The sequence below is a fragment of the Rhinolophus hipposideros genome, assembly GCF_964194185.1.
Source record: "Rhinolophus hipposideros genome assembly, chromosome: 23".
In the NCBI taxonomy this organism is placed as follows: domain Eukaryota; kingdom Metazoa; phylum Chordata; class Mammalia; order Chiroptera; family Rhinolophidae; genus Rhinolophus; species Rhinolophus hipposideros.
In genome coordinates this window covers 33,947,554-34,524,269 of record NC_138069.1, presented here as the reverse complement: position 1 = coordinate 34,524,269, position 576,716 = coordinate 33,947,554, and the positions used below count along the sequence as shown (strand labels likewise).

General features: G+C 35.3%; 1 long non-coding RNA gene across 1 annotated transcript; it reads right to left on the bottom strand.

Moving 5' to 3' along the window:
• Positions 1-131,606: 131,606 nt before the first annotated feature.
• LOC308491771 lies at positions 131,607-430,954 on the bottom strand. The gene is made up of 3 exons (XR_013992408.1): positions 430,844-430,954; positions 338,246-338,310; positions 131,607-131,715 (listed from the first exon to the last, which is right to left on the bottom strand). It is a non-coding gene; the product is annotated as an uncharacterized lncRNA (long non-coding RNA).
• Positions 430,955-576,716: the final 145,762 nt, after the last annotated feature.

Here is a 576,716-nt window from a genome sequence, read left to right as displayed (position 1 = left end):
ATTCTCCTCTCAAGGAACTGAAATTGTAGATACTTTTAGTGTTTACTCTGGGCTAATTATGTGTGGTGGCCATACCTCATTTTGGCATCAGGGAGAAGAGAACCACATGTGGCCCCCTGCCTGTGGTCACACCCTGCCTGAGATCTCAGAGTGCCTAAATTGAGGTTTCCCCTTTGTGAATACTTTTGCAGGGAGTCAAAAGCTTTCTTCCAATTTCACCACACAGGACAGGGGCTACTGACATGTGTAATTCACATGTATAACTGGTGGGAGAGGAAAGGCAAGCTATGGCTTTGTATGGTATAAGTTAAGGAGAAAAGAGTACATACAGCAGTTTAAAAGATGCTCCCAGAATTCATGATAGAATAGGCTCAATTTCTTTTTAATTTTTTGTTTTGTGAGAAAAAAAAATAAATGCACAACATTATAAGATACAATAAACCTGATATTTCAAAATAGAAGATGATACTCTGAGAGATCCAGGGCTGACATCAAGAGGAAGATGCATTGCTCTGTATGGGTACAGGGGAGAGAGAGAAAGAGAGAGAGAGAGAGAGAGAGAGAGAGAGAGAGAGAGAGAGAGAGAGAGACAGAGAGACAGAGAGAGAGAGAGAGAGAGAATGTTTTCTTGAAGAAGGAGAAGGCAGATGAGAGAACAAAAGGGAGAGAAGAGAGTAGTAGACAGGAGAAAATATAAAACTCCATGGCATGGGTGTCAACAGACATGTCTCTTAGGGCAGCAACAAAGCTTTGAGAGAACTTTAATGTCTACTACAAAAAAAGAAGTGTTAGGAAATCCTCACATATCAATAATCACCCTAAATGTAAATGGACTGAACTCACCAATAAAGAGACACAGAGTAGCAGATTGGATCAAAAAACTAAACCCAACCATATGCTGCCTACAAGAGACACATCTCAGCTACAAGGACAAGCATAGACTCAAAGTGAAAGGGTGGAAATTGACACTTCAAGCAAATGGTACCCAGAAAAAATCAGGTGTAGCCATAATGATTTCCGATGAAACAGACTTCAGGGTGAAAAAGATAACAAGAGACAAAGATGGACATTTCATAATGGTAAAGGGGACTATACAACAAGAAGACATAACAGTCATCAATATTTATGCCCCCAATCAGGGAGCACCGAAATATACCAAGCAACTACTAACAGAACTAAAGGGAGAAATTGACCAAAACACAATTATACTAGGGGACTTAAATACATCATTGACAGCTATGGATAGATCATCCAAACAGAAGATAAATAACGAAATCGCAGCCCTAAATGACACATTAGATGAATTGGACATAATTGACATATATAGAGCACTTCATCCTAAAACATCAGACTATACATTCTTTTCTAGTGTACATGGAACATTCTCAAGGATAGACCATATATTGGGACACAAAATCAGCCTCAGCAAATTTAAGAAGACTGAAATCATACCAAGCATATTCTCTGATCACAAAGCTTTGAAATTGGATATCAACTGCAAAAAGAAAGCAGGAAAAAACACAAATACATGGAGATTAAACAACATACTTTTAAAGAACGACTGGGTCAAAGAAGAAATTAGAGGAGAGCTCAAAAGATACATAGAAACAAATGACAATGAAAATACATCCTACCAAAATTTTTGGGATGCCGCGAAAGCAGTTTTAAGAGGGAAATTTATATCATTACAGGCCTATCTCAAGAAACAAGAAAAATCCCAAATAAATAACCTCATGTTACACCTTAAAAAACTAGAAAAAGAAGAACAAGCGAAACCCAAGGTCAGCAGAAGAAAGGAAATAACAAAAATCAGAGCAGAACTAAATGAAATAGAGAACAAAAAGACAATAGAAAAAATTAATGTGACAAAAAGCTGGTTCTTTGAAAAGATTAACAAAATCGACAAACCCTTGGCTAGACTCACTAAGATAAAAAGAGAGAAGACACTAATTAACAAAATCAGAAATGAAAAAGGTGAAGTTATCACGGACACCACAGAAATACAAAGGATTATCCAAGAATACTATGAAGGACTATATGCCACCAAATTTAATAACTTAGAAGAAATGGACAAGTTCTTAGAAACATATAGCCTTCCAAGGCTGAATCATGAAGAACTGGAAAATCTTAACAGGCCGATCACCAGTAAGGAAATTGAATCAGTCATCAAAAACCTTCCCAAAATCAAAAGTCCTGGACCAGATGGCTTCACCAGTGAATTCTACCAAACCTTCAAAGAGGATCTAATACCAATCCTGCTCAAACTCTTCCAAAAAATTGAAGAAGAGTCAGTACTCCCTAACTCATTTTATGAGGCCAACATTACCCTGATACCAAAACCTGGTAAGGACAACACAAAAAAAGAAAACTACAGACCTATATCTCTGATGAATACCGATGCTAAAATCCTAAACAAAATTCTAGCAAATCGAATACAACAATGCATTAAAAAGATTATTCATCACGACCAAGTGGGGTTCATCCCCGGGGCACAAGGATGGTTCAACATTCGCAAATCCATCAATGTGATACATCACATAAACAAAATAAAGGACAAAAATCATATGATTCTATCAATTGATGCAGAAAAAGCATTTGATAAGATACAACATCCATTTATGATTAAAACACTTACTAAAATTGGTATAGAAGGAAAATACCTCAACATAATAAAGGCCATATACGACAAGCCCTCAGCTAACCTCATAATTAATGGTGAAAAGCTGAAGCCCTTTGCTCTACGTTCAGGAACACGACAAGGTTGTCCCCTATCACCTCTGCTTTTCAACATAGTGTTGGAAGTCCTCGCCAGAGCTATCAGGCAAGAGAAAGAAATAAAAGGCATCCAAATTGGGAATGAAGAAGTTAAATTGTCACTCTTTGCAGATGACATGATGCTATACATAGAAAACCCTAAAGACTCCACCAAAAAGCTATTAGAAACAATCAATGAATATAGTAAAGTTGCTGGCTACAAAATCAACGTACAAAAGTCCATTGCTTTCCTATATACAAACAATGAAATCTCAGAAAAAGAGATAGAAAAAACAATTCCTTTTGCAATTGCAGCAAAAAGAGTAAAATACCTAGGAATAAACTTAACCAAGGATGTGAAAGATTTATATGCTGAAAACTATAAGACATTTCTGAAAGAAATTGAAGAAGACACAAAGAAATGGAAAGACATTCCGTGCTCATGGATTGGAAGAATCAACATAGTTAAAATGGCCATATTACCCAAAGCCATATACAGATTTAATGCAATCCCCATTAAAATCCCAATGGCATTTTTTAAAGAAATAGAACAAAAAATCATCAGATTTGTTTGGAACCACAAAAGACCCCGAATAGCCAAAGCAATATTAAAAAAAAAGAACAATACTGGAGGTATCACACTCCCTGATTTTTCCTTGTACTACAGGGCTACAATAATCAAAACAGCTTGGTATTGGCGGAAAAACAGACACATAGACCAATGGAATAGAATTGAGAACCCAGAAATAAAACCACATAAATATGGACAGATAATTTTTGACAAAGAAGCTAAAAACATACAATGGAGGAAAGACAGCCTCTTCAATAAATGGTGCTGGCAGAATTGGATAGCTACGTGCAAAAGAATGAAACTGGACTGCTATCTGTCACCATGTACCAAAATTAATTCAAAATGGATCAAAGACTTAAGCATAAGACCTGACACAATAAACTGCATTGAAGAAAACATAGGTACTAAACTTATGGACCTTGGGTTCAAAGAGCATTTTATGAATTTGACTCCAAAGGCAATGGAAGTAAAAACTAAAATAAACAAATGGGATTATATGAAACTGAAAAGCTTCTGCACAGCAAAAGAAACTATTGACAAAATAATGAGGCAACCAACTGAATGGGAGAAGATTTTCGCAAACAGTTCCTCTGATAAGGGGCTAATATCCAAAATATACAAGGAACTCATGAAACTCAACAACAAAAAAACAAACAACCCAATTGAAAAATGGACAGAGGACCTGAAGAGACATTTCTCCAAAGAGGATATACAAATGGCAAATAGACATATGAAAAAATGCTCAACATCGCTAATCATCAGAGAAATGCAAATGAAAACCACAATGAGATATCACCTCACCCCAGTCAGAATGGCTTTCATCAACAAAACAAATAGTAACAAGTGTTGGAGAGGCTGTGGAGAAAAAGGAACTCTCATACACTGTTGGTGGGAATGCAGACTGGTGCAGCCGCTATGGAAGGCAGTGTGGAGGTTCCTCAAGAAATTACGAATAGAATTACCGTATGACCCAGCAATCGCTCTCCTGGGTATCTACCCCAAAAATATAAAAGCATTTCTCTATAGTGACACGTGTACGCCAATGTTCATTGCAGCTTTGTTTACGGTGGCTAAGACATGGAAACAACCAAAATGTCCTTCGATAGATGAATGGATAAAGAAGTTGTGGTACATATACACAATGGAATACTATTCGGCGTTAAGGAAAGATGATATAGGAACATTTGTGACAACATGGATGGATCTCGAGAGAATAATGCTAAGTGAAACAAGTCAGACAGAAAAAGCAGAGAACCCTATGATTTCACTGATATGTGGTATATAAACCAAAAAGAACAAGACAAACAAATGAGAAACAAAAACTCATAGACACAGACAATAATTTAGTGGTTACCAGAGGGTAAGGTGGGTGGGGGGTGGGTGATGAGGGTAAAGGGGATCAAATATATGGTGATGGAAGGAGAACTGACTCTGGGTGGTGAACACACAATGGGATTTATAGACGATGTAATACAGAATTGTACACCTGAAATCTATGTAAATTTACTAACAATTGTCACCCCAATAAAATTAATTAAAAAAAAAAAAGAAGTGTTGGTTATGTGGGGCCCGATATGTTAGTCCTCTGTCATTAGCAACACTGCTGTAGAGATGACTCTTCCTGTACGCATAGGCTGACTTTTGTCTGTTCATAGAGACGGGGTTCATGTTTTCACCAACATGGTAAAGAACAGAGACAGTGTCAAGATACATCATGAAAATCCTGACCAACTAGGGATTTGCAGAAATCTCGTTGAGAATTTTGGCATTTCACAGAATGTGCAATTGTACTTGTGATCATACCAATTTTTCCTGGTATGCAAGGAACAGCTTGCCTCTGAAAGAAGTCTGGCTGGTATCTGAACTGCATGCACCATTCGTTACCTCGGGCTCAGGGAGAGTAAGTGAGTGAAATGAGATGGGCAGGAGACATTGAAGAACGTTGAGGAGTCTCTTGCTATTTTTAAATGAGTATGGCGCTCCTTAGTTTCCCAACATTTGGGCTATATGAAAACATTCACTCAGTGCTGTTACAGTCACTGTTTTTTCCATGAGAAAATCCAAATTAAATATTTAGGTAAAATGTCTCCGTGAGTCATGTTTACATGGGGGCTACCAGTTTGCAATCCCTGACACACGTAGCTGAAATTTTATTCCTTTATAAAACCAACCAAAATGGTGCATACATTAGTTCTTTTTTAGCTTATAGAAACACTAATCCAAAATATTCATTTTCCCCTTCCCTAAGGTATGGCTCACACTGAATAGTCCAAGATTGAGTTCCAGATATCATCCACATTTCAGGAATCAGTATGGAGAAACTTAATGTCAGAGACGCTGCGGTATTCGCTGCATTGTGGATAAAGATTTCTTCTCCCTAAGGGTGACCTCTGACAGATCCACTTCTCATCTTTAAGCACAATGCTCTGATCCAAACTGTGCACCTATGAGAGTCAGCAGTGTATGTTCATAGCTATAAGAATGGTTGTGCAAATACCCAGAATGTTTGTACATAGCTGGAAGAATGGGTGTACACATACCCAAAATGATTTCAACACTTTCAAAGATTTTTTTGGTCTCTCCACTTTAAGAAATATGTGTACATACACACACACACACACACACATACACACACACACACACACACACACACACCCCTGGACCCCGAAATGTATAAACAGCTATAGTAGGCTGGACTATTGGTCCAAATAAAGAGTAAAGTGAATTGCCGTTTTTCATTTCCACACATGCAAATTAATATTCCAGCTTTCTTGTCTTTGTTCTCCTTAGTTCTTTAAGGACTTTCCTCCTGAAATATGTGCCAGATCAGAGGAGACATGTTTTCAACAACTGCAACCCAAGCAACAGAGCAGTGTTTGAGTATGCGAGGAAAAACAGCACCCCCCAGCAAATAATACTACTACTAATAAAGATTGTTATTAAAAACAGAAAGAAAAAAAAAGCAGCTGTCTCTTGGGGAAGGTTCCTGCAAACTATCACCTGATATTCTAAATACACACTACTGCCTAAATTCAGTCATGTGGTCACAACAAGCTATAGAGATTTGGAAATATAGCCCTTTTCTGATTGCTCACTGCCCATCTACATTTAATATTTTGAAGAAGAATAGAGCATAAGTTGGGAATGTCCAAGACAATTGAAATTTTCTATATGGTTGGTACAAAAGGGTGACCCTAACACTAATGCTTTTCCACCATTTTCACATCCATTAAAAATTCACACTATCGTGTAACTAATTCACTAGACAAAGTACTGTTAATTTCATTCATTCTCAAATAGTCAGTTGGTGGCGTGACACTGATGTTTAAAATTCAAAACCATGTTTAAACATGTGAGGTTATTTCAAAAAAATAATTTCTGAATCATCAATATTTAATGAAGAATATTCCCAAAATAAGCAAAGCAGAACAATCACTGTTACAGATGTCCAAGTAACTACTAGCTTTAACTGATTTATTGTCAAATAAGTTATCTCTTTCTTGAAACACATTTTTAGGGAAAATCCAAATATACATAACCCATGCAGAACTGAATACTTTCATGATGAAGGAAGGCTCAGAATTCCACCCTTTGTACAATGCCTATGACCTCCTAAACCTGCAGTGTTCTACTGTGTATTGAACTGGCAAGATTCAAGAGGCACTGGCAATCAAAGACAAATAAGTAAGTACTATTTCCAAGTGTATTAGAATTTAGACTTCTGAATATGCAAGTAGAAAAAAATGAGTCTTCACTACAACCATACTTTTCCTCTTAACCTCTCTCCCTCCCCCCGCTCTCCCTCCTCCCTTCTTTCCATCCCTTCTCTCTCACCTTCTCTCCCCTTTCTTCTCTTTCTTCTTTTTCTCCTTCTCTTTCTCTTTGTTTTTAAAGGAGCTCTTGGTATTATTATTTATTTCACATGAAAATGTGATTGGTTCTCAGCTTGTTCTCCATTTACATTCAGAGTGCCATCAGGAAAGTTCTTGGCCTAACACTTTTTGGCCTAATTCTCTCTATTTAAAGAAGGTGATTCTGAATATCTATTACACACTCAAAAGTGAAGTGTTCCATATAAGTCATCAGTAGAATGCCATGGTTTTTGATTTTATATGATTGATAATAATATCACAAACGTCTTATTTTTTTCATAATGTCAAATACATTCAAATTTCATAAAAAAGCAACAACCCAAACACCATTACATTATAATCAACTCCAGTTGATGACCTTTTGCACCTGAACTTGAACATGAGTCACATTCAGAAGCCTAGCGTAATACTGCCAAGCGATTTTAAGCACTGCCTTTGCCACACCAGATTAAAAAGCAAAATAAAACAACCCAGAGCTAGAAGACACACAATTCTAAAATAGCAATTCATCCAAGGTTTCTCTTGCCTCTTCGGCTGTGACCCACTCAATGTCAGAGCACAGTCCAGTGGTCGGCATGCAGAAAACACAGGTCTCACAATGTCAGGGACAAGTGGTATGTTTGTGTTCAGCACAGTGATAGCAAGCAGTTCATTTCCCCCGAAAGTCTCAATTTGTCTAATTGATCTGAGACGTAAGCCCCGGAGAGCTCCTGAATAAGTTTTTACACAATGTATTCTGCACACTTCAAAAGTAAGAAATAAATATGATATGACTTACCCTGACCTCCCTTCCAGTAATTCCTGTCTTCATTCATTCCTCATTTCTAAAGAAAGAAAAAGCGAGAAGAATTTATTGTTAGTATATCTACCAGTTATATAATTTAATCCAGAACACAAATGAAAAATTACCTGCTGAATGGCAGTTTTTTCTTTTCTTTCTTTCTTTATTTTTTTTTAGTTTTAGTTTTAGGTATACAAAACAATATCATGGTTTTACCATTTTGCATTTCTTAAAAATATCTCTGAAAACTTCTTGAAAATTAATTCTTTTTAAACCACTTTATTGAGGTACCATTGACATATAAAAAGTTGTGCATACTTAATGAATACAACTTGATGAGTTTGGAAATGAGTGAGCATGATGAAACCATCCCCATAATCTATGCCATAGTATATACCCATTCCCTCCAAAAGTGTCCTCTGAAAATCATTTAAATATTTGCTATCAATACTCATCCACTGTACCTGTTATATATCAAAGTAGATCAGTACAATTTGCTTAGGAAATGTAGACTGCTCCCTTTTTCCTCCGAACCCATGTGTCTTTAGATTTTGAATTAAATGGAACTTTTGATCTATATTTCATTTTGAAATTTTAGACAATCTATTTAACTGCATTGGACAGAGAATACATGAACACATTTTCCCTTTCCTGTTGTTTACTTAGGTCAAATCCCTTCTCCTACTTATTTTTATTTCTTTGTCTCATATCTAAATAGGTCTACACTAACTTAAAAGAAACAATCTGGCAGCCAAATTCAGTATCTACTAAGAAGAGTGGACTAGTGGAAATTTCACACATTGAGCATATATTCTCATCTTTTAAAATGAAGGGAAGTAGAGGGTATAAAGCAGAAATAGCTGAGTGAATGATCACGTCATAAAGAGTTAATTTTAAGAATTTAAGCGAGTTTCCAGTGAGATAGGATTGCTAGATTCAGTAGCGTGATCACATTATAAACTATAAAAATGTCAAATCACTATATCATACACCTACAACTAATGTCACTGATATAATGTTATATAGCAACTGTACTTAAATAAAAATAGTAAAATTTAAAATAATTTGAGCATATATATCTGATAAATGGATTCTATTCATTTGAAATACTTAAAAAACAATAAGTAAGAGAAAAGTGTCTGGATACCTCGTTCAATTTGATACAATCCTGAGAAAAAAGGAAAGCCTGGGGTTTAAGAAAAACGGAAGAGTCACCCCTTTTTTCTAATTGCAACTTTATTTAAGTCAAAGATGAATAACTCCATGAAGTCCCACTATTATTAGAATAACAAGTTATGCCTGGTAAAGACACACTAGGTCTTGAGCCATTGGGCAAAACTAACAATTAAACAGCAGTAAAGTGAGAAGTTGGCACAACCACTTCCTTCTATTATATGCTGACAAGAAAAAATAATGAAAGCTGCACTGACACATGTTTTTCAGATGAAAATGCATTTCAATGAAACACTGGGTTCTGAGACAATTAAGGTTTTCATTGGTAGCAACTTTTTATCAGGGTGGTACCAACAGTCCTTTCTAACTGAAGGTATCATTTCATTCCCCAGACCCTTGGTGAGAAAAGTAAGAATTCACCTCCTACTTCTTGGGAATCACAGTTTTCTAATCATTTTGAATCAGAGGGTGACTCGCTTAGTCATCCAACACTTTGTAAAACCCAAACAGTGGCCTTAGAAACATCTTCCGAGGAACCAAACATCTCTGCCTTCCTTAGTCATGTGCTCCCTTTATACATACCCTCTCTTTTCCCTCCCCCCACAATACTGGCCAGCATTATTTTGAGGTCACTTGGCTCTGAACTTCTAGAATGATGTGTTGTTTTACTTTAAAACAAGAAACTCTATACATCAAGGGGGGAAAAAAGACTTCAAGTGATGGAGGCTTCAAACAGATTTCTAATCTTTAGAGCCCCTCAGTACTCATATTTTAAGAGCAGAGGCATAATTTATTTTCGATGAAACCGAATTGCTGAGCTCTCTGCTAATACGGATCCTCAGGGCAAAAAGGGTAGGGAGAGTGTCATCATAAAACACAGAAAGCTTCATACTTTTGTTGAAATTTAAATGAGAAACAATAAATTAATAATTATGTCTGCAACTATTATAGCACACTTATGATAACTTGTTTTCATTTAGCAAATAGGACAATTAATTTGAGAGTCCCAAGGGTTAATCAAAGACTGCCACTCCTGCTTTATTAGGGTTAATGTAGAGCCATTTGTAGGTGTCAGCGGATGATGTGCTTGTTTTACCACTTGTCCTTATGCTTTTCTCTTTAGATCCTAGACTCCATTTAACTGGTTGCCAAATCTGTTTTCACCTGAAAGCGGACCATTGTGAAGACATTTCTGTTCTTGCTACAGAACTGTAGTTGAGTCCCCATCAGTCAAAAGAATTTTGGGAGCCGAATCATGAAGATTGATTTTTCAATCAGGCCATGTAATCAAAGGCATGCATGGCCACCTTAAACTGTCCTTGTGGAGGGATGGAGTGTCGTTCTATAAAAGAATCATCACCATAGCACTGGAGGTCCATCTGCCTAATTAGCCAGTGATAAAGATCGCCTTTGGTACGCGCAATACGAAAACTGTTTTCGGTTCTTCAAAGTGTGTTGTCCCATCAGCGTCCCTTGAAAATAATGAAGGGAAGACATAATGGTAGAGCACAAAAGTGGGGGACACGTAACAAGGGCTCCAGGCAAGCACTGTTTCCTTCTGTGAAAAGTATCATCGTTTATTATCACTCATTAAAATTTAATGTTATATGACATCTTGAAAGGTCATTTTTTTAAATTGGAATTTTGTAGGCAACATGACTGACTGATTAACTACTGTGAAAAAACAAATGTTCATGGATTTACTGTTTTAAGCTATTATTAAAGAGGCACCTTAAACAAACAAAAAAAAACAAATTATTTCTCTCTTACAGAACATGACTGTCCTTTCTAAGTAGCTTGCTTTACACAGTATTTTCAGTTGTTTTTTTGCATAGAAGCACCTTGGAAACCTAATTAGAAGTGGAACATTATTAGCATGTAAAGGATTGAAAACTATAACTTAACTATGCCAACTTTAAACCAAGACTAAGATGGTAAAATAGAAACAGCACTAGAATGAAAGTGGAGTTTAACATCTTTTCTTTGCATTTACTGAAATTAATATCTATTTTTCTTCTGCACCTCATTTTACTTCAGATCATGAATATTTCAGCTTCTGATCTAAAATGTTTTCATGTACTTGCAAAGTGTAATAATGGTAATGCTTATAATATCAATACAAGTTAAATCCTTTATTGTCCAAAAGAAGTAAATTTTTATTGAGCAGCAAGATTTCCAGGTACTCTATATACATTTATTATTTAACCCTGCAAGAATTAACCAAGATAGACATTGAGCCCTTTTTGGAATCAAGGAAACAGATGCCTAAAGCAGATGAGTGGCGTACAAAAACCATGTAAGAAGACAATGGTAGAATAAAAAACATATAACTCCAAGATTATATATATATATATATATATATAATCTTGAACCCAGATTATGTATATAAAGATCCAAGATTTCATATATATATATATATATATATATATATATATATATATGTATAATATTAATCACTTTGACTCCAGTGGATTTTCTACTACCTAGGCAATCTCCTAAAGAAAGTATATTTATCTGCATAAATCACCTATCTGCATAGAAGAGGGGTCAGCAAACATTTTCTATGAAGAGAAAAATAGTAAATATTTTCTGCTTTGCAGAGCATACAATCTCTGTAGCAATTATTCAAGCTCACTGTTGCAGCACGAAGCAACTTTGGACAAAATATAAAGGAATAAGCTAGCTGTATTCCAATAACACTTTACTTACAGAAATGGTCAATGGATCAGATTTGGTCATAGAACCACAATTTGCCTTGCATTAGAATATCAGCTATGTGAAGACATAAACTTTATTTTCTTCAATACTATATAACTCAACGCCAGAAAAAAATAGTTAATTTGTGGTAATGTTAAAGAGAATGCTACCTAATACTTATATGGAGTTTATGTGCTATTTATGTTTGAGTGTAATAAATCATTTATCTCTCATAATATCCCTATAAGTTTGTTATTATTTTTACCCATTTTAGGAGACAAGGAAACTGAGGAATGAATAATTAACTTGTCACAATAACTAAGCAAGTAAGTAGGAAATCCAAGATTTAGGCTATAAAAGTGCATACCATATTTTGTTGTGTATAATGTGCAATTTTTTACCCAAATTTGTGAGGGAAAAATAAGGATGAACATTACATCTGGGTAGTACTAATTCTGTATCCATACAAATATTTTTAATTCTTTTATTTATGCTTATGAGTTAAAAAGTATAACTCTAGAAATCAATCATGATATCTGTATGCAAAATAATACCCTGGAATATGATAATTGATTTTATTGAACTTACAACTTGCAATGATGAAAAGTTCTTGGCCTTCTAGGATGCATAAATGTCGTAAATTTGTTACCGGTACATAAAATTTCTTGTACCTTGTATTTGGTTTTGTGTTTTGTAATTATTTGATAGATAAAATTTCTGGTATCATACTATGTTAAAAAAGATGTTAAAATTCCTTTGTAATACAAAAATATGTACCTAAATATAAACAAATAACAATTTGAATTAAAAGGTTAAAACGAAAGATATTTTTCCCTGAAAATTTGGGCCAAAAACTTGGGTGCGCGTTATACAGGGGAGTACATTATACACAGCAAAATATGGTACTACACAGCAGGATCTGCATAGTTGATTAACTAAATTAACTACTAAATGAGTAATTAAATTAATGAATAAATGAATGATTGAATAATCGATGTAGAGTTAATCGTGGATATTCTAAGAAGTATGTATCTTGGCCATCCAGGAGGTATCTATCTCTCATTTTGTCTAGGTTTATAAAGCCAAATTTAAAAGAGAGAAGCAAATTAAATAAAGTAAAATAGAAATCCACTATAGAGTGTATATACTTTATCTGAATTAAATTAGTTGTCTTATCTTAAATAAGATTGGACTTTTGATAAGTAGGTAGGAATTTTTAGATTTAACTGGCAAGTCCATGAAGAAAGGAAAAAAGAAAAGAAGGAGGGAGGGAGGAAGGAAGGAATGAAGGAAGGAAAGGAGGGAAGAAAGGGTAGAAGAATCAATTTGGGAGAAGTAAAAAATGGAGATGGGAGCTAGGGGAAATCTGGTGAGAATAAAATTTCTAAGGGAGACCTTTTACTCAGCAGGTATTTACTAAGGTCCTAAGATGTATTACACATTGAGCTACACCTGGTGATACATTGATTGAAAAAGAAAAGAAAAACAATCAAGGATGCTACTTGTATAAGGCTTACAGGATATTCAGGAGATAACATTCATATAAAAGTAGAATTCTGAATCATGGTAAGTGCCACACATGCACACAAAAAATGGATCAATGCTCTGAGAGTGTGCCACTGGGATTGAGGGGTCCAGGGAGGTCTTTTTGAAGAAAGGATGTTTAAATTAAGAGCTGCAAGATGGACAGGAAGTATCTGGATGAACATTGGAGAAAATAGCTTTTCAGGAAGGTAACTAACAGGGGTACAGGTCCAGAGACAGCGATGATGATGAATCAGACCTGGGTTTGACTGGTGTAGCTGGGGATGGATGGATATGTTGGAGATAGATATTGGCACAAGTTTGTGGGATAGATACGGCAGGGGAGAAGGAGCAAATGTCAATTGTGGGTGGACTAAGGAGATGAGAATTCAAGACTAAAACTTTGGATATTTTAAGATTGAGATAACTGAAAGTAATTCAAGTAGAGCTGTTCAGTGAACAGTGGATTCATAAACCTACCTGTCAGGTGATAGGCATGGATGAGTGATAGGTGATGGTGACTATTACCATTTGGATGACATTAAGTCATGGTTGTGAAAATTCACTTAGAGAAAGTTTGTAGAGAGAGAAGAATAGAACTTCCATATTTAGGAGTATGGCCTTGTGAAAGAGACTCAGAAGTTGTAGTCAGAGAAAGAACAAAGCCAGGAATATGTAATAGTATGGAAGCCAAAAGAAGAAAAGCTTCCAGAAAGAGGTATGGTTGACGGCATAAAATGTGGTCAGAAGTTAAGTAACATGAGGATCGAGAAGTGTTCTTTGGATTTCCAACATGGAAACCACTGGTGTCCTTAACAACACTGTTTTGGAGTCATTGGTACAGAAATAAGACAAGATTAGAAAGGTAGTTATGATGGGAAGAGCCTGGCAGTTGATACAACAATTCTGAAAAGCTTCAGGGTGAATTATTGTAGCATAGTATCAGGACAAGAATGAAAACCCACGAGTAGTGTCTTAATTATTAATATTTGAATGCTGGACAGAGAATTCAGTAAGAAGGTAGGTAAGAGTAGAGAAATAAGAGTGGCTCTGTGTAAAGCTCCAAAGGAGAATAAAAGGAAAGGGAGCTATGTGTGATAGGATGAGAGCATGAGGCTTAAAAAAAAGGAAAGGGCAAGTAAATGGAACTGAGTTGGTGTTGGTAAGAACAGGAAAACCTAAAATCCAAACAATCGATATTGTTGTATAACAAATTATACTACAGTGATTCTCTGGCAGGCCTACGAGTTGGTCCCACGTCATAATTTAAGAGTGGTATAGATTACACAACCTTGAGTTCCCCCTCTATTTATGGGTGCAGTCAATTAAGCTTAGCAACATTATACAGTATTAGCAGAGCTATAGCATTTCCCATCCTGTAGGGCCGTCAGCACATAGAGTTATTTTCCAACTGTCAGAGCAGAGGATTCGGTCTCTGGATAGTGATTACAATCCTTTGAATGTTTATGTAGAAAGTCTTCTTACCCAGAGGAGAAACCATTACAAGCACTAGCAGTGAATGATACACTGCTTCCTTTAACATTCTTAACACAGGCATAACTAAGCCACCAGGTAAATCAGAAAAGCATAAGCAGTCCTTAGAAATTGTTTTCTTTAATGTAAATAGTCATTGATTGGTGGAGACCAGATCTCCACTTCCATCTTCTCTCTTTTTTAAAATTTAATTTTATCCAAGTCCTGGCTTTCACCTTTTGTTCATTAATTTATTCAACAAAATTTATAAAGTACTTACTATTTATTAGGGACTAGAAATATTAACGTGAACAAGACATGCTCCAGCTTCCATTGAGTCTATACCTTAGTAAGACGAGCCTTCCATTTATTTTGTAGCATTCTTTGCAGTTGACAATCATTTGAAACTCACAGCAACCTTGAGAAGAAGGCAGAGTATATACTCCTAATCTCACTTTAAAGGTAAAATGAAAGGATTTGGCGAAGACATACATGAAAAGCATAATAGTTCTCATAGTGAGGGCCCCCAACCAGCATCAACTGGAAACTTGTGCGAAATGAGAATTGGAAGGTCCTAAAACAGATCTAGTAAATCAGAAACTCTGGGATATGGACTAACAATCTGTTTACCAAGCCCTCCAGATGATTCCAAGGCACACTCAAGTTTGAGAAACACGGGTATAAGAGGAAGATATTGGGATGACTTAAAAGACTGGACATTGGGTGACATGATCTTGGGAAAAGTACAAATTACTTAACTATTTGGCCTCAAAAATAAATCCTGTCTTTCTTGAAGCTATAAATAAATCTATACCAGGGGTCATACACTCAAATCTCTAGGACATCAAGTAGACAACATCAGTGAAGGAAGAAGGACAGGCCAAAGAGAAAACAACAATCCCATTAGTGAGCTAATAAAAGTCATTAGGTGTTGGGAGACACAAGTGAATGATAGGAACTGTAGAAAACTTGAAATAACAAAGCCCTTTGGGGGGAAAAAATCAAGAAAAACAAAAACCTGAATTTGTGTGCATAATCAGTTAATTATTAAATATGAACAAACTCTACAGTTAAAATTGTATATGTATAAAAGATAAAATTAAATAAAAATAAAAATAAATAAAGAGGGAGGGAGGAAAGAGAGAGAGGGAGGGAGGCAGATATTTTGCGGCTGGAGGGCTAAATCTGGTGAGATAATTCTCAGAATGAACTATGCTATTTTAGAGGTCCACGTGAGAAAAACAATCTCGTGGTGAAGGGAAGGAAGGTAGGGGCTGTGGTAGGAGGGGATCAATTAGATGGTGAGGGATAAATAGTAGATTTCCATGATTGACTTCTGCTATGATGGCCCAGATCACAGTCACAGAGCTGGTAACAAGTGGAATCACACAAATGGGTGCAAGTTAAGACATCCAATTCAGACTCTGAATAAATGGCAGACAGTTGAAGTTACAATGTTCTTAAATTGATCTGCTCATTCCCAAGTGTCAAAGTGACAGAACTAGCTAAGTCAGGACAGGTCTGGAAATCTGGTTAATAGAGAGATCTCCCAGTGCAGGCAACGAAGCTGTTGTGTATTAAAATAACAGGGAAATCACAAATATTGGATAAGTGCAATAGATGAGGTAAGGACGATAAAATTTTAAAAGGGGGGGAGGGGAAAGAGGTGCCTATTTAGGAAAGCAGATAACTTTAGTCAGGAAGGCAAAATTAACTAGCAAAAGCATCCAATCAAGTCGAGGGTCATTTCTTTCTGTTCTTTGAAAATATACTATGTGGTAAGTTACTTCTTTAGCTACTGATGACAATTGCCAGAAGGTAAAGGGAGAAACACAGATGACTTTTATCCCTCTTCAGAGAATCAGCCAAGATGATAGATAAAAATTATGGCCATATGGTGCTACTTCTATTATTTCTATTAAAAAAGAAAAACAAAATATGACAAATCAGCAATAGGGAGAATTTTAAAAGGATCCTTCACTGTAAATTAGAAGTCAGGTTCTGGAAGACTACTTAGGAAGCCCCCACTGACAGTATTTCCAATAAAATAAATGCCTCGTTTAATATCAAAAAGAACTTGTTCCTTTCCCTCCCCTTCCCCGACCCCTAAACTGCACAATTACATGGGATTCGGTTCAAAGCCAAATTGGCAAAATTGCAAATACTGTGTGCTTACAGATGCTTCTGAAAGTCAATACTTGCATCAATTATGATGACTTTTCACATGATTTCACACTAACTGAAGATAAGAATGACCATATTTTGTAAAAGAAATGTTTCTTCATTAGCATGAGAACACTTTTTTTTAAAATCCAGTTAGGTTCTGTTCTGTACAATTTGACGTATTTCACAGCCTTTTATTTTTTTTAGGGCACAGAGAGGAGGAGACAGTGTCAACGAAAACCTGTAACTTCCTATGACAGTGCATTAAATCACATCTGGGCTCCAGGTCATCATCAGCAGGCAACAGGGAGGAGGGCCTCAGTGAATTTGCAAAGGCTCTTTTCTCTTGGCACATTTTTCCTTTTTATCTATACTTGGCAGATTTCTGCTCATCCTTCAAGATCCAGCACAGTGTCACCTTCTCTGTGGAACCTTTCTAGACTACGGTAGACAGAGCTAATTGCTTTCTCTCTGCTTCTACATCACTGCCCACAGCTCTGTTTTGATATTGCTCTCATCATTTTATAACTGTTTATATGGTTATCTTTGGCTTTAGACTATATGTTTCTGCATAGTAGTGTCCTAGTCTCATTAATCTGTGAATCCCAGAATTTATTGGAATACCTGTAAGATATTCCCTAAAGAAGCCCAGATTGGAATGAATGAGTAGATGAACGCAAGAAAGTAAGATATGGAGGCAGTATGTAGTTCACAGGTCCACGGCCAAAGTTTCCCCTCTGCCATGTGAATGATTGGGGCAGGAGGCAGTTATCTTCAGTTGAGCTTACTAGCTCCTGTATCAGTCTCCACAATTTCCAGCATGTTGAAATTTCCATGGTTTACATATGCAAAGAGAAGCAGAGACAGGAAGTGTGTGAATTATGTCTATGTAATGTTGAACAGTCAGATAATTCATTTTACCGCCCAGTATCACGACACCATGAGTTCCCACAATCATAATCATATTTTCAGAAACAAATACCCTAGCATTTTTTTAAAAAAAATTATGGTCCTATGGCTTCTAGTAATTAAACATGCATTTGCTTTTCCACTAGAAATGTAACAGCAGATTTAGTGTATTCTTGGCCTAAGAAGTAGGGAAAGTGATGGACAATTATAGTTTTATTCACAATCATCACATTTTAATTAATCCAATTTTATAGGAACTATATCTTTGGTGGGATAAGGGTAAGGGACTAAGGAACTTGTTCTCTTGCGAAATGGTCCTTATGTCTTGTTTTTATACGTAAACTTCAGAATGCATTTTATATCTTATACCTATTGTTCCTTCTGTCAAACTTAGTATAAAGAACATTTTGTTAAGAAAATGTTCAAGTTTTTACCCTGTCTGTGTACATACATATGTATACACATTTATACAGATATAAAACAGTAAATGCCGGAGCCACTAGAAAATGACACACAATTTGAACCAAGGGGTAAAAAATTACAGGTCTGTGTCATTTCATGTGAAGGAAAATAAAGAAAATTGTTTGAAAAACACAAAGTTGCAGGGACACGTTCAGCCATCACAGGATGATTGCTACTTCATGAGGCATTTTCCCTTATTATTTTCATTTTTAAGTAGAATATGCAGCATTCTGTTTATGCACAAGTTGACATCTCAGCTTTGCTTTCTGGTTTTCATTCAGAGCCAGCCACTGACACTGCTGTGAGACATTCTCCCACAGTCTCAAGAGACACTGAGGAACGAAGGCCAATTGCGTACCTGCAAAAGGGTACAGAGCCTGGGGCAAAGAGCCCATTTCAGATTTTCAAAAACTGGCATGCTAGAAGAATCACTCTTACACCATTCTGCATCACTCAACGCCACAGCATTAAGGAACTTAAGAAAACCCAGGCACAAGATAACACCCTTGACATGAAGCAAGAGGAAATCTTTATTTTGTCATTTTTAATTTCTGAGATTTACTACCTTCCCATTTTATTATAGACATCTTTCAGTGTTTACTGGTCAGGGCCAGTCACCCTTATTTCATGTATCATTTTCTATATGCAAATTCTATCTGATGCCTCCTCTAATGACAAGCCCAGACTTCTGTTGGGATACAATTCTGTTTATGTTGCTAATTTCTTAATTTCCTTGCCCCTACCCTCTCTCTTTATCGCAAAGTATCACTTGAAACTAAATGAGATTTTTTGTTGGTAGTGATGGTGTTGTTACGTCTTCAACTGTCCTGCTGCTCATTTTCCAGCTGAAGTTGTAATCTTCTATTTGGGATACTAGAGTTGATTGCTCTAGAAATGACTGTAATATTCATTATGCACCATTTGTTGGAAGAGTGGAAGAAAACTGTGATTAAATAAAAATTGGCTTGGATGTTGCTTCAGACTTCTACTGCATTACTTTGAGGGCTTAATCAAAATTTTGCTGTTGGTGTTTCTAAATGTTTTACTCTATCACTTGCTTGGTCAGTACAAATGTGGTAGATTGAATTATTGACTCCATTATTTACCACTGCCAGAATTCACACTCTTTTCCATGGGACTTTGCAGTTCTTCCCACCGGAGATGGAGCATTCACTTGCACTTTGACATTGGGCTCAACATGTGACTTGCTTTGACCAATAAGACTTGTGATGCATTTGCATGTTTGGGCTTGTATTCTTGCACCCCTGCTATCTTTATAAAAAGAACCCACCCTGTTAAGCATGGTGGCCCAAGGGAAATGGAAGATACAGAAACAGATTTGGACTCAACCCTCACCCTGGGGTCCATCCCGAACTAGAAAGGCAATTCTCTACATACCCACATCCAAGTAAGAGAGAAAAAAATGGTTATTGTTTAAATCACTGACATTTGGGAATGTTTATTATGCAAAGTAACTGACTCATACAACTATCCCCTTTTATGACTATGAGCAAAATTCATTATTGACTTTAGTTGTATCATCAATTAACCTTTATACGGTACTCACTATGTATAGAAATATACATTCTGAGGAGCAATAAAATACATAGAAATTTTGGATACTGTTCTGGAAGATTCTGGTAGAAGAGCATGACATTCACAAATTAATTATTTTAATAACATTTGTTAAGAGCTTCTCTGTGCTAGATACTGTGCTACAATCTGAAAGAACCAAAATAAACAAGAAGGAGACCTGATCTCCATGAACATGAGGCCTAGCAGGAGAGGAAAGACTGGCAAACAAGGCACAGTGATTTGGAATCCAACAAACTGTGTCAAACAACTTGGGTCTGAATCCAGGCATGAGCACTTCCTTCACCTTGATTTGCCTTAGGATCCTCACTTATAAAAGCCAGAGAATTAACAGTTAGGACAGTGCCTAATACATTACATTAACTCAATTCTAGTTATTTATTATCATTATTATTATCATTAATGTCAACCTCAACAGCATCTTTAATATAAGTGGCAGATGAAGTAGTCAACATTTCCTTGAGTATGGCATACCTGGAGACATGGAAGGCATTGTGCTAAATGCTGAGAGGGATTACAAGAGGGATGAAGCAAACCTCTACTCTCAAGGAGCTCACTAGAAACATCCCTATGATAAGGACAGTGGTTATAGAGAATAAATAGAATAGTCATTGGAAGAATCATGCAATACGTCCTCATCAATTCAAATCGATTAAAATTATTTCATGTTCACATAACCGCCCAGACCTGACCAGTGACATGTATCTCAACCTTGCTAAATTATAATTAAAATAAAAAAGAAAAGTAAGTTATAATTAATAACTTACTTTTGTTGGTTATAATTAACATAAAAAAGAAAAGTAAGAATTTGCATTCCTTCCTGGATAAATTGACCCAGCCTGAACTACACACATCCTCAGAACCACAAAACAACAAATCCCTGTGTATTTCTATTCAAGTTGCATACCCTGATCTGCAGCCATACTTCTGACATTTGCAAAGGAAAACAAAAATAAGCATATGTATATATATATATATATATATATATATATATATATATATATATATGAAACATTTTATGTAGATTCCAGTGCCTTCCTTACTTACCACATTTATACCCCAGACTGAGTACCTGTAAAAGAGGCTTTTGCTAATTCAAGTTTTCAGATTAACTATGATATCTAATTTCTATCCAAAATATCCATGGGGGAACAAACAAACAAACAAACAAAAATAGAATAAGCTTGTTATTAAAGTTTAGTATGAAGTACAAAAATAATCATAAGATAATATACAGCCTAAAGGCTATGTGTGATTGTAACAATGGCGGGGGTCCCTTTCCTTGGATGACAGTGGGTGCCATTCATGGAAGGTGCGGAAGTGGGTGGGAATGGATAGATTTTATACATACATAAGCTTTACATATTTTCCTTCTAAAATGAGATACTTGGTTACAAAAGTTTATAAACACACACACACACACACCCCACATACTCTCAGTTCACAAATCAATAAGAATGACGTATTTATAAAAATGAGCAAAGCATATAAAGAAGTAATCCATAGGAAAGAAAATGTAAATGTCTAACTTATGAAAATATGTTTGATCTTACCAATAACTACAGAAAGCAAACCCATATATTCATTAAAGAAACTGAATTTGTAATCCCAGGCTTAGATGACTTCACTAGTTAATTCTACAAAACATTTAAGTAAGAAATAACAACAAATTCTACACAAATACTTCTAGAAAATTATAAAGAAAGGAATCCTTTCCAACTCATTTTACCAGGCCACAATTACTTTGACACTAAAACTGCATAGAGACATCACAAGAAACGAAAACTACAGACAAATATCATTAATAACTATAGTTGAAAAAAATCAAAATAGAATTTTATCAAATGAAATCTAAACATTTATAAAAACAAAACAAAACAAAACAAAAAAACTTCATGACCAAATTGAGTTTATTCAGAAAGGCAAGTCTGGTAAAAAGGACCCAAACATGTGAACATCTCAATAGATGCAGAAAAAGCATTAGGCCATATTCAACACCAATTAGTACCAGTGACTCTCGACAAGGCAGAAATCACAGGGGATTTCTTCAACCTAAATTAGTCTGTCTATGGAAAACCCATTGTTAACACAATAGTAATAAGAAAGATTGAATGCTTCTAACTTAAGATCAGGAAGAAAATAAGGATGTCCACTTTCACCACTTTTATTAAATATTTTCCTAGCCAGTATTATAAAGCATGGGAAATTAAAGAAAAAAAAAGTATATATTTTTTTCCAGATGATACGATTGCCTATGTTGAAATATGATAGATTATACAAAAAAGTTAAAGAATGTATAAGTGAATTTGGTAAGATTGCAGGATACATGATCAATATAAATCAATTGAATAGCTATGTGCTAGCTACAACAATCAAAAATTGAAATTAGCAAATATCATTTACATTGGCATCAAAACATGACATTTTGAGGGATAAATCTGACAAACGACATAAAAGATCTGTACATAGAAAACTAAAACCTACACTGATGTAAGAAAGGAAAGGAGATGTAAATAATCAGAATGATATCTGTATTCAAGGTTTGGAAGACTCAATATTGCTAATATGTCAATTATTCCCAAAGTGATCTGTAGATTCAGCACAATCACAAACAACATTTTATCAAGCTTTTCTTGCAGACACTCAAAAACTTACTCTAACTTCACTGGGAAAGGCAAAGGAACTAGAATAATCAAAACAACTTAAAAAATAAGCATAAAATTGCAGGGCTAACAGTCCCTCATTTCAAGCCCTACCTGAAAGGTACAGAATTTAGACCGGGGTGCTATGAGCATAAAGACAGGCAGATAACTGGAAAAGACTAGAATCTTCAGAAGCATATCCTTACACATATAGATGACAGCATTTTGACAAAGTTACAAAGATAATTCAATGGTAAAACATATTAGCGTTCAACAAACGGTACTAGACCTTCGGACATTCCAAAAAGAAAAGAGAGAGAGAAAAAAGAAAGAAACCCATGTTTTACAGTACACATAAAAAATAAGTCAAAAAAGACAGACATTAAGTATAAAACCTAAAACTATAAAATTGTAGAAAAAGAAGAAAAAATTCTGGCCTCAGCTTAGGCAATATCTTCTGGATAATCAAAAACATGTTTCATGAAATGATACATAAAAATTATAATTCATAAACAAACAAAAAAAAATCTGCTCCTCAAAAGACACTGTTAATAGAATATAAAGACAAATATCATTCTTCGAAAAAATATTTGCAAATTGCATTTTTGATAAATGACTTGTATCCAGGATATATAATTTCCAAAATTCAATAATCAAATTACAAACAGGCTAACAGAAAACAGACAAAACTATGTGAACACATATTTCACTATATATTGAAAATGTTTAAGTAGTTTTCCTAAAAGAAATGCAAATTGAAACTCCAATGTGAAACCACTACACATCTATCAGAATAACTCAAATGCACAAAGACTGACAATACCAAGTGTCGGTGAGTATGTCTATGAACTATACTAAAGTATATTTACTGCAAGTAAGGCTGTAAGGAAGACTAGAGAAACCAAACACAGGAAATGTATTGAAAACAATACACTGGATTGTGGAAAACTGTCTACACCAGTAAATAAGGTACAAACTGCCCTTTTCTTTTAAATGCCTGTATCATATTCTACTTAGTGTTATATCCCGTAATTTAATTCTTCTACTAACAATGATGATTATTTAGATTGCATTCATGTCTTTGCTATTTTAAACAGTGGTGTGGTGAACATCCTTACAGATACCCCTTTGCTATTCAGGGCTTATTTGTTTGTTTTAAAGCATCCGAAGAGAGTATGTTTTCTTCTCTCACAGTCAAGCAGCTATGGCTATGGAGGAACAGCACCGTATGAGCACAATATATAACTATGTTATTTTTATGCTTTAGAAACCACTCAGGAATCTTCTGAATATGAGCTAATCCAAAAAAATTACTTGGGTGGCATCGGCAATATACATGATCCTTCTGTTCAGGATTAGATTGTAACAAATTTAATGGAAGCCTCAGATTGGCTGTGTTAGAGAAAATTTCCCAGGCTCAACTCTTCTGCACAGGTTCAGGCAGGAGTTCCACGCAATAATAGGTACTTTTGGACAGAGGAACATATGGTAAGAAAACAGTAGGAAAAATGACAACACAACGTGCCACCACCAATACCACCATAAATGCATCCAGTATTGTCATTTATTCTGGGCTTACACTCTTGGTAGCAAGCTGTGGACTAAGTACTTCCTATTTATTCCTCAAGGTAGTAAATGACATAGATATTATTGTCCTCATCTAATATCATTAAATCTAGTCAAAATTTGTATAAGGAATATCCCACAGTCATTTAGAGGGTAAGGAAAGTGGTTAGAAAGACTGAAATGGAAGTCTTTCTGACAGAAAACATAATCTTAGCCTTGATCTTATTGCTACACTTAATATTAAAAATAATCTGGAATTTCAATGCACCACAGTAATGCATATATTGTGAAAAGGGTGCGATATTTACATGATAAAATATTCTGTACACATTGGAAAGATATGCTCACAATTCATTTATGCAAATAAAGCTAACCCATACAATGTAATCATTTGAATTTTTCCAAAACTCAGATTGTGGAAGGACACGTAAACAATTCTGCAATATTCCAAACCTTTTTTTTGTTTTTTTCCATTTTACACCCATGGGCATTTAAGAAGACAATATTTGTCCATTTACTTTGCAGTAAAGTTTATAAACCTTTATAAACATCCTACATGAGCCTCGTGCCTTCTCTTTCCCCACCACAGCAAACTCGGAGGTCATGTATTCCAAATTATTTAGCTAAGGTATGGAGAGCTTCCAACAAACTGTGACTCCCAGTGAATGCGGGATGCAGAAGCCCTGCCAACCTGCGTTAGACATACGATGTAAATTAGAAACAAACCTTTGTTCTGTCAAGCCTCCGAAATTTGGGAATCTGTCACTGCAGTGTAACCTAGCAAACCTGCATAATAATTTTTCCATGTTTGCAAACCATGCAAAACTCCCAGGGAAATCCACACCACGGTAAGATATTTTATCTTTTGATTTCTAGATTCTGTGATTTATTTTGTCTTCTCTGCATCTTATGTTGTCTTCTAAAACTACCTATTTAGTATGTTTCAATTATTTTTTTAATTACCTAGACATCTTTTGCAGTTATTAGTCAAGACAGACGCAATATGTCAGAAAGTGTCTCTACTGTTTTTTGAGAATTTTTCAAAATTATGTCTCTTTCTCAGTTTAACATAGGTTTTAATCTGAATTTATTTGTCTTTTAAAACTATACTGATCTGCACTTATATTGACCTTCTTAGAACAATAATTTTCCATTCAATGCCACGCTACTTTATTGTTTTCTGTAAAAGTTTCAAGATGTGTTGTGTTTCAGATTTTGTTTGAAAAATCTGACTGCCTTGTTGTTATTCCTTCTAGCTCCACATAGCACCGACATATCTTGTATTTTGAATACAAGATATATGTCTTATAATTTTCAATATTTCACACCAGCCCAAATATAGCTGCGACTCCAAAAATGTTCATGACCTGTACCCATGAAAATGGGAATTTTCACATTATATTTTATTATGGAAGTCTCAAAGTATTGCATATTGACAACCTCAGAGGGACCAGATGAGGCGGAAGTGATTATTGATAAGAAGTTTGAGACAACAGTATATCCAACAGTGGCCTCCAAAAGACTCTGAGAACTGTATATTGATTATTGATATCTCTCTGAATCAATAATTTGATCAGTTATGAGGACCTGTCTGAAAATAACCCTTAATAATTTCTCTCACTGGTCCAGAAAGCAGCTGGTACAATTGTGTGGGGTTTTTTTGCATTTATGATTTTGTATTTATAAACATGTACCCATGGAAGGTGATGAGATAAGGAAAGAAGGAAGGAAAAAAGGAAGGAAGGAAGGAAGGAAGGAAGGAAGGAAGGAAGGAAGGAAGGAAGGAAGGAAGGAAGGAAGGAAGGAAGGAAAGAAAAAAGGAAAACAAGTTGAAAGTACCTCACAAACAACTAGATCAAGAAGTCACTTGCCAGCTGCATTTCTTTTCTCATGAGCAGTCATATCAAAAACAGCTCACCTTGCATAATCCCGCACTCAATTAAAAGAAATCCAGCTGAAAACAAAATAATAATAAAAATAAAAAAACAAAAAGCATTACTCTTTGGGTATTGCCTGATTTATTGGAGACGGAGGAAAAAATAACACATCATCAAAAACTCAAGTAGTATCAGATACCATGGGCTCTTCGTTGACTTATGTTACTCTATTATCGTCAGAACAAAAAACAGTTTGGGGCAGAGTTCTTCAGAAATCCATTATCTGCAGAATTTCCCATTGTTTTGCAATTAGGAAATGAAACACGTTGTAAAAGAAACATTTAATGATGAACTCTGACAAATGGGCTACCTTTTAAGTAAGGCCTTCCCGAAGACATGGATGAGGGGATCCGGGTTCCCAGTGCTGACTGAGTTTTTAGTAAGTTTTTAAGTACACAGTTTCTATCTTGAATAAATACATAAGTCTTGTCTTGAAGTGGGCAACTGTTGTCACCCTCTGATAATCATTTTTACCCTTCTACAAAATTGAAAATCAACATGGAACAAGTGGCATTCTTATATCCTCCAGTCCCGGAATGCCCTGGTCATTTTAGTTACAATCTCGTTCTGATTTCTTTTGAAACCCTTTGATTAGCTCTGTTCTACACCTTCTCCATTTTTAATGTGTGTTACCCTACAGGTAGCCACGCACACCACCAGAGTCCCTAAGTGGAATGCAAGAAATGACAAGACAAGTAAATGTCCTTTAAGAAGGAGTTTGCAAACTGTTCCTTGTTTGCTGCCTACGGTCTGTTTTTAAATAATGCACAAATCAACTTCAGTGCCATGGAAATAATCAACATAGGATCAAAACCCAGAGTTTCTAGTAGAGCACAAATCAAAAGCTGTAGGAATACAACAGCTGGAGCCTGTCTCATTATTTCCCTGTTCTTTGATGTGCTTTTCAGCCAAGTATCTTAGAGAATTACTCGCAGAAATGTCTATCTACAAATTCTACATTGCTTACATATTATAGTTTCCAACAGAGATAAATACTGTAACTGAGTTCTCATTTTCAAAATAGAACCCCCCTTTTTTCATCTTCTGTTATGCACACCATCTTATAAGCAGCAGAACTGAAAATCAGCTGCATCTAATAAGAGAATCAAGTTCCTCACTGACTCTGAGATGCTAGTTTCCATTAGATCATCCATCTTAGCTTTATTATGTGATCAACTGCCTAATTAATTTTGTACTGGGGTATTTAGACAGAACACTGAATGTTTCAGTGGGGTTTTGCTATAATCCTGCACCTGCGGCCTCAGAGATTTAGATATCTTCCCATCATAACTTTGTACTATGCCTATAATCACTTCTGCTTCTCTAGGATTCCAGCAATTCAGCCCAATGAAACTCAGCAATATTCATTTCAGAAACACCAGAATATTTGCATCTGTGGTTATGTTTCTTTGGACTTTAATCAGATCAAAGTCACCACAAGATATTAAGAGCGCTAGATACAATATTTTGTTCAGACAGTTTTAGTGGTGAAATCAGACACTGTTTTGATTTTCTGAGCTTATCTGTTAATATGAACAGATGCAATCATGCTATTGTATAATGACTCCTGATTGCCAGCAGTATTTGATATTTTGGCAACCATTCGGCAGTGATAATTAAAGATAACAGGATACCCTATACGGTAGTAATTAAAGATAGCTTTCTGGCCTTTATCACATGCATAAACACCAGAGAGGAAAAATCGGTTCTCTGAAGTTCATTATTCGATGCATATTTTGGGAAGGCCAAGTTTGAAAAGTGTCAAAAAGAGACAGTGAGGTGCAAACGCCTGAGTTAAAACTGAGCTGATTTGAAAATTTTCAATTGTCCTGGCTGCCATATATTGAGGCTTTGTTCTTTATTTGTTCAGGAAAATATCATCACGAATGTGCTGCTCCCAAGACAGAAATGTAGAAGAGACAGATAATACAGAATCTTATATTTCACATATAAAGAGGCATTCACAAATGTATATATAAAGAATCTCTGTCTCTTATCTTCAATTTGAGAAGAGGAAATGAAAGCTCTTAGAGTCCTGCCATTATCTACACTGTGGAAGGTAGGCAGTAATTTGGGATACCGACAACCCTTCTCATAGAACAGTAAGACTCCTGGAACTAAAGCTGAACCAAAACATTTTATTTATAATTTTTCAATTAATTTAAAGAGATGACAATGGCTTGTCCAAAAAGTCAATCCTTAAAGCAAGGCCATCAGTGGGCCCAGTTGAACGCATTGCTTATAAACGTAAGGATGCCATATAAAGTACTAACCCACAATTACAATTGAATTTCAGACTAAAAAAATAATTAGTATAACCCATGACATATTTGGGATATACTTACAGTATAAAATTATGTGCTATGTCTCTAAAATTCAGATTTAACTCCTGTATTTGTATTTGCAAAATCCGCAACCCTTTATACGCATCTATACTTTCTGACAACCAGGCTCAGAGCACCTGCTGTTTTTCTCAGTGATACTTAATAGGGTGGAGTGAAGGATAGAGTAATAGCAGAATGAAGGGCGAAGTAAGGTCTGATGGCTGGGAGTTTGCAAACACGTGTTGGCCAGGTAAGTCTCCTGGGCAGGGACCACCTCTCCTCAGGCCCAATCTACAGGTAGGTCCTGCCTCCTGACGCCCAATCAGTGCTTAAGCCTGTAGCACTTGAGGATGATGTTGTTAAATGAAAGAATGTAATGGGTGACCCATGACTTTAAGTAGCTTTAATCTGGAGTCTAGCACTTACAAAAAAGAGAGCGTATTGCTTGTATCACCTTCTAAAAGGATGGATCATAAGATCCCCATTTGACCACAACTTTACCAATCTGGAAGAGTATGTATGTTTTGCAGTTCTCTTATTCCCAGTCCACCTGCAAGCTAATCAGCCTCTTGACCTAAGGGATGTCTTTTCCTCTGGATTTCCTCTGGAGGGAAGGAACAATATTAAATATTTCTGTATGTGGTCTCTCATGTTCTCTTAGAAGCCAAATTAAAATCACACAAAAGATATAAAGGGCAATAAGTTTGTCAATAGGTATAATGTTGTATCATCTAGAACTTAGGAGTCAAGAGAGGGAGAACTTTAAGAAAGGGCTGACGTCTGCCTCTCGAATCCCTATGTCAAGAATTAAAATTATCTATATGTCAGTGGTACTAGAGAACCTGAATCAGAATGCTAAAACAATTAGGCTTCCACTTATGAGCCCCATGAACTTGGAGCAATCATTTACCCACTTGAAGCTGGAGTGTCTAGTTCTATACAACGCTATACAACGAGTGCACGAACAAAACACCCATGAGCTTAGAGCGATCAACAAATGAGATGGTGCATGACAGTGTGTAGCACAGTTCTGAGCGCACAGCAGCTATTTAATTAAAATTGACTCTTTTCCTTGTAAATACAACTTGATTATGCTTAACAGTTCACATTTTAAGATGTATTTGTGGAGAATAATTTTTCAAAGATGTTGACAAATACACTTATCCTTCAAATAGGACAGTCGATGAGTAGACTTGAGAGAAACAAGTATGAAATTCAGGCAAACCTTTGCCTAAAACATTTTTCAGCATAAGAAACGTATGTTTAATATAAGTATATTCTATGAATATTAGAATTTTGCCATGATAGGTGTATGACATAATGGGCACATAATTTATAATTAAAAATTTCACAGCTTCCAGGTAAGTCCATTCTGTTGTAACACTTATTTTGAATATGCAGATTTGGCCTGATGTAACAGCTATACCAGACGATAATTGGTGGAATGTGAAGGGACCTTGTTTACTTATGTGCTATTCCATCCGGGTGAAACGCTAGGTGGACACAGACAACCACACCAAGCTGACCCAAAGCTTCATAAAAATACCCAAAATATACACTCTTCAAACATCTACCAGCTACTAACGTCCCTTGACTCTGTTAGGAGCCATACCCATCCTTATCTGGTGTCACATCTTTCCTTCTGAAGTAAGATAACTTTTCTTTCCAACTCTTTTGATACTTCCACAAGCTTCAGGAGTTTTTCTGAGATAAACTATCACATTCATTATACTATTTATGTATTTCTTAACCATTCAACATGTGCAAAACTGTGCAACTATTTTTATTAGGTTCCTATCTTTTTTATTTCAATAATAATTAAACATAATGTCAATAATAAAGTTTTTAAGTGTTCTGCCCTATCCTCATTTTTCCCGTAAGTCTGCTGGTTTTTATTGTGCTGTTTGGCATAGCAAAGTGATTTTTCGAAATGAATATGCTGCATTACAGCAGAACTGACTGAATAGCGAAGGCACAAATTCTGCAATTTTCTATGAAGTTTATGGTTACAGGATAAAGAAGACAAATTCATCCTGTTTGTTTCTGGAGTTTATCTGGAGTATACGCATTTGATTTATTGTCTAGTATATAACTGTACATGCATTCAAGATTAGAGAATGGAAGGGTTGAGAAGAAAGTTGGTATTAATTCCTTCCCTGTTAATAGTGTGATTACTCATTTTTAATAATTAGCCTAACACTGGAACTTGTCTAACATTGATAGTAGCTTGTTGTCTCAACGTTTCTATGGATGCTTAAGAAGTTTAATCAAATGTAGGTAGGTATTTATAACCAGCAAACCGACAGTTAACAATTTCACTTTTCTTCTCTAAAACAAGAATAACAATTTAATTTTAATAATACAATTTAAGAATTTCCAAACTACTTCAGTTTTAAAGTTCATGACTTGGTGTGTGTGTGTGTGTGTGTGTGTGTGTGTTCCAGCACTTAATTACATAGCTATTTATTTCACTTGCAGGCAAAAACATTTCTTATCTTAGTGCTGTTATACATCAAAGTTGAATGGGCTCATGCGATGGAGCAGACGCTGCCATTTTCCATGTGGCATTCGAAAGCTCCCAGGCTGCACGATAATTGTTGGTCAAGGTTCAGTATCCAGCTTAGCCCAGCATCTCAGCTAGGCCAGTGGTATTTCATTTAATGAGTGATTAAAAAAAAAAATCCTAAAAAGCACTTGCATGGGAGCTTCATTCTGCGTAAGAAGCGATGTGTGCAATCCACCCAAAAAGGCCAATTAAAGCATTTCTTGTCTTTCTTAAAGCTGCTGATTGTATCTTAAGGTATGCGTGTTTAAAAGTAAAAGAAAAAAAAATCGTATACACTTTCCTGTTATTCTTACCCTGAGAACTGTCTATGTGTGTTTTTGTATAAGAAAGTAAGTGGATAATGGCACTTTAGGTGTGCTGTTCTTCGCTTTGGTCCTATGTCTTAGGAACAGATCAGTTTCTTAAAAAAAAAAAAAAAATAGCTGTAGAAGCATTTGTGCTGACAGTGTGCTAGTTCCTTTTTATTCCAATTTACACATAATAGGGTGAAAGAATTTTATGACTCCATGTGCACCCTATTGGGGTGACAATATAAGCCTTGATTAGCTCATCAGAGATCAAACTCTTTAGCAAGTTACCGACAGATGCAGTTTTAAATCTAGGAAGTAGGTCAATTTTATTACCTCCATCAATCCTTTTATATAGTAGGACAGAGACATAAAGGGGAAGAAAAAGAGCGCTTGTGTGCAGGAACGAGTTGACAGTCACAATACAAAAATAAGTCTATCCTTCAGAATATTCCTCATTAAAAAAAAAAAAAATGAACAATGCTTCTCAAGGTAGAAACCATGCATATTCCAGGCCGCTCTGTGTAAAGAGTGTGTTGTGCTACTTGTCATGATTATAAAGACAATTTTTCATGATACATGGTCGGGAACAGTAGTCGTCATTCTTTATAAGCTAACACAGCTCTGTTAACTAAGTAAATACCACTGAAAATTATGCTTTTAATATGACCTGTGAATTAAAATATACATATATTTGCCAGCTGAAAGGTGAGCCCATTATTGTAATAGGTAAGCCAAAATCATTCTCAGAAGTTCCTATAGATTTTGAGGCTTGCCTAAAATTCTCAAGTATTTCTGTTAGTTCATCAGTTCTATATTAAATCTCCCTCTTTCCTGCCCTTTTAGCACTTTATTTTCCACTGCAGTTAGTAAAAATAAATTTAGTCTCAAAATAAAACTTAACAAATTAAATCACGTTCTAGCTTATATTTTTAGAAGTGTATTTACATGGATTTTGGGGAAAAGATAATTACAATTCAAGGAGTCTCTCTGTCCCTTACTTGTTAAATAATGAGTGAAAAAAATAAAGAAAATAGAGTAATTTTTTTCCTTGAAAAATTAGGAGCTTGCTATTTACATTAATAAATTACAATGCAGTCACAAGACCTTTTTTGTCCCTTGATCTCCTTTTGCATTTAATTTATGATAATCCACTAAAAGTCAAAAATAAATGTCACAGTTTAAAGCACTTAACATCTACATATGTTAATTGTTAAAGAATGAAAATAATAGAGCCAAAAACAAGATCCGCAGAGAATCATATTTCACAATTAAAACATATGAATCCTAAATATACTTTCTTGGCCAATCATGTCATTTCTGTGGATATACCATACAAATCAGAATGCACCGACATATTCCAATTAGGCTTCCATCTTGGCCAACTAACTTGGTGGATTTAAAAAGCTAGGATATGCTAACAACTTCACATTTACAGCATATGAGTTGGGCTCATGCTTTAACATATTAACTCTTTTCAAATAATGACACATGCTCCTAATACAAAATGACAGGTAGAGTTCAAAAGAATACCATAAAAGTCTAAAAAAGAAAAGATGGCAAAATTAATACTGCATATTAATGTTTGTAATTGTAAAAATATAATGCACTTTCACATTTTAGGTGAAAGGGTTTATCGGTCACGAACATGAGGGGTCAGCAATCTGTTACAAAGTGCTGACATATCCCATTACAAATGAATCCCAAGCTCTTTTCAAAACAGTAAATAAAGTTATTTATTTGGTTGGACAATATATCTGATAAAAATTAAGAAATTCCTAGGAGTCAATGAAAATCTCTGTTCTATATTCCATCACCTGTTCTGTAATGGACAAATTCATGGTCTGTCAAGGCACAATTGCCGGATTATAATCTGTCAGGTTTCATCGTTTAGAAAAACAGCAGGCAGACAAAAGGGAGAGAGAAATTATTAGAAGTCAAGTATTTGTGCGGATTGGGGTAGATTTTAGCCCAGAGAAATATCTTTCAGGATAACATATGTTCTTAATTTAAATCTGTCTTTCGCTCTGACTTGGTTTTCTTAAGATATATTTAATTGGCTTCTAAGGCAATTGATCAACTCCCTCCAACCACTACTGTTGTCTGTTTTTTGTGCCCCTTTGGTTGCCATTAGATATTGAGAGTTTCATTTTGCTCGTGTCAAATGTGTAACTAAGATAGTTTCTATTCAGCTTTCTACAACTCAGCATTTGTATATTTAGACTTTATTTCTGTGCCCTATAGTTTGCCTTATTTCTAGGCCAATAACTACACAGACACCAGACCATGTTTAATGGTAGTAGCAGAATGCTTGAAGTAGAATTATGTAAAGTACTAAATCAAATGCTTATCCCTGGGCTCCAACACCGCCCTACTGAACCAGACACTTAGGGTTATAAAGCTGCAATATTAACAATTTTCCCAGTTCATTCTTATGTCCACTAATGTTTGGAGATGAGTGCTTTCAACAATTTCGCAGCTCAGTAAAACCTCCACTACAGGTTAACAAGCAAAACCCAAATGGTGAGAAGAAAGCATAATTCTATTTGTTAGTCACACTTTGGTGGAAGCAAGAGAAAATACTGGCTAAATGAGGTTCTGGAACTATGCCTGGTTATTATTAATTCCTGGCATTCCCCCCACTACTATCATGAAAAATAAAAATGTGATGATCAGAACTTTTGGTCTATTACATAAACTGAACTTCTAAATCGATTTGTGGAAAATATCTCATAGCTAGTGAAATGGAGATACATTTTATGCATTCATGCATTGTGTTATGCATTTATTCTTATATCAATCACATATTAATTGCCAAATATTATATGTACATAAATTATTATTTCAAATTTGAGTCAAAAAGGATAAAAAAGAGGTGATTTTTGCCTCCAGGAAGAAAAACATGTTACCAACAATTTGAAAATAAATACAATGACTAGAATCTACTGTAATTGAGGTATAGACAAAGTGCTATTGGAATGATGTTTTCACTCAGGTTTTGTGGGCAGTAAGGAGAAAGTATCAAGTCTCTGACACACGAATGGGATCTTCTTTAGTCAGAGAAATTATTATGAGCAAAGACATGAAGGGGTGAATGTAGGGTGTGTTCAGGAAACAGTTTGGTGTAGCTCACTTATAAGGACACAGAAATTCATATCAGAAAGTAAGGAGGGGATGACCAGTTCCACTGTGTGTTTTGTGTCTATGTCTGAGATGAATTTAGGAATTGTGTTCACAGAAGATTTGACATTAAAGCTGTCTAGAAAGATGAATAAGATTTTACCAGCAAACAATGAAAGCATCCTCTGACAGCAGAAACAGCATGAGTTAAAGAAATAGGAACACTAGAATGCCCCCTGTCACTAGGGAACAATGTCATTTCTTCATGTTAGAATAGTAATGCATGTGGTAGGGATGGCATGAGAGTTGGAAGATGAGATTAAGATTAGATTATAAAAAGCGATAAATTATGAACTAAGATACTTAGATGTTATTCTACATGGGATGGAATGGATGAATGAACGAATAAATGATATAAAAATTTTAATAGAATATTCAATCAGGGAAATGGCACAATCGAAAGTCTCTTCTAAAATGAGTAGCAGTGTAGGAAATGGATTGAACCAATTAAGGGACTATCACTCCAGAAATGGTGCATTAAATTTTTTGGAAAAGCTTTTTAGGGAGAAAACAAAACAAAACATATATGGTTATATTTATAATATCTATAATATTTGTGTGTAATTAAAAACCGCTTGATTGCATAAAATATTAAATAATTACTGGGTCAGGAAGATAAAGGCTCAAGGACGTGAGCAGAGAATTTGAGGCTCCCTTTTTCTTTTTAAAATTGTCAGTTCTATGCTGACAGCTGTATGCTGTATGAGTTTTACAACCTTGTTGGTTTAAATGGACAAAGATTGGTATCTAAGGTCTCAGATGGAGAAAACCCATCTCTGTTTCTTTGGGTAGTGGTACTTAAATGCATCTTAGAAATTAGTTTAAACAAAAATAGACTATTTTTCTTCAAATGAGCTGAAACCAAGATTGCTATTTCCCTCAGGTTAGGAAGAAAACCTGTATCCTGTTTGCAAGAAGATAACATCAAATTTCAAATTATTTCTACATTTCTGCAAAACCAATGCCCAACAAAATAAAATAAAAATAATCAGGCACATTGGGAGACAAAACCACATGAACCAAATCAGCAGAAATAATAAAAATTAGAAGCAGACCTACTGATGGTTCAGATACTACAGTAATCATTCATATAATGTAACCACTTTAAAAAGTAACCACTTTTAAAAGTAACCACTTTAGTATGTTCAACAGGATTAAAGAAAATGTGGCAGAATACTGGAACACCTAGAAAATAATGATAGTGGGAGTTTCAGAACTTAAAAATACAATGATACAAATTATAAACTCAGTATATGGGATTAACAGCATGTTAAATGTGGGTGACAAATGTATTTGTGAACTGGGTGGTAACTCAGTAGAATGAAGAAAACAGAGAGAAAGGAATTCAAATATAAGGAGGAGGATAACAGCCATAAAATATACAGTAAGAAGAGAAAATCTTGAAAGAGAACAGCCCTCATATTTGAATAGATAATACCTGTGAATTTCTAAAACTAATGAAAGTTATCAGGCCAAATAAGTAAGGAATTAGACTTAAATAGGCACTTCAAAAGAGAGGATATGTAAGTGAGCAATAATCATATGGAAAGGCACTCAATTTCTTATTAATTAGGGAAATGTAAATTAAAATCACAATGGAATAATGCACACAAGAGAATGGCTAAAAATAATAACTATCCCAAGTGTTATTAGAGAGAAATTATTAGAAGTCAAATATTTGTGCGGATTGGGATAGATTTTAGCCCAGAGAAATATCTTTCAGGATAACATATGTTCTTAATTTATGTCTGTCTCTCCATCTGACTTGTTTTTCTTAAGAAATATTTAATTGGCTTCTAAGGCAATTGATCAACTCCCTCCAACCACTACTGTTGTCTGGATTTTTTGCCCCTTTGGTTGCCATTAGATATTGAGAGTTTCATTTTGCTCATCGTATCAAATGTATAACTAAGATAGTTTCTATTCAGCTTTCTACAATTCAGCATTTGTATATTTAGACTTTATTTCTGTGCCCCATAGTTTGCCTTATTTATAGGCCAATAACTACACAGACACCAGACCATGTTTAATGGTAGTAGCAGAATGCTTGCAGTAGAATTACGTAAAGTACTAAATCAAATGCTTATTCCTGGGCTCCAACACTGTTAGATGTAGATCAATGAAAACTCTCAAAGAATGATAGTTGGCCTAAAACTGCTATAATCTGTCTGGAAAACCTTTTCAGATTATCTGCTAAATTGAACGTATATATAAATCATAGTCTACAAATTCTACTGTTTAAAATTAATCCAGTAGAAATTCAAATACACAAGCTTGAGAAACATATTTGAATATTCATTCACAGTGGTATGATTTAGAGTCAACAGTCTAAATAACATCAATATCCATTAATATTATAATAAGCAAGTTGCAACGTATACCTGTATGGAATACTATACATCACCCAAAATCACTGAGCTGTAGCTTTCCCCAACATAGATGAATGTCACAACCACATTGTCAAGTGAAAGAAGCCAGGCACAATAAAATACATTTCATATATTTCTTCTAGTACAAAGGTAAAGGAACAGGAAAAACTGAGCCATGATTATATGGTAAGATCAAGGGAGTGACTACAGTAAATATCAGGATGATGGTTCCATTGGAAATGAGAAAGAAAAAGTGATGGGAAAAAGGTACGAAGGGGCTTCAAGGGTATAAGTTGTGGTCAATTTATTGATCTGAGTGGTAGTCACACAGAGGTCGGTTTTTTGATAATTCATTGTTTTAATAATTGTTTTGTGCATTTTTATCCATGCTGTATTTCACACACACACACACACACACACACACACACACACACACAGATTTTAAAAAGTATTTGTGAAAGGGTAGTTTAGAGACTAGGAGACCAATTGTATGTTTAAAATTTTTAAAATGTCCTTTCAACATTCCAACACTATCAAATACAAGCTAAATTTAAAATCATTTCAAATAACCAGAATACATTTACTTTTCCGTATTAGGCAATCATTAATTTAAATTATTAATATCCTCTTAAATACATTTTAAGGTTTGTTTTTGTTGTATGTCCATTAGAATTGCTTTCCATACATGAATTTTTTTAAAACTTAAATAAAATTTGCACGTATGTTAGATCTGCATTTTCCTTTTCTAAATTCCCTTACTATCCCAAGAGGGGTGCTTACGCTACATATCTAGGTATTTCCCAAACTTTCTTAAAATTGATGATACATAAAGGAGGATTTTGATGTTCTATTTTAATTTTAACAACAAAAATGTCATTTTTTTACATTGATCATAAAATGTGGTTTTTATTCTGTCCTCCCTCTGCTCAGGAACTTTCAACATTTCACCACGGCTTACAGAAAAAAAATACACGATTACACGACTGCAGAACTAAATAGAACCTTGTGATCGTACAGGCCACCTTCCTCACCTCATAGATCAGATTCCTGAAACCCCAGATATCACGGAGCAAGGCTATGGATGTCATGGGAGTAGCCTAGAAATTGGGTTGTCTTTTTTCCTGTTCCTTTGTACTACATCAAATGACACATTCCAGAGTATATAAATTAAGGCACTTCAAATTCAACAGTGCCCACTGATTTTTTCAGTTCTCTATTTCCCAACATACACTATTCTCTCATATCACAATCAGATATACCGACTATACTCCTAATGATCCGGCCAAACAATTATTTCTTTGGCTTATCTGGTTGGATGAAGGTTTTGATATCCCGGTGTCAGTTAATGTTCGTAGACCACAACCCAAAGAACTAATTTTGTTAAAAATGGTATATTTTGGAAGGAAATGGAATAGCTCCAAAAAGAAGGGAATCTTTTACAGATCTTAGTAAGAACAGGATTCAAAGCAGCTTTGACGATGTAAGAAATGAAAAACAAAAAATCTAGAAATTCTCTTCAATTTTCCACATATATTAGGATAAACCAGGGCCAACCATTTTCTATCCTTGTGCTCCCCTGCTTAAAATTTAAATACAGAAGAAAGAGAGTCTGATTGGTGTGATTCGGGTCACATGCCCATTCACTGTTGCCCAGGAAGGTGAGTTACCTTCACTGAGGGTCCCAGCAAAACCACAGAAAAGTGGGGATCAGGGAAGGGTGTAGTTGCCTAAAGGAAAATCAAACAGAGGAGCTCCTACCAGAAGGGGGAAACAATGCTGGGAGTCCAAAATAACAGATGTCCACTAAAGTTATCTAGTCCAAATCAATTAATCAGTCCTTTTTACCATATTTCTCTTCCTTAATTCCCAATGCAGAAAAAAAAAAAACACAATTAGTCACGTTCCATATTTTCACCCCTGGAAGTCTTACTATTACTCAAGTATATATAGCCTGTGTATGCAGTGTCGTTACAGGAGCCATATAAAGAAAAGGCAAAGATAATTAAAAAATACATTCCTACATGACAACATTATCTTTTCTTAGTCTAGTAAAGATGTAAACTTAAAAAAAAATTGTAACAGGGAAAGAGAAAAACAGACTGCTTTCTAGAGTTAACAATAAGAGGGATACTTTTTCCAGGTTATCCCTTCCCAACCTTTCCCTTGAAATTATTACTGGAAACACTGAGTTAATTCCTTCACATCTTGCTTTGGTGGACGAGAATTTCACATAAATCACAACTGCCTTGCTCAGCTCCTCCCACTTTTGACAGTGGGACCCAGACTCCACCCCCTGCGGTCCACAGCATTCCATATGCATCTGGGAACTGTGCCACGAGCCCCAATCACTATCCCAACAGTGTTTTATGGCCTTATGTTGGAGCATTATACAGCACTATAGAGTCTAGATGACATTTTTTAGTCACAATAATAATGACATATGGCACTATCTTCATAACCCTTCCATGGGGAGAAAACAATTTTCTACTTATTTTCTTAAATCACAGGGGCTGAGTGACTGCTGTAGCTTCTGAAATGGACACTCAACACTAATGAGTGCTAGCCTACGGTGACCTATTCAGAATGGAAGGCTCACAGTGTGACATTCTGGTTAAGTGGCCTAAATGATTGGACATCAGTCACAGGAGTTTAGAGGTCTGAAAAGATGGCAAAATATTAATTCAATATCTCTTCAGTGCTAAAAGGTATGGCCAGAAGGACCATTTGACAATTTCTTGGGCTATCAGAATACCTAACTGGAGATTAATCTCTAAAAGCCTTAATACCATTCAGAAGTGTAAATGAAGCCCAAGCAAGAAGAAATTGTCAGTTCAGTAGTATCATTTACAGCTAATGCTACGAAAAACAGTTTAATTCATTACAGAGGCAGAGAGGCCCATTTCAATTTTTGCCCTACTTCTATTTGGTCAATTAAATATAATGCTGGCTGTACACTAATATTAGGAAATGCGAACTCCTGAACCCAGCATTAACTTCTTTCTGAGATTTTTTGGGGCTGATGCTTCAGGTGTCCAGACTAACGACCAATCGAAAGGGTTCCCTTCCTTTACTTCCCTAGCTAGGTTAAGCCCTACGTATCCTTCATAGCACTTAACAGAACTAGAGTTGTACTTTGGTAAAAAAAAAAACACAAAAAAACCCAAAAAACAGAAGAGAAAAAAGGTCACTTCCCACAGAAAGCTAACTCCATAGGAAGAGGTGATATATCTTGCTCACTCATACACTCATATATCCCAGGACCCAGGAAAGTACCTGGCTCACTATGTAAATATGCTCTTACTCATTGAAAAAAGAAAGAATGAACTAGTGAACAAATGCATGAGTGTACATGGAAGCCTAATTTTGAAATCTGTTGTGAATGTTTTATATTCACTCCTGCTCTACATATATATTACCAATCTCATTAGCACATAGTTTCAGAAGAAAACTTTGTGTGCCCTCTACAATTTCTTGCCCTTTAGAAAAGATGTACCTGAAGGTCACAAGGTTCTAGCATGTCACTGCTTTCTATGTGTGACCCCATATTTAACTCAGAAAATATGTACAAAAGAAGGAACCACACCCAGGATTCTTAATATTGGTTCCCCAAATTTGTTGATTCGACCTAGTCTCTTATTATGTTTTTGCCTTATCTTCATTGACTCTATGAGAAAGCTTTTTTATTTCTGTTGTAAGGAGTTCCTGAGAATTCTCACACAGCAGGGAAGACCAGTGAAATGGAGTTGGACCCCATTTTTTGACGTTTGACCACTGACTTCTTTAAGCCTCAATTTTTGTTTCCCTGTCTGGATAGGCTGATAAGAAAGATGGGTCATGCCCCCTCCTTTGACCCTTGTGGATTCAAACTGTGCAAATTGCCAACCTAAATCTGACAAATTCTCTAACCTCACCACCTAACCAAAATAAGGTATAAACCACTCCTTCGGTCCCATTCAAAACATCACAAACCCATTATGCTCATCCTGCTCTGTCCAGGAATCTCTTGTGTCGGTAACAAACTTTCCCACAAATTCTTCCCAATTCTCAACACTCTGCCTACTAATTGGGGATCTTCCAACCCGTGTTCATGGGGTGATCACAAAGTAGCGAGCGTGACATAAATCATTCTTGCCACTGACTTACTTTATACCTCAAGATAATTTGGGTACATTTGGAGTAAGAGTTTATTTCTAGAAGGCCCTTGTTAAATTTCACATTTGACTCATGATCACATATCAATTGGTCCCACAGACAGAGATTCTAAAGGAAAAGGTTTTAAACAATAAAATACTAAAACAATACTGGGCTAAAATTAGACCTATGGGAATCATGTGGAGCTGGGCCCTGGCTCCATGGGAGATCTGTGCAAAATAGAAGAGTGTTGTCAACCCATGAGTAAAGAAGAGATAGGAAGCATGTTCCTCAATGTCCTATTCTGCCCTGGCCATTCTTAAGTTCAATGGTGATGATGGGGGAGGGGTTGTGTTAAAGGCTTTGCAAAGGCCTGGTTTCTTGGTCACATGCTAATATACATAATTCCATTCCTTCATCCTCCCTTCTTCTCTCATCCTTTCTTTTATAAATTCTTAATTTCTTAATTTCCAAGTTTCATTGAGTAGTCAAGGGTTACAATGATAAAGTACATAATAATGGCACAATGTAAAGTGTTCACCAAGGAGCTATTTGCCCTTTTGGTATCAGTAAATTTCTTCCTTCCTTGCTTCCTTGCTTCCTTCCTTCCTTCCTTCTTTCTTTCCTTCCTTCCTTCCTTCTTTCTTTCCTTCCTTCCTTCCTTCTTTCCTTCCTTCCTTCCTTCCTTCCTTCCTTCCTTCCTTCCTTCCTTCCTTCCTTCCTTCCTTCCTCCCTTCCTTCTTTTTTTTAAATTAAAGTTTATTGGGCTGACAATGGTAGGTAAATTTACATAGGTTTCAAGTGTACAATTCTGTGATACATCATCTATCTATAGTATTGTGTGTTCACCACCTGGAGTCAGTTCTCCTTCCATCACCACATATTTGATCCCGTTTACACTCATCTACCTCTTCCCTCCCCCCTTACCCTCTGGTAACCACTAAACTGTTGTCTCTATCTATGAATTTTTGGATCTTTGGGTTATTACCCTAAGTGCAATAAATCAGACAAAGAAAGTAGAGAACCATATGATTTCAGTGATACATGGGGTATAAAATTGAAAGCAACAAAGGAACAAGACAAACAAATAAAGACACAAAAGCTCATAGAGATAGCACATATTTTTACTTGTTGTCTGAACCCTCACAACGCCATCATTGGCCAAAGAGAAGTTGATGTGGTGGGACAAGAAAAAAGAAGGAAAAAAAAGGTCAAATTGGTGGCTTACTAGTCTAATAAAGACAAAATCCAGGCAGAATAAAAAACAAAGTGTGAAAAAATATTTTCCAAGACAGTTACTTCAGCTCCTCTAAGGCAGCAGAATCATTGACACTAGACAGGACCTGAGCCCTGTCTCTATGCTCAGTCGGCAGCAAAGCCTGCTGGGAATTTCTAGGACCAAGATGGTTGGGGAGGATAGAGGATGCCTAAACAAATTAGCCCCAGCCCATGTGACATTTCTGGGGGAGTTGCTATTTGATTTCTTCTGGGACCATATAGTGCGATGTTGTGACACTAAGAATGGACAGATAGGGATGAACTTCAGATACGATGTAGAGACACCAAAGGAGGAAACAATATGTCACTGTAGACGAAAAATAGCTCGAAACAAGGAAGGTTGAGCAAATGCCTATAGAATGTCCAGAAAAATCAGATGCAACTAAAAGAGCTGCTGGTGTGAGTGAAGTGGGTGAAGTACATTCTGAATGAATTATTTTAATCCTAAAATTACTGAGGCCACGTGGAGTGGAGTAAGACTATGTGTTTGGGGGCAGACAGGTGGCTTTGTTGGTTAGAGTGTGAGCTCTAGGTAACAGGGTTGCTGGTTCGATTCCCACATGGGCCTGCGAGCTGCGCCCTCTGCCACTAGAATGAAGACAACAAGCTGCCACTGAGCTGCCACTGAGCTCTTGGGTAGCCAGAGGACTCAGTTGGTTGGAGCACGTGCTCTCAACTACAAGGATGCCGGGTGGACTCCCACAAGGGATGGTGGGCTGCACCCCCTCCAACTAAGATTGATCACGGCACCTTGAGCTGAGCTGCTGCTGAGCTGCCCAGGGGAGGCAGGATGGTTCAGTTGGTTGGAGCATGTGCTCTCAACCACCAGGTTGATGGTTCAACTCCCACAAGGGATGGTGGGTTGTGCCCCCTGCACCTAAGACTGAACAATGGCAACTGGACTTGAGGCTGAGCTGCGCCCTCCGCAACTAAGATTGAAAGGACAACAACTTGACTTGGAGTTGATGGGTCCTGGGAAAAACACACTGTTCCCCAATAAAGTTCTGGAAATCCACACACTGTTCCCCAATAAAGTCCTGTTCCCCTTCCTCCAATAAAATCTTAAAAAAAAAAAAAAAAAAAAAAGGACTATGAGTTTAGCCATCAGGAAGAATGAAAGCTCAAGATAGAGACGATGTTAGGTTGTAGAAAACAAGAATTACATTTTTTCCCCTGAACATCTGAGTTAGTTGCTGAGAATTATTATCTCCAATTTCTCCAGTGAATATTATCTGTGTTAGATGCCAGTTTGTTAACTTTGTCTTAGAAGACCCTTTCAACCAAGAATTTACTGAAATATCACTCTTTTACTAAATAACTTTCTGAAAGCAAAATGAACAAGTCACCAAGGACAAATCTTGTCCTCTGGTACATTCTGCATAAATGATTTCTGTTAGCTCCCTTTCATCAAGGTTTTATTTTGACAATTAATTCATAAATATTAGCATTTCATTAATTGTACCAATATTAACATTTGAGGTCAGTGGAGATTTTTGAGCAAATTTTTAATTACATTCAAAAAGTAAAACAAGGAAAAGGTTTCCTAATAAGGCTGGTAATAGCAGGCACTAGAATTAGTTTTGTCTTGAGTACACATACATTCCTGAATGAAAATCTGTTGCTCTGAGTTTTAATAATCAATTTTATGGATATATTATGAATAACACACACTGAGTGCTATGAATTTAGGATGAATTTAAGAAGCATTCCATGCATCTTATGAATTTCTCTCTCTCTTTTTTTAAATCAACAGGAAATCAATTTCCAGGAAGTAAAATATTTTCTACATACTGTTTAAGTAATCAATAATTCAAGTGAATTATAAGCATAATTTCAGAATATTTTATTGTGATTATTTTTTTCCAAAAGAAAACTGTTTCTCTGGTATAATAAAATAAAGCACGGAGGTTATTTGAGAAAACTCATTTTATTTTTTATTTTAATAACACTCCCATTATTTTGAGACTTGCTGGCCATTATAAATTAAATTATGGTAAATTAGCATAAAGTGTAATTTAATTTGTTTTACATATAAATTGTTTTCATTCTAGCAACGGACTACAGGAACTAAAATAACAATTAATTTGTTTAATTATCCCTTATAGAAACTCCTGAGGTCTAATGAGGTGAGAAACAATGACTTCGGGGTTTCAATTGGCATAAATCATTTTGTTTGTTTGTTTTATCCCTTGTCACACTCATTTTAATTTCCATGGGGAATCCTCAAAAAATTTCAGGGAAAATTTGATGATGAATAAAAAACAAGAATAGCTTGTGAATTATATCTGCATTTGACCTAAATCCTCATTAATATCAAGTTGTTTTTGTATAATTTTTCCTCTTTTATGATGATTTTCACAAAAATTTTATATCACTCACTAGGAAGTAATTAGAATTTGTTTCTCTTAAAACATTTACAGAACATGACCATCCTTCTGAAAAACCCCTCCTATTCTGCTACAATAGCTTGGCCTTTTATCAATCTTTGAGCGTTCTTAGGTCTTCCCCCCTAAATCCTTTGCACATGCTATTTCTTTCCTCTATCTAATTGCTAATTTTTAAAATCTCATTGGAAAAACATCACTTCCTCAGACTCTCTACCTAACTCTCTAATCTGAATTAAATAACTCTTCTCCTCTTTTTGATGACATCCTGTCCTTTATCTTCTTGGCATTTCTTAGATTTGAATTATGTATTTTTTAGTATATTTTATCTAAATCTACCTCTCAGACTAGACTAAATCCAGGAAGACAAAGACATTGCTTTTGTTCACTGACATTCATTGAGCACAGGACTTGGCAAATAATTGGAACTCAATAAGCATTTAGAGAATGAATGAATGAATGAATGAATGAATGATGTTTATTTGCCTAAAAGAAACCAGATTTACTAAATTATATAGATTCAAATATAACACCACATTACCATAACACAATGATAGATATTCATAATGATGTCCTTAAAAAGCTCTAGAATAAAGTTGAATTATATTCAACATATTCTACTTAAGAAAACATGTATCTAGAATAATTCCCATAAAATGTTTAAAAACAGAAATGAAGGGGAAGGTCCCACGTATATGGAAATGCATACACTGTAACCTACATAAACATACACATATATGCATATGTTTATATGTGTGTACGTATGTACCCTGTTTCCCTGAAAAAAATAACCTAGCCAGACAACCAGCTCTGATGCGTCTTTTGGAGCAAAAATTAACATAAGACCCGGTATTATTGTACAATAATATAAGACCGGGTTTTATATAAGACTGGATCTTATATTAATTTGTTGCTTCAATAGACGCATTAGAGCTGATTGCTCAGCTAGATCTTATTTTCAGGGAAACACGGTATATGTGTGTACACACACACAATTACATACAACTGGCTCCATACGTATTTTAGTTTTTAGTCATTTTTCCCTCCAAATCTAAACACTGACTCTTTAGGGAGATGCAGTTAACAGTGTACAGCCTGAAAAGCTCTTCTTGAATTTAAATTTTAGCAGCACTTTATTGGAGAGCAGCTAGAGAGAAGACTGGACATTTATCAACATTAATTAAAACTCACTCCTTCGTCAAATACTGCAAAGCTAATGCTTGTCAATTTCTACCAATTAATTATTTCCTATTTCTTAGGGAAGAAGAGGAAAGGGGGCTGAACGTGGAAACCCCATGCACTGACTGCCTCTTTTGAATCGGTGTGTTACAAAAAGTTGGTAACTGCCATACTGATTGACTGAGCAACAGAAAACCCCGGAGGCCTTCTGGTTCAGTTGGGATTGTAATGATAGACTAGCAAGATAAAACCCTGCCAGAACATTAGCTTCCACTGTATGACAATGCCCTCCCCAAGAAGATGTGATGGCGTGCGGATGAATATAGATTGAAAACGCGGGTCCTGTCAGCAGCACTGATTTCATTCCGAAAGGCTGTATGCTGAGAGGACGCTGTGTCTGCAGAGGGTTAGGATTCCAGCAATGTGAGGAAAATTTGTTTTCTCAGCTGGAAACACTCATGTATCTAGTTGTACAAGTGGTAAGTTTGGGGCCCATGTTAATGTTGAAGCTGAGAGAGACAGAGAGAGGGAGAGGGGGGGAGAGAGAGAGACAGACAGAAAGAGAGAGAGAGAGACAAATAGACAGACAGACAGACAGAGAGACAGAGAGAGAGACAGAGAGAGAGACAGAGAGAGAGGGAGGGAGGGAGAGAGAGAGAGAGACACAGAGAGAGAGAGAGGGAGGAGAAGAAGAGACTGGGGGGGGCGGCCTACCCCTATTAAGAGTGTGCGTGTACTTATGACATAATGCTGGGGTATGAGAGAGGAAATAAAATGTGTCCTAGGAAATAAAATGTGTTCAAGGATCGCTTGAAGCCATACTTTCCAAATGCACCCTGAAGCAGTTCATTCGGCTCTCCTCCATAGGACAGACACTGTTGTTGTCATCCCTTTTATTATTTCCCTGATTCTTTCAAGGGCCAAAATTTTACCCTCCAGAGGTGCAGAGGGGACAGATTTCACTCTTTAAGAAATTAGTTCTCCAAGTAGGAGACTTGGAAGAAAAAGACGAAGACAAATTTCTCCAGTTCTATGTTAGAGCGGTTAATAGCATTGACTTTGGACCTAGACAATCCTGAGTACCATTCCTCTAGCTGTGGGATGCTAAGGAAGTCACCAAAACTCTCTGAACATCATAAGGTTGTTGTAGGGTTTAATGATCATAAAGTGAGCCAACAGAAGCTCTCTATGAATGTTATCTAATGGTATTATTGTTACCACAAATACAGTGAAAACAACAACATTGTCTTTCAGTCACACTTGATACATGAATTTTACTTTATTTTTTTATTTATTTTTTTTTTTGGAAAAAGGAGCCAGGGGAAGCATAAAACTTCACCTGAAAAAGTGAGATGCATGAATTTAGATCTTAACCTTAGAGAAATGATGAGGGGAAAAAAGTCCTTTCTGTGACATGACTATAAAGATTTTCTGACATTTTAGATGAAATAAAATATTTTCACTAAAAATTTAACTGTCATTGGACTCTGTACCTATTGGATAGATGCAATTCAGTCCTAGCAATTCAGGAGTAACTTTTAGTCTTTTTAATATAAATCAAATCCTTTGAATTTTCTTCTCTCTTCTGAGTTAAATGGCTTGCTTACTCGGTGAGTAGCAAAAACTGAATACAAACATAACTTTTATTTTTAGTTTTTGTTGATGGATACTTTGATGGGATAAAAATTTGATAATATTGTGACATCATATAACCATCATGAAAATCCACAGCATTTTAAGTTCTCTCCTGTAAGGGGTTTGCTGACATGACATAGTTGCATGTAGGAAAAGGTGTTTGAATTTTTAACGATAAGATTGTTTAGAATGAAAAATCATAAATGATTATCTTTCTCTTAGAAAGTTAATATATGTTATCCCATTTTTATTATTTTTACTATCATTTTTCTTCAGGTTTTTACCTTTTCTTTCAATAATAGCTCAGTCTGTGCCCTCCAAAACTTACAGAATTGAGTACTGCAACACCATTTTTATTTACGTAAACTCTCTTAAAAAATATTTCAGTCATTACTATTATAAGATAATTATTTGACTTTACCTCTCTGTTAACTAAGATACAGAAATAGAAGAGAAAAATAATGAGTTTGTTTTTGAACATATTGTGTTTTACATACCTACTTAAATATCAGCCATCTGGAGTTACTCAGCACGCTGAGCTATAAATCTGGACCATATTCCAATGGCATGTACTAAATACATAAGAACTATCAGCAGAGGAGACAACAGGAACCCTAGATAGAAGATGCGATATTGCTTCTTCTCCAGCTGTAATGTGTGTACTCGTGTCTCGCCTGGGGCTGTTGCTAAAATGCAGATTTGATGCAGTGAGTCTGCTGCGGGGTTCTGCACGTCTGCAGAGCTCATAGACTCTGATGCTGCTGGTTGAGAAACCACACCGTGAGTGGCAAGAATTTAGACCACCCAGGGAAAATGCTAGACTGAAAAGGGTAGGTAACTAGCTAGATGATCTTGTATAACAAATCAGAAAACAAAGCAGTAAAAATAATTGAAATACATGAATTAAAATAAAAAATGATCAAAAAAAGGAAAGAAACAACAACCGAGAGGAATGAGTTTTCAAGAACTGGCTGGTCAAGCAGGGTCCAATGATGTGAAAATATAAGCCACAGAAGGAAGAAATGTAAAGCCTACATACGTAATAATTCAAATCTTATTATTTATATATTCTTTTGACAAATACTTGTCAGATATGTACATTGTGAATATCTTCCCTATGATTTTCCTATTCATCTTCTTAGGGGTGACTATGGATGAGCAGAGGCTTTTAATTTTTATGAAATCTAATATTTTATTATGTGGATAGTGCTTTCTCTGTTCCAAGGTATGTCTGTCTATTCTCTGAAAATATTTTCCTAAGTTTTGTTTTAAAAGTTTTGGTAACTTTTATGTTTCATTCCATATTCCATATGGAATTAATTTCTGGGTATGGTATGAGGTAGGGGTTTTCTACCACTAGATAATAATAATAATAATAATAATAATAATAATGATGATAATAAACAACTCAATAAAAATGAGCAAACGTGTTGAACCAGACATGTCACAATCGAACACTAAAATCAGGATAAAGTGTTCAACATCCTTAGTTATTAGGAAAATGCACATTAAAATCTCATGAATATATTGCATGTACATACAAACATGATCAAAATTAAAAAGACTGAAAACACCAAATGTTGGCAAGTATATGGAGCAACCACACTTTTATTCATCACTGACCGGCATGCAGGATGGTACATCCACTTTGAAAAACTGTGTGGAGGCTTCTCATAAAGTTAATGAGAAGCAGTCCTGTCACCAGGCATTTACCCAAGAGAAATGAAAACAAGCTCAGAAGGAGACACATGCATGCCCCTAACAACTTTACTCATAATGAACCCCAACTGGAAACAATGTCAACATACCCAAATAAGAGATTGGATTAATATACTGAGATATGTTCATTTAATGGGAAGCACCTAGTCGTAAAACAAAATGAACTTCTGCTACACATAACAACTTTGATGAAACTCCAAAACATTATACTAAATAGAAGTCAGATACAAAAGGCACACACTGTACAATTCCAATTATTTTAAGGTCTACAACAGGAAAAAGTTATCTATGATGAAAGAAATCAGAACGCACTGTCCACTCCACCAGAGGCAATAACTGTTCTCATTTCTTCCACCACACCTAAAAGATGGCAAGAGAGAATGTTCTGAAATGAACCAAATGCAATTATCTACATAGATGTGTGGTTTGTATAGTGTACACATTTTCAAAAATATTTACGACTCTCTGATTTTCCACTGAGTATAAAATATAACTTAACTGAGAAAAAAATATAAGGGAAAAAAGGAATCATTAATTATATTTGAAAAAATATTTCAGTGGCATGGTAGGGTAGGGCATATTTCAGGGACTACATAAGTGTACTGCAAAATCAGAAACACAGGCCCTTCTTTTGAGAATTTTAGCTTTGAAGGGAGAGAGATACTACAGTCGTTTGAAATGAAACGTGGCACTTTTGCTGTTGCTGTTAAATTTACACAAGATCTGATGAACTTTTTCCATATGTGAAACAATTAGTAAGGAAGATGGAGAAACAAGAGTGAGGTAGAAAAAAGCACTAAAATTTGATAGTTGTGAATGATGTTAAATCATCCTAGGCCTCGCACATTTGAATCCTCATCACTTGAAGCAAAACATGTTTTGAGTCCTAAAATCTTGTTCAGCTTTTTGTCCCCCTATAATAACTCCAGCCCATATTATTACAATTATGTATGTGCATATGTGCTTAAAATCATTTTAGGAGTATTAACATTTTTGTGCAAATACAGCATTTAACAAAATTTATTGTGTTCTCCCTTCCTACTTATTTATTGGGTAAACCACATATTTGGGGTGGAGAATGCTTGAAGAAAAATCATTATTCAAGCTCAAGGAACACAGATATCATGCAAGCTTACACTGAATGATAAAATAAGATACTTAAATGTCCTTGGCATTTTGTTCTCATGTTCTTTAACTAGTGGTATAAATTCCTTTAGGACTGTCATAATAATTCTCAAAGCAAAGGTTTCTTTTGGCAGTACGTTTTCACGTTCACCTATCTGAAGCAAAAGGTGCTCTACTGTATTTTAAAATACACTATTATTTAAAATCCTTCACATTTAATAATATATGAAATATCATGGGATAAAGAGATAGCTTAGTGTTACAAAAACAGCCACAAAAATAGAAAACAAGGTTAGGGACCCCCTAAAAATATTAGCAAATATGCAAGGAACCCTTCATATTTGGGTTCTTGCTAAATCTGGGATTAAACAATAGGGAAGCTATTTAAGTTCTACATTTAGCTGTAATCTATTTGGATGTGATACAGTACAACCCAGGCTGCCATAAGCCACTCTGGGGCATTCTGCAATGAAATTAATATTTTTCAGGGGCTCAAACTTTAATCTACCATATGTTTTATTTCCCAGTTTTACACTATTCTTTCATGGAGGCTCAGTGGATTCATGATGTTCTTTCATATCTCTTATTACTTTGCCTAGGTTTTTAGATATTAAATCTATTGTACTTGACATAAACAATACCACCTTATTCATCCTAATTCACTAATTCATAGAGTGGGTTAGAGCAGAGTGCAAACACTATAGAAAAAATATATATGCATTTCCATATGTATATGGGATTACACAAGCACAAAATCAATTAGTATTCCCCAACCTTCAGGAAAACACAGGAGGATTCCATACAGGAAGGGTTTTTTCTTGAGAATGGAAACCTGCACTTGGAGGAAAATTGACAGCACTGTGGTTAGAGTACGGACTTTGAGACCAGACTGCTTTCAGTAGTTCCTTAATCTCTGCATGCCTCAATTTACTCATCTGTGGAATGGAGTTTACAATAGTTATGTTACCTCTCTTCCAGGGTGGCTGTGAGGAAAGAAGGGGATCATGTAAGTAATGTTGGGAATAGTTCCTTTCTGTAGTAGGCACTCAACAAATATTAGCCGTTATTAACAGAGTGAAAGTAAACACCTTATTGCCTGCAACAGTGTACCTACCTTCCTGAAATGTGGTACACAGACATACACAACACACAAAACAGAATATTGGATTTATGTTCCCAAATATGTTTGAATTCACACAGCCATTACTCTTTAATTACTGACCATACCATCCCCCTAATCTTCTCTCTTTCTTGGTCTATTCATCCAAGTCTGACTCGTGTCTTCTGTCAAAGCCCCTGTAGATGAAACTGCTTCTCAATTAATGTACATCTGTCCCCCTATCCATATATATATATGTATATATACATATACATATATATATATATATATATATATATATAATTGGTGTATGTGTATACACACACACACACACCTATTTTGCAAAGAACGACACTTAGAACGGTTGTTAATCAACACAGGTTTGTTCTGTATCACATTGTTTGTCTTTGTCATGCTGCTAGACTGTAAGTGCCACAGGGCACAGCCTTTGTTTGCTGTGCCTGGACTATTGTTCAGTGCTGCACACATTGATGGCACTATAGAAAAACAAACAATAGATTTTTTCCACATTTTTCCATTTTAATTATCAAATGGGATGGTATAAAAGCACAATTCACACAAGAAGTTGAGCACACAGCCTCTGAAATTACTAAGTTAAACCATGTTAGCTTAGAGGCTATGTCTGTCTTTTGAAAGAATAAGTTTCACCTCTTGTCCATTTTTCATTATTTTCCCTAAAAGACACCTGAAAGTCAAACATCTCTATTTAAATAATTGAAAGTACCATTAACTCATTACTGATTGACTTAAGGAAGAATTCTCTGGGTGTTAAATCTAGTTCTTGAATATTCTTGGCACTGCCAAAGTTGTAGGAAATACAAGCAGTGTCTGTTAACTGCTTTTCACAAGCTGACCCTATAAAAGGTGCCATTCCTAGCAAAGTCCACTATCAGCACCATGGACAGCAGTCAACACTTTTTTTTAAACCTGTGTGTGTGTGTGTGTGTGTGTGTGTGTGTGTGTGTGTGTGTGTGTGTGATTTTTTTAAAGAGTGCTAATCTCTTGTGGAAGCACAACTTGCCTTATCTCTAGGAAATTCATACAAGGCAAGCATAGCAGTTCAGTTAATTGCCAAGTATTTTAACTGCAGTTACCCGACATCAGCTCCAACAGCACATCTCAGTAGGTAGTGTTTCAGGGCATTTTTGGATTCAATATCTTACTAAACAGGATGTTGATTGAATGGTCAAAGCTCTAGAAGGACTGTAAGACATAGTGATACTACAGGATACAGATATATAAATACCATCAATATAAAAGCAGACCCAGGAAAACTGACTTATAAATGGACACCACACAGGTCTAAATGTAAGGCTTCCCCAAAGTCTCACGTATCAATATACACAATTTAAAAATAAATTTGTAATGATATATTTTAGAAAATTTTATATAGGCTTAAGTGATAAAGAGTGGTCTTTGATCTTTAAAGACAAAATTATACGGTACACAGTTTTCTATAATGCCTGTATCACAGTGATTTCCCAGGGTATCTGGTCAAACAGCAGATTCTCAAGCTCCCCTTCAGAGCTATTAATGTACATCATCTGAGGAGAATTCTAGGTACCGTGTTTCCCTGAGAATAAGACTTAGCCAGACAATCAGCTCTAATGAGTCTTTTGGAGCAAAAATTAATATAAGACGCGGTCTTATTTTATTATAACATAAGAATGGGTCATAATATAATATAATACAATACAATACAATATATACCTAGGTCTTATATTAATATTTTGCTCCGAAAGACACATTAGAGTTGATTGTCCATCTAGGTCTTATTTTGAAGGAAACATGGTATCTGTACTTTTAAGAGTTTGCTCAGTTGAGTCTCATTGATCAGACAATAAGTGCCAGAATATTCGAATAGAATTGGAAACATCAAGATCTGGTTCTTGTTTGGATTGCTTGCATGCTGCCAGATATTTTCCTGTGGGCCTTGAGTCAGTGGTTTTAGCATTCGGAACCTCTTTTTTCTCAAAAAGAAAGAGTCTAGACTGGGTACTATTTAAAGTACTTTTCTATTCCAACATTCATTCTATGATTCCAATTAAGAAGATGAGTTGGTTCATATTGTTTTCTGATTCATCTTTACATATCTGAGAGATTAAGCAAGCTTGCTAAGAACAAAGCACATTCACTTTGTTGTTTCTCTTGATACATATAACTCCAGGCAAATTTCCCTATTGCATGCCGATACATTAACGCTAATGTAGAAATAAGCTTCCTTGAGAAATTTGGATTGTGGGGGTGTTTGGACGGGGATAAGCAATAAGTAAAAGTGTTTGATACAAAGATTAAATTAGGTTTTAGAAGACTCTTAGCAGGCTCTTTACACGTCTATTCATGATATAGCCACAAGCCCCTGGAGAGTCAAATAAATTATTCTTAAGATTCTTTCATAAGATAATGGAGGCTAATTTAAAGAAGTAAATAGTAATTGCAACGTTAAGCAGTTCAAGTTACCTTTACAACTATTTCTGGAACTCCCTATGCTGACAGATTTATTTGATACTAAGTCCTTTTGGCTCTCTTTTAAAAAAACATTTTACATAATCCGGCATTACCTACTTTACATATGTGGCATTTTGCTTAGCATTAAAGTGGTTTATTTGGAGTAGATCTTTTTACAGACTCTTCTGGGGAACAGCCTGCCACCCTCCTGGAGAAGGAGCAAAAGATGCAGGGTTGCTTGTTTAAATGCGGCTTCTCGTAACAGCTTGTTGAGATAGGGAGCAGAACAAGAGTGTAAACATTATTAAAATAGTCCATAGTGCCAAATGCAAGGAAGCAAATGCCAGAGATTCTCCAAAAGTAGTATGGAGTTGACAAAAGATGTATACCAGTATTTACTCTCCTGCTTGACTACACTAACCAGGGTTCCTGCAGCAGCCATGTGTTCTAATCCTTTCACTGTGGCTGCACACCTTCTCTCCCCAGAGGCTCTGCAGAGAAAGCAACAGGTGTTTCCAGTTGAATCACCTAGTACAACACAGTCAGTAAAGACCCAGATGGGCATAGGAACCCACAGATTTGCTTTAAGATTTTCTTTTAATAGTCTCTTGGCTTTTCTGGTCTTTGGGAAACACACACACACACACACACACACACACAGACACACACACACACACACACACAGAGTTGTTTATACAAGTCCCCTCCCCACAACCCACCCCACCCTGCGCCTTGTTAAACAGGATTCAACAGTGTTCTCAACCTGACAACAAAGGCTTAAGGTAAAAAAAGAATGTCACAGACACAAATGCAGGGGTATCTGGTAATGCTGAGTACTTTAAATGTAACCATCCTGCTGCCCTTTGTAAAACACTAGCTTTTCTGTGCTTGTACATGAACAGAGTTCAAATGCAGACTTGAGACAATAGGTAAGTACCTGGGATCCTCTTTTGAATACTGTGTACAGGAGAATGGCAAGGATTGCAGAAGCTGTTTCTGCTAGGCATGAATTTTAATCTGTACCCTCTTGCCTCTTGGAGGTCTGAAGGTTTTGTATGGATGAGGCAGGAATTTACTCGTGCCCTGAAAAAAAGATGATGTTATAGGCTGTTTTCCTCGGCAACAAGATATGTATGTGGTCCCTCCAAGGAGAGTAACCCTGCCTGACAGCTGGTGAGTCTCACCTCTGTTACTTGAATTGGTTTTCTGGTACTTAATCCAGTTGCAGACATTAATTGACAATGGCTGGACGTGACAGGGCTTTTTTGTTTTTTAGTGTGTGTGTGTGTGTGTGTGTGTGTGTGTGTGTGTGTGTGTGTGTTTAACAATAGAGTCCAGAAGATAAAAGAAAATTCCTGAGGTTACAGGTTACAAGTTTGGATGGCTCATTATGAAATCTCCATCAAAATATAGGAAATTCTGTTTCCTGCAATTTTTTTTTTTTTTTGTATTACTACCTCATTTGTAAGACTAAAGTCTTGGCTGTTCTAGTGTGCCACATGCTATCCATCTATCCCAACTGTCTATTGTGGGAATACTGTTATGTAGTGAAAATGCCTCAAATAGATTTTAAGCTCCTAGAAGTTCAGTTAGATCTAGTATATTTCTGGACACATGGCTGACATATGTTGAATGAATAAATAAATAATGATAATGCAAATAATACTGATTAAAATTTTCAAATGCTTATGATGTGCCAGACACTATATTGTATCTCTTATTTGCATAATTTCATCACATTTTCAAAATAACCCTTTAAGTTAAATATCATTCCACAAAAAATAACAGAACAAGTAATTTGCTCAAGATCCTATAATAAATAAATGGACAGTAAACTAATCATGTCTTGCTACTTATTCATTACTTTAGAATGCCTCATAAAATAACACACCTGACTAGTAAGACTCATGTGAGCATACAAATGGAAAGATACTAGTCATATTTTTTAACATTTTAATTTATTGTATAATATTTGGTAAATGAGCAAGATACAAGATAATAGATGTTTTATAATTTTCAAACACACACATATATATGTTTGTGTTATTATTATGTATAGTATGTATAAATATAAACATATGACTATATACATATACATATATAACTATATATACACACATATGTATATATATATGTATATATATATATATATTTCTTTACCCATACATGTGTATACACATGCAGGCACAGCTTCCTTCTTACTAGTGAAACTGCAAGTTACTGTTTTTGTTCTTTTTGCTTATCTTTATTTTTTTCAAATTTATACACTTATTAATTGTACAATAAACACTGTAGAAGACATTCAGCAAATTAGAACTCAGTGAGTCTAGATCCGTGAATAATGCAGTGTAACCTTCGCAGATCTTCATGAAATAAGGTGACAGAGCTAGTCTGAAGAATCTATCAGATTTATGCAAATGGAGATGAATAAAGGCATTTAGAGAGAAGAGAAAACCTTTCTTGTAAAGGCAGAGGCAAGAAAACAACAGAGCATGTTCCAAGGAAGAGCACAATTCAGTCTTACATGTCAAATACAGGCCAGCATATAAAAGAGAATGGGCCATACAGGGAGAGGTGTTCGTCTATTGCAGTTTTCAGGATGTGTATATTCAGCCTCTCCCATACCATTCCTATGAAGACATCTGGATATATATAAAGCCAACGCTAAATACGAAAATTCAATTCCTTTTCAAAAGAGCATGGCAGATATTTCAGTTAAGGTCCATCATTGACAATTCTGCCCTTTGTTCAACACTTACAAGGCACAAAGGTCCTAATAATTTAGAGAGAAGCCAAATCACACAGGGCCTTTGAAGATATTCAGATTTGAGTATAAAATGCTGTTTCTAGAAAACTGTCCTAACAGTAATACCAACTTTCTAGTGTTGGGAAGAGAAATACATGGATTAATGCATGTCAAGTACTCAGAACAGGGACAAGCACATGAAAAAAAAATTCCATAAGTGGCAGCCATTAACAGTAATGCTCTTTAACGCTGTAGATAACTGAAGGGGAGAGTCCTTGCTAAACATGTTTGGTAGGCATGGAAAGCCATCTTTAGGAGAATGTTTTCCCCATCACATTTAGAAAATCTGTAAGTTCTAACAGTACTCATCTCTTTGGCATAACAGGCAAAGGCTTAGATGCTAGGTTTATTTCAGGAAATAGAAAAGAGGAATGGTACTAAAAATTTACCCACAAACTGGTACTTTCCCAGGCACTGCACAAGGCATTTTACACACATTTCTGTATTTAGACCTCAAAAATAAACAAACAAATAAACAACAAACAAACCTTTATGGTTTCTTTTTTTAATCTTATTTCAAAAACACACAATGTGATATATAGATGATATATTATAGAATTGTACACTTGAAACCTATGTAACTTATCTAACCATTGTCATCGCAATAAACTTTAGTTAAAATGCAATTAAAAATAATTAATTAAAAAAATGACAATAAACAGGGACTACAAAAGAGTACCTAATCTACTCACACTTATTTGGTCAGAACATGGAAAAAAAGAAATTGCAACTGATTTTCATGTGATTTTAAAATCCATGGTCTTTCTTTGAGAAGTCATGCTTTATTGAAAAGCAGTAAGACATATGGTGTAGTAGTAAGAATACAAGAAACATGACTTCTAAGCCCACTGACCATCTCTTTATCCTTAGCCAGATCATTTAATTCTCTGTATGTAAGTCTATTGCCTATTAAAGGAAGGGATTAAATTCTCTCAGTGTTTCAGGACACTTTCTCTTCTAAAATCTATCAAGTATAAGCCACTGACAATGGACATTTTAATAAGAGCTCAGGCTGATACAGTCCGTAAGTACACGCACTTATATGTGTCAGGAGCTGTTCTATACACTTTACGTATATGACGTCATTGAATCCTCACGAGAACCTTACACACAGTTATTATTATACTATTATTATCAACACTATAATATGAAGAAATTGAGGCACACAGATGTTAAATAACATGTCCAAGGTGACATAAAGGTGAAAGAAGGGTCAAAACACAAGAAGACCTGCTCTGTGATGTTCAGCACTCTGCATCCATCAGATCTTTGGATCAGATTCTTTTGAGTAAAGCAAAGAAACAAAAAGGCAGATGGTTTGATTCTGAGGGGTGAAAATCTGGTGCTTGAAGGTGAGCAAGCTTGTGTAGCCAGAAAAGAATTACGAAGCTACGGCTAGCTGAAGTAGAAAAGGTCAAAGAGGAAGGGAAAGGGGTGGATTGCAAGCAATTACCATAGGCTTCCAAATCTCCACAAACTGTCAGAGTTTAATTCTGCGGTTTCAGCTAGGCTGGAATCTAGTCTGTATCTTTAGGTCATAGCACTCAGATTGTTCTTGGGAAAATATCCTTCCCATCCTTCCTTATCTCTAAGGCATTGGTTTTCAAAGTGTGGCCATGACACGCAGCATGAGCCTCACCTAAAACTGGTAAGTACAACCCTAACTTGCTAAGTCAGACACTCTTGGGGGACCGGGCTTCAGTCTAGCACCTCTGTGTTAATAAGCCCTCCAGGCAGGTCTAAGTGCGCTAAGTTTGAAAACAACTGCTTTCAGATGTGTGGTTCGGATACGAGGTGTGACAATTAAGTTTGCAAACTTGTTGGACCAACGTTGGTATCCTTTTTTGATATCAGAGGGATTATTCATTATGAATTTATACCAACTGGACAAGTTTATTATTTGGAAGTGCTGAAAAGGCTGCGTGGAAAAGTTAGACAACCTGAACTTTTTGCCAACAATTCACGGCTGTTGTGTCAGGACAATGCACCATCCCCCTCACTGTTTGTGAGGGAGTTTTTAGCCAGTAACCAAATAACTGTACTGGAACACCCTCCCTACTCATCTGATCTGGACCACAATGATTTCTTTCTTTATCCAAAGATAAAGGAAATATTGAAAGGAAGACATTTTGATGACATTCAGGACATAAAGGGTAATACGACTATAGTTCTGATGGCCATTCCAGAAAAAAGAGTTCCAAAATTGTTTTGAATTTTGGAATTCTTTTGGTGTTGGTACATAGCTTCTTCCCAAGGGAAGTCCTTCGAAGGTGACCATAGTGATATTCAGCAATGAGGTATGTAGCACTTTTTCTAGGATGAGTTAACAAACTTAATTGTCCTCCCACCTTGTACACCTAAACTGGATTTCAGTTTTGAAGGGAACATTTTAGTGGGATGTGGCCAGTCAGAGCACTGCCTATCTACTGAGGAAAATGGCTGATTCATCCAAGTGGAGCCCATGAGACACGACTTCGAGAATCTTATTGGAAATGTTGAGAGGACAACATATGAGACTGAAATTGCTTGTCCCCTGTGAGGGAGTGTTTTGGAGAGTGGAGCCACACAAAAATACAAAATACAAAAATACAGAGACCAAGTAGAGCTAGGTTGTCTCCTACCAATATCTCTCCACTTAAGCTCTGTGTAACACAAGCCATACACTCTTGTGTTCACTTGTTCATGTTGTTTCCTCTGCTTGCAGTGTTCTTCCCACTTCTTTATCTTCAGACTGAATTAACCATTTTCTCATCCACACATCAACCTTTTTCTTATACTGAACATGGCTCTAATTATCCTCCATTGTATAGTTATTTTTGTCTAACCTCGTCCCTCACCAAAAAGAATCTTTTTTTGTTTTGCTGATGGTTTCCTTTGCTGTGCAAAAACTTTTCAGTTTGATGAAGGCCTACTTCTTTTATTCTCCCTCACCGTTGGAGTTCAATTCACAAAATCCAAAAACAAAATAAAAAGGCAACCAACTGAATAGGAAAAAAAAAATATTTGGAAGTGGTATTTCCAATAAGGAGTTAATATTCAAAGTATGTAAATAACTCATACAACTCAATAAAACAACAAAACAAACAACCCCATTAAAAATGGGCAGAGGATCTGAGTAGACATTTTTCCAAAGAAGACATACATATGACCAACCAGCACTTGAAAAGATGCTCAACAACACTAATTATTAGGAAAATGCAAATTAAAATCAGAATGAGATATCACCTCATACCTGCTAGAATGGCCATTATCAAAATGACAAGAAACAAGAAATGTTGAAGAAAATGTAGAGAAAAGGGAGTGCTTGTGCACTGTTGGTGGGAATGTCAATTGGTGCAACCACTGTGGAAAACAGTAAGGTGGTCCCTCAAAAGATTAATATGGAAAATTAATGTTAAAACCACATGAGCCAGCTATTCCCTGGGTATTTACCCGAAGAATATGAAGACACTAATTCAAAAAGCTATATGCACTACTATGTTCATTGCAGTGCTATTTACAATAGCCAAGGTATGGAAGCTACTTAAGTCTCTATTTAAGGGATGAATTGTTGAAGAGGATGTGGTATATATATACACATAAATATACACAATGGAATACTATTCGGCCATAAAACAAGATGAAGTCTTGCTATTTGTGACAAAATGGATGGATCTCGAGGGTATCATGCTAAGTGAAATAAATCAGACAAAAAGTACAAAAAAAAACCTACATCATTTTACCTACATGTGGAATATAAAACAAAAAGAAACAAACAAAACCAAAACAATCCCATAGGTACAGACAACTGATTGGTGGTGACCAGAAGTAAAGGGGGGATGGAGTGGGAGAAGGGAGAAATGGATACAGGTGGTAAAATATATGGTGATGGATAGAAATTAGACTTTTGGTGGTGAGCACACTGTAATGTATATAGACATTGAACAATAATGTTGAACAACTGTATCTTATAATGTTATTAACCAATGTTACTGCAAAAAAAATTTAAAAAGGATATACCTGAAGATAGGAGAGAAAATTGCTGTTTATTTTTATATTTGTATCCCTAGAACACAGCACTATAATAGATGCTTACAATGTTTGTAGAATAAATAACTTTTCTAAATTCCTCAAGAGATTATCACGAGAATCAAATGAGAATAAGACTTAGAACAGGTTTAGTAAACTCTAAAGCTCTCTACAAAATGAGTCATATTTATAATTATTAATCTTTTCTCTTGCAGGCTCATCTTTTCCACATGTGTCATCACAAGGAATGACTGATAAACAAAACTATTAAACCCTGTAAATCTGTGATAAATTGATTGCAAAAATGTCAGTAATTGTTCGCCGCTCCTTGTACGAAATCAACACGTGAATACATAGAAAAATGACCACTGTGATAGGAATAGAAAAGAGAGATTGAGGTTCCCTGAGTATGTATTATATAGAGAGTTGACATAGTCCGAATCATTAAGCACACGAATAGCACGAGGAGCAAATGGAATGAGACTTTGCAAAGGTAAGAGCACATGCAAAGACCCTGTGGCAGCAGGCGTTTGGTGTAAGAGGAGATGGGGAGGTAGAAGAAAACTATATTGGCCACTAGGCCATGTTAGGGAAGTTTTTTTTTTTTTTTTTTTTTTTTTACCAAGCATAATGAGAAAGCATGAAAAGTTGTCAAATAGTGGCATGACATGATTGGTATTTTGAGATACTATACTTGGTCTTGTGGCCTTTTCATAGTTATTGCAGAACTCATCCTGATATTTTACGTTTTTGTTACTTCTCAATTGTAAGGGTACAATGTACAATAGTTGTCTTTAAACTTTTAAAAATATACTCATTTTATGTTTCCTAACTTGTACTTGAGCTATGAAATTTGGTAAATACCAACGCTTTTTTCGTCTGGGAGAGAGTCTTGTCACCTTGGCATTGTGAAAAGTAAAGTTTAAATTTAACAGATTCTCATAACTGTTATTTAAGGAAGTGACTTCATGATTAAATCGTACTCACACAAAAATTAATATACACATATCTGATTCTTGCACATATTATTAGAATGTATTTATATTTAAATTGTGGGCTGCTTAAGCAAATTATAACTTATAAAAGTATTTTTTTAAATCATAAGCTTGTCAAATTTTATAACTAAAACACTGGAGAAACATTTGTTCTTTTTCAATATTGAAATTAGAAAACATGGGCACTTCCGACAGCTACTATTACTTGACATCCAATTAAGGAAATACTGCAATTAAAAAGAATATAGAAATCCCTCAGGAAATTCAGGAGATTGTATACAGGACCTCATAGCACAGTCAATAACATATAAGCCCTTAGCTTAGTTTAAGTAAGAAATAGTTGGTTATGTTAATTTTTTTCACAAATCGACCTGTTACGCTAACTTTATATTGTCTTAAAAACTGGGTTTGTTTAATTTGGATATTCCAGCCATGTCATTTGCTGATGTTAGACACCGCCCTGCCCGAATTATCAATTTGACACTCCCACATAATCTTCATGCTTCTCCACTGCCACATTAGGAACATGATCTGCTCTCATCAGCCACAATCGCCACCCACTCCAGAGGTTGGCATAAGCTGTTAGAGAAAGTATATATGTTTCAGCAGTTTTGAGACAGAGCAAACTTTGTATTTAACTCACCATATGATGTTTACTTTGTATTCCAGTATAACAGAGGAGAGAAAAGGCAAAAGCCAACCTCCTGTCGTTCTGATTTTGAGGCCAGTTCCCAACATTTTGAGCCTTTTGGACCACGCCTGTCTCAAATATTTCTCTATCCTGCTGGTTTCATTTTAGCCCTTCCCAGCTACCAACTATGAGCTCACGGAAAGACAACTTGAACTTATATGTATCACATGCTCTGATCTCAGAAACAGTAACGATTAAACTATTATTTGTGATGTCGTAGAACACATACCTAAAAAGAAGTGAACTATTTAACTGAAAAATCAATACTGGATGATGACAAGAAAAATCTAAACCAGCAATGAGCCATTAAAAAAAAAATCCTGTACTAGATGTTATGAATTCACATAATAATGAATTTAATACTGTGGTGGAGTTTCAAATGCCACGTATCACCCTCTGTGACTGTTAACGAATGGAATGCCACCATGTGTGAAAATTTCATGATGATGCAATCTGTGGTTCCCAATATATTTCAATAGAGAGCAAGTGGTTATAGTTAAAAGTTTTCTTCAGATTTCATTGAACTTTATTAGGAGTGAATGACCTCTTCAAATCCAATAACAGGCAGTGGCATAATTTTCTGCAAATGAATGAATGCATATGTTTACAATATCTAAAATGCCCCATGAAATATATTTAATTATGCATAGGTTAACAGCTGTTTGTTTACTGTGCTGTACATAAGCTGAGATGTTCAAGTCAGAAATAATATATAACCTATTAGAAAGGATATTAAAGACAGCTACTGTGTAAACATATACTTTGGAGCTGGATGCCAAATGTCAACATTCCAAATATATGAGTAACTGCATTTTCTTATCTTTCTTACTGCTTGTCATTTTGTAATTAGTCCATTGGGCAAAGGCAACATTACAAAGAGGCTATTAATCTAACTTCATGATTTAATTCTACATTAAAAAAAACAACAGAAAAAAACCCACTTACCTAGTAAAGCTTAAATTCTGAACCCACTTAGAAAACAATGAATAATTTAAAACAAAACAAAGATAAACTGATCCCCCACCTCCACAAATACCACCAACAAAATATCTGTAAAGGACCATTTTCACAACCCATCACTTTGGGGAATACAAAGTAGTAAACATGGTAGCAGTGAAAATGACTATAAATGTTTTCAGATTAACAGGAATGAATTTCATCCCTACAATTGGATTATAGTTTATACTATATAAAGCTTTTTGTACTGCTTTCAAATCACTCATATTGTCTGGCACTATTTAGATATTCTTTGAAAGCAAAATTTGTATATCTTTTTTTTTTCTCATTAAGTATAGAGAGGGTGTCAAAAAAATGTACACACATTTTAAGAGATGGTCAATGTTGCTGATGCAGTAGTTCACCGTACTCAGAAGTGTCTGGACGGTGATGGTAACCACTTTGAGCACCTCTTGTAATTGTAGAAGTCAAATGTTACTTGTATTCATCTTTTGTTATCAGTATATATTGAACATTCTTAATAGTTTTTTCCTTTCTTAAAAATGGTATACCTTTATTGGCACACTGTATATTTAATATGCATAATAAGTAACAAAAATATTTGGTGAAAAATATTTTAAAAATTAATTTCCATTAGCGAACTCCCTACTGCCTGTGGATGGGAGGGGAGATTTCCACATTCTGTCAACTTATTTTTGGGTTTGTCACTTCTCTCTAAGTTAACAGCAAATTATTTACATATATAAAAAAATAAATGTGTTAAAATGTTTACAAGGAAGACATGGTGGCTTATAGAAGACTGATGAATGATGAATAGAAAAAGAGAAATGAGGAATAGATCTTAAATGTATTGAAGACTTACTATGTGACAATCACAGTGGCATTTTTAAAAAGCATTAGGAAAGTTCCATAAGATAGTAATTGTTGTTACCTTAATTTTATTTTCCAGGAAATTGAATAGTTTTGTAACATGCCTATAATTATCAGCTAGATATTAGACAAATTAAACTTTGAATCCATGTTTATTTCATTTTGAAGTCTAGGCATTTTCTGTGTATTTTGGATCATAAAACTAACAAACACCTATTCAATATCTACCCTTCACATCAAGCGCTTGTAATTGTAGAAGTCAAATGTTACTTGTATTCATCTTTTGTTATCAGTATATATTGAACATTCTTAATAGTTTTTTCCTTTCTTAAAAATGGTATACCTTTATTGGCACACTGTATATTTAATATGCATAATAAGTAACAAAAATATTTGGTGAAAAATATTTTAAAAATTAATTTCCATTAGCGAACTCCCTACTGCCTGTGGATGGGAGGGGAGATTTCCACATTCTGTCAACTTATTTTTGGGTTTGTCACTTCTCTCTAAGTTAACAGCAAATTATTTACATATATAAAAAAATAAATGTGTTAAAATGTTTACAAGGAAGACATGGTGGCTTATAGAAGACTGATGAATGATGAATAGAAAAAGAGAAATGAGGAATAGATCTTAAATGTATTGAAGACTTACTATGTGACAATCACAGTGGCATTTTTAAAAAGCATTAGGAAAGTTCCATAAGATAGTAATTGTTGTTACCTTAATTTTATTTTCCAGGAAATTGAATAGTTTTGTAACATGCCTATAATTATCAGCTAGATATTAGACAAATTAAACTTTGAATCCATGTTTATTTCATTTTGAAGTCTAGGCATTTTCTGTGTATTTTGGATCATAAAACTAACAAACACCTATTCAATATCTACCCTTCACATCAAGCGCTTATGTTAAATTCCCAAAACTAAGAACTCAGTTTAAAGAAGCGTGCACATAAATTAATAAGCACATCATTACAGTAGATAAAAAAATAGAAATGAAAGGTATAATACATATAAACGAAGAAAAATGTTGTGTTACTTTATCAAAATATTCAATATGCGACACTAAAATACAGTCTGTTCCTATTTTTAAATATACAGGCGTGAAGAAAATTACAGTGGCCCACGATGTCATCAAGAAGATACTGTTGACATTAGAAACTACCAGAACTATCAATGGGTACTGAATATAATGTGAAAACCCCTGCACTCGCATCCTAAAACCCTGTCCATAAAGCTATTTTGCTAAAAGCTTTCTCTGTGCACACATACACAAACTTATGTGTGACTTAATGGAGCAGTCCACAGATATTTCTACCTTTTGCATTTTTAAAAATAATATGCCTTGTGGCAATTTCTGTGTCAATACATTAAAGCACTATACTCGATAACCTGGATTTTACAAGGAAATGTTATCTTATTTGTGTGCCCTCAAAATGTGGGAAAAAGTAAACTCATGTGATGAAAACATTAAAAATTTAAATTGGAACATTTATAAGTTTGGATTAATATTTAAACTGCTTGCCAAATGTTTTTATATCACATACTGGAAGCATATTCAGAAGTACCCCCCAGGCATCCATTTGAAGAATATCTGACCGTATTTACAACAAAATGCAATATAGTGATTTGCAGGCCTTAATCCACCTTTCCAGTGATGTTGTATTGAAATATTCTGAAGTTGTGCTATATAGAATTGTATTAACCTCGATTATTTGTGTGGGAACATGCACATGTGTGTGCGCGCTCACATGTGCATGGACGTGTAGTTGTACACCGATGTGTTTTTTGGAGTCACTGTAGAAGCCATAAAAAGAATCACCATTGGAACCAATGGAGAGTCTCAGGCATTTTAATGAGTGACTCTTCACTGATATCTGTTGTCCCTTCATGAAAACACCATCAGAACAATATGTGACGATATGTTGCCAAGAGTAAACTTTACTGATTACAACCAAAATTTCATATTGGGAATTCTCATAACAAAGGGAATGGAGACTGATTTTGCTAATAACTGCAGGCTAACCTTAAAAGTTTTAATATAGAGGGTAAGGGGGATCAAATATATGGTGATGGATGGAGAACTGACTCTGGGTGGGGAACACACAATGGGATTTATAGATGATGTAATACAGAATTGTACACCTGAAATCTAACAAATGTCACCCCAAGAAATTAAAATATATATATATATATATATATATATATATATATATATATATATATATATTTTACCTCTGTCACCTTAAACATTTCTTACTGATATGCTACAGCAGATTAATTTTTTAAAGCAGACAGTTGGCTTACCCCTCAAAAAAAAAAAAAAAAAGATTGGGCTTTTATTTGTTCTTTAAAAAAAAAAAAATCACCAAAAATCATTTCAGGCTGTCACCATAACAGCCTGAAATTGAAACAGATTTTTGGCCTGGGGGCTCATACCCATCAGCACATCCAACTGTAGCACTTGTCTCACCCCCAATAACTTTTCCAGAACGGCTACCTTCACCATGAAGGTCCAAGAGTTTTCCCAATTCAAACTTAGGCTTCTTCAGCATTTTAACTTTTCTAACAAAGACATCATGGAGCGGATAAATAGATTGGCAAACCTTTTTTACATCTTTGACAGTGTTATCTAGAATCAATGTATTGACCACTTCTTTCAAGTCATTTGTCTGCACCTCTCAGGTCATGACTTCCATCATCTCTGAAGATTTGGCAGACCGAACATTGGGCATAGGAGGTCTTCTGCATCTGATTGCTGCATTTTTTAGTAAAACCAACACAGAATAGAAAAAACAAATAACCATCGGCAGTCTTGATATAAACATGAGCTTCAATCATGATCTGCCATTTTTTGACCACGGAGCGCATTTTATCACAGGTAAGATCCATGCCCTGGACATTTGACAGTTTTTACCCTCAATACCCTCAGGAATTAGCTTGACTTTTCTCAATGCAACTTCATCATTCTTCAGATTAGCTAGGCTCACTTCAAAAACCAGCCCTTGAGGCCATCACATGTGATTTGGGTTCCTTGAGTTTTCATAACTAGTGTTTTCCCATTATTTCTTATACTGAACATAGGTGGTGCTTCCACATCATCCTACGTACTAATCTTTCTTAGAAAATGGGTCAACCACTTCTTGACTCTCTTCTTGCCACCTTTCATAAAGCACTTATTTTTGTCGATTGCCAGGGTGCTGCTCAGAGAGACAAAGGCAATTTGTTCTTATTTGTAAATTAGAAACTTAATTTTAAATGATTCACTTTTTACGTAAATCTAAGAATTGAGCCACAGATATATACGCGACTTCTAAGTAACTCTATTGATCTTGATCAAAGCAACTTTCTATTAACTAATAAATTTCCCAAATATTATACTCATAAGGATGACAAGAAACCTGGAAGCACTCCTCCAATGTCTTTTAAAACACCTCTTGCAAAATAAAGCTCAGCACCTGAGCACGGGGTGTTCAGTTCGGCAGCACTTCTGCAGTGCTGTGTGCTCTGCCCTGTATTTACTCATCCTTGGTCCACATCGTACACCTTGTCAGCTCTTACCTGGTATTTCTTGTTCATTTCTTTATACCTTACAGTCACTCTAGCAATCCTTTTTTTTTATGTGGTAATAGATAGTTTAGTATTACTTCTGAGAAGCACGTCCTTCCTTTTTCTCCCTTATTTATCACAGAGATTCACCGACATGAGGTGCAATACAACATAAAAAAGGCTGATGGCAGGTTTCCGTGATAGGCAGCCTCTAGGTAACCAGGGCCCCACTTCCTGGCAGTCATCCCTTTGTGTGGGAGCTGGAACACATGGTATCTCACTTGCAAGTATCAGGACACAGGGCTGCCAATTCTGAGATTAGGCTTATGAGAGACTCTGGCTCCCATGTACACACCCCCTCTTCCTGCTCACTCATTCTAAGGAAAACCAGCTGCCATGCTGTGCTCTGCTCTGAGTAGAGGAACTAATGGGAAGCAATGCAGGTAAGAAGGCTCCAGCCCACAGCCAGTGACCACCTGAGACCTGCCAACAGCCACATGAGCGGCTTGAAAGCAGATTTGACTTCAATTGAGCCTTGAAATGCTGCAGCCTCAATGAAGCCCTCCACTGCAGCCTTGCAAAGACCCTGAACCCAAGGTTCCCATCTAAGCTACATCAAGCTTCCTGATCCTCAGAAACTATGACAGAACACATCTTTGTTGTTTCAGACTGTTGGTTTGGCATCATTTATTAAGCAGAAACAGGTAACTGATATAGTTGCTAACAGAAATATTACTAATGCAGTTGCTTCTCTGTGGAAGGAATAGAGTTTAAACTAAGATCATGTCTTTCCTATGTTGTTGGTGTTAAAAATGACCTACATTTTATGACTTGTGATAATATATTGTTTTTCTAAGCACACTGTTAGCTAAATAAGTCTACTTGAGCCCTATAGATTATTTCATTTTATTTTATTTCTTTTTCTTTTTTCTTTTTTCTTTTTCGTATTTTCTGATGAGTGAAATACAAAAGTCTGGGAACTTGGGCTTCAAATAGCTTCCCTATCATTTACATTCTTCTGTTATCACCATTTCTTATAAACTAGTATAAATATTTACTTACATCTGTGTTGTGTAAATATACTGTGAATTTCTAAAGTGCAGGCATTATGTATTATTCATATTCACCAGCAAGGGTGTGTTATCTGACACAAAGCATAGTTTCCATAACTGTTAATTCATGAGTTAATAAATGCAAGTACTAATGACTAAAAATATTACAATACGTATGTCAGCACTTCTTGGGTAAGATCCTGGCACCATAATTTGTATTGCTATAGTGTGAACATTTTAGATAGAACAGAAAACAGTTACTCTATTCTCTGCATAATTTCCAATATTTGGTTTCTTTTAACTAGAAAGTTCAATTAATCAGAATGCTCATTCTCTTTTCCAAGCCACACAGTTATTTCCATGCCTATAGTCTGTATATGACTCGGTTGAATGTTGATTCAAATTTAAAGTTTTTTTTTTTTGTTTTTTTTTTTTTCTGTTTCTATCATCATAAAAGCACAGCATACGTAAATTACTTATTTACCTACTGGCTAGCTGGTGATAACAATGATGAGAATAATAAGAAATAAAAACTGCCAAGATATGAAATTTTCAGACTTATGCATGCCATGGCAGATAATAATTCAGGAAACTCTCACAAACACACACACACTATCAACTTCCTGCAATCAGACACATAAAAATTAAGCAGTATCTGTCATATTAACATAATATCCTGATTTTTTTTGGTGTAGTCTTTGGGGTTTTCTATATATAGCATCATGTCATCTGCCTATAATGACAATTTTACTTCCTCCTTTCCAATTTGGATGCCTTTTATTTCTTTTTCTTGTCTGATTGCTGTGGCTAGAACTTCCAGTACTATGTTGAATAAAAGTGATGAAAGTGGGCAGTCTTGTCTTGTTCCTGATCTTAGGGGGAATGATTTTAGCTTTTCCCCATTAACTATGATGTTGCTGTGGGTTTATCATATATGGCCTTTACTATGTTGAGATATAATCCCTTTATTCCCACTTTGCTCTAAGTTTTTATCATAAATGAATTCTGGATTTTGTCAAATACTTTTTCTGTATCTATTGATATAGCCATATGATTTTTATTTTTCATTTTGTTAATGTGGTGTATCATGTTAATTGATTTGCAGATAATGAACCAACCTTAAATACTACGAATGAATCCCACTTGGTTGTGGTGTCTTTTTAATGTATTGCTGAATTTGGTTGCTAACATTTTCTTGAATATTTTTGAATTTATATTCATTAGGTATATTGGCCTATAGTTTTCTTTTCTTTTTTCTTTCTTTTTTTTTTTTTTTTTTGTAACACCTTTGTCTGGTTTGGAGATCAGGGTGAGAGTGGTCTCATAAAATGAGAATCCCAAAGACTCCACCAAAAAACTATTAGAACTGATAAATGAATTTAGTAAAGTAGCAGGATACAAAATTAATATTCAGAAATCAGTTGCATTTGTACACACCATAACTATCAGAAAGAGACATTAACAAAACAATCCCATTTACAATTGCTTCAAACACACTAAAATACTTAGGAATAAATTTAACCAAGGAAGTAAAAGACCTGTACTCAGAAAATAATAAGACATTGAAGAGAGAAATTAAAAAAGACAAAAAATAAGTGGAAATATACACCAAGCTCATGGATAGGAATCATTAATATAGTTAAAATGTCTATACTACCTAAGGCAATATATATTAATAGATTCAATACAATCCTTATCAAATCACCAATGACATTTTTCAAAAAACTAAAACATCCTGAAATTTATAAGGAACCATAAAAGACACTGAATACCCACAGCGATCTTTAGAAATAAGAACAAAGAGGGAGGTATCGCTCTACCTGACATTCAGTCATACTACAATGCTATAGTAATCAAAACAGCATGGTATTAATATAAAAACAGAGACATAGCTCGATGGAAGAGAACAGAGAGTCCAGAAATAAATCCATGCCTATATAGTCATTTAATCTATGACTATGGAATCAAGAATTCATACTGGGGAAAAGAGAGTCTATTTAATACCTGATGCTGGGAAAACTGGACAGACACATGCAAAAAAAATGAAGCTGTATCACCTTCCTACACCATATACAAGAATAAATTCAAAGTGGATTAAAGACTAAAATGTAAGACCTGAAACCATAAAACTCCAAGAAGAAAATGTAGGAAGTAAATTTGCAGACACTACCCTTAGTAATATTTTTACTGATACATCCTCTTGGGCAAGGGAAGCAAAAGAAAAAAATAAATGTGTGGGACAACATCACACTAAGTAGTTTTGTCACAGCAAAGGAAACCATCAATAAAACAAAAAGGCATCCTACTGAATGGGAGAAGATATTTGCCAATGATACATCTGATAAGAGGTTAACATCCAAAAGTTAGAAAAAACTCATACAACCTAACACCAAAAAACAAACAGCCGAATTAAAAAATGGGCAGAGGACATGAAGAGACATTTCTCTAAAGAGGACATACAGATGGCCAACAGACATGTGAAAAAATGCTCAATGTCACTAATCATTACAGAAATGCAAATAAAAACCACAAAGCGATACCACCTCACCCCAGTCAGAATGGCTATCATTGATAAATCAACAAACAATAAGTGCTGACAAGGATGTGGATAAAAGGGAACCCTCATGCACTGACCTGACTCCTGGTATTCATGACATTGTGGAATCCTCACTTATTGAGTGTGGGGGGCAAGGGTACATGACTTGCTTCTAACCAATAGAATATGCAAAATATAATGTGATGTCACTATCAAGATGAATTTATAAAGACTCAGACTTCCATCTTGTTTATACTTTCTCTTTGGCCCTTGTGTTTGCCTATTTTGATGAAGCCAGCTGCCATACAAAGAAGAGAACGAGTCAAGGAACTGAGGGCAGCCAACAACCAATGAGTAGCTGGACCCTCAGGCCATCATCCCTTGAGAAACTGAGTCATGCTGATAACCACATGAGAGAGTTTGGAATTATATCCTTCCCCGTTTTAGCCTTAAGATGAGACCAGAGACATTGCTGATAGGTTGAGTGCAGCCTTTGAGAGAGTCTGAAGCAGATGACCCAGCTAAGATCTGTCCATATTACACACCTACAGAAACTGTGAGATGATGTGTTGTTGTTTCAAGACACTGAGTTTTAGAGTAATTTGTTATGCAGCACTAGACAACTAATGCACTTCTCAATGCCATATAAGCCTAAGTGCTAAGAAGACTTTTGCTATAGTTACATTAAGAAAAAGTTTTCTGTCATCAAATTTCTCTAACAAATACTAAATATGTCTATCCTATTAGGAGCAGTCATGGATGGACAGAGATGATGCAGAATTTTATTTTGATACTGAGTTTGAGATTTGGGAAAAATCTGGTCCAAGGAATCAGGGACTAAGCCAGAAATAGGCACACCATTTTAAGCAATTCTGCGAGAGAGAAAGTCATAGACCTGTGCTCAAGAGAAAGCATGATTTGGGCTGATACCAAATGTGCAGGAGTGTGGTATGGATGTATACAGAGAGGGTAAGTTCCTATGATGAGGCATAGGGACTGTAGGCGTGGCCAGGCTGATACTGAGTGTTCCTGGCCTGAATGGGAAAAGTACAGAACTCATGAGTCCTATTGGCCATCCAGTTATTGCATTGTCTCAATCCTATGATGTATATTTATTAATTATCTCAAATCATGGTATATATCAATTTGAGTTATTCAGTTGCAAGTAACAAAAACCAACACAAGTCTACTTAAGCAAAAAATGCATTCGCAATGTGTGAAGCAGCTTACAGATCTTAAGATAAAAGTTGAATATCTAGGCCTTCAGGAGGACAGAAACTAGGACAGTCTAGACTCTAGAGCAAGGGTGTCCAAACTTTTTTCAACGTTTTTTACCAAGGTCCATATGCGGTAAAATACACAAAACAGCCGTGCCACTCACTCGAGGTGAAGTACGGATTGCCTCATCTGGTTTATTTAAGTAAACTAAATATATTTTTGGAATTTGCTAATGGCCAATTAACAATGGATTGTGGCCCGCAGTTGGTCCGCGGGCTACAGTGTTGACACTCCTGCTCTAGAGGATCTAACGGAAGAATTCATGACCAGGTGACACTTGTTTTTGTTTTTATCATTCTCCTCAGTATTTAAATTCTCTAGGGAAGACATCTGATTGACCTAACTTAATTTGCCTGCTTGCCTCTGAGTTTTTTCCTGCAGTCAGTGGAGGTGGGCCCCTATTTGGTCAAGTGTGCACCCCATGTCCTCCGGTGGAACAATGGATTAGCCCTATTGAATTACATGGACTGAGATGGAAAAAGGCAGTGGTTATCTGAACGAAAATAAGGCTGTTGTTAAAATACAAAAGAGCACAGCTTTCTCCGCAAGTTAAAACAGGGCACATCCAGCATAGAAGCCACCTTGCAATCAGTGAAGCTGTCTCAGAATCAAAGTAATGTAATTCCTTTAACTGGCATCACTTTTAACAGGATTGATGCATGTAGTGACTGGTGCCTTAAAGGCACTGTCAAACACTTGAAATGCATCTGATGCCAGGACAGAAGACATTACCATTCCAGTGAGGGTGTGCTCCACAGCTGCAACTCCATATCCTCTTTAAGCTGCAGAAAAAAAATCAACTGGCCCTTCACATCAGATTGCCCGAGGGCCAGAACTGTAGCAAGTCATCCCATCTGGCACTCCCTGATACCTAAGACTAGAGATATTCGATAATGTTACAACTTATATGAACTTTCAGCAGCTGCCCAACTTCTTAAAGGCTATTTCAATTTTGAATTTCTAAACCTCTTATTCCCCCATTTATGAAAGATAGAACAAGGCATAACGCAATAAATGGCTTACCCAAACTTATACACTATATAGCCTTGTTAAAATCAGAATCCCAATCTTTAAAACCTTGCCAAACGCTTGTTTTACTGCAGTTGCTACCTTTCGTTCAATACCTCAATCACTACCTGATGATATGCAATCATATTTTCAGTTGACAATAAGCTGAGGGGATAACGACCATATTGGATTATGGCATCAGTATCCAGAAAAGTCATGTTAGACTAGAATGCTGAGCCAAGTCATAAATTCAATCAGGATAAATGTCAAGTTTGGTACAAAGGAATGCTGGGTAAATATAGATAGGACGAGATATAACTTAATAGCAAATGCAATAAAGACCTAAATTTTAGTGGAATGCAATAAATACAAATGGTAACACAAATGTGTAGGGAACACAAATAGGTAACACAAATGTGACCTAATTGCCAACAACACAAATCTAGTCTTCGAATGCATTAAGAGATTTATGTATTGAGGTCCCTTTCCTTCCCAAATTCACCAAGCTAGATTCATAAAAGTTGATGCACATATTATTTCTGGATACTTGGTCTTCTCTGAATCCTTTTCTAAACTGACACAGACGAGAAAGGAAAGTTAAACATCCTCTCTCACTTTTTCAGTAGCTTAGTATAAGCCTTACACAACCCAGATGTTGCTTTTATATCCTCAGTCTCCAACATTGTTACCTCCCAGGGGGAAAAAAAAAGATAGATTAGATAGATAGATTAGATAGATAGATAGATAGATAGATAGATAGATAGATAGATAGATAGATAGATAGATAGTGTTTTCTCAAACTCCAGGAAACTTCAGTTTGCCTCCCTGTGATAGACATTAGGAGGACTAGTGTCCTGGTCTAGAGCCATCTACTTTCTCCTGGATTTACCTGATCCTGATATAATATCACTCCATGTCTCCAGCCCCTTAGCTCCAACTGTGTAGGGGAGAGAGAATGCCTGCCCTGAGCTGAATTGGAACAAGTGGCTTATCTCTCTGGGGTTTAGAATTGTAACTGAAGACAATTCAGTTGGTCTGAGAAAATCTTCAACAAAACTTGAAAAACTGATAGCTAGGTATGTTGCATAACCCAATCTGTTGAGAGAGAAAAATGACAAAGGAAATACAGAAGTATGCAGAGGAAATAAGAAGTGCAATGGATATTGAGAAAGAGAAAAACAGAAAAGGAAAAAGAAAATGAGTGAACAGACTTTATGAGTTTTTTAAAGCTCTAAGTGATCTTTGTTCTAGTTCTTTTTGGAAGCTTGGCTACATTCCTAAACTCCAATTCCATGAGACACGTCAGAACGTTTATAATTTCTATAATACAAACCCCTTGTTTGGCTTAAGCAAAATGCATACCAACAACCCAAGATCTTAAGGAACGTCAGGTCCAAAGCAGCTGCCAAAGAGCACAAGCCATAAATCCCTCCCACTCTGATTTTATGGTTTATCCCCGCTTTTAACTAACATGGAAACACAAATGGTGGCATTCAGTGTTAGTATAGCCTTTCTGGCGTTGGCAATATCCATATGTTTAGAAAAGATCTGACATGATAACTCAAAACAGTTACCCATTAGGAACTGTAGGAACCCCTCAGGATTGTCAGCTTGGAAAAGAGATGCCTAGAAAAGGCAAATAATCTGTCTGCAAAGTATGTAAAGAAACATTCAACTTAATGTTTTATGGAGGATGATTTGTTTTCTTAACACAAGACTATTAAAATTAAAAAGGGTCTTTTGAAAGGTAGTGAGTACCTGAGACTGCAGGTATTCCAGCAAAGCTAGATGCCCTCTTAGCAAAATGTTTTTAGGAAAAACTATTGAAAGGTCAAATAAAATGAGTGGTTGCAATAGCTTTCCTCTAAATTCTCTGCCAACTCTAACAATCTCTGATTCATTAATTTATCCTGAATATCCATGGGATATACTACAAGCTGTAATGTTAATTTCCACATGACTAATAATATCCTGTTTAAAACACAGTATTTGGCAAAACTTTCTGATGAACAGGCATCACGAAAGTATGCAAAGCAATAATATTTACCAGTTGTGTGGCCTGATCCTCTAACAAAAGAGACAGCCCTTTACAATGACATTTAAAGGTAGAATTTTGTTAAACATATTTCAAACACATGATGTCTTAATGACATCATTTCTGAATGGTGTCTTCAGCTGAATCATCACATCTGGAATACTATGATCTCAGCCTTCTAGAAAGCTTTACGATCCTATGTTTTGCTATTGTTGCCGAGGTCACAATTAAGCTCACAAGAAGATTTAAGTTTTTAAAGTGCTTTGTTCCTTCTTTTCAAAACTGCTTACTGTATAATTCAGATATCCCCAGATGAGTGTGTGTGTGTGTGTGTGTGTGTAGATATGTATATATATACATACATATGTATATATATACATATATATGTATATATATGTGTATATATGTATATATATATGTGTGTATATATATATATAATTTATAATGCAGTTACTGATATTAGGGCACATTACAACAACAACAAGAAAACAAACAGTAAGGAAACTGAAATAAATGAACCTAATCATATTTCAAGTGAACGCCATAACCACACGGAAAGGATGAAAAAGAAGGAACTAATCTCAGTGCTTATGAACAGAGCATTCAAATATATATATATATATATATATATATATATATGTATATATATATATATATATATATATATATATATATATATATATATATGCTCACTTTTGGGCAGCTTGGGTTATAGGGTGGGATGGCAGAATGACAACCAAATCTTAAATTCTTTTTAGTAGTTTTATTTATTGCACGGTATGGGTGAGGAAGAGATTAAAAAAAATACAACAAAAAAACAATAATTGTGCAATGGAGAAATGAGAAGTGGGTAATACCTTGGCCACATGTTAAAATGCACCCCAACAATGACAGATGACCGCTGTGTGGCTTCAGACAGGCAGCAATCCAGAGTGAATGCAAGACCACAATCTCGTCAACAAGGAAATATCAAAATAACACACAACGAGATATATTCTGTTTTTGAAAAGGTGGGAGGGTATTTTTTTCAAATACATCAATGGCGTTAAAGACAAAGAAAGACTACGGAAATACTCCAGATTTAAAAAGGCTAGGGTATTTTTTTCAAATACATCAATGGCGTTAAAGATAAAGAAAGACTACGGAAATACTCTAGATTTAAAAAGGCTAAAGAGACATGACAACTAAATGCAACATCTGCTCCTGAACTGGACCCTGTCCTGGTAGAGCAAAGAATTGCGATGAAAGGTAGTACCAAATCAACTGACCCTACTGAATATGGGTGGTAGTGTAGATAAAGGTATTGTACACGTGTCAATTTATGAAGTTGACAATAATGTGGTCATGCAAGAGAATATCCCTAGTCGAATAACCCTATAGAATTTATGGGTAAAAGGACATGATATATGAAATTTACCTTCAAATAGTACAGAAAAATAATTATGGTTAGACAGATACATAGAGACAGTATTGGAGAGAGAACATAAATGATAAAGCAATGCAGTAAAATACTTAGAATGGGCAAATCTAGAATAAAAGTTTATAGATGGTCCCAGTACTATGTTCACATTTTATGTTTAAAATTACTCCAAACAAAAAGCAAAAACAAAGATTCTCTGCATCTTGAAACTGCTCACTGCCCCTGAAAATTTGTTTTCCTGTAACATGTCTTATAATGGAGATGAACCTTCCCAGGATACCCGTCCTCACACACACACAAACATCTCAAACCTCAAAGGGTTTACATCCTAATTGAGGTATTGAAAAATATCACTTAAGAATAAAACGAACAAATCTGTGTGTCAGATAAATGCTAAGTAAAAATTAGCTGTAATAGCTACTACAAACATTTGTTCCTTATCTGGTTGAAATTCGACTTTTTAGAATCCGTGCTCTTTCTTTTATACCTAAGAGAGTCAATAAGAGGGCGATTATTACCCTTTGCTAAATTACCTTACATTTAACTGAAAACCACTATTGAAATATCCTGCCTCGCTTCTTCAGCTTGAGAAACCCTACTTCCTCAAATTTGTCTCTCTTGCTCGACATTAACTCCGTTTTCCAAGGGTACAATGTGCTGATTAGCTGCCATTTATGCAGGTCTGAAAACTAACAAAAGATGCTCTACCACGCGTCCGTGTCTAAGTGTTACCATCCTTCTTATAGGCTTCAAATCTTGAATGTGGGGTTCAGTTGATTTGAATTGTTCATTAAATGGCAGGGTCTTTTCCCCAATGCTAAAAAGAAACTTTTTTTCCCCCGGTAGAGCTGACAACTTAGTCATACGAGCCAATGAAATTACATTTACCTACTCATTTATGCTCCAACACTCATTCAGATTATTGTTATACTTATATACTCATCACTCTATGGTTTTTCAGGATTCCCCTTCCTCAGTCACATTGAAACCTTACTTGTCTAGTTAAATTTTGACCGAAAAGTATTTGCACATAAAATTTGGCTGCATTCATTTTCTCCATTCATAAAATGGAATATTTTTTAAAAGCAGTTTTCACTGTGTTTCACTAAATGTGTTTTTTTCTTTATTAGAAAAAAATGGAAAAATAACAGTACAGTATCCTTAAAAACAGCTTGTTCAAGAAGCATATGTTAGAATAAAAACTGATTATCTTTTTAAATTAATGCATAAGCACTAACGAGCAATCCAAAAGTTTAAAATCTGTCCATTACACGCATGTCAAGGTTGCGACCTTGAAGTTCAAACATCCCCACAATGATTTGACAATAGTTCAAACATTTGTTAGCAAAATATGTGAAATATTCTAATATACTGAATATTAAATGAGTTTGCAAGAACCTTCTCTATTTTAATATGTCCATTTGTGGAACTTTCAGAATCATATAGCTTTTTATATTTCTTTATTCCTTCCTCCCTTCCTTCTTCTCTCCCTCCCTAACTCCCTTCCTCCTTTTCTATCTCCCTCCTTCGCTTCCTCCTTCCCTTCCTTCCACCTTCTTTATTTGAAGGGAACAGCGAGTGAGTAATAATTTCTCATTGACTATCCACTACGACTCAACTAAATGTAGAAATCTGAGATACCAGTTCTATCTTTCCGCATCTCCTTCTGTTTGCTGGGTCATTCCTCCTTTTAGTTTGCATCATCACCTTTCTTGGCTCTCCTTTTTTTAAAAATAAACATGGGCATAATTTTTTTTTACTCATTCATCCATTAATTTATTCATGCATGAAATTTATTAATTCATGTATTCGTTTCATAATGCTCTGGACACAATCAAAGGTTGACAGAAAATCATAAAAAAAGAAGTGAGTTTGTTTGTTTTTTAAGTACCCTATCTGAGTCTCTCAATTAGAGACAGCATCTGCTTTTGGATTTCAGGTTTGTAGCCAGCCAGGATAACCTGCTTAAAATGTACAAAGGGATGAGCTGGAAAAAACAATTAAATATGTTCATTGCTAATGAATGATTTTCATGCTGGGTGAGCCCATAAAAAAGTAATGAGAATTATACAATGGGCTGAGCTTAGGCACTTTCCAGTTCCCTGATTCACAATCACCCACTGGCGGAAAATGGATTCAAATGGAATCATCAGTACACAGTCTACCAGCTAGCATTTGCCATGTAGGAGAGATTTTCACTGTCAAGTCTAATGAGTTATTACTAATGACAGGTAGTTCCTGGCAACAGCTGGTAGCATTTACCTAGAATAAGAAAAGTATAAATGAGTTCCATGACAACCTATACTGGCAGCAGGGGAAGATAAAGAGGGATACAGCATGGACAGACCACCCAAAGGTACGGGAGAAACGCAATGCTAGCTGGTCTAAAGGTTCAGGAAGACACACTATATCATACACTTGTCTTGGGTCACCTGGTACAGAAAGAGGGGTTTTCTGTAGGTCTTTAGATCAAGATGGAGAAGAGTATTTCTTGGGGGGGGGATATATATTTATATATATAATATATAATAATCAATATATATAATAAAACAATCAATATATATAATAATCAATTATATATAATTGATAATATCAATTATAAGTATCTATTATAATTATAATAGATAATATCAATTATCTATCTATCTATCTTTCCAGGAATATTCTAGAATATTTAGTTAAAAGTATTTTCTCAAGGCAGACTTCACAGTCCCATTCCGCATTCCACAATTGAACCTTAAGTTTATATTTTTTAAAAAATTTCTCTTAAAGTACAGAGATAGTCACCTTTTAAAGATTTGAATGTTCTGGCATACTACCGAAAAGCGTGTCTTCTGTGGCCTCTTAATTTGATTTCTTCACTAGAGTGCAGTCTCCTTAAGACTATTACTTCTTCATACTTGCTTCCTAAGGACCCAAACTGTTCTTTTAGCTTGATTGATATTACCCATGTCAATCATTAGTGGATCATTCTATTGTTAATCACTGTCCTACTTTTTATTGTGATTTATTAACCAATTATTATGGTAATCAAATGAACCAAGCTTAGTGTTTCAAAAGATGTTAATGGTAATGTTTCTTTTCAAGGCTTCACCATCTAACACTTGCTTATATTTTTACATAGCATTTTTGGTATAATCCTGTGTAGTCATGATGCAACAACAATGAGGAAAACATGGTGTGACAGTTAATTTTATGCGTCAGTTTGACCCGGACATGGGGTGACCAGACACTTGTTCAAACATTTTTTGGAGTGTGTCTGTGAGGGTGTTTTTAGATGAGTTTAAAATTTAAGTCAATAAACTGAGTAAAGCAATTTTCCTGCCCTACTGTGGGTGGGCCCCATCCAATCAGTTGAAGGCCTGAATAGAACAAAAAAGATGACATTCCCATGACTAAGAAGAAATCCCGTTTCCCTGACTGCCTTCAATCTGTGACACCAACTTTCTTCTGTCTTAATAGTTGAACTGAAACTTCAGCTCTTAGTCTTAAGCCTACTGGCGTTCAGATTGGAACTACACCTTCAGCTCCCATTAAATTGAAACTACATCATATGCTCACTTGTTAGCCTGGAACTACGCCTTCAGCTCCCCTGTTAGACTGGAACTACACCATCAGATTGCCTGGACTATCAATTTGTTGATTGTAGATCTTTGTATTCGTCAACCTCCTTAATTGTGTGAGCTAATTCCTTATAATAAATGTCACATATATCTCCTATTAATTCTGTTTCTATGGAGAACCTCAACTAATACACACGGTAACTTCAAAAAATAAATGAATTTGATGAAAATATATTTGCATTGAATTGACTCTCTGCCTGTGCACCTATATTTTGACTAATTCTTTTCATAAATCACCAAGATTAGCACATAAGTACCTAGTAAATGTTTTTCTAAATGAATAAATAACTTATTAATTATGTTAATTATGTACATTGTTGTTAGTATTTGTAATTATGTTAATTACACATTAAAGGAGTATATATAATATTAATTAATTATACATATAATGAAATCTTGTGTTCAAGTCATCATAAAAGTGACATATTTGTCTGAAATTGGATAACTCATTGAGTTCTGTCTTAAAAAGTCATTTATTTTTTTCCCTAATAGATGTTTTTAAAAAGTCTTTCACTAGCTGTGATGTGGTATTAAGCAAGTCATGCAAGCAGTGTCTCAGTATCCTTATTTATAAAAAGAGGAAGCTGAAGAATTTCCAGTGTCTTTCAACTCAATAATTATGATCTATATCAGTATAATACCCAGTGATTGCAATATTAGAAAGGGGAAAGAGAAAAAAAGTGAAAATAAATTGATTAACAATAATCAATCCTAATTTTGTTGTATCTTTTGGATGTCACATCTGTTGGAAGATTTAGCTCATTCTAAGGGTTGAATTAGAACTGATACACTGACAATCCCTCCTCTCTTATGCAAACTGAAAAGTGATAAATAAAAATCTAATGACATATCAATATTATAACACTATTTAAAGTTTTATATTACTGGTATCAATTAAATTTCAACATTTTAACTGTATATTTATTTATTTTCCATTTTAACCTCTATAGGTCAATTTTTTTTTATTATTTTTATGTCCTTGCTAATACTAATAACACCTCTTAGTTCTAATTTCATAATTGGATTTTGGATTAATCAAACTGAAGGTACATTTTTTAATATTAAAATTAATTGCTTACCTTTATCATTTCTTTGTGTAAGAACCTTAAATAGGGTGCATTAAAGATTGTATGTTTTAAAGACTTCAGTAAATGCAATTCAATTTTCCAATGAATATGTCTATTATAACATGAGGCTACTAAAATATGTGAAATTAAAATATTTTTGTTTCTTCTTTATTTCCCTTTCACATGAAACTATGATAACAAGTGTAGAGAAAGAGAGAGACAGCAAAGGAAGAAGCAGAGGAAAAAGGGAAGAAAAGGAATTTGAAGCTGTTCTCCTCTGTCTCAATAAAGCCGTCTCTTAATATTTATTTATACACATAGTGAACCAACAAATTGCATACATTCTATCTAATCCTAACAGGTACAACTGATATTGAAAAAAAATTTAAAGAACAGTCTAGACTACTAACTCACATATTTTAGAAAGCTTAACTTTTTATTAATTTAGTGAATTAACTGAAACAAAATTACCAAAGTAGAAAAAAATACTCAAAAAATACTTAAAGATAATAATAGTATGATTTCTCCCTTAACGGAAAAATAATATCTCATCAGAAAAATGGACAATTCATTCATAAAAGAAATACAAATGGCACATAAAATACAAAAATAAATAAATCATAAGAAAAATGTATGAATATAAACAATGAGATAGGATCATAAACTGCTGAAGCAGTGTGATTTGAATCAGTCTTTCTGTGTATAAGTCAATATCTATCAAAAACTGTAAAAATCTACGTGACTTAGACCTTCAAATTTCACCCACAACAAATAAATCTAAGGGATTAAAAAAAGCAGTTATACATAACAACAAAATTTTATAGAAAAAAGTCTGAACATTATTTATAATAGCAAAATAGACAGAACCTAAATATATCCAAATATATTATTTTAAAAATAACATGTCAAATACTGCACTGCCATAAAAAATCTGATTTTCTAACAAAAAATTTGATTACATAGAAAATTACATAGATTATATTGTAAAATATAAAAATGGGTTCCAAAATAGACAATCTGTAATCTACAATCTTCAAAAACGAAACTGAATATTTCACAACTACCTATATATACACACATTTTGGTGTGCAAATAAAAAAGCTAGAGGTATCTTATAAATATTGACACGATAGCATTATGATAAGATATGAGTGTGTGGTGTGTTTCTCCTTAAATTTTTCAGTATTGTCATCATTGAAATATTTTTATCACAAAAAATTATTTAAAAAAGATGATAGTAAATAATAGTTAATGACATTTTTCAATGTAAATCCTTCATTTCTCACTATATTATGTAGAAAGTGTTTGTTTTTATGTTAAAAAGTTGTATTCTGTAACATACTGTAATATTCTATAATATCTAGGGATATGAGTGTTTGAGATTTTATAAACAAAGTAGATATACTCATTTTGTTTTTGAAACCAGATTGCACAGTAATTGGCTACTAATAATACTATCTGACTTTACCATAGAAAACTAACTTTTCAAAAATGCTTTATGAGAGATAGCACAATTTGTGCCATTAAAAAAAAATCACTTAACCCATTAACTTTAGATAATGATTACCTATACGATAAAAGCTTAAAAGAGAAGTTGGGGGAGATGCTATGTTTTAAAATTTTTATCCTCTGAGACCTTAATACACATTAAAAAAGAAAAAAGAAAATCATAAAGAGGCTTTTGGATTGCAATTTTATTTGAAGTCACTGAAATGGCATCTTTGACTGTTCAGTCTTATAAAATAATTATTCTCTCCAAATGCAGTGAAAGGAGCTTGTCTAATTTTTTATCAGGGTGTTGTCACATGGGAATAATAGTCTAGACACACACACACACACACACACACACACATACACACACACACAAAAATAAATAAATAAGAAGAAGAAAGAAAAGAAAAAGGAAGTTGGAAAGGACCCTGGTGTTAAATCACTCTGTAAATGTGTACCGAACACATTTCAGTTTATGTTTCTTGATAATTACTATACTTTTTCCTAATAGTTAGAGGATGAAGAAAATGTATTTGCTATATTAGACTTCCCAAATAAACTTGTATTTATTTATTTATTTACTTACTTATTTTTTTAACTGAAGAAAACTGGTTAATAGTCACTTATAGGAGAGAAAGTGAAATTTTGGAAGGTTGAAGGAATTTGGTTACTTCTATGGTGCATTTTTACAAAGAGAATATGGGGGTGGAGGGCTAAAATGACGCTGTTATCAATGTGCTTCCCAAACAAAACTGAAGAGGTTTTACAGTCATTCTCATTTTTAGTTCAAAAATTTTGGAAATTGTTTGGGCTACACAAAGGAATTGCTAAGGGCAATGGGCAACACACACACACACACACACACACACACACACACCCCCCCAAAAAAACAGACAAACAAAAAGTATAATAGAATTTGGAAGCATGGAGATACATTTCCACTATAAGGGAATCTAGGTTTGTTCTTTAAATAAAAGATCAAGAAACAAGGAAGCTGGCAAACATGACCCTAATGAGGAAAATAAAATTTTATAGACAAATCCAAATCTTCTAGACAATCTTATTTTGCGCATTTTCATTACTCCTGCAAAAACGATTTTATTTATTTTGAAACAGCACTGACACTCTTGTACTTTTGAAAATACATTTGAAGGTCTGAAACCAATGTTAATTTTTCCCAGAAATAAAAATAATTTAAACTTCTTTCCTCATCAACTAACGTAAAACCACCCCATACGTACGGAGCACCTACGTGATTCCTCAACACTTTGGAGGACGTTAAGAGAAACACAAAATACACCCTGTGAGCTCAAACGATTTGAGTAAGAGATGGAACTGACACAGAATGATAAGATAACGGTACATGCACTATGGAATCGATGGCCAAATGACGCAGAACAGAGGAAAAACATTTGCTTCTACAAATGGCTGTGAAAACATAAGCTGCAAGAAAAGGAAAGAAAAAAAAAAAAAGAGGCAGGGTTGAGGATGGAGAAATGCAAGGACCTATTTCTTTTTTCAGGGAGACATGGCAACTTCGCTTTGAGGACAGTGTCAAAACTGCCATTGCCTTCACTTTAACACCTGAAGTCACTTTTAAACTTGGGATGTTTTAGAGCAGGGGTGTCCAAACTGTGGCCCACGGGCCAACTGTGGCCTGCAATCCATTTTTAATTGGCCTGCAGCAAATTCCAAAAATATATTTAGTTTACTTAAATAAACCAGGTGAGGCAATACTACTTCACCTCGAGTGAGTGGCCCAGCTGTTTGTGTATTTTACCGCACATGGATCTTGGTAAAAAACGTTGAAAAAAGTTTGGACACCCCTGTTTTAAAGCATTGAAGGATAAAGAAAAGAAATGGCAGGGAGGTATTTTAAAATTATTTTAAAGTCGGTATTTATTTTAAAGATTCTCAGGAAACTCCAGGTTTATCCAGCTGCCTTGGGTTCTGCTCTGGAGTCACTTTTTGCTTTTCAAATGCTGTTTAGGAGCAAGTCCTCACATGCCACTAGACACTCTTCCTGTTGACAATTTTGACCTTTATTAATTCAGGTCTGCTCAATCTCCACTACTGCTCTGTCAATGCTGACATCTTGTCACACTCTGATTTTGCAGAGGGAATGCTGAAAGAGTTCAAAGGCCATCACACCGGTTGACTTGATACCAGAGAGAGAATAGTAATAATAATAATAAAACCAGGACCAACCTCAGTCTCTTTCAGTATTTGAACACAAGCTAAACTGAAGTTGCTCTGAAGATTACTCAGATGTCCCCAAGAGTTCTCAAGATGAATAGCAGACGTATTATAGGAATAGTTATACTACTCATATGCTTATATAAATTGGTTTTCATGAGTAAATTTCCTGGTTTGCCCTTTTCTGCTGAAATATGTCCCTTGTTGCAGGAAAATACAATAAAGCAATGCAGTGCGTTTTTTAATCGGTGGAAAGCCGAAAAGGTTACATGCTGTGTGTAAGTTTTCTATTCACAAAATATACATACACATTCCATGAAACAAACAAACAAACAAAAATTCAGCATAATTTAACAGATCCCTGTGTCTTTGTTATCCCTACACTGTAGTTTCCTGGCAGAGAATGGGTAAAAGTAACTTTGCAGAAAAGCAGCAGTTTGTATTTGTAAATTTCAATTGGCAATCATGACCTGGAGTCTTTGCGAGGCAAAGGAACTAAAATTGAGAGTTACGCACCCTTTGAGATTTAGTTATTAAACTATAACATTCAGACTCAATGCTGCTTAACCAGTAAAGTAAACCACGATTTGCTGACATTCACTTAAAACTTAGATGTTTTCGCTTCACCAGTTTTTCATCGGATTAGCCACAATATGATAATTATTGAATAGACATTGTTTACTGATTATGCTATAGGGAAGCCAATAAAGGGAAGACTAGGCTATGGAATGTGTAGGTTTTTTCTGTTGAGGGCCAGCTGGGTTTTAGAGAGACTATATCATCAAATTTGAGAAAGAAATGAAAGAAATTAGACCTTGAATAAGTCCTTTCATTCAGGAGATGGGAATATCAGAAAGTTGTATGCCTACGTAAGTTGTGCGTGTGGCACAGCAGGCAAGAAGTGGAGCCACCATCTCAGGGTTGACCTCTCCTTCCTTCTCTTCTATGATGCTGCTTGTAAGTCATCCTGAGTAGTTACAGATGCAAAAGAAAGAAGCCCAAACCTCATGCATTCCGAGGTCACTAATGCGTGTAAGAAAATAGGTGACGGGAAATCACATGTCAGGTTACACAGAAGCAAAGTGTGTATTTCTGAATAACTTTGAAGTAAATAACAATTACATATCTGGTACGTACTCTTTCTCTTAAAAGATACTTTCAGGGGAATATATTGATCTAAAATTTCTAATTTATATATGTGTGTTTATATATATTTATAATATGTATAAATACTATACAGGGGTAGTGTTCTTGCCAGAATATACAGAAATAAATGGAAAGAAAGGTTTCTACTTTCAAGTATTCTTAATGTGTTAAGAGACCCATACTTAATAAGCATAATATTGAACTGTTAATCCCAAACCATTCTTTTCACTAATCTTCTAAATATGTAAAATTTCACAGCTTAGTTCTTATAAGAATATTAAAGACAATTATTTATTTGGTGTATTTATGTAAATTAATTTAACCTAATTATTTATTCACGTGCAGTCCACTCTCCTTCGTGATTTTAATGCATTGGTCAAATACTTCATTATGCGTATAAGGATACAAGAAGCAGTTGCAGCAGATTTTGAGAGTCCCTGCTAGCATGTGTACCATCGGAAAGCTTAGTTTATCACATAGATTTCGGTATTTAAAAGAAGGTTTGCTACTTCTATCTACGTTAAGATTCTGTGTTTTATCTGTTTTTTTGGCTTATTTGTTTTTTGTTTTGTTTCTCTATCAAAGCTTTTATATTGTTAGTTGATTTTTAATGCAGGAATAATTCACAACAGTATTGCTATACGAGCATCATCGTACCTGGAAACTTCATTAAATGTATCCTCTTTTAAACTAAGGACTGTGGCATATGTCTGTTGTATGACTCACTTAACATAGGGCATCCAACATGTTCCAGAGACGAATGATCCCACTCGATACTCCGCTACAGATCACACATCATGAGTCATCCAAATTTGTGAAGAATTCTTGTTATCAATTTGTAATATACTGTTGTAAGATAAAGACGCTTAGATGTTCTAGAATAAGAAATGTTAACCTGTGTCTAAAACTTTTTCTCAAACTTAGTTACACCCAGAATCATTTCATTTTTCGAAAAGATAGGGTGACATAGAACACATGTTGGATAACTCTGCCCTGGCATATGAAGGCATTGGTTTTATTAAATACTCAAAGCCATTATGGCCGAACACCCCTACCATTTGAGATTGTCACACTTAAAGATGATAATTTACTTTTCATAACTATAAGGTACTAGCGTAGAGTTACGAAATATAGCAATATGGTTCCTAGAAAACCTAGGGAGGAAGTCTGAAATAGGTATACAGTAAGGTCATGACACTCTTCAAATTGTGTGATTCCCTAAACCTCTGCAAACTTTCAGTGATTTCTCACCACTGTTGAAAAATAATTAAAAAAAAAAAAGATGCAAGAAAGAAACTCAACCCATATATGTTTTTTCTCACAATTACTCATTACCTTTTAATTATTGTGTGCAACAGTATGAGAAAGAGAATTTTCTTTAAGTAATTCATGAAAGCTGTCCATATATCATCAAAGTCATCAGTCCTGCCCTCAGCTCTGTACGCTCCCCTTTAGTATGCAGCTGAACATGGCATTAATAATAATGTCTAATTAATGGATACCTATCCATTTCACTGAAGAAAGTTGTAGGGCCTATTTCCAGAGTCATAGGAGTGCCCTTTTAGAACACTGAAAACTAGTCTCCATTTTTCAATGCCAAAGTCAAAGATGTTTGCGGTAGTATCATACTGCATTGGGTTGAAATTTCACATGTGAAACCTCACCAAATGAAAAACAAGGAAACATAATTTTGAGCATACATGCAAATACATTGAAGAAAATCCCTTCATCTCTCACTTCTGGTAAGTCATTAAAAATATTTCATTCCACATTAAAGAAATGTTACTGTCAAACTCTTCACCTGGTTTTCTTCACAGATCTTCAATGTAGGATAATCAGGTGTTAATATTAACATGATTCATTGGGGGAGGTGAGGAAAAAATGAAGTCACATAGAGGCAATTGACATTGTTAAGGAGATGAAGAAATTTACAAAATGAGGTCTGCAGCCATTTTATAGCAAAACTTTCCCTCCGGAATAACTATGCTTCAGATAAAAATATGGGCTTGCTTTTCTCTTTCTTAAAAAATAAGTTATATTCTTTCTATAAAGAAAATAGAAAAATAAGCAAACCACATTTTAAGTCTAAATAAAATCTTAATTCTAACTTTCAAATCATTTAAGATTCAATTTTATATTCAATTTTGGGAACTTCAGTTAATTGGGTATTTTAAAGTATCACTTGCTGTTTCATATTTTAATGGCGATATGTTTTAGAGATAGTTTCTTGTGCTATGGCCAGATTAGTTAGGGATAGCAAGACTTATAGAATATCTAAGGAATAGGGTACAATGTCTTTATTTCAACAATTGGCAAAAATGGATAGAGGGATGTCATGTGACTTGAACAAACTGATATAACTTTCAAAAAAATCAGGCACTATTGAGACAAATAAATTGTTTTAAACTGAAAAAACCAAGAAGACGCATTTTTGAGATAATATATTATATATATATATATATATATATATATATATAATGTCAAAAAATGTGTTTAACAGGAAGACCATTAGCAATTATCTATTGAAAAACAAATCCTTTGTATGGACTGAATGTGTCTCCCTCAAAATTCATAGGTTTAAATCCTAACCTTCAACGTAATGATGATAGGAGGTAGATCCTTTGGGAAGTGATTAGGTCTTGAGATTGAAGTCTTCATGAATGAAATTAGTAATTTAATAAAAGAGACCCCAGAGAACTCCTTTACCCCTTCCAACACATGAGGATGCAGTGAGAAGATGGACATCTATGAACCAGCAAGAGGGCTTTCACCAGAAACTGAATTTTTAGCTTCTTGAGCTTATATTCCCCAGACTCCAGAACTATAAGAAACACATGCTTGTTGGTTAAGCCACTCAGTCTAGGGTACTTTTGTAATATAGCAGCCTATACACACTAGACAGAAGGTACAAACTGACCAAAAAAAAAAGCATTACATACTTTCCCCCCTTAGCCACAGTTTCGCTTTTGGTGATTTCAATTACCCACCGTTAATTGCAGTCAGAAAATATTACACTGAAAATTCCTGAAATAAACAGTTCACAAGTTTTAAATGTACACCATTCTGAGCAGAGTGATGAAATCTCATGTCAACTGCTCCATCCCATCCAGAACGTGAAGCATCTCTTTGTCTAGTGTATCCAAACTGTATATGCTCCCCGCCCGTTAGTCACTTAGTAGTCATCTCAATTATCAAAACGACTATCATGTATCACCTCATGTGTCACAAGGGTTCAAGTAACCCTTGCTTTACTTAATAATGGCCCCATGTGCAAGAGTAGTGATACGGGCAATTTGGATACACACACACACACACACACACACACACATATGGTACAGAATCATACATATATATATATATATATATATATATATATATATATATATATGTATGATTCTGTATATTATCAGTTTCAGGCACCCACTGGGGGTCTTGGAACTTATCCCCCACCAATAAGGGGGAAACTACTACATTGAGACAACATGTTTAGAACTGAAAAAGAACCTGTGTTTTAGAAATGAAATATATTAAGATCATATAATTTTATTTATTTAGTTTCTAAGCAAAGGAGCCACTAGTAATCATCTATTTAAAAAGCCTTCAAATACCTATGAGTAACCTGGACCCCAATGAAATGATGTAATTGGCTTAATATCTCACAGCTGGTTAAATGCAAAGATTTATATAAATCACCAGGTTTCCTGACTTCCTGCATATAGTTGTCCATTATCCATAAACTTTCATTGATTCTGAACAATTGAGAACCACTACATAAACTATGAATTGCAATTATTATACTCAAGCACTCCACCTATAAGTAAAGAAGAATGCATAATGTAATGTAAATAACACAGATTTTATTGGGAGAAGAATGAGAAGACTCAGGTTATGGTTCTAAAATTTATTATCTATGCATTGAATCTCATATTCCTCTTCTGTGAGTTAGGGTGATAATAAACCCTGTAGAAGAAAGATTCACAAGGATTAAATAAGAAAAGTGACATAACACAATTTTGGTATGCTGTAAATACAAATAGCTGGAGAAAGATCAATGATCTCTATTGGTCTATGACGGGAGAATGTTGAGGTGATAAAACACACAACTGAGTAAACAGAGATCAGTTCCAAGTGTGTGTACTAAGCACTGCATAAAGAATATATTCTGACTGCTCCTTTAAAGTAACTAAATCCTTGATTTGTCCACTTTTGTCACGTTCTCAATTGTACAAAACAGAATATAGAAGGGAAACACTTCCAGTTAAAACTTGAGTTCTCTCTTTTACTAGATTTCATTTAATTGAGAGCAAGGAACTACTAAGCTGATGTGGCCAGTACTTTGAACCAATGTTTATGGAGTGTCCTGATAGCTTCTGACCCCAGAAACTTTTGAATATTAATGGCTATAAACTCCAGGATGAGGAGAGGAAAAGTGACATGTAAAAATAGACAAGGGGTTTCTAACTATCAAGTGTCATAAACTTCAGCACTGTATTTCTTTAGTCAGACCGCTCCTTTGTTCTAAAAAAAAAAAAAAGACGTCTTACTGAGCCTTTTAGCTATGCAAATGTAAAGCAAATACTCTCCTCTGAAATGGAGATGATGTTATCAAGATTAAAAACTGTTTTTTGGGTAAGGATGTAAAAGTTTTGCACTTGGTTTGTTTTAGGAGAATATGCCTCAGTAAGAAGGAATTTGCTTGGCTTCCTCAGTTGAGCTTCAGCGACTATAATTGGAAAGGTTAACAATGAAAACACTTTTTGTAAGACAATATGTGAAATTATGAGCCCTAAAGAGAATTGCTGTAAGTCCCCAGAAATTAAGTGTGGCTCAGAGTTACTTCTTTATCCAGAAGCTAGCCTCATACTTGTATATATGTTATTGTTATTATTTTGTTGTTGTATTTTCTGAGTTATTATTGTAACATTAGGAATTGTATTCTTCCTTTCATGGAGATACGGTCAAGATGGCAAAATAGGTAAACGCTATGCTTACCTCTCACCACCATATCAAAATTACAACTAAAGCATAGTACAACCATCATGAAAAACTGGTTGAAGTCTAGCTGAACCAAAGCCCTACAACTAAAGGCATACAAAAGAATCCATCTCCAGATTGGTAGGAGAGGCAGAGATGCAGAACAGGCTGTTCCCACACTTGAGTGTGATCACTGAAAATTGGGAGAGATATCTCAGCTGCAGAGGTTCCCCATGGAGGAGCGAGGGGTCCCAGCACCACACCAAACTCCCCAGCTCAGGGTTCCAGTGCTAGGGAGAGAAGTCCTCATAACTTCTAGCTGTGAAAACCAAAAGAGATTGTGGCTGAGATGGAGGGTGGCTGAAGTTCCAGATGCACCTCTTAAAGATCCCATGCATGGATTTGCTCACTGTTGGACTCACTCACTCTGAGCTCTGTTGCTGCAGCAGCTCAAGGGGCGCCGGGTATGTGCAGGGAGGAACTGAGTTGTCTGGTCTCAGGGCATGAGCTGGAGGAACAGCTTTCTCCCAGACTGAGGAGCCAGCAGAAGCCATTGTTCCTTTGGTGAGCTCTACCCCCAGCCAATATGCAGATGCAGGCAGTCACCTTATCAGTCTCCGTCAACCTGGCTAACACTGTTCACTGGCCATAATTCTCTGAGACCCCACTTACCCAAGTTCTGGGCCCACCCAAGCTGATGACAGTGACTTTTCCATATAAACAGCTTATCTTGGCTCATGCTGCACACTGTCTTAAATCTCTCAAAGCTCCATGAAACCCAAACAATCAGCATTTGGTTTCAGCCCACACCTCTGGCTGACCAGCCATAAGCCTGGCACTAGTGATAGCTGGAGTCAGTTTGTGGCTTGGTCTTTTGAGGCACCTCCAAGCCCAGAGTGAGCAGCAGACATCTGTGGATTGCTCTGTGGCTCATACCAGGTTGCCCTGGACAGGGCATTGGCTGCAGGTGAACTTGGCCTGAGGTGGGTCTTCTCCCAGGAGGCCTCTTGGCTGGGACACATGGTGACCAAGCCTGAGCATCACCCAATGGGCACACCCAAAATGTGCACCAGGAGGGCACTAGAGCCCTGCTAAGGTGAATCCTGCTCCATAGGGTCAGCCCCTTCTCCACAGCTCTTCCAATGTAGTCATGACTGGTCTTCACAACAACTGAGCCTGAGGATCAATCTTCCCATTGATAATCAAACAGCAAGCAAGGCTCAAGTAGAACAGAAGGACACACACAACCCACATGAGGAATACACCTAGAATATCCAGTTCAGGTTACCAGGAACACTGCATCATTGAGACCCACGGCACACTTACTACATAAGGCCGCTCTACTAAGACCAGGAAACATACGTGTCCTACCTAATACAGAGAAACAAACACGGGGGAGCAGCCAAAATGGGGAGACAAAAAAACATGTCTCAAATTAAAGAACAGAACAAAGCTCCAGAAAAAGACCTAAACAAAATGGAGACACAGAGTTCAAAACACTGGTTATAAGAATGCTCAGTGATCTCAGGGAGAACTTCAACATAAAAATGGAGATAGAACACACAAAAATGAACCAGTTAGAAATAAAGAATACAGTAACTGAAATGAAGAATACATTACAGAGAATCAAAAATAGATTAGATGAAGCAGAAGGTTGAATCAGTGATTTAGAAGAAAAAGCAGCAGAAAACATCCAGTCAGAACAGCAAAAAGAATCCAAAACAATGAGGCTAGTTTAAGGGGTCTCTCGGACAACATGAAATATACCAACATTCACATCATAGGGGTACCAGAGAAGAAGAGAGCAAGGAATTAAAAACATATTTGAAGAAATAATGATGAAAAACTTCCCTAACCTGGTCAAGGAAATAGATATACAAGCCCTGGAAGTGCAGAGAGTCTAAAGAAGTTGAACACAAACAGGCCCACACCAAGACATATTATAATTAAAATGGCAAAGGTTAAATACAAAGAGAAGATTCTCATAATAGCAAGATAAAGGCAATTAGTAATTTATAAGAGCTCCCATAAGACTACCAGCTGATTTCTCAACGGAAACTTTGTAGGCCAGAAGGGATTAGCAGGAAATATTCAAAGTGATGAAAATTAAGGACCTACAACCAAGATTACTCTACCCAGCAAAGTTATCATTTAAAATCGAAGGACAGATAAAGATCTTCCCAGACAAGAAAAAGCTAAAAGATTTTATCACCACCAAACAAGAATTCCAAGGAATCTTAGAGGGATTTCTTCAATAAGAACAACAACAAAAAAAGATAAAAAGGAATATGAAAGATAAAATGGCAATACTGCATATCTGTCAATAATTACTTTCAATGTAAATGAATTAAATGTTCCAATCAAAAGATAGAGTGGTTCAATTGATAAGGAAAGAAGACCCATATATATCCTACCTGTAAGAAACTCACTTCAGATCAAAAAACACTCCAGACTGAAAGTAAAGGGATGGAAAAAGATATTTCACGAAAATAGAAAGAAAGAAAAAAAAGCTGGAAAAGCAATACTTATATCAGACAAAAATAGACTCTAAAATGAAGGCTATAACAAGAGACAAAGAAGGACCCAGTAATCTCACTTCTAGGTATTTATCCGGAGAAACCCAAAATGCTACTTTGAGGAGACGTGTGTATCCATATGTTCATTACAGCATTGTTTACAATGGCCAAGATGTGGAAACAGCTTGGGTGCCCCATGGCAGATGAAGGAATAAAGAATAGGCGGTACATATATACAACAGGATATTGTTCAGCCAGGGAAGGGAAGGGGTTCTTGCCATTTGAATGGATGGACCTGAAGGCTATTGGGCTGAGTTAAGTAGGTCAGACAGAGAAAAACAGATGCAATGTGATTTCACTTAACTTGAAATCTAAAGAACAAAATAAACAAACAAAACAGAAATGAATGCATAGATACAGAAAACATTTTGATTGCTTCCAGACAGAATTGGGGGTAAGAGTGCGTGAAAAAAGGAAAGGGATTAAAAAGTACAAATTGGTTGTTGCAAAGTTGTCATGAGGATGTAAGATATAGCACAAGGAATATAGTCAATAATATTGTAAAAAGTATGTATGGTGTCAGATGGGTACTAGATTTATTCGGGTCTAAGATGGGAGGGGGTTTGGGGGCAAGGTGAAAAAGTTGAAGGCATTAAGAAGTAGAAATTGGTAGTTAAAAAATAGTTATTTGGATGTAAAGTATAGGATATATAGTAAATAATATGGTACTAACTATGTATAGTGCCAAGTGGGTGCTAGACTAGTCAGGGGGATCTTCTCTTAAATTACATAAATGTCAAACCACTATACTGTACACCTGTTGTAATGTACAGCATGTGGAATATAGTCAATAATATTGTGACAGCATGGTATGGTGTCAGCTGGTTGTTGGATTTATTATGATGGTCACTTCTTTGGGTATATAAATGTTGAATAACTATAGTGCACCCCTGAAACTAAGAAAATGTTGTACATTAGCTATATTTTAATAAAAATGTTTTTTAAAATAACAAGAGTTAGTGAAGATGTGGAGAAATTGGTGGGAATGTAAAATGGTGTATCCTCTGAAAAATAGTATGAAAGTTCCTCAAAAAAAAAAAAAAGACAAATAAAACTACTGTCCAGCAAAAAAAAAAAAAAGAAAAAAAAAAGAATTCTTCATTTGTAAATTCATTTTGGCTCTTTTTTCAGATCTTTCTGCTCCCTTTTATAGTCTCTTTTTGGTTCCTCATTTTGTGACTCCATCTTACATTTTATACATTTATATATTTCATGAATGTGTGTGAGAATTTGGTATTCTGTATCTTGTAGTTGTGAGAACTGAAGTTCTTGGGGATAAATCTTTTGTTTATTGTTTCTGCTGATTCTCATGCCTCTCATTTTCTGGCACATTTGGGGATATTTGAATGGAAGCTCATTTACTCTAGTCTGTGGAATATCTGAATGCTTCAATTCACAGAGTTGTTCTTCAGGTGTTCTCTTTCATTCAGTAGCTTTTCCATGAGCCAGGGTTTACTTCTGACGTGACTCTACTCCAGTCCCATTCTAGTTTCATCCTGACGATTTATTCATGCCTAATGCTCATATCCACTCATTAAAGGGGTCCAATATATGTGCTTACTGCTCACAGACTTTGTTTCCATCCATCGGTTAATTTCAATCCTTTTTTCATTTGTCCTTTAGTGATTTCCTTTATGTCTTGATCACCTTCTGTGTAACTTCTTTAAACAGAAGTTGTTTGCATTGGACTTCTTACCCACTAAGTCTCCAATTCCCTTTTCAGTGTCTGAAAACCAGTAACAAATGAAGCACTAATTGTTCATATTTAGTGAAGGAAGCCACGTGTTGAGGAGGTCAGAAACTACTGACCAGCCTGGATTCTTAAATGACCACGCAGAGTGGAGGCTCCTCCTTGGCCTGAATGCCACATGCAAAGAAAAACCCAAAGGAACTCGTCTATTGTTTGAGTCTACATTCTGTGGCCTCCTAAAGCAGTCAACTTACATTGTAATACATGCACGTCTTTTTTAGGAGATAACATGACTAGATATCCTAAAAACTCTGAGGCAAGGAAAATGTCAACTTTTATAAACAAGTTCTCTAGTCCATTAACTGAAAATCGCAATTGAAATTAAAATAAAGAAACCTGTACTTAGGGGAATAAAAAAGAACATGGGGGGGGGGCATAAAGAGTTTAAAGGTGAAAATGTGACAGAAAACTGAAAAAAGTCTATCTTATCTTATGCCGGGGGAGGGGGAAAGTTGTAATTACCCAGTAAGATAAAAGCTGCTGAATTTGTAGCAATGGAAATATTAAGACAAATTAAATACCAAGCTTATCTCTGCTCTGTGCTATCAATATTTTATACTAAACATCTGTTCCTTGTATCTCATCTCAGAAACACTTCTACCCTTTATCAGCACAAGCACAGCTTTTCAAAGCAAATTAAGCTAAACCGTTTTCACTTAATCACCAATTGATCACAACATGCAGAATGCCATATATTGATCTCTACGAGCCCCATTTTTACCAATTCAGGAAAGCATATTGGAGGAAACACTTGATTTGCAATCAGAGTAAACTGGTTAGGCTTACACCTCTGACATATTTTAAGTAGGAAGTATTTCAGTGATTAAAACGGACGGAACAACAAACATTTTCAATGACAGGTGAAAAATAAGCAATTTCCACCTTTTAGTTTGCACAGACTCAGAGCTGCAGGGGACCTTTATGATCCTCTAAACTTTATTAAGTCTCACTGGGGAATGTCAGGGAGAGGATGGGCATTTTCGTTTTGTCGGCCACCATCACATTGATACCTGGGTGCATCTAAGAATCAGAAGCAATCTTTCCTCCTGAAATTTGTCCGAGCTCAGTGGGCCTCATGCAGATTTGGGGGCTTACACCAACCCAGTCCCAGAGCTGCACAGACCAGTGTGTACGGGAGCTGACCGGTTATGGTACGTGAGTGAAGAGGCACATTATGTCCACATTGTTTGCGTAGGTCCTGTTCAGCTCTGGATGGTTGCTGTTCCCTGATATACTTATGGACCCATTGTTACCATCCTTTCTTACTTTTCAAAGCAAACTTAAAAAAAAAAAAAACACATTAAAAATCAAGACAGATATGACAAATCTCACCATTTTTACACCATGGTGTGGTCCAAACAGAACAGATTTATTGACTGGATTTGGCCTCTGACCATCAACTTTAAAACATCTGATCTAGTCTTCTCCACTTAACACAGAAAAAAGGAATGGGAGGCCAATAATGAAGGGGCATGAGAAACGGCGATAGAATCCAAGCGGTAAGACCAGGGTGACCAACTGTCCTGAAGTTCCACCTCTAAGGAAACCATTTCAATCTGGGCAAACTGGAATGGTCTGTCACCCTATTCTAGACTCTCGAATCACTGATTTTTTTATTTTTATTTTTCCACTACATCTGACTGCATCTTTCTTTATTCCTATCAATAAGAGCACATGCTGAGCATGTGGCCCTCCAAAGTTTATGTGGGGACTGGAAGGTCAAAGTCCCAATGGTGACTACTGATCACAACTACTGTGACATTCCTAGCTAAGCACAAATAGGGCTAAATAGGAACAGCAGGCAGACAGACTAAATGATTATCTCTGGTGTGCAAATTGAGCTTCTGTGACCACCTAACAAATCACTTCCTCAAGGCTGTTACATTCAGAGACTAGAGATTATATGTGGTTATTTTGGTTTTATATTTTTTCACCAGATAGATAGATATATAGGTATAGATTCAGATATATGGGTATATATATATATATATATATATATATATATATATATATATATCCCGTTTCCCCAAAAATAGGACCTAGCCAGACCATCAGCTCTAATGTGTCTTTTGGAGCAAAAATTAATATAAGACCCCATTTTATTTTACTATAATATAAGAGCGGGTCTATAATATAATATAATATAATATAATACCAGGTCTTATATAAATTTATATATATATATGTGTGTGTATATATATATACACACATATATATGTGTATATATATATAGATAGAAGTAGATAGATGTATAGATATATAAATATATAAATATATAGATAGATATAGAGAGATAGACATAGATATACATATATTATAGATATAGATATATTCTAAAAAACAAAACTTTATTTCTGTTTTGTACATATGCTGTATTGTTCACTAAAATTCCTATTATTTAACTAGTTAATGTGGCAGATCAAACTTCAGACGTTATACAAATGTCATCCATTTCCAGAACATGAACAAGACCTCAGGGAAAGAGAGACCGTGAGCAAGCCTTACGAACTGCGAGGTTACAGATCTATTACTCATTTTACTCCAAGACCCAGGGAATCTATCTGTGCTCAGAGTTCCCACCGACTTCAAAAGGAGACTTAGGATCACAGAAGCTCGATGAAATAATGGAACAAGAATAAAATTGGCCCTGTGTGAATTAGATTGCAAAGGCAGGAACCTAGCTTCATTTACCTACGAAGCTAACGTTTACATTAAAACCTTTAGATGCTCTGTGTAGTTTGCTAATGGTTCAGATTCAGTAGCAATGAGTAGCCCAGAGACACTGGCCAAGAAATTATGGTGAGATAAAACAAAAGTGAGTCCTTTTTCTTTTTCAAATGATTGTCTTTACATATGCACTTTTTTTCCCACCAGAACCAGCACAGAAGTGACAATTACAGGATGATTCCCTCCCCCTCCCCCGCTTTGGTCCTGAAGGGATCTAGTGAGAGACTTTAATATTTTTTCTCTTTGTAAAATAAAGCCTGACTTTGAAGCCAGGATCTCTGAAATGAGGCATTGCAAATGTCCTTTGATGAATCAGTCTGTGTGAAGGAGAAAGGAAGAAGGAGAAGGGAGCCGCAGATTGATTGCAGCTAATGCACCTCTCATGCCATGCCCTTTTAATCTCCCTTGAATGGCCATGGATAATCAAGAGGTCAATCACGAATCCATCAAGGGGTCCTTGTCTCAGAGCAGTTTCCAAACGGTTGAAGCCCTCAGTCAAATATGCCATTTCAAGTAGTTAGCCAGAGTAGGATAAGAGTGGGGCATGGAGGGGCACTAGAAAACATCAACTTCAGGGGCGCTCTGCCTGCCAAGTGGGAGAACATTTCCAGCGAGGACCACTTCTGCAGGATGTGCAGAAAGGGCCTCCCCATGAACTTCCCTCATAAATAAATAAATAAATACCTCCCATTTCACGAGACAGGGTGGGCAGGCAAGATATTCTGCATACAATTAAAAATGAATGCACAGAAGACAAGGAGAGCATGGAAAACTCAATTGTGGATAAGAAAGAGCAGAGTTGCAACTTGCACCCTCTCTTGGCTGACACACCAGTGACACTACGGCAAGTTGTGCTAAATGTCCCCTGGGGATTTCATGCCTCAGGGAGCCCTCTCTCTCTAAAAGAGAGAGAGGAAAAAATAGAAGTTGAGAGGCTCAGAAAGCCCTGCCTACATTAGACAGCCCTAATGTCTGAGAAGTTTGCTGAGTGGAGGGCTGCCAGCTTGCTGCCCCTCGGTAAAAGCACCTGGCAGCTTCCATCCTGCAAGCCTAGAAAGAAGCAGCCTTTCTGTTTCCTCCAAGAACATCTCTGACTTCAGATGGCAGCCCTTTTTAAATTTTGGATGAGGTGTCAAATGCAATTTGACAGCTCACTGAGAGGTTCAAATTCTCACAGAGCAGCCTCTCCCTGAGGACACGGAGAAACTAATTCACGGCCAGGCCAGCCAAATCTCAGGATCCCTATCTTACTACATGCAGACTGCTTGTTCTGGTGGGTACATAGTACTTCTTGTTAGATGGCCGCTCTGTGACAAAGACAATGATTTCAGAAGACACAAGTCATCCTTAAGTTCTCTGATGTTCCAAAATTCATTTACTGGCACAATTAAGAACTGCCTCTGTTAGTGAAATCACTGACCCCAAGTGGTATTTGTGGAAAATGGGATTTTGAATATCACTTGGGTCTCATCTCATAACTAGTCTCTCAATCGAACAATATTAACAATTCAAAATTGTACAACTTGGGAGGAATTAACAATAGGCTTGATTTTTATTGGCATCCCGTTGTATTCCTAACCCTGGTTACTCTAGGTTTTCCTCATCACTGTGTTCACAACTTCCTATCCGTAGGGTTCATCAGGTCCCAATCCTCAAACTGACTGAAACTTGAAACTATAAACATTTAAGCAGCTTTAATCTAACCCCCTCCTGAATGTGGGGAAGGCATTGTTGCAGTGGTTTGTGTTTCAGTGTAGGCTTAGATCACCATTACTGCATCTGGAACAATTGTCAAATTACAAAATTATTTGGCTCTCCTTTGTCTCATCAGTAAAATGAGGATATTAGTAGCACCTCATGCATAGGTATTTGAAAGGTGTGAGGCATACAAAGCCTGGCACAGAGTAAGGGCTCAACAGATGTCATCTTAAAGGAAATAAATATCAGTCTAAGAGTAGCCTAGAATACTGTGCTGTATGATAGACACAATACATCATGGATCCTGAAGTTCTTCAAAGGTGACCTGGAAAACAATGTTTTAGTATTAAGGATGTCATTGGGATTCACCACTGTCTTTTCAGTCCCAATGATGTGGGTGACGTTGGATCAGCCAGCAGTTTCTGGGGGTCGGCCGGGATCATGTCTCGTAAAACCAAAGAATGGAAACACGGACCAGGGAGAGGCAAAAAGTTTTTTAAAAAGGATAGTTTATTAGAGGCAGGAGAAGAGGTTGAAGCTCCCGAGCGGGAGGGTGTCCTGAACGGGGGGTGCCCCATGACTGAGGCAAAAGCTCCTACTTTTATACCTTCCCTTTGCTTGTTTGGGGAAGGGGAACTCTTTGGAGAAGGGAACTGTTTGAATAAGGGAACTGGAGTCTTCTAATGAAATTCATCTACCAGGTTTGTTCTGCTTGCCCATCCTAGAGGAATTAGCAAAGTAACCCACTATTTATCTATCAGATCCGCTCCATTTGTCAGGCCAAAATGAATTTTATGATTAACCTCAAGGCCTTGTTACATTATGTCTTGGCGCAAAGAAGTGATTTTAAAATCTGAAGTTTTAGGATATAGTTGTCTTTGTTTATTCCACCAGGGACCTCCGTGTCTACCTAGGGTCATGCTAACTGTCCTGTGTCACCAACATAATCCCTTGCCATTCTTCTGAAATGATAGGGAATGTAGTCTTGAGTTTATTGTCTGAGCTCCTCCTATGTTAAAAAAAAGACTGAATGTGCCCTTTGGTCCTTATTTCTATGACCCATTTCCTCTAGTCAGCTTGTGAAAGATCGCTGCGCTGGATAAGCAATGTCAGTTTCATGAAGAAGAATCATGGAATGAGCCGTGTGTGTGCGCCATCTTGGCTTACAGTGAAAGGAGAACAGAACCAGGAGAACTTGAGTTTTATCATGAAATAGAGAACTGTGCACCTTTTTGTGCCATAATGTTCTCACTGATGAATAAAGCATGTACAGTATGCTATCTCAAAGATCCCTTCTATATGGATAATCTATAATGTAAACCAAAGGAGCCTTGGACCAATGCGGGATTTCAAAACAAATTAAGTTAGATGGGAGGTAATATGTTAAGCAAAGAAGTGCAAAAAAGGGAAAGTAAGGTGTCATAATTAAAGAAAACATAACCAGACATATAAAGCATAATCATTCTAAGAAAAATATGATTCAATTTACTAAATGATGAAGAATAGGAATATCTTTGTGTTTACAGTCATAAAACCAAAAATCAAACCAAACACCAAACAACAGTTGTACATGCAAGAGTACAGAGCACCAGCAGTAGGAAAGTGTTTAGATGTTCAACAATTTTTTAGTGATCTGATATATGTCAGATGACACCTTAGACCCTCCAAGACACATCAGTGAGCAAACCAGATAAAAAACCGTGGACTTGAGGAATTTATATTCCAGGGTGGAAATTTGTAGATACATAATAAACTACACAGATAAGTAAATTATTAGATACTTTAGAAGGTGATGAATATTATGAAAAAAATAGCATAGAATAAAGAACAACAGAAGTAGAGTGATAGAGACAAGTTGTTGGGTGAGGCACATGAGAAGGTCACATTTGGAGAGTAATTTGAAAAAAGTAAGAGAATTTTCCATGTAGCTATCCAGGTGAGGGTATTCCAGGTATAACCTCAGAAGGAAGTGGGAAGCATCCCCAATGTTGGATAGGGGTGTGCGAAAGCGGAGGTCAGAAAGTAACAGAGTCATCAAGGCCATTCTAAGAATGGAGGCTTTTTAGCAAAATAGGAAACAATTTCAGGGTGTTAAGCAGAGGAGTGACTTGATCATACTTGACTTTTAATGAACTTCCTCTGAAAACAGTAGCTAGCAGACAAAAATTAGAAGCAAGTCATCCATCTAAGACGCTTCTGTAATAATTCAGATTAGAGATATCGAAGGTAGTTGCTGGGACGAGGGCAGTGGCCTAGGAGGTAATTAGAAATGATGGGAATAGTCCTAGAGGTCTATTTTAAAGATAGAGGCACTAGTGACATGAAGGTTTCCTGAAGGACTGGACGTGGGTGTAAGTACAAGAGGAGATAGAGATGGGGAAAGCAGTAGTGGGATCTCACCCACAAGACAGGCTGGCTTTAGATAAGGCTAAGGTATTTGGCAGCAAGACAGAATAAAAGGAAACACATGCTAATAGATGGGTAGATGAGGTGGAGAGAGTGTGTGGAGTTATTCTTCGATGTGTTCCATTTTCTCTGTGAGGTACAAAGCGGTATCATCAGCTGGAAATGAGTATTGAAAGCGAACCTTGGAGGATTCAAGAGAGAAGCTATGAAATTACTATTAGAAGAAAATGGGAGGACAATTAAAGTGGGAAGTCAAAGGACGAAAGCTTGACACCATCAGTCTCAATTGAGACTTTTGTTTGTGAAACTTAAAAGTCAAAATGGTTGTGGGCTCTCCGTTGCATTTAAGCTGCACAGGTAAAAGCATGAAATAGGCAAAACAGTTTCATTTTTTAAAGGAGTTTGGTTTTACCAATCAAGTGTGATGAAGTGAGAGAGGAGGGGAAGTCAAAATTCGCAAGGAAATTATTATTATAACCATTGACCATAAAATGAGTACGTGTAGGCAGTGGGGAAGGACATTAAATGATGGGGAACAGTGAGAAGCTGACAGAATCCATTGATTGGAGGTGCTAATGGTATTAACGGAGGCCAAGTCCTAGAGGGAGATTGAAGGTGAATGTCAGAGTGTGGGGTGCACATAATTGTTATTATTGAAGGGTTTCAGTTATTGTTGATAAGCTATGATTAGGACATCTTCTCAAGGCCTGACGTTGGGAGCCACTGTTATAGGGTGCAGATAAAAAAGAATCTGTGGAGAAGATTAACTTTAAAAAATGAAGATTTAAGGTGTTAGAATTAACATCTATCATGATGAATTAAAACAGTTGTAGTGCTGGATAGAGTGACAGCAAACTATGGGGTAACATCATCCAGACATGAAAAGAAGTCACCTGGGATTCTGTAATTGGTGGCAACAATAAGGGACATTGATGATGGAATCTGTAGCCTGAGTTTCAAAGTTGGGATTTTGAGGGAAATGTGAGGGAGACAAGTACTAAGGAACAAAGAAGACATCTGTCTCATGCGTGGGCCAAGGTGTATCAGGAGAAAATACAGCCACAGGGGAATTTGAACATCATAACCCAAATTTAGTGTACGTTAAAACAATTATGCCCTCTGTGTTACTCCTATTTATATTAATTCATATTTTATTGATAGGCTAATTTTACTCTTAATTTAAATAGAAGAGAGACATAGCCAGATCCTAGAATGATTTCAATCCTTAATTCTCAGTGTCACATCAAAAATAAATAAATTAAAAAAAAAACACAACAATAAGCCTCAAGTAAAATGGGTCTCATTTAAAATGGGTCTTCTGTCTTTGATTTTGTCTTCTCTGGATAGATGAGAGAAGAATGCAGCAGAAGTTGTCCTTGTTGCAAGGAAGAAGTGACTCTATATGCTGTTATTCTCAAGTTTGATCAATCATTTCCAACTCATTTCCTATTTTTCCATTTAGAAAACCTACCCCACCAAGAATTTCAATAGCAGCGAGTAAAATAATTTGGGCAACTGACAGGCAATTTGATTTCTTGGCAGATTTTTAGATAATCAGACACTCAAGAGAAACTTGTAAATTTGTTATATTCATGGTCAATTGACTATGGCACATTTTCCTCCACCAGCTCAACTCAACTTTTAACTACAGAGAAGTAGAGTGTCATTATGTAACAGCACAACTGGCTTAGGTGGTTAAGCAGGCACAGATCATCATTTCTGCAAACAAGTCCTCACCTTGCCTCCTGTATTCTTAAATGAATTGCACTCAGGTCTTCATTCATCCATTAGGAAGCTTGTGCCAGACTCTTGTGCCTCAAATACACAGGGGGCATAGACATAATTCTTCTGACTCTCTGTTCCTGGAGTCAATGGACTCTGAAGCAATTACCAAAAGATTAAGAGACCAGCTGATCCCTAGGTCAAGAGCTACAGAGCTAAGGTAAAACCAAATACAAGTACTTTGATCAAGTAACTCTATATGTGCTATGATAAATACAGGGCAAGGGAGGACTATATTTACTATAAAAGATTCCCAATCTCTGCCAATGAAGGGGAAACAAAATGTGACCTATTCTATTGTTTATGAGTGTCTACAGAGGCTCAAAGACCAGCAAAAATAGGTTCCAGGTGGAGGGGCTATAATGGAACTAAGTTGCCCTTCTACCAATAGAAGAAAGGCCAGATGTGGGTTCTGAGAAAGGGAGAGCTAACTTTAGTATCTTGAAAGGGATACTGCCCAAGGAAAACACCTGAGCCCAACAGAGATGGTTCACTAAAAGCCAGTGTTTTAGGGAGAACTGTAAGAGGCTAAATGGAGAAGAGTGCCTGAGCTAAGGCACACACAGTTCTCCAGTGGAGGACTCAGAGACTCCAAGGAAACTAGGAACACACCTGCACCAGGAAAGGGAAAACAAAGAAAACAGAAAGAGAGGAAAAACAAAGAAAGAAAATTGTTCTTTGAACATCTTCCCCACCCAGAGTCATCAATGCCACATTGCAACTCTGACACCTGCCAAGTGGATCTATATAATTGGAATATTCCTACCATGTTTATGTTGGGAGGAATGTTATTTAATCAGTTGTTACTATGTAGAAACAAAAGCCTATTGTGACATTTTCCAATATAAAAAAAATGGAAAAATCAGAATGTTTATACATGCATTTCCTCTTAAATAAACAATATAATTTTAGGATTTTTATTAATTGCATAGCAAATTAAATATCTTCACAGGCCAGACATGGTCCATGGAGTAGCAATTTGAGCACTCGGGTATCAGTGATATCACAACCAGTATGGTCTTTTGTACCTATGTCTCAGCTATGTTCTTGTTAGGATTTCTTACTATTGTGCAGGGCTTTTAAGTTGTTGTCTGAATCTTTTCCATTTTGTGCTTCTTAAATATAATTTTTCCAGGTCATTACTCAGTCACTGACTTAGTCAATAATGTTCGCAGACTATTTAATGCCCATTGTATAATCTTGATGCCATCGGGTGTTTGATTGGCAATTCTATATTTATGTCTGTATGTCTATATATCAATGACAGTATCATTTTTGAGCTTCCTATTTCAGTCTTTACTTGGCATCCTATCTTGACTTGTTATTTTCAATTATGGACATAATATAAAAAAACAAAAGATACAGGTAAGTAGAATCTATCTATGTATCTATCTATCTTCAAATCTTACAATCACCGTGGTTATGTCTATTATAATCATTTTGGTCTGTTGCTCCCTCCTTCCTTCTTGCAAATTATAAGCAAACAAACAAACAAACAAACAAACCCTCCATCTCTTTCAGGGCAGAGGAAGAAAGTAAATTCTCATTACCTCTTTTGCTCTCTTTACCCCTTTTATATCCTTACATGAAAGCCAGGGTACTCTGATTTTGAACCCAGCATAACAATTTGATCTGAAACATATAAAAGAAATATAACTTCAAAACTTTTGCTAGTCTAGCCAATGTGGAAAATAGGGAGAAAGGCTCTTTTGTTTAGAAAATTTCTTGTTTGAATCTGGAAGGGTAAGTCCTAAGGTTTAATCAGACTTGCAGAGGTTGAAACAAAGAAAGGGTGCTTTGCTTTGCATAACAATGTGATGGGAATTTTACACTTTCCCCTGGAGGCTTCAGAAGGATGATGGGGAGAAAGAAGGCTTGGGATTCAAAGAAGCTAGAGAATGAAGCATGTCTTGAAGGATGGATGGGTATTGGACCATGAGGTTGCAGACATAATAGAGACTCTGAGAATTTCCTTAAAAGGGTAATGAAGGTGGAACTTTAAAAGTATTGATGTCTGGTATCCTATTTTAAATCGTTCCCTCCTGTGTGATCTGAGCCCCTGCCTTTATTTGCAGGTCTTTCTTGTGAATCACAGACACGGGCACTGTGTGTCTTTGCTGCTCTGGAGAATGATACAAGAAATGTCCTTCCTATTTGGAGGGAAAATGACCTCGGTGAGCTGCAGCAGTGTGCAGGCACAGGGAGACAACCGGAGAAGATAAGGGGTAGTGGATTGAAGAAACAATGTATGTTTTCATCTAGAGGATGTATGATTACTGACCAAGAAGATCTTAACATTTCCCTCACTTGATTCAACTTCAGACAGGTTTGTTTCTGACTAGGCCCCTAACTTCCCTTTTCTTAGAGCATTTACTTGAGAAAAAAAAAATGTTCTCCTGTAAATTCTACTCTGCCCCTTGAGATGTAAATCTTCTCCCAGCAGCCTGTTACCAGTTTAATAATCCAGGAAAGTCTTTCTCAAGATTTGGGATCTATGCTTTTGAAATGTAATCATGAAGAAAGACAGCACCCTGACCTCCCAGTGTCTGTGGAAGGGAGAAGCCTAGTCAATAACTGCTAATTAGCAAACAATAGAGGATCTACTAACTGACTAACTTCCCACCTAATATCCTCTAGAACTTTGCCATTAGCTTACCTCAATGCTTAAAATCTCTTCCACTTCTGTTTCAGGGGAGTTGAATTTAACCTCTCTCTCTCTCACTACAATAATCTTGAGTAAAACCTTCCTTGCCATTTTAAATAAGTGTCCAGTGTAATTCCTCTGATATTGGAAGTATTGATCAAATATCCCAAGAAGTGTAGGAAACTGAGGAGATCTTTGGACTTGGCACAGCTGCGTGATATGGTAGATGTCAGCTGGCAGTGCCTGCCAGGCGTCTATTCAGTCTTTCTCTCATCCCACCACCAGGATTCTGCTTTAAAGAACCACCCCCTCCTTACTATGCAGAGCTCTGTGGGAATTACCAATCGATGTGCACTGCCTCCTCTCCTTGTTCCTTTCTAAGTGATGAATCAGTGACCTGGGTAGAGCTAGACCTAAGACATGTTCAAGCGTAGTTGCATCTTTAATTGAATGGCTTAGGCTAGAAAATGGTTGAAGCAAATGGTGGAATGCAAGGTACATGGAGCCCCTGAGGGCGGCCTGGGCAACCCACTCACTGCCCATAAGGGTAAGGTCCTGGATGAGAGCTGTTCAGTGGCTGTGACTGCTGAAGGTCACACAGATTTCTTTCAGGTCTATCACTGAGGTTAGGGAAGACATTCCTTTCTTCTCCTCTATGCTGTTTCCCACGTTACATATAAATTGCTAGTTTGAGTTTAAGGCTTCACTACTTCATAGTCTCAGATCAATTTACAATTACAAGAATCAAAATCTTTACATACTGTAGATTGTAGGTAAGGAAAGAAGGGCGTGGACACATTTTCAAATCTGTCATCTCTGCAATAGGAGGAACATGGAGTAATGCAAAAAGAAAGCATGTGACTCGAAGTTAATCAGACCTCGGATAGAATCCTAACTCTAACATTCATAAACATTTCAACTTTTGATTCTATTATTGCTATTGTTGTTTTAATATTGGACATATTTTTGTAGTTTCCACATTTATGACACGGAGATCATAATTCCTATTTCCGGGATGCTGCAGAATATAATTGTAACTCTCCATTGCCTAGTACATAAGGCACACTAAACAAGTAGAAGTAATGAGAATGATGTTGACTAATTACTGCTACTTTTATTATTGTGATAATAGCAACTCCTAATGATAGTGCATAACATTGTTGGGGGGGAAATCCATTATCTGTAAATATCATGGCACCATGTATGAATATTAGTAACAAAAGGAAAAGTTTTTTGGAAAAGTAAGGGACAAAGTTCTTTTAATAAAACCAAGGCCATATTTAACAGCCAAAGAGTTATCACAGAGATCCTGTTAGGCAAACACAGAAGCTTTCAGGGCATGGAAACCTTTTGTTTCTCCAAATGTGGAGAGGAATTCCACACCAGATGGAGTTTAGTAAGTGCTTACAACTCCAATATAAATAGACAAAAAGACTTAAAATCAGTGAGCGCAACCTAGATATTAATACCACAACTTCATCTTTTATGTCACTTAAATAATTAAAACGTTTCTCATTGAATAATGAAGTTATTTAAGGGGAAACATCAGAAGAGCATCCAGCCGGCAGATCTAACTGCTTTTGCCTCGAGTGACATGTTCCCAGCAGTGGGTTATATTATGCCTTCATAAAATATGTCCTGTCATTTTTTTCAGTGTTGTTATTTTTGGCAGATAGAAAGAAAAAGTATCTATTATATGTTGTGGGAAAGCTCTGGATGAAAATAAGGGAGTGATTCCCAACACAGATGAATCCCCCAACAATTTAATGCCAAACCCATCCAAACTAGAGGGTTCAAAATGGCTCTCATGCACAGAGATATACAAACACAGAGATTTTAACACTCTAATGCCAGAGGTTTGGCTTCATCATGATCAATTTTAAGAGAAATGGCAATTGCATTAAGGGCATGGTACACAGTAAATTTTTTGCCCTACATCAGCATTTCTTAAAAAAAAAATAACAACAACAACAAATTATAGGTGCCTTCTAGAGGAAATTCCATGGTGAACTAAGTTTGGAAAACACTAGGTTACAAAGTTAAACAGATTCTGCCTAATTTCCCATCAGGTCTCTCTACTAGCCAACGGCAGTGCTCCTGTTAATTACAATGGTCAACTATTTATTTCTTGTAGTTGAGCATAAGGCACAGGTTACACCACATTCCCCAGCTTTCCTTGTATTACTAATTAGGTGTGGCCATATACCTCAGTTCTACTCAATGGAATCTGAATCAATATGATATATATTAGTTAATGGCCTAGCTCATGAAACTTCTGCTGATCACTTCTCTATAAGCTCTCACATTTCCTGCTGATCGCATGACAACACACTAGTGTTATGTGAGAAGTCATTTTCTTTTCTTTTCTTTAAAAATGGCAGAACTGCTGTCATTTTGGGTCCTAGAATGAGTCCATGGAGCAGAGTAGAACTTTCTCTGCTAAATTAAAGTAGCCATTCTGAGTTGCCTTCCCATATCCTTGGCCGTCTCCCCCCAACATACACAATTTTTTAAAAATCTAAATAGTACTATTCAATTGAAACATTTTTTTAAGCCACATTCCTGGCATTACGCAGGCACATCTCTGGAATTTTGACTTATGTATACTACAGTTTATTTGGTTGGACACATATGCACTGAAATTCTGGGGGGAAAAAATGTCCACGTCTAATCATCATTGTTTTTGACACTTTTGCATTAATTAATAGAGGGATTACATAGAAACAGCTTTACTTGGGTTGTTTATAATTTGATTACTAATCACAGGGAGAAAATTCAAGAAACTGATTTGAGATAAATATCAAAATGGGACCTATATTTAATTCAGAGTGGTGAAAGCAAACTGAATTCTAACATATAATACCCTTCAATATTTTTATTGACTTTCACATGTTTAACCTCTTATAGTCATTGCCAATAGATATAAAGATATAAAGTAGATATAAAGTTGGGTTATCTATTAGCTACAATTTTTGGAAGAACAATGGATTTAGCCAGCATTTATCTGAAAATCATTAAATGCTGTAATCCTAACACCAATCACTGGTTTTCAGGCTAAAACTGTTAATTAGAAAACATTAAATTTATTGATTCATAAGTAGGTAACTCTTTGATAAGATTTTGAACTGCCCCAAAAGAACATATGGAAATAACTCTGAGTATTGGAGTTCTGAGGCTAAATGAAGTTACATTAAAAAAAAAAAAAAATCCACCATTTTTCTCACTGTGACTATCTATTGAGATCACTGGGTATTTATTTCTTCCATTTGGAAATCCAGACTAAGATATGTGAATATGTATATATTTTTCACTAGTGGAGATTTTTGACGTGGATTACAAACTAGCACACAAAATGAAGTGCTTTCTTAAGACCATGAAGAAAGGACTAATTTCTTACTATAGGAAAGGCAAATGCACCTATGTTTGTTTAGACTTACCAGCCACTTTCATATCAAGTGCTGAATTCATGAGGTTTATATTGACTATGTGTTGAGAAAGAGTCTGAGGCTGAATCCTAGCTCAGTAAGAAGTAGTGTTGGTACTGATGACTGATGGTGGTTGTGAGTCCCTGGAAACATGATTGATGGTATATCAGGGGTCTGTTTCTCCTATAGATAGTAAGTTAAATTCTACTTGAGGTAAGGTAGCTCTTCATTGAGTGACATAGTTATTCTGATGCCTTCTTATGTAAGGTGTAATTCCATTTTCTTGGACAGTGTTCCAAAACAATACATTTAAAACATACGGAAGATTTGGGTTACCAACTTTTCATTGGTAGCAGGATATTATCTCGGAACATCAAATTATGTGGTATTTCCCCAACCCCCTTTCCTCTATGTGAGCATTTTTCCTATTTGGTCACAATCATCTTATTCCTCATGGAGCAATGGGATTTTATACAGAAGGAAAGCCAAGAGAAAGATGAGTTAATAAGGAGGGTTTGGCTTCCAAAGGTAGACTCTTTAAGTCTATCTCCGGGAAAACACTTGTAAAAAACCTAGTATTTTAATTTGCAAGTATTTGGATAAAACTTTGCAGGGGAGATAAGGACAACTGAGGTCTCATTTTAAAAGAAGAGAAAAACTTAACTATAAATGATAAGTGACAGTAGAGTAAATGGTTGAGACACAGGAAGATCAGGGTACGAGGGGCATGAGAAGGGAGATTAGTGCAGCCACCCAGCGATGGAAAGACCACAGCAGAGCTGGCCTCGAGAGACTGTCCATCCCTGCCTGAGTTGTCCGTCTCTAGTCACCAACAGGAAGCTACAAAGAAACCTGTCCAATGCCCAGAGTGAGTTTTTTACCATTCAAGGGACAGCACTCCTGCTGAGCACAGGGTCATACTAGATGCCTTTGGCTTTACCCATCCATTTGGAGCATTCTCCTCCAGAGCTGCCTGTGCTTTGCCCTAGGATTTTCTTGAGAAGCCTGCCCCATTTTGCCTTATCCTTTCTGCCTACCTTATGACTGTAAAAAAAAAAAAAAAAAAAATTCAGGGATCTTGCAAGCCACTTGTCATCAGGTGCAGTAGAGTATTTACACCACAAACACTGGCAAATGCTACAAATACCCCTGGCTATAATCTCACCAGTTTAGAATATGGGAGAGTCAAGGCCACAGTCGAGGGCATGAAATAGAGGCAAAGTCCCTTAGCACTGCATTTCGATAGAATAGAACTAAACAGAAGCAGCTGAAGACATCCCTCCCACTATTTATAAGTCAACTCCTCATCACCAATAAGTATTCATTGCAGGTTTACAATATATTAACCTCTGTGATTATAAATACGTTATAATGAAGAAAGTTAAGAAAAATTACCTATAGATATTTTTCACTACTAAATCACTTGGAGAAAAAAGACTGAGACTCGTTGTTTCAAATAAAATGAAAGTGCAGTAAGAAAATAAGCTATTCCTAAAAATCATGATACCTGACTAAAAATATGAAGAATAAACCTAGATAAACATAGACTGAATGGCAAAAAAAATATGTGACTTCCATACTAAATAATTGCCCTCACCAAGAAATTAGAATTTTCTCTTTCTGTCTTTTGGAACCATTCAAGCAAAAGACCATTAACGGCCTGATGATCCTGCAAAACATGTTTACCTCAGGAAAATTGTTGGGCAATATGGAAACCACTGGAGTGGGTTCCGCTGCCCACTCAAACACTCTATGTTTTCTTCAATTTAAGGTTTGATGTATCAGAGCTGAAAAATGTGACACCCACCCCTACCACACACCTGTTTCTATGAGAAAGTCAAGTATCGAAAACTCCGTGGAGATCTTTTCCTTAGTTCCTTATTAATGATATTACACTACTGTGAATTTCAGAAGTCATGGTCCCCACGACCTCCCAAAGGTCGTTTGTAACGACATCTCCTATGAGCTGTGGGCCCTTGCCATCCACGGAATAACGTTGATCGGCTGACAGTAATGAGACAAATATGTATTAGCTTCATGCCTCAGAAACTGCAGTGCCCCTAGTGAATCCTTGACATTTACTGTGTGCAATTTCCCCTGGTGTAAAACGCAGTTTAAAAAACAACTGGAATGCATGAACATGCCGGCAATGGCTGTGCCAGCCAGGAACTGACTCATTTCAACAACGTTATAACCTGTTCCTTGACTACTGCTTAGGATGTGTGAATAAAATAGCTGCAGATACTTAGAAGCAATGTTTACTACCAAATCATCCCCTTACAACAGTTTCTTTTTATTTGAATCAGGACCTCACCATTAAAAAAAAAAATCTAGCTCTTAGGAATGTGGATTTTTCACACAGCAGGGCTTTGTAACATAAATCTGGTACCATCACTCCCCAAAGCACTCAGAATAAAATCCAAAATCTAAACTCTTACAGCTCTATGACCTCTCTATGAAATGCTCTATGATCCAGCTACTATCAAACTCATCCAAGTGATTTCTCACCACTGCCCATTATCTCATTATACTCCAAACAGCCTTCTCACCTTCGGGTTCTCACAGGCTAAGCCCAGCCAGCTTCCAGGAGTTGGCATTTGTAGGTCCCTCAGCTGCAATGCTCCTTCCTGCCATCAATCTTTGCATGGTTGGACCCTTTCCTTCCTTCCACATGTGGCTCAGATTTCTCATCTTCAGAAAGATTTGCCTGGACCACTCAACTAATTTGGCCATTGTCATTCACTCTGTATCACATTGCCTTGCTTTATGATCTTCATGTCATATTTTATTTTATTTTTTGCTTACCTTTATTTCAATAAAATGTGAGCTTCAGAGAATTGGAGCCCTTAGTTGCCTTCAGAACATAAACAACTTGCTCTGATCCTTTGTGTAGTTTAAGAATATTCTGTTTTGTACTCAGCATGTCCACTTGCAAATGTATTAAAAAGTTCTTTCAGTATCTTGGCAAAAGATCATAGGATCTATGAATAATGGAATCCAAAATATTACTAGTCCAACCACATGTTTAAAAGTTGAAAACTGCTGAATTGAAATGGCAGACACAGACCCTCATTTCTGGCTCCCATTTTAAACCTTTCACCGGAATATCAGAATCTATTATGAAGATTTAGTGTTAAATAGACTTTAGGAAAAATATCATTTTTGTCTAAAATTATCAGAAAATTTTAAAATTGGATGTAACTTTTTTTTTGAAATTCTGACAAAAATCTTTATTTATATATATATATATATATATATACACATATATATACATACATATATATACACACACACATATATATATATATATATATATATATATATATATATATATATATATAAATCTTTATATATATTTTTTCTGGTAGATTAAAAATCTTATGCTTAGATATAATTTTTTTACCACAGCTTTATCTAACCCATGTGAGTATCCCCAAATCATTTCCATTCTCATTGTCAAAGGTCCACTTAAGAAAGTGCTCATTCAGTCATGAATCCATTCACTCATACTTGAATGCTTGTACAGCACTGAGGTACGCAAAGCAGAGAATGAGAACTCATGGATATAAAAAAATGTCCCAATAAACTGAGGTGGCAAGAATGACATATAGGTAATGACTAAATTACTAACAAAGGTGGCACAGATTTCACAAAACCCTCCAATTCATAAAAAAGTAAAGATTCGTTTTCTAACTGGCTACATGTCCAATTCTCACATTTCCCTGAAAACTCTGGATTATAGCATTTATATTATATAGATGGAAAAAACTGAGGATTGATAAGGTGAAGAAACTTGTCCAAAGTCACCAAGCTCATTAAATGCAAAGCTGGGAATCGGAGTCTAAAACCATTGTCTTTATCCAGTGTCAGTCGTTTTTGGTCCACGTGCAAGGAGGCCATTGCAACATTGAGGATTGGATGGGGTTAGTGTGCAGCGCCACACACGTAGCTCCACACACCAGAATCCCCCGATGCCTTTCTGGTTGATGAGGTAGAATGAGTGCAGATTATCTTCTGCGTGGGCCATTATTTCAGTCATGAATTATATGAACTAGGTGTTCCTATAGCTCTAACTGGAGTGTGGCTTTCATTACAGAAAACAAGAAACTGAATGAAGTACCATGTTGGAAAAATGGTTAAAATTATGAAATGCAGAGGGGTAAAGATCATGGACGTAGTCTTGGCGATAACAGATTCTGGGTAGAAATTACTAGAAGTCCCACTGTGGATTAGTGTATAGAGAGAGAGATGAGTATGGATAGAATCAATTGTGAAGGATTTTTACTAGGACAGAATCTAAAGAACAGCTGTGTACTTGGTGTAGAGTACTGGCTGAGTTCCTCTGTGACAGGTCGCCTTCCCCAGTCTGAATGGGCGGTGCTCACGCCTGCCAACTGTCAATTATTTTACAAACCATCCTGACTAGCACCTTGGAGGGAAATGCAAAGGGAATGAGACATGTTTTAAGCACAGCTGTTCCAGGTCTTATGTGAGATACTTTATATGTTGAATCTTACACTATCTATCCACAAGGTAGCTGACATTATTTATATTTTATAGATTTGGGGAATAGGCTTGGGATTAAAATTCTTTGCCTTAGATTAAGCAATTAATATTTTTCTAGGTTACTTTTTGTTGTCACTTTTGCTACCTAACATCCATTATTCTTTCTTCTGCTAACAATACACTGTATTTCTTTGATGAGCTACTGCTTTTTATACATGGTAGTCCAAATTGCCCCTAGGGTTGAGGAGTGTGCGAAAGAACACTATATTTCTCTGGCCATGGTGACACCTTTATAAAGGATAATTATTTCCAGCCAAGACAATTCAAACCTTAGTGGAATATTGGCTTGAGTGACTGGGAAAGAGACAAGCTCTACTCTGCATGAAACAGGCCTGTGAGGATACAAGTCTGGTACTGCTGGAAGCCTACATGAGAGGAGGGCTCATCTCCAAACATACTGGACAGTACAACAGTTATACAGAGCAAGAACAAATCTTTTAGCCATTACTATGTCCATATGTACCTACAGTCATACACTGTAGGTATTGCCCTGAATTTTTCAATTCCATTGGCCAGTACACTCACTTATTGGCTTAAGCTACAGTGAGATTTTCTGCTATTTATGACCAAAAGAATCCTGAATAGCAGTGCCTGGAAATGTATGGAAGTATTGTTGGTTGTCACCATAATATAAAAGTTCTACCGGTATCAATGGGCAGAGGCAAAGGATTCTTTATCGTCTGTAAAGCTGCAGGAAAATTCTGCAGAGTCAAAAATGGTTCTGCCCCAAATGCCAATATTGCTCCTCAGAGAAACACTGGGTAAGTGAAATGAAATATGTGACACTTGGGAGAACTCTTGCAAATGACAGAATGCATATAAAAGGAAATAGATGTATGAAGTTTAGGAGATAATGAGGGCTCCAATAAGATGGTAGGGGGCTTTATACGTAGTAGGAGACAGACATTACTCTAACAGCTTTGCTGTTGACAGTATATAAAAGCTATGCACTTGTGGTTTATACCAAGGTAATGGGAACCATGGAAGGTTTGCGAGCAATGTGATAAAAAGCAGAGTAATAGCCACCTCCCACCTATTAGGATGCTACAATCAAAACAGAAAACAGCAAGTGTTGGTGAGGGTGTGCAGAAATTAGAACCCTGGGCACTGCTAATGGGGATGTGAAACTCATAAAGCCATGGTGGAAAACAGTGCGGGGTTCCCTCAAAAAATCAAATGTAGAATTTCCATATGACCCAGCAATTCAACTTCTGGGTACATTGCCAAAAAAAATTAAAACCAAGGTCTTGAAAGAGAATTCTGTACACTCATGTTCATAGCAGCATTATTCGCAAGAGCTAAAATGTCAAAGCAACCCAAGTGTCCATTGATGGATGAATGGATAAGCAAAATGTAGTATATACATACAATGGAATATTATTCAGCCTGAAAAAAGACATTCTGTAACATGCTACAACATGCATGTATCTTGAGGATCTTATACTAAGTGAAATGAGCTAGCCACAGAAAAGAAAAATATTGTATGATTCCAAATTTATGAGGTACTTAGAGTAGACAAAATTATAGAGACAGAAAGTAAAATAGTAGTTGCCAGGAGCTGGAGGAAGGGAAGAATATGAAATTATTGTTTAATAAGTATAGATTTTCAGTTTTAGAAGATGAAAAGAGTTATGGGGATGGATGGTGGTGACGGCTGTACAACAATGTGAATGTATTTAATATTGAACTTTACACTTAAAAACGGCTAAGATGATAAATTGTGTTAGGTTCATTTTAACACACTTATAAAAGGAAAAAAGAAATAAAGCAAGGTTATAGGATGACTAATTTGGAAGAAGTAAAAAGCAGAGAGACAAGAGGCAGAAAGACTAATTGGGTAGCCTAAAACACTCATGTGATATTTTATATAAGAAACAGTGTACTTATGCACTCATTTTTTGTTGTTTGTGCAGCTGTTTTCCCAGTATGTTAACATTAGATATGTATTTTAAAGTGAAATAACAAATCAGCCCTTTGGCGAGAAAACTGCGCGAGCGTGTGTGATGGCTAACGTCCAAATAAAAAAACTCTGATCAAACACAGAAAAATAAATAGTACCATCTTGATATGAAGTGTGTTTCTAGTTCTTTTGTGAATGACAGCCATTTTCTTAGCTTAGGTAAGGTTATTTGATAAGAACTAGAATGCTGTGAAATGACTGAATATAAATTGGATAATTTCACACATCAGACATTAATCCAAATTTTAACTTTGACAAGAATATACTCTATGCAAATTATGTAGAATGAGGCAAAACAATATATTTAATGAACATGTATTTGCAAAAGTATGTATTTTAGTTTCTGTACAAAAGATAAATTGCTTGCTTAGTTCTTCCTCATTGGTAAGTGACATAACACTTATCTGTGATGTTTATTGACTGAGAGATTCATATTCTTCAGCCATTCCTGCATGGAGTACGCTTTGCTTTTAAAAGTAAGCATTTTATCTGCCAGAATATGCATTAATTGTCAGCAGCAGGCCTATATGTAATTAAAACACAAACTGGGATTAAGACACATTGTTTTGTTTTGGGAAAGTGTAGTTATTGAGACTAGAAATAGTAAGCAAAGAATTAACTCATCATTTTGATCACTGTTATGGACTGGACGTTCGTATCTCTCCAAAACCCAGATGTGGACTATTACCCGTAGTGTGACTATATTTGGAGATGGGACTCTAAGAAAGTAATTAACGTTAAATGAGGCCATAAGGATAGGGTCCTAATTCTGGAGGATTCGTGTCCAGATAAGAAGAGACATCAGAGCTCTCTCTCTCTCTCTGCACAGATACATAAATGAGGAAAGACCCTGTGAGGACATAGTGGGAAACTGACCATCTACACACCAGGAGGAGACTTCTCACCAGGAACTGAATTAGCTGGAGCCTTGATCTGGGGCTTGCAACCTCCAGAACTAAAATAAAATAAATGTCTGTTTTTTAAACCACAAAGTCTATGCTTTTTGTAATGGTAGCCTGAACAGACCAATATAATCCCTCGATACAAAAATAGAGACCAATCAAACAAAGAACGTAAAGAAAGACCAAAGAAATAGAGTGATTTCTGTGGTCAGTTTCTAGACTAAAATTCATACAGAAATAAATTATTCATTCTGTGATCAAGCAAATATGGAAAAAAGAATGAAACATTATTACCAATTTGAACACAAGATATGAAAAGAATTCTTACCAGAGAAGGATTAATTTCCGAGGGATATTCTACCTCTAATAAGAATATATGGAAGTTATCATATAATGTCTTGTAACAGGGTTTTCTCTTTATATTATCATTTTTCCTCTTACTAGTCTCCAATCTCTTTGAGGCCATTAACTCTATTTGTATTTGTATTTATAGTCACATGCATGTCTATGTCTAATAAAGGCTGTTCATTGTCTCTAGTCTTCAATTCATAAATGCATATTGATTGATTGATGCATTTAAAATATAGCAGATGACATCATATTGTTATTTTCCATTATCTTGCCTATATACCTACCAGATTACAAACTACTGAAAAGGGGGACTGTGTTTTTTCACCATGTAGTAGGTATTCAATAAATAGCTAATGAGTGGAAATAAGGCTCATAGTAAATCAAACCGATAACAGGAAGCTGTGAGTTGAGTATAAGAGACTACTGTCTTGAATGGAAAATTAACGATGAAAATACCTGTGCATTTGGAAGCCATTGTCATCCGGGACTGTAACAAGGAAGGATAGAGCATGCTGAAAGCTAACAAGCACGGTAGAGGAGACTGCAAGTTCAGAGTCTGTGCTGAGAAGGCTTCGGTACAGAAAATACTTTTAGTGCGTTATAGAACCATATACATTCGGTGCAAAATATATTAACATTGAATTCTAAAGACAGAAGTGCGTGTGTGGAGATATATATGTTATACACATATATATGTGTATATATACATATATATATACATACACACATATATATATAGAGAGAGAGAGAGAAAGAGAGAGACAGACACAAAGAAGCTTGTTGCCCTTATTCTTAGGCACTTATAAAACATAATTGTTTCTGTTTAATCTATTTACACATATCTCAAAATACTAGTGAGGAGGTTCTCATACAGTGTAGGAGTCTAAAAAGGTTCTGACAAATACTCATTCCTTCTCAATTGTCCTGCACACCAAATACGTGACCCTTGCCCATCTCCATGCATCTGTTCCTTTAATATGTTTTGATCAGAGCCAACCAATGAAGATTAACATAGTTAATAGCCCACTGTACTGCAGTACCAGACAAAGACAATAGTAACCACAAAACAGACATACGCCTCGGCCCCACATCACCCAGTGCTTTAGAAAATTTTCAAGGGCAAATGTACTTGGCATTGAATTTAGGTTTCAATGGAAGTAACTTCTCTCTCCTGTGTGTCAGCTTTGAAGATTAAAAAGAGCACTGGAATAAAAACTGCATTTTATGAAATCCTAGATTCGGTCATGCAACATGATGCCAGTGTAAGTGGGCAACAGCTGATTTAAAAACAAAAAAACAAACAAAACAACAACAAAAAAACACACACCAAAGTGTCTAAAGAACAGAAATGAGAGATGGGAATAAATGAAGGCAGGGAAAGGAAGAAAAGAAAACAGCAGAAATCAGGATTCTATCAGAGTGTGCCAAAGGTCAAATTATGTTTAATAACCTTTCTAATTTTATGAGGTATAAATATGATGATAGTCATGTCATGACATCATTTAGCCCTAGAATTGAAGGAGAGCTTGGTCATTTAGATAATGGAGCTGAGGCTGGTAATAGGATGAAATGTATAGCGCAGGGTGACAGGTTACTTCTTTTAGGATCATGGGCTCCTTCCTCGTACTGCATAAAAGGGATTATTATATTGGCTTTCAGAAGTATCTTGACATTTCCATTAAAATTATGATTTTGACAGGTTTATGTATTCAGCCCCTTTCATTTGCATGGGATTGAAACTTGACATTAGAAATCCTCAGACCAAATGCACTTTAAAACATCACACGCACTTGCATATTCATGTGTGCCACAGTAAACGCAGCATGGACGCCTTACAGAGTCACACATCAATTTTTAATAGTCCTTGTATCTTCTAGTGTTTACGGAATTGCTCATTACTTTCATAGGTATAGGCTAATCTACCAAAACAGGTGAAAAATATTTGAAGAGTGAGGATGAATATGTACTGCATGAAAGTTATATTTTTGATACTAGTAGCCAAGCTACTTGGCACTTAGCAAGTTAAGCATTCTGGGCTTTTAGTGCAAATCTTCTTAATTTGGTGAAGCCATAACATTTTATATACATTATTAATTTCTAATGTATTTTTTTATTTTTAAGGACCATGCATTTTATTTAAACACATCAAATTTCATTCAATTGAAGCCCTCTGCACAGACTTATAATCACTTATGAGGTCAAACTGGGTTCTTTTCACTATTGTCTAGGCCCTAGGTACTCAAAGAGTGGTTGTGTGACTAGCATCACCTGTGAGCCTGTTAGAAATGCAGTCTCAGGCCCCACATCAGACTTGTTGGTTGGCCTTTTCACAGGCTGCCTAGGAATTATTCCCATGCACATTCAATTTTGAGAAGTTCTGGTATAAGCCATATGCCGAACAAAAACAAATAGCAAAAAACTCTGTAAAATATCCTGGGATTTTCTTTTCTTAAATCATAAATATATTTAGAAATAATGAATTACCAAAACTTTCAGCCTTTTACTGGAAGCTTGGTATCATGTCCAGGCCTCTCAAATCCTTGATATGTTCATATGCCATTTCTATTGCTGTGAAAAGGCCTCTCTAGCAAGGGTGGACAAATTGGCCTGTGGGCCACCTTAGGCTCTAGACTGTTTTTATGTGGTCAGTGAGCTAAAAAAGTATAGCATATTCATGCAGTGGTTGAAAAAACAAGTAAAAAAAAAAAAAAAGAACACTTCATGACAAAAATTATACAAAATTCAAAATTTAGGTTCTACAAAGTTTTAGACAATTTACTTATTTTCTATGGCTACAATTACAGACTTGAGTAGTTAAAAAAGTGTGCATATGTCCCAGAAAAACACACAAATGAAAAAGTGGACCCCTGAGCTAACATAGATTTTTTATATATTTGTGGCATATAATACTCTTCAGTATGAAGACACTTTGTTGAATAAAATTATTAAATTTTCTTTGGAATTTTGGATAGGTGAATAGATAAACACAGAAATCAGAAATAATTTTATTTTGCTTTAAGATTAGTAAATGAGACGTTGCATATCATAAATCAACATCCTTAACATATCATACTGTTCAATTCTTAGGTTATTTTACAGGGACCTTTGGAATGATGTTTAAATTTACAGTCACAGCTTAGGAGGGTGATATGCTATGAAGTCACCCGATGGAAGCCAAAGATTCTTGTTTACTTGGGTTTCAAATTAGGATATCGCTCCTGTCACACATTTCTCAGAACCTCTGAAATCTCTGGTTTGGTGTGGGCTCTTTGATATTTCTTTTTACAGAGTCAACATCCCCAAAGTTCTCACTTCACCAGATATTTGACCAGTGGTAAAAACAAAAAAATCTCTTACAGGACATGGTCACAGAACTAAAATAGCAGAAACTGTTAGTGAGTAGCAAATGTCTATCACAAAGCCTATGAGATTTACTCCAAAGGAGAGAAAGAACAGCAATAATTCAGGCTATTATATTTAAATTACTGTAGTTGATTAGTAGATAGTCAACAACAGGAAATGGGGGAGAGAAAGAATGATTGCCACAATCTATGATTTAGGAAAAGGACAAAGGACCCGAAATTCTATGAAGGCATTACTATAATGTGGCAGCCCATAATGATGGCTATTCATAATGGGATCAAAAAAGAGATACTTATCTTAGTAATCTATGTTGAAAATAATAATAAAAAATATAGTAATATTTGACACATTTCAGAATGATTTCTATCAGAATGCTTAGTTTGCTGCTAAAGAGAGTTGCTCTACTTATCTGGAATATTTGAATATATGAATATTTTTGCAGAGTATGCTGGGTATGTGAGATATCACTGTTCTAAAACAATTATTAGAAATCACATGCCTATATTCATTTTAACCAGCAGAATCAGTGGCCAAAGAAAAGATGTTCTCCCATAGGAGAGAGAAGAACCTAGTGAGTCATGTAAACAAATGGTTTAAAAAATACTTTACATTTGCATTCAATTTTCATATTAAATATCATCACTGTGAATATTTATACAACTTGTAATCCACACTATAGAAAGCAAAAGTACGAAACAAGACCTATTTCAATATATGTGTGTGTGTGTGTGTGTGTGTGTGTGTGTGTGTATATATATATATATATACATACAATGAAAAGTTGCCAATGATCTCAACAGATGTAGATAAAGCTTTTGACAAATTCAACATCCATTTATTATTAAAAAAAAAAAAAAACCTCTTAAGAAAGTGAGTACAGATGGGACGTACTTCTATACAATAAAGGCTACATATGACAAACCCACAGCTAACATCATACTCAACAGTAAAAGCTGAAAGTTTTTTTTTTTTAAAATCAGGAGCAAGACAGGATGCCCACTCTTGTCACTTGTTTCAACATAGTATTGGAAGTCCTAGCCAGAGCAATTAGGAGGAGACAGAAAGAGTGAGAGAGAGAGAGAGGGAGGGATGGAGGGAGAAGGAGAGAGAGAGAGAGAGAGAGAATTCAAATTGGAAAGAAAGAAGTTAAACTGTCACTATTTGCACACAACATGATTTCATATATAGAAAACCCTAAAGACTCCACCAAAAATCTATTAGAATAAAGAAATTAACTAAAATTTGAGGATAGAAAATCAATATGCAAAAACCTGTTGCATTTTTATACACTAACAATAAAGTATCAGGAAAAAAAAATTATCCCATTTACAATTGCATCCAAAAGAATAAAATATCTAGAAACTAATTTAACCATGAAGGTGAAAGACCTGTTAAAAAAAAAACCTGTTAAACATTGATGAAAGAAATTACAGAACACACAAATAAATGGAAAGATATCCCATGCTCATGAACTGGAAGAATTAATATTGTTAAAATGTCCATATTACCCAAAGCAATCTATACTTCAAAGAAATCCCTATCGAAATGTCAATGGCATTTTTCACAGAAACAGAATAAGCAATCCTCAAATTTGTATGGAACCACAAAAGAGCTTGAATATCCAAAGCAATCCTGAAAAAGAAAAACAAAGTTGGAGATATCACACTCCCTGATCTCAAACTACATTATAAAGCTATACAATGAAAACAGTATGATATTGGCATGAACACAGACACACTGGAATAGAATACAGATTCCAAAAATATATCACACAGACATGGCCAATTAATTTATCAGAAAGGAGGCAAGAATCTGCAACGGCAACGGAGAGAGGACAGTCTCTTCAATAAATCTTGGGAAAACTGGACATGCACAAGCCAAAAAAAAAAAAAAAAAAAAAAACTAGACTACTATCTTACATCACAGAGGGGAAAAGAACAAAACTGAAACTAGAATAAGGACTTTAATGTAAGACCTGACACCATAAAACCAGAAAAAAATCACACGTGGTAAGCTCCTCGACAAGTGTTTGCGATGACTTTTCGGATCTGACTTCAAAAGCAAAGGCAACCGAAGCCAAAATGAGCAAGCAGGATATATCAAACTAAAAAGCTTCTGCACAGCAAAGTAAACCATCAATAAAATAAAAAGGCAGCCTACAGAATGGGAGAAAATATTTGCAAATCATGTATCCAATAGGGGGTTAATACCCAAAAATATAAAAAACAACTCATGCAACTCAATAGCAAACAGAAACATAAAACAAACAATTCAATTAAAAAGTGGGCAGAGGATCTGAATACATATTTTTCAAAAGAGGACATAGGTGTGTCCAGCAGGCACATGGAAAGATGTTCAACATCACCAATCATCAGGGCAATGTAAATCAAACCACAATGAGATAGCACCTCACACATTTTAGAATGGATATGACCAAATAGAAAAGAAACGACAACTGTCAATGATAATGTGAAGAAAATAGAACCTCATGCACTGTTGGAGGGAATGTAAATTGGTACAGACACTATGAAAAACAGTATGGAGGTCCCTCAAAATTTTTAAAATGGAGCTACCACATGGTTCAGCAATTCCACCACTAGGCATGTATCCAAGGAAAACAAAAAAACATTAAGTCAAAAATATGTATGCACCCCTGTAATCACTGCAGCATTAGTTACAACAACCAAGACTTTGAAACAACCCAAGTGCCCATCAGTGGGTGAATGGGTAAAGAAGATGTGGTTGCCACACACACACATGCCCTAAAATACTACTCAGCCATTAAAAAGAATGAAATTTTGCCATTTGCAAAATGAGAGTGGACGTTGATGGAATAATGCTAAAGTGAAATAAGACAGAGAAAGACATATACTGTGTGGTTTCATTTGTATGCAGAATCTAAAAAAAAAAAAGAACAAACATAATCAATCAAGAACAAACAAAACAAGCCAAAACTCATAGATATAGAGAATAGGACAGGGGTTGCTAGAGGAGAAGTATGGGGAAAACGGGTGCGAAGAGGGTCAAGAGTTACAAACTTCCAACTATAAAATAAGTAAGTCAGGAGGATGTAATGTACAGCACAGTGACTATAGTCGATAAAATTGTACCGCATATTTCAAAGTTGCCAAAAGAGTAAATACTAAAATTGTCACTACAAGGAAAAAAATGTCACTTTGTATAGTGACATATGGTAACTAGACATATTGTGATCATTTTGCAGTGTATACAAATATCAAATCATTTTGTTGTACACCTGGAACTAATAAAATGAGATATGTCAATTATACCTCCGTTAAAAAATACCCAGAATGCTTTCCACTCACCTATGGGGCCCTCAGGCATTTCTTAAGTAATGTGTAGTATATAGATATCTCATATTTATTCCAATAAATTGGTTTGAAATTCTGTAAAAGTGAATATCCCATTGCTCCCCTCTAAGAATAAAATATGCTGCATTGCGTTCCTGCAATGAGCACCATTTTAGCATTTGGCTAGGACTTCTTTCATGGGTTGCAACTTGGCTCATTCACCAGCCTGAAATGGGCTGATTTAAAATAGTCTGAGAAAGAAAAGGGAGAGAAAAGGCTAATTGTCGGCAAAAAGGTGTTAAGAATGAAATAAAAATATAGAAAATTAGGAGTTGAAGAGGTATCTTTTTCAACTGTTGCAGCCTACTGTCTGAGGACTTGTCCCAGTAATGTGTGAAGCTATGTGGTGTGGGTATCAAATTGTTTTATGCACAAAGGCAGTCTAGTGAGTGATAACTCCAATACCAGCTTTGACTTTAGTGGATTAGGTGCTAAGAGGAGTTAACAAAATTACCCAGAGCATTACGTCATATTCCTCCCACTTCTTGTGACAGAAGCTATTATTCCCCCTGGTGCTCTGCTGAAAATGAAGTAGTCAAGAAAGTGAGAGGGGTCAAAGAAGAATGAGAAAAAAGGGATCCTCATGGTTAGCCTTTGTACTCTGGAAAATTGAGGAGAGTTTTCCAGAAATCACAAGTGCCCATCTTAAAAGTGTACCTTAGTCATAGTTATAGTCTGGTGAAGATTTAATAAGATTATCCTTAAAACTTGCTACACGTATATTCAATCTTGGAATGCCATAAACATTTGAGATAAATAAGAAAATAAAAACGATTCCCATATGAAGACTACAGTTAACAATACTGTATTATATTTTTGAAATTTGCTAAAGGAATAGATCTTAGAATTTCTCATCACAAGAAAAAAATGTAAGTATCTGAAGTGATTGATGTTAACTAAACTTATTATGATAATTATTTAACAATATGTAAATACCAAATACTTGCTTTACACCTGTTTTAGGTGTTATACAATGCTATTTGTCAATTATATCTCAATAAAACTGGGAAAAAATTTAAAAAGAAAAAAATCAAATAAAAATGATTCCCTCCTTCTCTCTTTCCGTACTCCCTCCCTTCTTCCTTTCTTCCCTTCTTCTTCCTTCTGCTTATTCTTCCTTCCTTCTTTCTCCTTCACACTCTCCCTTTCTTTTTCCCTCCTTTCCTTCTTCTCTGCATACCAAGGCCAGGCATGGACCATCACTGGATATACAGATACATACAGATAGTACGTGACCTTAAGTAGAAAAACAGAAAGAAATTTAACAACGGCCAGTCTATAAGACCTGAAGAAGAAAAATCTTTCTACCTTAGAGTTATACAAATATTCTTATCAGCCGCTGATCTAGTATGTAAGTGTGAAACTGAAAGGGTTTAAGGTATCAAATAGTGGTTGAATAAATGCAAAAGCAGGCAAGTCAGGATGCTTCTCTCTTAACCACACAAACACAATAAGGTTAATTTCCATAAAGAAGTAAAGATAAAAAATTGCCAAGATAAAGATAAAAAATAAACAATATAAACAATTTAAAAATATCCACTGACCAAAATGGGATACAAAATTACTTAAAAGGGCATATCATGCCAACGGACTTAAATTCTCAAACAAGTGGCACTTGAATGTGAAGTTCTCCATCACTTTGCTGGCAAATTATTTGCTATTATGCAGCCCTGCCAATTACCTTCTAAATAAGAGAAGAGACCTCAAGGACTAAGCCCTTATTACATGAGGCAAATTGTTTCTGGATTTGCCTTCCACCATCTTAAACAAGTGCCTTAGAAAACAGCTACATTTTCTCCATCTAAGAACAGGCAGAAAGCAAATAGATTTCAAAGCAGAAAAGGGAGTGCTTCTAATAGAAATTTCCCTTGCAGGATGTAATATGCAGTTTCACCAGTGGTGAGCAAATAATATTTTCACCAATTCAACTGACGTCTATCCCTGTGGCAGAGAATATCCAGATGATATGTTTTGTTAATGGTCATTTTAGAAATACTCATATATACATATAAAACAGATGGAACCTTCTTGGATTTTCACTTATTAGTCAATGGTTTAACTCTCACCTGTTTTTGTGACTCACGATTTTTCTAATTTGTAAATTCATCACAATCTAATTTAAAGACTTGTTAAGTCAACAACAGCAACATTTTTCCCAAACGAATATGGCTTGTAAATCCATTTATAATATTATCACATTTTTTTGAGTATGAGATACATTTCACTATTTTTGTTTTTGTTGTTGTTAAATCTATTCAGATAGTGCTAGTCTTTCCATAAAATAGATGGTGTCATTTCACAGGGCAACTGAAAGTTTGCTAATATAAACATTCGATTGAGATCTGAAGGAGTCACACAATCTCATTCTCTAAACTAACAATTATTTTCTCTTTATAATCCCTAAAAAGGTATAACTATGGAAGGGATATCACTTCATCTAATGCTTAATAACTCAGACAGAGGTACATGATTGTCCTAACAAACATCTGAAGACAGAAACACCAAGCTTTTTTTCACATTTCACTCAGATATAATGCTTTATGTTTCTAGGGCTGGATAAAGACAAACAACGAAGGCACATTTTGACAATGCTCAGTAGAAAATGATAAAACATCGATCTCCTTTTTAGTCAACGACTTAACAATTGTGATTTTCATCATAAGCGAACACATTGAGCTTAAGAAATATATATATATATATATATATATATATATATATATATATATATATAACTAAAAGTTTTCTCTTTGAAATGAAAAGAAGGAAAAAGAACTAGTATATAACCTTACTTACAATATAAAACAATGGGAATATATATGAGAGAGTGGAGAAAGTGTAAAATGGTTTCAAGTATAATTGCTTAGAACCTGGGAAGAGAGGTGAAGTGAGGGCAGATGAAGGAACTCAAGCTTTTAAAGAAAAATTAAATATTTAGAGGAAATTTAGATTAACTTACTTGGGTTATTTTTAAGTTAGACCTTCAGTTTCAATTAAGGAGAACCTTGCACTCTTATTTTCAATCTAAAAAATAAAGCTGTATCTTCTGTAATTACGGTTTCTTCTTTATATACTGTGTACATGTGTGTGCATGTTAAAGAGAGTATAGGTAATATTGAGAGAAAAATGTCATAACTAATGCAAGAGGAAATGATTATTAGTGGGGATTCTGCAATACTCTCTCAGGAACATGCCCCAAAATAGCTTCAGGTTGATGGGAAATACTCCAACTGCCAGTGGGTTAACTGTTACTGACAGAAATGCCCTAGGGCAAGGCAAGTGATGAGCAGTGTAAGGAGTAGGCCGAACACGGTTCTGGACAAATGCATAGGTCCTCGTCCAATGTGCAAACTGCCCAGATGCATCCATGCACGTCTCCAAGCCTGTACCCAGAGCCCCGCCAAACTTGATCACCCACATGAGAGCACAGGCATCAAAGACTCTGGTGGATTGATTGACAGAAGAAGGGTCCTTGATAAATCCTGACACTGGGAATATCACCAAACAGAAATCTGTGGGTTTGGCTGCCTCATGCTTTAACATATCTACTTAAGTCATCTCTTGCTTTGATTCCCGATAAGCTCTCTGTTGTCTGTGAAATGAAAATGATTTAACACGTTCCTTAATGTTGTTGTGAAAAGCACAAAATACATTTTAACCATTAGTATTGTGGTGTTGTTTTCTGACAGTTCCTGGTAAACCATAGTGGGAAAACAGTAGAGTTCAAAAAATTTAATTACATTTAACAACTTTTCTGTTTCCCGGGGCTGATAATGATGGGTTGTGAATCCCTTTGTTTAATGCTTCTCTATGATAACGTCCCAGTCACAAAGGTAATTTATCTAATAAATTATTGATAAATACTCTTACATCATTTTAGACTTATTTTATGAACAGGACTTTAGGGATAATAAAACACTGGTAACAGTCTCATAGTGAGTTCACTGAGCTGATAACTACTAAAATTTGCCGGGAAGTATAAGCACGGGGTAAAATAATAAACATCAAGTTAGGGAAAATCCCAACACTCAAAGCAAACAGATATTGCTAAGACAATTTCGATATGACAATTCAACAAAGTAGTAGTTAAAAGAGAAGATAAATTTGCTTATCTAGTCAAAGAAACATTCTGAAGTGTTCTTTATGGGATGAAAATATATGGCAAAGTAACTGGCAACCATGTTAGGATTTTTTTGCTTTCCAATAGTATTTCCATAGCAAATGGAAAGGTTTCAGATATTTATGTCTCATCAAAAAAAAAAAAAAATCCTACTACTGCTCACCCCCCCCAAGAAGAGCACAAAATGGGGCAAGAAGATGAGAGGACAGAATCACACATCTATTAAGAAAACTTGAATGAAAGTTGAGTTTATATTCTGGACCCACTGCTTGTTAATTCTGCAGCCTTGGCAAATGATTTCTTTATCTCTTGAAGCCTTAGTTTTCTCATTGGTTGCATGTTAGAATACAGTAGTGGGTGCTTATATATGACCAGGGTTACTGTGGGGAATAAAGGCTATGGCACATGGTGAGCTAGTTCAATGTACAATCTGTTGCATGCTATATTAATCAGTGTTAGTTCTGTCTCTGTGCAGGATCAAATGGCACTTTCACTATGGTCTCAACATTTACGAAAAGTCCTCACTAAGAGCTATGGCGAAAAATAAGCTTAGGAAACAATGAGTTAAAGAATGTAAGAACGATATAAGGACTGTCAGTCTTTTGAGATACATCAGTTTCCAAGAATGTATCATAAACTTGGAAGAGATAAAAGATGTGGAGGACTTTCCAATGTTATTTGAAATCCCTTTGTAACTTAGCGGGGCTTATATGCCACAGAACAAACTGTGAAAATGTCATAACTTTTCTCGGTAGCCATCCAACTGGATGTCCCGAGTTGAGTCTCTCATCCCTTTAGTAGATATTTCAGAGTGATGTCAGAGTTACCTCCAAAACGACAGCTATTGATCTTATTTCCTATTAATTCAAAAACCTTCAGCTCTTCCTCATGATTGCAGAATAAATTCTACTAAACTCTTTAGCATGGCATTCAAATATTTTAATAGTATAGCTTTAACCTTTCCTTATCATCTCTTTTCCAAGCATACCGACATCCCTTGAAAGGAGTTTGTGTACATGGCTTCTCACATGATTTCCTACAAGGAATCCATGCTATTTCACCACCTGACAAAACGTACTCGTCTCTCAAGGTACAGTGCATCTGTCCACATCTCTGGAAAACTTTCCCAGTAGCATTTTCTTCTAAGATAGAACCTCTGAATTTCTATGCCATTCTTTTTCATGGTTTAACCAGAGTAATTTACTAAAGAGAATTATTATTATATTTGGTGCCTTAACCCATTTCCCCTATTTCTTATGAGTACAGAGAAAAAGTAGAATGTATCTTACCATCTTTTCATCTTCCAAAGCTAACGTGGTGTCTGGACCCTAGTAGGTCCTCAGAAAATGGCTTTGAAAAACTGAAAACATTGGAAAACTATATCAAAGCATAGACCCTGCTACTGTGGGTTATAAGAAATATTTCCATATATGGAAGAGAAAAATCTACTATGACTGCTCTACTAAAACAGAGATGTGCCTCAAGGCAGGTAACGGCAGGTATGCTTGCCTGCACATAGTGAGTGCAAGTCAGTCAAATTATGTCAGTTCCTCCTAAATCCAAAATGTATTTCTAGGTTCCCTGTCAGCAAGAGAATTGGGACAGTCACAGGTAACATGAATCACAGGAGCACTCAGTTCGTGTCTGTTGGGAAAACATGAGTATAACCTATATGTGGGCATTTCATAACCAGCTTTTATATTTAACAAGCACTATTGATTAAAATACTCTCAAATTGCAGGGGGAAAACGTACTATTCAATTCAAAGCTGAGAGTTGTTTTTTTTCATTACAGTAAAAATAAGCCTCATCTGATAAACCTAGCAACACTTACACACACAAAAATGATTTTTTTTTTCTTAAAGAGCAACTACATTGAAATGTTTTAAAATTAGATGGGTCAATGTTTTTAAATTGGATGGGCCTTCCAGAGCTTCCACCACAATCATGAAGAATATAAAGACTGATTTACAACAGTCAAATGTAAAACTATGGAACACAAAATTGATATGAATGCTGGAATTTGGCATTTTCAAGAAGAAGTAAATTTTAATACAAAGTTTTTGTACATGTCTTCATCTGAGTTCAAATGTTTCCTCAAAAGAGAATAAACAAATTGCAGACAAATATTTATGTCCAGAGATTCGTTAAATGAACATAATCCAGTTATTAGAGAATAAAGAAGAAACTGATGCTAGGAACCTTGTACATTTGCAAAAAAATTATATGTTTATTGTTTCAGTTTCTTGAGTCTGAAAGACAAACCAATGTGACCCGACGATGCTATGAAGAATTCATACAGCTGAAAAGAACTGTCCTGATACAGCTATTTTAAAGCAGTGCTTCCCAACTTTTTAATGAATCTTGAAAGAAAGGAATCAAATGAGATGCAGCTGGACTTACCTATTCTGAGGGCAAACTCACTGCCTGAAGTGTGAGTTCACTATGACTCAAGCAGAAAACTGGAGTCATCCGTGGCTTGCGTGTCAGAAGTTTGGAACCACCAGAAAGCCTAGAAATTAAAGGAGAGGAAGTCTCAGGAAAACAAACTCCAAGGAGGAAGCTCCCGATCTGAGTTTAAAGTCCTGCAAAACACTTGACTGATTCCTCAACAACATAGAAACAAGAGATATTCCAGGAAGCCCAATGAGAAGCTAAAAGCTAGAAGGCAATGCAATCTAAACAGATTTGTCAGTTGCTGCTCACCACAGGGGACACCAAGATCGAAATCCAAAAAACTACAAGGGCTGGATAAGGACACTGGAATTAACATTAAAACCACAGAAGGGTCAGCCACATTAAAAACAAGCACATAGATTGTCTGTATGTTAAAAAAATATATATATATGTAAGATATACTCTTCACAGTAAACATGAGAGCTGGTGTGGCTATGTGATATCTGATATTCAAATCCAGGGCTATTACAAGAAATAATGAGTCATTTCATAATGATTAAAAAAATCAGTTCACCAGGAGAACATGTAAGAATCATAAATACGGATGCACAAATAGTAGGTTTTCTAAATACATGAAGAAAAAAACAGACAGAATTAAAGGCAGAAATACACAAATCCACAACTGTCGTGCAGGGTGTCAGGCGGGGTCTCTGGTCCCTCTCCCCACATAAGAACGCAGGACACGGTAAGGCCAAAAATGAACACCCACGGAGCCATAGATAGGGGAGTCAAACCAATATTTTCTCGCTGGCGGCTGGGCTGGAGACACAGGAAGCAGGATCTACATAATCTGCAACCCACCGTCCTAACAGCAGTCCGCGCTTGCCAGCCACCATCTTCTTGCTAGCCCCCATTTTTTTCTTGATAGCGTAGCCACGGCAAGTTATATTAGTGGCCAATGGCATACGGGTTACAGCTGACGGCCAACTAGCCACAGCTGCTGGCCATCTGATCACAGTTGATGGCCATTTACTACGCGAGCCAGCACCTTTCTATGTGAGGCCGAGAGCCTGGAAACTGTTTTCTTGGGGCTTTGTCCCCACAACAACCTAGATGGAGATTTTAACATTATTTTTTTCAATCTCAATAAATGATAAAGCAAATCCATGCAAATCAGTAAGGATATAGAAAACACAGAGAACCTTGTGAAGAAGCTTGAGTTAATTGTCGTTTATAGGACCTTGTGCCCAACGACTGCAGAAAACATATTCATATCAAGTGCACATGGAAAGTTCATAAAGGAGTATCATGCCAAGGATCAAGTATCAATTTCAAAACTTGAACTCTATTATCACAACAGAATTAATTAAAAAATCAATAACAGTAAGACATCTAGAAAATTATTTAAAAATATTAAAATTAATCAACATATTTCTAAACCATCATGGGGTAAAAACACCACAAGACTATCACATGAAAATATCTTGAAGTGAATGAAAATTAAAAATATCAAAATTTGTGGGATGCAGCTATTGTGTTGCTTAGGAGAATTTTTATAGCATTAAATACATATCATGTAAAAAAGTTTAAAATTTATGAACTAAGCTTCCTCCTGATTATTAAAAGAAGAAACTGTTAACAATAAATGTAAGAGAGAAATCAATGAAGTAGAAAACAGAAAAAAAAAAAAAAAAACAACACACAAGAAAATGATCAAAGCCAAACATTGGTTCCTTGAAAATTACATAAAATAGTGATCTCCTTCGAAGACTACTCAAGAGGAAAAGAGATAAAACACAACCTAACAGTATCAAAAAATAGTTTTAAACAGACTCCATAGATATGAAAACCATGAAAGTGGAAATATTGTACATAATTTTGTGCCAATAAATTAGACCAAATGGCCAGACTGAAATACACAACTAACCAGAACTGACATAAGAGAAAATAGAAGCCCAAAGGACTCTACAATTATTAAATAAATTGAACTGTAATGAAGGAAAAAATATTCCCAGAAAGAAAAATATCTTCATCAATATGTTTTTTTAACTATGAATTTACCAAATACTTAAATCTAAAAAAAAGTTGGTCATCTTACACAAACTCACTGTATCTGACTAACACAGCTTGATACCAAAACCTAACAAAGATATTACACATAAAGCAAATTACAGCCCAAAATCGCTCATAAAGGTAGATAGAAAAATCATTAACACAATATTAGCATATGAAATCCAGCAATATATACAAAGATGATACATAATCACCAACTGGAATTCATCCTAGAAATGCAAGCTTTGTTTACCATTGAATAAACAATCCATATAATTTACCATATTAACAGAGTAAAGGAGAAAAACTCCATCTAAAATAAAAAGCAAGGCAAGAATGACTTGTGTTCAATATTGAGGCCTTAGCATGTGTGATAAGGCAATAAAAATAATTTAAGGCATAAATATTAAAAATGAAAAATAAAATCGAGGGTATTCATATATAACATGATTATTGTGGTGGAAAATTCTAAAAAAATTCTATAAAACAAACAGTTAATCTATTAAGGAACAAATTTAAAATGGTCATAAGGTGAAAGATCAGTATGCAAAATTAACTTATTTCTACTTAGTACTGGTAAACTGAAAAATAAGATTAAAACATGACTCAATGCAATTTACAATATTCTCAAAGAATTTAAACTGGTTAATAATATATTTAACAAAAGCAGGCAAAGCCTGAACCATGAAAAATAAAAAAAATATTGTTATGAGATATTTTAAAGATCTAAATAAAAAGATACACCGTTTTCATAAATTAAGACTCAATATTGTTACAAATCTTCACCGTATTTATCAATAAATATAATGTAATTCAAGTTAAATTCCTAAGAGTTCTATTTCTGGAAAAATTAACAAGTTGATTCCAAAATCTTTATGAAAGTTGAAATGATATAAAACAGCCAAACAAATTAAAAACAAAACAAAACAACAACCAAAAAACTAACTTTGTTCTAGAAATTACCATACAGTAATCAAGACATCAGTGTTAATATAAGGATAGACATATAAATCAAAGATAGGATAAAAATGTTCAGAAACAGTCTCATTGCTATATGGTCAATTAATTTTTTTAAAAAAAAAGCACCAATGCAATTCAGTGGGGAAAATATATTTTTATATAAATCATACAGGAACAAATAAGATAAATGTATTGGGAAAACGAGGTTCAATTTTTATTTTATGTCATGGACAAAAATTAACAAGAGATGGCTCATGGACCAAAAGGCAAACCTCAAATACGATGTTTCTAGAAGAAAACAAAGATTTTTATCAAACTAAATGACTTGGAAAACAAAGTTACTTTTTTTTTCTTTTTTTTTCAGTTTTTGGGAAAGCAACAATTTCTTAGAAAGGGAACAAAAAAAAAATACTAAATATAAAAAAACAGTGATAAAGTGAATTTCATTAAATGAAAAGATTCTGCTTATCAAGTTATCAAAACTGAGAAATGAAAAGGAAATCGATAGAGAGGGAATAAATATTTGTAACACACATGTACCTGACAAAGGACTTTTATCCAGAATGTATAAAGATTTCCTTTATACAACAGCCCCAATTAAAATAATGGGCAAAATACTTGAACAAGTCCTTCACAAAAGAAGCTATTTGGTACATTGTCAAGATAACAAGCACATGAAAAGGGGCTCAACATTATTAACCATCAAGGAAATACAAATTCACACACTCACATCTAAATGGCTAAAATTAAAAGGACTAACATCACCATATCTTGGTAAGGATCAGCTAGTACTCTAAATGCAATGTTGCTAGGAGTGTAAATTGGTACAACTTTTGAAAGCTGTGTGGCAGTTTCTTCTAAATTAAAAAAATATATATTCACACTACTATCCAGCTATTTTACTCTTAGGATTTTACCGGAAAAAGAAATGGAAATATGTGCCTATGGAGAGATTTGAATAGAATGTTCATAGGCTGAACCACAAAAGCAAAACCTGAAAGCAACACAAATGCCATCAGCAAGAGAATGGACAAATTAGATTGGGATATGTTCATACAAGAGTATCCGGGAAAACAGTTTTCCTAGCGACACACTCAACTTTTGGTTGAATTCCCAAAACATTATGTTAAGTGACAGAGCCAGACACAGATACTAAACACTGTATGATTTTATGAGAATGTCAAGAAAATATTTGATAGAAGCAGTGATAGAAATCAGATCAGTAGGTGTCTATGGAAATAACTCACTTAAAGGAAGTACTAGGGTATATTCTGGATAATTTGGAATATTCTATGTCTCGATTGGAGTGGTTGTTACACAGATGCATAGATTTATCAAGATTTATCTAATCACACACTTGAGATCTCTGAATTTCACTGTATGTAAGCTTCACCTCAATTAAAAAAGATTTCACCATGATATGGAATCGGCTTTAATAGAAAATTAAGTCCAGCTGCAGAAATACAAAATCACAGCTGTCTGCCGACTTTTGTAGACACTTTGCACAAATACACACACACACACACACACACACACACACACACACACACGCAAACAAATTCTTGAAACTCCCACGTTATCCAAAGAAAGTAATCATTTTTAAATAGGGGAGAGGAGAACGTGGTAATGATAACTTCTGAGATGTGTGAAAATTAGCATTTTTAATACTTTGTTTTTTTCCTGCACTTAAAATATTTACATTTAAAATGTTTTCTATGTGCTGCTAAATTTTGTTTACCTCATGAACAATGTTTTAAATACAGAGAACTAAGACTGGACAGCACTGATTTCATTAATTTGTATATTTCTTGGCCAGCTTTCACACCAGTTGATATTTAACATTTAAAATTAAAAGGGAAGCGGAAAAAATTAACTATCTCAGAAAAAATATGACAAAGATTTAGTTTTATTTGAAAAAATATGGGAAAATGTCAGAGCCATATTATTCATTTATAAATCAAAGGCATCATACTCCCATTTTTTTCTTCTCGTGAAATTAATAAAATCTGTGTTTGGCTCAAAAAATACTAATGAAGTAAGATTAGGAATTAGGCCATTTTCTTTCAGGAGTGTTGGCTGTAACAATGGTATCAGATATTTTATACTGGCAAGGCATTATTTCATATAAATGCATTTAGTAATAAATAAGTATCGCATGTTAGTTTTTACTTGGAAAGAAAAACATTCAAATTTGACCACGTGGACACCTTTCTTCTGTGGAAAATTGCAAGACAGGAAAAATTGCATGTATTTTCCTTTCTGGTGGACATTTTCCTTTACCTCACAACCTTAAATCCTACCAGAAATACTGCATGCTTCTTTGATGCTTATAGATATATTTCATATTCAGCAGGGAACAAAAACAATTAATGCTAAGATTATTAAAATTTCTCATTCCCTATTTTGAATTCAAGAAAGCTCGAGTCAAAAGGAAGGTGATACACTCTGCATGATCCTATTTCATGTTTCTTGGCATAACTGAGCCATTCTCACTTTTTTTGTCATATTTTAAATTTATACCTGATAAGTTGTAATGGTTAAATAGGTGTTACACACTCAAAAGTCTATAGCGTCAGGAAAAACTTAACATAAATGAAAGTCTGATTGTAAATAACAGCTTGGTGATGAAGATGGTGACTTGGAGAACATATTCTCTCTATGGACAGCAGCCAGCAGCTAGGCACAGTGCTTGTAGAAATCATGTATTTTCATAGGGGTAGACTATCCACATTTTAATGCAAACTCTTTGATGTTGAAAATAAAGATTCAAAGAAATTTAGATGGTATGCAAGCTAAAGAGAACCCACCTTCTGATCCCAAATTATCTGTGCAATACCAGATTACAACCTATGAAATAAAAGCACATTGCTTAATTTACCTCATTTGCAGGATATTAAGTGATGTTTTTTTTTACCACTTCCCTTTTCAATGACAAAAGAAAGAAAAAAAAGAAAGAAAGGAAGAAAGGAAGGCAGGAGGAAGGAAGGATGGAAGGAAGGGGAAAGAAAGAAGGGGAAGGAAGGAACGAAGGAAAGAAGAAAAGGAAGGAAGGAGGGGGGGAAGGAAGGAAGGAAGGAAGGAAGGAAGGAAGGAAGGAAGGAAGGAAGGAAGGAAGGAAGGAAGGAAGAAAGAAAGAAAGAAAGAAAGAAAGAAAGAAAGAAAGAAAGAAAGAAAGAAAGAAAGAAAGAAAGAAAGAAAGAAAGAAAGAAAGAAAGAAAGAAAGAAAGAAAGAAAACAAAAGACAGAGAGACAGTAAAGGAGTTCAGTTAATCATAAAACTATGATTAGGTCTTATACTCAAATCTTCAATTCTTAATATAGTGGCTTTTTCTCTAAATCATTGAGCTAGGCAGCCAATCTTCCAAAAGTGATGACCAATAGAAAGCAACTTCAGGTTAGGGAGCATAAGTAGCTCTAGGCAAAGTTTGTTTTCTTTCCCACTCTTTGCCTTTGGGCTCCATTTGCCTTTAGTCATTTAGTGTCACTATTTCTTCACCTTATTCATCCTGCACCAGACTCCATGGTTTAGAAATAAAAATAGCAAACAAAATCCCATGAAGAAATAAGGCACTTATGGTTATTGGGTATAATTTGAACTATAAAATGGAACACTAGAGAAAGGTCAATATTTCACCAAACCAATTTATATAATGTTTAAATTTAGGGCACCTATCTGCAGGCCAAGTGGGAGAGTGGAGTTGACAAAGGTTCGTAAAACCACCCAAAGTTATAAATGTTATACTTGTTCGGTGGCCACTATTGATTGCATTCTATTCTGGCACTGAGTGATGTTTAAGTAATTTGAGATAGATTATAAAAAGTTTCCTAAATCTACCCTGATTTTATTCCTTCCTTATAACCATTAAAATGAGAAGAGAAGAGAAGCAATAGTGGAGAATTTTGCATCATGACCCATTTGTATGTCAATTCCAAAGCATCGTAGCATCCTAACCTTAAGAAATAACATGTTAGTAATCACCTCTTCTTAGTTATTCTAATTTAGGGGGTTCTTAGAAAATTCTGAGATATGTAATGTACCAAGAAAAAGCGTGCTTTGCACATTTCATGTAACTGCTAACAATTGCTACTATAAAGATATATGATTCTGCATTTACTTCCACACTGGGAATTTTACTTTATGGTTTCTGGGACCTTTCAGTGGAATTCAATCCAACTATTAGGAAACATGTCTATTTTACTGCTACTTCTTCTTTGTGACTATGTATGGATCATTAGATCATTAGGGTCCCTGTTCCTGTACATATGGTGATGAAAAGAGCTATATGGTGTATTATAGCTGTCCAGTGAAGCCACATCTGTCTTTCTCTAGGATATGATCAAAAAAACTTAAATACAACAAATCATCCCTTTTTTCAAAGCTTTTAAGGAAAGGTATCACAAGGTGTCAAATGTGACTTGAGATAATTCATAAAAATTTCCAGGTATATTCTCACATTATCAAGTAACAGGTATATTCTCACCAGAATTTCTCCATTTGTATAGATTCACTTCGAAATAACTGTGGCTGGACTTTCCAGGCATTGCTTCGAAGTTAGAATGGAGAGACGTCAACGTAGCATCCGAGACACACACACACACACACACACACACACACACATCTTACCTAGTGTGTATAATATACAATTTTCCTATTTTGGCTTGGGTAAAAAAAAATAAATAAATAAATGTTACCAAGTTGAAGACCAGGAAGACTCAGAAGTTCACTTCTGAGCTCAGGAAAGAATGATGCAATATGTCAATATCTGTGTTTTGCTAATTTAATCATCTATGCGAGCCATAATTGCTACATTAATTACTTTCTGAAGCTGACATCCTTGGCTTCATGAAAATGTTATTTTTTCCACAAAAAGCCTTCCTTTTCTCTATCAAAGGTATTAAATGTAAACAAACCCTTTCTAACCAAGGACAAATGTGACTCAGGCTGATAATAACCTCAGACACAATCATTTGTTAAAAAACAGCAAATATATATTAAAAACAGAGAAAAAATAACACCTCTTCTTAAGCTCTTCGAATCCTCAAATTTAACAGGGAGTGAGTTCAGCAAAATAGAAACAAAACAGGAAATTAATCCTGTAAAAAGAAATCATCTCTTGATGTTGCAAACTATTAGAAAGTCTTAAGTTATCAGTTGAGACAGAGTGGATATTTCAGATTATGCCTATACCATTAACATTATTTTGCAATATTATTATTTTCGGTGTAATATGGACTCATTTACTACAACTGTGAAAGCAAATAATGTTTTCTAATGCAAGGTTAAAGGGTATTTCATATAGTAATTACATGATAAATGTTAATTCTCTCTATCTTTCCAAAGAAATAACCACACAATGTCTTATGTAGGAGTGAATGATAGGCCATGCTCCTTCTCTTTGATTTGTCAGTTTTTAATTCAAATGTTGAAAATCAACGCTTTTCAAGATTTCTTTATTTCTCAGAAATAACCCAAATATTATGAGTCAATTAGAAAGCACATACCAGGTACATATACTCTGCCTGACACTTTGCTAAGTATTAAAAAAGTAGACATAACAAAATGTGCCTGTTCCCTTAAGTAGTTTTCAATCTAGTTAGAAAGACAAAAGGCAACAAACAGTACAGGAGAAAATATAACTGAAGAGTCACAGCTGAATTTGAATGATGCCGTAAATTTACATCATGGGTTGTGTCACTTACCAAAGCAAATTGGTGTGCTACATTACTATTCACTGTTGTACCATTCATTTGTTTTCGTACTGTATTCTTTGGCACTGTTTATTCTCTTACTGGGGAGAAAACAATCTGAAGGCATTTGTGTGAACAGATTCACTGGATTGTCTAGGGAAGAAGGCAAGTAAATTTGTCTTACTTTTTTCATAGATTATTGATTAAATGGGGGGGGGAGCTTTTTTCTTCCACATGATGCTGTTGAAAATATTTCATAAATGATTCTGTTGACTTTCCTTCCTAAGAATAGTTTATAAAAAAAACATGAAGTATTAGACTTCAGGAAGTCTTTTAGTCTTAAAAAAACTCACATTAAAATTACAAAGCATATAGGAAAAATGGGGTTGGACACACCTTTCAACACAGAACAAGACAATTAACATAAATAATAATACACTTTATTTAAAGTACTGTACTTTGAAAAAGGATATGTTAAATTACTAAAATGTTAATAAACACTATTATAAGTAAAAGAATTTACATACAAAGATGTAGGTGATTTGATGAAAGAGAGATCTAACTGAAGGGTTGAAACAGCTAATTATAATTACAGAGATATAATGGAAATGTACAAAGATAGCGGAAGTACAATAGCGCTTCTACGAAAGAGGCTTTGAACAAACTGAAACAAGAGGAGCTGTGGTACATAGACAGTATGCAATTCCTTTGCTCCTCGCTTCATTCAGCTTTGTAAGTAAGCTCTGCAGTCAGTTACTGTGACTTGGTGGTAAAAATCAATAACTTTCCAGAAAAATTATTTATGGACCACTGTGACTTCCACATAAGATGATGGCATTCCTTAAGTGAAATAAGCCAGACAGAGAAAGACAAATACTGCCTAGTGTCTATTACATGTGTAATCTAAGAAAAAACAACAACAAAAAATGAACTCAGAAACAAGAGAATAGAACGGTGGTTGCCAGGGACTGGGAGATGGGAAAAATAGGGAGAGGCTGGTAAAAGGGTATACATTTTCAGCTATAAGATGGATAAGGTCTGAGGATCTAACGTAAAACATGGTGACTGTAATTTATAGTCACCCCAGTGTCACTAGCTCAATTCTTCCTGGAAAGAACAGGAGTCAGAGGTCAGGGACTTTAGCTGACTGATTCATAATAAGAGTTAGAGAAACCAAACAAGGAATCCCAGTTAGAAATGAGATAACCAGAGCTGGGTTCTCTATTGCAAATTACAAAAGAAACAAATAAAATAAACATAAAACATATTTTGAAGCTATTCTCTACAATTTTACTTTTGCTGTTGGCTTTTGTTTTTGTTTTTGGTCCCAGGTAATCTGCAACACTAAGGGAACATGGGTACTGTGAGGAGGTGGCAGAGTTAACAACAGAACTCACAGATTTACCACATCCCCAGGCTAGCATTTCCATTTAGTATAGTTGTTGAAGTATGAGATTTGAAGTGATACCGACCTGTGTCAGATTCCTGCCATGGTTGCAACCTACAGTTGCATGACCATAGACAAATTCCTCTCTCAATATCAATCTTCTAATGTGTAAAACGGGAATAATAAGAGTGTCCAATTCATATGGTTGTTGTGAGGAATAAATGGGACAATGGAGGGCAAGTAAAGAGCCCATGGCCTAGCAGACGGGGGGGATGACAGAACTCATAGAAATGGTGCTAAGGATACCACACCATACCTTGTGGCTTCATGTAGGGTTGATGAATTATTGTCTGAGACATCACAACTATGCTGTCTACAACAGTCTAAGAATAGAATTACCGTATGATCTAGCAATCCTATTTCTGCAGTATATCTAAAGGAAACAAAACCATGATCTCCAAGAGATATTTGTACTCCTGTATTCACTGTGGCATTACTTACAATAGCTAAGGTATGGAAACCTTACCCAAGTGTCCGTCAGTAAATGAATGGATCAAGAAATGTAGCATCCAAAAAAAGAAATGATAATATAGTGACAATAAAACTATGGTGGTAATTATACTGCAATATACAAATATATGAAATTAACATGTGTATATCTTAGACTTATACAGTGTTATATGTCAATAATATCTCAATAAAAGAAAGAAAGGAAAAGAAGAAGGAAGAAATACATATGCATACACACACACACACAATGGGATATTACTCAGCCTTAAAAAAGTAAATACTATCATTTGTGACAACATTGATGAACTTGGAGGGCATTATGCTAAGTGAGATAAAACAGAGAAAAGCAAATGCCCAATGGTATCACTTAAACGTGAGATCAAAAAAAAAAAATCAAACTTATAGACACAGAGAGTAGAAAAATGGCTGCCAGGTGCCACGAGGATGGGAGAAATATGGAGAGATTAACAAAAGAATGAAAGAAAAAAAAAGAAGAAGAAGAATACTGGGAATCTATTAGTGGTTATAACTCAAGTCCTAATAACAAATATGCATGCTGTTAATATTCAACTACTAAAGAAGTCAATAGTTACCTTCTGAACTTAAAAGAAATAATAACAATAATAATGCATATTGGCAAGCTGTGTCCTTTTGCTTATAGTTATATACATGGAGGCTGGGGGGAAAGACTTCACATTGTTCCACTACTCACAATTTTCAGTTGCACCACAATTTCAGAATGCAAGTCCTTTTTTAATTTGACCCAAGCTTGCTATTTTAGTCCTTTTCCCATCCCCCCCCCATTCAAGAACTTCCTACTGGTGACAATTACTGACATAGGAAGTTTCTAAAGGCTCTGCCATGGTAACTTCTGCTCTCACTTTTCTTTCCACCTGCCTTCTTGTCATTGCCATTATGGACACTTTCAAAGACTATTTTCTTACAGGACACTCTTCAAAAATCTTTTTTGATTTTGCAAACACACACCTGCCCCTATCTGATGTGTGACCTAAACCTCTTACAAAGCCACAATAGTCTCCATGAAATGCATTAGAAAAGGATAGCTCCCCTGGCCCATGCATGCCTTTCTAGGCAACACTTGGTCAGAAGAGAACTTCTTTGTGCACTTTTATAAAATGCTGCATGCTCAGGTCAGCAGAGCTCCAGAGGAGGAAACACAGTGGGCTGGACTGCAGCTCCTACATCCAAACACAGCACCCCAGATCCTTTCAAAATCATTCCTGGATCCCGAACCTTGGGGGAGGCTTCAGAATTGAGATTGATTGATTGATTGATTGATTTATAGGTTTTAGAAAAGTAATTAGGTGCATATTTTACATATTTTATAATACTTGGGTAGGGTTTTGGAGTAGCATCTGATAATCAAACATATTCATCCTTCCTCAGCAAATGTGTAGTCACATAATAATGGATAAATAAAAACTATAAATAGCTTCATGCCAGGTTTGCTTCCAAAGGTGAATTCAGATTGGGCTAAAAACTGAATGTGTTCTTGTCATTTACATTCAGGCAAAACTTAACCCAACCTGAATTCATATTTGGTGGCAAATCTGGCCTCCTCTGATACGAGGCTATTTATAATTATTAATTAATCTATAAACTTCTTGAGAATAAGACTTGCAAGAAATGTATTCACCTTTTTATGTCCTTGCTTATTACTGAATTGTCAAATAAAAGATGCTCAACACATTTGTTGAATTGAATACACACACACACACACACACAACTATATATCAAGATGAATAATATTTTAAAACAAGACAAGGAAGACAACAAAATGTTAATTATCATAGACTAGCAAATAAAGCAAAACATTTGTATTTTTCTCCCCTTGGCGCGGTACCCCTAGGAAGTATAAGGGTAGCTTAATAAATGAAATCTGCATTTGTTACTTTTCCCAGGCAGAAATTCACAGGCTTGGTGCAGAAGCCAATGTTTATTTGTTTTGCTCCATTATCCTAATGAATAAGATAAGGCTTTAAGGGATATGTCACTGAATCACAGGCTTTGAAGCGTTCCACTGAGTTTCTTTTTCTTTTTTTAAAAATGTTTGTATCTGTGCACATAAATAAGAACAAAGAATGATTATTTCAGGCAAATGGAACTAAACCTAGTTGTCAGACTTAATTTACATATGTCGGTATTTAACCTTTATTACATAAAATGTGCTTTATAAAAGAAACAGACACCATTGCACTAGAATTGATATTTTATATATGGAAGGAAGTATCCCGCTTTATTCTAGGGATAAGAGTCATGTGTCACTTAATGATGGGCATATGTCCTGAGAAATATGTCATTAGGCAGGTTCATTGTTGCGCGCACAGCATAGAGTACACTCACACCAGCCTAGACGGTACATACAGCCCACGACACCCCTAGGCTCTATGGAGTGACCTACTGCTCTTCGGCTGCAAACCCAAACAGTATGCTACGTATTTAATACTGTAGGCAATTATAACACAATGGTGTTTGCATATGTAAGTATATCTAACCATAGAAAAAGTACGGTAAAATACGGTATAAAAGATAAAAAGAGGTCCACCCACGTGCAGCACTTACTATGCATGGAGCTGTTAGGCCTGGGAGTTGCTCTGGGTGAATCAGTGAGTGGGGAGTGAATGCAGAGGCCCAGGAACTGACTGTACACGACTGCAGACTTTACATATACTGGTAAGTACACTTAGGCTACATTAAATTTATGAACTATACTTTTCTATCCTCAATAATGAATTAACCTTGTAGCTTACTGTACAATTTTTAGTTTATGAACATTTTAATTTTTTTTTAACTTTTTGATTCTTGCAATCACACGTAGCTTAAAACGCAAACATGGTACGCACCTGGACAAAAATATTTTATTTCTTTCAAATCCTTATTCTATAAGCATTTTACTATTTATTTATTTATTTATTTATTTATTTATTTTTTACATTTTCAACTTTTTTGGTTAAAAACCAAGCACAAACACACACATTAGCCTAGGCCCCCACAGGGTCAGGACCATACGTGTCACTGTCCCCGCCTCCATCTCGTCCCACTGGAAGGTCTTCAGGGGCCGTAACACACATGCAGCTGTCATCTCCTGTGAGGACACTGCCTTCTTCTGGAACACCTGCTGAAGGGCCCGCCTGAGGTTCTTCATGAGGAGGTGTCACTCCAGAAATATGTCCACGGTGGTTGGCTCGGTTTGTTTGTTTCTTCTTTTTTTTAATCACACATTTGCTTGTAACCAGGTAAGGCACATGAATATTCTTCTCTATTAATGAAAATATTTCAGTGTGAAGGTCCTTATTTTCAAACTTGTTAAGGAGCTTGTTGAGGTCTGCAAAAGCTTCTGCCAAGCCCTTCACTGGTTCTTCTTGTTCTCCTGCAGTTTCCTTTTCTCTTGCCTCTCCTGCAGCTAAGAGTTCCTCTTCCAGTTCCAACACCTCCTCTTCAGTCGTTTCCTCAGGAACCACATCCAGGAGCTCCTCCATGTCGTCCTTACCCACACCCAGGTTCAAGTTGTTTGCCATCTCAGCCACAGCCGTGTGGATTTTCGCAACCTCCCATCCTTGGTAAATCCTTTGGAGTCATGGACAAACCTCTTGAGCTTCTCCCAGATTCCATCTATGTAATCGTACAGGACCATGATAGCACACATGGTCTGTGTTGACCGAAATGCCATCAGGTGGTGCATGACTATATATAACTCTGCACACCTTTCTTTCCACACAGATAGCAAAATGTCCCTTCTCGTTGATCCTTGAGAATGAATCATTACTGCAAAGAAGTGTGGCTATTTTCAGAAGTAGAGTATAAACTTTTGCATGGTGATCAAATCAAAAGCCTCTGGTATCTAGGTAACAGAAAATCCTTACATACCTATTATTATTCATCTGCATGATACATAAATAGAGAAATGGAACCTTAAACTTCAACCTCATTTCCCCCTTAACAATGTAGGTCTCTCTTAATCCAAACAAGTTTACATGAATGGTTAATACATATACACAGCCCTTTCCTAGTCTTTATTCCAAAAAGCAAATTAAGATGATATCAAAACATCCTAAATACCTGGACACAGAATCAATAATGAGTAGTTTGGTAGAAATGATCACTGATAGTTTGTTTGCCTTAGTCTGTGTTCTCCTTGAAAGTGAGACTAAGACAATACCTTAAGTTCTGCTGGCATATATGGGAGGTGATCATAGCAGCCAGAGTAAGAGAGGGACACAGGGAAAGGCACTAGAGTGGACATACTAGAGCTACGTATCACTGTAAAAAAATGGTGATAAATTCGACTGAAAACTCTGAGTTATGTGTAGATTGCATGGTTGTCCTACGAAAGGATGGAAGGCTGGACCACTTCTTTACTGACTTACTCATTTCCTCGTTTGAAGAGTTTCCTTAGGGCATTCACTCTCTTGAGTTTGTGTTACATCCATATTTGGGTTGGTCAAGAAACAGGAAAATCCTTCCATGTAGATCAAGACTCTTGGTTATTTAAAAGAAAGGGCTTTACAACCCGCTAATAGTGTTACTAGAGCATAAATCAGGTCTGGGTCCTTCCACTTGAAAACGTATGGTTTATTTCCTTAAATCATTGTGACTCATATAAATTATTTTTCAATAATGGAACATTTGCCATGCTGTTATAATACCACACACACACACACACACACACACACACACACACGTACACATATACATTCCTGTGAAATTATGCATATATTTTCTGACATTTATGTTGAAGCTTATAGAAAGCTCCTCTCAATGCTTCTAAAGGAAATGGAGATTTTAGTTGATGCCATAAAAAAGGGTTCATGCATCAATGACTGGTTTGTGCTCACAGATCCTGACTACTAGGAAACTTCTGTCTCCATCCCCGAGGCGCAACCCAACATGGACTTTTGAGGTGAAAAGAAAGATACATCACCAGCAGAGGACTGAGAGTCCAACATGGGCAATAAGAGATTATTACTAAAGATTAAGTAGAAAATGAAAGATAGATTTGTTTGATAATCAGTTTGACTATTGTCTGGCCAGAGGAAGCCAGATAGTGCTAGTTTTTGGCAATAATTACTTATGAGAGGAGTTACTGAATGATTTAGTAATGATTTAAAGGACATGGGTATCGTAATTAGATCTGCATTTCAGGAAGATCGTGTGGGTGAGCCTAAGAAAAATGTACTAGAAACATATGAAGCTGAAGGAGCGGAAATGAGGTAGGAGGCTAGTGCAGAAATACAGGCAGGAAGGCCAAAGGCCAGATTCAGGCAGTGGGAGCAAGTAGAATGGAGAGGAAAAACCTCCTGGTTTCTGCTTGGGTGGCAACGTAGATGGACAGTGGCAAAGCAGGTATTCAAATTCTTCCTTTCAGGTTTCCAACCTGGCACACTTTCTACTAAAGCAAGTCTTGTCCAATTTTCAAAATAAAAGAAATGTTTGCAATTTCTTCTTTCAAAATTGCTTCTTTGTTTTGTTTTCTGCTTATTTAAAAAAAAAATATCAAGGAGACTCACAAGTAGCCTTCTTCCAATTACCCTAATTCACTTGATATTTGGATTAATATACGTGAATTTATTTCCTTGTAATGGATTGACTTGTCTAGCCAGCCAATAAAAGCAGCATTGGGACTTCGCGTATTTCTCCCAGTATTATACCGTAGCAACTGACAATAATTACAGTAATAATTATCCAATTTCAAGATGGAGAAGTACCTTTGACCTCTATTTGATCCCCTTGGTCTATCTAAGTCTGATTCAGCATTGATTTCTTTCCCAAGGAAGTTGCTATAATCATGTTATGGCTGATTTATCACAATATGCTTGCTGGCTAGTAATTTCTCATCTTGAACTTGCTTCTACTTTTTTTTTTTTTATTGCATGAGAAAACATATTAAAATGTTCTGCTTTTTTTTTTTTTTCAAGTGAGGCTAATTCTCCAAGTGTTCTTCCATATTTCTTTCAGTGGGTGGTGTTAAGTGGCCTACAGTCTTTGAGAACCAGCCTAATGGCACTATATATGTTAGCAAGGCAAAAATCACACATGAATAAAATAAACAAAGCTTTCTGTAGGAACTTTACATTAGATTGCAAATATGGTAACAAAGAAAGAACATGTGCTCAGAAATCACCAGGTTTAGGTTCTAGACTTTTCCACTGAATATTTTTGTGATTTGAAGCAAGTCACTTCATCATTTTAATGTTTGGTGTTTTTCCATATAAGGTACATATAGTTGAACCCATCCTGTACACATAAATATTCATAGCTAATAAGTTTAATCATATCTAAAAATGGTGATAATAACTACAATAGAAAAATCATTACTATAGCCTACTACAGAATTCAATGTCAGTTAGTAGATCTGTAAGGTTTAGTCATCATTTAAGAAGGGTACAGATTTCATTTCAGGTGAATTTCAAATGAAAATACCTTTAATTATCCAATATCAAACCTCTCACTTTACAAATGACAACATTGAAGGTTAGAAAGATTAAGTAATATAACCAAGTTTCACCCAGCTTATTATTTCCCCTTTCAAGGGACTTGTAGTAAATTCTATGATTCCTAATTCAAATCCTTATGATTCTGCCTCCAACAATTAACAGTTACTGGAATATGGTCACTAACAAGGAAATTAATCAGGAGAGAGATCTGGTAATGATATGCAAACAAACAACTCCCAAATCTTGATGGTTTAATACAATTGTTTTTTTCTTCATTCCTGCTTAACGTCTCTTGTGGGTTGCTGGGAGCTCTGCTCCATATCATTGTCACCATAGACCGCAGGCTGACAACACAGCCCGAATCTGGATCTTTGCCAGTCACGGTGAGGAAACGTGAGAGAAAGGAGCAAAGAACAGCATGGTCTCCAACTTCCTCCTGCAAGTGACAAGTCGCTTTGTGCCATACTTCATTGGCTAAACAAGTCACATGACCACATCTAATGCCAAAGGAGATGAGAAAATTAAGTTCTTCCATATGCCCAGAACTGTGACATATTTAAAGAATACAGATAATGAACACCATAGCATATTTAGCAATTGAAGAACATGGAAAATCTAAGTTTATTTCCTAAAATAAGTAGAGAATTTAAGGAATGTTCTTCAGAGTCAGGGTTTAAAATTCTCAATCCTCTGGTAATTTATACCTGAATTTCTGATATAAATCAAACCTTCAGGATTGCTTTGGCTTTGGTTAAAGCAATCCTAAGAAAAAAAGAACAATGCTGGACGTATCACACTCCCTGACTTTAGCTTGTACTACAGGGCAACAATAATCAAAAACAGCATGGTATTGGCAGAAAAACAGACACACAGACCAGTGGAATAGAATTGAGAACTCAGAAATCAAACCAAATAAATGGGGACAGATAATTTTTGACAAAGAAACAAAAAACATACAATGGAGAAAAGACAGCCTCTTCAATAAATGGTGCTGGCAGAATTGGAAAGTCACATGCAAAAGAACGAAACTGGACAGCTATCTGTCACCATGTACCAAAATTAATCCAAAATGGATCAAAGACTTAAACATAAAATCTGAAACAATAAACTGCATAGAAGAAAACATAGGTAAACTTATGGACCTTGGGTTCAAAGAGCGTTTTATGAATTTGACTCCAAAGACAAGGGAAGTAAAAGCGAAAATAAATGAATGGGACTATATCAAACTTAAAAGCTTCTGCACAGCAAAAGAATTAATCGACAAAATAATGAGGCAACCAACTGAATGGGAGAAGATTTTTGCATACGGTGCCTAGGATAAGGAGCTAATATCCAAAATATACAACGGACTAATGCAACTCAACAACAAAAAAACAAACAACCCAAATAAAAAATGGGCAGAGGACCTGAAGAGACATTTCTCCAAAGAGGACATACAAATGGCAAGTAGACATATGAAAAAATGCTCAACATCACTAATCATCAGAGAAATGCAAATAAAAACCACAATAAGATATCACCTCACCCCAGTAAGAATGGCTATCATCAACAAGACAAATAGTAACAAGTGTTGGAGAGGCTGCGGAGAAAAAGGAACCCTCATGCACTGTTGGTGGGAATGCAGACTGGTGCAGCCTCTATAGAAGGCAGTGTGAAGGTTCCTCTATAAATTAAAAATAGAATTACCGTATGACCCAGCAATCCCTCTCCTGGGTATCTACCCAAAAAATCTGAAAACATTAATTCATAGACATGTGTGCTCCAATGTTCATTGCAGCTTTATTTACGGTGGTCAAGACGTGGAAACAACCAAAGTACCCTTCGATAGGTGAATGGATAAAGAAGTTGTGGTATATATACACAATGGAATACTATTCAGCGTTAAGGAAAGATGATATAGGAACATTTGTGACAACATGAATGGATCTTGAGAATATAATGCTAAGCAAAATAAGTCAGACAGAAAAAGCAGAGAACCGTATGATTTCACTGATATGTGGTATATAAACCAAAAACAAGACAAACAAATGAGAAACAAAAACTCATAGACACAGACAATAATTTAGTGGTTACCAGAGGGTAAGGGGGAAGGAGGGTGGTAGATGAGAGTAAAGGGGATCAAATATATGGTGATGGAAGGAAAACTGACTATGGGTGGTGGGCACATAATTTATAGATGATGTAATACAGAATTGTACACCTGAAATGTATGTAACTTTACTAACAATTGTCACCCCAATAAATTTTAATTAAAAAAAGGGAAACAAAACTGAAACTTTTTCTTTTTATTACAAAAGAAAGGCAGATTCATTTTAGAAAATCTGAAGAGTAATGACAGGCAAAAACAAAAAATGAAAGCCCTTTACAGTGCTATGCTCAGAGATTTTAATAAATATTTTTGTAAATATTTAAAAAAATCAAACCTTCAGTGACAATAAGGTGTGCACTTCCAAAAATTTAACAGTATCTAAAGGGGATTTCATGTACCAGTGGCCTACTGGCCAAATTCAGACAGTAGATGAACTTTTTTGGATCACAGTGTGTGTACTAAATTAGTTACTGATATATATATATATGTATATATATATACACACACACACACACACACATGCATACATACATACATACATACATATGGGGGGTGGTGTCAAAAAATGTATACATATGGACACTTCAGTCAACATTGCTCAAGCAGTAGTTGGCCGTAATTGGAATTCAGAAGTCTCTGGATGCTGATGGTAACCACTTTGAGCATCCCTTATAGTTGCAGAAGTCAAACATGACTTGTATTCATCTTTTGTTATCAGTATATATTGAATATTACAATTTTAAACAGTTTTCCTTTCTTAAAATGTGCATACTTTTTTTGCAGTCTGTGTGTATGTGTGTATATGTGTGTGTGTGTGTGTATAAATGGAGATTTCATGTATAAAAATTCTTTAGTTTCCTTTAAAAATCAAAAGATCTGGTCACATCAATCATTCCTCCATGGCAAAAGTTGGCTAGAATGACTAACATTACCCTTTGTAGTTGGATCAAGAGTTTTCCAGTTTGTCACAGACCTCACAACTTCCTCTTTTTTTACATCTGGTTTGTGTCACTTATTTAATGTGAATTACCTGTCAGAAACTGCTAACTGTACATCAACATGCACTGCCTCCTTCTTTGAATGGAAAGCTAGCTTTCTCAGGACCTAGGCAATGAGACTCTAGCCCCACCAGTGGAATATGAGTGGCAGTGACATAGAGCACTTCCAGACCTGGCCTGTACTTCATATTCATTCATTCCTGAGTTGTCACTGACCACCTGTTTTGAACTGTTATAAGGGTAAAATATAAACGTCAGTTGCATTAAGCTTCTGAAATTCTGAAGCCTGTTTTTTGCAATAGCAATTAGTCTACTCTAACGTATAAATCATGCAGACATCTGAGTGTGTGCTCACAATAAACCATTGAAGCAAATTCTTGCATATAAGATTCTTGAAAATTCTCAGAGACCAAATCATTTCAACTTACTTTAGCTGGGGCAGAAGGATAGGAGTGAGGAATACCATGCAGAGAGAAAAACAAAAGAAGAAAGGGAGAAAGATGAGAATACACACCTGGGTGGTTTGAGAAATGCCAGTTGAATCAGTTGGGCTGCATTTTAGAAGAGGAGTAGAAAGAAATGCACAATTTTAGAAGGATGAGAATGCCAAGGTAAGATAATTTTGACTGGACTGTGGGGAAAGAATCAGTGAATTTTTTCAGAATAAGAATAATATGAGCTTTCACATATTTTAGGGCCACCAGTTTGGTAGTGATGTTTGTAAGTGGGTGAGTCTGGAGAAGGCAAGATAGGTAGGAGGTACTACAGGCATACATTCAAAAGAGAAGGAAGCAGCTATCATTTCTTGAGTGATTGATAATTCCTGAGTCATAGGCAACTCTATGCATTATCTCAATTAATGAAAGTAGCAAAACATAGTTTAACATGCCAATTAATCTAGCAAACATCATATATCCAACGGATGGCAATGCTGGGATTTGAAATCAAATCCCTCTCTCTTAAAAGTCAGTTCTAATAACTACTATTAACACATCAGATTCTATAAGGCAATCTAAACTTTGGGTGATGACAAAGTAACAATTATACAGGAGTAAAAGAGTAGCAATAGGACTTCCAATTGACTTTATTGAGATGCTATGACACACTGTGCTGGAAACGCAAAGCATCGTTCTTAACTATCAGAGAATTTAGAGTCCAGGGGTAACTGGGGATTTGAGCCAAAGACAACAGTCATGCTGTTATATTATTATTGTGTCCCTTCCATAAACAGAGATTGTATAACTGGCTTTAAAAGGTGGCCCCTGGTGAATTAAGCCTCCCAATATTTGTGTTTTTGTGAATCATGGATGGCCTGGAATTAGGAATGACCAACAGGATATGGAAAATTCAACCTGTACTTATACATGTCTATTCTTTAATAAGACAGGTGGTTTCAATTTCTTCCCTCATGGAAAGCTTACTTTGGGGAGCCTAAAAGTCCCATGTAGGACGTCTCACTGCAACATGGATCTTCCACATGGAGAGACCACCTGAAGAGAACATATGGGAAGATAACATGGAAAGGAGAACCCTTCAGGAAACATGAAGAAGGAATGAGGCCCAGCCTTCCCCGAATCCCAGGAGAGCCTCCAAATTCAGCCCTGTCTACCATTTGCCTTCAACAGCCTGAGAAAGCCTAACCACGATCAGCTGAAGAACTTCCTAACTGATTCCATACTACCCAGAATGATGAGAGACAATAAATAATGGTTACGCTTTTAAGTTTTGGGGCATTTTGTTAAACGGCAATAGATGAATGAAAGAGGGATATTATATGTCTATGGGGTATTAGAAGATGAAAAGCATTAACTTGAACAACAGAAATAGCCTGGCAATAACAGTAATAATAATAATAATAATAATAATAATAATAATAATAATAATACCATTATCAGTCATATGTTACTCAAACCGCTGACTGCAACAGAACATTCTTATTGGATTGTGAGTGACTGTATGAATTCAGATATAAGAAAACACACCACGTAGCACTTGAAACAAGAATATCGTGTCCTTCCAATTATAGCAACATGCATTGGATTCTAGTCCAATTCTAGTCCAATTGAGCCCATAAGGAGGGTTAAAAATTTCCCCCCAAACCAACACTATAAAAAAATCCACTGATTTATGCATTTCATCTACTCTAATTATCATCATAGTTAGAAATGGCATCCCTTCACTATAATGAAATAGTCTGTTCAGACAGCTGTCCAGTTACTTCAAATTCTAGTCACCCATCATCTAAATCTGTACAGAGTGGCACGTGTTATTAACCCATTGCTTAAAGGCTACCTGGTTTTGTGATGGCAAACTATACTTGGTAAGTAGAGGACATTACTACATTGAGCTCTCATTTCTCTGCCTAAAATAAATGAACTATATATGGACAGAAGGCTTCAATCCAACCTGTCGCCAACCATCCATGAGATACAAGTGAGTTGTGTTGTTGGTGAGGCAATCCCTTCCACAGAGTTGATGTGCAATAAATATCTGTGGTACGAGCACATAAACTCCATTAATCCATTTCCCATTGATTTTGAGAAAAAATGAAGGGTAATTATTCATCCCATGTAAATGGAAAAAAGCAAAAATAAAACCAACCTGGATAAGACAGAATGTATTGTTGCAAAGGGAAAGGCATCTGATTGTCTGAAAACATGGCTTTAGAAATAATAGTGTGTATTAGAGTCATAAACTTTCTAGAAATAAATTATCAGTTGGACAAACATAGGTTAAGAGAGTTTTGGGAATCCCTTCCTCATCCATGGCCAACTCCTGTCAATATTACCAGACTCTGATTTTTTAAAGAAGGAATATACCTTACAGACACATATTTTATGGATGGAAATTGGCACTGTTACTGATGTGAAATTTAGGAGGGCACTGTTGAATAAAAAGGATGTAAAAACTTACTAATTTTTATATACTAATTAATTAGAACAAAAGTAACGCACGTTTGTTGTTACCAAAGGCATACATAGTCACACACAGAGAAGGAAAGTCTGTAAAACACAAGCGGAATTCTTCTCTTATTTGCTCCCACTCATGTACTCTCTCCCTAGGGGTAACTAATGTTAACAGGTGTATAACTTTTCCGACCCATTAATAAACACATACAAGCAGATATCTACATAGGCACATTTTTAAAAGGTTGTAAGATACATATTGTTCTGCAACTTGATTTTTTAGTGATCAACAGTGACATGTATTGGACATTCATCACTGTCAGTGCATACAGAGATAACTCATTTCTTAAATGGTTGGCTTTCATGCCAAAGTATGAGTGAAAAGAATTATCTAGTGCTGTCTACTGATGGACGTTTATGTAATGTGAAATGCTTGTGTGGATATTTCTGCAGCAACATAATAACAACAATAATAATAGTGGTCACTGCAACAGCTGACATTCTCTCACGCTTACTATGCACTAGGCACTCTGCTAAATGCCTTATGTGCTCAGTCCTCCTAGCAATTCTTTGAGTCATTAGTTGCTCTTTTCAGACGGTGAAATGAGGGCTGAAAAAAGTGAGATAATGTGTCGATGTCATACAATTAGTCCTGAACACTACCATGATTTGAATCCAGTATCTGTCCTAATGTCTAGATTATTAGACAGCACACAAAAGTGTCCTTTAAAGTTTAGAAAATTATTGATTAAAAAACCCAAAATATCCATTTAAACTTTCACAAAGTATTGATTTAACTTTTGTCCACTGACATATTGAGTTTATTAATTTAACTATGCACACGCAATTAAAATCCCATAGTATATCAGTTCATATATTAATTAGAAATTCTGATTTTTCCATGCTGGCATTTCACAAAATTTGGAAGAGCTCATTTCGTGCATCACTTACATGAGTGTCCTTGCAATGAGGACACTTTTGGGCCATCTTTCTTTCAGCAGATTTTCAGCACATATCATTTTTACTTCTATGTAAGTTGTGGGGTTATACAAGACTTTTGAAACTAATGTGAATCTGTCCCTGGTAATTTTATTTTTAGCCCAAAATAGTCATTCACATTATATTAGAACCATTTCTCTCTCTGTTTTTCATTGTTCCTGTAAGTTTTATATATGCTTTCCAAAATGTAACCACTTCCTAAACTGTCATTTAAAAACTGCTAAAAAATATTTTATAAAGACAAAAACACATATACACTAGTACAGTGAACCCCTTTATTCCTTAAATGCCTTAATTTCTATTTTGTTCAGGCAGCTGTAGTGAGAGATTGCTGGTTCTAGCAACAAGTCTACTAGGTCCAGAGGAAGGTCAATGATTTCCAATGATTCTCTCTCTCTCTCTCTCTCTCTCTCTCTCTCTCTCTCTCTCTCTCTCTCTCTCACGCACGCGCACACACACACACACACACACACACACACGCCAAATCAAAACAAAGTAAAACAAAACAAAACATAAACCCTGTCTGAATGACTAGATGGATTTGGATTTGTCCTATATAAACTTGCTTGCTGGGATACAAAGAAAAAAAAAAGAAGAAAGAAAAAACAGAGGTAAAATCATATACAACAGTTAGTTCACCAGATTACAAAACACTTTCTGAACTACTGGTTTAAACACATTAAAGCAGCATCAGTGTACTGATCATTTATGGCTCTGATTCATAAGCAACAAAGACCCAGTGTAACAATTTGGGCATAAGAGAAGTCTATTACAAGACAGTGAATGCCTCCCATACTCTCCAGGAGGTCTGCAGATCTGGATTTGGAAATTTCATTGCTGGCAAGGGGAGTGGGGCATCTACACATCACACTGTACAACTGGTCCTGTGATATTTCCCTTGTTATCACCAATGGGCAAAGACTCCACACTCCATTCCGGCTGTGCCTGACCCTGGGCCCTGCCCCAGAACTACCACCACTGTGGCCTCCAAAAACTGTGTGAGGCCACCATAGATGATGCTATAATTGCCAGATTGGATTTCTAAGCAGTTTCTATTCCTTCATGATGCTGACTTTCTGTTCAAAGTCCAGGCAGCTGCAATGATTGGCAGAATCTGGTTCACCCACCCATGTGGCTGCTAGGAAGACGGAGAAGTCCAAGCCTGCCATTGTCTTGATTGGTTGACTCACATTCGTGTATGGAAAGGTGGCTCTGCTTCCGAGGCTGGCAAAATAATGACATATGCTCTCTGCACTTCTTGAGCTAATGGGTCTTACTACAGTATTGTTTTTTCTATGCTATAATGTTATCATTTGGAAATAATGACTCAATTTATTGAGTCAAAAATAAATTGTTTTTCCGAATAAGAATATTCCCTTTCTTGACATTCTAAAGTAAGCAATTTTAGACCAAATTCCAGGTGACGTCCAAGGTAGTTATAGCAGAGAAGAAGTTGACCTTAAGTTCTTTGAAGGAAAGGGTGTATAAACATTGGCTCATCAGTCTCGTAAAAGAGTTCCATTTCCTACACTAGAACTGGTGACAATTTCATGAGACTGAAGTGTTCTTATACATACCATATCAAGGTTTTTATAATCATAATATGTGTAACATCTGTGGCGCTCTCCCCCTTAAAAGTACTTTAACAAACATTAGCTATAATTGTAAAGGGGTTTAGGATCCGTAGGGATGAAAAGTATTGCATAAATGTGCCACGTAACCATGACTATTAATTCTGTACATTACTACAAAAATTATTAGAAAATGAGTAAATGGATCAGTCTCATGTACTTGAATGTTAATTGGGGAGAAAAATCTTCTTTTACCAGTTTGGAGATGACAATTATATCACAGTCTATTTGCTTTCCCAGGTATTCACTCTTTGTTAATCTTGACAGACTATAACCTCTGGTGTGCTCTGTGTCTGGCAGCCTTTGCGTGCATCTTGACACAAGGTTTAGTGTCGATTGCAATGTTCAGTCTGCTGTGAAGACATTCCACAGTATCTCGGGCCTTGCCATATATCACTTGTGTACATGTACCTAGGTTCTGCTGAAGCAGAGAATCTAATCCAAGTGTTTATTACTTCACTGAGCAACCATAATGCTCTGCAAATTTTGTTTTTGTTTGGTGAGGGGTTTCAATAAAGAAATTTAAAATAGTGAGTTAACATTTTTTTTTTAACTATCAAATTCTTACATGTAGCAAGTGATGACTTTATTAAAAGTTCCTTCTTGGTAACAGACCAAGTACGCACATGTGGTTGATTCCTAACGTTTAATCCTCACTCCAGGAAGCTTAATTTTGAAACCATAGCACTGAGCATTTTCGCTCCCCTTCATTTGTCCAGGCATGAGAATAAATAAAAGAAGCATAAGACTTGCCTATTTTAAAGTGATTTTTAAAATTTTCAGAAGTACTATTAATATTCTTGTCCTTAAATCATAACACCCCCCAAACCACCATATTTAATCCCTTGTAACATCCCTCCATTCCATCCTTTATTTTTTTGTATTGATCAATGCTAGTATTTAACTCAGCATGGCATCCTCAACCATCTCATGCTCCCACTATGTTTAAAAAAATCCAGTTCTACTTCATATAAACAAGGGTAAGAACACTTACTGTGGAGGGCTTGTATCGGAAACATTTCTCTTGAACCATCAGAGATGTTGCAACCTAACCTGCCTGAGATTCTCTCCAGCCTTCGGTCCTTTGTTTATAACGTAGTTCTAAGGTCAGGCAATGGATGAAGCAGGCCTGGAGTAACACGACTGGCATCGGTCGGGATTTTGGCTATTTGAAGGGCATGGCAGCCAGTGAAGATCATTGTCACGTGTGAATATGGAATTTGAGCTACTGCAACATCTAAATTCTAAGAGAAGCCAGAAATCTAGAATTCTGAAACAATGCCGACTAACATAGTTAGCAAAGAATAGCACTGCACAAACATTTCTGTGGACCAGATTTGGTCTGAGATGGAAAATAGCCATGGCCCTCCGTCCTTCCTAGCCTTCTGTCTTGACATGCTGTAAGTACCTCCACCTCCATTACAGATTAGACACTCCTCTTTCTCTGCTAGAAGGTTTCCTTCTGGCTCCCCTTGCTGGCTCTGCCTGAGCATTCTGACCTTGGCATTCCTCCAAATGGGTTGCACTCCTGTCCTCTCTCCCCCACCTGGTGGTGGGAACCACCGCCCCAAAACACCTGAGCTATTGTGATAGTCCTCAAGCCATTTGCTTTGTGTCTAGTCTCTCCTTACTTTAAGTTATTCTCCCCACAGTGACAGGGTAATCTTCTCTTATAGTAGTTTTCATTGTATCACTGTCTTACTCAAAAGCCTTTAATTTCTTTGCACTTCATAAAGGAAGAGATCTAAAATCTTATATTAATAAATTCAAGCCCATCACAAGGGCTTACCATGGCCCAGTCACTGTAACTTGGTGCTTTACATGCATTATCTCATTTAATTATCACATTGAGGTAGATATTATTACCCTTATTCTATGGATGAAGAAACTGAGGCTAATCTCCCACTGACCTCATTTTATATAATGAAAAAGGAAAAAAAAGGAATCCTACAATGGCTTGGAATAATATGTTCAAAAAGAAAAAAAAGAGGGGTGAGGGGACATCTCAATTTCTATCACAGCTCTGTCAATTACTAGCTGGGCACCTTTTAGAGACTCACATGAACCCTCTAACCCTCATCTTCATCATTGAGACATGAGAAAAACAGTACTTATCCCTCAAGGTTATGTAGGGTAAAATGAAATGACTTACGTATGGTACAGTACCAATGCAGCTTAAAACAAAGTAGAACTCTGCATCCACTACTAAATTAAATGTTTAAGAAGGATACACAATTAAATGTATGTTGAGGAAACCAGCCACCATGACATCACTCCAGGAATGCTCAAATGGCCACAAAAGCTCCTCCTTCACTTATTCATTCAGCACACACCTTTATTTAGGGCACTCTATATTACAGATACTAAATTTATGGAACAAGGAAATATGAACATTGACTTCCAGGTTTATGTCATAAAGATTAGAGGAGGAGAGACGTGTGTGGGGGAGTGGAGATTGAGTTTAGTTTTGGATTTGTTAATATTTGTGATATGTCAATGATATTTAAGAGGAATATACATGAAGGCAAATTGATTAAAAAAAAAGTCCGATTGTTCAGCTAGCATAGAGAGGGATATAGAGGAATCTATGCACTTAACATTTTATTTAAAGTCATAGGACAGAATTAGAAGATCTGGGGAGAGAGTTAAAGAACCAGAATAATATAGAGACAAGAGCCCTGAGTAATTCCAACATTCCGATGTTAGGCAAGAAAACAACGATAAAGAGGCAGAAGAAAGATTAGGAGACAGCAAAGACTCAGAGGTTGTTTCCAACTGTATTAAAAGCTTCAGAAGTGACAAGTAAAATGTGCATTAAAAAGGCGTCTTTGTATGAGGTGACATGGAATCTTCTGGTGACCTTGAGAGAAAAGTATTAATGAAATCAGGGAATAGAACACAGAAAAATTGTTGAGCCACCTTCTTAACTGATACAGGAATCTCCATCTTTCCAACTCTATACCCTTTTCAACTACTGGCCAACATTTATGGTTGATTTTGGGAGAACAAGTCACAGATAATTGTGATAACTTGGGGGGGGCGGGCATGAAAGCACTAGGGAACTTGAGAGTTTGGGTTATTTGGACAACAATGGATGTAGGGGAGAAGGATGACTGCTGAAGGGACTGGTGGTGCTAAAGATAGAATCTTGTTACACTCGTCGTTTTTTCGAGGGACTGACCTGGTTTAAATTTCCTGAGGTTTTTGTAACTGCTAAAATATGCCTCATTTCACACTACTGTTGAAATAGCTTGTATTTTAGGAATCAAACCAGGAAGACAAAGCTTCCTTAAAAGTTTGATTCCTCAGAAAAAAATAGCTAATCAGCCAAGTAGCATTTTTCCTTTTCCTAGAGAGCAAAGTATGCTGATTTGATTTCTAAATGCAGTGGGGACCATCAGAATGCTGATGAAATCAACTCTACCATCCCCTGCCTTAGGGGCAGTCCTAGGTGCCCAAAAGTGAGAAGCAGGTGGGGGGTAGCAGGGAATGGCTTATTGAAATATCTCTCCTGCCCTTTTCTCTCTTTTCAAAATATTTCACGTTTTTTTTGTTGTTGTTTTTTTTTTTTTTTTTTTTTTTGTGTGTGTGTGTGTGTGTGTGTGTGTGTGTTTAATTTCTGAAGAGCATCTGTTATCTACCATGCTTTGTTCAAGTACTAGGGACATATCAGTCAACCAAGGAGACAAACATCCTACTCTCATGTCGCTTATATTTAGTGGGAAGAAAGTGAAGAGATTAATTCAGAAAAACAAAATAATCATGCACATCCCAAATATGTTACTCTGTAAGTGGGAATGGGTGAGTTCACTTGTCACCTATAATCCATGAGTGTTTATTGACTCATTAGTTGAAACATTAGAAAGTGAGAAATGAACAGGTACAGCTAAGTTTAGAAGTGAGGATTGAACAGAATTTTGGAAAAAGACTGGAAAAATGACAGTAGAAGAAAGAGATCAGATCAGTTTCTATTTTTCATGGCAGTTAAAAACACTGGGAATTTGGAATCACTAATTTAAGTTGGTGAGGCTTTGATACAAACCCATCATAGTAATCTCACAGTTTTGCTAAAAGTTTAACATGCTGGAACACATTCAAAACACCACACTCTTTTCACTTAATATTAATATAGACTCAGTTTGTCTAAGACTTAACAGACTGGAGGGGAAACTGTAACTGCAACTGATATAGAGCTAAACAATCTATATCAGTAAAGAAAAATAAGTTATCTTCCAAATATTCCATACTGAACTGATCAAATATTCCTGAAATCAGTAGAAACTATCCAACACTGTGTCTGAATATTAGTAAGCTCTTAGCATATTTTCATATTCTCATTCCTTCCAGATTTGCATGTTGAGAAAGTGATTTATGAAATGACTAATGAAATGAAGACTTTTACCCAGTCCGGCAAACAAGAAAGCTAATTAGTGGCAATAATTTACTTCTGGTTGGAAATTCATAATTTGCTGGGTCATGACCCATAATTAATATATTTTCTGTGTTTCTTTCACTAAGATAATTGATGGCGCATACTGAGTGTCGCTTTAGGAAAAGTTATGTCTTAAATGCAATTAAAATTAAACCATAATCTTGCATTGGTAAATTATGTACGACATTTCAAATCAAAGCATCTTCAAATTGGTGTCTCATAACAATAGTATAAGAATTAAATGTCTTATTTAAAATCACACTGAATAAACATAACCTTAAGAAAAAAAACTGTTTTGTTTTCTGAAATGACATTAAAATATATAGCCATAACACTTCATTGCTAAAAAAAAAAAAAAGCTGAAGTTATCAGTTAGTGTAGAACACTGAAAATACTAAGACAAATTATTGTTATAGAGTTTCTTTTTACATTGAGAACATTTTAGAATTAGTTCAGATATAAATATAATAAAAATATTTGTACTCCACACCTAGAACTGATCATTACTAGTGTTTCTTATATTAGCTTCATTTTTTTCATTAAAAAACAAAATATGATTGAGATAAAGCCATATCCTCCTGTGCCTTTCCCACAGAGGCAATTATTATCGTGAATTTAACTGAGTGTATTTTTATAAATTATCCTCTTATATTCACACATGATAAATCTAGTCTGGTTGCATATTTTATATTTTACATAAATAGTATTCCAGCAAATACATTCTTCTATAGCTTGCTTTATAACTCAACATTATGATTCTGGAATCTATCAATATGTGTGCAACTTGTTTTTAAATCAAAAGTATGGTTTTGAAATCTATCAACGTATGTGTTTCCATGTATATTCTGTTCCTGTTCAGTGACATACTCTTTCTTTCTCTCTCTGTTTTTCTGTCTCTCTCTCTCTCTCTCTCTCTCTCTCTCTCTCTCTCTCTCAATCTCTCTTGCGTGCACACGCAAGCACACACACCCACACAGACGTTAACTTATGATCCACCACATTATAGAAATTACGGCCATTTATGTGCTTTCCTTTTTTTGGCTATTTCAAAACATGTTACACTAAAGATGCCTGCACATCGCTATCTTGTGAACTTGTGTAAATGTTTCTTTAGAGAATAAACATGAAGTGAAATTTCTGGTTATGTACATCTTCTGTTTTACTAACAATGACAAACCATTCTCCAAAGTGGTTATTCACCCTCCCAAAAGCAAATCGTAGAGTTCAGAGCCACTGCCAATACCTGCTAATGTCAGCCTTTAAAATGGTCACTTATCTGATGGGTGGGAAGTGCTTTCTTCTTTAACTCATGTATTTGTGTGGATGTTTTGTGTGTCTCTGATTATTATATGAATAAAGCTCAGCATTGCTTCCTAAATATGCTATTTGGCTTTCTTTATTTTTGTTTTCTTTTTCTTCTTTTTTTAGTGGCTTGCCTGGTCGTAATCCTTTGTCCACTGCTTTCTGTTCCTTTGTTTTTGCTAATTTCCATTGCATAGAATTACTTGGCTTTCCAAAGCATTTCAAAAAGAAAAAAAAAAAATCTTTGATAAATTAAAACCAATACCAAATGTAAGAAGTAAATTTATCGCTTTTCATTTAACTTCATCTGCCTGTCATTCTGCCAAGATCATGTTTAAGAGTGTTTGGGAACTTGGGTGATTTTACACAAACAGGGCTTAACACTGCAAGTGCTAAAGTCCTCCAAATAATTTCATTTAGAATGTAGGGGCTTTGCACAGGAATTGTCCTGACACTTCCAAATATGCCCACACCAGCACTGACATTACTTCTAGCAGTCCCTTTTAGGAAGCTGCAACCAAGTGGAATGAGGAAAATGTCAAAGTGATGGGTAGGAAGAGATGCAGTGCTCCTAAATAACATCGTTACTTTGTAGGAGCTGACCCTTGTACAGGGGGGTTCCCTGCAATCTAATCTCTACCAATAAATCTCTTACAAATCTCCACATGGTATTCTAATGATTGCTGTGATGATCCAATTAAAGGGACATCTAAGGGCAACACAAGGCAGGTTTTCAGAGGGGTTTAGGGGAGAGAAGGAACTTGAAATTGTGACAAAGTAAAATGTAGCAGATGACAAGTAAAATAACCAAGCGGATGGCAAAAACTTATATACACAATACATGTATATGTACATACACATGAATGAACATGTGTATACACCCATATACGTATGTATACACATGTGTGCATGCAGACACACATATATATGGGTCTGAGGATTTGTTCAGCAGAACACTAATATCCAGCAAACAGTTCAGTGAGCCTATAACATTTACATTCAAATTTATTTCATTTACCCAAATGAATCATTATTTACATAACCTATTTGGAAAGGATTCTTTTAGGTAGGTATTGTCAATATGATTAGAATTTAATATTTACATAACCCAAACAAGGCACTAGGTACTGAAAAAAGTGATGAAATTGGAGCAAAATTATCACTTTTACATTTATCCATCTAAAGATAATATTTTCCAATCTTTGACTACTGTATTTTCATCACTGGGAAAAATCTCTATTGAAGCTACTTTACAAACATGCAAAGATTAAGTTTGCTGACTTATATTTAGACAGTAACTGCATACGTTGTAAGACTGTGAGAATAATAAAAATGAAATGAGAATAAAACAGGAAGTGGAGGTGGCAATAATGCCTTACATTTTGGGGAGAGAATAGAAAAGATTAAATTAGATGCAGCTTTGGAGAGTTGAGACAGAATTTTGAAGAAGTTATTATCACAAAAATCAATTCGATAAATATTTATTAAGTGGGTGATTTATGCATTCTAAGATCACCCCTAATTCATTGATAAAATATGCCAGTTGTTTTATAAAATAATGATAAAAATGCGTATTTAAAAAATCTGAAATAAACCACCTGAAATTCTTTTCAGAGAAGTGTCTTTCAGATACCTACATTTTAGTAAACAATGATGATGGAAATTTCCATTTTCATTTTTCAATGAGGGTGAAAGTGGAATTAGAGATGGTGAATGGGGAAAGAAAGGATATAGTACAACGATACTGGGATTACATTGGGAAAAGGGATGACCAAAGGGCAAAGGAATTAGATTTGAAGATTAAAATAAAACAAAACTTTGTTTTTCCCTTTTTAAATGTAACTTTGATTACTCTCACTAAATTGGTATAAGATATTTTAAAACAAGAATGTGGGAAAAAGGTGAAATTACCCCAAATTCATGCCACTGAGATAGAACCCTAACAACATATTATATATTCTTCTGCCCTCCCCTTTTTTTTTCTGAGCACATGTGGGCAAGTGTTTAATATGGGATTTTCTAAACATAATGTTTTATAATTAGATGTTTTAAAATACACATATACACATGTGCACACACAATATTTTCGTGTTGACAAATTTAGATTTGCATCATACTGTTAGTGAATGCTTGTATTTCAGTGTAAATTATATAATAATTTTTGTAATCCATTCTTTCTGGGATCTCCTTTTTTTGTTTGTTTAATAAGCAAAGCTTTAATAAGCATATTTATCTTTGTACAATATCCTTGTTATTTTTCCTGGAACTCTATAAGTATAATTTTGCCTCTAAGATTCTAATCAAATCAATTTTTAAAAGCATCTCTGAATAAATGAAGGCAGAAGTTGAATGTTTTCAAATAGAAACTTAAAAATATCCATCTATCTGAGTTTCAAGTAACCAGAACCAAAGTAAATTGTTTTCCAGAAACACGTAATTTAACTAAATATACATAATGCCAGTTTGGTGACAAAGTTATTTCTAAGGAAGTTTCTGTTTGAAGTTAAATTTAAAATGCCTAGTAGTTATCATGAATAACTAAAGGATATATTAAAAATATTAAACAATAAGACCAGCTTGAGCATCACCAAGCTAGAAGGGATGACAACTCAAATAACAAAGGAAGTGCTGTTACTTACCATGGCTGAATTTCAGTTCTGGTATTATGTCATTTAAATTTAGGAACGTGCTCCTATAGTCTATTTGTAAACCTAAGATCTGACCCAATAGTACTTTATGAGGCATGGAGCTAAATTGAATGTCTGATGAAGATTGAAAAGTTCTTAGTTTTTGTTTTGTTTTGGATTTGTTTTTGTTTTTATAAGATCTATTCCATTTAAGTCCCATTAATGGCCAGTACAGAGATTTAAAATGATCTATGCTAGTCATGAATGGGAGATGTCTCCAATCATGAGATTACATGCTCATTCTGTGGGACAGTTTAATTGTGTGTTTTATAATTCATACAGAATTAGCTGGAGTGTAAGTTACTAAATAGGAAAGGACTTGAAGCAAAGGAGTATTATTAAAAAAGAACACTTAGCTGGATGAGATTTGTGCTTTACAGCAGTCCTATTTGATGGTCCAGAAAAATCGGGGGATTTACAGTCTAAGACCTTAGGTTATACTTTCTCTTTACTAGAAGTATACTTTTTTTACTTTGGATTTGTAACTGAACCATAGTGTCCTCATCTGCAAGCTGCCTACCTACTCAATCTCAGTGCCAAGATAATCAAATGCATGTATATATAAGACGATATCAAAGGTCTTAGCAAAATCAAATGGAAACATACATGATAATAGCCCAACTTACAATTCATCAGGAAAAACATTGCAATTGTTCCTATTAAGGTCCTTACAAAATGGCTGAAAAGTTGACTCCGACAACCTGGGATCAAATATCAAAATCTGATGTCAAAAGTCTGCTCCAAGTTCTTTCTCTTGAAAGAAACTTTTCAGTCTGTCAGTCAGTTAAGAGTAGGTAATTTTATAGAGAGCTCTCTCTGCCAGGATATTGAATTCCCTCACCCATCTCAAAAGCTCTGTGTTATCTTTGATTCCTACCTCTCCTTTGTGTCCCATGCCTATCAGTTATGAAACGACATGGGACAGCCTCTGTTGCTCCTAACTTGGCTGTTCTGGACCCATGCAACTCAGCTGAATTTCATTTCCTGTCCTTGATGTCAATGAGATTCCTAGTTCTATCCTCACAAAAAAAAAAAAAAAAAAAAAAAAAAAAGCATTACTCCAACCATTTTCAAGGGGTTTCTTATCCTCACAACCCAAACAGCCATAACTAAAATACTTTCTGGCTTCACTCCTCCATGTACAATCTACTTTACATGGAAACAATATTATGTGCTTTGGAATCCCCAATACCCCATGTCTTTACTTGTATAGAAATTTTTCACCTCTGTCTGTTGAAATTGCAGTTCTTCCTATAAAGCCCAGTTTAAATGGCATTGCTTTAAAGAGAACTTGTTTCATTCTGTCCACCAGGCTGTGAGATCCTTTACTGTCTTGTTCTGCTTTTACCTCTCTCAGAATGCTTTCTTGCTTCCAATGTTTTGCCTTTTGCTATGTTACCAGACTTAGGTCATCCTTCATCGATCATCCATTGCTCACCCTCACACACTAGATTATTGAGCAGGAAATGTCTCGGTCATTTTTAAGATCCGCAGATTTTGCCTAGTATCCTAGTCATTGTAAAGGTAGATATTTGTGAAAGAAATGAATGAACAAATGAAAGAATGAGAACTATGTAATATATTATAGGACTCCTTTCTAATAAAAGCTTAGAACACAGAAAATGGGTTACTGAAACAAAAACAACAACAACAACAAAACTTAGAATACATGAAGATGTGTTATTTGATTGGAAGTCCTATTTAAATATGTATATATATACATACATAAGTATATATATACATATATATAATGTCCTCCTGTTTTACTGTTCTCTTCAGCATTCGGGAAGGCGGGGGGCATGAGGTCACCTCAGAAGCACTGTAGGACACCAGCATATGGGCAATATCCTCACCATGGACCAAACACTAACTTAATTAAAAAAAAAAAAAAGAAAAAAAGAAAAAACACAACACGTTAGTATGATCGATGTTCTCCTTTTGGGCAACATTTCAAAAGGGAAGCTTATGGACCACCAGCAATTCATCGATGAGACAAATATGAATGAAAAATTGATAAGTAGCTGTGATATAGCTAGTTGGAGCAACAAGAAAAAAAATAAAGAAATGTTAAAAGTATCGGATAAGCAAATCTGGATCCTATATTGACAATTAAGATAGCCAACGTTACCAACATCCATCATTCCCAGCTGAATTTTCACAGTAGGTGATATTGTTCAGTTGAAGAAACCAATTCATCTATTCATTTCAACTCAATTATTCATAAACTCTGTCTCACTAAGGAGACACATGGGAGCCAATGAATGATGAAACCTAGAAGTTGAGGTTACATTCAATACTATGCTATAGAGTTGGAAGGGACCTTACAGGGACATTTTTTCTCAACCTCTTTCCCACAGAAAGAATCTGTTTTGCAAAGTCCTGGCAGGCCCTTCCTAACCTCCATGTAATCAAATGTCTGGTGTATTTTGTCATTCAGATTTCTTCTCAGAGGTTGTCTGGTGACTTCTCTGATCGAGCCATCTAAATCAGAGCTCCCTCAGAATCATTTAATATAACATTGTTCTCTTTTATTTTCTTCATAGACCTAATTGCTATATAATATAACACCACTTATTGATTAATTTCTGTGTTGATTGCCAATCTCTACCCAATAGAATGCACGGGCCACAAGAATAAGGCCTTGTGTAGATTGCTCACTGATGTATCTAAGTTATCTGGAATAGTTCCAGGCACATAGCAGACATTCTACTAATAGTACTGCATGTTACTAAATGAAACTAAGCATCATTTAAAACCAGAGAACTCTGTTAGAAAGCCTTTTGAGTTTGGAGCTAAAGTCTGTCATCCCATGACTTTTCCGGTTGGACCTAGTTTAGGCCTCTACAACAAGGGTACTGCATCTTCATTGAGGTCGATCACCGCAATATTTGAAGACTCAACCTTGAGTCAATCAACAAGTTACTGAGTTTTAATCCTTTGTCACTCCCTCTGCTACACAGTAAGACTCCATTTTTTTTGTTTGTCTGTTTTTATTTTTTAACAAACAAACTTTTAAGAGCTGAAATGGTGGCTGAGACACAATATTGTATATCATGTCACCAGATCAGTGATTCTCACCATTTTTGAGTCTAGGGACTGACTGTTGTGAATTCAGTAAAGATACAAATCTGCTCATCAAAAACTTGCACATGCAAGCAAAAGTTTACATAGAACTTCAGGAGATTCACAAATACCCGGAAGCCTATTTAAAGACTTTAAATGATGAACAAGATGTTTCAAGATACAATCCCAGTCCTCAAGAAGCCCTCTCTCTACAGATGGGCAATGGTCTTCCTATATCTTCTTTCTCTTGGCTTCACAATTGCATCCTGTTTCCCATATGGGAGGTGAAAATCTAAATGATGAACATCTTTCTCAAGAAAGATAGGAAGATGCTTTCCATCTCCAAGTGTACAATTTTCAACTGTGAATTATCAATGGAAAATCCGATCTTCTAGCTGACACCTCCAAACCGCATGGCAAAAAATAATTTTCACAATTCAGAAACATAATTCTGCTAACCAGTGTTAGGGATATTCTCACTCACGTGACTTTAATTCAGCGATACAAAATATATCAAAATTGCATTTACACCTTCTGTATATTCTGTTTGTGATTGTCTCTTTTTAATGAACTCCATTGAGGGAATGAATTATTTTTGGTTAGCGTATTTCCAAAGGTAAGACTGGGAGACCTTGGTAGCTTACTAAGTCATAAATCTTCTATAGGAAACACATATAAATAAAATGACTTGCAGTCATCATAGGTACTGCCTGTTGCATTTCTCTCTATAGCAGAATTAAATAGATGTTTTTATTCTGGCAGAAATCTCACTCCCACTTTTGCTTTTGTCTCTTTTCTGAGAGGAATGAGACTTTCTCTGTCAACTTAGAAGCTCTTACTGTCACTAGGCAGAAAGAAGCATCTCTCTGTGCACGAGGACTATCATCTGCCAATAGATTTGGCTGTCAACCACATGAAAGCACTGCCACTTGGTGTCAAAGCACTAACAACAAAGCAATTATCCACACCAAAAAGAAAGAAAATCAGAAGACCCAAGTTATGGGGATAAAACAGAGCCAGAGAAAAATATAAGTGCCTCTGAAAACTAAAGTGTGGTTCCCTTCCTGCTTCCCCTCCCTCCTAGGATGCTGCAATATCATCCATAAAGCCTTCCTAGTTTTTATTATTATTATTATGTAAAGCTTGGGCAAGTATTTTTTATTATTTTATGAAACACCAACAAGTACTTTTTCATAGAACATACATCTTCTATCAAGGTTTCTACCATACTTTTAGGAAAACTATATTCAGGAACAATTAACTTTTGGACTAATCTGTGACTTCATTTACAAAGGCCAAGTAGTAGGAGCCCTAGAAAGGAAAGGTGTCACACACGGGATAATTTTAAAAGGACAGAATAGAGTTAGAAGCAGAAAAAGAGCAACTGAATACGCAAGTTTGGCGATACAAGGCAAAGGGTATCAAATACTGCAATACAAAACAAAATAAAATTTAACCCATAATAAGCCCTCCAGGTATGCATCAGGAATTCAAACTTAAGTTTGCACCCAAATATGGTGAAATAATAGCGGCTGCTTAAAAAATTGAATTTTCTCCCAAGTCATGTACTTATTCTTTTTTTGTTTTTATTTCTACATTCATTCATCAACAATTTGTTAAGCACCCATGATGTTTCAAAATCTGTACTAGACGCAGTGGTGAAAAGTAAGGCCAGTCTTTACTGTCCTGGAGAGATTCTACTGTTAAAGACAGAATGAAGCAAGCAGATAAAAAGATAACTCTTCACGGGGGGTGTCAAGACAGCTCACTCTCTTTCTGGCTCTATATTTTATTTGTTCTGTGCCTTTAGCCAAGTCATTCCCTTTCTCTGAAAAGCAAAGATCATGCTTGGTAAAATGAAATGGGCTAATATATCAATCTCTAATTTCCATTTGGTTCTAAAATATTTCCCATTGATTTCATTTGATGGTTTGTAAAGTCTCTCTTCCTATAACCCATATTCTTGCTTCTCATGGAAGATAACATAGTCTAACAAAAATACTTTGGGCAAAGCACGGAAAATAGTCTGTGAACTTCCCCCCTAAAATGTACAATATTTACTTAAGTCTACTGACATCATCATCATTGTAATTAATACTACCACATTTTCATGACTCTGGAATTTGTACAACATAATGAAAACATACACTTAAAAGATAAAATGGATGTAAATACCTGAAATATTCAGAAAATGGTAAGAAATATGGAAAATTGGGGGATGATAAATTATCATTTAAGTAAATTTGTTTCCAATTGAAACTCGGGGAGATTTGTTAGTGTCCATATTACTATTAGATGCAGACATCTGTTATTAATTTAGATATATTTCCTTATCCTCCAGTACTTACATGTTTCGAGGTGAATCTTCTTATCAAAATATGAAAATAGAACTTTAGGGGAAAAAATTATACAATGCCATGGATTTTAATTTTGGTTCCCTTAGATAAATCCTAGATGATTTTGAAAATAATTGATTATCATGAAAATATGAGGCTGTGTGAAGAGTGAAAAATTATTTTTGAAGATTAACAAGATTTAATCTTATATTTCACAATTAACAAGGTTTAACAAGACTTTTTAATAGACTGCAAATAATTCATAATTACTGAATTTGTGTAACTCTCTTGCAAAATATTTCAAAACATATATTTTTTTTAATTTATTGGGGTGACAATTGTTAGTAAAATTACATAGATTTCAGGTGTGCAATTCTGTATTACATCATCTACATGTCACATTGTCTGTTCACCACCCAGAGTCAGTTCTCCTTCCATCATCATATATTTGATCCCCCTTACCCTCACCTCCCTTTTTGGTATTAAGTCTAAATTACCTTACTTGACACTGCAAAGTAGCATATACAATATATTCATGTGGAAACAATAGGAAGAATAACTAAATCTTGATATGCACAAGTGATAATACCCTGATAGTTTTCTTTCAAATTTCTTTCTTTCTTTACATGTCTTCCCTATTTTCCCTGGTGATTATCAATAGAATTGGTTTGGTAACTCTGCTTTGAAAACACACATGCATTCTGACTTTCAATGTAAAAACAGGAATATAACAGGGATATGAAACTATGTGACTAAAAATATGTAACTAAAGACCAAATCACTCAAGAAAAGCTTTCACATCAAAAAATACCATACTCACTTCATTAGACTTTTACAGTGTAGCCAGGAATCAATGTGATTTATTTTTTGATTCTCCAAAGTAACATCAAATATTTGGTAATAAACTGTGAATACTAATTTCTGGAAGGGAATTCTAACTTTAAGCTAATTTTCTAAATGAGAAGGTAGTAGGCTGGGGAAGCAAGTATAATTTTCAAGAAGGATCAAACCGAAGGTACCATGTTGTACCGAATAAACTCTGGACCACTAGACCATATGCACCTTCCTAAAACATACACAGGTATATTATATTCATTTTTTGAGTCCTAATCACCCAGCATAACGCTGGGAAATGGTTCAATATGTGTTACGTATTTGTCAAACTAAAATTAGTTAAATGGAATCTGTAAATAAAGACATTTGGGTTTCAGTACTATTTCTACCGTCAAATTAATTATTTGAATTATTGACCTTTACAGAAGGTAAAACTCTGAAATTATATCAGTCTAGTTATTTTACAGAAGACCATACCAAATGTTTAAACATATCAGATGATGAACATGTATTTCTTATTCGGGGCCGTTCATATCAAAAAGGAACACACACAGACACAGACACACATACTCACATATACACACAATACTACTTTTGAAACGGTTACTTATATTGAACAGTTACATTTATGGACAATCTTGGATTGACATAGAAAGGAATCTAGAATAAAGAGTTGTCTTTCATCTTTTTTCCCCCCAAGGTCCTGAAAATGGATTTTCAAACTACAAGATGAGTCACTGTTATATTTTACAAGCTAGAAACCTGGTGGAATCACAGGGTATAAATTATATTGTATATATATTTATATAGTGTTGCAAATATAATACATTCATTCTATTTCAAGTTCAGAAAATATTTTATTTTGGATTTATTCCAAACTTCATAATAATGGCTAGACATCTCCATTGGTATGTATGGTGATGATGACAAAGCTGTTGATAACAAATGCTTATCTAGACTTATGGGTCCATGTTCAAAATGCTTTACATAGTTTAACCCATTTAACTCTAATAGCCATTTTATGAGGCTATTGTTATCTCCATTTTACAGATGAGCAAACTAAGTTTAAGAAATTTGCCTTGAACACACAACTAGTTAAGTGAAAGCGCTGGAATTCGACCTGACACATTCAGCTCCAAATCCCAGGCTGTTAACCAGCAGACTAATGATGTTAATATAAATATTTAATATTAATGCTAAAATACTAAAATGTATTAACCATTGATCAATTACACAAAAAGCTGAGCTTATAAAAATTACCTTACAATGTAGTTATCATAGAGTAGGTACTTGGAATGGGTATTGGGATGTCAAAAGATTATACAATTTCCTTATGCCTAGACTTAGAACAATGTCATTCCTTAAGAATTCTAAGAAAAGAATGAGTAATTTTAGATAAAATGACTCTGCTAATTTAAGTTTTAAAGCAATGAACATTAAGGATAAATATTTCTCTTTGCACATATTCATTTTGAATGATTGGCTTGACAAAGTGCCAATTTCAGTTCACTTGGTAATTATTAACAATTTTACTGACTGAATCTTGTTTCATTCCATTTTATTTCTAAATGGCATTCTACTCTTATGTGATATTTTCAACAATATCATCTACAGGACTTATCAAATGTTTTTAATAAACGTGAGGTCAATGCTTACCAATTAAATGAAAAACTTCCACATTCTAGTGTGCACTTACTAAAAGCAAAACTGAAAATGTAGAAAACACATGTGGCTGTCTCACAAACACAAGATGACATTAGTTACCAAACAGTTCATCAGCAGTAAGCAGTGCTTGAAATAATAAGATAGGTTAACAAAGGGCAAACACCAAAACTCAAAGATTTCAAATTTTAAAAAGGAAATCTTATGCATGCTCTCTAGTACTGTATAAAGAGAGATAACAAATTTCTGGACAGTCCTTGATAAAAAAAGAAAGGATCCGTGTTTGAGGTAGACCCTACATAGTTTTATAATAGTTTGTTTTTGCCCTTGGGTAAAAGGGGTTGGAGATGAGTTGACTAACAACAAAGGGTAATATTGACCTCTCCCTTGCTCCAAGTTTACCACAGCTATTCCATTAGAACTTTCACAAATCTGCTTTTATTTTATAGTTCTCTGTGTGTTATGTTTTGTTTTTGTCTCATCTCCTACACTTCTAAATTGAACAGTGGAAATGAAAAAAAGTCCAGAAATTATCATGTGTAGTGCATGTGAATGGTTTTCTTAGAATCTTTGCCAATTTGGGTATCTCCCAACTTGGAAAGTCTCCCAGATGGGTGCACTTAAAACAGTTATGTCATTCTCCAAGTTGTTGTTGACAAATGTTTCTGTGGATGCTAATAGACATAAATGTTACTTCTTATTTGGACTAAGTATAGAAGTGGGGCTCTTACAACTGCACATTATAGATTCTTATCAGTCAGGAGTGGAATAAGGCCTGGGAGAGAGGAAAAAAAAACATTACAATTGTATACAACAATTAATTCATATGTGGGCTATGCCAAGGTGTGTTTCTGGAGGATTCTAGCAGGGGCTCAGAAGCAGGACTGTGATTCTGTGTGAGTGAGGGTATTCTAAAATATCTGAAATTATAACATAGAAGACCTTGGTACTTCTAATTAAATTACATTATTTTTTTTCCTATTACGAATGGCATAGATGAATTCATCCTGACCAAAAAAAAAAAAAAAGACTCTGGGTTTGCTAATCTGAGTAGTCCCAAATTGTACTCAGCATAGTCAAAAAGTCCATTGGGTAGCAGATGGTGTGAAGGAATAAGAAATGAGAATAGGTTCTCATCATCTGACTAATGGCAGATTTTTCTTAGAAACACAGTGTGGAGGGAGAAAAGTCCCAATTCATTACATGATCCTTAATCTGAGTAGGGAAATGATCCACTTTCCTACAATCAGAGCTTTGCCAATTTTTCTTGCTTCATTCAAACAATACTGGAAGAAGAGAATGGAAAGGAGAAACATGGAAAAACTATGTGAATTCAAGGAGAGCCAAAGAACTCTATTTCTAAACACGAAAATGCTTTTGGAAGTTCAAGGTTAGGAGAATATCAAATGGATCCAAAATAAGAGGCGCACTAATATTTAATATGATTTCCTCCTGCCTCTGTGCCAGTCAGACATTTGGTTCCTAGCATGACACTAATGAGACTGTGAGCTCTTTGAGACAGACACGGTGTCTGGTTTATTTTTCCACAGCCCACGGGATCTATCCCAGCGACTAGTGCTTAGAAAGCGCTCAGTACATATTTGAAGAATGAAATCCAAAGTAATTAGCCCTTTTTTGTCTTAAACAAAGCTTTGCTTCCATTCAGAATTAGTCACTTGTTACCACATAGCTCTCGAGGACTCAAGATCATTAATGAATAAATACAAATAAATACAAATCATTTTTACATTTGCAAAATGAAACACTGAATTGGGTAGTTGCTAAGGCCCCTTCCAGGGCTAATATTCTCGTCTTTGACTGTATCTACCTGTATTCTATTTTATAAAAAATATTTTTCAGTTATAGTGGACATACAATATTATATTTTTATATTATACATATTACATATAATACAGTTTTATGCGTACATCACAATGATGAGACATTTATAAAATTTACGAAGTGATCACCATTATAACTCTAGTAACCATCTGACATGATGCAGTTATTATAATATAATTGACTATATTCCCTATGCTGTACTTTACATCCCCATGACTTATTCTATAACTGGCAGTTTGTACTTTTTAGTCCCCGTGTCCCCCTTTGTTATGACTAGAGAGGAAAAAAAATGCAGTACTAGTTTTAGTAATGTTTTTCTATTTCCAGAGTAGTATTTTTTTTTTTTTTGAGGTGGAGGGGAGTCAATGTGAAGGCGCTGACAATTTCAAATAAAAACTATTGCTTTGCTTCAGGTTAAATCATTTAACCTGCTGTGAGGCAATTAGAATCCATTTTGCCATTGAGCACAGCTAGGTGCTTAATAAAAGGGTCACAGGGAAGCACACACTCAGCTCTGCAAATGGCAGGAGCCTTCGACCAGCTGTGCAAAATGGTCACTACCCTGATGCTGGACAAGCAGGTCTATTTCCCCCTGACTCCCACTTCCCGTTTTGGAAAGACTACAGAGTTCTGGAATTTACAGCCTGTAAAAGCGAGGCGAACGATTGCATGCATTTTAAAAACTGTTTTATTAAACTTTATTTTACATAATAGAGAATGTGGCCAGAGTTTTTTACATACATGATAAATCTCTCACTTTTCATATTTATTGGCAAATGATGAAAGTCAAAAACAATCCATCACCTGCTGGGGCCACTCATATATAAAAGCGATCCTGCTGTTTTGCACCGTGCTTTAAATCAAAACTACACAGTAACACACTCTTGCCCTTGCACATCCACATATATACTCAGAAAGAAACGACAAACATAATAATTGTCTTCCTAGAAACAGAGGCAGTCCTACAATCTGCCAAAGCAATGTTCTCTCACACATTTACCTATACTGTCCTTCTTAAGGAAGTGTAATGGGAAAGTAGCCCAGACCTCTAATGGTGCCACCCACATCTGAAGCCCGTTTCATTTACCATTTAATGAGTACTACCGTGTTTCCCCGAAAATAAGACCTAAATGGAAAATAAGCCCAAGCCTGAATTTGCAAGACGACATCCCCTGCACATAGCCCTAATGCGTCTTTTGGAGCAAAAATTAATATAAGACCCAGTCTTATTTTTGGGGAAACACGATAACCTTTCCTTAAGATTATTCAAAGCGTATATCCCCTACCTAACTCTCCAGAGAACAGCACAGCCGTATTTTTTTGTTGCCAGTGAAATGCAAAATGCAACTGCTATTTTTGCTCTTACTGTCTAAATCTGTTAAATAGTAAAGATTACATAAATGTGGATTCACATATGTGGCATGTTATGTGTGTGTGTGTGTGTGTGTGTGTGTGTGTATATATATATATGTATATATATATATATATGTATATATATATGAATGTCCAGAGTAGAAAAACTAATAGACACTTATGTAATTAAGAAACTTTTATTAATTCTACCCCCTGAAATACAGATTTCCAAAGCTGAACCTCTGCCCTAATCCCTGCTTATGTCAGAGGTGTTCTATAGTATCTTAATTTTATCAAGGGAAAGCAATTCGTATTTCTTATGCATACTTAGACCATGACAATGGTTGGTTGAGTGTTATTTTGAGCCCCTGTGGCTACTCTCCATTAGTTCCAGGGGAGAAAGTTAATGGCTCCTTGGTGTAGCAATTTATCAAACTACTTCTAGGTCTGAATTCCATATTCAGCCACAACCCATGAAACCAATCCACAGGGGAGGCAAAGAACACCAGCAGAACTTGAAAGCCAAACAAATACCTTGCAACAGTTATTACTGTTGACCAGTGCAAGAGGAAAATTGTATCGCTTTGTTTTTTCCATCTCACGTAAATCGAGGAATGGTTGCTGTCCCTCATTTAGTCCCCCATTTTCTTCTTTTCATGGGTCAGGATATTAACTAAAACAGAAAATCTGCAATAAAGTTACTTCAGAGATGGCAATAAAAGGACAAGTGCATTTACTGTACTTATATTCTCTCTTGATTTGCAGAGTTTAAGACATTTGTCTGATACTAACACAAAACTAGCACGGGGAAGCTTTTATTTTTATCTTTTTCTTTTTTTTCCCCCAACAAACCGATGAGATTCATCCTGAAGAATCCACCCTTTCAAAACTCTGCAACCAGTGGGATACTTTTTTTTTTTTTTTTTTTTAAGGTGGTCAGTTGTAGCGTTGTAGCCTTGGTACACTTAGGGGCCATAATTATATCTACTTTCTCTGAAATCAAAACAGTGAGTTTGGTTCCATCAGCATTTTAAGTAAAGCGAAACTGATTTCAATGGTACAGAGCTGAACTTCTTACCTCTCTAAGGATACGATCGGGATGGCAACTACTTTACCAAATCCAATCTCTTTGCAAGCCAGAAGTCAACAGATTTACCATTTCCAAAGCTGGCGATTAGAAAGTGTAATTCGTCAATGCCACTTAGTGGCCAGTGAATGAATGCATCAGACCTATCAGGAAGCTGGCATTTAATGTTAAAGGGGGAATTCATCTCGACAGATAATCTATTTCTCAAAAAGGAATTGACTTTAAACGGTCTATTTGATTGTAACCTCATTCATTTATTACTTGTATTTGGAAATGTCCTATCCAGCTAGTTTCCTAAGCCCCTAATCCCTCTCAACTGGTCCTCTGACCTCTCAGAGCATTTACCTGTTGGAAACATTCTCACAGTTATCCAGAAAACCAGAGAAAATACAAAATAGAAAGGAGAGAAAACTTCATTTTAAATCAATGCGACCTCAATAGGCTACCCTAAAGAATTCTCAAATGAAAAAATACTCGTGCCAGGTTAGAAAGAGAGTATGTTTGAGTTACACAAGCCTACTTATACATTTATTTGTATTTGTGCTGCTATAGGAATAGTCACGTGACTTTAAGAGATTAGAGTTGGCTAAAGAAGAACACTGTTCAGCTTTACTAAAATTTTACCAATAAATTTTGGTTTTCTATTATAGGTAAAATCAAAATAATCTTTTCTGACATTCTTAAAAATATAAAAGTCATCTGATTACTTTGTCAGGAGCAGGTATGGAAAATACATTTCAGATTCAGCTCTCTTAAACTGTTATTCACATAGTAATTTTTTTTTAAGCCACAAGATTACTGATTATATGGCTTCGGAAATTAATTACAGTTTAAATTAATTTCTTTAATTTTATTATTTAAGTGAGTGTGCTCTTGTGTATTTCCTAAGTCTATTCTCTTTTCTGCCCTCCTCTCCAAGTCCTCTTTTCTGTCCCAACCTCTTTAATTTACCAGCCCTTCTAATGAAGGGCTTATTTCCATAGGAAGTATAATAGGTTTACAAAGTAGCTTATTGTCATGCAAATATCCTTTCCTTCATTGTGAAGATATTTTCTCTTGTGAGAACCACTTCATGATTCAAATGTTCTTTTAAAACTGGATTTTTTCTTTTTTAATATATTTAAACCAGTGCTACATAAAGAGCTGTCCTTGGGTAGCTGCCCTTGGGTCAGTCTACAAACTTACAGGTCTGCAATGTGGTAAGATTGTGCTAGGATGTGAATTAGGATGCCTCACTGGGCACACCATTGAGTTCAACTGACATCTTCCTAGAAGGACTTTCTAAGCGAAGGAAGTCATATGTGAATTTACCTTCTGGGGCACACCGCAGGTCTTTTCATGGGCCATTGATAAGCCATTCAAGGACCAGAATTTTGAATGACAAAAATTACCCATGTCTAACCAATCTTAGGCCTACTCTTGTTCAAAGATCTGTGGATTTGATGAGTCTGTCGCTCACAGTATTGGGGTACAGACGCTACTCTCAGTCTTCCTCCCCCTTTTCCATTATGGTGCCATGTCCATGTCACAGGGCACCGTGTTCTTCATTCACTCATCCTTTCCCACATTCATCCTATGTTTAACGAGTTACTACACAAAATATTACTTGTTCTCGTGGAGTTTATATTCTCCTCAGAGACAATACCAAATGATAAACTGATGTATACTTTATATCAGTATACTTTGATATATACTTCAGAACATCATAAAAGCAAAACACGATGATGTGATTAACCCTGGGAGAACAGAGTGTCATATGTGTGCTGCTTTAGAATGAACATGTGAGCTGATAACTGACTAATGAGGATACATTATCCAGAGGAAATGTAGAGAAAGAACTGTTTTCAGCATGAAAAAATATTAAAAATAAGTGAATGAATGAATGGATAGGTAATGAAAAGGTCCTAAGGTGAAATGAGCTTGACACGTTAGGGGACAAAAAAGTGAATGGCAAGACTGGAATTTGGTGAGCAAGGGGGAGGGACCAGGGTCTCCACTAGGGGAGGCCACCAATAACACCTTCTTCCTAATGTACTAGTCATCAAATTGGCATTATCACTTTAGCAGCCATGTGTCTTTTCAAATTGCTTAACACTTCCAAGTCTAATTGACAGAATTACTGAGAGCAATAAGCTACTAGCGTGTCTAAAGTGGGAACCTTAGGAGTTAGGATAAAATATGTTGAATCAACTGAATACACTCCTGTGGTCTGGAAGAAAACTGCCTTGTGGAGGTGACGTAGCCACAAATGAGAAGTTAGACCAGGACCTTCAAACCTCATCATTTTAGAAGCCATACAGATAACATGAACAAGTGACGTGGTCAGGGTGATACTCCCAGTTCGATGATAAATAGCAATGGATACGGGTGATGAGATTAGGAGTGAGGGGATGGTGGTGAAGCAGAAAACAGTGTGCCCGTCCTGAAAGTGGAAGCTATCATGACGCTCTAGCCAGGAACACGTATATGGGCATGTGACCATAGTGTGGCCACGTCGGACTTGTTTATGAGAAGCTGGGATGTGGGATTAGGAGATGAATTCATGTGATCATTTCACAATTTGGTAAGTTACTAAAAACAATGCAGATGAAACAAAACACAATGCCATACCTCCATTAGTCCACTAGCTGCTGGTTTACAAACTCTGATTTAGTCCTGGGGCTCAGTTGATACTTAAGACATAAAGAAACACAACCATCTTATTGTATGACAATGTGTATGAGTGGACAGGGAGCCTGTCCTATTTCTTTTCTTGTATGATGGCAGTTTAAGCCGAGTAACAATATTCTGCAAAAATCCCACATCTAATAAGGTGGCCCTTCACTGGTTATACAGGCTCTGGGAATTTCAAATGTGTCTTAATATGTTGGTAAGTTTCATGTGAAATCTAGCATCAGTTAAGTCAGCTAAATGATACTTATATTAAGGCTTAATACTCACTTATTTGCAATGCCTAATATTACTCTAATGAACATCAGTCTACTACCTGTTGATAATCATTAATATAACCAAAGCACTGTAGGTGACAGCAGCAGATTGCTTCCTATACTATTGAATTAATCAAAATCAAAATCAAAATCATCTCAGTTTGAATGGGGGAAAAAGGAAAAAAAACAGGGCAGTTCTTAAATCATTCTGATTTCCATTTTCAATCAATAACTAGTCCCTAGGTTCAATAACCTGAACCCTCATGAAAGGGATTTGCCACTTGTCATCTGAGGAGGGTTGCTAGGAGGCAGGGTCACCTGCCCAGGATTGGATACCTTTGGTTCCCTTGGGTGGCAGCGTGCTGTGTCTGGCTGTACTCCTGGAGCTGCACTGGACTGCTGAACCCTCCTGAATGCTCAGAAATAATTATAGTCTAAGACAGCAGTAAATAGTTCACCTGTTACAGGAGTGTCAGTAATGTCAGGTACCCCATTATTATCACTCACTAGTCAGGACACCCTGGATGCTTTTTGTCACATGTTGCCATGTTTGGTCACAATGAAATAAGGACCATCAGGTTCTGTGCAGTAGGATGTGTGTAGATGTGGGCCTGTAAGCACGAGGCCCTGTTTTTCCCTCACTAGTGGTTATTTGAATAGAAAAAAAAAAATCATGCCTGACCTACACCTGGCTGTCATCCAAGAATTAAATATAGCAATTTGTTACAGTAACATTCCTCCAGAGTCCTCCAGCAAGAACACAAACTATTTAAGTTATGCTTAAAGGTGTATTTCATTTTTAAGTCTCATCTCTGGCACACAACATATTCTCAGTAGCTTTTTCCCTCTTCAGCAGCGCAAGCAATTTCCCCCAATAGCTTCTTTTCTAGGCTGCCATATCTCCCGCGCCGGTGTTTACAATTTGAATAATCACCCCTGATTTTGTTTTGTATTAGTTCTATCTGGACAACAAAATCCACAGCAGTGGTGGCCCCTCCTCCCCCAGCCACCTCACCAAGACTCACTATCGCTTCCTTGTGTCAGGAGAAATAATATTCTACAGTGTAATTTCCAAACAAATAATTCCATCTGTCCCTTAAATGCACATCAATTTTAGTAAATTATTTTAATTTCTAACCAGCTATTTAAAACACTCTTTCAAACAGCGTTGCAATTTCCTATTCTCTACCTATTTGCTATGCTGTCATCTTTTTTATGAGTCAGGTATAGTGTACACATGGACCGTGTTTGTGTCGCAGCAATCTTTCTAGTATTTTCAGTTATGTGGTATTTTCCTGTGGCTGCTACAACAAATTACCCCCAACTGGGTGGCTTAAAACCAGAGACATATTCTCTCCCAATTCTCAGGGCACACACCATATCCGTCAGAAGTCAGGAGTCAAGATATTGGCAGGGCCAGGCTCCTGCTGAAGACTCCAGGTGAAAATCCCTCTTTGCTTCTTTCAGTTTCTGGTGGCTCTAGGTGTCCTTAGGCTGTGACAGCATAATCCAGTCTCTGCCTCTGTCTTTATGTTGCCTTTCCCTTCTGTGTCCCTACATCTCAAATCTCTCTCTGCCTTTCTCTCATAAGGACACCAGTCATGGTATTTAGGACACACCTTAAATATAGGATAATCTTGCCTTGAAATCCTTACTTTAACTACATCTGTAAAGATCCTTGTTCCAAATAAGGTCACAATCTGAGATTCCACGGGGACAGATTTTTTTGGAGGGTCTGGGAGGGCATAAGGGCATAATTCAACCTGCTACATGTGTATTTAATTATTGTTAGAGTATTAATGCGATATTCTGTTTTTCTTGTAAGGTTTTTCTTGTAAGGTTTATCTTCTTCCCATTAAAAAAACACACGTTGATTTCATGAAATTTATAAATGTGTTTCAAAAAGTAAAAGCACATATTATTTTCTGAACAATTTCCAGGTGCGTCCACTAGAAAAAAAATAGGTTTTAAATTTGAAAGAAAAATGATAAGAATATATGATTTCATAAATTGTATTATGTCCCATACAATGGTATTCAATAATTATGTTCTATAAGTCATGCTTAAGGAAGATTTCTAGTACATATGTTCAGGATAACTAAATTTTTAATCGTATACTGTACTACTATTAAATATCAAAATTCTGAAGAATGTTTAATGATACTGGAAAGTGTGAGGAACTTCAAATGTAAAATTTAATCCACATGTTATATTTGTCGATGCGTTTAACCAATTATTATCTCTGATTAATGGTACTGTTTTATAATTTGTAGGCTTTCTTTTCTCTTTTTACTATTACTTATCTACATTGCTTCTAGTAATGACATAAATTGACAATCAGCCTGAATTTCCACAGCATTTATTATGATTCTAGTAATTCATGTTTATTCACTTACTGAATGCTTACAGTGTTCCCCAACTCTATCATATATTGGTGGACAAATATTCATAAATCATGTGTCTGCCCTCATGGACGTGCTACAGATTACAGAAGACAGTCAAGACAAATCAATAATTGCAAACCAGTGTGATAGGTGGGCTGTTGGAAATATGTCCAAAGTTCTGAGGGAGCAGAGAATGAGGGCACAGAACACAGACTGAGGAGATAAGAGGGTTTCCAAAAAGAGGTGTCAGTAGAGCTCAGTGCTAAAGCCAAACACATGAAGAAGGGAGGAGAAGAGCAATCCAAACAGAAGAAGCAACAATTTCAGAGTCCTGAAAGCCCTAAGGCTTTGACAGTAGTCAGGGTTGCTTTTGAGAGTAATGAGAAATAAGGTAGCGGATAGACCTTGTATATGAACTTCATTTGGAAGTCTCTGGATAACCAATAAAGGCTTCAACATGGGCATCTTGGATTTTTAACAAGATTACTCTGGCAAGAACACGACAAAAGGATGGGCACACTGGCAGGCCAGGGCATCTACTAAGACATTGTTAAAATAATGCAGCCCAGCCCGTAAGAGAGGAGGTTTCACACCGACGTCCTGCAGTCAGTGTAGACAAAGGAAGCGCATGGACTTGACGTGTACTGAGAGTGCAGACACTGGTACCATAGTGGTTTAAAAACGATGTGGATTAGAAAAGAGGGACAGCTTTATCCTTATTTCTGTCTCAGACAACTGTGCCCGGAATGGTGCCATTCACCTAGATGGGAAATGCAGAGTTGAGCAATTTTGGTGAGGAGGATGAAAAGCATGATGTGAAAAGGTTTACTTTGACATTGTTATGTAATTCCCAAGTTCAGAAGACTATAAAGCAATTGAATGTTTTGTATCTGAAGCTTAGAAGAGCGTATTTGATCAAAGGTGAACATTATGGATATATTACAATATATTTGAAGCAAGAGATGTACACGAAGAAAATGTGTAACATAGTGGTTTACCTAGAAGCATTGTTTACACATATGGTTATTAGGAGGGATGATTTCATGCTATTTTTGTCAAATTTTAAAAAGTAATTATTGCCCTCTCCCTTCCCCCAACAATTACAAATTCCTGGTATAAAATGGATAGATGTTAGAGTATGAAACCCAGATTTATCACATAATTAAAACGTGTGTCCACAGGATAGGATAGGGGTAAAATAATGCATAAATTAGACACACATACACACAAAAAGTGGCCAGGAGGAAAGAAGGAGAAGAACTATGAAAAAGATGGGAAAAGTTTCAAGACAAAAATTGTCACAGGGTCAAATGGTATGAAGATGTGGCAAAAAAAAAAAAAACAAAGAAAAAAAATATATATTGGCTATATACACAAAAGTCACAGGTATGTATAAAATTTTCTCAGTTTTAAAGAGGTATACTGAAGTTTTTAGGGGTAACATGTCATGACAATTTATGATTTGCTTAGATTACAGAAGGACAAAAAGTGTTGAAGCAAACAAGGCAAAATGATAACAGCATTTAAATTCAGGTGAAATGCTTATGGAGTTTATTATACTATTGTCTAATTTTATTCATGCTTAAACGTTTTCATAATAAAAGGTAATAAAAATAAAATTTAAAATAGCAAATATATATATATATATGTATATATATATATACACACACACACACACACATATATATATGTATATATTTTACACTTTGCCAGAACCATTTCCCTGCAGGCTGTCAGTGATAGTGGAATCTAGATCTCAAGAAAAGTTTTCAAGTTTTATTTTCATGAATTATTTAAAATTGTCATCTCCTCTCTCTCTCTCTCTCTCTCTCTCTCTCTCTCTCTCTCTCTCTCTCTCTCTCTCTCTCTCTCTCTCTTTCTCCTCCTTCCATACCTCCTCCTCCTCCCTGTGTCTTTCCAGCGCAGATTTGGAAAATAATTATTACCACTGTGATGCCCATTGTGAAAAAATCAATTTTGGAAAACAAACTTCTTAACTTTCTTTGATGGAGAAAACAAGAATCTAACAGACTTCTTTTCACTTAAATGTTTAAAAATATTAGAAACATTTGCAAGAGAATCATTTCCACATCAACTGAAGTTTGACACAAAAGACGGGAGCCCTAAACATACACGTTTAGGATGGGGTTGGCATGGACTGCTCAAGGGTCAGAGAAAAAGTTTCTATCAAACCTGATGGCACTGCAACTTGTAAGAAAAACTAGGTCCACTTCAAGAAATACTTCAAAAAACATGATGTTTTGAAATATCTGTCCTCTCCAGGTTGGACAGCTTTTTCTTTTCCAGACTCAAACCTCAAAACAGCCTGTAAATATACTGGTCTAGCATAGGAATATGTAAACTATTTTCTGCTTTTGAGCATAAAGTATACACAGACACACAGAAATATAAGATTTTGCCTTTTGCAAATAGCACTGCTTTTTGGCAGATTGCCAGAACTCACAGAGGCATATTATGACACTGTCAGGAGGCATTGTACCAATGAGGAAAGATACGAGTTTCAGGTATTGTATAGAATAATTGTGGTGTAGGTATTCCAATTGATAAAAGAGCAGAAATTCTGACATTACATCAATAAGAAGTATAATTAAGGTAATATGTAACATGCCATCTAATCAAATTACTACTGTAATACCAATGTGAGTTAACTTACTTTAACACTCTCTGAATACTAATTACTATCACTTTCAGAATTTTATAGTATGCAATACATTTAAGATAATTTAACCTAGCTGGATAATTACTATTGTGCTAGTAAATTGTGCTAGTAAATACAAACAGTTATTATTCAAGAAACATACTGGAGCTAGTTTTTACGGATTTCTTCAAAGTTATTTTTCACCTATGAATTACCTCTATGATTATAGGATGTAAACTAAGTCTCATTTTTAAAGGTGCTTTAATATAAACATTCTATCCCTTTCTTTAGTTCATGGAAGGCTACCTTTAATCACATAGAAATTTACCTAAAACAGCAAGGTTTTACATTTGAAAAGGCATTTAAAATTTCCTTTGAGGGAGATGTCGTCTCAATTTGTATAAAGGAGTTCATGGATGATGCATTTCCTAGAAAATATTATTTTTACAATTTCAATTATACTTGCTGATTCCTACTTTTAATATAGTTTATTGCTTTCAGAGACTTTCACCTTAAAAAAGAGACTTAGATAATTAGTGCTCATCAGCCAATTCTCTCTCCCTGTATGCACTGCTTCTCATGTTTTCATTTTCATTGCTCCCTCTTTCTCATGCTTTCAACCATTTTGGCACTTACCTTTGTTTTCTTCCTTCTCTAATTCTTATCTTTTCCTATCCTTATCTTCCAGCATTCATCTCTTTGGTTCAATCACACTGGCTCCCCTACTCAAGCGTTAGCATTAAGGTGTTGAGAACTGAAGCCTCAGCAATGCTTTGTCTCTTTCTGAATTTATTTGACCAAATCAAATGTCAGTGTGATATACATATGGAAGAAAACCTACAATTTATAATATGATACACTGTGCTCCTAGCTTTTAAATAAGACCTAAAATATTTCTCCATAGCAACACAACTGATTCACTTTTTTAAAAAAATATGTATTTAGTAGACATCCAGGAAAAACAAAAAAAAGTCATATTAAACACGAGCATCTATATATCTTCCCACTGGAAATGCCATGCAAACACAATAAAAAATTAAATATATAAAATCACATAATGATGGACAGAATGGGTATTGTAATAACAACAGTAAGAGTAAGGATGAAATAGGTGGCTTAGTGATAAATGGCTTAGTAGATCTAAAAAAGGGCTTGATGCTAAACTATATAGGAAAAGCTGAAGACGTCCCAGGTTTGTACCAGCAAATGTGGTATTCTTTAGAATCTGGGGTAACAAGAAGGGCAAAAATTGAAGAATGGGGGATGTAAGCAAGATGGTAGACCAGGAAGCTTCAGGCCCTTCTGTCCCCCATGGAAATATTAAAGACATAGCTAGAGATTAGCAAAAATAACTTTATAGGAACTCTAGTAATCAGTCAAAGATCTGTAACAACCAACTGAATGCCTAAACCAAAAAAGCCACATTCAATATTGTAGTTCATTGTGGAGCATTTTTACCCACAATTGCTCTACCTCTCTCTAGTACAGTGCAGTGTGGTTTGGGAAAAGCACAGGCTTCATCCCAGTTTTCTTCTGTAAGCCAGGACAACACAATAAATCTCATTTGCAACATTAGAACTTGTCAGAGGCTGCCTGATTGGTCTTTATGTCACAGAATTCAAAGCTCAGATGGCCAAAATCACAAAGCTCCCATCTCAGCCTTGGGGAAACTGTGAGGCAGTGCACATGGCTTGTGTAAACCACTAGCATACCTGTGACAAGAAAATATTGACCGAGGAATGCAAGAGTAGAGCTAAGGTCCCTACTGAAGCCAGTATAAAACTCTCAGAACAACTAAGCCATTTTAAAGCAGCCATGCATAAAAGGGAAGTGGGAAAAAAGTCACACAGTACCAGGGGAAAAACATGCCCTCAAATTACCCGAGGAGCCCTTATGCCTTTACAAGAGGCTAACTAGTAAAGATGTTCTTCCACATAGAACCCATGTGCCAACTGAAGTAGGAGGCTGGTTTTTAAAATGTTCAATTTCCAACAACATATCTCAATGTGCACAAACAAATAGGAAAATATGGCCCATTCTAATTTCAAAATGTACAACAAAGGTATAGTAATTTAAAAAAAATGTGACAAAGACTGGCATATCAACAAATGGAATTGAACTGAGAACCTAGAAATAAACTCTCACATATATGATCAGATGATTTTTGAAAAGGGTACGAGGACCATAGATTAAGGAAAAGGGCAGCTTTTTTAACAAACAGTATTGGGTTTGAGAAAACAGGATATTCACATTTAAATGAATGGAGGTGAACACTTACAGTACACCATATGCATAATTTAACTTGAGATGAATTAAAAAACAAACAAAAAACAATAACAAAAAACCCAAAACAAAATCATAAATAAAAACTAAAACTATTAAACTCTTAGAACACATAGCAGAAAATCTTCATGACACTGGATCTGGTAATGATTTCTTGGCTATGACACCAAAACCACAGACAACAACAACAACAACAAAAAGTACTACATCAAAATTAAACACTTTTGTACATCAAAGGACACTATTATCACATGAATAACCCACTCTGTGGGATATTTGCGAATTATCTAACAAGGGGATTAATATTCAGCATATATAAAGAACTCCTACAACTAGACAAAACTAATTAAAAAAACGGGCAAAGGTCTTATAAAGATATTTTTCTAAAGAAGATATGCAAATAGTAAGCATATAAAAAGATGTTCAACATTACTAATCTTTAAGGAATGTTTAATTAAAAACTGTCATGAAATATCATTTCAGACATAGTTGGATGGCTACTATCAAAAAAGAAAAGAAAGTAACATGTATTACGCAGGATGTGGAACACTGCACTGTGTGTAGATAATGTAAAATTGAGCAAGCACTAGTAATACTATATGGTTGTTCCTCAAAAAATTAAAATAGAATTACCATATGATCCAACAATTCTGCTTCTGGTTATTTTCTCAAAAAAAAAATTGAACAGTTTTCTTGTATATCCATGTTCATTGAGGCGTTATTCACAATAGGAGTAATGCATATACATGTCAATGGATGAATGTATAAATAAAATGTGGTACATACATATAAGGAAATATTATTCAGCCTTAAAAGGGAAAAAAAAAATTCTGACACACACTCAACACATATGAAAATAGAAAACCTGGTGCTAAGTGAATAAGCCAGTTACAAAAGGACACAAATTGTATGATTCTTCTCATATGAATTGCCTAAAGTAGTTAAATTCACTGAGAAAAAAAGGTAGAATGATGGTTGCCAGGGACGGGGCACTGGAGAATTGAGACTACAGTGGTACCTTTTGTTTTCAAACATAATCCATTCCGGAAGACCGTTCAAGTTCTGAAACGTTCGAAAACCGAGGCATGGTTTCCCCATAGAAAGTAATGGAAAATGGATTAATTCATTCCAGATCTTTAAAATCAACCCCTAAAACTGCGTTACTAAAAAGTAATGGAAAATGGATTAATTCATTCCAGATCTTTAAAATCAACCCCTAAAACTGCAAATTTAACATGAATTTTACTATCTAATGATACCATAGATCCATAAAATTTACAGCGTTCATAAACCAAAATGTTTGTCAACAGAGATGTTCGAAAACCAAGGTACAACCGAGGTATATTGTTCAATGGGTATACAGTTTCAATTTGGAAAGATGAAAAAAAAAGTGTTCTGGGGATAGTTGGCTGTAATGGTTGCATAACAATGTGAATGCTGTATATGCTACTGAACTGTACATTTAAAAATAGCTAAATGGTACATTTTATATTATAAATATTTTACAACAAAAAATAAAATTGAAGAATAATTTGAAAAACTGTTGAAATTTTTTTTGAATCCCTAGCTCCTTCTTTGTTTTGCATATCTTTTCTGAGTTTTGCCTATGAGTTTGGTCTCTGACAGGGATAAAACCTATGGTGTTTGACTTAAGTAACCCAATCTACAATTGAGGGGTCATTACCCTGCAGAAAAAAGGAGTATCTGTGACCAGGTGCACCATGGATGGTAATGTACATAAACTTCTTCCCTCAGAAATCTAGCATTGTAGCAACCATGTGTTTACCTGCCAAGCAGAAATATTTTAGAGATTGGGGAACCTGATAAGCACAAAAAGGAAGATCTTAAGAAATTCAAATTGAATATCTTTAACTTATTGATAGGACACCATTCATATCACAGTGAAGGTAATGGTTGGCCTGTTCCTCAGTGAGGCAGTTGGTCATAGATTTGTAAAGCCTTGGGCTCAAAGAACAGTTTTTAAGGACTTTCAGAAAGAGAAGGAGAATTAAACTATGTTAAGATACAAAATAAATACTCAGTTTTTAATACTTTTCAACATAATCTGAAAACTAGAAGGTGATGAAGAAATGCCTTTAAAATTCAGAAGAAAAAATATTTCGACTTACAACTGTATACCTAGCTAACTTTTAGATGACTTCCTTGGGTAGAATAGACATTTCAGACATGTGTGGTCTCAAAACTCTTAATTCTCATATACCCTTTAAAGGAAATTATACTCCCCCAAAATGAAAAAGCAAATCAAGAAAGAAACCATGATCTGTAGGAAGTAAGCAATTCACCCCAGGAAAGAAGTGAAGCCACACCCTGGGGAGGATCCCAAGAGGGACCCTAGAATGCAGATGTTTACTGATTACACAGAGCTGTGTGCTGTAGGAGGGACTCTTGCAAGGAGCAGAAATGGACAGACTAGCTGAGGTGCCTGAGTCTGGAAAGGAGACTGACATGATTTGTGACAAGTTTGGAGTTTTCTATGGATTACAGAGAAAACTAAGCATTATGAGATGAATTTTGTTTACACAAAATTCGTATGTTGAAGTCCTAATGCCCAAGGTACCTCAGGATATTACAATATTTGGAGAAAGGGTCTTTAAAGAGATAGTTAAGTGAAAATGAGGTCATTATGGTGGTTCCTTATCTAATATGACTGGTGTCCTTATATGAAGAGGAAATTTGAACACAGACAGAAAAAAGATACGGGACGACACAGGCATCAGTCTACACGTGAACAAGAGGTCTCAGCATAAATGAACCTGCTGACTCCTTGATCTCAGACTTCTACCATCCAGAATTGTGAGAAAATACTTTTTTATTCTTTAAGCTGCCCAGTCTGAGGTACCTTGTTATGGCAGCCCGAGCAAACTAACATACAGGAAAACAACAATAACTGCAAAATCAAAGGAATTATTAAACAATATGCTGTGTGGGAAAGGAAAGGGGATTGAGTTAACCAAAATTATGACGGGAATCTATTTGGAGAATAGAGTATGATAATAAGAAATTGTGTTGGTGGTAGAGGGTAGGCAGGAATAACAATAAATCAAAATATTCATCCTTCATAAAGGGAAGATAATCCACAATAAAATTGAAAACTAATACTCAGAATAATTTATTTAGAGGAATGGCAGGTAGTAAACACCAAAACAAACAGGTAAAAATAGCTAAAAATATTTGTTCTAGGGAAATGTAATGGAGGGTAGGGGTAAGGTATATGTTTGTGGAACTACTAAGCCACTTTAACTACATTAATGTAGTATAATGTAGTATAATAAAACAAAATATATGATGCATAATATTTACTAGGTTATTTGGTACATGTTGCAAATGAGAAATTAGCACTGCAGAGGAGCTACATTATTTCTCTTGTTTCATGCAGTTTGATAAAGGCAGAACAGAATTTGAAATAAAAACGTGGGAGTCACAACTCAAGATTCATTTTCAAAATGACACCATATGACATGGACTTTTCAGATTCTTGAAATTGGAAAGCTATTTCTAATCCTGATTTCTACGGAAGGGCTGACAAGATTATGCCACAAGTATTAGGTACTACTGAGGCAGCTACTGCTCCTAGTACACAGAGTTTTCCATTAAGAACCTTGAAGATTATCCAATTCTTGCATCGGGTTTAAATGAAGATTTCAATTCATTCCATGGCAATTAATTTATTTGAGTGAAAAAGTTAAAAGTAGCGAGAATGCATAGCTTTTGAGGATAAATAACTGAACTTTTATGAAGAGCTAACTACTATCCTGTAGACTGAAATAGGAATACTTGAGCTTGGTATCACACAATTTAGGGAGAGCTGAAGATTTCAATCAATTGTTCCAAATATGTATTAAATAAAAGAGAAGCTTCACTTTACTCTTTGTTAATTGCAGTATAAAAATACTGGAGGTTGACTGAAATAATATCTCTGTATATGGTTATGTGCACATGATCAATGGAAATAAACATAAAAAATACAAGTAATAAAGAGAGTTGTGCTAAAGGACCCCTGAATCTACAGGTCTTGTCTCTATTTCAGGCTTTAATGGCTTGGTCTAAAAAGGCAATAAATACCAGCAATCATCAGCAATCCCCAGGTCCCAGGGGAATTTGGCCCAAAGCCAGGTTTCCATTTCAGATCGCATCTACCTGCCATTATATTAGCACAAACATAAGAGGAGCATAATGAATGTGCAGCTGGTCATTCTGCAGTATTTTCACCTGGCTTTCTTCATCCTGCTAGCATTTCTCCTTTGCCTCCTGTATCCATAACAGCCAGATATTCATTTAGTCTGTTAACATGTTGCACATACTGAATTATGATTGTTTCCTGGTTATCAAAATAATTTGACTAATAATAATGGAGAACCTACCATGGATCAGTTATTAGGCCAGCTAGCGAGAAACCAATGTTAGTCAACATAAATTATATCATATGCATACAACATGTTAAATTTTTTATGCAATACTTGTTATTTAATAACATCTATGTAAATGACATATTTATAATTTTCATTTACCAGTTGAGGTTTAGGAAGATGAAGTAACTTGGCTAACTTTAAGCGTATAGGAGTCAGTAAATTTAAAATTCACATTTAAATCTACCAGATACCAGTACCAATGACTGGAACCACTACTCATCAAGTCCCAGATTATGAGGATCTGAACTAAGGCGATAAAATTGGGATTATGTAGAGGAGAGTCACCAAATATAGACTAGGTAGTACGTGCAGAATTGGCCTGCAAATAAAGAAAAGCTCAAAGTTTTGAATTAAGCATGTAAACATGGTACCATTAAAAGAGAAGCTACAGAAAAGAAGATTGAAGCAAGAAAAACTTCACATATCGTAGTACAAGAACCTATGATATTCTTGGAGATCCATAAATGTATAGTGTGTTTTTTTTTTCTAATCCCCTTTTTAATCAGGTGTTAATTGTATGATGGGACACAAATATTAGTGTATAAGTGTTACTAGCCTTTTCTTGAAACATAGCAAACAGGATTCTAGCTTTATAGCTCACTGCTACCCATCAGGTGGTGGTCTAGGTTTGCCAGATGGACTTTTATTATGAAGAACGCAGAGAAAAGGGGGAAATGTAGAAAGGTTATAATTATTAGAAGTATGAAAAGAAATTCTTAGAACGTTTTGATACAAGGCAAACCAAAGATTTTGAGATATGCATGAAGAAAGGTTTTGTAATACTGCTCTGCAGTAGGTGGTATTATAATAATAATAATAATAATAATAATAATTAATAATACCTTGATAATAACCTAAGAAAGCTATTAAAGAGTGTGAGAGAAAGTATTAAAGAGTGTAACAATTACAAAACATGTAATTGTTACATGACGAAGGCATACATATTTTTTATTGCAATATAATTTCAACAGAAAAACTGGACAGTAGGTCTTATATGCCATGTCTAGGGTTTGAATAAATATTGGAATACCTGTGACGAACCTGAAGGTTCAGTGAGGGCATCACCCTATGCACATATCAGGCAGAGGTATATGAGTTTTGGAAATAAGTTTCTGGTCCATACTTAAAAAATGAGACCTTCGTACCTGTACCCCACCAAGTGTACTTTGTTTCTCTGCCTCTTGCCCTCTGCCCACTTTCCTCATATCAAGCCTGCTTCCCCAAACCTTGTATTTTGAAGAAGTGAAACTGTCCATTCATTTGAAATAAGTGCAATTGATAATAACAGAAAGAACCTCAAATTGTTTCTGTAAAACATCCTCAAAAGGGTTATTTGTGCATTTTCAAAGTGAAGTGCTGCCAAGGTAAAGTCTGTGTCTTTGAACTACGTCATTTATGTATGAAGTTACCTCAATGACAATAAGAAATATTAAGAGTTTGTTGGCTCATATAGCATGTGTGAGATATCTCACTGAAGTGACCCCTGCAAGGACAAAGGAAGAGCCGGTCCCTAGGACAAATTGTCAAGTTTACCCCTAGAGATCAAGTTGAGGAGCAAATGTTTAGAAGTTTTAGAAGAGCTATTGGATCTCGACCAGCAGCTATCAAAGATTCAAAATTACTGAGGTCTGTTCTCCTAGGACACTGCTAGATAGCTACTGAAAAGGAAAAGATACTTACCCATCTATACAAAAATATCAGACAGCATCTAAAATTTCCAGCCGATATTTCCGCACTGGAGACAGAGCAATTCACAGGTTTTAGAACCTTGTGACAGAAGCAGGTAACCATCAAAGCACAACGAGGTCTTCTAGGACTTATAATTCTGAAACAGTGGCCCATATCAGCATGTGATATTGAGTTTATTTTTATTTTTTTAAATGACCAACCCTACCCTGTATCCATAACAGCCAAATATCCATAACAGATAGATGGTCCTTATGTGTGGCTTGGGCACATGCATTTTGGAAAAATCTCCAGTGTAATTCTGAAGAGCACCATTACTGAAAACCACTGGGCACCTACAACTGAAACTGATATTCTCCCTGAGCAAATAAGAAGTAGCATACCAAGGAAGATCCCCTGATGGGACAATCTCACACTCTCACTTGGGTACCATTATGATTGTTTAAAAAATCCTTACCATGTGAAATATTTTCAAGTTGCTTAGCTATTCCTGCTGCTGGCAGTGGACAGAAAAAGCCAGAAAACTGGTAGGAACAGTATTTTCTCACTCTGGACAACTTGCTGATGAGGTTTATCTCAGTTCCTACACTCAGAGAGAGCACTTAAGTGTTCAAAAGACTTGTGAATGGAATCCACATGCAAAATACAACTGTGCAGAAAAATGGCATTTTTCACACCTTCAAATGAATTTGCTTCTGAAAATCATGTGAACTCAAACCAGATTTTCTGCTAGGCTGTCCCACAAGGCTGCAAATTTGGCTGATGTGGAAATTCACTTGGTAGAGTGTATTCCACCTACTGTATTTTTTTTCACACTCATGTGCAGATATATTTTGCTACTATCATTTTTAGAAAGGTGTGCTAAGGTTTACCTTCTCACAGTAATTTAAAATTCCCCACCATACATTAGTAAATTATATCAATATTTAGTGTTAATTACATTTCTCAAATCCACTTTTAATTTGCTGATCTTTTCAAAATATTTTGTGGTTTTTTAAAATTAATTCAAATACAGAGGATTCCAAAAAAAAATGTATACACATTTAAAGAAAGGAAAAATCTATTAAAATTGTATATACACAATTGTATACATATAAAATATACCAATAACAAAAGATGAATATAAGTCATGTTTGACTTCTGCAATTACAAGAGGTGCTCAAAGTGGTTCTCATCAGCATCCAGACACTTCTGATTATGGTGAACTACTGCTTGAGCAATGTTGACGAAAGTGTCCACTTGTGTACAATTTTTTGGCAGCCCCGGTATATTCATACCCAGAAAGTTGTAACAGTTTTCAAGAGGTTGTTCATAGAAGTATTGCCATAGTCCACATTGTCGTACTCAAAATATTCTATCAAGTTGGAGAAATATAGATGCAAATAATGGCAACATCTTTTAATAAGCTTGTACAATAAACTCATGAATCTAGTAATTTATCGTGACTACTCAAATGATCCTTTCTTAACACATTAATATAACTGAAACATTTATAAGGATATCATAATTATGAATATATACAAATATATATTCAAATTCATATAATTACTGTATGTCTATCTTTTGTGCTAATCTCCAAAATTAGATTCTAAATCCTTAGTTGTCAATATGAAGTTTTGAATTGTAGTATTATACAAGAAATTTAAATGGCAAAATTTTATGTGAATGTTTAACAGATTAAAGTAATCATATGAATGTCTAATATAAGAAACAAAAATAAGAGTGGCGATGAACTTGAAAAACGCAGAACACTTAAATTTCAGTTATTCCTCAATTTGATACTAGGAAGCTTTTCAAGCAAGATGGTTTTTAATGATCACATATCTAAAAAATATTTCTTCTTATGTTCTTTTCTTACTAGTCAATTAACTTTGACTATCTTCATTGAATAGCATGCTTTCACATATTGAACCGGGTCAATGCCCTCTATAAATATGGTTAAATGTAGGAAAGATAATAAGTGTCTTTGTCCCTATCTTGGCCATAGCTTACTTAGAATCATAGTGTCCACTACCTAGGAAATAAGATGGAGCTTCTAACTACCATGAAAACTTTCTTTGTATTCCATTTTCATTTTCACGGGGATGACTACTTTATTACATTAAGATGTGATGGGATTGCTGGGACAGGGTTTAGATAATTATTGTAACTGGGGAAATCATCAAAATTTTATGCCAGTTTCGTGTAATGTGACTTTACTCTGGGTCATCACACCACTTCTAAGTTAAGGTAAATGTCAAAACAACAACATCCACTAACCAAATTAACTCCCTCTGTTGGATCATCAGTTTTTGTTACCTGGGGGCCTGCAAGGGGATTGTTAAAGGGAAGGGTTGGAGGAGGTAAAGGTGTACCCCTGCTAACTGACTGACAAGGAGTTAGTTCTCGATTCTACCACAAATGTGCCTTGGTTATTCTAGTTCATCTTGAATTTCCCTCTTACCAGCTTTTTGTTTTTATAAGGAAGTGAGAAACTTTCACCTAAATTAAATTTGTTGTTAATTTAAATTTGTTGTTAGGTTTTGTTTAAGTGTACATTATTTGATCACACAAAAACACTCTTCCTTCTTGGTAAGTACTAAAATTTCACAAGTAAGTACTGATATATTTACTTACTTTTTCAATAACCTTTGAAAACAGAAATGCTATAAAATTTAAAATATTAAGATGGATTCATAATTTATCATAAATATGAATGGTCTCATTCAACAGTATATTTTAATCAAGAGTTATATGGAGATTTTGAGAGTGAACAAAGCTCTGGAATACTCCACTCACGGAAACGAGACAGAAAATTTCAAGGACTTCCCAATGTTTCCTGAGGAAATCCTGTAAGAATTGCTGTTGATATTAAAGTAAAATAGAACCTACCACAAAATGGAGAGGAAGTAAAAACAAACAAACAAAATAAAGACATCTGACCTTGAATAACTGAAAAAACATAAATGTCTTATACCTAAGATAAAATGATACCAGATTAAAGTAAACCAAACTTTACAAACAACAAAAATTATTTTCTAAAATCCTTTCATATCAAAATTCCTAAAGGAATTCTTCTTTAAATTATGAAGCAAAGCCAGGATACTGAAGGACAAAAATTAAATCCCTACTGGTTGTTCAAATAAACACTGAATTGGGAAAAAAAAAAAAAAATCTAATTAAAGGCAATAATTACTTGTTCATACAAATAACATTTATTTTTTTATAGTTGTATGTGATATAATCAGCAAAATAATACTCATAATAATTCTACCTTTGCTAGATCATTTTTATGACAGGAAATATAAATAAATATAAAATATTATAAAATATTTTATCTTTACTACCTATATTTATTTTCCAAGTGTCAAGTGTAATAAGTTTTACTTATTTACTGATTTTAGTGTTTTGAATAGTGTCCCCAAAAAGATACGTTCAAGTCTTAACTCCCACTACCTGTGAATGTGAACTTAACTTGAGAATAGGTTCTTTGCAGGTATAATTAAATAAAGGGTCTAGAGACGAGATCATCCTGGATGTAGGGGGAGCTCTACATCCAATGACTGGTGTCCTTATGAGAGAAAGGAGAGTGAAATTGTAAAGCAGAGATATAAAAAAAGAGAAGGCCATGTTAAAAATCCCTGTATAGACAGAGATTGGAATTACATTATACATCTACAAGTTAAGGAATACCAAGGTTTGCCAGAGCCACCAGAAGCTAGGAAAAAGGCATGAAAAAGATTCTCAGAACATCCAGAAAGAGCCAACTTTCCAGAACTATGAAAGCACAAATTTCCATTGTATAAAGACAGCAAATTGAATTTAATTTGTAAGCTCTAGGAAATGAATACACTGACATACAAGTGCTAACTGCCTGGTATTCTGCTTATTATACCATATGCTAATCACAGCTGAAGTTACCAAGGAGTGACATTTCCAGCTTAGATTTATATTAAGAAGGTTACAACTGTTAGACACAAGTCCTTTGGGTTGGTCTTCACAGTATCTTAGTGAGGACAGACAAGGTCAGACAATTTGGTTTCACCCCCACTCTACTGGTAAGCAACTGAAATCTAGGAAGATTTGGCCAAGGTCAATAAGCATCCTAGTGCTAATATTGGAAAAGCCCCAGTGCATGTCTCCCTTGAAAAGGGAAAGTTTCCCTCCTGTTAACACACACACACAGACACACATACACACACAACTGTACTTTGGCAAGGACCTGGATATGAACTACCGCCCTAATAGCTCATAGTACTTGCCTAAGTAATAATAAATTAAAAACAATGTTATTAAAATTAATCAAAAACTTTTTTTTTAAAGATCTTTGATTACAAAGTCAATGTACACACAGACTGACTATGTTTGTCTTACCAGAAATACACAGTGGAAATTAAATTAAAAATAATTTCAATAGTATCAAAGATATCAATTACCTACGAAAATTTCTTACAAATTATGTGCAAGGCACAGAAACCTTTAAAATGTTCTGAGTTAAATCAAACCAAAAGAAAATAAATGGAAAGAAATACTGTGTTCATGGATTTAAAAAAAAAGAAGAAAAAGAAAAAAAAGCAGAAAGAAAAAAGAAAGAAAGAGAAAAAGATTCAATATTGAAAAGATGTTGATTATAGTAGTTTGATACACAGATTTGATGTAATTTCAATCAAAATCTCTCTCTCTCTCTCTCTCTCTCTCTCTCTCTCTCTCTCTCTCTCTCTCTCTCTCTCTCTCTCTCTCTGTCTGAAACTTTTACAGGCTAAATACAAAATTTATATGGAAATACAAATAGCCAATAATAGTCATGACAGCCTTGAGAAAGGAAAGAAGGAGGCAGGAGCTGCTTTACAGGTTGCCAGGACTTTTTATAAACGCACTATAGCTACAACAGTTTGCTAATTGTTTGTCATTTAGGCCCATGGAACATTATTAGAAAGTTCACAACAAATGTATATCTTTACGGACACTTGATTTATAATAAAGTTGGCATAACAGAGTAGACAGTTATGTAAACAAATGGTGTTCGTTCAATTACATTTCTTCAATTATATGGAAACATAAAATGAAATATGACTCCTACTTCACTTGATGGACAATAATTAATTCCAAGTGAATTGTGGACCTAAATTTGAAAGGCACCACAAGGTATTAGGAGAACATTTTTATGGTCTCAAAGACTAGGGAAATAGTTATTAAATGGTAAGCACTAAAATATAAACAAAAGATTGGTAAATTAAACTACATTAAGTTAAAACCTTTTACTTATCAAAAGATAGCATCAAGAAAATAAAAGGCAAGCTCCAGAATGGAAGAATATATTCCTAACAACAACAACAACAACAACAACAACAACAACAACAAACAAACCCTGATAATATATCAGTAGAAATATGGCACACAATCCAAAAGTAAAAACAGCAAGTGACTTCAATGACACTTCACAGACACAAAAAGAATAATAAATGTATACACATGGGCTTAGCTTCATTAGCAATCAAGGGACTGCAATTTAAAAATGACAATAGTTTGTCTCTCTGTACCCAAGAGTGGTAAAAGTAAAAGGAATCGCAATACCTAGTGTGGGAGAGGATGTGAGACGCCTGGGACTCACATACTGTTGGTGGGATTGCTCACTGATAGAGCCACTTTTGAAAACTGTCATTATCTTCTAAAGTTGAACAAATGCATATCCAATGACCTAGGATGTGCCTAACTGAAACACATTCATAGGTGCTCAGCTACTTGCATAGGAATATTCATGACAGACGTGTACAAGGATGTTTAGCTTTATTTGCAATACATAGAACCTGGAGAAAACACAATGTCCATCTGCACTAAAATCAATAAAAGGTATATTCATACACTATTCCTTCATATTCTAAAATGCACTACAAGGAAAATAACTGAAATATGTCTACATGCAATAACAGGGACCAATCACATAAACATAATGCTGAGCAAAAAAGCCAGGTACAAAAAAACATGTGCGAGATTCCACTCATATCAATTTCAAAAGCAAGTAAAACTAAATTAGAGTTTAGAAGTCAAGGAAATGTCCACCTTTAGAGAAGAGGAAGGGGCTAGTGATTGAAATGAATATCAAAACAGCTGCTAGAAAGCTGGCAACGCCCTACCTTTGACTAACATGGTAGATACATGGGTATTCACTCTGTGATAATTCATTTAGATATATGTATATTGGCGTTTTTCTATGCTGTGTTATAATTAAATAAAAACATAAAATATTGGAAAATATGTAAGGTGAATACAAGCCAAAGAAAACTAGTATAGTTTTCTTAACATCACACTTACACGTTTTGAGTCAAACGGAATAACGAGAGAGCAAGAAAAGATACTTGTTTTTGTATACGTTACATTTGATATATTTATTATACCTTCAGGTAGCAATATTGAGGAGACAGCCAGATGTAAGGGTTCCGAATTTATGGCAGAAGTCAGTGCAGGAACTAGCTTTGACCTGGAGTTGAGATTCATCAGAATATAGAAAGCATCCACAGCCGCGGGACTAGGTGATATCATGAGATACAAAACCTTCTGTGTCCAAACTATACATCAACATCAGGCAACCCCATCCTCACCCCAAAATCTCTACAGGAGCAAGCTTTGGCATTTAAACAGATGCTTTTTAAACAGCAAGGTTGTGATTGTCAGGGCTATCAAAGACTGTTCTTCTCAGAGTCATAAATCAATAATCAGAAGAGAGGCTTATATTTCAGATGTTGGGTGTCAATTGTTTCTGTCAACATTGCATTTGCCAGGGAAATCTGCCAGGTAGGTATGATAATGTGACAGCTCTAAGCATTGTCTTATGTATCAACAAAGGGAGGTGTAAGGACCAAACAGCACTAGTGTATCTATTAGAAAATATAGAAAAGAACGAGAAAAACAAAAACTAAAACTTTAATGCCTGTAGGATTTAATTTTCTTTCCACACTAAAATCGCAGTCAATATCATTCAATTATTCAAAGGAAAGTGAGAAGTACAAAGAAGGGCCGTAACAAAGCACTTGCTTCATTTTAGCAGCTAGACAGTGGTAGCTACTGAAAATAAACTCGATTCTTCTAGTCTCTGACCTTGTAGCAGTGAGTCTGAACAGCAAAAGACCACGGTGCTGCTTGCTATTTGAATATAGGAAACAAACAAACAAACAAACAAACATGTAGGAATGAAGAACATCTGAAAAGTCATTGCCCACAATTTTAGGTAGGGATGTTCAAGCTTCTAGTCACAGAATCTCTAGCTAATATATGATCCAGTAATACAGTCATTAATTTTCTCACTTTGAAGAAGTGTGCACAAGGCAAGTATCAGATTGGTGAAACAATCCCCTGCTCTGCTCTCATTGGATTTTCATCTCGGGCTTGTGTCCGAGTCACATGATAGATGCCCCAATGCCAGCACCCTGATGATCTGAGCCCAGAGGAAGAGGCGAGAGAGTAGGACTTTCCTTCTGTCAGAGAGGAACTTTTTTTTGACAACCAAAAAATTGCCACTTACCTTCTTTTGGTCATAACTGTGTCACTGGGTACCCTGAATTGGGAGAGAGGCTAGAAAGTGAATGTCAGCTAAGCGACGGTGGTGCCTGGCTTGTCCTAATTATCATTCAATCCATCATGCTGTGTGCACTGCTGTACTGAACAAGATCGGGGTTCTGTGAGCGGAGATGAAAGTCCAAATGGTAATTGGGTGGGCCATGACAGTGTCTGTGACAGTTATCAAGGAACTGTTAAACTTCTACTCTCTCTTTTCCATTATATCTCACAAATCTCAAGTAGCCTGCTCATAAAATTAGCCAAAACTCTCAACTTGATAATTTGGATTTATGAGGGAAGAGATGAGAATGACAACGTGTGCATAATCTTTCTCTTCTCTCTCTCTCTCTCTCTCTCTCTCTCTCTCTCTCTCGCTCTCGCTCTCGCTCTCTCGCTCCCTCACTCCCTCACTCCCTCCCTCCTTCTCTCCCTCTCTCTCTCAACTGCTCTCTCAACTGATTTACACTGCTTTTTTTTTTTTTTTTGGATAAATTTGCACAGAAGCAATTGCAGTGGGTTGAATGGTGGCCCTAAAATATATCCACATTCTAATTCACAGAAACTGAATTTGTTCTTGTTTGGAAAAAGAGTCGTTGCAGCTGTCATTAAGGACCTTGAAATGAGGTCATCCTGGATATTGAGGCGAGCTCTAAATCTAATGACAATATAGGAGACACAGGTGAAATCTGACAGAAAAGGAGGCGGCACTGTGACACTACAAGCTGAGAGTGGAGAAATGCAACCACAAGCCAAAAACTCTTGGAGACACTGGAAACTAGAAGAGGCAAGGCAAGAAAAGCATTCTCCCCTAGAGACTTCCAAGGAAGCCCAGCCTTGCTCACACCGTGATTTCAAACTTCTGGCCGCTGGAACTGTAGGAGAATACATTTCTATTGTTTTAATTAAAGCCACCAAGTTTGCTAATATCTTTATGTATTTACTTAATTCAGTTTTGATAAGGTATGCATGTACACATATATTCCAAGAATTTACTTATTTCTTTCAAGTGGTCAAATTTGTTAGCATAAAGCTGTTCCTCTTTTTTATTTCCTAAATATTAGTTGTATCTGTAATTATGTCTTCTCATCGTGTATAAAAGTCGGTATTTTTAAATAGATTTTGGTAGAAGTTTCAATAATTTTTATTAATCTTTTCAAAAAAGAAATAATTATTGACGTTTTGATCCTCTGTATTGTGTTTTTACTTTTATTTTATTCATTTTATTCTTACTCTTATGATTTTTTACTCTTATGATTTCTTCTTTATTATATATGTAATATATATTTTATTTAGATGTATATATGTTGTTCTTGTAATACGTTTTAACTTGGCTCATTAACTTTTGTCCTTTCTTTTTTATCTAATAAAATCACTTGAAGTCAATAAATTTCCTTCACATTACTGCATTTTCTGCACTGAAATTTTGGTATGAGCATGTTTATTGCCATTCAATTCTAAGAATTTGTAAAATTGCACTATAATTTCTTTGACCTATGAGTTATTTAGAAGACTTTGTTTGTTTGCTTGTTTTTGTCTGTTTTACTTAATATGTAGGAGAAATATGTTGACACATCCAAGGAGGTTCTGAGACTTGTAAGTTTTGCCCCAAAATTACATCACTATTTGCTTATTGTATTTGAGACTACTCTATTAGATATATATGTTTAGAATAGCTATATCTTCATAAATCAAAACTTTTATTATATATAATATATATATATTCTGATATAATATGTATATATATTCTGATATAATATGTATATATATTCTGATATATGTATATCTGATTTTGTTTTGAAAACTTCCACTTTTTGTATTATATATATATATATATATATATATATATATATATATATACAAACATATATATGTACGTGTGTGTGTATATATATATATATAATATATAAATATATGAGTTCTTATTATATATGAGTTCTTCTCAAGTCTTAGCTAGGAATAATCCGTAGCTTGTAACCTATCTCTACCATTTAATATCAGTATGAATTTGGAAAGCTTATTTAAATTTTTTGTTAATAACAACTCATAACAACTTCTTTTAATAAGAAATGAGGTTGGGCATACAAATTGTTCAAGATTGGGCTTTAGTATTATATAAACATTTGCCATAATAATAATCATGGCGATCATCGGCATGACATATGATGAAACAAATTTATTCTAACCTTTCAGTATGGTTTTAAAAATAGTATATAGCTGATTTTGTTTTGTTGTTCATGCTGGCAATCCTTATTTTCCAATCGGTACGTTTAATCCATCACATCAATTTGAATATTGATGAATTCTGGCTTGTTTCTACCATCTTTTTAACTTCATTTTTCAACATCTTTTCTTTTCACCAACACTCCTACCTAACCTCATACTTTTGGGTACTGACTGCTTGTTTCTCTAATCAATTTTACTGATTTGTAAGTCATACATTCTATGTTTATTATTTTCGTAATTGCTTGTAATTTTCCTTGAACACTTAAAAAAATCAACGTCTTAACTCTTACCTATTAAAAATAAAAAGACCTTAGAATATGTTATCTCTTAGTGCCACATTCTGATTTACTTGTTCTTCAGCTTAACACCACAAATTAGCTATTACCTATCATTTGATAAAACAGTTTGGTTTTGTTTTTTTACATTTCCGTTTATTCTTGCATTTCAGACTTTTCTCTAGAATTATTATTTTCTTTCTTCTGAAATTCATACTTTAGTAATTACTTTATTCTGTCATAGCACTAATTTTTTTCAGTTTATCTTAAATGTTTTTATTTCATCTTTTTTCTTTTAACGCACTTTTTTTAAAAACCTGTGATATTATTAGTCACTTTAAATATATTATTTCACCGTCTTTTTGGCTTATATAGCTAGTATTAAATGATTTATGGTATTTCCAATAGCTGTTCCTATTTAGGTAAATCCCGGATACTTTTTAGAAATCACATTTTTGTGTGTGTTTTGTAGATTTCTTGTCAAAGGTGTTATATCTTTAATCATATCTTGAAAATCCAGACATTGTCTATCCAGATACAGCTTTAACTTTTTTTCTCTTCTCTATTTACAGGACTCTGGTTAGGTATGTTTGAGAGCTTTTATTTTTTTCCTTCGTTTTTTGTTGTCGTTGTTTGTTTGTTTTTTCAAGTTTTCATCTCCTTTTCTCTCTCCCTCATATCTGTCTTCTAGTTATCTAAAACCCACTTCCACTCTGCCTCACCAGTTGTTTTCTCTTTTTACTTTATTTTCCACACTTTTATTTTTCATTCTTAAAGAGTTATTAGTTTATTCATGTTTCACATATCTACAATCTCACTTTCTGATTACCTTGATTGTTTCTTAATTTTTGAGATTTCATCATTTTATTTTTCAACGCATTTTATATAAAGGTGTTTTATGTTTTGTGCCTTATAAATCTAATATGATAATTCCTAAGGGATATAAAGCTTTGGTTTAATTACGTATGTTAATTCCCAGTCATGGACATGGTTCCTTTAAGTGTATTTGACGGTGTTAAGCTGAGTTCTCATATTTGGTTAATCTTATTTGTGGGAATCATGGGGATCCTAAAAGAAATGCTTTCTTTGAGATATGTTTTGCGTTTATTTCTGCTGGAAGTCAATGAGTGCTATTTTCTTGGTAACCCTGGAGTATACCTTGAGGAATGGTTTCTGTTTCAACTGCCCCCACCTGGCTGCAGGACAAAGAGTTCCCTAAAATCAGCACTGCATTAAGCCTTTCCCCTTAGATTAAATTTACAATATCCTCATAAATCTGGTTTAAGATTTATATTTTTTTTTACATGTGTGCTGAAGAGGGCCCCAAATTTTTCCATGACCTTGTGCAAGCCCAAGACCACACTGATAAACATGTTGTCACTTCAATTCCCAGGTAAAATCTAGATTAGAATTGTGAAAGGGCTTCTCTGATGACCTAGTCTGTTGTATTCTTTAAAAGACATCCATACTACTACTTTTCTACTATTATTTCACTTTCCTGAATTAGGGAAAACATTTTATTTGATATTCTACAGCTCTAAACTAGCAATGTAATTTTACTAGTACATTTCTGACATCCACATTTGAATATGTGGAGGAAAAAAGCCTATATCCCTGAAGTTCAATATTATGACACTATCTACTATATCACGATGGATCCATTTTCTTATAATGAATTGAGAAAGGAAAGACTTTGGTTTGCTCATGACTGAAGACTCAAACTCATATTAATGCAGGGACAGAGAAGTTAAAGTTAATGAGTGAAATGGGTCGAGCACTAACCTGGCCAAGACATATCCTTTCTATAGCAGGGCAGCTAGTACTCATTCCAATTAATTGGAGCTGCGGGAATGTGCTACTAATACCGGTATCTTCTAATTATTGTTTTTTAAAGATACACTGAATTTCTGATTTTGTTTTGCAAACTTCCACTTTTTGTATGCATTGAAAGCTCATTTCATGTATTTGAAATACTATGTTGAGCAAAGAAAACTGGGAATTTTACTTAGAATGTAGACAAACATTACTCATGTATCATTTTAAAGTTTAAAACTTTGAAGATCTTTAGAAGTCGTCTGTGTGACATACACATTTCACATACGATATCCCTGAGGTTCAGATATGTTGAAACAAATTCCAAGTCATACTACCATTTGAAGTCAAAATACTTTCTAGTGTCTTGGAATACTGACAGCTAATCAGTCCTCTTTCCAAGTTCCAGGACCCATCTCAACAGAGCAACGCTATGTGACATAACTGCTGAAAAATCCCCATCACCACAATGTTCTTAAAATAGCTCAACTATACCACATATTATGCTATTTAATTTAAATATAGTACAACAGCCAAAGTACGTATAGATCTGTAAACTGCAGCAGTATTAGTTAATTACAAACACAGAAAGTTTTTAGTATCTAAATTTATAGGTCCAATAATAATTCTAGATATCACATATTACTGACAAGTCTGGAGTGAATGATCTTCAATACTAAAGACACTTGGGGACACCAGACACGTCTGCAGTAGCCAGTTAGTGTCACGTGAACTTTACCAGGTCTTAAGATCAACAAGATTTCTTTTATGATACCTCTGAAGCCTCTGTCGGAATCTGAAATATAAACAAAGTCATACTCCTTCTGTAATGTTATGATCTATATAATTGCGATCTGTGATTACTAAGATTTGAAAGAACTCATACAACTTAATAGCAAAAAAAAAAAAAAGTGACAAAAAACTGGCAAAGGAAGCTAATAGACATTTTTCCAAAGAAGATATACAAATGGCCAATAGGTACGTGAAAAATGCTCAACATCACTAATCATGAGGAAAATACAAATCAAAACCACAATGAGGTATCACCTCACACTTGTTAGAATGGCTATCATTAGACAGGCAAGAAATAAGTGCTGACGATAGTGTGGAGAAAAGAGAACCCTGTGCACTGTTGATAAGAATGTAAATTGGTGCATCCTCTATAGAAAACAATATGGAGGATCCTCAACAAATTAAAAACAGAACTACCCTATGATCCAGCACTCCCACTGTTGGGTATATATCCAAAGGAAATGAAAACAGAATATCAAAGCGGTATCTGCATTCCCATTTCACTGCAGCATTATTCATGATAGCCAAGATAAGGAAATACCTTAAATGTTCATCTTTGATGAATATATATACAGGTACCCCCCCATTTAACATGGTTGTTAGGTTCCTAAAAAATGCCATGTTATGCAAATCCATATTATATAAAACAAAGAACAAGGACCAAAAAGGGGGTTGGGTTCCAAATTAAAAAAAAAAAAATCAATTATATTTTTATAATAAAGAGAAATAGCTTTATTAATGCAATTTTAACCAAAAGTTTAACATATTAATATGCATTAAATAATGTTTACGTCATCATCAATACTAAGCTTTTATTATATTCCATGTTGTTCAGGGATTTCTCTAATTTCGAAAGAGATTTTTTGCTGTTAAAAGCTCTTATTATGCTTATTACGCTTATTATGTTGTTTGGGGATTTCTCTAGTTCTCAAACCGTGTTACAGTGAAACCGTGTTCTAGGATGCCATGTTGTAGGAGGGTTTCCCCCAATTCTAGCAAAAGTGTGTTATAGAAGTGCCACATCATATGGGGGTTACCTGTATGTATGTGTGCATGTGTGTATATATACATATATGTACATACATATGTATATATGCATTCCATTTTTTATATATGTGTGTTTATTTTATATTTATAAATATACACATTTATATATAACTATACAAAAAATAAATTACATATACATATACAAATTATATATATTCAACTATGAGAATGTAGGAAATCCTGCCATTTGCAACAACATGAATAGACTTTGATGGCATGATGCTAAGTGAAAAAAGCCACACAGATAAAGATAAACATTGCATGGGATCGATTATGTGTGGAGTCTTTAAAAAAAAAAAATAGGTCAAAGTCATAGAAATAGAGAGCAGAAAAGTGGATGCCAGGCACTGGGTGTGGGAGAAATACGGAGAGGTTGGTAAAAGGGTGCAAACTTTCAGCTGTATGATGAATAAGGTCTAAGGATCTAATGTGAAACACGTCGACTGTACTTGTTAACACTATATTATGTAACTGAAATTTCCTGAGTAGATCATAAGTGATCTCATATATATATATATATATGTATATATATATATATATATACATATCTATATGCGTATACATATAATATGTGATGTGGCAGATGTGTTAATAAACTTGATGTGGGAATCCTTTCATAAATTATCATTACATATATCAAATCATTGCAATGTACACATCAAATATTAGGTATAATCATAAAAAATATTTGAATGTTGTATATTTTTTATAAGAGCACAGTGGGATAAGTGTTATTTTTCCACTTTATAGACCAAAAAATAAAACAAAAACAAACAAACAAACAAACCAAAAAACCAGTAACAACAAGAAAATCCTGAGGCTCAGAGAGATTAAGTAATTCAGCAGTTGTCCCAATAATACGTAGCAGAGGTGGGGTTGAACCTTGCCTAACTCCAGATCCCATACTTGTTTACTATTATGACCTCTGATTACAGGACACAATGTATATGAGTAAGTTGGTATTGAAATGCCAAATGGCACAGATGGTACATAGTAACTCACATCAAAGAAGTACGCCTTCATAAGAGGTAGACTTTTCCTTGAAGAGGAGCAAAAGATTGAAGCAATTTGGTTTAGTAGTGGGGTAAAAAAAATCACAAATCAGGATACGTGGTATAACTATTTCCATAGCAACATACAGACTGGTGTTTCACCACACAACTGGATACCACAGCCTAGCCAAGTGGACATATACATTTAACAACCACACATATGTTAAATACATATCATCATGCCAGCAAAATTATACAACAAAAATCAATTCAGAATTTATGGCAATTAAGGAATTTGGTTGAATTCAAACTGCTATTTTTGCTTTGGTTATCGGGGTTTGAAGTACTTCATATATATCAATTTTCAGAAACTTGTATGTGTATGCATACTTAACAAAATCTATTTTAGTTACCCCGTATATAAAGCATACTCAAGACCGTATATTTTACAAGTGAGAATTTCATTTAACAAAACAATTCCAAGGAAATAAAGCTATCAACCCTCCTGCCCTAAGATGCTTCAGTGAAATCCTCAAGTAATATTAGGACTTTGTGTTGTTGTCTAATTTGGAATATGGTTTGTCTTTAAATATTAGGAGAATTAATGATTAAAAGGAGAGCTTTGAAAGAACTACTGAAATGTTGAAGTGATTTCTTGGAAGGTGACACAGTTGTAATGAGTGTGGACTCTGCTGCCACAGACATGACTTTACCTTGAACTAGCTCTGTGTCCTTGGGCAAGATGCTTTACCTCCCTGAGCATAACTGTTCCCATTTGTAGAAGGAAGTGGCTTGAGTACCTGCCTCATTGCGTTGTTGTAAGAATAAAATCAGGTTATTATACAGATAAAGAGTTTAGCACAGCACCTGGATCAAAGTGTTGAATGAGTATAAATTCTCATAAAAAATAAAGACTAAAGATTGTAGGTAGGTGGCTTTCAAGGTCAACATGTTACCTTTTGAAGTCCTGGAATTATATAGCCTTTATGGGAATCTAACAAATGATATATCAAGGACATACACTTCTATGAATCATTTTCATTCTTCCACCTATTCAAAATTGCTATAGAGTAGTAGGCACTATCCTAGATCCCAGGTATTATTCATTGGTGAAGAAGAAAGACACAGTGCTAACTTACATGAGCTTACAACTTAGTGACTAGAAAATTATAATATATGCGAGTTTGTGCATGCATGTTGTGTCAAGCTCTATGCAGAATTTAGCAGGTGGAGACAGCATCCTATGTTGCTAGAGTGGTACAAATGAGGCTACAAAAGTAAGCAAAGCCCTTGTCATACAGGACATCATAAGCCATGCTGAGGAGTATGGATTTTCAAGTAAATACAAAAGAAAGGGGCTTCATGATTTCAAGCAAGGGAATGACAATTTGATTTATATGTTCTAATGATATATTTGGTCTCTGTGTGGAAGAGAGTTTCTTAAGGGGGACAAGAAACCAGAAAAACCAATAAGTGAAGGAAGTTGCAGTAAGAACTGAACATCTGGGTAGGATTAAGGAAATCAGGAGAAAAGAATTGATTTGGGAAACATTTGTAAGTCACAAATCACAGGAGTACTAATAGATTAGATACAGGGAGGAGCAAAGTTAAGACGGAACAAAATGAGGAATGAGGCTGGTTTTCTCTAAACACTTGGGGAGATGTTGGTGACAAACAGACACATATAAGACAGAAAACAAACAACAACAAAACACCTAACTTTTCTTTCTGGAGCATGTTGTAATCAAGAGCTTTTGGAGACATGTCAATTTTGTAAAATATAAGTAGAATTTTTGATTCCTCAGACTGTATTTGGTACATAAGGTCAGAAGAAAGAGAGAGAAGAACGTGGGGTGTATTCATTTTCTAAAGTTCTCAGAACCAACTGATACCAAAAACTGCGTAGCTCAAAACAAGAGGCATTCATTCTCTCACTTCCAGTGACCAGAAGTCAAAAGTCAAGTAGTTGGCAGGACTGAGCTCCCTCGGACCATCAGCTTCCAATGGCTCCTAGCACTCACTGGTTTACGGAAGCATAACTTCAACCTTCACCTGTCTTCACATGTTTTTTTCTCTCTGTGTCTCTCAGGGTCTCAAATTCCCATCCCCTTTCTCTTGTAAGGACAACAGTCACTGAATTTAGCACCCATCCTATAGCTAAGACAATCAGAATCTGAAATTTTTAATTACATCCGTGAAAACCCAATTTCTACATAAATTCCAACATAAATAAGTTCATGTTCACAGGTATAAAGATTAGGAGTTGGACATATGATTTTGGGGGCACTATTCCAAAATACCTGGAGCTAAGTTATGGGAATTCTAGAATTAAACATTTTGTAGAGGAAGGAGGAGGAGCCTGCAAAGGAGATTAAAATGTTACTTTTTGAGAAGGGGAACACCAGGGAGTGGGGGTGCCATGGAGGCCAAAACCAGCAAGTGCATCGAAAAGGAGAACGTGGTCAGATTGAGTGGAACGTTGCTTTGTTATGAATAGTAATTAAGAAAATTCATGCAAAACGCCCAGCATAGTGCCTTTTAAGTTCTCAAGTGCCTTTTAAGGACAATTGTTGTTGTTGTTGCTGTTGGTGAATAGAAAGGGCCTAATTTTCTAGAAATGCATTTTAACCCATCATTGAAAACTATTCTAGTGGAACTGTCCTGCTATTTGCGTAAGTGATGGATGTTTAAAGAACTTTAAAAAAATGGTCACACTGAATAATGTAGTTTTTATCATCTGCATGGAAAAAACAGAGAACTTAATTGAAAGTCCATTTTAGGATACTCCCAATTGGTATTTCAGCTTGCTTAAATTTACTAGGCAATTATTCCAAATGGATCAAATAATGCCTTGATGTGTTAGTAGAAAATAGAATCTGGATTATGGGGAATGATTTAAGGAATGCCAATTTAAATTACTTCTAAAAAATGTTCATATCATATATAAAATATAGATATTGAAATATATACGTATTAAGGGTTTTGTCACCTGTTGGGGTTATTTCAAATCTCAATTGTACCAGTATAATGTGAAACTCATTCTATGTGCTGAAATTCTTAGGAATGTCTTTATAACTTATGGAGATCTGATACCAGAATATTAAATACAATTTTTACTAAATGTCTTTAAATAGCCTCGATCTCCCTTGAACTGATGACATGTTCAATACTTTAAGCCTGATATGAAGATGCCCTTATTTATCACCTTGCCACTTGAGTGACACAGAATTTAGGAAAGGCCAATGGAAGAGATTTCCAAAGGGGGATCTTAGAAGTTGTGGCATGGATTGTGACCAGGCATATTCTTTCAGTAGTAAACTATACTATCTTAAAGGACTCAAAGACATATAAGTAGGAACACTGCTCTAAAAAGAAAAAAAAAAAAAAAAAAAAAAGCATTTTTAATAGGACAGTGTAGCTGCACGGGAAAGTGAGAGTTCTTATCTTTTATTCAGCAAATACCATACATATTTACAGTCTGCAGGTGGTGGTCTCCATACTTTATGAATCATTCATCTGAACAGTATTTTATGTGTATGCACATATACCAAATGCTTTATCTGTTTATTTCAAAACGTATACAGAAATGTCCAAAACAGAATTTTTAAAGGATTGGATGAAAAATTAATACAAACAAACGTTCAAATATCAACACTCCTGGTCCACATTCACCCCACTGAAGGAAAACCTGCTTCAGGGCATTAGAGGAGTGGTTAAGACTGAGGACTCTGGAGTCAGGCTGGTTGAGTTCAATCTGTGGCTCCACCAGTCCGACTGAGATTGGTATAAGATCATCAGAGATTGCTGGGAAATGTGCGTCTGCAAAACCAAAACCACCTACTGCCTTGCCTCCCTACATCCAGGGGTAGAACTAGAAATCGTCATTTTGCTAGAAGGTATTTCTAGATTAGGGTATGATCCCTCCATAACAGGTGGAAAGGCATCATCGGTAGGATCATAAGATCATCCCAGTTTGTTCAGGATATCCTCAGTTCAGCACTGAATGTCCTGCATTCACTTTCTAAACCTGCCCGAGCAAACCTGGGACAGGTTTCGAAAGTGGTTGGTCAGCAATGGTTAGTCAGCAGTCATGTAACAGGGAGACAGTGGATAGAATACTAATGTAGTGTGCTTAGAATACTTGCAATTCCTCTAGAGAGGTCTTCTAAATGAGTTCAGGCTTTTAACTTTACAGTTATTACGTGTAAAAAGCCATGTTTAAGAAAATGAGTGATTGCAAGGGGAAATTAAATCCTTGCTACTCAACATGTATGCCTTCAGACCCAAGGTATCAACATTGGCTGCAAACTAGATGGAAATCCAGGATTTCAAGCCTCACCTCAGACTTACTGTTTCAGAGTCTGAGTTTGAAAAATATCCCCTGGGTGTTCCTAAGCACATTCAATGTTTGGGAAGCAGTGATCTAGGTGAGACAATGACTGTCCCCTATTGATTTCTACACATACCTCAATGCTGGTAATGCATGCAAATCACCTGTGGAGCTTTTATAAGCTTTCATACCTGGTCTCACCCAAGGATATTCAGGGCTTTGAAAGGTCAGCTTGGTGTTTTAAGAACTCCACACTGCTTCCGATTTGTAACAAAAGCTGAGAACTCTAATTTAGAACAAATAGATGATTATTTCCTTTTAACCCAGTCACCTTCTCAGACCTCTCTACCATACACAGGCACTAATCTAGGCAACTGCAATGATTTAAGCCAATGACTCTCATGCTACAGAATTATCTGGAAGGTTTGCTATGGTACAGAGTACTGAGCTCCACCTCCAGTGCTGCTGATTCATTGAACTGATTCTGAAAGTACAATAAATTCTGAGGTGATATTAACACTTCTGGTCCAGGGAGAGCCACTGATTTGGTGGTGTGACTCTGAAATTAAAGGATCTGGGTTTGAATCGTTGCACTCTCATCAAAGTAGCTCTTTGGCCTTGGGGAAGCTGCTTCCTGCCTCCCATATTTGTTCCTACATCTCTAATGTGGATATGATTTTGGCATACACTTAATGTGTACAAGTAAGGTAATTTATGTAAACCATAGTATCTGTCCTTTGGTAATGCTTGTAGAGATACTTTTCACTTTTATTGTCCCAAATCAAAGAACACTGAACAGTTAATGTAATGCATTTAGCCACTGAATAAGCGTATTCCTGTGCTTTAAAAAAGATTCAAAGATGGATTAGAGATGACCAAAAATGAAGCTTCTCTTATTTTCTGCAGTTTCAAGTCTCATGAGTGTATTAAAAGCCCTGAGAAATCCTACATAGAGAAACCTGTTTGACTTAATATTTTCCAGAAATTACGTCCTTTAGAATTAATATTATCTAGAATGTGCTTTGAAAAAGCACTGGCTTAGACAGTTAACTTTCTTTTAAAATGAGATGCTGTGTTTTTTGTACATTGATTTATCAACCCTAGAAATACTCCCACAGACTAATCAGCTCTTCACTGCAAAGGCAGTTTACTATCTGATAAGCAATCTTCAGAGAATGAATGAAAGAATGTCACACAACTAAAGGGGGGTAAAGAACAATGGACAAAAGACAATGTTCTATTTGTGTATATAAGACTTGGTGAAAAATGCTCCAAGCAGGTCTCTTGTAAAGTCCAGATAATGGTGCTATAACTCATCGTCTGAAGTTTGATAAACCACAGAAACAATTCCTAAGACCTTAAACCTAGAATACATCACAAAAGCATCTCAAGTTGATCGTGAAGACTAGTTTTTATTAGATTTCAAGTAACCATGGAGTTTAAAAGGACCTTAGAAATTACCTCTAATTTACGAATTTATTAATGAATAACTTCATTCAGTCCGCCGTTTTGCTTAGGTCCTAGATGAACTCACTCAGACACGTGACTTTAAACCCATCTATAGGATGATGAGTCACTGATTTATAAATTAGCTTTGACTCATTCTCTGAACACAATTCCTGTATATAGCCACTGATTTAACATCTCCAGTAGGATGTCTAATAAGATTGCACATTTAAGTTGCCCAAACTTGAAAACTTGTTTCACCTGAATCCTGGCCTCTCCCATGCTCCCTGAATTCATTTCTTTTAGTCTTTTCTAACTTGGTCAATGCAAGTCCATTCTACCACTTCTTTGTGCCAAAAGCCTTGGCCGCATTTTCGATTCTCCCTCCTCACACCTCAAATTCATCATCATCAAGCCTGTCAGATCTCCTTTGAAATATACCCAGAATCAAACTTTAGCTAACTACTCTCAATGCTACCACCTAGTAGAAACCACCACCAACCATTGTCCAGACTGATACATTTATTTCCTTACTGGTCTCCTCGCTTTCCATCTGGATTCAAAAAAATAGTCTCACAGGGCATCAGGAATAATCCTTTTAAAAGGCAAACCCAATCAGTGATTTCCTTCCTTAAACTTTCCAATGGTTTAAAACCCTCCCACCTCACTGTGTAAAACTGAAAACACTTGCTATAACCTCTAAGGGTACTGCTCATTCTGACCCCCTCCCACCTCTCACTCCATGTCCTACTATTTCCCTGATGATTTGCTGTGCCTTCTGCTCTGTATTCTTCCTGAAATACATCAAGTATATGCCCACTCCAGTGCCTGCGCGTGTGCTATCCCACTGCCTGGAACATTCTTTCCCAGATACATCTACCTGGCTCACACCCTTACTTTGTTTAGGTCTCTGCTCTTTATTAATTATCTGGAAAGACTTCCATGATTACACTTTCTGAGCTAAAACTATTTCTATTATCCATCTTCCCTCATAGCAGTTAACACCACTTGACATATAAGTTTATCCTGTTATCTATTTCCCCCCACTAGAATGCAATCTCCACAGCCATTTGCTCACTATTCTAATCTCAAGCTCTAGAGCAGATCTCAGTGCATAATAGGCATTGATGAGTATCTGTTGAGTGAATGAATGAATGAATGAATGAATGAATGAATGAATAAAGTATCTATTCTATCCTTGTCTCTAGTTCAAATTCTCACCTATATTGAAATTTTCACCAAATCATCATCTACCACATAAGAGATATGACTGATTTAATTATTTCTTAAGCTTACAGCCCCCACTAGATCACCACTGGAAAAATCCAATTCTTATTTTCTATTACCCAAAATGTTCCGTTTTGGAGTTAAAAGTTGATAATGCTTCATTTTCTTACATTTTCTTTGATCATGTTATGGGATGACTGAGGCAAGAATGTTTCCTGAAATGATGCTTCTGGTTAGAATGCATTTTACATCTTACATTTTCTACTTTTTTTTTTTTTTTTTCTCTCCTTCCTTTGAATTCCTTGTGGAACCCTTGGCATTGTGCTTACTTTTGTGACCAAGCATCTAGTCAAACACACTAGCTAGGAAAGCCAAATCCCAAACCTAAAAGAATGACAATATGGCAGGTTTCTATAATACAAAGATATGTATTATATCTTTGACTAATGACTAAGTAGTACAGTAACTTGAATTAAAGTATCTTCCACATTTACTGATTTCAGCTCTCCTTACTTCGGGGCCTCTCAAAAGGCAGCTGGTTTAAAACCTTGACGTATGATTAAAGTCATTGGCAACTGTAGGAGCTGAAGGAGAAAACAGACAGGTCTTGTTTTCCTGTGACATGTCAGCCAGCAGCTCCAGCCCTCTTCTGGGAAAACAAGTATCAAGCGGGAGGACCATGGCTATGTTCCTTGTTTGTCGTCTACAGGGACCCACTGATGATTGGTGACATGTGAACAATTTAAAGAGCCTGAACTCTGTGCTCTAAAAGCATTGCTGCGAATATGTAAAAGTCTCTAGGAGGACTTCAGAGTTTGGAAACATAATAGTAAAATTTTGATTGAGGCTCAGTATTGATTAATCTCTTTCAAGTTTTGACATTGACATTTCTGCCATTAAGCAGCTTACCCGTGCACTTGATATTGGGAAAAACGAACACCAGAGGTCAAGGGCTTAATAAGAAAGGGCCCATTTGTCTTTTTTCACATTCCACCTTTGGCAGAATACAGTTTCTCCAATATTCCTACCAATTAATATAAAAAAGTGCTTATGTGGTCCAGGAACAACAGGAAGCCCTTATAAAGAATACTGTAAGACAAAAGACCACATTCTTTTTTCCCCCTCTTCTTCCTTTTAGCTGATGCTTCATAAATCACTTGAGTGTTCAGTGATTTCATTTCTTATCTGTGTAATATGAAAGATTAAGTCTGTATCCCACCTCTCAGAGGTATTTGCTAAGAATGAACAAAGTTAGTGTTGCCTCATGGCTTGAGACAGTCTATAATAGACATCCCACTGTGACCTTGGCATAAAGAGAGATTCATTCTCACATCTTGTATTCCCCAGCTCAAACTGGTAGCATGAGAAGTCCCCATCTACCGCCCCTACTTACATAAAGATAAAAAGATCTCAATCCTCTAGCTTTGTAGTAGTGTTGGTGATAAGAGAACACAAACTAGAAAAAAAAATGGTGTTTTAGACTATCTTCCTAGAATCATAGATCTTAGTAAGAAGTGACTTCAGCAAGCTGTTAGTATTCCCATCTATATTTGAAGCAACTGAAACCCAGAAGAATTAAATAGGACCCCTAAAATAATGTAATTAAGGGGTAGAAATACAATACTACCATTGATGCAGAGCTAATTCTGTTTCACCTATCTTTCATCATGCTAGGATGTAATTTGTCCCTTATGGTCTAAGACCTTGTATTTCAGCCCCTTATTTTGGGAACTTTATCTACAAACATGACATGAAACAACTGATAAAAAAATATAAACTTTGGCCAGAGGTGATCCAAGTTTCAAGGTTATAAATCTCATCTTTAAATGTCCGTGTCTTATATCTTTATTTTGCTAGTTGTAATCAAATATGTTTTGAAACTCTAAACTCAGACAAAATTTATCACAAACTAAATTATGTTAGTGAACACCCCCCAAACCAATAGTAAAGGAACAAAGATAAGGGATATTTTGGGGAAAAGATAGAAATGGAGAAGGGGGGGCTCAGGAGTGCTTTCTGGGATGTTGATAACAATCTATTTGTTAACAAGGACACTTTTTACATGGTTGTGTTAACTCTGAAACTTCTTATCATTTATGGCCTTTCTGCATATATGTTATACATAACTAATATATGTATGTACATGTATATAGTATATGTATATATAATATGTATATACACACACTATATGTGTGTGTGTATATATATATGTGTATATATATGTGTATATATATGTGTATATATATATATATATATATATATATATATATATATATATAATATTCTCTGCTTAAAATTTAAGATTTGAGATGAGCAAGTGCAAAAAACGTACTTTCCCTCAAACCAATGTGTTGTTTTGTGTAAGGCAAACCCATAGAAGTCCAAGTATTTAAATTTTGCAGACTGCATCTTTAGGGTCTTTTAACTTTGGGGAGTCAGCTATTTTAAATAGATGTAAAACAGCAGAATATTCAGCTCCAAATGATCTTCCTTGGATCAAACAGAGATAAAGCATCAGAGGCATTTCGCTTGTACACAACCCCCGAAGCAGCGTTTTCTCTCCCATGTTGGCAGAGGTAGGAAACTCTCCCATCGCCCTAAGGGGATAAATTCACTGGCTGTTAATCAGGATGGGTTTTGTGTGATATGGACATCTGTCTAACAAGAGTGAGGTGAAGACTGTCGTGTCTTGACAAGCAGGAGACAAGTGAACAGCTTTTAGATGGTAATGATTTCTGTCACAGTCAACCTCCCACAGATGGCCAGAAGTGACTTAGAGTTGAAAGGTTCCATCGCCTGCCCTTAATCCCTAAATTTTCTGGCCCTCTCCCCATCTTCCCTGACAAATACAATGTTTCCTTCTTTATTGGTGCAGGCCAGTACAGGTGGTCTCTTTATTTAAATGTGAAGTGATCCAGATAGGTAAGTGTTCAGAAGTTCCCTTAGGTGCACGCAAGCTAAGGGATTCACTTTACACTACAAACCGTTTTTATTCTATTTTTTATAATCCCATTTCAAATAGGCGGCTCATGGACAGAAATAGGAGAATTATAAAAGAGAAAGAAACAAAACAAAACAAAAAAAAAACAACTGCTAAAACCAGAGAGAGTTTACAAGTAATTCTCAAATCCAGAGATCATTTAGATTTCTTGAATACATGAATATTTTATAAGCTGGTGATATCAGGGTTTTCGGCCTTTAAATATCTGTCCAGAATGTTTTATGTCATCTGTTGGCAAATGATTTTAACATTCACTTTTCACCTGATATATCTTCCTGCTCGTACAATTCATTTCAGGGGCATAACTTGTTTTCTTTGCTAAGATTTCATTTCCTCCCATCTCAGAATTTGATGAAATCTATTTCTTAGTTCCTCATCTCCCAGTGAAAGCTGACAAGTATCAGACCAAATGTAGCTGTCCCATATGAAGTAATTCATTTCTGTCAAAGATTAGACATTATTTTTTTTCTTGACATAAGATCACTGATATTGTTCTGTGAGATCCTAGAGATGCAACTTAACCACGTAAGAGCTAATACTCATTTTAAGAAATGTGTTTCATTCTGAGGGTTAGGTTTTGATTTGGTAAGGTAGAAGGTGGGCACCATCGGGGAGAGGGATGGCAAGAGGAGTTAAAAAATAATAATTTAAAATAAATACCATCTCAGACCAAAAGCAGTTATAGGGCAAGTCTGTTCTTAAAAGGGGTTTAAATTATTTGTTCATTCTGAGGCATGGTTGTTCTTTAACTGTGCATTCAGCATCTGAGCTACCAGAGGCAGATCTCATTCTAGCCTACTCAAGGTAATGTCAAAAATTAGTTATCGTTAACACTGATATTCTTTATTATTGCAGTCAGATTTCAAAGGGAGGAAACCCAGATAAGACAAGGAACCCTAGAAGTTCGACCATGTGATCTTTTTCCTATTTATTTTATAGCACATTTTAGCAACCTTTATTATTTGAAAGGAAACAGGATTTTTTTCAAGCTGAAACTACTTTGTCTCACCTTGAGGAGCCATTTTAGGAGATGACAGAGGGAAATCCAGGATTTCCCTGTCTATCCACATTCCTACATTGACCACAAAAGCTCAGTTTGATTCTGTTTTATAGGTTGGACTTCCCTGTAATATTTTATTACAAAAGATAGTCCTAGTGTCAAAGCAAATATGCCAGTATCTGGGGGGAAAAAAACAGTAAAAATTTAAAATCTAGTTGAAAAACCACTCCACTACATGATGATTCTTTGTGCAAAGTGAAGGAGCCAGCCAACAAATAACAGTGACTCTTCTCCATTGTTACTAGCAAGATGCAATGTGTCATTCACTGTCTGGGAGGTCATTTTCTCCACGTTTCAAATGAGAACAATAAATACAGTATCTTCCTTGATACCTGTAAAGGTGGATTTGCAAATCAAATTAGACTACAGGTATAGGAGATTGCTTTGGAAAATTAAGAGGTTGTAAAAAAGCAGTAAATGCTTTAAAATAGAGATCTCAGGCAGCTAGCTCCTTGATGTCTACTTAGCCATAAAATCTAGCATTTCCCATAAATGGTGGTGAAGAAACGTGATTATTTTACAAATAGGATGGTCATTCTGATTGTTTTGCTACTAGGTATAGCAAAGTTTGAGGGCGTAAAGTGATTTCCTGAAGAGTGTTTTAAACTATGAATAGGTCATGTAAAAGAACCAGGAAGAGATAATTAAATTGAGGGCTTACTATAGGCAGATATTGTAGTAGGCATTTGTATACATTACCTCATTTAAACCTAAAAAAACACACAAAAACACCTCTAAGTACAGACAAAAAAACTGACGCTACATAACTGAGGTCCTTTTGGAACACAATGGTAATGAATGAAACACAGGTATCTAAATTACAATCCAAGTCTAATTTCTCATTTCCTAAATGGATACAGTACCTGTAGCATACTTCCCTTCCATGCTCTGTATAACTGTACACTGTGCTACTAATAGAAGTGTATCACAAGGATAATATGGACCTGCAGGCATTCCAGCTTGCTTCCTTGTGACTTCCTGGTCACAGTTTCCCAGTTATTTCAACGGGACCCCTCATGGCAGCTTTCCAGAGTATTTCTGCAGCACCCCAGCTTGTTTCTGACCAGGGACTGTGGACCAGCTCTGAATTGGGATAACTCAGCCAATTTAACCACCAACCAATGGGCTGCAACCACAATCTCCCCAATTAATCTGAATAGTAAACTCAGAAAGGATTCTCTTGCCTGGAAGTGGACGACTCTCCCTCATCCCGAGGGTTTTCTTTAGTGTACTCTTTTATTCCCTCTTAGTTATTTCCCTGTAAAACATTCATAGTTTTTTATCTAAAACCCACCCTGTTCAAATTAAAAAAATAAATAAATAAATCTAGACCAGTTATCAACAGCTGGGGAATACAGAAGCAGTATCCCATCCATCTCATCAATCATTCACTCATGTATTCAACAACTATTTATTGAGTAGTTGTTCTGTACCAGGCACTATTCTAGAAGTCTAAGAAACAGCAGTGAACAAGATAAAAACAAAATTCTGTGATGTTGTAGCTTATATTGTATTAGAGAAGATACAAACCAAGAAAGATTATCACCAAAAAAAAAAAAAAAAAAAAAATATATATATATATATATATATATATATATATATATATATATATATATATAAACTTTGGTATTATGTTAATTACCTTAGCATATGTGAATGGTAATGCACTTCAAATGGATTATCAATATTACAGGCACTTTCTACGAGGACAAATTTTGCTTTTACTTGACAAAACATCACGCATGCAACATTCCAAAACAATTTGTCTAAAACTAAAATTACACACATCTCAACTATTATCACCAGGACATACAGGTTCATGTTTTTAGAAATCTCTTCTCTAATAAAACTTATTGACGGCACTTTTTATCCTAGCTCAGCACTAAATAACTAAATACTAGTCAAATACTTATCAAATCAATGATCTTCATGTCTCTGAGAAATAATGATTTTGTTACATATGAAACTCAATTAGAGAATGTGTCTACACAAAACTTTTTAACTCCACCATATATTTCTGGGGGGAAAAATGAAGCAACAAAATTTCACTATACATCCAGATCTGGTCTAATTCCCATGAAACAAGGGAGCACAACATCCTTGGCATAATATGTTGGTCTTGGAAAAGGTCAGCCTCTCATTAGCTTTCTTGGTTTCTGCATAACGCAGCAAGAATTCAGACATCGGATCTAGGTAGTTCCCCTTTCCTCTTTACCTCGTTAACTAACTCACTGAGTTTTAAACTGAACTTAGCTTCATGCTTTCCCTGCACATGCATGACTTGACATTTACACTCATTAATTTCAAACTCTACCCGTGAACCCTTCAGAAAAGAACTTTCTTCAAAACAACTAGATTTTGTTGTTGTTGTACTAACTCCATTTATTTTATTTCCTATGGTAAAACTGACATTACTTATAAAATGTATTAACATGAGCTACAACAGATACTAGCCATCTTAAACTCAGAGTTAAGAGTTCTACTATGGGGGCTTTTTTGTTTGTTTTATACCCAGAGAAAAATTAAACAAGAACTTAAAAATTGCAACAAACTGTTCATAGTTTAGAAGTTTATAATATTACATAGAATTCACATTTGTAAATGAACGGCAGGCAAAAATGAGAAAGTTCTTGCTCTCTAAATTCAGTTAATTTTCATAGTAATGACTAACATGATTTATTTCCCATGAATCTACGATGTGCTCTAGCTAATGAACTATATTGTGCAATAATTTTGAAAATGTATCATTGAAGCTTCTGTGTTAATACACAGATAAATGCTGTGGTTATAAAACATTTTTCTTTATGTGACATTTAACAATGTTTAATTTTCAAACTTTAGTAGGAATAATTGAAATGAGTTTTATACTTATATTTTCTCCTTTCAAAGTAGCTGTTTGCCAGCAAAATGACTCACACCCAGAAAAACTTTAAGTTTATTGTTTTGGGTGATTTATGAGATGGGAGATTATGTTATCTAGGAGTTTTAAAACTCTTTCCCCAATACATTTAAAATTAATCTAGCTCATGTTCAGCTGAGATCTTGCCCTCATTATACCTAACACACACACACATTTGTATTTACATACATTTATTATTACGTACATTTATATTTTATCAATGGGCAAATTGTTTCATTTTCCCTCTGCTAAGGATGTCCATTCTACAATTTTTATGATTAGTTGAACTTTATTTTGCTCCAAGTTTTCGGTCCTATAATGCACAAGTAAAATATTTTCATGCCTAACTAAATATTGCATGCTCTTGGTACTACATTCCCCATCAATTCCCATTGAATACATTATAAACACTAGCCGAATTTTATTTTACAATGCTCTTAATACCGGAGCAGTTTATTGCCCCTTAGAGGTTTTTTTGTGGAGCCATGGTTTACTAACAATTAGCTTTAAAAATCTGCCACACATAAAAATATTTATGCTTAGTTTACATATACTCCCCTGGAGATAGAGAGATAAAACTGGACGCACTCCCCCTGAGAGAACTCTGCATGTTATTGCATTTTAACAGTCTTCGTATTGATAGCAGTCCTTCTGGCCTATCCAGTAGGAAAAAAAAGAAAAAAGAAAAAAAAAAGAAAACAACAACGTGTCCTTTTATTAAGACACCATTTGCACATGCTGATTTAACACAGCTCTGCTTCCATTCATTCATATGCACACCCACATTCAAACGTGCATACTGGTAAAGATCGTCAAAGGACAGTATTTGCAGCAGGAAGGAACAGCATAGATTATTATTATTTTTTTTAATCTTAAATTCTCTTTGGAAAGGTAGCCATATTTTGGCCCAAGCTAGAATTCTTTTCTGATAGTATTCCATGAAAATACTGATGAAAAATGGAAACAATGACAAATTCAAAAAATAGACAAACTTCAAGCACACCATAAGCTATTAAAAGACATTTGTATTGTTGAGTGACTCCTGTACTAAAGTATTTTACAGGGATTAGCCACCACAGTTTTTTGAAGTTACAAAGTATGATCAGTATCCAATCTGCTTCTTTTTCCTCCAAGTATGTACGTGAGATATACTTTGCCTCTTTAAAAATATAATAATTTTGTCCTTATTAAAAATCAATGCTAAATTAGTAGTTACATTTAGTATGTTGTATGTTAAATTGATAGTTAATTTTAGAGATTTTATAATTTCAAACATCACTCCTTAATTTAGCCATATTTCACAATTGGGGGCATCTTATTTTCTTAACAGAAACAAATGGGATACTCATGATTTTTTATGTTTGTGCTTTGATTCAAAAAAAAAAGAAAAAGAAAGAAAGAAAGAAAAAAGAACTGCTGGAGGAAAATAAAGCACCTATCCAAATCCTAGCATGTTTTTTTTTTTAAGATGCAGATTGTAACAACCTGAGAGAAACAGTGCTATAAGGTGGAGAGGATCTGAGACACAAATAGATCATTTGCTTTGTGATTCTGGGTCTTTCACTCACTGGTTGTGTGATGTGAGTCCAATCTCTGGATGTTTCTTTTTAAAATTAGTCAAAAGCACTGACACTGGACAATACACTATGCTAAATGTTCAGTTGCTACATTAGAGTCCTTTCTATGAGAAAAGATATGGAGGAAATTGAAGAAAATATCGAGGACATTTTGAAAGCAGCATGCGTTGTTTTTGAAGATTTGACTTGCTGAGCTTTGTGAAGCAGCACCTGTGTCCAAGGAAGTGACTTCTACATAGATTGACTCCCCTGCCAAGATTTGAGGAATTCTCTGGTAAAATTCCAGGTGAAAAATATCGGGATTTTTATACCTGTACATTTCCAACAGTCCAATTTGAACACAGGCATATTGAAAGCAATTTTATGAGCCAGCTTCAATTCCTGTGCTCATTCTTGTTCACCAGGACTATTCTGAGGTGGGGAGTAGATGCATGGAAAGGAGTGAAGATGGTGGCATGAAGCTGGAAAGGAAGGCCGTGGACAGATTTTCAAATATCTTGAATTCTGTTTGAGGGCTTTAAAATTATTTAATTCTGAATAGAATAGAAATGTCTTCCTTCCCCAATGGACAAATACTCAAACAGATCTAACTTTTAAAATGCAAACATTTTGCCTGTGAAGAGGGTGGCGTAAAGGGGGCTGAGAGGACAACCCTAAGGAGTGGTGAGTTTTTAATGACATCGAGGGCCTGAATGAAGACAGTCTGTAAACATCAAAAGGAAATTTTAGATAAGAGACAGTCTGTAAAATGGCTCGCAATGCTCACTGCCCTCTGATATACGTGTCCTTGTGGAATCTTGTCATCTAAGTGTAGGCTGAACTTACTGACTCCGTTTGATAAACAGAATATGACAGATGTGATTGGATGACACTTCCAAGGTTAGTTTATGAAAAGAGTATGGACCCTGTCCTGTGTGCTCTCCCTTGAGCTAAGACTCTTGTCCTGAGGGAAGGCAACTGCCAGGCTGTGTGGCAGCCCTCTGGAGGGGCTCACGTGGGAAAGAAATAAGATCTGCCAACAATCATATGTGTGAGCTTTGAAGCAGATTCCTCTATCCCTAGTTGAACATTTCGATGATACCACAATCCCAGCTGGCATGACAGATTAATTGCAATCTGATTAGAGACCTTGAGCCAATAGCATCAAGCTCTGACATGCCAGGATTCTTTACCCACATAAACTGTGAAATAATACATGTTGTTTTCAGCCATGGAATTTGGGGGGGGGGGGTAATTTGTTATGCAGCAGCAGATAACTGATACAGAGAGAAATTTCCAAACTAAAAACAAAGATGATAGGAGTTAATGTTTCTTTATTTCTACTCTGTTAGATTCACCATACTAAGGGAAGTAGAAACAAGAGACAAAAATTCTTGGCTTTAAATAAATAAAATTGCTATAAATAATGTATAAACCAATGATGACACAAGAATCAAGGGAAGACGGGTTGAGAAGGTCTGGTTTTTGACATCGATCCTGTGTATGCTTCTTCCCCTCTACATCAATTAATTCTGTGAAAAAAGCTGGGTGTCCTAGAATTCAACTCAAGGCAGACACTATCCACATGGAGAGAGCATCTGATTCCACAGGCTAAGGGCTCATTCCTGCCTTGTTCCTCTATCCCATTTCCGATGATAACCACAGGTGACAAGTCCAGCTTCCAAAATACATACATGCATATATATTTCTTACTATAAATACACTATCAAAGAAGGATTAAAGGTATTATAAAGAAGAAAATTGTGTAAATAATGAAAAACAAAAACAGAAGAAAGGAAAAATGAGTTGTGATGGGTTTATAAGAAATTAATTCAAATGCTAATTGAAGCACCGTGATTTTATTTTACCATTTAAAATATTAAAGTGTATAATGTGTAAATATGTAATTATAAAAATGCTTTTTATAATTAAAATTACTGAAAATCAACTGGAAGTTATTTGAAGACATTAAACAGTCAAATGCTCTATAATAAAGGCAGGATGTTATTGACTATTTGCTTTACGTCTTTATAACATGTCCCTATTTCTTCTACTTTTAACTTTATTACCTTGACTTGAGAACAGCAGATCTGTTAGCTGCAGACATTTTATTATTTTATGAGCCAAGAGAGCAAAGAGAGCCAACATTTACTGAAGACTTACTACGTACCAGGCACAGCCCTGGCTGACTTTAATATCATCTCATTTATTTCTCATGTGAACCATGATCTTGGTGTATAATCCCCATTAGGAAAAAAACAAAACAAAACAAAACAAAACAAAACAAAACAAAAAAAACAAGAGTCAGATAATTTAAATAATAGGCCTGAAGTGTAAGTGTCATATCTGATGAAAATCTTTGCAGGTGATCTCAAACACTTGTAGCAATCTACCATGTCACCTTATTAGGCAACTGAGATGGTTTATCTATAAGTTCTGTTTAACCAGCAAAAGGCTATAAAAAGTGAGGTATTACTGGTGTCACCCATCTTTCTAACCCATATTTTCACATATAGTTTTATCCATTTTTTACAGAAACTTTCAACTTACTGAGTCATTTTCTCACCCAAGTAATGTCCCTATTCCCTGATCTTGCTTCCAGAGTTATTTTGCTTTATGTAGAGCAAAATAACCCTCTAACCCTGCCCTATGTTTTCCTCAGAAGGTAGCCATAATCTCAGGGATCATAGTCTGTTTCTTCATCACATGTCACTTGATCCACAGACTCCTATGTGGCAAACCACCCATGCTGTGAGAGTCCCGATATTTGAACTGGTCTCCCATTCTCCCACATAACAAACCATCTCTCTTTAGATCTAAAAGTGATCAGTTAATATGTGGGACTCACTAACACTGTGTACTTTCTAAGTTTTGTACTCTGTCCACTTTGTATTCTGAACTCCGGGTGTGCTGACCAAACCATAAATGATCTTCACCTTTCTACTGTCATTAAACTCAAGCACATGCTGGTCGATTTCTGCCTAATTGCTCTTTTCTGTCTGATTACCGTCAGCTGGTAGAGCTCCTTTGCAGACAGCACACTATACCTTATTTTTTTTTTACATAATCACTCTCTATATACGAGCATCAAAAACAGAACATGCTAAATTACTATGATTGTTGGAATATCACTTGGAAAATTTAGGCCTAAAAAAATATATATGCTGGTCTGGAGGACTACTAATGCTCAAATTGCATTTTTTTTCCTTCTTCTTCTTCTTCTTCTTTTTTTTTTTTTTTTTTTTTTTTTTTTGCTTTTCCTCTTTTTGTTTTATCACATAACTATGCAACTGAGTGATTGCATTGCTAGTTTTAGGAAATCATGCAAACACCAGGAATATGGGGCAGATGACAATCTCTCATCTACTCTTCTCCCTCTAAAATATGTTAGGGACAGAATAAGAATGTTTCCTGTGAAATGGATTAGCGTTTCATGGGGTCAGCTAAGCAGCGGTGCTCCTGTTGAAGGGAAATATTCAATTTCAAAACAGTATTTCCTTTTCCCCCCCTATTATTTGCTGCCTCGCTCCCTTTGTCCCAACCTAGATACTGTAATTTTGATGTTTGTTAAACTGCTGAATGCCTTCCAAAGCAGCCTTCCCGCTCTGTTAGGCACTTGACCCATGGGTGAGTACTGGGCCTTCCAGCCCAAATCAATACCATTCAGCAATTGCTACACAGAGTGCTGGTGTACAACCAGCTGTTATTGTGTCATTCTGGGGAGGATCTGCATCAATCACTGAAACATAAGAGTGTAGGAAAACACAGTATGAGGTAGGTGTACCCGGGTCTGCAAGAAACAATGACAGCATTATGTTGTCATTACACATACCTGGATAAAACAATAGTTAAAAAGATTTGGATTAGAAAAGCTGAGTTCAGTGACTCTGCCAGTGACTTCTTTATATCCCGGTTTCCTCATCTGAAATATGGGCATAATAATACGTTGTGCAGCATGGGGTTCTTATGAGCATTCAGTGAGATTAAATGAGGTTAATACTTACGGAATTCTTAGCATAGTGCCTAATGCATAGCAGATGCTGAGTAAATGTTAGCCTCTATTATGTTTATTATTTTTGTTAGCAACAACTAATATTTTTATAAGGAACACTTATAATAATTCGTTCATTTATATTCTCACACTAAGCCTCAGAGACATTAATGTACTCTTTTTTGCCAGATTGGAAATTTTCGGTTTACAGAGAATGTTTACACTGATACTTATTTTTATGGTGATAATAAATACATTGATTTTCCCCAACAGAAGTTCTTTTCTGAATGTAACTGTGAGAGCCCTTGTAAATAAATTGTAGGATAGGGTTGAAGTTCTTGCATTTTGATTTTTATCATAATTGCTCATTCATTTATTTATCAGGTATAACATATGCATGTATTTATTCATCCAACCAGTAGTTAGGCACTGGTTTAGGTACTTGGTGAAGATCAATGAACAACCGCAACAACAAAATACCCCAAAACTTGCCCTCAAAGAGCATATGTTCTGGAAAGACAGACAGACAATATATCATTTTTATTGCATTCTTTTTAGAATGTACAAAGCATATGATTTGAAAATAATGACTCCTATAAAAACAATGATAACAAGAATTGCTGAAGTGGATCAGAATATGGAGACTTGTAAGTGCCAGGCAAAGACAGGACAAGTTGCTCTATTAAATATGGTTATCAGGGTAGGCCTTTGAAAGGTCAGTATGAACAAAGCAGGAAGGGGTGAAAGACATCCGGGGGGAGAGTGTGCCAACTGGAGAAAAGGCTCTGAGTTGGGATTCTATCTGGCATGTTTGAGGAACAACCAAGAGAACAAGGAGCTAGTGACTGGGTGTAGTTGGTGATAAGTGCCGAAATGGTTCCATGGATTCTTAGGGGTAGATGATAGGAGTTTGTCTCTCACTCTAAGTAAAATGGACAGTTCTGAGAGATCTACGAGCAGAGGAGTGACTCACACAACATTCTACAAATGGTGACATATCTGTTCTACAAATATATCGTCTAAAAATGTATAAGGACTTGTCCACTGGGGCAATATATGGAAGAGAGACCCATTCATTCAAATTCAAAAACAGTGATAGAAACAGGGCCAAAAAGTAAAATGTGGTTCCAAGTACAGCAAAAGAATATACCAAGCAAGAAATCCAGGGAACAAGGGAAGACTAAAGTAGGTCTTTGTTCTCACTATAATTATATACCCCTTAAGTATAAAACTGTGACCCAGAGTGTAAACTATGATGAATGTCAACCTTTGGACATTTGCTGTATGCTATTTTCTCTACCAGAACATTTCTAGCAACCACTCTTTATTAGGTGAATTTCTACTCATTCTTCAGTTCCAACCCTCCCAGCTAGAGTTACGGGCTCACTTCACAGCTTTCTGTGGTCACTGAATTACTTCATATTATCCATCACCTTGTACTGTAATTATACATACATATATATATATGTATGTATATATATATATGTGTGTGTGTGTGTGTGTGTGTGTGTGTGTGTGTGTGTTTCCCACACACACAGGTGGGGAAATCAAGAGAGAGGGAGGTGAAGAAGAGAGTGGGAGGGCATGAAAATGAATATCAATGGATATGATGGAGTCTGAGCACAAATGTATAAAGAAAGTGAAAGAAAAAGCAGGAATTATGTCATATGTAAAATACACACACACACAAACACACACAGACTATATATTTTCCACTATTGTGTAACTTCTGAAAGAGCTAAATCAATGTATGTTTTTGTTATTTATTCATTATTATAATCTGATACTACAACACAATGTCTATACATAGTATCTGCTCAATTAATATTTATTTATTTATTCATTAAATATAGATTGAGAGTCTAGCAAAAACTAGAAATGACTATTTGAGATTTAACCATAGAGTGTACTCAATTAATTAGGATAAATTAGTTTGGAGCTAAATAACCACCAAACTGAGTAATTCATCTATTGTATTAATCCTTATAAATATCTATATACCACCTTGTCTTATTATTTTATTGTCTTACTGTGTGGAGGCTTTGAGTAGATAAAATGTTCTCCACAGTGTACAAGACATGGTATGGACTGGGTAAATAATTTAGAATAAAATCATTTGATTTAAAACATTGAAGGTTTTAAAAATTGAGGCTGATATGACCCAGCAATCCCTCTCCTGAGCATCTACCCAAAGAATTTGAAATCATTTATACATAAAGACATATGTGCTCCCATGTTCATTGCAGCTTTGTTTACGGTGGCCAAGACATGGAAACAACCAAAATGTTTTTCGATAGATGAATGGATAAAGAAGTTGTGGTATATATACACAATGGAATACTATTCGGCGTTAAGGAAAGATGATATAGGAACATTTGTGACAACATGGATGTATCTTGAGAGTATAATGCTAAGTGAAATAAGTCAGACAGAAAAAGCAGAGAACCCTATGATTTCACTGATATGTGGTATATAAACCAAAAACAAGACAAACAAATGAGAAACAAAAACTCATAGACACAGACAGTAGTTTACTGGTTACCAGAGGGTCAAGGGTGTGGGGGGAGGGAGATGAGGGTAAAAGGGATCAAATATATGGTGATGGAAGGAGAACTGACTCTGGGTGGTGAACACACAATGGGATTTATAGATGATGTAATACAGAATTGTACACCTGAAATTATGTTATTTCATTAACAATTGTCACCCCAATAAATAAATTTAAAAAAATGAGGCTGAATTTGCTGTTTGTAACTATGTACTTTAAATTCAAGAGTGGGTTTTACATCATTATCTGTCTTCTAATGCTTTCCTTATGGTATCTCCTTTGGTTCAGCAACCTTATTCATTAAATCTCAAAAAAACCTGAGAGACCATAGATTGGGGAGGGATTTTCACTTGGATCATAACATATACATCAAAAGAAAGATTGAGTAGCTAACAGGAAGGCTACCTGGAATATAAGCAACATGTTTCTGTGTTTCAGGTTGAATTTTTATTACTAGTTTTTTTTGTTTTTGTTTTTGTTTTTTTAAGGATGGAAGACCTGTTTTCAGAAATCTTTCATTGTGCTGCTATGGTTTCATTTAGTAGTGAATATTACTAAGCATTGTATGTGAGCTATATAAGCACTAAAAGCTAAAGAATGGTTACTTTACTCCTCCAGAGTCAACATTTGCTTATAAGAAACATATCAATAATTCTTGTGGAAGCAAAATCTCCCCCCTTAATTAAGTTCTTATTTTTTCAGTTAGAAATGGGAAACAAGTTGGCTCTATTTTACCATAGCAGAAAAATAAATAAACTGAGAACTGGAAATCTATCTATATATAAAAGCTCAAGCTTAAAATTCCTTTAAAATTCATTAAAGGAACTATAATAAATTGCATCTTTTGAAATGGAAATTACACAACTTCCAAATTCACTTTTCAGGAACTTTTTTTTTTTTTTTCGTTATGGGGAATATGTTCTTAATATGATTTCTTCCAGACCACACTTTCCTTTTCTTTTACCTTCAGGTTTAATCCCAATCAAAGTTAGCAAATTCCATCCCTGTGGGACACTAAAGAGAATTGTTTCACATTGTTACTGGGAGGATTTGTGACTTTAATTATTTTTGCAATTATTTGCTACAATTCAACTGTGATTTTATTCTATAATCACAGTTTTACTTCCTGATCAATTATTTGATGCCTCTTCAAAACAGTTTGCTAATCTAACTCTGGGCCTCACACATTATGTTGTTTCATAAGTGCTCATAGTCGGTTTCTTGTTTGAATATTTCAGAAAAGCAATACACCTTCCCATGGGGCATACACAGTTTTGCAACTTTTCTGTAACAATTTAATTAGCAAAATTATCAAAAAGATACTTCATACCATTGTGATATTTCAGCTCATTTCACGTTTCCAACCTACAACCACCCTACTTAGCTACTCAAATAGGAAAATCTAGATCATGATTAAGTTACTGAGTAAAATGGTTCACTTCTTTAGAGAGATACCTAAAAGTCACAGTCTTTTATTATGTATGCCTGCTACACAAAGATAACTTTATTCTGAGTATTTTCTTTGCATATTTTGATTAAAAATGTCCACAAGTATGTTTTTCCCTACCTAATATTTTATTTTGTACTAGTCAAGTTTGTTTTTATTTTCTTTCCTAATAAAAATGTATTTTTTAGGAAAGAGAGTTTAAAAAAAAGAGAGGAAAGTAAATAAGCTAACATACATATGTAAATTTGGATTTTACAGAAATGCTAAATTATTTTTAAGAGACAGGAATTAAAATACATCTCAAAACATCATCATTTCTCTTTTACCTTATCAATGTGACCATTCAGGCTTGCTATTAGCCAAGATTTATCTTGGCAGCTCATGTGAACTTATTTTTTTCCAAGGATCCCATAAAATACCCATTGTTATTTACAGCAGAAATGTAACATAATTTTGTCAGAACAAGCAAGGCAAACAAAACAACAAATCTGATCATACAACTCAACTATATACTTCTAGATTTCTAAAATATCGGTCTCATGTTGATAAACTATACTGTTCTGCACGAGTTGGGCAAAATGTGGAGTTCATAGTCTAGAAACATTGCGGTTTTCCAAGTGGCTTAGTTTCCCATTGCTGCTGTAACAAATCACTGCAAACTGAATGGCTTAAAACAACACAAATGTATTATCCTACAGTATGGAGGTCAGAAGTCCAAAATGGGTCTTACTGGGTTAAATTCTAAGTGTCTGCATGGTTGCATTCCTCTCTGGAGGTTCTAAGGGAGAATCTTTTTTTTTCTTTTTTTTCCCCCCCCACTTTTCCAGCTTCTAGAGGATATCCATTTTCCTTGGCTCCTAACTTCTTTCCTCCATCTTTAAAGCCAGCAATGACCAGTTGAGTCTTTCTCATATCACATCTCTTTTGACACTGACATTCCTACCTCCCTCTTCACATTAAAGACCTTACATTACATTAAATCCATCTGAATAATCCAGGATAATCTTTCCATTTGAAGGTCAGCTGATTAGCAACCTTAATTGCATCTGTAGCCTTTATTCTTCTTGGCTATGTACTGTAACTTATTCACAGGTTCTGGGGATTAGGCTATGGATGTCTTTGGAATGCCATCACTTTGCCTACTGAGAAATATTCAAAAACCTTAAAAAGAAGCTGCATAAATTCCAAAGACTAGCTATCTAAGTCTGGATGAGTGTTTAAAATCAGAGCATTTTAGGGCCTTCTTTAAGTGGCTTCTGGCTCACATTCCTTTTTATTTCCTTGTTATAAACAAAATAAAAGCTGAATAAGTATTTTGAAGTTTTCATAAACATTTACTTTCATCACCAATTTTATGTTTATACTTTGAAAATGCCTTGCCTAAATCCAACCAAATTTTGCATTTAGAAGCTGTTGCCTATTAACTTGATCATATTGTATGTGGAAATCTGTCTCAATCAGATTGAGAAACAAATATACATATATTAGAAAAAAGAAAAAAAAAATCAAGCCAAAGGTGAAATTAAAAGTTAGAATAGAATCCAGAGAGTAGAATTTTTGTTTTTTTATTTTTCTCTCTACCTGAAGCCTTACATTCATCCTTTAGCACTAGACAAGAAGAAAGCTAAGACAATGATATCTATAGCATAAGACAAATAGTTCTGACAATTTGCCTACGTTCTCTACCTGCCATATCTGATCCATCTACTGAGCTTTTCATCCATTACTCCCTTAATAAGAGAAGCGACCATCTATCTGTCTATTTAATCATTCAGCTAGTCACCCATTCATCAGACATTTACTAAATGCCTTTTATTTCATACACTCAGTACTAGAGTATCAAAGCTAGAGCCTTACAAACAATTTTTAATATGTCTATGGCAGCATGAAATACCAAGTGACTTCTCTCCTGGTGCCAGGTAGAGATGGGTGTTTGATCATTAAACTCATCTTTTGATCATGAAACTCATTCTTTTTTTTACTGAGCATATGGCTAGACTCTATGCCTGACTTCTTTGCATGAAGACCATATGATTCTATTTCAGTCAGTGAAATGTGAGAATTGTATACACCTTTCCTATGCCTTGTCCTTCAGCTCTTCTCTTCAGTTTTTCAATTTTCAGTTGTCTGGAATGGAGACTTTCCTACAAAGTGACATTGGAAGTCACATTTAAGTCGGTGTAACCATAATAAGGAAAAAGCCCGGGTTCCTGTATCACTGAATGGAGGAGAGTGGCCCAGTTGGGCTGCCCAAACAGAAAGGGCAGCACTAGAGCATTTGAGGTAAAACAAACAAACAAACAAACAAACAAACAAACAAACAAACTTGTATCAAGTTAAGCCATTGAGATTCTGGCACTTATAGCCAGTAATATAATTCAACAGATATAAAACCAAAAATGTGAATTAAAAAAAATACATAAGAACTACAAAATTGGTTAAAATCTGCGTAGACATCAAGAAGAATAAATTACAGCAGCAACACAGAGAAGGAAGTGAACATGAGGCAGCTCAATATCAGTAGATTTCCAAAAATGTAACCAAAAAGCACTTTCTGGATGTAAGGGGCTCATCCTGAAATTATCTAAGCCCATAGCCCTTGCATTAAACAAAAGCTGTGAGATTTGAAGTAACTGAGACTGTAATCCATGAAATAGAAGCCATATGGTCAGCACTAGAAAAGATGCTCAGAAAAGAGACATAAATCAATAAATCAATAAGCAGGTAAGTAAGTGGTGGAAGGATTCTGTAAAAAGGTGGGCAAGGAAAAAATCCAACTAAGTTCATGATGTCATAAAAAGCAAACTAGCACAGCAAAGAGACAAAGATCAATATAAAAATCAAATGTAAAAAATCAGGAAAATTTACTAGTCTTGATGAAAATAAAAATGTCACCACAGATGAAAATTCTGACCCAACATTTCCCTGAGGATTAGAAGAAAATGTATGAGGCAATTATCTCTATTGAAAAAAACCAAACAACAGATACCCGGGAGAAACAAAATAGCAGAAAATAAAAATTAGACTGGCAGAATCCATTGAAAAACAGATGGGGAAAAAAATGGAAAAACAAAGAAAAAAATGGAAGGACAATATGAAAGTGCAGACACAGTGGAAAATATAATAAAACATGTAAATATGTAGTGGACAGAAAATACAAAGTGGAACCAGAATGAATAAAAAGGAAACTGTAAGGTAAAACTATTTATAGAGAAAAAAATAGTTGTAGGTACAAGGCAAAATAAATATATAATATTCTTAATTGGTTCCCCCATAGAAATAATCAAAGTATTTGACTAGAAAGAAAAAAAAACACACATGAAAATGTAATTCAAAGACATATTTCTAAATAAATTGATACATGAACCTATATAGTTACAATACACACCATTAGCCAGTAGTCCCAGAATGCCCTACATGGGATATACTCTTGAAATAGTGGATCTTAATAATAACAAATCCTTTACTTATACCCCAAAAAATGATCAAATCTTTCAATAAAAAAATCACATCAATTTGTACATAGCAACATTAAAAAACAGAGTGCCACAAAGAAGGTTAAATATAATGAGTAACACCTATTAGAACTTAAAGAAAAAGAAACACAATCTAAATAATTATTTCTCCAAGCATGCAGAAATTCCCCCCTATATAAACAGTCTACAAACACTTTTTTGAATTTGAAAGGCCTTAGACGATATATTTCCTTTGAGCCCTTATTCAGAAAAGCAAAAAAAAAAAAAAAAAAAAACCTATTACATGCACCTTAGCTAAATATGAGATATTCTGAGGGAAATCTTAGCAAAATATTCAGTGCTAAGCACTGAATATTTTTACCTACAGAATTAAAAGTAAAATAGACATATGGATTACTATGACAGATTACAATTTAAATTATATGCCCTGACAAGGCAGAAACCATTTAACATAAAAAATGAGAGTAAATAAGGGTAAGAAAATAGAAATTTTGAGTAAGGAGAAAGATTGGGGTAAGGAGAACGGGTGTGTTTGCTGCTGTAAGTAATAATAGTCTGTCTTGATTCATAAATCTTGTGCATAGTTTCAGGACAATATGAATAAATATAGATATAAAAAGACCTAAGAATCTAAACACCAATTATAAGGGGGGAAAAAAGCATTTTCATAGTGGAGCAGAAAGCAAAACACAACTTTATACTGTATACAATACATATACCTAAATAAAGTTCTTCAGGGTATTTGAAAATAAATGGATGTGCTAAATTATATCAGGAAAGAAAAATAAGAAAATATGAATCAAAGTCTTAACATCAGTGTAATGTATAAAAATAAATAGAATAATATTATATAAAACAAACAAGGTTGCTTTATAATGCTAAAATATGTGACATATACCAGCCTTAACATTTTCAAATCATAAATATAGAAAAATATAAGGAGAAAGAGAAATGTACTAGCTGTGGGGGAAAATAAAAATAGAGCCTACTAATAAATTCCTACAACAGTGCTGATAGAATATTCACAAAACAAAATGACTATATATTACCAAAGAAAACTTCAATTAGTGCTGAAACAGAGAAGGTATAGAACAAGTTGTCATATCTAAATATAATAAACTAGATTTAAAAACAAAGAAACAAAAATAGAAACAAGATCATTCTCCTCGTAAATGAAAAAGAGTTTCCTTGAAACACTGGTATAAAAAAGAAGAAACAGCTATATTTCAGCATTTCTAGATAACAATGATAATATCAACAGTATTTATCTAAAGAAGTTCTATGAGGCAAAGTCATTGCTTTATAGAATTACAAAAAATTTAAAAGGATGAAAACAAATCAATTATATAGCAGACTCAAACTAAAATACAATGGCAATAGAAAGGAAAAGGAAAAAAATGTTTAAAACAACAACAGAAAAAGAAGGAAAAACAAATCTAAAGCTTGGTCATAGAGAAAATATAAAATAGCTAAATTTATACTATAAGGAATAATACAATGTTATTAATAATAATATATGGTAAAGAGTAAAATTAGGTAAAGGGAGAAAAGGATAACATTAAAAGGAGAAAGAACAAAGACATTGGCAAATGATTAAGGAAAAGTAACCACAAAGAGCATGTTGAAAGAATCTCAAGAAACTACTCTGCTCAACTTTCCGGAAAAAAAAAAAAATGTGAACAATATTTTATGAATTATAAATTACCAGAACAGATCTCAAAGGAGAAAGAAAAAAAATATGAGCACTATTTCTGTTGATGCAAAAGGACATTTATCAAAGATCTAGCTCCCAAAGAAAGCATCAGCCCGTTTTCTAAGGGAATTCTACCCAATGACTAAATAGCAGGTAATTGAAAAGTTTTAAAATATGTTTAGAGAATTAAGAAAGGGACAACTTTCAAACTCCTTCAATTAAGTGAGTATAGTGCTCCATTAACATGTCTTAGGAGAAAAAAGCAAGTGTTTATGTCTCTATATACTGAGAGAAACATTTGATGATGTTAAACAATTCTTAAAACTATTCAATAAACTAAACTTGATCTATACTTCCACAATTCTGAAGTCATCCAATTCAGATCAAAGACAGAGCCATCTTCAAGCAGGAACTCAAAGCAATTAAGACACAAATTCAAAACACACTTTCACCACCTTCCCTTCTAATATTGTCTTAGAGATCCTGGATAAGATGATTATACAAGATTAAAAAAGGCAGCATAAAAAGAGAAAGAATGGGGTAAAACACTCCATATTTACAGATAACATGACTGTATCCCTAAAAATCCCCAAAGCAACTGGAAAACTGCAAAGACAGTGGAAAACCATACCTGCTATTGAAAAAGAGATGTATTTTATATAAATAAACAAGATACAAATATAAAATACTATAAACAGCCACCGATAAATTTACCGATGAAGAAAAAAACCATTTACAATCATAACCAAAGACAAGAGGATAGGAATAAATGGAAAGAAAAATACAAGGCCTATTTGAAGTATGTTGTAAACCAGTACTGAAGGTTACAAAAAAAAGACTTGAAGAAATAAAGACACACTGAAGTAGATAGCCAAGTGCAACACATAAACTTGCGTATTCTCTATATGTAGCTTTATTAACTTAACTTGATTGAATGAAGACGCAAAATACATATTTTAACTAAGTAAGATGAACTTAAGTATGTACGGACAAATGAATTAATAACTATATCCAAAACAAATTGAAAACCATAAAAAAGCAGAAATAATTCTAATGAGAGAAACACACTATATTGTAAAGCATCATTAATTTAATTAGTATATTACTGGATCATTAATAGATAAATTAAGTATAAGAAAAAATCCATAAGTAAGTAAAACATATATATTTTAGAAATTAGTCCAGGATAAAAAGATAATCAGTGAAGAAAAGCGAGATTATCCATTAATGGCGTTGGCACAATAAGATAAAAAATACGCTAAACTAATTTTAAGAAAAGTGACAATCTGAGGAAAGTATCTTCAACCCATAACACAAAGGGGTAATGGCACTAAATGCATAAAGTATTTATCTAGAAATTTGGTGAGCTAACCATCAATACCCTAATACAAAAAATAAGTGAGAAATGTGAGCACTTCTTTCACAGAAAAAGAATGTAAAAACAGTCGTAAACATGGACAAAAGATACTCAAACTTAATAATATTAATAAAAAAAGAATGACTAGGACATGAAATTATTATTTTTCACCTATTATATTGGCTAAAAGCATACGTTCAACACCAAATTCTGTTGGAAAAGCTATGGGGGAAATAGGGATTTTCATATATATCCAGTAGAAATGTAAGTTAATTCAATCTTTGTATAAGGCAATGATTATCTGTGTTATAAACATATATAACTTTGACCAAGCAATTTCACTTTTGTGTATGTATCCTACAGATATACTTGCACATGTGTCAGAAGCCCTGTGTGAAACAGCAAGAGATGAGAAAAACAAATGTTCATCAATGGAAGATGTTTAAAAATATCTGCCTGTATATCTCTTTCTGTGGTTACTTCTCCCTAATCATTTATTAATGTATTTGTTCTTCTTTTAATGTTATCCTTTTCTCCGTAAAGAAAAATGTGCATGGTTTCCCAAATTTCGACTAGTAAGAAGGCTAAAGGAAAGATCTGTATTTATATTTGCTTGTGTAATATGAGAGTGCTCAGAAAATATATAAAATATAAAAATAGTAGTTTTCAATAGTCTGAGGAAATCAGATAGATGGTAGGAAAGAATAGAAGGAAAACATTTTCATTTTTTCATTGTATATCATTCTATAGTTTTTAAATAATATTTATACAATTTTATCCAGTCATTGAACGAGAAGAAGATACAGAAAAATGCTATTTTCTCCCACCACCCATCTAGTACTCAGATTCCTTATAGAGCTCGTGTTCCCTAATCAAAGAATTTGAAGATGTTTTTAACACCATGAATAAAGGGAAAACAATTTGGCTCTCTAGAACCAAATACTAATTTAAAGCAAGCCAATTGAGACTTGGCTATTCCAGGTGTAGATAAATATGAATCAGTAACATATACAGCATAATGCAATTATTCCTTTTTTTTTTCCCCCCCTCTCTCTCTCTTTGGGGGAATGCGTGTGTTTTTACTTCAGTTCAGGAGGAAAACATCTCTCTCTACCTTGAAAGGACAAAATAATTGAAATCTCAGTCCACGTTTCATTTGGAAGTTATGTTAGTTTGTTCAGCTTGACAATAGATAAACTGTTTTCTTTTTCTTTGTCATCACCAATCTTGTCTGTAACATATTGCATTTTAAGAACTTGAAAGCAAACTACACAGGAACAGAACTGTACGGTAAGTCAACCTGCCATTCAATGCACTAATCCCCTCAACATCTCACCTGTCAAGCAATAGATACGTGAGAGCTTGTGTACAGATCAAGAATATCACTGGACAACAACTAAAAAAATGTTCAAAGGAAAACTAGATGCACATGTCTTTATACAGTTTCTCATCCAAAATGCGGACGTCAATGAAACAGGGATGATTTGAACTCACACAATATGAGTATGTAATACAAACATTACATCACACTCTACCAAGTACTCTATTTATATCATGTAAACTTCAGAGCAACTATGTGAGGTGGGCATTATTATCCCCATTTTGCAATTGAAAAAACAGAGTGTCAAGATGATAAGGAAGTTAGCCAAGGTCAAAGGGATTGAGGCTGAGATTTAATTCTAGGCTGTTTGATTTAAAAATAGTATTATTCCCACGCAATTACCAGTTTATATAGATCTGCACTTGAAATAGCCAGATCTGATTTGGCTGGTAGCTCTTTAAATTACTATCTGGTTCTAGGTTTATTATTGTTTTCCCTTCACTCAAGGTATTGAAAGCATTCATAATTACTTTGCTCTTCTATGCATGACATCACATAAACACTGCTTTTGTACTTATCCTCTAATTCGCAGTAAACTATTTTAGGCAGCTGAGCAGATTGACGAATTGGAAGGGGTTCAATGAAAATAGCAATGCTTTATACATGTGGATACAAAATTTCAATTAAAAGCAGTTAAGTGTCATATGTTACACTTATAGGTTATCTGAATTCACTTAAAGTTTGGAAAGACAAAAAGTAAGTTAATGTTACATTACTGTTGCTTATCTTTTCCTTTGACACACAGATCATATTTTACCAATCCAATTATGTAAAAGGATATAGGTAAGAAATAAGCCAAACTGCTCCATGGGAAATTACACTATTGGTGCCAATACAATACAGATCATCATTTCAGATAATTGTTTACCCTAATTATCTCTGTCTTTAAAAGTTTCTGTAGATGCTCTTTCTCTATATGAAAATGATATATATTTTGAAAATAAAAAAAATATTGCACACAGAAAAAAATCAAACAGACGATTCTCAGTTGGCAGTTTTTTAGAATGCACAAGGATATTTACCTGTGCCTTACCTTGAATACTATTTAAAATGTTGAATTTGAAAGGAAGCCCACTGTAGTTAACTGGGTCTTCGAAATGGACAGCTACTAAGAAAGAATTCTTTAAGGGGATGTCTCTTATCTTCCCCCCCTAAAACAAATTGTCTCTTGGTCCTGGATGACATTACCCTGAACTGTGGGCAATTAACTTTGAATTCCATCATCTACATAAACAAAGAAAATTAAAGCCAATGGCTGTTCAAATGATGCCTAAATCCAGACACATTTTCACGGCCTTCAGGGCCCTACATTATCTCAGTCCCTTCTGCTTTGCCTTTATCTTGAAACCCTCTTCATATCTTCATTCTACTTATACTGGAACATTTGAATTCAATACAGCAAGTTCGTTCTCATCTCAAGGCTTTAGCATGCATTTGCTACACTTCCTTCTTAAAACACTGGCCCCCAAATTCTTCCCATGTTTAGTTCCTGATCTCTTTAGCAGATTTACACATACACACACAAACACTCACACCATTATATATATATATACACACCACCCTAACCACCCAATCAACTTAAAAACCACCATCAATCAACCCCACTCACACTCTATCACACCACTTTGTTTTACTTCTTTATCACATACCCATGAAATTATATTGTTTGTATACTTGTTTAAGATTTTAATTCCTCACTAAAAATGTAAATTTTTATCTTGTACTTCACTGTAGTCCCAGTACTTGGAATATATATTGGCACATAATAGATGTACATCAGTATTGGTTGTATCAACATATTTTTAAAGTTTTACTGGTTAAAATATGGACTTCTAAAAAGAAAACTGCGGCAGAAGGAACAAAATATCCTGGTAGAGTATATAGATGTTATTATTACACACAAATATACAGAATTAAAGAAAATAAATGATTTTAATATGTCCATTCCCATCATTTTCCCCCCCTCCTATTATTGGTGTCTACTAAATCACGTAGCAGAAAGACCATCATCCTATGAAACTTGCATGTCTCTATTAGTTCTGTTTAGCTAGCTATATAACCATGGGCAATAATAACATACTCACCAGTCTCAGTTTCTTTATTTATAAATGAGCTGCAAAGTCCTCTGTAACTCTAAAAGCCATTTTATAAAAATGAGATTTTATACAAAAAGGGAAAATCATCTTATAGTATTTAATCATCTTGGTGAACATATACATTCACATATACTTTTAGAAGAGAAAAATAGGTTGGCTTATTTGGGATAAAAAGCTAAGACTGCAGCATATATTTAAGCTGAATTTCTATTTAAAAAAAAATATCTTGCAACATCAAAGCTCATGTATTCTATTTTTTGCACATGCATTCAAAACCCCTAGAGCAGTAGACATGTTTTTAATGACTTAAAAAGTAGAAACTGCCAATTTATTTTTCCTCAAATAATTAAATCTTTAATTAATTTCACATATAGTTAGTAATAAGCATCATCCTAGTTTTGAACTTTCAAGTATTCCTCAGTTTGCTTTTAGCATGCTTCTGAGCTTACTGGAGCTACTTAAGTCTCATGATGAGTTTGAGAACAGCTCTCAAACTTTCACTTCCTAAAAAAATAAAACACATTCCAAATGATATGGGGAACTGTTGAGTCAAGAGATACAAATTATGTGAAACCATAAAGTGGCATAATTGAGCAAAGCAATTTTGGTGAGGAACTAAAAAGGAGGGGGAATCATGTAAATGTGATTATTTCTAATTAGAAACAATGAGTAACCAAATCAAATTATACAATGAGGATTTGATTCAGACCCCTGGAGGAAAGCAGCACATGCATTTGCATTCATCTTCAGCTTTTTCTTCCCTCTTTTTACTTCTCAGACCCTTTCTTAGACCCTTAATTGTAAGTTAGATCATTGTTAGGAAGATCTTTATCATAGCTTGGCGTATATAGGGTGAGATACCAATTAAGACATATGTTCTTCAACATATTCACCAAAAACTTCTTGTGTTCATGGAAAGATGCTAGGTGATATGAGGAGACATCAAGAAGGCACAAACCTTTGTCAAATTAACTCCATGGTGTTCCTACAAAACCACAAAAACTGGGATTCACTATAGACTTAAGTATTGATTCTAGATCTGTGATAACTAGCTATGCAATCTTGAAGAAATTATTTAATCATTCATTTCCTAAAGTCCTTCTATATAAAAATGAAGGTGTGTGTCCAATGTGGTGGTATAGATTAGACCAAATTTAAGCAAACTATATTGAGAAGTTACTTCTGCTAGATGTTTCGAGGAAGGCCAGATTACATACTGAGGGGTTCAGCAAAGAATGGACACAATCTAGAATAGAATAGAATAGAATAGAATAGAATAGAATAGAATAGAATAGAATAGAATAGAATAGAATAGAATAGAATAGAATAGAACAGAAAAAGAAATAGACCTCAATAAGGTTATCTAGAATTTTACATTTGAAAAACCACTGAGGAGGAATCTTTTTAAATTATCGCTTTAAATATCTTTTTTTTTTTGGTCAATTATATCTCATATAAGCTGAAAAAAAATTGGTTGACAGAGAAAACAGATTAGTGATTTATAGGGGCTAGGAAGTGGGTAGGGGGCAGGGGATAAAGGGCCACTGCTTAATGGGTGTGGGGCTTCCTTTCAGGTGATGAAACTGTTTTGGAACTAGGTCGAGGTAGTGTTTGCACAACATTGTGAATGTCACTGAACTTATTCACTTATAATGGTTAATTTTATGTTTCGTGAATTTTACCTTCACAAAAATAATAAGTTAAAATAAAAAAATGCTTGCTTCCATTTCATCTGTTAATCTCTACAGTGATGCTGAGTTAGATGAGATTACCTCCAACCAACTACTCAGTTGGATGATAAAAACATTAAAATGTCAAAAAACAAAACAAACAAAAATTACTACGGAGGTTATTTAAAATGTATCTTATATCTAAATTACGTGTAACTCTTTAGGTTTTCAAATTTGAGTTAACAAATGATCTCTAACATTTTTTAAATGATCTCTAACATTTTTTTCCCGACTTCTTTTCATGGCATTCTGATCCTCACTCCCTCGTTTGTAGACTCAATGTTTTTTCTGCTCTTTGAGCACAATCTGCACTCTCTCATCTCAGCGCCTCCATACTCACCGTTTCTTAGGAGGGAATATTCTCCCAGAGAGACCATTCTAAGCCTTTCAAATCATTCTTAATCTTTTTTATCCTGATTTGTTTTTCTTTATAAACTTATCATTTCCTGCCATTATACTGCATATTTCCCTCTCGATTTGCTCACTGTCTGACTCCCTTCTTTTAATGTAAACTCCATGATAGCAGATGCCTTATCTGTTTTATTCATTGCTATATCCTCAGTTCCTTGCCCTGAAGATGAGCACAGTATATGGATGTGGTTTAAATGCATATGAGAGTGGACCTTCAGATGTTCCATTCTTAAAGCCTCTTAAGTAAGCCTGCGTCACATACAAAAAATACAGAGGCATAGCCCCTGCCTTGGTAGTAAAAGGGGCTACAGTCATATGTATGTCTCTGATCACAGAATATTGATGAATGCCATAATAGCTCTTACAGCATCGTTTCATAACCAGCTTTAGAACCACTGAATAACCAGCTATAGAGCCAGTAGACCAACGTGGACTGGAGGCAACTGTGAAGACATAGTTCTTTTAATTGGCTCATAAGTAGTGTATATCAAGTAGAGGCAAAGGTTGGGAGAAGGGCATTGTAATTAAATGATCTCCAAGTGACCTTCAAGTATCAACATTGTAATTCTAAAAATTTCATTACGTTAACTTGTTCCTTGGCTTAAAGATCTTCATATGCTGTGTATATGCTAGTAGCATAACATCAGACTAGCATTTCTTAGCAAAAAATAATATTCTAAAGCTCTTAATTGAATTTTTTTATTAAATAAGCTTAGACAATACTTTATGCTAAGTGATCCTTTGGAAAGTCAAAATATTCTGTAGCTTATAAAGCTTCTGAGAAGTCTTAGAGCAGAAAAATATCGCTAATACTTCACAATCCCATTTATTTCCTGCACACTAATTTTCATCTTCCCAAACATTATTCCCTTGACTGCAGTTTAGAAAGCACTTCTCTAGAGAGTATTCTTCTTGAAGGCAGGGAATGATTTCTTATTTATTGCTTTATAATTCACACCTATCTCACGGTAAGGGATTAATATAAAAAGGTTGAATGGATAACTGTTGAAAGAGTGAATGAATCGCATCCTCTTTTCCTAGAACAAAAGAAACATATCAAATAATTTGGGGGCCAATAATATATATATATATATATATATATGACTATATATGAGTGCTATGGATATTAATAGTAATATTAATAATACAGACATATTATAAATATTGCTCAGATGTAAACTTGCATCAGGAGAACTTGCCCAGCTATTTTCCAATCCTTGAGGCCAGCTTCAAGGATTGAGGCCTCCTGGGCTGAAAGGAAACCATTCTAATCTCTAGTAGGAGACAAAGTCTTCAGTTGGAGAGGAAAATATAGATTTTTTAGTGCAGACAACTATTTTCATAAAATTATTTAATTATAGCCTAGTGTGTCTGGATGTGGTTGATAAGATGCATGCTCTAAAGCATCTACTGATTTACATAATTAGTCCTGAAAGAGAGATGTAGTGACTATGACCCATGTATAATAATGTCCAGGTCCCCAATGTTAAACCAGATCATTCCCAACTGGACTAGATTTCACCCAGAAGGCCAAGAATATTATACTGTGATTACCTACTTCTTCTAGTTTTCTATTCACTTTAAAAAACAAATAAGCTGATGAATTCACCACCAGCCACATATTAATTATATAAAAGTCATCAGACTGGGTTATTCTAATATTCCTTAAAAGGGCTTCACAGATACGCAACAGAGTCTTTAACCTCAGCCAAATGACAAGTTTTATACTGATAACAGTGAGAGGAGCTTCCATGTATTATGTATCTACTATGTGCTAGGGACTCATGTTAGTAATTAGTTTAATGCAGAGAAATACTATGTCTTTTGTAGAGATCTGGAAGCTAACCTGACCAATGGGTGGCTGAGATTTGATGTGTACGCAGGTTTTTCTGACTCTATATTCCAGCATCCCTGTATGTGAAAATGGGACGTTTTCAAGCAAGATGTTCAGAAAACAACTGATGTCAGTTTGGCAAGTAAGGTGGTTTCAAGAAGAGAGTCATAGTATAGGTGTTTCACCACCACCTCCTCGGCTTTTCCTTACCTGAGATAACACATTGGGGCATAAATTAAAAGCAATTGGTGAATGGTTGCTTTTTCTTTCCCTTGTCATGATTTCCACTTTTGAATTTGAACTGTAAGAATCAATTTCATTGTTTTCATTTACCCAAGCCCAAAACCTGAGTCATGTATAACCTCCCGCTGCATGAGATTTATCACCAACTCTGCTACTGCTCCCTTCAGAAGGCATACACAGTCTGAACATTACTGCAATTCCGCTTTTTCCACTCCGGTCCAGTCTGCCTTTGTTGTTCCCCTGGTTATGATAATAGCTTTCTAAAGATTCACCATTTCCCTGCCTTATTTCCACTTGAATCTATTCTTTAACATGCCGGCCTGAGTAGAACTCAGATCTTGCAGAGCCTTATAAGCAATGGCAAACACTTTAGTTTTTATTTTGTGTGTGATGGGGATGCCCTTGGATGGATTTGAGGAGAGGTGGGCTATAGCCTCTGTTCTGTGCTTTGACCATCTCATGTCATCTCTTACTTTAGGGACTTGTCACCGTCAGACCCCCTGCTCTTGGAACGCTCTCCCTCTACACGAGCAGGGCTCACTCCCTCAGCATCTTAGGCATTTACACAGACGTCTGTTTCTCATTGTGGCCTCCCCAGCCACCATATTTAAAATTAAACTCTATGTCTGTCCTTTCAGGCCATTGGCATCCTTTCTTTTTTCCTCCATGGCATCTACTGCTATCTGTCACACTATATCTTATTTATTTTCTTTACTTTTTTTTTTTTTAATCTCTCCCCCCTAGAAAGTAAATGCTATGAGAGGAGAAATATGCGTCTCTTTTCTTCACTGCTATATCTATATCACTCAGAAGAGGGCCTAACACATAGTAAGGCATCTTGATAAATATTTGCTTGATTAAAAATGGGTAAACTAACTGACGTCACACAAAATATCAGTCACTAAACTTATTCAGATTAGCAATTATCCAGAGCTTAAATTTTAGTTTTTTTCTTTAAAAACAATGAATAAAATATATAGCCTTAGGACACTTCATTTGTCTTTTACAGGTAGGGGATTATCATACACTTGCCAGATGCCAAATTCCAGGTGCCACACTATTAATCACATGGCAACTTAAAACCCCATGGATCCTAGTCTATGCCCTCATTGACCAAACTGAAGAAGAGAAAATATGAATAAATCTCACAAAATTGAACTGAATGACATTAATTGAATAGCTTTAAGTTAGAGTAATAAATTATTAGAAATCACCGTCAAAATTAGCAAGCTACAAAGTGCAGAGGACTGATAAGACTTTGAACTTGAAAATGTTTAAATCTCTCTTAAAAGAGAGAGATTAGACAGGGCTTAAGTTGGCACTGCAGAAATTAATTTGTAAAAGTCAGAGCACAGACCAAAATACTTTCTCACACATATATAAGCAACTGGGTCCCATACACACAGGTTTAATCCATGTATGCCCACTGTCCGGTTTTTATACACATGTAATATATAACACAAATAATAAAATACATAAACTTGTAAGAATTGCAAGTGGTTATTATTTTAAATAAAACACACTAATATAAATAAAACACCTAAAACAGTCTACTTTGTTGTATCCATGGAAACAAGGGCACAATCGTATTGACAAACATAAGACCTGGACCACAGAAGAGAATTACACTTCAGACAAAATTCTATTTAACTGCAGGAGCAGGACAAAGGCAATAGGTGTCACCACAGCTAGGAAGAAAGAAGTTAGGTCACACCCAAAACAAAACTTGTTGAGCCAAGATCATGGGCCCTGAAAGAGAATGCTGAGAGATTATGGAAAGTTTTCTCTTGATAATTGCAAATAAAATGGTAAAATTCACAAGGCTTTATATTTTCACTGCATCTTTGTGGGCAATTTAAGAATAGTCCAGATCATGAAGATGACACAATTTATTTATAAACTCAAAAGACTGTGGTCTAACTGTTAAAAATTGAGAGAGAAGTATTTGAGAGATGAGACCAGACTTCTCATCTTAGCACAGTTGCCAAGTTGCTTCACAACCTTTCCAAAGTCGAAGAATGACAATCACAATGAAAAAGCTTTGGACCTTTCCTTCAAAATGACAGACCTCTGGGCAGCCATTCACAATGCTGTCACCTTACCCAAACACTTAAAACTACTAGGTAAAATATATTAAAAAAAAAAAAAAAAAGTTGCCAAGCTTGAAAGCAATAGTTGGAATTATCCAAAATATAGGAACACATTGGAAAGTCACAGTTTACGTACAGCAGTAATAACCATTAATATTTGAAGTTGTACACATTTAGTCCCAAATAAAGGAAACTCCTACTGCTAAAGTTACTCTCATTGGACTTCAGAGCTCTATATTAATTGACCTTATACTACTGAGTTTTAAAAAACTTCTTTGTACTAGCATCTATCATTTGGTTTTCTGCTTTTTAGATTCCCATTAAAAGATTTAACACTTTCATACAAAGAAGTCCTTTAAAAATATAAAAACAGTAGTCTTGCTCAACCCTATGGCTACACTTTTTAAAAAAAATTTAATTTAAACATATTGGGTTCTTTTCACTGTTCCTCATGAGAGGAACTCAGTCTTTTGCTATCTGCCATTTGTCAATGTTATTTTCCAGGTCTGTATCCCCAGCTGGAAGCCAGGTTTCCAGGTGTAGTAAGGAAGGCCTTTACTTCTAAGTAAAAGAAGGCCAGACTAGCCCCTTCCCTGCTCTGGAAACCTTATTTTAATGAATACAAGGAAAAATCACATTTGGTTTTCAGTTATGTTGAGTTGCTAACTCCTGTTAATTGAATTTTAAACTAAAATCCTGTTTTTTCACGTTATTATTTACAATGTATCTGATCAAAGGTAATGTTTCAAAGGTAAACATACACACACACACACACACACACACAAAACGCTGACTTTTGTAACAGAAAGGTTTAGTCTTAAATCTCTTTTCTGCTTACGAGACTTGTGACTCTAAGGAGTTATTTAAATTTTTAAAGCCTCATCTATTTAAAAAAAAAAAAAGGATAGCTATTGGCTTCAAAACTTAAATTAGTTAATTTAGGCAAAGTAGCTACCACAGTGTCAGTACTCTCGAAGTATTTCTTATTTTATTTGGAGCAGCTAATTATTATTATAATTCTTTCTTGACCCAAATTAAACACTTATTTTAATTAAAATACAATCTGCCAGAGAATGTTTATAGTTTTAAATTGTGTCATTAGTTATCCTTGGTGTTTGTTATTGCCTCATAGTTATCTGTTCACAGACAGACACACAGATTTTTTTTTCTATTTTTTTTTTTGAAAACAGTCATGTGAACACTTACCTACCTAGTTTAAAAAAAAAAATTAAGTGCCTCAAAGATTTGTGGTAAACAAAAGGGACTGGTCTATGTGTATGATCATTGAATTATCATTAATCTATCTAATCCCTGTGCTAACCTGCTGCCCAGACTCTGATTTTTTGGAACATAAACATATTCTTTTATTTTCTTGTTTCTGAAAGGATGAGGACCAGTAAGCTAAAACTAAGATTAAAATTTGGTCTGGAGAAAATGACTAGATTATACTTCTGATCTGCTATGTATTTTTGCCCCCATGACATCAAGCAAATGCTAAAGATGGAGTTTTCTATCTGGTGAAATGAAATAACAATATATCCACATCATAGTTTTCATAAGGATTTAAAGAGAGAAGATGAAAGGTGCTTAGCATGGTGCCTAGAACAGATTAAATGCCCAAAATTAATTGTTATATTTCTGTCAGTTTTTTTTAACTCCATCATTTTCTCCAGTATCAATTAATTCACCATATCGTTTTTTATCTTATCAAAATACAAGTATACTGTTTCTCATAAATACAGCCTGGAAAACAATAATGGGGGGGGATGGGAAGGGGGCAGTTGGCAAACAAATAACTTTGATGTGGCTGTGTTCTCCATGGAAAGACACTAATGGTTTATGTTTTATTTTCTTTCTTGATTTTCATGTTATTTTCATGCAGTCCCAGAACAAATAGAAACGTAGCCTATATTTTTCAAATCTGGATTTGTGTTCATCCCATGTTCTATTTCAAATAATATTTAGAAGGGAAGTGTCAGTTCTTGTGAATTTATTCTACAGTCCTCCTCCGATACATAAAGATATTTATACATTCAAAGCACGTTATTTTATGAACCCTCACAGTGCCTCTGAAAGAGATTTAACTCCTTCAATTTTGGTGAGTGTCAGTGTCATGAGGGCTTAGAAGATTCCATGTTGGAGAGAGAAGTTACAAACTGTTTCTCATCACTGGCAAATTGTTTTAGAGTCACTAGTCATAAAAGGAGCCGTTCTTACTTGGCTCTTTTTAAAAATGTATTTGGAAGAAGATCATTTGGGGCCTAAAACTTACGGTTAACTTGAACTGGGAAAACAACCCATGGAGTTCTAAAAAACTGCCTTTAGATTCTAAGCTATCTCAAAAACTTGAACTATGGATTGTAAAGCATCCATCTTAACAGTTCATGCTGAACACAACAAATAAAATGAGCCCGTAAGAAAAGATATCACCTACATATAGAGAGAAATGAAAACTATTTCAGCTGTCAGAAAATTATTCTCAGACACGTGGACTGTAATTAACGTGATATATGTATATAAGAATTGTTATAAAAGGTGCGATTACACTGTGGATGAGTTATGTTGTTTAGCTCGTTGTGAAAACATCAAAACTAAATTTATAACAGCACATCTATTATTCAGTGCTGCATAATTTATTACCTAGTATTTACAAAATTTACACCCACGCATCAACCAAAAGATGATTATTTTCCTGCTTCATAAAAAGCCATCTCTTTAATGTAGGAAAATTGTTTGGCAACCAAAGAAGAAAGGGAATGAAAACAAGAGAACAAACCTGACTTTCTTTCAGGATGGAGAGTTTCCATAAGCTACATTTTATAGTAAGGGACACACAAGAGGCTCGTGCTAAGATTCTCCATCATTAATCTCCATCTCCTTGCTGGTGCATAATCTATATGGAGGGAGGTAGGTTTGGGGGATTTGTGGCAAGTATTAGGTTGAATTTCTCAAGGAAATAACTTTTTGGTTTATATATATATATATATATATATATATATATATATATATATATATATATATATATAAATATATATCCTAATCTCTATAATATATTTTTAAATTAATTCTTATGACTGTTTCATGACATTTCATGGCAAAATAATTAAAACTTTGATTTAATTCTTGTAAATGAGAAGCTCAGCACAAGAAATTTACAAAAGACTTTCATCTGGGTTTGCTAGGCAGAGACAAATTCTCCAAACCATTCTCTGCTCTGAAGTTCGCTCGGTTCTTTTCTAACATAAGTGAGATGATGTCCTGCCTGTGTTTAAAACCTTTCACTGACTTCCCATTGAATGATATTCAAAGATACAGAGAGCTTACAAGGCCCTGCTTGATCTTTCTTTCTCCTGAATTCTTCCGTAATGGCACCTTATTCCAATTTCCCTACAACTTGGTCCTCTTTTGTTCTCGGGACACACCAAAATCTCACTTTTGTTTTTTGTTTGTTTTGTTTTGTTTTGTTTTTATATTTTCAAACTCTGCTTCTTTTTTACCTGCCTCACTCATTTTTGATTTTCAGGTTTCAGATTAAATGTAATTTTCTCAAAAAGGTTTCCCTGATGGGATAAATATTTGTAGTGTTCAACAAGTTCTAGCCTTTTGTTCCTTCTTAAGCATATGGGAGATACTTCCCAGCCTCTTGGCTGTTAGACAAGGCCGTATGACTAGTTCTGGCCAATGACATGTGAGCAGAAATGACAAGTGTCACTTCCAGGTAGGGGCAGTGAAAACCTCTGTAATTCTTCAGACTCTCTTTGTTTTTAACAGTGAACTTGTTGAGATGGAGGGCCTAATGGAGGAGCCAAAGTACCTAAGAGGATTACTGAGAGACCACTATGAGGACAGAAGTTCTGAGGAGTTGGCTGGACCTTAGCAAGTTTTGTATGGACAAAAAGTACACTTTTACTGTGTTAAGACATAGACATTTGGGGTTATTAGCTATGTTGTTGTAACAGTAGCCTGACTGTACCATTCAAATTAGGTCTGCCATTTTATCTCTAATAGCATCTGCTGTTGTTAAAATTAAATACATGCACATATCCTTATTCAATGTCTGCTTTCTCCTCTAGACCAGGGGTTGGCAATATTTTTGGCAAAGGAACAGATAACAAATATTTTAAGTTTGGTAAGCCCTAAGATCTCTGCGCAAGTACTGAACTTTGAACAGATTTGAAAACTCAATTGATTCCTAATGAAAAACTTGCTAGCCATTCTAGCTCCTCCACCATTTCGGGGAATAAAAAAGGTCATGAACAGTTTTTAGATATTATTCATGCTGAATAAATCTGCTTATAATTAGTAATACACAATAGTTTCTTTCAAATTTACATGTCACTTTTAATCTTTTCCTATTTTAAAAGGTTTGAAAGTTCATGATATTGGGAATGTGCAGAACAAAGACATTAAGAATATTCAAATATCTCTTAAGTTTTAGTTTATAGAAATTTTGCCCAATATGGTGCTCTACTTCCTTACAATAAGAATTTCTCCAAAGTAGGGAGGATTCTAACCCTTAGTGAGTAAATCTTTTAATTGAGTTTTGGAATGTTTTATTTCTGCTTTCAGTGCAAATAAACGATTGTAAGCTATGTACTTTTCAAATTTGAGTTTGGCCTAGCAAAAAAAGTCTTAACAGAATACCTAGCATTGATATATATATATATATATATATATATATATATATATATATGTATGTATGTATGTATGTATGTATGTATGTATGTATGTATATACATATATATGTATATATCAATGCTACAATGATACATATATATATATATATATTATATATGTATCAATCAAACACCTGAGAGTGAATCTGTAACAAATATTCAAAGAAAAATATTATATGGTTCAGTGAAAATAAATAAGAATTTATGAAACCATTACAGTTCTCGAGCTATAAAGAAGTATTTCGGGACCATCTGTTGAGATTCCAACATTTGATCTGTGATACTCAAAGAGATCAGGAGGAAAGAGTCAGCAGGGTCACCATTAGAAATCACACAAAGCAATCAAACAGAACTAGGTTGAATTCTGGGCTTTATCACTACCTGGCAAACTGCTTAAAGTTCTTAAGGTCTTTTTTCTACAAAGGGGGCTAGTGAGTTTTACACATAAGCTGTTTGGGGGATTGAATATTAGGGTTCTATATGCATGATAACATGTGGAAATAAGGCTTAGAAATAACACCAGGGCAGGGCCTAGGGCCTAGCAGGCGCTCATGAAGTAAATATAATTATTTTTATTCTATAATAATGTCACTGTCGTCCTCCTCATCCTCCTCAATGTCTTTCTCTAGATCATACTGCTAATTACTAAAATAGAAATGAAGAGAAGAATGGTTACCTGACTCCTAATTAATGTTCTTTCTGGTTTACAGTATAGAAGTTTGAGATTTTGTGGACTGATATAGCAAGAAAACAAACAAACAAACAACAACAAAAAACAGATATGTGGGAGGAGATGAAATCAAGCACTCCAGGAAGGACAGGTGAGACTGAAAAAGGAGACTGAAGACATTCCAACAACTGACAAGTTTGGGGTTGGGAAAGATGACAGAATTAAATACTCAAAGATACAAGTACAGTGTATATATTAACAGATGACACATTTTCTTGACTGGCTAGAAAATTCTTGACTGCCGACAAGAAGGAAGAAAATATTGGTCGGTTGGAGCTTGCGATTCAGGCATGTCTGGATATAATGCAGAACAGACAACAAAGAAACACTGCCATGAGCTTTTAATTAAAGGAGAAACATGGTAAAATCTCTCAGCATTTGTCTGTCAGTGTGTAATAACATAGAATATGGTATGAGGACACAGTGAAAACTACCTTTAGACCCTTGTGATAAAGTGGTTGTAAAGACGTGAAAAAATAATACTGCTTTACTTTTGGACATTGCTAGCACATTGATGATTAAGGAGAGAAAGGGGGAGGGGCATGTTTGAGACATCTTATTGAGTTTTTTTTTTTTTTTTTTTTTTATTTATTATTATTTTTTTTATTTTTTTTTTTTATTTTTTTTTTTTTTATTTTTTTTTTTGAGTTTTTTTGCAGAAGGGATAATTAGTGCATGACCCAAAAAAGCAAATGCCTATATTTCATACTTTTTTCTCAGTTGCATGAATGAAAACTCAAGTTTTAGAAAAGGTGCCAAAACAGCTCCTAGCTTATCAAGTTCATAGATAAACTAGGCTTCACGCCCTTTAAGAGCAACTCGTCCACAGAAGATTATTGGACATCTGGGTCAGTACTGAATTTGAACCAGGTTCCAAGGATGAAAGCCCACATACTAATCTGCCTGAGCTAGCAAGCCCACTGTCATGCAGGTTTAAAGAAATCCTATTAACTGAGAGATTGAAGGGAAGGAAGATAAGATAGCAAAGTGTTAGGAATCAAGCTTCAGTAGTTTTAACAGAAAAGGTACTTTTGAACCATGCTATTGTATACAGATAGGAATGAAACATCACACACACACACTAGATGTAGGTGTGTATGTATGTGACTATGTACAATGAAACCGTACATGGTCACAAGTTCTATTTTGCACGTATTATATGGCATATAAATACGTACAACATACTTAACATGGAAATACTTATCATAGGGTTAGTGTTCGTGCTGAAATCCATTTTCTTACTCTAGCTCTTACAAGATGACAGTTGTATATGGTATATACTAGGGATGCCAAAAAGATGTATACACATGACTTGTATTCATCTTTTGTTATTGATATATATTGAGCATTACAATTTTAATACAGTTTTTTTTTTCCTTTCTAAAACATGTATACATTTTTTGGCACCCTCTGTATATATTATTGACTCAACTACTATTTAGCATTAAATACCAGCTATAGATAACTTACAACTAACGTTAACCCTTTTCCCTTAAGAATCCTATGTTAAAAAAAAAAAAAGTTACAATGTCATACAAGACAAAAAAGCAAGAAGAAATGTAAGTTGTAGTATTAATGTTTCCTGCCTATTATGAGTTAGGAACTATACACAGATGGGGGTGTGGGGGTGGGGAAATGGTGAGGAAAATAAGATCCATGGCTTCCCACAGCTTACTGTCCAACAAAAGAATACAAAGTAGAAATAGCTTTCGTTTATGTGGTTTTCTCTATGCTAACCATCTTCCATGCATTTATTGAATTCCCTATCAGTCAGATGAGACATATATCATTACTGTCTCCACATCATAAATGAAGAAAAGCCTCAAAGGTCGTTCAGATAATAAGAGCTCAATTATATGTCTTTCCCATCTAGATTTGTCACCTTCTGGAGAGGAGAAAACTTCTGGTTCTTCCTCAGCATCAGGGCAGTGCTGGGAATATAGTAGGGTGGCAGCTACTGATTGGTTTATTGTGATGGGATTTGACCTACATCACTTTTCCTGTTCTTTGGCAGAAGGAGAAAGAGAGGCATATTCTTTTCCTATCTGAGAGATATACAACCACATTCAATTCTGTGTTTAATCTATCATTCAAAATTTTGCTACTGTGCATTAAAGTAGCTGGCACACAGCATGGCTGAGGCCAAATCAACCAAATTCCTTAACCATCAATATAGCGTGACTTCTCTTACATTCCTGCAGACCCAGCTTACTACTTCCCAGTAACTATGTGCTTTGCTTCTAACAACTTGTACCAGCAGCACAGAAAGCCAGCAGTGCGTAGGAGGTTGGGCAGCCCAGCTAATCCTTACCCAATGACTGACTGCAGCAGAATATGAAAGCTCAACTCCCTTTCTTCAAGGGAAGACCAACGTTCAGGTTTATTTCACTCCCGTTAGAATCAGGTTAAGACTAGATCTTTGATTAAATTGTACACTGGTTAGGATTCCTCCCTTCACTGTCCTGCTCCCCTCCCTCCTGTACTGGTTTCTTCCAAGTATCTCCTTGCTAAATTATTTACACATAAAGCTGCAGCTCATATTTTGCTTCTAAGGAAACCAAACTGCAAGTAATCTATTTAATATATTTTGTAGTAGTTTAGTACTTTATCAGACAGGTTTCTCCAGAGAAGCAGAACCAATAGAAGATATATACCTATATGATAGAGAGAGCACGTGCTTTATTTAAATAAGTTGGTTCACACGATAGTGGGGCCTGGCTAGTCCAATATCTGTAGAGCAGTCTGGCAGTCAGGAGACTAAAATAAGGATTCATGTTGCAGTCATGAGCCTGAAATCCAACTGGCAGTTCAGCAGGCATGCTTTCTATGTTACAATCTTAAAGGAGAACTGTTTTCTATCTAAGAAACCCTAGTTTGTGCTCTTAAGACCTTCAGATGATTGTATGAGGCCCACACACCATATGAAGTGTAATCTGCTTTGATTAATGTCAAAGGACTGTCAAAGTTCAACCACATTGAAAAGCTACCATTGCAGCAACATCTAGATTTGTGGTTGACCAAACCAGTGGGCACCAAAGCCCAGCCAAGTTGACATGTGAAATTAACTGTCAGAAGGAGGGCAATGGGAACAATGGAACAAGAGCTGGCCTGGGCTGGAGGAGACCATCCACAAGGGCTCTGGTACAACCTACAGTTTCATTCTGTGCCTGAGTTTTCTTCTCTGTATAGGAAGGTTTTAGGAGCACTTGAGGGAGGACAAAGTGAAAAGCAGTATTGTACTTGTGCCTCAACCCCTGTAATACACCAGGTTAACCCACTAATAGGCTAAGGAGTTCAGACAGAATTTCAAGGGCCCAAAAGATTAGGTTTGTTATTGGAGCCAGGGAATAAACCAGTCCACGGCCCCTGATTAGACACTTCCATGATAACATCTACTTCTCCTTCATAGCATTATCATTAATTATATGTCAGTTTGTTTCATTATTTTATTAATAACTGTCTCCTAACCCAATTAGAATGGAATTTGATGAGGTGAAGAGATGAGCCTAAGTTACCACTGTATCCCCAAACCTAGGGAAGTATATGGCATGATGGATGCTTACTGAATAAATACCAATGACATTACATTTTTAATTTAGATATTACCTCATTTACATATGCATTCATGCAAATATATTATCTATTATTTATATATAACACATGTAATAAATATTATATAACTATATTATGTATAGATCATATATGAATTATAAATTTATACACACACACATATAAATATATCCATATATTTTATTATTTCTGGATGAAGAAAAAACATTTTGAGGGGTGACCTGAAGAAATGTACTTATATTTTATGCTTTTTCTGTTTTTATGCATATGATGTTCCATTCACAGGAAAAATCTATTTCAGTTTGTCATACAATGAGATTCTCCTTGTGGTCTTTATGCAAAACATGAGGTAACACTCAACCCCTGAAATCATCTTTGCTGGAAAATATCTCAAAATCTGTTTACTGTTACTAACTTCAAACAGGAGGCAAAAATAAGACAGACAATCAGACAAGGGGACCTGAGCCACGGAAAATAATTTGACACTCTAAACTCTGCCATTCTCAGGAGGAATGGCACTGCTTCTTCTGCGGACAATGCTGTGTGTCCCTTGGAATCACTACAGAAGCATTTTACTGCTCATTAAATATTTTTTAATGTGAATCCACTCTTGGCATTCCTACTTTATAGTTTTTCTCACAAACCTTCCCATGTTGCATACCTCCATCCCCACCACAAGTAATTTAAAAGAAATTATGTAAGCTTATTTCTCTGATTAAGAAAGCCTCCTGCACAAACACACAAAGGATAGGACCAGTGTAGCCCAAGGAGCTAATGAATCTGGCAGTTTTAAGCTCATTCCCAATAAAAATGGGCCCCACAAATCACTATAAAAAATGTGTTTTGTACCTCAAGAGCCATAATTGTCACACATTTACAATTCATAAGCAGTGGCTGCAGGGTGCTTACTCTATTTAATTCTCTATAGAACAGTGCATATTGATGCTGTGGAGAGGGGCACAACAAAATCATCTGTTACGTGAAACACTCATTGGGGAAACCTCACACACCAATAAAATCCTGAAATGTAGCCATGAAAAGCCTGAAGGCATTCTTCCCCCTAACGGTATGTGATGACAAAGGTGAACATCTGAGATGCCCTGGCATAAACTGGCATAGCCAGCCTCTGATTGACTGACTGAAACAGTAAAGACAAAATATGAAGATGGACTGTCCAAAAGCTTATGTCCCAAGCCTTTACTGTTACTATGTGGATCTAGAGACAGAGGACCTGGTGACACGTGCATTCTGAGAAGCTCCCAAGTCTTGACTGATTTAGTTAAAGCACAACTAGAATAAGATAAATAACCAGGTGATTTAGACTCAGTCATGACTCTTAGTGAACATATTTAATATACTTACAAATCTTTTCACAAACCAGAGTAGTTTATGTGACTGTTACAGTAAAATGATTTCCAAATCTTAAAATTAATATTTCAATTCACCTGAAACATGTAGATCATCCTGAGGTCTATAAAAAAAAGGCTGCTACCTCATACATTCAAATCTTTGGAATATCAGGTTTCCTCTCTGGTAAGTCATGGGTGGTTGAAATGGATTCTTGGTTTGATTTCAAATATTGGCTTTTTTAGTTTTACATAAGCATGATCTTTTCTTTTAAAATATCCACATATAAAGTGTAGATCCACCAATTTTTTGGGTAAGGTAGTAACATAAAGATAAGTGAAAACGGTAACTGAACCACAAAAGGTGTTTATCAACTCTCTTTCAAATTCCCCATACTTCAATTCTCATAAAAATCTAGAGAAGAATATGTCAATGAAAAATATCAGAATTGGAAAAATATGTTATGAAGTTACTAAATGGGAAACTCAGAGGACCTTCTGAAGGACAGAATTAGTCATATCTACAGCAAAATATCCAGACAACCATAACTCAAAATACACAAAGGAGAAGATTCTTGCAGAAGCAAAGTGGAAGCAGAGGAGAACCAGGCTCAATGAGTGACTACCGGGGGTGAAGGTAACCAGGAAGCAAACATCAGAATAAGCAATCAGAGAGCTACCACCAGAGCTTTTGAGTGTAACTCTTGTCTCCCAAGACAAAGCGAGAACCACAGTCAACTGTGCCCCTGGTGAGGAGCAGTGAGAAACAGTACTCTGTATAAGAGACAAGTCAAGTTGTTGTTCCACAGAATAATGAACCCAGGAGGAACAGGGATCCCACAGCCAGCCAGAAACACTGAAACATCTCTTCTAGCAGCTTTCACTGGAGCATGGTTTTGATAATAGCAGGGAATCTCCAATACAGGAATGAATGAAAAACCAACAAATGGTCCCCAAGTAGTTGAGGAAATGAATACCATGAAATAGAGCTATGGCAATCTACAAATGGAAAGATTAATACCAAAATATATGTAAGTTGGACTAAGTGTAATTGATAAAATCACAGAACCTTAAGAAGGTTTTAATCTTTGAGAACCATAGTACTCCATCACATCCATCCTGTTTGGTTGCAACATATAGAGCAGTTCCCCAGGTGCAATGTGAAACCAGCCCCAGTACTCAGAGGGCAGGGAGAGACCAAGAAAGAGGCAGATCACTCCTTTTTGGTAGGTGACAGGTTTAATAAGCAAGGGGACTTACTTACCAGGCTGGTCTTGGGTGGCCACAAGACAAGTAGATTCCCACACCCACACACCAAATTGTAAAAGATTCTATCAGTCATGCATACAGGGGGACTTTAACTGGGTTTAGTCGCACATTCATTAGGCTTTGAAATGAGAGGTCTGATTTATATCTCAAGGCTGTGTTCTTAGGCAGCTTCTGGGGATTGGGGGTGGGGAGGGAAGCAAGCAGAGCTCATATTCCAAGCATATGGGAGGGAGTGGGGAGCCTCCAATTGCCTGGGTCTAGCTACATGTAAAACCAGTTGTTATGTCTTCTTTATGACATTCCCCAACACATCCTCTAAGTGCGTTATTCAAACTGGTCAAGATGATGCAAAAATTTAAACTCTTTAGCCTTTACTCTCCTACATGTGAGAGGTAGGGGTGCAAGAAGAAACATGATCGCAAGGACTCAAGCACGTTTCTGGCAGAAAATAGGCAACGCTTCTCCCACCACAGCAAGATCTGTACCTTGTGTCTTCTGAAATGCACAGAGACATAAAGCCAGTAACTATGTTCTTTTCTTTCAACCCCTCTCTCCACCTGTGGACTGGATCCCACCCCCTTCTGGCTTATTCCATGACACTGCCCCACAATTCTATCTTTCAAAACCTTCCCACTCCAACTATGGTGTCATTTCAAGGATTTTACAGCAACTCACTGAAAAGTATCATATCTCCATCTTTGTTTCTCTTGAACCTGCTCTATGAGGCTTTCATCACTACCACTCACATCATCTCCCCTCGTCTGTCAGCAATGACCACCCCCCCCCCACACACACACAAAATGCCAAATCCAAGGGGAGCTTTCCAGTCTTCACCTTCCTTGACCTAGTGCATTTGACAGCTGATTTCTCTGTCTACCGAAACGCTTGGGTTCTGTGGACAATATCTGTCCTTCATGGGACACTCCTCCTTAGGTTCTTTGAATGGTTCCATTTCCTTTCCTCAGCAATTATACACAGAGGTGCCCAAAAGTCTCAATTCTCAGCCTTTTCTCTGTCATACTTTTTACATTCACTTTTTAGGTTATCTTGTAGAGGTCCATGAGTTTTTTTTTTTTTTCTTTTTCTTTTTTATTTCCTTTTCAGTTTCAGGTATACAAAACAAAGTAATAGTTAGACTTTTACACCCCTGACAAAGTGATAACTCCCCATGACTTTTTAATACTCTCCCCAAATCTCAATTATGTATATAGGGTCTAGATAGCTCAGGTGATATAAAGTCTCTTTTATCCAACTGCTACCTAACCGCTCCTGTTATATGTGACATTGGCAACTCATATTTAAAATATCTAAAAGAAAACTGATTTCTTGCATACAAACCTGCTTCATCCACAGATTTTCCTGTCTCAGTTAGTGGGAAACTTTATCTTTCCATTACTCAGGCCAAAAAACGTTGACATCGTCCTTGCTTCATCTCTTTCCTTCACACCACATGCCCAGTTTGTTTTCAAATTCTGACTACCTTCAAAACATACCGTGAATTCACCCACTTTTCCCTGCTTTAAAAGGTTAAACCTAATCTAAGTTACCTTGAACTCTCCCTTAACATCCTAATTGGCCTCACGGTTGTCCTTGGGCAGTTCTCCCCCATATCTAAGACTTTTCTCAACCCAGCAATGCATAGGAATTCTTTACATAAAAATGTCTGTCAGATTTACAGCACTTCTATGTTTGAAGACCACCAAAGATTTCCCTTCTCACTGAGAGTAATAGCTGATGTTGCTTCCAGAGCTCACAAGCCACTCTGTGGTCTGCCCACCGCTCCTCTCTAACCCAAATTCCCCCTTACTCAAGGATCTGCAGCCACTTCAACCCCCTTTCTATTCCTGGTTTATACCAAGAAGACTCTTACCTCGGGGCCTAGGCACTTCCCCTTCCTTCTGTGGAACACTCATTTCCCAGATGTGTACAAAGCTGTCCCTCCCTCCTTGTGGGCCCTGTCTCTAATGTCATCTCATCAGGGGAGCCTTGTTTGATCTTTACAACAGCCCTCTGGCTTCCCTTCCTAGTACTACTCTCTATCCACTTTTCCCTACTTTATTATCTCTACTCAGTTTATCATGTGTTCATACATACCCTAATGGGTTTACTTGCTTGTTTATTATCTGTTTTCTGATGAGACTCAATGAAAACAGGTACTTTATCTATTTTGTTCATTTCAGTACATGTATTGCCTTAAACAGTGCTTGGCCATTGTAGTGTTGAATAAATATTTCATACTTAAATAGAGGACTGGCTTACTGTTATTAGCTAAATTTGTCTAAAGTAGGTCTCTGTGTTTCAAATCATTAAATTACTTTGTTTTACACATACATGGAACAACCACAGACATTTATGATGTATTAAACAACAAAGGAAATTTTCCAGAAATCTCAAAGAGCAGAGATCATAAAAACTACATTATCTGAAGACAACAAAATTAAAAATTAATAATAAATGGCCATGACCATAACTGAAAAACAAATTCAACCACTTGAAAATACCCATTTAAATAACTATTAATTACAATGGAAAAGAAAAATCCCTGAAATTTTGGAAAACTTACAAATAAAAGCACTATATGAGATGCAGCCAAAATAGCTTACAGGAGACTCCAAATGTATATGCTAGAAAGAAACTTAAAATTTGAAAACTAAAGTTCAGGACGCAAGAAGTTGAAAAATAAGAAAAAAAATAAAACAGCAACGTAGGAGAAAAATGAGTCAATGAAGATGAAAACACTGAAATATAAATGAAAGGAAACAGAGTTGATCAACAAAACCAAAATTTTCCTGAAAGACTAATAACATTATTACAAATAAGCGAAAGAGAGCAAGAGAGAGAGAGAGAGAGACAGAGAGAGAGAGAGAAAGAGAGAGAGAGAGAGTTAGAATGAATAATAATATGAGAAGAATGGAAATGAATAAGAATATAAATAAGATATTCCAGTGCATTTGAATGTGATTATTTTAATGGCTATATTTATTATGGACAAAGATAGAGAGAAAAGAAAGGCAGAAGAAGCAAGTAGGTAGTTACATCTATGTCTAGGAGATTTTTGACACCTACACAAGAATAGTATTTCCAAAGTGGGATTTGGGGTGAACTAGAACTAAGTAAAAGTGGGTGATTGATTGGGTGAAGAGGTTAAAGAGAGATACACCTCTCTACTTGCCACCCTTTACTCCACGACCTTGTACTAATTGTGACTGAAAGGGGTGAAGGCAAGGACTCATAATTTATTTTCATTTTTTAAAAATTTGCTCAACACCCACTATTAACATGAATATTTAAATTACCCTAATTCATGTGGCTTTGAAATAAGGGGTCTGATGATAGGTTTGGCCTTTCTCGAACTTTTAAAGTTGCATTTTTTTTTGCCTGTGTGATTTAGATTTTGCCTGAATTTCTGTGTCTGGAATAACTTCTCCATAAAGTTTAAGAAGTCAATAACTCTATGAGAAGTTCATTGATTTAATTAATGAAATTATTGAAGCCTAGATTTGAAAGAAAGGTTACCAAATACTTGACAGGTTATTTGAGTTACTACATTCACAAGTCCTAATATGAATAAGAATTCTTCGTAACGGCACGAAGATAATGATTTGGGAGTTTGGGCTTAAAAATTTAAGATAATGTGAACTAAAAAAAAAAAAAAAAAAGCATGTTAGAAATTCCAACAACAACAATACCTTCAGGACATTACTTACTTCTGGATTTATTCCCTAACTGGCTTTTTTCCAGTCCATTTTCTCATTCTTTCCCACATACCACCTCCTAAAATGCCAATACTCTCAGTGTTCAGACCCTGAACCTCACTTCTTTTCTTGCTACACGCTCACTCTCTTGGCATACTCATCCAGTCTCACTGATTTAAGTATTCTGGGCAATAATATCTTCTACCAATACAATTCTAAGCTGAACCTCTCCCCTGAATTTCAGAATCATATACCTAACTGTTCACTTGACATCTCTTCTGTGAAATTTATTTGGCATTTCAGATATGCCATATCTAAAAGTCAACTTCTGGTCACCCAGACCCCCCAAACCTGCAGTCACACAGTGTTTCCATCTCATTACATAGAAACCCCGATTTCCTGGGTATTCAGGCCAATAGCCTCAGACTCCTTGATTCCTATCTTTCTCACACCTCACATTCAACCTTTTTTTTTTCTTTACATTAAAAATGTATGCTTTCTCCACCTACCCGCTATTACTACTCTGTTCCAAGCTACCATCACCTTTTATTTAAATTACTTAATAGTCTTTCCATTGGTCTATGTGCTTTTACATTTGCCTACTATTTTTATTCTCTTATTGTCTAGTTTTAGGATAGCAGCAACAGCTATCCCTGTAAGATGGAAGACATTTTGTTCAATTGTTTTATTTAAGATACCCTCCAGTATCTTCTCAACTCACTTTGAAGAAAACCGGAATCTTTATAACCATTTACCAAGTCCTACAGAATCTCCCTCTTACATTATGACTCTGACGTTATTTCCTCCTAACTTTTCCCTACGTCTTCTTGCTGCTCCTCAATTCAGGGCATTTCCAAGGTACAACTCCTTTCCTGAAACTCTTCCCTGGACTTCCTGCACGGTTCACTCACTCTACATCTTTGGTTCATTAATCAAATGTGATTTCTAAGCATCACCCTTTTTCTCTGTCTTTTGAGAAATAGTACCTCCTACACCCTGGCATTCTCCTTTGCCCTTCTCTCCTTTATTATTCTCTGCAACATTTATGCCACCAATATTGTTTTGTTGGGTGAATGAATAAATGTAGTGAACTGGACTCCTTCTCAGATTTAGAGATAGAAGCTCAATGGCGTCATGAGGGGTATTTCAGCTGGGTATGAGTGTGTCTATCCACAGGTAACTGGGCTCATAAATACAAAATCATCGGTATACTGTTCAAGTCCTGCCGTATCAACCACATCAAAATCACCTTCCTCCCCCTTGTCATACTAGACAATGTGTGCACAATATTCTGCATCTATAATATTTAGTTTTCCTGATGGCAGTAATGATATTCCACTACAAGGACCACCAAGTTCCCAATGTGGAAAACTTACCCCACGAACCATTCCTAAATGAGTAGTCCGGTTGGAGCTCCTGGAGGATAGTAATCATTTTGATGACTTTAATCTAATTGATTTAGCTTAATCAATACTTACAGAAGGAAATATAGCAAATGAAAGAAAAGCCCTGACATGAGACTTTTCTTTCATATAATTTTACTCTGTAAATGATCTTAGCAGTGGTCTTCCTTCTTGATCTACTTTATTCATTGCAGGGTCCCAAGCAAAAGAGTCCTGTTGTCACGGAGAGACAACCCAAAAGTGGTGATCCTAAGCCCTGCTTAGGTACGCTGAGTGGCCTTGGCTGGGGAATAAGGTCAGTGGGTACCTAACACTGATGGTCATAAAGCATCTACAACTTAACTGGAAGAACTGCAGACATAGCCGCAGTCTGATCTCCTTACCCGAGGGGAAGTAGGCTAAGTAGTAACGATGGAATTTATCCAATATATATTATACATTTTTTAAATAGGAAAATGCCATTTAAAACCTGTGCTCATCCCGGGAACGCTCAAATTGTTTTTATTTAAAAAATCAGTGGCGTTGCGATAACAAGTCTATGTTTGTGCAGGACTTACTACTTTCAAACTCTAAAATCTGAAGTGATGTCCCAACACTATTTATCTAAACTCTCTCAGATTCAGTGTGCTAAACTCAGCAATGAGAGGGGTAGACTTGACAGCCATGTGATTCTAAGATGAAAAATATGCTGGCCTTAAAGTTCCCTAAAGCTAGTGTTTTACGAATTCCCTTTATCCTCCCATACAATGTTTACTCCCTTCAGAAATGCACAGAGATAGCCCAAATGTTTGCAAATTCAGCAGTGTTGTCTTATTGTATCCTTCCTACTCTCTACTTAATAAAACTTTATTGGCCTGAAGGTTGCTATGAAGTTACTCCCAAGATTTTGCTCTTCTTCCAGTAATTTAATCTTCTTTACTCTTCTTCATAATTCAATTTTGTCCACCTTTTCTTCAGGGGAATTTAAAAGTCACTACCATAACTACCTAATAGGCTGCTTCTTGCTTCTTGTGATAAGGGGATAAGAAATTTACTTTTGAGGACAAGCTGACTCCCTCATACGTACCATTTAGACTGCTTACTGCTGACCTCAGGATTCTGGAACTTTGAAATGTTAATGGTGCCTCAAAGGTGAGGCATCCTTAACCTCTCACTGAAGATTCACCTGCAAAGTGTGTCACAATAGCTACTTGTGTAACAGATGTTACTCACATTTTTCTTTCTTCTACCAATTGTATCTTCTAATTTTCAAATGATCAACTTTTCTCATTAATTATTTTCATTTACAAACTTAAAACATTTTGCAGATATATAAACTATTATACAAGTATGGTTATTTAGCATACAATTAAAGGTGACAAAATATTAATAGATTTATGAATGGATATGAACAGTAGGACGCATGGGACATACCTGTTTTGTTCCACAAATCTCTGTGTGCCAGGTATTGTACTGATAAGAGACATACAGTAACGTACTGGGTACTGAAACGTACTGAAATCAAATGGATTATGACATACAGAGTGATATAAGACAACTAATGTGTTCTAACAAATAACAAATAATAGCAATAACAAATTCTTACCATGAGGGAGAAAGGAGAATATTAATTGGATCTTGAGGAAACAAGAGATTTGGTAGGCAGAGATGGGTGTTACAGAAATAAGGTGTTTTAGAATTAGAAATAGCACGGACAAAGTATGAAAATAAATTATTGCTGCTGAAGTTTAGACTACCCGCATTATTAATGGTAAGTAATGTTAGTTGCTTTAATAAATACAATCTGAATGGCTAACAAAATAACATTCTTTTTCATGCCACAGTCTACGTTGGGTCACCATGGTCTTTCTAATCATTCCTACGCACATTCCATGTGGTAACTTCACCTGTCACCACCCAGGAACCTTGGAATCTTTTATTGGATTCTCTACATTCAACCAGATTAGCTTATCAGCAAAAATTAATATTACATAGGGGATTGTGTGAGAACATACAGAACTAATGTCTGTAAGTAGTTTACCCTACCTTCCCTTGGCTTGAACTCAGAAACGTTCCTTTACTCAATAGCACAGTCTGGCTGATGTCAGGAGCCCGTGTGCTAAGGATTAGAGGAGAAACTCAGATATCGATGAGTATGGCATTCTCTGTCATACTGCACTCATGCAGAGGAGACATATTTAGTATAAAAGATTAAAGAAAAAGTAGGTTCTAGTCAGAACGTGGAAGGGATTTAGAATTTAGTCTGCAGGGTATAGAAAAAAAAATGGCCATTGCCTGAAAGAGTAAATAAACTATCTGATCTACTTCTCTGAAGTATACCTAATTAATCTTCTTTGCTTCATTTTGTTAACAAATATTAAAAAAGAGAAGAGACTCAGGCTGTCTAATTTTAGACCATCATCAAATGTATATACACTGCTATAAATTTGTATGTCTAAGGCACTCATGTCACCAGACAAAAGGCGTTGAAATATAAGGTGCAGTGGTGTGAGAACTTGGTATTTGGAATTCAAGGTGATTCATTGTCATAGCATTTGTGTGACATTGTAAATGAGTGTGAATTGGTGACAGAATGTGCAGCATGGAGGGTTGCAATTCTACTCAAAGTGGATTCAATAATCGTGCCATTTCAAATGCTCTATTTAATTGCAAGATTCACTTAAAAAAGGGAAACTTCACTTGTGAAGTGTTATACATCCGTCAACAATTTTATACCAACAATTTTAGATACTTCTATTTGACATAAAAGGATTTCTGAATAATAATATAACAAAGATTCTGTAATAGGAAGAGACCAATTCAAACTTTTTTACATGATAGCACTAATTGCAAGACTTCCTAAGAGGAGAAGGATGAGAGGAAAGAGAAATGACCTAAACCAGAAGAGAAGTGAAGAGATAAAATTCACAGTATTTCCTTCTGTTTTCTGTAAGTCTTTCCCCAGGCTTCAAGGTAAGAGGAAAGATTGTTAGTCTGTAACCAGTTTATTGAATGGGCCAGACTTCTTAAGGCATAAGCAAAATATAGCTTTATTTTCTCTCCAACTACTGCTTCACACATGCACTCTTGTTCTTTGTATTTGTCAGAGTTCTCCCCAGAAAAATAGAACCAATAGGATGTACATACATAGAAAGAAAAGGTTTTAAGGAATTGGCTCATTGTGATTATAGAGGCTAGAAAGTTCAAATCTGTATTGTAAACCTGTAGGCTGGAGACCCACAGACAAGACAATATCATAGTTGAGGTCCAAAGGTCATCTGTTGAAGAATCTACTTTTGCTCAGGGAGGCCAGGTCTATCTTTATGTTCTGTCCTGGCCTTCAACTAATTAGATGAGACCCACCCCCCTGAGGAAGGGCACTTGTTTTACCCAAAGTTCACTTTGTAATATGTTAATGTCATCCAAAAATACCCCTACAGAAACATCCATAATAACGTTTGACTACATATTGAGGCCCAGTGGCATATGAGTCAAGTTGACATATAAAATTAATCACCACATTTCCCTTTCTTACTCCTTACAAATGATAATTTACAGTCTTGTTCAGTTCTAAGACATGCTAATTTTCAGGTAGTAAAAAAAATCCATTCCAATTTCACGTCCTCCTTCCCGGAACTTCAGTCTGACTAGTGTCTTGAGGACCCACAGTCAGGGAGACATGAGCCGTCCAATTATTTTCCTACTTTCCCACTCTTCCATGCTATTTGGGAATCACCTCTCTTTTCCTCCCCACATTGGTTATGTCCTCAACCACCTCTTAGGAAGTGCTGTTAAGTTACCTCACACCTACCTATACGTAGAGTTAGGTTTTGGGTGTCTTGCTACTTATCGTCCTCAGCTTTTCAATTTTAGCCTACAATTTACGATAGAAGTCTAATTATCATTTCAAATACTGTGACATGTATTATCACATAGTTATAACACACACACACACACCAGTCTCTAGAACAAATACAGGAGAACCAACCTAAGCCTTCTTTGGAAGAATAAGGGATGCATACAAAAACTTGAAGAAAGCAACTCATTCTTTGGAAGTGAATCCATACCAATGATACTATCCCTGCTTGGATAAATCCCAATTACAGAACTATTTCATACCCGCCAGGATCGATTAAACACTATGTAACTCATAAAATTTATTTTAATGCAAAAACCCAGTCGTTCGGTTCCATCATGTCGTATTTCTATCACATATCTCACATAATTCTATAATGTTATTACATCACCACTTCTACACGGAAGGAATGAGGAATTAAAACTACGTAGTGACAATATTATGAATCATGCTGTGTGAAGAGCAATTCTGTTCAATAGTCAAATATTGTAGTTTAGGTCAATTTAGAAAGTTTTATGTATTGTGGGTACTTTGTCATGTGTTGCTAATAAGTTCTATCAAGTCAAAGGTAGATTAAAATATATTCAGTTCAGACAGTCCTGCACATGGCTGTTCTTAGAAAGACTGTCTCATTCTCCCAACTGCTGTTTGATGCACCGTTCCTCTCCTTACCATTTTTATTACCAGTAGTCTTCCTGCATAGGGGAAGACATATTTTTTTTCTAAGATAGTGCCTCTCATATAGGCAGCTGCATTATTGTTTGTTGTTAAATTTATTAATATAGCACTTAGTTAGGTTTTTCATGAATTCAAAAATTGTAAGAAAAAAAAGAAAAGATCCACATCCATTACTTGGATAAAACGTGGCAATTTAATGGTTAAAAGAAAAAAAAAATACAGTCACAAGGTATGCACTAGAACAAAACGTTACAAAAGCAAAATAAAATTATCCTTATTCAATTTCTTAGCCCCTCAAAGATGACCACTTATAAAAGGAAGTACATGCATTAGTTTAGAATACTGATTCTGAAGGTGGATCTTCTTGAATTTGAATCTTAGCTCTTTTGCTTATTTCCTATATATTTTCTAGAGCATTCTTTTTAAGTCTCAGTGTCCAGTTTATTCATGTAGAAAATAGGAACGAGAATATCACCTACTGCATAGAATTGTAGAGAAGATTAAATGAGTTATTACATGAAAAACAGAACAATGTGTTAAACTGAATACTTAGGAAATGTCATTTTTACATATTGTTCTAGCGAAATATTTTTGTATGGTCATCTAGAAAAATGATTATGGATACTGTGGTGTAATTATCCTTTTAAAATGTATACAAAATTTATACAGATGTCAACTTACTATACACATTGCTCTATACTTCATATTTTTTTGTTGAACAGTATAGCTTGAAAAGCTTTCCATATTAGTTCAAAGAAATCTACCTTAATTTTTTTCACAGATTCAAGCATTCTATTATATAGAATTATAGACCATATTGTATTTAGAAAGCCCCTCACTGCTTCCAATTTTTTAATATTATGAACGATGCTTTAGTCAACATACTTGTACAAATAACTTCATGCACTTTGGGAATTATTTCTACAAGGTAAATTCCTAGCTGCATAATTGCAATGTCAAAAGATATTCTCATAAATTTTTATAGATTATAAAAATAAGTCCCATGAAATTATCACATGTATTACATTTCCAATAAAAAAAATGACAATACTATGTACCTCACATGAAAAAATAAAAAGTTAAAATTCTACTGAAGGACACAAAAGAAGACAGATAAACAGAAAAAAATACCTTATTTCTTGATCAAAACATTTAATATTGTACAGATATTAACATTTCTTACAAAAGTTTTTACATTCAATAAATATCCTAATTAAAATATCAATTGAAATGTGTATTAACGTCACAAAATAACATTAAAATGCATTTTAATTTAGAACTGTTTTTTTTTTAATAAAATAAAAGGTAGAAAGAAAGAAACATAAGTGGCAGGTAGGGAAGGTAACCCTGCAAGGAATTAAATACATTACGGGGCTATAATACTTTAAGACAGCAAATTAGCACTGGAGGCGTGTGTGGGGGGGACAGAGAATGGGATCAATTTCACAGTACAGGAGTAAACACATTGGAACTAAATATATGAGTATTTAGCAGGCAATGAGCATAGCATTTCAAATTATGAGAATGTTGGATTTAAAAGAAATAATAACTGCTATCGCTTCAAATGCTAAATATTTGGAATATAATGCATTTGAATCCCTAGTTCATTTATTGCATGAAAATAATCTTAGGAGTACCAATCTAAGTATAAAAGCAAGAAATTATAGATGAAAACAAGTCCGTAATCATTTATAAGAGTGAAGCAGAGAAGGCTATAAAAGGATAAGGTGAATAAATTTTACTACACAAAACTTAGAAAAATTCTGCAGAGTGAAAGAATGGTACTAACGAACCTGAAAAAAAAACAGTTATGTGTAAATACAATAGGAAGCAACAAGCTAGTATTTTATTTTAAATTAGATGAAGGCATCACTTAATCCAAAACTATACAATTCTACTCAAAGTCAAATCTGCTGTCACAATATATTTGACTTACCTTACCCTCTTCTGCCACCCCCCCCCCACTCCCTACCTCTTACCCTCTGGTAACCACTAAGCTGTTGTCTGTTTCTATGAGTTTTTGTTTGTTTGTTTATCTGTCTTATTCATTTGTTGCTTTCAGGTTTATATCCCACATATCAGTGAAATAATATGGTTCTCAACTTTTTCGGTCTGACTTATTTCACTTAGCATGCTAACCTCAAGATCCATCCATGTTGTCACAAATGGCAGTATTTCATCTTTTCTTATGGCTGAGTAATATTCCAATATATATTTTTGAAACCTCTACAATTTTATTAACCAATGTCACCCCAAAAAATTTAATAAAAAATAATGACACTATGCAATTCTAATTCTGAAATTCCAATGGGATAGAAGAAACATATATTTATATGTCATGAAGACAACCTAGGGCCATCATAAAATTTTGGGCTTCTTGGTCATGTCCTGTTATAGCAAATATAATTGGTAAAATTCTGTGAGTGACTGAATTCTTACATTTCTCCCTCCAGGATCTGGGAGGATCCAGCATTCTTGCTCAATCTATTCATATTTAAGAATTACTGAACCTAACCAAACTTCAGGCATTCCAGGTCGATTATGACCATTGTCAAAACTTTCCACTCAACTTGCTTCAAAGATATTTGACATAAATAGCATTTGCATTTTTTCATGAAAAAAAAAAAGACAGCTTGATTATTGCAGAACACGACTATTGTTATGGCTGCTAGAGTCAGAATGCATTTGAGAGTAGATGATGGCCTTAAGGCCATCGCAAGTCCAAACAAAATAAAATACCTTGACCCTTTGTCTGAGAGTTCAGTTCAGAATGTTTTATTTGCTGAAGCAGATAATTATAAATACCAAACTAAGCACAAGCCATTTCTTCTTCAGATCTGACCAGAAGAAAATTTACCAAAGTAAATAAAACATATTTTTAAAAAGGAAATCATCATGTGTCTTCTAAAATGAGGGGTAAGATCAGAAATAAATAATCTTTAGATGAAATCTGTAAGCTTTAGCTTTATTTCTTTTTTATTATTATTTCATATCCACTTTATGAAGACCCTGTAGGAGTCTGAAGCCTGAATCAGCTTTTAGGAAACAGAACGCATCAAACTGAGATGCTCTCAGTGGGCAGATCATTTGAAGCCGGTGCTGCCAAAGGAGACACAAGTCTTTTTAGAAATGTTCACATTTTCGAAAACTCTGTTTTCCCACCTGACTACCAATAAAGTGTGAAGTCTTCAAAACTCACATCTGACAGAGGAAAAGAAAAGCCGTTGTGTATTTTTGAGGTCTTTCTTTTGTATATGGGGAGGGGAGGGAGAAAAGTGAAAACATATATATATTTCACTTTTCTCCCTCCCCACCCCATATATATATGTAAAGAAAAATTTCTGTCCTAAATATATAACAAAGTCAAACGTGGAATGATATTCTACTGTGGACAAATGAAGGAATTTGCTCTTCTGGGTTAATTTTGCAAGGTATATTGATTTAAATGGTTTACATTCTGCCCATGCCAATAGTGTTTTTTTTTTTTTTTTTTTTTTAGGTTTTCTTTTTGTTGTTGTTAGTTTCAGATATACAAGACATGTAATAGCTAGACACTTACACCCCTCAAAGTGATAATCTCCTCCCCTCCTGTTATAATTCCATTGACTCTATTCCCTATGCTGTACTCCATGTCCTGTGACTATATATAAAATTATAGTTGTCATTCATTATTATTCAGCTTCAACTTCAGGTGTACAATGCAGTGGTCAGGCATCTATACTGTCCCTGACATGGTCTCCCGAATAAGACAAGTGCCCATCTGACACCCTGCAAAATCTATACAACATGATTGATTATATTCCCCAAACTGTCTTTCATATCCCTGTGGCAATCTCCATTCTTAGATATCTACCCAGAGAAATCCAAAACGCTAATTTGAAAACATTCATGCACCCCTGTGTTTATTGCAGTACTATTCACAATAGCCAAGGCATGGAAACAACCGAAATGCCCATCAGTAGACAACTGTATTAAGGAATTGTGGTAAATTTATTCAATGGAGTATTCCTCAGCCATAAAGAAAAATGAAATCTTACCATTTGCAATAATATGGATAGACCTAGAGAACACTATGCTAAATGAACTAAGTCAGACAGAGAAAGACAGATATCAATTGGTAGCCAATAGTTTTAATAATTATTGGAAGAAAGAAGGAGAGAGAGAGAGAGAGAGAGAGAGAGAGAGAGAGAGAGAAGAGAGAAAGAAAGAAGTAAAGAAAGAACGAAAGAACGAAAGAAAGAAAGAAAGAAAGAAAGAAAGAAAGAAAGAAAGAAAGAAAGAAAGAAAGAAAGAAAGAAAGAAAGAAAGAAGAGAAAACAATAGGCAAGGACTACAAGAAATCTCTGGTCTGTATTGTGCCAACAAGGTCCAATGTTAGCTGCCTACAAGGCTATAGGATGAAGCCATCAATAGCAATCACACTGCCATTTATTGAATGCTTACTGAATGCGAGTACTGGTCTAATGTGCCTTATGTGTGTTGACTCCTCATCCAAACCTGGGAGGCTGGTGTTACTATTATCTCTATGTTACTGTTCAGAAAGCAGAGGCACAGAGAAGTCAGTGAACTAGCCCAAGGTTGCGATTACTAAGTGGCAGAACCCATATTCAAAAACCAGCTGTCTCCTTCCAAATCCTGAGCACCCTTAAAGACTCCCTGTACTGTGTGGGCAACATTTCCTGGTTTGTCGATTCTCACTGCTGTTGCTTGTCCCTTTAAAATGACTTTAACATTCAAAAATTATTCAGTACTCTTTTAACCCTCAAATTGAAATGCCTTTCAGAATTTCTGCCATTGATATTGTTCGGTATACCTATAGTTGTATACATAAAAGGGTTTAATTTCTACTTCCGGAATTTACATTTTGCTTCTTGGCTATAATCTAGGGATGTTTAACCTGTTCCTTTCTTTTGGGACTTCTGATAAGAGAGGGCATAAAGGTGCTATTGTCTAACGTCTACAATATCATCCATGAAGACAAACACCACCACAACGTCTTTGCACTGCCCTCTTGCTTGATACTGTCAAATTTACAACCCAGACCTTAACCAACACAGAAATTGAGAAGGCCTCTCTACCACCCTATGTGGATTTCAAAAACCCTACAGGAACAACTCTATGGTTCTAAGAAAGCTCTATGGTTATAACCGCCCTTCCCCTCTACTTTTTTTCCCCCTCTAAAAAACAATTTCCCTGTTCTTTTTCTCCGGGTACTTGCACATGACATGATTGCCTGCACTGGTTTGCAATCCTTTCTTTTTTCCCCAAAGAAATCCTTTTCCTTTTTTGGATGAGATACCTGGTTGACATTTTTTTTTTTTTTTATAGGTGGAAGTAGCATGGTGAAAACATCATCAAGCCCCACCCCACCCCCACCCCCCAAAAAGCAAAAGAGTACCAGATTCCTTAAATGACATCCTCTGGTTGGCAGAAACATGCTTTATTCACTCCTATGTCAACAAGAGTACCTAAAACTGTAATGGTTTTCTGTCTAACTGTTAAAAATAATTAGTCCAGAGAGAATACTTAACCAAGCAGTTGGTTGTGTTTTATAGCACAACATTTTATGGTAAAAGTATTACGATTGTAATGTAGTGTAGTGTGGTGTAGTGTAGTGTAGTTTGTGCCAAAGACCTGGTTATTTTACATCTTGAACAATACTTGTCATTTGTGCTTCTTGGAGATGATCTCAATTCTCTGCCCTAGAGGGTGGGAAATTGTTGAAGAATACTTTTATTTGGAATGTATCCTTTTTCTATCCATTCCCATTCTTTGCTCTCCCCCCGCCCATTCATGCAGCTTTCTTTAACACCCAGTTCCCAGTCCCAATCCAACTCACCAAAAAGCAAATCTAATATCAGAGGTCTGGCTCTACCACTTAGTATAGCTAGGTGATCTTGGGCAAGTTCCTTAAACTCTTGAAGCCTCAGTTTTATTTGCTATAAAGTCTGAATAATGTTGTATTTATAATCTTAAAATACATTTGTGGTATTTTCTCCCTCACATGTTAACATGACCGAAAACAGGATTCATCTTAGAAATTACTGGACATTTAGTGTGAACATAGCTTTTTTTTTTTTTTTTTAATTTGTCTCATACACCCATCTATTGTAACATCAATGGCATAATAAATTGGTAAGTGCAATAAAAAATAAAACATTTTACGGAAGTAGAGACAGTATAGTGGGAGATATCACTTTAGACAAGGTAATCTGGGAAAAGTTCCCTAAGTAAGTGACATTTCAGGAGAACCCTGAAAAGAGAGAACAGAGACAGAAGAGACGTGGAAAAAGATCTCAGCCTAGATCATGATTTCTTAACTTCAGTACTACCGACATTTGAGGGTGGATACTTCTTTGTTGTGTGGGGCTATTCTAGGCACATCCTGGCCTCTACCCACTAGAAGCCAATCCCATCTTCCATACTGTGACAACTGAAAATGTTGGCAGATATTGCCAAGGTAGAAACAATCATCCCCAGCTGAAAAACTCAAGTTCTAGATAGAGGACATAGTAAATGCAAAGACCTTGAGGCGTTACTGATCTTGGCATATTCAAGAAAGGAGGCCAGGTGGCTGGAGTGGAAACAGCAAGGGGGCCCAGAGAAGGACATGTGGGTGGAAACACGTCTGTGCATGTAGTTTTGTGGGCCACAATGAGGAGGCTGGATTTTATTACAATTTGAGGGAAAGCGATTATTGGTTTTGAGCAGAGGCTTTGATTTATTTATTTGTCTCTCCATCTGTTCCTTTGTCCCTTCCTCCCTCCCTCCCTTCTCACTCTTTTCTATGTAGCCATCATTACTAAAGTAATGTCTTACTCTCAATCATACACAGAATTACGCATTTAATTCACCCAAATCCCAAAGGACTCAATTCTCATAATAAAAAGAAAAAAAAAATATATATATATATATATATATATATATATATATATATATATATATATATATATATATATAGTGAGAAGAAAATAACTAGACTTTTGGATCTGTGTGATGATGGTTATTTCATGAAGATGATGTGGGGGTGCAGCCTGGCTTGGAGAAAGATGTGGATGGGGATAGAAAAATCATGCTGAGAACAATTTTGGGGAAAGTAAAAGCTTTTTAGATTTTTTTTTTTTTTTAATGTGTGGGGAGATTTCGGGAAAAGTGAATCTTGATGACATGCAACATGAGGCACTGAGCTGCCTTTTTAAGGAAATACACAGTAAAGATCTATTTCCTTCATGGGTTTTTGAATGCCGATTCCTTTCCTTTTTGATCTACAAAGGAGCAGACAGATCTCAAAATAAGCTTACCTACAATGGAATTATCTATCAATCTATATAGCTATCTTTGTATCTCATCAATTAGTTTTCTTGATATTACCAGCAGTATAAAGAAAACCTTGTAGATTTTAGCAAATGTAATATGATCAACATGCTACAATTGTAATGAAAATGCATTTTACTCTCTACTTTTCATTACTCCAATCTAATCAAATTCTCATGCGTGAACATATTATTAATACCTAACTGCTGATTGAATTATTTTCATCTTTCTACTCAGTTTTTCTAGTGGAAACTACTGATTCTCAAGCTTGACTACACAATGGAATTTCCTGGAAAACATAAACAAGTTATCAATGTTGGGGTTATTACCCCAGAAAGTTCAACGGAATCGGTGTGTGCTGTGGCCTGGACAACATATTTTTTTAAATTTCCAGGTGATATTACTGTCCAGCCTAAGACAAGCACCACTGGATTACTCCTTGTAGCACAGGCCTAGACCTTTAAAAGTGTTGAGTAAAAGTTTGGTAAAGAAATCAAGATAACGATTCTTAAAATTTTCAGGAGGAATGCCAATATCATGCTTTTCCAAGTCCTCTTCATTAATTGGGAAATCATAAAGCAGCATATAAATGTTAGCTTTTCTTCCTCATCTAATAATTTCAATTACGCATCAAGGGCGCAGAATGCTTTTAGTTTCAGCAAAACTTTAAAATGAGTCTCCCTTTAACGACTATACCCTACCACTAAGCCAGATTGCATTTATATGTGGGGAAAATCAGTTTCACATGGAGAACTTTTATGCAGGGGAACAATGGAACATTGATATGTTAGAAGGCTTTAAATAGTTTTCGCACTAGGAACCTCCAGAATAAGATGCTGTCTGGTTTGGGCTGTTAGAGTAATGGCCCTGGATCATTTTAATAGTATGCCTATTACAATAAGCCTATTAATATTTCTTAATAATGGAACAGAAAGTTACAATAATGTGACTAACAGCACTATTAAAAAGATTGAGAATTGCTGAATATTTGGGTCTGTATACCGATTTCACAGAAGCGGTACTGCAGTCACCACGAATGTAGTCGGCTAGGAGTGGGATTCCGCAGCTGGTGGATGTGAACTAGCCATTTGTTTTCGAACCAATCCAATTTGGGTGATTCATAATACCTAATGAGGTTTCTCACTCCATAGCCTTTTCCAGGTCTCTTTTCTTGCTAAAAGACGAAACACTTCTAGAAAGATGGCCAATATATATTAGCAATTTGAGAAAAGAGCAAGTGGTAGAGTGTGTATAATCGCTGTCTCTTACTTAATGAATATATAGAGAAATATTGATATATAAAATAATGATTAACAGTAATTGCCTCTGGATAGCAGGGTTATAGTGAAATCTGGAATATTATTTTTACGTGAATTTGTTATTAATTTTTCAAATGTATGTATAATTTTTACAATCCAGGTATAATGCAGATATAAAAATCAAACCCAGATATCACAGGCTCACCAACAGTATTCTTTTCCAACACGTGATGTATGAGAAGTCTCAATATCATTTTCTTTTTCAGAATGTACTGTTCTATTCTGACAAAATGTGAAATATAAACATACAAAACAAAACACAGAACAAAAAAATAAGTTCACGTGTTCTTAATTTCAATGTGTTCTTCAAGGACATGTTCAGCTGCTGCTGATTCAGGTAAAAGTGTGTGATGAGAGATTTTTAAATTGAAAAAAGAAAAAAAAATCTGAGGATAGAGGGAAGGATTGTAGAAGTATACACTTTTAAAAATGGATTCCTAATATGTTATTATGAAAGGAGTCATCTTGCTGGCAAGTGTGTGTATCTGCCTTTTACCTCAGGGAAACAGAGACATTCTCAAACTGGAATATCATGTGAAGCATCATGTTTCTTTTCATTTGGTTTTAAAATATGTATTCTAATGTAACTGCATGTGATCATTTACCCTCACTATTTTCTATTAATGTTGTCTCAGAAAAAGTAAGATTGAGACCATGGATGATTTAAAAAAAACAATGATCCATGCTTTCAGGCTCTCTACTTTGACCATAATTTTGGCAATAAAAAGAGATAAAAATTGCCCATCTATAATAACATTAGTATTAATACCATAGTATGTCTATGCCATTTTTTTCTGCTGGCCAAGAATCTAGCTAATTACTTATTCACATGTCCATCACTATCTTCCCTGATCACCTTGGCCAATTCTGACAGTTCTTTAAATCTCTGCTTCCTATATTCATCCATTCATTTGTTCAACTTTTATTGAGTACTTGTTCATGTTAATGTGCTCCATTTAGGGTCTGTTTAGCAATTTTTTTTTTCTCTATCATGTAAGTGGTATTTATCATGAATTGGCATAATTTTCAAAATGTACTGCTTCTAAAGAATCACCAGTTTATTTTGCTGCCAATGGTCAGAGGGAAATGCTTTAAGAAACATGTATGTATTTCCTCAGAATGTGAATTACAATTTCATGAGGCTTCTGCTTACCTTGACCAGATTGTCATTTCCATTATGACAGGAATTGTACCTTAGATGTCTTAGCTTCTTTTTAGTGCCTTGGCAACATCCTTCACCCACCATAGGTGTTCAATAAATATTTGATTCACTGGTAAATTATCCATTTTGTAAACACATATCAAGAGAATAAAGTTTCTCATTATCCATCAAGAGACTGTGAGTGGGAGGATTTCCCCTGGAGAAGAGGGTTATGAGTCTTGTGAAAGAATGGGAAGAACACAGGCCCTAAGGATCAATCAGACCACAGTCTAGTTACAAAATACTTAGAAAGCCCCCCCCCATTTCTGGTGCCTACATCTGTGAAATAGATATCACCTCCTGACCTGACTCAGTTCAGGACATAGGGTTCAAGATTTTCTGAAGTTCCTTCCTATTCTTGGATATCAGTCTACAGACTCCTTTTGGTAAGAGGAACACATCAGACTCCTTATGTGCAATTGGCAATTGTGTTTAATCTTTATCCTGCCCGTATGTACCAGTGGAATATTTTCTCCCTGAAATAGGCAGTGTACCAAAAAAGCAGTCTAATAAATCTGTAGGCAAGATGCCACTGAACTAAACATAAAGAATTTTTTAATGATCTTAATCAAGAGAGCTTATCTGTGATGTTCGCTGAACTTTAATGTAAAAGTCATAATTGAAAGCTGAGGATATGATGAGTGGGAGATGTCGCCATCCTGATTAAGCCTGAAGCCAGAATGGCAGGTACGACTGTCTCTCTGATTCCATTTTAAGCTTGTACCTCAGTAGATGATTTTCCAGATCCAGGACAGGGCAGAAAGGAATGCACGTAGAGCTATACTGTAGGTGTTTTTGGCACTTTATAGGAAGTGCATAATTATTTTATTATAAATGATATAAATATTAGATAAAATGTATGTGCCTGCACTGGGAACAATGTGCATATATCACCTCTAATTTTCAACAACGAAGCGTTTTTTGGACATTAAATGTGTTTTATACTTAAAGAAACTGAGGCTCAGTGTGATTAAGTACATTGAACAAAGTCCCGCTCCTTTTCCAATGGCAGATTTGCAATCAAATCCTAGTTCCTACGGTTACTCTCTCATGACTGTTTTGTCTGAATTCAGTGAGACATTACAGCAAAATGAATGATTCCTATACTTTATTGCGTTATACATTGAAACAGGTAAACGATGTTGTTATATAATGTCAATCCCTCAGGTTTGTAGCATATTGTCTACAATGAATTTTGCATATGCTACTTTACTTGATTATTATAATATGGAACATATGGAGTAGAGATTTCATTTGTAAATATGAGAACATTAAGGCTTGGAGAGGCCATGTCATTGGCTGAAAGTCCTAGAGCTAGTTAGCAGAGTAACATTGCCTTAGTTTTCTATTGTTATGTAACAAATTACCATAAATGCAGTGGCTGAAAACAACATGTATTTATTAGCTCACAGATCTGGAGTTCAGAAATCTGGGCACAGAGTGACTGGTCAGGTGTCAGTGGGGCTGACTGCATTCCTTTCTGCAGAAACTGGGGAGAAATCTGTTTTGAAGTGGACTTGGCCCAATTCAGTTACTTCTGGTGATACCACTGCAGTTCAATTCCTTGTGGTTGCAGACCTGAGGTCCCCATGTCCTCACCGGCTGTCATCCTGCAGCTCTCACAGTTCCTAGAGACTGCCTGCATTTCCTGCCATGTGGCCCTCTCCATTTCCAAGCCAACAACTGAGAACTTCTCCCATCCAACCCTCCTTGTGCTTCCAACCTCTCCCTTTCTCTATCTCTGATGTCTAGACTCAGATGTAAAGGATTTAATTGATTAGGTCAGGCCCTCTTGGATAATTTTCCTTTCTTAAAATCAACTGTGCTATATATAATATAGCCTAATCACAGGAATAAAATACATCGTATTTACAGTCCCTGGGATTATTCACAGGGGGTGGGGAATAGATAAGCCAGAACTCTCCCTGTAATAATAAGTACTAATACTTGGGTCTTACTGGTAAAATTAGCATTATTGCATTGTCATTAGGCTTGGCCGGGATACTTCCTATACCAAGGAACTGTAACCCGAAGTAACCACTACGACTTGATAGCACAAGTTCTGAAAGACCTTTCTGTGTTTGTCCAGAGTTCTTTTCCCCCTATATCAAGGTCAGTATATCCCAGCTACGATCTGCTTTTTCAACATAGATCTTTTTCAGCAAGATGCAAGGAGAACAGTCACAGCACATCTGCAACACATATCATGGGAAAGGAATCAACCATGCCAGCTGTAGGCTACCGATAATTTGGAGGTACTTGCTACCTCAGCATAACCTTGCTTAAAGGTAACTGATAGAGAAATTAAAATGTAGTGAGAACATTATAAATAAGTTTTCGAAACATCTGAGAAAAAGTGTTACATACCTCATTGCTGAATATCACCCACAGTCACCTTCAAAGTACTCCCCTTGGGAAGCTATGCACCGATGCCAGTGCCTACTCCACCCTTCACAGCAATTTTGGGATTATTTTTCTGGAATAGCCATTAGAACCATTGTTGTTTTACCCTTGACGTCCTGAACGGCATCAAAATGTCTGTCTACCTTTCCATATTTTCTCTATCTTCTGATAAGGAAATAAGTCATTGGGTACCAGATCAGGTGAGTATGGAGGGTGTTCCAATACCGTTATTTGTGTACTGGCTCAAAACTCCCTCACAGACAGTGCCATGTGAGCTGGTGTATTGTTGTGATGCAAAAGCCATGAATTGTTGGCAAAAAGTTCGGGTCGTCTAACTTTTTCACACATCCTTTTTAGCGCTTCCGAATAGTAAACTTGGTTACCTGTTTGTCCAGTTTGTACAAATTCATCATGAATAATCCCTCTGATATCAGAAAAGGTTGCCAACATCGTTTTGACTCTTGATTTGGACTGATGGAACTTTGTTGGTCGTGGAGAATTGACTGACTTCCACTGTGCACTTGGACGCTTTGTACAATGCTGCCAATGTAAGCGCTGTCGGGGCGGTGTCAATAAAATATGTACAATTGGACCCTTTGGTCAACGTTGCTCAAGCAGTAGTTCGCCGTAATCAGAAGTGTCTGGACGCTGATGGTAACCACTTTGAGCACCTCTTGTAATTGCTTGGCTTGTATTCATTCATCTCTTGTTATCGGTATATACTGAGTATTACAATTTTAATAGTTTTTCCTTTCTTAGAATGTATATTTCTTAGAATGTATACTTTTTTTTGGCACCCTAAACATGTATATAGATTTAGGGTACCAAAATATATATAATATATAAATATATAATATATATGATATACATGCATGTATATATAAATAATATATATAATATAAATATATATTGTGTATATATATATGCATGTATATAAATAATATATATATATAATATAAATATATGTGTGTGTGTGTATATATATAAATATATATAAATAATTTTGTATTGGTTTTTCAGCCAGCTGGCAAGGAAACTCAATAAATACTAAAGGCTAGATAGATGGTGACCAATGTTACATAACTGTGAAACCAAAAGAAAATTGGGATATGGATAAATCATAAATATCTTTGAGTCTCAGTTTTAACGTTTATAGCACGGGGTACCTCTATTTTAATTCTAGACTTACGAAGTTTTGTTTTGTTAATATGCAAAATATAGCTCTTTTTCAGTTCCTGAATTATGTCTCTCTAATTAAAAACAGCAAAAAGCATTTAATTTGTCTAAACCACAATCAGTTTAGGAATAGTAATAACAATGGTAATCCCTTACGATTATTAGGCTATTAAATAACAGATACTTTGCTAAACAACTGAGCATGCCCTCTCATATTTGATTTTCACAACTGGCACAGATAAAGGGAGGACACTGTAAATACTGGTATCTGCCTCATGCCCACAGATCTAGTCTGGAATTTATGCCCATGCATTTACCCCAAAGCCCAACTCTGAATTCAAAATTTTAATTCATATATTTCTACACTGCTATCTCTAAGATGGTAGATTTACCAATAAATACAACTTCTTCAGGTAACTTCAAATCAAAGTAAAAATAGTCATAATTTTTTCAGAACAAGACTCATGACTTAATCCATAAATGTGATTCTTGAAGTGGGGCAATCCACAAGATCATAAGCTTTTTGAAGATGGACCTCAATTTCCCTCCCAGGAACATTATCTCCAACCAACTCTCACATTCTTCCCTCAACCTGCACATCTTGCTATTTTTCTCTGCCACAAAAGGCCTCGCTTTCCTGTGAGCTCCCACAGAACTTGGAACTTCTCTTTTGGCACTTATCATGCCTTGGGTAAATACAATAGAATGAGGACTTTGAAGTCAGACTAGCCAATGCCCTACCATCTCCTCATTAACCATGTGACTGGATGTCCAATCCTTCGGGATTATTTTAAACCTCCAAGATTATCCCCAAGTCCCACAGTCAGGACATCAAGTTAGCTTAGCACCCACAACTCATTCATGACCTTAGGTCTGTATCACATGTGCTGACATTTTATCATGTATTGTCCCACTTGATTCTGAATCCACAACCCTTCTCCTTTCGTCTCCATCTTGCTTCTTAGGCATGATCTCACTGGATGCCTCTTCATCCACACTGCATTTCCTCCTCGACTCCAAATAGCATCACTTGCCAACCACCAGCTCTGCTGTTTCAGAGCAACCTACCTAAACAGTTTCCTCAGGCTTATCCAGATTTCTTTCCCAGAGGTGGCACTTACTCAACACATACCATCTGGAATAAAAACTTGGTCAAGATAATGGCCTCTTTTGAGTCTCAGTTTCTTCAGTAGTAAAATGTATAAAATTCCTTGTAGAGTGCTTTGGAAGATTCCATGACATAATACATATCTAGCTCTTAGGTCATTGTGTTTTGTACATAATGTGTGCTTACTAAACATGAGCTTCTTTTCGCCAACTTTCACTTTATGGAAGTCATTTCCATCACATATTCTGTACTACCTGGCTGTTTCCACAAAATGATATTAAGTTCCTTAAAGTAGTCATCAAGTCTTAATTAATTCCAGTAACTGCCACAACGCTTAGACTGGTGGTTTACATTATTGAGCTAAATTTATTGGAAGGGATACTATAGCTTAGTAGCATAAGCGAGTGTGAGAAAGTGTAAGGCCTGGCCTGCGCTGTCTCAGAAGTTACAATCTACGGGGATTGTGTATTGACACAAGCAAAGCCAAAATGATGAATTTAAGTCAATGTGGTTAATGGACATTTCTGAAGTACAGAAAAACACTGGGGCCATTCAGGGAAGTATTACAATAATAATGGCTGAGGTGACCATAAAAGCTTTAATCAATCCATAAGAGTAATGGCCAGAACCAAGAGATGTTTCAGACACAAAACAAACATAGGCAAAAAACATGGGAGTGGCAGAGTCCTTTGTTTAATGTAACTGAAAAAAAGGATGTGTCTGTTTCAGGCCCATTTGGATCCAGGGCCTCAATCTTATCTAACAGATTTCTCTTAGGTAATCTGCCCTTGGGTGAATGAATTCTCAGAAGGATGTTCCATAAGGCAGGGAAGATGGTTCTAAGCTAAACCATCCCACTAGAAAGAAAAACTCGTCCCAATGATGCTGACTTTCTTATAGAGAACCAGAACTGATTCCGCTTCAGTCACATGCACGTGTCTGGAATAATAATCTGGTCAGCGGGAGGAGGCATCCTGAGGGGACAACCCAAGAAGGGCCTCTCGAACCTCACGACCCGAAGTCTGTCTGGGGAAAGGTTATGAGCAGAGCTGAGGAAACAGACCTGGTGACTTACTACTATTGATGACTTGTGTACTATCTTAAAGAATGAGCGACCATGGCAGGGAAGTGTTTCAGATGGTAAGAAAAACCAATAAAAAGGCAGAGAGAGAAAATCAAATGACCTACTTATGAAATATTGCACTGATTTTAAATGGCAAATTCAATATAAGTTAGTAAAAAGACCCAAGGATTTGGAGACAGGTAAAACTTTGTTGAAGAATCCCAAATTTATTACCTATTTGTTGTTAGTCCTTGGATAAGATATTGAACTGTTCAGAACCTCAGTTTCTTCATATGTGAAAAGGGGATAATATCATGTACCGCATTTCTCCGAAAATAAGACCTAACCGGACGATCAGCTCTAATGCATCTTTTAGAGCAAAAATTAATATAAGATGCAGTATCATATATCATAGCATATTATATTATATTATACCTGGTCTTATAGTAAAACAAGACCGGTTTTATTTTACTATAAGACTGGGTCTTATATTAATTTTTGCTCCAAAAGATGCATTAGAGCTGATTGTCTAGCTAGGTCCTATTTTTGGAGAAACAGTATATCACTGAGTCTTTCTGATAATAAATGAGATAATGGATCTAAAGCTTCCTGTGCAATTTCTGAAATCTCATATTGCGCAGTATTAGTAAAACATTATTCAATAGTAGTATTATTATGATAATCACCCAAATCAGAGCAGTGTGTTTTAGGAAAACATAGGGGCTGAAATGTAATAATTAATTAAGAAATGGACCCTCCACTCCTAGTAGAAACAGTCACTGTGACTTTTTTTCTTCTGCTGGCATGGCACTACTCAGTTTAGGACATCACCTTGAATTAACATTAATGTCATTTGGCCCTCAGGTAACAAAAGAGAGTCTGGAAAGTTGGAGAGCAAAAATTGAAAGGCAGTTTATAAACCACAACTCAGAACTTGTTTTTTTCTCAGAAAACCTTTAATAATAATCTCCTCTGGCTTTCATTCAACAGAGAAATTGGAGAGAAAAGAAGGAACGGGCGTGTTATTTAGTGAATCCTATCTGCCACTGCATTCAGAGATCACCATATGTTCATCACCATATATATTAACACCCATTTTAAGCTCATTTTTGCACATGCGCCCACAAATTATTCCCAACTTATATACCTGTATGAGACTCCTGCAACTTCAATTTTTAACAAACCCTTTTTGGGAGTATAGTTTTCAACCTGTTTAACTCTAAGCCTAATTTATTTATTTTGGGGTATTGTCATAATTTTCTTATTGATGGCTTTTGAAATATTATCTTCAAGCAACCTGGACTGATTCTCCACAGAATCTATCCTTATATCCTACAGTAAAGAAATACATAAGAATTTTCAAATAATTAACAATATGAAAAATGCACGTTAGATTTTACCAGAATGTGAAACATTAAACGGAACTATGATTTAGGAAATATGATTTAACAATGGATATTTTCCAATACTATGAAATGTGGGTAAGAAAAAAAGCTTAAGCCTTTGCATAAATTCTTATCTAACTGTTAACAACCCAAACTTAAATTTTTATCACCTTTCACTGCCATTCATTTCTAGAACACACATACTTCTACAATTAATTTATCTAGTGCCCTCTTCAAATACAGGGAAAAGAAGAAAAAACTGTATGCTGTAGTCAAAATACATTGTTTATATTGGAGGAATCTGTCACATGAATTTATCTATATCCTAACCCTGAAACAAAGGCTACATTGTTTAGAATGCTATTTTATCCTTAAAATATGAATTTGTCCTTTTCAGGAATTTAATAACCATTAAGGCATTTAAAAGTCCAGTATTTAAATTATCTCCACTACAAATATGCTGGATGAAGAAACCAAGGTAGAAAACATTCAATAGAATTGACTCAAATTCTATTTAAAAGGAAAGAGAAGACCAACTCTTTTTTTTTTTTTTAATTATTGGTAAAATTGCAAATTTTCCCCTAATAATATATGCAGGTTTAATTTAAATCTCATAAACATGAAGGTCACTAAGTGAGACACCCCAAATGCAAGCCCAAATCATGTTCATTTCAGTAGGTCACAAAATCTCATTTTGGTAGACACGCATCGTCTGCGATAATGTCCTGATTAAAATGACCCGAAAGGGGCAGCTGTGCACTGGGGCTTTGGAAACGAGCTTATCATTACTTCTGGAGAAGGAGAGCAACAAGAGTTTCATCACTTTTTTCCCACACCCCCACATATATCTTTAGAGGGAAACCATGGTTAGTATATATTACATTCAATGAGAAATCACAGGCGATGGAAGCCAACAAAAGGGAGAAAATATAGATTTTTAGAGCCAACTTCTCCTGCATCTACATAGCAAGCTTAAAACTATTAAGACAGTCATATTATAAAGCACACATGTATGTTACCTCATTTAAACTTGATCAAGGAGGAAGAAAACAGGTAGGCACGTGGAAAAAACCAAGACACAAGTAGACGAGGGTTACCTGTGTCCAACCATGCAAATTTCTCGATTCCTAATTGCCACCTGAGAACCTGTCTCTTTCAAACCCAACGAGTAGGACATTAGGATCCTGGGTTCCCAGCACTTGCTAACATTGCCAGTAGACTAATAGGCACCAGTGAACTTGGAGCCATTCATGTCCCCTCTTGGCAGTGATTACAGGAAATACTAACAGGCAAAAGATTATGAATACCTGAGCTTACAAATGCTGCTTCACTAGAATATGCATTTAACAAGGGCAGTGACCACACACTGAAGCCATGCCTGCACAGAGTGGGCACTTGATAAATATTTGCTAAATGCTTCAAGAAAAGCTCTTCTTTCACAAATTAGACTTAGCCTCTGGCAGAACACGCTCCCTTTTCTACCTTAGTATCTTCACCCAGCAGATTTGAGTGAAGGTAACTGTATTACTTTCCAGGACCACATACAGAATATTACAGATTAAGTCATCAGATATAAATAAGATTAATTATGAATGAGAGGTGGTGAAGGACAGCAGCACAAGAAGCTACAAACTGAGTGACATTTTAAACAGACTCCTCGATTACAATGCTTTATGTAGAAGAGGTGGAGAGATGTACCGCTTCTAAACCCTTAACACCGTAATGCTTACATAACTGGCTTTGAAAGACTAACAATAGATTTTAGCTCTACCCCAGCAACAGCATAACAATGTCATACACACACAAAAAGCTGAAGACTCATTGAAATATTTGCATCTTAGATAGCTTCTAAAAAGCAACGTGAGCACAAAAGACGCCACTGCTGCTCCAACACATGAGCCTTTGATGTTTCCTCATCTTAACATCATAGAAGGAGCTCAAAGGGTTAATTAAAATTTAATGATATCGGCAGTACTTTGAAAAAGTTATGAACTTGGGCGAGATCAATCACTTTCTTGGACTGCCTGACTTCAAAGCCGACATTATGCAAAAGGAGAGAGGGGGGAAACTAGTCCTATTCTGAACTGAATTCATAAGCACGGATTTTCTCATTAGTGGTCTGCACATGGAGGAGATTCCAAGTTCAAACTGAAAAGAGGTGAGATGCCAAAAACTGGTTAATCTGAATGTTAAGCCTTTGATGTTGATCACATTTATGTTCAAATGAACACGTTACCCGAAGCCTGGAAACTGCAAGACCCTCACATCAGGAAATGTAGGATTAAGAAGGATAAACAGCTGTTTTTTTTTCTTTTCTTTATTTCTACTTTTGGAATCATATTTTGTTTTGCTGGATTTAGCTAAAGAAAGAAAGAAAGAAAAAAAGAAAACAAAACTAATGAACTTGTTTACTCATTCTTAGTGACATTCTATAAAATGACATTTAAAATGACTAATTTAACTTCTGTCAAAATATAAAATGCTGGCTGTCTCATCGGTCTTTACTTGTGTTATCCTTGCCCAAGTTCCCTAACCATAACTTTACTCTCCCTTCGAAATTCATTTATTTATAAGTATAAAGGGTGATGTTTTTTCAACCAAAGGAAAATAACATTTTTATTTTTTTCAGACACATGGTTATGCTTCCTTTGGGGTTATAACTTGTGGTGGGTGTGGTCATTTTGGCATCAAGTTGTAAACAAAGGAGAAATGCCTGTTTTGAAACAATTATGAACTGTCACTGAAAGCCAGGAAAAGGTCTTGAAAACATCAAATCCAATCAAATGCTGCTATTGGGTAACATCATACCTTAAACATGTGGGCAGAAAGAGGTTTGCGGTGAAATAAGAAACGAAGATCACAATATCATATGTATGCCCTTGGAAGTAAAATTTAGATCAGATTTCCATTCATGAAACATTGTGGGGAAAAAAGAAAATATAGTTGGCTATATTCTCATCTGCCACAATGCTAATAGAAAAATCAAATCATAGAAGTGCTCAATTTGGGGAAAGTTAAAAATATGCTGGATTTCCTGTTACCTACTTCCCTCCAGGTATCTATTTAAAGATAGAAAAAAAAAAAAAAAGATTTACATGAGCTCCTAAACTTAAATGGTCTGCTTGATTCTGTTGGAGACACACAACTTGGCTATGACTTAGTTCAAGGGAAGGATTCAGTGCACTTTCTTACTTTTGTGAATGTATTTATTCCTTTTGTAAACTGCAGAATCTCTCCTATGCTTTTACAGACCCAACAATGAGAGGAGCTTGTTGGCTGTTCAATTTCTTACCTGATTAAATAAAAGATAAATTAAAGCCATTATTTGGAATTTTGACTCCTTTCTAATTTGAAGGCTTGGTCTGAAGGAAGGAAGGAATGTTCTGTGGTGGGTGACTCAAAACAGAGAGCTTTGGTGACAGATTCAAATGCACAGAGGGGTCTTGTGGGTTACAGGCATGAGCACGAGGCCAGGTATAGACAGGGCAGCTTCAAGTATGTGGATGGAGAGCAGCTAACTCAGCTCGAGTGTTCCATATTTCATACATGGAAAAATCACCACTATCATAGAATAAAACACATCTGGCAGGGGGGATTCAGCCAGCAGTCACCCGGTCAGAACTTCTGAACTACATTTCATTTTTGTGAATTAAATGATTGTGGGAGATACAAACAGTCACATTCTCCATATTTTCAGAACCTGAACAAAACACAACCCCTGTCAGGTGTTATTTATTCATGCCTATTCTCTGCTTCATTAGGAAGCCGGAACACATTTTCTTTCAAATAGCTCTTCTTCATAATCTCAAAAACATTTAAAAACATTCCCTAGTACTATACATTTTATGTTTCCATTTGTTGTTATTTTTCCGTTTGTTTGTTTTTTCTAAGTTACAGAACAAAATAATCCACCTCATCCTTTCCTTTTGTCCCTCTTTCTTCACGCATTGAAGAAAGCATACATGATCCTTTCTTACAGTGTCCATGTTTATTTTCTTTCATTTATTTTCCAACTTTTTTGACGACTCAGATAATACATAGGTAAATGATATAACAGGCAAAATGTACTGCGAAATAATAGCATTGAGTGAATATATCGTAAGTTTCACAGGTTCATAACTCGAGGAAGAGATATGGATACAGAAGTTATATAACACTTTTAAATTGGGTGAATAGGGTAAACCACACTGAGAAGGTGATAGTTCAGGAAAGACATGAAGACAATGAAGAAGTGAATGGATATTTAAGGAGAGCATCCTCTGCCCAAATTACCGTGCGTAACCCTAAAGGAGAGAAGGGCTGGCACAAGTAAGCGGAAGAAAGATGAACCTGTGAATACAGAAGGCAAGGAAAGATCTGATGCATCAGAGTCTGGATGTGTTCCTATACGATGTACTCTTAGCAGTGCTATTAGATGCAGTTCTGGTAGCTTCCCTTACCACTCCCCGAATTACCATCCATTTAGTAATTCTCCATCTCCCTACCTTATCCATGTTCTCTTTCTTATATTATCCTCTACTATGAATCTCAAATACCGTGTCAAGGTTAAGTCTTCTTTGGAAATCTTTTTTAGTTTTACTTCTATAAGGAAAAGTACCAACACAGAAAAATGTCTAAAAACAAACAGGGCATTTTGCTAACAACATAGATGAACATCCTTCTGATTTCACACACACATTTACAAATACTTAGAGCCTGATAAATATTTACTACACATGCGTGCCCAAAACATTCCTGAACTCTCCATTTGGGGTTCATTTCACATTCCTTCTTCTTGGTATTATTTTTATACTAAAAATTATCAAGTTGTCAAATTTTACAGGGGTGGAGGAGAGAAGAGAATTATTACTTAATTATCTTGAAATCTTTGGGCTCATTTGTACATTGTAATTTCTTTCTTGGAATCCCCTGCTTCCATCTTGAATAGGAGAGAAGCAGACTTTGAAAGCCGAGTGCTTGGATAATGATTTCACTTCTCACTCTGAATAAATTAGCTGGGATCTTTTGAAGCTACTTTGTTAATACCGCTTCATACACATTTTGTTTCTATTTTAAGTTTTCGACATGAAAAAGAAAAACTATTAAGCCCATTGCACTGTGAGTAATTGAAACACGTAGTTGAAAATTGATATTTTCCATTTTATTTAAATCCATACTTAATATGTACTTTTGGAATTTGGGGCTTAATTTTCATTCCAGACCCACCATGGGGAGAGCAGCTAGCTGTCAAGGATATCCAAAATGGTTACTAGATTTCACAATGCAGGTGTAAACCAAGGAAGGAAAAAAAAAAAAATGTAAGATTGTAGCTACTGGTGGCCATAGAGAGATTCCTGTAAGTGATGTCTGAAAAAGTTCTATGATTGAAGCGTCAAGTTTAGAAAGCCAGGACGAGAAGATGGGAGAATAGTGAGAGAAGGGAAGATCAATCAGGGGAGACAAATGAAATGAGGTGCAAAAGAAGTCCTACCAAGCAGTAGAAATGAGAGCTTTAAGTTCTCTCAGGGAAATTCTGAGAGATGGGAATGGAGAAAAGAGCAAGAGAGACAGAAAAGAAGAAAGGGGAGCTTTATAGTGAGAGTAGAGAAAGATAGTGGAAAGCCAGACCAAGGGAGCTCATCTGGTCATTTGTGATACATAAAAGTATCGTTTTATTAAAAGGGCATCTACACTGAAACAATGTAGTTAGTATAGCATAAATGTGAAAATCACAGACTCCAGATCCAAGCCATGTTTCCATTTGATACCAGCTAAATTCCTGGGTCAATCCTTAACTTTGAAACCCTCAACTTCTGTGTATGTAAAATGCAATAATGTGTGTCTAACCCACTTTGTTATTGACAGAATGAATTAAATAATTCCTGAAAAGCATTTATTACAGTGCTTGGACTACAACAAATAGTCGAAATTGTTACTTAGTCTTCTTATTTCAAGCTAACAAATTATTTAAGGAAATTATGAGATCACTTTCTTCAATTCACTTTTTTCAATGAGCCACTGCATTTTATAGTTAACCCCACATGTTATCATATCAACTACATAAACAGCAAATGTGTCTTCTTCATGTCCTTTCTTGGTGTAATTAATTGTAAGTAAGCTCTAAAAAAATTGGTTTCTTATTACAGTAAGGTTAATGTCTCATGCCCCAAATGTGGGTATCACTTTCACCCCAGTGAAACGAAAGCTCTTAAGCTAATGATATAATTTGACAAAATCCATTCCTACAATGCTACCCCTTTATGAAGTGTTGGCCCACAGCAGACTCTGATTAGCAAAATTAATGTCAGAATTACAGTCACCAGATTTGTACAGCATGCAATGTAGGCACGTAGGAGGTTCTCTTCATCATTATATTTTTCCATCACTGAGTTGGAACTACTAGACACTAATCTACAGCTGAAACATCCCTTATCTGCTCTTCTCTCATTAGTTCAGCTTCCCCTCAGAGGAGACCCTTATAATACGACCCTATCTGGTCTCTTATTTTCCCTTTCCTTGCATACTTGACAAAATACTTTTTCCAACTATATACTGACAATGCAATGCAATGCAAGCCTGTTATTGTTCCCCATTATTACTGCAACAAACATCAAGTTTCTATCCATGGCCTACTGGGCTTTACCTAATGCCTCAGTCTCCACTTGCTGTCTCCAGACCCTAATCGCATGGCTTGGCTTTCCCACAGTTGGTAATGGTGGTAAGCTTTCTCCTGCCCCTAGGCCTCAGCACAGCTTTTATCTTCCACCTTCTTCTCCACTGGACTACTCTTCTTTCACTTCATGCCGGTTTTTCAAGGTAACTCTAACTCTTTTCTTCTGATTTCAACTCAATACTACATCAGGGAACCTTTATACATTACTCCTCCACCTGTGCTCTCTTTCTACCCCCTATTAATTCAAATGTCCTCCTTACCACTGTCCTGGACCCCGTATCTTCTCTTCATGGCACTAACATATTGAATATTTTCTGTTGCGTTCCCTTACACATACATTTCTATAAATATCCCATTTAAATCATACCTGCCCTTATATATTTATTCTTGTGTTTTGTTTTTTTTTGGTATCTATCTCTCGATTAGAATTACAACATTACAACGCCATTAAAACTGACACTTTGTGTTTTTTTTACCAGCACCCACTGCATAGGGGAGTAACATAACTGTTTGTGTATCAATAAATAAATATAAGGTCCAGGAAGCATATTTTAATCTTTGACTTATACAATGTTCTCCCCAATCAGAAGAGGAAGGTGGTGTGTCCCTACGTAATGAAACCAGCCATGAGTGGTTACGTTTCCAAGATCACACATCTAGTAAACAACATCAGAGATTAAAACTTATCTTTAACTTAGAAATCCAAGGCTATATTCTCATCATGCCACTGCTCACTGCCTCAGTTTCTCAAACTTTGATCTATAATGACCCTAGTGAACTCAGTTCCTATTTCTACCAGCTGGTCCTGCTTTATCTGCTCTCTGGGCTATGTTTCCTTGACGTTAGGTGCCATTTCACTCATTCGTGGTTGAAGGGATCCTAAATCCTTGTAGAATCAGCTAGTAGTGAACTCTACATTATGTGTTCCTCTCTCACCCCACTACAAGGTTCTAAGTGTTGAGACTGTCAAGATCCACACATGAGACAGGTCTCCCACCGTGCTTAGGCTCCTTCCTGAGTGAGTCATTTATCGCCAGATGAGACAGCTGCTCTTTGAAAGATTCATTTCAATAAACAAATTTTCTTCTCTCTGCCCAAGTAAATGTGGTAATGCGAGAGTTTTTTCATAAAAGTTGAACATGTTAAGGTTGTTTGAAATAATACCAGAGGAAGAGAAAGAGGGGGGAAATGCTTTTTGTTTCACTGGTGTGTTTTGCTACTTTTCCTCAGATATGCATGTATCCATGAGCCCTCTCACTGGAAGCCAAAATAGCCTACACAATTAGAGCTCTCAGACTTTTGGAAACGGGGGATGTGTAGTGTGTTGTTCCTGGACCCCGTGACCCTTTCATCTTCAGCAGCACAAGCACGTGCCTCCATGAGCACGTCAGAGCCTGGCATCAACTCTCATCTCCCTGTACATAGGAAAACATGGCTTCCTGTATACATAATTGAGGCACACATGCATATTGTCACATATCGAAATGATTCTAAATGCTGATCCTTTGATATACCAAGGAATGCCAAATATTAAGAACAAGACATGAATGTGCATGTATAAATGATATGTAATCACTTGTTAACCTTTATAGTCCTTTTAGAATAAGTGTTAAATGAATAAGGCTGGGAGGAATAATCCATCCTTTGTCCTTTCCCTTCCCTAGAGATTTAAGAGTTCAGCACTCCCCTCCCCCATTAAAAAAAAAAAAAAAGAAAACACTGTTCTAATATTCTTTTCTGAATGGTTTTACATTTTAGTATAGTTTACATAATATCTAAACAAATTCTAAGCACATGTTTCCATTGCAAGAGTTCAATTTTGTTGTTGCTAGAACAGAAGTTATAGAAAGGAATAAAATCTGACTTTGCCACGTTTATCGCATTTGACACTTGAGGTGATGAGGGTGGATACAAGAACATTTTCATCCATTCTCAGACCCTAGAAAATGGCATGTATACATATTTCTATATAGAGTCAGAGCCAAATTGCGAGACAAATCAGAAAAGGATGGAAGTCCTGGTTTAAAAGAAAGGGGCAGAATGCTGCCTTCTCAGGGACCTGGTTTCTGGGGCATCATTAAAAAACAAATAAACAAACAAACAACCTGGGAGCTCAGCTTTGGAATTAAAAATCCATTCCAGCCTTCCTGGGTTAAACTGCAAAAACATTTTAACCCAGTGTAGCTCTGTGACAAGCCAAAGGGAATGAGGCCCAGTTAGAGGGGAGACTGGAACCACAGAAGGCAGTTTGTATTTCAATCTGTCTCATCGGTGCTTTAGAGCACAGGGTGTTTATTCATCAAACAGGTTAACTGATTTTCTTAAGTACTCTGATAGGTTTAAGTGTGTGATGTCCATTAGAATTCAAGCATTCTGATGCTGCTTCTAAGAAGACATCATGTCAAAAAGTGAAAGTACCATTGTGACAGATAAATAACTATTTTGCTTATGTGTTCTATGTTGTCTTGGAAACACTGCACTAAATCATGAGCCAAAAAGCCATGACCTTGGCCTTTATAGAACTTAGGGTCTAGTGAAGGATACTGGAATTAAGTCAATACCCAAATTAATTTAAAATCGTAAGTGTGACTAGGATGATAAAGGAGTATCACACGGTGACATAAAGACCTGTAATAGGAAATCCTCTTATTCTGAAGCATTGGGAGGGTGTAAAGGATACTTTAGATTGAAGTGGATAGTTGAAGAGAATGGATTCTGCTGATATGGTGGAAGCAATTGAAAGATGGTTAATTGTCTTGTTTCATTTAAAAATGATTTTGTAGTTTTACATAAACCCACATTGAAGCTTTTGCTTTTGCTTCAATTGTATGGCAAAATATACCATAAGCATAATAGCTCAATATTCATAATGGTATGCTCTTACAGAATAAAGAACCATCTATTTCCATGACCTCACTAAAAATAATAATACAAATGCTGTATTTCCGTGAACATTCTATATTCTAATGTATGATGGATGACCTATCCCAGGCATGCAAATTATTTCTTTTCATTAGCAGTAAACTCTTTGTATCATATTGAAGGAGAACATCTTCCATAAAAACTAAACAGAAAGAATAAGATTAGTTTCTGTTGAATAAATGGCATTGGAATAAAATTTCTTTCTGCAACAGGTAATATATGTGTCCAATGTTATCATTTCAGTTACTGATAATTACACTTCACTAACAAATCATGGAATAAACAATACATATACTTCTTCTTTGACAGAGAGAAAAACAGAATATGCTAAAAAGACAGAATGTGTGTGTTAAGAAGCATGGATATACTGGCAGGAAAGGTAATCCATTACAGGAATGGTTCCATTGCTCGAAATAATAAAGTGGGTATTTTAATATATAAAGTAGAATATGCTTCTTCAAAAATCCAAATAAGATAAACTATTTGTCTTAAAATGTTTCAGTTTTTCGAAGAGTGAAAATTGACACAAACTTTTTATGTATGATTATTATTAAGTAATAAAATATTTGTAACTTACTGTTCCTAACAAACCCCTTTGAGAATCTCAAGACCATGAAGAAGGAAACTTCTCATAGCAACTGATTGGTAATTGGTACTGATACATGTTAAAATATCTATAAATTGCCCAATTTTTCTTTAAAAACATACTTTAAGCTTCAAATTTGTACTAAACACAAAAATCCTTAATTTCTCAAATATACTGTAAAAGACTTTCTCTTCTCATAACCGCAGCATGAGAATTAGAACTTGTATATAGGGATCAGAATAAGGAAATATCCCTTGAACTGAAAAGGAACTAAAACTCGGTTGCCAGTTACCTTCAAATTTCAGCTTATGTAATGTCTCTCATATGCCTATTAGAACTTCTTAAAATGCGGGGTAGGAGTAAAAGGCAAATGTTAGAAAACCTCATATTTGAAATAAATTAGAAATAAGTCTTAAATTGAAAGTCATTGCATCCTTCCCTTCTACCAAATTGTCTTGGGTGCTCACATTTGTCCGACTTTGCCTGAATATGTCTTTAGATTGTCTTCTGTTCCCACTGCATACATTATGTGTTCTCTAATGCTATTAGTTGTCACTGTTGTCTCATCTATAGGTTTTCTTTCAAATAAGAAAGAAAATGAGTCATTGCAAGTCAGGGTATTGAGATGCTGAGTGCTCACTGCATTCAGAGTCTGTCTGCCCGGTGTGTATGTGTGAGAATACATATAGGGTTCTAGTTGCTCTGTGTTGACAGCACTCTTAAGAGTCCCCTAGTGAACTGCCAATGCTAATGCGTCTTCCTGTGCATGTAACATGTTACTGGGGAGTGACATGTGGATGGTAGCTATTCTCACTGTGCAATAATACAAAACACTGTGTGCATACGTATCTAAACACAAAGACACGGTGGCCAAGAGACTCACAGTCAGTAATCTGAACTCTTTATTTCCATTTTTGATGCTGGCTATAAAAAGTTGAATATAATAGAGCATCGCCTGCTCCACTTAAATGCCTTACCTGTGTAAAGGCTAAGCCACCTAGAAGTTTTCTTAACTTCTCTTTTATTTCTATCAGTCTTAAGTCAAGGAAGAAAGTTCTCCTCCAGAAGCTTCGCTTTCTAACTTGCAATAGAAAGAGAGGTAGCATGGCATGTGTTCATGATTTTTTTTTTTTAATTAAATAAACCTGAGTTCTCATCCTGGTTCAATTGCTTAATGGCATTGTCTTACAATGGGAATAAATGGTTAGCTGCTGTAATGAGATTCAAAAATTCAGTGTCTCAAATGAGATAATGGTTTCCTTATCTCTCATGTAGAAGATGTTCCACAATGTAACCCAGAGCTCCAGAGCACATGGGTAGCTTTATCCAGAGTTCTAAGCAGGTGAAATAGTTTTAACGTTATCCTCAAGATACAGTTTCTCAAGGTGCTTCAGATAGCACCATTTCCAGTCAGTAAGTAAGAGGGTGGAAAGTAAGGACATTAACCTCTAAATAAATAAGTAAATATTTCAATTATATTATTATTATATTACTTATTTATATTTTATTATTGATAGTTAAATAAAGCCATAATTTACCATTGTTTATAGTCTCTCTCAATCATTGGGTGATTGACAAAATATATCCTGAGTTCATAGGTAGTGTCAGCAAAGCATTATGCCCTGGTGATAGAAAAGGTCTGCGCTTCTTTAATAAAACAAGATTCCTTTTAACCTGGTTCCTGAATGGTGACACAGTGTTACTGCTGCTGCTGACACTTAAACTGACTGGCCTCTACGATGCATGTTCCCAACTCCTCTGGTTTTCTAGGATCACCTGTAACTTGACCCTTATCTTACAGGTTTCCAGGGAGTCTCTGAGGCAGAGACAGGGGAGCAGGACGATCATGGGAAGTGCCCACAGGATGAACCCCTCCTGGGGAATGAAGGACATACGATTAGATAGAAAGTTGAACTGTGACACAGTCTCAACAGAGGCTTAAGGAGATTCCACAGGAAACATGTGATCTGGGATGGTCATTAAAAGTAAATTCAAAATAAGGCAAGAGGAACAAACTTTCATATCACATCCATCCCAACCAGTCACTGGACACAGGATCCTCCCTGGGAGGGAGCATGCCTGGATGTCAGCTCCTTTGTGCTGGGGCACATTTCGGAAAGGGAATCACTGTACTAAAGCCTCTACATTCACAGATTCCCATTATCTTCATAAAAACTCTAAGACAGTTTATTATTATCATCTCTGAAATCCTCTTCTGTGTATGGTTCTAGGCTTGGGTTGGACAGACACCCACACCCCCACACAACAATGTGTGAGAGACATAGAAGGTGAAAATGGAACTATTGCCATTTCCACTGCAGAGTTCTGTGTGGGGGCTAGGTGCTGTTGGGGAGCACACACTTTGTCACTGATCCTCTGACAAACCGAGCTGATACAGGGCAGTACGTGGGGTATGCAGCTAGTTCACCTCTGCCGGTCTCTTTCAGCTTCTCTAAATCCTCAGCCAGGTATTTGCAGCAATATGCTGACAGGTACCAATTTATCCAGCAAGTCAACCACATCATCATGGCTGGAGGTGATGTGAGATGGATGGGGGTAGCTGTCAATTGACTGTGCTTTCCAGTTTGTTCTCATGGGTACCAGTTTGTCCTTATTCTCCCCTATTTCACATCAACTTTCATTCTTGGCTGCCTGCCCAACTGACCTCAAAACAAAATGTGGAGGCAAAATTCTTACTTAAATTACTCTTATCATTCTAAGGTCTAATTTATATTAATTCCTTATTCTCTCTCACTAAGATTGGTCTGTTTCTCCAGGGAAACCCCAACGTGACATGACCTTTATTTAATAGCAGAAGAAACGGTGGCCCTGAGAAATTAAATAGTATGTCCACAGTCACTCAACAGATTTGTGTTTGGAGCTAGTATTTGAACTCTAGCCAAATAACTACTAAACACGTAGTATCTTAATCATCCCAAGATACTATTTGCAAATCTTACAGGATTGTTATAAGGACAGAATGAATTATTTGCAAAATACTAAAGTGGTGCTGGCACACAGTAGGAGGCATACAAGAAATTGCTACTTTTATTAGTTATTATTATTATCTGAATCCAAAGACAGCTGTTAACAACTACACCTACTGCCTCCCAAAGAGTAACTGGACAAAGTATACAAAATAACCATCTCACCTTCTTTGTATTTGACTATCATAGGAATCAAAGTTCAACTTCTAGTATTATCAAGTTAGAGGTAAGAGTCAGCCAAAGATATGGTCAGAAGTGAATTATATGAATACCTTAAAGACTTAGGAAAACAATGGAAAGGGACAGAGATTAATCTCAAGATGGGCCCATGGTAATAAAGATATGCTTTACTCAGTTAATCAACAAGTATCAATTGCTCATTTTATTATGGATAGGAATTTTTAGAAGTCAAGAGAAGCTTGACCACAGAGACAAATTGATGGCTTTATCATGAATATCTTCTCTCAATCATGTCTATCAAGATATATCTGAATGTATCCATAGCTTAATTTGAGATAATATCAAAATATATTTTTTAACATTTTAATTGAGTTGTAACATATACACGAATATAGAAAGCACTCTAATCTTAAATGTACACACTTCAATGGATTTTTACGTATTTAGACCCTCACGCTGATCAAGATATTGGCCGTGTAAGCATACATTTAATATTTTAGTATATGCAGTTTTGCTTTCTAATCTTTCTTTTAAAAAAAAAAAATAAAATTGGAAGAACTTTAACAGTAGTAGAAAATAGTTCCAGAAAATAGTTCTTTTTGTTGGGTGTCACCAATGGGCCTTCATCATCATCATCATCATCTTCATAGTAGCTATCATTCATTGACTCCTTACCACATAGGGTCTATTGTATTTATTCTCATCATTTCACTTAATGATAAACACAGTCCTATGCCAAAGGTATTGTTACCCATTTTCACAGATTGGGAGCTTGAGGCAAAGAGAGTTTAAGTAACTTGTCCAAAGTTAAACGTTATTGGTAAGTGTTGGAGCCAGGATATATACACATTTTATCTGGACCCCAAATCTCTGGTCATAACCATCAAGCTACATTGACTAGGAAAAGAAGAAAAGGGAAGTAAAAAGAGAGAAGTTAAAAATAAAAGGAGTTGGCAATTGAAACAAGGGGTAGCATGCATGGAAGAAAAGGAATGAAAGTCTCTACAGGGAAGGATTAGAAGAGAGCAAGTTAGTAGAGAGTATTCCCAATCCTTAGACAATCCAACATGAAGTAGTTACATTGGATTTAAGAAAATCTAATAGCGTGTGTTGGGGAGAATGTTTCATTTTGGGAACTGTGATGCAGTCAGGAAAGTGGAACTCGAATAGATACCATTTGGAAAAAATTCCTTTTAGAATTAATATATCTGGCAGTAAAGCAAACTGAATTTTCAAGTATCTTGTAGAAATTTAGGACAAGAGCATATCAAAAAAATAATAAAGCTGGGATCATATATGAACAACATTCTCAGTACCTTTTAAAAACATAAAATGGATATTTTCTTTGTTTAATGTACCATATTGCTTTCTTTTAATGAACACGACACATACGGAGGGAGATGCCAAAAAAAGGTATACACATTTTAAGAGATGTTATCTATATATTGCTTTTTGAAGTTGAATTGAATTATGATAGCAATGTATAGTATGACATTCGCTCAAAAGATGACATTAATCCAATGAACGCTAGCATTACCATGTGACAGGCAGGACAGTCAAAGAAAACAGTGGAAGCATGGTTGCCGTTCAAGAAGCGCAAGACCATTTTGAAGTGGTATTTGAAATTCGAGCGCGTTCTCCTGACTCAGCACCCCTTGACTTCCACCTATGGGAGACCTAAAATGATGTGGGGTACCACAGAAAACTGGCTACACTGGCGGTACTTCAGGAAGAAACTGAAACTGCATGTGCAGCGATACAAGTGGACACTTTGGTCACCACTGCCCAAGCAGTAGTTCACCGTACTCTCAGGAGTATCTGGACACTGATGGGAACCACTTTGAGCACCTTTTGTAATTGCAGACATCAAACGTGACTTGTATTCATCTTTTATGTTACATATTGAGTATTACAATTTTAATACAGTTTTCTTTTCCTTTCTTAAAATATGTTTTCTGGCACCGTCTGTATATAAGAGCTTCCATAATGCCATTTTTCCTGATTTTTTTAAAAAACTCCTCAATAATGCATGACAGACTCTCTAATCATAAGGTTTCTCAGAACTATAACTATTCCATGTGTTTGGAAACAAAATACAGTATGTCATTTCTCAAGACATAGTTTTACAAAGTATAAAGTAAAAGGCCTCTTTAGACACATGGTATTCTTAAAGCAGATATTTTAAGTTATATTTTAATGTACATTTATTTGTATAAGTTGTCCCTTCCATTTGGAATGTTTTGTTCAGATTATTACAGGGCCATGTGATTTCCCCGAGCTCCATCATCAAAGTCAAGGAAAGTCCAATCTCTACAATCCCAATCACCATTCCATATAATTTGATAATTTAAAATTACTGTGCATTTAATTCTTCATCTACTGACGATTTTCACATTCCCTACAGGATGTTCTTATGGAGAAAAAGTATGAATCCCACTGTGTAGTGTTCTGTAATACACAGTGATGAAAAATGGGAACTGACTCTCTAGAATAAGGTAAAAGGTATTTGTTTAAAATAAACACAATGAACATTATATAAATGCAGATATTTTATTCAAATTTTCCTCCAATCTGTCACCTATTGAGATGCAAATTCATACCAGGCTTGATAATTAGAGATCATTAGACTTACATCTGTATTTGGTTGTTACACAGGGGTAAAGTTTGGTGGCAGGAACCAGATGTTAGGGTAGGAAGAGATTATACCATCTGTTGGCTGTGGAAGTCTGAAACAAGGGGGTAGCAAGGAAGCGACTAACAGAAATGAGCAGAGAAGAAAGCTGAAATGAGCAACACTACAAAAATAAATTGATTTGGGGGCCCCAGTATTTAAGAACAGACGTTTTATTGGCAAAGCCTATCACTTACGGTAACTTCATTCTTTCTGAGTTTTTAAAACTCTTCTTGAAAGAGCAGACATATACCATCTGTGGGTGAATGTATGGTGCCATGAAAGAGAGGGGAAGCTGAGAAACAAAACGAGAACGTGAAGCTTGCTAAATGATCACAGCTAATATCTTTCACCCCACAATGTCAGATAATTTTCCCTTTTCCTTTACTCGAGTTCATATACACACGTATTTTAAAGATGACAAAAATCCCTAAATGATTAGTCACTTTTTCTAATGATTACATACATGCTCTTCTTAAAAACAACAAGAAGAAGGTATTATGGACAAGCAGTTCTTGGCACCAACATTGAGTTTGGGAATTCTATTCTAACCCACACCTAGAACAGGCTGCTAAGCAGCATATAAAAATTAGGACTTTTTCGTGTCAAAAAGCAAGAAAATGGTTTGGGGAATAGAAAGATGATCTCTCTCTCTCTCTCTCTCTCTCTCTCTCTCTCTCTCTCTCTCTCTCTCTCTCTCCTTCCCTCCCCCTTCCACACCCCCATGTTCTGGCTCTGATGAAACAATCTGCAGAAGCGACTGAGTGCAGCCTCTGGAAGAAATGAGTCCCTCAGTCTAATGACTTTGAGGAAGGGAAATCTACCAACAATCATGTGAAGGAAACTGAGAGAGTCTTCCTCATGTTGAACCTTCAAATGAAAACATGACCTTGGCTGACACCTTGACTGCAGCCTGGTGAAAGATCCTGAAGCAGAGGATTCAGTTAAGCCTGACCAACAGAAACTCAGCTAATACATGTCTATTCTTTCGGACACTAAGTTTTATGCAGCAATAGATTTTTAACACAGGTTTTGATGATAAATGAACTTCTTAAGCAGTGCTCCCAGCAAACTTGCCAAAAGTTTAGCAGGAGTGACATCAGCTTCATGATGGAGGCATGAGTCAGTCCCTTTGTCTCTCCCCTTTAAGTTACAACCAGTAGGACATCCATAGTCCAATGAAGGACCCTCTGCACAGAACTCCAGGAGGCTCAGAGACCCTGTAAATCTGAAGGCGGGTATGCTGGACCTCATGGAAACAGCAGGACCAAAGGAGTATTAGTTATGTGGCCTGAGACAGGAGGCTCCAGGAACTGCCACTGATCCCATCTCCCTGTCATGGTGCCTTAGAATCCATCCTACCCATCAGGGGGGCTTCACCCAAGGCCCCAGTGCCCACAACCTGAGGTTCCAGGAACCACAGAGATGCCAGGGATTAGAAACTATAGGAGTGTGGTAATACCCATGACCCAGACACACCACACACACACACACACACACACACACACACACACACACTGCAACAGCATGGTGGCACTCGTAATTCTGGACTGCCTGGTAGTGGCACCTGTGGTCTAAGTACTGCTGGCAGTACACGTGGCAGTGGTGGTGCCCGCCCACACCTCTGAGAACTCAGGGGCAGCAGAAAAGGCAGCACACGTGACTCCAACGCCAAGCCACAGCGGCGTCCAAGGCCAGAGGGAACAGATAGCAGTGGCGGTGAGGCCTGCATCCGTGGCTCCTCCAGCCTCCAGCTCCCACCCCACTTCACGCCTCCCCTGAGCATCGGTGGTGGTTCCATGCACTCTCCCTACCATAGCATTTTCTTTTACTTCCCCCATCAGAGTTCTTCAATCTCTATGATGGGAAATAATACAGAAAAAACTAGTTGTCTGAGCCAAACTCTCTTTAGAGTTCTCTGTGTGATATAAGGTTAAGGGCTTTACAGATAATGTCTGTCCTGCAGGAGCTCCTGTTCACAGTGCCATTTGTCATGGGAGAGACCCTGCTCCTTGCGCCATGTGTCGTGCAGGGCGGCCTGCGGGGTCTCAGCTCCGCTATGTCTCATTGAATCCCTATAAATGTCTTCATATATAGGTGCTAGTAACGCCCCATTTTGCAGATAGGAAAGAAGATACACCAGGAGAATAAAAAACCTGGCTAAATTCCCACAAATAGTACTACAGGTAAAGCTAGAAGTAAAAGAGCATAGTAGGATGGAAGTAAATTGCAAGCAGTATCTCAGGGACGCTCCTCCAACTGTCCACTAATATTTGATAATCTGTTTTCAATCACTTTTGCTTTGTTTTTAATACCTTTTTCGATCAAAGTAGTGAGGACTGCCAAGGTAAATAATAAAATTTAAGTATTCTCTCCAGGAGAAAACTGCTTTTGTGTATGGCATTAAAAAGAATAACATTATCAGAGACTTGATTAATGTATTCAACACAATAAATGTATGTAATTGATTTATTATTTTTATCACAGGGAAGGGTCCTATGTCTACTGCTTATCTTATGAGGTTAATTTCAGAGTTGTATGCATCATTTTCAACTCTTATATAATTATGTTAAATAGTCACATCAACTTTAAGGACAGTGATCATGACAGCTGCTCATTTTAAAGGAATATTATTATTTTAATTGACTGCATTATTTCAAAAATGCAACTTTTCTGCAGCCCCCAAATCACAAGGAATGTTTTTGATACTGATATGAGTCTTTAATAGGAATACGCAAAACAGTTTAATTTCAAATGAAGTAGACCTAGCTTAAGGAGAGCTTGGTAATCTATGATTGCTGCGTGAAAAAAGGTTCTAATAAGGTACGTCATAAATACTTTGGCTAAAAACCTTTCAAAGCAATGCTATTGTCCTAGACAACAATTATATTTCTTGTATCCAGGCACAGTTTATCCCTAAATCCTTTACTTAATGTCAATTGCTTTAATATTTGCCTAAGGAAAATGTTAAAATATTAATAAACTGGAAACCTATTCGTTGACAGTGAGTCACTTGTTTGAACTTTCAGTTCAATCACTTACAAAAAACCCCTAAGATTTAATATAAATACGGAAATGGAAGTAGATATGTTATGAAAGAAGTAATCTCTAGACAGATATTTTTCCAGTGAGCAGTGAAAACTCCAAATGTAGCAAAAATAAAAGTAGTGCTTATGAAAATTAAATAGAAATAGTTGACAAAGATGAGAAAATCTTCAGTTTAAAGTGTTCAATGAGCTTCATGTCGTAGTGTTCTGCAATAGTCATGCATTTAAAATTAGTTCCTTTTAATCAAAAAGAATATAAAGTACATTTTAGAACATTTCATTACAGAAATAATATATATCATTATCTGAGAGGAACATATGTATAACATTCAACTCGTTCTCTGTATAACTACTATAGATTTAAGTATTATTGAAGAGAGCATTAACAGTCTGTTAAATGTACACAAGAGTAAAACACAAGTTTCATTTGTACTGGCCCTTGTAATTACATAATTGATGGTATGTTTTACATAATTTATTCAACACCATAAATGAAATAATTTAAACAACGAGCTGATTAAAATTTAACTACTGAACCTACATTTGTAATTTATAAAACTTCTGGGTGATGTAGATAACTTTCTTCTCTGTGTTTAAATAGTGGTCTTGATATTTGAGCACTTCCCACAATGCTATTTTCCTGAATAAAAGGCTGTGATTATTTGAAAGTAAATATGAACTGTTTCTGACAGAGAAGGAAATGAAAGATTGAAAGAATCATAGTTGAATGCTCATCTCCATACAACTCAAGCAAGAAAAAAAAAAAAAAAAGATGGACCTCAATTGCCTAGCTACTCGAAGAATAATTGTTGAGCTCTGATTCATCTTTAATACTGTTTTACTTCTAGACTTCATTTGGCATTTATACATGTTACTTGTGTTTAATACCCTTTACAAAAATGAATTCATATTGGATCATGAGCCTAGTAATAAAAACTACAAATAAGAAGATATATACTTAATGTTGCTTTCTGTTAGAAAATTGCCTCTCGTTTTATTTAATCTCATGGGGCTGCCATTATATCATTCCTGATACCTGAGTACCATGTTGAATAGACCATCATGCAGGGCATGTGACTTCAACTAATCTCTCAGAATACCCATCCTTCTTGCCAAAGGGATTTATTCACTGAGAAGCAAGTGAAACCACTGTTGGCAAATGTTGTCTACCTTTCCTCCTCAATTTCCCTCGATATCTTGATGTTGTAGTGTTGTAAAGGTGTTTATATGTCTGTGTGTTATCTCTTTAACTACCTACCAGGCTACCTACCTAACTTCACATACATCTTCAGCTGAAAGCAGAAGTAGACAGGAAGAAAGCACTGAAGGCACTGTTTTGAACCCTGCATACAACTCTGCCTAAAATCCTCTCTATGCTTAGCCTTCCCAATAAATACATTTTTTTTCCCTAAAACTATCCTGAGACATGTTTCTCTCTCTAGCGTTTCTAATGGTACTGATTAACACAAATAAGAGAATAGCAGTCAAAAGGAACAACATGATGAAAAGCAAAGCTACAATAAAGAGAATATAATGTGCAGGGTAATGTATAAATAGATGTGTGAGGGTAGGGAACGCAGAGCAAGTGATTTAAAAATCATCTTTGACATGAAGATTGCAGCACATTTGGGAGGGGTTCACTGCATTATGCCCTTTACCATTAAGGTCGTCAGTAAAAGAATGACATGGCCAGATCTGTACTGTGAGAGGTAACTATAAAGACAGCTTATAGAAAAGATTTGAATACAGAAGAGCTTGGAAATACTGGACAGGGCCATCATTAGGGAAATGCTGCAGTGATTAAAAAGAGATGAGCTCCTTTAAATGACAGTAAAGGTAGAAATGGGAACAGTGATTACTTTAAAAAATCTGATTATCACAGACACTAAATGTTGTGAAAATATGTAGAATGCTGATTGAGAGAAGGACCGATCGCCATTTTTAGATGTCTAATTTGAATAACTTAGTGGATGGCAGAACCATTAACAAGAATAGGAAACAAACATGTGTCAGGAAAAGATATTAAAGCAAAATATTCATTGCATTTTCCCTTTCCCTTTTTTCCCTAACTGCCACAATACCGTGTTTCCTTGAAAATGAGACCTGATTGGACCATCAGCTCCAATGCATCTTTTGGAGCAAAAATTAATCTAAGACCCGGTCTAATTTTACTATAAGACCGGGTCTTATCTAATATAAGACTAGGTCTTATATTAATTTTTGCTCCAAAAGACGCATTAGAGCTGATGGTCCGGCTAGGTCTTATTTTCGGGGAAACAGGGTAATTACTGTTGTCATTTATGATTATCCTCATCATTTTTAGAATCAAAAGCCTAATGGACTTTTTAAATTGAGATGTATTTCTTGTAACATAAACTTTACTTTTAAAGTTCATCAGTCAGTAGTTTTAGTATACTCACCAAATTCTGGAACCAATCATAACTATCCAAATCCACAATACTTTCATCATCCCATAAAAAAGCCCATACCCATTAGAAGCTACTTCCCATTCCTTCCTTTCTCAGCCCCTGAAAATCACTAATCTACTTTATCTCTCTATGCATATACCTATTCTGAAAATTTCATATAAATGGAATCATGTCATATGTGACTACGTGTGTCTGGCTTCTTTTACTTAACATATGATTCAAGGATCATTCATGACGTCACAGAGATAAACATTTCATTTTTTAATCAATATTTTCCATCGAATGGAAATACCATATCTGTTTACCCATGCATCAGTTGATGGGCATAATAAAAAAAAAGACAGAGAGTAATGAGTGTAGACAAGGATGTGGAAAAACTGGACCTTCATACATTGCTGATGGCATGTAAAATGATGCAGCTTCTTTGGAACAGTTTAGTATTTTCATAAAAGTTAAACAGAATTATCATACAACATATCAAACACGTCCCTAGGTATATACTCAAGATAATTGAAAACATGTCCAATCAAAAACATGTACATGAATGTTCATAACAGTATTATTCATGATCATCAAAAAGTGGAAGTCGCCCAAACGGCCATCAACTAATTGGTTTTGAGAATTGATCATGGCAAGCTTAAAATGTCATTATAATGAGAATTGATAATGAGAAGTCACTGATAATGACAAGCTAAAAACATATAGTTTTTTTAAAGACAATTTACAAAAAAGATCAAATGTGTGACAAATATTATAGGGATGCATTAAAATGATTATAGGAAAAGTGAAAGTGAGAGAAAACAAATTTTTGCATAGCAACTACTGGAATGAATGGGCCTTCAGAGAGATAGTTGGAAGAGGACAATTTTTGTGATGTCATTCCTTGTCCTGTAATGTAATTTCCCTCAGCAACCTTTAAAGGTCCCTAATGGTAAATCTTACATTGCTTTTCAAGACCTGTTTCCCCCTTAAAATTGAGGCAACAGTTATACCTATTTCGAAGGTTTTGACATGATAATACATGCAAATTGCTTAGTACATATTGTTATAAGTATATTGTAGTTATAAATTAATATTGCGTTTTTTGATATTGTTATCATGTGTTACAGCCAAGACAACAAACAGAAACTGTATAAAGAATCTCACTAAGAGTGCATTATCACCAGTCTGATATTCCTTATGTTTTAACATCGACCATGACCTTTTGCAATTCAGAATGTCAAAGCAAGTCTTAAATTTCAGGATATTTCCTGACATAGCCCTTTTCAAAAGAGAATAAAAATGTAATGGTGAGGCAGAGATAGAGGGACAGAGGAAGTCTTCAGGTAAACAAAATTATATCCTGTGCATGCTTCCAAGTGGCCCAGCACTAGTCCATCCCAGGACTAACTATCTACAAGTTTGAATGCATAAGACCTTCTTGATGAGAACTTTGTCAAAATCAGTGGGCTCACATAAGAACAAAGAGTCTGGGAAAAAAATAAAATGTTTTTTTTTAGCAATAATATTGAATTGGAAACAGAATTCCAGGAAAGGGAAAGTGTATGTATTTTAGTGTCATTTACACGTTTGCGTTTTAGACATTCAAGTAGAGATAAAAGACAGAAAACGAGTGAACAATGACATTTATGACACCCCATCCCCAAAATGTTTCTGATGTTTCTTGATTTAGTTCCAGAAAATGTCTTCTTTGTTGCTTGAGTTGAAAGGAACCACCTCTCTTTCCACATGTGAGAAAATAAATTATTACCATGAAAATAGTATTACATTAGCCAGGTTTAAGGAGAAAGAAAGAAAAATAGAAAAAGATCAATTTAGCATGAGGAAACCTAATTAATTACAGCAACTGATATGTATATTTTTATTGCACTTCTAGACCAAGCACCCTTCTAAAAGGGTAGGTAACATTTAATAACAATCTGTTGCAAAAGTTTTTTTTTTTTATATGTAAAATTATGGTTGGCATTCGTTATTGTTCAGCTTCAGGTGTACAGTGCAGTGATCAGGCATCTACATCATCCCTGAGGTGGTCTCCCAAATGGGACACGTGTCCATCAGATACCCTACAAAATCTTTACAACATTATTGATTACGTTCCCCAAAGTAATTTTCAAAACCCCATGTCCATCTTGTGGTTACCGACCATTTTCTAATCCCCTCACCTTCCCCCTGTTCCCCACACCCCCGTCCATCTAGTAACCCTCAGTTTTTCCTCTTTGTCTCCAAAACTGTTTCTGATTAGTTCATTCACTTATTCTTTTCTTTGGATTCCACATATAAGAAAGACACATATTGTCTTTCTCTGTCTGACTGATTTCACTTAACATAATGTTCTCTAGGTCATCCATGTTGCAAATGGTAAGATTTTTTTCTTCTTTATGGCTGTATAATACTCCACTGAATCAATGTACCACCCTTTCTTAATCTAGTCATCTACTGATGGGCATTTTGGTTGTTTCCATGTCTTGGCTATTGTGTATAATGCTACAATAAACATAGGAGTGAATAAAGATTTTTGAATTGGAGTTTTGGATTTCTCCGGGTAGATGCCTAGGAGTGGAATTGCTGGATCATAAGGTAGTTACATTTTCAGATTTTTGAGATAGCTCCATACTGTTTTCCATAGTGGCTACACCAATCTGCAATCCCACCAACAGTGCACAAGGGTTCCCTTTCCTCCACATCCGCGGCAGCACTTGTTGTTTGTTGATTTATTGATGATAGTCATTTTGACTGGGGTGAGGTGGTATCTCATTGTGGTTTTTCTTTGCATTTCTTTCATGGTTAGTGAGGTTAAGCATTTCTTCATATGTCTGTTTGCCATCTGTATGTCATTTTTAGAAAAAAATGTCTCTTCATGTCCTCTGCCCATTTTTTAATTGGTTTGTTTGTTGTTTTGGAGTTGAGTTGAGTGAGTTTTTTATAGATTTGTGATCTTAACCCCTTATCAGATATGTCATTGGCAAATATCTTTTTCCATTCAGTAGGATCCCTTTTTGTTTTGTTGATGGTTTCCTTTGCTGTGAAAAAACTTTTTAGTTTGATGTAATCCCACATGTTTATTTTTTCTCTTCCTTCCCTTGTGCGAGGGGATGTATCAGTAAAAATCTTATTCCGGGTAATGTCTGTGAAGTTTCTTCCTATATTTCCTGCTAGGTATTTTATGGTTTCAGATCTTACATTTAAGTCTTTACGCTATTTTAAATTTATTTTTGTATATGGTGTAAGGAGGTGGTCGAGTTTCATTTTTTTGCATGTGTCTGTCCAGGTTTCCCAGCACCATTTATTGAATAGACTGTCTTTACCCCACCGTACATTCTTGCTTCCATTGTCATAGATTAAATGGCCATATAGGCATAGATTTATTTCTGGACTCTCTATTCTGTTCCATTGATCTATGTGTCTGTTTTTATGCCAGTACTATGCTGTTTTGATTACTGTAGCTTTGTAGTATAATTTGATGTAAGGTATTGTTATACCTCCCACTTTGTTCTTATTTCTCAAGATTGCTGAGGCTATCCGGGGTCTTTTATGGTCCCTTATAAATTTTAGGATTATATGTTCTATTCTGTGAAAAACATCGTTGGTAGTTTGATAGGAATTGCGTTGAATATGTATATTGCCTTAGGCAGTATGGACATTTTAACTATATTAATTCTTCCTACCCATGAACATGGTATGTGTTTCCATCTATTTGTATCTTCTTTCATTTCTTTCTTCAGTGTCTTATAATTTTCTGAGTACAGATCTTTTACTTCTTTGGTTAAATTTATCCCCAGGTATTTTATAGTGTTTGGAACAATTGTAAATGGGATTGCTTTTTTAATTTCTCCTTCTGATGTTTTATTATTGGTATATATAAATGCAACTGACTTCTGAACATTAATTTGATATACTGCTACTTTACTAAATTCATCTATCAGCTCTAATAGTTTCTTGGTAGAGTCTTTAGGGTTCTCTATATATAGTATCATATCATCTGCATATAATGAGAATTTCACTTCCTCCTTACATATTTGGGTGCCTTTCATTTCTTTTTCGTGTCTGATTGCTGTGGCTAGAACTTCCAGCACTATGTTGAATAGAAGTGGAGCTAGTGGGCAAACTTGCCTTGTTCCTGATCTTAGGGGTAATGGTTTTAGCTTTTTCCCATTGAGTATGATGTTAGCTGTGGGTCTGTCATATATGGCCTTTATTATGTTCAGATGTGATCCCTCTATTCCCACTTTCTTAAGGGTTTTTAGCATAAATCGTTGCTGGGTTTTATCAAATGCTTTTCCTGCATCCATTGATATGATCATGTGATTTTTATTTTTCATTTTGTTAATGTGGTGTATCACATTAATTGATTTGTGGATGTTGAACCACCCTTGCATACCAGGGATGAATCCCACTTGATCATGGTGTATGATCTTTTTAATGTATTGCTGAATTCTGTACGCTAATATTTTTTTGAGGGTTTTTGCATCTATGTTCATTAGCGATATCTGCGTGTAGTTTTCTTTTTTTGTGGTGTCTTTGTCTGATTTTGGGATCAGGATGATGGTGGCTTCGCAAAAAGTGTTTGGGAGTCTGCCTCCTTCTTAATTTTTTGGAAGAGCTTGAGGAGAATAGGTGATAATTCTTTTTTGAACGTTTTGTAAAATTCACCTGTAAAGCCATCTGGTCCAAGGCTTTTGTTTGTTGGGAGGTTGTTGATTACTGATTCAATTTCCCTGATGGTAATCAGTCTATTCAGGTTTTCTGTTTCTTCTTGAGTTAGCCTTGGAAGGTTGTGCGCCTCTAAAAAACTGTCCATTTCTTCCAGATTGTCAAATTTGTTGGCATATAGTTGCTCATATTAATTTCTTAAAATGTTTTGTATTTCTTCAGTGTCTGTTGTCACTTCTCTTTCATTTCTGATTTTATTAATTTGGGTCCTCTCTCTCTTTCTTTTTAATGAGTATGGCTAAAGCTTTGTCAATTTTGTTTATCTTCTCTAAGAACCAACTGTTGGATTCATTGATCTTTTGTATTGTTTTCCTGGTTTCTATTTCATTTATTTCTGCTCTGATCTTTATTATCTCCTTCCTTGTGCTCCCTTTGGGCTTATTTTGCTGTTCTTTTTCCAGAACTCTTAAGTGTGAAGATAAACTGTTGATTAGTTATGTTTCTTGTTTCTTTAGGTAGGCCTGCAATGCTATGAATTTCCCTCTTAGGACTGCTTTCATGGCATTCCATAGATTTTGGGTCATCGTGTTTTCATTTTCATTTGTCTCGAGATATCTTTTGATTTCTTCCATGATCTTCTGCTTGATCCATTCATTATTTAATAACAAGTTATTCAGCCTCCATGAATTGGTGTGTCTTCCAGTTTTTTTCCTGTAGTTCATTTCTAATTTCATAGCACTGTGGTCAGAGAAGACAACTGGTATGATTTCAATTTTCTTAACTTTATCAAGACTTGTTTTATGGCCTAACATATGGTCTATCTTGGAAAACGTTCCATGTGCGTTTGAGAAGAACATGTATTTTGCAGCACTGGGGTGAAATGCTCTGAAAATATCGATTAAATCCAAGTGGTCCAATGTATCATTTAAGGCTGTTGTTTCCATATTGATTTTCTGCCTGGAAGACCTGTCCCTTGTTGGCAGAGGTGTGTTGAAGTCCCCTACTATGATAGTGTTACTGTTGATCTCTGTCTTTATGTCAGTCAGTATCTGTTTTATATATTTAGGTGCTCCTATGTTGGGTGCACAGATGTTTACTAGGGTTAGGTCCTCTTGTTGGATCGATCCCTTTATTATTGTATAGTGCCCATCTTTATCTTTTAATATGTTCTTCATTTTAAAGTCTATTTTGTCAGATATAAGAATTGCAACTCCAGTTTCTTTTTTCTCATTTCCATTTGCATGAAATATCGTACTCCAACCCTTCACTTTCAGCATGTGTGTGTCTTTTGATCTGAGGTGAGTCTCTTGTATACAGCATATACAAGGGTCTTGCTTCCTTATCCACTCAGCCACCGTATGTCTCTTGATTGGAGCATTTAATTTGGTTACATTTAAAGTGATTATTGATAGGTACATAGTTATTGCCATTTTTAAATTTGTAGTTAGATTGTTTTCATCTTTCTTTTATTACAGAAGTCCTTTTAGCATTTCTTGCAATGCTGGGTTGGTGGTAATAAATTCTTTTAGCTTATTCTTTTCTGGGAAGCTCTTTATCTCTCCATCAACTTTAAATGATAGGCTTGCTGGATAAAGCAATCTAGGTTGTAGGCCTTTGTTTTCCATCACTTTGAGTATCTCCTGCCACTCCGTCCTGGCCTTCAATGTTTCTGTAGAAAAGTCATTTGATGGTCTTATGGGAGTTCCCTTGTATGTAACCCTCTGTCTTTCTCTTGCTGCATTTAGGATTCTCTCTTTGTCTTTAAGCTTTGCCATTTTAACTATAATGTTTGGGTTTTTACTGGTTGGAAGTCTCTGCACTTCCCGGGCTTGTTTGTTGGTTTCCTTCATCAGGTTAGGGAAGTTTTCGGACATTATTACTTCAAATATGTTCTCAATCCCTTGCTTCCTCTCTTCACCTTCTGGTATTCCTGTGATGTGCATGTTGTTTCTCTTGATGTTATCCCAGACGTCTCTTAAACCACCTTCATTGTTTTTTTATTCTTTTTTCTTTCTGTTGTGCTGTTTGGGTGATCTCTGCTAACTTGTCTTCTAAGTCACTGATTCGATCCTCTGCTTCATCTAACCTGCTGGTAATTCCTTCAAGTGAGTTCTTTATTTTGGTAATTGTGTTCTTTAGTTCTAACTGGTTGTTCGTTATGATTTCTACATCCTTCTTTATGTCTTCTCTAAGCTCCTTAAACATTCTTATCACCAGTGTTCTGAACTCTGTCTCTGATAGGTTGGTTACCTCTGTTTCATTTGGTTCCACTTCTGGAAGTTTCTTCTGTTCATTTATTTGGGACATGTTTCTTTGTTTCCCCATTCTGGCTGACTCTCTGCGTTTGCTTTGATGTGTTAGGTAGATCCCCTAGAGTTCTTAGTTCTTGCTGGGTTATCTTATGTAGTATGTGTCCTTTATATTTGACTTGCACTACTTCGTTCTTCTCCTCTGCGTGTGCTCCAAAGGTGACTCTTGTGTTGTGTATATTGTTCTGTTAAAGAAGATCTTTAATTGCTTTTCGCTTGTGAGTGGGTGAGGTTAATTCCTAGGCTGACTAGTTGTGAGAATTGGCTCTGCCCACCTCAGGGTGTTCTGCTGCGTGAGGGTTGACCACATAAATGTGGTTTGGCTTCTATGGGCTCTTGTGCCTATAGAATTCCCTCTGGGTGTGTGACTTGTAGGTCACACCCGGTAGTACTCTGGTTTGATCCAGAATTGGCCTCTGGATATGTTGAATCTTGTGCCTCTCAAGCTGGGCCCTGGTAGGGCAATTTCAGAACAAAGCAAATCACCAAGCACAACAACAACAACAACAACAAAGAAAAAATCAAATACATTCACATGTAAAAACAACCGACAACCCCCACTCAACACAGGCAAAGATATCAATGATATAAAGACAAAACAAAACAAAACAAAGCAAAACAAAAAGCAGTGCCAGTCTTGGCTTAAGCCCACCAAATAATCTTCCGGTTGTCCTCTGCTATACCAAAGAGTCCCGTGCGTACTGTGCAGGCAGAGCCGGTCACCTGGTGCCCAGAGTGACTTTGGAACTGCAGATTTAGACCCCCCTCAAGGGGTCTGGATGGTAGTTTTTACAAAGTCATTGCAGTTTCTGACCTTGCCTGCACATTTGCCCACTGAGAGTAGCACCTCCAGCCCTGTGTCCAGTATTCCTGAGTCTTAGGGCACTTCTTCCGTGTGTGTATGTGTGTGTGTATGTGTGTGTGTGTGTGTGTGGCGGGCGGGAGATTTCTGAGCTGCTGAAAGCCAGGAGCTGTGTCTGCGCTTACTGCTGATCCCTGGGAGTGCCTCAGCAGATGTAATTGCCCAGCCCTAGGCAAGCCAGAAAGGGTGGGGGCTGGGGATGAAGGGCTGTTCTCTCTCCAAGCCGAGCCTTGTCAAACTCTTCCTGCAGGCCAAAAGTGGTGGGGGCTGGGGATGGAGGGGTCTTCTCTCTCCAAGCCCAGCAAAAATCACACTCTTCCCAGTCTCTTCCCTGGGTCAGAGCTCCCTGCCAGTCTTCCCAGAGCCTAAGCACTAAGTCTCCTCTGTAATCTGAAACTACTCCTCAGTTCAGGGCCCAGTTTAAGTCTCTGGAAGGGCTGGGGTAGGATTGGAAGTGGGGGAGGGACCCAGTTATGGAGTTTTGTCCTTTGTCCGACCTAGGGCCCAACTATCTGGCCCCTCGGCGGGAGAGATCAGCTTTGGGACGCAGGGAAAGAGCCCACCTTCTGGATTTTGTGTTCTCTGTTCCATCCTGGGATGCTGGCCACGTTTTCACCGCCGCAGATGTGGGCCGCGTCTCCACAGCTGAAGGTGCGGGCCGTGTCCCCACAGCCACAGGTGTGGACCGCGTTTCCACAGCCACAGATGCGGGCCATGTCTCCACTCCTCTCCCTTTCCTCTTCCCCTGCTCGCCCAATTTACGCACCTTCAAGTAATCCTTGCACGAGTCTCTTAGCTGTTCTGCATGATGAGCAGAGAGTCCTTTGATGGATTACATGTCCCGTTTGTGATAAGATCCGGAGGAGAACTCAAAAAGTGCGCCCCGCTGCCACCACTCCTATGTCGTCACTCCCCCCGTTGCAAAAGTTTTGACTGCTCCTCTTTTGAAGATATAACTCATTCTGGTCTAGAACAGCAAACAGCCGACATTTATAATCTACCTTTCAGAAAAAAACTTGGAAGAACCAACAGTTCTTGATGTATTACCTAGTTCTTAAATCCTAGATCTTTTTATCAAATTGAACATGGATTCTAGACCACAAATTTCAGGCAGTGATTCTATAATAATATTTTAATAGGTTTGAAATATAAAGTTCAACTATTTCAATAAATTTTACTAGTTTTGTATCAATTAGAAAGCAATGTCTATCAAACATAAAACAAAATATAGATTTAAATCTCAAGTTCAGTACAGCTGCGGAAAAAAAATGAACAAACCAAGATTATTTCTACCATTTCTACTGTTCACCCTAGGCCAATTCTTTCTAATTGAGGGTAATATCTTCCTAGTGAAAATCCGGCATCAATTTGTGCCTTTCCACTCTAATCCATTTTCCACACTGTGTTAAGAGTATTTTTGTATTGATGCAAATCTCTCCATTTTCTTTAGAATAAATCCCCAACTTTAATGCAGCCTACCCAGAACAAACAGAATCTGGCACCTCCTTTTACCTAAAACCTTGTTCCAGATGATCCCTTTATCTTTATTTTCTGAGCTCTAGCCATGCAAAAATTTCTTTCAGTTTCTCAACTCATCATTGTATTTTCCTACTTCAAAGTCTTTGTGCATTTCCTTCCTTATGCCTAGAATCTTTTCCACCTCTCTCACCACCACCATCACTTGGTTACTAACAATGCATTTCCCATTCAGGTTTCAGCTTCAAATACCACTTAGGGAAGTTCTATCTGAATTACAAGGCCAGATCTTTCCTCTTAACCTTATAACTCCATGACATCTCATACTTCTTCATAGAAGTATTTCTTCCGTATCTTTTTTTTTTTTTTTCGATTTTCACTCGTACTTCCTACTGTGTTTCCCTGAAAATAAGACCTAGCCAGACAATCAGATGTAGTGCATCTTTTGGAGCAAACGTTAATATAAGACCCGGTCTTATTTCACTGTAATATAAGACTGGGTCTTATATAATATAATAGAATATAAGACCAGATCTTATATTAATTTTTGCTCCAAAAGACGTATTAGAGCTGATTGTCTGACTAGGTCTTATTTTCGAGGAAACAGGGTATTTCTCATTCTTAATGTTATACAGTATAGAATAGAGTGACAAAGGTATCTTGGGAATTGTATTGAGAATACATTGAGTTTAGCTTTAGTGGAATTTATTTATATGGTCTACTTCCATGATAGTAAAGTTATCCTGAATTGTCCCAGTGGAAAAAAAAAAAAAGAATGGCTTCCAGTAATACCTATACGTAGTGTTGTGTCACTGTGATTTGAAAGGAAAGGGCTAGATGCTGTATGTTGAAACGAATACATCTTACAGATTCTGGCACCTGAAACACATAGGTGGTGGCACAGGAACAAAGTTTGGAATGTAAAAAAAGCAGAAGCTGGCCTGTGACAAATTCTTCCAAATTTTGTGTTTTAAAGGTTTTCTCATCCTTAAAAACAGCCTAAATATTTACATGGCATTACCTACACCTGGTTGTTATGCTAAAATAAGCTTTCTAAAATTGAATAAAAAAAATTCACCTCCACTAACAGAAAACAACAAATTACTTTTTCATTACTCCTATAGAAAAAATATTACAAAATGTTTGTTATTTGAAAAGGTGAGAAGTGATATTATAAACCGTTAACTAATAAAATTTTTATTTTATAATTTGGTCTTTGTTAAAGCAGTCAGATTTTTAAATATGTAACTAAAAACGAAGGAAATCCTGCCATATGTGACAACGTGGAAACTGGAAGGTATTATGCTAAGTGACACAAGCCAGTTACAGAAGGACAAATACTACATAATTCCACTACATAGTCAAACTCATAGGATCACAGAGTAGAAACACAGTGTTGCCAAGGAATAGGAGGAGGGAATGAGAAGTTGTTGTTCAATAGGTATAAAGTTTCAGTTATACAAAATGCACAAGTTCTAGAGGTCTGCTCTACAGTTTTGTGCTTAAAGATATCAATGCTATATTGTGAACCTAAGAATTTGTTGAGGTTAGATCTCCTGTTAAATGCTTTCACCACATGAATAAATTATTAAATAAATGAAAGGAAGAGAGGGAAAAAGGTGGGAATGAGAGAGAGAGGGAGAAAAGGAGGGAGGGAGGAAGGAAATAAATAAATATACAATAGAGAAAACAAATCGCCATGGTCTCTTCTACTCCTGGTTCCTGGGAATCCTTACTCTAGAGGTACCACGTGGATGTCTGTGTTGGTGATTTAATATTAGTTAATTATTAGAGGATTTGTGGGAAACTCTGACCAAAGGGTTATTCAGAGTCTTGAACACAAATAGAACTTTTAAAAATCTGATGTAGCTCTTGAACTTGGAAGATCTGATTCAATGCTAATGTACACACAAATAAGATTAGCTGAATGAGCCAAGTACTATTTTTCTTTAACTGTGAACATTTCCATCCTTATATTCAGCAAATCATTGAGTAGACGATATTACATTTTCACCTGTCTATAATTATAGTATTACTCTTATGCACTTCTGAATTCCATAACAATTTATTTCTAGAAATGCTTTGAAAATCAATGTGATGCTAAATAGGGATGTGAGTTCAGAAAAGGTTTCTCTCTTAAATTTCCAAAATGAAGATTAAAATCCTCTTAAATCAAAGCCTTTACCCCTCGCCAAAGTGAATAGACTCCAGCCTGGGTAAATTTGAGGGCTAACAGATGGCTTCTGTTCTACAAGAAACATTATCATTACAGAAATATGCATTTTGAATATAGATCCTCCTTGTCAAAATGAGTTGGAGGTCCAAATGGAGAAACAAGAAAACCAAGGTTTATCTCTAGAAATCCATTTAACACACTGTGGTCCAGGCCCTGGAAAAAATATAGCAGGGAAATTTACTTTATTAACAGTTTTATATGTTTCTTATTCTCAGATTAGCTAGTGATAACGTGGAAAAAGAGAGAACAAAACTAGACCAGTGGGAAACAAAGGACAGGTGATTTTTTTGTTGGGTTGTACCCATGTCCTCAAGGGCAGAGAGATGGGAGAAAAAAAAAATGAATAAAAAGGTCTAGTCACACTGTCTGGGAAGAGAACTATCACAAATGGATTGTACCGGCATTAAAATTACATTTAATCTCCCCCTAGCTAAAGATGATGAAGATAGGAGATATATTTTTAAAAGTATTCCTATAGCAAACCCCAAATGCAAAACAAACTATATTTTTGACTTAGAGAAGTAGTTCATGAATATTCATGTTCTTTTAAGTCTTCCAAATGAATAAATAATAGTTTTATAGTAATTACTGGATTCCAATATTTATAGAAAACTGACCACCGTGAATACATAATTATTATATTATGTCCACTCTAATAAATAGACTGTTTATTCATTTAGCATGATATAACAATCTTGTTTTCCTCCTTGTCATGCAGAAGTGAACTGAAATATTTGGTAAGGAAATATGTGGGTAGAATCTTTATTTTAGAGAAATTATATCTGTATGAGATTAGTATACTTAATTTGATGGAAATGTGCAGAAATGTACAAGTTTCATCATTAATAGCAAAACCAATGTGGTTTAAAAATGGAAGAATTTTACAGTACCTTGATGAAAATGGACACATTGATTATACTCACTGACTTCATTTTGAGAATATGAATGTTTGTGACAATGTTTACTTATGCCTTTATAAGAATAATTACATATTTGTTTCATTTATTCTTGATGGAATATTAGGGGCATTATGATTACTATTTTGAACAGTACTTTGGCAAAATGTATAAGAATTATTTCTCTTAGGTTATTTTATCAAAATCAATTAGAGAAAAAATAATGGAAATTGTCACTGTTATATATTACTTTAAAATTAAAATTGATGGGTATTTGCTAAAACAAAAAAAAGGACATGATCCATAAACATTTTTTTTGTGTGGAAAGAATGTTCCAGTAATTTGTGTCACATATAGAATTGTCAAATAGAGATTTTGGAAAACCTGAATAAAACAATTCACTTTTTTATTTATTTATTATTTTTTTTTATGTCAGCAAGCAAGTACTAATACTCATCTACCACTATGCTGGGTGCCTGCCACTGTTCTTAGTGCTTTATGTACATTAATTCACTCAATCCTATGATGCAGGCTTTAAGATTACTCTTATTTATGGATAAGGCCACTGAGTCACAAAGTTCAAAGACTAGTCAAAAACCACACAGCGGAACAGAAATTCAGGCCTCAACAGCCTCATCTTGAATCTGAGTGTTTAATTGCAATGCTTTACCACTCTCACATGTTTGTTCCCACGGCAGTTGCAACTGAGCAAAGGCGAAGCAGAAGATAGAAATGCAACAATAAGTAGCCCATAAGACAGAACTACTCTACAGTAGTTCAAATGGAAAAAAAAAAAAAAAAAAAAAAAAACAGATTTAGGACAACCATCAAACTTCTAATAAAATTCCTTGACACGATCTCTTTCTTAAGGCCCACTGCAACCTTTCATATAAAGTACGCTGCTAAATACTATTATTAGTTCTGTGCTATATATAAGGAAAAAGGCTTAAAAAGGTTAGTCATCTTGCCCAAGATTACACTGTACGTTAAGTGTTAGAGCTCAGGTTTAAAACAATCACAAATTTGCAGAGGCTATTTTTAACCACTACAACAATATACACCCTTCGGCAAATCACTTCATCTTTCTGATGGCTGTTTTCTTCTCAGTAAACAGAAAATACTAATTTAGATTATCTCAACACGTCAGGCTGACAATTCCATGATTACAAATGCTACGCATTTCATGACTATGTGAAACAGTCTTTTGGCAACTTTGCAAAGGCATGACTTGAGTTACAAATATGATACTTGTAATGGCCATGCGGAATAGTTAGGTTTGTGGTAGCTTTGCAAAGGCATGTCCTTGATTACGAGGGAGAAGTGTGTAGATGGACTTACTAATAAAATTCATCTCTATCAGGATACACACTTGAAATGTCCACCCTAATGAGGACAGTGCATAAAAATCCAGAGCTCAAATAACTAAGTCATAAAATATTTTTTAATCTCATATGTACTTCTCCAAATAGAAAATACTGGTCTTTTGAAAATTTAATTGCCTTAAATATATTTAAATTCTAATTAAGTTTTATTTTGTTAGAGCTGTAATCTAGAAGACTAGATTCTATCAAGGTTTTGATGTTTACTTTGTGATTTTGGAACTAAAAGATTTTGATAGAATGAATTAACCTTTTTGTTAGATTCTCTCTCTCTCCTCTCTCTCTCTCTCTCTCTCTCTCTCCCCGCCGCTCTCTTTCTCTCTCTCTCTCTTTATCTGTCTCTGTGTCTCTCCCACCTTAGATCTCTTACAATTGATTATAGGCTTTGGAAGGGGAAGGAAATATGTCTAGAATATTATGGTGAGTCAACAATGAGTATTTGCTTTGCATTTTTCCAAAGTCAATATGAAATGTGTTGAATTCCTTAGAGAAAAAAAAAACTGCACAAAAGCTTGGTCTATTATATTTTAAGCATATACTTTATAAATGAAGACACATGCATATTCACCATCCTTTGGGAATGAAACAGAACACGCACACTAGGGAATTTTGTTTCACTTCTATCGAAAAGTAATATTGCTACACATTCAAATTATTCATTACAAAAAAAGTAGTCTCCAAGTAAGAGCAGAAACACATACAGTGCTTATAGTCAACATTTGAAGAAGTATTTCAATATATATTCTTTGATAAATGGTGCCAAAAGTTTCAGTCTCACATATAGTAAAACTGGCAAATGGAGATTTTAGAGAAGCTCAATAAAACAATTCACACATTGTCTTAAATAATTTTGTAGTCGTGTATTTTATCTATTCATTCTATGTATTTTTCTACCTAAACATGCACACAGACCATCTGAACCTCACTCTTTTTTAATATTTTACTTTGTTTTTCCTTTTCATTTATATGTCATAAATCTATATAGTCATTCATCCTATTCCTAGGGTATCAGTCAAAATACTGTTAAGTTTCATAAAATAAAGAGAGTTATATTCCTTGTTATGTATCCATATTGAATATCTTGTAAAATCTTGTTGACAAAAGTAAATCCAATGTAAAAGATGCTCGATATCACAAATCATCAGGGAAATGCATTTCAAACCACAAATTAAAGCCTTACTCTTGTGAGAATGGCTATCATCAATAAATAAACAAACAACAAGTGTTGGTGAGGATGTGGAAAAGGGGGAACCCTCAGAACTGTGGTGGGAATTCAAAGTGGTGCGATCACTATGGAAAAAAGTATGGAAGTTCCTAAAAACATTAAAAATAGAACTACCATAAGACCCAGAAATTTGGCTTCTGGATATTTACCCAAAGAAATCTAAAACACTAATTTGAGAAGATATATGCACCCATATATTCATTGCAGCATTATTTACAATAGCCAAGATATGGAAGCAACCAAAGTGTCCACTGATAGACAAATAAATAAAGACAATGTGGTAGACAGACGGCCATATAGACAGACAGACAGACACATGGATGATACATAGATAGATAGATAGATAGATAGATAGATAGATAGATAGATAGAGAGATAGATAGATAAACAATGGAGAATTAGCCATAAAAAAGAATTAAACCTTACCATTTGCAACAAGATGGATGGACCTGGAGGGTATTATGCTAAGTGAAGTAAGTCAGATAGAGAAAGAAAAAATACCATGTGATTCCACTTATATGTTGAATCTAAAAAACAAAATAAACAAACAAAAAAGAAAAAACTCAAAGATATAGAGAATAAATTGGTGTTTGCCAGATGGGAGTAGGCTTAGAGAAATGAGTGAAAAGTTCAAAGGGATTAAGAAGTACAAAGTGTCAGTTATAAGAATACTCAAGCAGATGTACAGTAGGGCATCAGGAATATAGTCGATAACTATATATGGTTTCAGATGGGTACTAGACTTACTGAGGTGATCACTACATTGTATACCTAAAACTAACATAATATTTCATGTCAACTTATATGTTATATTTCATGTAACAGAAAAAACAAATTTGAAAAGGAACTACAGTATGATGCTCAGTAATGCTTTATGTGATTAACATATTGGTAATACTTGTGATTCACTACATTTTTTTTTTTACCACAGAAAACTAATTATCCTTGAGAGAAAAAAGAGAGAGAAGGGACGGGGAGGTAGGGGGAGAGGGAAGGAGAGAGGGAGGGACAGAGAAAGAGAGACAGAGAGAGAGACAGAGAGAGAGAGAGATATCAGAGGCTTTGCTGCATTTAGCCCTGTCTTCTTTAGTAAGTCTGTAAATTGGAAAGAGACACAAATAATATTAGCACCAGTAATGACAGCTAAATTTTATTGAGGGCTTATTATATACAAGGATTTGACATTTACTTGGTGATTTTAGAACTAAAGATTTTGACCAAATGAATTAACCTTTGTGTTAGATACTAAGACCTTTAAGTGCATAATACAATAACATTTGATCCTTATAATAACTCAATGAGGTATTTACTATTATTTGGAGAAATCACTTTATAAAAAATAAAAGTAAAATTGAAGCAGATTAGGCAATTTATCTAAGGTTACACAAGTTTTCACCAGAAGAGCTGTGATTAAATTCAAATCTCTCTGACTTCAAACTCTATGCTCTAAACACACTCTATTTTAGTTAATAAAAACATAGGTAAATTAAATAAGCCTCTTAAGTACCTACTGAAAACCACAAGAAACACAAACAGAATTCATCAAAATCCAAACACACAGGCTCACGCGTACACACACACACACACACACACACACACACACATACACTTTGAAGGTGAGCTTAAATAGAAACAAAAACACCAGATTTATACTACTGTAAATTTTATATCTTGAAGAGATGAAGCAGAGAATATGTCTGATATAAATAAAGCAGTAAACGATTATCAATAGTGATGAAACAGATCTGAAAAAAGAACAAAATACATATTTTAGAAATTAAAATAATATGATTGTTGAAATGGGAAGGTAAAGATTGATTTAACAGCTAAAGAGACACTATTAAAAAAATGAGTTGGAAGACATATCAAAATAAATTACCATTGAATTCAGAACAGAGACTTGTAATGGAAAACACAGAAGAGCAATTTAGTTTTTAGTCAAAATGAAAAGATAAATAAAATACCTCTACAATTGGAAAGTTTTAAACATAGAAGCAACTTGGGTAAAAGAAAAAAATCACAACTCATTAAAATACATAGTGTTTAACAATAATGAAAGTTCTTTATATCAAAAATATTGGAATGCAGTGAAATTGGTGCTCAGAGGGAACTGTATAGTCTTAAGTTCTTATATTATAAATTGAGGATGAATTTAAGAAAACTTAATTATCCAATTTATGTTAGAATAAAGACCAACAGCAAATCCCACAGTATGTAAAAAGGACATGGAAAATATAACAGCAAAATTAATGAAATAGAAAAGAGCATATAACAGATAATCAACAGCACCTAAAATTAGTTCTTTGAAAATATTGACCAAGGGAAAAAAGAACAATAAACAAGATTAGGAATAAAATTTAGGCCAGCACATAACCACCTCAGATATTTAGAATGACAATAAGATAATATTTGAATAACTTAATGCCAATAAATATGAAAATTTAGATGAAGTACATAATTTCAGAGAAACATGACTTTCCAATATTAAATATTTAAAAAATATATGATATACAGAATTATTTTGAAATCACTTTAAATAAATTATTTTAAAATTCTTCCTAAGGGAGAAAAAGTCCAGATGTTTTTACAGATGAGTTCTACCAATATTTGAAGAAACAGGTCATTCCAATTTTATCTAAATTCTTTGACAGAACAGAAGAGAATCTGCAATTCATTCAGTGTATTCTTAATTCTAAAACTAGACAATAACAAGGAATACAACTATATTCTAATATCACTGAGGACCACAGATGCAAAAACAATTATAAAAATATTAGAAGTCAAGGGAGCATTGTATAAACAAATAATATATCCCAAATAAGTTTATCCCAAGAATGCAAGGGTGGTTGTAAGTGATTAATTTTATCAATGAAATTTGCCATGCTAATGAATTAAAGAAGAAAATAATAAATCAGCTTAATAGACATTGAATAAACATTTGAAACATTCATGATTAAAATTATCATGAACCATGCAGAATAAACTATCCAGAAAAGTTACTCTTTTCAACTTCATAAAAAGTATCTGTGGTATAAATATATTTTATATATATACATATAATATATATAATATATGTATATATAATATACATGATATATATACACATATATATGTATGTGTGCATGTTAATACCACAGGGACAAAAGTTCCTGTGCTTAGGATCCTTCCAGACCTTGCTCTATGGATCTCTTTATCTGGTGTTCAGTTTTATCCTTTATCTTAAATTGGAATTGTGAGTATAGTGCTTTCCTGAGTTCTGCGATTTGTCTAGCAGTTACAGAAACTGAGGGAGTCGTTGAAAGCCATGAATTTGTAATGGGCCAGGCAGAAGTACAGGTAGGCTGGGGGACCTCAACTGTGGCTGGCATCTGAAGTAAGAGTCTTCTTGTCCTTTAACTTTTGAATCCGATTGTAACTCTGGGTAGTTAGTGTCAGAATTGGATAGAATTGTAGAATATTCAGTTGGTGTTAGGAATCCGGGATTGAACAGAATATTTATTAAATACCTACAGCAAATATCTACTTACTGATAAAATTTCAAAAATATTTCCTTTGAACCACAGAAAAAACACAACCCACTAATTCTATTAAACATGCTGAATTGAATAGTCAGCATAAAAGAAGGAAAAAAATGTGTGTATGAATTACAAACAAACAATAGACTTATTCGATAGACAATACAGAGACAGAAAATCCACAATAAAATATGAATTATTATTAGAACTTAGCAAAACAGCCTATACAAAACCAATGTACAAAAATCAATGCAGTACTTTTGACACCAAAAAAATCAATATTTATTAAATATCTAAATTAAAATATCTACAAAATAAAATGGAACGGCACACCATGTTTATGAACTAGAAGATTCGATGTTATAGAGATGTCAATTTTCCATAATCATTTTATAGATTTTTTATAATTTAATTAAAAATTTCACAAGCATTTTTTTTTTAATTGAGAATCTATTTCTATAATGTATATGTAAGGTGTAGTAGGCAGAATTCAAAAGATTTCTCCCTAACATTTCCGGATCTAATTCCTGGGACTAGGAATATGCGGAGGTATAATACCTGTGATTATGTTACATGGAAAAAAGGTATTTTGTAATTAAGGTTACTCATCAGTCAATCAAAAAAAGGTAGCTATAATCTAATCACGTGGTGATTTTAAAAGTTGATTGATTGATTGACTTATTTCATTTTTTTTTGCAGCTGGTAGCATAAGAGGAAGAGAGAGATTTAAAACCAGAGGTGAATTTACTGTTGCTGATTTGAACTTGGAGAAGTTCATATGGAAAGGATATAAGAGCAGCCACGATTTGCTAAAAGCAACCACCAGCCTACAACCAGCAAAGGAATCTCAGTTGTATAACCACAAGGAAATGAATTCTTGCAACAATAAGCATGAGCTTGGGAGAAGATTTTCCTCCAGAAACTATAGATGGGAAATGAGCATGACTGATCCCTCAATTTCAGCCGTAAGCAGAGAATGCAGTCATGCCATGATAGACTTCTGACCTATAGAACTCGGAGCTAATGAATAAGTGGTGTTTTAAGCCATTAAGTTTTCATGCAGTAAGGAAAACCTAATTCAGAACTGCAATGGTTCAAAACTCTGTAAGACACGTCTGAATAAAAAGAATAAAGAGGGACCGAACTAGTCCTACCAGAAATCAAGATAATTATAAAACTGTAATTAAGAGAATGTGATCCCGTAGCTAATGGAACTAAAGAGAATTCTTAAAAATGGACTGTGATATTTTTAATTTGCTTTGTATTTCAGGTGGTACTGTATAACACTAGGGAAAGGACAATTGATTCAGTAAATAGTATAGGAATTGTTGTGGACTGATGTTGGAAAAAGAGACACAAACTTTTTACTATACAGAAAAACCAACCATAGGTAAATAAAAATTCTACATGTTAAAAGTCAAAACTGTAAAACTTTGCAAAGAAAATGTATGAGAATATCTTTATGACCTCAAAGAAGGAAAAAAGTTCTCAAACAAAACCCACAACACACCATAAAAAATATATAAAGTAACCGTGTTAAAACAACAACAGCACACCAAAAGTAGATATAGCAACAAAACCTTATATTCTCAAAAGTTCCCTTAAAGGAAAAAAATAAAATAAAATAAAGCTACAGATGTCAGAATATGTTTGCAAAAGTGTAACTGAATAACTATTGTAACTCACGAAAACAAAATTCAAAATCAGTAAGGAAAACACTGGCAAGTCTATGTGTTTTGAAAAAGCAAATGATGAGCAGAAATATTAAAGGGAAAAAATATGTGACAAAAATATATTTCTCAACTGTAATAAAGGCTATACAAATTAAGATGAAAACAATGTCCCTGTTGCTTTCATGCTTAAAAAGTTTGCTTACACTTGGGAAGTCCAGAGGTCACAAAACATAATTATCTAAATTGTCATTCCACTAGCTTTACATTTACCAACTTTTTTTTTTTTTTTTTTTTTTTTTGCCTACTACATCGGCAAAAATTAAGAAATACAACATTAATTAATGGTCAGGGTGTAGGTGCACATGAACTCATACACATACAGCAGATGAGAATATTTTTCCCTCTGAAAAATAACTGGACATTATTCTGAAAATTTAAGGACACTCATACTGTAAGGCCCAGAACTCTCAGTGTTAAAATATGTCAATGCATTTTTGCAGTTGACTCCTAGCACAACTTATTTTGCTATCTCGCCTCCTTCCTTTCCTTCCAAAGTGTTAAGCACAAGTGTCTTCTCTCTGCCTCTGCTCATGTTGTTTCTTATCCCTTTTTTGCTCTTATTTTTCCTTCTTTTTCCCCTGCTTTCTATGACCAAATCCTAGTATCCATTAAAAACAAGTGCATCCCTAAAAGAAGTACTTATTCATTTTTTCAAAACATAGTCATGGAGTAGTCACTATGTGCCAAGTATTCAAAGCGCAACGATGAACTAGATAAGCATGTCTCCTACCTTGGGCTTTCTGATTTCCAAAGAGGGACTAGGTGGTTGGTGTGGAGACAGACAATAAACAAGCAAATCAAGCCAATTCAGATTGTTCTGAGAGAGAAAAGTAAACAGGGTTACCTGACCTGATAAAAAATTAATTGTAGAAATCTGTATTAGATACAATGTGTCCTGAGAAGGACATTCTTCAGTATATCCTTTCTTATTATACTGGATTTCATACGTGTGTGTGTGTCTCTGTGTATGTATATGTATGTGCACATATACATACAGTTGACCATTGAACAGTGTGGGTTAGAACAGCATGGGTCCCCTTACACATGAATTTTTTAAAAAAATTAACAGGAAATATATTTTTCTTATGGTTTTCTTAATATTTATTCTCTAAGCTTACTTTATTGTAAGAATACAGTATATAACACAACAGAAAATGTGTTAATTGACTGTTTACACTATCAGTGAGACTTCTCAACAGTAGACTATTAATACTTAAGTTTGGGGGAATCAAAAGTTACAAGCAGATTTTTGACTGCAGGGTATGTCAGGGCCCCTAATCCCCGCGTTGTTCAATGGTCAACTGTACACACACACACACACACACACACACACACACACACACACACACACAGCCTCTCCTATTGAAGACTAAGCTTCCACACATCATGGCCTATGTCTGACTCATTATTTTATCGTCCTCAGTTTGTAGCCCAAACACTCCCCCACAGACTCAAGGAAGAAACTCCAAGTTCCACCATCAGCACCCAAAGCTGCAATTGTACTTAAACTATTCCTTGAACCATCTATGAATGGAGTTATACCGTTCCCCTGTAACTCCCCAGTATTAACTCACAACCACCCACCCCTACGTAATTCGTGCATTATATTAACTAGACCATAAATTATATAGTACATACTATGTATAATTTTACATAAATTACTTACCCCATGCATATAAGCAAGTACAATGAAACTTAACAAGTACATAATACATTAACATAAGTCATACAAACAAATGATTAACAATACGAATATCCTTGACCAAGATAAGTGCTTAATGATACATAGTACATGTAATAGTTGATCGCACATACCACATTAAGGTAAATCGATTCTAGACAACACGCACATCACCGCCAATGGGTTATTTCTTGACGACCAACTCACGTGAAACCAGCAACCCTTGCGAGGAGGATCCCTCTTCTCGCCCCGGGCCCAGAAGCCGTGGGAGTTCCTAAACTTGGGGTGTAAACGACATCCAGTTCTTTCTTCAGGGCCATCTCACCTAAAATCGCCTATTCTTTCCTCTTAAATAAGACATCTCGATGGACTAACGACTAATCAGCCCATGCCGACACATCACTGTGGTGTCATGCCTTTGGTATTTTTAATTTTTAGGGGTATGCTTGGACTCAGCTATGGCCGTCAGAGGCCTTAACACAGTCAAGCAACTTGTAGCTGAACTTAAATTGAACCATGCTTGGAAAGACATCAAAATCAAAGGGTAAATAAAGTGAATGGTACAGGACATAAAAGTCAACAGAGCATGAAAGCGAATTACTGGCATACCAGCGAGATGCGACCACCGGGTTTTACCCTGGCGGGCTGTTATTCAGTCCATGGTTACAGGACATAATGATTTACAGCAACGCCCACGCAACGCCCACGCACTCCCACTAGGCAGATAGGCTTACCAAACCCTCACCCATGATCTTAAGAGGGCAAGAGTAAATGCTACCAGTGGAACAAACATGTACACATTATCCGTCGCTACGTAACTTTCTCTGGTTTTGCTAAGGTTGTAGTGCTTCAAGTTGAGCTTGGGCCGGATGGAGTTCCTCTCAGCCTTCTCTACCACCCTCTTCTTCCCACTTCTCTTCCTCTGTATTAACTGATTTGGAGGATGTGGATATATATATATATATATATATATATATATATATATATATATATATATATATATTTTTTTTTTTTTTTTTCTTTTTTTTCTTAAGAAATCTGTGACACCTACACAGACATTGAGAATCTGAATGCAGATTATAAACCAAAGCTGGGGACCGGCAACTTTCCGTCAGTGCATGTATACAGAGAAAAAATTTTATATTGTTTATGTTACTTTACTGAATTATAGACGCATTTAAAAATGCTTAGAGTGAAAATAATTGGAATTTTTCTTTGTAATGGCAATCTTGGCTTCTAAGTAAGTCTTCGTATTTCTAGTTATTTACTGTTACGTTTTTGAACTAATGCTGTATTTTCAATATGATTGTCAAGCTTTTGCTCCAGGGGAGTAAAAATACTTTTTCAGAAAGTTGATACGAATTTACATACACACCCATTGTCTATGAACCTGCCTATGTTTCTCCCAAAACACACTGGGAGGATTTTCATCTTTTTTCAATTTTTGTTGTGTTGGAAAGCAAAAAAAACAAGAAATAAAAAAACAGCTTCATTATTTTTTTTAGATTTTCATTCCCTTATATTATGACTGCAGTTGAACTATTTTCATATGCATATTATTCTTTTGTGGTTCTTATACTTTGAAATCTCTTTAACACTGTTGACCATTAAAATAAGATTTTAATGTTTTTAAAATGCTTTATCTTTAACTTCTGTATTTTGGAAAAGATTTCCCCAGTTTGCTACTTATCACTTAATTTTGCTGATAATGACTTTTTGATGTATAAGCATTTATACATTTTAATTCAAGTATACTGATCTTGCCCTTGGTGATTGTCTCCTTGGCTTTCATACTTACAAAGTTTACTTATGCTCAGAAATGTACAGATTGCCACAAGAATTAGGTTGGTGCAAAAGTAATTGCGGTTTTGTAATTATTTTTAACATTTTAAACCGCAATTACTTTTGCACCAACCTAATAATTATCTAAAGTGTCATTTCATTATTACTAGATTTTAGCTTTACATTTTCCCTAAGATGACTTTCTATTAATCTCCAATTTCAGTTCTGTTTCCCTCTTGCATTTATTTTGGTTTATGATGTAAAATGAGAACCTAAATTACTGTTCCCTTCTGAAGATAGCCAGTATTTTCAACTCCGTTTATTAAGTACTCATTATTCCACAAACAGCTTGCAACATTTTCTTAATTCTATACATACTGAATTTATACACACAGTCTCACACATGTTTCTGTCTTTTCTATTCACTGTCACGTATTTGTCTGGATATTCTTATGTGTACTGCTGTTTAATGTATTGTGCCTTCACGACATGTTTCAATATTTATAATTTGTTTGAATATATTTAAAATTCATTTTACAATACATATAAAGCATGTTTAGAGCCACCTAAATTATGTTTCTCTTTTAGGTCATGTTATTTTTTAATGGCTGATTTTAAAGAGTGTTGGCATTTTAGATAATTTTGTATTTTTTGCAATTCTCTCCTCAATTAAGTCACCCATTTACTCATATTTAATTATTATCAGTAGGGATTATAAGTAATTATTTTTAAAAATGATAAATTTTTACATAATTCTTATGTCCTTATAATATACAGCCCTAAAAACAATTCATCAGCACCCAAAGAATCACTAAATCAAACTTTACTGTTCTCTAAGTTATCAAACAATATAATGTTTGACTTAAGGATCTAAAGTATGTCCATATACAGGTTATTTGAAGCCTATGGTAACTCTAGTTGTACCCTGACATTCATGCCCGGAATGTTTCAAAAACCACTACTATACTATGCTCCAGTGTTTTCCAATGATGATTGTCTATGGTGTCAAGGGAGAATTGGACAGAACTGAATTTCCTATTCAAATAATATGGGACCATGATTATGGGGAAGGAGTCACTGTTTCACATTTAGACTAGTCCTAGGAATAATAGAGAATGAAGGCAGGGGAAGGTGTGGGTAGGGAATGAAACTAAGGAAAGGCAGCAGGGAAAGATAAGAAAATGACAGGCGAGCAGAAATGGGCATTTGAAAGGAACTGATGAGATGTCATTCCCAACACTACGTGTGTCTTTCAGAACTTCAGATACCCATGTACATCCTGGGAGGGGAAAAGAATTAGAAAAGCGAGCCTGTTACCTTGTAATGTAGCTGTTTTATTCTAACAAGGAGTGCTTCATTTAAATATAATGCTGTTTGCTTTGTGCAAAACTGAAACATTTGTAAAGGTTTCTTTGTACTGTTTCTAATCTATAATTTAACAGATTTGTTCCACCAGAACAAACATTTGCTGAATGTCATAGAAATGGTTTTGAAAAGTGTAATGTCAGCAAGATCGCCTCTGATCACAAAAGTTGAACAAGGCAGCACCTGTACGCTCAAATACACAACCCCACCCACAAAATGGGCAATGTTTCAGAGACAGTGTCACATCCATAGTTATATTCTCCACTTTACTTTTTCTATTCTTAAGACATGCCCTCAAACTCTTCCTCATATTCTGCACAAGTAAGGGGCATTAATCACACAGGTCGCTGTGTCCGTTTGTCCAGAACTGTCGCCTATGATCTATCCTTTGAATAACTTATACCCCTGACCTTTCTGATCAATACGATGAAGGATAAAGGCAAAGGTTTGTGGTTTATAACTTCGCAGAAGTTGCCATCTCCTCTGAGTAGTTAAAATAAATAATTCCTTTAGTGTTATTCACTGCTTCCTGCAAGCAATATTTGTATGTGTATGGGAAGTGAGATGTACTGCATCATCTTACCTTTGATGTTTGGTCTTGTACTGGGGCTGCTCTTTTGACAAGCTTTCAAAAGGCCCCTACTATGAATGGCGAATTAAGTACCCTTATGAATATGCATGAACATAAACCTCATACACTCATTTTGGTGGCTACTCACTGTGCTGGGTTGCCCTGGAAGCCATTCCAAATGGTTCTGATTTTGCGTTCGAGATTCTTAATGGTGGTAATTATCTGTTGCAGCCATGCAGTAGCAAATATGATGCGTGTTAGAGATACTTTAAAAAATAATAATAAAAATGACTATAGTTCCTACAGGGCAATTAGCCTCTAGTAATGATGTTTATATTTATATGCAAATGTTTTAGGAAAAATGAATCTTAACAGAGACTTCATATCAATACTATTGGGAGATGAGAGCATTCCATCTGTCTGTAGAAAATGCCATTAGCTCGACATGTAGCCTATTTCTATAACAGAAACTATTTTTTTCCCCTTCTTCCGCCTCCCCCTGCCCCAACACTTCGGTTCAAGCCATTGTTTCTCAGTCTAGTCGTGTAGGACACAGCTCCCTGGCCCATGCTGGTGTTATGAGCCTTGCGCTCCCCCCAGCTGAGGCATTTGGTTGGCTGCTCACAGCAGCTCACCGCAGCTCTTCCCGGCTAGCACTGCTCACTGGCCCACATGGGAATCAAACCAGCAACATCAGGCTGTTAGGAACACAGTGCTCCAACCACCCGAGCCACCAGAACAGCCCAATAGAAACTATTTAATTGTAAACAATTCATTCTTCATTTTGTGTTCTTTACCCTTCTTCTGTTCTTTTATTAAGACTCTTAACTGAAGTACAGTATGTGCGGCTCATCAGAGCATACACATAAGTGACTTGCCATATTTTCTTCTGAGCATAATCTGTTCTTCGAATTATTACCTAATATCCTCACCATTCCTCATTCTGGGATAATAACTGAGTAACCAAAGTAGACTTCTCGGGGGGACACTAACTCATTAATATCCTCCATTTTAGGGGTTGCTACAACGTGCAAAGACAGAAATGTAATGAAGAAGAAAACTTCTGCAATACAGTTACAGCTTTTGACTAGCTTCTGGCCTATACATGTGGAAACTAAAGCTTATAGACGTTTTCCGAACTCCCTGTTCAGAGTTAGGGGACCGGCTCAGTCTAGAGTCAACCTTCTATTACAATGATCTTCCTACTCCAAGACAATGTCTTCATACACAGGATCCCTTAATGACAAATCATTTTTTCTGTACTCCCTTTGTTTCCACAAGACCTTTGAAACTACCACTTGGCCAATCAGTTACTTAGATAGCGTCATTTGATATACAGCTTGCTTATCTTAGATATGTTTTCACAGAGGAATCAGTACATATCCATTACACTAGTCCTCCTTATCTGTGGGACAAGTGTTCCAGGACCCTCAGTGGATGCCTGAAACCACAGAGTACCAAGACCTATGTATATGTTTTTTCCTACGCATACATACCTATGATAAACTTTATAAATCAGGCACAGTAAGAGATTAACAATAATACCTTAGAATAAAACAAACAATTACAATGATCGACTGTAAAACAAGTTACATGAATGGCTTTGGGGCCATTATTAAGTAAAATAAGGGTTATTTAAATACAAGCACTGAAAGACTGTGACAATCCATCTAGTAACCAAGACACCTACTAAATCACAATTACAACAATCTACTGTAATAAAAGTTATGTATACAGCATGAATGCCCTTAAAAACAGGATGATTCCATCCCTGGTGGGACAGAGGAGGGAGGCACAAGATTATTATCACATGCCTCCAAACAGCATGTCATTTGAAACTTCTGAACTGTTTATTCTGGAATCTCATGTAATACTTTTGGACCAGGGGTAACTGAAACCATGGAAAGAAAGACCATAAATCAAAGGGGGAATACCATACTTCATTTAAGAATTATTATTTCTTATATATTTTTAAAGAACAGCAAAGTATACTTTCATTAGCTACCAGAAACAGAGAATCTCTACACCCATGATGACATGAAACAAAATTGTTAACTGAATAGAGAACTCTAGAAGTCTACCCGATACTGTGTGAGCATTAAAGATTTCAAATTTGTTTATGGTAACGAGAAGAAAGAGTCAAAGAGCAGTACAGTAAGAAATCTGTCATATTTACATTACCTCTATAGTACAAATTCCTTTAAGAATAGTAACATGTAAAGACAAGGGTCGAATTTGATGAATCTACTATACTTAACCCAATTGAGGTATATGGTAATTACACACAATTTCCCATAGTTATAGATGCACCCACCTGACATCTATGTACACATTTTTCCCCTTTTCACCTGTAACAAACAAGTAAGAAAGTGACCCCACAATTTCTCAATGAGAACCACAATGACAAAAATAACAATATATTGTTAAACACAGATGCTCATTGTCACTCATAGTCAAAATCTGGAATGAAGGAGCCTGGGAAAGGGAGAAATTCAGCATCCTGCCAGTGGAAAATCTTATTAGAATCTCTTGAGATTTATCTGTCACTCTGACAGGATAATTTGATTTTAAATTCCATCACTGCTAGCCCTAATTTTCTAAATTAAATTGAAAAAAAAAAGTGACTTCTTTTTCTCTCAGATAATGAATAATAGGATAATATAAATCAAAATCAAGGGTGTCATTAATCAGAAATTACAGGAAAAAGATCTGAACAACTTTAGGGTTTGAGGGAAGTAGAAATGTTCCCCTCCCTCACTCCCACCCGCCTATAATGAAACCAGAGTGAAGATCGGTTAAGAGATTCCTTGTGAAGTTCAATTTATAGCATCAAAAGTTTTCTATCAGTGCAGAATTTTAATACTTTCTCAAAAAAAAGCCTGGTCTCTTTCAAAAGAGCAGTCCTTATTCAACCCCACACTGAACCCATTTATTGAATTATTATCATAATTCATTCCCAAATGAGAGTTTTTCAGACAGTAGACAAAAATACAGTTAAATGTCATAAACATGCCCTTACTTTTAAGTGTAATAGCAATTAAACTCATATAAATCTTATAAAAATTCAGTCTATTCTCTTCTACTTTTCTCAAAAAAAAAAAAAAAAAGGACAAATAAACAAATGCCAGTGACGGATGAAAGTGATGTCATTTTCAGAAGCTGACCTACTTGAAGATCATCACTTGCTTTTTCAGTCCTATTTTTGTAGAGCCCCTCAGAATTCAGGCATTATCAGTCCCAGGGTGATAATCAAACAACTCATTAAAAAGAATAGAATTATATCCTGACCAAAATGGAGCAGTGCACCATATCTTGAGAAGTGCTTTTTACATTTCCAGGTGACACACTTCATATACTTTCCAAATATTAAAATTTCTAAAGAATGAGGATTTAATGTCAACCTGCTTGTTAGGGAATTGGGTTCATGAAAGGTGAGCAGCAGAATTTTTTAATATAAAGTTGAGAAGTCAGAGGCTCCTCTCTTTTAGCCTCTTCATTTAGCAGAACCAACTCTGATTGGCTCACCTTCCAACAGAGTTCTCTCTTGTAACATTTACTTTCTCTTTAGGGAGCTATGTTTCTCCTGCCTGGTACCTGTCACTCTCTAAGTCTCACTTCCAAGTTTCTCCCTGCCACATTTCTACTAGGTAAATGAATGGAGAGACCAACTATATTCCATTACTTATTAAAATATCATTGTGGCTTCCTAGGAAATAGGTCAACTACAAAAATAGTCTCTCCCTTAATTGAAAGTCAGGACCAAAAATGCTTCATACAATTTAATATTTGTAACTTTGAAATATCCTGTTTCTACTAATGGGGGCATCAGGATACTGGGAAATGTAGTATATTTATATTTTTCAAGAAGCGATCATACTATCTACTTGGTAACCTAGGCAGATACTAGAGACTTTTGATAAAACTTTTCAGTATTTAACGTGTGTGTATTCATACTTTATAGATATACCTTAATATATATGTATATACCCATATATGCATGTGTGTACACGTGTGTGTCTACATAACATCTCATAAAGTGGTAATAATTCCACCACCAAAGTACAAATTAAGGAAATTTGAATGAGAAATGTGAATTAACTTTAATCCTACTTATCAAGAGACAATCATTATTTTAAATTATGGCTTTGTATATTATCCAGATTTTAGAAGATTAAGAAAGGCACTTACCTTAACAAGTAATGATGATTCCTCTCATGCCTGATTCCTCATAAGCTTTAGTAGCAAGTTCCTACCTGTTGCAATTTTAAAATTGAGATACTTTTAATATGAAATAAAAATATTCTTTCAAGTTTTATATTCATCTAACCAATACACTTAAAATATAAGTTCATGCACATAGGGTGTAGGGTGTTAAATTATCCTCCACAGTCTTTTATTTTTTTCTGGACAATGGTCATACATAATAAGACACAAAGGATGGAAAAGCAATATGAAAGAATTACATAAAGACATATACAATTATATATACTATTAATATACTATACATATACTACCAAAGTGCCTTCATCAGAGATGTTCAGCTCTTGTTTTCAGGAAAGAACTCAAAGATTTCACCTTCACCTTCAATAGCAGTGAAAAGCCAGTCAAGGTCCACCAAATCCAATTAGAGTAGTTTTCTGGGAAAGGAATTGTGACTCCTGACAATATTAGGGCAAAACACTAAAACATGTTTTAACTTTAAGGAGGGCAGTGGCAATAGCTCCAATCATCTTTAGTCTGTGGCTTAAAACTTGGTCATCAAGCCATGACAGGCACAAAACATTTGTCAAGCTCTACTGGAAACGGCCATTGGTTGCTCTGCCCTGCAAGGATACAGATTGTCTATATGGTGCTGCATAAAATCAGGGAAATGTTTAGGAGTTAGGAAAATTCAGAGCAGTGGACAGAAAACCCACTCATGTTTGTCATAACCTAAGAAGGGGTGATGTTCTGTGAATCTTATTAAAAAGGACTTACGAGATTTACCAGCTCAAAGACCTGAGTGTTTCCTACTTCTCCCTCATTCCAGCAAGTCTTCAGTAAACCCTGACAAATCCATCTCCTAAATGTCGACATTTTTGTCCCTCCTAGTACACATTTTCCTGCCATTTCCCTCATATTCTGACTTTGCACTCTAGCAAAATCCTTCTTAGCAGTTACCCTCACTTAGGCCTCTCTCTGGTCTATACTGCACTCTGTCAGAAGCACCTGCCTAAAACACAGATATATAAACATGTCAACCTTAGACTTATTTGACATTGACAGTTCTTCTTTCTGAGATCCTTAAAGAAAAACAAAATATCCGTTATGACTTGGCTTTTGTGTATTTTGAAGACTCATCTTCTGAGTATCTCCACCCTTTGCCATTTTACAGAGAGCTCCTGCCATACTAATCACCATATAGTCGATAATCACGTTTTGCACGTATGGTTCATTCTGCCTTTTAATTCGCCTAGAAAAGCTCCTTTAAAAAAAAAGTCCTGCTTGGAGATGTTATTTTCTCTTCCCTGTTTTATCTCCAGAAGGAGGTAATCACCGTCTCCTCTAAGATGCCTCTATAGTTGTCTGTTCAGTGTTCTTATCTGTTTCTATGTCTATCATCCCTCCTTGACCGCAAATCTTTCGGTCTAAGTCTCATTTATCATTCATCTTTGATTCTAAAGCGGCTAGCCCAGTGCCTGATCTATAGAGGAAATGCATACTGGACTGGGTATATACAGACATTTTACTTTTTTCCCCCATATACTACTGGAGATGAAATTTTCTCAAGTCAGGAGTAAGCATCCCCAATGCTTAAAGATATTTTTAACTTAAATTTAAAATTGGGGCAGCAGGTTGCTAATGAAACCCTAGGATACTCATTCTGCAATTGCACACAGTATGACTATCTCATCTACTATCCTAAGTGACTATCTCATCTACCTGCATCATACTGTAGTCCCCCAAAACGCTCAGACGATTCTCCAAAGGGAGTTCCAGATTCCTTAAAGTGCCTTACGAGTTGTTTCAGTACAGTTTTCCGTTTTTCCTGAATTCCTGACATTCAACAAAGGATTTGTCAAGTATGCAGACCACGATAGACCATGGTTAATTAACTGGTATGAATGATACTTTTAGCAGTGCATATGGCATTAGATGGAAAGAGGAAGGGAGAGAAAGAGAGAGAGAGAGAGAGAGAGAGAGAGAGAGAGAGAGAGAGAGAGAGAGAGAGATTGCTTTTTTCCTGAAAGTCCAATGACCACATACATAACCAAGTTCAATGTATAAATTTCTTCCTGCCTGGATTTAATTTCCATAGGTACTACTACTAGATAGATATTTGTTCCCATTAGGTTCATATTTTCATAGCTAATATTTGGTAAATAAAATCAATGAAACATCTGTTCTGGGTTTTGTTTGTCAATGTCCACGGAGTCCAAATGGAGTGAACTGCATAACTGTACCTTGCTATCACATGCTGGACATGAAGCTCTAATTATCAGTATAAACATCATGTGATCAATACTCAGGCAGAAAGCAAAGGCACTCTTAGGTTTTTCTAATGCTCTTTTTCTACCTTTCGAAATTGAGCGGCTTTCTACAATCCTTCTAAAACTCCACACCTCACACCCCTTCAAAGCGTGAAGCTCACACACGGTAGCATTAGAGGAAGGCTTATTAAAGACCCCCATTGGAACGGTGGCTCATTCATTTTCTGTGTAAACCATGGGGTTCCTGTGCAGATAGGGATGTGCCAATACGAACCCAAACAGCTGCTGTACTAACGCTGCTCGGAGTGCAGGTGGGGAAACAGCTTGTGATATTAACAAGACTACATCCTTCTTGTGGCTTTCTATAGCCTTTATTTAAAATACAGAAAAATGCTTTCAAAGACTTATTTATAACTGTATCAAGCACAGATTGCACCAACATTATGCTGCAATGAGCACATGTGTCATTCATACTGATATTAAGTTGTTTTTTTTTTCTTTTTTGAATAGCCAAGGAAAAAAAAGTTTCCTGAGGATGATTTCAGATAGGAGCTACTAAAACCACATCGGTGCAGCTAACTTGAGTGAAAATAGCTTTTTTGGAAATTAAAAGAAAAAAAAATCATGAAAACAAATGAAAAGATTCAGTATAAACAGAGAAATTGAGAAATAAAAAACACATTTTTAAACAAAGGTTTTATAGATATCACAGCTGTCACATGTATTTTTCTCTCCTTCCTATAAAGATAATTAAATGAGTTTCAAATGATCTACATCAAAATGGGCTTGTATCTTACTGTTTATTTTTAGCACCGCCATAAGACTTAGCAGAGTTCTTAATAGTGAAACCTTATTCATTGTGTTCCATGACGTTTTATTAAGTCCCTACTAGTATGTGTCACAGCCTATGTTAGTTATGACCAACATACAAATACCCAAGCTATGTTGTTTTTAAGGAATGCGTATCTTTTCATGAAGACACAAATGTCCGTGAACTGGCAATGAGAAGAACAAGTGGCAACAATAAGTAGTTATGGGCCGAACAATGCAGGCTCAATCACTTAGTAAGACTGCAATCTTCAGAAATTTACGTAAAGTCTTTGGCCCTCAATTTACTCATCTTCAAAATGAGGAATTGAATATGACCTATCTTACAACGTTTTCCTGAGAAATAAGAGATATTACAAGCAAAACACTTAAAAATGATTAGCCACATAATAAGTACCCAGGAAACAGGAGTTGGTATTATGCTGTGGTAATGCACAGAAGGTAGGGTTATTTATAGATGACATTGACGAGAGAGTTACACAAGAAAATGATTATTTGCACTGGGCACATTGGAAATATTTGATTTAATAATTGAAGAGGAGAGAGGACATCTCATGTCTGGGGAAAATACTGAGCACAGTTGTGAAACTGTGAATGAGCAAAAGATGTATTTTACAAAGTGATAGAGTCACCGGAGATATATTTGAAAGGGAAGAATCAATTTGTAGAAAATCTTGATACTAGATTGGAAAAATGGAGACCAAAGAGGGACATGAATGAATAGAGTGAAGGTCAAAATTCAAATGATTTCCTATCTAGCAATTTTACTCAATTATTTTCACCTTACAATAAAATTTGAACACTTTTTATTGAAATTATCATTTCATTTGACATTCTAATTACATTCACCCCCAGCTCAGAACTATTAGTTGACTACTTCTCTGTTCCACTGTATCCACATATTCACATTGCTTTAATTCTGTTGAATTTCCATAATATCCCATTTTTTCTACAACTTGACCTTTATTCCTTTCTCTTAACGAAACTCCCTTTTAATATTTGGTCATTCCAAGCATATCAAATGTCTATCTTAGCCGGGAAAAAAAAAAAATCTCTTTTGTTCTCTCTCTCTCTCTTTCTCAGGTTTAACTTTCAAGTGAACTCTGGTTTACTGTTGAGTGTTTATTAGTTTTAGAATCCTGGGTATTCATTTATTCTCTTTAGGTATCAGTTTTCTCAATTCTAGAAAAAGTAATGTCAGATTTATTGCAAGTGGCAGTGAAGATAACCAGTAAAAGGTCAAACCATGAAATTATGATAAAGTATGAAATACATATTGTTATTTCATTATTTTTAATATTATTGTGTTTTTAAAATAGTTTGAAAAATCATTCAATATATCTGTATTAGTCAAAATAATTGTTGAAATATTTTTAAAATGGACAGCTAAGCCAATTAAAATATTGCACTTAGAGAAATCTCATCTTATCATTGGGAAATATTAATTCATTCTATTCTTCTATCCATAAAGGAGAAATAATTGTTTCAATACTTCTATTGTTTGTTTCCATACTTAAACCAAATATTCTCAAGGTGAAAAATTAATTTAAAAATTACAGTGGAATTACATTACATTTAAAAACTGGATAAAGATAATTGTCAAAATAACAACTTTCAATATTATTGATTGGAATTTAAAATTAGAAAATAAAAATATTTAGATGGAATTACTAACACTTGTTTTACTTTGTTACATTTGTTTTATCAAATTATATTACTATTGAAATTGATTGCAAATATTGGATCCTAAAATAAAGTTATCTTAATTTAAATTTTAGACACCATATGGTGTCATGTCACTAATGCAAAATCATATTACATTTTATGGTATGAGACCTGATGCATATTATGTAAATTAAGTTAAAATATAAATAATTCCACGTTTTCCTAGAGAGAAATATCGGGAAGTGGAAAGCTGGCCTAGAGAATAAATACAATATCCTTTGAACAACAAAAAACAAAAAACAAAAACAAACCAAAAAAACAACGAAAATTAAGTGGCAGGAGATCCAAAATGGTAAAATAGATAAACACTGTGCTTGCCTGTGAAGATATTAAAATTACAACTAAATTAATGTAACACTCAACCTGGAGAACCATCTGAAGTACAGCTCAACAAAAGTTTTATAACTAAGGATATAAAGAAGCAGCCACAGCGAGACTGGTAGCAGAGCAGAGATGTGAAATAGCTGACCCCATATCTTTGTGTAACAGTTGAGAATCAGAAGGAATATCTGAGCTGCAGAGGTCTCCCCTGAGGAGTGAGGGAAGCAAACCCTAACCAGGCTTCCCAACCTGGAGTACTGGTGCCTGGAAAAGAAGCCCCCACAACTTCTGTGAAAAATAGTACAGATTCCAACCGTTGGGGTGAGACAAAAGGCTGTGGAAAACTCAGAGATCCTCTTCAATGACCTATGAAGACTCTCTCACTCACAGGCACTCACTCTGGGCTCCAGTGGAGAGATGGTGACTTGGGGAGGGGGAGTGTAAGAAACATACGGGGAGAGACTGAGTTGTGCAGCCTTGGAGTAAGGGGTGGAGGGACAGCCTCGGGTCCTCCTCCTGTAAAGTTGGCAGGCAGATGCCATTGTTCCTGTTTTGAGCCCTCCCCCCACACCCATGACCAAATCAGAATTTGAATCAGTCGGTGAGCTCTACTTGCTCCACTCAGGAGACTCCTGGAAACCCTACCTCACCCAACTCACATACTGCATGAGGCTCTATCAGCGGCTGAGCCTTATGGGACCAGGCAGGGGGGAGCCAGCCTTGGGGTATCCTGGATTTTTGTAGAGCTACCCCAGGCCCACTGTTAGTGGCAGCCATCCTCCATTAAAGTGTGGACTTTCCCACGTGCCTCAAGGTTCAGCACAGGCAACAACCAGCTGTGGATTGCTTTGTAGCTCCTAGCAGATAGTTCCTGGCTGGGCACAGGCAGTGAGTGACCTGGGCCTGCACTAGATCCCTTCCCAAGAGGTCCCAGAACCAAAATACTTGAAGGTTGGCTTGAGACGACAGCAGAAGATCATCCAATTGTCCCATAAGTGGCACACCCAAAGGACTGTCTCAACAGGCACCAAAACCCAATGGGTGAAATCCTGCTACATGGGGTAAGTCACCCACACAGCAGTGTGTAAACTGTGGATGTGGCCAAACCCCACGTACAGTCAGCCTGACAGTCAGCCCCACCCACTGACATGATAATAGCTATTGAGGCTCAACTGTAACAGGTGGGCATACAATATCCACACAAGGGGCACTCCTGGAGCACCGGACACAGTTATGCAAGGAGGCTGTGCCACTGGGTTCCACACAGTACCTACTGCATAAGACCACCCAGCCAAGACTGGGAGATGTAGCAGATCTACTTAATACAAAGAAACAAACAAAAAGCAACAGCCAAAATGAGGGAACAAAAAATACATACCAAATGAAAGAATAGGAGAAAACTCCAGAAAAAAGAACTAAACCAAATGGAGGCAAACAGAGTTCAAAGCTACCAGTACAGAGTTCAAAACAATGGTTATAAGGATGCTCAAGGAACTTAATGAGAACTTCAAAAAAGGAACAGCAAGCATAAAAAAGACATAGAAACCATAAAAAAGAACCAGTCAGAAGTGAAGAACACAATAACTGAAATGAAGAATGCACGAAAAGGAATAGGAACGTCCAGCAGATTAGATGAAGCAGAAGATCGAATCAGCGATTTGAAAGACAAGGTACCAGAAAATACCCAATCAGAACAGTAGAAAGAAAAAAGGAATTTAAAAAATGAGGATAATTTAAGGGGCCTTTTGGACAAGATCAAGCATAACAATATTCACATGATAAGTGTACCAAAAGATGAAGAGAGAAAGCAAGGGATTGAGAACCTATCTGAAGAAATAATGATTGAAGACTTTCTTAACCTGGTGAAGGAAATACACATATAAGTCCTGGGAGTGCAGGGAGTCCCAAAGAAGGTGAACACAAACAGGCCCAGGACAAGACACATTACAGTTAAAATGGCAAAGGTTAAAGACAGAGAATCCTAAAAGCAGCACGAGAAAGGCAACTAGTACTGTGTTTCCCAGAAAATAAGACCAGGTCTTATATTAATTTTTGCTCCATTAGGGCTTATTTTCAGAGGATGTCTCATTTTTTCATGTACAACAATCTACATTTATTTAAATACAGTCATGTCATCTTCTTCTGGAACATGGTCATAATGTATTAAATGTGTCCATCTGGCTGAGATCTTGACTGAGGCTTATTTTCGGGGTAGGTCTTATTTTCGGGGAAACACGGTAACTTAAAGGGAACTCCAATAAGATTGTCCGCGGATTTCTCAACAGAAACTTTCTGGGTCAAAAGGGATTGGCTCACATATTCAAAGAGATAGAAAGCAAGGACCTACAACCAAGATTACTCTACCCAGCAAGGTTATCATTTAAACACAAAGGACAGATAAAGGGCTTCCCAGACACAAAAAAACTAAAGGAGTTCACCACTGCCAAACAAGTATTAAAAGGAATATTAGAGAGACTTCTTTAAGATGGAAAAAAAAAAAAAAAAAGATGAAAAATACATATCTATCAACAATTACTTTCAATGTAAATGAACTAAATGTTTCAATCAAAAACACAGGGTGGCTGAATGGATAAGAAAACAAAACCCACAGACCAAGGGTGCCAAAAAAAGTATACATCTGACTTGTATTCATCTTTTGTTATCAGTATATATTGAGTATTATAATTTTGATAGGTTTTTTCCTGTCTTAAAATGTATATACATTTTTTGGCACCCTGTGTATATCCTGCCTACAAGAGACTCACTTCAGATTGAAAGACACACACAGACTGAAGTAAAGGAATGAAAAAAGATACTTCATGAAAATGGGAAAAAAATAAAACAAAGAAACAAAAAACTGGAGTAGCAATACTTATACCAGACAAAATAAAGTTTAAAACAAAGGCTGTAACAAGAGACAAAGAAGGACGCAGTGATCCCACTTCCCGGTATGTATCTGAAGTAACCCAAAATGCTACTCTGAGGGGACATGTGCGTCCATATGTTCATTGCAGCATGTTTACAATGGTCAAGACGTGGAGACATCCTCGGTGTTCAATGATGGAATAATGGATAAAGAGGTGGTGGTACATATATACCGTGGAATATTGCTCAGCCATGGAAGGGAATGTTCTTGCCATCTGAGGTGGCATGGATGGACCTGGGGGATATTGTGCTGAGTGGAGTATGTCAGACAGAAAAAGACAGATGCAATGTGATTTTGCTTATATGTGGATTTTAAGAACAAAATAAACAAACAAACAAAAGAGAAACAAACTCATAGATACAGGGAATATTTTGATGGTTGCCAGGTGGGAAGGATTGGGGGAGTGGGTACAAAAGGGAAGGGACTAAGAAGTACAAATTGCTAGTTACGAAATAGTTATGGCAAAGTAAAGTGGAGGCAGAAGGAATATAATCAATAACATGGTAATAACTATGTATAGGGCCAGGTCAGTACTAGACCAGCCAGAGGGATCACTTCTTAAATTTATATTAATGTCTAAGCACTCTGCTGTATACTGATATTAATATCAAATAATACTAAAATTCAGTTGTAATTGAAAAAAATTAAAAGGGAGATCCCCCTTTAAAAAAGGAGGTGAAGGAGAATAAGAGGTCTAAATTTCCAGGTATGAAACAAACAAGTCATGGCAATGTAACATATATCATAGGTAATATAGTCAATAATATTGTGACAGCGTGGGACGGTGTCAGATGGTCGCTGGACTTATCATGGTAATCACTTCTTTGGGTATATAAATGTTGAATAACTATGGTGTACCCCTGAAACTAATATCAACTAATGTCATATGTTAACTATATTTTTAAATAAAAAAAATCTTTAAAAAAAAAAGACCTTAAAAAGTAGGCTTTAGGTCTTCAGATTTTATTACAAATATTTGCTCTTTATTAGTTGTTTTCTACTGAGAGAAATAATGTGCTTGGTTTTATTTTTTCCTTCTGAAATATTAAATAAGTGCACATAAAATGGTTAATAAAATATGCTTAACTTAAAACACAAGTAGACTGACTTATTATTAAATTAAGAAACATTTTAAAATACGTACTGAAGTTTTTGAGTATTGTGAATGAACATAAACTTCTGGAAAGACACACAAGGAAAGGTTGTAGTAGTTGGGTTAGAAATAGGTTAGGCACTAAATTGATTTACGTTATATTGTTTTCTCTATCATACGAACTATACCATGTGCATTATTAGTAACACAAATCGCTTTACCCTGTGGCACTGCATAAGTAAATAGAGCAATGCAAAGACACGGCACAAGTGTCAGAGACTTCCAAGACTGCTAATATTGCAGCTACTTGTACAGAGGAGAGGAAATGGGTACTTTTGTACAGTGTTCCTGACGTCTAAACTAATATACCCTCTAAAACATACATACATTATGGTCCAGCATTCTAAGTCTAAGAATTTCACCAATGGAAATACTGAAATCTATAGACACAAACAAGGATGTGCAAGAATGTTTACAGCAGAATTGTTTAAAATAACCAATAATTTAGAGCGTGTTCAAATGTCAATCAAAGGGAGTATGCTGAAAATTTCCCCATATACTAGACTTATCGGGGGAATCACTTCATAAGTTATATAAATGTCTAACCACTGTATTATACACCTAAAAGTAATGTAATATTGTATGTCAACTATAACTGGAAAAAAAAATTCGCTATATAATGGAATGTTACACATCCAGGTAAATCATTACACATTCAAGATGTATTGTTAAGAAAAAAAGCAAGTTATGGAGAAGCATAATTAATTATTAATCAATAATCGTTTAAACATATACATGTGTTACTATAAATACCAGAAAATTCTATAACAAACCAAATAGTCAACACTTTACCACTGAAGGATGAAATTATATAGGACTTTAATTCCTAGACTGTATGTTTTATATTGCTGACTCTTTTCTAATGAGAAAAAAATAAAGAATAAAACCTTCTCAAAATAATTTAATCAAAATATTTATAATCACTGTAACATCGCAGCTTCATTTTTTTCCCAGACTATCCATAGAGTATCTGGGTAAAATGATTCATCTCTGTTTACAGAAATCAGTTCACTTTTTCTTTCAAAGAACCAGGAGGAAAGCACATAACAAATGTTTAATGTTTTGCTTGTGGGTTTAGTCCTAAAAACAATAAAGATGGAGGGAGTGGGAAATTATTGAAGAATTATTGTCTCAAGCTCTTAGAAAAGGGCGAGGAGACAGTTAATGATAAAACAATAACAAACAGGGCATTCCTCCATCATCTGTAGTTTGCCTTTCCCTTTTCAGCATACAAGTAATGTAAGAATTGCATTACATATCAAATTAATTCACGACATGATGGGAAGGGCAGATAAGTGGCTGTTTTAGAAATGAATAGAGTTCATAAAGTATTTAATAAGTATTGATCCTGATTTCACCAGGGGGTAAACTGCTCTCTGCTACTTAGTTAAGCACTTTTGAAAGCTGCATCAACTGTGAGGTCAGTAGTTCATCTAATAACTAGTCATTAGCTACTGGCTCAACAGACTTCATGAAATCAAGGCAGGGCTTCTCCCAAATCCTCCCCCATTGGTTATGGAACCCATCTGGAATTTAAAAGATCATATAGATGAATTTAGGTCATGGGTTAGGGTCACCATTGACCGTCACTGAATAATCATGTAGAAATGAGCCTATAATTTGCTGTTGCCATCAATAGGCCAAAAGAAGGATATTTCCTACAGATGTTTTAAAACCCTCAAAAAGCCACTTTGTGCAATTTGATTCCATCATCCTGTTTTTCTTTCTTTCCCTCGTTCCTTCTTCTCTCTCTCTCCCCCTTGCCTCCCTCCCTTCTTTCCTTCCTTGCTCCTTATTTCTTCTCTCTCTCTCTCTCTCTCTCTCTCTCTCTCTCTCTCTCTGTCTTTCTCTCTTGTTATCTTCAGTTTTTATTTGAACATCATAGAAACTGGGTAAAGTCTCAGAATTACTATGAGAAAGATCTTAGATACAACACTTCTTTTACTAAATTTTTTAACTGTGTGCTTATGTGTCAGTCTCTTTGGACCTCACTTTTCCTTCTGGGTTTTGATGTTTATCAGACTCAAAAGCTAACCAAACAGAAAAAGGTGATATAATATCCTAAATTTCAAACTACGCTTTAAAAGAATTAGCTAATGTATTAACAACTCCATAGTCTAACTCTTCTTTCCCATCCTCTTTCATTATGGCTTCCAGATCGGCACATCTAATAAGAAACTTGAAAACCATTTTTTAAATTGAAGAAAGAGGAGATGTCCTGGAAATATATATATATTTAAGTGTGCCACACACTATGGACACTGAAACTACAGCCTGGACAGTCCATAGTCTTTAAAAGGCCTTGTCTTAGTTTCATCAATGTGCTTTCCAGATGGTCAGAATAAATGCACTAACCCCAATGGTTTCATGTAGTTTATAGCTATACAGGATATTTGCCTAAAATCTGACACTTTATTAAGCCAACTAGATCTCACGGCAGATATATATATATATATTTTTTAAGAAAACCTGTGTTAATATGGGAGAGTATAAAAATACAATGATAAGATGAGCACTTTTAGTACCATTACTTTGACTGATAGAGTTTAAATTCGGGTTAATTTGCCTAATTCCTCACACACAAATTGGTCACAGTTATAATCATCATGACCATTTTTTTTTTCCATAATCAAGATAAGGAATAGAAATAACCTGGCATTTTCAAATAGCAGACATAGGAAAGGAGATCCTTTTCCTCAATCCCTATCCATGGCTTTCTGTGCCTGAAATGAGTATCAAACGCCAAATTATTTTGTTTAATTTCAAGTTTACTATGGAGCTAATAAAACATATATTCAAAATGTATCTTAAGTTCTGAAATGTCCTTAAGTGATGATATCCTCCAAGTTATGTCACCTTGTTCTTTCACTTTGGTGGTGATTTCCTTTGAAAGCAATCCCCAGGGAATGGCTTATCAATTGCCATATCTCACAGAGGGAAAACTTGTATTTCACATGGTAATGCTGTTTGTTTGTATATTGAGTTTCCTTAATGATTCATACACAGAGTTTTTGAACAACAAATAAAACATGCACATATTTAGATTTTCCCTCTAGTTCTGGTTAAAAAAAAGTCTTCTATCCTCACCCAGGCATTAGTTGTCCCTTTAATAAGTCAGTTGAAAATTCCTGTATACTTTCAAAATTGCATAGTGATTAAAAAAAAAAAATTTAAGTCAAAAATTTATTCCAGCTGCCATAAGCAGGCATTGTGTAGCAAACAAATAAAACGTTCTCCTCAAAAACAGTTAGTCTTCCTAGTAAAAATCCCAAAGTGTATTTTCTAGCAATGTAACAAATATATTTTAAAATGCCCTTTGAATAATAACAAGGCAAGATTATCAAATACTATTTTGATGTAGAAGAGTACTGAAAAGGCACTAACTTTGTCATCCAATGATTAAATCTATGGAGGGTTAGCTGAAATACCGACATGTATATGTGCAAAATAGAATAAAAATCCAGAATTGTATCTCTAATAGAAAATTTAAAATACAGAAATAAACACAAATGAGAAAAAAAAAAGGTCTGTATTCACTGGTCTCAGAGACCTTACTTGTTGTCAGAGGAATTGTATCTATAACTCACACCAAATAATAAAATTAATTTTAGATGGATTTTAAACTTCTCATGATAATTATTAGGTAATGAAAAATGCATAGGTAATGAGAAGAGAAAATGAGGAGATCATATAGAAACTCAAGCAGCGGAGTTGTTTCGCTATAACTTCAGACAAGAGCCAAGAATCTAGCAGCTCTTTGGGTTTCTATCTTTGAATGTCTTGAGAGAGAGAGAGAGAGAGAGAGAGAGAGAGAGAGAGAGAGAGAGAGAGAGAGAGAGGAGAGAGAGAGAGAGGATGTGATGTGTAAGGTGGATTTGAGTTGGGATAAGGAGACAACAGGCACCTGTCATAAGTAAATTTGAGGTTACTTATTAGAATGAAATGGCATAGTCATATGTAATGGGGGGACATTTACCCTGAACAGAGGATAGTTCAAATACGTTTACACTAAGTATTTTCCCTTTTGGTAACATACACCAGGGGGTTCCCAAATATTCCAGGACATAAAGGAAAGTGTCTTCCCTAAAGCTGCCCCTTAAATTAGAGTCATCATCATCCAATTATTTCCAAGATGCCATATATGACAGGGCATAGTCTCAATCATTATATTTTGAGCCATAAAGCACAGTGCCCGGATAATAAATGGCTTCGGACAATGTCAACAAATGAAAACTTTTGATACGTTTAGATGTCATCTCATAGAGTTGTTTTAAAGAGAGTCAAATATATATATATAATGTACAACTGGTGTTTTTGTTTATTTGTTTGTTTATTTGTTTTTTACAGGGCAGTGACCACAATCACATGTCTAGATACTATTATCATTGGGTTTAGGGGCTAGATACATTGCTGTGTGCTCAGGACTAAACAAGCAAAGAAACAAATGAGCAACTAATACCAATTGAAAAAAAAAAATGTCCTTTCCACACTGACTTATCTTGGCAGCCTCTCTGAAAATCATCTGACTGTAGATGTGGGAGCATATCACCAGCTCTCTATTTTATTGCACAGGTCTCTCTGTCTGTCTTGATGCCAGCGCTGTACTGTGTTGATTACTGTAGCACTGTACTAAGTTTTGAAATCAGGAGGGGTCAGACCTTTAACTTTATTCTTTTGGCAATTACTTTATACGTCCCATTCCATTCATGTGAATTATTATACATTTCTCGGAGTCTTTATCTCTCTAGTTTTTAACACAATGACTTGAACAGAGCAGATTCTTTGTAAGTGATTGTCAAGTGTCTGCCTATTTACGCGTTTTCCCCAAATTTAATTTCAAAGTAAATTTTTGTTCTATTTTATCTTAGTTCCATATCTCTATTTTCTTAGTGACATTCTTTAACCAAAATGTCTTGTTATCTTGTATAGTTTGCCGTTGTTTCAGGTAGTTTAAAAACACTGACTGAGTTGTGTTATTTTCTGACATAAAATTTGCAAAAAAAAAAAAAAAAAAAGCCATGGACATGATACATTAAGGCTAATTTGTTATACTGTTATTTCATGCATCGTCATCTGAGGGGTAAAATTAAATAGAATACTTACGATGATATCAGAAATAATGAAAGCTAAAACAGATTTGAACGTTAAGTTACAAAGTTAAAACCCATGGCAGAGAAGAGTTAAAATACATAAGCCAGGAAGAAAAGACTATTTTTAGGTGGGTTTTAAAGAGAGTTAATGAAATGGAGAGTTCTGGAAGGCAGTTCTAGATGGCAGATGGCCTCTCCCAGGAACTGCAGAGCGTCCTGATGCAGGCGTGGCTGTGACGCGAGTTGAAGGAGTTGGGAGTGGAAAGGAAGCTTTGAAAAAGCAGCGATCCAGAGTTTGAAGTGGTTGTAAAAGTTATACAAAACCCTATAATGCTGTCAGTAAAAAGCAAAACCCTCATGCGATATGCTCACAAAGAGAAGCGTTATCCAACCAATTTAAGGCACTGTGTACTGTGTTTCCCCGAAAATAAAACCGGTCTTGTATTAATTTTTGCTCCAGAAGACGCATTAGGGCTTATGTTTGGGGGACGTCATCCTGAAAAATCATGCTAGGGCTTATTTTCCAATTAAGTTGTATTTTCAGGGAAACACGGTATGTTATGTCAGAAATGATAAAAGACTCCTCGCTGACCGTAATGTACTACATTTGAGGTTCCGAGCTAACGACTTTCTAAGTATTTCCTTGTCAGCTCAAAAATGGTGCAGGTCCTGGCACCCAGGCCATCCTGACTCCAAAGACAGACTCTTGACCTCTCTCCTCTACTGCTTCCCTCAGCGATTTTCTGATAGTGCAAAACAACGAACAGCACCAAGAACTCCTATCCTTTGTTATTATTTCCCAAATTTTCCTTTTTTTTCTTCTTTTTTTATTGTTCAAGTTAATAGAAATAGTTTGCACGTATTCGTGTCAAGAGTCTACATAGGGAAGGAACATCACAGAAGTAAGAATAAAAGACAAAATTAACATTGTATCAAATATGCAAGATTTCGGACAATGTAACTGAAAAAAATTCCTAGTGCAACAGTGTGTGTGTGTCTCGAAGAGCTCAGATTTTGAAAGAGGATTTTTACAGCAAGATTCTGTTCCTGTATAGAACCAGAAGGCTAGGCTTTCTTTTCTGTGCACAGCCTATTTTCAAACGTTATCTTTTTCTAAATCCAAATTAGACATATAATTGTTAGGAAATACATTCAAAAGTAATGATCATTCTCGGACTTTCTAGTGTTAATTGTACTGTTGCTGAGTCCTTCCTTTCCCAACTAGACAATGGCTTGTCTTGTTAGGTGTGTGTAACCATCATTAAAAGCTGTCCAAGCACAGGCCACCCTACTTTTCCCTTCCTTCTGGTATTTGTTCAAGTGTCATCTCACCAGTAATGCCTATTTTGACGACTCCACATAGTTTGTATAAAGCACCATCCCACCTTGGCACCTCTATTCCTTTGACATTGTATTATTATTATTATTATTATTATTATTATTATTATTAGCATTATTAGTATTATTGTTGTTATTTTAATAGCAGATATCATCAGTTGATGTTACAATTTTACTTAGTTTTTAAAATCCTTTCTCCATCTACATTTCCAGAATGTAAGCTCTAAAGCAATTTTGTTTCATTTCTTGGTGATTTCTCATCACCTATTAACAGTACCTAGCACATAGAAAGTGCTCAAAAGTTATTTCTTAAATGAATGAAGTTTAGACACCTAAACATAATCTTCCAATGTGCTCTACCATAATTGTTATTTTACACCCTCTGTAAACTCTGACCATGTATGAGATAGGGTTCTCAAGGCCTGTGAAGGTACTAGGTGGAGAGGAAAAATGGTGTAGACAAGGATGTTTATTCCTCCTCCCCACCATTTGACCCTAAGGAGCACCTCTGTTCCTTTAATGGGAGCACCATACGAATACACCATGTTAGGAGAGAACTTAGTAACCAACATACGGGTAGAGGCTTGATTCCACCCCATACTCATCTTTTACCTATTAAAATACAGTCTAACTAGCTCCCAAATATTTCACTACCCCTCCTGAAAATATACCTTGAATGTATTCAACCAGTTTTCTTTTTTTTAATGCATAGTATTTGACACCACAGGCCAATAACTGTACTGAGATTACCCATTGTAATCATTAACAACCAATGTTGATACCTAAATCTTTAAACTGTGTGCATACAATAGTTGAAGAATATTGTATTTAAAATACATGTACTTTGTGTATATAATTCAACCACGTTTTGTTTTGTTTTGTTTTGTTTTTAAATCGAATCTTTGTTCTGTACTTCTTGAATGAGTTATGCTACATGCTAAATAAGAGGGTTTTTTTTTTTTTTTTCCCTTCTCCTTGAAGCTCCAACTGTTAGGTAATAACTTGTTTTTGTGACTTTGCCTTAGTCTAAGTAGGAAGCAGGGAAGTCTCTTCTTTCACTGGCCATTACAAAGGAAATAGTGTGACTGGCCCTTAAACCACCTCGTAGCTTGTTCTGTCTGCATGGCATTGCCTAACACTGACTTCTGCCCACTCTCTCTCAGTTCAGATCCCACTGTGCTGTAAGTGCAAATTCCAACTATCTTTAGAAAGCACATGTCGTGTGTAAATGCAGGGATTTCTCACACATGGGGTGGCCTGTGATTTTCTGACTTGGCTACCCAGTATTTCTTCCTGAAACTGCAGACCCTCGTTCTTTTCTTACTCCCTTTACTTTCCCCCTTCTCTCTTGGAGCCCTTGTACTTCATTCAAGAAGGCCTGACTTTATCAGAATTCAGGTTTTTCTTTTCTATTACCCTCCCTCCCCACATATCCACTTTGCTTGCCATCATTCCCACCCTTTCAACTATAACTCAACATGGCAGAGCGCTAAGAAGTATAACCAAGGGGAGAATACAGATTTTTACTGCCTTTCATTCTTAGAACAGGATTTTTTTTTTAACTTTGGCCTTTTCAGTTGTTTTTTGTTTTTAACCCCAAATACTCCTCTCACTCCCCCTTATCCATTAGGTCTCAGCATAAACGTCATCTCCTTGGAGAAGCTTCTACCAGCAACTCTATCTTAAGTTATTTTATTTTTTTTTACCTGATGCAATGATTTCCTGTGTAACATTTACTAAACTATATCAGCATATTTTTTATCTATTTGACTTCTTTATTATTCTCGATCTTTCCCACTACATTGTCATTTCCTAGAGAAACAAAATTTTACTTGTCTTTTTTGCCCTATCCCCCAGTGTATTCAAGCTTAATTCAGACAAATAGCAGGCACTCAATAAACATATATTGAATGAATTAGCTGACTTCTTCATTTCTTCTCACTTCAATCTTTTTAAAGATTTTTTTTTTCATTTTTGGCATTTAAGGATATGATTCCATTCTATTATTTTGAATTATTACTTATTGTGGTGAAATAAAAGCAACATAAAATGCACCATCTAAACCATTTTTAGTGCGTAGTTCAGTGGTATTAAATGCATTCCTAATGCTGTGCAACCATCACCACCATCCATCTCTATAACTTTTTTCATCTTGTAAAACTGAAACCCTTTACCGATTTAACACTGACTCCCATTCCCCTCCCTCAGCTCCTGAAAACCAGTATTCCGCACTGTCCCTATGGTTTTGAGTACATTAACAATCTCATATGAGTGGAATCATACAGCATGTGTCTTTTTGTGAAAGCCTTATCTCACTTTGCCTAATGACCTCAAGGTTTATCCATGCTGTAGCACGTCAGAATATCCTTCCTTTTTTAAGGCATAATATGTATATACCAAATTTTGCTTATCCATTCGTCCATCAATGGACACTTAGGTTTGTTAAAAACAAGAGAAAAGGCCCAAAATGTAGTTGATTATGCTAAGGTCTACACCACTGAATTAAGACTTAATTACAGTTTTGGCTGTCCCAGAAATGGAATCTTAAACCAGTTCATCAGGAATCGCCTGATCAGCCCCAGTTAGGTAATCTGCCTGAGAGACCCCTGCCACCCCCAAAAGGAAAGTAATTTTGAGATAACCAACACATTTTTTTTTTTGGCCTCATATAATTTCTTCTTCTTGTTCCATTATGTCTACAGAAGTCTTTCATTTTTGTACAACTCCTACCTGCGAGGTTTGAATGCCCCATTTGAATTAATTCTGGCTCAAATGAACTAAACAAAATTTCATATGCCTCAGTTTAGTTTTCATAGTTCTGGTGTCAGAAGAGAAAACCAAAGAAAACCCCTGACAATCCCCAGAAGCAATGACCAACCAGGAGTACAGGTGTATATATACCTGTTGAGCGCCCTTGAGCTCCCTGCTTTCTCGCCGCGTTTGGAGGTCATGGGTAAGTCCCTCTTGAATCCTAGCTCTGCAACTTTTGTATTATGAGCTTTCAGATTTTTTTTAATCTGTTTTATTTTAGCATTTGTTTTTTCAGACTGAGTCCAGAAGCCAGCTGAGGTCGGACTGGGTCCAACTTAGAAACTGGGCCAGATCCAAATTGGCCTGAGTCTGACTTAGAAACTGGACTCACTCCGAGTTCAAATTGGGTCTGACTTAAGCTGAGTCCAGTGTGAGACCTCCAGTGAGTAAAATTTTGTTTTAAAGATAAATAAGTAGGTGAACCTTACCAAAGATAATCTTGAAGTACCGTGACAGGCAAATCTTTTAACCATCTTTTATAAGCTTATTCATTTAAGAGGTGTCAAAGAGAAAAAAGGGGTAGCAGCCAGGCACTTACTATAAAGGATAGAGGGAAATTTATTTTTCCTCCTCTATAGTTTCTGGGAAGCAAATGAATGGGAGGACACCCCACTCACTTCAGAGCCTACACGGGATCCTGGGAAAACTGGCAGAAGCTGACAAAGGGCGAGGATTCTTACCAAAGTAGTTCTTCCAGATCTGTCTCTATCTGTGCTGTCTGGTTGAGAGATGAAGGTGAAATCTCAAGTTGTCCCTTCCTTTCCAAATTCAGATTGTCAGGTAAAATAACATATGTGAGCAGTAGATCTTTGAAATGTGATTCATGACTTTGCTTCCTGGTACCCACTGGTTGACCATCTTTTCTCTCCTAGGGAGTGGTAGTGCCTTCTTGTTTGTCTTATTGTGTTTCCTGAGAACTTGGCTTAGCAACTGTCAGTTTGAGGGATCCAAAAATATGGTTGGACAGAAATGTGGGCTGTACTCCATTTTCAGCTAAGGTCCTACTGACTATTGCCAGCTGTCAGGGGAATTCTGAGTCTTTCTTTTGGTTATCTTTGGGAGTGGTTGTGAATCACGGGAGGGTAGTATCTTTTGCATCTTCTTTGGGGACCTCTTTTGGGTCCATGAGATTGTTCAGTAATGCCAGGAATATTTATTAAGTGTCCCAGCTGAAACCTAACAAGATATTTGAAATGATGTTTTACTGGGTCATACAGTAATTCTATTTTAAATTTTGTAAAGATCTGCCATATTGTTTTCCATCTTATATTCACATCAACATTGTACAGATGTTCTAAGTTCTCCACATCCTTGACAACATGTGTTATTTCTTTTTATAGTAGCCATCATAATGGGTAGGAAGAGGAATTACACTGTAGTTTTAATTTTCATTTTCCTAATTATTAGTGATGAGGAGCATCTTTTCAAGTGCTTACTGGCCATCGGTATACTTTCTGGGGAGAAATGACTATTCAAGCCCTTTCTACTTTTTAATTTGGGTTATTTTTGGTGTTGAGTTTTAGGAGTTCACTTTATCATCTGGACATTAGTCCCTTATCAGATATGAGATTTGCACATACTTTCTCCCTTTTTGTGGGTTCCCTTCTTACTCTGCTCATAGTTTCTTTTGATGTCTTTTTTTTAAAATTAGTATTATTTTCATGAAATCCAATTGGTCAGTATTTTTCTTCTGTTGTCTATATAGTCAAAATAATTTGTATGTTAATCTTCTCTAAAGTTCACAACATAATTAGATTATTAAAAAGGAGACATTTAATTATTTCTCTTAATTTATAATTAATTGATATTTTTCTATACCAGATTATTAAAATCTATTATGAAATAAAGACAAATCTTGGTCATTATTCAGCCAATATTTTCTAAACTCATATTGTTAAGTATGACATGAATGGGGACTATTTCAGGTATAACTGCAGTTTACATGCTATTTTGTGCTAGATAAATACTAAGCTTTGCAATTAGTGTGTGTGTGTGTGTGTGTGTGTGTGTGTGTGTCTGTGTGTATAATTTAAGTTTATTGGGGTGACAATTTTTAGTAAAGTTACATAGATTTCAGGTGTACAATTCTGGTTTATCTTTTAACATGTCCATTCTTTGATAATTTTGATCAAATATAATTAAATAACAGATCAATTTTAAAATATTTAAATAGAACTATCATTTAAAATAAACTTATTAAACATATTTAATGTATGTAACCTCAGTACTGCTACATGTTGACCTTGTAGTATTATGACACCTTATAATTCTAGCATTTAAATGCTATTAAAGAAATTTAGCAATATATCTGTCAACAATGGAGACCGGTAGCCTCTGTTGTTACTGTCAAGGGGTTTCCACAGCATCTTCTATAAATACTTGCTAAGAGTTAGAAACAACTGAAAAGAAAAGGGATGCTTTAAAGCTATTATGTAACCCATCAATCATTTTATGACTCAGATGGTGTTTTGATTATATATCCCATAACTGATTCATAAAGTAATTCTACAGTTTTCATTATTGACCTTATTGGGTAAGTACTGGCATTTTTTACTATAATTTCAGTTTTCAATGGTTTATAATTTTAAATGAGCTTGAGATGCAATCTGCACATTTAAAAAATAAATTAATATTTATTTTGGTTCCGTTTTTTTTCTCTGCTAAATGCTATTTTTAAATTATCCACCTAAAATTGTTTATTGGAAAGATACAAAGTATATCTCTACCCATGCTACTTTTAATATGTAGCTAACGTATCCTATGTAATAATGTTGCAAAGAGAATATACTTAAAGATTCTTTGGCATTACACAACAGAACAGGCAGCTACCACGTATGTTAATAAAATGGTGAAAAGCATGGGCTTGAATTTTAGCTTTGTTATTTATTAACTATATGATGTGGGGCGTTTCACTTGAAATCTCTACAGCTTTGTTTCATGACCTGTTCAATGTTCTCACTCTACAAAGTTGTCCCAAGGATTAAATAAAGTGATGTATGCAGGCCACTAGGCCCAAGGCCAGACATATACTCGGAAAGGCCAGCTACTGTCTCTATTAATGGTATTTCTATGGTTAAAATTACTAATGAATTGCAGGGATCCTTTCTAAGCAAATCCCTATAGTAAAACACACATCTCTCGTTTTCTTTCCTCACAATTTAGCCTGTATGTATGAAAAGCGTGTCATTCGAAGGTCCTCCCCTCACCCATGTTTAAGTATAACAGACCTAACATGCTTTATGGAGGGCCTTATTTCTAAATTTCCACTTAACCTCAATGTTAATTGCTTTCCTACTATTTTGAAGTCACAGAAGTATGTGATTTGAAGGCATACAAAGATAAACAAGCCACAATTTGTTGAGGGAGCATCAAATTTAGTCTAAGAGCTAACATATTAGCAAATAACTGCATTAGAAAGTGTAAGTGACAAATACTATCACAGAGCAACACAAAACCTCAGGCAGGTAGGGAGAAAAAGGCTTAACTGAGTGCTGTCCTCAAGGCAGAGAGGGCTGACAAACAAATGTTAGGGAACCCCTTCTATTTAAAAAAAAAAAAACACAACTGAATCTTGTGAGTTGAATTATACGCACCGCCCCCCCCCCAAAAAAATGACCATGTTGAAATTCTAACCCTCAGTACCTCAGAATATGACTTTATTTGGAAATAGTGTCTTTAAACAAGTGAATAAGTTAAAATGAGTCCATTAGAGTGGGCCCTCATCCAATAAGATTAGCATCCTCATAAGAGGAGAAATTCGGACACAGTGTCAAAATGTACAGGAGGAAGACAATGGGAAAACACAGGGAGAAGATGCCCATGTGCCTGGAGTGATACCTCTACAAGCCAAGGAATGCCCCAGAAGCTAGAAGACGCAAGGAAAGCATTCTCCCCTAGAGTTGTCAGAGGAAGTATGGACCTGCTGACACGTGATTTCAGACTTCTGGCCTCCAGACCAACAGGCGATAGATACATTCTTGTCGTTTTAAGCTACCCACTTTCCATATTCTGTTCTGGTAGCCCTAGCAAACTGACACAAGTCCTAAATTCTACTGATACCGGAGAAACAGAAATATACCAAGCACCAGGCAGACATTTGGAAATGAATTACCATATTCTAATCATATTTAAATCTAATGTTAAAGTCTTTTAAAAATTTTGACTTGTGAAAGTAAAAAAACAACAACAAACTATACAAGCACCCTTATTATTTTTATGTGTATCATTTTAAAAGAGTTACCAGCTACACCAATATTTCTACTAGAAATCAAAATATCTACTGCTTATCTACTCTTTTGTTTTCTCACACATACACACACACACACACACACACACACAATTCTCATATTTACAGTGCTGTACAGATGGTACACTTTGAAAATTATTGTTTTGTGTCATTTAACTCATAAAAATAGCACAAATTTCCCTTTCTTTCAAATGGACAAATGCTTGCCACAGCTAACTCAAGTGTGTTGTTAAAACCAAATAAGATAATGAGAATTAAAGTATTTAAAAACATTTACTAAAGCACTAAGAAAATAAGAGTATTATGATGACCGGGCTATTTAATACGTGAAATTAAAAAAACACTCTTCAAAAATAATTCAAGTCTATAATAAAATATACATTTATTTTAAGTGTTGACCATATCTTTAAAAAGGCATTTTACTTGAAAAGGAAATCATTATTCAATAAGAGTAACTTGCCTGATTTTTCATTATTCCTATCTGTTTTTCACTTAAAGAAAACTGTTTTTATTCGGAGGAGGGGTTTGTTCTGATGTGAAAAAAATAAAAGACTATAAAAATGTGAGAGACTAAGACAGATAAAAACAGTAGGCAAACATTAACTCCAAAATCACTGTCATTTATAGATAAATCTTTGATTTCACTTACCAGTGTTTTGCATTAATCACATGTCAAAACACTCGTAAAATCAAAACAAAAATATCTAGAAAACAGAACTAGGAAATACCAGTCATTTTTGTTTGTTTCTGACTCAAACACTCCAATGGGAACCAACACTCCATTTTCTGAATTATTTATTCACATCTGATTCAATGATTATAATGTACAATTTCTTCCCAAGGTGAAACACTTAAGGGAGTTGCTAGTAAAACCTGACACTCTCCAGTATTAACTGGGTTGGTTGGAAAGACCTGGACACGGTTTTAAATAAAAACCCAGTCACATCTAATCCATGGTAGGGACACTGAGTCCCGATCCCACATATTTCATATCCCTGGTGATCATGTCTCAAGTCCCTATCTTCCTCTTGTTCTAATCTAGTCCTTCCAAAGACGGTAGCCATCTTCTTAACCTCTTTTATCAACTAGTTTAGTTATCAATGGTTACTGACTCTCCAACCTCCCCATCTTGTACATGCTGCCTTCCTCTGTGTTCAAATTGTTTCCCAGGAAATCTAAGGTGAAACCCAGCTTTCCTTTGATATCAGAGCCCCATTTAATGTAGATGGCCTACTCTCTCCAGTTCTCAGATTCCTGGCCCAGGAGGTAGAGTGGACATATTTTTGGATCCTCACTCTCAACTCCAGATAATCATGCAACATATTCCTAGAAATAATAAGGTAAATCGTGGCAGGTTGCCTAAAACTATTTTCTTCCCAAACCTGTCTCTTCCTTATTTGTATCCCTTAAAAGGAAGATACATTGTTTCATGGCTAAAATTAGGAAACCATTTTCCTGGTGACTTTTGATAATACAGAATATAAGTAAATTATTAGGGGAAAGGGAAAGTAGCATGCTAAAAGAAAAAGTAAGAATGAGGGAAAAATTGTAGTAATATATTGCTGACCCCCCAAAAAGGGGGGGGTCAGTAATTTTTATCTGAATCTCTAAAAAGGGGTTCAAACTATTGTTTTATTTCTATTGTGGGCTGGGTCCAAGCCAATCAAAGATCTTACAGTATCTTGTCTGATTTAAGCCATATGATTACTTAATGTAGCAGGAACACATATCTGTGTATGTAATTTACATTCTTTTTAAGTTATTGCATTATTTTTTACAAGAATTTTTTGAGACCTGAGTTTAGGTAGATACATTCAAAGATATACTAATTTATATTGAGGTGATCTTCCCAAAGACATATCCCATAAATATCAAGAAGGAATACTTACTTATTTGATTAATCATACAGTGTCATGCATTGGGTAGGTCTTAAAATATACACTGGAGTTTGTTTTAAAGAAATAAAATATATAATTAAGAGCTAATACAACAACCCAAGAAGTAAAATTATTTAGAACCACCAAACCTATACTAGGTTCTAATACAGGGAATTAATTTCCAAGATGGCATCCTAGACACTTACTGAAAAGAGGAATCTTAGAGCTTAGTATGCACCCCCCAAATGCGTCTGAGATTATTAAGGAGTGTGTACCTTAGCAGATGATATTTCTCCTATTCTCAATGCATTATACTGTATTCTGGATTAAATGAATAGTTTACCAGTGACAGTTACCTAATAAAGGAAACCTATTTATTACCCATCAGTCTACATGCTTGATAAAGTGGTATCTACCAGCCCTTGTGACACTCTTAGGAGGTATCACTTTTGTTATTTTATCTATTAGCTTACTTTCATTTACACAAATGATAGGATTTTAGCTATCAACACAAACCAACACATGATAGCAACGGACCTTATTCTAAAAAGGAAGAAGGCAAGAATAAGTAGTGACACATCATACCCAAGGGTACGCAACTTTGTACTGGGTTTTTTTTTTTTGGTACACAACTGAGTACACTGTACTCAGTTCAGTGTCCATCTAACAATGGCCACGTTGGTACTGTTTTATCCAGATATTGTGGCATTATAGAAACTTAAGAAAAAATGTACAGACATGATTGAATGTAACTAAGAACAATGGAAAACATTAGGCTTAAGCAAGAAAGAATTGGGGAGAGGGTGGTAGATTAAGCCAAAAAAAAATGAAAGCTTGCCTTGTGAAGCATATAAATGGATAAAAAATAGAGCAAATGGGCTCCTTGCTTTTCTAAAATTTAAAGATATAGCTATCTTTTAGGAGAGCGTCCACGAAGTACTTCCATTTCGTGACCTCTCAAAGTCCCTTTTATCGCAAACAGTCTCTGATTCTACAATGACTTCTACAAATAATATTTGCAGACGGATAAGAAACAGACAGAGGAAAAGAAGGGAAATCACCTCAAACAGCGATAACAGAAAGTGGAATTAAGTCATTGTTATCCATGGCAGTTCTGCCATTCATGACATGACTTTTGTAAAGCTCCTAATAGAAAAGGGAATTAAAAAAAAAAAAATGTTTCATATTAATTAAATTCCACATTGTGTCAACCCATCATCCCATGCATTATGATCATATTATGGGAAACAATTTGTTATTCAAGCACGTGCTAACTATCTCAATAGCAATGGTCTCTTAGAAACAGATCTCAGGAAGGTGAATAACAACCAGCACGTGCTTGGGAAGAGAAGATTTTTTATTCCCCCACTAGTCTGAATAGCCAGTTGATTTATTTAGGAATAAAAGCACAACATTCAATATCTTATGAAAGACTCCTACATAAAACCCTGTAAAAACTAATGATTTCTAGGTATAATTTGAAAGCTGTGTTCAAGTACTAAACCAGAGTATAAAATCAGCCACTTTATCAATCCTTACTAGTGGGTAGCTGTAAAACTGTAATGGACTACTAGGAGGGAGAAAGACAACGAAAATGTCTTTAGGAAAGAAAATATTTGTGGGAAAGAAAAACTGTGAGTAAATCCTCAAGGGCAGAAATTGGGGAGTGTGGTAGGAAGAGGTACGGAAATGTACACCTGTGTATATAAACAAGTAAATAATAAGCCATATGCACGCAGATGAGTAACGGTTATTATTTCACTCATGAATTATATTCTAATACAGAGAATTTACTTCAATTATTTTGGACCTCTCCAAAGTAGAAAGACCGACCAACTTGCATGTAAGGGTACAAAACACAGTGACCACACCTACCTACGGACTCTTTAATGATTGTGTCTACATATAAACAATTTTTAGGCCTAGCACAGCACTGTGTCACAGTGGTTAAGAACAGGGTCTCTAGAGTTATAATAGCTGTATTTAAAAATCCTGATGCCAGGCCACCTTATTTTGGCATTAGCGAAATGTACGCATTACACCGATAGTGTACTTGTTACACTTATTTGTGCAGTGCGTGAAAGAAGATTCCATTACAATCTTCAAGGAGGTTCTAATGAGTTCTTTTCTCCATAAATTAAAAGCATGTATCTTTCTGTATTAAGTGAGGACAAGTAGGGCTGACTTTTCCACTAGGCCCAATGGGCACAGTGTTTAATAAGGCCCACAGAAATGTCCTCATTTAGTTTTAAATCAGAAGAAAATCAAAAAGAACTTTTAGGTTGATGAGAATCTCTTAATATGCTAATATAGTCTTATTTTCCCCACATGGTCCTAACATACAATTTTGTTGGAAATATAGATACATGTTTACGGAGAAAACAACCCACTAGAACATTCTTTCTTAAAAAGGCAAATGCATTCCTTTGCTTATGTCTGAGTATTTGTTATATAATTTAAGGCTTTTAAATGACAAAAGGGACTGTTAAATGACACTTAAATGACAGTTGCAAAGGAACTAAAAAAAAATTCCAGGGCTGGCCTGGTGGCTCATGTGGTTAGAACTCCATGCTCCTAACTCCGAAGGCTGCTGGTTCGATTCCCACATGGGCCAGTGGGCTCTCAACCACAAGGTTGCCAGTTCAACTCCCCGAGTCCTGCAAGGGATAGTGGGCTCCGCCCCCTGCAACTAAGATTGAACATGGCACCTTGAGCTGAGCTGCCGCTGAGCTCCCAGATGGCTCAGTTGGTTGGAGTGCGTCCTCTCAACCACAAAGTTGCCGGTTCGACTCTCACAAGGGATGGTGGGCTGCGCCCCTTGCAACTAGCAACAGCAAGTGGACCTGGAGCTGAGCTGCACCCTCCACAACTAAGACTGAAAAGACAACAACTTGAAGCTGAACGGCACCCTCCACAACTAAGATTGAAAGGACAACAACTTGACTTGGAAAAAAGTCCTGGAAGTACACACTGTTCCCCAATAAAGTCCTGTTCCCCTTCCCCAATAAAAGAAAAGAAAAGAAAGAAAGAAAGAAAGAAAGAAAGAAAGAAAGAAAGAAAGAAAGAAAGAAAGAAAGAAAGAAAGAAAGAAAGAAAGAGCATCTACTACCACATCAAGTTAAAAAAAAAAAAAAATTCCAGATACGAATCTTGCTTATATTTATTGTCAGAACTGAATCAGTAACACCACGAATCTCTCGATTTCTAATCCCACCTAGGAACCTACTACAGTGCTTCTGGGTTCCAAAGAGGATGGTGGATCACTACAATATTTAATGTTATCTAGTGTTTCAGCCCCCGATTCTTAGCTAGTCTCTTAGCATATTGAATTGGGGCGCCTCGTGGACTTTTAAGGCCTCCTTTTTACATTTTGTGTAAGATTAAACTAGAGGAGTTCACTGAGAGAAGCGGTACCACTTAGCAGTTCAGAGCTTGAATTTAAAATTTGGTTCAGTCATTTCCATGCTGTATACATTCTTTGAGGCCTATGTTTTAGTTTCTTCCTCTGTAAAATAAGAATAAAAGTAGTATCTACTTCCTATTAATTATTTAAATGAGTAAATATAAATGTCATCTTCACATAAACCCTAGAACAGGGTCTAACAAAGCGCAGACACCACTAAATACAAGCTAGTGTTGTTGTAAATTATTATTAAAATACCTAATTCTATCGCTATTTTCTAGGCTCCATCTTATGTTTGCTTGGACCTTCTAATTCTATTAAACTAACATTATAGGCTGACCTGGAAGAAAAATAACAACATGAGGGAAAAAGACAACTAATCCCCATTCCTACCATAGGACAGACCCTCCTTAAAAAGACATTCTGTGCTTAAGTCTTTGATCCATTTTGAATTAATTTTGGTACATGGTGACAAAAAGCAGTCCAGTTTCATTCTTTTGCACGTGGCTTTCCAATTCTGCCAGCACCATTTATTGAAGAGGCTGTCTTTTCTCTATTGTATGTTTTTTGCTTCTTTGTCAAAAATTATCTGTCCATATTTATGTGGTTTTATTTCTAGGTTCTCAATTCTATTCCATTGGTCTATGTGTCTGTTTTTCTGCCAATACCATGCTGTTTTGATTATTGTTGCCCTGTAGAACAAGCTGAAGTCAAGGAGTGTGATATCTTCAGCATCGTTCTTTTTTCTTAAGATTGCTTTGGCTATTCAGGGTCTTTTGTGGTTCCAAACAAATCTGATAATTTTTTTGGTCTATTTCTTTAAAAAATGCCATTGGGATTTTGATGGGGATTGCATTAAATCTGTATATTTCTTTGGGTAATACGGCCATTTTAACTATGCTGATTCTTCCAATCCATGAGCACAGAATGTCTTTCTATTTCTTTGTGTCTTCTTCAATTTCTTTTAAAAATGTCATAGTTTTCAGCAAATAGGTGTTTCACATCCTTGGTTAAGTTTATCCGTATGTATTTTATTCTATTTGCTGCAATGCCAAAAGGAATTTTTTTTTTAATTTCTTTTTTCTGAGATTTCATTGTTAGTATATAGGAATGCAATAGACTTTTGTACATTGATTTTCTAGCCAGCAACTTTACTGGTGGTTGATTGTTTCTAATAGCTTTTTGGTAGAGTCTTTAGGGTTTTCTATATATAACATCATGTCATCTGCATAGAGTGATAATTTAACTTCTTCATTCCCAATTTGGATGCCTCTTCAATAAATGGTGCTGGCAGAATTGGAAAGCCACATGCAAAAGAACGAAACTGGACTGCTATCCGTCACCATGTACCAAAATTACTCCAAAATTGATCAAAGACTTAAACATAAGACCTGAAACAATAAACTGCATAGAAGAAAACATAGGTAAACTTATGGACCTTGGGTTCAAAGAGTGTTTTATGAATTTGACTCCAAAGACAAGGGAAGTAAAAGCGAAAATAAATGAATGGGACTATATATCAAACTTAAAATCTTCTGCACAGCAAAAGAATTAATCGACAAAATAATGAGGCAACCAACTGAATGGGAGAAGATTTTTGCAAACGGTGCCTAGGATAAGGAGCTAATATCCAAAATATACAACGAACTCATGCAACTCAACAACAAAAAAACAAACAACCCAAATAAAAAATGGGCAGAGGACCTGAAGAGACATTTATCCAAAGAGGACATACAAATGGCAAATAGACATGAAAAAATGCTCAACATCACTAATCATCAGAAAAATGCAAATAAAAACCACAATGAGATATCACCTCACCCCAGTCAGAATGGTTATCATCAACAACACAAATAGTAAAAAGTGTTGGAGAGGCTGTGGAGAAAAAGGAACCCTCATACACTGTTGGTGGGAATGCAGACTGGTGCAGCCGCTATGGAAGGCAGTGTGGAGGTTCCTCAAAAAATTACGAATAGAATTACCATATGACCTAGCAATCCCTCTCCTGGGTATCTACCCAAAAAATCTGAAAACATTTATCCATAAAGATACGTGTGCTCCAATGTTCACTGCAGCTTTATTTACGGTAGCCAAGACATGGAAACAACCAAAATGCCCTTCGATAGATGAATGGATAAAGAAGTTGTATATATACACAATGGAATACTATTTGGCGGTAAGAAAAGATGATATAGGAGCATTTGTGACAACATGGATGGATCTTGAGAGTATAATGCTAAGCGAAATAAGTCAGACAGAAAAAGCAGAGAACCCTATGATTTCACTGATATGTGGTATGTAAACCAAAAACAACAAAAGAACAAGACAAACAAATGAGAAACAAAAACTCATAGACACAGACAATAGTTTAGTGGTTACCAGAGGGTAAGGGGGGTTGGGGATGGGAGATGAGGGTAAGGGGAATCACATATATGGTGATGGAAGCAGAACTGACTCTCAGTGGTGATCATACAATGGGATTTATAGATGATGTAATACAGAATTGTACACTGAAATCTATGTAACTTTACTAACACTTGTCACCCCAGTAGACTTTAACTAAAATAAAAAAAGGCATCCTGGTTGGCCATTTACTTGGATCTGACAACCAGCGTCATCCTTGGTAACTCACTCACATTCCTAACCCCTTCCAGTCAGATACCAAGCACTGTATTTTACCTTTAAATATATTTTAATTCCTTCTGTGTCTCCATCTCTACTACTGTTACTATCCAACCACAAACCACTGTCATTTTTCATCTGTTCCATTCTCAAATCACATTAATACTCAACGATAGTCCATTGCATTCAGAATAAATCACACAATCCTTCTCATATTTTATAAATACCTGATTGATCTGACCCCACAGCCTCTTTGTACCCACTCTACTTCTTACTCAGAAAGTCCCAGACAAACTGATTTTTATTTTTCTTCTGTCTTTGAAATGATTTGGGTGTCTTCCTGTTTTCATGCACCTTCATGATCTCTGTTCAGAATACCCTGGGCTGCTTTCTTTGCCCGAACTCAACCTTCAGGTCTCCTCTGACTTATTTCTTTCTCAAGAAAGCATTTCTAAAATCCTTCAGCCACAGGATGTGCTCTATTTTCCACTTTCCTGGAACACCATGCCTCTCTTTCATAGAAATTACCAGTTACAATGATACAAATATTTAATCATATAGTGAACCTGAATTCTGCTGACTAAACCAGAAGCTCCTTAAAGCTTGTAATGTCTTTTTTCCCCCACACTGAATAAACGTTAAGAAGCACATCAGCCATACGACAAATATTTTTGAATAAAAATCTTTCTTTCCTTCTATCAAAAGCCCCCAATCTAGTGACTGCTATTTTGTAAATCATTGTCCCAGAATTACTTCATCTTTGGTGTGAAGTGAGGTGGGACCCTAAAGAAAAGAATCAGGGGACTTGAATTATAACCCAAACATATGACATGCAAAATTATCTAAGAGTTACTTACATCACCTGCAAAAAAAACTGTGACTTTCACTAAAAAAGTGTCATCTCTTTCAGTTCTAATTTTTTACCTATAAACTTTGACTCCTTAATCTTCTAACTCATCTTCTTTACACTAATAATTACTTTCTTTTATGATATTTTTTCCTTTAAATTCCACATTAAGAATAACTGTTTTTTCATGGTTGTTTGATAAAATGTACTATGACAAAATGTATGGAATCACTAACTTGTTTAAATAAATTTACATATTTTTCACTAAATAGAAGCTACATTTTAAAAATAGCAGCATATAAGTGGGTGAAACAGTTAATGAATCAAGAGACAAGACTTACTGTGCTTAGAAATGTCAACCCTTTTGAGACCGTTTTGCCCCCATTTTCCAACCTTGTCTAACAAGTTTCCTTCTTTTCCCACCTATCCTCTGCCCTACCTCACCCTGTGTACCTTCCATCTTCCAAGATGGATTATATAATTCAATTATCACAACAATCCAATAAAATAGGTAGTATATTCCCATTTTACAGATGACAGAGCTGGGGCATAGATAGTAGAATAAGGAGACTTTTCTCAAATATTCACATGAAGAAAGATGAATTATTATTATTATTATTATTATTATTATTAGGCAAAATCTTGTAAAATCATTAATCCTATTAAAGCACGAAAAGCAGAGACCTGTGATCTGTGTCCTCTGTTGGAGACACATGAAACAGTAGTTTGCTTAGAAGAATAGTGATGTCTGAAGGTACTGAATTGCTCCGTTTTATTACTACATGAATTCCACCTAATCAGTTCTTAGCATAGCACTTTTCCATAACACGTTTCATGGTTCATTGACAAAAATGATCCTTCAACCCAGGTAAATAACAGCATATATAATGATGTGCTATCTGATTCGGAGTGAAGCTGTGAGCATCTGAGGTACTTGAATTTTAGTAGGGAATGTGATTCATAAGTTAGATTTTAAAAATACGCAAGTAATATGTCTGCCTACAATATCTTACACTGTTCTTATATTTTGAGAAAAAGTCAAAATGAATGGAATGTAGATGTAGCAATGTACCCATGCACAATTTTGAATCCTTTCTTCTTAACTACTTTTGCAATAGCTCATCAACAATTATCAGGTACAAAGCACACTGTAAATGAAACCTATTCAGTTTACATTATACAACTTAACTTGGAGGTTATTGATAAATTTATCTGACATGGAACAGCATATTTCAGTGAGTGATGACAAAAATCCTAGTAAGACCTTACTGTTCAAAGGAATCTGTCTGTGAAGGACATAACCTTTTCTGTCATGATTGCAAATCTCATTGCAAAATGAGAAAATTAAATCACCTGGGAATGCTAGAAAAGACAGAAAACTTTAAACTAAATGCCACTCATAACACTAGAAAGCAGAGAAAATGTTGAGTTGGCTTTGATACAAGAAAACATCTATGACATTATCTATCATTAAGTCGAAAAATCTGTCAGGTATGTTTTCCTTACAATGATGGTTTTTTTTAACTAATTCTGAGATTGAGCTGTTTAAATAATAATTGGCACCTACATCAATTTTAACACACTTCTCAGCCCACCTATAAAACAAGACAAATACGAGCTTCAGAGTTCTGGGTCCCCTAACTGTTTTCGGGGTGACTAAATAAGCCGAAGTAAACCTTTTGCACCACTCTAATCTTCTGTCCTACCTCAATTAGCCCTGGCTGAATTGTTTCCAGTCTACACAATTAGCTCAGGGGTTTCCATGATTACCAGTCAGTTAGCAGCAGCCTCTCCACAGGTAAAAGGTTGCATAAGAGTAGAAAACATTAGTGAATACTATGGGGAGAAAGATAATTTGGAGAAAACTTCGTGTTTGTTGTCAAGTACCCATGTCACTTTGTGCACACATAGAGAAAATAAAAACAGAATCCAAATTTAACTACATCTAAAATTACATGTAGAAACTTGACAATAAGTTATCTGATACATATTTCCATCCAGGAAGACCCAATTATTTTTTTCTCATTTACAAAATAGCAAAAAATTACTTTGTTTTCTCTTCATGGTTTCTATTTTTGAAATAATATGTCAAAGAGCCATGATCAAGATCAATCAGAAAAGCTGATGCTTCGGGCAAATAAACCTGTAATGATAGTAAGAGGGAATATGAAAAAAATTAAGAGTTCTACTTAAGAGTTCTAAAAAGTTTGTTGGAAACACAGCGTGATAGCAAGCTAACTTTTTAAGAGCTGAAATATTCATACAAAAACATGTGTGTATGTGTGTGTGTGTGTGTGTGTGTGTGTGTGTGTCTGTGTGTGTGTACTTTCCCTAAATACCAGTGTAGCTCATGTTTGATCCTACAGGGAATCACTGTTTTGTTTTACTTTTTTTAGAGTAACTGGCACCTCATGACATTCCTACTTAACTCTTCTAGTATGTGGTATTACATAGTAAAATGATATTTAATTTTCACTTAGAAATATTTAGATTACAGTTATAACCACCCATTCATTCATGGAATTAACACTGTACAGATCAATTATTTTCAGGGCATACTTTTTGTGACAAAAACTTGTGATACCAAGAAAATGCCATTTTCCCACTTTCAAATTCACTTTTATACTATCGTTAAAAGGGTTTTTACCCCAAAATATTTCACAGCTTCATTAATTTTCCCAAGGGCCTTTCAACTCTGATATTTAAATCATAAATCGAATGCTTTTGGGGCACCAGACAGTTCCCTGTTCTTTTCGATTTTTCCTTAGGAGGCAACTTTTTAGATTTTTAACTACTCTAATTGCCAGGTGTGCATTGCTTCACAGATTATCAGAACAGTAGTTCTCCATTATCATTGTCACCTACTTCATGAAATCCTATGGCTTTATACAAAGTTTACAATGTAACTTTGCAACCCCACTGCTCTATATTTGTATAACATTGCCAAATTTCAAAACTGAAAATCAGCAGAAGATATAGAAGTGTTCTGGAAATAAATGGTATTGTTCTGTGTATTATTCTGTGAGAAGCTGTAATTAATTAAATGGGACAAATTTTATAAGTGGTCATTTATCTAGTAAACTTGGTTTACCCTACTACAGATTCTGAGCCTCTAATTCAGAGGTCAGCAAATTTATTCTTTGAAGGGTCCAATAGTAAATAGTTTAGTTCCTCATTGCAACCAGTACTTAACTCGGCCACTATAACTTGAAAACAGACACAGTACAGAAAAGGATGAGCATTGTTGTGAATACAACTTTATTTACAAAAACAGATACCTGGATTTGGCCCAACAATCCTAATTTGTCGACCTGCTTCTCTAATTTAATAAACTTTCAGATAATCTACTTTTTTAAAGCAATTACTGAAGATAACCAGGTTTTACGAAAAAAAAAATAGTATTCTTGCTATGGATGCTATTGAAAGGAAAAAAGATCTGTTAGTCCAGTGGACAGTAGCTCTGAACCATATAGTATTTCTAATTTTCGACAAGTAACCTAGAACAAGCTTTCTGGGATGAAGAATTAGATTGTCTGTTCTATTATTAAAACAGGATTTTCACTGAAGCCCAATTAAGTCAGAGAAGGTCAGATTATGTAACAGAAGAGTAAGCCATTTCAAGAGTAGATGCTTGTGTGTGTGTGTGTGTGTGTGTGTGTGTGTGTGTGTGTGTGCCCACGCGCGTGAGCACACTCAAGGCACATGGACGCTTGGAGAATAGAAGTCTCACCATTTAGAGGTGTTCCCACTGCATGGGCTGCCCATCAAACAAGCCATTGACTGCTATTGGTTAAAGCACAGTTAAAGAGTTTCTCTATTTACCAATTTAGAATGGTAATTTTTTCATCCAAGAACTCATTTACTCCCCTTTTATCTCTAATTTACAGGGACCAAAGATCATGATACATAACACTGTGAAAATTTATTATCAATTATATAATTTATCAAGAGTAGAACATTGGTTTGTGACATTTTATGCTTTGTAAAAACTATTTCCAAAGCAACATAAATAAGAATAAAAATAAATAAAACTTATATAGCATTTGTGATGTACCAGATGGTGATTTAAGATGTAGAAAGTTAGAAATAGGTATGGATACAGATAGTGATACCTATATACATCTATTAATCAATTTATACATACATGTCCACACACATACATATGTGTGTGTGTGTATATACATATATGTGTGTGTGTGTGTGTGTGTGTGTGTGTATATATATATATATATATATATGAATAAACTCATAATACTCAAAAGAATTCTATGAGGCCAATACTGTGATTATATACTTTCTACAGATGTGAAAATCGAGTTACTAAGTTTTGACCTGCCCCAAGTTACAGAACTATTAATTGGAAGATCGAAGACTGGAAAGCAGGTAGTCCAGTTTCAAAACCCATGCTGCTACTATTACTCTTTTCACTATGTTATTGATTAAGCATTCTTTTCTCTTCCCAAATGCTAATTCCATTAAAAAAAATAGTGTTTTCAAAGGTGATACTCAAAATCTGCCTAAGATAGATCATGCAGCTTAAAAAGTTCATAGAAATTTCTTTCATATATATTAGAATTTATAACGAGACAAAGCCTGTTCTGGGTGATGACCAATGTATGCGCATTTATCTTCTACACATGACTAAGATTCTTTCCAATTCATCCCATCTCCTAGCAGAGTCCTCAAAACGCTTTTTAAAAATTAAAATGACTTGAATAAATTGGCAAATTAGTTATCAGAACCAAACACTAACCTACTATTCCCTTGTACTTGGCAAAAGTAGACAAATCATGGGAACAGGAGTATATATTGAGTCTCTTCCAAACAACTAAATGTCAATGTATGTCCTAGACTCAATTTCAGATGCATCATGTCTAACTCTTTTCAGTTAAACTAGTAAATCTGCATAACTGACACTTTCCTCTGTACTTTCCAATTAATAGGGTTTTAATATGTTTAGAAAATATCTGGCTGTTTTAGTGAAACAGCCAATTATGAATCAGGTGTTTCAACTGTATAAATACCCAAGCTGTAGACTGCAGTAATTATGACATGTCTTAGCTCAACTCCAGACCACCAAACTAAAAATGGAATGAAGAGTATTGCATGTTTCCTCAATTTATATCTAGATTGTGTTTTAATGTTTAATTACATTGTTAAAGGATAGAATCAAGATCTCTATGGCATGTAGATTTCCTTAGCAATTATAAATACAAGATGGTATTAATAAAAAACTTATTTCCATTCATTTTTCTCATTAATTCATTCCTTTAAATTTTGTATATTGAAACGGGAATTTTTTTTTTCTCCCCATTACAGATGTTTGGATTCTGTAATTCCCCAAGGTACCAGGAGCCTGCATATCCCATCTGCAGTGATAAACATATCTGGTGATTAGAATTTCATATAAAGCAAAATACTAATACATCATTAAGCCTACAAAATATTTAGTCCTCCATATGTTGTTTGTGTTTCATATTTCTCAAACATTTTGCTATAAAATACAATTCAGAATTACTAATGGATAAAAGTCAAAGAAAAGTTAAGAGCCCTGGGATTTTTTAACTTCTTTGTTTTTTATTTTATGTTCATAAAGTATACTATATCAGTATTCTTTACTCCCTAGACATAAAATCTGAATATTCAGAGCATATGAGGTTTGCAGAAGATACTGGTTTTAAAAACACATTTGGAATTAAATTGAGCTCAACTTGAGAAGGGTGAGAAAAATTCATTAGAAGTTTCCTGATTGGGCATCAATTGCCAGTCATCGTGCACGATGTGAACTCTTGTTTTTCTCTAGTCTGTGCGATGGAGTTAGGATTGTTTTGCTACAGAGCTTAAATGCAACTTCATGTTTTGCTGCAAACTTTAAGAAATAAATCAATTCTTAGGCAAAACCTATATACATTTTATTGCACATAATAAGCCAATGAAGCCCAAAGGTGAAATGAACCCCAAATGAGAAGTTCAAGAGTAATAAAGCAGAAAGCTAGAAATAAATATTTCCTTGGTAGCCCAATATTTATTTTATACCTTGGCGATGGTCCTAAACAAGCGTCAGGGGCAAGACTACATAAATTGTGTGCAATAAGACTGCGGAATCTACTCTCAAATTTGGACTGTCTGATAATTATCAGAAGGTAATATGTAATTTTTCACCTTCAACATTAAAACCGTTTACTTTTCCACTAGCTTTCGTGGCTACTGCCTTACATCAATTCTATTCATCCCTTTTCTTTCCTGAGCTCATTTCATCTACAATTACTCCATTTTGGGCCTGGAATAATAAATACTGGAGGGACTAAACAAATCAGTCTCCTCTAGGGAAAAGTCATAAATGATACAATGTTTCACCCAACCAACAAACACAAAATCAAAACACTAGATCTGGCAGAGCTTGAGATCTGTATATTTTAGCCTGGGACCTGTATATTTTGTTTGAAATATAGACATAAATGTGACCCTAGAGATTAAACAATTTAATATTTTTCTCATTTAATGAAGACAGGGGGCCTTCTGAGTGTTTCTTGAGCACAAACATCTTAGAAGCATATTTTTATAAAACTAAATTATCCAAAAATGGGAAAGGCCTTTCGGGTCGGTCAGACCATCCCTTGGAGACCACAGAGGGCAGTTGCCTAGAATAAATACTCCAGTGTTTGGTCCCCTCGAGTGTTAGAGTTCCCTAGTGTTAGGCCAGCTTCTGACCTTTTATTTATAGTGTTATTTATTATTCATATTTTATTAAATATTTAAAATGTCACCTATTGTATTTGATGACTATTATGAGAAGAAAAGGTCTCTGTTCTTCGGATCTTGCTAGTTAATATCCTAGACTTGGCATTAATTATCTGGCACTTCCTTTCAAAAACTCCTGAAGCTTCATGTTTGTACGTAACAGCTGGCAGTTTCAAAAACCTTTGGCGGAAACCAAATACTGCCATGAAGATAGCCACACTCAGGAATTAGTTCTTTCTTGACAACTTCATTCATAGATAAACCCATCATTTCTTTCACTTCTTCAAGAGAACTGCTGGTAACTGATATTGATAAGTTGATACAATAGGTGAAAAGGAGGACATTTTGCAGAACAAAAGCAAAAACTCCAAAGTCAGTATTGCTTCTTTCCTAGGGAGGCTTTTAGGTACTTTCATGGCCCTCATGTTTATGGAATTTATTAAACACATAAAGCCTACGTTTATTTGTAGCTATTTCCTGTCTGACGTTCTCTGTCTCTCTCTTTCCCACAGGGTACAAATTTGACAGTGAAGGAAAGCATACGTCATACTGATTATTTAACTGCTTATTGACTCAACCTAGTGTCGAATTCTTCCTGTGGAGCTCTCTATTCTCATCTTAGGAGCATGGAGAAAAATCTCCTAACTATATCTTTGAGTAACTTAATCTTAGGTCTATGCACAAGAATTCCACAAGGAAAGACATATATCATGTGAGCGAACAATAAATTGACAACAAAAAGCAAAACCAAAACCAAACCCATAGAAAACCAGAGCACTTTTCTGTGATGCCAGGAATCCATTTAGACCAGCGGCAGAGAAACAGGGGTGCCTGGGGGGGTTCCAGTGGTCAGAATGGGCTGCCCCTGGCCATGTAGAAGCAGAGGTCTAAACCTATACAGCAATCTGAACAGAGTTCCTGAAATGAACACCCTTCCCTTAAGTATGTCTATAAAATTGCAATAATTATGAGTCTATCCTTAGTTATGCTGTATGCGGTGAGAGAAGGGTCTGCATAGGAGAGCAGCATTACATCAGAGCAGATGCTGGGACCAGTGGAGGGAACATATGCAAGAGGTCATCGAGAGTGGGGCGACAGAGCTATGAAGGGGAGGTCAGAGTGAAGAAGCAGGAAAAAAGAGCTAGAAAACGTGGACAGGGAAGAAACCCCTTCTCTCCCATTAAAAAGTTCATGTATACTCATGCTGTCATGATCTGGATTACACTGTCTTCTGCTGCTTATTGCTCATTTTCATTTCTCAACTCCTTTCTACATGCCTTCCCAAACTGATGTCTTATTTACCCCCTCCCCCTGCCCCCCCCCCGTATTTTCTACCTTACTCCAGATCACTCAACAATTTCAAAGGATTCCGACATCAAGTTTGATGTCTGACTCCATAGAGAATAGGTGTGTAAAAAGTCAGTCAGACTTCCTGGGATTTAATCTGAGACCTGCCACTGATTACATGTGTGACCTTGGAAGAGGCACTTATCTGACCTCATCTTCCTCATATGGAAATGAAATATTAGGACATATAGAGAGATGTTTTTGATGAGCAGATGAGATTATTTGGGAAAAGCACTTGGCAGAGTGCCTGGCATACAACATATCAACATTAGCGCCAATTATTATTAATTATAATTAGTTAGGTGATTCTAAATATGCAGCTCCAACCATGGTATTTATATTCATCTCCATCCTTCATTTCCAGCTCTTTGCTGATTATGTGTTACTATCACCATATATTCAACATTTGTGAAATTCAACTCAGCCTGTTTTTATCCTTTTCAAACTATTTCTTCATGCTAACATCCTATTTTCTTTGTGTCACAAGCTAATCAGTTACGAAATTCTCTGGCTTCTACTGATATTTGAGCATTCCTTCCTTCCTTTTTCTTCCCAAATTCACCCCTTAGTGGAAATGCTCAACCTGTGCCTCAGATATTGCAATTTCCTCCTAACTTTGCTCTCCTTTTCTAATAACTCTCTAGACTAATCACTTGGAGCTCGGTAGACAAATCAATATTCCTAAATCACAGGCATTAATCTGTGCATTCTCCAAGCTTACAGTGAACCTGTAATTTGGGCCTTTTCCAAATTTTGGCCCAACCTTCATTTCCAGTGTCTACTACTTACATACAATATATGAAGCCCTAGTGAAATATATTTCATGTCTCTTCCCTGAACACTCCACATATTTCTCTACCTATCAGTCAACATTATCCTCTCTTTCTTAAAAGTATTATTTATCATTACAATTCTGTGTAAAATAATAGGTGCCCTTCAAGGACCACAACTAATGAACTATCACATATAAACCTTGTCTTGATTGTATTTCCTTGACCAAGCCTTTCTAGCATTCCATTTACACGTTTCTTCTGAAATTTCACTAGAGCATGAGACATAATATGTTTATATCTTCCTTCATCTTCCCTTTGTCTCCTCTTGGCTTAAGGATGCCTGGGGAAGTTTCACAGTTGTAATTGAACTTTACATTTATATTACTGTTCTGAACAATGTGCCTGGGTGACATTCAGATGTATAATTAACAACACTTAGTCATTTTTAACAGTGACAAAAAAATAATTTCCTGTATCATCCAGTTAAAATTACTAAGTGAGAAAAAAAATATTTATTAATTACTTTCATAATGGATGTAAGCTCCAGGTACTAATCCAGCCAAAGCTTATTTTTATTTCTCAAATAAAGGATTATTTAGGTCAAAAGGAAATTCAGTTACATTTTTAACAAAGCAGGTATCTTAAAAATGCACCCCACATATGTTCATATTATGCTTATTAAATTCAAATATTAATACCTGGCGTTAGAGGTTGCGATTCTGAAATGTCCAAAACACGTCCTATGAGATCTCCTTCTCCCACATATAACAACTATAAAATTGGGAGAAACCTAAAACTAACAGTGAACTGAAGACCTTATAAAAAGAAAAGTAAAACAGTATCTGGAGAAAGAGTGGGCACTTTGAAAAAAGGACCACAGCGGAGTGCGTTATCCATTCTTACAGCTTTAAGTCTAAGGGAAAGTCACATCTGACTCCATGCAGCGTGGCAAAAAATCCCACAGAAAACACACTGACTTTCTGGCTTAACAGACAAGGGAAAAAGTTTGTGGCAACCTCAGAAATCAAAATGGAATCGTAGGATGAAGCACCAGAGAGAACAGAATCAAATTTTGTGTACAAACTGCAAACATATCTAGTTGACCTCTGAACAATGCAAGCAGAGAAATGGTCTGGAGCTGAGTCAAAGCTCCAGACAAATTACCTACTTCAGGACAAATTAGTTGAACCGAGATTTAAGCTGTTCTAGTGACAGAATTTTTAGTTTGTGTCTGATCAAGTTCATTGCCTGCCACAATCACACTCACAAACAAAAAATCAATAATTTCCAGGTTAATATCAGTGAATTAAGAATTCCCACAAAATACAAGCAATGTATCTAAGGTCCAATCCTAAATTACATGACATGGAAGTATCAGAAACATGTTAACAATGTTCAAGCCGAAGACAATACCTGAGACCAGCCTTGACCAGGATACAGCTATCATAACTATGCTAATCAACGTCAAGAAAAATATGTTTGTAATAAACGAATGTTAGCACATTTCAGCATAAAAATAAAAAAGAAAGGGTAAAAGAAAACCAAATCAAAATTCAAATTTAAAACAATGGAGTTTAAAAATCACCAATGAGCTTAACTGCCTATCAGAGGTAATCAAGAACAAGTTTGAGTGTTTAGATAGATCGATAGAATTATCCACTTAATAGAAAAAAAATTGGGAAAAATAAATATACTCTGAGAGACCTATGGAAAATATTAATTATATGTAACTGGAATGTCAGAAAAACAGGAGAGAACAGAGTAGAAAAATATAATAATTTGGTGAAAGGTATAAATTTACTCTTTGAGAAGTCCATTGAACTTCAAGCCGAAATGGGGGGGGGGAATCCCTAAGCACATCATTGTCAAACTACTGAAAACCTAAGTAAACAAAATCTTGAAAGCAGTCAGAGAAAAACAACTTAATTACAGAAGACAATTACTTGAATTTTTGCTAACTTCTCATCGGAAATTGTGGACATCAAAAGACAGTTAAACAACTTGTAAGTGCAAAAAGAATTAAAAAAAAAATCTGTCAACCTAGAAGTCTATATTTAGTAAAAAGAATAATAGATAAAAACTTTCTCAGATTAGAAAAAAAAAAACAACACAAAACTATGAGAATTCATTGCCAGCAGATGTGAAAAACAAAAAAAGACTAAAAGGCTAAAAGGAACTGAAAACAGACACATAGATCTTCAGGAAGACATAAATAGGATCGGAAATGGTAAACATCTGGGTAAATATAAAAGACTTTTTTTTTTTTTTCCTATTGTTTTAAAAGAAAATACAAAATTTCTTGTGTGCTTTTAATCTAATAGATTTTATACATAAAACAACTGTAACATAAATGAGGAGGGGAGTTAAATAAATAGTTAAATAAACCTATAAAGCTGTAATGCTTCTTTATTTTATATGAAACAATACAATAGTAATTCTAGAGACAATGAATGTCAAGGAAATATATATATACTATAATCCCAAGAGCAAACATTTGAGACGATGAAAAAAAAATGTATAGCAAAAATTTAATAGACAAATTAATATGGAATTCTGAAAACATAATTAAACAATTAAAAGAAAGTAGAAAAGAAGGAAAAATAAAAAATCAGAAGGAACTGAAAACACAGTGAAATGGTAAACCCAAGTCCAACCATGAAAAAAATTACATAAAATGTTAATAGAAAAAACATTCCAAGCAAAAGCCAGAGATTGTCAAAATGGATACAAAAAAAAAAAAATCAACAATATAATGTTGATTTAATATACATATAATGTCAATAAAGAGATACGGATTGGTCAAAAGCCAATGGATGGGAAAAGACATATCGTGCAAACAGTAAGCTAGAAGGCTAAGTGGCTAAATTAACATCTGAAAAAAACAGACTCCAAGACAAAGAGTATTTCCAGATAAAAGAAGGCCATTTCAAAATGATAAAAGATTCAATTTATGAAGATGATATAATTATGTTAAATACGCATGTATCTAATAATGGAAACTCATGTGAAATACAAATTGATTAAGGTAGGAAAAGATAATATCAAAACTTATGGTGAGAGGTTTGACAGAACTCTCAGCACCAGTTAAAACATCTAGACACAAAGAAAATCAGTAAAATCTGAATCGCTCTTGACCATGGTAAGTGAAAGCAAGGGAGCAAAACTATGGATAACGGGAGACTGTTATATTTGCCAACTTCTAAATCAGTGGAAGAGATTAGTAAGACTCCAAAGAGAAAACTTCATGTAAGAGGAAAAGTCACAGTGCTTTTTGTAGTCTCACTTTCCTATGATCGCAAAAATTGGAGTTCAGGAAATGCCGTAAGGGAGGAAATCTGTTAAACACCCTCCACCAAGACTTTTACTTGAGAGCCCTGAGGCCTAGGCTTTTGAAATATGTGCGAAGTGGAAATTGTTTTGCCCTCGAAAGACTGAAACACAGACTTAAACCATCTCAAACTCTGATTGCCTTTACTCTAACTGCCTGCTTGACGAAAACTAAGTCCTCTCTAGAGAAAACTATCATAATCAAGAACCTCTATTTTTTTTTAATGCTCAGTGTCCAGAAATGAATTTAAAATACCAGATGTACCACTTCCATGCAACATTGTACTGGAGTCATCATCTGAATAAGACAAGAAGAAGAAATCAAGATGTAAGGCATTAGAAAAATCATTCTCCGATGAAATGATTATGTGCACAGAAAATCTAAAGGAATCTCACAACTATTAGTCAGTGAATTAATTTAGCAAGATTGCAAAGGAGAATGTGAATATCAAAAAAATCTAATGTATGTTCACACATTAGAGACAGTTAGAATTGAAAATTTAAAACAATATTTATGGTAGAACACAAAGGAATATTACAGCAATGAAAATATTCTGTGTGATACCATAATGATGGATACACTTGTCCCAACTCAGACTGTACAACACTAAGAGTGAACCATAATATAACTATAAACTTTGTGTGATTATGATGTGTCAATGTAGGTTCATCAAGTGTAACAAACATCTCACTCTGGTGGGCACGTTGTAAATGTGGAAGCAGTGGGGTCAGGGGGTATAGGGGAAGTCTATTCCCTCCCCTCAATTTTGCTGTGAACCTATATCTTCTATAAAAAGTTAAAAAAAAAAATTACAATGAGATCATCAAACACCAAACATCTAAGAAAAATTTTATAAGAGATATGGAAGTCCTCTCTCTACATATTTCTAAAAAATACCACGGAAAAAATTAAAGACTAAAATAAATTGAGCATTAGCTAAGATAATTTTGAAGGAGATGACCAAATCGGACAACTTTCACCATCAGATAGCAAGTCTTGCCCTACTATAAAGCCATAGCAATGAATACAGTGCCATTTGTGTACAAAAATATTTTAAAAATAGTAATTCCAGAAATAGACTCCTACAAATACAAGCACTAGATTTATAACAAAGGTGCCACTGCAGTAAGATGGGAAAAGAAAAATTTTTTTTTCAATAAATGGTGCTGGGTCAAGTGCAAATCAATATAAAAAAATAATAGTTAAGTTATGCACAAAAATAAATTACAGATAGGTTCAGATCTACATATGAATCTAACACAATAAAATTTCCAGAAAATAACAGATTAGCTTCATGGCTGCGACGTGAGTAGATATTTTTTAATGTGGATACAAGTCACTGCATAAAGAAAGGATTGATAAATTGTATGGTGTTAACATTAGAAACTCTGTTCATCACCTCTCTCCCCCTTGGGGTCGGGGGAGCGGGAGAAAGCTATTAGCAGAGTGAAAAGATGGACAAGTTGGTGATAGTTGTAATATACATAACCAACAATGGCCTGTAACCAGAATATATACAAGTTTTCTACATATCTAGAATACACAGGCAAACCAATTTTTAGAGAAAGGGACAAAAGACATCAAAAATATAGCCAAGAAGCAAACAAAAAAGCCTCTCAACAGTTAATTATATGAGAGAGAGAGAGAGAGAGAGAGAGAGAGAGAGAGAGAGAGAGAATTTAAATGTTCATGGGAACCGACTTGCTAGAATAGCTAACTATATGTTTGACAACATCAAGTGTTAGCAAAAATATAGTTCAACTGGCACTGTCATGCCATGTTGTAGTAAATGTTAATTGATAAAACCAACTGTTGTATATCCCATGGCCTCCCAATCCCACTCTTAGGTATACACCAAACAGAAATGTATACATTTTAGCACCATGACATGTACATATAAAGATACGCATAACAGTATAATTCACAATATTTTTTAAAACACAGATACCATAAGTGTCAATTAATAATAGATTGGATAAACTCTGGCATATGTATCCAGTAGAATTCTATAAACAAATGGTGAATGAACTTGGTTTACACTACAAGCTGGATGAATCTCAATAGTGTAATATTAAGTAACCGAAGCCAAATGACCAAAAAAAAAGGTATTTATTATACCATCATTAATTTTTGTTCAAAAACATGTGAAACAAGCCAAATGTTACAAGACATCAGAACATGGTTATTAATAGGGTGGGGGCCATAAGGACTTATGTGGACATAGGTAGATTGCTGGGCTTATGGGAATATTCCATTTCTTCACTGGGACTGTAGTAACACAGGTGAGTTCACACTTCTAAAAAGGAATTGAGTTTAAAAAAAATACAGTACGTGCATAGTCTCAATATGTACATTACATTTCAATAAAAAAAAGTTTTCTTAAAAAAATGGTGTAAACTATGTAGGTAAACACAGAACTTCTAGAATAAGATTCTCTCTTTTCTATTCATAGAAAGACAGGAAGACCTGAAAACTGTCATCTGCATAGGAACTTCCTAGTCTGTATAGATTAAATACTAACTCGATAGAACAAGTTTAGAATATTCCTGTAAGCTTTCATATTTTTCTTTGCATGTTTATAAACCATATAGGGATGCGGATTCAACTCTTGAGAACTTGCCTATTCAAAAGTAAATTTCATTCTAGGCACCTGCAAATCGGATGAATCAGAAAAATTCTAGAAGTGCTAATTGAATGGGTGTTACAAAGAATATATTATACTGGAGTGGACACTGAAAGCTTTCCTGCTTTGCACTGGGGAGAACAGACCCATCTTAATAGGGACCACAAGAAATACTTGTTTATTGCCGCCTGTTGGTAAGTTCTACTTAATTATAACTTGCACTGTTGAACACATTTTAAGTGGGGACAAAGCGATGCTATATATATATATGTATATGTATATATCTGTATATATATATATATATATCTGTATGTATTTTGTATGTATTTTATATATGTACATGTGTATATAGTATACTTTAGACATACATATAAATGTCTTATCCTTGAAATGTACTGTTATATTTTAATTAAAAGTTTAGGGTTTTTTTTGTATTCGAGACTATACAATTAAATACACTAAAACATGGCCCACCAATAGCTAAACAATGTGGCCTGGTTCAAAATGTGCCTTCTTTATTTTATTTTCTGTACTTAAATGGCTTGTAAATTGTGATACTGGGACACTATTCTTCTTCTGAATTTATCTACTTTTCTTTTTCCAAAAGCAGGACAATTTGGGTAACAGTGATGATACCTGTGGCAGGAGTGAGTGGTGATAGCCAGACTCCTGGAGTATATTATTACTACATTTGTGATGTGATTTGTAATGAGAAAAAAATATGAAAAGCATATGATTATTTCTGTAATTTAACTTACATTTTCTAAAACCGGTAATAACTAGTGTAATTTAGATCTCATAAAAGAAACAGAGATGCTCTACTGAATCTAAAATCAAAGCCCATGAAAACCTTTTACACACAATGTAAACAGACATGTTTAATATAAGCATCTGCCAATCTAATCTGATAATTTTGCTCAAGTTGTATTTTTTGCCCATTTGGCATGTTTTTATGTAGCAATTTATATACAACACTGTATCAGCATATATGGGGGTATACAACCAGCTGCGTCCTATTATATAATTTACAGGAAAAACAAAGTTTGACAAAGAAAAGCGCTTTCTCATGAAATAAGATGGAGGGGGGACTCTAACATGAGAAACCTGTTGACCTATTTTCCAGCTGAGCCCGCAAGGGCACGTCCCGTACCTGGCTCTTTCCCTGTAACGCTGACTCCAGGGCAAAACGCACACGTTTGCCTCATGACTGAGCCTCCTGCCACTTTTGAAATCAATTCTCCAAAAAGATAGGAATGAGCAGCATGCACTTCACTCCCCCAAAAGAGGGTTGTTTCTGGAATTTTTCCCCCCAATCAGAACATTGTAATCAGTAGTAAACAGAGTAAACAAGCAGTGGTGAGTAACAATGTACAATCAGGAAAATACATGAGATGAGCAGCTGCCAGTAGTTAGCATAGTTTTTGTTCACTGTTTTCCAAAGCACTGCTTATATTTATAAGGGGAAAAATAAAGGGGATAAAATTGTACAGAATGAACACAGGTCATAAGACGCCTGTCAATGGCTTTCCTCCCACGTCCCACCTCCAATTAATTTCTCCATACGTGTATTCGGGGAGCTTTCTCACCTGAGGATCCTTTGATCAGCTACCGGTTAGCCAGGTGCATTTGCCAACAAACCTCTTCTCACCTCTTAGGTTTTTGTAGTCTATTGTCTGAATGTTTCAGACATCTTGGCAAGATATCGTCTGCAGGATGGCCAGAAAAGGGTTCATTTTTCTTATGGCATGTAACTCTTGTTTTGTCGATTTCTTTTTATTCTTGTGCAAAGCTCATCAGCCAACTTTCTCGTATTTGGTGGCCCATGTCAGCATGTCCAGAGCATAAAGATTCATCCCTGTGTACCTACTGTCTGTATCCAGATATCCAGAGGTTAGTAAATGTATTTTGAAAAAAGCACCAAGGTGATTCTGATACACATTGTATCCGTTTTGCATTGTGGACTTAACAGACCAGAATGCACTGGTCTAAAGGACTTCCAGTGTTTTGGGTTCCTGGCAGTGATTTGCCCTAAACAATTAACATAGTAGCTTCACTCTGTGAGTTAACTCCCCATCTAGTTTAGTCACAAAGAACCTGTGCTGACCAGGGTGAAGTAAGTATTTGGTTTCCTGGTTGTAGATCCCCTAGTATATTAATACATTGACATTTTGAAGTTTACTTATTTTCAGTGTGCCCGTTGGCTAACCTGAGTTTGTCTTGGACTCTGCCAGACTTTCAAAGGAGGGGGTCATATCCTGGAATATAATAACCTCTTTAGCAGATGGCCTCTGAGTTCTTCTCCAGCTTTTCTTAACCTTGCCTCTTTTGAAACCAACAATAGATTCTCAGTTAACTGCTCTAATTATTAAAGCCATCAAGTGTCTATGACATTTATCCTTAGATCATGGGGCAGGCTGTATGCTAACCAGAATTTTACAATAGGCATTTTTAGTGCCCCCTTCCCAACTAGCTAGTTCTCTCATAGTATCCCATGCCTTCTAATGATCATACCTTGAATTATTTCCAGTACTACTAGAAATAATAATTGTTAATTTTATAATGAAAACAAATTAGAAATTAACATTCTGAACTGCTCACTATGTTCCAGGAACTCTGTGCTCAGCACTCTGCATTGTATTATTTAATTTCCACCAAACCCCCTACGATAGGTACTGTGATTTTCCCCATTTTACAGATGGAGAGACTGAGGTACTTTCAGGAAGTGGTATAGTTTGCGTGTCTAGCCCAGGTTTGCTTGTGATCAGTTGTGCTGAGTCAGGCTGATATGACTAACATTTTACAGTTTAAAGTGCTACCACTGGTTAGAAGGACCATCTTGAAGGGAAGGGGTGTTTAGTATTGTTAAAAGAAAAGCAGTGAGTTTTAGATAGACTTACTAATAACCTTTCCTACCAGATTACATTAAGCTGTTGTCTAATTTACCCACAGCATATGAGACCAGCCATGTGCGGTGATTTTACTTGGAGGGAATTAAAATGCTGTTTCATCATCTCTCACAGGAAAATAATTTTTCTGATAACTAATACCATGGAGCATGCACTATGCATCAGGTACTGTCCTATGTATTTTAATTTATTTTAAAAATTGGTATCTGGAGAGAATGGTGAAGGCTCACTAATAATAGAGGATTTACTGTAATCTTACGAGACTTAACCTAGTAAAATCCACACACAATGAATATGACAGATGTTTTTTATAAATGCATGGATGGAACATTCAGGAATATTCACAACTCTGACACAAGTGAAACAAGAAAAAAAAAAAAAAGCTTCAAGGATGCAAGACCAGGATATTATACAATTAGTAGGTAAAAACCCAACCATGTGTATTGCACCCTGTTCTGAGAAAGCTTATGATCAAGGAGAAGAAAGACTAGGTTAGCTCAGCCACAGAGATTCAACAAAGAAAAAGAAAACAATCACCCCAGTGACACAGGCAAACATTGGCAGGCTCTATCCAGGTACCACCTGAGGGAAGTGGCCACTAGTGACAGGCCCCCTTGAATTGCTTCCCACTTGACATGACTGTTACAGAAATCAAATCAGCCAGTTAGCAAGTTATCAGAGTCTAAAGGCAATCCACTGAAAACATATAAACGGCCTCATTTTCTGACTCTATATTTAATAGGGAAACTTACGATTATAAATGTTTTCACCTGTGGTTTTAAGAGAGACTGTGCTAGTCTTAACTGATGCCAGCATCTGATGTGTTTGATAGTCTCTTCCTATTTTAAATGCGCACACTACTATGCTGACATAGCAATGTAGTTATGGCTCTAAAGGGACATAGAGTTAGACCCATAATACCACTAAAACCATGGGGAACCCTTGGGTAAAAGTCAAAGAAAACATGTTTCTGACCAGCAGGAAAGATGGTCTGCTCACTTGCTAGCGTCAGTGTCATTTAGTGAGGCACATTGGCTTCCCATCACCTGGGCAAGACTCCTCTGCACATCTGGAGTCCACTAACCATTGCATTTTACCTGTAATGTTTTCTCATGATCCCTGTATGGGACTCCTCAGCTTTGTTTTCTACAGAGGACAAAACTAAGGCTCAGAGAGGCAAAATGACTGTTCTGAGTCCTCAACGACATTACAAGTAGTAAGAACAGAGGCACATACTGAACCCAGAACTCTTCGGCTGACAGTGTCAGATTCTTTTCACAACTAGCCAGGATCCACTCCCTGAAAATAGTAGGAAGTGACACCTCATTGAGGTGGAGGGGGTGGCATACCTTAAAAAGGATTCATGGTGCAAACCCCAGAAAGACAACTTCAACCAAATCGGAGAACTTAACTAATAGGTAGCTTTTCAGAAGCACTCACTTCTTTCCGTATTTTTTGTCAGTTTTCAGGAGAATAAAAAAATTTCAAAGCTGTGCTCATGACTTATACCAGTGGGGGAAACTCGGTGTCACTTACGGCTCACACAAGTAGGTTTAGGACATTGAAAGGCTGTTGTCTAAATCAGGAAAGGCAAGCCTATGGTCCCTTCTCATATCCGATGCCTCCAATGAGCCCCGAAGCAGGGCAAGAGCGACAAACTGGCAGAAGACTCATAAGGAGAAATACATTTGTAAAGGGAGATTATTCATTATGCTAAATTGTGTTTGTCTTTCCTGAAGAGCGACAGAGGGGATATTAATATCAGAACTCCAATGACTCTCCCTTCATATAAAGACTATATTTCAGACTTCTGAGCCAAATTGCACTGTCAGAGAATCACTCCAAATTCCATAACCATTATTATGACTCAGGAGCAGTACAAACTAGCTAAAGTAGAGTTTGCCTTAGGCACAATTGTGAATAAGTGAAATTTATCTTTTAAAATTTATCTTCTGGGTCCTTCAATTTCTTTCTCCATATTCCGTCACCCGTTCTGCCTGGTATTGTCCTCATTCAGTTTTGTTTGTTTGTTTGTTTTCTTTTAATGAAGGAGTTATCAGTCATTTACACTTTAGCATAAATGCATTTTAATTGCTATAATTAGTGTTTTTCCTCACATAGGGTAGGCTCATTTTAAGAATTATGTCAAGTTGTGAGATAAAGCCTTTGTTAAAAATTGTAGGAAATCGAGGATATCATGGAAGAGCTCTTGGGGAAATCATTAAGAGAACTTTTCTGCAGCTTTTGAAGTGACACTTATAAAGGCAATCTCAAACACAGGATAAATAATTAAATATTAAAACAACAATGCCTCTTAAAGAAACAACGTTATCTACAAACTCGAAAATGAAAAGCAAGGCAAAGGCAGGTGTGAGGAATCATTTTTTTTTTATGCAATAACAGAAGTTTATAATAAAACAAAACACTCATTCCACCATTTCACCCTTTCTATTTTTTTAAATGTTTGCCCCTTCCTCTTGGGAGCCTTTCGGCCCACATTACACAGTTTCTGCCTCACAAAGCTTTGCCTAGTACACATTTCTCATTCTCAGTGAAACACTCCCTACAAACCAAGGTTTCCATTTCTCAGTGACATGTTTTCAAGAAACTACTGTTAGATAATAATATGATAAATCATCATTTTCCAGAATGTGCATGACTCAAAAACTGCTTAAAGTTTCAGTCATCCATATTCTTAAATGTATTTCCTTTAAAAAATGAATTTGTGAATCAAATGGAATGTTGCCCAAACTAATTATAAAGTTTTAAACTCTAGGCATATGGTACATTTAATTAACAGGTGTACGGACAGCAGACCTTCCCGACTTGAGAGCAGCAACGAATATTGCAAGGGCACCAAGAGCAGTGGCAAAGCAATGCCAACCCCACTAACAGAGGGCAGGCGATTTTCTACTCAGGGTGGATAAGGGTGAACCCACCTTGATGGGTCTGTGTCATGAACGGTATTAGTCACAATGTCTGTCACACAGTTTGCACAGGAGGAATGGTGTTCTATGAACACCTCTAAAGCATTTATTCATTAGGTGCGTTAGAGAGTACAGAGGTGATTATCAATATCAAGTAGCACTAAAATGAATCGATTCACTGGATCTCCCACCGTTCCCTCACAATTGTTGCTTCAGAATTATTCCCATCACCCATAAGCCCCAGTAGTGCTAATGCCGTTCTGGAACAATCCGTAGGTTTCTACCTCTCTTCTAAATATATTGTCTGTCTCTCCCATAATCCACCAATAGCTAGGGTTTTTTTTTTTTTTTTATCTCTGCCGCGGGAAGGAGGTTTGGATTAAGATCTTTAAGCAGTTAAGGAAATAAAGTGAAACCTTTTCTTACACAGTCATAACAAAAAGGAGCTGTATACAATTCTCTTCCTTAGTCTAGCAGTTCAGATCCCATGACCGTTTCTTTCTGATCTTCCTCATGGTCTTGTTATCACTTTGAAGCAGCATGGCACACACTCTGGGCACCAGCTTTTTAAATGCAGGTTATTGTTAATAGAAAACTCCAACTGAGACTGAGCTGATTCATGTATGGTCTTCCTTGTTTACTAAGAATACTTTTGACTGAAAAATATTGAAAGGAACCTGTTTTCTTTTCTTTTTCTTTTTTTTTTTTTTTGTAAAAGAAGTTTTAACTCCCTTTCATTTAGAAAAAAAAAAAAAATCTTTGAAGTTCAATTTTACCGATCACTCCCCAAATTTCTTTAATCCCAAAGCCTTCGTACGTGAAGATATTTCTGCACACGTGACTCGGTTAGCTGTATACCCTACTGCCCCATTAACTACTATTGTCATTGTTTGCTTGCAAATAGACGTTGCATAATCTAGGTGTTACTGGAAAGAGCAGAGAGATTTTGAAATGCTGGTATTGCTTACCAGTATCAGTCAAATTTTACAGCATTCATGTTTTCATAAAAGTGAAACATGAAAAAGTTATTATTCTAAAATGACCATTTTTTCAAATTCCCAAATAACATATTACACTTATAAAATAATTATACTTTAAAAATCATATATACAGATAGAGGTGTGTGTATACACACACACACACACACACACACGCTTGTGGAAGTTTGGATTACAAATTTTGAGTCAAGTAGACCTGGGTTTTATGAATTTTGCACACTGTCTGGCCTTGACGAACTTTTGTAACCACTCTGGACCTCCATTTCCTCAGGATTGCTAAAACCCATCTTGAAAAACTGTTGTAATGGTTAGAAAAATGACCAGTGATTACTGGAGCACCTGACATTGAATAGGTTCTGATAAATAGGGGCTGAGGCTGCTGATGTCGAATTTGAGCTACGGGGGGTCATTAACCCACCTTATGTAAATAAATCTCCTTAGCCACTCAATCAGGGTGTTCCTGTGAGAAGCAGCCCCAGAAGAAACCATGCAGTTCAACTCACAACACTTGCCCCTGAGCCTTTCACTTTGGAGGTCCACATTTTATAGCCTGTTTGTTTTATTTGTCCTTGCCACCGTAATAATTACGGCTTGTGTCTCTTAGGAAGTCTCCTGAGCCTCTAGCTCGACTTTTTTCAGCCACTCTGGAGGAGACTGATCTGTATTTAGGACCCCCCAAAAGTTATTTTCCTTTATGACGGAAACACAGTTCTTTTTTTTTTTTTTTTTTACAATTTTTTTTTTAATTAATTAATTTATTTATTAGTTTCAGGTGTACAAAACAAGGTAATACTTAGACGTTCATCATTTATATCCCTCATACTGTGAACCCCCCTCCCCCCATCCACTATCCCTCCGACCTCACACTGAACCATCACATTATATATATAAAATTATAGTTGGCATTCATTAAAAAATATGGAACGCTTCACGAATTTGCGTGTCATCCTTGCGCAGGGGCCATGCTAATCTTCTCTGTATCGTTCCAATTTTAGTATATGTGCTGCCGAAGCGAGCACCACAGTTCTTATATAAAGCCCAGCTACCTTAAGCACACTTTAGATATGTTGTGAAAATCCATCTAGATGCTTTACCGAGACAGTTAGCAAACACTGGTAACTAATTTTACTAATGTAACTAATTATAATTCTCTTACCAGATACCTTCAGGAAAAACAAACAAACAAAAAAAAATTCTAGAGAAAATATAGTATAGAGAAGACACAGATTAATATAATTAATATTCTCTCATATCCAACAAATACACATCTTACTCATCCTTACCAAGTAGAGATCGCAAATAATCTGAAGTCAACTCTGACTTTCCCTATTCATTGATAAAAAGACAGGGGCTATATCAACCAATCTATAGCCCTAATCAATTCTGTATTCTTTCTTGCTCTGTGTGTCCCGTTATGCAAAGTATTGTGGTTGCATCTGCATTTCTTACACTGTTAAGATGGTTCCAGTAAAAGCTTGTAGATTCTCAGATTACATGTTAGATCTGGACTCTCATCTGTCATATGCCATTCATTAAGTGTGAAGCCTGGAACAATTTCTTGAGCTTATTTACTTCCCGCCTCTCATCTATGTGACGAGGAGGCTGAACCAGATGCCGTCTCAGGTCACTTGTGGTTGTCATACACCATGATCCTCCTCCTGATTCCTAGGATGGGAGGTGCTATTTCCTGCATGGTTCATGGAACACATTCTTTGCTCCAGCCATAAGGAACTACAACACACTCACATATTTATCTCACTTTCGGGATTTTGCAAGTGCAAAAACTTTCCTTGGAGCATACAGCCTAGCTTTCTCCAGAATGCCTCCTACTTTTCCTTTAGTTCTTTTCAAATGTCATGTGCTGGCCCAGAGGTCTTCCATAATCCCGTCCAACCACAATGAATTAAATGCTCCTCTTTGGTCTCCATAGCATCTTAAAACTCCCTCCATGCCTTATAAAACACACTGCACAATCCGGTCTCGTCTGTTTGTCTGACTGAATTCTTCATTGGATGGTCTGTGCCAACCTGCACACTGGGTTTACAGCTTTAGTGTGGGATCAAAGATTATTTCTGGAATGAAACGGAAGTTAAATTCTCTGCTTTAAATCCTTCCACAGCTCCCATGTGGACACTATGTTCCCTCTCTCAGATCCCCCTTCAGGATGAAGGAGCTCGTCTCAGTAGCAGGAGGCAAAGGAACAGCTATCAGCAGTATCGCTCTGGAGGAATTGCCCTGGGCAGAAGGCTATGTTCCCCTCCTAGGTTTAGCCTACGTGCAGTTCCTGGAGATGTGCGGGTATAAAGGCCAGCCCCTCTGACTAAATGAAAGATGACAGGTAGAGACATCCCAGCCCCGGAGCTCCCCATGGGAAAGTCTGAGGGAGGTGGAGGCTGGAGCATTGCACTTCAGCTCCTCCCCGTGTCCAAGCCTGTGTCCCTCACTCTAATGTGAGTGTTGTTCTTTAAGCACTCAGCAATGAAACTCCTGACTGCACAACTCCATCTCAGAGTCTGCTGTCCAAGGAATCCAATCTTGGACACCGTTAAGTCTTAGAATAAAATCCAAAATTCTTAAAAGGACTGGACAACTGTGACTGATCCTGGCTCTTTCCTCCCTCTCGAACCTATTCTCGTCATCATGTCATTTGTCTTCAATCACACTGCCTATCCTTCCTTGCTTCCTTGAAATTTGTTCCCCCCCCCAACCCCCTGGATATGGGTATTTTATTTCTAGAATGTTCCTTATTGGCGTACCTCATGGAAGGCGTGTTCACATCCTTGACGTCTCAGCTCTGGCACACTTTTCACACCCCTAGTTATTTGCCTGATAACATTTTTCATACCTAGAGATTCTCATGCTTCATAATGCATTGGCCCTACTAACTTCTAAGCATCTGAAGTTACACAGAACTGACAAGAATAACAACACACATATTATTAACCAGGCACAATTTGAAAGACTTTGCATATGCAATCCTTATAACAACCCTGTAAGACAGATACTTTCATTTTCTCAATCTTACAGATGAGGAAACAGGAACAGAGATCCCACAGCGAGCAGGAGGTAACTAAGATTCAAACTCAGGCAACTGGGCTACCAAGTCTGCACAGATACTACGTAACATTTTTTGAAGGATGTGGAACAAATGGATGAATGAAGCGGATAGGACAGACTATCCTTTTAAAGTAATTTTTCTATGGAGGGTATTAGAGTCAAACATCAGAGCTTTAAATGTAATTTTAAATGCATGCCCGTTTGAAAAGAGAAACAAACATTTATGAATCCTGTCTCACCTCTATGTTGAATCAGTAGTTCTGCTGCTACAGAAAGAAGCATATCAACCACTGGTGCAAAATCCGGTAAGTTGCATGCTGTGCACTCTGGTATCTTTCTAACTGTTCTACAATAAGTAAGCCATTTAAATATAAGCAGGCCATTCAATGGAATACATATTTGGAAATATTACGATTATTATATATTAAGATAAAAAGCTTAGTCCTAAATTTGAGGGTACATGTTCTCCTTTTAGATCACTATAGATAATAGTGTAGTGCATCTAGCTTCATAAATTGTAGGATGATTAAATCCAGTAATGCAATGCATCAGAAATATTAGCTCTAATAAAATTTTCTACTCTCCAAATTTACTTAGTCAGAGACTTTGCCTATCAGATGTCAAATTTCAGGAAGCACACTGAAAAATGTGATCAGTCACCTGAATGTTTTATCTACACTACACTGAACATTCTGTTATTTATAAGTTAGAAGGCTGAGGACTTTTGACTTAGTGTCCAGAATATTGGGCAAAGACATGAAGTCAATACAATCTGGCTCCTTTTGTGCAGAATAGTAACGCATACCACGTTTTTCTTCCCCTAGGTAAATTTTGCTTAGGTATGTTTAAAATCACAACATATTTTTCTATATCTAAACTGGCTTTACATTAACATTATACTTAATTGAAAAGCACAATTAAGATGTTATTTAATAGGTTAATTGCAGATGAAATACACGAAGTGCGATAAACTTCTTTGGCATAATAATTTTGGCATAGCAACAGAGATTAATTCTCCAGTAACATCTACTACTGGTCTTCTACATTTATTCCCAAAAATTGGAGTGTCAGTTACAAAATGACCTCTTCAGAAATATCAATAAACACATATGTCTTTCTTTGAAACAGTGTTATTATTTCATAGAACTAGTCTTTCCTCTCAAGTCCATATATATAGTAGAATAGATATATTCTTGCTGAGAATAAGGAAAGCCAGTTATACTAATTTTCTTAAACAACTGTAATACAATCAATACAGTCACAGTATCATATGTAGTACCAGGAATTAATTCTTTTTATTTCCTTTTTGATCCTTTACCATATACAAAGAGCATTGGTGGTACTTGAAATTTATTCCAGGACAATATTCTTGGGGTAAATACTAGTTAAATTTTGAGTGCCTAACTGAGGCACTCATGCAAATTGAAATAAACTATTTTTTATGAAACTTCTAAATAAAACATAAAACTTTAAAAAATATGTACTTTAAGATTTCAGGAATTATGCTTTATCTGCTAATCAATATCATTGTTCAGTCCTCTACTGTCAAGGAAAGAGTCAATCTGAGGCAGATCTTTGGATACTTAGACATTATATTTGCAAAAATATGAATTATTTAGCGTATAACCACTGGCCTGATCATGACATTAATTTAAAATTTCCTTCCCCTCTAATTAAGATAATCATTAGATAACTATGAATAAGATGTTTTTTTAATTTGACAATTTGATAGTTTGGGAAATATTTGACTAACTCAAAACCTGATTATTTAACTCAGCATTAACCAGGCTGTCTTAAAGAAAAAAAAATATTATAACTGTTAAAAACACATTTTCCCAAAGTCTGTGGTAACCTGTAAATAAACAATTGAACCCTTCTCCCTTCTGAACACTGCCCACTACTTCCGTGAATAAAAATTACAGAACTAAGGATGTCAATTTTTGTGGCAGCCAACAGCTCGCTTTAAAACAAAAATGTGATCACCAGGTACTGATAATCATTACATGTCTTTTACTTGAAGGTCTTGAAGTCAGTGGCAACAACTGCTGATTCATGACCAGTTTCCTTTCATTCATGTATGTGAAAGGGTACACTAAGATATGTATACCAACTTGAGAATTAAAATGAGTATATTTCTGGGACCAAAAGTATGTGCTATTTTAATTATTGATTTTTTTTTCTGTTTTTTTTTTTTTTACAAGTTGAATTCTGATTCATTAGGAAGACATTACCATGTGACTTCTAAATAGTACATTAAAAATGTACTTTACAAATCAAGAATACATGTATGTTTTCATCTAAATCTTTTGAAGTGAGAAAATAGGAGCCAGCGAGAGCAACTAACATACAGGAGATGGGATTCAATTTGGTGTCATAATTAATAACATTGAGTAAGTTAACAGGGAAAATCGTGGCCAAAGAGTAATATAGAAATAACTTCAAATTTAAAATGTTGAATTTTTTATCTTACAAAGCACCCTAAGTAAGAGAAGTTTTCCCTATTTTTTTCTTCTACAAGAAAAGAATAATACTTGCATTGACAAATGCCATATTCATCATTATGTATTGTACATTTATCGGAGCTGACTAATCATTTTAAGAAAAAATTGATATTTTGATTTAAAATTTTAAACAAATTTTCAGGTATAGATAAAGAAAAAAAAGAAAAAAAAAAACCATAGCTCAGTGGTATAGTCAGGGACAGTCAACCCCGAGAAGTAATCATTAACCTTAGAACACATTTTATAGTGATAAGACTAATTATATTTCTAAAAAAGGTCCATACTGCACGTTTTTTTTTATCATGCATACATTTGAAGGAGAAAATAACCTCATTAGAAATTTATAAGTCACCTCAGAGGAAATCCTTTTGTAATGACAGGATCTTTAAATTTTAAACAGAAACCATTTTAAATGTTCTTTTTTTCTTTTCTTTTTTAAACACAATCGTATCCAGTAGACTTCCCTCTCTGTCTTAATTAATTCTATGACTTTCAAGAATTAAAGATATCCATCATATTCTTTCTTGGTGTTGTCTCTCATAGGAATGAGTCTTTTGTAGTAGACATCTTTGGAGGGTTCTCCCAGACAAAGCTTTCTCCCTCTGTGAGATCTGCAGTCCCCCATTTAACGTAGGTCCCAGCAAACATTTTTACTACATGACCCTGCTCTCTGGCAGTACCCTACTGGACTAGGAATGGATACCTGGCTTAGACTGGCCCATTCATATTTTCTCTTTCAGAGTTGGAAATGGACTTGAAGAAGTTGGTCCAGCTCTACAGTCCCCATCACTGAAAGGCATGCTATCTGCAATTGTGGGGTGGACGTTAGCCACAAAAGTGCAATGCCGAAAGCAGAAGAAGGATCAAGTGAAGATTCAAAGGCTATTCATTTCAGGACGTCTGAACATCATGGTGCAGGAGACCGAATGATTTCTAGCTCTCCATCTCTGTCCCTCTTAAGGTGGAAGTGTGTCTCTTCCCCTCCAATTCCATTAGCTAGCTTTATATTTCTTGATAAAACGATTCCCCAGTGCCAATAGGTTTCTGTGATTTGAATCCCAAAGAGCATGCAGACATCCATTTTTTGGCACTGTATGCCTTTTTCAAGGATTTTTACATGTATAAAAATACCTGTATGTGTGTTTTATTATAATAATGTATGAAATTGCTTTCATATGGTAGCCATAAATTTAAGAATTATCACCATCCATCATATTTTTTTCCCCAATGACATGTAAATATCAAACATTGCTTTTCAACTTGGCAGTTTCTTGAAACATTTTTTCTTTGAACTTCATGCCATTCCATGGGCTTGCTAACATATGAGCATATCAATTGTGCAGCATGCCTATTTTTATCCAGCTTGATGTCTGGGTCTCCAAATCTATCTTAAAACCACAAGCCTCTGTAAAGTAACATGATGTGTCACCACCGAGGAAGCCACTCAGTAGAAACTATTAAGAAATTTCAGTCCTCCTATACCTACTAATACTAAACTGAGACCTGGCGGGTCTCCTACTTAACACTGACCAATAAGTCTCTGTGGATATTCCCTTTCCCTTTTAGTTTAAGTAAGAGGAGCTCTATTACTTTCTCTTAAAGTAGCTCATTGCCAAAGACTATCTTTCTCAAATATATCTAAATTTGATCTGTAAAAGTGACAATTTTCTATAATGGAAGAGAGAAGGGGGGAGAGGGAGAGAAAGGAAGAGAATGAAAGATAGAGAGAGACAGAGAGAGACAGACAGAGACGGGGGGGAGGGGGGGGAGAGAGAGAGAGAGAGAGAGAGAGAGAGAGAGAGAGAGGAAGAGAGGGAGGAAGAAAGAAAAGAAAGAAAAAGAAAACCAAGGAACATATCTTAAACCCAAACAAAAGTCAAACAAAAGCTACAGCAAACCTATCTGCCTGAGGAAATGTCCTTGAACTACTACAGTTGAGCACAACAGAGAGCTGTCCATTATTATTTTGAGAATACAATAGGCAGGTGACGTGTGAGTGTTCCTATCACCTTTGCTTCGGGCGTCAGGGCGTCAGGTGGGGACAGCCCCACAGCGGTGGCAAGTATGAGCACTCACTGCCCAGGACAGTAGCCAGGAGTGAGCATCACCTGGGGCGCCCGCCACTGTGAGACGCACCTCCTCTCATCAGTTGGTCTTTGGCAGCTATTCAAATGCAAGTTAAATGTGTTAGGACTATCTTTGCAAAACAACTCTAAGCAAGAACTCCCACTGAATAGAAAAATGGAAATTCTGCTCTTAGAAAACCTCCAGAATTAGGTTTTATTTCTGACACCTCAGATAACAATAGAAAGGAAAAAAAAAATTGTCCTCATGCAGTTCAAGTGCTTCACATATATTATTTGTACTTCCTACCTCTGTGAGGAGTTGGGGGGGGGTCGGCGGGGAACGAAATGCGTGTGAAGAATCAAAAGTACAGAAATGCTTAATGATTCTCCAGAACCATATTAATAACAATTATAATTCCCACTACAACTACCACCCCTGCTACTAACACTGCTATTTCCCACAAAACTTACTATATGCCAAGAGCTATGCACAACTCTTCGCATACAGTTTTTGCTTAATTTTTCAGCATCCAAGGAGGGGCTCTATCACCCCATTTTCTTGGAGAGGAAAGTAAGGCTCACGGAGTTGTTTCCAAGCACGCATAGCTACAAAGAGATGGCACAGGATGGTCGACCGCGAAAGCCCACATTCCTGCTACCACAGTACCGTCCTTCAGTACACTATGACAGGCTTTTCCCTACATATTCATTCTCTGCTATCATGCATCTCTAGATTTACGTATTAGATTCAAAATTATCTTACATAGTTATTCTCACATAGTGTGTATAAAGCTGATCAGCAATTATCTAACACTGTTTCCAATGCCAAACACATCTTCTATTCGACCAGTCATTGAAGCACGTACCATGTCATGAAATATATAGCAATATAGATATGCTCATTTGTTTGTTGTTTCTCTCCCTCACTGGGATGTAAGGTCCATTAGAACAGACTTTTCTGTTTGAGTCATTACTCTATTCCCAGAGTTTAGATTAGTTTAGATATCTGTTTATGTTGAATGAATGAATTATAATCTAGACCACAAAATACCAAGGACTATCTCTACTACCATAGATTTAAAATACAATTATTTTTAGATGCATTCATCATCAACTCATTAAAATCATTTTTACTTGAGCTATTTAACCAGACTCTATAAGCATCACCATATGACACAGGAAGCATGCAGGATTTGAAAACCGCTATATTGATTTTAAGTTAAGGAGAAAGAGCTAGGGGAACAGATATTCAAGAAGCATACCATGTGGCAGAGGAAAAAAAAAAAAATCAGGCTTTGAAAAGTCCAAAAATGAAGTTCAAATCCTGGCTCTGTCACATAAAATGTGACTATAGGTAAGTTATTTATCGACAAGTATAAAATCGAGAGTAATTAAGATTACATATAGAAATTCCTCTGAGGATGACATGAAATAAAACATTAGTGTATGACTTTTAAAACATAATTTTCCTTTCTCTGAAATGCTGCAAACAGCAAAACATTCTATTTCAAACAATTGCAAATCTCTCTACCAAATTATCCATGGCAACAAAACAGAGAAGAAGAAAAAAGATACGAGGGCCTTACAGACGTGAAGGTCAACTGAGAAAACATCAGACAGAACATGGCATCCTGGGCGATACCTACACAGAATGGTAAAGCTGAGAGACGAAAGAGAACACATGAAAAGCAGCCCAAGAAAGAAAGTGGACAGTGTGGCTTTAGGACTTAGAACTGTGTGTGTGGGGGGGGGAGGCAGACTTCCGAAGCAGCTTAGTATGATGGTGAGATAGTGAATAGAACTAAATTCAGACCAAAAAACTAGAGCTTTCCATTTCAAAGAGAGGAACAGGAGGGATAGGCTGGCTTATGTTTCAGGAAACCTCCATAGAACTTCACCTTCTTTGGGAATTCCCCAGGGTGTAAAAGTTCAATAAAAGAAAATTGGCTTAAAGGATCAGGACTAAGTGAGCGTCTCAAGATGAGTAGGCCGTCCACTACCCTCCCTCCTTAGCTCTTTGGCCTAGATACAGCAGAAGAATCAGAAACAAAATAGTTATTAAGGAGACAGAAAAGCTTATGGGCACTTGTAGGTGAAATACTCATGATGAGAAGATTATAAATGGAGCTTGAAAGAATCACCCCTCTTTTTAAAAGACAAGGTTATGATGTGATTAGCATATGACAACATGGCACATGAGAATATAAATGAGGGAAGTTATCTTTTGTGCTTTATTTCCATGTTCCTTAAGTTTTATATGATTATAGGTTTATTCAATTGATGAAGAAAAAAATGTGGGAATTTTGTCCCTCCTATCCAGGAGATTTGGGTATATATAAAAGCCAGATTGGATAATGCTTCCAGTATCATTAACCATTTCAGTTATTCATAAACTTTAAGGTGCACATTTAATTTAAAAAAAAGCAAACACATATAAAGAGTACAATGTTCCAGTTACTATGTTCAATGTTCTGCATATATCAATCTATTTAAGTAATCTTGGTAGGGTAGGAACGATACCCATTTTACAGATGAAGAAACTGAGGGAAGAGGTTATATGAACTTTCCAAAGTTTATTAAAAAGTTTAAACGCAAAGTTTAAATGCAGAGACTGTGCGTTTAAGCACATTGCATACCACTACTCATGTCTTACTTGATTTAGTTCAAAAGAATGTAGCAGAGGAGGCAAGTCTATCTGCTATTAATCGGAAAACAAAATCTTAAAATGTGAATATGCATATTATTCTACAAGGTTTACTCTCTCTTTCCTCTCAGATGAAAATTTGTTTCCCATTGTTGAAATTTTTACCAAACAGTAGCAATCATACCATTCATTGTCACTCATTTTAAGCCAGTTATTCTTTTGAGACAAAAGGAAGATTTTACCTATGAATAAATAAATAGATATAGGGGTCTAAGAAGATTGGACATGGGAATGGAAAATTAGTTCAGAGAGTACCCCTATTGAAAATGGAGTCTGATTGCAGAGAGAGAATGTCAGTGAGACACGGAACTGAGCATTATAACAAAATGCAGGCAGAAGAGGAGAGCAGTAGAGAACACAGGCTCTGAGGGAAACCTGGGTTGAAATTTGAGGTCATCATCGATAACTCACTAATCTCTCTTAAACTTCCAGTGCCTTCATCTGTAAAGTGGAGAAAAAGCTCCCTTATGCAGTAATTGTAAAAATTAAGAGACAGCTCCATAAATTGTAGCTGTTATTAACATTCTACACATTAGAAATAGAATAATGGCTATTAAAGAATTATACTTGATTTTTTTAAAGAGATTTAATAAATAAATATCACCCTATAATATGTTGAAGAGCACTACAGGAGTTGGTATAACCCCTCAAAATCAGAGAAATACAGATGTTAATTCTAGTCCTATTAAGCGCAAAACTGTTTTTGTTACTTTATTTGCTGAATATATTTGAACTCAATATGAAAGAGCAGCATAAGAATAACTAGGATATTATGGATCTTTGTAAGTCAATATAAATTTTGGGGTGAGGAAATACATATATGAGCATCTGTTTGGATGGAACAGCTTGCTAGATACAATTAATCAGTTTAAAATTCTATCTGACAAACATAATCACAACTGTAACTTCATTTTTGTATACAAAGTTTTAGTACACAAAATTATCAATAGAGATCTTTATGATTTTTTTGAAGAATTTTTGGTTTTAGTTTTTAAATGACCTTTCTTAAAAATTAAATATATACAAAACATTTAAGATCCCTTATCTTTGTGAACAACTTAGCCAAAGCATAATTTAGAGATATTTGACTTCATATCTAGACTTCTAAGTCAACTGATTTAAAAGTTGTAAAATGGGTCCCATAGTGTTTATATGTCAATAGGTGAAACACGAAAACGTTTTTAGTAGTTTTCTATTTATATCTAAATATGATTTTCTTTTAAAGAAGAAATATAAAAGTTTTATCTACAGTAATTTTAAATTTAAAAATGTTAAATTTTAAATAATATATATATATACACACACATTTAAAGATTTTATGGGGGAAGGGGAACAGGACTTTATTGGGAAACAGTGCGTACTTCCAGGACTTTTTTCCAAGTCAAATTGTTGTCCTTTCAATCTTAGTTGTGGAGGGTGCCGTTCAGCTTCAAGTTGTCCTTTCAGTGTTAGTTGTGGAGAGCGCAGCTCAGCTCCAGGTCCGAGGACGCGCTCCAACCAACTGAGCCATCCGGGAGCTCAGTGGCAGCTCAGTTCAAGGTGCCGTGTTCAATCTTAGTTGCAGGGGGTGCTGCCCACCATCCCTTGCGGGACTCGAGAAGTTGAACCAACAACCTTGTGGTTGAGAGCCCACTGGCCCATGTGGGAATCGAACCGGCAGCCTTTGTAGTTAGGAACATGGAGCTCGAACCGTCTGAGCCACAGGGCCGGCCCCTTAAATAATTATTTTAATACTATAAGTGCATTAAAATTATGTAAGCAATAATAAAATACACAAGTAAGAGAAATTATGGAAACTTTGGAAAATAGCAAGCATTTAAATTTCAAATAAATATAAATCATTTTTCCAAGTTTTCTTAAAATATTTTGTGTTATGTATTTTTCTGTTGTATCTCAAGAATTTAATAAAAAAAATACACTCACTCATCACTACTGTAACTTCATTTTTGCATACAAAGTTTTAGTACACAAAATTATCAAGAGATCTTTATGATTTTTTTGAAGAATTTTTGGTTTTAGTTTTTAAATGACCTTTCTTAAAAATTAAAATCAATATATACAAAACATTTAAGATCCCTTATCTTTGTGAACAACTTAACCAAAGCATAATTTAGAGATATAAAAATTTTCAGTTTGCTATGCTGTATGATATCAGTAAAAATGACCTGATTATCTGATTTTCTTTGTGTGTGTGTGGTCTTTGACTAATATTTAAAGATATATAGAAACTAACTACAATCCAATTATCATCCATTATTAAAATGATAAGTAGGTATCCCTTTTCATTTTCTCTTTTCAATTATAAGAAATCATGAAACAGGTAAGTAAAAGGAAAAGTGTAACTATAGGAGATTTTATGTTTTGAATTAAAAGCCTTTGACTTCTCCCTCCAAAACTGCCCTTCCCCCATGTGTATTCCCCAAAAAACAAATAGAAAGCTTGCACGTGCCCTCCCACACACACACTCAAAACACCACCTTGCCCCAACAGTTCCACAGTTCTAATTAAATGCTACATTTTGTTAAGCAAATTAGGAGTTACAATAAAGTGGAGGGAGCATGTGAAATGAATAATTAACGCTGTATAGACTTCAGCATCATAATTAAGATTAAATGCTGCATATATTCAAACTAGATTAGCACAGCCATTGAAAGCAGCAATGTGCTCAGTGGGAGAGTATGCTTTTGCTAAATAATGTTTTATGAACAGTATTCGAAAATCATTAAGCATAAGGTTGTCATATATAAAATGATAAAGTTTTATACAAAAGAAGCTGTAATTCCGGTAAATGAAGTAATTTCATTGTCCTGCTGTTTTCACCTTTAGGAACATACTGTAAATGAAAAGGAACTCCACGTGGTATCTTTCTAAATAGAACATGAATCCTCTTGTTTGACAGTAATGAACCCTCCCTACATAAATTTGGGATAACAGACAGTTTCAGGGACCTCACTATTTCTTTGGTATTTCTTGGAAAGATTTTATTTAACTTATTTATTGCATTCCTCAATCTTGATAGCAACTTTTTGTGGAGAGGCATTACTCAAAATAAATATTCATTTAACTTATGTTTAACTGAATTCTTTTCTGCATTTTGCCGTAATTCCTGAAAACCCTTAGAGTTGGCAATAGATATTCAGATATTTTGATAGCATGTGCTTTTCATTCACGCTAACAGCTAGAAACTTTTATGCTGAGATTAGACTTGATTCTGAGCAGTTTTATTTACTCTTTCCTTACTTCTCTCAAAAATTTCGATGAGTTAGATCTTTAAAATGAACCCAAAGCAAAATGTCATTTTCACACTAATTTTATTGCTTACAGTTATTTTCTAACAACCTTCCACTATTTTGTTATTGATCTGAAACTGCTTAAAAAAAAGGTAAAACATTTATCTTAAATATAATCCCATGATGATGATATTTATTATGATCAAATTAAAAAACAGTGAAATGAATTAAAATATTTTAAAAATTATGTTTAAACTATATATAATGTGTGCACTAAAAGTTATTTTGATATCAGAAAATCTATACCCTGAATCAACAAAATCATTGCTCAGAGATGTCAACTACTAAAAAAGAAATCTAATAGAATATTAAGAGGTATGATAGATTTATATATATTACGTATATAATATGTATTATATACATAATACATATTATATATATATTTGTTATGGAAATCACTCCCCACATAAAAGTAAGATAAAAATAAAAAATATACTATCAGGATATATGTATATATGTATATGTATATATATATATAGTCAGGTGAGAAAAAAGTGTCTAGGGTTTTTTGTTGTTGTTCTTTTGGGAGGGGTACATATTTCTTTCTCCCTATAGCTACTTAAACACATTGCAATGTAAAATATTATATTTCAAACAGCCATTGCAGAGAAACAATTCAGAGACAGGATTTACTTTTTGGGTCGTTTGTGAAATTGAGTGTGATGGAATGGGAGAAAGAAATCAAAGAAAGTTTCCTATAAAAATAGTATAGATAGGCTGCTATTTAAAATAAAGAATCTGAGGTTTTATTCGTCTTTTCAAATGGCTTCTTTCATCAAAGTCATACTATGAATTTGATTCAGAGTAGGGCAGCTCCTATAATCTGAGGGAGGGTCTTTATAAAAAGATATTTATCCTTCTTTCCTGGTTGATATTATTATTCTCTGGAGGTAGCATTCAATACTCTAGCAATAAAGCAAACCAAACTCAGAAAAAAAGATTTGAGTACCAAATCAAGAGTTGGCAATCTTTCTCATTACATTACAAATAAGCCAAGGGGAAATTCTAAAACATTGTCTACGAAATATATACAAGGCAAAAATTTAGAAAAACTCAACTCATGGATTTACTAAGAGATTCATCAGTTTTACTTTCTTAACAACTAATGCCAGGATGATCTTGAAATTAAAAACAAAGGATAACAAAATACATTGAGCTGATCAAGTCTGAAGAGGAAAAAAAGAAACAAACTAGTTACTATCCTTACCAATTATACAGAATCTTTTTTAAAAAAATTACGTTAGTCACCAGTTTCGGTATTAAAAAAAAAAAAAATACTGTGTTATGGATTCAAGCTTTGAGATGGAAGCTGTTAGACACTATTACTGTAACTATAAATTATATTTATAGCAATATAATTGCAGGTCCTACAAGCAGGTAGCACTGATAGTCTTCTCAATTACAGTGTCATAAAACATTGTTTATGGCAGCATGAATATTGATATTAATATAATCAAGAATCAATAGTAGTTATTCAAAGTGTCATACAAAAATATAACTTGTTAGATGAAATATTTAACTTTAAGCCTACGTGCAATGTATACTGCCATTCAAGAAAATTCTGTGTCAAGTCTAATCAAATGTAAATGTTGATTTAAAAGTGAATAGAAAAGTAGCTGTATTCACTGGATACCCTGGACACTGAGATTTTTTTCTTCTTTTAGAACTTTTTTTAAAATTATGTTTTGTATTTAAAAGAAAAGTTGGTATAAATGGATCTACACACCAGTGATTTTTAAATCAGTGTGAATGCGTCCCATGGAGCAATCCAACCCGTGTTCAATTTTAATTTCAGAAAAAGTAACTGGAAAAAAACACTAATAATATTATCGGGGTTCCTATGGCAAAATTCTGTTTCATTCTCCTGCTGTGTAGTAGGCAAAATTCAAAGACAAACTCCAAAATTCCTGGTGTGTATGCCCCGTATAATCCTCTCCCCTTGCGTATGGGTGGGCCTTACCTAATCAGGTGAGCATTTTGTAAAAGGCAATCTAGAGATCAGAGAGAAATCAGAGATTTTAAGCTACACTGGATGTTCTGTTGGTCTCAAAGGAGTGAAGTGCCATGTGTTGAAGAGGCTCACATGACACAGAATGGCAAGCTGCTTCTATGAGTTGACAACAACCAGCAAGTAAATGGGGTCCTCACTGATGTAACGGGAAGGAAATGAATTCCATCAATCAGTGAGAACACAGGCAAACTTTGAGCCTCAGATGAAAATCAGCACCATGCCTGCAACCTGACCAAACCCTGAGTAAGACTCAGTTGGTCCATACAGAGACACCTGACCTATACAACTGTGAGATAGTAAGTGGATGTTTTTTAAGTCCCTAAGTCTGTGGTGATTTATTGTACACTGATAAAATAGAAGAATAATATCCCTATTTTAACTCTTCTGTCCAAAATTGTGCTTATTTCTTCTGCTTATCCGTTTTAGTAGAAAAACAATTAAAAACTTAAGAATATGAAAAGTACTGTATTTGTATTGCCCTAATAGCTAATGAAGTATTTTTTTTCTCCCCACAAATGATCTGCTAACAATTATGGAAATGATTTTAGGGAAAAAAGATGTTTTAAAATTAGTGTTTGTTACAATGCTGTTTGATTGCATGCTGATGCCATTTTTTTCTTACCTCAGTGTCCCAGAAGAGAGTAAGTTAGAACTGACTAAATTGAAAATGTTCCTTCGTTTATACAGATAATAGTGTCAAATTCACCCAGGTATTAGGTTACCTGGGTGACCTACCTATTAGGTGCCCCCCAACCCCCACCCCAGAAAAGGCTCCATGAAAATTAGAAAAGTTCACAGCAATTCCATACTTTTAAATACTTTCTTTTTTGACAGATTTTTTTTTCATTATGTGTGTGAAATTAAGCACCAACATATCCAGAGTTTTAGGAGTTATTCCACCTTCATAATACTTTGTTCTGAAGAATTGAATCTAGAACTATTTTACCATAGGGCTGAAACATTACATTCTTTCAAGGCATTTGGGTCAGATAATCTTGCATAATAAAGGATTTTACACAACTGCATTAAATAGCATTCAATCATTAATTATTTCAACAGAGGAGAAGAGTTCAGAGAATTTTGCTGCTAGTATTACCAAATGATTTCCCAAATGCTGTGGTACTTGCTGCTGTACAGTGCTGCTGTTGCCCTCTAGTTTAAGGGATTTCCATGAGTATTTTTTTTTTGTTTGTAACAAAAATTTTAATGTCATCTCTATTGCTCATGACTGCAATTTAGGCAACTGCCTTTTACATATGTTGGACTGAGCCCTAATTACTGCTAAAATGACTTCTCACCTCCATTTTTAATGACTAAATAATTGACAAGTTTGTGGATACTCAACGTACATGATTTTTAAAACACTAAATATAAAAGAACATCCTAATTACCCATGAACAAGATGAAAAAAACATATGTTCCAATATAATAAGTGTTAAAAGTGCAGAGAAGTTAAATACCAGTCACTAATAATCAGGTAATTTATGCTATTTCATAGTTAGGGTTAAGTACTCTAGCAGAAGCACTTGTTCACCCTGGAGATTACATTTCGTTTCCAACATAATCCTCAAATTAAAAAGATATACATGTTGCCACAGCCCTGTTTTTTATGCACAGTAGCTCCCATTGTCCTAAAGTGTCCCCTTGGGTCATCTTGCTATAAAAGCAGTTTTTTGTTGTTTTTTTTTCAAATTTGTAGCTTAAAACTGCATAGCTGGAAATCAATAAACAGCTCTGCATACTTAGTATGCTTAATTACAGTTTCAAAAATTCTAAGGTATTCGGGTCAAGATTATCCCAGAACAAATTATTAAATTCATGAAACTGGGGGCTTGCTTTATTACTTTGAAGTTGTCTGTAAGCTTATTTATGAAACTCATATAGATAGAAACAAAAAATACATATAGAGCTCTTACACCAGGCCAAGGTTTAGGAAACAAGAAAATAGCAGGATCTTTGACGGAGATTCCTAATTCTGGGCCATGGTTAACATTTTTTACAAATCTATATGGAGCTTTAACCTTCGTATTAACTTGAATACCCAATGGTATCCCAGCTCTCAGTGAAGGTTGTAGAAAGACTCTGGTAATAAAGCATTCAAGAAGGTATTTGCATAAGCTGTCTTCCTAAACTAAGTATTAAAAATGGTATTGTTGTGCACAGCCAAAGCAATAAGCAATTAAAGTCCGGATCCTAAATTTCTTCTGCTACTATTCTGTAAATGGGGGGAGGGGGAAATCCAAACAAACTGGGAATTATAATGAGGAACTCGATAAGATAAAGCCTGTGTATTACTATGTTTCCCCCAAAATAAGACTCAGCTGGACAATCAGCTCTAATGCATCTTTTGGAGCAAAAGTTAATACAAGATCTGGTCTTATTTTACTATTATATAAGACCGGGTCTTTAATATCATATATCATATCATAAATATAACATAATATACTAAATATAACATAATATACTAAATATACTAAATATAACATAATATACTAAATGTACTAAACTATACTAAACTATACTAAACTATACTAAACTATACTAAACTATACTAAACTATACTAAACTATACTACACTATACTATACTATACTATACGATAATATTATAATATGCCAGGTCTTACATTGATTTTGGCTCCAAAAGACGCATTAGAGCTGATTGTCCAGCTAGGTCTTATTTTCGGGGAAACATGGTAATACACAGGCCTTATTTTATCATCCTCATAATAAATCCCAGTTTGTTTGGATCCGGGCACTTGAAGCAAGAATGGGAGACAGTGTCCCTGCCCCACTGCCCCCCTTCCATTTACAGAATAGTAGCAGAAGAAAGAAGAAATTTAGCATTCTGACTTTGCTTATTAGAGCTGATTGTCTGTCTAGGTCTTATTCTCAGGGAAATAAGGTAGTTTGCTAGAACTGCCATAACAAAGTACCACAGACTAGGTAACTTGCAACAGAAATTTATTTTCTAACAATTATGGGGGCTTGAAGCCAAAGTATGAGCAGGGTTGGGCTTTCTGAGGCCCTTCTCCTCGGCTTGTAGATAGATGGTCATCTTCTCCTTGTGTCTTCACATGGATGGATGGGTAGGTGTGTCCTAACCTCCTCTTATCAGGACATCAGTCACAAAGGATTAGGGTCCACCATTCCAACCTCATTTTAACTTAATCACCTCTTTAAAGACTGTCTCTAATACAGTTCCATTCTGAGGTACTGCAAGTTAGGACATCAACATATGCATTTTGAGAGGACTCAATTCAGCCTATAACAATCTGTAAGGAAAGGTTGTGATAATTGAAGATCGCAGTTCAAAAATGTTTTAAACCTGTGATTGTGCTTACAATTCACATTATTTTTGCCCTTACTTTGGCTCATTTTCAAATAAGTGTGCGTGTGTGTGTGTGTGTGTGTGTGTGTGTGTGTGTGTATGTGTGTGTGTTTCCTGTTTAAGAATCCGCTGATCACTTGGCCTTTCTTCCCATACACCAAACATTAAAGTTTTTTAGACAGCCTATTAAGATCTTTTTAATAGGCTTCCCAACAGGCAAGTTTCTTGTGGACCAAGGTATCTAGACAGTAATATGCCATAATACTTTCTATATTCTGGTTATAATTCCAGATATAACTTCAAGACTGTGAAACTCTAGAAGTACTCGTGATATGATACTCCAACATCAAATATCATAATTTAGGGAGGACAGAGTTGCCATGAACAAATTTTATTCAGCAGAAAATCTCCTTAAAGCTTTCAGTAAAGATATTCAGTGCTGGCCAGGACAAAAATCAGTTTTTACCTGCTGTATAAAGAAAGGCACTTAGCTCTGATGGCACTGAGTTAATTGGCAACTAGTAGAAAGAAACTTGCTTTTTATATGTCAGGGACCTCAAGGGTATATAGTAACTTATGGACAAAACACTTATAGGTCTGAAACACCTTAAACTTTCTTAAGAATATTAATTATACCACACAAATATTGAATAAAAGAAGATAGGTATGCAGGCTATTATCACTACTTTTTCTAAATACCCAAGTTTATTAGAGCTGAATACCTTGTTTTATATGACTATATTTAATGATCAGCTTGCTATTTGTGTTACAAAAGATAAATGAAGTTAAATCATACTTAGATGATTTAATAGATAATTATATATTTTTAAATTATTCATGCAAGCATAATACCAGGAACTTGTAAATAATTAATGATGTACTTATAAATAATTTCTATTAGTGAAATAGATTAAGAAAATGATTTGTCCTTACCAGTGGGCTTATTAATATTTAACAATAACGACTACTGACGTCTTTTAGATTCACCTCAAACCCTAACGTTTAACCCTGTTTAAAACATAGAGCGCATTTTTAAGTGGAAAATAAAGTGTACCTACCTATAGTCTTTATCTACATCAGATCATTTAAAATCATTTTTAAATGGCTAGATGTAAACATTATTCCTATGGTGCTTAATATTTTTAAAAACAGGGCAATTTTTCTCTTGAATCTTAAATCTGAAAGATGTTAAAATATATGTGTGCATTAAAATGTAATTTTATAGTTCCAATTCATAGCATGCTCAATTTATGTATTTCCTAACTTTACATATTGTGTTAAAGAAAACATAATTATGTCACTAACTTCTTTATACAGTTGCTTTTCTAGCAATGTGCTTCCAAGCAACCCCAAAATATAGCCAGCAATGGGGATAGCATATTTGTAGGTTGCCCACAGTTCACCACGCTTGTAGTAAACAAGCAGGGATTTGCTGGGGTCAGTAAGTCAGAGTTACTTGCAACAAAAGAGTAGTTATCCATGCAACCAGCTTCTCCAGAACAGTGAGCACTTGAGGACCCAAACATCCTTATAAATGACAAGGCCAGCTGTCATCCTCCTTCATCCTTGAACTGGGAAGTCTATAACTCCATATTGGGGCAGGCATGCTTCTCATTTGATATAATGGTTTCTGAATCATTACCATTAAAAATACCTTGTTCCTTAACTGTGTCTGTTCCTGTTTATCCACCAGTTTGATGATCACATAGCATATTTAGGGATCTATATAAAAATATATGTGTATTACATATTTAAAGCTATATTACATATGTAAATCTATATTACGTATATAAACTATATATTATATATGATTATATAGGAACATATACTATATTTAATTCATATTATATATAAACATATATATAAATCTTAAGATACACATATTATAAACTCCTCCACATTTTTCTTTTCAATTTTCCCTTCAATAACTACCTTTACTTTGTGATACATGAAATATATCTTTATATATTTGAAAAGTAGTCTTATCGACTCAGTGGTGATTCTGTTTATGATATTTTTTATTTCTCTGATCCATCATTTGCTTACCTCTGTTCTAACTCATGATTTCCTCATCAGTGTTCAGATCCATTTTAAGTTGATTTTATTATTTACTCTCACAGTTTTTTGGGGGTGTTTTTGTTTTATTTTTTTCAGCTGACAATCTTTACTATGAGGTTTGGTTTTTTTTTGGGGGGGGGAACGGGAGATGTCAGCATTCTCTCCTCCAATGAATGGCTAAAGTAACATCAGTCTACTGTTATTAGGAAATGTGCTTCTTATTCTTTACTATGTTATACTAATGGCTGGAAGACTGTCATCATTGTGTTATCCATGCCTTTGTTTTTATAATATATTTTATGATCCTATTTTTATTACATAATTAGGTTAGGAATCTATCTAATCCCTTGTAGATAGATGAAGACAGAGCATTCGTGGAAGACAATAACATTTGTGTAGCAAAATAAGCATTAAATAAGGGTTTTTAAACAATAAAAGAAAAAGAGGTGCTGAAAAAGAGGTGTAGAATGAGGCAAAGTAGAAAAAGACACAATAAGCCACAATTCACAATAAAGGTAAAATATTTATGAAACTCAATAGCCATTATGAACAAAAACTACAGGAGCTGAAGAGAGATTCAGTAGGCACACCCTATTAATAGAAAAATAAGCCATTCTCAGCACAAAAGAGGTCAATGTGGACAAAAAATAAGGCAGATAACAAAAATAAGTAAAGAGATGGAAAATCTGAACAACAATCATTAAGATAAATCTTATAAATACATTTTGGAATTTATACCTTTATAATAGACAATATACCTTCTACTCAAGAACATGAAACTTGCACAAAAATTAGTCATGCACTAGGGTCACAGTGAATATATATCTAAGTACCACAAGGTAGAAATAATATGGACAACTCTCTGATCACAAGGCAATAAAACTAAAAAATATTAATAAGAACAAACAAAAATGCCTTTCAATTAGAAATGAACAAAAAAATAAAACCTCTATTAAAAGACCTGAGTAAAGAGGAAAATGCAAACTCTAATTATAGAATTTCTAAAAAAATAAAACACCGCATACTAGAATTTATGTGATCTGTTCAAAGCAGTGATGAGAGGAAAATTCACAGTTATCAACATTTATCAGGATAACATTTATCAGGAACAGTTATAAACATTTATCAGGATAAACTAAGAAAATAAATGAATTCAATATCCAGCTTAAAACTATTAAAAACAAATAAATAAAAAACAGACAAACAAACAAAACGGCTAACTAAGCCAAAAGAGAATATAAGAAGGAAAATAAAGAACCAAGGTTAGGGAGAATAATAGAAAAACTAACCTAATAATAGATAATAATTTATCGAAATCCTGTTATTGTAAAATATAATTAACAAAATGTACAAATCATGAGCAAATGTGATCTGAGAAGAATCATGGAAAAATCACAAATATATAAGTTAAAAAATGAAAAGTGGAAAACATCATTAAAAGAAATAATACTTTTTAAAATCATGAGACAATTTTGCAGATAAAGGAAAAAAGCAAAAAACTAGGTGAAACACATAATTTTCTCGGTAAAAACAGATTATAGAACATGATCCCATCAGAGATAGAAATCTTAAATGGACCGATTCCACAAACACAACACAGAGTGTTATTAAGGACCAACTTTGCAAATAAAGCACCAGGTCAAGATGCTTTCTCAGAAAAAATTCTATCAGTCCTCCACATACTAGAGAGTTCCAATGCTTTGGTGTTCCAGAGCATTAAAAATGAAAACAAACAAACAGACAAAATTTCTAATTCTTTTTATGAAGCTAATATAACATCAATATCAGTATCTTATAAAGACATTACCAAACAAAGCTATAAATATTACTTTAGAATATTGATGCAAAAATAGTAAATGAAACAGTAAACAGATTCCAATACTACACTAAGAATACCACCACTAGGTGGAATTTACTCCAGAAATACAAGATTGGTCCAACATTATGAAATCCATTAATATTATACAGTTGTTAAAAACAAAACAAGCCCTTCAAAAAGTCATTTATGCTAAGCTCCAAATCACCAAACTGAGATGTATTCAGTTTTGGCTCTCCCAGAAATGGAATCTTAAACCCCTCAATCAGGAATTACCTCACCAGCACTCCCTTGGCAATCTGCCTGATACCTCTGACATTCCCTAAAGGAAAGTCACGGAGATAACAAACCCATTTTTTTGCCGGACAATTAACTCTAATGAGTCTTTTGGAGCAAAATTAATATAAGACCCAGCCTTATTTTACAATAATATAATATATTATAGTATATATTATAATATAAGACCCGGTTTTATATTAATTTTTGCTCCAAAAGACGCATTAGAGATGATTGTCTGGCTAGGTCTTATTTTCGGGGAAACACGATAGATACTATTTAACCCAAATCCTAGAAATCCGTACATTTGTACATTGCTAAACATATACATTTTCAGGTCTTAAAAGATGAGCTGTTTCTCAGAAGTCTTCAATATGTGTATCTTTGTACAGAGTTACATACTCTTATTTTTCTGACAAATCTCTTCATCAGAGCTCTGCCCAGGTTTTAATTTTCTATATTTAATCGATTTACATGAACTTACTCAAGTTCTTTTATCTCTTCAATTTCTTCATGTATTGCACCAATGATATGTGTACCTATGCTAAAATACAAACTTGAAACTGAAAGTCTTACGATTCTAATTTAAATCTTCCCATTCTATGCCATAGACCTACTGCGTGGAGCATCAGCTGAGACAACAAACTTGAAAGCACTTGGTAAAGAAGAAACTTTTTTATTGTTTGTTAAAGTACAGCTTGCACAGGCTACATGACAACTAAGTAAGCTTATTTTAAAAAGTACACTGCAGTCTTTCTCTTGTGGATCATTATGAAAGAGAGCAGTGGAATAATATGCTTTCACAATACTAATCTGATGGAAATTAATGACCAGGTGACTATAGTTCAAGTGATGCTTTCATCCACATCACAGAAAAAAAAAAAAAAAAGTCTGTATTTCAACTAGCTCAAATATCCCATTTGACATAAAGAAATCGTGAGTTCTATTTGCTTGCATAAACTTGGTTTTCCACTTACATTTGTAATAATACAACATTCCCATTACAAACATTTCAGGGACCTAGAATGGCATCTCGACTGTTTCTTTTCTATTAGTCAGAAAGAGGCTGCACTATTCTAACACAATTTAATCACATTTTTTCCACAGCTCTATGGATGATTTTCATGTCAACAGGTCTAGAGCCTGCTCACCAGATACAGAGGTAGAAATAAAGTACTGACTCTTGAATGGCAAGACACAGGCTAGGCAAAGACCATGATAAGAGAGAATGAGCTTTCATTCTCCACTTAATCCATTTGGTCCCCTGCCCCCCTTATCCTCCTGTCTGTTTACTCAGCCCATCCATTCCTGCCACTCAGTACAACCCATGGGTTTCAAGGAGGATTATTTTGTTTTTGACAAGGAAATAGGAGGTTTGCATTCTTCTGTCGAAACACAGCACTCAAAATATAGTACTACTCATTACTGGTACTATGTTATTATATTTATTTTCAATTATTTATTCTGAGGAATATATAGATATTTCTACAGGATACCTATGTAGAAATGGTCAACTCCCTGTGTTTATAAAGGGCACAGAATTATACATTGATTAAAGCTACCATGAACATCAACTATGTGCTAAGCGTAGGGTATACCGTGATCAACAAAAAGTAATCCCTGCCATAAATAAACATCTTATGAATGAAGGCAGAAAATAAATAAGAACATTAATACTTGCGCACGGATCGGGGGGACCCTCTTATGGTTCAATAGAGAGGAACACATCTTAGATGGCATGACCATCAAAAGCGTACATGAGAAGGTAATATTCAAGAGATATTAGAAAATCTAACCATGTGATATTTGGGAATGGTTTTCTAGGCCAAAGTAACAGCATTTGAAAATTCTTTTAAGAATGTTCTAGAAATTGATAAACTAGACTTGATAGAAAGTACTGTCCATGGGAAAGTAGTTTTACAGATAGTTGGGGCAGTAAGTGATAGAAGATAATGCAAATTCTCATAAGCTGTGACATTTTTCCTCTAAATGCAATAAGAGAAAATTGGTAAATTTTAAGCAGACCATTATGATCTAATGTACGACTAAAATTCTGGCTTCTGTGTGGAATATGGGTTAAATGAGATAAATAATGGAATTGGAAGCAAAAGTTAGTGTAGGTGAGAAACAGATCGTGTTGGACTGGATAAGGTTTACAGCAGTAGAGATGCAGATATGTGCAGTTATTTAAGATACTTCAGCATTATAAGTAATAAAACTTTATGACAGTTTGGATGGTGGAAATTCAGAAAAAGGATATGCCCAGGATGATCCCAGGAGTCTGGCTTAGGCAATGGGTCTGTAGTCATACCAGTTCCTGAAATGTCTTAAAAGGTTATTAAAGAGAAAATGAATTTGTTCTTCGAGTTGTATTAACTACTTAATTAATAAAATCTCATGGAGATGGCCAAGAAGCACACGGAAAGAAGATCATCAATTTTAATCATTAGAGAAATGCAACTGAAAACCACAGTGGAGTTTCACTTTACACCCTATAGGAAAATAACAAGTTTTGGTGGGGATGTGGAGAAACAGGAACCCTCATGCACTGCTGGTGGGAAAGTGAAATGGTTCAGCCACTGTGGAAAACTGTGCGGCAGTTCCTCAAAAAGTTTAACATAGGACTACCAAATTATCTAGCAATTCCAATCTTGGGTATATATTCGACAATGAAAAATAGGTCCTCTACTAAATACATGTAGACACACTGTTCATAGCAGCACTGTTCACAATAGACAAAAGGTAGACACTGCCCAGCTGTCCCTCAGTGGGTGAATGCAACTGTGGCATGTATTACATGCAACAGAGTGTTATTCAGACACAAAAAGAGAGAAGTACTGAGACTTGCTCCAATGGGCATGAATCTCAAAAAATATATGCTGAAGTGAAAGAAGCCAGACACAACAGGTCACATATTATACACTTTTATCGATATCCATAACTGGTAATACATAGAGACAGAATGTAGACTGGTAGTTACCAGGGGCAATTAGGTGGAGGGGGCACAGTGCTTAATGGGTACAGGGTTCCCTTTGAAAGTGCTGAAAATGTTTTAGAACTAGATAGAAGTGGTGGTTGCACAACATTAGGAAGGCACTAAATGCCACTGAATTGTTCACTGTAAAATAGTTAATTTTATGTCACGTGAATTTTACCTCATTTTTTTTAAAGCTCATGGAAAGGTGATTTTTATACTTTGAGATAAAGCTAATTTCCAAAAGCATACACATAAAAACAGACATTCTTAGAATAATGAAAAGCAAGAGTTTTTCATAGCCAAGAATTCAAAATACATTAAGTGGCCTTTTGAATCAGTACATCATTTCTAGCCAACCATTTATTCACTGAACAACAATTAATTCATTTTACTAAGATTCTACCAGATACCGGCCTTCACAAGCTCTAGGTATAATTGATGTACAATTGATGTGTAATCTGTCTTTAAGGAACACATTGCATAGTAGTTGAAGAGAAACCTGTTAATACCTACACAAGAATATCTATGCAATTTACCAATGGGGATATGAAACCTACCCTGATGATTTACAGGGATCAAATGAGAAAACTGTAAAACGCTTAGCAGAAACTCCCTTAGCTAATATACTGGAATATGCTCCAGAAAGACTGTTTCCCTTTCATTAATTCCCCACTCCTATCAAACGATGGCAAAATGTTAGCTTTAAATTTATAAATGTGTGGTATATCATCATTGATGGTCAGTAATTTTGTATCTGAGCTTTCCCCCCAACCTTTCTTTGGTTCAAGTTATTTATTTTCACCCTCCTGAAATGTGGGACATATCTTAGAAGCTATTCATTCAGCTGTATTCTACAAATTGAAGAAATGAAAAGTTGCAGCACATATTAAATAGCCATCTCTATTATAGCTTGTTAGTCCACACTTTAACCAAGACCCCTGGGCACCTGCTCAAGGTCTAGTGCTGCTTACGATCTCTTGCATTTTGCCGCATCTATGCAAGTGTCTACTTATAGGAGTGAAGCAAGATAGTCTGATTGCTAAAGAGTCAAACTTAATAAACTATAAGTATGAAAATCTAATTATCATTATGTGCTACTAATCACCTAACCCTTCATATAAAGTTTTTTTTGAAGCATCTTGAAGTTTCCAAAGATTTTTTTTTCTGAATAAAAAGAAATTACAAGTCTGTATTCAATGTGCAAAACTGATGGCTTGAACTCATTTATTTTGTTTTCCAAAAATGTTCTTTTCTAATATATATATATATATATATATATATATATATATATGTATATATATATATATATATATATATATATATATATATATATATATATTAAAGCCCAGAATTTGGAAATCCAGAAATGTATAAATTTGGAAATATATGCATTTCCAAATTCCAAAATTCCAAAAGGTATAAATGGAGGCCAAATTAAATAGGCTATAACTAAGTGGCTGCTAATGACATTTTTGTATATTTCCTTTCTGTTTCTTTTCATATTGAAGTTCCTCTTTTGACTTGGAGCTCCAGGGTGAAATGAACACAGTTTGATCCAGTCTGTATCCCATGTCTCATTTGGAACTCTTAACAAAAACCAAAAGAGCTTGTAACTAACCTTTAGCACATCTGGACTCTAAGCACCCAGACTTTAATTCCATACTGAAAATGGCAATTTTACCTAAATAGGTGACTGAGCCTTCCCTTGACTTCTTCCTTTCCAGATGCACCAGCCCTCTTGCTGGCATCCCAGGGCAATTAATTGAAATGAACAAATACAGTTGAACACACATCTCTAAATGATCCCCACGGTTTTTTGCTCCAGGAATGATAGATTCAGATATGGGAAGTATTTCCTAAGGAAGAGAGGCGTAGAATAAGAAAGGTAGGTATTCCTATAGTTCACATTCACCAGAGAACTCTAGAATACCCAGGGAGAATGTTGGGAGCACTGCTGGGTTGTGGGACTACCAGGAAGATTGGAGTCCTGCCTTAATGCATCACTCAGCTTGGTTGAGAGAACCAGTGACAGCTGCATCAATAACTACAATGACAGTCTGTGGCGAGGGACTCCAGATGAAAGTGCGGAATGTTATCAGAAGTTGTAAGGTGAAGAGATGGGAGGGGACAATGAGATGAGTATTCCAAACAGAGAAAGAATGGACAGCCAGGGGGCAAAGACACCATGTGAACAACCCATTCCAGAAACCCGAAGGAGTTCATGACTGACAGGAATATAGGCTACAGGTTAGAGTATCTGGAGATGACTCTGAGGGGATACCAGTGAGACCACGGACGCTCTTGAGAATGGGCTAAGCAGTTTGAATTGAACCCAAGAACTACATCTTTTTCATAAGGCATGCAGGGAGTCCCAGAATTTATAGGAGAGCATGAGAGAGGGAGGGAGGAAAGGAGAAAGGTGAGGAGTCATTGAACAGCAGCCAGTCTGACAAAGGCCATCCTCTATGCTTTCTCTTCCTCTCCTGGTTTGAGGCCAACTCTGAATTCTTTTATCCTTATAAGTATTTCCTGAACACCAACTTTGTAATGAGGATGGTGCTTGAGAAGAGCAAGAATAAAATACTGACATCTTTCATGTGCTCCCTTGTGCTTAGAACATATTACTATAGACACATAAGCCTATATAAACATTTAGAAGACATTGTGGCTAGTGCCTGGAGAAGGTATAGAGGAGGCTGTGTGAGAACAGGGAAAAGACAACTTGCCTTGGCTTGGGTGGGATGAGGGACAGCCAGGCAAAGCTCTGGATAGGATGTGGAAGCTTGGGTTAAAAGTTAAGGAGGCAAGAATATTAGAGACAGAGGGACAGGTTTAGAATAGGTAAGAGGTGAGGGCAGAGGGAGGAGAGTGAAAGATAGGTGTACTGAAATTGAAGGTTGAGTTATTGTCATAGAGCTTGCAACAATTGACAAAGCAGCCAAAAACAAACAAAAAAATGGAAAAGTAAAAAAAAAAAATTAAATAATTTTTTTTACCTCTTAGATAAAAACCACAGAACGTGGCCACCTAACAAGCAGCCAACATGGGTTAAACACGGTCAATCATGCATAAGTTGCAAATGCCCTCTTGAGCACTCTTACGAGTAATGTCTATTTTAATATAGTTCATAATCCCAATGACACTTAAAATGCATGTCCTCTTATAGGGGTCAGGATTACTGGTTTCACAGACATGTATGAAGTTCAATGTGTTCTTACAATATTTCCTTGGCTGAATTCTGCATGAACTGGGGTATAATACGTATCACATGAGAAGCGGACTATCTGGTAAAAAGAACTTAAATTTAGTCTTCAGACACATGTGCAGATAAATCCCATCTCTACCACTCACTAGCTTTCTCTACCAATCACCACTTTGGGCTGATTTCTTGACTTCTATGAGCTTCTCTCAGAATTGCTAAAATGAGGGTAATTCCTTCCTTGAGGGTTTCCTTGAGACTCCCAAGCAGCCTGCTTGCCTGCCTTCTTCCCTCTCTTCCTTCTAAAACTAGTGCCCAATAGGTGTTATCTAGAGAGCAAGCTGCTGCCATGTTTCAATGACATACATGAAGCACTGGTTTCAATGCTTGAACATAATAAGCATCTAATAAAAGTCAGTTATTTCATTATTGTTGCTCACATGGTTTCTCAAACCATTTCCCAGGCAAGCATCTTCACAGCTTCCGAAAACCTGGGAATGCTTCCATGTTGTGGTGTACGTATGTTGCATAAGGTTGCCACTTTTTTCATTTATTGCTAATTGACTACAGATTCTTAGAAAATAAAAATAAGTTGGCACAAACTGGTTACTATTCACCTGTAGAAGGCACTGCATTAGCAACCTAAAAAATAAATTCTTGGTGGATTTCTAAAACAATGGAGGTAAAGATCCATGTTAAACTACATAAGGGTGAAGCTGATAAATTTTTAAATCATTGCTTTTTAATGTAACAGCTCACTTTTTAAAATTTTAATGTGTATTGCAAAGACAATATAAAAAATGGCATACATCAGTCTAAAATGATAAAAATGTCTTTATGACCCTCATGGATTTTTGTCTAGCCTAAGTAATCCCAGTAAACCCTACAGATTGAAAAATGCATCTTCAATCATTTCAATGCCATTGTCCTTGATTGTGGTTGTTGTTGCTTTTTTTTTTTTAACACTTCTCACTGATACATCTTTTCTTTCTTAAAAGAATGATATTAAAATAGAAAGGTCTTAAAGTTAGTGACTTGTCAAGGGGACTGGCTTAGATCCTAATGCTATAGATTTTACTTGTTTTAATTGTATTGAATATGTCTAGTGTGTGCTTTGCTGTTTTAAAGGAGTCAGCATCTCTATTTTGAAAGATTTATAGTTTTGTTTTAAGAAACCCCTTGTGGTAATTTTTGCCATGCAAATATCTATTTGAAAGAACAGACTTCCAAGGTACTAAAATGAAAGTGGTCCTATTTTTGGCCAATGTATCTGAAATGAATGCAGGAACAAAGAAAGAGCCATGGGATAAGGACAGAAAGACGCCTGTGCGCCTTGGATAAGTTAATCTCTGATTCTCTTGTCCATTCACTGGTAGACTATTACCTCTGACCCAGCACTAGGAATGAGAGTAAAAAAGTGAGAAGTCATTGAAAAAGTATAACCTGCCTTCAGCTCAGACACTGGCACAAATGCAAGTCTGTAAGACCATAGAAATGAGACTGTTATTTCCTGGAAAGGGCTCTATTAAAGACTCTCAGTTATTCAGAGTCTAGGCAGTAGAGATGTAAAGAAACTGAGAAATAGGAGGTGCTGGAGGAGGGTGACATGGCAAAGGCGGGCACTAAAGGTCGAATGCTGATGATATGGCGAGCGGGTACCCACAGACTAAATGTCACCTACTTTGCAGTTTTGCCAGAGGAGAATCCTCGAGTTTAGGAAGAAAAAATGGCTGTCCTCCTTCTCTACTGCCCAAGCATGTTTCCCCCAAAGCAATCCAAATGATCTACCTTTCCAGCCCGAGTCATCGTCTGTGCAGGCAGATGATCTGACTATTTTTCCCTTAATTCACACTCAGTTATGATGGCAGGTATCCCATCAATATCATCTCTTCCAAAAGAAGAGTCTAGTTATCCAAAAATGAACAGAAGAGAGAAATCCAGGCAGCTGTGGTGAAAGAGTTTCTAACTTTGAGAAGAGGGACAGAGTGTGTAGGGCAAGCCAGAATTGCTGGAACAGAATCCTTCTGCTTTCTGAAATGTATATAGCCGGCAGTCACATACTGCTCCAAACCCCTGATTTCTCCCAGATCGCAAAGTTATTTTTCCCAATTTAGCTTTGATTTCGGGAGTGGAGATGGGGGGGTTGGGAGCAGTCATCACCCTCCAGGGTGAGGGCCGCGTGCCATTGTTACAGTATAGGAGGCACTGTTTTCCAGAGCTGTCTTTTCTTTGACAAACACTCAACAAACTGCCCAGCACAAAAGGTTACTTGGTAAAAAATTCTTACTACAAATACTAATAAAACAGTAGTAGGATCCCAGGTGAGGTAAAAATCGTTAGAGGAAAAAAAAAAATCATTTCAATTGGCATCAGTTTGACAGTAGAATGTCCCTAATGAATTCTAGTAATTTATTGGAACATATTGCATATTCTACCTGTTTATAATATGCAACATTAGATGGGCCATAGTCCCTCACCTTCAAGATCATGATAGCAAGGCATAGAGAGAAATATGTTTATAAACATAGACACACACACACACACACACACACACACACACACACACACACACAGTGACCTGTGTCTTACAGAACTCATGCTCTCAATTTAGGAAGATCACCCAAGTAACCCTTTGATTTCACAAATACTATCTCTTGTTTTCAGGAACAGTCAGGACTGTGATGTATTCTAATAGCAAATACTCCAGAGGGATCAATCAAGGGAATGGGCTAAATCTCTGCAGATGCACAGTTTTTATCTGAAGCAGGGACAGGGACTGGGTGAAGAAGAAATGGTATTCTGTCTGATGAAGACAGCTCTCATAGTGGTGGGGGTGCGGGTGGGGGCGGGGAAGTGCCAAGCCAGGGGTGGGGTGAGAGTCAGCCAGAACTGTACTGTGTCAGGGCCTGAGCAGTGCTATCCAGAGCAAAAATGTTTAATATCCAATATAAGTTTGCCTTTGTATGTTATTTCCCTTCTGCTTCATCAAATCTTGAATAAAGTTTGCAAATCAGTACAAAATAGGGTGAGCTTGGTCTTCGACAGGCTGGGAGAAAAAAGAACAGGAGCTATAAACCTATGTGAGTGCAAAGTGGGGTACAGAGAGCTGGAGCACCTAGAAATCTTCAAGCAGCTTCCAGGAACTGCCCAACGAGGGCATGGGGACAATCCCAGGGCCCTCTGAAGAATCAAGAGGAGGCCAAATTTCCAGAAGTCTGTGGCATGATCATTTCCATGCTTCTTTTAGAGAGAGAAAAATTAACAGCGACGCTAAAAGGCTGGAAATCTTGATATTCCTTGAGTTAAAAATAACAACTTACATTTTTCCAGCATTTCCATGAGCCAGACATTGTGCTATACAGGCCTTGTCTCATTTAATTCTCACAATAGCTCAGTGAACGGTTATAATCATTATCATAATCATTATAATCATTATGAACATGTGGGAACAAAGGTTCTAAGAGGTTCAGTATTTTGCCCAAGGTCATAGAATGATTAAGGAGCAAATCTAATTGATACCCAGATCTGCCTAAGCTCTTAACCATTATGATGTACTGACTTTATCAGTACAATCTAAATCCTTACAGTTTTCTTATGAGAGAAAATGAAACACTATGTCTTCTCATGACAACCCCCAAATTTGGCCCCGAGTAGGTCAATCCTCAATTCATTTAATTCATAACTTCCATCCCAAATTATAAGGTAATGGTCATATATACAATTTCTTCAGAAGATGGAGGCCTGTGCACATAAAGTATGACCGGGACAAAACGAGGCTGACTTGCTCAGTTTCCCTCTCAGGTATCATTGTAAATGTTGCTATTTCCCATTATGAAAGGCCAATCATAGTACCAATGGTATAAAGAATATCAATCAGCAGAAAGTGCTAATTCCACGATTTCCATGCAAATAGGCTGACTGATATATACATTTATGCAGCCATGGTTACTGCCTTTATTTCTGTGATCTTGAAGAGTTTCAAGCACTCTTTACTAGGAAAAATCTGAACACATATTTCTAAGGTAAATGTTCTTTTATACAATGCCTTTCTTCTATTACCTCATTGATGATTAGCACTGTTGTTGTTTAAAGGTCACAGAGGTACTGAGAGGTTACTGACCTTGTCCTAAGTTACATGATGGTAAGTATTAAAATCTCTTTATTTGATGGACACATAATAGGTTTAAAGGCTATTATAAATTAACAAAGCCTTTGGTGGGGATAAGATGGCAGAAGGAAAAGAAGGGGGTGAAAGAAAGAGCGAGAGGAAGGAAGGGGAGAGGGTGTAGAGAAAATATTTGAGAAAATTTTAAAACAATGGATTATCTCCCTTTTCTGTTCTGTCCTTCACAAAAGTAGTTTCAGAATTCTTGTGTTTCTACATTTAAATGACCTTTTTCATATCTTTCCTAACTTTTTATATTTATTAATTTTATTTTTCCCCAGTTAACCAGTTTGAAATCTTACTTTGATTTCCTTTTTGGTATGCCCAGAGGGGCTAGATTAGATATAAAAAGAAAATAATATTTATTGGAGAAAAAGAGCTAATTTTAAAAGGCAATGATAAGAATTATAATTACTTTTCACTAAAGATGTAATTATACATAGATAACTTCCAATTACAGAAACAGTGGAAAGATGGGAAGAAAAAAAAAAAAAAAACTCAATGCACCCAACAATTATTTTCTCAATGAGTGTAGATTCTTGGGGCCTTTGAGACTGTGTGAATCAGAACTTTCTTGGATTCACAACTAACTCTCTAAGCATTTTTATGTGCACCACATAGAATGAAAGTTCAATAGAGAGTCAGAAATGCTGAGTTCAAAATTCTCATTGTATCAATCACATCCCTCTAGTGGGTTTCTTCAAATATTAGACTCTACCTCTCTCCTGGTCACAGGTAATATGTGCTTGTCTCTGACCATCATATCCTTAGCTGCAAATATGAATATGCACTAAAATTTAATGGGTCACTGTTGGAGAATTAAATGTAAATATTGTGATGATTTATAAAAAGTGGTGACGTTCTAGTAATTTATTTATATAGATTACATATTGCACCTATTTATGAAATGTAACACTAAATAGGCCATATTCCCTCACCTTCAAAATCATGTTCACAAGGAATAGAGATAAAGGTATTTGAAAAGATGATGCATAAATAAATACATATATATATATATATATATATATATATATACACACACACACATATGTGTGTGTATACAGATGTATCTATATCTATACATATCTATAGCTCTTTCTATCTAAAATGGACTAAATCTTACAGAACTGACTTTATGTTTTTCTGTGGCATTTTTGAGTAGACTAAAATTTACATAGTGGACAAATGCCCTTACTTGAAGGAAGATTTCAAATGAAATGACGAAAAATGAAATATTTTCATTATTTTGCTACATAGAGTACACTCAAGTTATCAGTAGATGTTTAATTTCCAAATCAATAAGCTCCTTTCTAAGTCTGATGATTAGTTTTTAAGCTCATGGAATTCATGCTTTAGACAAATGTAGCACTGACCTAGAAGGCTTATTTATGGGTCTGTTTCCCTTTCTTTTTTCAAGTCAAATGACTTTTTTTTTTTTTGAATTGAAAATATTGTTTAACTTAATGACCTGGATCTATCTATATACCTGAAGTATTGACTCCTATCTACTGCAGGTAAGAAAACATTTCCATCATAGAACCAAGGCACACTGATGGCTATTATCAGCAGGTCAAACAATATTAATTTCCCATCAAATTAAAAAAGCACCGAAAATGATGACTATTATTTTTTTAAAAAATCCATCACAGTCCAAATGATGGCATCTGTCTTGAAATTCATTTTCTCCCCTCCCCACAAAGTTGATGTATTTTAAAGTCTTCACAGTGAAGTGACAGAGAATCACAGACAGACTAAGGAATCCTCAGAAATGTTCCCCAAATATTCCAAAGGGTATAAAACAAGGAAGAAAATGTGTGTGTGAAGTTGTGGCCTTTGAAACTGTTGTATTTGGAGGAAATAATTATCCATTCACAGTTAAGTGAGTGTCTAAGCATTTCACTCCACTTGAACAATTTTCTGACCACATCCAGCCACTAGCATCATTAGCTCAATGCCAAGCCATCTTTAAAATTAGGGCATCCCTGAGGATGATGAATTAATGAACATTAACATGTCTGTGTGAGGTATTTTAGGAATTGCTTTTTTAAAACTTTTGACTATGAACATTTTAAAACATTTTTAAAGAGAATAATTAAAAGAACTACTATGTACACATTATCCAACCTCAACCATCAGTTTCCACTTTTCTGTTTCATATATCCCTCCATTCACCGATCCCTCCCCCACCTCCAACACACACACACACACACACACACACACACACACACACACACACACACCCCCATACAACTTTTGTTTGCTTTTTGCCAGAGTACAAGAAAGCAAATCTCAAGCATCTTGTTTCAGCTATAATTACTTTTGTGTGTCTTTCTAAAAGACTTAAAATTTAGACTAGAATGTTATTTTCACATCCAGCAAAATTAACAAAAGTTCACAACCATCATCTGAAATACATACATCTTCAATTGTCTAATGTCTTACCATGTCTTTTCCCAGGTAGATTGTCTGAGTGGATTTTGTTAGTTTCCAATGAAATGAAACTATTTTTAATATGGTATGACTTTATAGATGATCCCAAATCAGATTCATTGTAAATAATATTTTCTAAATAGTTAAACATGAATTTCCTAATTAACTTTATCCTTATAAATTCCTGATGAGTGGACACACACACACACACACAAACACAAATCAAAACAAAGAAAAATGTTTGTGTATAAGAAAACATAAATAGTAATCCCTCAAGTTCAAGTCAATATTAAAAAGCAGTAAAAATAATCATAAGGCACAATATATTTTTATGTAAAGAGACATTCCTTCAGACTAGGATACATAAGGCAGTTTAATAGTAAGAAAATGAAACTTGAAAAATAAAGAATTGAAGTTCAGCTGAAGCTTTGTACTTTGTAGCCATTTGTGACAAGTTTGAACCAATTTGCTTCATAGTCTTGTTACATGAGAAATGGCACTAAGTGCTTCTGCATTTAAACTTGTGAAGATCAAGTGAAAATATACTAGAAATCACCCAGTACACCATGTAAGTAGCCACAAAATGTTGATTCAATATGTTCTAAATTTGGTCTTAGCTGTAGTTCAAATCCTCTGATTCTCCCACCCGAGGGGGCTTCAAGCCCTTTCGTTCTAGCAAGTTTACACAGTCCTTTATCTACTAGATCTCCTCACCTCCCATCCTCCCAGTTCAGAGGCCAAGGTCAAGCATCATCTGTCCTTGTGTATCCTATTCTGTTCTTTGCCTTTCTCCAACTTTGCCATTCTTGCTCAACAAAACTCACATCCTGATAAAATTCAACACCCCGTCTCTCCACATCTGTACCCCTAAAGCTCAAAGTGCCTGAAGAAAAGCTCACATTGTTACGAGATGGTCTCCTTTTTAATTCATATCCAGGAATGTCAGTGTGAGTCCCTGATGCTGCCTTGAAAACATCAGATTATTTTTCAACCCACTCACTCTCCTTCTCTCAGTTTTGACTATTTTCCACCTTCTTTCCTTTAAAACCCTGCATTTTCCTCCTCTATTCTCACTTTCCACAGGTGGCCTTGCCTGAGAGTTCACAAACCAACCTAGGGCAGTATGATGAGGATGTCCACAGTTGTCACCATCCCACCCTCCATACTTGGCGTGTGCACCATCTTACTCTGCTTTCTCATTGTTTCATTTATCTCATCTCAACATCAGAGAACTCCAGGACTCAGTGTTGTGATAGAGTAGGTACTGTAGGAAGGTAGGAATGAGCAGGAGAAGGAGGGCACAGGCCCCGGATGGCAGGCCCCTCCCACCTGCTCCTACTTGAGTCAGGGCCCCTTGCAGCTGCTCTCACTTGGGGCACAAACACCTTGCTTGCTCAGCAGGATATTGAGAACAAGATATGTTGTTGGAAGTTTGGAAAACGCCAGAGACAAAGAGAAAATATCCCACTTATCAGAATGTACATCCTGCTTCTCAGGACCACTTTAATGAGCTCCTTAAATAAATCATGGGAAATTGATGGGTTCATGCTTATGCCCTGAGAAACAACCTTGGGAACCAGAAGGGAGGACGGGACATCTCAGCAGAGAGAGGAAGATAACAGAGAGGGAAAGAGGCAGACAATTCTACCCATAGAAATAAAAACTTTCACACAATGCAAGGAGAGGCTGCTTCCCTCACTTGGGTCAGCCCTCTCCATGTCTCAGAATGTACTTTCTTACTAATAAACCTTGCTCTTCTGCAATTCACTCAATTCTGTCTCTTGACTGGATTCTTTCTTTCAAGAAGACAAGAACTGAGGAAAAACCTCACTCCTGGTAACTTTTGAACATTATATTTACTTTCTGGGTGACCTCATCCATTTTCTCCGTTTTAAAAACCATTCATATGCCAACTCCTAGATTTACAGTTCCATCTCAGACCACTATCCCAGATTTCAACACTGTCTGCCCATGGCACTAATCTATCACTACTGAAGCTAAACTTCTCATTTTATACCACAGATTGTTCTATTCATAGCCACGCCTCTCTCAGCAGAGAGAAATGCCATCTTTTCATCTACTCACACCACTCTTCCATTGTCTTTCTCTCACACCCTCCACCCAATCCATCATTGCCTCCAACTTCAAAATATCAGCAGAATTAAACAACTTCTTCCCAACTCCGCTGTGAGGACTTCTTTGCTCTGAATCACCATATTCATCTGTATAGACACTTTATAGCCTTGTTTTCTCCCCACCATTTCTCCCCTCATCCACTGACCAGAAGTCTGTTAACTCTTAAATTTTAAATCATTTCATTCTTCCGTCCCATCTTGCCAGAAACTCTCCATTTCTCTTAGACGAGAAGTCAAATAGTATTCAGGGGCACCTATAATCTGGTTCTACCGCATTCACACCCTCGTGTGCTATGACCCTACTTGTTCATGCTGAGATACACTGGTCTCTTTTGTTTTCCCTTCAACATGCCAAACACACTGTCACTGTAAGTTTTGCTTTAGCTGTTTCTCTCCAAGCAATGCTCTTCTCCCAGATTACTTGTGTGGCTATCTGCCTCATCCCTGCTGTTCTTTGTTCAGATCTCACTTTCTCAATGAGGCCTATCCTAACCTATTTATACTAACTTGCCCTCCATCCACTGCCCCTCCTCTGGCACTCTAAATTACACTTTTCGTGCTCTCTCTCTCTCTCTTTTTTCCTCATAGTACACTCATCCTTCCCCATAGTACACACCCATTTCCATTGTACATACTCAAGTAGTCCAGACATCTTTACCAGTTTTTCAATGTTACATTCCCCGTATATAGAACCTGGCATATAGTAAGACCTCAATGAATATATTTGAATATATTTCCAAATATTTGTCTCCTTGCCTTTCCATTAGTAATCTATTATGTAATTGAATTTTCTAAATAAGAACTAACATTACAGAAATAAACATACAGCAGATTAAGATTGGACAATACAAATATTTGGCTTATTGGTCGATGTTGCCCTTTAATTGCTGGCAGGATTTTTCAATTTCCATGTGGTAGTTAAAAAGCAAAAAAAGGCTATAGATTTGTAAGTCAATAGTCCATTACTTTAGGTATTAAAAGAGGACATACATGAAAGAACCATTGTTTTCTATCTTAAGAGGTGTCTCTAGTTGTTTTTATTATAGGAGTTACTAAGTAGTTTAAGAAAAACAAATAAAATTACCTCTCATAGCTCTTATAGATGCAATAAGAAATCAGCAGAGGATTGTGCTAATAAATTAATGCACTCTTGGGCGTGACTTTTGACAGTTAATAATCTTTAATTAATTTAGGTGTTGTTTGCCCTTCAAGATAAAAATGGATATCTACTCATTGTAAGGCCATTATTTTATTTAACACAATGAAGTGAAGTTGAAACTCTTTGAGAGCCAAACTATATTGTAATTATATCCACTTTAAATTAATAACACTCACACAAGTTGACTTTAACATGTAGAGGCCCCAAGCAATGAAAAATTATGGCCTCATCATTTCTCCAATCCTATATTTATTTCAAAATAGAAACATATTAAACTTGAACTAAGTAAGAAGAATCCAAAATACAAGCATACCTTGGAGATAATCGACCACTGCAATCAACCGAGCAGGGCAGCAAAACGATTCGTAATCGTTTTGCTGGTGGAAGGTCTTGCTTTCAGTTTTAAAAAAATGCAACACCTGTGAAACGCAATAAAGAGACACGCAATAAACCAAACTGTGCCTGTATTTATTTTCCCCCGGTTAACTACTTTTCTGTTTTTAAATTACTTAAAAAAAAGTAGGTAATTTCACATTACAAGATTCCAGCTCTGAATTGAAGAAGTTACCTCTAAAACTTGTAACTGAATCCCTGAAATTTTCGTCTTATTTGTCTACTCTTATTACCCACCCTATTACTCAGATGATGACAGTTTTATACACATTTCAGAACAGGTTATTGGCTTTCTTGGGAAAGACACACAAGGCTTTTCTATTGCAGTTTCTGTGGGGCACATGCAACCATTCCCGCTACCTAGACTGTAGTCGAATAAGACTTACTCACACGGGCATGTTAAACGCATTAGTACATCAAGTATTTTTGCTCTGCACACCAATCTGCCTACTTTGGGGACCACAGTGCTTTATACATGAAAATCCGTGTTCTCCTAAACCAAAGTTACCAGACTCACTACTAACCTTGAGTGAATTTATTTTCAGCAGTGCGTCTCTCCTTCCTCCTCTGTGACTAGCACTTTGCTTCTGAAGCTGTGGTAAATACCTTTATTACAAGCACTCACAGGCACTTTATAACACCTGGAGATCCTAATTAATTAGCTACAACCTGGAGCAGCACACATCAGGTGCGTATTATAACTTTTCGTGCCATGCTGTGTTGTGCCGTGCCCTGAGGAAAAGTATATTTTTTCAGCCTGAGGGGAGCAAAACTGAAGGCTAATGGGGGACCAAAAAAAAAAAAAAAAAAGACAACACTTTGTTTTCGATGGTTCCACTATCCTGTGTATAAGTAATAGAGGAAGGGTCCTCAAAAACAGCAATTCTTCCCCTCCCCCATGATTGGAATGGAAACTAGTGGAAAACTAAGCTTCATTTCAACTTGATGTTCCAGAGGATTTTAGGAAAAAGGCATAATGCACATTCTGATTTAAAGACTTTTTAGAGGCATGAAATATAATCTCTGAATTAACTTCAAAGAAACTGAATCCTGATACAGAGAAGAGGCGCTTAGCTTCATCATTCAAGTGGCCCTTTGAAGAACTTCTATTGTATTTCATGAGCTGTACCCATCTCTTCCTACTTGAGGAAATAAAAAGGTGGGCAAAGATGATTGTTTTTTATCTGCATCAGATATAACAAATAAGAGGAGGGTTAAGGTATTTATGAGGATGATAAACTATTGTTTGTGGATGGCAAAACTTACTAAAACACCCAAGACCTCTATAAGAGAAAGAGCCTAAGGTGTGTGTATTATCCAACATTTTACTATTTTACCTCCATTACTCTGACCCCAGCCTATCTTTTTCCCCCTCCCTTCCAATAAGAATCCAGAATCACAATTACTTTTTAAAAATTGCTGTGTTGATTTTATCTTATTAGAGAACAAAACATACCTTTCCAATCCCTGTGATACCTATATATATATGTATATATGTATATATATGTATATGTATATATATTCTTTTCATATATTTTCAGACCCTATAACTAAAATTATAAAGGCATATGCAAACAAGATGGGAAAAGAGTTGCTTTGTAGTGCATAGGCCACATATATTCCATTGATTAAACTACTTTTTGTGATAGTTGTTTTATGTCAAAATATTATCTTCAATGCAGCTGGAATTTAAGTATTTTCCTCACCTTCAAAATAAGTGAATCAAATTGGGGGGAAAAATGCATGTGTATTTGTCCTTTAATTAAAAATACAATCACAAACACAACTGCACACTATCAGTTATGAATTAAAATGCTAATTCTTTCAAAAGGAGAATTTATTTGATGTGCCCCTTTGAAATATAAGAAATATACAATAAAGGACGGGAAAGATGCTATACTGGAAGTCAAACACACATTTGCAAAGCTAATCCAGCAAATTCACCACCATTTGACATTTTGCTAAAAGAAAAGCTGTCTTGCAGCTTGATAAAAGAACAATGCAAACAAAGACAGACAAACAATCTACATTGATCTGTTGAACCCCAAAGCACTAAGATAGCCCTGTATAAAGTGTGAAATTGAACTATGAGCAACAGAAAATTTTTGTCGTATCCATTCCCAAGATCAGAAGAAACTGCAGATCTTCTCCCTTTTCTTTTGTTCCCCTCTGTAAAGAAACTGACCTAGTGGAAGGACAACAAGAGTCTTCAATTTCCAAACCCTCATCAGGGTTAAGAAACACACAAATGAGAATTAAGAAGATTTCCCATCAGGAACATAGTAAAGGTGACTGAGGAATGGGGGGCGATGGGAAGGCCCAAGAATAAGCGCAGATGGAATTACCTTTCCAGCCCATAATAATGCAGTGCACTAATTTGCTAGACTTGGTTTATTTCTGAATCTAAAATGTTGCCGACATTTCACTTTTGAAAGGAAAAGGGAAAATCAAATTCACATTTTTTTGTTTCCTAATAATCACTGCCCCTCTGTCATCTCTCCATAGCCCGCTTTCCATTCAACCAACTACTGAAGAAAAAAATGTTATGATTACATCCATGTCCATACTGGCAAAGAGCACCTACTGTGGAATGCCAGACTCATACAGCAAATGAAAAACAAAAAACTTCTTATAAGCGTGGCATGGATGCCAAATACATATCCCGTTGCAAACAACGCCTTGGACTGTATCAAATTCCAACAAAATATTGAATCCATAACTGATAGGAACCTGGCTTCAGGTGATACTCTTAACTTCCTAAGTTATTTATAAGGCCTTTTCAGTTTAACTTGCGTGTCCTGAATCTCCTTCCTTCTACCACTGGAAAAATAATGGCTCTTTCCTTCACACATGAGGCCTTGAGCATGGGCAGGTGCCTGGTGCGCTTCTAAAGTTATCTGTCTGTTTTGATTCTGGCTTCTTTTTTAATTTAATTTAGTGGTGGTGTGGGTAGCAGGGCCACAGCAGGGTATTTTCCTTTCCCTGGCCTGGTAAGTATTTTGCGGTCTGTCTTAACAGACTCCTGTACGAATATTTTCACCACTGTTCAGAGGAAATGGGGACATCTTTTTAAATTAGTTTCACTCCACAGTGAGGAGTTGTGGGGAGAAGGCAGAGCTAGACATATTTGTTCGGGAAGAACTGTTGCCAGAGTCAATGTCTTACCTTCAGCCCAGATTGCCTGTGTGCTTTCCTTCTTCATCAGTTCTTTCTGGGGACGTTTTCCCACAGCCTCCTGGCAGGAGGAATGTGAGGAAGGCACTGTTTCTTGTGTCTGAGTGTGCCATTTTTCCCTTTAGAACATGTCCACGTCACAATACATTCAATTCAGAGAGGTAGATTAACTTAAATTGAGATGCAGTAGGGAGGCTGCTCATAGAAAACAGCATCAAAGGACGGCAAGGGGACCCTTAAGAGAAGTACATGAACGTAACAACCAGCTGTGTGCATAGGAGTTGTGTTTACAGAGCTGTCACAATTCTGTCACCGCAGCTCAATTAGCATGGACATGACAATTATCTGTACGGAATTCTGGAACGAGGAATTCCTTCCATTCTGGAAGTCTCCTCAGTTTTCTTTCCTAACACCTACTCTGCCTTCCTCCTAGAGCATGTTGGTTAGAGCCAGAATAAGTTCTGGAGGGAACCTATTCTGTGTTGAACTTCAGTTTTATGCAGCAAATCCCACTAGGCAGGAAACAGCGATTTCATGATTTATTAGCATTCAAACAAACTCTGTACAGATTCTCTCATTCCCAGCTTTGTCCTTAATATATTCTATGCCAACCCCAGTCTTGTATGTGTCTGGGTTTCTGCCTGAATACAGATCCTTATGCGAGGTTCCTAGACCTTACAGACTCACTCTAAAGGTACTTTTTATTTTAACATGTTCAGCTGTGCATTTCACCCAGCAAAACTGAAAAATTATTAAGAAAATACAGCATTAAAAGGGAAATGGCAGGAACTCAAGAATATGAGAGCGAGAGAGAGAGAGAGAGAGAGAGAGAGAGAGAGAGAGAGAGAGAGAAACTTCCTTACATATCATGAAATGAAAACATTTATCAAAATCATTTTGATTCAGGAAAATGATATTGAGCACCAACTGTGTGCCACACTGTGTGCTGAGCACTGAGTTGCATTCCCAAATTATAAATTAAATGATCATTAGACATTTCCATTCAAATGGGAATTCTGCACATTGCAAAATTAATTGACTTTTCCAAGGTCACTCAGCTAATAGAGCAGCAGAGCCAACACTGAAACCAAATCTCCTTATTCCCCATCCAATTTCCATTTTGCTCTATCACGCTCCTTGTGTCTCAGTGTCTAATTTCAAAAAGTCCAGGTTTTAGAAAGTTAAAGAACACAATACTGAGGATTTGACTGTGGAAGAAAGTCTCATCTGTATTATCAGATTCCCCAGAAGAATCGCAAATCTCCCCAAGTGCTTAAGCAGTTACCTCCCCCACCTCTTCCCCTACATTTCCAGAGGCACAGTCTTTGGAGAAAACATTTGTCCTACATTACTTGGATTACTTGTAGGGAATCACAACTGCTCCCCCAGTCACTAAAGTCTACTTTCCTAATTATTGTCCTTTTGAATGATGGATACTTCTTTATTCCTTCTAACATGATATTTCACTCAAGTATTTTATTTTTCCTGACTTTTATCCATATTATCGTTACAGTGTTGTTTTGTGTTTTTTTATTGCCTTCAATTTTAAACGGAGGAGTCCATAAAAATATATTCCAAAAGGAGCCATTTAAAAAGAGCCATTTTCTTTGGCTCTTTAGACCCTGTCTAGATTTGTATTTATTCTCCCATGAAAAGAGGAACTGTCTGCCTGGTGATAGTTTATATAGATCCCTTTTCTAAAATGAGAGTATCTTTTGAAGATTGACACTGATATGTAGATTCCACTTCAAAAGTACTGGTTTCAGAAATAGATAGATAATTAGAAAGTAGATGATGCATGAATAGATAAAAATCTGTGATGTTTAATGTATAATCTCCTGCCATTAATTTTTATAAAAAAAATAATATTAGCTATTTGTAAGCATTTGGTATATTCATTTTCATTTCAAATGCAACTGTCAACATGTAATATATATTTCTACAATTTATCTTCTTTTCCAAAATAAGCAAATTATCTGAAATACACTGTTTACTAAGAAACATCTAGAATTTTTAAATTAGCATTATTTAATCCATTCTACATTCATATCTCTAGTAATTTGAACTTTTTACAAATATGTTTTCTGAAAAGTCATATAAACATATGATAGGATTTTGTAGAATATCTGTCACAATATGGTTTGTACTAGCAAATTATTGAAAATTAATGTGTAACAACAGAGGATCAAATAAACATGGTATCTGTATAATAGAATATCATGCATCTATTTAAAATTATGTAATAGAAGACTGAAAAATGCTCTTGATTTATTTTTGAATGGAATAAAACAGAATTACAAAACAGCATAAACATCATGATGCCATTTTTCTAAAATAATATATGGATAGACAAAGGACTTAAAGGATATCCATTAACATGGTATACTGTTTTTAGGATTCTATCTGATAGTATTTTGGTCAGTCTTGAAATCCTGCAATTAATGCTGGTCTAAAGAAGAGAAGACTGCAAGCTATATGAAATTTGAGTTTTAAGAGTTTATTGTTCAGTATGCTCTGCTCCTTCTCTTCTTTCCTTTTCCTTCCACACTTCAAACTCCACACACTTAATACATTTTCTTTCAGTTGATGTCATTGATTTTGCCAAAATAAGAAATACTATTGGTATAAATTAAGTTATGTTTTGTCAGCCATTTATATCTTAATGAGACTGAGTTCAGCAGAATATTTTCAAAGAAAGGATCAAAAATGAGGAAAGCAGAGAGTGCATTAAGTGAACTGGGTACCTGCCATCTGAATCTATTTCTCTGAACATCATTTTCCCCCTCAGTAATAAGGAGATTAGACTAAATCCTATCAAAAAGCCTTTCTTTCATAGGCATTCTGTGACTATGATGGGAGGTAATGCATTTCAAAGGAAGAAAAAAGATACAGAAAAAAAAAAAATCAATGAAAGCCCAGAACAATCTCTTACCAAGAGCCCAATTTTACTTTAATGATTTCCAAATCTGCTCATCCAAATCATCTGGAGGACTTGCTAAAGATTGACCAGCACTACTTTCTGATTCCATACATCTGATCTTGGATTTCAGTGTTCGTATTTTGAAAACCCCAAGTATCTTTGATACAGCAGGACTGTGAACCAGTGTTTGGGAACCACTGGTCAAGGCAAAATGTACTAATCATACTTCTTGCTTAGAATTAGATAAATAGAATAATGAAGAAAGCATTTGATCACCTTATTGTTTCTGCATTTATGATTCCTACCCTGTCTGTGCAAGAAAGGCTGACAGGATGATCGAGCTTGTGATGTTATTTTGACTACTAGTATAGAGTACTTTGACATCATGTTTTGAAAGTATTTACAATCATAGCCATTTCTCCGTAAACATTTTCCACTAAGGGTCATAGGATTAAGAAGCTCTTTGTTAATTTGATAAGGCACTGAATTACTTAGTATTATATCTGTTAAAAATCTCAGCTTTTAATATGACCGTTACACATGGAGGAAATCAATGATTTCCGCAGCTTAATAGGGCTATTGCTCCTACATCAACTTTAACATGTGGAGCTACAGAGTGCCGATGGAGATGGCTTTGAACATTTCAAACAGATTCAATTTTAGTTTCTGATTCAAAATTCAGTTGATGTTCTTGAAGGACTACAGTAGAGGATGGGAAATATACATCAAAATTGTATAGGAAAATAATAAGAAATATAGCAATAATAGGGAATCTAGTCTGGGAATTAAAATCTAGGGTAATAAGTAGGAAAATGTCTTCATAACAAGCTTTTATTTCTATTTGAGAACACTCCATTAAAGTAAAACTTCTAATTTCACATCTGCCATACACATACACACCTCAAACTTGACTGTTCTGATTGGTAGCTTGGGAGTAGGGATTGGTCATGCAAGTTTCAGTACATTCTCAGTTTTCTTTTTAGATATGCCTGATGCAGAGAACACACATCTTGGTTTGCTCTCTCATCTATAAGGAATCTCAATATAGAAGGCTCTGGTATGGGGGGAGCTTGGGTTAGGCCGCTGTGATCTATGAAAGGATGGGTGGTATATCTAATTTAGGGGAGAAATATGAAGCCCCTATGACCTCACATATCAGTCATATCCTCCAGGTTACTTGTCTGCCAGTGTCATCAATAATAAGATTGATATGTTGATCACTGTCTCTGAATTGTATGCCTATTTCTAAGTTGGACTAGAGAGGATGGCAAGTACTATATATGGACCATGTAAAATCCCTCCTAGGGAATCCATGGAGGACCTTCAGGGATTTCAGGGACCTCTCCCAACTGTATACAAAATCTCTACTCTAGAAGTCAGAACTGATTTTTCTAATTTCAATTTCCTGTATCTCCTTTCTTACTGTCCACCCAATTGCCTTATGGCTCAGCTACCGGTGCTTGTCTGAAAACAAAACCAACCCTAGGTAACCTCTTTCTAAAAGGTGACTTAAAAGAGGTAGTTTAAATTGGTTGTGTAAAGGGTTTGATGGATATATATATCCATATGTATGTATATGTATATATATATATATATATATATATATGTATATATATATATATATATATATATATATATATATATATAATCATTTTCTGGCAATAACTGCCACTCCCACCCCTCATCTAGGGATGGGCATGTGACCCTGGCAATGATACGAGGATTTGTTCAGAGATAGCTCTCCAGACCTGCCCCACGAGAGCCATTTCCATCGATGTGCATTGTTGTTAAAGCTAGTATTTTCTTTTGCATCTGAATTTTAAATTTAATCTCTATTTTAATTTCAATTTCAGTTTCAAGTAGAAAATGTGAATCTGGTGGCTCTTAGGAGTCATGTTCTCCATCTCTTGAAGAAAGTTTGGTTGAAATACAAAATAAAATTTAAAAAAAGACCAAACAGGGGTGAAAGATTGGGGGACTTGGGACTTGGACTTGGACTTGGACTTGGACTTTGGAAAACTGTTGCACAAACTCATCAACACTTTGATTTGCTTAAGCTGATTTTATTTGAGCTTCTGTGATTGTAACCAAAAAGAGTCTTGAGTAAAGCAGAAGGCATGTAGATTTAAAGTAACTTTTTACAACAGAAGCAATATATGTCTTCAAAAACTAAGACAATGCAGGAACAGAAAATGATTATTCCAAACTGAGGTCAAAATGCTGATGTATATTTTCTTTCAGTATATTTCCCATACTTTTTACAAAACACAAATGTATGCATTTATGCACACAAGTAAATATTCAATGCATTGTTGCCATATAAATTGTTTTTTTAATCCCTTTTTGTTCGCAAGACAATTTGCCATGAAAAAGTACTTAATACATTGTCATTTTTACACAGCAGAACTTATACAGCAAAGACTGAATCTTAATCCTTCCGTATTTGCTTCCATCCTTTTCCTCTTCTTTCCAATAAATTTATAACCTTATAGATCCAAGAATCACCCCTTACTCTGGAGGTATAGTGGTGAACAAGAGAGGAAGAGTTCCTCTTTATATGAATATTTCCTTATAGTGGGTGAGACTGATACAGAATAAGTAAATGAAATAAGTTGAGATAGTATAAATAGTACTAGGAAAACAAACAAGATTGTGTGATAAAAGTAACAGGAGAGGGGGAAGAAACAGCATTGGGTAGGATGGTTAGGAAAGGGTCCTTTGAGAAGGTGAAAATTGAGTTTAAAATTGATGAGAAGAAAGAGCTTGTCATTTAATATTGGGACCCAAGTTTCCCAGGCAGAGGGAATAGCTAGTGCCTGGGATCCCCAGTAGGTATGAGTTTGGTGGGTTTGAAGAATAAAAGGAAGAGTTGGTGCCTCAAGTATAATGGGTGAAGGGAGCAATGCATTAGGTCCGGAAAATAGTCTAGAGCCAGAATACACAGGACTTCGGAGGCCATGTGAAAGAATTTGGAACTTATTCTAAATAAATACAAAGCATTATGATGTTTTGAAAAAGAGGAGGGATGCGATCTGTTTAGGAAGGCTAATTCATTAGAGACACCTGTGGCTTGCATTATGCTGTTGGCAGTTGAAATGGAGAAGAGTGGGTAGATTTGTGTACATTTCAGAAGTCTAATCAACAAGACTTGCATTTGGGCATTGAGAGATAAACATCTCAAGCCTACATTCCTCATCTATAAATTGAATAAGTAGCATTAAATTATTCTTGATCTTCCTTCCATGGTCTCTGTCATGTTTCAACAAATAACACACACTTTTTAATAGCACTCTGAAACACAGTAAATTCAGAAGAGGCAACTTGTTTACTTTTTCCTACTGACTACCATTTCATTTCTGGAAAATTGCATGGATGGAAGGAGAAATGACTGGTGAAGTTAAAGTGCTTTGCAAAGAGGCTGTCTTGGTGGAGGGTGGAGAGTTGGCTTAGTGGGCTCAGCTGGTTCAAACGTTTTGAATTGCTGGACGCAGAGTCTCAGATCTCAGCAGGACTCACTCGACCATTCATCCTTCCAAGGTAGATAAATCGAGGGCTGCACAATTTAGAATGTGTGTGTCTTTCAGATAATGCCTTAAAAAGCAAATTCTGTGTGAACATAAAAGACTACAGAGGAGTCGGGGCCACCCCTGTGTCCTTGGCCTAAATTTTCTCCTTCCGTAATGTGGTAGGGTGAACAATTTCAGTTACTAGTATTTTACTGTTGCTAAGTCTATGCAGTTTGCCTGGGTCTTGGGAATCCTTCAGAACGAAATGAGCTTTATTACCAAAAAAACTGCTTTGACTTACTAGGAATCCCTCTAAAGGTGACTGTAGCTTCTCTGTGCTTTTTAATGATGTCCCCATCACAGAAACTCCAGCCCTCTCAGACTGGAACAAACAATTTTGGAGGTGAAAGGTAGCTTGATCGTTCCTACTGGAGGTCTGTAGTCAGGAGAAGTTCCATCACGGAGGGCTCCCCGCCTTAAAGGTAACCCAGCGGAAGGTACTGAAAGATGTGGGAAGGGACATCGTGAAAGAATGAAGGGCAGGAACCCAGACATAGTCCTTAGACTGCTGTACCTTTTATTTTTCCTTTGGCAGATCACCAGACTTTGCAATGAATAACGTAGGTCTCAGTTGGAGATAACACGGAGGTTATCACTTATTTGACCACAATAACTAATGCATGTGTTTTAAAAACCTTGTATATATACACCTTTCAACAACATATCATATATTCTTCTTGTTAAAATGATAAAAAATGTATCCATTCAATAGTGATACAATGGGTTTTATGCATACATGCATATTCTTGTCTCTCAGCTCCCCATCACTCCCTACTTTATTCCTTGTTACCCAGTGAGCTGTTCTCTTAGAAACTAGTCAAGTGGATTCCATTACCAGACAGTGAAACCAAAGAAGTAAGGAGGTTTTTTTTTTTTTTTTTTTTTTTTTTTTTTTTTAGAGTTCCAAATGAGGAAATTGAAGTGTGAGGCAGAAAGACTTGGAGAAATATCAATCCTGCTAAAACAAGTTCTTTCTGCTCTCTGGAGTTTAGGTAAATCTGACAGACCTGAGGAAGGGAGAAAGAGGTGAGATGGACTGATAATAATGAAGAAGTAAAATTAGAGCCTCACGGAACAGGATTTGAAAGAAGGAAGACCAACATCCAGAAATATCTCAGCATCCCCTCGAAGGAGCAGGAACTGAATCTGCCTTTCAAGCCAATTCACCATTTATTCCATTATTGGTGGGGGTGGGGAGAGTGCCTATCATGGTGCCAAATATCTTATCAAGGGATTAAAAAACCAGAAGAATAACATGTATGTAGAACTAGCACGGAAGAAGTTCAAAGTTGAGTAGGGAGACAACTATAATAATCATAATACATAGAAAAAGCCTCTGGGTAGTCTGAGAACGTTGTAATTGATTTGAGGATTGGGTTTATCTGAGACAAAATTTTATTTGGTAAGTCTCTCTTTAGATAACAGAATCACCTGCATACAAATTTTGTTTATTCAAAACAACAGAACTTTTTGTATAGGATGTTCAAAAATAGTGTCAGATCATCTATCACCCCTGCTCTCTCTCCAAAAACACAGAGAAAGAGAAACGAGTAAACTTTTTATAATAATGGAACATAGATGAAAGATACATCATTAAGAAAGATTATGCTTTCTTAAAGAGCCACAGACAATTTAGAAAATGTGATTCCTTTTTCTTTCTTTCTTTTTATTTTATTTTTTTACTGTAAGTGAAATTTTATGGGTCAAATGTGAATTCAAACCACCACATTAAGCATACTTTTGGGGTGTTTGGGGACCAAAATTTCCATCGTGTGTGGGGTTTCTCCACACCAAAAAAGCAATTCTCAGACACCCTGCTGGTGTCCAAGAATTCAATTCAATTCTGAAACATCTATCCAGGGACAGCATCAGAGTTCACAGGTTACAGGTTCAGTCCTAAAACTGCCCCCCCCTTGCTACCCTCTTCCAGATTCAGACACCAGTCACAAGCTCAGGTTGTTACCAGCTGGCTGTAAACCGGAGTTTCCCATGACTTCCTCCTCAGGTTCCAGTAATTTGCTAGAGTGACTCAGAGAACCCTGAGAAATATTTTGATTTACTAAGTTATCAGTTTATTATAGGAGGATATCACTTAGGAACATCCAGCTGGAAAGGGGGGGACAATGTATGGGGAAAATTCTGAGCTTCCAGACTCTCTCTAGGGTCACCACTCTTCCAACACCTCCTTGCGTTCACCAACTCATTAACTCTCCGGAACCCTCTCCTTTTGGGTTTTAATGGAGGCTTCATTATATAGTCATGGTTGATTAAATCATTGGCCACTGGAGACTGATTCAACCTCCAACTCCTCTCCCCTCCCTGGAGGTCTGGGGTGAGACTGAAAATTCCAACCTTCTAATCACTTGGTTGGATCTATGGGCAAACAGCCACCATCAGTATCTGGGGGTCTAAAAGTTACTTCTTTAACATAAGACACCTTATCATTCTCAACACTTAGTGATTGGTTTGTCTGACTAGCCCCAAGGCAAATTCAAAGCATTCTAACAGATTAAGCTCCTTTTCCACCTGTAAATGCTCTAGAGAGAATCTGTTGGTGCTAACTTTTTTTTTTTCTTTTACTTTGTATCCAGGAGGTCTTGGGCTAGCCTTTGCCAGTGATTATCCCTTTTTATAAATAATTTGTTAGGGAAGTCACACAGTGTAACAGTTGTGTTTCAGGAAGATTCTCTTACAAGCCAATATATGTGGGGCACATTATTGTATCCCTTAAACACTGTGTCACGAAAAGGGGATGACATCTAGGGAAATGCAGTGTCATAGATGGAGACTGTATTAAATATAATGTAAATAAATGCTGATTTTAATAATATATATTATCAAAAAATAGTCACAGATTAAAGGTATTGCAGATCTGGTGTGAACATTAACTGTTGGCATTTATTCCCTAGATGCTAAAACCTCAATTAAACAAAAAGCAAATACTGTACCTTTTTAAAACTTGTTTCAAAGGTATACATAGAAATATATAAATCATACTAGAATGAATTGAATGTTAATTTATAGTTACTAACTTGTGATGGGAAGGAGGGTCTGAAAAAAAGTCATATTAGGGGAATCAAACTTATCTCTGAAAAAAATGATACCAGGAATCCTAGGACAGTTACACAACATTTTTTCCCCCATTTTACTACTTACAGTATCAAGTTCATATACAATAAATAAAATAATGTTTCCATCCATAATTTAACTCCACTACATTGTGCTGTTTGATTTTCCTTTTGGGGGTAGTTTGTACAGCTGGAAAACAGTCCCAATTGAAGTAGGAAATCTTGCCCTCACTAACATATTTTATACATGCCATTTGTCTACATGACCATTTCTCATAGCTTATCACAGCTAACCTACATTCTTATTCCATTTGTTGGTCGTATTATTAAAGTCATAATTCCTGACCTATTTTTTCTCGCTTCCTTGCTGATGCCTGAGTGCCAGAATCGTTCAGTGTTGAACAAGACACGAATGGTTTGGTGGCTGCAAACTCAAGGTTATTTCATGAACGATTTTGGACCTATAGAGGCCCATTCTCTATCAAAGAGTATTAAATTCAAACAAAAGAAACAGTCAAGATACTTTGATCAGTTTAGACTTATCCAAGTTGTATTTTGTTTGATAGGCAACTGTAAGTAAGCCACGCAAAATTTAAACCAACATCAGTTGAAAATTATTTAATTTCAATCTTGTGAAAAGTAAGGAATCTTCCTCCTTAAGAAGTTCTTCAGTCAGTAACTGCAGTTCATTTACTGGGAGACTTTGAAATATACCAGAAAACAGGCTGGCTGGCAGGTTGGTTTGTGCTGCAAGATATTCTGACAACCTGTCAAGGTTCCACTTTTCTCACATTCTACCAACTTCTCTTTTCTAAAGAAAGCATGAAATGTCAAAATGACAGGTGCCGAAGTACAGCGCATCCAGCTCCTGGGCCTATTACCTTAGGAAAGAAAGAGTTGAAAAGTTGTGCAAGTGACATATGCTGAAGAGTGATATAATTTGCCAGGTAAAGGGGTGGCTTAATAGTGCTTATGCTAACCCTTTGGAGCTGACTAATTTGAGCTACATCCTCTGGGGAACTTTCTAGGGGTAGCTAGAAAAGAAAAAAATATAGCTCTTGGGCAATAACTTCAGTAAGTAATTGGGCACCATTTTCTTTATTGTTGGTGACTTTCTCCAGTTAATTCATTGAATGTAATCAATATTGCATAGTTAAAGGAGCTGATGTCATAATTCTCTTATACTTTAAACTGATGAGTGGAGCAAAATTGCCAGAAGAAAGATTAAAACATGGAAAACTACTTCGATTATATCTGTATGAAATCTATTTGTCAGTGTGTGTATGTGCCTGTGTGTATGTGTACACGCATACCTATGGGGAGAGTTATGAATGAGTTGATAAATTTATATTAATTAGGAAAAGTCAGTCTAAATTAACGGGCAAGACTGACTTATGAAATACAGTTTAAAATTTACGTTTTATGATTCTGAAGTTCATATCTTGTCTTATGACTAAATATGACTAGCTTGCAACTCTCAGCTATTTCTTTATAATGTGTAAACAAGTTCTATAAAAGTGTGTTATTTCCTAAGTGATAGAGAGTTCTTAATTATTTGTGTCCATGGCTGCCATGTTGTGTGGTAAAGAGTTGCATTTGAGGACGATGGAAACTGAAAAGTAATAGTATTGTGATCACAATATTTTGCCAGGACAGACATGGCCAAGGAATCTCATAAAAACCAAAAAATTGGTTGAGAGGAAGAAAAACATTTGAATTCCCGGAGGAAAGGTGGGAAGTCTTTACAAAGTTAAGGATGAGGTTAAGAAAGGATTCTTTAGGGGAGAGAGAGAGAGAAAGAGAGATAGAAATAAAGAACTAGAGGCAGAGGTAGAAGCAAAGAAAAAATAGATACAGGTAGATAGAGACAGAGATAGACATAAAGAGAGATAGGAAGGGAAGGAGGGGTCGGGGGAGGGGGAGAGAGAGAGAGAGTGTGAGAGAGAGAGAGACAGAGAGACAGAGAGACAGAGAGGAAACAGAGTGTGTGTGTTATTCTGCATTCTGGTTGAAAACAAGATTTAATGACAGGAGTCTGGAGATGTAATCCTGTCTGTACTCTGGGAAACAACGCCACGCAGCAGTTGAGAGTTTAGGCTCTACAGCTGTACTCTGTGAGGTGACGCTGGCTCCTCAAACCAAGTGGCCCACAATTTATCTACTTTTCAAACAGAGGTACTTGAAGTATCTGCCTCATGGTATTGTTGTGAGGAATTAAATGTGATTATGTGTGTAAAGTAGCAGTTATTCCATGATTGTATCTTTAGAAAACTAGTATTAAAGGGCTCTCCTTCCTATGTCTCCAGAGATTAAAAGAGGCCTATTGCACTACATTAGAACGATAAATCAGACAAGAAGAATTCTTAGCCCGAGGGGAGTCAGGGCTCTATTCCAACAAGAGGGAGGGGTTTTAATTAACCAGTCTGTTTACTGTATACTTTGCGAATCTTTATACTGCTGTAGTTATATGTGCTTACAATACTTAGAGAGATAGTTAATTATGTGTGATATTGCTGATGGAGATTTACAAAGCAACAGCTAGTAATTAGGAAGCATTTCATTAGTTACAGGCGGCTTATTAAGAGTTAAAGACTACATGCTATATATAACTATCCCCTGCATATCACCCATAGGGGAATATTTTGCCAGCAGATGTCTAGCTTATCTTCTACCCATAAGTCATATAAATGAGATTGAAAGGTGCAAGGCAGGCAGAAGTGATATCATTGTTAGTCCAGCAACAATAAGCAGGTGGATAGATTCAAATGAAAATTTGCAGGAACCTCTTCGCAAACCACCTGATTCTAGGCTGTAAGCTACAGTGATCATTCCTTTGGCTTCTGCAATTTCTTGAGTCTCTGAATACGAGTGAAAATGAAATTTAGGAGCAAATACGTGATATTGGCAGTTTCTCTGACGTTAGCTTCTCCAATCTTGCCAACGGTTCTATAAGCACCTAAATCCCTGCATTATGTCTCATTCATCCTTCTAAGAATACCTACAGGGCTTTATGATTTTATTCTGATCAACCTCAAATACAAGAGTTGTTATCAAAAGTAATACCAGAAGAGAGACCTTCAAAGAGGGGGCTGTAAGATAGTTCATCTTTGATGGTTAGGGTTGAAGGAAGTGCCCAGGATACTGCAGAGCAGAGAAGAGGACAGTGCTATTTCAAAGCATTTAGTATCAAACAGCTTTCTAAATGATTACTTTAGCTGACTTAAACAAAGTAGATCTAGTTGCTTCTGCAATGTGATCTATGCAGGTTGTGGGGCAGTAAATTGCGTTACTGATTCAGATTATACTGGAGAGTAGTCAGGAAGAAAATGTCAAGATCAGCACTTTCAATTTTCAGCTCAAGATATGGTCAGAAAACCATAGAACCTCTATAAATGTCCTGTAAAAAAAAGTCTTCCCTTTTATAGCTGTAGGCCTGATCTATGTGAAAAACACAGAGCTCACTTTCAATTCTGCACGTTAGAGAACCAATTGAATTCATTAACCTACTGGGTCTCATAGGAAAGCTCGGCCACTGTTTGGAAGGCAGTGGGACCTTGAGGAATGGAATGGGGATATCTGGGTAGGCGTTGATGAATGTAAGTACCTTGACTCTGGAAATCACTGAACTTCCCTTGCTGGCAGATACGCTCTCCTACATCTCCCATCTGAAGAAACAACGAACTTTGCTTGAATACCTATAATGGCCTAATTTAAGACAGTGTTCTTTCAAGGAAATGCTTATTCTTTCAAAACCCAGTGCCAGTACCCAACTTTGTTTTCAAACCCTTGACTAGAAATAGATTCCAGAATAATTTAAGGAAAATATTACAAAGACTTACAGACTGTATACAAAGATGGATTTCAATATTTTGAAATGTAGGACATTATATACCTATATCAATATAGACATACGTAAAAATGGATTCCAAATGTGCTAGGTTAAGGAAGAAGGACCATAATATTGGATGTGTCTGAATTCATTAATAACTGTATGTATACCAGAGACCATAAATTTGAGATGTTAATGTGAACGACTAGCCATGGTTCTCAGTTTCTCTAGTCGGTAGACCATAACATGGGCTCACTTTTGACCTACATATTAAAGTAAATAATTCAAAGATTTAGGAAAATAGGAACCTTGGATTAATCTGTACATTTTCACCCATCCCTCACTATATTCCCTAGAAGGATCCCAAGAAATGTCATTTCACCAAAGCATTGATAATTCATTAAAGATATTAAGAATGAAGTTATAAGGATCTCTGTAATTGTTGTCTTCTACCGTTTGGGATAACCATCATACTATCAATGATTAGATATTTCATGTGGATCAAACTATTTAAACTGTCTAAGACTAAGTTTCCTTAACTGTAAAATGAAAATAATAACAACCAGTTTGTTCAGGCATTGATAGGCCTGGCACGAAATAACTGTGTTCTATATAAAAGACACTCCGCCAATGCTTAGTTTTTCTCTGTGTTCAAATGATGCATGCACTTTGTCTAGGCCCCTTTTACAGATAAAATAGTTGATGGCTTATCTAGGTCACGTTAAATTCGGGGTTTGAACCAACGTAGTCTAACTCTAGGACTTACATGTTTAACCACTATGCTGTGCTACATGCGCTACATTATCCATAAATGTAAATTTTTATTATCATTGCCAACATGATCACTGTCATCGGCATGACTATTATTATATGATCCTTTACTTTTGGTCATACTTCTACTACAGTAAAGTGCTTCAGATTGCTGATGGATGTAGGAGGGTTTTAAATAACAAACATTTGACTATCAAAGGACAGACAGAGCCCCAAGTCATAATGTCTGTGGACCTCAGTTTCCTGATCTAGAAAGGAAGATGTACAATGGTATGCCCCTTGAGATCCCTTTTAGTTCTACTAAGCAAGTTTTAGTAAGATCAATCTTTGAATACTGTCAGCTCCCTGCATGGGTATATGCTCACAGCTTCAGTTATAAGGATCATTGGTGATGGCAATATCCAAGCTATTAACTAAACATTAGGTATATTAATATTAAACTAATGCAAAGAATTTCATCCTGGAGCTCCTAGAGCCTCGTCAGAAGCCCCAAATATGTTATCTTTGTTTTTCCTTATTGAAAATAAGTTATTCCAAGAGGGTACCTACCCTTCTACTTAATCAAAACTGACTTTACTGGTATTTTTTCATTCTATTAAGATTCCATATAGTCATTGAAATTATGTGTATATATATTCAGAATATTGGTGACTGAAAACAAATAAAAAGTGTGATATTTTCTTAATTTTTATGTAATAATTTCCACTACAATCCGATATTTCTTAGATCTATTAGGAAATTATAGCACCTTATGAAAACTCAACGATGAGAGTTTGTGTCAAAGTTTTTACTTGCTTCATTCAAATGTAATACTCAGTGAAACTGAAAAAAAATAGATAAAATGCAGATTTAAGGAGCATCATATCTTTTATCAAACTTCTGAGACCTTAAATTAGGACTAGAATTTCAACTAATGCATTATAAAACTCACCTCGTTTAGCACTAATGATCATCACTCTAAGATGTATGAAACACCATTTTTATTAATTATTGTAAAACATAGATAATAAAAAGAAAAGAGTCTCTCCTAGTTCCAAAAATTACAAAAAAAAAAAAACAAAAACAAAATGAAACCCTCCCATGAACATTCTGTATCAGGCCAAATCAATCAGCTGAGAAACGAATAATTCAGCCAGTAAAATACCTTGTTTGATGGACAAAGTACCAATTAACTAATCTGACACAATGCAATTAACAACTTTGACTTACTATTATTTTTTTAATGAATTGGCTGCCTTGGCTTCTTGTTTCAATGTCATGTAGATATAGCAGCAGATAACAGTAACGATATTGAACTGGGAGGTTAAGTGATTTAATTTTGAAGACATTACTGTTGCAGAGACCACATTTAATAAATCAATGTGTTTAAGGTACTTGGTGATCTATGGATTAAAGATTACTTTCCTGGAGTGCCTTGTAATCATTATATATTGCAAATCCACGTGCAACGCTAAGAGCTTGCCTTTCTTAGTTGTCAGTGATACTCTGCATTTCCAGGTAGCCCGAAACCTTCCCTCCACCCGACATTACCTGGCTTTCTTCAATAGACATCATTCACTTCTCTGCAGTAACAGATCAAACTCCACACATCCCTACCTCAGCTTTACTTAAGGGTGTTTGACAAGTTTAGTTTAGAATACCAATACAATAGTTATAGTAAGTAGTGTACAAGCCACTCATTATTTGAGCCGAAAATAATATTGTGTTTTTTTGTTGTTATTGTTGCTTTTATTTGTTTGTTTTTGTTTGTTTGTTTTTACCCCAACCATGCTTAGTCACCTGTGTGGATGAAGAGAAGAAAAATTCAAATGATTTTCCTGTGCACACACCTCCCGGCCCTATAGACAATTGTTCAGCACTGCTCATTAATTGTAACTTGCAGTCTATTTTATAGTCTAACCTCCGTGCATGATACGAAACCTGTGTAGGAAGAGCGGGAAGGTGTGCCGTTTAGGACAGAAGGGATATTATATTACAAAGTAATCATAATAAAAACTTTATTCTTCCCCTAAACAAATCTCCAGCTATTTTAATCTTAAGTGCCAATCAATAAATTTTTAATAGCCATTTTTCATAATGATTTCTAGTGAAAAAAGATGTAAACATTTAATTTAAGTGAAACGTCAGGAATAACTATGATAGTCACTAGAATCACCAAATTATGGAACATACGATATGGATGGGAGCTTAGAAAATGTCTGTTTCAATCTTTGGTGAAAAATAGTAAAGTCTAGGGGCTTCTCCTTATCAGGACCTCATCAGGAGCAAAGCTGAGTCTAGAATCTATGTCTTCCTTCAATATTCTATCCACTGTCACCGTCCAGCATGCTCTGGAAGTACTTTAAAATATAGGGAATTTTATACCCAGAAAGAATTTTGGTTTTCTGCCCAGATTGCAGCTGTGCTGTCACACATTGGGGATAAATCCTAAGTAATACTATTCAAAGCATTCTTCTTCTACACCTTGATACACCTCAGCCAATCATGTGTTCTTATTCTTGGATTAACTTTACCTCAGTTAATCGTGGCTTCCTCATCCCTCCTATCTGATAGAAACTCCATAAAGCCAGGACCTTCCTATTCTATGTCACCCACTATTAATCTATGGGCAGCCAGATAAAGAGAAATTACTTGATAAAACAACAACAAAAACAGGTCGATTGAATTAAAACACCCCATATCCCATGTTAGCAGTTTCCCTTCACATGCTGTCATCCTTTGATGTGTCCATGAGATGATAGTAAGACAATCTGATACCAACCCATTTCCACCCTTACCAATATAAGATGTTAGATAACAGATTTTCTCTTTCTTGAATTCAATAGGGACTGTTCTTGTTCCTCAGAGAGCTAGAAAGAACACCAATGAAAGCCTTACCAACTTCAGTACAAAGAAAACACTTAATCCTATGATATGTAGTTTTACGGTCTTTTTGACAATATAGGTGGAGGACATTTTTGTGCTACTATGGCTTTCAATATAATACAAAGTTTTCATTCGCAAATGAGATGATAATGTTACCAAATGGGTATATAGTGCTTTGTATAATTCATAGCAGCTCTTCTAATTTAGTGGATTGGGTCTGATATATATATATATATATATATATATATATATATATATGTATATATATATATATATATCCCTCTCCCCACTGTTTCATTTGATTCAATAACAAAGAAGAATTCTTTCTAACCCTACTACTCTACTAATAATTATTCTGCCCAAATATCACAAGTCAAAGTTTCCTCTTGAGAGCAAATTTGGAAAAGAATGAGATCCTGGTTTTGCAATCTATTGTACATAACAATTATAGAGCCTTATGTTTGTAAATCACTATACACAATTTTCCTGCGTGCTACCACGTCTGAGGTCATAAAGACACTGTGTGGCAGGCAGAGCAACTCTGATTTTCCCCATGTGGCTGGTGTCATGGAGCCTCAGATACAGCAGGTGACTAGACCAAGACCATTCAACTAAAAAAAGGCATAGTGGGAAACCACACCACGGATTTCTAATTAAGTCTGTTCTCTTGCCTCGGTCTGCTTTGCATTTCCTCAAAAATATGTAGGTATATGCCAGAAAATACATCTGATCACTGGATTAACATGGTATATTTCCATTAATTATGCTTTTTCTCCAAGTTTCTGAAAGTGAGCATAATTTTGCATGAAAACAGACACAGATATGTTAGAGAAGAATGTAAATGTTACAAAACTAAATATATAAAGTACAATAGTTAAGCAAAATTTCTCTCTTCAGTTTAGATACATGAGACCCCAGTTTCAAGTTCATTTTCTGTCATGAAGCATGCTCAAGTAAGAACGTGTAGGCAACTGTGGCACTGGACTCCTCACAAGTACAGAGGGAAGTTCTGACTAGCCTCCCTCCACCTCCCTATCTGTATTCGCCATTGATTCACTCAGAGTTTGCAGACTTGGGAAACAAGAGGCTGCTGACAATGATAGGAGACATAGGGGCTGCTTCTGATCACAAAACCAATTATACAGGAACTGAATCACAGGGATGTTAATATGAAATACTTCAAGGAATAAGTCCAAGTGATTTAGCAATAATGGTTAAACAGTGGTAAACAGTTCTCTCTACTGCAGAAGTTCTCAGAGAGTTAAATGTGCTACATGTATAATGAATCCCCATAAAGTATAATATGCAGCATTCTATTGTATTTTGTTAAACAAAAATGTATTCTGACCCTTGTTATAAGGGTAAGGAAGATTTTATTCAAGACTTTTACAATAAAGGAGAAAGATCGGGCTCAACTCTGAATACAGGAACGACAGATGGAAATGTATAGCCAATGAATATGGAGGGTAGGGTGGGGTGGGGGGGTTAGTAGATGAAAAAGTGCTAAGAGGAGACATCAAGGATGGGGAATTCTAGCTAAAATGACTTAGCAGGATTTGTCCTGAAGTAAGGCCAATGTGATCAGATATCAAGGGAAATTATCACAGAACTGCCTTAGCAGAATCCTTACTACAACTGGGCTAGGCAGGTTGAAGACAGGATTCGAGGTGGGAGGCAAGGTCAAGACCTAGTCAACAACAGAGCTTGGAGAAACATGGCTAAAGATTTTTCAAGGAGAGTCTATGTCAATTTAATTGACGCAGAGCCCTTCTGCTAGGTCACTTCCTTGGACTAGTTGCCACCGAATACATTTTGGAAGCCTCTGCTCTATTCCACCCTTTGGGTTAAAGTCCATTTATGGTACTACTAGACACCCCCCCCCCAAATTGCTCTGTATTGTTTCTGCACGCTAACCACAGAATATGTGATCCCATCTTGTAGACAAAAAGTTATGCTTGGGTCAAAATATTGTGATTATACAGGTAGAGAAAATAAAGTATGGATTTAGCCCTCCCTTTGTTCAATCTGAGTTTCCTTCTAAAACAATATTTTCACTCATTCACTGAATAACTTTGGGTAAGCCACTTAACCTTTGGGTCTTCAATTTCTCATTGGTGTAATAAAAAAGGTTTAACTGAATGATCTCCGATGCCCTTTCCATCATTAAAAAAAAAAAAAAAATCTGTTAGGTTTTCTGTGCTTCCATGTGCCCAATTAATGTTTTACAAAGACCGGATTGAAATGGTCAGTTTCCACTATCATGGGCTGGAGAGAGAAACAGATTTGAAGCTGCAGAGGAAGGCGGGTGTCAATTTCTAACATCTTCTGACAAAAGATATATCCATTTTGGTTTTAAAGAAATCATTCCCCAAAGAAAACTAGGTACTCTAAAAATAGAAAAATGTTTCAGGATGTAAAACTGAGGCACAGATACGAAATATAAATCTCAAAGGAAATGCATATAGGCAGTATTCGCCTTTCTCAGTGAGAAACAACCCCTGATCTGTGTCAGATCTGCAATCTAGTGTTAACTCACCACAATAGAAAAGGAAGGCGGTTGACATGCAAAGTCCTGTGCAAATAAATCTGTAGACACTTAACTAAACAAATTAAACGTGCTGGGCGGCTTACTTGCAGGAGAGTGGTTGGTAAGAGAATTCCTTCCAAGAAGACCACCCTTTGAACATCTCATAATTAAGGTTGGAAATCCCCTACTTTGTCCTATTTTTTTAAAAATTAAATTAATAGTGAGAAAATCAACCAAATGTGTATTTTACAGCTGTGTGTAGATATAGATAGAAATAGATTTTAACTCAGAAGCAATACTTGGAGAACAGACATTTAAATTCACACCTTCCCTTGTTTTTATTAAAAAAAAAACACAAAAGACCCGTTGCAATGTGATTACAATTTTATAGTAAAACTCAGAGTTACTTTGAGGGAAGAGACCCTTAAAGTTATCTGCTTTAACCCCTTTGTTTTACAGATATGAACGTGACGGAGTGGCAGAGTTGGGTCCAGAACCCAGGCTTGCTGACTCTGGATGCAGCTTTTTTTTTTTTTTTTTTTTTTTTTTTTTGTCCCTACTACCACAAACCAAACAGGAGTTAGGCAAGCAATTCAGGAGGTCTAACACAGGGCTCACTTGTGGAATCAACGTGCATTTGTCCCATGGAATTTGTTATCTCCAATTGTGTTCCTGTTATGGGATTTGTTGTTCTGTTTCCTGACTCTGCGCTTGATTTGCAATTCTGGGCCATAGCAATATGCTTCCCCAGAGTACTGAGCAGTGGTCAGTGAATTTCATCCGTCTCACTGTGATCTGTGAGCTAAATTGTTACAGCTCCACCTAGTGGGCAAATTCACAGAGAGGGGAATTGCAAAGAAGAGGCGGCAGGCTGAGGAAGAATCTGCAGGCAAAAGGGCAGGATGCAGAGAGGTTAAAGCTGCAGAAGTTTGTACTGACAACTGGCAGTAAACTAAAGGTTGTTATGGAGAAATCAAAGTATAATTATTAAAAAGGGGGGAAAAAACCCCTATCAGCTTTCTCATTACTTCAAGGACCTCTAGAGATTTATATACTTTCTGGAGGATGCTGTTAGGTCTGAAGAGAGACGAGTCAGAGGATGGAATTAATAGAGCTCACAAGTGAAAATGAATTCTTGGAATTTTTCTGAAAGTGCACACAGACAAATGTACTCAGCCTTTGGAGTCTGACTGGCCCCCCAAGATCCCTTAAGGCCTAAATAGAAAGACGAGTCCTGGGCCATAGTTAGATAAACCACTGTACCTGCACTCCCAGGTGTGTAACGGCAGTACTACGCTCAGTGCTGGAGAAACCCTCACTAGTTCACATGCACCATCTGCCTTTCACTCTCTTCTAAAGAGGCATGAGCAGAAACCAATGGTCTGGGTTAATATACTGTGAACCCCTGAAAACACTGGCGACAGTGTCTCTGAGAAATGAGGCCTCCAGAACATATGTGCTGTGTGTACATATATGGAAAGGACAGAAAAAAATGAACCATCTTTCAAGATAAGTGTCGACATCAGTTCCTTCCCCTTCTCCCCTATACCCCTTCTTACAAACCATAGGTTTTCATTGCCAATGAGCCGAGAAGCATTATTTCCTCACTATGCAAACATCCCTGGGATAGTTCGCTGCACACTGAGTACAATTGCATTCTGAGAAGAACTGACAAAACAACCACTGTGGATTTTCTCTTATTCAAATCGAGTTTTTTTTTTTCTTTCTTTGTATCAACATCTTTATAGTGTCTTTGGAAAGCTTTTACATCGATAGCAATTTTTAAGAATGTCTTTAACATGAACAATTTCTCTGTTTGAAACACAGCCTCTTCCGAAGAAAGTGTAGAATGCTCCTAGGCAGAGTTGGTATAAACATTGCAGAATCTCAGGTAAATAACACCTGACATGGAGCATACATTCAATAAATGCTTGTTGAATTGACTTGGAAAGGCAGTTCGTGGTCTGATAGGTTTGATTTGACATGGTTCTGGAGGCAGCTCATTGAGCAACTGCAGTGGGTACCCAAAATAGTCACCACCTAGCGCTTCATGATAAAGATTTTTTGGGTCTGTGGTAGAGAGCTGATATCAAACCAGTTACTTGCTGATATCAAAGCCCCTTACTTGCTGTGTCATCACAAATCCGTTACCTAAACTCTCTGTGACTCAATCAACTTGGCTAAAAATTATGGAGCAGGAAGAGTATTTATTTCAGAAATTACTGGTACTAATGGAAACCCGTGTGTACAGCTTTCGCACAGTATCACACACAGTACAGCAAGTACATAAATCCTGCCAATTTGTGGGTGCCATGTTAGGAAATCAAGTATTTTCATCAAGAATGGCTTCTATTCAAGACTTCACTTAAACAGGATGAAAAAAAAGAAGAATAACAAGGTAATTGACCAAGAATTATGTATTACTCACCTAATTTATGAAGTACTCTGAAGGACTTCCTTTTTAAGCAAATCTTCGTGTGTGACATGAGTTTGATAAACGTATTAGACAAAAATGAACAACGCTCTGCATTAGAGACTAAGAGAAGCTGAAGAGGCACAGCCTGTATTTGTCTTTGGGACGTTGATAGCATTAGTAAGAGAAGCGGGACAAACACACAACAAACTAGCTAAATGCCAACATTACAGGGAAAAAAAAAATTAAGAAATCTATTAACAGTTTTTGTCGGGCAGAAACAAACATGTAAATGAGGCCTGGATACTAAGTCAAGGATGCTGACGATAGAGAAATCGATAAAAATGGACTGCGATAGGAGTGAGGTGTCAACGAAATCTCACAGCATGGGAGTTTGGGAGCCAGAAGAGTTACACACAGACTGGCAGAGAAAAGACAAAAATGTATGTGGAATGTTTGGAAACATCCAGCCATGTTTATTATACAAGTAGGGTAACTAAGAGATCAATAAGCAAGTTCGTTTGACTTGTAATTTTATAATCACTTAGTTTCTGCTTTGTAAATCCAACATTGTGGTCAGTTAAAGGATAAAATTTGAAGTTCTGACTTGGCCAGGGTGGTAGGAAGAATAATGGCCCTCCAAAGAAGCCCGTATCTCCAGAATGTGTGACTGTGTGACATCACATGGTGGGTGTGGGGGGAATTAAGGTTGTGGATGGAGTTAGGGTTGCTAATTATCTGGCTTTAAAATTAGGAAATTACCCTGGATTGTGTGTGATATGCAATGCGATCACAAGGGAAGAGAAAGGCAGAAAAATTACTATCCAAGTGATGAGATTCGAGAAACTGTCTACTGCTGGCTTTGAAGATAGAAGAGAGCAATGAGCCAAGGACTGTAGGCAGCTTCTAGAAAATGGAAAGAGCCAGAAACAGATTTTTCCCTAGATTTTCCAGAAAGGAGGGAAACCTCGCACACACCTTGGTTTTAGCCCAGTGATACTTGAGTCAGTTCTGACTTCCAGGACTGTAACATAGTAAATTTATGTTGTTTTGAGCCACTAGGTTCCTTGTAATTTGTTACAGCAGCAATAGGAAATGAACACATTCAGGTTGTCTACTTCTAGGAGGGTGATTTCTAACATTGCTGTGTAGTGATAGCAAAACCCCAAGAGGGGATTTAGACATAAAGGAGGAGGAATTAGAGCAGAGATGATCTATTTTAATTACTAAAGGTTGAGGTAGGTTCTGTATTCCTAGAAGCATCCCTGAAAGTTCCTAAAGATGGAGTTTCTAAGGATATCCACACAGGTTTGCATTGGTACCAGTAATTTCTGAATTAAATGCTCTTCCTACTTTGTAATTTTTAGCCAAGTAGATGGAGTTTCTAGGGGATGTATTATTCGACCCTGTCACTCTTTGCTCATAGTGATCCAACACTTAAAGAATTGGGGCAAACAGTTTTGACAAACTGAAACTAGTGAGGTCGGCACTGGAAGCAACAGCAAGATTTACAGCAGCAGCACCCGCAGCAGCGGCAGCAGGATGTAGTGATAAAGTCCATACAGTATGCAAATTGTAAGGAAACCGACCAGGCAAATTACACAAAGCCGGAGAATAAGAGCCAATGGGGAGACTTCTATCTTTACAGAGAAAGGTGTTCAATCTCTGTAGTAGAGACATTGAGGGGGAAAAAAAAAAAAAGGAAATTTAAGGTAGAAATAGTGAGGGAAATAAATTGGCCTGGTAGAGTCAATTAAAATCCCTACTCTAAAACTGTACTTCTTAGGTTTATATACCAGCTTAGTTACTCACATATCCAGTTACCTATCTTAATGCTTAGGTAGTTTTTTTTCTATAAAGTGGAAATAAAAAGAAGATATGTCATGCAATTATCTTGAAAATTGTACTACATCAGACAATGAGCATAGTATCTTTAACAGAAGAAGATATGATTATTGTTGTCATGAGATCTAACTAACAAACTATCACAAATACACTAGGATGAAGTAATTCATAGTTACAATTCTATTTGCATCTGTATAGCTGTTTATACCTCTGTGTATTCAAAACATTGGAGAGCTTCTTAAAACAGATTGCTGAGGCCACCTGCAGAAGGGGGCGGAGCTAAGATTTTGAGTTTCGAAGAAGCAGCCTGAGGGTGCAATGTTACTAGTCTAGGTATCACACTTTGAGAAAACTTGGCCTAGACTATACACAGTTAATTTTCACTATGAGTTACTTTATATTATGGCGTCCTCAGATAGGCCCTTCTAGTTTCAGATCCTGTAGCAGGTGAGTTGACGTCTCATTGGAAAACAACATATATGGAAGGAGAGAAGAGTCCATATGTCTTCCAATTTATTGAGATTGGAGAAGTGATGTGTTTCACTTCCAGGCTAAATAATTTAAGAGCCAGCGTGTGACCTTCAAGCTTTCACCTTCTCTGGTCAGTGCTGAGGAAGCAATAATGGCGACATTGTATTTCAGATGGTGTATCTACCTGATGAAAGGATATTATCAGTCTGGGTTCTTGATCAGGGCCTCTCCAGTGACCCAAACCAACACGTAATGTGAGCAAGAAAAAAGATTTCAGCTACTCCTCACCAGGGAAGTGATATTAATAGAATCCTTCCCTTCCCAATCTCAGTGCCTTTTACCTAGCAGGAGTCCACATATGTTTTTCGCCCCCTACAGCTAGAATATTTTAAAATATGCCACAGTGAATAAATATATCCATACTAGTTTTTATAAATGTGCACACACACAACACACATGCTTATTTTGATACATATCAACCTTGCCATTCTCTTTGTCTTCTCTAATTCACATTTCTTCTTCCTTCCCTTGGGGACCGTGCAGTCTGGTTTGCACAGAGGAGAACAATGAAGCTGTCTGGAGAGGATAGAGACAAGAGATTCGATGACCTTGGAGAGACCTTGACTAAGTAGTTGCTTGGATTCATTAGCAACTGAAGTCCGTGACACTGACTCCTTGAAATAACATCCTTTTCTACTACAACCAGCATGAGGATTTTCTAATCTCAACCCCCAAATGATCCTTATCACAGTTACTCAGATGTTGCACACACCTATCCAAAATTTAAGTCAAGCAAATATACAATGTGTTTTTCAGAGCTGATTTGAAGCCAAAGTTGGAAGAAATCCAAGCAGAGAAAATGCAATTATTACAGTCTTTATTTAAATATTTATAAAAATAATCATTTGAAATCTGTTGTATTAATTAGTTTGTGTGTGACATGGTAACACTTATTTCAAGAGGATAACAATTGGAATCTATCTTTCATAGAAGCAAATATTCTGTATACAGTTCTCTCTCTCTCTCTCTCTGTCTCGCACACACATACACACACAGTTCTATGACCTTGTATTATGATATGCCATGATATACTGTAATAAATAGAAAGCTAAAAATTGTAGCATAAAATATTCACAATATTTAGCACAGCTTCTTTATTTCTCCTTATCCAGTGATCTACTTTTTAGGTTCTTCTGGAAAAAAAAAATAATCCTTCAAGTTCTTTCCTCTAAGAAGCCTCTCTTTCAGCAGCTGGATGAAAGCGCAGTGTCACAACTAATCAAAATCCCTTTGTGTAGTGTTTTTATTCATGCATTCTATCATTTCACTTTCCCTTTCCCTTAATGCCATGTCTACGTTCTACTCTAGATTGTAATTTGCTTGAGGGCAGAGGCTGCACTTTCTCTCTGTTGAGCACAAGTATTTTGAAGGAGCCTGCAGTATTGTGAGCTCTCAATAGAATTTCGGTGATGATAGTAATGTTTCTGAAAATGTCTAAGAAAAAAAGCAGACAACTCTGGCCTGTTGTGGCCTTCACTTGCTTAATCTAAAGTACCTTTCCTTCCGCCCATAAACAATGATGCACCCAGGCAGCGCCTATGAAGAAAAGTGAGTCAGAAGAGCAATTCATTTTTCCAGTGCCCTTATGTGACTCCTTCAATGCCTCAGAATTCTGCTTGAGGATTTATTTTAAACATACCAGCCATGCCGTTTCTAGACTCCACAAGCACAAGATTGGATTCCACGCTCTCCTCCTCAATCCTCACATTCTTAATGCTTAAACGGTGCCCTTGCGACTTTTCTGTTAGAGACATACAACGTAGGGGCAAAAATCAATCTTAATTAAGGCGAACTCTGGAATTATGATCGAAGGGAGGTACATTAGCCCACTGCTTCCAGACCCCCATACACTGTTGTTATTGATGTTTGGACAGATGAGGAAAGTGAAACAGGAGTCAATAATTCGATCTACTGTGTTCTCTAAGGATCTGAATTTTTAACACATCCATAATGAGTACTGGTGGTGTTTAATAAATACACAGCAGCCCCTGAAATTGGCTCTGCATGTGAAAGACACCAACACAGTCCCTGAAACTTCTCGTTGGTAGGCAAAAGTAGACTCAGGCTGTTAGGTCTGAGAGGTCAATGTGGTTTTTCCAGATGACTTTAATGTCTGGGCAGCCTTTTTGCCATCATGATCAGTGCTACTTCCATAACCTGAGCTTTTTCTCTTAAGTAAATTATTGACTGTAAGATGTTAAGTATTCAATTACTTCTCCTATCTAGATGTGGTAGACAGGTGTTGTCCCATCCAAGCACGCCCTCCTCTCTTTAAAGGTCTATTATCAGTCCCCAGATGTTACTACAGAAGTAATTCTTCCTCAAGTTTCCAAATTCCCAACCATTGTTAATGAGTTTATGAATGCCATTTGACCTAAGAGGGCCAATCAAGTTCTCTCTCTCACAAAACTCTGGTCACGATTCAAGAAACCTAGCTGTTCTTTGTAACGTGATTGAATGGAAAATACATTTAATCAGGGGAGTCATATCTCGGTAGCTATCTACTTCCCTCTTTTACTTGAGATGCAGAGAAACCAGTCTGAAGAGAGAAAGAATGAAAATGTGTCCAGAGTGACAAAAATAAATATATAAATAAATAAAATTCGAAGAACTGCCAGTGGTGAGAGGCTGAATCATCCATGGTACTGATTACAACTCAGCAGAGGTCTGGCTCCACTTTCATATCCTTAATTTTATGAAATATTCCCATATGAGTTTCATAAATTTTTATTTTTGTTTAGTTTGAGTAAGTGTCTGCTTCTTGGAACTCAAATAGTCTTAAGTCCATTGCTTCCTTTGTCAACAATTTGCTGAATTTTCAGCAATCTTCTAGGCTGCTATCTGAGACATGGAGATAGATAAGACACTCTTTCTGCCCTAAATAGGTCATGGAGTATTTGGTAAGACAGATAGTAAAGCAACAAATTATAATGCAATGTCATAAGTGAAATGAAGGCTCAAACATGGAAGTCACTTAGCAAATGAATGGATTGACAGTTGGGGGGAGATTCAGAGAGAGAGGTACTACTTAAGAAAGGCTTTTAATGGTCAACAGAAGTTTTTTAGGTGAATAAGAAGGCTAAAAGCATTTTTTATAGAAGGAATAGAAGGTATTAAAACAAAGAGGCCTAAGAAAGTAACATGTGTTTGATAAAACACACAAGCAAAAAAAAAAAAAAAAAAGGAAAAATAAAAGAAAAAAAGAAAACGAAAACAAACAAAACACAACATTTTCTATTCCTTGAACACAAGGTGTCAGCCAACATAAAGAGCTAAAGAGAGAGAGAAGGATCGGATACTATCTCATCCTAAAAGACTTGGACTTATGTTATATTTTAATAGATAATTTATAGATATATGGACAAAGATACACTCACTGTTAAGGACAATGCCCCAAATGAGAGTAGCTCAAGGAACAGCCTCAGGCCAGCCATGGAGGCTAAATAATAAGAATAGCCTCAGAAGTCTCCAAATACCCAGCTGCTTCTCAGGACCTTATTCAGAGTGTTAGAACTCCTAGGGCTTGCACAATCCGGCTGTATATCTAGTACATGTGGAGTTGGCAAAGATATGTCCTCTACTCTTGGCTTATGGTCAGCCTAAGAATGCCCATTTATCTTTGCTTTTCACTAAACCCCGATAGGTCTCTGGAAAAGGGAGGGATTCCGCAGGTAGGGAGTAATCTGCTTTGGCTTGAAGAGATTGAATCCATCTGTCCAAGATGAACACTTTCCCAGTTTTCTTATATTGCACTGAGTATTCCAAGAAAACTGAGAAGTCTTTCAAGAAGGAATTATTTTAGAAAGAGTCATAGAACATGTGGAATAGTTTAGAAAAGATCATAGAACATGTGTGGAATAGTAATAATTTGCATTATAGCAAATTATAATAACGGTTAACTTGCCATTGAGCCTTTACTAGGTATCAGCTACTATGCTAAACACTTAGTGTATGTATTCTAATCGAATCTTTCCAAGACTCTTCTGAGGTATCTACAATTATTAACCCCAATTTAAATATGAGAAATATAAGAATTAGACGTATAAAGTAATGACAATTTTCTTCAACCAATAAATGTTAGGGAAACTACATACACTATCTCAAATTTCCATAATGATGCAAAACATACTAATATGCTAATTTATATTTTACTAGTAAATTCAACAAAAACAAACAAACAAAAACTAGACTCCAAGTACTAAGTAATAGCTATTGTTTACTAAGAGCTGTTCTCAGTGCTTTATTTCTACTATGTCATTTAGTCATCACAAATATACTACGAAGCTGGTATTGTCATCTCCATGGAAGACTGAAAACAGAAACTGAAGAACCTGTCAATAATAATTAGTACTTGTACGCAAGACAATGGTCCTCCAAGGATGTACATATCCTAGACCCCAGAACATGTCAATATTTTAACTGACATGGCAAAGAGAAATTAAGGATGCAGATAGAATGAAGGTTGCTAATCAGATGACATTAGAATAGCGGGATTATCCAGGATTATCCATGTGGCTCCATGTAATTACAGGGGTCTTTAAAAGTGGAAGAAGGGATTTATGCAGAACTAGAGAGATGTCAGCATGAGAAGGACTTAATGTTACATTGTCAGCTTTGAAGATGGGGGAAGGGGCTATGAGCCAAGGAAAGTGGGTGGTCTGTAGGAATTGGAGAAGGCAAGGAAATTAATTCTTCCCTAGGGACTCCAGAAAGGAAAGCACCCTGCCAAAACCTTGACCTTACCCAGTAAAATCCACATTGGACTACTGCTCGATAGAAATGTAAGATAATATATGTTGTTTTAAGGCACTACATTTGTGGTTATCCGTCACAGCTGTCATAGAAAACTAATACAGTACTTTACAGTCATTTTGTCATTTAATTACATTAGTCTCACAAAGTTGACATTTTTATTTCTATTTTACAAATAGGAGAATTGAAAATTGTATTCCTTAATTAACTTTTCCAGAGGCATTTACCTAGTAAATAGGTATCTGCTTTCCCTTATTCTGAAACTTTTTCTGGGCACAGATCATATTTTGGGTAACCCAATAAGTCTATCAAATTTCTAAGATACCTTTTGGTGGATTTATAATTGGATATTTCAAAGGAATATATAGTTCTCTAAATTCCTTAACTTTACTCCCAACCATTTCTCACATCTAACTATAGAACTGTTGCTGGTCCTCAGAGGTATACTAAGGGTGGAAGGAATTTAAAGATTAATGCCTATTATGTTACATGTTATCATTTCCCCAAACCTCAACATTTCAGTAAAAAATATGTCATGCTCCAATGCTGTCTAGAGATAAAGAATTGGTAGAAATTCCTCCACAAGCCTACTCTGTCCTATTGTCCTAAATTGTTTCCTAGTGGCCAGATGAATTTTCAGTCCTTTCTAAGTACCTACTAATCCACCTACGGGTTACCTAAACAGATGTGGGACTCTACTACAACAGTGCTTCATTTTGTATACTGCAGATTAATTTGGAGAGTAATAAAAGACCTATGGAAACAAATCTAGTAACTTTTCCAGTGTTTATCACTTATAAACTTCTTTTAAAGATACTAGGCTATCTTTGGAATGCATCATTTCCTTAAAGAATACAGACTTAGGATCCTTCTGGAACTGAAAAAGGAAATAAAATGTCTCCATCTATGTGACATATCTATTCTTGAGTGGGAAAAGGCAAAACATTGTTTCCTTTAGGGAAGTGGCAAAAAGAGATGCAAAAATTTGCCACTAAATATATCAAAAGATATTCAATATCACTCAGCATTAAGCACAAAATAAAATGACACTAAGACACCATTTCACTCGCAACAGGTTGGCGAAATTTCAAAACCCAACAATAACCTCTGTTGGCAGGGTTGTTGGAAAACAAGACCTGTCATACATTGATGACGGGAATGTAAATAACATAACTTCTATAGACAAGAATCTGGCAATATCTAGCAAAATATCACATCTAGATTTACTCTTTAATCCACCAATCCTACTTCTAGAAATTTATCCTGAAGATTCACCTCTAAAAATATAAATATGTACAAATAAGAATTATTCGGTGCAATATTATCTGTGATCACAAAATATTGGAAGTACTTACATGTTCAAGTATAGGAGACTGGTTTAATAAACTATGGTACATATAATGGAGTACTTTGCAACTATAACCATGCATGAGAAATATTTCTATGAATGATATGAAGTAATTTTCAGGATATATTTTAAGTGGGAAAAGGTACTGAAAAGACATGGCGTATTACTTTTTGTGTAAAAAGAGAGAAACAAGATGTACATATATTTCCATTAGGAAATGCAGCACAGGGAGACTAAACCAAAAAAGACAACATAGTTGGTTATCCACATGGCGTAGGAAACATGGCAAGATAGGATAAGAATGATATTTCCATGACTTATATCACTGTGTGGGTTTCTTTTTGGAAGATATGTTAATATTCTACACCTTAAAATTAAATTTCATTGTTTACTTCCCATGAGAATGGGGAGGGGGAAATATTCTAAAACTCAAAGCAAATTAAAACAAAGTAATCTAATTTTATTATATATAAATATTATAATCATACAGACAGAAAAGAAGAAAGGAAAGTCAGAGCATCCTAATCCAAATAACAAATAACACACTATTTATCTATATACCCTCTATAATAGCAAGGCCAGGTGGAAGCCTAAACTTTTCTTAGTAACTTTGTTTATTGTAGTGGCATGAACATAAAAATTCAAAAACTATTTTAGAACCCTAAATTACATCTACTATTATAGCTGTATTATAAGATTGAGCAAATGAGTAAATGTTGAGGTTTGTTGGGAGCCAGGATTCTCACTATAGGAAGAATGAAAAAAACAAATATGGAATGTGGTAAGGGAGACCCTATGATATAAGATTGGTATTAAAGGTATTGCTGTGAACACAATTTCTAAAATATGCATGTAGGTGTAAATTAATGTTCATATGCACATGCATATGAACGTACGTGTGAATGTAAGTAGAACATATATATTGCATGTATGTACATGTGTATATAAATACAGTTCCTAACTGATTGCTGAAAGCGCTAAGAAGCAAAGACATGTCAGTAGCAATGAGTACATATTATGCTGAAATTTTGATCTTTGCTCGGTACCATTCTTTATTAAAGGAAACCAAAGCTCCTAGCACAAATGGCTGATTCCAAAGGCAGGTCAAGGTAAGTACAAAATGAGCCTGGAACATCTTGTTGTGCCAGAAAGTAAGAAAGTGCTAAAAAAAATGATGAGAGCATATCACAAAAACACAGGGACTAGATTCATGGGGAACGCACTGGCCAAATACAGACAACGTGAGTACCAAAATGATGCATTAGAGTAGTAAACTATAAACCAATAAAAAAACATAAGTCCTCAGTCTATAACAATAATAAATAGACAAAGGAGAGAGTAAGGAGAGATCTTGCTTACATTAAAATGCTGAAGGACAACTGGAAAAGGTAGAAGGAAGCCTGAAGTTGGAAAACCTCATTTTGCAACAATCATGGTAAAGCTTGAATCAGGTAAGATTATCATGGAATCTAAGTCTAGGAGGGAATTTTGACAGGAACCAGCGATTTTCATTAAAGAATATACTCACAGACTGTTTATCACTTGTAGGGATTTAAACGAATAATAATAATCATCATAAAATGGAGCAACAGGATGAACCTTGAATGCGTAAGCAAAATTAAAATCACCAATGAGGGACAGATGGATGTTGTGTGCCTCCAGATGTGATACTCAGAGATGGATACAACATTTTCTATTTCAGCCAAAAAGATGGAATGCTCTATTATAAAAAGTAGTGTGTAGGAGGTACAGTTTATTTTCAAGAAACATTAATGTTATAAAAGCCAAAGGAAACCTATGGAAATGTTTCAGAATAAGTAAGCTAAAGAGAAATGTCATGACATGGGATAACCACCTGTAGATTAGATCCTGTACTTGGGACAATGAGGGAAGGGGATAAGGTATAAAGACAGTATTTAATCAACTGACAAATTTGGAACATGAGTGGTAGATTAAATTATGTTATTATATAAATGTGTGAAGATAATTACTGTGCTGTGATAATATAAGAAAACATTCTTATTCTTGTAAAATGTGCAATGAAATATTTAGGATTCAAGGGCCACCGGTGATATTTGAAACTCACCCTCTACTATTTCAGAGAAAAAACCACGGGTGTGTATGTTTGGTGGGGAGTAAGTAGGTGAAAAGAGGGAGTGAGAGAGAGAGAGAGCACACAAATGAGATATAAAGTTATCGATAAGTAAATATAAGTATAAGGTATATGTGCTTATATAAGTATAAGGTATATGTGCTTTGCACTGTTTTTATTGTTGGAATTTTTGTATGCTTGAAATTATTTCCCAATAAAAAGCTTAAAAGCATCAACCGTTTGTCAACATACAAGTTATTGATGACCTTGTTATGGTCATTTCTGAATGTGTTGAAGGATGAAAACAAAACTGAGATTTTTTAATATTATTATTTTTTATTTATTTTTTTAATATTATTTTTAATGAAAGCTGATGAAGTGCAGACCTTATAAATGTATCTTTCAAGAAGTTTTGCTGTACAATAACACACAGAAAAAGATTTTAGTTGGTAGGAAGGAGTAGAGTTAAGAGAAGTTTTCATCAAAAATGGGAATAAAAGCAGCATATTGTAGGCAGATGATTCTTTGGAGAATTGAAAGCAATAATGTAAGAAAGTGAGAGACAGCCAGTGGTTATGACCTTGAATAGGCATGAAAGGATAGACTGTAATGCACATGTGGAGAATGGAGATTAGATAGGAATACATGTTTCATTGATAGCAAAAGGAAGGAATGAAAAGTAAATGGGTGTGGCTGCTGCTGGCGGGCTAGATGTGTGGATAGAAGCCTGCAAAAGCTCTGTACTTGCCACATTAGTCACTTCAATGGGTGCAAGATGTGAAGATGAACATGAAATAATCCTTGCCCTTGAAGTCCATTTCAATGCACACAGTGCTGCATTATGGGTCAGGGAAAGGAAGAATGATCTCGACTGAGATCTTGAGAAGGCATCACCCAGGTTAAAGCACAGGGGCATCAAAGCTCTTAGCAGAGGTCTAGAAAGGAGAGCATACATGATAGGGCATCTCATGTAACTGCGTGGTTAGAACACGGCCTTGGAGGTGGTTTGGATATAGTGTGAGATGAGGCAGGAGAGGTAAGCAAAGGTCACATAATAAATGTCCGTCTCTGCCATGTCAAGGACTTTGACCATCGTCTTCAAGACAGTGGTTAGCCATTTAAAGCAGTGGTAAATAAACAATCTGATTAGGTTGCTTTTTAGAAGAATCTTCTTGCTGCTATTTTGTGTGGCATAATGAAAATAGCTAAATACTGAGTGCTAACCTTTGCTAGGTTGACTTACAGAGCTCCTTATGTATGATATCATTGATCCTTACAACAGCCCTGTGAACTAAATGCTGTTACAATTCACATTTTACACAAAAGTTAGCAAATGAACAAGTGATTTACTGAAGGCCTATGATATACTACATGCTACCTTAGGTGCTAGAGATAGAGCAGTGAACAAGACAGAGTGAGTTCCTGCCTTTCAGGTACAAAAAAGCATGACTAATAAGCAAGTAAATTTCTGGAGCTGCAATGAATAAGCAAAAACCGGTATATTTCTAGAGTGTCAACGAGAGTAGAGGTGGAAGCTTTTTTAATTTGAACAGGGAAAAATGAAAATCGAGCATATATAAAAGAGGAGATATTCTAAACAAGGAAGAAACTAAGGCTCAAAGAGATTAACCAAAGGCCTAAAGAATGCCAGTCGAGATATTGATGGACTTAAAGAATAAATTTAGGGCAAGTAATTAATTAGGAAGCTAAGGGGATGTGAAAGTAGGAGGCTTAGTCTGAAAAAGAAGTATCTAAGTATCTGATTGCAAAGGTAAAGCACACACGATTTAAGCAATCCGTATGGATATGAAATTGGATGGAGATGAATATGATTAAGAGATGAACATGAAAAAGAAGTGAGACATTACAATGGTTGGCTGTGTGAAGTCCTTCAGTACAAAAAGGTGATAGCTGGGTTGGGATAGAGAGTAAAACCAATTGCAAGAGCCTTCAACAAATGAGGAGAAATAGCCATGACAGTGATGGAGAGAGAGAAAAGATGAAGGCAATAATTCTCAAAAGAGCTGGGGATGTTCCAGAAGGGCAAATGAGTAGATGAATAATGTCTTGGAAGTCACATTAGAGAGCAATGTCCTTATGGGTGCTAGGTTTCAGATCAGTCATGGGTATGGTGACCACTTAATTCGTCATATAAATAGGGATGCATTTTTTTTTTTGAGTGAAAGGCAGAATTATTAACAGCATGCTGAGATTCCAATCATACACTGTAACTGTCCTGGGCAACTTGGGATGTTGATTCACCCTAATCACAGAGCGGAAGGAGCATCCAGCCAGGATGTTGAGATATTGAAAATGTGTTTACTTAGGAACATTTTTGAATTAATAAATAGGATAGATGTAAATTTTATTACATGAAACAGTATCTGTGTCAATAATAAAAAAAAAAAGTCTGCCGAAATTGGTATCTTGCCAGTAAGTCATAAATATGGTAGAGCCTCTCTGAGTAAGACATGCAGCCACACACAATGTAGATTCAAAAATTTAAGAAAAAAAAAAAAAAAAACTCACAACTGCCAATATAATATGAACAAAAGAGCACGTTTGGAACTTTAGAGGTATTAGATGACTTAAAATAAAAACATGAAATATAGGACATGTGAACATTTAAAACATCACATGAGCAGGATAGAGGCATGTAAGTTACAAAAGATATTTTAAGTTTTTTGGTTGGGAACAGAATATTAGGTCTAGTCATAAACATCAATATTAACAGGGTATTCATGACTTTTATTTAAAAACAAATTTATGTTCAATAATAAGGGAAATATAATTTTACTTTTTTAATTCTCCTAAATTCCTACTTTAAAACAAACAAATTTGAGGTGAGGCTGTAGACTCTTTCCAAACTTCTTGGTGTTGCTGATGTATCCAGCAACTAGGATTAATGAGAAAATGTTTGCAGCCACCAGAAACTACATACTATTCCGTGATATGTTAAGCTTCACATCCCATTTGAGACCATTTAAATGGTAACAGAATGAAGCTGAGTCGATAGGCTGTTAAAAATTCTTCATTAACTCTTCACTGTTTAGGAATGGCTCCCTTCATTGGCTATTTTAGAGCTTATTTCTTCAGCGCATTAGATTTTCTATCACACTACTTAGGCTGGGAGTTGATTGGGAACAGAAGAAAAAAAGAAATACAAACCCCCAATTGTGAAACGAGAAAAGGAGAAAAGGATTGTAATGTATCTTCCTCAGTAACAATTTCTAGAGGAAGGCCAAAATAATTTCATTTATTCTTTCCCTTTTTCTTTAAAACTTTGACACTTCTCTTTACAGATTCACCATCCATTTATTGTTCTCTTTTTCTTTTGTAATTTTGCGAACACACACACACACACACATACACACACACACACACACATATTTTCTTATTATGGTTATTGCTTATTGCCTTTTCTTCCCCATTAGAATTTAAGTTTCTTAACGGTAAAGGTCATTGTCTGTTTTATTTTCTGATGCACCAAATATCTAGGACAGTTACGACCAAAAAGTTGGCACTGAGTAGACATGTGTTGAATGAATAAATATTTCTTAAAATCATACAATTGCATTTATGACCCAAGTAAGTATATCCATATTATCAACAGATTGATAGGTCAGTGATTGTTAAAAGAATGGGCTAGAATCAAATGAATTAAAGGTTTTATAGGGTTACAACATATCTTTTCCTTAAATAGATGTACTTGTTTTCCCGATATATGGGATATATGGGAGAGGACAATAGGGAGAAGATAAATTCCTATTCTGATAGCTAGGACTATGAAAATTGGTTTTAGACCAAAATAATTTGAAAACCTGCTATGACCCAACAATGAAAAACAAAATTCTAAGGCAACCAAGTAATACGGCTTATGTTTAATAATTTTTTGGTATTGCATGCACATCAACAAACATTTGTTGTATATGTAATATAAATTCAGAACTGAGCTAATATTGAGCAAACAACGTGGGCCTTATTGGTTTCCATGCTCAAAGAACTTAGATTTCAGGGCAGGCATGCTGGCTTCATAAACAACGAATGCTGGGTAAAGAAAAAAGATGACAATGATTGAGGTTTTGAATTGACTGGACACCATAAATAGGGACGCTATTAGTTTAAGAAGAATAATATAGGCGAGAAGATCAAATCTGAAGGGAAATACAGTGTTACCAGTTTTAGTGGGATAAGTTTACAATGGATCTAGGTAGACGAATATAACAGATGAAAATACAATTTAAAACTCAGACACACTAAAATAGTTGACAGTTCAGCCCATAGGTGTGAACAAGATCGCTCTTGAAGACATAAAACAAAAAAAGATATAAGGGCTGGAGGAGAAGTTTATGAAAGAGAAGTTCCAATCATAAAGGTGGAATTATAATCAGGTTTAAGGGGAAGAAAAGTGATTAACAGTATCAGGCTTTGAGAAGAAACAAAATAAGGATTAAAAACAGCATCTAAGATTTGGTGGTTGATCACTTCCTGATAATTTTACAGCAACCTTTTCATCAGATGAACTATGAAAGGAAAATTGACATTTGTAAAGATATATCTGATAAAGGGGTTCAATGGACACATATGAGGTCAGACAATTAAGTTTGGGAACTCATCCTAGAAAAAATGCTACATGCCTCATTGCTGAATATCACTATGTACCTTCAAAGCACTCCCCTTGGTACAAATGCATAATGAATAATCCCTCTGATACCAAGAAAAGGTTAGCAACATTGTTGCAACAAGTTTACAAACTTAATTGCTTACGTAGTTGTCTTTACTGATAAATACTTCAGTTTATGTAACTTCTATGCTCTGGCAAAATCTAAAAGCTTAGGGAAATGGATGTCTTGAAGAGTTAATGCACTTGCCTAAGCACCTGAGTGATAAATTCACTGGGGAAAACAAGGCACCATATGTCTATTTGGGAAATTTATAATGCAGGTAATTACTCACATTATATTTTCACATATGAGTTATTTCACAATAACAAGTCTAGGATTAGGCCACCCACAAAGCAGTACTATCTATAAAGACAAGACAGAATAATAAATATACAAAAAAAAAAATCTACTTCAAGTTCTACTCCAAAGTTAACACAACGGAATTAAGAGCAATGAATACATTTTTACAAGAAATCAAGGAAAAGATTATAAGGAAAAAAGCACACATTTTAATTGCAAGCAAAACCACTCATTTTATTTTAGGAACAAAGGTAAAATGTTTTAATCATATTCCTACACTCTCCTTCTTTTTCTTCCTCTGCAATTTCACAGTTTGTTTTTTTTTTTTTTTGAATGTCATGATATTTCAAGTTAATTTTCTAAATTTCCATGAACATAAATGAAATAAAGCAGATTATCCTGATATATTTTTTCTTTGCCACCTTTTCAAATTTGAATTCATGTATATTAGGTGAAAGACTCTGTAGACAAAGATGGTTAGTGGGGCTCATGGGACCTTTTTTGTGGTTTTGAATTCCTGGCAAACAGATTGCCGCATCTCTGACAGTAAAAATAGCAGATGGGATTAATTAACTGGGTGACAACTCTTCAGACCTACCTAAATTAATATTTTTCTCCAAACAATGTATTCTGATTATCATAAAACTAACTGACATTTCTAGAAATCGATTTTGGTCCCAATGACTTTCAAACTGGATTGGGAGCTTTTTTTCTTTTTTTTTTTTTTTTTTCCTTATAAGAGCTGGCATAGTCTGTTATTTGCATGTTAATCTTTCCAATCATTTTCTTGAAGGAAGCAATCATCTACAAGAAAGTGCATCTTGTTTGCAATGCTCGAGTTTGTCCTGACATCAGACACCCCCTTCGTCTGCAGGAGGAAAGGGTAGAGGAGATTAATTTATTCACAGAACTTCTTCTCAAACCCAAATCTCCAAGGAGCAATTAATTATCTTTTGTATGAAAACTGCAAATCAACACATCGATGTAACATTTCAACAGGACTGTTAAAACTATACAGGATCTTAGGGTGAGGGTCATTTTGTTGAAAAATAAAAGTGTCATATTTAATCAAATCTAATATACCACAGACTGACAGAATGATCACCATTTCATAGACCTAAAATATGCATATTCCTCTCTTTCTATATAGTATATGTATATGTATTTTATATGTATATTTGTATATATTTTATAGGTACATATGTGTATGAGGTAGGGCCACGTAACTGGAAAGGTTCTAAGAAGAAAATCCAATTTTCATAAATATTCATATATATTTTTCCCATAGAATTTATATGTGCATATTTGCACATGTATATATATTCTATAAAATATATTCTGTGGAATTATATATTTGATTATTATATATACATATTTCTATTTAAATATTCTATGAAATACGGTTTTCTCTTTAGAACCACTTGTAGGAGCATAAGTTCAAATATTGCCTCACAAAAGACTGCAAAGACTAGTGTAACACTTTTGTTACTGAGAAACATACCTTAATTTGGAGCCATTTCGCGGCTAACAATGAGAAAGCTGTATGGAAGGATCTCACTCTTTGGGCTTCTGCAGGAATTGTTTTGCAAGCTCTACTATGTGGTAGAGCTTATGAACTCTATTTACATCGAGAGACCTTAACATGAAAAGCATCACGAACCTGTTATTTAATTTACTGTCTAAATACTGTTCAGGACTGTGCTCTCTTGCTCTACTACAATGTCCTAGATATAAAGCCTAGTAGAACATTTTTTTCTTTAAAACCAAGAAAATCTTTGTTCAGCCTGTGAGAAATGACATTTAAGTGATCAATGAGATTTCCCTTTAAGCTAGATGGCCAAGGAACATAGAACCCTCTTTGTTGCTAATTTTTATAATTAGAGGAAATAGTTGTTGGCTTTGATCTACCTTTTCCTTTGGCATGCAGTAAACTGATTTTCATTTTGGCTTCCATTTTGGCATTCACCTCTCCATATGCCTTAAGAAATACCATCTATGCCTCCAATCCCAGGTGAGAAGATGATGGCCTTAGACAATGATCAGTACAATATCCAGTGATTGGTTCAGAGAAGAGTAGTTGACTAAACTGTGGGATAAATTAGGTACAAAAACATATTGCTTGGAGCTTCTGGGAAAAATCTTCTCTCATATTTTCATCAATAGATTGACATCCTGTTCCTTCTGGAAGGGAACAAGGAAGAATAGAGTCATCAGAATAGGCTGCGTGCTGTGTTATACCAGGAAGAGAGCTAATAATAGGATGAGATGGAAACCTAGGATCAGGTTTCTTCGAAGATTTTATTGTGTCACTGGATGAAGCCTCATCTGGAGCCCATTGTCCCTACTGAGAACTCTATTTCTCAGTGGGTTCCATTCAGTATTTAAGCCAGTCGGACTGGATTTTCTGTCACTTGCAAGGGAAAGTTTCTTGATAGACTCCATACCAAGTGTAGTTATTTAAAGAATGACATCGAATTGAATTAAGATTGATAGGCACTCAGTATTTGTTTTACTAATTTTTTGGAGGGGAGGGTTAAGGAAATTGGCAAGCCAAAGGAAGAAACAAGATTAATGCATTTAAATATCTATTGTTGGTTTATCTTGATGAAAAATTATTAGGATCATAGCTCTGCCCACATCTATTTTCCTAGAAGCTGAGAAAGACAAGTGTCACTCTGATTAAAGCTTCCACAAAATAAGCAAATTTTGCACTTAAAACAGATAATTATGGGATGAAAGAAATATACAGGAAATATACAGGAGTCTAGGACTTTCCAGTTGTGAGTACTCAAGTACCGTTGGTCTTACTGGCTCTGGTTTAGAGACAATGAAAGTTGACTTTACTAGTTCTGAAATCTTAAGGTGCAAAAAATGTCCTTGATAAATTTATAAAAATGATTTTACTTGTTCTCCACCCTCAAATATTTTATTTAATTATTTGAGGAGAGCCAAGGCATCTGCAATTTTAGGGGCCTCCCCACATTATTTGGTTGCAGGTGTTCCAGGGACAACATTTTGCAAAACACTGCTTTAGAGTAATGCAGAGGTTCACTTCATCACAGCGGAAGGATTTCATCAGAGTCCCTCACCAGATGCCTTTTTGCCTAGGGTTTGGCTGAACTAAGGCACTCCAGGGAAAGGTAAATTATCTTCCCCAGGCTTCCTCAAGACTAGTCAATAACCAATCAACCAGAAATTAAATATTCTAAGGACCAGAGAAGCATGGGAGTACATTCTTCTTCTCAAACAGTGAGAAGGGGCCTGGGACTTGCTGGCCTTGGACTTCATTTAATTGTCTAATTGATTTAATTTATGGGAGAAAATTGAGATTTCAAATCCTGTCACTTAATTGAAGAAAGCAACCAAAAGAAAGGTTAAATGATGTGCCAAGTATAAAGGTTACAAGAACTGCAAAGGTTACTGCTATAAGTTTAAATCTAGAACACTAACCCTCAAGATATATGTCAAATTTCAGGAAAGGGGTCAGTTATACTTTTGTAAAATTATTCTGTTGAAGATATAATGGTAAATTGTGCTTGGATTTTTCTCTCATAAAACAAGATTAGGAGTTTATCTTAGAGTGCTTTTTAAATATTTTTTCCATGTTACATAACGTGTTTTTTTTTTAAAGAAAGTAGTAATCCCAAAAAAGTAGAATTAAAAAAAAAAAATTTCCTCATCATCCAAATATATGTATGCTAATATCTGGATTTCCCCAGGATCATTTTTATTATGTATAAAAAACATTTCCTAACCTAGATTATAAAACACTATTTTATATATTAGTGTTTTGAATATTACTTTATAAGTTCTTCATTTACCTGGATAATCTTATAAAATTCTTCAATAATGGCTGTGTTCTAATCTCTAAAATGTATGTAATATATGTTATTAATCCTTCACTATGGCTGGATAGTGTAGATGTTTCAATTTCAAAATAGTAATAATAATAATAATTATATCAAAAATGCCTATTATCTTTGAGTGCTTATTATTTGCCAAACACTATTCCTAAGGTCTTTGTATGCATTATTTAATATAAAAAATAATATTTTATATTACAAAATATGTGGAGATTTGATTCTAAATTTTATTAGGTTATATTAGGAGATACACACAAAACAATCATAAAATTAAATTTTGGAAGATTGAGTCACATAACAAAAAGTAAACAAATGTGCAGCCAAATGAACATTTATTGCTTTGATATTTAATATTAGCATGAATTTGTAGGGGGGTAAAGTGACGATTGTGGATTTACTATTTTTATTAAATAACACAAACATTTTAATTCTATTTTTAAGCAGGTAGAACATGTAGCCTGATGCCTTTCTGCCACGTTCCTCACCACCTAGGGAGGCTTGGTACGAAAGATGTAACTAACAGAACTAGCCTCAAAGGTAACAAAGAAAGAAAGAAAGAAAAAATTTAAAAAGCTGATTTCCTTCCAACTTTTCACCTTTTTAATGAATTTTTAGGAGGATCAGGAAAAAAACAAAACAAAAAAAACTTAGAGAGGCATCATGTGAAGAAGGCCCTCTAGGGCTAGTGGCAGCTGTAGATTGGAGATGGGAAAGAAGGGGTCTCAAAAGGACTTACCTAACAGACTTAAAGGGACTTCACAGATGCTGAAAAGACATGAGAGCCTTTTTGTCACAGTGGCTAACAAAGTCATGGCTTTCCTCTTTGAAAAGAACTGTGCTTTACATATTTCTTGGAACCCAGGACACTTTAGCAGAGCACTGACTCTATGGATTATCTGTGATCATGAGTTAATATCAGCATCATTGAACAGCTGAAACTCCTCTAATAATTCCTTTGTATTGTGGCTAATCTTAGCTTTTTATGGGTAAAAACCATTATGTACCCATCCATGAATCCCTGTGTTATCAAAAGATCCCCTTTATAAGATCAGAAAAGAAGAGGAAATGCTAAATATAACTTAGAAACTGCTTCAATCTATTTCTTCCTTCTTTCTATAGTAACTTAGAGGTCTTAAGATCAGAACAATCCTCCTTCTTAACTAGGAGAAACTACGTTTGCAGTAGGTTAGAATTTTATATGTTTCTTTTATATCATTTTTACTCTTTCTCCTGAAACCACAAATTGCCATTACATGGTGATTTCTACCTGCCCATATAGTCCTAAAACCACTACTAAGAAAATACATATATGAAATTGCTACCTTGGGTTTGATCAATTATGAAAGAAAGGCCATCATTCCTATACCCTTAAAATGACATTTTCAACTGCTTCTCACACAGTATGCCCAAAGGGGTTCTTGGCAATTCAGAAGTAAAAATTATCCATTTCATTTCTCAAAATTTTAGAAGTGTGAGGGAGATTTTCCTTAGTCTCTCCACCAAAAAATTACAAAAATAATCTGCTATGACTTTTCACTCATGAAATAATGCTCAGTCACACTCTTTTCTTCCTAGTCAGGAATATATTTTTGATGTAGGGCCTACCTTTACGCATCCCTAAGTATACTTGCTAAAGGGTAAAGATATTTTTTTTAAAAAAAGAACAGACTGTACATGATTTACTAAAGTAAACGAATTTAGGTTAAACAGTGATAAAAGGGGTGAAGGGTCACAAGGAAGAATAAGAAACAGATAAAAAAACAAATCAGGTTATTTTATCTTTAGGGCTGATGAGAAGAAATAAGACAAGGGATATATTAATAATATATTAGTCATCAAGTGTTAACACTCCAAATTTAATTTACGTATTAATTCTATAATCAAAAAAATAAAAAATAAAAATGTTATAGTTGGAATAGAGCTTAGATATAATGCATTCCATTATGTTTATGTTCCAAACTGTGTTCTAAGGAAAAGTAGTTCATATAATGGTATTAGGTTACTGACAAACAAACAAGAAAACAGAACAAAACAAAATTTCTCTTTCCAAATGGATTTTGGAATCAGTGAATTCTATCTCTGTAGGAGAATCAGAATATACTTACTGTATTAAAGGACTGTGAGGATTCCTGGAGAAAACAAACATTTAACTTTATCCAAGTATTTGTCAAGCCTTGTGATCATGGAATGTGTTTTTCAGAGAACATTAAATAATGACTTATCAAGCTAATTCTTGGTCCATGGCTTGGTAAATACTGAACTAGAATGATAAACATATGAATAGATGAGGAAATTGATACTAGATTATACCCTCAACCACAATTACAGAAATATTTAAATAAGTCAATACAGGAAGTCTTCATTTAATCTCATCAATAGGTCCTTAGAAAGGACTACATTAAGTGAAATGACATTAAAACCAATTTTACCATAGGCTAATTGAGATAAACAAGAGTTAAGTTCCTATGGAACATTTCTGGTCATAAAAACTTCACCAAACATCTAAATAAAGATCCCTATCACTTCTAATATTCAGCATTGAAATAAATGTGAGCTTTATACATATTTAAGAAAGATTATTGAAAATCAGTAGCATCATTATTTTCCCACCTGCTAATTCCAGTTCAGTGTTGTGGGTGGAAACTATCTTGGCAGCTCAGGGTATAATGTGGGAAGCAACCCAGGACAGGACACCATTCCATCGCAGAGGCACTCACACACCCACACTCACTCAGACTGGGACAGTTTAGACACATCAGTTCAACTCTAGTGCACAGCCTTGGGATGAGGGAGGAAACCGGAGTCCCCCGAGAAAGCCCACAGAAACATGGTGAGAACATGCAAACTCCACACAGATGGGGTTCCAGTTGGGAATCCATTTGCTTTCTCATTAATCTTATAATGAAACATTATTCAAAGTCCTACTGTCATATGTCAAAATAATGTAGGCTAACACTTCAATGTCCCAGTCATTAGATAATAAATTATATTAAAGAAATACTAATGTCACCAGATGCTTGGCTCAGAAAACTTTTTATTAATATCTCTACTATTCTCAATGTTAGGTAGTTGCATATAAATCAATCTTACATAAGAGATAAATTATGTCTCGTATTAGAAAAGGGTAAGGTATTAGATTTATTTGGTAGATGTAAAATGTATTCATTAAATCATTGAATTTTGGGAAGACATTATGGAAGACAAAAACAAGAAAAAGAGAGCAGAGTGTCCACATTCTTTTAAACATAAAAATGAATGATCAAATGGTGGAGTTGTAGGTGGATCAAACAGAGCAGTAAGATCAAATAAAAGTTGCAAATATGACATTTGACATGGTTTAAAACACACTACCTCAAAATATGGCCCCTTGGCATAATGAATATTTTAAGTAAAAATACTTTAGAAAACAGCTAGAGCAGGAAAAGACTTTCTGACTTCCCCCTCCGTCTCCCATGAAGTAATTCATAAGACCCTCATATGAGAGATGCTCCCTGATATCTGAAGGAAAAGAGTATCCTTATATCTGAAGAAGGAGGGACACCAACGGAAATCTGAATAAAACAGACCTTACTAAGTCCCTTCCTGTTTGGTCTTATTACATTTTCCATGGCTTTCTACTCTTTGTTGCACCTAGAAGAAAAACGATCAGGTTTAACTGTTTCCTCAGGTCTCATTTCCTCATTAAGGCTCTTGTGACACATAAAGCTTATATTAAATACATTTGTGTACTTATTTTTCATTACTCTTTCATCGGTCCATTTTACAGGACCCCAGCCAGAAAATCTAAGATGGGTAGAGAAAAAGTTTTCCTACCCTATATGCACACTTCTAGTTACCTCAGTTACTAGGCTCGTTCCTCATATTAATAATACAAGAATTTAAAATGCTACATCAACTACAATAAAGAGTGAATATGATAATATATCTCAGATAACTGGTTCAAGTGTATAGGAAGCTCTGACATAAAGTTTAAAAGAGGGTCACATAAAGGAAAGGGGTACTTTGGTACATAAAGAAATTGTACAAGTTGGCAAACCTCATGAGCATCATGGACCTGTGTCTGCTAATGTGGCTGTCATCAGTGTAAATAAGTCAACATGTTAATACTTCTATATTCTTCAGCTCCTGTCTAGAAGGAAATCCTAACACTGACCATTACTGTAACTTTGGTAACTTGACTTAAGTTATCAGTAATTATGACAGCTCCATTCCTTCATTATTTTCTGTTGCCCTTGCTGCCATCAGGGAAGTTTGTTTCTGATCAAATGCGTCAGGATAAGCTCTTGGTGTCATTTTGTCTATCTACTACTAACTACATTTTGGTTATACAATTTTAACATCTTTGAGACTGGGAACGTGTTCACTTCCATTCACAAGAAAATCAACTAGCTTCTAAAAGACTTTCAAAATTAGAAATTCCCGAAATATTCTTGTTGCTACAGATCATTATGATGTTACATAAATGATAATAGTTAATATCTGTGTGTGATTTGTTAGCCACTTTATATATAATTATTTTTTCAATTCCCATACAATTCTATGAGATGGGCACTACCATTAATAAATTTGTATTACAGAAGAAAATACTAAACTACAGAGAAAGCTATAATTTGCCCAATTTTCACTGTTACAAATAATAATTTTCAAACATAAACAGTGACTAAAGAGCTTATGGTCATAAGCATTACCCTAAATTCATTGGTTTTCTGTGACTGTGGTAATAAATTGCTACCAACTCGGTGGCTTAAAACAACAGATATTTATTATCTCACAGTTGTGGGGGTCAGAAGTCTGAAATTAGTCTCACTGAGCTGAAAATCAAGGTGTCAGCAGCGTCATGCTCCCTCTGGAGACTCTAAGGGAGAATCCATTCCTTGTTTCTTCTAACTTTTGGTGGCTTCTGGCTTTCATTGGCCTGTGGCTGCATTGCTCCTATATCTGTTTGTGGGATCACATTACCTTCTCCAATTCTTTCTCTGAAAGCTCCCATTGCCTCCGTCCCATGCAAACACGTGGTTATATTTAGGGCTCAACAGGTAATCCAGGATAATCTCTTCACATCAAAATCATTAACTTAATTATATTTGCACATATTCTTTTTCCATAAAAGGTGATAGTCACAGGTCCCAGAGATTAGGACCTCATATCTTTGTCGGGCATTATTTGGCTCACTACACAATACAGTCTTCCTTATACGCTTTATGTCTACCCAACTGAAGACTCTAATGATATTTGTGATGATTGTTTTTCTTCAATTAGTTGGGAAAAATGTGAACATAAAGATTGGTGAAGTCATTATTATCCTGTCCTTGGTACAGAGGCTAGAATGGGAAATCGATAGACTTAACAAAGGGTTGTTTAACAACTTCTCCGAGAAGAATAGAAAAGGTGGACCTGGATTTTTCTCCCTAGCAAGCTAAGCTCAGAGCTTCATAACTAACTGAGTAAGGCTACAAAGAATGAGATATTGGTATATTCAAAAACAGCATTCTATTTGATATTCCTTTAATGGTCTAGGCAGACAATCCTACACGAGATTTCTCAAAAATAAGAGATAAATGAACAGGCAAAATACACAATTTTGGAAAAGAAGGTTGGTTTAAAGGCTGGATATAATCTTTGAGATATCAAAGTAGCTTCTAGAGCCATTTTAGCATAAAGATACAGGTTGAAGGCAGAATGAAAGAAGCAGAAAGGAGTAAGAATAAAAGTGGAAATAAATACTTTGGAAATTCAATCCAATATTTCTTATCTTTGTTGATGGCACCAACAGCTACCCAATGTCTTGAAAAAGAAACCTGGGAGTCACACTTGACATCTCCTTTTTTCCTCTTCTTCATATCCAATTCATCCCTGAGGGCTGCTGCGTTTAGATCTTAAACAGCTCTCAAATTCATCTATCCCCAATACTGCCTTTTCTATGCGAAGAACATTTCTCCCCAGGTTAATTTTAATAGCCTACAAGCAGACATTCAAAATGAGACATAGTCTATCCTCTACCGATATATTAAAAAATTCAATGTATGCAATGCAGCTGAATCAACTAGAGTGGTTTTATTTTCCAAACTGTTTAACAAGATTTCTCTAACAATACTTTACATACAGAGAGATAATATTTTCCAATTCAAATATAAATTATTTTCCTAAAATTAAGTAGAAATTAGATGTGAACATCGTGAGAAAGGGTACCAAAAATACATGAAAACATATATTTATAATATTAAACTAATGTTTTCTCTTAAAATTTTTTTCCATTAAAAATAAGGAAGAGTGAGCTTGTGTCCTTTGTAAACATATATGTGTGTATATATATATATATATATATATATATATATATATATATTTACATATTTACATATATTACATTTACTAAATTATATTAAGCTCCTGAAAGAAATGACACATATGGGCTGACTTTTTATTTGAATTTTTGTTTCATATAATAGGGTTCATCAAGCTGTTTCATATTTATTTCTCTGATTAATGATATGTCAAAATTCTAATTCTAGTACCAATTTATGGTGTGTTGGCAAGTGGAGAATGAAACAGCAATGTAGACAACAGGCAAAATTGATTTTTATCCATCTTCTTTGAATTCCAGTAAATGTTTCCCAAATGTGCTTTTCTGTTTCAACCAAACTAAATATTATAGTCTCATTCCTCTCAACTATTAATTATGTTTCTTCTGAGAGTCAAGAATTTCTTAAAGCATTACAGTATAGTTGGATGATACGATTTAGTGTGTCAGTCATTCTGAATTAGAGGTTGCCTATTTAAGAGTTCCTACTATTAAGTTTCCTCATTCATAAAGACACATCATATCTTTCAAAGGTCATGAGTACAAATGGATTTCATAGGCAATGTTAAAATAAACATACATGCTCTGAATTAATAAAAAATGAAATACAAACAAATGGTTATATTGTAGATGGATTCAATCAGGAAGGAAGAAAATAAATGAGCTAAAGAAGAACAAATAAAACAGAAAGATGATAAAGAAAAAGGAGGAACAAAGAAAGTGCACGGAAAACAAACAGCTTATATATATTCAGGAGGTAGAACACTTACTCCTTCTGTTTAACAAGTAAGATAATATCAAGAGAGTTCTAAAGAAATAAGCACTTCTTCCACAGGCAACTGTAGCACCATCAAAATGGAGATTAGGACATTGAAATTGCTCGTGTTTTCAATGTTCTTATGGATTCAGGGCATGAACTATTGAGTCAGACAAGAAAAATATTGGCATTCATGGTAAAATGCTAACAAAGCCAACTCCTTATTCTTTTTTATATCAAATGGCATTAAAAAATAAACCTAAAACTTGTTTGTAAAGATTAATGAGCATATTCTTTCAGACACAACCACCTTTGTCGAAGTTCAAATAGAGCAATTGCATTTAAAGACACACTATTCATACTTATGAATCTCGCCACTTTACAAATAATGACAAAATTGTTATTTCAACAGGATTTATCAAACAAGACTCCTTGGAGACCTGATGATAACGAGATTTTGAATGTTGACTACAGGGAATGATGCTGAGTCCATTTCAAATCACTCTTGCAACAAGTCATCTTATTCTACCAGGAGTTTAAGCTTATACAATAGTTAATTGGTGACACACAGGTTCACCTTCCCTCCATTAGTCAAGGAGAAGCTAGAGTCCTGCATGCACCATCAGTGCATATCTAGGGATTAGGGCAGAATGAAAGGGAATGTGACTCAAACTGAGAGCCTTAACTTAAAAGTTTGAGGGATACCTGATCAGTTTTTTAAACGGGATGTGCTTGGGTTATAGATGCAAAGAAGAAAACACAAATCTGTGTTGCTCAGAAGCACTGCACACATCCCGTGTGGAAAGAACTATTTTATATTGCTGTGGGGATTTCTCATCTGGGGTCACTCAGGTGCAGCCTCTCCTTTGATTCTCTCTATTTTCTTTTTGGGGAATTGCCTCTTTACCCCTGTATGTAGGCTTCTGGGAAGGTTAGCTTCCCGAGCTAAAATGACTCGAGTTGTAATTCAAGAGATGCTTTAATCCTAATCCTCTCCTGCCTAAGGAGGTCTAGGGGACTAGTTTGGAACTTAAACACTGTTAACCTCCAAAGCACTGGTGAAGCAAAGAGGACACAGTATATGCAGATCATTCAGCATGATAAGTCTTCCAATATCCTGATCACAGTGTTTCAGTTACAAAATCATCACTGCCCATCTTTCTTCTTGGTTGCTACCAATTTCCAAATTTGGTCCTCTAGCTTCAATTGATTTTCTTAAGCCTCCATACTATTTCCAATAAATTCATTTTACTTAGGTGCAGATACCCTCAATGAGTTCACACTGAAATGAGCAAAATAGAAAACATTATAAATGAAATTACTGCCATGTGAATCATCTTTAACATTAATATGTTGAGTTAGCTTTGGATATTGTTCACTTTTTAAAAAAGTAAACAAATAATTCCTCAATAGTACAACCATAGACTTTTATAATTTAAAAGACACCAAAAAATGTTCTAGTCTAATCTCTCATTTCTAATTTTCTTGCCTCTGCATGAATAGTGGCAGTGATGTAGATGTTAGAATATGAAGTGTCTTGGGGCCGGCCAGGGCGCTCAGGTGGCTCACATGGGCCAGTGCCAGATGGCTCAGTTGGTAGGAGCATGGGCTCTCAATCAAAAGATTGCTCGTTTGACTCCCGCAAGGGATGGTGGGCTGTGCTACCTGCAACTAACAATGGCAACTGGACCTGGAGCTGAGCTATGCCCTTCACAACTAAGACTGAAAGGACAATTTGACTTGGAAAAGTCCTGGAAGTACACACTGTTCTCCAATAAAGTCCTGTTTTCCTTCCCCAAATTAAAAAAAAAAAAAAAAAAAAAAAAAAAAAAGAATATGAAGTGTCTTCAAAAAAGAAAGTCTGCAACATTTGTTTCTGTTAATTCAATGAGGGTCAAACATTGGATGTTTCTGAAATATTCTCAATCCATCTAACAAAATTTATCACCACATGACTAACTCTGATAAAAAAAAGATGAGCAACAAAAAAACAGTAAGTGGTCGATGTATCTTATTTTCCAAAGGGATATGCTGGGAATTGAGATGTCTTAATAGATAGTTTTGTAGAAGATCACTATTAAGACTATAAATGCTGAGAACAGAATGAACTAAAGCAACAAACTGTACTTTATGGGCCATGCAGAACCCCCTGTTGGCATGGCAGAAACTGAAATATACTCTAGGTTTAAAGTACCTGAAAGTAGAGTTGCATCGAGTAAAGAGAAGCTTACAATAAGGGAAGTCTTACAGTAGAAAACAAAGAAAGCAGTTGGTATCCATCTAACACCAAAGAGCTCTGCCAGCTCTGCTTCTTCTCTTTTGCAGTTGCCCTTACATCCTAGCCAGGCTCACTCTGCATATCTGTCATCAGGGGTTTTGAAGTCTATAGCTTTTCTGGTAAGTGGACACATATTTCAAACCTGGAGGAGTTGGCCCAAATCTTATTTCATGAGAATATTGAGTCTGCTCCCACTACAATTTTGGAAGACACTTGGTATTGATGATGCTGAAGACCATAACCTGGAAAGTATCAGTGTGAGAGTAATAAGTATCAGTGCCCAAAATCTTGGGAGAGTGACAGACGCTTACTTAAAAAATGGCTCAGGATCTTTCTTTCCCCCAAGCCAATTGAGAACCCCCCCCCTCTCTCTTTCTCTCTCTCTCTCTCTTTTTCTCTCTCTCTCTCTTCAAAAAAGCTGTTCTGTACTCTTGCCTAATTTAAACACTGGACAGAAAATACAACGTCTGTTTTAAAATGTACACAGAGATCCCAGGATATATTGGAAGGAGAAGAGCTTCCACAAGCTAAGCAAGAGTGCACATCTGTGATTAGAGGAGTCAGACAGGTGCACCTGGTGCTCGCCCAACTTCTGAGGAGCCTTGGGAAAAGCAACACACTTTCTCTTCGTTGGAAATGAATCATAACTGTTCTCTGCTGGTGGTGCTGGAACACAATCTCAGTTATTTTTATTACAAAGAATCACTCGGCATGAAAAGTGAAACAACCCCCATGCACTTAAATAAAATAAGTGGCAAGGAAAAAGGCACTAATTGATCCTTCTTAACAAGTCCCCCACACCTCCATTTCAATTGTTTTCTTTCATCATCACCTCTTTTAATTGAGTCTTTTCCTTCTCTGTTCTTTCTGAGTTATTGCTTAAATCAATGGTGTTCTTTTAAGTTGGTGAAAACAAATGGGAATGAGGGCACAAATAGGAATGCATATTTTCCTTTGAATATTGGCATTCGGGTATGTTACGCTATGACTCCCAGAATTAAACCAAAAAGGTATACATTATTTTTCTAAGGATTTGTTAAAGACACTGCAGAAATGGTGGTCTTGTATTATTATACCAGCCCCATTTATTAATGCAATGCATGTGTGTCCAGTGTTCATGGCTCTATTTTTTGAAATTATTTTTTGAAGCATTTGGGTCAGCTCCATTATTGTCTTTAATACCCTCTTCAAATATATCTGGTTCTTCATCTTGGCTTAAATTTCCTTGATTTTTGGATTCCCTATTTTCCCCCCTTGAATTCACACTCTGGCTCATCCTTAGTCTGAATGATCTGAGAAGCAGCTCATGATGGAAGCTCTGGCACCCAGGACCCTTCCCCATGCCAGCCTTCTGGATTGTTTCACATCTCATCCCAACCCAGCTCTCCTCAGACCATCTAGCCAAGCATGTACGATTAAACAATAAGTGATTTAATACTTTAAATCTGAGCACCAGAAAGGTGAACAAACTCAGTGGGGACAATTATAAAAAATTCAGTGTAGATTCTTATTGGCATAATGTTTGCTTCAATATTTTAGATTTCCATATATTTAAAACTGTGATAAGTATGATAGTGTGCATCTAGATGAATAAAATGAAAGTAGAAAGCATTCATCTAGTAAATTATTAGGCTACTCTTGGTAGAGTGTATTCATTTAATTAACTATTTGATCAGTGTAGTTAGTTCTAAGTAATTCTTACTATGAAAATAGTATTACTTTGCCATAATGATTTCAGAGTTTCTTTTAGACACTTTGCTTATGGTAGCAATAATGTTACAAAGAGTTGATTATTAACTACTTTACAATAAAAGAGCAGAGTTCCTTAGCATGGTGTATTTCCAGATCTGACCTTACCTTTGTTTCTAGACTCATCTCCTTGCATGCTTTGATACAAAATCATTGATTAAATGAAATAATTTAGAATTGCCCTAAGTATTGTGCCTTTCCACTTGTATTTTATCTTCTGGAAAAGTCCTTCATCTCTTTTCATAATCCTGATGAACTACTATTGAACAATCTTTCAAGACATATTAGCCATCATTTTCTTTGAAAGCCTATCCTGACCAAGCCCACAACCAAGTCCTCTGGTATAACTGTCTTTCTTTCTTAAATGATGGCTCATAAATACATACACTTCTATCAGTCACAGAATGATGGCACAATAGTATAGGTACAGCTTCTGTCTCTATCATCCCCTCACTCCAGCTAAATTTAAACTTCTGGATTTTGTTTATCCCTGTGCTTATTGTCAAATTCACACAATATCTGCATATAAGAGGCATTTAACATTGTTAAATAGATACATGTGGCTTATGAAGTTATTTTAACGTAATATTTGGTATTTGTCAAGTGTTGTCTACTTTTCAGTGCATACGATTTTATGTAGTTATGACGGTTTCAACAAATTTAAAAAATAATTCACATGATGATTGAAAGGGTGCTGTTGTGGTTTTGTAAATATGTCTACAAATTATTTATTTGATAACTATTCCTTTTAAAAAGTGGGCCTTAATCTGTCTTCCCTTGAGTGTAAGTTGGATTTAATTCATGACTTGTTTCTGAAGATGGAAATGGCAATATGTAACTTCCAAGATAAGGTCATACAGGCATTGTGGCTTTCTTCTTGGCTCTCTGTCTTAGATCACTTGTTCTTAGGAAAGATATGTGCCACGTCATGAGGACATTCAGAAGCCTGTGAAAAAAACCTGCGTGACAAGGAACAGAGGCCTCCTGAGAACAGCCATGCAAATGAGCCATCTGGAAAGTGAATGCTATAGCCCCAATCAAACCTTCAGATGGCAGCAGGCCTTACGGACATCCTGAATGCAAACTCATGAGAGAGGTTGAGCTGGTACTACCCAAATAACTCACTCCTGATTCTCCATTCCTAGAAACTGTAAGGTAATAAATGTTTGTTGTTTTAGCCCACTAAATTTTGGAGGTGATTGTACTGCAGCAATAGATAACTGATACAGGTCCTTTAAATAGCACTTGAGTGGTATAGTATATACCTTTTATAGTTCTTTTAGTAACAGCTAAATATGATAGCATGTAGAAAAATAAAAGGGCTGTTGTAAGACTTTCCATTCGCATGAAGGTAGAAAAGTTGTAAGCAGAGATTTTCATTATTATAAAGGATAACTTTCCAATAGCATTATTACACACTAAAGTATGCTACCTGAAGGATATTGCTGAATCTTGCAATGCTTCTTGAAATAAAATATATTGAATTTTGCCTGTATATGACCTTCCAGTAAAACTTCTTAAGACCTTATTGTTATATAACTTCAAAATTAAATATTTCCATAAACTGTTACATAAATTGTAGTTCTGTCATGCCTATCATGTTTTACATTGATTAATGAATGTTTAATTTCACATCATTAAGCTCTAGAAATTAAGTGAAAAATGTTTGTTTTTTTAACCTATTTGGTAAAAATAAGTATGGTGAAACGAGTGGAATTATAGAATACCTACAAGAATTTAGAATGTGGTTTTCAATATTGGCTGCCCATTCGCATCTATCTCTTGATGGACTTTAAACAAGTCTGATGCACGGATCCCACTCTGAGAGAATCTCATTCATTAAGTTGGGGAAAGGCCTAGGTGTGTGGCCTAAATATTTCCAAAGATGGTTAAAATATGAAGCTATATTTGAAAAACCAGTGGTTCAGAATAGCCTCATCAATACCTGAATACAGCTCTGAAATAGCTCACTAAATTATATGCCAGTTCACAAATGTTGGGGAGCATAAGAATCGTGTGGAACTCATAAAACCTATGGCAGTCTGAGTCATATCTCGAAGAGATCCCAATTCATTAGATCTGGAATTGGGCTCAGAATACCATCAGAAGCACCCTGGAGGATTTTTGATGCATATGGGACATGTATCTGAAACACAGACCTACACAAAAAGACCAGCAAGTTCATCAGTAAGAACATTTAAAACTCAACAATAATCAAGCTAACACTCCAACTTAAAAAGGGCAAAATAACTGTTCAGACACTGCATCAAAAAAGATATACAGAAGGCAAATAAACATTACTCAACATAATGTCATTAGAGAAATGTAACCTGAAACAATAATGAACACCACTATAAACATATTAGAAACTGCTAAAAAAGAAAAACAAACAACAACAACAACAACAACAACAAAAGAACAGGTAATGCCGAGTGATGGCTAGGATGCAGAGCCACATGAATTTTCATTTATTCCTAAAGTGAATGAAAAATGGTACAAAGACTTTGGAAGATAGATTGGCTGTTTCTTATAAAGTTAAACACAGACTTAACATACAACCCAGTATTGCCATTCCAGATATTTACCAAAATAAGTTGAAAACTTATGTCTGTACAAAAACCCTCATGTGAAGGCTGATAATAGCTTAATTCATAATCACAAAAACTGGAAACAACCAAGATGTCCTTTGATAAGAGAATGAACAAACTGTGATGCGTCCATACTTTTCAGCAATCAAAAGAAATAAACTATTAATTTATACAAAAACATGAGTGAATTTGAAACGCATATTGCTAAGTAAAGGAAGTCAGTTTGAAAGAGTGTGATGGAATATGGCAAATGGAATCTGTCTCCATTTATATGACCTTCCCTGGAAAAGGAAAAACTATAGAAACTGAAAACACAGCAGCGGTTAATAGATGTTTGGAGGAGTGTTAAAAACAGGATATTTTAGAACCGTGAAACCACTCTGCATGGTACTGTAATTGAGGGTGCATGCATGGTACTAACCATTTGTCACAACTCATAGCACTATAGAAGAGTTTAGTGCATGCAAAATTAAAAATAAATAAATAAATGAAATAAAAAATAAAAAAAACAACTAGGAGAGAGAGAGATCACAAGATGGAATGCAGAGTATGCCAAAATAATCTAACTGCATTACAAACTTATTGAACAGACTGGGGTGAAAACAATGCTGTTCTAAGTAACTGGAAATAAATGAATACAGTAAGATGGAAGACAAAAGGAGCTGTATGTAAGTGTTGTACACTAGTGGCTAATGTTATTTTTTTTTATGGGAGAATGGGTTAACAATTCTCAAACTGCTATAAATGCATACCAGGGTTGAACAAATATGCAAATGGATGGTAGCTGGTGGGAGCCAGATTTCTCAATGTTGGAGTGGGAGGTTAACAGATAAGCAAGGGAGAAAGACAAGAATGAACCAAGATGAATGTTGTAATACTGGTTTAGAATCCGATTTATCAGCATGATCTCAGATTTAGCTTACTATGTATTCTGATATATTTACATATATAGAAATAGTTATAGACATGTGTACATACATGAGCTACTATATATACATATAGCTCCTAGCTTCATCCACTGAGAAGTCCTGAAAGCAATGATATCCTAGTAGCAGTAAGCATATCTAGTGCCCAGCTCTTTGAATCTAATACCATTCTCCAGTGAAAGAAACCAAAGATTCATCAAGAAATGGCTAATTCCAAAGGTGGGGCAAGGAATGCACACTATAAGCCTGGAGAATACTGGGGCCAGAAGTTAATTAAATGATAAGAGAAACAAGAAACAACACTGAGGGCATGTCAAAGGGACACAGGAGCCAAATGAAAGAACTCCCAATGGTAAAGCTACAACAAAATGAGTAGCACAGTATTGGATTGAAACCCCAAATATAAAGTAAATATACATACATCAATACTGATCACCCAAAATAACATTGAATAAATGAGTAAACAAGGGGATAAGGCAAATTTGCTGTGCAAAAGAATTCCAAACAATTTACGCAGATACTCCTCACTCAAGAAGTGGAATGTAGATCTCTACCCTTCACTGGAGTCTACACTTAGTGATTTGCTCTCAGAGTACAGTACAGAAAAAGGCAAAAGAAACTGCATGGTGGAGAATCCTTGTGAAGACTACTTTAGCCAGGTGTGCAAATTTAGCCGCACCAGGAGTAAGTCACGTTGATAGGACACATACTGTCGTGTACAAGACGTGTTGTGTTGACAACAGTACCCTGCCTCTCTGGTGTTCATCCTAGTAACCCGTGACTATAGTCTAACCATCAGAAAAACATCAACCAAACTCAATTTGAGAGAAATTGTATAAAATCCTTGACAAGCATTGAAAACTCTCAAGATAATAGAAAAACAAACAAAGAAACCAAAAAACAAAAACACTATTAAAAGCTGTCACAGTCAAAAGTCTCCTAAAGAGATATTAATGACTCCACACAGGATCCTGGATGGAATCCTGGAATAGATGAGGGACATCTAAAGAAAAATGAAAATCTGAATAATACATGGAGTTTGGTTAACATGAATATATCAATATTTGTTCATTAATTGTAAAAAATGTGCCGTTGTAGTATAATATATTGACATTAGTAGAAATTATATGCAGTGTGTAGGAAATTGCTGTACCATCTTTGCAACTTTTCAGTGAATCTAAAACTCTTATAAAATAAAAAAAAGTTTATTTACAAAAAAATGGGTCCAATCCCTCTTGCCCGTGGAATACAGAAAAGTGCTGTTCCAGTAAATTACAGTAAAAGAAGTAATCTTAATTAAGCTCTCTCCCTAGACTTGCGGGCTTACCTCGGCCTAACTTTTTATTGAAAAACAATGAGTGAGTTTGCTCACTATGGCAATAGTTTTTCAAGTTCACACAGCTCTAACAGAAATCTATTAAAGTTAAAAAGAAGCTTAAACAGCCTATATTACTACTTCTTGCCTTTGTTTATACATGGTGAAGAGTATTCAGAATGGACCTCATCTCAAGCTTGCACTAATCCCTAAATAATTACAATTCATCTACTTGATGCTGGAAACACCTCATGGAATGTGATTTTGTTCTGCTGGCTTGTCTAATCCGATTCAATTACTTCAGTTCCCTCTCCCAGCGGCTTCACACTCAGAAACTGAGCTCCGTGTGGAAAGGAGGATGTGGGAGGGGTGATTTGGTTTCAGTAGAAATGAGCTGAACATCACAATTTTTTTTTAAGTCCTTTGCCAAATATCAGTCCATCAATAAACATGAGTAACAGCTTGTAACTCACAAAGCTTCCGGCACCTCTGTTGTGATAAGGGCATATTGGTCTGGCTGAAGAAATGCTAGAGATGGGAATAGTTCACTGGCTTGGACCAATTTGAATGGATAGAAATCACAAAAGTCCCTGAAGCTGGAGAAAATGAAGCTTTAAAACTGGCAGAAGTGTGTCATCTGCATGCAAAAACAGATATTACAGATTTCCTGTATAAAGGGAACTCCTTTAGTCACCTGTAAAAAGTTCCTTTGTCAATTAGAACCCTCAGAGAAAGACCTCAACAACTAAGGGATCCTCCTTCCTCTCCTTGCCAAGAACAGCCACCTGCCCAGAATTAAAACTTTGATTTAAAAAGAGAATAAAAATATCAGAGTTCAGTGATTGTTCAAAAATTCCATAAAAGGAATTGCAATCCAAAAGGGCAGAGAGGAGAAGCACATGCTTTTGAGCACATGTAAGGATGGGTTGGAAATTGTGATCTGCTCAAGATGAAAAAAGGCCAAGGTCTTAATTAATCACCAACTTTTTGCCTGCGGTAAATGATATAATGGAGTAAAAGGGTATTGTCGTTCTATTCTTACGCCCAATTCCTTACCCTTTGTTATATTACTTTCAGTGAATTGTATCTTTTATCCAAAATCATCTTCATCACCTTCCTAAACTGCCTACAATTTTACAATTGAAGACTGAGTAATGAAACACAGGGATGCATGAAAGATGGATTTAGAGACAATAATGTTTAAATGGAAATTTATATATTTTTCCAGGTTCCTGCCTGTAGTGAAAATGAAGGAACCATTTACTCCTCAGAATTAAAAATGTGTTTTGCTATTGATGCTGTTATCTTCTGGGTAATTGGCAAACTTTCACGCATGCTTTTAAAAGCAACTAAACATTCCAAAATAGATGGTGCTCTATGGAAAACATCATGCACACTTTTAATTTAGTAAGCTGAATTCTCTTCCCTGACATTGAAGAACGGCAGTAAATAGATTGTCAGAGTTTGGGGTGGTAGCCGAGCATGGAGTGAAGAGCTCTGTTCTCAGAAGCAGAGAGACCAGCATACAAGAGACCCTGTTGCTTTTTCACTGCACTATTTGAGGCAAAATACTTAAGTTCTCTGAGCCTCAACTACCTGTAAAATAGTGAAAACAGTAGGGCTTAGTATAGTGCTGTGAAGATCCAAGAGAGAACGTATGTGAATGGTTTCCCTGCAGAGCCTGTCCCGTAGAAAATACCTGATCACTGTGGATATATTCTGGAAGAAAATTATGCTTATGCTATTGGAGAATGTCTCATACATTCTCCAATAACATTAACATACACAAATGCTAAATAAACATAAAATCTAGTGGGTGATATAAATGAAAAGGTAATATAATTCATTAATTTACCAAGTCATTTATTCAGCAACTGTTTCTTGAGGTCCTATCATGTGCCGGGCACTTTGTTTTGATGCTGAGCATAATGTAGCAAGGAAAAAATGATAGATAAGATCGTTGTACCCAGGGAGCTTACATTCTGGAGTAACATGTTAATAAACTAAATGACCTAAAACTTCAAAAGTTGTTTGTTAACAGACTATTTGTTTCACTACTGTTTTGATTTTCTCAGCAATTATCTGAGACAATGTTTGGAGATATGAATAACCAATTTTCACTATAAACTTTAACTCAGTTTGCTTTATTGTCACAAAATAAGGGATGGGAGGAAGTTTGGTTAAGGGTTTCCAGAAATTTCAAGGTGTTTTAATAAGTTGTTTTATATAGATATCTTACATTTTATATTTTTTATCACTCCAAGTGATTCTCTAGGAAACCTCAGTCTTTCTGAAATGTATCCACTTAAAGGGATGAAAACAGTAACAATACAGAATACTGTGGAGATGTTTTTACTAACTAAATTCTCAGGTAAAATTCTATTCTGAGAGATATTATAAATGGCAAAAGCTGTCAGAGGATCACATTTGTACCCTAATATAAAATTCATGAAAAGACTAAACCATCCTTCCAAGTAGTCCGATTTGAACACAAGGTACTAAGGCATTACAAAACAAATTATACCGTGTCCTGCCCCGCAGTTTGTAAATAACTTTTTTCAGTGGGGATAACAAGCCCTCTTAATCCGGGGAGCACAAATATTGATATGCAACCACTGAATCTGCAGTAGGGTCCACAGCAAAATATACCGATTAAGTTTCAACTCTCTGACTTTATGTGCGGCATTAACAGAACAATTTTTTTTTTCTTCTACAGAACTTTCTCATTCTTATGACCAAAAAAATGAATACATACCACATGGCTAATTAGTAAATTTGTTAAAAGCTTAAAACTTCTTGTGCTGTGAATTTAGTTCAGGTAAAGCATTCAAACCCTGGCCAATATTTGCTAAACTTTGAATGTTTATATTATGATTTAAGACACCATAACAGCTTCCTCCTCATTTGGAGTTCAAGTTAAAAGACATAGAATCATTTTACATCGTACTCGTGTAGATGGAAAGATCTGCTCAGGGAAAAGACTCATAATTAGTTCCATGGTGTTAAAAACAAACAAACAAAAAGCCACCTTCATAAGTGTTAATTATTTAAGATGAACACAATTTCTAGAAAACACTAGAAATAGAGAAGTTGCCTTAAACTTGATAAACGGCGTCTACCGGAAAGCTACAGTGAATATCTTAAACAATAATAAAAGGATAGAATTATTTTTCTTAAACTTTAATAAGACAGAGATATCCCTATCTCTACTCATCTTCAAAATTGTTCTGGAATAAAGCACAAAAAGTGAAATAGATATAAGGATTGAAACAAAGAAACAAAATGTCATTATTCATAGATAATAATTCTGATTATTTTTATAGATTTCCAAAGGAAATTACTAATAATATTAGTTTTCAAAGAGGATTATGGATACATAATTAATGTTTAAAAGTCAATATAATTCTTTACTCAGCACCAACAATTAAAAATATTTTATAATAATAAACAAACATGTACTTAGAGAACAAACGTAACAAAAATGTGTAATTAGATGAATGGAAATATATTCCATTTTCTGATTTAGAATGACTAAAAATCATGCAGATGCACATTTTTATAGATCAATCTATTAAACTCAAACAATTTCACTAAAACTCTCCTCAGAACTTTTCAGAGTACACTGATTTTTTTTCTGAAATTAATGTAGTATAAGAAGACTCAAAATTAACACAAGTAATTCTGGTGAAGAATAAAATGTGTAGATCACATGACCAGATATAAAAACTTACTATATCGAAACTCCATCACAATTCTGATGTTGAGTAAAAAAAATGTACTTATCTGGACTATGTTATAAGTTCCTTACATATTTACATATTTACACGGCAAAGTATTACTATGTTTCCCCGAAAATAAGACCTAGCCGGACCATCAGCTCTAATGCGTCTTTTGGAGAAAAAAATAATGTTAGACCGGTATCATATATCATATCATATCATATCATATCATATCATATCATATCATATCATATCATCGTATCGTATCGTACCGTACCGTACCGTATCATATCATATCATATCATATCATATCATATCATATCATATCATATCATATCATATCACATTAGCCCCAGTCTTATATTGTAGTAAATAAGACCAGGTTTTATGTTAATTTTTGCTCCAAAAGATGCATTAGAGCTGATGGTCTGGCTAGGTCTTATTTTCGGGGAAACACAGTAAATACCTATATATGTTAGAAGTGATGGTTTCAGAAAGAAGGAAGGGAGGCACTATGGGTACATAGAAATTATTTTTATTATTCATCTCTAATCTGGATGTCATCTCATCTTTGAAGCACTCCTATACTTCTCTCAGTATATTTTAAAATGCCCTACTCTTTGCTACCATTTAACTTAATCCTGATATTGTAGCTTATATACTATATGTGAATCATGTCCTCACTTATCTTTGTCTCTTGAATAAATTTCCAGTTTATTCAAGGTACAATTTATGGCATATTAATATTTATATCACCAAGTTTATCAAAACAATGCAAGATGTGTTTATAAAAACAAATACAACTGTGGACACATAGGTCATTCTTTAAGGGAATTAATCATGACCTTCTCTGTATTTCTAAGGAGAAAGAGAATGGAAACTTTTATAGACCCAGAAATAGTGTTTTAGATACATTGGGATATATATCACAAATATACATATTTATACATATATACATGCGTACATACACACACGCATTTACCTAATACATTAAGGAAACATGCATGGATATACAGGTGCATTGGTACACATTTATGTGACTATCTGGATAATCTCATTTGACTCAATCCAACATAAACCTTACTTAAAATGGAGCTTTACTCTAGGTTCCTCCTGGCCTCATTCTTCCTCCCTGTCAATCTGGAAACTTCCCTTCACACTCCTACAATTTCCTTCATTTTTGCTCCTTAGCTCTTCGTCTCTGTCCTTCTGTCTGCCTTTTAAGTTAACACTCTTAAAAACCTTCTTTGAAATGTTTACTAAAGCTAGCATCAGACCATGTTTCTTCCCTGGTGTTAAATCAACACTTCCCACTACATCTAGTTTTTGACTGCTGAGTTTAACACTGGGAGGAGGTGAGGATTTCTGTGTCTGCCAATTGGCACTGCTTGGGAGGAAATCTGGCGTCAGAACAATTGCACATTTAAAGTCAATGTCATCAGGCTTTCTTTCTTTTTTTTTCACTGGGCATTTTCTTTGTTCTATTCAAGGACTTTGCTTCCTCTAAAACTTCATATGACCCTCACAGAGGATAATAAAATGAGGGATAGTCTTTCTAGAAACCATAATTTACGCAAAGTAGAACGTATTCTCTGGTTATGATAGAACTGAAAATAATGAGTGAATATCAAGGGGAAAAGCCTAACACTTCTATATGGTTTAAAGAATCAAACTGTATCTAGACAAGAATAAACTTAAATAATAATAATAATAATAATAATAATAATAATAATACATTGAAATACGTGGTATATTGACAATTACAAATCAAGAAAATAAAATAATGCACTTTGGAAAAGTGATCAGTCTGAGATTTGTCTTTCTGTCTAAGAGATAGTAGGCTAACATTTCCACTGTAAGAATCAGAAAGCAAACGGGATAATTTGTAATCACGTTTCTGAGGCAAAACAAAAGCTTTTTGGACTACTGATTTGAGAGAAGAAACAGCCCTTGCGAGGAAGGCTGACAATTGTTATAGGCCTTTTTTTCAATTGTAGTGATAAACTAAAGATCAAAATTGGGCTGGGCATGGCGGCTAACCTAAGAGAAAAAAAAAAAACTAGCCAAGTATTGATGGTCTGGTGGGCCGGCACGATGGACTGGAATCTAGATAGGCCCCCCAAAGCATAGTCAGTTGTCCATAATTGAAATTTGCTGAGTTCTGAGGCAACATGGGAAGTGAAGAGGCTTTTCAGGAAATTTGGAAAAGGCAGAAAGAAGTCTCCTGGTGTTTAGAAGACAAAGTCTTACTAGAAAACATATGTGTATGCCTGACACGAGATCTCCCTCACGACATGTGCCAAAAGAGAAGCTGCATTGGACAGGAGGATAGGGAGAATGATTCAAACCTGTGAAGAGGAAAAGTGAATTACTTCCCATCTTTCAGAGCTGAAGAAAGAAAGAACTGTAAGCTTCTCAATCAAGTTTGTGAGGGACATGTTTGAGGAGTTAGAGACGTACCTCACATGAATTAAGGCTTACTAAAATTGCTACTCAGACCCAACCTGATTGTATTGAGTAACTAGACCTTCACAAAGGTCTACCTAACAGAAGAAAAAAAATAAACTCTCTGTGAAGGGGAAATATCATCTGCAGATTCTATGATTCCCTTATATGATTTCCAAATTGCAATTAAAAATTAATAGGCATTAAATAAAGGTGAAAATGTGACCAACATTCTCATTACATATATATATATATATATATATATATATATATATATATATATAATATAAATGTATGTATATATATATATACACACACACACATATATATACATGCTTATTATATATATACATATATATGTATAATGAAGATGTATACATATTTTAAGAAAGGAAAATTGTATTAAAGTTGTAATATTCAATATATACTGATAACAAAAGGTGAATACAAATCACATTTGACTTCTGCAAATACAAGAGGTGCTCAAAGTGGTTACCATTAGCATCCAGACACTTCTGATTATGGTGAACTCCTGCTTGAGCAACACTGACCACTTGCATATATCTTTTTAGCACCCCCAGTATATATGAACAAAGGAACAATAAGGAAGACTCAAAGATAATCCAGATATTGGAATTTTCACATGAGGACTTTAAAATATTTATATAAATATGTTAAAAACAACAAAAAAAGAATAACAGAATGGATAAAAATTGTGAGAACTTCAAGAAATTGTAATCTAAAAAAAGAATAAAAATGGCATTCTAGAATTGAAAACAGAATTAGTCATACATCAGAAAGTATGCATAGTGACATCAAGGAAAAAAACCCCAAAAGAAGCATGCAGAGGGAAAAATTAAAGATTGGAAAGAGAATAACAGACTGTTAAAAATGTATGCCACTGCAAATCATCTGCCATACATGTGACTGGAATCACAAAAAGAGAGTAGAGAAAGAGAACTTGAGGCGATAGATTGCTAAATTATTTGATAAACTAATAAAGTATCCCCCAGATTCAAGAAGCTTAGCAAACCTCAAGCTGGATAAAGAAATAGAAGCCATATTTATTTATATGTTAGTCAAATCGCAGAAAACCAAAGTCAATGTGAAATATTAGCAGCTAGAAAAAAAAACAAAAACATTTTGTTCAAAGGAGCAACAATAATACTAGTGATTAGCTTTTCAAGTGTAACTGTAGTTACAGAGACAATGAATAGCATCTACAAATGGAAGACAAAAAGGAAAAGAATGTAACTGTAGTTACAGAGACAATGAATAGCATCTACAAATGGAAGACAAAAAGGAAAAGAATGTCAAGCTAGAATTCTATATCATGGTAATTATCCTCCCAAAGTGAAACCGATAAGAAAAACATATTAAGATTAAAATAATCTGGGAGAATTTGTCACCAACAGACCCACACACTACAAGACAATGATAAAGGAAGTATTCCAGATTGAAGCAAAGTGATGCCACATGAAAGCATGAAACTCAAAAATAAAAAAAAGAAAAGAAAAAGAGAGATTTGTAAACTTCTCTGCAAGTATGTCTAGTTATGCCCAGTCCTTGACGTATTCCCCCAAAAGTATATACACATATGTATCAAGAAACATGAACAGATATGCTCATAACAGCAATAATTACTAAGAAGAGATCACAATTGGAAGCAACCAACATGTCCATCAATAGTAACATATGTAAATATAGCAGTGGAAGAAAACTACACCTACATGCTATAATATGAATCTCATAATGTAATATTGAGCAGTTGAAGTCAGTCATGAAAGAATATATATTGTATCATTTCTATAAATACACATTTTTCTCTACTGGTACTATACTTGACAATGAATAAAACTAAATAACATGAGATATTTGTAGAATTCAACACCATGGCATCTATATTTAGTTTATTTAAGAAAAGCAAATATTTTTGTATGAATGAAAATGTCTAATAATGAAAAAATATCAAAACATAATTGAGAATAATTGATTTTTTAAAAAATAATCTAAACTTAGGGGCATAAACATGAAATGCTTTTATTTCTTCCAATTAATTACCTCATAATTGATCTTATTAAAGTCCATTTTATTGCTGGGAAGTGGTTTCTCATTGTCATTTTGTCTCATTTTTGTAACTCTTCATCCAAGTTATTAGAATAGAATTAACTTATTCTAATATTGAATAACCAGTCTTTAGAGCATAGGCTACCTATCTCTTCATGAAACTCATTCACTGTTTCCCTACAAAGCATTTTAGCCTCCCTTGCAGTTTCGGTGTGAATGTGATATTTCTGGCCATTGGAACTGATGTGCTTCACTTACAGAATAAGCCCTTTAAAAACACCCATGTGGAATTCTTAACACCCGGTGATACCAATGCTTGTGGTGACCTTGGATGTCATGTGCTATAGAGAGCAGAGACTCCTCCAGCCTTGTTTTCTAAACGGTATTTGAAGCAGTTCACCATCTCCACCCCTCAACTCATGCCAACAAGAGTTTATGAAAGCAAAAAGAAAGTCAACTGAGTTGAGACACTGAAGTTTTAGTGTTTATCTGTTACAGAAAGTAGCAGTATCTTCATTAAAACTCCAATCTTAACGTTTGACTCAAAGCTCTTTTCTTCCACCTGAGCCCTCTGGAGAGCAGCCCAGTGACCTGGGTGCAGGAGAGGGGAAGCCATCAGTGGATTTCAGAAACTTTCCTCTTATGTGACTTCTGGACTCTTTACAATGTTAAGATACATAATACTGGCCACAACTATCCTACAACAGGAAAATTTTACTTGGTGTAAAATAGAATTTTATTACACAAGCAAAAGTTGAAAAAAGGACTCATGAAATAAATTTTGAGATGGATGCAATTATGGCCTCTATATTTTAGCATCTAGATCTGCATGAATGTTTTCTGCAGAAAAATAAAATCTTCACGTTGACAAGATAATTAGCGAATGAATATTTTAAACTATAAACCTGCTTTGAGTGAAATGTGATTACCCTTCTTTTTGACCCAAAAGATGGCCTTCGATATGTTTGGAACAGCGCCCCCGAGCGACACCCACATTAGAATCACTGCCTTGTAGTAGTTTGTTAGTGTCATGGAGATCACCGAAATGCAACGCTGTGGTTTGCCAAAATGAGTTTCTGTCTGCCAGCTGAAGATGGGAGGACACACCAGGGACAAACAGATGCAGGTTGGAATAAACAAGATTGTGATATCTGTTTTGATAAGTACAGAGAGCATATGAAACCTGAGGAGCTGTCAATTTATTCCCTTATACCAAATTAAACCCACTAGAAATGCTGAGGCCTTTTTGAAATGTTTATTATAAAAACATATCCCTGAAGATTGAAATATAGAAAGAAAATGAAAGATGAGTTCATTTATCCAGATTTTAGGATAAGCAAATGACTATTACCTTCTTTTTTTCTTTAAAGTTTACACACATGCCAACTACAGCACACACACGTGTATACACACACAAGTGCACACACACACACTACATAATGGGAAATCTTCTGATCAGGAAACTTTCCAACATTGTATAATGCGATTCTATCATTTGGGCGTTATAGGTTATTAAAGTCATGGAAAGTTCTATGCCTTTCATCTTTATATTCATTTTATTAACATATACCTTTAGTTCTTCCTTCCTAAACACCTCTGAGTTTATTCCTTTCCCTCAGTTCCAACCACCCCCAATCCCTTAACTACTTCATGCCTAGATTACATCAAGAGACTTCTGATTTCAGACTCTCTGCTTCAATCTATTCCAGTCCCACCGGCAAAGATCCCTCTAAAATAACCAATTTCATTATGACATTTCCCAATTTGAAGCCCGATACTATATGGCTCCTTTGGGGAAATCACTTGGGAAAGTTCCAAAATGTGTTACATTTTATGTCATGTTCTCATCTATGATGATATTTTACATGCTTGATGGATAAATGCCTTTAAGACAAGACTGCGTGACAAAGGAACTTCCATGAGCAGAGCAAAGCTGCTGAGATACATGAAGTACAGAGTTAATTAGCAAGAAAACCCAAAGGAGAGATAGGCAGGATATGGCCGACACCCTGGTTATGTACTGAAAAGAAGTTTCCTGCAGGGGTTGGGAATTTGAAATAAATTTCTCCAGAAGTATCTTAAATGCAACGTGTTCAAAATTACACTCAATATGTTGTTCTCTCAAAAGAATTCCTCCATCCATGTTCTTTATCTTAATAGATGGTATGACTAGACTCTATCTTGACTAAGGAAGAATCTTAGGACACCTAAGCCATGCCATATCTTATCAATTCTATTTACTTCAAATCTCCGGCACTTGCCTGTTCTGCTCCATTCCCTAAGCCATCCAGGTCACCTGTCAACTTAACTGCAGTGGTAATCTTTAATTTGGTTTTCTGCTTTCCAGTTTCCCAATTTTCCATTGGTTTATCGCACTTTTTCCAAATCCACATTTCTGCAATGTAAAGATTCTTAAAACCTTCAATGGACTATCTACAATCTGTAGGCTAATTCTAAATTGCTTACAAATCAAATTATTAGTTATTATATTATGATGACTATTATAATTATCATCATCATCATCATCATCATCGTCATTATTCTTTTCTGATCTTCTCCCCTGTTTCTTATTCAATCTTTCCTTGATTTTCTAAACCTTGGAAGTCCTTGAGTGACATATCTACTTTGCTTATACTGTTTTCTCTTCCTAGAATGCCATTCTCCTCTTGTTGAAGTCAACTACCCATAGTTTAAGCCACACATTTGCTGATTTTCCATGTACACACAACTATGTTTCTTGAGTAAGCTGTACATAGTTCAGACTTCTATTATAACATTATAATACTTCACTTTATTTTTGTATATTTTATCCATCTACTATTTTTAATCAGTATTATTACCGCTTATTATACAGATGGTGCCAAGTATACACATTTTAAGAAAGGAAAATACTATTAAAATTGCAATACTCAATAACAAAATACTCGATAACAAAAGATGAATACAAGTCACATTTGACTTTTGTAATTATAGGAGGTGTTCAAAGTGGTTCCCATCAGCGTCCAGACAATTTTGATTATAGTGAACTACTACTGCCTGAGCAACGTTGACCAAAGCATCCAATTGTATACATTTTTTGGCACCCCTGGTATTGTTTAGATATATAAATAATATATTATTTTAAAATTTCATTCTGTGAATGAACAAATGGATGGATAGACACATGGATGGATGAATGGATGGATGGATGGATGGATGGATGGATGGATGGATGGATATGATACCGTGCTAAGGTCTGGCTGTCAGCTGTTGAAAAAGTTAAAAATCAAGAAACAGGGTTGGTGGGAAAAAAAGTAGGTTTATTCCGAATGCCAGCATTCTGGGAGGATGGTGGACTTCTGTCTAAAGGCAACCTCTCTGTTCCTAGAATGGGCAGAAGGTTTTATAGGAACACAAGAAGAGCAAAGGAAAGGAGGAATCAGTCAGGAAGGTCCCAGGGCTGACATCACTTCCTGGGGTCTGGTCTGTTTTAAGATAATATTATCTCTGGACTCCTAGCCCAGACTGACCACCGAATCCTGGGGCTTTATGTGTATTCAGTGTCTGGGCACCTGGGAATTAAGAAATTGCTCTTTCCAGGTTAGGCTTTTGTTAATTAAATGGATTAACAAGGTATGAGTAGTCTTGAAAAAGGGAACAAAACAGAGTTATTTAGTTAATCAATGAGGGGAAAAACAAAGCGAAAATAGATGAATATCGGGGTGGATCAAATTGAAGTTGCTAGATAGGGAGCTATGTGGTGAGTCAAACTGCAAACTAGATAAGTCTAATTATATTAATGATTTACTGAATTTTACCCTTACAGATGGATAGATTGATGAACAGATGAACAAACATGTGAAAGTAAGGATAGTTCTTTCCTAATCTAAAATTTGATTATTTCATGAGCTCTTAATGTAGTTCCAGCTTTAAGTTGTGATCACATTGGGTCATTGGATTGAGTAGAATGACGCAATGTGTCAAGTTCCCCAGACAAGAATAACAACATCATAGGACTGTTCCTTGCCAGAAGTAGAAGTCATCATGATAAGGTCAGAAAGACATACATTAAGTCTCTTCTCTTTTGACCTTGATATTTGAGTTACCATGTGAACTATGATGAGAACAGGTCCAGAGAAAATGTCTCACTCCTTCAGTGTGACTGACACCAAGAAAAAGAACAATATTCATGTGAATATTAAAAACACAACTTGTTTGAAAGACTTTCGTTCCAAGGTATTATCAGCTTCACATGGGAAAGTCTTATGAGAAAATTCAGGACAAAAATCCTGATCAGTCTTTCCTTCAAAGAGCCTGAAGGCCAATAGGAGAGAAAGATTTAAATAATTCCATAAAATATATTTAATTGTCTCTGTAGTGAGGATACAGAGGAGAATTTCAGGGTTTTAAGAGAACTTGAGAAGATGAGGCACTTTTTAGTATAATCCAGAAGTTCAGAGATGTGTGATTTAAGCTAGGACAAAAAAAATAATAAAATGAGAAGGAGGCTAAATACATTGAAATGAAGGTGTTGTAGGGTACATGGGAAAGAAAATGGCTCATGCTTTACCAATCCAACAGTATCCATGGCACCAATTCCATGACCATTTCCCATGATTTTCAATAAAGGTCAGTGGATTCAAAAGTGGCTCTTTGGCTATCATCGGATTTCGGCTATAATAAATCATAATAGTCTTAATTTAAGTGGAATTTAAATAGTTTCCAGCAACTTGGAGATTTTATTATAATTTATTTTTATATAATGAGATTTTGACCCATATTAAATCACTGTCACCTCTGCCCACAAGTCAATATTAATTAATGGAAAAGCCATGATTTTTAAATCAAGTAATATTTAGAGTTAAATAGACTCCACTCCTCTGTTTGGTAAACAACTGGCTGGCCAAGATGGACTACTGAGAGATTATTTTCTTTAAAACAATTAGGAAATTGGCTCAGCATAAGTACACTAATTTAAGTGGATAAAGTATGTTTGATTTATTGAAATGAATCTTTCAGTAGCAGGGAAAAAAAACACCAAAAAACAAAGCAAAACGAAAAAAAAAAACACCCTTGAGAATGTTAAGACAATATAACAAGTTAGATTAATATAGATTTGACCAGCAAATGATTCTTCACTTACTGGCCCTTGGATTTTGATAATATTTAGCCAGAGGCTGTTTTTCAAGTGCTGTCATTTGGTCACTTGGTTTTTTTGTTGTTGTTGTTTTTTTTTTTTTTTTTTAATAATGACAAGCAGAAAGGAAGCTTTAATGAGCTCTACTCATGTTCATAACATTCATACGCCAAACCCAGAAAACAAAACCAGCCACCTGTAAATGCTTGACCTATTGCTCAGAAGGGAATTATTTGAAGAGAGGTAGAGATTTTCAGAATATAGAAGTGAAGATGAGAAAACACCAAAAGATAGAACCTTTTTACCTGCAAATTTAGCAAAGTCAGCAACCTAGTTCTATCCTTTTAGATAAAGTTATTCAGGAACATACTCCCAGAGTGATCTAGAAAAACAGTTTTCATTGAAAATTGTGCTCAATGTGTTCATCTGTTACTACCAAAGTCATAGTGAATGTGTTATTTTTATTTTCTGATAACCTCGCATTTTGAAAATATTTTGGAATATCTTTAGGAAGAGTAAATCGGGCTCAACTCCATGTCCATATGCTCAGGGGGTACTGTGTATATATATATATATATATGTGTGTGTGTGTGTGTGTGTGTGTGTGTGTGTGTGTGTGTGTGTGTGTGCAAAAGAGGAAACAAAGCCTTATGAAAATACAAAATAGAAGGTTCCATTTATGAAGGGCTTACCATGAGCACTTGGCTTGACATTTTATCATGGCCGTTGTACAAGGGAAGTATTTCCACTTTACAGATAAGAAAATTGAAGCTCTGAGAGATAAGTAACTTACACAAGGTCACATGGCTAGTAAATAGGAAGGATGGGATTCAAACATAATTTTGTGATTTCAAAAAATAAGCATTTGGGGGGAGGGGGGTTCACAGTGTGAGGGATATAAATGATGAACGTCTAAATATTACCTTGTCTTGTACACCTGAAACTAATAAATTAAAAGAAAAAAAAATAAATGTAAAAGTACATTTCTAGTCTAGAAATCAAATAAAAAATATAATAATGTTTTTCCCTGTACGTGCATACCTATGATTAGGTTCAATTTATCAATTAGGCACAGTAAGAGATTATCAATAACTAATGATACAACAGAACAATTATAATACACTGTAATAAAAGTTATATGAATATAGTCTCTCTCAAAATATTTCATTGTACTGCACTCACCCTTCTTGTGATGATGTGATAAGGCACAATGCCGTGGGTTGTGATGGTGTGTTAGGCTACCACTGACTTTCTAATGATACATCAGGGGAATCATGGCGCCATGACACTGTCATGTTGTCCACCACAAATTTAACGCCTTTTCCATTTTTACTAAGCACTTCTCACACACAGTGGACATAACCTTTGCAGTTTGAGGTGTGACAACAAAACTAGCACACATTTCTTGTTTTTTCTTCACAATTTCATGGATAGAAAATCCATTGTTACCTCAGCAAACATGTTTTTTTTTTTTTTCATTCCTTATTAAGGTGAGAACTTTCACCTTTTCATTTAAAGACAGCACTTAAGACTTCATTTTGGCATGTCTGAACTGCCAGCATCCCTACGCTTGTGCTTTGGGGCCATTAGTAAGTAAAATAAGGGTTACTTGAGCACAAACGGAAGGACAACAATAGACCTGAGAACCAAGATGGCTACTAAGTGACATGGGTGGGGAGTGTGTGTCGCATGGAAATGATGGATGAAGGCATGACTCACATTCTGGGTGGGATGGAGTGGAACTCACAGGATTTCATCATAGTAATCAAATGGCATGCAATTTAAACTTAAGAATTTTATTTTTGGAATTTTCCGTTTAATATTTCTGGGCCACGACTGACAGCAGGCAACAAACTAAGGAAAGTGAAACTACAGATAAGAGGTGACTACTATAATGATAATCTCCCTCAATATCTGTCACCAACCAACCAGTATTCCTGCCTCAGGCATCTAGCTTTATCAGTGATTTGAGTACACTGGCAGTTTGTTTTCTTTTTAACCTTTTATACTTATATATGTAAATATGTACACATATTTAAAACATATTTCATATGTATGTTTTATACACACACACACACACAAACACGCACGCACGTAATACCTTTGGGCATTTTTGCATCTTGTTTTGTTTTGTTTTAGCATTATATCTGGTAGATTAATCCATGTCATACACAAAAAGTTTCCCTGTCCTTTTTTTGGTTATATATTATTCTGTTATATGGATGTAACATAATTTATGTAACCAGATTTTTATTGTGGACTTTTGGTTCCATTTTTTGCCAAAAATAACCTTCAATAACTATATTTTCATACATAAGTGATTTCTAATAAATTCAAGGGTAATTGTCAAGTGTAAGTATATGTCTTCATAATTTTGATACACAATAGTCATGTACAGAAGGTACAGAGCTTGATAGTCCCACCAACAATCTATAAATGTCTGCATTCTGTATACCCACAACAATATTGAACATTATCAAATATTGGGTTGTTGAAATCTTTAAAATACACTGAAAGTAATTCTCTGTGATCTGAGTAGGAAACACATTTTTTCCCCATTTTTCTTTTGTTTTTGAATGTGTTCAAGGTATTTTTGGGCCATGCCTGCCAGCACGCCCTCACCCATGCCTAGTATCTAGTGTTCCTCTGATTTAGCAATTTAAAACCTTCCAAAGAGGGCAGGGAGAAACAGCACTCTGGCTGCGCAATTCTCAGGCTGCTGTCACCAATTTCTGACTTACCTGTACCTGATCCTCTGGAAATCAACATTCCTGAGACTTTTTGTGTTTTGAACTAATAATCTGCTTGTCTCTAAGATCCTCATTTTAGGTTTCTGATAATGGATAAACTACCCATACACTGCACTCATTTCCAAAATTTAATTATTGTAATTTATCCTTTTCTTTCTTTCCATGTGTATTTGTGCCCTTTGCTATCTTTTTTTTTTTTTTTTGGTTGTCATTAAAATAATGGAGATATTGGGAGGGTGCATAATCTATACACTTGATTCTAAGGTGAGATTTTTTTAGATCTGTTTTAAATGAAATATACATACAGAAGACTACAAAAATCGTAAGCATGCAACTCAATAAGTGATAACAAATTAAGCACTCCCGTTTGCTTTCCAGGGCAGCTCTACCCCATAACCACAATCTACATCCTCGAAAACATTTATAGACAACAGTATAACAGAATAATTAGGACATATTATTTGAAAATTCTCTGAACTACTATAATCTGGGTAAAATCTTGACTCTGACAGTTATTAGTTTTGTGACCTAAGGAAGGTTTCTTGACCTTTCCAAGCATAAATCTGATTACATTACTCTTTTGCTTAAAACCTTTAATGTAGGGTTGCCAGATTTAGCAAATAAAAATACAGGATACCCAGTTAAATTTGAATTTCAGATAAATAATGAATACTTGTTTGAGTATAATTATGCCTCATGAACTATTTGGAGCATATTTATACTAAAAATGTATGCATTGATTATCTGAAATTCAAATTTAACTGGTGTCCTGTATTTTTTTCTGGCAACTCATCTTTAATGACTTTTTCCCAATGTACCATAAATAAAAAATAAACTCTTTAATATATCCTGTGTGCTTTAGAAAACCATAACTTCTCTAGTCTCGTCTATTTCTATCACGGTATCTCATGCCATTCTTTTCAAGTCATACTATATTATGGCCATGCTGATTTTCTCTTAATTCTTCCAATATATCATTTTTTTTCTTTGTCTCAGAGACTTGGCCCCTTATGCCCCTGACTTTCTGCTCCTTCTCATGCTTCAGCTCTCACCATAGATGCCCTCTCTCTTCCAAGAGGCCATCCCATCCACCTATCTAAATAGATTCCCTCTATACCATGTGCCTCCACAAAGCCACAAGTCGTTAATTATCCATTTCTTTGTGTTTTTGTTTTCTGCCTCTCTCATAACACTAGCTACTTGAGGGCAGGGCCCTTGTCTGCTTCACTCAGCAGGTCTTCTGGCTCATAAATATTTGATAAATAAACACTTTTAAATACATATTTAAAAATAAATATGACCAAGCATGCTCATTTGTGAATGGAAACGAATACTATTATCTACCTCAAAATATTGTGGATATTAGATAAAGTATTGCTCACAGAGTATATAGCTATGTAATTGACAGTGTACGTGATCAATAACTAATAGTTATTTTTTACATCTATCTACTAATATTCTTGTGAAATGATGATTTTATTGTGGAATACAGCCTTGTGATATTTTTTGTAGAAAATCAACAAAGGCACAAAGGGTGGCATCTTTGAAGAGTCCTTTGGATGCCCATTAATACTAAAACAAACCCCCTCTATGTGTTTTCATAATATACTTTTTTCATCTATACGGACAACTCCAGATTGTTTTATTAATACATTCTGTAAATATATCAACCACTTTATTCTTATTGTAATAGACCATCCACGATTGACTTTAGGACTAGTTATCCTATCCTTGTCCTTATCTTCTTCTTTTCCTTCCTCTTCCCTTCATCCCTCTGTCTCATCCTTCCTTGCTACTTCTTTTATCCCTTATAACTAGTATTAATTAATGTCATAAAATAAACATCAACCTTTCCTCAATTTTAAAATTTATTCTTGAAGCTCCTATTTTTATGCTCCTTTCTTCCAAATTGTATTGCCCAAATTTTGCCTTGACAATTATCCTCCCAGATCATTATTAGCTTCAGCAGAGACTGATATCTTCTGTCGAACCCAAAATGAACACAGTATTTAGAAAAAAAAAGGAGGTAGTCTGCCCATCTTTAGTTATTATTTTCTTTGCAATTGACACAATTAGTAGAACATCATTAGGACATTTTAAACTACTGAAAATTTATATTGCAATTTGTGATTATTATTCACTGAACAATTATTCCATGTAAAGCATTGTGCTGAGCCCCACAGTGGGGCACAAGCTGCTCATTTCATCAGTGACATAAATAAAAATCAATGAGATAAACCTCTTAAGAACATGAGAAACATATGCATGGAATAGTATGAATATTTAGAATATGAAAAGATCAGTTACCCAAGAGAATCAATAATATTTGGAGGAGAACGTGGGTTTTGAGGAAGCATATAAAGGATGGTTAATATATGTATGTAAGGAATAAAGAGAATAAGAATATTCTTACCTATTAGATGTAGAACATACATTGTTATTCAGGCATTTCAAAATAACTATTTATTGGCTATAGGCCAGTCTCATACAGAACCTTCCAAAACAATCTTGAATTTGTCCACTCTAAGTTATAGTACTACAGTAACAAATGGGTTCAAAAATCTAAGCACTGCACAATTATAGAGATATACGTATTTCTTACTTCCATTACATGTCCTTTGCCGAGTATCTATACCTTGCCCCACATCTTATTTATTCTGGGCCGAAGACTTAAAGTAGATTCCTTATTAAGGAATGTGTGGAGGGAAAAGGAAAGTAGTAGATCCTGTTCTTAAAAGGGCTGCTCAGAAGTGGTACACGTCACCTCCACTCACATTAACTTGCCAGAGAAAGTCACATGGTAAAGCCTAGTATTATTGTGGCTACAAAGAAGGGAAGCATACTTGTCAAAAACTACCCTATGTCTGAGCCATGTATTACAGGAAATATTAAGATATTAAGTATTGATTAGATACAAAATTTGCTTAACTTGGAGGTCATACTAATGTTGATTATAGTTTACTTATACGTCTTTATCGCCTTTGCCTAGATGCTTTAAGCAACTGAATTAACATGCTCTTTAAATGCCCTGATTTGGGAGACATTTTTGGACAGGACATTTTAAGAAATTCATTTTCTAAACCGGTGGAAGCCCAATAGCACATCTCCAAAATTCTTTGGTGTCAACAAGCAACAATGGGGAGGAAGTATGAGAGAAAAATGGCTATGGATTGACTGGGTGAATGGGTCCCTGGGAAGAAAGGAAATGCAAAACTAAGTATCACTGGACAACATATTGTAATATCACAACTGCAAAGAGAAACGGTGCCTCCATTAGGCTGCTAGCCATATTCATTTGATAATTTTCAGATTATCTGTTAAAATAATTCTTTCAAATGTAAGCCAAATGACTTTCAGTTGATTATGACAAAATTAGCTAATAGGAATTTCAGTTTTAAATTCCACATACAACATGTGATATCATGGAGTAGCACTCTTTGAAAGCAACATTTTACCCTTTTTTAATGCTTTCACTCTACATGGAATATGGTTTTGTGATACATAAAGCAAAGGGTTTTCAACCTGGAAAGTGGTGCTCTGTAGGACTTTTGAGTCATAGGTGATGAGGTTTAAAAATGTCAGTGGACATTGTACTGTCCACAGAAAATTATAAACATTCAAAGAGGAAGGGGAACCTATATTCACACTGTATATAAATCAACCCAAAATAAAAGTGCCTTTAACATTGCTTGGTTTTGACTCCATGGTCAGGTTACAAGTTAAGGAAACCAGCCAATACAGAACGGAAATAGACCTGAACGTCACAGAATGCAACAAGGCTAGATAAAGATAAATTAAGAGAGATTTCATATATAACATGAACCATAAATTCTGTTCCATAGTGTTGCTACGTTATCGATCATCAAATAAATAGATAAAAAAAACACAAAACAAAATAAACAAACAAACAAAACACACACACAAAAAAAAACCCTTACAATTTATGGACATTTACAAATGCTAGATTTTTTACACACACCATCTCATTTAATCCTCACCACAACCCTGCAAGTTGGATGTTGATACTAGTAACATTTACAAAAAAGGAAATTAAAGGTGATAAATCAATTTAAAAAGGAGATGTTATACAGCACATAATTGATGGAGACTGGGTTAAGATCCCAGATACAGCTGATTTCAAATGCCTTTCCAAGACCACATAATGTTGTCTCTTATAGAGAATAAGATAGAAAGATTTAAATTGTAAAATTTATCGAAGTTAATGTCTTCTGAGTTTAATTTTGTTCTGTTTATACCTTTAAAATGGAGAACCTGAAACAAGGACTACAAATTAACACCCACAGCCTTAGCACTTGCTTATATTTAGTTATATAAGTTTTAAATTCCTGCAATGGAAAAACATTACAACTAATTTCTTAAAATTCCATTTTATAGAAAAGATCTGAAGTAAAGGCCACGGTTCTGTTTTTATTTTTATTTTTTAGTTTTTCACGTTAAGTGTCACTTTCCCAAGGGCCAGTGCATATCAGGAAGGATGCAGGATAAAATTTTCATGACAAATGTTGGTTAACTTCTAGATAGAGATTTTTTTTCCCCAGCCATTTGTACATACTAGATGAATCACAAAAAAGACAAGGTCTACCTGGGTAATTCATTAAAATTATTATTATCATTACAATTGTTAATACGATTAATATTGTATTAAAGATTTTTTTTACACTGTTGTAAGAATTGCATTGCCCTGTATCCTTTGCAAAACATTAATAACAGACACTTGGGGAAATTATCATATGAAAAAGGCACTAGAGGGTATCAAAGAAGTGTTTTTTTCCTCCCTTCATGTGACAATAATCAACTTTAAAGTAAAAATGCAATCTTTAAGTATATATCCCAATTACTAAGGTGGACTTTGCTTTTATGTTGTTTTTTTGTTTCAATTCTTTGTAAGGGGTGATTATAACATTACAGAGACATTATTTTTAGGTTGTGTGCCTCTTTTTTTAAATCAAAGGGAAAGAAAACAATTGGGTTTGTGTTAAAAGCCCACTGACTATTATATTTCTAATTATATAAAAAAAAAAACAACAAGAAAACAAAAACACAAGGTCAGAAAGTGTTCTAGATCATTTCATATAAAATAAATATGATATTTTTAAAAATCGTATGTTATGAACCAACAATAATTCAAACAGAAAGCAGCAAACTTCATAAAGCACCTCATTTAATGTAATTTGTCCTGTATAGTATACAGTATCTGCTGCGGATTCTATTTTCTGTCCTCATCAAAGGCTTGTCTCAGCAGGCTCTTCCTATATACATTTTTAAAGTAAGACCTTGCCTAAGGATGTTAGTATTCTGCTCCACATTTATCATGTGGAAGGAAACAGACAAAAACAGGCCAGATGATCTATACTGCAAGGATACAGTTAAGAACTTGGATGGTTAAAAACATCTGAAACTTCAGCAATGCCCTTGAACTTCAATCTCTGCATTAAAAAAAAAATAATTTTGAAGTAACATGTATAAAAATGCAGAGAGGGAAATAACAAATTCTGACTGAAATGAATCAAAATTATCAGATTATTTTATCTCAAAAGCACAAAGTGTACAGATTATATATATGTAGTGTAATAAAAAGAGAAGATACGGCTTTGAATCCCTCTCTTCAAGTTACTAGCTATGACTCTGGGCATTGGTTTAATATGGATAAAGAAAATGTGTAGAGTGGTATGTATATCGGGGCATGAATCACAGCTGCTGATGTAGAGTAGTTGGTCAGTGATGCTACGGATTCTTATTCTTTCCATCTGCATTTTCTATGTCTCTGTTCCTAAAACTTCTGTTATCTTGGACGCCTGCTTCATCTTTTGTTCTATGCCTACACCATTCACACACAAGTCTCTGAAATGTATTAATCTTCTCCAATGCCATTGTCCCCACTCCTCTCAATGGAAATGCTGCACCAGCCTTTTTATACAATCTTTTTCTGGGAACCTGATTTTGCTTAGTCTGTTCAAGGATTTCTGTATTCTTATCCTGACCACCTATTCTGAATTCTGTTGTGTGTTATGCTTAGGACTATGTTCCACAAAACTCCAATCTGTGTCTTTTTGTCTTAAATGCCCTGCTACTACATCTCTGTAAATTTCACTCAACTAAAAGGCAAATGCCATCTTCTCTATAAATATTTTCCAAATCTTCTTAGTTTTCAATAATCCAACCCTCCTCTCCATTTCCAAATTTCAAGATAACATTATTGTCCTATTATAAAATGTACTGTAGTTATTTTAGAAAATACACAACAACTTATAATAAATTAACATCATGTAGAATTGCACAACAGAAGGCCACTATTAGTATATAGACTGTACAACTTTAGTGGAGAAAGCACCACAATATATGGTATCTTTTATACATGTGTCTACCTGATTAATTTTGCATGAATATGTAGAATTCAATTGCTGGGTAGAACTATTTGAAAAATTCTACAACTTTTGTTTTATATTGACAAATTGATCACTGAATATTATATAAATTTATATCTTATCATCTGTGTATGACGATGCCTCTATCCTCACATATCTGTCATCACTGGAAACTTTACAAAAATGTTTCTGTATTTAAATTCTCCATAATTAAAATATTCTTCCAAATGAATAATTGAAAAATGTTTCCCCAAAGTAGTTTCAAATTTCAGTTGTTCTGTTCTTAGGGAAGCTAAACAATTTAGTCCTATATGTTTGCCATTTCTTTTTCTTTACTTGTAAGCTGTCTTTTTATACCTTTTTGCTCAACATTTTCTTCTTAAATTATGATCTTTCTCTCAAATTTTCTTAAGAGCCATTCATAAGTAAAAATCACAAAATATACTGCAAGCATTTTCACCACTTTTGCTTTGTTATGGTATCGGTTTGAAGTCTAGATATTCTAATTTTTATGTATTTCTGCATTTACATATTTTTCATTTATGTTTTTTGCCTTTGAATTTATAAAAATTTTTTATACTGTAAGTTTGAATAGATATATAATGATGTTTTATTCCAGGTTATTTAACTGTTTCACACTGATATATTTTTTTTCTATTTTACTCTTTATCTTGAGGGTTTTTTTGTGTGTTTTGGGTTTTTTTGTTTCATAATATATGCTATGGGCTGAATTATACCACACCCATTCATATGTTGATATCCTTGTGCCCAGTAACTCAGAATGTGACTGTATTTGGATATAAGAACTAAAGAAGATAGTTAAGTTACAAATGATGTCCTCTGAGTGGCCCCAAACCCAATATAACTGGTGTCCTTATAAGAATATTATGTGAAAGCAATGGAATCAGATGACATCTACAATCCAGAAGAGAGACCTGCAGAAGAAACCAACCTTTCTGACACTTTGATTTTGGACTTCTAGCCTTTAGAACTGTGAGGAAATACATTTCTGTTACTTATGCAACCCAGTCTATGGTACTTGTATGGAAGCCCTAGCAAATTAATACAGTATGGGGGGGGGGGGGGGATATAGTTTTCGTCTCTGATAAATAATGCACAATTTTTTTCAACATTCTTCATATGTAGTATTTTTCATCAATGAATTAAAATCAAGTAATAATTCTTATGTATAACTATATCTATTTCTTGAGTATTTTATTCTGTTAATTGTGGATTTACTTTATCCTATTTTTTAAATATTGGTTCATGCAGTCATCCTTCCTTACTCTTTTTTTCTTTTATTTTTTTTCTTTTTTAAGGAGGGTGCAGCTCACAGTGGCCCATGCGGGATTGAACCGGCAACCTTTGGTGTTATCAGCACCATGCTCTGACCAACTGAGCTAACCTGCCACCTCGTTCCTTACTTTTTTAATTAAAACAATTATTGACTCTTCTCAAACATTTATGTTACATTTAAAATACACTTTTGAATAAGGCAATCAAGCTCTGAAAAATAATACTAATGAAAATTCATTATAATCGCATTACTTGAAGCAGTAATTTGGGGAGAATGAATTCTTAGACTATTGAGTATGTCTATCAATTAACAACGAATCTTTTATTTATTTAAGTCTTCTTTTCTCCTTTTCATAATATTTGGAGTTTTTTTCACATAAGGCCTGTATATTTCCCCTATATGTTTTCCATTGTTTTATTAAGTTATAAATTTTGTATCAGGCATCACACTGAGCAGTCACATTAATTCTCATAAATTATCTAACTTGTATAATAAAAAAACGACAATTTTGATCTCCTTTCTCCATGTATACCAATTATTACTATATTTTCTTATTATATCAGGTAAGAATTCCATTATACTGCAACTAAGAATGGTGATACCAGAAACACTGTTTTAGGGAATTTATTCATTTAACATCAAAACAGCTATCCACTTCCTTGGCTGAATACATATTACATAATAAATTAATAAGTCTTTGAGTAAAAAGTTCACAACTCCAAAAGAAACCATCAGTCACTGAATTAGTCAATGAAAACTTTTATTTTCTACTAAAGTTGGCTTTAATAATCAGCTATGAGCCACATTATTTTTCATCCCTTGATTTATGAGGGTTACTTTCACAAATTATTTTAGTTGGAGTAGATTTGGAGACCCCCGCCCCTTCCCATCCACCACCGCATGTTTATGCGTGCACACACACAGTTTTACACGCACAAACTTAAAAGAGATTCACTCAAGGTCCAGGTTACATGATCATAAATAACTTGACCACTGCTTCAAACATGGTGATCTACCTCTCCTCCCTTTTTAAAAACAAAAAAAAAAATGATTCATAATGAGTATACCCAACCACAAATTCCATAAAGATGTAATATATTAATTTTGGTAACATAAATAATCATACTTTAAAATCTGGCCTTCTTTGTATGGCACTTAGCACTTTCTTCATTGGAAAGTGTGTGGTGTGTGTGTGTGTGTGTGTGTGTGTGTGTGTGTGTGTGTCTGTGTCTGTGTCTGTGTAACGATACGTGTCTTATTTCCTATACTAGACCAAATGCTCTCAAGGGCAAAATCCACGTCTGATGTATATCTTCTGAGGCTACTCCAAACCTTCTACAATTAAATAATGTTTGGTGACTGAATAAAATTTATTATTTTGTTTTCTGACATTTTTATTTACTCAGTGCTTTGTTTCTCAATAGTTATAAATTAATCAATGTGTTTTTCCCTGTCACTTGTATTAGAAGTATATTTATAGCTAGTTCTTAATTGGTTTGTTATCTATCTTCAGGGAGAGTTGTATCTTTTTGTTAATTCTCCAAATATATTAATATAAAAAAATGTTATTTAATATTGGGGCAAGGAACATCAATTTCTGTCCCTTAAGATTCATTGTTAGTCATCTCAGATATTCAGCAATATTTACAGATACTTTTTTGAGAGCAATTGGTTACATATTTCTCTCTTTTCTAATTTTTCTGCAAATTTGTTATATTTGTTTTATAAATTATAAATAACTTTAAATTTTTAATAAACTGTATAATCTAAACACATTTGTATGAATAAAATTATAAATTTAAATACACTATGCTTACAATTGTAAGCTACATAAGACCAGTCCTCAAAAGATAAATCCACATTAAACTGAAGCATCATGAAAAATGCATGCAAAATGCAATAGGAAGAAATATAATTACTCTGGATTTAAAAATTTGCATGGGGTGGAAGAGAATAAAAATCTATCAAGTCCCTAGATTACATTATCTTTATTGAGACAAACTATAAGAAACTGATTACGATTAACACTATTACTCTTAAAATAAAATAAAGATTAAAAATTAGCTTGTGGGGGGAAACGAGCTTTGGCCCTAACTGTATTTTGTTGGTTAACCCACTTGTCTGGGTACATATAAGAAACACAGTATTGTAAAAATACAGAGCTTGCCATTGTTTAACTAACTTTGATAAGTCATATAAATTTTCCTAATAGTTAAGTTAATATAGAGACACATTTCCATTCAGAATCCTTATAAATTCCCCCCTTTGCTCACACATCCATACTATAGGGTCCCTGTATTAGGGTTTCTGCTAGGGTTTCCATGACAAATTATTATTAATTATCAATTATTCAATCACACAGTGGTTAAACCACTGTATAAAAAAGTCCATCCAGGAAATAAAAGAAAAAGTCTTCAATCATACAATAGAGAATAATATCTTTCAGGATCACTATGGCAAGCAAGTTGAAGAACATCTCCCTTTTTTGAAAAAAAAAAGGTGTTTTTTTCCTAAGAGTCAAAGTGTTTTCCAACTCATAAACATTTTATGAAAGAAAAAAGTAGTACAGTCATCATGACAATGTTCCTTTTTTATCGTATCCCAGACATCAAAGGATAAATTATTCACCCCAAAAGAAAGTAGCACACACTACACAACATTTGAAGGGTTCATCACAAGGGGAAATGCTGTCCTATGTCTTTCAAGTACAGTAATCTTTGCCAAACCAAGAACAGAATGACCCTCAAAGAAGACATAGTCTCTATGCTAATCAGTCTTACCTTTCAAGTGAAAAAAAAAAAAAACAACAACAACACAAAACAAAAACTGATTGCATCAGACTGTGCCAAGAGAAACAAATGGAAAAAAAAAAATCTATTTGAATTTCCCTTTGAAGCCAGAAATAACAAGGAATCATTGCCTTGCAACAATACAAGTTTATCATGCATGTGTCATCTCACAACAAGCACACAGGACAGCAACCTAAAAAGGCAGAACCTCTATTTTCCCTTTGACCAATTATCATAATATCTTGGGAGACTGAGAGTGAGTAGAGCAGACAAAGAACAGAGAATGCCTCTCTGACCTTCTACAAGAAAAGAAAAGGCCATTTGGAGCCATTATAAATTCACAGCTAATAAAAGGTTAAACATGAGTTGCCAATTAGTATGAAAGATAATTATTCTTTGAAAAGCTGCCTATGTGTACCATTTGGTAAGAAAGAATAAGCATTTCCATGTTACTGGTGAATGTGGTCATGAGCTCATACTGCAGTTATAACTTTCAAGAGACTTATCCTTGGAGGCTGAGGTTGGGATGAAAGCCTCCACTTTTGTTTGCCAAAAATAACTTCATACAATTTGCAACACTATGTATCTGTGATGATTGTTATTTTTTAAAATACTTTCATCCACAGGATTAAGACAAGCATTCGGGAGTACAAAAAAATTCTACATTAGAGAGCAAGAAACTTTATCAAATGCATCTTCTTTGCTAAAATTATACAGCATATCATAAAACATGGCATGGGCATTAATCACGGTTGCCCAAGTAGACAATGCAAGATATATAATGAGAGATATATAGAGGATTTATGTCAGCAGTGGGTGTATGCATATTAGCATTTAGAGGAAGGTGACAAATTATGCAAGTTCATAGTGTGGGGAGCCTGCCTAGTGATATCATCACCACATGGCACAGAAGGAAAGGATCTGAGGATAAGAATTCAGAAATACATAGTTTCATTGCGTAGTAAACTTCAAACACCATGCAAGTACTCTTCAGAGGTGATTTCGTTAATGTTGGCTCTGAAAACTGAGGTACAAGTTAGAATGAAAGGCTAATATGACTCACTGTTTTGGTAAACTGATTGTTTTTTGTTTTTCGTTTTTTTTTTCTGACTGTGAATCATTGTATAAGCACTCAAGAAGTTACTTCACAACTGTTGTTACTATATTTTCTCATTTTCACAGAATTTTTGTAAACCGAAATATGTATTTGTCTAGGTATATCATAAGAGCATAATTACTTTCTTTAATTAGATGTTCAGTTTTGTTTAATAAACATTTAATGAGTAACTTCTATGCTCTAAATATTGTTTTAAATATTGTAATATAGAGGACATACACTGGTACTGTTTTCAGTTGTGTGACTTTCAATATTCTATCTCCATCCTCTGAGCCCCACTTTCTTCTTTGTTCTTCCACTTATATAAATGGGGATAATAATACCTATCTTTTGGATTGCTATAAAGAATATAAAAGGTAATGTATTAGGTTAGTGCAAAAGTAATCGCAGTTTAACAGGTTAAAAATTGCAAAAACTGCCATTATTTTTGCACCCACCTCATATGTGAAAACATATGACAAAAAATGAGAAGGATTAAACAACTGTGTACCTCCCACATCCTACTGTAACATGTGCTAGATTCTCTGGAGAAATAAAGAACAAAAAGATCCTGTCTATACTTCCAGGACCTGAGAATTAGAACATGACCACCAATCCTAATTCTTTGTAGAATTATTCTCAGAGGAAGACTCAGAGAGCTGGCAAGGGATGTTTCTCAATTAGCGTGAGAGAAGGGGATCATCTTCTATGTTTAAGCCACCTGCATCATAAATATGGGATGATATTTGTTATTTGTAAAAAATAGTACTTAAGTAGGTTTAAGGAGGAAACAGTGTTTCTAAGGATTTTGGAAATTGGGGAATGTTTGGTAAGCAAAGTAAACCAATGAGGGAGAGAAGAAGCAACACACCTCATATAATCTTGCCATGACACCTAAAGATTACTGAGTGTTCAGCATGTGCCAGGAACTGCGACAGCTGGTTTACCTGGATTAAGTCACTGACTCTTCACAATAGTCGTATTAGATTAGGTGGCTTTCCCAAAAGATACATAGACTACACTTAAAGAAAGCTCTGAAGAAATGGGCTCTTACGTCTCTAGTTACCGTTTGTGTTCTTGAGCACTCCACTACACCGCACTATGAGGAAATCTCCAAAATAAAGCCCAGAAAATGAAATGGGGCACAACGGAACGAAAAAGTTACCCAAAGTATTTTCCTAAAAATGACATGTCATATCAATAACCTGAAATTTCAGGGTATGTACCAAACTACTTCTGAAGCCTTGAACTCAACAACACTGTGTGTAAATTTCAAAGGGCAGTTATAACCATGAATATCAAAATTACAATCTTTATGATCTCATTGTCAGATAGAGGCTACTATTTAAATACAGGCCTGATTTAAAATTGTCAGTCTAGAGAACACTGATGGTAACATAAAAGCTTTAGGATAATCACAATCTTTTCTCTATTTTCAGAATCCAGTAGCCCAATCACTACAAAATTAATCTTTTCATTAATATACATTAATTTAGGTTATTTAAAAATAATAACTAATAGTCCCTTTCTCTATAACAGTACAATAAAATGCAACAATATCTAAATGGCTGTACCAATTTAATTTCTGGAGAGAAAAAATAAAAATTGAGAATATAAAATATTAGAGACACTCATTAAAGTTATAATCACTTTAATTTGCTGACGTCTTGATTTTATGTATTGCAGCAATAAAAATGAAAAAAAGAAAAGCATGATCAGAAATGTGTATTTTGAAAAACACAGTACATTAAAATCACAAGTCAACAAAAACTTTAATTTGATCTTTGGCTTATAGTCCTCATGTTCATTTATATGGGCAATTCAAGTTTATTACTGTAAGTTGCCTGCTAATTTTAAGGAAAAGTGGTTTTATTTAGTAAAAACAAAAACATACTAAAAAAAAATCCCTCTTTTTCTATAAAGGAAGTATATTTCCACATAATAATTTGATGTTTTAGAGTCTGGTATTAAAGATAAACTATGTATGCTCAACTCAAAAATTTGAAATTTCTTAGCTGTATGATTTTGGAAAATGTACCTAAACTATTTCCATAAAAATAAGGTTAATAATTGTATCTGCCTTGTAGGACTCTTCTGAGGAATCAGTGAGCTGTGTGTTCATGAAAACACCACAGCGTGCCTAGTGGAGCAAGCATTCGGTACATATTAACTATTACTAGTTTCCATGTTTTTAACACTATAGCCCAAAACACTATAAATGGCCAGATAGGTAAGCTGTAGCCCTGCATGAATGATACAGAGTCCTTATAAACCATGATGCCTTTGATTCCAAGTAATTGGAACCTAGGAAATGAAATATTTGCCACTTTCTTTAACTTAAACTGAATGGTTACAATTCAAGTCTTGAATTCCTATACAACTTTCCAAAATCCACTCTGGAACAAACAGCAAAGAATTGCTTAGTCATTTTTTCCCCCTATTCCTGACACATTTTTCTCTCTGTTTTATAGCACTGAAGGTTTTAACACAAAATAGGAGAAAGTTTTCAAAAAAAAGTATGCAGATATTTTGGCAAACCTTTTTCACTTGAACTTCAGCTCAGAAATATATTTAGAGGAAATATAAATCCTTTCTAACCTCATTCAGTCAGTTGCTTACATTTTAGGTTACAAGATTTCAAACTGCACTCTATATTTATTGAGCTCAGTGAGGCAAATGTCTATTAAAACCTCAGCAAGCAACTTAGAAACTATTAAAACTCCTCCAAAGGGACGTCACTGTTAAAGTCAGTCAATAAATTAACCACTGGGTTAGGCAGGAGAAAGACTCATCTGTCTTTTTGAACACTGTTAATGAAGCCTATATTTTCGTATGTTAGTTCCTGAGAAACTGCCTGTGACACATGTTTCGTGGTTACTTTGCCTTGTGTCCAAGCATTAAGTATCTCGTGGTTCATTAGATCATTGATGACATATAATTATCTCACAAAGGTTGTCACCAAACAGAAATTTAGAGAACAATTATGATAGATGGAAATTATCATTAAAGACACATTATCTGGCCATGCTACATGACTGCTCTTACACAGATTGAAGAGGCCTCAATGATAAATCTATGCACTGACCACTTGTATTATTTTTTATACATTCTAAATAGGGATAGTTTAACACCAATCACACACATACACACTCTTAGAAAATTGTTAAAAATGTTTCATAATACAAAATCCAAAGCCACTTTTTTTACCAATGATATATGATTTATTCCCCTTTGATGATTACTGTGAGTTATTCTAATATCATGTGCCACATGATAAGGCAAAAAGACTTTGAAATGGAGACTTGTTTTCAATCTACTGAATAGTTATTGTACTCAGCATATATATTTCCTTGTCGACTTTCATTATGGAAATCACCAAATTTTCTAGAAAATTAGTAGGTCTATAGACCTAGTGTTGCTTATGTTGGTTAAAAGGTAAAAAAGAAATGCTCTAAGGTTTTTCTTTTTAATTTAATTAGCCATTACAATGTTTTAATGACTATAATAATATCATGAGGGACATCAAATGATATGTCAATAATGAACTATGTCCTGGGATATAATCAATAATTAAATGACAATGACATGCCCAATTTGTGTCATATTTAAGCATCATCTCTTACTACAGAAACTTTTGGGATAAAGTCTCTGCTTTCAGCACTAGCAGTATAATACTCATAAAATCAGAACACAATAAATAGAAGAAAGAAATTATATCAAAGAGATCAGAAACTTTAAAAATAGCCTACGCTTTTTTCCCAAAATATGACCCAAATACCATTTTCAGCTTATAAAACATTACTACACTGTTTAAAAATGAACTTTTTGCAAAACTGCTTACATGCTTTCTGTGGGACAAGCTTGAGGTATGGCAGAAATGAGGAAAATTTCCATTATTCTGAGGTTCTATTCCATGGAGACTGTTATTATTTTCAGACTGAAAACTATTGCTGAAGATCAATATTCTGACACACTTTTATGAAATGAAGAAGTCACTAATTACCATGAAGATGCAAAGGCCAAGGAATGAGAGGATACCGATGCCATAAAAAAAGAGAAAATGACTTTATTTTGCATAGTTATGTTCCCAGATTCTGCCATAGTATCTGAGACATTATGAGTGCTCAACAAATGCTATAGAATAAACCAACAAAGGGATGAGAAGTAGAATATATGAAGACAATGTCAGATTTAATTAGACATATTCATTATTTAATTGACTAATCAAGAGAACAAAATGTAATTAACAATATGCTGAAGATCTAAACAGCATAGATATTATGGATATATTGTAGGAGAGATAATTATATACCTACAGAATTTGCCATGTAAGTATAGAATGTATCACAACAATAACAGATAATAAAACTTCTTTTCAAGATATTTAAGTAAAATTTTAAGACATCCACATATTATTAACCTGTAAAAATCATAATAAGTCCCATGATATTAGAATAATATGAATAATATTCTCTGGTGACAGTGTAGTAAAACCAGAAGTGAATTACAAATTCTTATCAACAACATTGGACTTGGGAATTTAAAAACTGTTAAATAACTCATCCATAGGAAGTATAGAACAAAGTTACATATTCATTGAAACAAATGATAATGAAAACACCCTATATCAGAATCCGTGAGATATAACTGAAGCAAAGATCGTAGGAAAATGAAAAGCCTTAAATATATATATAGTGTGTGTGTATATATGTACATATATATGGTGTGTGTATATATGTATATGGTGTATATATATATATGTATATATATATATATATGGTATATATATGGTATACACATGGTATACATATGGCATATATATGACAAATATTTAATTATCCATCTCAAAATGTCATAAGGAGAAGAGCAAAGTAAACAGAAAGAAAGCACAGGAATAAAGGTAGAATCAGAAATCAATAAAGAAACATAAGTAAATATAATAAACAAGTATAAAAGCTTGTTCTTTTTTTAATGTCAAATACAGTACAGAGTTAACATAGTGAAGAAAAAATGGTAGACACAAATACATATGAAAGATATAGCAGAAAAAAATAAATGACAAACGAGAAATGGAATTGGAAAAGAAATTTAAAAGGAAAAAATATTATGCAAATTAATTTCAATACCTAGATGAAATAATTTTTTCTAAGAAAATATGACATATAAAACAATATAAACATATAAACATATAAAAACTATAATGTTATACATTTCTCTAGACAAACAGAGAAAGTTATAAAATAAGAAATACAGCACCAGTGTCAAATGGAGTAACAGGTGAAATCTACCAAAACTCTTCAAATCAGATAATCCCAATGTTACCTCATCTGTTCCAGAGCAATGAAAAATAAGACAAGGTTCCATGTTATTGTTTGGAATGATAATATGTAACCTAATAAAGTAAAACAAAAACAAAAACAAAAATCTCCCAAGCTTTACTCTCCCAAAAAATTGAAGAAAAAAGACTACCACAAAATTTATTCCATAAAATCAACATTACCCTGATACCAGAAAAAAAGAGAACACTGCGAATCAATCTCTCTCATGAACATAGATACAAGTTTTCAAAGCAAAAGGTAAGAAACATGAATATAAGAATATGTAAAAAGTTAATACATTAAACCAAGTGTAGTTTATTCCAGGAATAAATAGATGGTTTATTGTTTAAATATTGACAATGGAATTCACCATATTGAAAACAAAAACAAAATGGCTGTCTCAATAGCCTTGTATAAAGCATGGGACAAAACTCAGCATGCGTATCTTATAAAAACTCTTAGCAAACTAGAAATAGAAATTAATATCTTTAAATTGGTAAAATTTGTTAAAAAATAAAACTACAGCTAACATATTTAATGGTGAAAGATTAAATGTTTTAACTTTAACATCAAGAATATGACAAGGAAGTATGTTCTTATCACTTGCATGCAGTATTTTACTGGAGGATCTAACCAGCAATGAAGCAATAAGAATAAATAAAACATAATCTTATTGGAAAGGAAGAAACTAAATTCTCATTGTGTATAACTAGCATGATTGTGCTTAGAAAAACACCAGTGGAGTCTACAAAAATGCTACAGCACGTAATAAGCTTATTGAGGTGGCAGGATATAAGATCAAACACTTACTTCTCTATTCTACCATTGAGGAATCAAAATACAAAATTTAAAAAATGCTATATCATAGCATTAAAAATATGAAATATTTAGGGATAAATTTGACAAAAGATGAGAAATATCAGTACACTGAAAACTTCAAGACACACTGCAGAGAAAACTTAATAAAAGTCCAAGTAAATAGAGAGATATACTGTATTCATGGGTTGTAATACTTAATATTTTTAAGATGTTTATATTCCTCGAGTGAATCTATTGATTAAATGACAACAGTAAATATTTCAGTCATTTTGTTTTAGAAGTTAAAATCTGATTTTAAAATTTATACATGATAGAATACCCAAAACAACTTAGAAAAAAAAAAGAAAATAGTTGAAGAGTTATCATTACCTAATTTCAAAACTTACTTTAAAGCTAAGGTGATCAAGGTAGTATGGCATTGCTGTCAGGACAGATGAATAGATAAATATAACAGAAAAGAGTCCAGAATTAGAATATCTGACTATCTCTCTATCTATCTGTCTGTCTATCTATCTATCTATCTATCTATCTATCTATCTATCTATCTATCATCATCATCATCATCTATCTACCATCTGTCAGTCTGTTTATATCCACATCTATAGCTACATTTAAATCTTTATCTATTTGTAATATCCTTATGCCAATCAAGAGATATAATATAGTCTTTTTAACAAATAGTACTAGAATAATCGGATAACCATATGTAAATATATGAACTTCAATCCATATTTCACACTACATATCGGAATTAACTCAAAACTGAACACAATAAAGTTGATCATGTAAACCCTAAGACTGTAAAATATTTTAAATATATAAATGTAAATACGAAAATAAATATATAAGAGAAAAACTTTGTTGCTTTGAATTAGGAAAATATATTACAAATTTTAATAATCAAGAACAGTCGATAGCGATAAATTAACTAGACTTGATCAAAATTAGAAAAAATATTTTATTCTTTGGAAAACACTGTTAAATCCCAAAAACTAGATGAAATATTTGTGTTTTACATCTGATAAAGGACTTACAGAGAACTCTCAGAATTCAAAAATAAGAAAATAGACCAATAAAATACGGGCTAAACAATTGAGCAGATACTTCACCAAAGAAGATAAGAAAAATTACATACTGTATTCATATATATATATATATATATATATATATATATATATACATATATATACACATATATATGTATATATATATATATATATATGGCCAAAAAAATGTATACACATTTTAAAAACGGAAAAAATCTGTACTAAAATTATAACACTGAATATATATTGATAACAAGGCATGAACACAAATCATGTGTACACATTTTTTGGGCATACACACATATATATTATATTAATACATATTTATACACATAAATATGTATTTATATATTATATATAATTATATATTTTATGAAATATATATTAATATAAAATTACTATATTAAATTAATTATATTATATATGTGTATTATATATTATATATAAATTAAATGTAAACTAATTTATAGTGAGAGAAAATAGGTTAGTGTTTATCTTGTATTGTGGATGGGTTGGGATTAGGGGTTGAGAACAAGGAAGGATAGGAGGGTAATGAGGAAACTTTTAAAGATGATAAATATAGCCATTTTCTGAATTTTATGCATGGTTTCAGGTGTGTACACCTGTATCAAAAATATATTGAATTCCATATTTCAATGTGTATACTTCATATCAATATCAATATCATCATTAAAACTGTTACATAACTTCATAGTAAGTATGTCCTAAGGTTCAAAACAGAATTATATTAGAAATAAAAAAGAAAATAGATATTTAAAAAGCCCAGATACTTAGAAATTAAGAAAAATTTCTAAATATAAAATTATGGAGTAAATCTCAAGTAAAATTGGAATACATTTTGAATTGAATAGTAATGAAAATACAACGTCAAAAATTTGGAGATTCATGTAAAATGGTTCTGGGGAAAAATATAGATTTAAATATTTTTTATTAGAAATCTAGATCTAGAATCAATCACCTAAAGTCTACCTTAAGAAGCTAGAAAGAGAACAGCAATGTGAATGCACAGTAAGAAGAAATATAACTTCAGACCTCAACAAAATATTTAACAGACAAAAAATACATATATGAATTAACAAAGCCAAAAGTTATTTCTTTAAAAGATCCACAAAGTTGATAAATCTGAAGAAAAAGAGAGCACAGAGATACCAATATCAGGAATAAAATGTGTTCTTACTACCAATTCTTTAGATACTAAAGAAGTAGTAAGAGATTTCTAGCAATAAATTTGACCACTAATATAGGTATAAATTCCTCAAAGAGTGCAACTAACAGAATTACCACAAAAAGGGAAATTTCAGGATCATCTTATTATTAGTGACACATAATGAAGAGCTCAAAAATAGAAACTCTTCTGCCATTTGATTTTTTGAAAAGTTTCCAGGACTTCTTAGAGAAATGTCTTATTCCAGTTCTGAGTTAAGGGAAAGTGAGCAAGTGAGACTTGTGGAGATATTCATAATATATTTATGAATCCATATCTCCACAAGTCTCATATATATGAATATATATATGATATATATATATATATATCATAGTAGCAAAGAGGAAAGAATAAAGATAACAAGGAAAATAAACATAAATTCATCTCACCATTGGGGGTAACCATCACATTGTTATGACTATGAAGATTGGTAATGAAAGGGTAAGAATGTGGCATCTGCCTAATGCTTATCAAGAGGTGTAGCATTTTTCTCCCCTTTGAATTACAGAACTTGGAGTTAGAAAATGCATTTCGACTCCCAGGAAAATTTTTGCTTCAGGCAAGGGTGGTTAATAAACGTTAAATGCATTAGCTGTTGCCAAATATTAGCCAAGAAGCTCATTTCAAAGGGGAAATAGTACCTGAACAGTTCTGACAGTTGACCCCTGAACGAAGTAATCAACTTTATCATCGTACTCTGTCAGAAACCCTGACATCCTGTGCAGCCCAATGAGATGCAAATATGAAGCAGATAGCATCCGATGGGAAGTATGTTTGCCTGAAATAGTATGTTTGCCTTAATGCATTCAAAATAGATCTTAGAGAACTTTAAATGTGGACTAGATTTTAGGTAATATAGATTTGTAAGTGATATTACTATTTTTGGTATAATAATGCTATTGCACTTATGTAGAAAAATAAACTTTTCAGAGATCCATACTGGAGTATTTCTGAATAAAGGTCTATTACGACTGAGACTTAATTTCAGTGGGTCAGGAAAAACAAAAAACAAACACAAACGTGTACACACAAATCATGGCTAGGAAGATACATAAAAGATATACAGCAAATAACTGGTTAATTTAGCTGGTGGGTATGTGGATGCTTGTTGTCCTATTGTTTAACATTTTCTGTATAATCAAAACTGTTCACGATAAATTCTTGAAGATAATTTTGATTGAAATAGTGTAGTCATTTTATTATTTTTGCATCAATATCAATATCAATCCCTTTCTACATATGAATCTCCTTTCCCCCTTGTCCTTTGGGCTAGTGACCAACCCCAGGATTCTAGAAATAATTTTCCAGAGTAATTATATGCCTCAAAATTACAGAATGCAGGCCGGCCCGGTGGCTCAGGCGGTTGGAGCTCCGTGCTCCTGGCTCCGAAGGCTGCCGGTTCGATTCCCACATGGGCCAGTGGGCTCTCAACACACACACATACACACACACACACATACACAAAGGCAAAAAAAAAATTAAAAAAAAAAATTACAGAATGCGGATGACTGATATACACCAGAATTGGCTTTTTCTATTCTAAAGAATTCCCAATATTACAAAGAGAAGAAAATCTCAAGAATTGAGCAGGAAGAAGGTAGTGTGAATGAGTGAAAAAGTGTGGTGGGCTTGGGAGACAGACTCAGATGACAATCTTTGTTTTACCATTTTCTAGCAAATTCTCTAAGAGTTTACATTTCTCATCTGCAAAACTGCTGTGACAATCTGTAACCCACAGATCTGTTGTGAGAATTAAATAATGAATTAAAGCATGCAAAGGGTATATTGTAGGGACCAACATAGTACATAATAGCATAACCAATGATCTGAATAAAAGACTTTAAGATGCATTGCTAAAATGGAAGACAGTTAATATGAGACAGACTGTGCCATTAGTAATAGAAATGGTTTATATTTACAGCTCAGAATCTCTGTGATAAATGGATGCAGAGTGCGGGGGGGAAAAAAGACAATCAGCCATTTCTCTGATAAAGAGCAATGAAACTCAAGCAATCATGGCCTGCTAATGTAAACTATTAGGGGAACAGCAGGGGGCAAGAATTTGTTCACTGTAAGTGAATGTAATATTTATCAGTGCTCATTAGACTGTGCACATTATATGGTTTTGCTCTTGCTGAAAATGGTCATTATACTAAAAATTAAAGTACAAAAAGCAAATATGTTTTGTAGCTAGATTGCCAGATAAATTTGTGTCTTAATAGTCAAAGGAGGCCCCTGAGGAAACTAAATAGGGTAGGTGATTTTATTGGGGATTCTACGTGGAAGTGGAATAAGTCACGTCCAAAACATCTTAGGAAAAGAAAATTTAAAGGAAATACTGTATGACAGGGCAATTTTCCTCTCTGTTCCTGTATTAACCCTCTATAAGATGGACAAGTGTGATTAGGCTTTTTTCAAAAAGCCTTAGGACTAGCATTTCCGAGATCTATGAGGCTACTTCTGTTACCCTAATATCAATTTCATTAACATTATTATTGTATCTGACCATATATATGAGGTGTGATCACAAAATATGGTGAATGTTTAAGCTAAAAAACATGTATATATTACAGTAAAAGATACATTGCTATTAACCACCCCTCCCAAAATACTCCCCCCCCTCACTTTCAACACACTTATCCCATTCTTCTTGCCACTTTCTGAAGCAGTTCTGAAGTTTTCTTTTGTGAGTGTCTTTTGTTGTTCTGTTGTGGCTGCCTCGATGTCCTGAATTGATTCAAAACGTTTTCTTTGCATGGCCATTTTGACTTTGGGGAAGAGCCAGAAGTCTCATGGTGCCAGATCCGGTGAATAAGGTGGATGAGGACACACCGTCATGTTTTCATTTGACAGAAATTGCCGTACCAGAAGCGATGTGTGACACAGTGCTGTCATGATGGAAGATGACGCAAACACACTCACGAAAGAAGACTTCCACAATTTCTTCAGAACGTGACAAGAATGGAATCATGGGGTAAATAAGTTCACAGTGAGGGGGGGTATTCTGAGGGGCATTAATGGCAACGTGTCTTTTACGATAATAGATTGCTTTAATGTGAACATTCAAACATTTGGTCACGCTTCGGATCTTACCATTTTTCCCTTTTCTCACGCTGCACAAGCCACAATCTCCTCCGGTGGCTCCTCCAAAATTTTAGGACCACTCCCACTTCAGGAATCTGCACTTACTGTCCCTTCTACACGGAAGTCTCCTTATCCAGGTAGCTGTATGTTTTATTCCCTCATTTTCAACTCTGCTAAATGTTACCTTTTCAGTAAGGGCTTCCTTACTAGTTTTAAAATCAGCTAGGCAGATGCATTTCTCTCTCTCTCTCTCTCTCTCTCTCTCTCTCTCTCTCTCTCTCTCTCTCTCTCTCTCTGTCTCTCTCTCTCCCCATTTTCTTAAACATTGTGTTTAAGATGGAAAGCAACTGCTCCAAGTACATACAGTAAATGCAATAAATTGGGAACTTTCAATTCCCAATACACTGTAAAAGACCAATACTCCTCCTGAAACAACTAGAAAAAATCCAGAAAAAAAAATTAATTACCTATTTAAAAACACCAGAGATCTATGGAAGCACAGAGGACTAGATGAATGAACTGAAATCTTTAAGAGAGGAAACGATTTTCTCCTTGGAGACATTTGCTGATTATGGGCATGGACCGAAGATCAGACAGCAAGAAAAATGTTTGATAATCAAAAGAAAAATATAGACAATAGAAGTAAATGCCCAGGCACTTCAGATACTGGAGTTTTTGTTTTCATTCATTCCAATGCATTTTCTAATTCTCCTTTCCAATTCTTCCTTCACACAGTGGTTACTTAGGAATGTGCTGTTTAATTTCCACGTATTTGTTAATTTCCCAAGTTTTTTACTGTTATTGACTTCTATTTTCATGCCACTGTGTTCAGAAATACACTTTACATGATTTCAATCATTTTTTTTTAATTTACTAAAACTTGTTTTTTTTAAAATTTACTAAAACTTGTTTATTGTAAAACTAGAATATGGTTTTTCCTCAAGAATGTCCCATGTGTACTTGAGAAAAATATGTACATATTATACTGTTGTTGGGAAAACTATTTTGTAAACATCTATTAGGTCCAATTGGTTTATAGCACTGTTTAAGAACTTTATTCCCTAGCTGATAGTCTATGTAATTGTTCTATTGTTAAATGTGGGGTCTTTCTTTCTAACTTACTGTTGAATTACCTATTTCACTTTTCAATTCTTCATATTTCTTCTGTATGTATTCCGGGTCTCTGTTGTTAGGTGCATATATATTTACAACAGTTATAGATTTTTGATGAATTGACTCTTTATCATAAATGTCCTTCTTTTTGTCTACTAATAAATTTTGTCTTAAAAATCTTTCTTGCGGGCCGGCCCGGTGGCGCAGGCGGTTAGAGCTCCATGCTTCTAACTCCGAAGGCTGCCGGTTCGATTCCCACATGGGCCAGTGGGCTCTTAACAACCAAAAAAAAAAAAAATCTTTCTTGCCTGATACTATTATAGCCATTAAAGCTACCTTTTGGTTTCTGTTTGGCTGGTATACCCTTTACTACCAATCTATTTGTGTCTTTGAATCTAAAATTTATTTCTTGTAGATAGCATATAGTTGGATCATTTTCTGTTTAACCATTTGTCTAATACCTGCTTTTTTTTTTCTCTCTCTCTCTCTCTCTCTTTCCTTTTAACTTCCAAATGTATGAGAAAATGTCTCCCAGGGGAATTAAGAGAATATACTGCAGATAAGCAACTAGGAACCATAGGTATTTAAAGTCTCTGAGACTGACAAAAGTAACACAAAGAACTTGGAATCTAAGCAACAGGATATTAGAAATGTGGGTTGTAGTTGGTCGCACAGGCCTCCTGTGTTGCCTCCTTCTTTTTGTTAATTTGTTTTCCAACTTTACTGAGTATAATTGACAAATACAATTATAAGATATTTAAAGCATATTACATGATCATTTGATTTATATATATATGTATGTTATGAATGACGATCACTTCACATATTTAGTATTTTGTTTTGTTTTTGATGAAAAAAAATGAAGTATTTGAATGAATCATCACATCCTGTGTTTTGTTTTATGAAATTCACTTTTCAGGTAATATTATTACTTTCCTCTTTCTTTACCTTGGTCAAATTCAAAGGCCTAAAGACACTGTTTTTTTTATTTGTTTGTTTGTTTGTTTTGTTTTTTAATTATTTCAACTATTAAAATTTATATTTAAAATTAATATATTTTCATTGTGATTTAAAATAACTAATTTATTAAAATTAATTGTTTAATCATATATATTGAATGCAATTAATCATAAGGCAGAATTTATATCTGCCATTATGCTGTTTCCTATATCTGTCAGTTTCTGCATTTCTCTATTAGTTCTTTTCATGTTAAATAGATATTTGGTAGCATACCACATGGTAGGGGCAGATGACATTTGTCTTCTAGGTTTTAACTAGACAAGAATTGGCTTTTAGTCCTTCAGGAGTACTTGTTTATTTTCTGTTTGCAACTGCTAATTCCCTGTTGTATTCCTGACTGTCAAACTCACATTTCGGAAATACTGTGTTTCCCTGAAAATAAGACCTAGCCAGACAATGAGCTCTAATGCATCTTTTTGGAGAAAAAATTAGTATAAGACCCAGTATTTACTATATTATGTTATATCATATTATATTAGCCCCAGTCTTATAGTAAAATAAGACTGGGTCTTACGTTAAATTTTGCTCCAAAAGATGCATGAGAGCTGATTGTCCGGCTAGGTCTTATTTTCAGGGAAACACGGTAGTTGCTATGTGATTGCAAATCATCATGGTGAAATAATTGGTGGAAATAGTTACTTACTTTTCAGTCATTTTGTTAGTGGTTTATCATACTTACTGCACTTGTGGTAATTTCAACTCAAGTGTCAGAATTTGAGCACCAGATTTCCAGAAAACAAAAACAACCATATTACCCTTTCCCAATGTGCCCCCTTCTTCCCAACCACCTGTTCTCTCATGGTGACACAGAGCCTCCCTGATCCTTACAATCTCAGCCTCTGTTCAGTTACAGATGTGAGAGATAATACAGTAAATGTAGCTCTTTGACTGACATGGACCTATAATCTGTAATACCTTCAAGGACTTCTTTTTAAATGGATAGATTGAGCACATGTTTTTTCTCCTCAACCTTCAAAATAGAACTATAATTACAGTAGACTCATTAAAAAAAAATTATTTAGACCAAAGACAATGTGAGAAGAGACAAATGAGGTGATAGAAGTTAAGCCAATTTTGGAAGATGCCAAATAGATGGATGTCTGACTTAGAGTGAAGAAAGCTAAAACTAAACTTCCCGCAAGTGATAGAGTAGGAAGAGCTAAGAAGAAGTGGGCTAAATGCTCTGTAGAACTGTGGCCAGCCTCAGAAATTCAGGACACTAAATATTAAGGCAAACGTATGGGGTAGAGATAAAATAGAAGAACTGGTTGAATGTCTGAATAAAGGAGTAGTTAGGCCTTGCCTTATGTAGGGATGGATTATGAGAAAAACAACCCAAGATGAGGATTCTTATGCAAGTGATTTATTGATGAGTATTTTCAGGAGAAACCTCTAAGGAAATGAGAAAAGCAGGATAGAGCAGGGGAAGAAGCTAAGCAAAATGTAGTTTTACCTGTAATCTAAATTCAGCCTGATCCAAGGAAAGCTCTCGAGTGTGAACAGCATCACAGAGTTTCCTCCCTTCAGGACAAGAAGTCAATTATGTGTGCCCTCGTATGAGTCGTTCATTGGCTGTAGGGACAACCATGAAAGTGTGTGGGTGCCCTGGGCAAATATGTTTTAATGGACCTGCACTCATTCAAAATGTTTTATTTAAAAACATATCACAAAATATATGAGCTCATCTAAGGTATACTGATTTATCGATGAATATTTTGAAGAGTGAGTTCAAGAAGATATTGACATTAGATTGTTCATTTTAAACTTTTGGCATGGAGATAAAATAATACACTTTTCACCTATGTCTTCTCTTGGACTCTTTTAGTTATAATCACCGTATTCTTAGAGTACTGCCAAGATTCCTGCCTTCCCACTATCAGGGAGGATAGAGAAGAGTAAGAAGAGTAAGAAGAGCCATTCTATTGACACAAATGTGCCCATATTTTGTCCAACATGGCTGAAAACAAAACTAGGAGAATACAACCTGACCATATAAGACAGGGTCAAGAGAACACATTGGTGGAAAGGGATTGCAAAGTAAAGTTTTTAAACATTTTAAGAGGAGATAGGGACAGGCACCAGAAGACCATCTGATAAGTGGTGAGGGTCTGCAGGGGTGTTGATAACACTGATAAAGTGTGAGTAAAATAAAGCACATCTCCTGCTACTCCATCACTGGGTACTGTAGAACAGAAGTTGTACTATATTGGGAACATAGACAGGCATCAAGAAATGCATAGGGCAGCACACAAGCTCAAGGTCACAGGTCAGTAATATATCTAGCCTAGAAATAGAAACAGCCTAGACATTGGATCTTATCCTGTGTCTGACATGAGCCAAATCAGGAGACCGGCACCATTCCAACAGCGCAAACTCACATGAATATACATACATATATATACACACACATAGGTATATATACCGTGTTTTCCCTGAAATAAGACCTAAGCAGAAAATAAGCCCTAGCATGATTTTTCAGAATGACATCCCCTGAACATAAGCCCCAATGCATCTTTTGGAGCAAAAATTAATATAAGACCCGGTCTTATTTTTGGTGAAACACTGCATCTCTATCTCTATCTCTATCTCTATCTCTATCTCTATCTCTATCTCTATCTCTATCTCTATCTCATCTATCTATCTATCTATCTATCTATCTATCTATCTATCTATCTATCTATCTATCTATCTTGCTGGTCAGTAGGAGTGATTCCCTTGCCAGGTTGCCGTTTTGGAATTGGGGTCAGCCAGGGGCCCTGGGATGACCCCATAAGCTTAAAACCTGGATTTCCTCAAGATATCTAGTTGACCTCACATGAGTGGGGCTAGGAAAGCACCGAAAAGTAGAGAAAAAGAGAATAGGTCCAAGAGTCAGGATCAGGAATCTCTCTACAATCCAGCCTTCCCTGAAGGTGCTCTGGCCCCAGTCAGTCCAAAGCATAAGAGGGACTCTGTCTGACGGGGAGGACTCTACAGCACAGGGTCCTCTCAGAACCTGCAGTGCCATCTCTCCTACACCCAAGGAAACATATCATAGTATTTCTCTCTGAGGACACTGAGAAGACCCATACGAATGATTTCTGTATACCAAAGCTTACAGGATTCTCTCAACAAAGCAGCCAATGTCTCCCCACCAGTAAACAAGGCTTATCCCTACACACAGAACAATCAACTTATTATATAGTTCCTCATTGCTAAATATGAATAAATGGTCAATAATCAAAACTCAAAACATCCTATTAAAAAAGAAACCAAAAAAATAAAAAATCCACAAAAAAAACAGGAAAAACGAAATAATTCAAAGAAACTTGGAAGAAACAGATAATGTACAGGAAGCTAATTACTTCCAAATCACTCTATTCAATTTACCTACAGAAACACAAATAAAAAATGTTGCATATGGATAAAAAAACAAATATATAAAAAAGAACATTCTGAGGACACAGAACAGCTCATATAAATAAAACTAATAGTATAAATATAATAGAAATTAGACAGTAGGCTTAGAAAAATAAAAGGAGGAAACCTCCCTAAAATAGAGCTGACAGACAGAAAATAAGGGAGCAAAAACCCCACAAAAGACACCAGGAAATGAGATTAACAAGGACAACTACTGTCCAACTAAAATACCTTCCTACTAAAACTGGAATAAAGAAAATTAAATAAAAATAACAACAATAATATTGATACAAATGGTCAGTACCAAAGGAAATGCATTTTATGTGAAATCGGAAAAGACTTATTCCATAGCATATCATCAGGACATATCAGAAGCCAGGGAACAAAGTAAAACTCTTTAAAACTTTCCAGCTTATGAACACACAAAAGGTAACAAACAAAAGAAGATCATATTGAAAAAAACTGGATATCAAAGTAGTATCACAGAGTTCTACTTCCAGCAGTGTTGGCTTATTCAAGGGCTTGTTATGAAAGGCATTACCTTACTTTAGCTGTGAAGTAGATGTTAATTTTCAAAAGGATTATACCTTAACTCAGGTGCCTCACATATTGGCTGATTAAAAAAGAAAGTGTGAGGTACTTGAATAAATAAATAACATTTTTAAAAGTGAGAAAGAGGCACATCTTTAGCTTGTTAAATTAAAACAGGTGATAGATCTATATAATAAAAAGGAGATGGATAAATTTAACAATCTTACTGAGGAAAATACATCAAGAAATGGTGATGAGCTATCATTCTGACAAGCAATGAGTATTCTATAAAAACGAACTGCTTCTTCCTTGAAGAAATATCGTATGAAAGATAAGACAATTAGAAGATCAAGGAATCATGTGTAAGACTTAAGTGGCAAATGGATGATAATTTAGGCAACAGCAAGAAAATTATTTTGGAGAATCGTTAATTATATTCACACTTTGAAAGCTACATTGTAGAAAGGTGAGGGATTTGGATAAAATCCTCAAAAGACAGTTTAAACCTTAACTCTCCTCTTCCCTTTGTTAGCTTCAGAATTAAAACACTCTATTGGATATTAACAACTCAGGATTCATTTTCAGTTTCAAAGTACAAGTTGCCACATTATCAAGAGGAAAAAAGTCACATACACACACATACACATGACCCATACTCCATGTGGATACTAAATTATTTTATATATTTTTTCGATCAACAAAGCTGACTTTCTGGCCCTCTATATACAAAACAAAGATTCTCTACTGAGAGCCTAATGCCTGATTTAATCCACCCATCACTGTGACAAAGTGTCCCAGTTCAAAGGGTAAATGTTTGGCTTCCTGCTTAGATGTAACATTGCCAACTACTTTTAGGGGTGCTCTTCCATTCCCTGAAATAGGGAAGACTATTTCCAAAAGGAAAAAATCCTTTTAGAAAATAAAAAGCACGGCTGGTAAAGATGCCGCTTTACAAGGCCTTGGGGCAATTTTCCAGTTGGTCTTTAGTGGTTTCCAGGAGCTTTATTGAACCATGGACTCTGGTGATAAATTAGGGTATAGGACCTCTCCAACCTCTTGTAGATGGTTATGGAAATGTGTTAATCTGATATTTAAAATCACATTTGGTTAAAATATTAACAATTTTGACATGAATTCATAACACTCTACAGCGTTTCACTGAAGAATCAGAACACCCATTTCTCCCAATTGTTTTAAATTATATTTTAACTGGTATTTGAGTGAATTGCTCTTTTTTTAGGGGGAGAAAATAAAGATAATTTATGAATATTTATATGCAAATGTTAATTTAAAACTATGTGAACTACAAGATTAAATTAAAAATAAAGGGTTTTAGTCTGAAATATAACATCATTGATCATATATTTAGCAGAATGGTCCTGTCTGTAAGGCCAGCTATGAAGGCAGATGTCAAATTCTGGTGTGAGAAACCCAGTTTAGCTCTTTAAACCATTTTCTTACCCTGGCAGTAGTCAAAAATATGTACTAATTGAAAAAGTTACAAACTTTAGGGATGACAAAGACCTTGTAGATAATCCAATCCCATATCATTATTTTAGAGAATGGGAAACAAAAGCCTTCATTGAGTCAGAATGTCATTTGTAAAGCATGGTTTACATGTTAATTTACCAGTTGGTGGTCTTGATATTTATAAGATTTCAAATATCTGATTTGACTGATTTCTCTATATTTTACTACCTATATGAATTTACTAATTGGTAGTCAATTTGAATATGAATAGAGAAACAAAAATTGCAACAATCACTCCAAAAGGGATCTTGCAGAAAATGTTCCTGTGAGCTCAAATTATCTTTTTTGGCCCTCAGACTTATTAGATTCACCAGTAAATGACAACTTCCCACTTCATTTAACCTGCCTCAAAATGGGCTAAGTTAGGAAAAATCGTGTCTGAACAATATGTGATTCCATAAACGACAACTAGATTTCTAGGGAAAGCCGTGAATAAATAATTACTCTGTAAACCAAATTAACATATAATTTTAAAAGGGAAAAAAAATACAAGCTGAGCCAATACTTTTCAAGGGGAATAAAAATAAAACAAACAAACACACAAACTGTCCTTTCCCACTGAACCCAATTTCCTCTCTTGCCCTATTTGCTGACAACATGTTTAGTTTGTCTTTTTGTGTGTGTGAATAGCTTTATTTCCCTTCATCGTTAGCAGTCTTATCCATTCTCCTAACAAAGGAAATCTCAGGGGAACATTCTCTCTAATCCTACTCCCAACTGTTAGTTCAGTTTGTTTATCTATTTTCTTGACTCACAGCCCAAACCTTCTGTATCAGTTTTGTTCCCAACAAGGGGAGCAGGAAGAACACTCGTATGGCATTTTTAGAGCCATTTGTTATTGTGGCAGTGAGAAATCTGTAACACTCTGCACAGATTGTCAGTTTGTCCTATGATGGGAGAAAGGGTAGTTAGACAAACAGGAAATTCGTAGTTTGCGTTCTAAAAACCCTGTGCATTTTTATAACCATGATGGAAATGAAAGTGAAAAGAGCCTAGGAAATGAAAGTTAGGAGCTAAGCATTATATCATCCTTGTTATAAATTATGAACACAAAGAGGACAGGAGAATGAGTTTATAGCTTGGTATCCCTTTGTTTAATGTGTCTGGCTCTTGAATAACCCAACATACGGGTTCACCATGCCTACTCAAGTATGTACATACCACCCTTCTCAGTTTCCTCATCTACACAGAGGCAATAGAGTGAGAATAACATAAGTAACCTTCCAGCTCTACCATGTTGTGAGATGCTCTATTACATCAGTAAAACAGAATAAGTGCCTTCGTTTGCCTTCATTAAAAAGAACATGATAGGCTTTACTCTTTTTACTGAAATTCTTGGTTTATGAACAGTTGTTTCATACTGTTCATTTCAAAGTGTGATTTACTTTGCTTGGTTCTTATTATTTTTAAAGTGGAACTTCTTTTATCCAGGGTTACCTCTCTTTTTCATAATTTTTAAAAAAGTTATATTACCACATTGTGGAAAGTTGGAAAATAAATATTTTTTGACATAGGAATCCACATTTTTAACACAAACACAAAAAAGTTTTAAGTATGTTTGCAGTGTTTTTCATATCCATTTTGCATATTCATAATTACGAGGGACTCAATATCATGTTTCCACATAAATTACGTAATAGGTATTTTCCATATGGCTTCATGGTTCTTAATGTAATTACTTAAATGGCTGAAATGGTTGATCAAGAGAATATACCCAAATTTGGGACTGGCCCGTTGGCTCAGGCGGTTAGAGCTCCATGCTCCTAACTCCTAAGGCTGCCGGTTCGATTCCCACATGGGCCAGTGGGCTCTCAACCACAAGGTTGCCAGTTTGACTACTGAAAGGGATGGTGGGTTGTGCCCCTTGCAACTAGCAATGGCAACTGGACATGGAACTGAGCTGCGCCCTCCACAACTAAGATTGAAAGGACAACAACTTGACTTGGAAAAATGTCCTGAAAGTACACACTGTTCCCCAATAAAATCCTGTTCCCCTTCCCCCCCAACTCCACCCTTAAAAAAAGAAAATATACCCAAATTTTCTAGTCTACTTCATACTATTGGATATATAGATGGTTTACAACTTTTTTTTCTATAAAAAGATGGTTCCATAAGCAAATTTATGCAACTTCTTTCTTTATTCAATATGACTTAGCATTTTATAGCTAACACAATTTTCCATAAAATTGAAGTAGATACAAGTCCATGTAGTCGCTAATTGTCACCTGCTCTTCCATCTTCTTGGAGCACTCCTAAGTCCCTTCCTGAGTTAGTCTAACTTGCATTCTTGCTCTAAGACTCAACCTAAAATATCACTTTCTTAGGGAGTCCACCCCTGAGCATCTCCACACCATAGAGGGTTCCCACAATTATGTATTTCCACTTCCGTTTGGTGTTACTTGATGTTATGTGTGTAACATTAGTCTTTTATAATAGAGTCTAAGCGTGGTGAAGACAGGAAAGATGACTGTCTTGCTCATTGTAGTAACCCAAGTACCTGCAACAGTAGATCTCTGGTGACTTGTTAAGTATTTAATAAATCACTGTAAATTCTAATTTGAGATAGGATTAATAAGAGGATAAAAACATGCATGCATTGATAAGTGACAGAATAGTTCTACATAATCAACATGACTTTCTTGAAGTATTTTAATTCTAACAGATGTTTTTAAAGTGACAGACTTAAATATACATACACATATACAGCCATTAAAAAGAAGAAAACCCTGCTCTTCGTGACAAAGTAGATAGACTTTGAGGACATTATGCTAAGCAAAGTCAGACAGAGAAAGAAAAATACTATATGATCTCACTTATATGTGGAATAAATAATAATAATAAACAACTCAGAGAAACAAACAACACGTTGGTGGTTGCAAGAGATGGGTAGCGGAAGGTGAGAGAAATGGATGAAAGTGACCAAAGGTAAACAAACTTCCACTTATAAGATTAATAGGTTCTGGGGATGCATTATAAGCATGTCAGATATAGTTACCGATACTGTATTGTATATTTGAAAGATATGAGAGTAGATCCTAAAAGTTTTCACCACCAGAAAAGAAACTGTAACTATACGAGGTCATGAATGGTTACTAAACTTATTTTGGTAATCATTTCATACTACAGACATATATCAAATATTACATTGTACAGCCTAAATCAATACAATGTTATATCTCAACAAAACATAAAAATAAAGGAAAAAAAAAGAAAAAAGGCCAGAATTTGTCCAAGAAAACAAACAAAAAACAAGTAAGCAAAACAAAAAATCAATTTATGTCAGAACTTATCTAAGCAAACATTTAAAAAAAAACATGAATCATGTAAAACAACTACTAGACATAAAAAAGGAAAGTGGTGCTCTTTCAATACAGAAGCCAGGAATGATCTCTTTGAGACACTCTGAAGAAATCTCTATTTCTGTGTTTATTTTATTTTGAACACTGAAAAAATATATGTGCATGTATTTAAGGCAGTGAAAAAGACAAATATCCTGAATGCTGCTTCTCTTGAATAATCACATGGTTTTCTCTCTCTCATAGACTCTGTGTAAATTTCTGTTTCCCAAAAGTAAGGCAAAACTAATTATTGCACACATTTCTTAAATCTGATCCCCGTTGTAACATTTTACAAGAAAATTTGTTTCTGGCATTTTAGCGGAACTGAAACTGCTTAATTCATACAAGACAGAATTGAAGCCCTTCTTTTATAAGTTTCAGCATACAATACCAAAAGGGTGAGATGACTATTGGTCTGCAAAGACTGAATTCGACTCAACCAGGCATAAAGGAATAGAACCCCTGGGCAACTTGATATGAAATGTGTCATCCACAGGTCAACATGCTGTACCCACACAAACTCATTTGTCTAGGCTTGATTAAGTCCAGCAGGGGGAGTATGAAAATGAGTTCAAAAGGATCAAAACAGAGAAGCATCAGGAAAACCAAGCCTCACACACTTTTCATTTATTCCTACACCCACAATGGGAAACTGTTGCCCTGTACTGTCAAGTTCATGCACTTGCTAACAGCTTTTGATAGGAACAGTGCATTTTCTACAATTGATCTAAAAGAGACACATCTGAGTGTTCACCAGTGTCTACTTGCATACTGAATTGTGGCAGCATGGAACTCTTCACGGTCTGACATTTTAAAATTGGCCTTGGATACAGCGCTTTGTGTGAGGTAAACCTACTGCACTCCCAACACTTCCTTGAAAAGGTTGACAAGAAAACCCAAATGAGACCATGTTTCACTGTCTGGTTGTCATTGTATGGCAGAGTGCATGTTGAGTTTGTGGGGAAGTGAGGTCAGGAAAGAAAAATAAAACATGTAATTAAATCACTAATATCAATAGGAACAAGCACTGTTTATCATTGATAAATAAGGTAACATTTTTTTAGGAATAAGGAACAACTGATATCTTAATAAATTATGGTTTTCACTTTAAATATTGAAGTAGTTGGCTTTTGCATTTTTACTGGTCTTTTTTGTTCTATGGGTCTTTTAGACATTTTGGGAACAAATGGGCTCAAATAGATGGAGAGTCTATGTTGCCCCCTAGTGGAACACAGTATTATAACCATGATCTTATATTGGAGTTGGAATTCCAGCACTTTTTTGGCTGTGCCAGTCTTTGGATCTTGCATATTCTCTAGCTAATTCTTTACAAGTAGAACTTTCACCTTGTTTTACTTTCAAAATGTACTAGTGATAGACATTGAGACATTTGAAAAAATTTTTTTCTTAGCCACTGTTTCCTCATCCATCAAATGGGAATATTAATGCAAACTACTTCAAGGGTTTGTTAAGAGAACTAACTTTGATAATACAGGTGAAGTCTATTTTACAGTGCGTATCAATAGTAACCATTTGGGAAAAAAGCTAGCTCTAGTAATAAGTAATAGTAATATTACTCATATGTGTGAAACAAGGATTATATAGGGTTCCCTATGGAGTTTGCTTTTCATTTTGATACATAAAGCTGTTTCTGTATGATATCTGCCTGTTTGAAGCCAGTGAGGTCCTACCTGAGCAAACTGCCATTTCACGGCTTCCACATAGCTATCTCACAACTGCACTCAACACACTCTCCACAAATTGCTGTATTCTGAATGAACTGGTGGGTCAGAAAATGTTCATACTATGAATGATGACCAACTACATGATTCAATTCTCTATCTATTTAGAAACGGCCACTTTTGAGAGGCCACAAAAAGCAACAGAACTAATGTGGAGGTAAGTCCTATTTCGCCTCGCACTAGCAGATAGGTATACAATATGTATCCCGGATATTAACTCCACAGCTGCCTCTGACACCTACTCTCCAGTAGATGATTCTATTCAATCTGTGCTGAGTACATATGCTGGGGGCTCTTTGCTGCAATTTATATACATTGGTTCCTGACTCGTTTTATGAAATTATAAATGGCGAAAAGAGATAAACTCTCTTGATTATGGGTTTATCTGATAAATAAATGCAGCAACAAAATCTTACAGTTAAAAAGCTTATTTACTTAAGAGAATTATTTTATTATTTTTTATTTTTGTTTTGTGCATTGTAAGGTCTGATTTTCTTCTTCCATTGCTATGAAATTGTTTCTGCTTTTTAGCAAATCTTCTAAGATGGCTCTTCTCTTTGCCTTGTTGACAAGGACAGGAGAAGAATGTGTCCTGAGGAAATCAAGTTGGCAGCATAAAATCCTGGCTGGAATTGCAGGCAGCCCACAGTTTGTGGTTTTTGAAAGTCTGTCAAAAAGTTGCGTAATATGAAAATGGAGACAGGACTCCTGAACAAAAAATCAATAGCTGGATCTTTTGAACTGCCCATGTACAAAGTTCTAATGAAAATGTCCTTGAGGGGAGTTTTAATAGTGGACTTTCAGATCAGCTTCACCACTGGTCTGATAACACCACAGAGCATTTGAAGTTTTCAAAGAATCCAAGCCCTAAAAAGTTTGGTTCAAACACTGAGGATGTAAATGCCTCTAAGGGGTCTGAGAAATAGCAACCCGCCGCTGAAGAATATACGATGTATGTGTTTCCTGAACCATGTCAAATTTTAGCCACGGGATACAATTTGCTTCAAGAGGGTTGATAGCTTGCTAAAAAGAGGCACTCCATGTTCAAACTAATAATTGGTCAGGTACCAGTACCATATAGTAAGTGCATAGGGATAACTAAAAATAAATCACCCAGGAGAGACAATTACAAGATATGTTTTCTAAAAATATTTGATTTTATCCTCTGCTCAGAAGGGTGCTCAAATCATATGTTCACTGATAATGCTTTTCTCCTTTGTTTCTTCTTCTTCTTCTTCTTCTTCTTCTTCTTGTTCTTCTCCTTCTCCTTCTCCTTCTCCTTCTCCTTCTCCTTCTCCTTCTCCTTCTCCTTCTCCTTCTCCTTCTTCTCCTTCAACTTCTCCTTTTAAAATCTGGATTTTAAAAATTACCTATGACTCTAAATATCTCCATGGTAGCACTAATGTACAAATCAGAGGTTTACATTTTAGCTCACTTAGTGCCAGTCTTTTGTTTTCTGATCTCAAGGTCTTGAAAACAAAAACACCCATTACTTGTGGATGAAAATATCTTACTCAGTAGATTGGGGAAAACCAAATTAATAAGGAAAATATGCATGCAATAACATTCACAAAACCTAGCCTTCAGAATTGAAAACTTGTCTGTTCTTAATTGAGATGTTTTTGGAAAATTTATACTGAAGGCATCTTTGAAAATACCAACCTACCTACCCATCAAAGGTATCAAAGATGTTTTTGTATAGAGAGTGATAAAAAAAACAAACCTAAATTTGTTGTTGTACCGTACTCTGTCAAATCCTCCTTCCCCAAACATAAAAGAGAAATATTTTTAAAATAAAATTACCAACTAATATTAGATCATTTCACAATGCATACATATGCCAAAATGTCAAATTTTGCACCTTAAGTACACACAACTTCTATTTGTCTATCGTATTCCAATAAAACTGAAATAATAAAAAAAGCAGACTACAAATAACCCTTCAAGTTATTTTACCTTAGTATCCAATGACCTTCAAAAAATGTTCCAAAGCCATGTTACAACTTTACCTACAAGATAAGGAATGGTATAGGATAAAAGGTACAGAGTGTGCCAACAAAGTTGGAATTACTGCTTTTTTAGTAACTTCTGTGTGAACCTGTGGAGGTTAATTCACTTTCTTGTTTCATTTTTCTCAGCCATAAAATGGAGCTAGCAACAATACCTACTGCACTGGGATGGTCTGAAGAGTTAACAAATGTGAAATGTTTAGGTCAGTACCTGACACATAATAAGGGCCCAACAAAAGTTATTTTTATTAATTATGAATTATCTCTCTTTCAGTCGAACAGGTCTATTTAATTTCCTGAAATTTCCCTTAGACTTTTCAAATGTTCATTTCCTTATTAATTCTTTCAACAGCTATTTATTAAACATCTAAATTGTGTAATGTACACAAGACCAGTTTAGTGGTATAAACAAACAAAGAAGGATTCTGTCTTTATGTAAATTATAGTCTAAAGAGAAAGCAGGCATCGGTAAGTAAGTAATGCCAATAGATGTCCACATGCTCATACTATGTTCTCTCTCTCTGTCACTTGGAATACTTTCCTTCTCATGCTTACCTATTGATTTCTACGCCATTTTTCAAGGCCTTGCTCAAATTAAGGGAATTTACTTCCTTGGAAAAGGGTGCTTGAGTCAAAACAATTTTTTATACTGAGTGTTGCTCAGTACTATTCTAGTCAATTATGGAGTTCCTATTCTATTATGGAGTTATTAATTTACACATTGCTTACAGCTTCTTTTAAAATGTAAAGCCCGACATTCTTGAGAACATAGACCAAGGTAATTTCTTGTGTCTTTCCTCAAATGCCTATCGATCTCTTGAATAGGAAATATGGGAAGCATGGTAACTGACTATGATCCATCTCTCAGTCTGTAGCCTCAAAGATTGTATCCTCCTGGTCTTTTGCCACAGATATGTTCTAGCCTGCTTTGTGGAGATGAACTAATAGTGTTACTCCTCAAAGAAAGAATGCTAGTGGCCCAAATCTATTCCATTGGCAAAGGAGGACTTCAATAAGAAGAACCAGGGAACGCTGAAGACTAAATCTCTGATTTCTTCAATGTACAGAAATAAAAAGAAATAAAAAAATAAAAAACAAAAGGTCCTTGTGGCTGAAGGTATAGCCTTTGATAACAGGAAATTCTTCAAGATAGAGATGAATTTGTCTAGTTTTAGATTTGACCAAACAGATTGCAAAGACCGAGGATAAAAGTCATCATTAACTTCAGATCTTGGGCAAGCAAAGGGAGTTCTTAGACTATCTACAATGCTTGTGTACTACCAGACATCACAGGTACTTATCTAAGTCCACCACAGTTACAGCTTTGAATTCCCTTTGACCATCTCAGTTTCACCCCCGCTGGGAATCCCCATAGATTCACATTCATAATGTATTTAACTACTTATTGAGACCCTACTTAAGCCAGGCACTGAAATTTATACTCAAGTTTCAAGTAGAGGGAGGCTAATATAAACAAACTATCACACACACGCGCACACACACCAGCAGCAGCTTTTAATAGCTATGGAGAAAAAGAGGCAGGATGAGAGGCTGCAGAATGTCAATATGATGATAGTGCGATGGGGGGAGTGATTACTATTTTATATGGAGTAGTCAGAAAAGCCTCTCTCTATACAGTAGTTAAGAATCTAGGATCTAGAATCACATTCCCTGGATATGAATCTCAGATCCTTCATTAACGAGTCTCACGGTCTTGGAAAAAAACGTTTTAATGTTTTAGTCTCTCACTTACAAAATGTAAATGTAAAATAGTATCAACTATATAAAGTTACTGTAAGGATCAAATGGGGTAATATGTGTCCAATACTTAGAAAAAAGGGTCAGCACGTATTAACTACTCCACAAATACTCACTAATATTGTTATCACTATTAATTCAAATCTAACTACTGACCTATCCAAAATCTAAAAGAACACAAATTGCCCTTTCATAACATGTTTGGAGAAATAGTGACTTGAGATAATTTGACAGAGCATCTCATTACCTAGTAACTTCTAGCTCCTTTTCCTGAAGCACATTGTGTAGTGAGAATATTCTGGATGCTTAGGGGAATACAGCCATACAAGCTAAGGTATAACACAGAACATGGTTTTACTTCCATGGAAAAGAACAGGGACAACTAGTTGAAAGAGAAAAGAAACATAACTCACTACATTAGAAACATTTCATTTTTTTAAGTATCATATTTAAATTTGGATTTCTCCATAAATGCTTTAGAGTTATAAAGAAATACGTTCTCATTTTTGATACTATGGATAACAGAATACTACCAGCTATTCACAAATTCAGCCCTCAAATTAAACGCCATCCTCAGGGACCACTTGTGGTTTATTTCTCCCCAAGTCACCAGCAGATGTTGAGGAGGACAGCCGAAATCATGAGTTTTGACTCCAGGGGTTAGAGAATGTTGTTACCTTTTTTACCCTCACCTTCCCTAAAGGAAGACAATTCCAAAGTACTGCCTCCCTCTTCTATAATGCACTTGAGTCAATTCAGTATCAAGTGGGAGAGAAAGAAGTCAAAGAATTAGTCATCACCTGCCCTTTGGTTAAATTTATAAAGTCCGCTTTCTCTTCTGGTTAATATCACTTAGTTCTAATTGAACCAGTACTTACATACCACAGCTGGACAGTCTGGAGAGATGAAAATGGTTTCTGTTTTAACTACAATCAGAGTACAAAGCAGGTCATGGCTTCCTACCACTCTAACAAACATATAAGGTGGAATTATAAGTGATTTAAGGACAGCTGGAAAGGAAACAAGATTTTTGTCATTATTCTTATTCCACTTATCCGTGGATCTACAAGGGGGATGCTTAATGTAAAACAATGAAAAATGAATGAAATTAATTTTTTTATTGTTTTTCAAACTAGTGTTATATACAAAGAAGCAAGTTTTCTGCTCTACCAAAAACAAATCAAAGACCATCAGAAAAGTAAAATAAAACATAACAATACTAGAATTATACAAGAAAATTATGTGATTTAAAGTCAAGTAAAACGTCAATGTTTTAAAAGTAAATTTTTTTTAAAGTAAACAAATGTATTCTAGATGGGCTAAATCTTTTTTTTTTTTTTTTTAGTATAAAATAATTAGCAATCTCTGCCCATGTAGGACATTTGAGAGTTGGTGTGATTTAATAGAGAATAATAAGTAATAGTTATAATAAGTAATAATAAGTAATAATAATAAGTAATAGTCGAAAATAAGACCTAGCTGGACAATCAGCTCTAATGCACCTTTTGGAGCAAAAATTAATATAAGACCCAGTCTTATAGTAAAATAAGACCGGGTCTTATATTATTATATTATATTATATTATATTATATTATATTATATTATATTATATTATATTATATTATATTATACCTGGTCTTATATTATGCTAAAATAATACTGGGTCTTATTTTTTTTTTCTCCAAAAGATGCATGAGAGCTGATTGTCCGGCTAAGTCTTATTTTTGGGGAAACACAGTATTATGTAACACTGCACTGTATCAATCAACACTAGCAAGGCATGATGATCTGTACCATATTTTCTCTCTAAATATATGGAAATCACTTTCACTATTATTATTAGATAACATTTATACAGGCCAACAAAATACTACATACTTTATCAAGGGTGGATACGTCCTTCTATATATAACTAGTTTTTAAAGAACACCCTGCCAACATTTCTTCTTACAATGAAAAGCTCTCAAATGTGCTTCCATGGAAATCCTGATTTGGCCAGTAATCCATCACAGATTAAAGCAATGGAATCCTACAAGGAAGCTGATCCCTACAAGCTTGGACAAGGTGGAAGTATCTTTGACCTCTGAGGATGAACAGAGCCTCTGAGACCAATAACTTTAGACTTTGAAGTTGCAGGGCTTGTTGAAGTACAAAAGAAAACAAAAATCAACTTATTGTAGAAGGGTTGAAGGCAGAGCAGGCTACAGATGAATAAATGTATCTTTCTAACTTTGAATTGGTGAGCTACACTGCTGTGAAAGAAACTACCTCAATATGGTGATAAATTAACTCAGTCATTTTCCATTAGATATTTTCCTTTTAGCAGGAGGTGTGCGCACTCTCTCATCTTGCATCTTATGCTATCATCACACAATGAAACATAGAGATTAGTTGAAAAAAGTCTTAGGGAGCCATAAGTTAGTATCCAAAGTTAATTATTCAAGTATTAGTTTGCAATATAAAACAATCAAACAGACAAAAAAACACACAACATTTGCTGTTTGCTGGTCCAATGTGTTGATTATTAGCAACTGGATACAGTTGAATCAAAAAAAGATGAGAATAAAGGATAGAGATCTCGAAAATATATTTTTGTTGGAATATATCATAGGACATTCTACTAATTGCGATGGTGCAGGAGCCAGTGAAATGGAATACTACAACTTTCTAGATATTTGTTATCCATAATTTCATTCCACTAGAGCAGTAAATCTTATTAAGAAGAATGAATATGTCAATTAGAAATGATATGGAAAGATACATCATATGCATTAAGTAAAGCAAACAAGCACATTGCTCAACTTGGTCTCACATTGCTAAACTTTGTCTCATATTTATGAATGTTTATTAGCGAAGGTATAGAGCAAAAATTTAACAAAATGTGGGGATTGTTAGCAGTAATTAATGATTGTCTATGGGAGTAAGGTTATGCAGGTCTTTAAATATCGATGTGCTATATTTCTGAAGTGTCTAAATTCATTTTGTAAAATGAGTACGCTATTTTGGTAACCAGAAAAATAGCGATACTTTAATAAAAACAGCACTTACAATAAATTATTGATAGTAACAATTCACATTTTAGAACATAGAGAAAATCACTATAATTTCTATTCTCAGCGATGCAGCACTAGTTGGGAAAGTAGATTGTAAGGGGGAGTTCTTTCTTCATCTTTCATTCCCTTTCTTTATCGTTTTTATCTTTGTCTTAATTTATGAGTCACAGGATCATTTCCATATTGTGTTATCCATTAGATGTAACTTTAATTCCTATTCTACAAATGAGAGAGGAATGAGACCCACAGTTATTGAATGATGTGTCCCTAAACATAGAAGTAATAGGGAATCCACCAAGAATTTGATTCAGGTCTTAAGCTGTACACTAATAAGTTTTTTCTTTAATTTCCATTACCAAAGAAACATGTTACCTTAAGGTTATGATATTCAAGTAAGGGAATTGGTCACAGTCAAATCTACTTAAATCTGAATTTGTAAAATCACAGAAAAAAACAAACATTGACATAATCCATTTTTTACATGAGGACGCAACTGCAAGAGTTTTGAGAGACAGAGAATTAACATGTAACAGAACAATAAGATAACTTTCTAATGAAGAAGACATCAGGAATTAATTGAAAAGAACTCCACAACAATATGCCAAAGAATCAGGCCCTTCAGGAATGAAAAGAAATGGTTGACTGGACTGTAAAAATGGTAATGGGAAAACAAAAGCTTATGATGAATTAACCTGGTGAATAATTTTAAGAGTAGTAATCAGCAATTTTGTCATATTTAGAATAGGAACAACAACCACGCAAAGAATTGATGCTTGATGAAGTGCAAATGGTAAAATATAATCAAATACTATTTTTGCTCAATATTAATTGTCAAGAAAATGATCTTCAGAGTAGAAAATGTGGAGCAATAATTGAAGCCCAATTAAGTGAATACATTATTTTAAAAAGCCTATCTAAATGAGTTCATATACAGATGAGTTGCATTCCACAGTTCCTAAAGAATTTACAAATGTGATTGCTGGCAGATATATATATATATATATATATATATATATATATATATATATATATATACTCTGATATATATATATATATGATCTTCAGAGTATACATATATATATATACTCTGATATATATATATATATGATCTTCAGAGTATACATATATATATATATACTCTGAAGATCATATTACATATAATTATATATATTATAAAATAAAAACCATATATATATGGTTTTTATTTTATAATATATATAATTATATGTAATATATATAAATATATAATATATGTATATATATACACACACACATATATATATATATATATATATATATATATATATATATATATATATATAATTTTTAAAACATGAAAAAAGTGGGATTAAATAAATTGTGGGCCAGAGATCTTAAAATCCACTGTGTGAAAGTAAGAAATAATGTCCAATACCAAAATGCCTGTACCATGACTAGCTTGCTGGACTTTTTGGTAGTGGAATGAGACTGATAGAAAATTATGTAAACACAGGATATCTGGAGTTGAGAAGGCATTTAACAACATATTACATTATATTTTAACAACATATGATGAAGAAGCAGGCTTTGATAACGATATCATTAGGTGGATTTAAAACTAGCTTTAAGTCCCTATCTTGAAGTCCTGATGAAGGATAGGTGACTACATGGAGAAGTCTCTAGTGGCACGGTGTACAGCTTCACTTCTAAGTTCGTATGAATTTATCCATTCACCATTCAACATTTTCTGGATCAGTAGCATGAGGACATTAATCCAATGCTGATTATGCTAAATTTGCACATGACCCCAATTTGGAAGATATGACCCATAAAGATCTAAAATAGTGAGAATGATAGACCCAGTCTAATGATGATACTTAATCAGTAAATATAATTTCTGCACTTTGATCTATCTAATAAGCAACTGTAAAAGTTGAGAATGAAAGAGGCTTGGGGGAAGGAAGGAAAGAAAGAAGGAAGGAAGGAAAGAAGGAAGGAAGGAAGGAAGGAAGGAAGGAAGGAAGGAAGGAAGGAAGGAAGGAAGGAAGGAAGGAAGGTAGAGACAAAGAAAGAAAGAGGAAACTAAGAAAGGAAAAGGCCTAACTGTTTCTCTCTAATTCAATTTGAACTATGGCTCTCGCAATAATGTTAAATAAACTTGTATTTCAATGCATACATTTTACAGTTTTTGCATATTTACAATGAACATATACAACCATTTGAATGAAAAAAATGGGTTTTTAAAATGACTATTAAAAACGATTTGACTAGAAAGCTGCCATTGTTCTATATTCCCCCTCATTGTGCAGAATGCTGGTAGCAGTGAAACATCATTTTCATACGTTGGGAGCTAAGGAGAAGGAGATATTAGGGAGACATATTTACTTTCCTATTGATATTTAACTATGAGACTTGTATGTAGAAATGAGGAAATCATTTAGTGTGAAAGCTGTTTCTGAGGAATACAGTGAAAGAAGCTTTACTCACTGCAAAGGACACATCAAAATGTCAGCCAAGTATTCACTAAACGAATATTCACAAAGCCTAATTGAGTAAGTCTGTCACCTCTTAAGAATTGCCTTTATCTTTCTTATCCCTAAAAAAGATCCTTCAGTAGAGATATTTCCTCTTATCCTTTAGAACGCCACTTTGAAGACATTACAAGAGATATTTGGGGGGGGGGGGTTGCAGAAGGGGAGGTACTTGCTTAAAGAAGAAAAGCATCACTGTATGTAGGAAGATGTTGCAAATTATGAAGCAAATGAGAAGATTGTGAAACATTACTCATAGTGATCATAAGAACCTTTTATAAACGAAATCTGATTAAGAAGGTAAACGTGTTGTCATAGGCACTTTGAATGAAATTATTAACTGTCATAAACCGAAGATTAACTTTTCTCAGCATACATTTGCTTGTATTTGAACAGCAAAGATTCTAAATAATCCCTCAAAAGAGTGGGTAGAAGTTGGCAGATGGTCTAAGCCTTTTACTCTTCCTTAAAGTGAGAGTAAACTGCAAGAGCCATGATGTCAAAAAAAAGGGTAATCAAGAAAAACATCACTAAAGTGTATTTGACATTAACAGTTATGTGAAAGAGCTTGTCTGATATCTTACATAAGTAACTGGATTTTGTTTTCCAATGTATACCGATTGACTCAACGGTCAGAGCAGAATGAATTGTATTTTTGTAAGATTCTTCACCAGGCAGCCAAATAAATAGCTTTCCCCCCGCTGCATGGTTTGCTGTTTGCTTAAGCAAAAATCCAATTTCTGGAGAGGACTCCACAAAGGCTAAATTCCCTGCCATTTACAAGTGTCCCATTAGAGTAGCTTTCTATATGGAAATAACATTCCAAGACAAGGAGAGAAACGTTAGGTCTGAGGTCTGCTGTTCCTGATGTGTTTTATTATTTCTTTTTCATTCGAAAAGTAGTGCTGTTCTCCCAGAAGGAAGAAGGAGAAAGAGAGAGTCATGTTTGAATATAAATGTCTCAAGAAACTGGAGCTTCTTATAAAAGTGAAATCTCTCCTTTTTCTGTGGTATGCATCAAGGACAAGAGTAGAACTGACAGCTTCACATTCAGGCTGTCTCTCATTAAAAGATTTTTTAAATTAAGAATTCAAACAGAAAAACTCCAAGTGGAGCAGTATACTCGTATATTTGAGGTGATGAGACTTGGATTTTATTACTGTTTTCCTTTAATACATCTGCAGGAGGCTTTGATTTGAAAACAGACACAACAATGAGATGACCTGTGTCTGTCTGGCTTATAGGACTCCATATAAAGGCCATGGTAGTTTTGCAATCATTTTTTTCTAGGCAGTGAGAAAAATAAATTTTAATGAAGATTCATAAATTTTTAGGCATGTTAAAACTAATAAAAACTAGTGTTGCTGATGTTAATAAGATGCTAATTAATTTTTTAAAAATCAGTGATTAGGGTATAAAATCTCTATAATGGATTCAAATGTCTAATGTAATATATACTTGTTTTTCAATCAATAGGTTTACAATTCTTGCAAATGAATGGCCACACAACTTTATAGTATTAGCTTTTATTTAATTTTTCAATTTAGGGAAATGAACACATATTTAGTAATATAATATAGTTATTCAAGAAAGAATTTACCTAAAAGAAAAAAGAAAAAAAAAAAAAAAAACTCATGGAAAGTGTTCTAGAAAATGTAACTACATTATAATGCTAGCTTACTTGAATTAGATACATGTTTATTGCCTTAATTGTCATACACACTGTAGACACTGAATGATAAACTAGTGTTTTCATGATAGCGTCACTAAAAGAAAAGTTAAAAGATCACCATAAGGACAAGATGATTTTGCTTATCAAATTTTCTTTTCATACATCTCAAGGGTGATTGAGTTTGTTCATTTATAATCATCAGGACTCTACTTTAATATTACTGAATTGTAATTAAAGAAAATAATAAGTCAAGTAAAGCTTAGGTACCATACAACATTTTGGAAATAACTTAAATCTAAAATACTCCAGAAGTTTGTTTATTTGTTTGTTTGTTTGTTTTCCTTAAGTCCTGTTAGTCTGACTTCACATTAAGAAGTAACATTATAAGGAAACATGACTTCAACTGGAAAGAAAGAGAATTTTATTACTTATAGTATCACGACTCCCATTTGTAACAAAATGAGAAAGACACATAATCCAAGACAACTAAGGCAATTTTTCATACAGAGAGCTCTAGAGCTTTGACTTTGCCCAGATCCTTATATAAATGTAACCACAGCAGGATTAATTGAAAGAATATGGAACAGAGGAGAAAACAGTCGAGTAAAGGCAAGTTGCATGGTACTGGGTCATTTGCCCCATCCCTTCACCTTTCAGTTTTCTTATTTGTAAAAGCAAGAAGTTTTGACTATGTTTTTTCTTTTTTTCTTTTTAAGTTCATTTGACCTTCTAACTTGGTGATTCTATGTAATTTACAGGGTCTTATATATATTCCTCTTCTTGTGCAATGAGCTGTCCTGAATTGTATCATCTTTTCTAACTTACCCACAACATACAAGCAAACTTGGCTTTGTTTTTAGTTATCTCATCAAGATGGTGTTAAGAAGACAGGAATTTTGGTCAAGATAGATTTGTTTTCACATACCATCAAGTGGTTGGTTGCTCATGGTTAGAAACAGAAGTCCATTTAGGGGATTTACGTTTTCTAGATCGTGTAACTTAATTTTTCACAACAGCCAAATGTTTCCTCATGTTTCCTTCACTTGCTGATATAGCTATAGTTGAGATGCCGTACACATCACACACAGAATCATCCCACACTCTTCAATTATCAGTCGAGCTGAGCAACTGTCAGCCACAGGTCAAGATATTTTCAGGTACTAAATAGGTTTATTTAAAAAAAGGGGTAAAATACTTAATTCAAATTTGATAAAAATACTATCTAGAATTATTTGCAGGTGTCAGGAAAAGAAAAAATAATAAGTACCCTACACAATCATATTCTTTCCTGTTACTAGGACTTAGAATTTCATTTTTGAGAAGTATCTCTTATCATTGGACAACTACTGAGCAAGAAGCCCCTTGCTTTTTGATGGTATTTTAAGATAAAGCCATCAAGGTACATTTGGTTCAGGGCACTTAATGTTAAAAGGGAAAAAGAAAACAAAACAAAACACTTGTTTCTTCATGAAAAATTTAAATTGAGTAGTTGGGGAAGCTGACATCATCTGCGATATGAGTTCTGATTCAATCATCCAAAGGCTATTATCAGACTATTGTTATCGAGAGCTAAATTCACCTTTGACACACAAAACCCTTCGAATGAGAAACTCACTGGACAGTCTATGGGAGGTTTTCTCACAGGAGCTGTCTCCTCAAGGTTGTCAGCTAAAATGAGAAAGAAGGATCCTGTGGACATTTTCATTTAGCAATATTCAGCCTGTTGCTGAGATCCTGGAAGCATTTTGATTGTCTCAGGAGGTGAAGAGGGAGCTGAACAAATCCAGACTGGATTTTTGCTCTTCTCCTTCCCATAGGGAAAAATGGAAAGTTTTGTTCAACCGAAGCATGGGTGATCCATGCCAGCTCCTCTTAAGTATTCAACTTAAAAAAAAATTGGAGCATCAGTGATAGCCACAAAACAAACAAACAAGCCAACCAACCAACCAGACAACAAAAGAAGACTTTTTTACCTACCCTATATAACAAACAGTATATTATTTCTATCATTTCTTATTTCATCAATTATACTTTTTCCATTGACCTTAAGGCAAATTTTCATAATTGTTTTAGAATTGTTTAAGATTACTTTATGTATCACTTATCTGTGAATATCAGTTATCTGTAAATAATCAAAGGTGCTTATGGAATTTAGGTTAACAGATTTCTGTACTCTTAAATTCTACAGAATCAAATTGTAATGCTATAACAAAATTCATAATGTAACGTAAAACCCTGGAAGCATTATTGATTTGAACGAGGTATACATATGTGGGTAACTTTTGACTGTAAGTGCACATTTTTTTTGGAATTCAAGGAATTCTTAGAATTGAACTATGCAGACAACTGAACATTGCCAGTGTGAGTGCACACAATATTTCTGTGTGCCTGCTGGGTCTCTGTCTGCTTTATCTAGAGATGCACTCCTGCCCCCTTCCTTATTATCCATATCCCCTGTCCCCAAGTCTCCTGCTGAATGAGTAACAGCAGCACTCTTTCATTACCAGCCTTGGCCATAGCCCACTGGATTGAAGGTGAATACCACACACAAACTGGGTCATTCATATCCTCTCTACCTCATATTTACAACTACAATTAAGAGGTTCCATGGTGTGAAGAAAGTATTTTTCTCTAAAACTAGGGCACCAAAGCAGAGAGAGTCAGTGAGTAGAGATGGAAGGGAGCACATGTCCACGGGAAATTAGAGATAGAAGAGCTAATAGCACCACAGAGACACAGACACCTATCTACCACTCCCATTCTTTACTCATTCTTTTTAGAGGAAAAACTATCCTTCCTCACCTTTGACTGAGGTGGCCTGTATTTTCCTGGTGAATTCTATTCTTTTCTTGTTTTCCTTTCAACACAAGCTAGTTTGATTATGTATGTTACCTGTAACCGAAAGAATCCCATCTAATACAGCTGACAAGAAAAAAATAAATTAAAATCTAACTACCCTCAGGAAAGGAGATAATAGGCAAGATAATTACCCCAAGTAAGTTTCAAAAGAGGAATGGAAACTGGAAAATCTAGTTCATTTTAGTGTTTTATTGGACCGTCAATTAATTCTTAATTAAACAACATTTGTAATAGGAACCTCACGGGATATCCTGGGCCAAATCCAAGTTTATCCATACCACATCTAAACTGCCTGATAAGAAAATGGTTTGGATTCTTAATTCTGAGACCTTTGTTTAGAATCAGATTCATACTTTAATCCTCATACTTAGAAAACTTTGAAATACCTCAAAATAGATGAATTAAAGTGTGTTCTGATACAGTACATATTATTGTGGAGTTTGGGATTTTATGCTTAAGGCAGGAATAATAAATATAGAATTGCATTAATCTTGTTCAAAAAACTTTCTGCAGCATCTCCTTCTGACAATTATATTTTATACCAAAGTCAAATTTAAATCTATTTTTCTCTTTCATTTCTTTTCTTTTCTTTCTTTTTTTTTTTTTTTAATTAAGAAGCATAGCTGACTTAATGCCATACAGATCCAGATGATATAATAATGGTAGTTTTTTAGGGGAAATTTTAATCTTTAACATAAGAAGAAACAAACTCAAGTATATTTCAAATATTTTAGACAAACTTAAGTTTTAGAAACATATCATCTTCACTTACTAACAAAAAATATATATATTATAGTTAACCTAACAATGTGGACAACTTTCTATCAATGTTAACTTTAAATCATTACATTAGCGATGTGATTTATTTGCACATATGTGTATCAACATTTGCATATACATGTATCACTCTTTGTTAAGTTTGTGATAAAGTACTAACCTTAAAATAGTACTGTCAAGAGTTTTAATAAATGTGCAGAATTTGATTTGTGACTTATTTTAAGAATAAAGTTTACCTCCATGTAAATTACTCATTTTTCTCCCCTGCCTGTTAATGCAGCGAATGTTTTAGTAATATATTCAAAAATTGATATTTCAAGTACCATTAAAGAATCTAATCAACAATTTGCCATGGCAAAGCTAGAAATTCACACTTGAAATAGTAAAAATTCTCAGTTCCTTCCTCCTCTTTCTCCCATCCTAAGTTCTCTCCCATCTCTCAGATTCACATGTGTAGTGATTTAGTTTCTGTATTAAGTTTTGCAACTTCTACCAAAAATTGCTGAAGTTTAGTGTACAAATTTTATTTTATGTTTTATTGGATGATTAACTAAAATCTCTTAGATGCACTTATACAATAAAACTTTGAACACGACTTAGGTACTTGCCTCCATTTTATAATTTTATTGAAACTGTACAGATGGGCAAAATGTGTCATAGAAAATATTTACCCATACAACAAAATTAAAAATAGTTGTTAGTTATAGAGCTTGCTATATATATTCCAGGTATTATGCTTTGTATGTATTAGCTAATTAACAGCCTTAAAATCTATGACTCTTTGTATTATTTCTATTTTAAAGATGAGGAATTGAATCACACCTATGGTGACAGAGCAAATATGTAGAGATGAGATTTGACCCCAGTCCATGTAAGTCCTCATCTATGCTTTCAGCCATTAAATCCTATCATTACACACACACACACACACACACACACACACACACACACACACACACACACAAAGGGAGGGGGAGGATTCATACTGATGGCAAGGTATGTGCAGAGTAATTTATCACTTAATTTGTATGGAAATCCTTTTTTTATAATAAAAGAGGAAGTTCAGGGAGATTAAGGAACTTATCCAAGGACACACATATTTAGCCTTTCTTCCAAATTACAGTGTCTTCTGGTATGAGCGGACATGCCTTTGGTTTGTAGCTAGTAAAAAACAAAACAAACAAACAAACAAATGAAAACACCAAACAGTAGCTGACTTCAACAATGTAGTGGGCATTCTACTGCTAGCATGTTGATGAAATAAAGAATAATATGCTGGGAGGAAGAACACAAAGATCACTCTACTTCTGGAGTGTAACTTCTTAGTGAACAAGAAAATACTGTGTGCACAGGTAACACATGCTGACTGTTTATTATGTATATATTAAATGTTCATTCACAAATCAGAGAAAGCCAGGCTTATTCATCCTGGTGTCTGAAATGTTGGTGAACATTAAAAACAAAACAAAACAAAACAAAAACAAATAACAACAACAACAAAACACTTGAAGGAAAGCTTTTCACAGAGGAGAAGGTGAAAACTGACAATTGTTTTTAAGTTGCTAAATTAACTTGAGATCATTAAACAAGATAGGAAATTCAGAAGAGGGAACCTTTGTTTTTTGAGAATGGTACATCATGAGTTTGTTTTTGAACATGTTGAATTTGGGAACCTGAAGGAGATTTAAGCGAACAAATGTAGGAAGCAAGAATAACCACCAGTCTGTAACAGTTGATACTTTCATTTAAGAAAAACACATTTTTTTCTGTAGAGCTAGTTCCTTAACAATTGTGTTTGTAATTACAGCTACTGGTCTTCTTGGAAGATCACACACACCCATCCCTTCCTTATCACTTCAATTTATTTCTAGAAACCCTGCTGCTAAGTGAAAAAGTCATGACATGAAAAAACATTTTCCTTTAACTGAATTAGAAAAACATGAGGTAGTCCAATCTAACTCAAGATACACAATTTTTACAGGTAGAAAATTGCAGATGAAAATAAGTTTATACAAGTGATCCATAACAGTTTGAACGTAAATATGCTCAGTAGTTTGTACATAATATGTAACATGATGAATCTACATATACTACCCTCGCCGAAGCAGGACACATAATAATGGCTGGAGACTAGCAGAGAATGTGTGGAAGGGAGTCATAATTTGGCGAGTAAATTCACTCTTTTTGATCCATTTTCTTTGCCAATCTTACAGAATTTACAGACTAACAGTCATCCTGCACTCACCCTATACTTCCATATAAAGTTAAAGCACTTTTGGAGCAAATGTACGGGCAAACGTGAGTGTACTTCAGAACAAGTACGACAGACACATGGATAACAGAAATGGAGAAAATGCTACATGCTTCCCACTCATCATACAAAGAGAAATTTAGCACATTGGAATCATTCAGAATTGAATGGTGCAGAATTCAGTTTTGTTCCATATATCATGCTCTGGATGTAGTTATTGTGTCATGAAAATTGATGAGTGTTTCATTGCCTGAAATCGTCACATGAACATATCACTTCTTACAATGTATTTAGTATTTTTTAGGATGAAATATTCATTACACTCAGAAAAGAAGGCATTATCAATAAATGACTGAACTTCTTAAGAGCTGTTACGTCAAAAAATAAATTGAAGAAGAGTTGCACAAAAGAAGTCTATCTATGTTTGATTATATATGTGTGTGTATATATATATATATATATATATATATATATATATATATATATATATATCATGCTATATTAGAACTATATTAGTACCTTAAGAAAAATGTATTGCTCTGATCACCCTAGAGTGATTTTATTTCATTCTATTTTTATGTGTGTGAAAATAATCACAAATGTTAATCTTAGTTTTATATATAGTAATCACTCACTCAGAGTTTCATAATTGAAACAATACTTTATTTAATTGTTACATTGTTGCTAATGTGTACTATGTAGTTATCTTCTATGGTGGTTGTGTCTGTATGAACATGTACAGACTTTTTCTATTGTCATCATTCCCTAAACAACACAGCATAATAGCTATTTACATAGCATTTACTTGTATTAGGTATTAGAAGTAATCTAGAGATGATTTAAAGTATACGGGAGGTTGTGGGTAGGTTGTATGAAAAGACCATTACATTTTGTTTAAGGGACTTGGGCATCTGCTTATTTTGGTATATGAAAGGGTCCTTGAACCAATCCCAGATGGGTACTGAGGGACAACTCTAGACTGCTGCATTCAAGTTGCTAAATTTTGTTAAGGGGTTTCACATAAATGTTCATGAGGGCTACTGTTTGTGATTTATTGTGTTTATTATTGTAATGTTCTTTCCTGATTTTGGTATCACAGTCATACTGAGGTGGAATCTGTTTCCTCTTTTCCACATTTTCTGAAAGAATTCATGTAGGATTGGTTTTATGTATGTATGTATGTATGTATGTATGTATGTATTATTAATAGTTTTGAAATGCCTATTCTTTACTTTGTTCATTTCCCCACATTTTCTACATTTTATATGACTGTAATCATATTTTTTTCTTTATACTTACATTGCTTAATTTATTCTTTTTCTGGCTTTTTAAAAAGTGGAATTTTAGATCATGAATTTTATAATTTCTTCTTTTCTAATATCATCACTTCAAGCAAGAGTTTTTTCTCTAACCACTGCTTTTGCTGCATACCACAAATTTTGATATATCATTTTTATTTGCATTATTTATTTCTGTTTTCTTCACTAACTGAAAGGTAATTTAGGAATGTTAGGAATGTATATTTTAATTTCTAAATTTTGAGGAATTTTTAAAATATTGTTCTGATACAGATTTTTAATATGATGCTAGTTTGATCAGAGAACATACTTTGGATGATATAAATAATTTAAAATTTACTGAAACATGTTGTGTGGCATATAATATGGTCTATTTCATGGAAAATATAAAGTACATTTCAGAAAACATGTATTTCATTGATACTAATTGAACTCATCGATAAATTTCATTAGCTCTAGTTGGTTGATAATCTATTAAGTTGGTTGTTTAAATTTATCTTTACTGATTTTTTGTTACCTTCCTTTACCCATTTCTGTTAGAGAGAGGTTAAATATCTGAATCTGAGTGTGACTTCGCCCTCTGGTTCTGTTAGTTTCTGTTTTTGTGCATTCTGAAGCTCTTTTATTAAGTACATATAGATTTAGGGTTGCTGTACCTTCTTGATGAATTATAAATTTAATCCTTAATAAACACACTTCTGTTTTGCTCATACAATGCATTGTCTTGAAGTTTACTTTTTCTGATCATAATATATCCACTTCAGCTTTCTTATGATTGCTGTTTGAATAGAATATATGTTTTCATCCTTTTACTTTTAGTTATCAAAATTTGACTACTAGTAGGTTTTCCTTAGATCTATGAGTTTCATATTTTACCAGATTTGGAAGATCCCTCTTCTGTTTCTTCAATTGCATGTTTATTAGATAACAATTTTTCCACAAGTCAGTAACATGTTTCTGTGTTTCTAGTTGGATTTATTTTTGTATGCTTTAGTATGTTTCCTTTATTCTGATATATTTTTACGTCTATTGAAAGTTTCCTTCTTTAGTGTCTAAATATACAGAAAACAATTCATTTATGTAATGCCCTTTGGTACCGTTTTACATTTTTCATTTCTCCTTGGAGTTTCTCTATCTGCCATTTATTTTGTATATCTTTTCATTAGAGTATTGAACATGATCATAATAGCTGTTTTAAAGTTCTTGTCTGCTAATTCCAACATAGGTGGGACATGGGGGATCTTTGGTAGTATTCACTGACTGATTTTTCTCATAGTTATGGTTTTTTGACAAGAAAATTGGACTGGTTACTCATTTTAGAGGTATTCTCAATATTGTGGATTCTACTTTTAGAGTTTGAAGTACATTTTCTTTCCTTGAACAGTTGTTGAGTTGTATGTTTTATCCTATTGAAGCTTTAAGAATTGTGAGAGTCAGTTTAAAAGATTTACTGCTAAATCTACTTTCCTCTGGAATCAACAGAATGCCTGGTGAGTTCAGAAAGTTTTCTTCGCTAATGATAAAGTATAAACACCAACGTCTTCCAGGTCTGTGCAATTTCTGATTTTGTTTTTCCAGCTCACAGACCTTCAATAGCTGTTCTCTGCCAAGTCTTGAAGTGTTTTACCACATACACATATAGTATTTTGCTAAATGCTGATGTGAAACCTTACGAAGATTTTTAAGACCATTCTGCACAGATTCTTTGTCTCCACTACTTTGTCCCATAAATTGCAGCACCTCAGTAGCCCCTAACTCTGATTTATTTTCTCCAGTCAGTGAGACCCCTGGTTTCTGAGATCCACTTCCCTGTGTCACATTTTGGAAAGTGTCAATATGTGTCATTCTGGAATGGAAGGTGAACACATCTTTCACATTTCTCTTTTCTCAAGGATCTCCTGCATTTGCTGCCTATTATCAAATATCTAAAAATAGAAGCTTCATTTATTTCATACCATTTTACAGTGTTAATGGAGGCAAGTCTGAATACCTATTACTCCATAATGATTGAAATCAGAAATCTGTCCATGGTATCTTAATAATATTGGTATCCTTTGTGTCATGAAACATTTAACTAAAATTGTGACCTCTTGTATGACTCCTCAAGCGACTTCTTAGTACCACTGCTTCTTTGAAATAAAGCTCAGAGTTGTGCTTAAGCCATTCTAAATATACCCTTCTACGTGAACGAGATGCAGCTAACCATTTTTTGCACGTGGAGAAAAATGAAAATTAAATTTACTTATATAGATTTTTCATTTAAAAAACAGTCCCTGAAAACAAGAAAATCTGACCTGTCCTTTCTGATAACTAGTTGACCATTGAAACAATCCAATGTTATACAATTTTAAAAAGAGTACTATGTGAATATAGTAAGACCATTAAAAAATGAATGTTAACTATTGGTGACTCTGCTACTTAACTGCTATAATATGGGATGACTTAATTAATATATTTGAGGTTCAGTTTCCTCATCTCTAAAATGGATATAATACTGTTAAACTTACAGAGTTATTATGAACAGTCACAATCAAATATTTGCAATTCAACTGGAACAAATTTCAATTAATTTTTTTTTCTCCAATTTTCTTGCTACTTTATTTGCCCAAAGGCATATTATAAGCAATTGACAGTTCTACAGTCAGGTCCAATGCTCTTTATATATAAACACTATACTTCAGGATGGATCGATATTATTTCCTACCTAGCAACTCACTGACAGAGAACATAGACAAGTTTTATTTTATTTTTTTATTATTTTAAAATACTTATTATTTTGTATGTGTATGACCAAAAAATGTCATTATATGGTGAAACTAAAAAAAGTTTGCTGGAAGGAAAATTTCAAGTACTTTTCAAAGGACTTACTGCTACTATTATAATATACTTTTCATGTCTGATTAATGAGAAACTTTTGAGACAATTTAATCTATCAAGGGATGTGAATGCTAGTTTCTATTTTTCAAGCCTGATTACAGAAGAACTTCTAAAGCATTTTAATATGTTCAGGGATGCTAAACAAATATGTCAACATTCATTTTGCATTTATGGTTGCAGCAGTTAAAGGAAGAAATGCAGAAATAAACAGAATTTAGAATTTGTTCTCCCACTTTTTTAAGAACGAAGATACACTGGTGCATTGCATTTTTTATAGAGGATCCAAACTCCTGAAAGAGATAAATGTATTTCAGATTGAAGTTTTTAGTAGTTTTACCAAGCAGTTTATGGGTTGGCACTCTGCCACAAAGTGGTCTATAACCTTATAGCTTAGTATTATGCAAATACAAATTTGCCAAGAAGACATGTGTTCTAAGATTTCCTCTACGGACAATCACATATTTCAAATTTTGATTACAAAATTATGTTTGGCATTTAATTTAACTTGGCTTACCCTGAAACAATAAATAATATAAAATCTGTTCTATAGTACTTTAGTTGAGACGTGTGGTTTTCTTATTTTTCTATTTTTCAGGTTTAGTTCTTCACATCTGCAGTACATACCACATATGATGCACTTACAAATATATACGCATGTGTCTCCTGGATTTATAGATTTGGAAGCTTCTCTTGAGAGAAATATAAAACCTGTCTCCATAAAAACCTACTATGTTAGAAAATACATTTTATATACATAAATATATTTAAAATGGTTAACATTCATACATCCAATCACTACTAATTAATTCTATAAAATGAGGCTGACAAGTTCACATGCATTCAAGCATGTTTTACAGGGAATTGATACTAGAGAATGACAGATGAAATGTAATCAAGATTGGATGTGAGTAATTAATCTGGGAAAGGTGAGTCTGGGGACAAAAGTTTTCCTTTCAGTCTTCTTAAACTTAACAACCAGGGGTCAATTCCGCCACTGTAGTAGACAACATTTCTCATCACTCTTGTATCTACTGAGCTACTCTGATGCAGATACTACCTATTGTCAAGTTTCAGTGGTGTTAAATCTAGTTGAAAGATAGTTTAATATCGGAAAATATGCTGAACACAGTGGACTATTTACAATTTTCCTAACAATCAAATACATGGCTGGCAAACTTTGTTCCAATGTGCTGGGTAAATCAGTACACACATTAAGCAATACGTATTACCTAAAATTCATTGCAAATTTGTGGGTTGTACTGCATTGTATTGGGATTTTCACTATCAGATGAAATAGCATAATGAATCACCTCCAATGAATCCATTACGTTTGTAATGTAGAGTAATGGAAAGTACAACATATGAAGTAAAAGATCTTATATTTTAACCTTATGCTAAGTAAAAAAAGCACGCAGTGGTGGACCAGCATTTATAATTTATTTATTTCTTAATGTGCGTGGAGGAAAAGTGAGGCATATCGTGACATATTATGTAGTCTCTAGACTCTCTCTGCCACATATGAAGTAAACTATACTGCCCACTTCCTTTAATTTTCACTCAATGAGGCAGTGGAGGTCAGCAATTTGTGAAGTCATGTCATTTGGTACAGCTTAAATGATTTCAAAAGCCAATCCAAAAATATAATCTCTCTTTGACACCATTATAACTGACATTAGCAGTATCCCTCACTCTTTGTTATAGGTTGTTTATTTACCCATCTACCCATGCTTCTAACCACACAAGTGTCCATTTATCCACCCATTCAGACATATACGTTTACGCCGGAAAACATTTATCCATGCATAGTGTCTCTCTCTCTCTCTCTCTCTCTCTCTCTCTCTCTCTCTCTCTCTCTCTCGCTCTCTCTCAATTAAGCAAAAAATTGAATTATGCTAGCATGGTGAGGGATATAGAACTGAAGATAAACAAAAAATAGCCAAAGTCCCTGCCCTCATGGAATTTAAAGTCTAGGGGAATAGAGTGCATTCAGGTATCAAATGCAAACTTATAATGTGATATGTTTCATGAAATTAAATGTATAGGGAACTGAGTGATTATAAGAGAAATGGTCCAAAGAACCTGGGTAGAACTTCTTTCTTTCGGAAGGTATGTCTGAGCTTAGGCCAAAAAAACGGTTAGGCAGGAACCAAGTTCAAGAGTGTGTGTGGGAGGCGGGAGTGGTGGTGTGGGAAGAATGACAGTGAAGACTTTCGTAACTTCCCAAATGATATATAATAACGATAATCAATACTGATTGAAGTTTGAAGTATTATACAAATTATCTTCCTAAATTACTAAAATGAATTATGACAATCTTTATTCTTACAGATGAAAGCACAGGTGCAGAGAAGTTATATGATTATGTTTCCAAGGTCACAAAGCTAATGTAGAATTCAAAACCATGGCCTGAATAACTAAAAAGCCCATACTCTTTACCACTGACCTCTAATAAAAGAATCACAATATTAAGCTACCCTAAACACACAAGCTCAATATTTTGCTTTTACTTTTGTCATCTGGCTGTGATCTACTCTCATCCATGTCTGGATGTCAAATTTAACTGCCTTCCACTGAGCAATGTGCATCAAGGTTAATCAGCCAAGCATATAAAACATAAGATTTGCAACACTTCTCTCTTCCTCTTTCTCATACATATATATATTACATACGCAGAATATATAAAGAACTCCTAATTTTCAATAGCGTAAGTACAACTGATTTAATAAAAGCATGGAAATGTAAATGAATATTTATATAATGATAAACGCAAATGGCTAATAAGTGATCTGAGAATCCAAATTAAAATAATGAAATATCTGAACGATGACAAATATCTAAAGCTGCCAAAGATACAGGAAAATGAACACTCATGTATACTTGGAAACCAATGATTAAGTATCTATCAAAAAATTTAAAGTGTATTCCTGTATACTCAGCAATTCTGCTTATAGATTTCTAATAGAGATATACTTACACTTTAGGCAGGTCCAAAGATTTTCATTGTTATTCATATGAAACAAAGAATATATTGTAAATTCCATGAATAAAATAATGCTTTAATAAACTGTTTTCTGTAATGCAGGATAGTATTCATAGGTTTGAAACATATTTATTTACATTATTTATCTATCTGTCTATCTACCTATCTAGCTACTTCTGGAATTTCTCCATAAGATAATTTCAACTGAAAAAAAACTGTGTGAAACCATTAGTCAAGAACATTTATGTAAAAACACACATAGATTCACACCCGCCCACTTAAATACACAAAAAACGACAAATTATAAATTTCTATAAGCATATTTCTGTAAATGCATTGTAAATAGAGTTTTTCAAAAGAAAATGCTAGAAATGCACAGGAAAATAAACCTAACCCTTGTGAAAAGAGGTAAAATCTAAGATGGTGTAAGTTGAAGAGGGTATTTCACTTTTTACCTTAACTACATTTTTGATATTAAAAGAAAAATATTAAGTAATATTCGGTGATTAAAAAACAGTGTCTGGACCTTTCTGGAAATTCGCTGTAATGTTAAAAGGAATCAGGCTGTAAATTGGGAGTGCTGAAAGTTAGACTGAGCTCAGACTTGACTGTGAATCCCAAAACTTTTTCATGATACCTAACATCTTTGTGGCTCATTTCCTGTTTTTCAAATAAGTAAAACACTTTGAAATAGAAAACACAATGTGAAATAAAGAAAAAAAAAATTAGCAACCTTTTAATGTCTTTACTTATCATTATTGTTATTGAAAGGTTGTAAAGTGGTAATGAAATATGCCTATTTTATATCATCTATATCTATGTCTCTCTCTCTCTCTCTCTCTCTCTCTCTCTCTCTCTCTCTCTCTCTGTATAGATAGATAGATAGATAGATAGATAGATAGATAGATAGATAGATAGATAGATAGATAGATAGATAGATAGATATATCTTATTAGTTTCAGGTGTACAAAACAACACAACGTGATAATCCCCCATCTACTACCCCTCTGATATCGTATATAGCTGTTATAATACCATTGACTATATTCCCTATGCTGTAATTTACATCCTGTGAATGAACATGTATATATACAAATAAAATTATAGTTGACATTCAATATTCTGCTACTTCAGCTTCAGGTGTGTAGCACAGTGGTCAGGCATCTACACAGTCTATGATGTGACCCCCTGATAAGTCCAGTGTTTCCAGTGTTCATCTGGTAACATATATACAATGTTATTGATTATATTCCCCATACTGTATTTCATATCCCTGTGACTATATTGTGACTAGTAATTTGTACTTCCTAATCCCTTCAACTTCTCCCCCATCCCCACCCCCTCCTATTTAGCAACCATCAGTTTTTTCTCTATATCTCTGAGTCTTATTCCTAGTGCATATTTTACAGTCAACCCTAAGTTTTAGAATCTTACTAGAAACTGACTTAATCTTCAGTTGACAAATTCCATTATGGACAAGGGGATATAAATTCATATGCTCAATGCTGTAGTGTCTCAGTGAAATGCTATGTCTAGTTATCATTATGAAAGTGGACTGTATCTGCTTCCTAATCAAGTATTATTGTGATTAAAATCCTCTTTTTCCTATAGCTCTTATTTTTCTCATTTAGGATCAAAGCTGATAGGTACTCTCTCTTGCCTCCAATGGTTCTAGTTTTCCAGAGATCCTCTGAAGAGAAAACGTGGCTTTGGCATGTCAATCAAAATTTGGATTATTTCCTTATAGGAAAATGTTTAAGCTTTTCCATTTTATCCATTAGATTCTGCACTACTCAAAGGCAAGGATGAAGTCTTAGATATCTTTCAATTCCAGCCACTTAGCATAGTGTCTGTTACTCATTATATTCACACGCTAGCTGAATACACGCCCTAGCCAAGATTCAATCACCATCATCTAAGGTTAAAGATCTTAAAATCTGGAGCCAAAAAACTAACATTAAAATGATGGTCTTAATGCTTATAAATTAGGCTATAGCCAATTTATGTAACCTTGCTGTCTGCTTCCTCATCTGTTAACTAGACATAATCATACTTACCAGATAGGGTACTAGGTAAGATTAAGTGAGATAGTTTATATAGTGAAGATGATTATGAAACTATATGCCTTGTACTATCTAGTCAAGGGGGATATGTAAGTGCAGAAGTTAGACAGGGTTCCAACCCTCATGGAGCTACACTCCTGTGGAAGAAATAGGCATTCATTACATGATACTATGAGCAATTGTAAAGAGACGTGCAGGGAATCTAAATTTTTCAGCAGAAATAGAAAAATGTTTCTATAGTGATGTAAATTTAAAGGATAAGATGTGAAGTATGAGTAAGGCGAATCAAAGGAAGAATAAGGTTATACAGAAGAGAAGACCAATGCACACTGAGAATGTAACATTGTCAAGGTTAGGCGAGTCGCTTCCTAAGGATTTGAAAGAAGGCCAATGAAGCTGTAGGACTCTGAAGAAGGAATATAGCTAGTTGAGATGATAGGGGCTAGATTTAGCATAAGATAATGTACAAAGAATTACTGGCAGAGAATCTGGTATATAGTAGACACTGAATAACTTATAGGCAGAAGCAAGATGAGGACGATGAAAGTGATGAGAATAAAACAATTTTCTGAGGAAAAATAATAAGATTAATAATGTATCTTATTAATAACTTATTAATAAGTTATAACATATAGTTATAACCATAGTCTAATAATCCTATATCATAATCCTATATGGTATATGCTGTAGAGTTATAACTTATTAGACTATGGTATGGCCTGTATGCTTGTCTAGCTACTTAATGTCCTGATATTCACATTCTAAAAGTATAAGTGAGGACAATTCTAATCATCATTACCATCATCATGGAGGCAACTGATGCTATCTATGCTTGAATTCATGTCCAAGGTGGGTAGTTAATTACCATGATGATTTGTCAGGTTATGTGTTGAAGTTTAGTGAAGGGAGGGAGGGAAAGAGGAAGGAAGGGAGGGAGTAAGAGGGAGGGAGTGGGAGAGAAAGAGAGAAAGAGAAAGAGAGAGAGAGAGAGAGAGAGAGAGAGAGAGAGAGAGAGAGAGAGAGAGATAACAGGATAACAGATAACAGGGTCTAACCATTGAGATTTTTCGATCTTGATAAAATGATTGAAAAAAAAAAGTGCAAATTTAATTGATTCCAAACAATATTTACTAAACACCAAATTGGAATTCAGTCTGTGTTAAATGCTTTGCATAATGACAAAATGTGTAATATTTCTGAATGCAAACATTGAAATTAGATATCATCTGGGGTAAAGACAAAGGAAAGCTAAAATTATTTTTTTGCAGATATATTCTCAATTATATATGAATGAAATATTTCTGGGAAATATTAAGTCTACTTGTAATATCGAAGAAGTTTCTGACCATATGTCTCTGTCATTAGTTTGAGCTTCATCTGGGAAATAGCTAAATTTCATTCTAGTAAAAAAAAAAAAAATAGCAGAAATTCAAATCAATTATAAAAAACATTTCATCTAAAACATACGAATACTCAAAATGTCATAATATTAATAATTATTGCCATTGGCTATTTTGAATTGAACATTATATTGGCTTTGAGAATTCCTATTTAAGTGTTATCTACACATATACAATTGTAAGATATGACAAGTTGACTGCACTATCAGCATAACAAGTTTAACAGAATTGTGCAAAAGAAAATGTCTAACTTAACCATTCATCAGCTCTTATTAACTGAGGTCCATGATGACAGATCTGTGACCTCATAACCACAGGCTAACAACAGATTCCAACTTTATAGCACTTATCACAACGTTTCTCCGAAAATTTTGCTTTGCTTTAATCATATGCTTTTTCAAGTTGCAACTTATCCAGAGTGGGGGAAAAAAAGTTGGGTTATACATTCACTATGCAGTCCTGCATAATAAGGAAAATGTTAATTATCTAACAGCATGTTCACATTTTCTACTAGTTGGCAAGTATAGGATTTTGGCTGCTTTTACTTCTCCAATAGATATTAGAGTTTTACACATTCGTTATCAGCACAGGATTTGCCTTGTCTACTTGTACTGCCTACATACTCCACTGTTCCAGGAGTCATTTAAGCATATAATAAATTGAGTTTCAATGAGCTGGAACCTCCCGCTTCAGCCGATTTTTCAGCAAATTATTTTCCAGCTGTAGGTTCAGAAGGAGTTTTTCCCACTCCTGAAAAGATGGCTGTAATGGCCACATATTTTATATGCCAATTTTAAAATCATTTTAATCAGCTAGTTATTATGCATTAAGTCAGTGATGAGCAAATTTAAAAAGGGTTCAAATCACTCTATGGATATGGCAAGTATCTTTAATAGACTTCATGTTTTGGCACTAAAGCCAGATACGACAAAAACAAGGCCAATATATTTGGGATTCTGCCATAGAGCAGGAAAAGTGCTATTTTGCCATTTATAGTATATTTTTCTGCATATTTATGTTCCAACAAACATCACTGGAGTATGAAGCAAGTATTGACTTTTGAAGATCAGAGAACATCAAACTTTGACTTTAGTTTAATCGCTTACATCTGTTCTCATTTAAACCCAAATTCTCCCTTGAAGCAAATAGATATGAAGGGTATTCAAACAAACAAGATTAAGATGGACATTGTACTTTGGATCACTAGTTTATCCCATTAAGGATTGTATATACATGGCAGTGGCCTAATTGAAATATAGATAGCTATGTATAGCTATCAATATCTATGGCAATATCTATACAGATATAGCTATACATATAATATAGGTATAACTATGTCTATATCTATATAAAAAGTAAATTCTTTAGGATACATCTAACACTAGTTGTGTGTAGAAAGAGATACCAAACAATTTACGATGTATTGTCATTTGTCTGCTGTAGTTCTCACCATAGCTTACCTTTCTTTCGATATTATACCTTCTTTTATTTGAGCACTTCTTCCCACCTCTATGTGGACCCATAAGAAATGGCAGAGAACAATGGGAAAAAAAGTCAGAAATAAAGTAGAGTGTACATTGAAAAGCTTGCAGGCCTATTGAAAGAAGTCACGAGTAAGTTATATTTCAGGCAGGGAGTTGAAGAGGGTTGCTTTCAAGAACTAGCAAACCTAAGAAATTGAAAGGAAAACTGATAAGATTCAACAGCTGGGGTTTTTCTGTGGATGTGCCTTAATTTTTATTGGGATACTTCAAAGTTTGCTAAGCACTCCAGGCACCATTTAGGGCTGCCATCTCCATTCTAAAAGGAAATGTGTGCTCAGCATGGTGTGATTGTGGAGCTTTGAACATTAGCAACTGATGTGAATTTAGTCAAATAATTTACTAACCTTGAATCAACATTTCATTAATGGTAAAATAAATGTATTGAGTTAAAAGGCCTCAAGTTCTTTTTAGCTCTAAATTATTTGTCTTTCCTTGGAAAGGTGTGGGGCGGGGGCTGTCCTCTGTGTTGCTGACTATCTTATTCAAGTTCACAAAACTACAGACTGTATAGGCTGGGTTGAAACCATGTTGTTATTTAATGCAACCAAAGCCTACACTCCCAACAACCTCGCAACACTACTTTCCATGACAGTATTCCTTGTTCAGAAGGAGTCCACAGCCCAGTTCGCTAGGGAGAAGAACCTCCAAATAGAAAAAAAAAAAAATCCACAAAATGAAAGATTAAAACAAATTACCTTTCTAATATAATCATTCTTGCATTTCATCTTTTTAACTTAAAAAATTATATTAAATTTATTGGGGTGACATCAGCTAACAAAATTATACAGGTATCAAATGTATAATTCTTTAATACTTCATCTGTGTATTAAATTGTGTGTTCACCACCCAAAGTAAACTCTGCTTCCATCACCGTATTTCGCACCCTTTTACCCTCTTCTACCGTCCCCCGGCCCCCTTTCCCTCTGAAAGCCACAATGTTGTGGTCCGTATCTGTGAGTTTGGGTTTTTTTTTGTTTTGTGGGTTTTTTTGCCCTGTCTGTCTGTTTGTTGCTTTCAGTTTTATATCCCACATATGAGTGAAATTATATGGTTCTTGACTTTTTCTGTCTGACTTATTTTGCTTACATTATAATCTCAAGATCCATCCATGTTGTCACAAATGGCAGTATTTCGTTTTTCCTATGGCAGAGTAGTATTCTATTGTGTATATGTGCCACATCTTCTTTATCCAACCATTTACTGAAAGACACTTTGGTTGTTTCCATGTCTTGGCTACTGTGAATAATACTGCAATGAACATAGAGGTGCATGTATATTTACAAAAAAAAATATTTAAACATTTTTTCAGATAGATAGCCAGAGGGGGGTTGCTGGGTCAAAAGGTAGTTCTATTCTTAATTTTTTGAGGACCCTCTATACTGTTTGTCCACACTGGCTGTATCAGTTTCCATTCCCACCAAGAGTGTATGAATATTCTTCCAAATGGCATTATTTTAGGTATTTTATTCTGTCAATCTATCTTCTAAACTCTATTATTCTGTTTTGTTTGTTCTATATTGTTCTGTTCCATATATATGTATATGTGTATATATATATAATATATATTTATGTATAATATATTTTATTTCTATATTGTATATAAATATATATATTTATATATATTGTATATAAATATCAATATATTATATACATTTATTTTATTATTTTTTTTTTTTCCCTCTACTTGGAGTATTATGTTGACATCATGTTGACTAATGGCATCATATATTTTCATTCTCCATGGAATTTTAATCTCTTTAGTTGGTCTTTATTGAGGGACTATTAATGAGATAATCCATCTGAATCGTTTAACCAATTCAATTCTATTTCATTGGCCAGTTTCTTAAACTGACCTCTTTAACTCACCTGGTAAATATAGTGAGTGATTACAATATCAATAACTAGTTACTGTTTTACCAATCAATCCACAGCCATTTTCATCCCCATGTGGGCAAATGCTGTTTTCCTAAGGTCTGTTTCCTTTAGTAGTACTTAGTACAGGGCTCAATAAGTAATTGGAGAATGTTGACAAAATTAAGTGATACATATACTTTCCCTCCTAACATATTTTTCCAGTAACTCTTATTCATTGCTTCATTTCACAAAACGGGGAGGAGGGAGTGAATATCTTTATAGTCAAGTGGAAAAGGTAGAGATGACTCTGTGGAACAGAAATCCACAGACCCAAAATGGCCTCATTTGTGCTAAAGTCCATGATACCAAACCTAGATTTAATACCTGATTTAATTGCAGCTGCAGCCTGTCCCACGAATATAATCTTAATCATCCAGTCTGCAATTTTCTGGTCAAGAGCCAGTAATCAGTTACTTCAGCCCTCTGTATTTCCCAAAGGGAGATGAGGCAATCTGCATGATAATGCCTTTGACATGCCCTTCTCCCCAAAACCTGGTCTAAAAATATTCCTTTCTTTTCTTTTACTGATAACTCTCCTGGTACTCCCTCTTTCTTATAAAAACCTTCTATTCGGTACAACCCCTCAGATAACCCTTCTACTTGGATAGGATGCTGCCTGACTCATGAATCACTTAATAAAGCCATTTAGATTTTCAATTTTATTCAGCTACTGAATTTTGTTCTTTAACAGCTCTATATTCAACATTTTTGGCAGTAAATAAACCGGTAGGTTGGGAGACATGCTTAAAACAGAAGTTGACTTAAATTTCAAATTTACCCATTAAGAAATCTAATCACTGAGTTCTGTTAAAAGTAATTGTTCAATCCCACCAACAGTGCACTAGCATTCCCTTTTCTCCACATCCACACCAGCTTTGTTGTTTGTTGATTTATTGATGATAGCCATTTTGACTGGAGTGAGGTGGTATCCCATTGTGGTTTTTATTTGCATTTCTCTGATGGTTAGTGAGGTTGAGCATTTCTTCATATGTCTTCTTGCCTTCTGTATGTCCTTTTTAGAAAAATGCCTCCTCAAGTCCTCTGCCCATTTTTTAATTGGGTTGTTTGTTTTTTGGAGTTGAGTTGAGTAAGTTTTTTATAGATTTGCAGATTAGTGCAGCCACTATGGAAAACAGTACGGAGGTATCTCAGGAATCTGAAAATGGAACTACCCTATGATCCAGTAATTCCACTCCTAGGCATCTACCCAGAGAAATCCAAAACTCCAATTCAAAAATCAGTATGCTCTCCTATGTTTATTGCAGCACTTTACACAATAGCCAAGATATAGAAACAACCGAAATGCCCATCGGTAGACGACTGGATTAAGAAGCTGTGGTACATTTATACAATGGAGTATTACGCAGCCATAAAGAAGAAAGAAATCTTATCATTTGCAACAACATGGATGGATCTAGAGAACATTATGTTAAGTGAAATAAGTCAGAAAGAGAAAGATAAGTACCATATGACCTCACTTATATACGGAATCTAAAGAAAAGAATATGTGAATGAACTAATCAGAAACAGTTTTGGGGACACATAAAAAAAAACGAGAGTTGTTAGATGGGTGGGGGGTGGGATAAGGGGAAAGGTGAAGGGATTAGGAAGCAGCTGGTAACCACAAGATGGCCTCTGGGTTTTTTGAAAATTAATTTGGGGAACGTATTCAATAATGTTGTAAAGATTTTGTTGGGTATCCGATGGACATGCGTCCTATTTGGGAGACCACCTCAGGGATACTGTGGATGCCTGATCATGGCATTGTATACCAGAAGCTAAACATTAATGAATGCCAACTATAATTTTATATATATAATGTGATGGCTCGGTGCGAGGTCGGAGGAATAGTGGATGGGGGGAGGGGGGTTCACAGTGTGAGGGATATAAATGATGAACGTCTAAGTATTACCTTGTCTTGTACACCTGAAACTAATAAATAAAAATAAAAATAATGTGAATAATAAAATGACAATAACTACAAAAAAAATAAATAAAAATAAAAGTAGTTGTTCAACAATGTCAATTATATCCCACTAAATGCATACTTAAATCTTCCCAATGATACTTTATTGCTGCTAATATAAAATCTAAACTTGATAGGACCACAAATTCCCACTTGATCTGGGCACTACATACCTTTTTGAACTGATGTAATATCCCACCATTTTCATCTTCACTCCCTATTCTCCAGATATGTTAGCTTTCTTTACATTCTCAATTATACAAACCTTAAATCCACACACATCCTGGAACTAGCCCTTCCGTGGGTCTGAAATACCTTTCCCCAAGTCTTTTAGTGGTTTGTTTCTCATTTTGCTCCAGATCTTACCCAAAATACCATCTCCTCAGATAAGTTATTTTCTGATCACTCAGAATAGCTACCTACTCACTATCTATTTTATACACCTATGTTAAATCTCTTTGTAGAATGTATAATGATCTTTCTAGGATATTTAATGATTTCTTGGGTTTTTTTTTTTTTTTTCTGTCTTCCTCACCAGAATATAAATTTGGTCTTAAATGGTGAAGAAACATGATTAAAGGCATGGGTTGTAG